General features: G+C 38.7%; 2 protein-coding genes and 1 long non-coding RNA gene across 11 annotated transcripts; 2 read left to right on the forward strand and 1 right to left on the reverse strand.

The window, feature by feature from the left end:
* Positions 1–10,431: 10,431 nt before the first annotated feature.
* LOC134529528 (uncharacterized) lies at positions 10,432–14,355 on the reverse strand. The gene is made up of 2 exons (XR_010074622.1): positions 14,208–14,355; positions 10,432–10,936 (listed from the first exon to the last, which is right to left on the reverse strand). It is a non-coding gene; the product is annotated as an uncharacterized LOC134529528 (long non-coding RNA).
* Positions 14,356–14,616: 261 nt separating this feature from the next.
* Positions 14,617–450,236, forward strand: LOC134529529 (E3 ubiquitin-protein ligase Rnf220-like). 5 transcript variants are annotated; one of them, XR_010074624.1, is made up of 11 exons: positions 14,617–14,637; positions 15,247–15,360; positions 21,826–22,351; positions 118,155–118,286; positions 374,328–374,536; positions 377,566–377,718; positions 378,396–378,522; positions 380,444–380,630; positions 386,810–387,062; positions 425,524–429,089; positions 443,977–444,051. XR_010074624.1 is itself a non-coding variant. In XM_063363716.1 (11 exons), the coding sequence occupies exons 2-11, from the start codon at positions 15,247–15,249 to the stop codon at positions 444,046–444,048; spliced, it is 1,848 nt and encodes a 615-aa protein (XP_063219786.1). In that variant the 5' UTR covers positions 14,649–14,795; the 3' UTR covers positions 444,049–450,236. The 5 variants fall into 5 exon arrangements, 2 of the variants coding, with proteins under 2 accessions (XP_063219786.1, XP_063219785.1); XR_010074623.1 differs by lacking the exon at positions 14,617–14,637 and adding an exon at positions 14,649–14,795; XM_063363716.1 differs by lacking the exon at positions 14,617–14,637 and adding an exon at positions 14,649–14,795 and having other exon boundaries at positions 425,524–425,598; positions 443,977–450,236.
* A 60,561-nt stretch (positions 450,237–510,797) lies between these two features.
* Positions 510,798–558,000, forward strand: LOC134529530 (uncharacterized). 5 transcript variants are annotated; one of them, XM_063363717.1, is made up of 10 exons: positions 510,804–511,123; positions 515,036–515,232; positions 519,733–519,867; positions 528,574–528,774; positions 529,339–530,336; positions 536,574–536,738; positions 543,227–543,395; positions 545,280–545,552; positions 548,487–548,750; positions 552,483–558,000. In XM_063363717.1, exons 1-10 carry the CDS (start codon positions 510,898–510,900, stop codon positions 552,654–552,656), a joined length of 2,802 nt encoding a protein of 933 aa, XP_063219787.1. In that variant the 5' UTR covers positions 510,804–510,897; the 3' UTR covers positions 552,657–558,000. The 5 variants fall into 5 exon arrangements, with proteins under 5 accessions (XP_063219790.1, XP_063219787.1, XP_063219789.1 ...); XM_063363720.1 differs by lacking the exon at positions 528,574–528,774 and having other exon boundaries at positions 510,798–511,123; XM_063363719.1 differs by lacking the exon at positions 519,733–519,867.
* Positions 558,001–576,043: the final 18,043 nt, after the last annotated feature.

Here is a 576,043-nt window from a genome sequence, read left to right on the forward strand (position 1 = left end):
CTTTTTACATGTTGCATTGAAAAATATTAAGCTTTGATGTTACTGCTTTGCCTGTCGTTTAACTAAGTAACATACTAATGGCCCTAGTGGAGCTTAAATCTGCATACGGTACCTTAACTAAAGTAACTTTTCACAGATCTGTACAAAGTAAGTGTACAATGATATCCTACCATCATGCTCTTCTGTCAATAAAAAACAATGCTGTTCTTTCAATGAAAAACATGCTCCATGTGCCTGTTACTGTTTTCTGAATATGTGGGCCTGGTGTGCTCATGATTCTTTTTGATATATCTATTCTTACTATTTTCTATAATAATACAAACCTAATTTTCAAATACACTGGAACTAACTCACAAGCAGTTTCCAAGAAAACAAATTTATTTAGCTAGGAGTGTTGGTTACCATCACTATCTAGCCAAAGACAAACTTTAATTAGAAGTATGTACTGTAACAATAAGTAGATAACAGTGTCTCTGCGCACTACGCTGGTTGTCTGAACAGAAATTATCAACACGAAAAATATAATAAACTATACACACTTGGGGGTCTTAAGAACATTGTTTTTATCCTGTGAACAAGATTCTTTTGAAGTGTTGTACATGAGTCCCACAGCAATTGCATGGTGTGGATCCTCACATTGATGTCTAGGACCTAAAAACATAAAGCATTCCTGACTTTTTTGATGGACATTTCACATTAAACACCATGTACTCATCCTGTGTTTTATTATTTACTACCATTGAGGCGTATACAATTCCCACAGAATAATATAAGTTTTAATCATATATAAACCAGGAATGATATAAAACTTATGAATTTTGATTATAAGCACTAGTAATTCGTACTTACTGCCAACCAAGAAAAACGAACTCAGCAACAACGCATCAGCCAATAGAATACTTTATGAATAGAGGCCACATGATTGAGTGGTCAGATCACCATCATCTCAGGGAACATGATTCAGGTTTTATTTCCAGCAGAACCAAACCCAAATTTTTCACAAGTGGCAAACGTAGCAGATGTTGCCAGCAGCCAGGAGATTTTCTCGGAGCACTCCAGTTTCCCCCACTCATTCATTCCATCAATGCTCCATTCTCATCAAGGCAACTAAATATTAGGCTCTAAATAAGTCATTGTTTAAAAACTGTTCCATTGGCCACTATTTCTGACAAAATTTAACAGAAACATGAACACAAGGAGGGGGAGGGGAGAGGGCAACTAATCAATCATTTCCAACTACAAAAGAAACAGCAGGAAAAGTGCTTCTATCCCCTATCCCCCCGAAATGAAATTCTGCATATGCTACTAAAATTTAGTCCAAGTAAGATGAAAATGCAATTGACTATTAAAGGCAGAATTTCTATGATATTTACTACCAAATAAACATTAGCTTTTGTACTAGAAATAATATTCATACTCCTATATCACATTATTCAGGCTGGAAACAAAACCAAAACTGTTGAAAATAGCACCTTAGCGTACCTCTCAATACACTACATTTCATTATAAAAATAAATATAAATTTCAACTAACTTTCTTATACTGTTTATGAGCGAGAAGCCTGTAACAGACATATCGACAGACAAATGGTGACAATAGAGTTCTGTATTGTTGCATGATTTTTTGAAGGTAGCTTAAGCTGCTGCAAAAAAGCAACAAATTAAGTACAGTAATCAGCAATGCTGTATATTTTAAAACATCAGAAATTAGCAAATGTTTGTAGTTAGTTTTGAATAATAAATACATGATTATTATTCATGCCACACTTGTAAGGAGTAAAGATTTTTGTGTAAACCCTTTAATTTATTATAATTATGTGCATCTGTGGCTAATACCAGTGCAAAATAAATTTATGATTCCTTTTTTGGTAGAAATAATATCCCATTTACTTACACTGCACAAAATTGTTAGATAATTCACAAACATTTTCATAAACTTATTTTTTTAAATGTATGCATGAATAGGTTAACTCCTGCGGAGCGATCTCGCAAACTGACACATTGCTGTGAGTGGTGGTCCTAACACTGTTGCTGATGTACGCAGTGCTTGGTTTGACGTCTCGTCGACAAGGTCAATAGAGATGGACATGCACCACAAGTCACAGAAATGGGAGAAGGAACGCGCACAGCCTACAGTGAGGAACCATCCCAGCGTTTGCCTGAAGTGGTATCCAGAGATCACGGGAACTGAAGTCAGGATGGTAAGACCGGAATCTGAACCTAAGTCCTTTGGAATACCACCCGTGCATCTGTGGCAGAACATCAAATGCAAGGAAGGTATCGTGTTAAAATTTTTGAAATAGCTCTTAAAGAAAAGTAATGATGTGAACACGAAAAAATTAACATGGCATGTGAGACAGAGCCTCTCATTACTAAGAAGGAGGGGAGAAGGAAGCGGTGGGATGGGTGCACCGTGAATAATGGAGATGAATTACAGTTGTCAACGCAATGTGCTGAAAGGTGGGAAACTTTACACACAGCACCAGTTAGCATCACGGGAAAAATGAAGGGTGGAGCACGGAGTTACTGGAGAGCTTGAAGTTGTCGGAAGTACAGGGTTTAGGCCATGTGGGATTTCCTTTGAGTTACCAGGAACGAGACTTATTGGTGTAATTCATACGGAGACCTCCCAGTTGGCCTCCAGGGATGCCTTGGTGCTGTGAACAAATATAGGATTACAAAATAAATGATGGAAATTCCTTGGTACCATATTTTATTACATTTAGCGTGGGATATACACATTCACGCCCTTTTGGGTCGCAAATGGAAAATAATTACATGTGCACCATGTTGTACACGTGCTTGACAGAAAACTGCAATGTTCATCCGTGTGTAGCCGTGTGTTAACCCTGGAGCACGGCGAGGTGCGGATAGCAGCGGACAACGTTTGGCTACGCGGTAAGCTGTAGAGCTTGAAACTTTATTTGATTAAAATTAGAGGCTACAAAAATCTGCAAGTACTAGAAGATTATAATTTAAGGAAAAAATCAGCCATAGGAACAAATTAAAACAAACAGGTTTGAGTAAACTTACGATAGACAAAATTGAGCACAGTTGGTGCGTTTCCCACTTGCCACACATACACAGTACAAGAACTACGGAAGTCAAATAGGTTTAAAGAGGTGGCGTACTGTAATGCTGAAGTCACAATTGTGCAAAAAACGTAAATTTTTCTTAACAAATTACATTCGAAAAATCAGTGATGTCAGCGTGAAATAAATGGCAGGCGCAACAGAATTTATAATTAGAAATATCTTTTATTTCCATCGTTTAGCAGGCACAACATTACTGAAATGAACGCCAGAATTTTGTTTTCAAAAATAGTTAAACTGTTGCATTGCAATACTATTATTTGTTTATTTTTGTTTTACTAAATTGATTTGTGAAATCTCTGAAATATGTTCATACTTGGTGATTATTCTAATCAAATATTAAAATTTAATTAAACACATTTCTCTCAAACATGTTGATTAAAGAAAAAAACCTGAAAGTGTTGATGGCTGTCTTATGTTTGTGTTAATATAATGACAAGGAAAAATTTATATTTAATCCTCTATTTTTGTCTGTCACGTGGGTGAGAACCACATGTTCACAACAACACAATATTTTGCTGTCACAACGCATGCTATGCATCACACAATATTGTGATTACTGCATAATGTCCTCAAACGTGACACAAAGATACAGAGGGTCGGCATCAGGATGTAGAATAAATTATAATTACTTTCAGAAGTAGGCAAACTCTAACCAGAAAATAGTGTACCACATTAATATGCACTTAATGATTTATTACATCCAATTTTTACTTTCCTTTTATTTGTAACGCTGACTAGATACAAAGCAATAGTTCAATGCTTCCTTCCCATATTGTCAGTCGTCACTTACTAGGTCACTCAAGACTGGCAGCTAAACAGCAAGTAGCTAATGTGTACAGTGGTAATACTCACCGAAGACAGGAGCTGAAACACTGCGCACTTCTGTGTTCTGGTGAAACAGTATTTACAGGAACGAAGTGACATGTAGGCCCAGGATTACCTGCGTTTGGTGCTCTCTGACCACTGCATGACCAACAATTTTATATTCCTACCAACAACCTATTACCTTTCATTACAGGAAAATTATATTTAGACAGTTTCTCAGTCAATAAACAAAATAACATACAGCAATAGCCTGAACATACACAATATTTGGGACTCAACGATAACTGTGTAGTCGAATTCACATAAGTCGGGATACAATTTTGCATATAAATACATACATACAAATTACGTTTAGTTAGGATAGGAAACTAGGTAATAAAGAAAACAATAATTTAGAAAAAATGTGTAGTAAAATATTAGATAGTATATAACAAATTATATTATGAATTGGTAACATGTAAAAAAGGCGTTATTTTGACGTAGAAGGCTTCATAAAATTTAACAAAGTTGTCTGATGGATTAAAGATTTTTTTCTTCTCATGCAAAATTTTCTCATAGCATGCTAAAAATAGTGTGCGCGGAGTGGAGAATCGAGAGTCAAGAGACGTTTAAACAAAAGACAAACAAATTGACGAGAAGATTTAACAATCACGTAACTCCTAACTTCGCATAGACTAAGTTGAGGTATTATTGTATTATGTAAAGTTTTTCATTCAAAGAAGTGGATTTAGAGGTAGAGCTAGGGTGGAAGGTACAAACTGCCATACACAGATATTACAGAAGCAAATCTTCATTTGTAAGAATTTAATAACCTAAAATTCCACTATTAAATGAGTAAATACCTACGTCATGCTATTATCATTGCTAGGAAAATTTTCTTTTTTATGTTAATATAAGACTGATAGTTTATTTTTTTAAATTATTAAACAAAGAACTATTAAGTAACTTACCATTGAAAATAATATTTATCAATTTAAAAATTTCCAAACTCCTCACAGGAAAAATTGCAGGAAAAACAAAGAAGTATAGCCAATATCACTAAAAAGTGATGGAATTACAAAAATAACAAAGTAGTTTTCATTTATTATGGATTCTGTTGTTTGCCTGGATTTACTGTTCTTGCTGCAACTGCCTCATCATTGTCAGCCCACTGTGTTAATTTGTGCTATCATTTATTGTTTTTTGTCTGACTAAATTCCTGTACAAGCATTTAAAATTTGACATCAGTTGATTTTAGCTAGTTTTTACTTGTGTTTATGTGTTAATTTTTGTTGTCCATCTTGAGGTTTTCCAGTGACATCAGAGTAAACCAGCAGTGGTGTATGTACACAAAAAAATTTTAAATTAAAAACAAAAATTTGTGTCAGGTGACATGTTTTTTATGAAATAATCCATATATTGTGTGAAATCCTACACTTGCAGGTTTTAAATATCTGTAAGATACTTTAAGTAACTGTATGTGATAGGAAAAAACAGACTGCAGATCTGGAATCAGTGCAAAAAAATACTTTAGGAACACCTAAGATCCGAGAATTATAGAAAATCATGTTGCATAGTGTTATTTGCAACATCCAGACTACTTTTGTCATTTGATGTCAACCATCTATGTGCCAACATAATAAGAATGATGCATTATTTACTTAATTTACTTATAGCAACCTATTGAATTGAGCTTTTATGAATAGGGCTTTCATTTAGTCCCGAAATTCTAATTACGCAATTCTAATACCACGTATCGGAGCAATCGGGCCAGAGACAAGACAACAACTGTTTCCCTGTTATTTGAAAATGGCATGTAAATATCTTTTTTGAAATCAAAACAACTTGGTTTGTTTGATAAAATTCACTGGCTATTGAGACACCTTTTTTTATTGTATAAAAGATTAATTAATCATAGTACATGACTTTAAATGCTGGTACTGCAAATTCACAATGAAATATTTAATATTAAGATTCTCTGCATGTCACTATGCCTCTTGAAATATGGTATACAAATTTAATATCTTAAAAGGTTCATGAAAACACCTTGTTTGCAAGGGGTCAATCTAACCTAAACAGCTTAAAGAACGAGCGGAGTGCGGTGTCAATTACAATTTTATTTGACCTATAAAATCTTTACACAAATAATCATTTCTGTTTCTTTGGGTTTGATAGCAACTACTTCCAATTGCAGGTATGTGGAACTGCAAACAGTATACATAAACAAATTTTAATGCTTTGAAACGCTAATTACAAATTTCAGAGCATTCGTTCCTTCGACAAGAGAGGAGGCAGGATTAAAGCCACACTGTGATTCTACTATGACTCCACAAATAGAACATGAAAATTTACAACATTCCCAAATTACCAAAGGAAATATTCTCACCTATTTACCCTAACCATGAGACTCAACGTTCCACAACTGGTTGTTGCCTCGTCAGCAAATATGCTACTATGAATAAAAACACAGTTAATTGAACCTTCTGTCATTCTATGAACACATATAAAGATTATGGTTCTGGCAACCCAGCGAGTTGTCCAGGGTAGGCAGGCGACTTCCTCTCCTTCACTGGAAAACTGTACCTAGGGACTTCCACAGCACACCCCTGGATGACATCACAACTGCGCGCCGCCCACGGCTCCAGTTGATGCAGAAACGTCCGTCGAGTTTCCACGCTCGCTCCAGGACGTACGAGCGTGTACCTCCCGATGCTGACGTAGCCACCAGCCAGCCCCGCAGCCAACTTGCGCTGATCCCAGGGCCGGACTTCTCGGTCGCCATTGGTAACCACCTCTCTCTCAAGAAACAGAGCAATAAATATTTTATCTGCTGGCGCAACTTCAATACATCCCGGTTAATTGGGACCACACAATCCAAAGCCAATAGTAGAGTGTATTACACAACTAACTTAACTCTCTACCTGGAATGTCATTCGTCGTCTGTCACAGTCCGGTACACAGTGGTATTCCCTTCAAAATAATCCTTAAACTACAATTCAACAGTCAGGTTACGAATGCAACACCACACCGGGCCCAGCACGCCACCTGGAAAAAACATTCACTTACAGTCAACCCACAACCGAGTTTGTCTGCGTAACTCATAGGTGGTGTCGTCTAGGGTTACTCGCCCCGCGAGTCCAATCTTCTGGTCTCTCAACACGCGACTTGTATAGTCTAAGTGTTCCACCTCGGGAGAGACGCTTCTTACCACTGCAGTACTTACCGCTGCAGGTATAGTGCAGAATTTTAACCCTTTTCACTCTACAAAAATTTATGTTTAAAATTTACTAAAAAAAATAAAAAACTATAAATTTTTATTGGCTTTTTGTAAATGGCTTTTAAATGCTTTTGGCAAATAAGACTCTTTTGACAAAATTTGAAGTGGTTTTTAGATGGCACCTTAATGCCTGATGTTCTGAAGAAGTAAGGCAGGCCAGCTTAAGAGCTAACACGCAACACTTTTGATGCCAGTATCACAATGTGGGTGCTGAGGTTTAATGTAGTGAGCAATAGGCTTCTGTGAATCCAATTTTTTATTCCTATCAAATTTTGAATCATTTATTAAATTATTCATTAATTTGAAATATTTTACAATTAAAATTAAAAATATTTAAAATGTATATACATATACATCACACTGTATTTCGCATTAATTTTTCAACTAAGATGTATGTATATATACATCTTACTATATTTTGCATAATTTTTTCTTTGATTACTGTATATACACATCTTATCTAAATAAATAAATAAAAATATATACATACATACACATATCTTACAGAATTTTGCATTAATTTTTCTTTGACTCCTGCATGTGTGAAAAAAGTTTCTCTGTATTTTTTAATTAAATTCATAAAATATTTAATATTAGTGGAAACTTTGATATTTAATTCAAAATTTGATACTAATTTACAAATAAAAAGGATTCTCAGAAGCCTACTACTCACTACAATAAAACTCAGCGCCCACATTGGGATACTGGGATCAAAAGCATTGCATGTTGATTATATAAACAAACAAACACAAACACAATATAGTTTCAAAACTACAGACAATTAACCGAGTATTGAGGATCAAAATCTCACTTTTGGGTTCATCAATTTTAACGTACAAGGCCTTAACAAATTTTTAAAGTATATATGATGATTTCCTTAATTTTTTCTGGTTCCATAGTTACCGTCTTTTTAGGCAATAATTTGAATGCATTCATGGAGTCGTCTTGAGTTAATTAAAGCATAATTTCAGCATCGTGAGGCAAAATAAACCACAGAAAATCAGGCTGATCAAAAATCAATGAATTAATAAAGACTGATGTCTCATACAAATATAACAAAAATGCAATTTATACATGGATAACATAAAGTTATGAGGAACGCAAGCACACACATCCGTCGTCTATGGACGCACTACCGCTGTCTTCTAAAATCTGATATTATTGAAATAGTTATATGGTGTAGTAAAAATTTGGTTAGTTTCAACAAAAAGAAAAGCTCAATTATAACTTTCATAAGAAAGCTGCTGCCTGTTGTGTTTCATTATAAATTAGCTAACATGCAAATGTCCACGATGTTTATTAAAGATCTTGGATTAATATTTGATGCCAAATTGTAGTGTCATCTTCATGTAACTATTTAATTTCCAATTTACTGAGAACCATATCACTTATTAAATATTTCACATTCTATGCCACCAAAGTTGATCCCAATATTGCTCTTTAAGTAGCTTTGGTTCAATCTAAATTAGAATATGGATCAGTGATTTGGAATATTATTAATAATTATGATATAAAAAAATTAAAAATATACAATAAAAAAAATTCTCAACCTTTTTTTAAGCCTAGTACACACTAGTAGACATGTTGCGCGATTTTTGTCTCTGAGACATGTCTAGAGTTGTCTATGTAGACATGTCTATAGACCAATCGCCGTCTACGAGTCTGTTGCGAGACAAAAAATCGCAGGTCTATGGTCTCCCGATTGGAATGGGAGACCATAGACTGAATATGACTGATTGAAAAGTTTTTGTATCAAGTATAACCAATTTTTTGGTTCAACTAGTGTACTAAGAGCATTCTGTAGTCTATAAATAGGTTCAAAAATGAGTATAAGTATCGTAAAACTGGATAACGGCCTCGCAGACCACTGGTACCATTTGCGATATTGCCTGCTTAGAGATTCTGAAGGTGTACATGAGGCTTGTGAAAGATGAAACGCAGGGTGACAGCCAGTCGAAGAGAAGCTGGAATAGTTTCTCTAAATTTTGTATCTTTCTTCATTATTAGTCCTCCAACCCTCTGAAGCAAATCTTCAAAATCAGCAGATGTCAGCCGGGTAAAATTTCGAAAACCCATAGCACCTTCCAGTCCTAATTTATTTAATAGCGTATTACCGAACCTAGGTCCTTCTGCGAACACTTCACGCGTCCACCAACGTTTACGTTTTCGCATTCTTTCGCTTGCAATAAGTACTAAGCACGTACTCTTTCCGGACAAAACAATGTCCTCCATGATGGACTGACGGAGACGAGACGAGAAATTCAAATCGTAGTGTGGACGCTAGACGAGACGAAGGACGATGCCCATAGACTGTCTATAGACCATATCGCTACGGTCTGCAGACAAATCGCGCAACATGGTCTATTAGTGTGTACTAGGCTTTAGATTACTTTCTGAACGTAGAGTCATTTTAGATTATCTTTTTGATTGTAATTGTTTTAGTTCTAAGCTTAACTGTAAATATTTTCTTGAAAATACAGGGCTTAAAGTTCCACAGTTTAATAGTCATCTTCACTCAATATATAATTTTAAAAAAAAATTATTTATAGAAAAATTACCATTTTAACAAATAAGATATGACTTTTCTTGACTCCTAACACTGTACTACAAAATGGTAATAAATTTAATCTTACTTCATAATAACCCATATTAGTTTTAGGTTCAGTTCTTTACTGGTCTGTGTTCATAACTGTCTCTTAACTTATTATTTTTATTTATGTCGCTTGTACTTGATGATACTAGTTAATCTGTTCATGTTTTTTTTTGCATCTTAGTTGTCACCTTGTCTTGTAGTATTGTATTGTCTCTTAGCAGGTGGTGCCTGGCAATGGGGTGGTGCCTACATTGTGTTTAGTGCTTACCTGTATGTGGTGCCTACCAGTATGCACTGCCTACTTTGTATGCAGTGTCCATCTCATGTATGTTGTCTTCTATATGCATTTTGTGTTTGCACCTACCCTTAAAGTATTTATACCATTATTGACATAAATAAATAATAAATAAGAAAATCGAGGCACAGAGGTGTGTGATGTGCGAGCCAGTGTTGACCCTAATATTCCTGCGCCTCATGTGCCCAGACAGTAGGCCCCCTGACAGTGCTGTCTACAATTTTTTGTGTAAATGTATGTACAGGAAGGTTGGCAGCCTGCCAGAGAGGGCAACAGAAGTACAGGATTTATTGCTGTAATTTTGTAGAACAAACATAAACAACATTTAAAACTAACATGTGTACTAATTAAAAAAAAAACAACACATGTTTGTCTTCAACCATGGTGACCTTATGTTTTTACTGTGTTATGAAGATTACATTCATACCAATACAATAACATAAAAATCAGGGTTGCAAATACTATTTTTTCAATGATAGGTGTTGAAGATAGTGATTGTTTAGTATCCAAAAGCCTCATCTATTAAAAATAAATACACTCAGAAGAAGTTTTATCAGACATATTTTTAGGTTTACTGCAAATACATTAAATTCTACCTTTGGAAGTGCAGGTGTCGAATATATATTTTTTTTAAATTTAGCTTATCTTTCTACGAATAATTTACGGCAACACTTCGGCCATGAACCTGCAAGTGTAAGTTCCACCTTATGCCATGGATGTGTAGTGCATCCAAGAGATTCTGGGTCATTTGGGATTGAGAGTTCTACTGAGCCATATGCAACTGAAATAAACCAATATATTCCTACTTTACTCTTCAAAGATACTTCATGGTCATACTTTTCTTCCAGAACTCTTCACGCTATACTGCAACACCTGAAATCACACAGGTGCTCTTTTGTTCTGTCAGTAAATGTTAAACAAAACATGAATATCAACCATTTAACCATTTTAATTAAAACAATCAATAATCTACATCAATTTTTTTTTCAAACAGTAATAATAGGTCATATAGTAAATGCTCAAAACTTAGATAACCCTCATGATAGAAAACCAAGATTTATTTAATTTGCAAATTTTCTTTCATGATTGAATCTTCACATTTAATTGTGATCGGTAAACTTATGTTTTTACTGAAATTTGTGTTAATTTGGGGTATTTAACCGAAACTTAGCAGAGACTTGTTTTTTTTTTATGCTTTTATGCTTATGTAGACCACAAAAAAAAAATATATATATATATATATATATATATAAATAAAAAATTCATATATATATATATATATATAAATAAAAAATTCAGGTACTTTAGAGGATTGTAATTTATATTCTAAAATAAAGAAAAGCAGTCCATGAAAACTGTACCAACTGGTCAGAAACATTTATTGATCAAATTGAAAGTAATTAATTAATATTTATTATTTTTTGTGCTTTTATTAAGCATGTTGTCGTTATTTGTATTTGTGTATTTATTAGATGTTTTGATGAGCAAAATTCTGGAAAATTCAGTAGCTGGAAAAGGATTTAAAGTTGAGTAAATATGTGGTTTACCCAATTTAAAAGGAGTGAATAGTGATGTAAAATTACTAAATTTTGCTTTAAATAATTTGAAAAAATGGTAATAATTTTTGCATTTATAAATAGTTGTTTTTAATGATTTTTAACTCTCAATTTCACTGGACTTCATAGCCATCCCCACTGTACCCATCAAGTTTTTACAAAATCCAGGTGGAATTCGAAAATGCCTTTTCAAAGGAAAATCAAGCAACATTAATAATACTCAAAAACACTAATTTGGAATATTTAATTTTTAATTAAGTCGCAACTGTAAAAAGTTTTAAACATCCCGGGTTCAATTCCAGGCTGGGTCGGGGATTTTCTACTAGTGGTTGAGGTGCGATCCGGCCTCTGGGCTGATCATACCATCATCAATAAATAAACATGTATTATAAAAGTAGTGTTCAGTAATGCCTTCCTTCCTCCCAAAATATAAAAAGTGGTATCGTAAAATATTCTTAACCGGGTGGGGTTTCAGTACAGAATACGATAATGTGCGTAATACATAATAGATGTTCAATATCATGTATTGGACCAGAATCTTTGTAGTATATAATACAATATCCAAAAGGTTGTTTCATGAACAAACATATTTTTCGCTAAACAAGCATGTGAATGTTCCACGCCTGCATATTCCCGCACTTGTCCTGTAAAGATGGGCACACACAGAATCAGACAAGGCACAACATTACACTACATGATGACGTGCAACAGGTTAAGACCTTCTTCTCGCGAAAGGTTAACACAGTCTACTCACGACAGCTTAACATCGTATTAACGTTACTTATTCCTTCTCATATTTTTGAAATCTAATTGTTGTAATGATACTACTTTAAAAATGGGTTACATAAAATAGGTATTTTTTGTACTAAACATAATAACAAATCTGGATACAGATCTATGAGAAAAAATCAAATACTTTATAACTGAATACTTACTCATAATAAAGTAATAATGAAAACCAATATTTAACTAGTCAGCTATAAACACACTACCATGCCTTGATTGGCAAATTTTTTATAACTGAACATGCAAAGAACACTGCAGCCATCAGATAGCCTGCTTGTGACGAAGTTGGAGCAGTCTTTCGATGTTGTCGCCCCCTGTCTGATTACGAGTTTTTTGGCGTTTTGTCACATCTGATTCTGTGTGCATTGCTTTAATGTGATTACATGGAAGTGAACTACTGTCAGATGAAATGTTAAGTTCTGCCTCATTGTGTGTACCCCAGCCTAAGAAATTAGGGGTGGTAATGTTGTAAGATCCACCATGTTTGTGACGTCATCAATAATGTAATGGTTTCAGGATCTATACTAGTTCCAACACTTTTTCCATATGGTGGCTGCTGATTAGCTACTAACATCCGTTTTGCGGTAAATATGTAGAGTCGCAGTATATGCGAAAAGAAATGCTAAAATTCCGAAAATACTTTTATTCTATGCTCTTTCACTTCCTCTTTTCAAATCAACCGGCGGAGATAAGAAATTCCAAATACTTTAGGAGATATCGAATTTTTTAATTTTCATCACAATACCTGGGTATTCATGCGGCGATCACCATTGTTTCTGGTTTACGAGTATCTATTATGTTTCTTATTGGACAATTTTGTCACGTGACAGTTCCGTGATTGGCCAGTATTCAAATGAACCAATACGTGATTATTTACTTATTTATTAATGTTCCGTCGGAGGTATCGCGACGTAGGTGAACGAATACATCATTTCCTTCTAATGTCAAAGGAAATGTACCCGCCTCCAACTTAAGTGGGTTTTTAACGTTTCTAATTTTAAAGTCTTATTTTTTATTTGGATATTGTTGCGCAAGTAATAAGTAACAAAAAAATTTTACGTGAGTTGTTAATGTTCATCATTTGTCCGGGTTTGTTAGGTCAGGTCAGTTACATTATAAATACTTTAAAACTAAAGAACCATTGAAATTAATTCACATTTTTTATGTCCACTTAGTCTGAAAGTATTAATAATGTAACTGACCTGACCTAATCGACCATTTTATTTATTACGCATTCACGAACACACGGCAAAATAACAAAAATGACGGCGGTCTAATGGTTGTACAGGTGTTGTATTGCAAAATTAAAAAATTTGATATCTCCTAAAGTATTTGGAATTTCTTATCTCCGCCGGTTGATTTGAAAAGAGGAAGTGAAAGAGCATAGAATAAAAGTGTTTTCGGATTTTTAAGCATTTTTTTTTCGCATATTAAACCGTTACTCTACATATTTACCCATTTTGCCAGTGGTGATGGTGGTTTCAAAAAATAAAATATAAGAATAAATATTTTGTTTGTAAATTTACTTTGTTGGTAATTTATACGTGTTGTTTTTTATTTGGTTGAGAAGTTTACAACTGAGCTTCAAAATCTTACTCCCACGTTCCCTTGTCACACTTCAAATACCTGAATTGTGTTTTGTATTGTATTTTTATAACATCTTTGTGCAAACTTGTACATACAAAAATTCTAATGAATAAAATAAACTCAATACAGCATAGGTTTAAAATGTACACCAAAAACATCTTATTGCGTGAGACATGTTTACCTAATCAGGAGTAGGTAGTTTTCAACGAACTCACCATATAGTTCAATAATTTGAAGGGTTTAAGGGGGTGCTTGTAATTATTTATTTTATTACATGCACCAGAACACAATTCGGAATTAGCAACACATTCCCGCTCATTAATTGCCAATCTCCGGCCATCGCCAATAGATGATTCAATACAGGTTGAAAACATTACAAAATTATTTTATTTCGATGTAATCATTTTTCTCATACAAATAGATGTTATATCAAGATTCAAACAACAAAAATGCAAAACTATTTTTTTTTAATAAAATAAGGTTTTGAAAGCAATATTTTTTCATTGGACAGAAATGTATAAAATTGAAACTTTACATTGGGGTGGTACATTTTGGTTCGTCATGTTTCTCCCTTTATACGTTTTGAAACTAGATCGTGTTTTGTTGCCTTCCCATCATGCACCTCGGAACAACATGAGTGCCTAGGTAAGTGTTTATGGAGCTCAGTCGGCAGTTAGTGGATTGTAGAGAAGCAATCGGCTTCATTCTGCGGTAACCGCGCTGGGCTTATAATACTACAGCGTTGTATTATGTTTTCTAACTAAAAGTGGCAGTGTGATCAGTTCATTTTCTTGTACTTCAAGGTAAATGTTTTTTCGACATAACCATTCCGTTTGTCTCAGACATTTTAAAACTACGTATGCAAGATAAATATTTCATTCTAGTTTGGCAACCGCGTACGTGTAATCATAGTTTATTTAAATGTTTTCTGTATTGGTATTTTTAAAATATAACTCTATAAAGGTACTACATACTCCTTTCTTTCCGGAAACCGGTTTGTTTACATTGTTTGACAACTTAAACCTACTGTTGATACTCGTGGTAGAGTACGAAAAGCTTGATGGGGTGCAATATTTCCGCAGGAATAATGAAAATTAAAAAAATATATATGCATTCGTCATGAGGATTGATAAGTTTTCTATTAAACTTCGTGTTGTGTAAGGTGCCTTGCGGTGAGCGAGACCACGCGCCTTTGTTTATACGTCGATGGCTGACGTCTGGTATCATGTGGCTGACATGTGCTTGTTTTTGCAGATGGAAAATTCTGCCTATGTCCCGAACTCTCTTCCACCACCGGCTTTGGTAGTGTTTTCCCAGGCAAGCGGACTGCCTGAGACACTTAGGATGCAGAGACCTTTTAATCCACAGGTAATTGACATATAGACGTAAGTTACCTTAAGTTAATTTAAATGTTTTATAGTCATGCGGTAAAGCTGTATCTACATAATTATGCCAACTAATACTAAAAAAAGTTTTTTGAATCCTTAGTTTTATAATGCAGCAGCACTTAAGTACACAGGTAACACACCTGGCTATTGAAATGTAAATTTACGTTTTTATCATTATTCACAAGGAAAGATGAAATGAAAATTTTATGTACAAAGGTTCTGCAAGGATCAGAGGAAATTTTTAAACTTGTAACATTGAAATATCTAAAAAAATTTACTAAATGTATTCACGGTTAGGTTCACATGAATTTGCAATGCAATTAGATTTGTATTTGATACAATTGTATGATTAGAACCATACAATATATATATAAGAAAACATTTTCATAAATGATTTAACTATATAAAATAAATATATCTCGCCTCCTGTGATTGGAGTAGGAGATTGTGGAAAATGGTTGTCATGAAAGTACAAAAAATAGTATTTTTTAACATTGCATAGTGATATTTTAAATTATAATTGTTATATATTATCTCCTATACTCAAAGAAATGTTACATTAATACTAACAATAACAGTCATGTGGGTAATAAAAACCAAAATAAACGGTATATATCAGAAAACTGTGTTAGCAAAGCACCATTTTAATTTTTTTAAATTTATAAGGATGGGCTAGAAATCTCTCTTGTCTAATAATTTATATAAACACCTAAGCATTATAATAAAATTGTCCTGACCCTTGCCAAGACAAAACCGTGATCAAGGTTGCTAGCTAGAACCACGGTAATTAATGTTACATATATGATTCATAATAAGTCAATATTCTATCAAATAATTCATGTTTGAATCGAAGGAGAGCTACTGACAGCTAGGACTCATTGGCGAAATGTTTGATCAGCGCACATTTGCACATCATAAAGTAAGTGATAACCACCATGAGACAAAATATAGCTTATAAAAAAATATATTTTACAGATTATAAACTTTATATAGGTGTACAGTGAATACTGTTTCACCAACACACACAACAAAATGTGGCATCTTACAGTGATAAGTTTCACTCAACAAATGTTAGGTAGTCAATATTTTGTATTAATTATTATAAGATAGGTATACTCTTGAAAATACAAACAAACCCTCAAAATTATATAAGGTATCTTTAAAATGAACTAAAATGGATTATAATATTAGAGAAACATATAGATGAATACTTAATCATGTGAATATGTTATGGTAATGCACAGTTAGGTAACTATCTAAAACCACCAAGATTATAAATAGTGAGAAACCCTAAATAGAATTATGTCTAAGCCTGGTATTGAATCTTAACCCTTGTTCATCAACTAAGTATTGAAAAATACAAATGTGAACAGTGTTTGCTTTAATTTTGTTTTTAGTTTTATGGTATTTATAAATACCACAAATAAACATATCTTCACATGGTCTTGGAACAAAATTTATTCAAATAGTTAAAGGCATCTAGGTAAAGAAACACATCATAAACACATCCAAAAAAATGTTTCCATTGAACTTCAGAAATTCACAGTACACCAAAACATTAATCAAACAAAATTAAAATACACCAATGTATTCCTCTGTTCATAATTATCATTTGACATGTAAACAGTACTGCTGTACACTGTTTACTAATGTATGTATGTATGTAGGTGAAAACAAAATACATACCTGTCATATTTTGACACTTCAAAAGTTAATTTTGTGGGCTGTATTCATCAACTTAAAATAAACAATCTTTTCTACTGCTCACATAGCAATAAAGGTTTTCAGAAACATATTTTATATTTAAAAAAATAGTAACAATTTTGGAATGCACCCCTGGAAGAAAATATGCGTAAGTACTGACTTTATTTTTCATACATTTTATGCTCTTCACAAAAATATGTACAATATAATGTTACATTAATTTAAATGAAACTATTATTTAAATAGTCTTCATCAAATGTCGGAAATTGTTATGCCTAATGAAGCTTGCCATGTGCCAGTTTCTTTTTGCTGTATTTATATAATACACATATTTAATTGTTTAATAATTTTTATAACATGGTAAAGCCACTTAGTCCTACAAATTCATAAATCTGTACAGATGGATTTAATTCTTTTTATCCTGCTGATTGGTAATACTACGAAGATAATTTATGCAATTGTCAGGAATAAACAGGTAAGTTGTTGAATAATACTTTTTTTTAGTGTAATTTAAACCAAAGTAGTGGCTGACTTGGAAATCATCGTAGAAGTGATATACATTTCTAATTCAGTACTGTCAAAATCAACTTAAATGACATGTGATAACAATTGTTTTAACCAAAAATTGTCCAAAAATTTTAATGTTGGTCAAAATTAAAAAAAAAAAGTCCTTAATGATGCTGAAAATATATGTGTTTTTAATTTTAATAACTTAACGTATGTTAAGTAAGTAGGTATGTATATTAATCAAAAATTTTAGTAAAAAATTATGTATAGCATGTAATATCCCTTAACTATGTTGTTATATATTTTATAATACACCTTAAAATTTGCACAATGTCAAAAATACAAGAGGTAATATTAAAGTTTTATATTATCAAATTTGCATAAAACAAGAAATCAACCTTAATTTAAAAAAAACGTGACATTATCAGGGGATAAGATTTACATGGCAAACTGTTAAAATTGTAGAGTTTTTAATTAACATAACTTACATAAAATTAAAAAAAATGTAAATGTATAAATTTTGCCTTATTAGTTTTCGGTCACATTTGGAACATTTTTGAGACATGTTAATAATAAAAACTAAGTGTATTACACTAATTAAAATTTTCTGGTTTAAATTCAATGCTGTTCGCTATTGTATTTCATGGTAGATTTAGAATTTTTTTCAGGCTATTTTTTGAATCCAGTTTTAAGTTTTACTAAAAAAATTGTAACCATATTATGATGGAGCCAATTGTTTATAATTTAAATGCGAAAATCTTAAAGTTTAAACTTTGACAGCTGATTATGCAAATCACACATATGAAATATATTTTTTCGTAATTAAGTTGATTATAAAGTCTACAAGTTTAATACTGCTTCATACAAATATTTAATAAAGAGCTAAAAAAGAGTGAACACTTACTCTTAAGTTGTTTGAAAATGTTGAATTTGTTGACATAATTTACTGATACCCTGAATTATTATTTTGGATCTGTCATAAAAAAATTTGCTTTGATTTACATACAAAACACTTAAACATTTTTTTTTAAATTGTGAATGTTTGTGGGGATCTTAACAAATTTGTACAAACAATATTTATATTTCTGTAGCTTCACACAACTTTTATACAAACCTAAAATAATATAATTTGCAGGAACTTAGTTTGTCTCAGTATTTATGTTAGACAATGTCTCAGGTGCAACTTCATTAATTTTAGTACCATTGGTAAAAATTTTGGTAATGAAATGCTAAATGCTCTGAGCACTAATACTTCACCAAATATTTATGTACATTGTCAAGTATTAAAGAGGGTTTTATTAGAAAGTAGGTTTTAATTCTATATGTGGCATCATAAAACTTATGCTGTTATTTTTCATTTTCTAGCTCTCCATATATTATCCCATAATGGACAGTGTGATTTGTTTTTTTTATCTATTCATGTACATAATAAGGCATGGCCTAAGCAGGGAGAGTTGAAAAAGTGAACAAAACAACATTGAAAACAAGTGGTTAGTGATGTAATCACTTTCTTCAAGGGGTCCAGCATCAGGGAAAACAGGGAAAAACCTCAAATAGTCAGGAAATTTAATAAAAACTGTTAGACAAAGGCTCATTTTGTATTATTAACCCAGTAACTGTGTCATACATATTGTTCCGGCTTCAATATTCGTTGCAATGCTGGAGTGCCAAATATTTTTAGCTGGGTTGTATTCTTTGCCACATAAGGCTGAATTCCATCTCTGATGGTGACTTAGTGCTATGAAAGAAACTGTTGCTAATATATATGTGTATGTATAAATGGGTATGATTGTGTGTGTGTGTAGAAGAATTGCAGGTTTTTGTTCAGTGAAATTTATAAAAGACCTGGAGAAGTTTGGGATTTTTTTTTTTTTTGTGAATTACCACAAATTTTAATAACTGCTGTGCAGAAAATTTTTATTCATATTCAGGATCCCTCCGTGAAAAGGAATGTAAAAGTATGCGAGTGTCTTAATATTGGTGCAACCTTTGGAGAAAAATACTCTAATTTTGGAAAAATGCCCTTTAATATAAGCGCTGATTTTTTTTATTTATTTATTTTTAGATAAATGCAGCATTAAAGCTAGAGTCGCAATGCCACGACGGGGACACGACTAATCCGATCAGGCGGCGTACATCGTTCCAGCACGACAGAGTTTATAGCGTAGGGTCACAATACCACGACAACATTACACGACCAACTGTAATATGGCTGTCGGCAAATATTCCCATGCAAAACGCGTCCATAAAATGCAGTATAGAATGCGCTAAAAACAGAGTAGGCACTAAAGAAAGTGTTTATTTCCTGTTAACAGATTAAGTGCATTACAACATAAAATTTAGTCGTCTTTGGCGCAACGTGAGATTAAGTTTATTTTAGATACTTCCTCTTCCGAAAAAAAAAAATGCTATCTCGGCCCATTCTTATTTTCGGTCGATTTCCGAAGTATTTCATACCCAATGCCTTACGACCTGAACTTTATTACCTAAAAGTTCGACGCTGGACTGTCCCATTCATAAATTAAATATTGACTAATTGTAGACTTTTTTTTTGGATGAGGGGGTTGGCATACGGCTCGAAGCCCATGGTCATAGGTCAATTTCTGTTGTATGCAATCTTTAATATTATTCCGTTAGCAATCAAATATCCGCATGCAAATTTTACACCAATGCCTTACCCGGGACTCTAACCCAGGACCCTTCGCACCGTAAGTCGGTGTGCATCCGACTACGCTACAAAATATGCTTTAGAATAATAAAGTTGACATACGATTATATTAACAGCTGAATGCACTTCAGATGTGAAAGTGTACCCACGCATAAAACTAAATTCCGTTAAATCATCATAAAGATTTACCAAGTTGGTAAGTATTTTTGAAGTTTAGTTTTGTAAGGTTTCCGTTTTGCTTTCCGTGGTGCGGCGCGACACGACGAAAATTGAAATAGAATCTACTTTTTGCAGGCCGTCGGGGCGCGTATTTCATAGTGTTGACGTCACGGTGACATTGTGTGTCATTGGCTACTGAGCGTGTAGGGCGTGTACGTCGTGGCTCATTACACTGCTGTGATTTCTGATATATATATATATATATATATATATATATATATATATATATATATATATATATATATAATATCACCTGCAATAGCTACAACATATTTAAGATTATCATACGTCATTGCTAAGGAGACAGACAAGTTGATGCACTGCATATGTACTGTAACTCACTGCTCATGGCTTTGCTAATTCCGTACTGTCGACTAAATTCCACGAGGAAATATTCTCTGGCGTAAATTTTGAAATTATTCAATGGTAGAGTTGAAATATAATTCTGTGTCACTATTTGTCAAGGTATCCTATTGAGGATACACACTGAGCACTGCATTGTAAATATCTACAACTATGACTATAGGATGTTGGTCACAACATTTTAGGGAGGTTTAACTGTTATAGTTCACATTGGCTATATTTCAATAAGATCTTGCACATTTGGATAAGCAATGGAATTTCTTCCATTGTGTTCTCAGATCTTTCTGATCAGATTTCCAAGTGTGTCTGTTTAGTTCACGGTCTCTCTAATTTCCTAGCCAAGTCAAATACCCATACATATTTTGTTTACTAGTTTTCTAAGTTATTTTGTATTTACTCTTCACAATATTTGCAGAATTTTATACTAAGCACTGCACATACATTATTAATTCAGTATCGCTCTTCAAATATTTGCCACTACATTAGAGCATCTGCAAAGACACAATTTTGTTAGTAAGTGTTACCCATGGAATAATGTCAAAGTAGGGCTATACTTCGCATGTTTAGGCACAGGCAGTCTTAAGTCAATAGGACCAGAAGATTGTAGTGAGCTTTGAACCACTTTGATACTGATCCAGTGATCATACCTGTGAATTGAAGGCATGCCAGTGGTTGGTATCAAACCCACAATCGTAGCCACGTAAACTTGACACCTCAGCGATCTTAGTTACTTAAAACCTCTAATATCAGTTTTTAAAGAATCAGCGAAATATTTAGGATTTTGTTTTATTTTTTGTATTATACATTTAGATCAAGTATATTAAAAAGATGCCTGTAAAAGTCTGAGAGAATAATTTGTTAAGGCTTTCCTGACCACTTTAAGTTTTGACCTAAGTTGACTAATAGCCTAGTTGGTTTTTGGTATAGTAGTGAATGTAACGTATATATGTTAGCAAAAACACTGCATTGTGTGGTTGATTTCAGGCAACAGAAGCCAAGGATCTTCACGTACCATTTACTGCCGCCAGTTTCGGTTTGCGTCACATGGATGGTTACTCCGGTTTGCCCGCCCATTTACTGCATCACCTGCAGCCTCAGTTTCTTCATCCGGCTCTGGACCCGCGCATTCCGTTCGGCTCTGGTGCGTTCAGACCTCTCAGCACGTCGGTGACCTCTGAAGCGAAGGGCTTCGCGTCAGCCTTTGCGCCCCCCGCCAAGTGTCTGAAGATGGAGACGGGCGGCGGCAACTCGTCGGCGGCAGCCAGCCACTTGTCGGCGCTGTTCTCGCCGGTGGTGGTCGGCGAAGAGCGCGGCTACTTGAACGGCCAGAACCAGCAGCGAGCAGACTCCAGTTCGCCGGCGAGCATCTCCGTCTCGCCGCCGCTGCTGCAGTCGGCCGTCAAGGAAGAGACGTCGGACGCCCCGATGTCCGAGGACCACGAAGGCACAGCCACGCCGGGCTCGGAGGTCACCGAGAGATCCACTCCCGAGGAGGGCAGGGGATACAGACGTGAGTTCATCTTTCGTACTATCGTAGTATCGTTGTACGTATTTGGCATCAGTTCGTACTCTTAAGAGGCCACTCCAGTGTTTCAGGGGCACTACGCAACCCGCGTTAACCTCATAAGATTCAATGCTATTTTCATTTTGCTTATAACTAATTAACTAATATAGATTTCTAAATGATGCTTGCTTGATATGTAAGACAACGATGCTCTTATCAAAGCCCCTTTCCTCAAAAACGTGCATAAATTATGGTTCAAACCTAGACAATACACTTATGCATATTAGTAAAGATTAGTATAAAACCATAATTTATGCACGTTTTTGAAGAAAGGGGCTTTGATAAGAGCATCTTTGTCTTACATATCAAGCAAGCATCATTTCGAAATCTATATTAGTTAATTAGTTATAAGCAAAATGAAAATAGCATTGAATCTTATGAGGTTAACGCGGGTTGCATAGTACCCCTGAAACACTGGAGTGGCCTCTTAAGCACTTCAGGTAAGAGGTTTATGTGACAGTAAAATAAAATTAATTTTTTTTATGTAAATGAGTCAACAGCTTACAGAATTAAGCGGTGATTGGTGAACAGAAATGATCCTATGTTATTTATCAGGTTCCATATTTATTCACAATTGTTCATAGCTCTTTTTACTATGCAGTATGCGTAAATATTATTGCAGATTTCAAGGATTTGGATTGGTCTTTCAAATAAATTTATAGAAATTTAAAGCATTTTAAAAAAAAATAGTGTACAGAAAACATTTTTTTTCCTTTCCCATTTCCTGCCTAAATCACTGAGAAACAATATGCAAATAATTGTAGGCCTAATGATTTTTCAATACTATATGAACAGAATATTTTTCATGTAATGATTTAATTTTCATAGTTAATAATAATAATGAACTCCCGTATTTTTTTTATAGCTAACACTATCAGAACTATACTGTTTTATGTCTTTTCAAAAACTTATTAAAAAAAGACCCAACCATACCTAACAGCAGTACTATTTTTTTCAAGTATATTTGTAGGACAAAGTGACGTAGACATAATATGTCAGATATTATCTGTAACCATTTACTTTCAGTATATGTTACAACTTAATAAAGAAGACAATCTTTTTTATTGATACATTCAAAGGTCACAAGACTTCCAAGATTATTGTTGACTCCAAACCACTTGGGTACGACTCTGTGCGCATAAACTGAGTCATGCTGTAGGGAGACTGCGGACTTCAGACTCACCACGTAACAGTTCGTTTTTTTTGTTCCCTATTGACAACACTTTCTGTACTGCCCGAATGCTGAACAGAGTGGAAATGTCCCCTGTAACCGTTGATACATTGTATAGTTAGTTATATCTAAAAGTAATGCCTGGTGTAGGTGTCTTAATCAATGTTGGGTAGTAACAATTTAAAAATATGTTTGTTTCACATGCAGTGTAGTTGTTAAATTAGAACGTGTGTCATAACCGCTGCATGCATGTGTGTATCACTATGTGCTCCACCGTGGAAGGTGCCGGGCAATAAAGGTAGGTGTGTGTCAGCAGGCGCACCGTCGTGCTGAAGAGAAAGTTGGCGCGACGCCATGTCGCTCGCGACGGAGAGGCAGTTTGTTCCGTTTCCACCGAAATCCGCGCGAATACTACTGAGGTTGGTTAGCAAAACGCCTGTGCAGTTTTGTGGCCATGCTGGTTGTGGTTTCAACTAATAAAACATTTGATAGCCGCGGGGCGTCGCGTTGCATTAAAAGGTTTCCTCAAGAGGAATAGGTGGCAGCACGGTATTTCCCCCCCGGCCGTCAGTGATACTTCATTGCGCTGTTGCGAAGCCATAGGAATCAACGATTGTATTCGGCTGCTGACGTCGGGCGCATCGCGACACGTGGTTGTGGGACGTTCTTTGGACAGCCCTCGCAAACTCGTTGCGAGAGATTTGTTGCAAATAAAGCCGTCTGGCGGGGCCCGCGAGCGCTAAGGGCGACACTGCCTCGTGCATCACACGCCTCTTCGCCTCTATGCGCCGGGCACCGAACTGGCGTGCACTCTTCTAGTGCCTCTGTGGGACTCTAAGCGGTGACCCTATAATTTAATGCTCGAATATTAAAGATAAAGGCTCCCTGAACTTCCCTATACCTTTTACAGCATTAGGTTTAGAAATTTTCATACCAAAAAACGTACGTGTTTTAGCTTTTTGACGTGACAACGTCTAATAAATCGATGAACGCCGGCTGCACGCACGAAAAAGTGTCCCGTTACGCTGTGTCCCATTACGTTCATTGTACGCTTGCGCCGCATCTATCTCTCTTCCACTCGATTGGAACAACCGTCGATTTGACTTTTTCGAGGCACATTAAACTTGAAACACTCCCATTCGTTTCCTACTTTTCCTATCATCGTCCTATCCTTAACAGAATAACACAGACTGGAAGAAGTTAAATAGCAAACATGTATAAAAGTTAAAGTTAAAATAATCTCTTCGTTAAAGTAATAAACATATTTGAATTAATGAGTGCAAATAAAAGTAAATTTAACGGGACAATTTTTCGTGCGTGCAGCCGGCGTTCGTCGATTTATTAGACGTTGTCACGTCAAAAATACTAAGGATGTTAGTGTGCAATATAAACTGCCTTGGATGTGCTAATTTTGAGAAATAAATTATTTGACCGCAAGAAAGAGTGATGAAGAAGAAAAAGGTATAATTTTTAATGTAGTCCAAGCATATTTATTTCCGGCGCAGAAAACTGATTAACTGCAACGATGATTTAGACAACAGAATGATAGAGAAACATAAGCTGCTTGTAACAGTGTATATTACACCATTTTATTCAAGAAAATTTCCATATAGATATATTTATCAAACAAATCATGTCGTCTCCAATATTTTTAAATTGTGTAAAATGTCTTTATATTACTGCAACCCAAAAAAATTACAAAAAATTGTTAAATTGCGTCCATATATATATATATGTGTGTGTGTATATATATGTGTGTGTGTATATATATGTGTATATATATATATATATATATATATATATATATATATATATATATATATATATATATACATTTGGTAAACAGTATAAAATACATGTTTCAGTACATGCAAGAATTCTTATTCTTTTTAAATATCTCGGGACGTGCAAGATTTAAAATTAAGAGAACACACAAACTCAAAAGTAATGTATACAACTATACACAGTATACGTTTTTTGAAAACTAGATGCCAAAAATATTTATTTGTAGTAGACAAGCATAATTATGATAATTTTAAACTTATTTATGAGATTTCCATATTTAGAAATCGCAACAAAAATTTTCTATATTCTACCAAAGTGTGTTCTATAATATTAAATGTTTAACGATCTTTAAGAACTAGATATCAAACACGTTGTTGTAAAAGAACGCGATTATTTTTACTGTGTATGCGCATTTACAGTACGAACACTTCGGAATACTTTCCAGCTTAAATTGTATATCCTCGTAAGCTAACAGTAACGTTTCCTTACCAATTTCTCATATATTTATAAGAAATTTTAATGATAAGTGCCTAAACAGTCAAGATTACAACATAAAATAAATGTCGTCTCAGTTTTGTTAAGACACAAAAATTGTTTTCTGCAAATTCAGCACAAATTTTTAATTAATTTAAATGTTAACTGCCTGCAAAACATAAATCCCAAAACGAGACATGTATCAATGTATCATCTAGTTATACTGTGACAGATCAAGCACACTTTATCAAATCTTTCCTGTAGTAATCATCTCATACATGTTATAACAGGAAGCCAATGTACAAGATAAATTAGTGAAAAATAAAACATTTTCGTTAGTAAAAACCCTTTCTGTAAACAACGTAATTCATTAAATAAAATGTAAATAAACAAAAATAGTATTAATTAAAATTTACTATTTGTCAAAATATATAACTGGAATGTTTATGGCGGCAAATGAAAATATACACACAATTTTTGCCATAGCTCTTAGCAGTTGTAACAAAACCGTTCTTTGCTCTAATAATTTATAAAAATCTCATGATAAACAGTTGCCTGTAATTATTATTTTTGTTTGTTTGTTAAGTCCTAGGCCTAATATAGCTTAAACGTTTGGTAGCAGTGCCTTACGCTCACTTATTTACATACAAATCCTTTTTAATGTTATTTTACTTGCAATTCTGTTCTTTTGCTTATAAGATATATGTTTGGTCTCTACCTTACTTTTTTTCATGCCGCTATCTATTATTTCAGGCATAACGCTTTTTAAGTAGAACGTGTCAGCTTTGGTAGCATCTTGTTCAACCAAAATTGTTCATCTATAAAAATTCTTTCAAAAAACTTAATTACTGCTGTAGGCCAAAATAATTGCAATATTGCTTGTTTGAAATGTTAAGTTGTCCCTAAATTTGGTAATAGAAACTGTGCTGTTTCATACCTCAATGTAAAATATATTTTAATATTCACGTCAATAATTACAGTCTTTAATAATAAATTAATTATAAAAAATTGTATCTTATAAAACACAATACGAACTGTCGTATTGTTAAAGGATGGCTTAGTGTTATTTTTTTTAGAACAAAGACTGTTTAATATGTGTTACTTTTCAGAACAGAATTTATTACGTTGTTAAAATGTGTGTTGCAGTTTTTTGGAGAAGCGTTTAAAAAAGTACATGGTAATATTGTTTGACTCGAAGAATGTATTCACAGCAGGAACATGATGCTATAGTTTTTTTATCCTTCTAAATACAGTCTCAGTTTTTAAATTAATAATTATATGCACGCTATGATTTAGTGTAAAAATTACTTTAGCATTTACTCATTTATATTTACTGCTCAAAGGCTAGACTATTAAACAAATGACTGATAAAAGCTTGTCTGCATCTCTCAACAAGAAAAATAATTTCGAGTTAATCGGTGCGTACAGCTTACCGAGTTCGAGGTGACATCGTCATCATAATAACAGCTACAATTTAAGATGGTGGTATAGCTCTAATATCATTTGTATCAACACGTTTTCAAAACACTCTAACGATCTGCTACTTTTTTCGATTGGATTTGACACTTAGATACTTATGACATAGATTAGATGGTTGAAGATAATCACTTACACCCACGGTAAGCATGGGCGTAGCTAACTTAGTGTTAGAAAAGCTGGCAAAACATGTTTAGGAACATGACACATAAAAAAAAACTGAAAAAGGAGGAAAGACCTATATATGTGGGGTCCGACACCCACCTGCCTAGCGAATTTCGTTGACATGCCTCAGCAAAATTTGTGATCTCGAGATTCAACACACACAGGTTTGCTAAATACATTTATGTTTTAAAATACTCGACTATAATTTTCCTTTTTGTCTACTACTCCGTTGATTTTAAATTTTTCTGAATTTTTTTTGTCAATACAAATGGGAAAAAGCGTCGTACACAGTAAACAGCAAATAATGAACGAATAAATTGGAAATTTGTTTATCCTGTGTTAGAATCCAAGAAAAAGTCAAGAACATTTCCCGCGATACGTAGCTACCACCATTTATAGCCATGTTGTTTAAGCAGGAGTTAAATCAAGTTTCAGCAGACCATTACGTTATCTAGCTCTATTGGGTTTGTAAGTTGCATTGCTTTTGAAAACGGCTTACACATTAACTAAAACCTATGAGCGAAAGGAAAAAAATGAAACTTGGCCGGTATTCGAACCCGCAGCCTCTTGCACCATAAGCTGACGTTTTACCGAGTACACAATAATAGCCAGCTCCAATATGCTTATAAAATTGCATTATTAGAAGTACATCTGATCATACATAATTACAACAAAAACAAAGTAAACTACAGACAGAAAATTAGAAAGTAATATTTTGTTAAATCCGTATGTGGAAATAAACTCTCACCTGTACGAGAAGCCCGAGGTTTGTGCGGAATTCGTTTACCCATTAATACTTTGATGTTAAAAAATAAACTCGAAGCGAACATTTAAACCATAAAATAAAAATTGCATTTATTTCCATAAACTTCACTTCACCTTGCTTCTTCCTACTAATGCTCCACTCTGTCCCTTGAACCTTGACAAGTGTTTATTTTGTGTGACTAATATTCAAGGTCAGACAGCAGCCTACTGCTGTCCGAGGGGGGAGGGGAGACAATTCCGCGTCCTAACGGCATGGGTAGAGAACTGAAAAATTCGCGGATTCATTTCGCGACAGGCTAGAATCAAAACTCTATTACCTTCGTGCTGCTTCATCGATTGGGCCCAGTTTATCTGAAGGACTCTGAGCCAATGAAAAACTCTAAGCAGAACAAGTATGCCATCACAAGCAAACCCAGTTGAAAGGTGTCACGAGTCAGTAGCCAATGAGCAGGCGTAATTTCGCGGAGTGCATAGAGGATCGTGGAGTCTATCCTAGAGGTCATTGAAACAGCGAATTTTTCCAGTCTTTAGGCATGGGGTGCCGGTGGGGTGCGTGCAACACAGGCACAACTACTGTACAGTGCAAGAGAAGAGTGTTGTAGGTAACTGACATATAACAAAAACAGTGTTGCGAAACTGGATATCTTTTGGGTGTTAAAAGTTACTTAAAACATCAAAATTGATTTTATTTTACAGATTAAGTTTCAAACTAGCAATTTACAAAATCTGAAATTTTTCCATTGAGAGATTAATGGTGGTTTTTATCAAAATAATAATGTCTAATTCAAGCTACACTAATGATTACAGAAAAATTTTGTTGGTCATTTTGTAAATATCACATCAAATACAAGTTTTTAGGGAAAAAAATGGATAGTTAATAAAAAACAAAGTACACAAAAGCACTGAATTATCAACTTTGATGTGAAATATTTTGAAAATTATGCTTCTTAAACAAAAAATAACTACAATTTTAAAATGTCCATGCACAACTCTTTTACGTGGAAAAATTAAAAAAAATTGTGAAATATGGCCTTAAAGCGTGGTGTTCCGCGCGCTCTTCGATGGCCTATGGCCTGGCCAAGCGGCGTGCAGGGCTTCGGAGGAAACATGCTGTTTCAAAACAGTTCCCGCTACCGGAGTTGTGTCTGTGTACGAAAATCATTAAAAAAAAGTGCATCGGTAGGGCGAATGGGTAGTACTGTTTCCGTATTTCGTTTTTAAACTGTGGAAAGGGCTCAGACACTTTTTTTTTTTAAATAATCTTTAGACACGAAACTCTCGGTAAAGATTCCTTAAATAACCCAAGGGTATTGCATTACACTTTTATCTTCATTTCTCCGCCATTTGATGTTCTGGATACCGCTCAAATCTCAACGGTTGCACCATGCACAGCGAGAAGACTGCGCGCCAGTCCACAGCCTTGCGCTTAGAGGCGATACCGCGCTTGAAGCACCAGAGAGCGTCGCACTTAATCAACCTGCATCACAGGTCTGGCAAGAAGTGGCCGCGTGCAGGGCCGGCGCGTCCATATAGGCGAACTAGGCAAGTAGCGGGGGGCGGCGATATAATATGTTTAACGATTATTGAAACTAGATGAAAATGGATTTTTGTAACAGTTTGGAATGTTTATATTGATATAAGTAATTATTTAAAGTCCACGGTGACCTGTTTATGATTTGTAGTAAGTAAAAAAAAAAAACACAAGCCTGCTTACATTTGATTAGTGACAAAATATTAGGCTTACGTGATGTATTTTGAGGCAAGGACAATTTTTTTTGGGTTGCCCGGCAAGGAGAAGGGGGGGCATTAAGGTTTTTCGCCTAGGGCGCCACTTTACCTTGCACCGGCCCTGGCCGCGTGCCGATTCTCTCCAGCCACAGCCTGTCGAAAGTAGCCTACTCCGGGAGTTGAACTCGCCGAGCCGAGCTTATTTCATCAACTATAACTCGGCGGCAACACTTGTCTCATCCCTAAACTACTTATTTTATTCATGTCTGTTAGCATATATTTCCCACTTTGGTAGAATTTCAGCCACTGAGATATAGTTTTTGTTGCAATTAAGTTTGGGTATAAATTAAAGAAAGAGCCTTAAAGTTAAATTTGTATACGGGGTGTTGTGTAGTGTATGTTTGTGACGAGGCTTGTACTGTTCAAAGAGGCGACTGTTAGTTTCACACCAGCAAACTCACTTCGCATAGATCACGTGGCTTGGATTTTATCTTGAACCAAAAAAAAATATAGTCTCTATAAGCATACCCAACGATTCATTGTGAGTGGTGAAAAGTTATATATCAGCCATCTAAGTGTATTCGTATATTTCTAAGAATTTGCGACATGATTTGATACTTTTTGGTAGATTATGTTTAATAAAAAAATTAAACTGTGAAATCTGTTTGGAGCATATTGTCCCATTAACGTAATCATGTATCAATTTCAACCAGAATAAAGTTTTGAAATAATTTATAAATAAAAAAATACACTGTATATTTGGTGATGGTGGCAGGTTGAGTGTGTGCATCACTGCGATGTATTTAGGGCCTGCTTTTCCTGGAAAGTCAGTTACGCTCAGCGGCATTCTCGCAAGAAACGAACATTCGACTCACGAAGCCAGACGGCAAGCGGCGGCGTCTAGCAAGTGAACACAGACGTAGAGCTGGTTTAGTCTCTGTGTTGGCGAATCATTTTTTTTTTGCATTTCTTAAAAAATCGCAATGGTTCCGTTTCGCGCGCCATGATGATTTTTTTTTAATTTTCTCTTTATTACTATTATTTAAGAGCTGTTTCTGAAGTTATATCAGGATACCTATCTTGCATTTGTTGTTCGGTCACCAATTTGTTCAACAGATATTCACTAAGTGTAACATAAAGTGTGTAATAATACGCGCAAGTGAAAATACGAACACTTGCCCGACATTTTACACTTTGCGAATATCTGTTGAAAAAACTGTGACAGAACTGAATGTGCAAGGGGGCTATCGTTTTAGAATTTCAGAAAGAGCCATTGAATAAAAGTTATAACGTTAAAATAAAATGTTAAATGGCTTGTGAGATCAAACCTTAAAAATCCAAGCCCCGGTATAAGAAATTAAAGTGTTGTTCCAGAGATTCGTTACTTTTTTTTATTTTTTTTTAAAGACATATTCTCCGGCGATGAGCGCGGGCCATGTCCGAACTCACCTCAAGTATATATTTATTCGTACTTGGCCCGGACTAAACTGTCCGAACTATAAGTCAATGTCTGTTTCCGAGTCTGTGTGCTTCTCGCGTACTTCGAGTTAAAGAAACTTCGCCATTTTGAAGAAAAAAAAGTTTTGTTGATTATATTTGATTCAACATTCAAGTAATTTAGAATCTAGTAAAATTATATTTGCTCTATGTTTTCCTGATAATATTAACCTGGAAAAAAAAAATATCGAAGAAAATTTTTAACAAATATATACAAATATATTCCGATCGAAATTAAATTTCTGTAAATTAGTGTGGCACTAATAAAGTGTTAAATTAACTAATTTAAGTATAACATTTTTTTTTCAATAAATTCATTTATATAAAAAATGTAAATAACATGTCCGGCTGTGTTCGGCATAAATTGGCATCAATATTTTCCACATTGATTCCTTTTGAAAGGAAATGACATATATATATATATATTTTTAAGAGGCCAAACATTAAATCCGCCCGGACTCGTGAAGTGCGCCACAAGGGCAAGAGGAGCACGCACGCAAGGTCGCAAGTACGCGAGTGCGTACTTGAATTCGGGCACGGCTCGCGATGTCGGCGAGGGCACGGCTCGCGATGTCGGCGAGGACACGCCCCATGTTCGGTAACCGCTGCATAGAGCAGGCCTACCCGTTCGTACCGCAGTTTAGCAGTTGGCCAACTTGCTTTGCTGCCCTATAGCTGCCTACATTGACGTGAAGATTTCTCTAAACGTTTAAAAAAAAATGCTAACATGTGTACGGGAGAATACTTTTTTTTTTTACTACTTGTATCACGTGAAAGGCTGGATCATTGAATCTCCGTCCCTCAGTATAACCACAGATGTTTTCTACATCATGGCACATTTCATAGCCGAAGCATGAACACTCTCTCCGTAAAGCGCCAATCACGTCGCGGTTAGGCACGCGTTGCTCCTTGAACCTCACTAGAGACGGGCGATTGATTAATTAAAGTGTTTTGGAGCACTACCTTTATCATCTTAGATTGTACCCATGATTTACATTTCGTACAATGGATCAACTTGAAAAGGTGCACCTACTGCTTTTTTTTCCCCTTTTTGTCACACAATTTTTTGTAATTTGCTTTGCAGAGTACAGAATCCACTTTCTTCTACGTTGTAAATTCGTGTAGCATCATAGTCATCAGCTTCGCCAATTTTTTCTTGCAAGTCAAAAAGTTCACCGACATTGTAACAGTGATCACCATGTTGATATGTTGAAACTGCCATGCTGAGTTCATCTGAGTTCCATTTCCCGTATTTTCCAAGCTAAGCCATTCTAAAAGAAAAGCACACCTTAAAATATTATTAAAAATTTTAAATTATGGTTAAAATACGTTAAAAAAACACAACATTAAAAAATCCAATAAATAAATCTATTCCAGTGTTATACTATTTTCGAGTCATTTTAACTAACTTTATGTATATTATGAAATGTAAGTTAATAAAAATTAGTAAGTACTGCTGATTTGTGATTCATTGTTAATTTTGCTAATGAAGTTGTGATTACATGCTTTCTGTAGCGAATACAAAAATTGGTTTATAACGAGGAAATTTTGGGGTTATAGGCATTTAAGTAATTTATACTAATTTTCAAGTTTAAATCCTTGAAAGGAACTCTTTTATACGTATGAGTATTTTTCTTCCAAAGAAATATGAAAAAAAGTATATATTTCAGCACGGTTGTTTCAAAATAAACGCAATATTTTAGAATAAAACGTTTCCTTAATTGTACCGGTCCATATTAGACAACTCGAAGCGGTACAAACCAGAAAGCTCATGTTTACAAGTTTTATCACTAAATTAAATGTGCCAATAATATTGTCATATATTAAACATCGAATTTAATTGAAAATGCGTGCTGATTACGAATATGGATACGAATCAAAACAATTTTCTCCTTGAAATAGTTGTTTTCTCTTAAAAACACTCATAAAATTTTACTTTCATTGAACCGAAAACACTTTTACCGTCACACAGTCCGCGTCCATTTCAGCGCTCACAAAAGAACTAAGGGCTCACTTGTGCAAGTAGTTCATGTTGATGCTGGCAGATGCCGTCTCACTCCACAAACTTGTCATTTAGACCGGTGCACAGTGGTCCCAAATCCTAAAAATCTAGACAAAAGTAGAAAAAAAAAGAGTTTTTTTCCCTAGGGACGTTTGACCGTTGGAATAGTAGTAGTGGTACATCTAGCACGTATTAACACCGTTACGGAAGGTTAAGGGTCCCTACCTGGCTCAGGAATTCAGTTTGTTCCTAAGCATTGAGCATGTCGCTTTGTTAGTTCGTGACTCATCCAAAAATTCCTCTCGTTCAAATACGCATAGAATAGTGAAAAGTGAACCGATTTGGATTCTACAAACTGAGTTATATTCCGGAAAGTAAGTAAACTTCAGATGTGATGCTCTATATTAATATTACTAGTTGTCAAATAGAAAATTAATAATACACATTGCCGTGTTTTCTTTCTCATTATTAAAGTCGGTTTAAAAAAATGTCAAAAGTTACACCAGGTCCCACTCTGAAACCAAATGGTATTTGTTGCTTATTTATACTTTCAAAACATGTAAATAAATTAGCTGCAGATAGCTGCAAATTCGGCTTCTGTTGAGATTTTTATTCGATTACATGGATGTGCTTCGAACCCCGCATTTTTCACTTCCAGTTTTGTGTAACTTTTTCATATGAAGTATGGTTTACAATAGATTGGTAATAAATATTCTTTATAATATTTTATTTTTACTTTCGAGAAACTGCAAACGATACCAAATAAATTTCTTCCACGAGAAAGTAAATTTTCCTATTTGTGAAAACTGTATTAAAAGAAAATATCAACGTGGCAAACGAAATTTTTGAAACGTGTAGAAAAAAAATTCAAGTATCAATACTTTTGCCACAAAATGTAAAATATGTCATTGCTAAATTGGTATCGAAGTAGAAACAAAGTGGAAACAAGTTAATGGAATTGAAAGAATATTCTTCGAAAAATTCTGTTTGGCTACTGTATCTTTCACAGTTGAAAATAAAGTTTCTGTGACTTCTACGAATAATAAAATGGGGCGTCCTTCGTCGAGTTGGGACGTTTTGAGTGAACTGTCAAAACGGAAGAAGACAGAAAAGATTCGTGAAGGACATAGCATCAAAGCACTGGCCTACGCTACACAAATGAATCTCCGGGCTTAATGAAAAGTACATGCTTCGAAGGTAATTAAGGATGTCACAAGGCAGAACTTCTAATCTAAAGCATTTAAGTATCAAAAATCTATGCAACGCGTTACAGAAAATATTGTGTGTGGCAAAATTGTAACATTTTTTTTACCAAGTGAGACAAAGAAACACACACTTTTAAGATCATAGTAGTTCCCGTAATAAACTGAAATCTAATGTGAAGGAAAACCATCTCGCATTTTCATTTAGGCTAACAGGTGTGGATTTTCTAAGAAGAGTTAGTTATTCTGTAATAATTTATGGACGTTCATTTCGTAATAAACGTAGGTGTATTAAGTAGAGAATTATTTGTTTTTGTTTAAATTTCGTTTAAACATATAATTTAATTTTAAATAAAAATAAAGGGTCTAGGCCTACTTAGTATGAAATGATAAAACCAATGGACTGAGCTATGCATTTCATGTTATTATAGTAATTAGATAAACAAAATGCATTAATACATGTAGCTTTAAAGCGCAGTATCCAGTAAGTTGTTATTAAAAGATAGTCAAAATTATTTCCAGTGATGAGGTTTAAACCAAATGAAAAACTCTCCCTTGAGCGTCACAGCCGCGCGCTTTGCCACCAGCTACCGAATCTATGAGAGCTATAAGAGAGAGTTGGAGACTAAGTATTATCAAGAGAGTAATGCTAGTTTTCTTACGTATTTATGACTTATTACGTCTTTCTATGGCCATTCAGGTTTACCAAATACATTCCAGGGTAGTTTCAACATCAGAAAAGTTTAATTTGGCACACTAATACGTTTGGTACGACCTCAAATATTTAGGAAATTTAATATGTGCGGGTTTTTGTCGCTACACTTGGGTCCGCTATCTTGACGACTGGGTATAGCAGAAAAAATAGAACACGTTCTATCACTGTTTAGGCTAAGTCTTCGGGTATGAAAACTTTTATACCCTTGGAAGGGTGCTGAAATGTTACCTACACGGGAGCAGGTGCGCCAACAGAAAATAGGTATGAAAACTGCTAAGGAAAAGGGTATCGTGTGGGGCTGTCTTTAGAGGTTGTATTTGTGTTAGTGAGGCGGGATGATAAGTGCGGCACTAGCTGGTGCTTCTAGCGCGGTATCGCCTCTAAGCGCAAGGCTGTGAACTGACGCGCAGTCTTCTCCTCATGCATAGAGCCACTATGAGATCTGATTGGTAACCATAACAATATTTTGCAAAGAAAGAAGGATAAATGTAATGCAAGTCCCTTTCAAGAATCTGTACCGGATGTTTCGTGCGTAAAAATTCATCTGAAAACACGCGTTTTGGCCATCTTCATTCTTCTACGATTACCGTTTCAAAACGAAATACGGAAACAACTACTCATCCGCCCTCATCGTATTCTTAAATGCTTTTCGTAAACATACCCCACTCGGATACCTTGAGCAGTTTTCAAATCGCAGTTATGTAAGAAAAATCGCAGTTACGGCCAAGACCACGGTGTATTCGCAGAGGTCGCTGTGTGCTCGTCAAATAATACATGTTAATTTCCTCCTAATTTCAACCTTGTTATAAATTAAATAAGGTCGAATCACTCTTTCTAACATATTAATGTTATTTTTTACAGCATGTCATGTTAGCGTATATTATTACTACAAAACCATTTCAAATATAATGAAAAAAAAATTTGGTTACAAAGTTACATAACTATTATAACTGCAAATCAAACGCATGCGATAAACGTGTAGTACCGAAAGTAATGGCAACACAAATAATCTAAGTTAAATGTAAAAGTTTTACAAATAGTTCGTGCATGGTATTTGACCTATTTACTATGGCTGAATTTTATTGTAATAGTCTTATACAATCTATGTGAACATAACTTTGGGATATAGAGCATCCCACTCTTAGATTGCAGTGTGGAAGTAAATGGGCGCATTCTCTCTCTCTCTAACACACGCCGATTCCCGTTAGCACTGTCCTTGTTTCTTCGTGCGTTGTTGCCAAATATCAAACGAAATTTAAAATTTTAATTTTTGGACCAAGCTTTTTTTCATATTGTATAGAATCAAAATACGCATCAGGCAATGCTTATTTTGAATACTTAACAATATTTTAAGTGTCCGAAAAAATTAAAAAAAACATAACTTATTCGCTGCGAACTGTTTTGAAGTATTCCGATATGTTTCACATCAAAAAAAGAAAACCTATTTGTGTATTTCATTCAGATTTTTTTTATTAGTAAATTAATGCCTTAGGACGCCACCGAACAAATGTTAAGACAAAAACTGTACAGGTTTCGCTTAAATAATTTTTTTAATATATTGAAATGCATTTTCTCACAACCTGACACATCAAAAAGTTGACCCGCGGAAAACCTTTTTTTCTGTTAAAGATAGATGGGGGACGAAAGCGAGAAAAATGTTCACAATGAATTGAATTAGTTTTTAAAAGCAGCCCCATCTCAATTGCTTCTACAGTTTCCGTGGAAATAGCTGTTAAAGATGTGTCTTATCAGTACAAGAGCGCGCGCTGCCGTCGTAAGAGGAAACAGGGTCGTGTGTTTAGATAAGTGGGGTTCTGTGCTACAAGCAATTTCAAATACATGGCTTCCTTAGTCAACAAAAAATATTATAATCGATTCTTAAACATAATATGTAAAATGTATGAACTAAATACGAAGGAATTCAATAGCGTTCATGGTACAAAATTTTGAATTATTTTTCTATCCTCAACACCAAGCATCTTATCAAACATTGTTTTAGACAAAGTTTTGGAAAATAATTATGATATTATTACAAACAATTTAAACAGATTTGATAAGGTGTTTACTAAGGCAGTTACGTTTTTTTGTCCGGTGAAATTTTTTTTCGAACCCATGCAGTTATGGCTGGTCGTATCAAAAATGTATTTAGAAAACATTTTTCGGCATTAGGTAATCCGTGTTATCATACGTTAAAACGGATTCGATATTATTCATATTATGGGAGTTGTTGCGATTTTTCTGTTTTTCAAAAAATCTTCCCCATTTCGAACCAATTGTTCGGATTTTTCCCATAACTTACTCGACCGAGAATTTCCATTACCGTATTTTATTTATAATTTTGGACATGACTTGTCCAAAAATACGGCATTTATCGGGCCCATGAAAATGTGATATATATATAATTATATATATATATATATATGTATAATTATATATATATATATATATATGGGATTTTTAGAACAGAAAAGAAAACTATAAGAAATTTTCGTCTACAATAGGTATAGTTTTTATTTGAAATTTACGTAAAAGTGGCATTATTACAAATTTATATGTGTAATAGTATAAAATATTATAAATTACGATATGATATCTTAAAATGCTTCTTGTTCGATCCAAATTACATAGACACGCATCTCGGCAACAGCGGTCGCCATAAGCCGTGTACTGCAATCTAAGAGTGAGACGGGCTATAGCAGTAAATCAGTTACGGATATTTATTCATAGGATCTTCTTATTAAGCTCAACTCTAAGTAATGCTGTTTAGCAGAGTTCAAATCAAACAATTTTTCAACAACGTTTGCAATTACAGTTTTTTTAGTACTTTCAACAAGTTCTCATTATTTGAGTTATAAAATTAGTATCAGTTTAAAAATGTACAAACACTTTTATCTTGCTGATTATATTTGTGCTCTTAATAATTATAATAGAATTGGACAATAATTGATTATGCAATTTGCAGTGGATTCGAGCCCGGAATGGAAGTCATAAAGCATATTTTCATATTTTTTTTACATTTAGTTTTGCGTTTTTAATAATTTTATTTTTAATGTGTTTGGGCTATTACTCAAGAGCGTTGTGTAATTTTCAGTGAAAAATTACCCTTAAGTTCATGGTTTATGATTTTGAAATTTTATTACATTTAAGTTAATTTTCATGTTTGTTTCAGGCCAGGGGAAAAACTAAAATAAAAAGGTCTGGGAATTTCTTTTTTACTTTTTTTTGTAACCACCCTGACACATGGTGATGGACTCTCTGGAATAGATCTAAAATACTGCGGGAAATAGAGTGGGAACTGACCTTACTTACAAACCTGTTATGTGACTGTTCTCTGGACTTAATAGTATGCTGATTGTTAGTGAGTGCAGGTTTTATGCACGTACATTTAAGAAAACATATTTTTTTTAAGTGGTTGCCGGCCCTGTTGCTGGTTCGTCATTGGCCGAAAGTTTGCCGGGGGCGCGTGATGCAGGCAAGTCGTACAAAATGCAGGTGTTTCGGGAGTAGATGCGTGTTGACTACAGACACTTTCGACACGTCTTGGGACGCGCAAGTGATCCGTTTCCCGCCCTGTCTGTCGGAAGTTTCTCAAGCCGTGACTTTCGACGGACGGATAAAATTATAACCTCAAAAATGTTTGCAAGGCCTTGCCTTCATCGTAGATTGTTTGAAAATTATATTAATCGGTTCCGCTACTTCCAAAGCAGGTTTTTAAATTTAATTTTACCTAACTCGTCTTAAATTTGACATTTGAAACCGAAATCAACTTGGGCAAAAAAAATAGTGTAACAAATAACTTGCGGTAACTCGAAAATATATTTAAACTAGCTAAACCCGGCCACGCTTTGCTGTGGCACAGTTTAATATTAATTCATTGTTTAATTTAATATTTTACTGTGCATGGCTGTGGAATGTAATAGAAGAAATAAAAATGTGTTTAGCTTAAATATTTTTATTGTAAAGCTAATGGAAGGACTACATTCCTTGTTTTCCAATTTTTTGCATAAACATATAGATCAGATGGTTTACCGACTCTGGAGCACCCGACATATAACTGTCCATGAGAGAAGCATTCATTTTCTAAATTCAAACCGCACACTTGCAAAGATTGTCCTTGTGCTTTATTGATGGTCATAGCGAACGCAAGGCGTATTGGAAATTGAAGTCGTTTGAACTCGAACGCCATATCTGTCGGAATAAGTGGCATTCGTGGAAGTAATACGTCTTCACCTTTATGAAGTCCAATCAAAATTGTTGCTTCAATAAGATTATCCATTAATTTTTTAACTACTAATCGTGTACCATTACATAATTTAGGCTGACAGATATTTCGAAGCAATATAATTGGCACACCAATTTTCAAATTCAAAATATGTGGTGGTAATCCTGGAACATCGAGTGAATTGAGAAATTCCGTTGGAAAGTTCACTGCTTCATTTTGGTGCACTACTGAATCAATAGATTTGTATGTCATTGTTTCACCTTCGATTCTGTTTTAATACTATTGTTCATATCGTGTACGTCAACATTTTTAGCCGCTAGAATGGCTCTTTCGCTCAACCATGCATGATTTTTGAATTTTGTTTCGATGTTTTGGAATACCTTGTCTACTAATTCCTCTTTTGAATCTACGATGTTGCATAAATCAGATGATAAGCTGATTTTTCCTGTTTCTGGATTTGTAGGTACAGTGCCGTTACCAACTTCAATTAATTGTCTTGAAAATATGACTGCTGTTGGATACAAAATACAAAATTCTGAAAATAGTGTTTCATTAAATCACAATTTTTTATAAAACATAAGTTTACTCACTTTACAGATGAAATCCAACCAATTCCATTCTTTAATTAAACATTTATAAATGATACCATACACATAAACTGGTCACAGTGACACATTTTGTGCTTAATCAATATTTGGCTTATTAGAAAACAAAACAAAAGTGTTAAAAGATTATTGTTGGAAAAATCAACAAACACATTTTGCTATGACAACAGGGTTGATATAACAACCGGTTTGATATATCAACAATTATCATAACAACGTACGTGATTATAACAAATTATAATAGCAATATATAAGATATAAGCTATAAGATAAGAATTATTTATTTTCAAATGTATTGTACGAAATGTATTTTTTAATTTAAACGTATTTTTATCAATAGAGTCGAAAGAATATACTTTCAAATTAAATAAAGTTTTTTATTCTTTCTTGAAATATATATATACATATTTGTGTAAATTATAGTCGTCAAGGCACAATGGTCGAGTAGCCTTATGTGCTTGAACTTCGACAGTATGGTACATCATCGTCGAGCGTGGTCACAACTAAGTTGGGTGACCATGATATTTAGTTATAGAAACTTTTTTTTCCGACTTTTCCGGTGGATTTTCCCAAACTTTTATTTCATATAAACACTCTTCTGTTAAGATGCAATGTTCTGTAAAAATTTCAATCCAAACCATCTTGTACTTTCCGAGTTTTGCGGCCAAATACATACGGAAGCTAAATTTTTATATATATAGATAAAAATATATCAGAGCGAAAAAAAATTTGATTTATAAGTTCTTAGTTAACACGATCATCAAACTAATTAATGTTTACAAGAAAATTGTTCTCCAAAACGTAAACCTTCTAATCAGATGGCAGCTCATGCGTGTCGGAATTTGGTTTGGTGCATTGGCATTATTATGGTTATTCACGTATCTTGAAAGATTTTGTGTGTCGAATTGATGTGTGAAATCTTTAAGTGTTCACGTATATAGATTTTTTCCTAATTAGAGTTACATTTGAGCTAAAAGTATTTTATCCAAACTTACGGACTAAAGAAAAACTCGTGGACATTGATGGCTGCCGTTGGTGTGTTGCGTGTTTAATGGCCAGAAACATTTTGAATGAAATCGCTTGGTTTGTTCGCGCGGGTGAGAACTGCATGTGCGTCGCGCTGCTGTAGTTCCGGCATTGTAACTGTGCACGGGACAGTTACGGAACGCGGGCAGTGGCGATCCGAACGTCCTTCAAATACGTTTCCCTTTTGCCGCTGCCAACTGACTACGTGGCTTAAATAGTTATGCAAATTTATATTTTTTAGGTAGGTATATTAAACTAACGTTCATGAGAGTCATTACTTAATAAGTCATTAAACTCGATTTTTTTCCGCTCGGATATTTATAATGGGTTTTTAATTTTTTTTAAATTGTGTTTTAACGTAAATTAAAAACATCTTGCTGACATTTTGGAGGTAATTTCATCCGATCGCCCGTCGAACGTTAAAGCTTGTTAAGGTTTCGACGGACGGATGGATGGGAAATTTTCCGCGCCATCTGACTGGCGCGGGCGGACGGACTGATGAGACGGATCATTTTCGAGTCCAGCTGAACGGACCGCCGTGTTTTACAAACCGCCGCGGGACGAACCACTTGGCGCGTAGGGCGAGGGTGTGCGCGCGTGCTCCAGCACGCCTTCCTCCGGCCCTGGGACTGCGCTGGCCCGAGGGCACGCGGCTAAATTGTCAATTACACTCGCAGCCGCCGCGCACTCGCTCGGTGTAACAGCGCCCACCCGATAACTGCCTGCGCGCTGGTCCGCTGACTGCTTCTTGGATTCGCGAGAGGCGATTGCAAAAGTATCGTTACCGTGCCATTTGATTTAAAAAAAAAAAAAAAAATTGGTTGTCTGTAAAGTCGGTTTACGGACGATAGTTTAACGTGACGTCATAACAAAACATTGATGAAATGATTGCATACTTTTATGAATAAAATTGTATCATTTTTATTGAATTATCACTATTTTGTATGGATACAAAGAAGGAGTGAAATGAAATCTACAATTTAATTGGTAAATTTACTTTTATTTGCACTCATTAATATTCAAATATGTTTATTACTTTAACGAAGAGGTTATTTTAACTATTACTTTTATACATGTTTGCTATTTAACTTCTTCCAATCTCTGTGTTATTCTGTTAAGGATAGGACGATGATAGGAAAAGTGGGAAACGAATGGGAGTGTTTCAAGTTTAATGTGCCTCGAAACAGTCAAATCGATGGTTGTTCCAATCGAGTGGAAGAGAGATAGATACGGCGCAAGCGTACAATGAGCGTAACGGGACACAGCGTAGTGGGACAATGTGCGTTACGGGATACTTTTTCGTGCGTGCAGCCGGCGTTCATCGATTTATTAGACGTCACGTCAAAAAATCATTCTCAAATTAACGATGATTGAAAATGAACTTCTTGATCTATAGGGGAAGGCGGGGTAACTGCACGCACTTAACTTTGACACATTATATTTCTGTTAATAAAGTTTAAAAAGCAATGTAATTCATTTTTAGCGATGCGACATTAAGTCAGTTTAAATATAACCAAGTATTAGTACATTGTTTAAAAGGGAAGTGTGGTTTTTTACTTAAACTATTAAAATATGTATTGCGTACGATTACCCGACTTGAGTGGGTAATCGTACGCACTAAATTTATGTTGCGTACTATTACCCCCTATGCCAATTCTGGTACATAAATATTTTCCAGAATATTCCTTAAATGGAAATATAATTTTTTAAGTATGACAATGTAAATAAATAACAAAATACACTTTTTGTACTATACTGGGGACATAAAAATTTATTTTCTTTTCAAATTAAATACCTAGATACATGATTTGATATTCATCCACACGTTTTTTTTTTTATAATTTTTCATAGCCTCTAATTCAAGTTAATTGTAGTTAAGTATTTTTTAAATATTTTTGTAGGTACTTGAATGAAATTATATATAGTTTAGAACGTAGCTTACTTATTATTTGAATTGTCAATGAACAAATAGGGAGAGCTAACACAAAACAACACACACACTGACCAACCATAGTTGCATATATAAAGGAAAATAAAATTTTCATGGAAATAATTAATCACAGTTTTTTATTTGAAAAAGAAGTAGACTATTTCAGCATCAAAGTTATTGAAATAATTATACTTTCGCTTGACAAAAATCACACACAAAATTAAAGTGATTTTCTGCATCACTACAGTCTGAATGGACCCAGCCCGAACACCTGCCACAGCGGTACCACAGTTCTCTGTCCTTAACAAACTCTCCACAAAACATACAGATCTCATTAGTATTATTTTTGTTGGAAAGATGAAGCCACCATATACAAATCTTCAATGTCATCATCTTGACAAAAATCTTTTTGTATTTCCTTTGTCTTCGCTAGAAGAAACGGACGAATAGCTGAAAAAAAAAAATTTTTTTTTTCACCACTAATTATTTATACACATCTAAAATTCTACAAAAGTACACAGTTTTTCCCTTACCTCGAATGCAATGAATGCAGGATTTTATTCGAAAAATCTCCCATTTAAACAAACTTGTATATCCGACACAACTACAGCCGCACGCCATCGCCATTCGACTAGAACGAAGTGACTCCTTTCGCAGCATGGTAGCACCAGTGCTCCCGCGTGCGTCTCCTCTTCTTTAGCCAGATACTGACCTGCGTACCATTACCCACTGCGTCCAGTTACTTCGCCTTCCCCTATATCTATTGGGCGAGTTTTGTAAGGGTTGTCAAATATTAGGTAAATTATCCTTTTTTATTTTAACGGAAAATCAGCTGTAACTGGAAAACAGTTTTACGTGACCTGTAATCAGAATTTAAAAATTATGTGTATCAAGATTACGCGATGATTGTAAGGAAAATTCATCCATCTGTAAATGGGCATTACCTACACCATAATGGTTAACATCCTGGACAAAAGTTGAAATTCAAACCGCCATGTTTTAATTGAAACTATATTCTCTTAATATTTCTGGATACATTTCATTTCAAAGTTCAGTATTTAAAATTCATCATCTACCCCACGCAGTACTTGATCTGTCGTACTTCTGATGTGTCCAAGTGGGCTCACTGTTATGTCAAGGGACCACTGAGAGAGAATTTACGCAACATTCTTGAACCGTCACAAAAAAAGGGAGACGCCAATGTTACACATTTGTAAAATAAATATTAATAAGGAAACTATATACACACACACACACACACATATATGTTACTATATTCACTTTCACAGCTTACACATAAAATTTTCGAACAAATTACACGATTGGTGATAATTTTTCTCTCGTTAATGACATTTTAAAACTCAAAGGCATTCAATTAATTCAGTGGCTAGCACACTCTTCCAGTGTAATTAAACCTCAAACTTGTCTGAGTGAGTAGGCGGTGCTGGCGGGACGCAAATGGTTAAATTAAGCCAATGGGAACAAAGCAAGCGTTGCATAGGTGGCAGGCGTGCTTGCGGATTCTTGCCGTAACATATTATTTTCCAATCTGGAATAAAACGCGCGTTAATTTCATCTCGTTTTGTGACTCCATAGCGGGGGACATAACGCACACTAGAGAAACACTTCGTAAATGTGTTTTTAAATTATAGCAGCTGGATTTTTTTGCAAGCTAGGCGCTACTTCATTCTTTGATTTAAGTTGAACGTGTTTCGTTTATTTAAGTGGTTTCGACATGAAAACTGTTGTTTAAGTGACGAAAGTGAAACACCTGTGGCTCTCGAAATTGCTGTCAACGAGGGAAGCGCAATAACACCATCGCTGCAACGTCGCTCGTAATTTTGACGTCAGCTCTACACGTGCCATAAGTTAAAGCATTATTTAATTTTAACTGAATTTCACCCAGGGTTTTAACTTCACGTAGTTAATGTTTTAGGGTGCACGCTGCTTCGTTATTAGAGCTGTGTTGCAGCGGGATTGTGTCGCCAGTGAGTTGGTATGACTGGAAAAGCCTCCACCTTCATGAATATTAAATACATCCTGATCGTGGGGTATTAGTTCGTTGATAACGTAATTTGCCTTGCGTTTCATACATCTAACAGATGAAAGTATTTTTTGTTTCCTTTCCATAGTTCCTGGTTTCATTTATCATTGTATTGAATAAGAAAACTCATTTAGTTTTAAAAGTTATACTTTTGAGTAAACCTTGTTTTATTTTTGAAAAGAAACTAGTATAGTTAAATAGTGACTATGTTGTGCCAAGTTTTTTACAATGAAAATGTGACTTTTTCATAGTTCAACATAGATAGGAGGTACTTCATGCTTTATTATATAATTCCAAATATTTCACTTAACTCGATCGAGAATGGCTCTTTCCTCTAAGTCTTGGCTTCACCTATGTAGGGTTTTGACTATTACTTAATAATTTTGGGCGATTCATTAAAATGGTTAATTTACTATAATTGCAATCGCAAATCATGTTCGATTACAATTTGTGAAAGTCAGGCTTCGTTGGATTAATAACTAAACATTTTTTATCTGAATAATTTCGTAATTGTGACAAGCTGGAAGTAATTTTTTAAAATTCAAAATTGCTTCTATAGTCTCACTAAAAAATATAATTGATTAAAAATTTTGAATTGCAAAAAAAAAATCCAATGGTGGTTCAGAGCCATAAATCCAGTACAGGCCAAAGTTTTACTTGGTGTTGCATTTATAAATCGCTCGTCATGCACCGTAGCTGTGTGGCTGTATTATTTAAATAAATATGTGAAGCGTATTTAATCTTGGAATTTGTTTGGGAATATGTGTTCCTTGTATATGTAAATTTGTTCTCTCTACTCCGATGTTGAAAATAAATTATACCAGTCCTTCCTTTTGGAGAGGCACTTAACTTCCGCGTTTACAGCATCTCTACGATATAGTTAGCGACTTGCTAGATATCGCAGTTAGATGCTTGCTTGATGTGATCAGTTTCACTATTTACTTCCTAGTCGCTTAATGGCTTGTAACATCGCCGTGTGTAATATATTGCGGGGCATACATTTAATGAGTGTCGGTCGGGGAATGTCGAAACAAGGAATTTTTTTAAGGGGCATGCCTATTCAGGGGTGTATTTGTGTTAGTGAAGCTGGATAAGTGCGACTCTCGCTGGTGCTTCTAGCGCGGTGTCGCCTCTAAGGGCAAGGCTGTGAACTGACGCGCAGTCTTCTCCTCATGCATAGAGCCACTATGAGATCTGAGTGGTAACCATAACAAAATTTTGCAAAGAAAGGAGGATAAATGTAATGCAAGTCCCGTGGGTTATTTCAAGAATCTGTACCGGATGTTTCGTGCGTAAAAATTATTCTGAAAACACACGTTTGGGCCATCTTTATTCTTCTATGATTACCGTTTAAAAACGAAATACGGAAACAACTACGCATCCGCCCTCAGCATATTCTTAATGCTTTTCGTAAACATACCCCACTCGGATATCTCGAGCAGTTTTAAAACAGCGTGGTTTTTTCTGAAGCTCTGCACACCGTATGTGTGCATAGGTAGGAGAGGCCTTAGTTCATTCTTGAGAGCTTTTCAGCATCTGTGATCTCAGCAAAACAAAAGGTCATGTTCCTTTATTTACTATACGTAGACTATATAGCGAGTCTAGCTCCAATTTTCAATCTAGAAAGCAAGGAGCCAGACGGTACACCTTTCATCCTACATTTTGATAGGCCGTAAACTTTAAAAATTTAACATTTAGATAAATATTTCTAAAAAAACTTGTACTTCCGCATTATACTCGGCCATCCACCTGCTTAGACTGCTGCGTCTTTTCACACGCATGTACGCCTTTGAAATCTTGTTTAATATTTGGCAAACATTTAAAAAGTAGCGAATGAACAAAAATATTACAAAACTCAGACATAAGTTACAAAATAACTTGGAATGATTATGACATTTGACTAACTGTTATCTCCGGAAATGCGGAAATTCACCCGTTAAACTTTCAAAAAAATTTTCTTTTGCAACCACACAGTGCATTGCCCCTGTATACACAAGAGCAAGAACTTCTCGATCATTTAACTTGTAAGGGCATTTGACAAGAATGAGGCATATTTATTTTCTTTCTAACCCAGTGAGTAGTACCTATATAAAAGTATTTCCTGGGACAGGGGTAGGAGTGAGTAGACGGGGCTGATGTCCGCCATTTTGGATAGTGACATCACGGCTGCTATCTTGAATGACGACCCAAGCCGCCATCTTGGATTCCGCTATATTTAAACCGAGCACCCCACTCACTAACATTGCACTTTTCGTTATGCCTGCCATCTTGGATGTGAATGATGTCATCGATGCACTTTTCGTTACGGTCGCCATCTTGGGTTCTAGAACCTTATAATTTTTGTTACAGCCGCCATCTTAGATCCTAATTTCACATCCTACATTTTGAATCTGACAACACATCCATTTTTATCGATTCTAATGCAATGGCCATGGCATATTCCTTTTTTTTTTCTGCTGGAGGCCGCCATCGTGGATTCCATCATCTTTGTTTTTGGTGTTTGTTCCTAAAGAGCTCTCTCTCATGAACATAAGTTTTATGTTCCATTATATGCCAATGTTATTATGGTTCTTATCGACATATTAAATTAATTTTTTTTTTTTCAAATTACATTGGAAGCACGGTGATTCGAACCATCACAGTTTTCATCTCTGGGTTGGAGAACATACGATTACCAGACTGAGAATTAAATAACTTATATAAAAAAACTACACAATTTTCTGTGCGTTTCATATATCTAATGGATTAAATTTTTTTTTCGTTTCCATGGTTCCTAGTTACTTTAAATATTTTATTGAATAAGAAAACGCATTTAGTTTAAAAATTATACTTTTGGGTAATTCGAAAGAATAATAGCATCACCTGTTCGAGACAAAACCGCCATCTTTTATTTTTCAATACTCGCTACCAGGCGTGCTAGAAAGTACTTTACCAGAATTTAAAACCAGAGTTAGGGCTATCTAATGCAATTGACATAAGCAGAAAATACGTTAAAGACAACTAGCATATTACGAACCCTGATTGTATGCTCAAAAAATCAAAGTAAAGTCGCTGGTAGTCTGGACGAGTACCCATTAGACCTCTGTATCATTGACAAACAAGCAAGTGATACAATAATCCTAATAGAAACAAAGTTTAACATTATGCCAAAAAGAAATTTTGATGGACGTTCCGAGACAGAATTTTGAATAAGGGGAGAAAATGAGAAAATGACATTGATAATGTGCAACACATGCACCCTAATGGTTCAAACCATTATTCTAAACTCTTGAAAGCATTCTCTCTCGTCGAGTGCTACCAGCAGAAGAACCTAACAACGTTGGTGGCCACAAAATGTACACTACAACATGATCTGAGCATGAAAGGAGGGTTAGGGATTTAAGGGAAAGGAAAGAAGGAGAATGGACATATTACCATGGAGAAGGGGAAATTAATTGTCTCGCAGCGGTAGTGAGTCGAGGACCGGTGGTAGATTTAAATGTCTGCTGAGCTCCCCTTACTGCCAGCTAAACTAATAATCGCTCTGACATGTGGATCCGTGTCGACGTCTTGACTGGTGATCGCTTAGACATGTGGATCCGTGTCGACGTCTTGACTGGTGATCGCTTAGACATGTGGATCCGTGTCGGCGTCGTGACTGGTGGGTCGCTCTGACATGGGGATCCGTGTCGGTGTCATGACTGGTGATCGCTCTGACATGTGGATCCGTGTCGGTGTCATGACGTGATCGCTCTGACATGTGGATCCATGTCGGTGTCATGACTGGTGATCGCTCTGACATGTGGATCCATGTCGGTGTCATGACTCGTGATCACTCTCTTGACAGGTGTATACGTGTCGGCGTCGTGACTGGTGATCGCTCGGACATGTGAATCTGTGTTGGATGTTGACTGGTGTTCTTGTGATCGAAGCGCGCTGGGACGGGCCGGCGCACACGCGGCCATGGAGGCGACGCCGGATTAGCTGCGGTCGGCGCCCGGCGCGCTCGTTACGCGCGCTTCGTCTGCTGTAATTGGGTATTAATTCTCACGGTCGAGCGGCGACGGCAGCGCGCACCTCAAGACGGCTAATAAGGGGCTCCGCCCCGGCGCTAATTAATCTGCCGCGCTGGCGGGCCGCGCTCGCCACGAAACGCTTTGTGTAATCACTCCTTCCGGGAGATCCGATTGCCGCGTTCTTGCGGTTACCTGCGCCCGGCGATCCCGAGACGAGTCAGGCATAATCCGTGGGCAGTGCCAGAAGAGCATCGCATGATGCGTAGACCAGTCATGGCCATCTGGCGGCCCGCTCCAAACAATATTTCAACAATATGTCATTAGTAGAGACCTGCAAAATTCGCGGATTCATTTACCTCTAGGATAGACTCCACAGTTCTATAAATACTCGCGGAAATGACACATGTTCATTGGATACTGACGCGTGAGACGTCTCAACTAGGCTGTCCGTAATTCGGCACTTTCTTGGTTTAGTGTCTCCCATTGGCTCACAGTTCCCCGGATAAAATGTGGACCAATCGCAGAAGCGGTACGAAGGTATAGTTGTTTTGATGCTAGCCTATCGTGAAATGAATCCGCGAATTTTGCATGTCTCTAGTCATTAGTTTTATTCTCGGGTATTAGCCAGCTTTGTTTTTTGCCTGCATGTCAGCAGACACTGATATGAATATATATTTTTGTAATATATATAATGTTCTCATGGTAATTATTTTTATATGTGAAGGTTTTTTTATTCTTTTTATAATCTGTGTTTAAAATAGTATTTTTTTTGTTTCTTCATTACATGCCACGTATTGTATTTACTCGTTAATTACATAGTTTACACGAGGGTTGTAAATACAGTAATGGTGACATACCAGGAAAAAGACTTTAATTCTTATACAAGCAAACGAATATTACATTCCTTCAATATAATCACCAGCCCAGTCTTGTTCCTTTTGCCAAATGTCAGGAAGCCTTAAGTTACCGTTGCCAAGGTGTTGTTTGATGATGTCAGCGACGGAGTGTTCTGCTGCTCGGACCACAGACGACACGTCAGGAAATCGTATGCATCGAAGGGGTTCTTTCAACTTGAGAAAGAGGTCGTAGTCACAAGGACTCGTGTCAGGTGGATACGACTCCCCAAGACCACCATCGCAAAAGATCATTTACCGCTTGTGCAAGATGACAACGATCATTGTCATGCAACACTACAGGGAGATTGTGCCGCAATAAACGTGGATGTTTGCGCCGTATAGCTGGGCGCAGATAGTGCCTCTTCTGTACGTGCGTGAGTTGATGTGCAACCCAGCGGTACGCAATTTTCCTTATGCTAAGTCTTTCCTTCAGTTTGTGCCACACCGTTATGACTTGAGCCCAACTTGAGCGGAATTAGTCTCTCACTCGGAATGGATTAGTTTATTAATCAATATTTCAGCGAGGAGTATGAAAATTAGCCACAAGCGAAACCAACACGACCTATACACAGTGGTTGTATTTTAAATTGTCATTCAGTATTTTTGCTTTATAAGAAAAAATCATGGAATTTCTCCGTACATTCATCGCGTACTTTTCGCTTAATAGTAGGTAATTCTCCGTATCTTAACTCATTTAGTCCATACGTACACTGAAGTGGACTATTTATATTTTAATCATACATTACGTCTATCAACCTTTGAACTTGTGTGTCAAGGTGTACATTCAAATAGACATCATACTTTTATGGCAATGAATTAAATATTTTCTTTTACAATTATATATTATATAACAATAATTATGCGTTAATATGATGATAGATTAAGATTATTACTTTTAAATAGAATAAAAACATGTTTTAGTTAAAATAATATAAAATTTATCTTAAAAACTGACAAAGTGTGACCGAAAAGGTTGAGTTGAATAGCAAATTTCCATTGCGTTTTTATGGTATAGTTGAATGGTAAATGGAATGTAAAAGGGGAAAATTCAGTCCATAAGTATCATTTATTTTACACCAGTTTGTGTGATTTTTTATTAATCCTAGTTTACACCCGTCCTCTGTTATTGATTCTGCAGTTGAAGTTCATTCTGGTAGTCTGCACTTTATCAGTGATGCAGAGGTTAGCCTACGATCAGCTGGGTTACGAATCTGTGTACTAAATCAACTATACAATTATACTGATTGACTGATACATTGAAAATATTTTATTTTATAGTTTTTAATAAACAGAAATGTTACGATTTTATCTAAGTTATTTGGTTAGTTGCTAACAATAATTACTTACGTTGCCTGTATTCTTACTCCATTCTAGAGCCATTATTCAGTGGAAAAGTTCCGAAAGGTTTTCATGTTATGTGATCGTGTTTGTGGTTACTACTAACCATAATTGTAAATTATTTGTGTAGGAATTTCACAGCCTTCCGTTGCTGTGCCAGCAATATAATTAAAAATAATGCAGAAAGAACATGTAATAACATATTTTCGGTGAGAGTTAAGCAATTAAGTTTTATTCTTTCAGAAACGTAGTTATTTCGAATAAATATAAGGCTCAATGACATTAGAAACATTTAAATAAAAATATGTTTTGTTTTTAAACTTGATGCTTCAAAGCTTAGCTTCAGTAATGCCTACCTTAAATATTACCTGATTTATCTGTGGAGTTTTTAACATTTGCTTCGAGAGACCCGCTATGATTCGCCGACAGAGGTCCTCGTGTTTGGAAACATTCCCTGGTACCTCTTTTCAGACGGCATCGACACACACGTGTAGTCGCGTTTCGTCACATAAAGTGTTTACCATCAACACTAACACGGCATAATTACACATCTATTTTCTACTATAAAATGCGTCAAAACTTCGGCGTCCGTGAAAATTTCAGGTTACATGAAAAAAAGGTTTTCCTGCTATGTTTAATTAATGTTGTCGAACGACACAAGAAAATGAACTAAGCTCTAATCTATTGGCTTTTGTCAAAATGCTTTCCAGTGTTTAATGACTCGTTAACAGGCAATGCATTAGCGCCAAAATAAAAGGGTGGCAAAAATCAACGTTACTTTATATCAAAACACGTAGGGGAGGACGGGGCAAGTTGACGAGCGGGGCAAGATGACGAATGACTTATTTCCACGTCATGGCACTAGATAGCACCACCTAACAGACACTACTAGCGCTCCACACTGGTGGGCACTAAAGAATCGCACAGTGAAGCCGCTGCCACCATTTAGTTGTTTGTTAGATGATGTTCGTACATTTGGTCTGACGTATTGTAATTTTCAAGAACTTCGAAGTAATATCTCATGGACAAACAGGTAAGATATTTGGATATTCAATGCCACACATTATTACCTTAGACTATATACTTTTCTTAACCACTATATATTGTTAACCTTTTATTTTTTTTCCTAGCGAAAAAATCCAATACTAATAACATTGCTGATCGGGGCAAGTTGACTGGGGCAAGATGACGACTCGTCATCTTGCCCCAAGTGCTTTATACGGTTTTTGTGGTATCCACATACAACTCTTTTATAACTTTTGTTTGATTTTCTGAGCTTTATAATCTCATAAGCAAAATGCAAGTGTCATCACAAGCTCACCCATGAAAGCGATTCTGGTTCAGAGGAGAGCTCAGAGGATAGAACAAGAACGTTTGAAGCAACAAAGACAAGAGTCTAGAGAAGCCAAAAAAGGAACTGTTACTAAGAAACTGAAGCTCGATTCTCGAGAAAAATCCAAGAAGCTCCAACTTTCGACAGGCATGACTTCAGCTCAAATATCCGAAGTGCAGTGTCCAGTGTGTGATGAGATTTATGTCAATCCTCCATCAGAAGACTGGATCGAGTGTTGCAAATGCCACACATGGTGGCACGAGGACTGCTCGAACTTTGTAGGAGGAAAATTTGTGTGCGATTATTGTTTATAAAACACCAACTCTGAATTAGTTATGTAAGTTAACTATTAATTGTAATTTTCAACAAACCAAGCCTTTAATAACATGCCTTATATGTAAAAACGCATGTAACAATGTTAAATTAGTTAGTTTACAGTAGTTTGCATTCTAAGAATAAATATGTTTAAACTTGTGTCAAAAATGTCATCTTACCCCGTAGTCAAAGTCATCTTGCCCCGGTAACGGGGCAAGATGGCACATTTGCATTATATTTTTAAAAGGGCAGAATTTTTGAGATAATATAGAAATATAGATTTTTTTCATGTAGTTACACCACGACAAAAGACTATTCTAATAGTGTCTGGAAAGAAGGAAATCGTATTTCCAAAATTAAAATTATAAAAAATGGTGAACTCTTAACATCGCCAACTTGCCCCGTCCTCCCCTACGTTGTTAAGCGATTTCTATCGATTCTCCCTAATAACTTTTGAAACCTCATTTAGTAATGCTTGAATACTTTAAGTAAAACCCCACGTAAAACGGCATCGCTTTCGTGATTTAAGAAAAATAAGCCGAAATAGTGATATTTCGCGTTTCATCCTTTTTTATGGTCCGCATTAATCCTCGGATGTGGAACATCCAAATTAGCTTTTGAAACCACAAAAAAAAAAAAAAACTCTGGGAAAAATGTTTGTCATAACCCGAATCTTGATTTAGTGTGGTATTCATAGTCGAGTCTCGTGACACAACAAAATACATGTTTCGTGAGAAACTCTTATATCAAGACAGCGTTTTTCAACCTTTCAAGTTTTTCAATTCTGGCATTAGCTTGACAAAGCAGTTGTTCGAGATTAGAATGACGCCAAACATAAACTCATGTTGCAAAACGTTCACGATCGCCAAATAACATGCTTGAGGCCCCCGCCTACTCGGGCACACACACGGTGTGCAGAGCCTCAGAAAAAAAAAACACACGATTTTAAAACTGCTCAAGATATCGGAATGCGGTCTGTTTGCTATAAGTACTTCAGAAAACTCTGGGGGCGGACGAGTACTCCTGTTGGCGGATTTAATTTTTAAACGGGAATTTTTTAGAAGAGTTAAAATGGATAAAACGCATGTTAATTTTTAGTCACGAAACATCCGGTACAGATTTCGGAAACACTCCAGAGACTTGCATTACATCTTTATCTTCATTTATCCTACATATAATGTTACGGCTACTGCTCAAATCTCATAGTTGGTATATATACGACGAGAAGATTACTCGTCGTGCTCTTGGAAGCGATACCGCACTAGAAGCACCTGAGAGCGTCTGAGATCATCCCAACTCACCAACACAGATACGCCCCTGACTTGGCGGGTATCAAAAAGCGTGACTTCACGATCCATTATCAAGCTTGGTTTTTAACGAACAGCGCGTATTACACGGAATTAATTGCACATTTACTACTTTTTTGAAAAGAAAAAAATAATTCAATTTCGTAAGTTTCTTCCATCACATTACCGAGATTTACCAAACCGCGATTTCAAAAATCAAGGGGGCAAACAATTTTTAGTTGGTAACGAGCCAGCTAGTCAGTCAGCGTTGTCTTTCAGCGAGTGAGCAGCTGGCAACATCGCCCTGGTGTAAGCTCGTTTGGGGTAAACGTGCTGCCAATCCGCTGAACGCTCGTCAGGAGATATTCGACGACGGAGATAGGGCGGCTTTTGGTTTTCATTCTTTTTGAACGTGCCGTCAAAACGCGAAACGCGCGCGGGAGCGGTGTTGACGTCGAGGCGGGGATGCGACCCCCCACGGCTAAGCTGCACAAAGCTCGTTGTCCGGCCGCCAGGGGCTCTGGCGGCGCTGGCGTCGCTCCCCTCCCTGGCCAAACCCAACCCTTCCGTCGCGGGGGGGGGGGGGGGGGCTTGTTTGTCAAACGTCAACCCGGCCACCTGGCGCACTGCAAGCCTCATTTTTCAGCGCCGCCTGCGGACGACCGCCCATTACGACTCTCGCGCCGCAAACAGCGAGCAGCGCGGGACAAACACACCAGCGTCGTCGCACATTGGCCACCTCGGCCAACTCGGCCACCCCCGCGACACACGCCAACACAACATCCCCACCTGTGGTAACAAACAAATGAGTAGAGACCCGGAAAATACGCGGGTTCATTTCGTGTTATGCTAAAATTCAAATAATTATACCTTAGTGCTGCTTCTGTCATTGGTTCACTGTTAATCTGGAGGACTGAGGGCCAATTAGAGACCCTCACTCCTAGAAGTGTCGAATCGCAGGCCACCCGGTCGAGACGACTCACAAGTCAGCAGCCAATGTATAGTTGGCATTTGCCCGAGTGTTAGAGGATATTGGAGTCTATCCTGGAGGTCATTGAACCCGCGAATTTTCCGGGTCTCTACAAATGAGTAACTAACTTTACACGTTTGATTAAATGAACGTTTTCCACCGTCAACCAACGAAAGGACAACGCAAACTAATGAGAACCGAAAGGACGAAAATGACAGAAGTAAGACTCGGAGACGTCGGGAAAACGGTGGCACGCAAGAAAAACACAGTAACTGGGTGTATCAACAGCAAGCACCGTCTGCCGCAAATTATCTTACTGTGCTCGGCGTCTCGTCTGAATAAGGCGGTGGACACTCCAAGGCGAGCACGAACGCGAGCGCGGGGCGCGAACGACTGGCGATCGAACCCAGTACACACCAAAGCGAACAGAGGCAGTCGCGGCAACAAGGTGAAAGACGTCTAGAACATATTTTAGTGCCTGTAATTGGCGAGTTTGGGACCTTTCAAAATCAGAACATATTTCCTAGAAGGCCTGCAAATTATGCATTTGAGGTTCGCGACAGATTTGTTTCCTTTTTAAATGCTAATAATGATAACTAACAAAGTTCCTATCACTTAGTACGTTCAATTGCAAAAACCTTTTAGTTGTGTACCAATTTTGTTGTTATTTCTATAACTACCTATAATAATTAAATAATTACCTGGCATTCCTAGTATGATTCCTATTTCATCCCATTTCTTGTTTGTTACTCTGTTGTTTTTGTATCCTTCCATAGACATATTGTACAGCACTTCATTGACTTTTACAAGTTCTCTATAAGTCGTTCGGTGATTCCATAATCCATGTTTTCGTCCAAACTGCTCACAAGTGCACACTGGCCGCGCGAACAACCCAGCATGTGCGGTCAGCTCGCAGCTCGCAGCTCGCGTGTCCTGACCGCGCAGACCACGCGCGCTCGCGTTCGTGCTCGCCTTGGTGTGTCCACCGCCTAAGGGCTAGATTCCAAAGCATCATAAAATCTTGTGTTGTCTTCTCTGTATTCTAACTTTTAGTTGTTTCCTGACGTGTTTAAAATGATTTTTTTTTTTATGTATGTCACCAGTACTGCAATTTTGTTTTGCCATTTTGGTCAGTTTTATTTTTAAAACAGTTCAAATCTGGGCGTTATTTGGGCTTTTGTAATACCAAATTTTTTGACAGTAATTTACTATAGGGGCGGGATAGAAATAAAAGAAGCCATTATCTTGGTTTGAAATATTTAAAGCCACAATTACTGTTTATCATTTAATTTTATACATTTGACTTCGTTAAAGCATGAAGTTAATAGTGATTGGATGCCACAAATAATTTCCCTTGTGAAATCATTGGCGTTTAGTATTGAATTAATTTTTAGGAATAACATTAACTAAAATAATACCGAATAGACGCTGTGTTTTCGTCTTCGAAAATCTCTTAATGCGTGATCTTTGCTTTAACCAAGGCTAAGTTTCAATATTAAACATACAAAAACTGTTATGGCATGAAAACAGCTGAAACTGCGTTTCATATCCATCACCCTTAAGCTAATATGTTCTTATTCTCAGTATAGTTCTTTTTTTTTTTGCCGCGTGTTTCATTTTTCCCATTATCTCTATGTCTACTAGGTTTTCTGTCGATTCATAGGTCTGTGACGTTCTTTGTTTTGCCTTTCGACTAGTATACTCAAAAGGATGGTGTACATTTAAATCCAAATCATGTGTACTTCCCCACTGTCATTAACTTCAAAGGTAACAGAAAGTATTGTACCGAGAAATTCAAATGATGATTCTGTCTAGGGGGAGAATTTAAATGTACTGCTGTAGAAACTGTAATTTTGGTTCGAATGCTGCAAATTTTATATTTGATGCGATGGTTTAGCGACATTAAAACTTGAAAATTAATTAACGTTTAAAATACAGACATGAGATTTTCTATGCTAATAAAAAATTCCATGCTTTCTGCATTCGAAAGTTAGACAATTTATCATATAATAAATACACAAAAGAGAAAATCATCCCTATATGCATACAATGAATGAATATTTAAACGTTTACGAATTTATTCATATCGAATAAAGACACACAAGCAATAAGGTAAGAATCTGAAAGTTGACCAAACCTTGCGTTGCGTTGTACTCTTCCGTACTTCACGAACCGGTTGCTGAATTGCATTATTAATTTTTTTTGCGCCTAGCGTTTTTGTGTAGGTTTCGTGGTTTTATCATTAAGGCTCAGAATTATGCGTAGAGTTGGTGAATTATCAAGAAAAAAATCAATGGCAAGACAGTTTAAATTTTTTTAAAACATTTTCTTAAGCTAATAGTCGATAAAATTATTTTCAACTTGACGTAGTTGTATGGGGGCGAATAACGAGCGTTCTATGAAACAGCTGTTGCTGTCTGATTGGCCCAGTCATATTCGGAACAAGCTATTGTTCACCTATCAGAGCACGTAAGAAAAAAAATGTTGAAGACATGTATAAAGTACATCGAAGTATAAGAAACAGTCGAGATTTTACGTTTCATATATATATAAAAAAAGTATGAATATTCAGAACACTGAATTCAACAGTAAGCGTAAAACGCATAATTCATCCAATATTTTAAAAATTAAAACGTTGACATCTTTGCAATCCTGAACATTTCCTTCACGAACTAAACATAATTTAAGATGCAGCTCGTGTTAAAACACGACAAGTATTATATTTAAAATTGCCACCCAAAAAGAAAGGCTAGACGAGCAAGAGAAAATATTAACATAATGATGTCTCGCACAACGTTTATTGCTTATGAGGAATAATAAACAAGGTTAGGAAACTGTGATTTAGAATCAAAAATGTCTCTATAGAAGTTTCAACATCGCTTGCTTTTCTAGATGAAAAGAGCAGTAAAAGATTTCAAGCGCATTATAGCTTACCTCCAGTATTTATTAAATATTCCTCGATAACATTGTATTAGTAGCTGGAAGATGGAAGTAATGGCTGGCACGCGATGACGTCACCGCACGTGTTCTGCCATAATATACGGTTTATGATTGAAATAACAGTGACTAGAACGCTCGGAACAGCGGATATTGCAAAGCTAATGGATAGTGCTTGTAAGAGACAATATGAAATAACGATTAAAACAGGTCAAAAGAAAAATCTAAATTTTAATGTATGCAAACCACAAAAAAAAACCAGAACTTACAACTTGATATTTGTTATCTTTTAGGCTTATAAGACTAACGGAAGTGTGTTCTTGTACCACACTTAGACTGAGCATGTAAGAAGCTTAGCTGTTCGATATCACTGCGTGGATTTTCACTAACAAGACTATTTTATTGCGTTTTTGTATGTACTCATTTTATAATTCTGGTGACGTGAAGAAATTATACCACGAAATATTTTCAAGTGATTTAATATCCAGATAAATGTTATTTAAAAGTTCTACTATATACACGCATTGTTTCAAACAAAATTTTTTACCGAAGTTTACTTCGGCATTTATTTAAGGGCTATAAGTAGTGTATAATGTACACCAACATGACATAAAATAATGAAATAGTACATTCTAAATTATATGTAAATATCAGACAAAATAATAACCAAATCGGGCGTGATGTGTTTGCAAAGTTTTTTTTGTACATTTTGCCGTGTTCTTGTTGATGATAAACACATTATGTGACGAAACGCGACCGCACGTGAGTGTGGATGCCGCCTGAAAAGAGGCACCGGGGAATGTTTCCAAACACGAGGGCCTCTGTCGGCGAATCATAGCGGGTCTCTCGAAGCAAATGTTAAAAACTCCACAGATAAATCAGGTAATATTTAAGGTAGGCATTACTGAAGCTAAGCTTTGAAGCATCAAGTTTAAAACAATACATATTTTTATTTAACTGTGTCTAATAATTTCATTGTGCCTTCTATGTATTCGAAATAACTACGTTTCTGAAAGAATTAAACTTAATTGCTTAACTCTCACCGAAAATATTTTATTACGTGTTCTTTCTGTATTATTTTTAATTATATACCTGTCACAGCAACGGAAATCTGTGAAATTCCTACACAAATAATTTACAATTATTGTTAGTAATAACCACAAACACGATCACATACCATGAAAACTTTTCGGAACTTTTCCACTGAATAATGGCTCTAGAATGGAGTACGATTATAGGCAACGTATGTAATTATTTTTAGGAATTAACCAAATAACTTAGATAAAATCGTAACTTTTCTGTTTAGATATAAACTACAAAATAAAATATTTTCAATGTATCAGTTAATCAGTATAATTGTATAGTTGATTTAGTCCACAGATTCGTAACCCAGTTGATCGTAGGCTAACCTCGGCATCACTGATAAAGTGCAGATTTCAACTGCAGAATCAATAACAGAGGATGGGTGTAAACTAGTATTAATAATCAAATCACACAAGCTGGTTTAAAATTAAATGTACTTATGGTCTGATTTTCCCCCTTTTACATTCAATTTACCATCTAACTATACCATAAAAACGCAATGGAAATTTGCTATTCAACTCAACCTTTTCGGTCACACTTTGTTAGTTTTTAAGATAAATTTTATATTATTTTAATTAAAACATGTTTTTATTTTATTTAAAAGTAATAATCTTAATCTATTATCATATTAACGCATAATTATTATGTTATATAATAGAAAATTATAAAAAAAAATATTTAATTCATTACCATACAAGTATGATGTCTATTTGAATGTACACCTTGACACACAAGTTCAAAGGTTGATAAACGTAATGCAAGATTAAAATATAAATAGTCCACTTCAGTGTACGTATTGACTAAATGAGTTAAGATACGGGAGAATTACCTACTATTAAGCGAAAAGTACGCGATGAGTGTACGGAGAAATTCCATGATCTTTTCTTATAAAGTAAAAATACTGAATTACAATTTAAAATATAACCACCGTGTATAGGTCGTGTTGGGTTCGCTTGTGGCTAATTTTCATACTCCTCGCTGAAATATTGATTAATAAACTAATCCATTCCGAGTGAGAGACTAATAGTTCATCCTATAGGATGTTATATATAGGGTAGTGTGCCAGCGCTTTGCGAGCCACTGCAAGAGATTGATAACAGTGGAGTGCAATATTATGAATTTAAGACATGTAAAATTTCCGGGATTTAAATTTACTTTTGTAAAATCCACATCATAAGAACATCCTCATCAATTATATACATTTTATTCTCCTTTATATGTTACTTATAAAAGATTTTTAAAAATGACTATGCAGTTGATGGTGACGTCTCCTTTGCAAATGTTATTTTAAACCTCAGGGTGTAAAGTAATTGGAATTTATAACAATCAAACGAATTCTGAATAATAATTATATCAAAATTTATGATTTTATTTCAACACTTATTTTTAACGTTTTTTTATAAATCCGCAGTTACGCCTTTGTGAAAGAAAAACTGATTTTATTGATCAATGCTTTAACAAAATTAATGTAGAAATTTTTGTGTTAATTTTGTTTTTATTGTATCGCAATTAAAATAAATGTCACCACTAATTTTTAAACCACCAACTCATTATCACTGTTCTGTTCTGACATATCCTGATAATGCCTTGTATAAAACCTTAACTGTGATGTTATATGTTATTTTAATTTCCGTGTAAAATTTAGATTTGTAGTCTCTGTTTAGATTTTTCTTATATGCATGTTTCATTTCTCGGTAACGTATGTGGGCTTTCGTACAGTGCCGTATTTTGTTTTCTTTCAACGAGTTTAAACTGAAGATTCGTGAACGTAAATATTTTCTTAGCGTTTTTTGAGAACTTTTAACAACTTATTTTTACGGTGTAACAATAATAATTGTGCCTAAGTTGTAGTGAGCAGTGATCTTGATTTTTTTGTGTGTGGTCTTTTTTCTTGGAAAAATCAGTGTTTGTATATTTAGAAATGGTATATTTCAGCAGAGATTCTTCATTAGAGCAAAATTGTACCTCGTAATTCTTTATTTTCGCTAAAAGCAAGTATAAACACCAGACGACAGTAGCCAAGCGAGATACGCAGGTGATGTTAACTTTCAGCGTATTCTTGTGAGAGCATATATTGAAGTATAGATTTATTAATTTATTTCTGAAGTCATACAGTTTACAAAAACAGAACCCTCAAACGGCATATACGACTTCATCTGGTGATAAAAAAGAAGCATTACCAGAAAGAGGCGCATTGAAAAATACGAGCTCTAAGCGACAAAAGAACAGTTATTTACAGTACCATTACATTTCCATGTGGTGAAGGAACAGTTTTATGGTGCCAACAACCTATCAGTAACTGTACCTATATTAATAGTCCATATTGGTTGTGGGTACCGAGGTTTCCTTTCTACAACCATACTTTTTGGTTATGCACGCTACCAATCTTGCCCGGAATGGCAAGGAAAATTGTCAATTTCAGATCTGCAACACCAGTAGAGTTAAACACATTTTAGATTTACAAGTTTGCAGTAACTCTGTAAATTGGCTTTCAACTCTCTTTATCTATAAAGTACACACGCGTGTGTGTGTGTGTATTTATGTATGTGTGTGTGTATATATATATATATATATATATATATATATATATATATATATATATATATATATATATATATAAATAGCTTGCATGATGTTCTAACTCAAAACTAATGTTTCCTACCTGGCATACGGGTTGAATCTACGTGTAAAGTGTTACTTACTCTAGCTGTATATCATCGGCAAATAGTAGAAACTGTAAGCCAATAGATGAATTAAGTATCAATCTATAGCTCCAAAACATTAGATAAACATTTATTGTATAGTACATAGGGAGATTTCCCAAGAAACCACTTATGAGTATAATCTTTTTGCAGTATTTCAGAGGAGATTTTATTAACTTTAGAATACGTCAAATGTATTTCAAAATATTTATGATATATTATTAATCGCTACAATTTTTGTGTTTATTATTTGCGGATAAAGTATTGGTTATAATAATCTATATTTTTAGTTAGGTTCGTGACTGATGTATGTACAATTAAAATTTTATGGACTCGCGTACGTCAGTTTCCAGAGAAACGCTAGCCATTATTCCACAGTAATAAATAATCCAATTGGGTGTAGGTTTTCGATATGTTCGTCATTGAAGGGAAACTGACGCTGTGTGGCACGACGTTTTGGAAGTCGGACAACATATTGTCTGTCGGCTGCTCGGTAAATGTACTGGGATGTTACTCGGAGACTTACGCGTTCCATTAACTTAATCGCTGTAGCGATGAGTTCCCCGTTGCAGGCGTTGAGTGCTTGTAAAAAAAAAAAAATACTGACGTTTCAACCACTGGCAGCTTTCCACCAAGGCTCAATGTAATGTTTCGCTCCGGAGTCGATAATTTGTCGCAGTGTGAACCCTACATGATTTTCGTTTTGCTGTTTTCTCACTTGGGTAATGTACGCAAAAATTTATGTTTTGTAGTAGTTCTTAAATGTATTTGTTGTAAGCAAGCATTTCGACAGTTCTTGACAAGCAGTAAGTTCACCACAGCTGTCATATCAAAGTTTGTGAACCACATCTGAGTGACTGCTAACTAGGGCAAGCGTTTGCAAGTATTTAAACACTTTGACCTTTTTTTTTGTAAAGAATATCTAATTGTATCGTAGCACCCGCGGAAATAAATTCTACACGGAAAAATGCATTAAAATAAATTAAATGCACTTGGTATTGTTACAACATCATTTCATAGTTTGTTGTAACTCTTCAACAGTTTTATTTAAACGACGAGGCATTAATTACACTTCCAAGATGATGCTTTGTTTAGCTGGATAAATTAAAAAAAAGACTGTAAGAAGTTGCACATATAAAGTCATCATGGCATAGAAACTGTCACGATTTAAAAATACTTAAGGAAGTTTAAGGCTAAATACACTTGAAGACACCTTCACTCCTTACGAGAAAAAAAGTGCCCATTAAATATTTTATATATAATACTAATACAAGTATTGGGAAATTTAAACAATTATACCTTACGTTATAATCGTAAAGATTGCTTGAAGGGAGTTCTAAACCTCTTGGAATGATATTACAAGACTTTTAGGATATATATATATATATATATATATATATATATATATATATATATATATATATATAATACACAGTCCTCTTATAGGACTTGCTCTTAGGAAAGGAGGGAATTTTTTCTTAACAAATAGGGATTTTTTAAATGGAAAAGTAAGTTTGACATGATACATACTTGTAATTGCTTGCACTCCTTATGAGAAGTAATGTGTATATCACAAGTCAATGAATATTTTAAGTTAAACCCACATATAAATACTTAACTTTTTATTCTTGGCAAAAAGGGGTACAATTATCAATACATGACTTTTTTATTTAACAAAAATGGCCTACCGTTATAAATTATAACTAAATAACTTATTTATGAAACACAAAATCTCTATGTACATAATGTAAAAGCCTTCCTTATGTTTACTGTTTGTGGAGCACACTTGTAGCTAGTTCTGAAGAGAGAAAAAAAGGCGACTGGCACGCACTATAAACAACCACTTGAATTAAAGTAGATAACATTAGCACTCCTGGCAAGTAACACTGAAACTAAATATGGTGGCTGTTCCATTCCTTGACAGACGAAAACCCTAAGTTACCAATATCAATTATGGTCTCCTAGTAAATAAGACGTATTATTTAAAATATATATATATTACGAACTTCGAAGCTTCCATCCTTTTTTTAATTCCTTATTTCTCGATTGACCATTTAGCCCAGTGAACTAGTTATTCGCTTTTGGACCGCCGCATGAGAATCTGCGTCCCTCAGTTCGCGTCGAGATTTTCTAAAGGTTTACAAATAAATAACAGCGATAGTGTCACCGGATAGCTGTGTGCTTCGTAACCAATATGGCTGCGGTGACATCATAAAACGTGGCCGACAGGAGATGACACCTGGAGAGATCAAATCCTAGACGACCTCTGGTTACTTTGATAACACAATTGATCCATTTCCCTTCCGAGTAGTTTTACATCCCACTTGACAGGTCCTACATCTTAAAATTCGAACAAACCAACATCTTGGACGTAGACTACCCAAGGGCGAAAAAGTCTTCAGTAAACCAATATGGCCACCCACAGCAGATGAGGAGACGCCACTTGTGACGGTCTTGCACTAAACGCTCGCCTTAATCGATCCTTCACCCCTGCAACTGCTAAACCTCTGATTATTACCCCATTACTCCCATGTCCGGTTTGGTCTAGAACAATAATATTCTTTTTACTAGGGAAATTTCACAACACTTCGTACTCATGCTTTCCTGTATTATCAGATACACTTATTTCAAGATTATACACACCACACACACACACACACACATATATATATATATATGTGTGTGTGTGTGTATGTGTATATATATGTATATATATGCATATATATGTATGTATATATATATCAGCCGTGAATATAAATTCCATGTATTAGTTTAATATGTCCAATACACAACTAAAAACATGCATTAAATGACATGTTTTGATATTGACCACAAATTTTCGTACTTGTCGCCAACTTAACAACACACCACAGTTTACTAACTGATATATTCTTTTTTAATTTGCAACATTACATGTGCACATGCTGTTTCCTTGGTCACAGTGCCTGTCAGAATTTTGTGCATTCACATGAAATTCATGCAGAAATGAACATTTATACATAAAAACAGAACAGCTCAATATATAGATTGATCTCATTGCGTATTCTTAACCTGCACGTAGAAAAGGAACATTGGTTTAATGGCGAGTAGCCACGCGTGGACCGCGACAAACTGCGATATTGTTGCATGAGTAATATGACTAGTTTAGAATTTCACTCAGAGCGCGGCTTTAATCAGGAAAAATAATATCACTCTACAACACTGTTAAAAAAAATTCAAATGTTAAAACAAAATCATCCAAGGCCTAATAATTCAATATTTGACTCATACAACAAAGATTTATATTGTTAATTATTTTTGTTTATATTTATAGGGAGTCACAAACATGTTTTTTTTTTTTACTGCAAAAGACTGCCACTTTACGATTTTAATTAGTCGGTTAAGTTTCCCCGTTTTCAATCTCAAGAACAAGGAAATTTAATGGCTTGTTTTTGGTAGGAACCTTTTATTCTTGAAAAGTATGAAGTAGGCAACATTTTTCCAGTTTGAGTGGCCACGTCTTGGAAGAAGGCGCCGGTACATGCAACCATTTGTGTTGTCTCGCTACTGACTTAACTGCTTGCACGGGAAGCTGTGCTTGTGTTCATTCTCTCGCAACGACGTGGGATGGCTTTGTATGTTCCTCCCACTCGTTGATGTCAAGTGTCGAGAATATACACTGAGAGAAAGGTTTGTTTGCCTCAATAAAATATTTGTTTATATATGGCGAAATAAATATATTTTGTTAATTCAAACAAATATTTTGTAGTAGGAAAGATTCTGTTGACCCAACAAAATGATTTTGTCAACTCAAATGTATATTTGGTTAGGTGTAACAAATTATTTTTGTTACTTACTGAGTTTGATTAAACTAACGAAATATTTTGTTCCACCAAGTAAATATTTGTTTTCCCATATATAAACAAATATTTGCTTGATTCAAACAAACCTTTTTCTCTGTGTAGGAGACGTTCTTTACTAACAGCTACAATTACATCGCAAGTTATTAATTAATAGTTACACTCAAATGTATTGATGTGGCAACAAAATAAATGTATAGCACCACGTAAAGAAACATTTGTTCCAATCGTAAGCCGGGCCACGTATCATGGTTGACTCAATTGTACTATACATACTGAAGCCAATTTAGTGCGTCATTGTCCCATTTATTTTTCAATCCCTTGCAGCAATTGTTCGTTTAATAAAAAAAAATATTACTCTACTATAAAACTTTTTTTTTGTGAGTGTAACCGAAATAATCGTGCAAAATTACAGATATGTGTAAATTTGAACATTTACATGAGATCAACTTTACCGTTAAAAAAAAATGTTCGCTGTAATGATGGTTTCGGATTCTTGCCCGGTAATTTATGCTTAGTCCCTCCAATAGTTAAAGTTCTTTGTGAATAGCTTTCCAGTAGTAACTAGGAACATTAATAAGAATAATAAAACAAAATAAAGACATTGTTAAATAATCGGTTACTTATATTTTCCATGGTTGAAAAAAATTATGCTTGTACAAAACATCAATTAAAATTTAAAATTTTCGGCCAATTTTCGTAAGCGCGACAAGAAGTATTACATATTGTTTCTAATAGCGTATTTAATTCGTGCAAAAATTAACCATAGAAATATGTTGTACACATCACGATATTTTTCTTGTATTAAAAATTATTTCCTGGCAAATGGCTTACAGAGTAATCTTTTGTAAACGTTTATATATATATATATATATATATATATATATATATATATATATATATGTGTGTGTGTGTACAGTGGCCTATATTTGTCCATGGCACGTGAAGAGAACTATGCGCCAGTAAAGAAAATGTACACGTCCTTCAAGTCTACTTCGCTACTGAATGAATCCGCTAAATATTTCTGCTCCAAATTATAAGTAGGTGCGTGTTTTCCCGCGAAATAATCTGACCGCTGATTGGACCGCAATAAGGCATATGTCCGCGCTAGCGATGGTTGCCCTGTGATTGGCGGCCGTCCGCAAGAGAAGCCGTGGCCCTGGTTGACCTGCCATGCGGGACGTTGATAGATTCCGCTCCGGGTGGCTGTGATTGGTTTGCTGACGATAGACACAGACAGTGCTACAAAGATTCAACACACGGTTCGACAGGAAATCTTTTCGCGAAAAAAAAAAAAAATAAATAATACATTTCCCTAACTACGAGTGTCGGAATAGGTTAAATGTTGATCACGGACTATCCTGATGCCAAACATCTCTGCGGCAAGGTCAGCTCTGTGACGACAGGGTGTGTCTCGCAATCGGGGCGCGACCAGTAAATGAAAAAAAAAAAAAAAAGAAGGAAAAAAAAAGCGCGGTAGCTGAGGACGGTTCACGTATGCAGAGCACGCTGGCTCTTCAAGGGGGCGAAGGGCCTTCCTCGCGGCTGCTTTGCATAAGGGATGGGAATCTGAGCAGATACCAACTGTCGGGGAGGCGCGCCTATCGGAATACGTTCCAAGCCGGCGCGAGGGTCGCCGGTAATTACCCGCGTGTTTCGCAGCTCGGCAGCCCGGCGTGGCGGCTCACGTGGCTGGTGGCGCGAATCCACGTCGTCGATGCAGTGGCGGATTCATAGGGGGGGGGGGGTTGCATGGGGCACGGCCCCCCCCCCCCCCCTTGACCAGGGCAGCCCAGCACCAAGCATGGTTCTTGGCCAGGGGAGGGCGCGCGCCCGGCCGCCGATGTTATTCAATACACATTCATACACTTACTTACCTTTAACGACTTCATGTCTTGGAAACAGTTTGAATGAAGTTTTTTATTAAGCTTTGCATGTGACTAGAATCTCTAGTTTTTCTGTAGTGATTTCGACATTTGTATACTGCACAATTGGCCATTTTAACTACTTACATATAGCACACAATTATGCACCAACAACAGCAAATGTTCGAGCGAGACGTAAATGAAACGGATAGAGCTTGGAAAAAAGATCTCTGGCTGCATCCAAGTAACCAAGGTGACGTAACAAGGGAGTGTGTGGAAGAGGTAGACCTGCGCCCCCCCCCCCCCCTTGAGATTTTTCTGTATCCGCCACTGCGTCGATGCCCGACTAGGGTTACCAGACGTCCGGCAAAAGGAGGACATGTCCTCCTTTTTATGTATTTTTTTGCGTCCGGCCGGATTTTCCTTAATGCTCCAAAATGTCCGGCTTTTTTATAAAGTGAGATAATTCCTGCAGTTACACTCGGAGTAAAGCGCGCGGTGCGCGCTAATGCGCTGTCCGCAGAGTCACCCCACTAGTAAGTAGTTCTATGACAGCTTGACAGGTAGCAGCACATGCAGAAGCAAGTGTTTTTAATATGCTGTATATGCGTAGTTTGTTTGATTCTTTATACTGAAACTGTATTAAATGCCAAAACATTGTAAAATATCGTACTCCATTGTAATTAATTCATGGCTATTTTTAAAAAAAATATATTGTCCTCCTTTTTAGTGAAATGTCCTCCTTTTGCGAGGTGATTGTCCTCCTTTTTTACTATCAGCGTCTGGTAACCTTATGCCCGACCCTGGCTCGTGGATGTCCTGTCTTCCACCGAACCACGGGTTCTCTGGGTGTTTTGAGGGGTCCCAGTGTGATGTGGGAGATTGGGGAAGGCGCCAGAAATGCTGATAGTCTTAGGGCATAGGACACAGCCAACTGTCTAGTTAGCTGAGTGTGGTGGAGGGGCTGAGGAGGCGACTATGCTGGCCTCTGGTCGGCTCCGAAGATCCAATACCCTCCCGATCATCAACAGGGAGCTTTGCCTAACAGTTCTGTCGGGAGACAAGGACGCTCAGGGAATTTTCAAAAAAAAAAAAAAAAACACCCTGAAAAACACAGGGAAGTTTGACACTATTGCTACTAACCGGATTAGTAATTACCTTGATGTTTTTAAAAAACAAGTCTTTATATCGGTCACATATCCGTGTGTAGTTTAAAACCCCTGAGTTATGTCTCGATCAGCTGCGTGTTGATTTAGTGATTTGAAGCTCGAATGAACGTCCGTAGTAGTGCACCATTCACCTGGTCACAATCAGTACTGTATTGTTTCACAGTTTGATGAAATTGTAGTGGGTTTATGTATATTTCAAGCGCGAAAAAAATATTTGTTTTTGTCAAAGGTATATGTTATGTGGGGTTGAAATGTGTTTCGATAAGTACGTATTTGTATTTGAATAGATTTTTGTTTGATTGCAAGCTTCATTGATGAAAAAAAAATGGGGGGGGGGATATGTTTGGGTGGACAGGGAAATTGTTAAGATGACGATTGTGGGGACACTGTAATCATGTCGATGCGTGGATGTTGAAAGTGGCCAGTGTGAAGTACTTCACCAGAACTTTTTTTACAAAACTGGAACAACGATTGTGATAAAACTCAGGCAGTTACTAAGAGCGGAAAAAGTCACAAATACAATCATAATTTACTTTATTTTGGTTTTATTTCCCTAAAATATGCTGTATATGTTTGTGGTTTATCTATCGTAAAAATAAATGGGTTAGGGATTTTTGCGATGTATAGTAAGACTTCAGGTTTTACTTCAAGCCATGTTTTAAGATATGCATGGACCATTATGCCAACAGGATAAATACATTAGAAGCAGGAATATGCTACACATAAATCCGCTTATTTTTTTAATAGAAAGAGACAGAATGTTGAGTGAAAAAATAAACGAATGGTTGTATTTGCAATTCAGCAAACACCCTACCCTGAAACGGGTTACTTTTCAGATATTTTTTTACATTGATGCATCAGTCCAATTAATAGTGCATACCTGCCAACTCTCACGATTTTGGTGTGAGGTTCACGATTTTAAGGTCCATCTCACGCCTTCACACCAAAATAGTGTTTCCTCACGATTTTTCGGGGCCCCGAGATTTTGTTTGTAAAAGTACATAACAAGTTTTACAAAAGCTTACAGTAACGAGTTTCCATCAATACTCGAGTCATGTAAATGAAGTAATTTTGCGTTTTGTAGCGTGTGCCGTGCTGATTTTTCTATCTCGCATAGTGGAAGTGGAGACATTGTGAAACATGTCGCTAAAAAAAAAATACAACTAACACATGAAGTGTAGTGCTTCCAATAAAAAATTTAATTTTGTTGTGAACAGTGATAATAGTGTTACACGAGCAGAATGTTATTTTACATCTTTTTTAGTTGCGGCCCTGCACGACAGCGCTAAATTATTTTCAACTAAATTAAATCTGCTACCTATAATTTGTTGAAATAAATTTTGAAGCAGAGACCATGTAAATTAATGTACAGGTATGTCACTTAAATTTAAAGATTCTCATTTGTTGTTTTTTATATCTAACATGTATTTATGGGCCAGAAAATTTTTATCGAGGACCTCATGATTTTTTAAATTTGAATGTTGGCAGGTCTGATAGTGAATCTCTTCATCGCCTTCTGTACCTCTCGAGCACAAAGTTCCTGCAGTGGCTTTGAAAAATAAACATTAAAACTCACGCATGCTATTAATTATGTTATGACTTTAAATTAATGCATCACAGTAAATAAATTTTCTCAATGAGTTAAAAAATAAACTGTTTTGCTTTAACCATACAGATAACGTACTAAACATAGCATAGTAACAGTGTGTAAATGTAGTGTGAATATTTAGGAAAGTCCAATGTGATATACAAATTGTATCCATATTTACCATTTTTTACACATCATCATTAAATAAATTTATTTTATCTTTAAGAACGCTATCAGTTAATTTTTATTACAAAAAAATATTTCTAAACACTAGCTGTGTAAAATTGTTATGATGGTCATGTGTTTGTAAACATTTTTATTAATCGAAGAATTTTTTTGTCATTTACTAGTGAAATTATATTAAAATTAAAATTAAATTGCGTTTTAAAAATTTGAAGCTATGGTTGTTCACGCTTTATGTTTAAATTTTGCTTAACCCACAATATTTGTTCAAACAATGATTTCAAACACTTGATTTTTAACGATTTCACGTAGTGGTCGGAAATTTACTGAAATGTGCGCAGATGTCGTATGCACTACTATGGTAGAAGATATTCACTTTTTTTTTGTGTTAAATGACTCCTAATAAAATTCAGTTAACGAAAAAATACCTAAACTTTTTTACTTTTTTGCACCTAAATAGAAGGCTTGCATTTAGTTAGATGTATTAATTTTTAATTCTAAACTTATTCTATGACCTGAGGTGCATTTATCTTATTTAAAAAAACACTTATAAAACCGTTTCCATGTTTGTCAATTTTACAATTTTGAATATAGACTGCGATGTAAAAAAAAATATCAATTTTAAATACACATCTAAACGTTCTTGTTTTTGATTTGTACTGCATATATCTGTATGGACAGCAATGCTCTTAGCCTGGATCGCTCCTTGTGTCGAAACTTCAGATGTTACTGTCATAAATAATTACATATTTATCCTTAAACTGCACCTTAACAAAAGCAGTATTTTTTTTTTGTACAAGAAGTAGCCGAATATGGTAGGTTTATTGCAAGCAATACGGAATGAAATTCTTTAAAGTTGGTGTATTAAAAAAATATATATATATTTAATTGAAAATTATTGTTGTTCAGTGTGTTATTTTGAGTGTTAAAGGAAATCTAGTAGTGATATATAAGGCAAAACCTAGTTTCCCCCGCACGCCGTGAGTCAGTATAGGACAGACACAGCAGCACTACGCCACTGCAGCGGCGAGCAGTGGACTCGCGCGCCGGGGGGCTGCGGCCAGTCCGCTGTCAGCCCCGCCCCGCCGCGCCGCGGCAATATCGCCGGGCGGCTTTGTCGCGCTTGTCAGCGTCAACACGTGCTATGCGCGCCGCAACCAGGATGGAAATTGAAATGTCACGGTGTCATTTTCAGGAATGCGGCCGGTCAGCGCACCCTCCCCGCCTGCAACCCTCTCCGCGGCCAGTTCGCGACGCGGTGCGGCCACTCAGTCACTAAATGTCGCCCCCCCCCCCCCCCCGGTCTCCACCCACCCCCGGCGACGTCACCCTGGTTCTGACTACGCCTTCTTTTTTTATTTCGTCTCTCGCTCGTGACGCGATACTGAGCGCGCCGGCGACGACTTAGGTCCACGGGAGATAAAACGGCTCAGGTCCACGGGAGATAAAACGGCTCAGGTCAACGGGAGATAAAACGGCCCAGGTCTACGGGAGATAAAACGGCTCAGGTCCACGGGAGATAAAACGGCTCAGGTCCACGGGAGATAAAACGGCTCAGGTCCACGGAAGATAAAACGGCTCAGGTCCACGGGAGATAAAACGGCTCAGGTCCACGGGAGATAAAACGGCTCAGGTCCACGGGAGATAAAACGGCTCAGGTCCACGGGAGATAAAACGGCTCAGGTCAACGGGAGATAAAACGGCCCAGGTCTACGGGAGATAAAACGGCTCAGGTCCACGGGAGATAAAACGGCTCAGGTCCACGGGAGATAAAACGGCTCAGGTCAACGGGAGATAAAACGGCTCAGGTCAACGGGAGATAAAACGGCCCAGGTCTACGGGAGATAAAACGGCCCAGGTCTACGGGAGATAAAACGGCTCAGGTCCACGGGAGATAAAACGGCTCAGGTCAACGGGAGATAAAACGGCCCAGGTCTACGGGAGATAAAACGGCTCAGGTCCACGGGAGATAAAACGGCTCAGGTCCACGGGAGATAAAACGGCTCAGGTCAACGGGAGATAAAACGGCTCAGGTCCACGGGAGGTGGACGACTCAGGTCCACGGGAGGTGGACAGCTCAGGTTCACGCGAAGGGCCTAAAGCAAAATGATAGCGAGGTTGAGGTGGGATATATCTGCTGCGCCATATTGTCAATAAAAATCATCGAGTGGATATTATGGCCGCTTATTGGAAAAAAAAAATTCCTGTCCTAGCCTAGCAATGAATTTTTTATTATTATCCTTTTTTACTTCACTGGCGCTAGCACACGCTCCATTTGAACTCTTCTAATATCTTTGGTATTTCGAACGCATTCAATATTGGCTGTGTTAGTTTGTGTGCGTGGATGAACTAGAGTTTAATTAAGGCTCGATTTTACTTGTCGAATTTGTATTTTCGTGCAAGTTTTTAAAATTATTAACACTCGCGTGACTTTTTACGGTTGTTAGGTCAAGTCTAGTAAATATCTGTGGAGGAAATTTGAGACGGAACGTAAAATTCACGAGAGCTGTCGTGATAAATGTGTAGTCTAGCCCTCGGGTAGTAGTAATGTGCAAGAAGCGTGTGATACCGAGCCGTAACGTGGGTTCACATCGATGTCGTCAGAGGCGAATGCGATGGCATGGAACCCGCCGTCTCAACGGCAATGTGCGTCACGTTTCCCAACCGGCAGGGGCAGGCATATTTCGCGAATAAATCTGAACGCGTACTAGACTGCTACAAGTTATATCCGCACCAGCGGTTTCTTCCTTTTGATTGGCGGCCGTCTGCGAGAGAAGTCTTTGCCTTATTTGACTGTGCCATTCAGGACGTGTTTACTGTCGCACTGAATTGCTGTGATTGGTGTTGTAGCAATTGACGTGGAACTGAAATAAACTCACCCAACCACGAAACACAGACGATGCTACAGTATTTTAACTTTCAGCTAGTCGCGGAATCTTTTCGCGAAATATGAATGCCCCTACAAACTGGTAATGGAACCCGGACTGCATTGGTGCGAGGCGAGTGATCTGACCACTCAGCCTCCGAGGTACCCAGAATGTAGGCCTGCTCAGTGTTGGCAAACTTGGGGTTGGAGGAAAATGTGCCAGGAGAACTGTAGAGGCATCGAAACGCCAAAATTTGGGCAGGTGACAAGATTGGTGCGGCATAGAAGATAATGGATATTTGCGTCCTACCAGTTAGCAGATCGATGTTGATTTACATTAAAGTAAACTTCTTATTTTTATGAGTTTACTTCAAAACTCTTTGCCCTTATTGGACCTTCAACCTTAATTTCATCATGAATTTTGAGAGATGATATTTGTATTTTTATTGGGGGGGGGGGGGAATTATGAAAATGAATTAGCTACCCTTAATTAAATCTAAGGTGGGAACTGGGAATTCTTTAGGAATATTCACTCTCACTCTTTCCATCTTCCAGTGTGGACCACGTTGATCCAACCCGCATTGTCTAGACTGCTAGGTGCGAATGCTGTTATGTGATGCATCACTATTGTTATTGTTCAATGTAGTAAACACACATTTTTTTTCTTATTCTGATGCACTTTTAGACATGGGAACAGTTCGTGCTTGAAGTCAAGAGTACAAGAACTGTAAAAGTAGAGACAGCTGTGACTTTCGCCTTAACCTTGGCAAATTCCCTTAATTCTTTAATGATGGTTTTAAATATACGTTATTATTCTTAGTCGATCTTTTTTATAAAAAAAAATGTCACCGTTCAGACATTTTGCTGCTGCCTATCAACATTATTTACTCCAACACTTTTGAAATTATCCATAATAGGTAATTAACAGGGTTTTTGGCCAATACTTTTCAGACGAGGAGCGTTATAGAATATGTTAAAGCAATATTTATTATTTGCTTTAAATAAACTAATACCATTTAGTGCTAGTGTGGGAAAGAAAAATATGGGCACGCCATCAGTATACAATTACCCTAAGCACATATTTACATAAGTTAATACCAGTTATATGAAAATACCCATAAGGACACCGATGATTCAACATTTAAGTAGATGTATCATCCCGACATCCATCGTATTAGAACACGTTTTAGAGCTTTCATATAACCACCACAGCAGGCTACCATCTGCGATGTGTAATGGCTGCAGAGACGATACTGGTGTAGAGAACGTCTCTGACAGCTAGACAGCCTTGTATCAGAAGCATCATTCGATAATTTTCTAACTAGAATCATTTGAGCAACGATACCTGTAATGATTTGGAATTATGCTCTATATTATTCAGAGCATTGCAAAAAAATTCAGTTTTTTTAATCTCATAAAATCAACCTTAAATCAGCAAGCACCCGGCAGAGTATGCCCCAACTCTTTGACCATAAAGAATAGAAGGAAGTTTTCTGCAGGTCACGGCTTGTAAATGTGGTAAGAGGTTCTAATAATTTTGGTTTTACGTTTCGTGGACGAGTGAAGTCGAGACGTAAATTGCAACACAAGTTAGGGACATTGAGGGGAAAATCCGCCGTGGCCTAGTGTAAGGACTCATCCCAGCTTTGGTCTGGAGCGATTTCGTGCAACCATGGCCAGACCTAAACTCATACAACATTTTCCCGGGAGTGCCGGGCTAACTTTGTGGTATTGTGGTTTTGTGATGTTGGGCTACCTTTCTGGGTCACGTGGTTGCGTGGGAATGATTTGACCGCTCCGTGAAGCTTTATTGACAAGTTCTACAGCTGGTCAAGTTTGCCTGAAATAACGCACACGTACATGCAGAGAATATAGCCTGTTTGTTAAAAATAAGTGTTTCTTATAATTCAGTCTCCCATCCTCAATTCGAAAAATCTGATTACAGTGTGTTCTCTGACAATTTTTTTTACTCTTTTTACAATACATTCTGGATTGAAAGCATGTAAAATATTGTATTTAAGTGAACATTCTCGCTACGGCTAAGTCATTACGCTGCTGGAAAATGTGTTCGTCAATCGTCGAGTATTGATGTTTGTCATTGACCCACAGTCCGGTTGGTTGGAATTATTCACGACCTTTCGTCCTACACTAATCTGTTCAACATCCCCCGATAAGTATGCTACTTTATTTATAATTTGCTTAGCCTATTCTATACTTTCAATATTTAAAGTTCTTGCTCACTTCTTTTGTCTCTATTTGTAAGTTCACCAACCCTGAATGCCTTATATCCCATAAATGATACCTTGTCCGTCGGAAACACGGCCAACTTCTGCCTTGGCAAATACGCTCTTTTGTTACCTTATCTGCTCACGGAATTTTCAGCACTCGTCTTTAAGACCACGAAGGGAATCTATGCACTTCAGTTACGGTGTTCATGGAAGCACAAGGGGAGGGGGGCCGTATTTTTCGTTACGAGGCGTTGGGACGAGGTTCCCAGGTGCCGCAGTGAAGGCGTATCCAAAGCGTGCCGAGGAAAACATCAAGCGCAGCAGTGTCATCATTTGGCTGCGCATGTTCCCTTGTTGTTCTGCCGAAGACTCTGCGGAACTGGCGACATCTGCTCCGTCCGAACACGAGAGATACGGAGATGGATAGAGTGAAAAAGAGTGAGTGTGTGTTGTGAGGCAGGGAGATGTGAAGCTCTCGGAAAGTGGCATTTTTATATCGACGCAATGTTTATGGGAATGCCAAACTTGGTGTGCACTTTTATGACCGTGTTCGAAAAAAGAAGTCCCTCGGTGATAAAAAAATTACCACGTTTGAAAGTGCTATAGAATTTTGGCTGCATATAACATGGCTGTCGTCATTTTAACTTGTTTCGTAACACTGTCTCACGAAGTGGATGAACGACGTCCCATCTGCAAGCTGTCCGCATTTTATGGCAAAAAGCGCTTTGTACGACCATGTCCTTACCAAAGTATTCGGCATACTTGTGGCGAAGTGGTTTAATCGTTCTAACCGCCCTTATATAATGCTGACATTGAGACTATTGTGAGTGTTACAGCTCACTGAATATTTTCCTTATGTTCTTGCAATGTGTAATTGCTTGTGTTTTTTTTTTGTGTCTATACTCCACCACTTCATGTCAAAGCTAACGTCACTACGAATCTAATTACGCCCATACATATGTTGATTACATGTACTTGTTTCTACCATATTACATTTTCATTTGTTACTTCTTAAGAGGTAGAACTCTGGTACTGTCTTTTAACAAGACAACGCTTGTCCATAGAAATAATATAGGTTTCATGGAATCACACCATGCCAAGGATGTCACAGTTGATTCCTTTACCAGTTCTTTTGAATTGTGTGAACATCTCCGTCTCTAATAATATCGCTGTCGACGACGCAAGCAATTGAAATATTATACTTGCTATTTTCGCAAAGGTGTGTTTTTATTTGTATTGGGTTCATTTCATAGTGGATGCGTTTCCGATAGAGACTCTTCGTTGCATGTCAGCAGAAACTCGGAATGGGTTTTTAAGAATTCTGCGGCTCGAGGAAGGGGAACTATTTATGTGAGGCACTTCAAGCGGCGGTTCCTGGTTTTTTTTGACAGAACTTCGAGAGGGGTAAAAAAAAAAAAAAAAGGAATTTCCCGCATGTGACATCACAAGAGCAGGATTGCAGGATTATACCGGCCGGAACAAAAAAAATGACGTATGACGTAGTGGGTGGGTGGGTGGGTGTGTGGTAGCGTTTCCCTCGCCCGCCGGCCGTCAGCCGCTGAAGAATGCGCGTTGCCGTCGATGTCGGATTGTTTCGTTAAAAATGGATCATCGCCGTGTCTAACGAAGGCTCTCCCGGCTCGTTTCCGACGGCTTATAGGCTCGCGCGGGCTTCGATGTGTCGCGCGGGCCCCTCCCGATGTGTCCGCGGAAGACCGTGCGCCGTATTCGAGAGCGGTGAGGGCTTGGGGGGGGGGGGGGAGGGGGCGGCCGGCCCCAGACGACCCGCGCCCATTAACAATGCAGATGGTGCGCCGATGACCACCGTCCGTCCGGCGGTGAAGTCGCGCCGCGCCGATTTTAAAATGCAATTAGCCGCGCCGGTGTCGGCCCAACTTCTCGGCGAGCGCCGGTCCTTTTCTTGATTTAATCATTCCGCGCGGCGGCCTGCTGTCGCACGTGCGACCCCACCCTCCTTCCTTCAGCCCGCGGGTCGCCGAGGATTGCCGTCGATGCCTCTGTCTCCCTCGTGTCGACACGCTCTCCGACGGTCCTTCAACTGTTTAAAAAAAACATAATCATTCTTTCACGTGCCGTTCTTTCTTTGCTGAATGTTTTTATGGTAAAGAATCTTCACATGTAGGAATTATTCGTAAGTTTCTAGACGAAAAAAATAATTAAAAATCCCTACATTATTATTTTGGGTTTTCGCGTAAACCATCCAAACGAACTCTTGCGTGTTTTAAATGACCTAAATACTGCTGAGATAAAACTGATGCATGTTATTTGAAAATATTAATTTATACTTAGGCCTGTGGCGTTTTGTATTTCTTGGAAGTGATTTTTTGCTGCATTGTCGGAACATAAAAGTCATTGTTGCTGACTTTTTCCATATTTGTACTAAATAAATAACTTAACCTATGTGTTTAACTTTATGATCAAAAATTTAGTTATTCGTTGAGCGCCATATCTGGGTAACCACAACAGAGACCATATTATAACATTATTCGAACAATATCTCCTATATTCAAAACTTATCAAATTAGAGTTGTTTGTAAACCTTTTCTAATCTACAATCAGGAAAACTAAGATAACACATGCATGCTTACTACATACGGGACTTATTCAATTCCTGACAGCATTGTAAACTACCGATAACGGAATATCACTTGTCGCAGTTTCATGGAATTGATACAATGTGTTTTCAAATTTGAAATTTGTTGCTACAAACAGCATAAATTATGTACGCGTTTACTATGTACATTTTGATATAATTTTTTTTTTTTGGGATTTTGCCAAATATTTGTTACATCTGTTTACTTGTTGGTTCGAGACCTTCTGTTTTATTTGGAACAATTTCGAATCAAAGCAGTAACAAGCGCTTCAGACTACAGGACTGAAACATAAGTGTTTCAAGCATGTTATTGGTTAATTTTGTCATCGCACCCCATAGTCATGCAAAGACATAACTTGTCGCCATATTCAAACCATAAATGCTACTGCCGAGATAGTTTATTAAACGTATTTCGTCCTCAGACCTGTTTTTACAACATCCCCGAAATCAAGGGTAATGGTTAGAGACCCGTGAATTTCGCGGATTCAGTGACCTCCAGGATAGACTCCAATATCCTCTACACACTCGGGCAAATGCCAACTGTTCATTGGCTGTTGACTTGTGAGTCGTCTCGACTGGGTAGCCTGTGATTCGACATTTCTGAGTGAGGGTTTCTAATTGGCCCTCAGTCCTCCAGATTAACAGAGAACCAATGACAGAAGCAGCACTAAGGTATAATTATTTGAATTTTAGCATAACACGAAATGAATCCGCGAAATTCACGGGTCTCTAGTAATGGTCAAGTCTATAAAATTAATTACCGTCGTAATCGTCAAGTAGATATCAGGGTGACACCTAAAACTGGGTCACATGGAGGCCTACAACGGAGTGTAGAAGAGGAAAAAATAACATCCTCGTATGCTGCGTGTTTAGGGGCATGCATATTTCGCGAAAAGATTCCGCGACTAGCTGAAAGTTAAAATACTGTAGCATCATATGTATTTCGTGGTTGGGTGGGTTTATTTCAGTCCCACGTCGATTGTTACAACACCAATCACTAGGGACCGGAAAAATTCGCGGGTTCAATGACCTGTAGGATGAACTCCACAGTTCTACGTACACTCGGTCAAATGCCACACACTCATTGGCTGCTGTCTTTTGAGACGTTCCAGCGAAGCAGCCTGTGATTCGATAAAGCTTTGGTTGGGTGTTTCTCATTGGTCCAGAATCATCCAGGTGAGTGGTGAGCCAATAGCAGAGACAGCACTAAGGTATAACGATTTGTATTTTAGCCTATTGCGAAATGAATTCACGAATTTTTCCGGTCTCTACCAATCACAGCAATTCAGTGCGACAGTAAACACGTCCTGAATGGCACAGTCAAATAAGGCAACGACTTCTCTCGCAGACGGCCGCCAATCAAAAGGAAGAAACCGCTGGTGCGGATATAACTTGTAGCAGTCTAGTACGCGTTCAGATTCATTCGCGAAAAATGCCTGCCCCTATGCGTGTTCCATTGTGCACTGTTAATGTTCCAAACACATTCATTATCGCGGTAGAATTCTACAAGTGTAATAGTTTCTGCACCTGACCCTCATATTTGTGAGTAAACTGTGACCACGCGTTACTGAACAAACTCGCCAGCTATCATCTACTAGACTGCTCCTGCTCACACTGGTAAAGTAAGCGGGCTTATGAGCAGTATAGTGGGAAAATCAGTGGTGGGGAAGGAGAATGGGCGAGCTACTATCCACAGGAGTTACCCCATTCGACTCTTCCAACTACTAGCTTCAGTACTCTCCCAACTGTCCACGCGAGGACCAGTGCGACTTTTCTTACTTGCGCTAGTTGCTATCCCCTTTTCTCTACCCGAGTAATCGCCCCTTTACCGTAGGCTATGGTCGATGGATCTCCCGTGGAGTGTTGGTGTCTCCAGCGGCCTCGGATCCCGCGCGGAGCCCAGCCATGTGCCGAGAGAGGATGTTACATGACACCTCTCAAGTGCCGCTCCTCGACAGCCGGAGTATGGTTGCAGAAGCGAAAGTACGGAAAAGCTATTGTAGTTTTGTGTTTCCGAGTGTTTAAAAGTTTACGACCTAGAAACGCAATCTTGCACCGTAAAAAAAAAAAAAAATTCCACATTTTACACAAACTATATTTGCAGCAGTCTATCCATCGAAGTTAGTGTAATTTTACACCTAGATGTGTTTATGCATTTTTACTCTTCGCTAAAGTAAAATATAATCAAAAGTGTAAAAGTACAATTGCTATGGGTTGGCAAATATTTCACAGCTGTTTATGTATTTTTACTTTGTGATATAAAAATTTACATATGGATATATGTGTATATTTAACACAACTGTCAGTTAATTTTACTGCATCGTTGAGTAAATTTACAATAAAAATGAACACATTATTTGTACTTCTTTCAAAATATTTTTTTACCTAATAGTTATTAATTGCAATGTGTACTTAAATGCCTAATGTACTTAAACTCCTAAATCTTTGTATATGTAATTATGCGTTATTTTTTTACGGATAAGATAATTTCTCGTCTGTAGTGGTGTTCTCTTCGCTATTCACAACATGGTTTTGGTTTGGGAGAGGTATAGTGTGAGGCGGCTGGTTCGCGTGTGAAAGTATTGTTAAGAGCATACTGGAGGTGGGGCCGCGGGCAGGCCAGTGGGCCGTTGGCCCCTGGTGAGAGGCGCAGTCCCGCGTGGAACATTCCTTTTCAGATTAGCGGTGGTCCTCGCTACCCCCTCTCCCCGCTCCAACCATTCTCGGCGTTTTGCCATTGAACCTTTAGTCTCTTTGGCGTATTCTGCGAACTCCCGGATGCCACCGCGTGGAGTGGCGTAACAAGGACGCCATCGTTCTGGGAGCTTCTGGTGTCAAGTCGACCCTGATGACACATCACTTCAAAGGGGTGCGAGAACATTCCAGAATGGGGTTTAGAGGTATAAAAATGGTGATGCCAGCCTCTGAGGCAGTGAAGTGAGGAGGACGAGTGACCCTTTGGTGAGCGAACGCGGACCACAAGCGACGGGCTTCGTGTGCGGAGGCTGGTGCATCGGGACTTTGTCGTTTGCGACGGACGTGTGAGTAGTACGAGGCAGTGTTGGGACAGAGGTGCGAGGTAAGAGACGAGCAGTAGGGAAAGCCACTGTAGAGTCGAGCTCCTGTGGGGAGCGTGAACTGTGGACTAAACGAAATAGTGATTAATTTTAACGAAATACATTTTAAACGATGTAATTTAATTAATTGGGCTATCCTTTTCGAACCTGTTTTCCCACTCGCAACATATTCGAAGGTTGTGCTCGTCGCTGCGTTGCCAGACGGGCAGCATCCGAGGACCGCTCCGGCCGGGGATAAGGAGACAGTCGCGACAGTCGCCCACAATCGCGCTGTCGCGCGCCTGCTGCATTATGCATGCCGGCCGCTGTCAGTAATGGTGCTCGTCGTGATAAGCGGCCGGGTTGTTACCCTGGCCGAGATTAAATTTTTTTTTTTTTTGCCACCCCCGCGTCTCGGCTGGTCGCGATCTGGGCCTCGACGGTAATGGCTAGTTTTAGGGCTCGTATATTTCCCAGATAGATGGCTGCTGGCGCTCCGGAGGGGGAAGGCGGCGTTGTGCCTTCGAGCGGAGGAAATGTGTGCGGCAATAAGGCACGGGCGGCGGTGGAACTTATGTTCGCGGCGATCGCGACGCTTCGTTGTCGGGTCGTCTGCGGCGACCGCTGGCGGCGCAGCGCGCTAATTGGCTGTTCAGCAGATCAGTCCAAATGCAATATGTCCATAAAATAACGTCCCAGTTATAATGTTTAATAGTATCAACTGTAAGCGTTGCAGAGCTTTGGTTAAAGGTCACAATTAAAGAGTAACTCTAAACAGTTTTAGTCAAGCGCATACGCGAGTACTGCTTTGTTGTTTTTACGCTCACAACGCTACCCACGCAATATGGCGACCCATGAGCGTGAAACGTTTTGTGTTTTGCAATTCGCTAAGAGTGGAACTGTAGTTTCAGTTCCACGTGCGTTTCGTTTAAAGTTTGATGGTGATCCCCGATGTGGCAAAAAAACATCCGCTAATGGTCACGTCGACAGAGCTCTTTTTCGTTGGCCTCCACGTTCACCGGACGTAACGCCATGCGATTTTTTTTCTTTGGGGCGTTATAAAAGATCGTGTCTACGTTCCGCCGCTACCTAATGGTTTCTGAGAGTTGAGACACAGAATTGAAGAGGCTATTGCTTCCATTTCTCCGGCCTTGTTAACCGAAGTGTTGGAAGAATTGGACATTAAGGCCGCATAACTAAAGGTGCACATACTGAACATTTGCAAGAGAAAAACTAGGTTAGTTTACCTTCAATTTGATGTATGATTGGTTGTAAATAGTCTAAATTAAACTGTTGTTATATACCATTGAAACTGAGACATTATTTTATGGACATCCTGTATATTGGCATGCGTGTTCTTTTCACCGCTTAGGTTTGAACCCTATTGGGTGTGCTAGGGGTTGTCTTAATTAACACTTTAATTCCTCGTGATTCCAGTTTTAAATTCTTAGCTTAACTAGTTTCTGTCATGACATTTATAACTCTGGCTTTATGCAGCAAAAGCTCCTTTTCCGGCTAATTTTATATGTTACTAGCTGCCCGACCCGGCTTCGCACGACTATTCTAATGGAAAAAAATTAAGCCACATCTCCCATTTACAGTAATGGTAACTAAAAAAAATTCAGTGAAAATTTATTACAATGCTGTATAATGTACCGGAGAGAAAATGAATAGCACCGATGGTTTCCCGACTCGTGCATGCAACGTACAACTGATGTACCCGTACTTCGATACGGCAGTCTACAGGCAGATCACTCTTGCGCCGCTCATTATACATGCCCCTCCTTGTGGGTACGCCACTTCCGCGCGATGCCCGTTGCCATGGAGACGCAGAAGGCATGAACAATGCAAAATCCTGTTGTCATGCAGACAATGTACCCACTGTTGCCTGGTTTTAACCACCCATGGGATCTAATTTTCGGAAAATGTCATCCTGCGTAACATAAGGAACATTACTGTGAAGTTTCAAGTCTGTAAAATATATATACTTGAAAAAAAGGGGCAATAATAAAACAAATTAAACACAGAGAGAGGGAAAAAAACAATACTCTAGGTTTGCGATTTAAAGTGATAAAAAGTATTTAAATACTAATTGTACTCTTATGAGGGTACTGATTGCTTCGTTGTTAATATCACACATGTGTTTTTTACTTGTATGGGAAAATTAAGAATGATAAGGCGTCTAGTGCGTGGCAACAATGTTAATAGGCAATAGGAAATAAACTTCTAGCGCCTGCGGCATTGTCAACACACACTTCGTATGTGTACTGCATGTTGTATCTAACCCCCTCCAACGCATTTGATTCTAAATTGGACTTTTAGTAAGGATCCCTAATGTTATTGATAATATAATATAGCATATAGCCTTCCTCGATACATGTACTATCCAACACTGAAAGCATTTTTCAAATCGGACCAGTGGTTCCTGAGATTAGCGCGTTCAAACAAACAAACAAACAAACAAACAAACTCTTCAGCTTTATAATAGATTAGTATAGATTAAATTAAAATTTTCTGTTTTTCTTTAGTCAGTAACTAATTTTGTGTTCCCTGACTATATATACTTCTCACTTCACTCGCGTCATTCTTGATTTCGTTTTTATTTTTTATCTTCTCAGTGTCATTTCTTTTCGGAATTGGTAGTTATTTAGCTTACTACCAGTTTGACTTCCCGAGTGCTTTCCTCCTTCCTTCTTGCTTTTTTTAAGCTTCACCATATTCTTCTTACATTTCCACTTCCGTTATCATACTTCGTCAGGACGATCTCCTTTTCTTCTTCAAGAAGTCTTTCTTTTTTTCTTCTATATCCATCTCCCTCAGTGATGATGAATGTTAAACAGTGAAACTTTTCTTTACTTTCACAAATAATTATTTTATTACTAATGGACAAATTATTGATATAACTACTTCTCAGTCCGAACAAGCAAGTATTGTACTTGGCTAGGCTTGTGTGTTGTATCCACGTCAGAGTTGACGAATTTCTCTCCGTAGTTTCGATTGGTATTGTAGTTGCCATGTTCAGAATAGCATTTCTAAAAAAACTTTTGTATATTCTGTCTTGCGGGTACAACATCAAAATGATATATAGTTACAGTGTGATTAAGAAATTTCCCGTAGCACAAAAATCCGTGACCCGTCCCTCCAAAATTTCTTGGGCCCAGGATTCGTCCACTGACCGCTTTGAAAAATGGTGGCTTGGCCCGTACTTTTAAGCAACAAGTTTCGATCAGAGTAAGTGCTAAGAGCGCAGCTGTAGTGTTATTTAGAAGGCTTTGTTTATCTTAGCAGTTGCATAACTACACTTTATACAATCTCGTTTATAAACGTACATTTAGTAATACTAGATTTTAATAAAAAAAATTATAATTATAGAAATGACTCGGTAAGGTGACGTTTTGTTAATAAATATTGATAATGTTAAAGGTGGAGCTAAAGAAACCAAAATATGTATGCCATGGTTTACCAACTACGTAGTTTTTAATTAACTAAAAAAATTTATCGTTTGGTATTGAAATTTTCGTTAAAACGGAGAGCACAAATTTTATAGATTTTCTTAGATGCGCCTGACGCCACACCGACTTGTTGGCATCTAGTAAGGGAGTATTTGGGCAGAGCTTATTGTTGTGCACCGTGCCACGGGCCATATTCGCAAGAAAATTGTGTTCTTTCAAGAACGTATTATATTAATTACTTGTGTAGATCAGTATTGTTAAACAGTGTTATATGAGTATTGTTATAGCTGTGCAACTAAATATTTTTGGCTGGTATGATTTTTACACTTTAATTTGACAGGGTAATTATTTGTCACGAATTATCATTTGATTAACTAAATCACACATTTTGTTATAATTCTGAGCCCACGAGCGGGTTAATATTTAAAGTCCAACTAAGAATATGCTAGTGAAAAAAAAGTTTAACAAATACCGTACCTGGAATATGGTTTTTATTTTAACTTTGTGGCAATATGATTAAAATGTAAAGAATTACCGTGAGGTAGGTCCGCGCCGTTTAGATTTCGCGCCACGGAGCGGCGGACATGTTGTCATTGTTCATTCATTCGACGGCAGAACATTATCAATGCCTCTGAATGTATTGCAGTGTCTATGTAGCTTATTAGCAAAATCTATTGCACTATAAATCAGTGAGTGATAAAGGTGATATTTGCAGAACTATAAAATCAGTATTAGAATACTCAATCACATCTAACCTATACATAATACAAAATTTAAGTCCTAACTTTGATATTTAAGTACTAAACAAATTTTTTTGAAGGTATAAGTATTTCAACAGTGAGTAATTGTTAATTATTGATATACTGAAGCAGTTATTTTCAAGTGAGTGCTAATTTTGTTGATTCATTTTTATTTAGTAAATTGTCTTCTTTCTCTCTCTCTCTCTCTCTCTCTCTCTCTCTCTCTCTCTCTCTCTCTCTCTCTCTGATGTTTTACCACTTACGATATATTTACGAGTCGATGTTTGTATTGCCAAATAAATTTGACTTCTATCACATGTACTGATCTACGAGCGCTCTTTTTTTTTGTAATCTTAAATTTTTACTTTCCACTCCTATTGCGTTATCCCAAATTTAAATTTTATGCGTCATTACCGAGCGGGCGTGGGTATATCAAACCGTTTTAAGTGTCTCTTAATTTACAGGAGCCACTGAACTGGCTTTCAACAACAAACGATCAAACTTTGTTTTATCTAAGACGTAATCTCTTTGCTCGCATAAAAAGCTTCCCGCTGATGCTGTCCAGTTTTCACACACTCTGCCAGCCAGGCGCTTGATCGCGCTAAGCTTGGACTTTGTGCGGGGACCCGGCCGCGAAGGTCGCCGCGCCTTGGAACTGGTTGACGACGGCCCGGCAGAGCGACGTCTGCTGGAGGCGCGCCTACCTGGAACTACCGCGACAGTCCCAGGGCACCGACGATGGAACAGCTACGAACCACCGTGCCAGAGTCCCCCTGCTGGCAAAACTAGAGATACGACAAGAATTTTGGATCGCACAAGTACAGGAAAAATTGGAACATCGCTCTTAAATCGAGTAGAAAGTTCGTAATCTTCTACAAAACGGATTTGAGGGGCCCGCCTGGTCAGGGCTGTGTTTGTGTTGGGCGGAATGATACGAGGGTTATTTTTTTTTCAACCTCCGATCGGCTGTAATAAAAAAAACGGGAATGAATTGGGAAATTATTTTAATGTAAAAAAAAAACGTACATCTTTACTCTATTTTTCCACATAATCACCGTGCAGATTGAGGCATTTGTCGTACCGATGCACCAGCTTTCCAATACCCTCTGCATAAAATGATGCCTCCTGCCTATTCAGCCACGTTTTAACAATGCTCATTCGGCGATGGATTTCTGCTGCAGTGTGCCCTTCTGCCTGTAAGAAACGGATGACTCCACGCAGCTCGCATTTCGCCGTACAGTTTATCGTTGCAGCCATGTTGACATTCCCATAACCAAGCTTCAACTGAGGTGTGAGTTGGCCGCTCCACATGGTTGGTGGAAGGGGGTAAACACTACGAGACGTGTCGATTCGTGTACGAGCGATTAGGGTATCGATTAATGGGCATGCCATGGAGAAATGAAACTGTAATCACACTGCAGGGCACTGTTAAAACGTGGCTGAATAGGCAGGAGGCATAATTTTATGCAGAGGGTATTGGAAAGCTGGTGCATCGGTACGACAAATGCCTCAATCTGCACGGTGATTATGTGGAAAAATAGAGTAAAGATGTACGTTTCTTTTGACATTAAAATAATTTCCCTATTCATTCCCGTTTTTTTATTACAGCCGATCGGAGGTTGAAAAAAAAATAACCCTCGTAATAACTAACTGGCCTACGACGCTCGCTGGTGCTTCTAGCGCGGTGTCGCCTCTAAGCGCGATCTTCTCGAGCGCGAACGTAACGTTACATGTCGGGGAAATGTAGTTTAAGGTGTGATGCAAGTCTCTAGGGGTTTTTTAAGCATACGCGCAGGACTTTTAATGCATAAAAATTATTCTGAAAACACGGATTTCAGCCATTTTCACTGTTCGAAAACCCAGTTTCAAAACTAAATAAGGAAACGGCGTATCCTTGAGTTTTTTTTTTTTAAACATACCCCACTTAGATGTCTTGTAATGATCAGTTTTCAAAACGTGTTTTTTTCCCCCTGAAGCTCTGCACACAGTATGTGCGCCCATAGGCGGGGCCCTGAACTAAAAGTTGCAAAACTCTGCTTTTGGTTTGTCACACAGTTTTCGTAGTCGCGCAGTTGAAAACGCGACCGGACGTGCTGAGTGGTAAGACACGGCACAAGCAGCGAAGCACGGGCAGTGCATGCGGTTCCGACGAGCAGTGAGCTCTGCGGGGTTGGAAAATGCCGAGTGCAGCGCTAACACTAGCCGAGTGCAGGGCGTCACGGAGTCGACCGCGGTGGTGCAGCGGGAACTGTTTAATCCGGCGCCTGCCGGATTATCGAACTTTAATGTATGTTCAATGGAAACACCAGATGCAAATTAATATGCAATGCAGTGACTTTAAAAACAAGTAGTAATCAGCTGAACAGAAATACACTGGGAAAAAAAAATGTGATTGCGAGCGTCTCTATCGATGCAGAATTAAAGAATTACCGGATTACATAATTTTCTGAGCCAAGAATGACAGATTAAAGAATGCCGGATTACAGAATGTTCTGATCCAAAGAACGCCGGTTTAAAGAATGCGCCAATCGAATAATTTGGGATTACAGAATGTGTCGAACTTGGGAATGCCGGACCGCAGATTGAGAGGAGTGAAGTAATACCGGATGAAGTATCTCGGACTGTACGTTGTATTGTCTGGCTGTCACTGTTGTCAGCCTCTAGCCCAGACACGGGCATCGAACTTGGATCCCCGTGTGACGAGGCGCGCCACGACCGTCGCGTCTTCTGCACGGCGCACAGTAGGAGATTTGCCCGAAAACGTGGTCAAAATGCAAATCGCGAACTTAAAATCCCAACCAAACTGGCGATGTGGTAGTAATGTTAGATCATCCCTGCATGGGAAACCGGATATGGCAATGAGAAATTCCCATATCCTGAGGTTTCACGGCAGTTGACAAGTGAGGGTCGAGTGCGTTGGGCGGACCTAACTATGTTGAAGATAATTCCATGCTGTACTGAAGTGAATGTCGCGGCCATAAAAATTGATATTTTTGAGTTCTGAAAAATGGATGCAATTCCTGGAGATATGGCGTCTATATCGCTGCCTTATGTTGTTATATATAAAGCTGTAATGTTTTTTTTTGTTTTTTTTTTCTAAAGCTTCTTTGTGAACATTAAAAATTTAGTTTTATCATATTACATCGAGGCTTTTAGTTGGGTATGCCACATTATGCACCTTTCTTTCGAAATAGAGCGTTTAGTTTATTGTTTTAGTAATACGAATTTACAATAACTAGCTGCTAATATGTGCTACCCTTTGTGTACGATATTTTTTCCTTCATTGCTGCACTGGTGGCGACTCCCTGAGGCTATGGCGGGTCTAAGCCGACTCATCATTGTCGACAATGTGCATAGCCCGTCTAATACCAGATGCCTTTTTTCTAATTCCTTCATAAGCTTCACTAATTGTCAGTTCATTCTCGACATCGTCATCGATGTCTGTTAAAGTCTGGAGAAGTTTACTAGTGGTGGTCTAGCCTTTCAGAAATCTTTGATGAAAACCACATGTAGTGTTGGTATGGTGCGATTTTTTATTGATACGGAATTTTTTACTACTGGTAAGAAATAAATTTAAAGTCCTTCAAAGTTGTTCACTAAGAAGGACAATTGTTTTAGATTTTCCAGCTGTAAAATAACCATATAATGATGGGTGGGTACACACAACCCCGTAAGGAGTTTATTAAGTTTATGTCTTGTGTTGTTTTACAATTCAATGATTGTTATCTAATGAGATGAAGAAACTTCCTAAATTAGTTCACGAGACTGTATGGAATGATGGGATGGAAGAAATGGCAACAATTGAGAAATTTGAGCGAAGTTTAACGGCCTAGGTCTTCAGTGCCAGTGACTGTGATTTGGGGTAGAATCGAAGCATGAATGGAATACAACAGTAAAATGGGAATCACTCCGAGAAAACTAGCTCTTCTAGGGCCAAGTAAGTTACATTTCCCCCTTTAAGAAATTCCGGATCGACCATAACCAAGAATGAATCCCGCGAATGAGACATTATTCCTAAGGGTCTACTGTTGCGAACGCAAATGAGCACTGAAGAAAGAACTTGTAAACGAATTCACCAAAAACAACACAATGTAATGAACAATTTTTGACATCTTAATTATGGTAGAATTTTGTTGACTATTTCTTTGGTATTTTCTTTTTTCACTATAACAGAATGGCATAAAAATATCAGTGCATTTTATTACACTATTGTAATTATATTCAACAAAATGGTATTAATAATTTGTGAATATTATGTTTTTAATATTCCAAATTGTTTTTAATCTATGTTACTCTATTCATACAGAAAATAATCCAAGAAAGGACTCCATTACTGCAAACCAATTTCCCTTTTTCCCCGATCTGAACTTTTTTACCCGCCCAATGATTTTAATAAGTGCCATTGCATTGCAGTCGTGCAAATTTTCATTTTAGGATCAGGAGAAGAAGAACTGGCATATACTAGCAGGGAGCTATTTTTGATGCTGAAGGGCTTCTTAACTTCAGATATAAGAACTAGTCTGGAACACCTACAGAAAGTGTTGTCCGAGAAACGTGGTTGCATTATAACAATACCTGCGAGTGCAAGGCCTGCTTTGTCCGCGTTTTTTTTCTAAGCTAAACACTAAATGGAAAGAATCTTCAAGAAACATTGATTATTTTCTGAATAAAAATCAAGCATGGCTCAGCAAGAACATTTGTATTCCGGTAAGTAATCCCAGTTCTGGAGAGTCGGCAAAGAAACGTGGATGCCCTTCCGTGGAATTTTGTTCAAGTAGTTAACGAACAAAACGAAGGAGAACAGAGCAACTACGTACAAATGTAGACATGTCGATGTTGTCTTATGCCACTCAGATGATCCTTAGTTCGTCTGGTATTATAGATGCTGCCAACATAGTAAAATACATTACCACAACTACCCCAACAAGAGCTTCGAAATATCGGAAGCGTTATATAGTATGCAAGTCGAGAAGACAATATCTGCAGATGAGGCTTTGTCTACAATGGTTGAAGCTAAATTGAGTAGGCATCAATACAGTGTAATTAGATCAACAGCGCGAAAACACAACTGCAAATTGTATCCCAGTTATGAAGCAGTAAGGGAAGCGAAATCGAGGTATTGTCCACCGCGTACGAGTATCACAGTTACTGAGAAAAGTGCAGAAGTGAAGTTTCAAAGTCTGTTAGATCACGCCTGTCAACGTATTTTACTAGTCCAAGAAGAAGTGATACAAAGTTTACATCCCGACGATGTGCGTGCATTAAGTTTAATTTGTAAATGGGAATGTGATGGGAGCTTGGGACACAGTGAGTACAAGCAAAGATTCAACAACGATTCTGATTCAGATGCAAATGTGTTCTTAACGTCTTTTGTACCATTGCAACTTGTTTCTTCTGACTGAAATCTCGGGACGAAATTGTTATATGGAAGAATCCGAGGCCTTCATCTCCCAGGTTTTGTAGGCCAATCAGACTGCAGTTTCTCCATGAAAACACTGAATGCATTGTAAGAGAAAAAAACTACATCGAGCAGCAAATTGAATCACTTGTTCCACTGACTGTAACAATAAACGGGAATGAGATATCTGTTACATACAAAATGTTATTTACCATGATGAGCAATTTTCAATAAAATTACAAACATTTAATATGCATATTATAGACTACAAATTATATGTATTTTTTGTTATTTTAGCCTCTATAAGATGAACGGCCATTAACTAATTGATTTTAACATTAAATTCGTAATCAGCGACCTCGAAAACCCCTATAATGAAGTTTGTATGACATAACATTGGTTTTTGTATTTTTGACCACGTTTTCGGGCAAATCTCCCACTGTGCGGCGGGAGGAATCACTCTTATTGGTTGTACACACGCCCGCTCTGCGCCGTCGAGCTGATCCGAGGGCGGCCTGCAAACTGAATGCTAATGGAATGCCAGACCCTTCGCGCCGTGGTTGGCGGGGCGTGCAGCCAGCCACACGACACAGTTCACGGTTCCACATCCTCCCTGGCTTCTCGCGCAAATAGCACGGCGGGAATACGTCGACACGGTCACATCTGTGCCGGCGTCACGAATGAAATGTTAACTTGTACGTCTGTCGTAACTCTCTACTTTAAGTATGCTCTAGTTTTGTAGTTGATCATCGCACAATTATTATGAAACTGTGTAAACTACTACAAATGACTTACATTTTATTTGAAATCTCATAGCACTGGACAGCTTCTCTGATGCAGCATTTTTAACTGTATCGCCATCGAATTTCGCTACTTTTCAGTAGTTTTTCACCGTTTTCTGAATGATAAGAATCGTCATTATTTTATTTATTTTTGTCCTGAATTGTGTGTTGTTTGCCTCAGAGCTCCTCTATTGGCAACTTGTTTGTACACTTTTCTTTCGTGTGAGACCGACCAAATTTTAATATGAAATTTCAGTTTCTGTTTAGTGATTTATTTTCAGTTGACGACATTACAACCCATACTGGTTTATATGCAGTCAACGAAAAGTTTGAAAAAAAAAAAGTTCTTCTGTAGGTGTCTTTGTATTTGTTTAAGTTGCACTTAGCACATGTGTCAATTCACTGCAAACTAATTAAAACAAGTGTCGAAATATCTATGCACATTATATTCCTACTAAAAAACATTTCATTTTGCCGCAAGTAGCCAGGCCTCGTGCTCGTAGTGCATAACCGAAGTGTGATTGGGGTGGTTAAAAATCGTGCTGTCCCGATCAAACACCCACATTTTGCGAGATAGTGTAATTCTTGACTTGTGTCTTTTTTTACCTTTATTTGGTACTGTTGCGTATCTGCACAGGTGTAATGTGGTTCCAGGTAAGGATCTGGGCGATGGAAAACAATGGCGCTGGCTTGTTGATGCGAATACCTCCTTATTTCAAGGCGGGATGCCGTTTCGTGAAGTAGAGGCAACACGCTGGACTCGCTTCGGAGGGCCCCGGGTTCGATCACGGCCCACCCAGCCTGACGTGGCTGCTCCGAGGTTTTCCCACAGGAACTTGAGGCAAATGTTACCACAGGCCATGGTCGACTCGTCCAGTTTCCGCACTGTGCGTAACGTGACCCCGTCGTGTAACAGGTTTTGGGAGCGCGCATCACACAAGTGATACGCGTAACAAAAAAAAAAAAAAAAGGTGAAGCGGTTTTTTTTGTCGAACCGCACTTCTCGCCTCTTTCCGCCAGCCAGGTGAAGTTGTGTAGACGGCAATATGTTGAGTACTCGTTTCAATTTTGGATTGTTCCCGTCTCGGGGCTACCAATAAATGTGTCATTTGTTTCTTAAATGCCTCGGAGTCAAATAATACTTGTGCGGCTATAGGGTCCCACGCGCTGTTTGCGACGCACTTTATAGAAATGTTGAAAATGTAGCGGAGGCCTTGCACTCCACAACTGGTTATTGTCTTCGTCCAGAGCAATCCTCAGTCCAGGCCGTGATGACTGCGCTGTACAAATGCAAGAAAGCAGCGAAATGCGATCAGCGACGTACGGCTCGAATGCGCGTCCAGACTTGTAACTCCGCTCTGTGACGTTCTCCGATGTGACGGTGGAATATCGACAGGTGGCTGAGATGCGTGTCACCCACGTCACAGTGACGTGTTCGCGACGGGTCCAGACGGACGTCGGCGCTACGTCACGCATGTGTGGACACGGCGAGATGTAAAACAAAAATTAACAATGATAATAAGTAAAGTGTCAACCAAAAATGGTCAAGATTTTAAAACGTCGTAAATTATGAACCGCACACTGCACAGTCGAGTCTGCGTATACGTATAGTAAGTAGGGCAAGTGTTAACGATTCCGCCAATAAAATTTTAATTTTTAAATACACGATTAATCGACGCACTCCAGCATACAATCATGGTCAGTCTGCAAACGCGTTTAGCAGTTTTCATGGAATGAAAGCCATCTCGTGCAGAAAGTCTTGAACTATTTAATAAAGTACGTCCAGAGTTTTAGCACGGTTACTTTGTGATAAATTTGTAACGAAATTGCAAAAAATATGTGCCAGAATGTGAATGTGAAGAATTTATTCCAGAAGAAGTTGAAACGGAACGGCTATCGGAAGGAAAGACAGCTCAGAAAAGTGCCACCTATGCTGGACGAAAAGAGCGAAGATCTCTCTTGGCTTAGTACCAGTGCAGACATGAGTGTTGGCGATACTGAAACTATACAGTCGACTGAAACTATGTTTCTTTTAACGCTCCATTCGCTGACGTATTCACGTTGAAAACTTGCGGCCGAGTCCTAACACAGCCTGCCGCACTTTTTTTTCCCCCGTGCTTTAAACTTGCCCTTCAGGAGTCGCCTGTCGAAGTATCTCTTTTCAATTTGCGCGTAATTCTTTTCCTTCCCGGGCGGCTGTGTAAAGTTTCTTGATTGGAGGCCAATGTCGCAAATCCTCCTTTGTTGCAGTAAATTAATTATATTGCTCTCTTATATAAGCTTCGCATTTCGCCCCGCGCCGGAGAGCGGCGGTTGGCTGGTGATCAAGGGGGGGCCACGGGTAGACTAGGGGGGGGGGGAGGGGAGGCTGGGGGCGCAGCCACCCGGGCGCGCGAAAGAAAGGGAAATTATCGCAAATTTATCGGCTCTCTCCGTTTTCCACACTCCTCTTCCCGTCTGAAGTTTTTAATCACGAAACAGTATAAATTGAATGGTAAACGAAGGGTAAGTCTCAGCCCCTGTTCTCCGCGCGTCGCTTCCCACCTTGGTCTTTTATCCGCCCCTGTCCCATTACTTCGCGACTCTTCTTGCCCCGGGGGCGAAAAAGATTTTCATTTTATCCATCACAGGTCACCTTCAAGCATTACGAAATGCGCTGGGATTTCCTCTTTTTTCCCTTCTTTTTATTGCTGCTATAGGTTCACACAAACTGCACAGCCTTCCCATAGTTTTTTATTTGCGGTTTGTTGAAGTTTGTTGAAGTACCAGGCTTAGTATGTTTTTTGTACCGGTTTCGCATCCTACAGGCACGCGACAATGTTGGGGCATTGTTTTCAGCACATTGGTTTCAGTGTATTAAAGCTTCGCGACAGTAAATATTGAAGCGGAAACTTGACAGACCTGGACTGACTCCCAATACGCCAATTCTTTCTGCTAGTGCCCGCATATTGGCGGGAATTTTTACTTTTGCAGATCTTGTTTACAGTTATACGCTGAAACTTGTTTTGTATTGTCAACAAATGTATTTGTTTGATATCCTCTGTTTTTCAAACTCGGAACTTTTCATATTCCTTGTACATCTTCAGGGGTCAAGAAAACCGATATTTGGTTTGAGTTAGTAATATTATGATTGAAAGATGCATAACTTACTTTCTTTTGAGAGAAACCACAACGTCAGTTTCCACTGTTTAGTTCTTTTATTCATAAAGTGCAATGTAAAAAAATAATTGTGTAACTTTACACAAAATGTATGTGGCAGCAGTGTCCCACTGGTGTTAGTTTAATTTTAAACCTACAGAGCCATTCCACCTCAATTCAGGCAGTTAGCAAGATAATGTGTCAGGTCACCATCTCAGATTTGCTTTAAAAAATTACAGCAGTTACAACCAGTGCAGACAAGAAGTATGCCAAAAGGATTTTGTCCCAAAAAATTTTTTCCCCATGTTATAGCCTTTTGAAGTTGGTTCGAAATCAAAAAAGGTGGAAAAAGGGGTGTTTTTTAAATGAGCGGCATTTCAAAACTATTTTACTGATTTTGTTGATTTTTTTTTATTTTGTACCTATTATAGTGAACTACAGAGTGGAATAGTTCCAATGAGCCCAACGACAATATCTTTAAGGGGGGGAAACTAAAAAATTTGGCAAAAAATTTAGATTTTTTTGGATTTTCAAAAAAAATTTTTATGTGGAATAATCAATTTTCATAAAAAGTAATTCTGGTAATATGTAGACCTATTACAGTAGTTTAACAGGAAAAATTGTTTTTAATTCTATGATGCATGGAATTATTAAAATTTAACTTTAAAATTTTCAAAATTTGACAAAAGTGCCATTTTTGATTGAAAATTACTGAAAAACCCCATATTTTAAAAATCTGAAAATTTGTAACTTTGTAGTCCTCACCTTTAGTAATAGCATGCACTTTGTTGGATAGTGTGTTTTTGCCTGTAAACATTTCTAGAATTTTTTGAAAATGTAATTTTCTTACATTTTCTAAGGTCTGCACACTCAATTAACAAATGTTTTGTTAGTTTCCAAAAAGTGAGATGTAATTTGTAAATTGGGGAAACCTTGGGAATTACAAAAGGAGAGTCTGTGTATACATTATCACATTAACATAATATGCACAATACATATACACACATATAATACATATGCATACTCTTTAACTTGCATGAAAACCAAAATTTCAAAGTAAAATTGAAACCAACAATATGTACCTATAATTAATTATATGTAGACTGCTTACCCTTCCTCAACTATATGTAACATATATTGACAAACTTCCTAAAATATTATTTGGCTGATTAAAGACAGTAGATCTGCTGGATCTTCATCAACTCAGCTTTGTCGAAAGTGTGGAGTCTTGCTGATTGTCCAAGTGGAGTAGGATTGCTTACTGCTAACAAAACATTTTGTAGTGGCACCGGACATTCATCCTTCTTCTTTCCAGATTCCTGTGTCAAATTTTGAAAATTTTAAAGTTAAATTTTAATAATTCCATGCATCATAGAATTAAAAACAATTTTTCCTGTTAAACTATTGTAATAGGTCTACATATTACCAGAATTACTTTTTATGAAAATTGATTATTCCACATAAAAATTTTTTTTGAAAATCCAAAAAAATCTAAATTTTTTGCCAAATTTTTTAGTTTCCCCCCCTTAAAGATATTGTCGTTGGGCTCATTGGAACTATTCCACTCTGTAGTTCACTATAATAGGTACAAAATAAAAAAAAATCAACAAAATCAGTAAAATAGTTTTGAAATGCCGCTCATTTAAAAAACACCCCTTTTTCCACCTTTTTTGATTTCGAACAAACTTCAAAAGGCTATAACATGGGGAAAAAATTTTTTGGGACAAAATCCTTTTGGCATACTTCTTGTCTGCACTGGTTGTAACTGCTGTAATTTTTTAAAGCAAATCTGAGATGGTGACCTGACACGCTCCTGCCTGAATTGAAATGGAATGGCTCTACACATGTTGGTGTAACATTACACTAACACCAGTGTAAACACTTCTGCCACATACATTTAATTTAAAATTACCATTAATATGGGGTGGTAAATATGCCGTAGCTTTAAGTGTATTTTTACATTGTGTTAAATTTACAAATTCTTGCATTTGTAAATGTACCACAACGATCAATTAGTTTTACTGCATTATTTACTAAATTTACACAAACAATTTGTACTACTTCCAAAAATATGTTACTGTTTGTAGCTTATAGCTGTTATTGAATAAGGTGTACTGTAGATTTATTTATAACTTTATCACATTTCAATGCTAGTAAATCTACCTATAATCTGAATGACCTAGTGGAGGATTGTACCAACAACCTTTTGATTAATAGTCACCATCTTAACCTCACGAGTATTGTGCACAGTAAAAATCACTAAGAAATGGGAATATGACTTTCGTTACTTAATGTAAATTACGTTGATTTTTGTCAGTGTAAATAGTAAAATAAATAGTATTTTTGCAGTTCTTTGGTAGTTGTAAGTTTACTACGACAATTATTTCGTATTCTTACAATGACGTATTTGTGTACCCACAAGTACAGTGGACTGATAAAAAAAGAATGCCACTGATTATTTTAACATTTGATGTAGGTATGTGTGATTTCATGTATACTTCCACATGTGTAATTTAACATGTTATTGTAATAAAATATGAACTATCCTATAATTTTTTTTACCGTAGCCTGTAACCCAATTTGGTTTTCTAGAAACATTCGTGTCAAATTACTTAAACTTTTTTATATGTAATTTTATGAAATATTTTTACGGCATGGGTGAAAAATTAAAAAAAATCTATAATTTACACGGCAACTGTGTATTTTCACATGAATGTTAAGTTTTTATAATAGCAATCTACATTTTGTGTAAAATTACAAGATTTGCTGTTAATTTTGCACAAAGAATGTTGCATGATAAGCACACATGAAAAAACGTGAGTAAATTTACACTTACCATTCGTGTTTCTAATGCATACTGTTTGTGTAAAACTACGCACATTCCATCTGTTTATTACTATCATAATATAACGTGTTGTTACAGAAACGAAATTGTTATTGGTGTAGACTGCAAAAACTACTAGGGGCATGCATTTTTCGCGAAAATTTTTCGAGATTAGCCTAAAGTTAATATACTGCAGCATCGTCTCTGTTTCGTAATTGAGTGTGTTTCTTTCATTTACATGTCCTCTGTCAATAAACCAATCACAATAGTTCAGCGCGGTAGCAAACGCGTCCTGAGTGGCTCGGTCAACTAAGGCAACGGCTTCTCTCGAAGACGGCCGCCAATTACAAGGAAGAAATTGCTGGCGCCTGCATACCATATTGCAGTCTTAGTGAGTGTTCAGAGATTTTCGCAAAATAATATCTGCCCCTGCGAATTAATTTTAACGAGTGATTGCAAAAATTATTTCATCACTAACCATGCAACATTGTTTTGTAATCAATACTTATGTCTTATTTACGACTGTTGCAGTAAGTTCTATATCGACCAGGTTACGTTGTAGCCATTGCGAGATATTTTTCAGTGCGTGTTGTAACTGGGTATAGTTTTTGCCTGTGGAGCGACGACAGAGTTTTTTAAAATACGAGCAATAACTCTGCCTCGAGACGCCGCCCTTTTTTTAATAGCCCGTCAACAAAACCTAGAATATTTCACGGTTTCTTTCAGCAGTATGCTAGACTCGAGCCAGTGGCCTATCATCCCATAAGTTGATCACACTGCTTCCGCCCGTTTGCTATTGGCCCAAATCATAACAAATGTGCGCCAGTCATCAAAATGAATCTCATGTGTACGAGTACTTTTCTACCGAATGAAAACGCGTAGTTCTCTGACCTCTACGGCCATCAGTTAACCCAACTATAGTGTTAACCAGCTAATCTGAACAGTAATATATAAAATGACATACTGGCGCAGGGTCTAGGGTCAGGAGTTGAAGCCGATGATTGCAATCTTATATTGTGACGTCTCGGCGGCCATCTTGAATATTTTGAACTTCACCCTAACCTTTACATTTGACCCTGACCATCAAAAATTGCCAAATTTTACTTAACATTGGCCGAAATTAACATTAATATTTCCACCAAAAATATATAAAAAAAACTGAAAATTTAAAAATTTTATTTTTAAGGAAATGTTTCCAAACAATAAAAAAAATAAAATTCTAGATGCCTCGAAATAGTTTTGCCTTTAAAAGAAAGAAAATTCCTAAAAGCGGATTAATCCCTTAAAAATAAGCCGCACTATGCCTCTGAAGGCATGACCTTGACCGTTAGGATATGGCAGTGGTAGCCATCTTGGGTTAGACTATTTTGGATTTAGCCATTTTGGATTATGACGTCACATCCACCATTTTGTTTTCCGTAATTTTCCGCAATCTTGGATTCTACAGATTTCAGCCATCTTGAATCCACCATTTTTAATTATCACTATCATTTTGTCAATATGTAAGTACTATACGAAAAAAAAAATTCTGAAAAAATTTAAAATTTGTAAAAAATGATTAAAATACAAAATTTAAAAAATTCAATTAAAATGCACTTATGTCGTGGAGTCCTCCGAACTTGGAAAACAAAAATTATCCTTCCTCCGTGGAGGCAGTTTTTTTATCACTATTTGGCGGCCCATACAGTCGGCCGCTTTTAGTATGAGATTTTTCTCGAAAGTTGCTATCAAAAATGTATGTTTAGCGATGATATCCTGTTCGTAAAATACCAGCGCTTCTAGAACCATCGATTTTCTTTCCGTATCCTATCTTAATCTTAGTGTATTGAATGGGAAAGATCCGGGTTGGGGAAGACTCTAATTGTATTTCAGCCTATAAGCCTTATGCAGAGTTTTAACTAGACTATTAACTAGTTTAGTGGAGTCCAGGTAAAACCTGCATGGATATAGGGAAAACCCTGGGCTCAGTCATGCAGGGTCCAATGTGGCTTGCATGAAGCAAGCAGGTTTAGTACAGGGCAATAGAGGATGTTCCAGGAGAAACATTGGGCTGGGCAGAGCAGTTTCCACCATGCAGTGTGTGGGAGTTTGGAAGATAGTGGCCTCATTGTAGGACCGCGGTGTAAATAGTTGCGGAAGCTAACTGCAGGCTCGCGCACGCCAGCAGCAGGTGACATCGGCGCAGTGTAACCGAGCCTGTTGCATCGTGGGCCGAGTCGACGAGCCCCCGCCCTTCCGCGACCCCTCCCGAGTCGAGGGCTCGATGGACGGAAATTGCGGTCCCGACCTTCGTTGCGTGCGTTGAAGGGTTTCCTTGCGGCGCCCTTAGCTCCCCCGCCCCTGCTTGAAAAAAAAAAAACTGAGAACACAAGGGAAACACTAGCCCGGTGGGAAAATAAGCATTCTGCCGCCAGCGAGAAACTGGATCGTCGCCAGACGCTTCGGAAGAAAACGTGACAATGTCGGCCGGAGGCGCAACAAGGATCTGCTACCCACCTATAGGCGTTTCGGGAACAATGCCCAAGTATTGAGGCACGGTTTATGGCTAGGGACAGGTATTTTTCGCGAAAAAAAATCTGATTGTTCATTAGACAACAAGTTATGCATGCGCTAGCTATTGTTCCCTTGTAATTAACGGCCATCTGCTATTTGGCCTGGCCATTAAAGACGCATTTGCTTCCGCACTGGGTGGCTGTGATTGGTGGTTGACAGTAGACAATATACATGAAAACCTAACACAGACAGTGCTACACAGTTTTATCACACAGTCGGTCTAGAAATCTTTCCGTGAAAATTATATGGACCTACTAATAGCCGTGGAGGTTGTGATGGTATTTAACACTTACTGCCTAGCTCAATTCGTAAGGGTGACATACACCCTAAAAATTAGTTTTTTAAGGGTAGTGTAGGCTTCTGAAACATGTTTTCTGGTATATTCTATGATTATGGCACAGGAATTGTGGTACGCCGTATGTGACGCAGCCAGAAATAATTAATTATGTCCTCCTAGCCACCCACACCCACACGTCCCCTCCTCCATTTTCGTCTTAAGCGATCATCAGCTCTCGGCGAACATGTCGTATGATGTCACGACCACCGTGTCTACTGCAGATATCCATCTTGGCTGACATCACAGCTAGTTCTAGGTTGAGCTGTGGGGCAATGCTAGTGTAGCTGTGTTGTATATTTTATTTGATTAAGTTGGATAGAAAACCAGAGTGCGGTGGCTCGGGATAGAACCATGAGCACTAGAGTTATCTTGAGGTCAGGAGGCAGGCATGCTGATCATAAGACCAACAACACAATTGTGAAATGAATGTTAAAAATAAGCTATTTAAAAAATGCAGAATATCGGGGGAATATATTGTATCTCCAGATGTAGAGCTGAGGGAGCGTTTTGTAGGTTGGCTAGCAGAACCAGTAGACTCCTTATCCAAGTCAATATGTGATGTTGAACTGCCACAACAGCTGGTTTTGTAGGTCCTCCTGCTGCAAAGGATTGTCCACCATCTCTTCATCTTCGACTGACATCTCGAGTGTAGAGCGGGGCCGGGAACATTCTGCGAGTGTTGGCTCTTGTGGATTTTTTCTACAACAGATTCTTCTATGAGCTTTGAGACGCTCCTTTGCAGTGTTTTTTACTATCACTTCACAGAAGCAGCATTTAGCACAATTTTTATTTTCAACTTTTATATGAACAAAACTAAGTTCTCCATATATGTTATGAAGTGGTCTGCCACCACGATTCATTATTAGAAGTTATAATAAATCTCAGATTCTCACCACAGAAGGACTTGTGTTGCTAACATAACATCTGCTACATCACTGAATCTGCAGGGTGCCCACAAGGAAAAAATATTTCGTACCAACTTAGGCGAGAAAAAAGTACTAGATTAGAAAAAAAGTACTAAATTATAATTTGTTATGGTTTTTAACAATTCAGGAAGTTATTATGACATTGCAATGCTCGAACTTAAATATCAAACCACACATACATTCCATAGTTTTTTAAAAATAATTACGCTTAATAATAAAACATATTGGAGTTACAATAATATTATTCTATTAAAGAAAAATGTACTAGATCTGTACTAAACCACCAAAAAGTTATAAAAGTACTAGATCTAGTATGAAAGTACTAACTGTGGAGACCCTGTGATCTGTTTCTTGGTAGCCAAATTTGGTCTAGAAGAGGAAGTGTGTCTCACTGTCACTGTAATATGATATGGTTGGGAACACTGGTGATATGTGAGTGTGACATCCATACTCGCCTCTTGCCTTTCCATGTAGTGATAAGATAATAATTTTCCTAGAATACACATGATACATTACTTGCCTTCCACAATCATATCAATTTCATGCTGACCACAATCATATCAATTGCATGCTGACGTCAAGCTTTGGCCACCACTTGTGCGGAAAGACTTATATTCTACATTAACAGGCTCCAGGCCACATTTAATAATATTGTTAAAAATATTAAATGGCAACAAAGGTTTTTACGTATTTTACTTTTTTTACATTAATTACGTGTTTTTTACGTGTATTTTACATGTGTAGAAAACCATTTTTTGCACGTCAAGTCCCAACCCTGGGTATGGCCAAGGTGAATACTATGTTATAAGCATGTCCTCGCCACACGAGTTTCCACGCTACACCAATTTGTAACTGTACACTAAGCTAATTCGTGACAATCACACGCATGCGCCTACACGTACCATGACATCACAGGCGGAACAATTACTGCGCGACAAACACGTACAGACGTGATCGATCCGTACGACAGTTGTTGACGCATTAGTAGTCTCGTATTTCATTAGCGATTCAAATCTTAAGGTTTTTTTGTCCCACAAGAAAGTTCGACTTTCACTGTAATGAGCAGATGGCCGTTTTCAAGTAAAAACATAACTCAAGTGATTATGATAGTTGTCATAATTATCTGCAGCAGCATCGGTTAAGTAATCCCACCAAAAGAAATAGGAATGGTAAGGTGCCACAGTGAAATCAGGAAACAGATATGCAAATATACTGTAACAGGGGACAGTTTTGATCCGCCTGAACGTTTGACAAGGGAACGTCTGTGTGTTAGCCGTGTGGCAGCAGCGTTGCCAGTAGTTATGCTAATAACTGTGGGGCCGATGTCGTCACAGAATTACCGTATAATTACCGCACACTTACCCTACCCCCCAAAAAATGTGCCATCAATCAGTGACCATCAAAGAAATATTTTTTCTTCAACACGAGAACAATAATTAAACTAAATATACCAATAAATAATTTTAATATACAATGCTAAAATATGCTAACGACTTTATATATACATTTACATTTTACTTAAGCTTGAAATTAGTGATGACACAAAAATCTCGAGAGAATGTTGATGAGTTGTCACTCATTACGGTGATGACAGCAACTCTACAATAGCACTCAAGCTCTAAAAAAAAATGGAAGTTTAGAACAAAAACGAATTACTTTTGAAAAAATAAATAAATATTAAAATTACGTTGTATACAAAAAATTGTGTATTTAATGTCAAAATTACCGATTCACCGTATTACCGTGCAAACTTTACACCGTACACACACCTATATTATCACATAATCGCCGTTCGGGTTGGCAACACTGTGGCAGCGACGCTGTTGCTAGGTACCAGGCTGGAGGAAGCAGCCGTCTCTCTCCTGCTGGGCTGCGCGCAGGCTTACCAACAGATAAAAGATGCTCTCTTCTGCCCGCCCCCCTCTCTCTCTCTCTCACCCCCCCCCCCCGCTTCTAACAACACTCGGTCCTCGGCTTGTCCACTTTTAGACAAGATGTTGTCTGCCTCGCGCTCGAATTTGGAGGATTTTATTGGCGTTGTTACTCGCTTCACGCGGCGGGAGTGGAAGGCGTTTAGTATATATAGCTCTCGTCTTGAATGGCTAATAAAAGCTTTTACCAGCCTGCAGGAGGGGAGGGGCGACGTCGCTGCTATGCCCGACTCTTGGCGTCTCTCCGCAACCCGCCAACCTGCGGCAACATGGCGGCCTGGCGGTGCCTAGTTCGACCCCAGCGGCGGGCACAAGAGCACACTTAAGGGCCATGTATTTTTCGCGAAAAGTTTTCGAGACTAGCTGAGAGTAAAAACACTTAAGCATCGTCTGTGTTTTTGGTGATTTGAGTGAATTTTCTTTCAGGTACATGTTTATTATTAAAACACCAATCGCAGAAATTCATTGCGGAGGAAAACGTGTCCTAAATGGCCCGGTCAAATAGGACAGTAACTCCTCTTGCAGACGGCCACCAGTTGCAAGGAAGAAACTGCTGGCGCAGGCATGCCATATTGCAGTCTAATGGGCGTTCAGATGTTTTTGTGGAAAATGCCTGCCCCTAAACATAGTCTGTCGAGAACTTTGCGTAGAACGAGGCTGCTGCATTGCCCGGAGATGGTCAGGATAGATGATATGAGTCTTGTGTTCTTCCTACGATTATCATTCCATAGTTAACTTCACGCGAATCACTTAGGTTCCGTAACACAGAAGTGTGGCTAGTAGTCGGACACAGTCTTTCTCCGATCAACAACTGTTGAGTACTCGTCGAACAAAAAAAATTGAGTTCTGTCGCGGCAAATCAATTATTTCATGATTATAGTGTTAAATCCCGTGCTGACACGCCTATTTTGGCTTCTAGGCAAGTCTCAAAAAGGGCGTCGTCCGTATTATAAAAAGCTTTAGAAGTGAATTAAAGAGTTTAAGCAGAATACACAAGTGGGAAATTTTGGGTTAGTTTGTTTGCGGCTTCAAGAAACGAATAAGGAATGTTGTCACTTGAGAGGCAAGTGGCAGCCATAAGATGTTAATTAAGTGTTCGTAGGCAGGCTTGTAGTGTTTGCTAACTAAAACATAAGCAGTGGTTGAGAACGTTTTCACTAGTGTCTAGTAGCTTAGTAAATAAAGGGCATCACGATCAGTATGTCAAAAAAGTATTTGGCAACTGCAATGTATGTCAATTTGTACCAGCACAATTAACAATCATTTACAATAAATGCCTGATTAAAATTTACGAGTTCTAGAAAACATTTCGGAAGTTTTCCGAAAACAGTCATTAATTACCGGTTTGGAAATTTAGTTGGTGGTGGCTCCGTTTCCGTTATTGGAATACATATGACGCTTTTCGCTCGTGTGTCAAACTTTCTATTAATGAGTTAACAATAAAACCGGCTGTAGTTTTCCTGCGTAACGTCTTTTTTTTCCACCCAAGGTCGAGTGACTTGACACTAATTATTAATTCTACTAGCTGTCCTGTATATGAAAACTGGCAGATTAAACCACGCGCCACCTCGGTCATGATATATATATATATATATATATATATATATATATATATATTGATCATTGCTCCGACTTCGTTATTACCAGTGTACGTATATTTACGTATATTTAAAAACATAATTCTTTTTACGTCTGTGAAAACAGTTTTCGACAATGGTAATTGTTTAATACCAGCGTCTGCTTAAAAATTTCAGATGATTTAAATTTTATGTCTGCAGTGGTTAGTTTTCTAGCAAGTCACGACACTAAAATATGGATTGGATCCCATTTGTTAGTTTATTTGAATCGTGTTCGCTGTTTCCAGAACCCAAAGTTTCAGATGCTCCCGGTGGTGAAAGAACATTGATGATATTGTCCTTAATTAAAAATAAAATTGTTTCTAAATGGTTTGTCATAGTTTAGAAAGGCATTATTTTATCATTAAACACTCACTCTTCATATTAATTATTTTTTCTTCATAGTCAGAAATAAATCCATGTCGCTTGACTGAAATCCTGCTAACGTATTTAGCCAACATGAATCAGTTTCACTGTATCGCATCCATGCTGCAAAACTTAGTGATTATATTTCACTTAACATTACAAAGGACTTTTTGTTAAAGATTGCTATACCTAAGATGGCAAGAATGTTCGTTGCATACGACAATCTAGCTCTGGATGCAATCCTGCTGGGAAAGTAAGTTGTACATATATGTGTAAATGTGTATATATTTACTTGTGTAAATGTGCACAGTAACATTTGTTATGAAATATAGTTTTTTTTCACCCTAATATGTTGTTTCGCTGTCAAGTAATTTGTGTATGTGTCCTAGATCGATAAACATATGTCTGTGGACACAATTCATTAACATATTTATTTATAAAAATGAGTATATTTCATATATCTAATAATCACATCCAATCTTGCTATTTTAAAAATGCCGTTGGACTATCACGTCATTTGCTTTGACGGAGATGGCTTGTCCTGTAAATCTCTTGTAGTTAAAGGATGGCATTCATATTTCTGTCTTAAGGCACGACTCAAAGCTTAGTTTGACGAAGACCAATTTATTTTTCAAAGACTGAGCTTTTCAGCACTTTTTTTTCAGCCAGAGATTATGACAAAAATTTCGTGAAGGTAGCGTGCGTCGAGCTCAGCTTGTTTCTCACAGACGTAACGAAGCAGTTATTGCTAAAGACCCGGAAAAGTGGCTGAACGTGAACGTATGTTGCTGAATGTTCACAATCGGCAAACTATATCGCTCTTGCCACTGAAGAGCCGCACACCGTATTTATTTTCTGTCATCGTAATTACATTAGTTTTAGGATCACTATATTAGACTCTTTTAGTTAAGTTCTTTGTATTAACTAAATAAAAATGCTTGTCTTTTTTTTCCAGTTTTGTACACCTATTTTTTTGTTCAGTTTTATACGCTCTTTCTAACACTGAATAAATACAGCAATAAATCACTGAAAGTATTAAATAAGTTCAACTACTACCCGCAGAAAGCGCTTCGATTGAGATATAAATTTATTACAGTTAAGGTTAATTTTGCTAAAAAATAAAACTGTACAAAAAATGAGAGGTTTTTAGGATTGAACCACCATTAAAACTTTCTCGTTCATCGTTTCATAATAAGTTTTAAACCTCTATATTCCCTACTGGCCTTTATTAATTATTATTTTTTGTATTCGTCTTAAAGTGGACAATGTATATTCGCACGTGTAGAAGACAACACTAGACATTAAAAAAATAGATTTATATCAGGTGCACGTGGGCTTATTCGCAAAGTATACATAAAAGTAAATATGTGATAAATAACCCAATAAATTACGAAGCTGTGAACTGCAAAAATAAATTATGTTAGACCTGAATGGTGTGATTTCAAAAATTAAACCAGTCATAGTTATAGTATTTAACATTAAACAGTTCGATTTTTATGTATTGACTACGAAACTAGAGTTAGCATTTATTATTTACAATGCCCACAAATTTCTGTCGTATTTTTGTTTTTAGTTTATATATTTTTAGAACTTTTTTTGCATAAATAAGAACTAACTTTGTGAGAAATTTATAACTATTTTACATAAAACTTCATCATCAATTTACATAAAATTTTCATCTTCAAATTCTATAATGGTTACTTGTTATTTTAATACCGTGATGATTTTTTGAAAGGAGGGGGGGGGGGGACCATTGGATTGAATTAAAATCACACGTTCGTATATATATTTGTCTATTGGCCTCGGTAGGCCAATGTCTTCTCGTGTGGAAATAGCTTTATTAAACCTCGTCGTCGTCAAACAGCAAACAATGTATATCCGCGCGTCAAAAAAAAAAACTTACCTCATTGTTAGATAAATGCGTGTCCTCTGCATGTAAGCTGATTGAAAAGTACAAACATGTAACGGGAATTATCAATCTGTAAAATTGTATGTTAAAAATACCCCATATGATTTTTTCCTAACAAATGTAGGAACGTTACCAAAAAAGTTTGATTGTACACTTTTAACATTTTAAATGCTTGAGAAATGACCAGGTGATTAAACATTGCAAAGAATTTGGTCTAAAGCAATGCTTCAAGTTAACTTGACGAAAACGATCTTATTCTTAGTCTTAAGCATGGCATCTGCGACAATGAAATATTCCCTAAAATAGGCTTTCTAATCGCGACCTTGCAGCACAAATATTTCAACTCGCTGCACTCGAGAAGAACACGGTCGTGGTATATAACTGGTTGAGACACTCTTGAGCTGAGTATGAGTTCCAGACACTAGCTTACGATGGCACAAGAGATCGTCTCGAAGAAGCCAGTGTGAGTCCTTCCTTCAGTGGAACCAGGCTTCGCTGTGACCTTCAGCAGCGGGAATGCGCAGTATGTTGGTAGGGGGAAGTGCTGACTAGGAAGGGGCATCTGTACCACCGTCGGCTACCTGTGCGCTGTCGACGCGACCTACCTCGAGGATCGCTGGACCTTTGTTCCGTGTCCCGGGGCTCTTTCGCGCATTGAAGGCGAGGGATTAGGTCCTCGGCGACCCCTCTACCTCCCCCCTGGCACCCCCGGGGGCCTTAATCTCTCCTTTATGGTCGCAGGTGTCTCAATTACCCCATGGCCGCCCGGCTTTCACGCCAGCCCGCGCCCCACGCCTACACTTCTGACTTCACGGGAAGTACCCGGGTTGACCTCTGCAGGTTGAGTGGCTCGCTACCTGCAACTGCTTGTCTGCTGAGGCGCGCCAGCTAGGGAGTGGTAAGGGCGATACCGACACCCGCATCGAGTGCCCCGTCGCCCTACCCGAAAACCAGTGTTTTTGTCTTGTTGCTTGTGACCGAGGGACTTAAAGTAGTGACTCTGTAATTTCATTCGTCACTACAAAGGACACATTTATGTTCCCGTGACATAATAATGTTATGTGAGCAGAATTTTCTTAGATAAAAGTCACTCAGAAAGTATACGTTCAATTTGACACTCCTGCAAATAAACGTTAGCAAGAAATAAATTTACTGACACATACTACGTACATGCTATTCGAAGCCATGCTAGTCATCAGCGACCCCGATTTGGACGAGACTTAAAGGTTCTAATTCATTCGTTGAAATCCAGAACCGTCACATGAATGTTCATAATGTTTTATAAAAACACAAGCATTTCTAAAACTTGGTTGTTCATGTATCGTATGACATATAAAGATACATGAAAATAATTATGTATGTGTATAGATGTACACACGACTTTCAACATACAAATTATACGAGTCACAAACACATTTAAAACGTGTAGTTTCTTGGATTTAGGGTTCTAACCGCGTCGAAGGCAAATAATTCACCGACGTTTCGGTCGACCTCGCAGTTCTCATCTTCAGAGTAGCAGTCTCAGTAGGTAATATGGGCTGAAACGTCGGTGAAATATTCGCGTTCGACGCTTCGACAACCAAGAAGCCAAGCAACTTCAGAAAAAGGGCCGAGAAAGCCTGCGATCCGTATAAACATTTAGAACATAGGTAGAAGCATCGAAAGTACGACACATAATGTCACCTATACGTCAATATCAAGACCATTTATCCGTTGAAGCGCACATCTGTTGGTAGAAGAAGTGTCCGCGGGTCGCTTGCATGTCCTCGGACTGCAGCGAGTCACTGCGTGCTCCGCAGTTCGTCGAGATGCATCGGAGTCGCACTGGAGGTGAGCTACTGTGTACTGTGCATGGAGAGGGCTCGAAGCCTGGTACTTGGTGGGCACCACCGGTGATTGTTGGTGGCAACACAGCGGCGCAACTGGTCTGCAAGCGCCACTGGAGGTTCCTGGAACAGGCCTGGGAGCTCAAGAGTGCACCGGAAGTGAAGGGTTGTTTGTTATTCTCTCTCGAGGGCATCCTGTCTTCGAAAAGGAGCTCGCGGTGTTGTGTTTCGATGCTCCCATTAACTAAACGCATTGTGTCATTCAGCTTCAGGCTCATTTTCCTGTGCTTCTAAATTACTTGCAGGGCTTTAGATATCAACGCTTCATGCAAAAAAACTTACTTAAGTTTTGTGTGAGGTGTTATTACGCATGACATTCAAGTGCCACGTCACCCGCTTCTGCTTGTGCAGTTATTATTTATTTTAATATGCATTTTCGTGATAGTTTGAAGTGAAAAATTGGGTTGTTTTTACGAACTATTTTGAATTCACTATTTTAAGAGGTACTATAGGTGATAGCGGGAAGCTTCATATGTGATATTAAAGCACCACTCAAAGGCATGTTACCGCTTAAAATACTTCATGTCTATCCAGTGTCTAATGCGTGGAGATTGTTGGCCACTTACTGCGTCAGCAAGTTTCGCCCTTATCCCTCCCTCCCCTTCGCGAGAGCCGGGGACAACTTAGTTAAAGTCAGCCGCTTAAATCTTTTGAATTTTCCGTAAGAAAACTGGCCAATCAAAGTTAACTTGCGTTCAGCATCGATCCTCTGCTCAACAAACTCTGCACGACAGTGTATTTAATAGAACATAGAAGTAGTCAATATTGTTTGTTAAGAGTTGCACCTATTATATGTACATATTGTATATAATACACGATAAATTATAGAATGTGGAATATTTCATGGCAGCCATACGGGATCCACCACATTTTCGTCTGCTATAGTTCTCTGCCGCCATATTTTTTTTTTACTTACTAGAGCTCACTAACATTAATCACCAGTCCACTATCCATTCATCCGCCATATTGTCGGCCATCTTGGTCATCATATTGAAGGTATATAATTATCTTAAAAATTAAAAATATTTAAAAAAATACCTATCACTGCATTGGATAATTAGATCGATTTCTACCCTTGAGTCGATCCTCTATCGAATTTAGGCTTAGTAAATTTATTTAATAAAATATCATTGCAATTTAACATTTTATTATAAAAGTCTAACTTCAAGAAATAAAACAACAATTTATCACAAACTTTATTTATCACATAAATTCAGTACTACTATAAGTACAAACAGTCATATTATAAATTTTATTCCTTCAGTGAGCAGAGTCTGTTTTGGCTGAGTTGTAGTCAATCCACGTGGTTTAAGTGTCCATTCACTACCTTTTCCCTGATATACTTCCTCTTCGCGCCTTCCTAGCTGATGACAATTTCCTTTAGCACTAATCTGTCTGGGGTCTCGAAACCTTGAAGGTATCTTGACGCTGGCAGTGCTCGTACGTAGAAAAATTAAACTCGCCAACACCAGTATTAATGAGAGAATTTTAAAAAAACTTGTTTCTGTTTCGAAAATTGTGCAATGCATGTCGATAGTGAATATCTGACATAAACCATAAGTGTTTGGTGAAATATTTATGCTTGTGTATATCTTGATTCTACAGTAGATGATGTCTGAATTAATTCGATCATCCTTTTTGGAAACGTCAAACACCATTAGAAGAGTCTTGTTCTTGAAACTGTCGGGACTCTGTATTGGCGACTGTCCGCGACCATGGTACGCTCGCTTGCTGGAACTTGGCTTAATTTTGATATGCGAGAAGAAATCATCCACTTTTAACGTCTATATTAATGCCTAGGTACGGGTAGGTTTCGCTGTTTAAAAATATTTTTACATTGCATATTTGGCAGTTAACGAACACGGAGCACCTCACTCCTGCATTCAGCTGTCTTCTAGCCTGAATCCCTACGATTATGTATTTTGATTTTCCATAGCAAAGCTGGACTGTACTATTCAGTTGAAATGTGGTCTTTGAGGCAAGCCAGGTTAGGTTTACAGGCTCCAGGATCGGAATGGTACATCAGTGTTTTTGCCATTTTCTACGTTCTTCAGAATCTTGATATCTTCGACCGAGCTAATTTGGATGTGAGGCAGCATCCACTCGATAGACTGTACTGTGTTAGCGAGACACTCTGTGTATTATCTACAAAAGTGACTATTGCATTAATGTGCATGTTGACTAGAAGTAGTACGAGCTCTTGTTTTGAATTAATGATTATATGTTTGTAGTCTTCTGCAAATCCGAACAGCATGGCCAGAGGAAAACATACTCGAACTTTCCTTCGGCATATATGGATAACATTTATTCATCCTGGAGGGCCCAGCCGGCCATCTTTGCAGCAGATGATTCATTCGACATGGTGTGAAAGGTAGTTTTTCATAATGGATGTTATGCCCACATCACTCATCTCCTCTATCTTGACACCATTGAGGACGTAAGCAATGCGCTCAATTAGGGGAAGAATATCATTGCAGGAAATTTTCTTCATAGTCGGTTGGCTTCAAACTCTCTTTGTCAGCATGCCTCCTTTAAGTAAAAATGACTGCGAAGGTAAAGTACAGATATATTGGTGCTCTACAGCAACGCGTACTGCAGATGGAGGCACGTACAGTCCGATCAGGAAAGGGCGGTACTCGTGCAGTTCCATTTTTGTAATGCTTTCATCAAAAATTACTGAAATGTCCTTGTTGATGATTTCGTTTTCCATTTTTATTTGGCACTTTTCCTATACTGAGAAGAAACTTTACTATCAGATATTAATGCACCGACATCTGGTGGTGAAGTGGTTTTCGGCACGCCAATGCGATTTCGTTTATAACTGTCGGGTTTCACAAACTTTATGCCCATCGCTTCAAGTGCAGTCTTAACATTAATGCTTTTGTTAAAAAAATTATCAAGCATCCTCGATGGTCAACGTTTTTGACGACGACTTTGTGTGCATTTTTCACGACTACTGTAATGTAAATTATTCTTCATGGCACTTCAGCCAGTTTACAGCCTGTGGGAACCATTGGTGAAAACTCATGTAGCATGTTGAGATACATTCCACTTGAGAAATTTCCGTTTACGTATGCTTATAACATCCAATGGCAATATGTTTACTGCTTGCGTATATTCGTATATTTTTCCTGCAGCGTATATCTCCAGTTACAATCCTAGTATTTTACCTGTGGTCCCTATTTTTGTGAAGTCGACATTCTCACTGCATGTTTGAATACTTTTTTTTTGTGGATGTTTTGATTTCCACGCAGTTGAAAGTTTAGATCCGCTGATAACTTTTCATTAATGTAATTTCCAATGTCGTCAATTTCGAGATAGCCAACAGGTAACATTATCTTTTGAGTGGTTCCATAATTTTCCAGGAAGCATGTCCTCAGTTATCTTCATCGATTTCGTTATGGCATTATATGTTTTAAAATCGAGTCCAATATATCATTCTCCTTCCAGTTCTAGAGGTGGGAAATGGACCGCCGCAGCTCCGAACTATGACCTTTCAAGGTAAGTGTTATAGACATGACACATTAATTCTCAGTATTGCATAAGTCTTTTATATTTTTAGTCAAATACCGAAGCCATAAGTGACTGTGCAGTTTGTTTAGGTTATTGTTTGGTTCGTAATTGTAGTACAGCATAGTCCCACCATGGTACCGACATAATTCTGGTGGAGGCCTTAAAATTCTCGAAACTATCATAGTACTCGACCTTTTTTTTCCATACTTGATGTGTGCCACCTTGTGCGTGCATTGGCCTGCCGACGTGTCTAAATTAATAATGGTATGTTCGCGAGTCTTTGGCTTTGCAGGTAAATTGTATTTTATTAACACGCCTTGGAAATGTATTTTCAGTTTGCGAGCTTATTTTAGTAAATCTATGGACGTTTCGGCAGAGAACTTAGATTTTTTCTCTCGTTTCTTTTTTCATGCCTGAACCTACTTTTTGTGAATGTAAGTGAAGCTTTGCGCCTTTTTTTTTTTTACGTATTCAAATGGCTTCCATGTTGGCATTGTATCTTCGTGCTTCCTCCAACTGCTTGCGCTCGTTTTTCGAAGTTTTGACTGCCCACACTATACCGCTTGTAGCACCGATGAGGCCGCTGTGAACACCCAATGCTGGCAAAAGCATAAGTAATCTTCTTATTGTTAGTGTGTGTTTTTTTTTTCTGGATCTTTCGCAGGTCTGCAAAAGTCTTGAGCGAGTGAGCGATAGTTTTGCGAGAGTCCCGGCTCGACTCTGGTGAGTACCCATTCTTAATTTAGTCTTGGTCTTCATCACATTGGATACGCCCTATCCGTGATTTTTTCTCCTAGTCCTGCGTCTGACGAGCAGCTTATATCTTTGGCTTCTCGTCAGTTCGGTGCCTAGATTCCAGACTCCTTGGGGAAGGGGGTGGGGGAAGGGGGGTGAGATAGGCAATATAGTGCTGCTTTTACACTTCATGAAGAAAATTAATGCCCATGTCACCACGAGCTAGTCGTATAGCTATTTTCATTCTTGGACCACAGAATCTGTAGCTGGAAATGTGTGTGTGAAAAGGTAGATTGTTTATCAGCGCGTTCATGAGTCTTGCACCATTGTAATTTTTGTTCTTACCTCTTTGAGACATTGTGCACAATTGATCTAAAAGGATAAATGTATTGGCTTTATAGAATTTCTTCAGTGCCACCAAGGTCGACATGGTTTTTTGTTGCCTTCGATTGGTGTTCCGAACTTATCCGTCTGATCCATGTTCGGTAATGGGAGCCTTAAACCCATTACCTCGAAAATTTGAACCAATACTTATTCACAGTGGCTTCTATACCGAAGAGATCAGCATACGATGTATCCCAACAGACATTTTGTGGAGAAACTTCTCAAACGAAGAAATGGGCGATCCTATGTGAAGTTGTGGGGCTTCCCACCTCGTTTTAATTCATTGGTAGCAGATGCGAAATCTATAAATGTTAAATACTTTATTAATATTCTTATTTGTAATTTTAGTTATAAATGTTATAATGTTTTTGGAAATGTGTAGTTTTATTTCTTGAACGGATCATTGACTATTATGGTAAAATATTAAAATTGAAGTGATGTTTAATTTATTAAATATGTTTGAGTCTAAATTTTTTTTGTAGCGACCAAAATATCAAACCAAGACGGAAAACGATCGAGTAAATTAATATATAAATAAGTAATTTTTGAATGATTTGTTTTTAATTTTTAGATAATTACAGATTATTAATATGGCAGCCAACATGGCTTACAAGATGGCGGAAGCTACGATAGTTGACTGTCTGATGATTGATGTTAGTGTTTTCTAGTGGGTAAAAAAATAAATCATTATGGCGGCAGCGAACTCTTATCAGATGAAAACAACTTGTCTGATCCTAAATGGCTGCCATGATGCCAAAATATGGAAGTAACATATGACTTGATTGTAGTGGTGGAGGGTCAGTCTGATTGAGGACATCAATGAGGAAGGACCCGTCACATTTTTACGCTCACAATGTTCGAACCGAGGACTCCAAGGTCCATGATATAAGTGTTTTTTATGAATATTTTATGAAATACATCTCGCAGGTTTGTAACTGGAGACCGCAATCTATTTAGTAATTAAATATTGAAAATAAATTTTTATTTCAGAAATTTTTGGTCAAAATTTACAGTTTTTCAAGTTGGTCAAGGTAAGGTCAAGGTTATGATCTAAAATGGGAAAAATGGCCTTATTTTAAGTAAAATTGTCTCTCTCTGTGGAAAATTGCCTCTACAATTTTTTGAATAGATGGAAATTTTTCTTTTGAAATGGGAATTCCTCCCTCGAAATAGAGAATTTCTGAAATTTTGATTTATTTGAGACTTTTTGGTGGAAAATGGTTCCTAAAAATCTGACATTTGTAATGATGGCGAATTTTGAGTTAATTGAAACGTATTTTGCCAAACATTTACGTCAAGGTCAATGTAATCCAAGATGGCCTTTGTGACGTCACAATACTAGATGGTGGTCGTCACCTCATCACCTCATCTTAATCATGTGCTTAGAGCGGCGTAATCATACTACTTACATACTTTTTTTTTTTTTAATCTTACTCTCTCGTAATGTTAGACAGGCCTATTTGAAACACACGATAAATGTTTTCTCGAAATGGTTTTTAAGGTTGGTAATCAATGTTTCGTAATTCCATTTTTAAAAATGCAGCATTGTGCATTGTAGACAAGTATAGAATATTTCATATTTATAAATTATATAATTTTAAGTAAAACTGTTGGTATGTAAAATTGATTTAAAATTATGTAAGAAAAAATTCTATTTGGCAAAACACATTTTGGAAAGAACACAGTTTCGTTGTTTTCATCTAGGAAAATTTTAATTTTTAAACTATCACTGGTTGTCAAAACACACTTTAAGGAAATATCACACGTGCACAGCCTTTTAAAATTGTAATTAAACTTTTATCTGCAATAATATTTGCGTGATCTGATTCCTAGAAGGCTAACACGGTGAAACAACTTTAACGCAAATTATTTTTAGGGCAAAACCCGGTAGGTATAGAGATGTTTCAGACAAACGCCTGTAGGTCATAGTTTATGGCAAGCGCCTTTAGATAAAACGAAGTTTATGACAAACGCATTAATTCTATGTCTGTTCAGCACAGAAAACCCTTAATAGAAAATGCGTTTTAAGAAAAACGCTGAGCTTCTAATGTACTGTTAAAAAAAAAATCTCGTGGTTTATTTTTGAAATCAGCCAAATGGCTGAAACGGGGGTTTTTTCGTGGTACTTTTTAACTTGGGCAAATAGTTGGTACAGATTATGCATCAACTTATTTATTTTCACAAATTCGTGATGAAATTCTTTTGGCCTGTGTATCGAATTTCTAAAGAAGTATTTTGGAGGGGTGGGAATTGTTTTGTATTATCCTCGTGCTCGAAAAATTGGTAAGATGTGGTGGTTGGACCGCTCTGCTGCCAAGCCGGGCTTATTTCTAAATAAACGACGGGGAGCTGTTGTCAAATATCACCTCATCTCAGCTCGCCGCCCTTCCAATCCCATCTCGGCCCTGTTCTGATACTCACCTCACTTCCTCTTCGCCTCTGCTATACCCAACACTCTTATCGCCAAACTAATGACGCTGAAATTTGTGGCAAACAATATCCTTTTCCAGATCTGCCGCGAACATAGTCGTTTCGGTGGGCTGCCGCCGCCAGCATCTTCAACTGGTGGTATGATTCCGTTTAGGAAGCGTTGCGTTTGAGACAACGATGTATCGTATGTGTGTGTAGATGTGTGTGTGGGCCGATTTTGGTAGTAATCTGACTGACACGTTTGCTTGTGTTCGAAAAGTACGCTGTTACAGGAAATCAGTGAAATAATCGCTATAGAATATAAGCTGACTATTCCGCATGATGACGTCAAGACATTTCAAGCTATTGAACATAGCAAAAACAGTGATTTACATTTTTATCTTTTTTAATGAATATTCACGAAACTATCGAAGGGCCATTTTTTTAAACATCGTAACACAGTTTCAGAGTCAACACTAATTCCCATGGTTGCACGCAGCACTACACGACTACACGCCAGCTCACCAACTTACACATATAGTTGACATCGCTATTGATGCTCTTGCCGGTGATGCCGTTCGTGTTTCCTTACTTATGTTAAAATAATTGCCCCAGAGTAGCGAGCTCGGCCCACCCCATGATATGCCTCAAATTGAGCACCACCTATTGGTAGCCCAAGTGGCCTTGGATGTCACGTCTTCTGTAGTCTCTGTGCATATCCGTGCAACATGAAACTCTACCTTAAACTGTATACCGTTTGTGAAATGCCTCTGGGCTATTTTGCAACAAGCTGAACTCAATGTCTTATTGGAACAGCGCCTTAAGCTGTGGAGTCTCCGGACCTAACGCCAGTAGGGCAGGTACGAGGTCATGTTGTAAATCAATTACTTCATCGCTAAGGAACTACAAACTCTAGGGAACTCTGTACGCAGTTAGAGAATGAGTATTGAATTATATATACTTCAGGAGACAATTCATGCCCTTTATGATTCTGCATGTTTTTATGTCAAGAGCAGGCCTGAATAAGAGTTTATACCCCATATTTAACTTTTTGGTGCAGCATTTATCATCGCGGTGTTGCCTTATTCAACTTGGTTTGAATTTCCTGTGTGTGTTATAATAACTTTCACATGTAAAATGTTTTTGTGTGGTTGATTCTGTGGAGTTCTATACATTCTTTCTATATTTTTTCATCCTTTTATTGTTTTTCATGTTTCAGTTCTGCAGGTTAGGATGTGTATTCTTAAGTTTCTTTATATTAGTTGTTATGTTGCAGAAACTACTAGTTATTATTCTGATTCAGATCGTCTCGGGTTTTGTGGAACTCAGCATTAATTTCTTGTCCAGAGGCATATTTGTCCGTGAATACTGATGCATGATGTGAACCTTCTTAGTAAATATTGTATAGTCAATAATGATCAAATCGTTTGTTTTTAACTTGCATTGAGGATTAAAATCCTACATCCCGTTGACTTTATTGGCAACAGGCGCGTTTAGTCAAGATGCAGTATCACGTGCTGAATGTCACTATTTTCTTGATGTCCCACCTTTTGTTTCCAGTGTAGGTTGGCGCTCGTTGTCCAGAGAATGATGTGCACGCTACCGACGAGTGTGTCCTGTTGTCGCAATCTGGTGTTGTGTGTTTAGCGGCGCGACCGCTCGGGCCTCGAGTCGAGTCTTCAGAGCGCCTGTACTCATGGCCGTAGCTACAACCTGGAGGTCCGTGTTCTCTTCCCTGCAGCCTCGCTCGGCTCTCTGGAAGTTCTTTCTTTTCTTTTAGTTGGCGGTGCCGGCGCGGGCCACTGTGGTGGTCCGGACGCGCTGGGAGTTGGTCTCGGCTTCGGCTTTGGCCCCGCCGCCTACGGCTTGGGCCCGGGTCTCCCAAAAAGCCGTTGCCTCCTTTTTGAGCAAGGTAGGCACTGTCTCCGCAAGCCCTGAGAGGGCTTCGTTCCCCCTGCCATGTTCCTCTTGAATGCACCTCGCTCGTTTCCTTCTTCTTTATTTTTATTCCTTGGAATGCCAGTTTTGTGACTAATGCTTCATCAAACCACTTGCCTCGTGGAAGCGCACCGCATTGTTTCGCTGTTGCTTATGATTGCATGTCGCTCTATTTTGCACTCGTGTAGCAGATTGTTTCGACCTACGACCGGCATTCTCACGTTCCCCTCCCACATATGCGCCCTATCAGGGTAGTGTGGGAGAAATTTCCAGTTCATTTTTTTTTACATTCCAGAGAATAATTTAAACAGAACTGTTAGTGATCACTCCCTATTGTTTGATCGGGAAGGTATTAGTGCTTCGGCAATGACCAGCGGCTAGGGCTACCAACCCAGCATAGTCACCGCCCCAGCACCGTACCTCACTCAGCTAACCAGACAGTTGGCTGTGTCCGGAGCCCTAAGACTTTATCAGCACTGCTGGCGCCTTCCCCGATCTCCCACATGCAGTGGGAAACTTTTTTTTATCTTCCCGCGTACCTGGGCTGTCGCTGCTCGTTCGTGTAGCTACAAGTTCCATGATCTGCAGAACCGTCGTATAAGTTGTGTGATTCATGTCAATTTTGTTATTGAACAGAATTTCCATATTGTTCGTAGTGGAGCAGAGATTGAACCTCCTAAGTTACCAGTTTCAGTATGATGTATCATTGATTTCATTGCATGTGGATCTCGGAGATCTGACGAAGCGTTTCGAGTCTTGTTATGTTTTTTGCCATCCAAAAGCAATATGCTAACACTACGATTAGCCTCGAGTTTTCCAATGATTGATTGACATCATGAGTTATTAAAACTCTCGTGAGCGAATATCTTTTTTACCATTCTTTAGTGTATTTTCAGTTGTTATGGTTCTGTATTAATGTGGGTTCAATAAAAATGGAACCTAAACGCTAATGTTTTAATATGAGCGTACATTTCCGTAAAAATTTGTCTACAAAACAGGAAGCTTTGATTTAGTAACGATAGCACCTGATATCTCTCACATAGTATTCGCACACAAAACCTCAGATTCGCTAAGTATCCGTGGACAGATAGATTTAACTCACATTCCCGTACACAAAGAGAACAACGTGTTTTCATAATGACGTGTTACTTGAAGGTAAGTGCCCGACATTAATGCTCTTTATCACTGTAACTGTATTAGTTTGATGTTCTGAAATCTTAATTTTATTGACCATAATTCTACTTCGAAATAAACTTATAATTTATTTAAACATTTGTTAGTAGGCTTATTTAAAAAAAAATGACTTGTGATGGCGTGTATGACGTCGCCCGCCATGATATATTAGTACTGCGTCACATTAATATTTTGGTTTTATGTCAATTCCAACGGATGTTCCACAATCCAACCATTTAATTTCCTTTTTGGTGTTCATTTCTGCGCCGGATATATTCTACATGTTAACTGATATTTTAAAAAATGGCAAGCGGAAATACGTTATTACAGTGTTTGGTAATTACCGTCGTGGACTGTAAACATGTTTGTACTTTTTACAAGAAAAAGCCTTGGAAACTCAGTTGCCAACGATATCACTTATAAAACTGCAAGGCAGAGCTTTGTAAAATTGGAAATTGTACGAAGCTCTGCTTTGCAATTCTACAAGTGATATCGTTGGCAACTGAGTTTCCAAAGATTTTCCTCCCAAAAGTACAAAACAATTTTTACAGTGCGTGACCACAGGTGGGTATCATTATACATACATTACACATACATACATATACATCATTATGTATTTCTATAGTAGCAATTTTCAAACTAATTTTTCATTAAGATATGGAACAGGCAACAAACAAAAACATCTAAAATGGCGGGGGAAGCCGAGCCTTAAATTCCATTCGCATCTATACTTTCTCAGCAAAAAAAAAAAAATGTTTGGCACGAAACTCCGGAAGTTCCGATTAAACTCATCTTGGAAATATTTATTTTTCTTTATTTCCTTAAGTTTATTGTATTAATGCACAGCTAAAAAAAATTTTTCCGCTATTTGGAGTTCTGTGCGAACATGTGATGAAAAGTTTACTACGAACAGTTATGAACATTAAAACAAACACTTTCCTTTACAAATATAACCAGAAGAAAGCCAGAAATGCGTAAACCTTACATAATATGCCTGCAAGGTAACTAAATGTCACAAAAACATTTTTGAATAATATAGAATATGTTAGGAATATCATGTATTGTACATGAGAGTTAGTAAAAGGTTTTGGTGCATAAAAAAATGTTGGCCTATATCCCGGAATCAGGCTGAATATCGCCTCTTTTAAGTTAGATAAAAATAAAAAAAATGGTTGTCTGCAAAGTCGGTTTACGGACGATATTTTAACGTGACAACATCATAACAAAACATTGATGAAATGATTGCATACTTTTATTAATAAATTTGAAACATTTTTATTGAATTATCACTATTTTGTATGCATACAAAGGAGTGAAATGAAATCTACAATTTAATTGATAAATTTACTTTTATTTGCACTCATTAATTCAAATATGTTTATTACTTTAACGAACAGATTATTTTAACTTTAACTTTTATACAAAGAAGGAGTGAAATGAAATCTACAATTTAATTGATAAATTTACTTTTATTTGCACTCATTAATTCAAATATGTTTATTACTTTAACGAACAGATTATTTTAACTATAACGTTTATACATGTTTGCTATTTAACTTCTTTCAATCTTTGTTATTCTGTTAAGGATAGGACGATGATAGGAAGTAGTTTCAAGTTTAATGTGCCTCGAAAAAGTCAAATCGATGGTTGTTCCAATCGAGTGGAAGAGAGATAGATGCGGCGCAAGCGTACAATGAGCGTAACGGGACAATGTGCGTAACGGGACAATGAGTCACCCTTTTTCTTGCGTGCAGCCGGCGTTCGTCGATTTACTAGACGTTGTCACGTCAATAAACGGACGCGTTTGTTGAGTTCCTCGCGCGCATTCGTACCTGCGGTGCCGGTGGGCGGGCCTCGGAAAGTATCTCTGTGCAGTTGCCAGTTTGTTCTTGAAGAGGAGCGAGGTCGTTAGAGACGACATGTCCCGGGACGCCGACCCAGTTGCCCTGGAGTGCAGTGCAGTGCAGTGCAGTGCAGTGTAGTGCAGTGTGTTACCACTGCGGCGGAGCTGAAGGGCGGTGGTCGTGGCAGTTGCCATGGTGAGAAGTAGGAAGGCTAGGGTGAGGGCGAGGGTGTCGGAGTAGGCTGAAGCTGCACGCTGCAAAGGGCGCGCTCCTCAAGGGCTATCAGGGTTGAGTCCTTATTGCCGGCAGATGATGCGCCTCCCCGACCCACCGTTCCCCCAGCCCACCGCCCAAACTACATAATTAAACTACATGCAAAGTAATTTCACTTAATTAAATTCTTTTCTCTCGTTCGCGATATGAACTTTTTTCCTGTCCAATGAACACTAAAACTCGGGACTTTCAGTTTTATCAGACTCCTGGAGAGAGATTTAACCTTTGCAAAAAGTAGCTGGAGAAAAATACTGCAAGCAGGGCAGTTGCCGGCGAAATTAATAGCGAAGTAACGCATTATTGCGGTGCTTAAAAGCTGGTATCAGGGCGCAGATTTGAGAAAAAAGTAGTAAAGGAAACGGTGATTGCGGTGATTTGAGATTTTTTCGGGACTCTGACGCAACTGTCAAGAACGATTTTATCGTAGGAGTTACGTTTAGCTCCGTATTGGACACTTGGGTAGCATCTTTTGTCGATATATCATGTATGATGGACCTGTGGGTATTTTTAAAGTTAGGATGTTTTAATGTAGTTAATAGAACGTTATCATCGCCATAAGTGTCAAACTATTTAATTATACATTTTTTCGTGACAAATACTTTCTCATCATAGTTTGACTGTATTGTCAGTAAGCTTTTTTAGTAGAATTTAAATGAGTTAAAAGAAATAAAAGTATTGTTATTGTTTATGTATATGAATTTTAAATTTTATTATAGTTTTTAGTATTATACTAAAGCAATCAGGTTAATTAAAAAAAAACACTTACTATATAATATTAAGAGTAAATAATTACTTCTATATAAGGCAAGACAAAACCCAACTTAGTTCTTGTCAGTTATTACAGCTCTTCTAAAAGGAAAACTTAAAAGTAAATGGCAGTTTTAAAGACTTTCTGTGTTCTAAGTTTCACTCGAGCTTTCCACGAAGATTTTTTTGCCTGAAAATTTATTGAGGTAAATTTGGCGAAAGTGATAGAAATTTCACACACATGCGTAGGTTTATTGTATTATTTGTGAATTTTCAAGTAAATTATTGTTGAATGATTAATATATATTGAAAAACGTGTGGAAATATTTATTTTAGTCAGGTGATTTTGATTCTCACGCTTTCCAAAATCATACTAAGAACGTCTCTAGCCGTAATATATTAGATTTAGGTTAAAATTTATATTTCGAGGCCATATTATCAAAGAACATGGTTTTGAATTCATGTCCCAATCAATAATTTCTTCATCTTTGATGAATTATTGCGTTAAAAATTTGTATTGACATAATTTCTTAAAAAATATCATTTCAGCGTATTTGTATGTCTGTATTATCACATTAAAATATATGTAACAGTGACTGTTAAGCGGAGAGGCAGATAGTTTGATTACTGTTCACAACTAAACACGATATTATTATATGCGTGGTGTCGTTAACGTTTATCAAATGTTATACATAAACGTCTATCGATTGTTATACATTCCATTTGTGTTAACTCATTCAAAATTCGAACCCGAAAGGTACTTGCTTGATAACAAACAGGACATTAATTTAAAAACTAGCGTCTAACGAGGACAAAGATTTTCGTAGTATTTAGTCATTGTGATTTTTGGTTTATAAAATTTAAATTCTGAATTATTCAAAAGTACCATAGCTTCGAACTTGGAAGAGATTCAGGCGAAATTTAATGTATAGTAGTTGCAAGGAATGGTGAAAATATTACTCTATTTTGTAATAATTAATACTTGTGTGTGTGTGTGTGTGAAAAGTAATTATGTTTGAATGGGGAAGCTCTGTGTTGCTTCTCTATGTAATATTCGCCGACAGAAGGCATTTGTTCTAAAACTTCCACGTATTTCGAAAAAGACAAATGTTACTAAGCTTAAGCTTTTAAAGACTGTTCTCATGACGTCATGGAAAGAAGCATTATTTTGAAAAAGGCTGTGTTACAGATTTCTCTTCGGTGTTGCAAACACATGAAAATTTACACCCCCAGCAAATTTTGGAGAATGTAGGGCGAATGGGCCAGCTGTTTGCTCCCGGACAATGGATGAACTGTATTCGTCAGTTCGATACGAGTTCCCTGACCTCGCATTAGGCGCGGACTTGGCCGGATACAACGTTCGCCGCCAACACGCAAAATTGCCTCTTTATGAGGGGATATGCCCCACAGCCATGGCTTGGTGCAGCCAGAAAATCATCCGTTCCCAACACTGAAGAGGAAGGTGCGAGGTCGTAGTTTCCAAAGTAATTCCGAGGACAACCTCAAACGGCCTTTTCAAAAACTCGCTGAAGGTTATTCATATGTTGAGTGTTATTCTGAGCTACTTCGCGATTTACATGTGCTCTGCGAAAAGCGTCCGTGGAGGTTCAACTGAAGGATGGCGAATCCTCTAATAGTTGATGAGGTACCTGTAGACAGGTGTGTATTTTATCCCGGTTTGAAATCGTATCTACCTTTCCAACGTAATTAAGTTTTGTTTGACTTTTTACGCATAGTTCAGTACATGATGAATGACGCGATTAAGTTTTGGAGGTCATTAAAGATGTAAAAATTAAACAGCATATTAAAAAAAATTAGGAACGAACTGCCCATAACTTTGGGTAAGGAACCATTTGTGAAAACATTAAGTCATGTTAAACTGAGATTCGAACCCAGGCCATAGTAAATTTCAGCCCAATGTTTCGCTCAGTAGATGCGAAGAAGATCAAGCGATGAGTGGCATGGATTTGAGTGTGTGTGACCTCGTATCGTGGTGATGTGAGTGGATTGTGTGGGAATTGGGTGGGAGTAAGGGAAAGGAGGATGTCATTTCGCGACGATGGTAGTAGTTTGTTCAGGATTGCTCCCCTCTCGCGCAAGCGCACCGCAATCTTGTCACTTTCGTTCCCTCTCCCCTCTTCTTTCTTCCTTAGCCCTTCGGCCACGGCGCGAGCAACTTTGCGTCTCTCCTAATTCCTCTGCCCTGCTTTTATAGCTTTGTTTTGCCGTTTATCTCCCCACCTCTTTACGCTGCTCCTCCCCTTTGTCTCCTCCCTCTTCGTCTCGCAGGCTTCTTTATCCGGTCTTGTTATTACCGTGTTTCACAGCAGCTGTCTCCCTTCTCACCCCAAACCCTCTTTTTTCCTTCAGCGCCTTGTGATTTATGTTCTCTTTTTTCCCTCGTATCCACTTTGCGGGTGTTTGCACCCAGAAACGCCAACATATGTGGTCATCCCAGCCACGGAATACATTACCGTTTCTATCGATAACTGTCAACGAGGGATTACGACCCCTCCTTTGAGAATACGGTTTGGTGCTGCGTGCCTGATTTTACACGGCATCACTGTACTCGCCAAGGCACCGCCACTTCATGTGTGGTGGACGCAGGTGGTTCTAGCACAAACTCCTGCGTGATTCATTTGACTTTATTAGAATGGGTTGTTCATTATTACGTGGAAAAACTTCGTGCGGTGATTATTGACACGATAAGGAACAATAAGAGAATGAAACCCCAATGAACACATGTCCGAAAACATTAAGTCCAAAATACTGACTTTTAGTATGGTTCATTTACCATAGCAGATGCTTCAAGTGACTGCCGTGTGTGACAAAGCAAGCATAGCATTTTGGAGTCACCGGCTGGCTAACACTTATAACAGTCTCACAGGCATCATGTAGATGTCGCTCTAGGATTAGCTTAGCAGGTCACTCTTACACGCACCCAGAGGCAGGACTGTAGTCGGAACTGGTGACTAAGCAGTATGCGACATCTTCCAGGCAACCAGCGGTCCTGATGTTGGTGTGCAAGGAAACTAGCTTGCACAACAGTCGCGCCCTGTTTGAACGTTGTCTTGCCCAAGAACAGTGTCGCTCGCAGACACCGTTGTCGTTATCATGAACAGGATTGCCATCTTCTAAAATAGTGATGCTAAGGAAATATGTCCATATGGCTTTTTTAGTTTCTTTATTTTGTCTGCTGTCACCCCCATTATTTTGTGTCAGTTGTGTCTGGATTTTAAGTTACCGAGCTCGGAACTAAATGTAGTCTTGGAGACACTAATATTAAAAAAAAAAAAAAAAAAAAACGCGCATATCTGTTTGACTTAAAACCCCAACATTCCATATATATTTGGCTATAAGGTTTTGTCACATAAAATGCATTCTTAAATGTGGCAATATTTGCTTCGTAAGTAAGAGTGGAATATTTGAGTTTTTCGTACAATTTTAAGAAAATGGTCAAGTTTAGTCATTTCCACGAGGTCCTTATTTAGTCTTTGTTTGCATGTCCACAGATTGTTATTCGCACGTTTTGCAAGCTGTGTTTTGACACGCCTGTAATTATTTATCCTTACAATTGACGTTCTTGTTTACATTTTAAATACAAATTATTCGGTGTTGATATACTTCTTGTGTTGTAGAACATGCATGCGATATATTTACATTGCTTTGATACGTTATTTCTGTAACTTGTTCAGTTTTTATTCCAAATTTATTGGCTTGGCAACTGCTTGTTTAATGTTGTCATGTCATTTTAGGGCAAGCTGACATTTCGAGGGTGATAATAGTTTGTGTGTATATTTTAGGCGATCTTCACGAGTTTTCACTTGGCATGGAAACTGAATGTTGTTCAGGTCCACGTTTGTTTTCATTTTTACCTTAGCCTAGGCTTATTCCTTTCAGAATGTTATTTGTTTTCCGTTTTGCAAAATATTTATTCAACAATACAGAAGGATTGCTTGCATTGCCATTCCGTTTAGGTTTGTAACCTTTTTAGTGCGATGTTGGATATACGAGGGTCACTCTGTTACAAATTTCCTTCAAAATTTAGCAGGAAATTTATCGGATATGTTAATACGTTAGCCAGGTTTTTGTATAACGATGGACAAGTTAAAATTGTACATCAGTAGTGTATAATAACATATTCCAATGTAGTGAGCGGGAGAGTGGTTCAAAAAGAGGATTCAGGTATCCACCATCTTGGATTCCGGTAACCTTACTTTCATCCCTGACCCTGAAATGCGATATTTGGACTTGAATACAACTCATCGACTAAAATTTTAACCTTTTTTTTTTTTTGGTTTTTACGTAAAATATATTTGTTTAATCAAAATTGTAGAAAAAATTATAAATTAATATAATAATTTAAAAATATGTATTTCTAACGTCAAGAACTCTGGAATCTCCAGTAAAAGTTTCGCCGAGTCAATTTAGTAAAATATTAATAAAAAATTATAAAAAATTACAAAAAATATAAAAAAAATATAATAACTTAGGCTACTCCACGGACTTCAAAGGTACTGGATTTGATTCCCGGCGGATGTACTTATAAAAGATTTGCGAAACACATTCATCCCAAATATTTATCACCAGATCACCCCCCTCATCAGCTACACAAAAATATTGTAACTTCCATCAGTGTGACATCGTGACAGCAATATTGTATGCCGCCATGTTGGATTCTGTTGTCAGCTAGAGCTCACTAATATCAATCACCTTATCGTGAGGCATCGTATAGTCCGCCATATTAACGGGCAAATGGGGCCGCCATTTGAAAATTTTAAATGATAAAAAAATCACCCTTGTTTATATTTATTGTTTAATATCTTACAGTCAATGGTTCGATCTTTGGTCAGTGTTAAAATTAATTTAGATTTTAAATTCAGCTATTCATATTTATTAAATGAAATACTATTTCACTTAATATTTAGCTTGTAGCATTAAAGTAAGGGTTTCCAAGCTTCACAGACTACTGATGGTATTTGGCAAGCTTGATGCCTTCACCAACAATAGTGTGTGTAGCTTAGATACATGTAGATCAATATGATTTTATTGTTCCTATATAAGTTCCTCGGTTTAGAGAGTCTCGCCTCGTTCGTGTAATGGACCTTATTACAGAATCAATAAGAATACAGGTATGGTTACTGAAGGCTGTAAGGCTCGAATACTGTTGGTTATATAGGCTTACAGCATATGTTGACCCTATGACATGCGTAAACCACACCGAGTATGGTTCTACGGTAGGTGCTAGTGTGCAACCAAGAGTAGGGTAATGCGGGGAAACTCGGGTCATGGGGTAATTCGTGTCTTCGGTTAATTTGGTACTTCCTGGCGGTATAAAAATGTACTAAATTGCCCCGCAACTTCTGAAGAGTGCTGCTACCTGTATTAGTACTTGTGTACCGCAGGTAGAATGCCGTATCTGCTGCCACTGTTGTAAAACTTGGCGTTGTGTCGAAGTGCGCACTCGAGTGGTGAAAAAATTTTGCGGTTGTTAGTTGGTTTTTTTGTTACTTAAGCTTTTTTGCTTGTATTTTGATATTAAATTAGGCATACATTTTTTTCACATGTATGAAATCATCTCACCCTGCAATTATCTTTTTCCTTATGCTCGGCAGAACCATAATTATTATTTTTTAAGTTTATGTGTTTTGGGGTAACTCGTGTGTTTTGGGTAACTCGGGTCATTACGGTTGAGGTAAAATGGGTCCAGCACAATGTGGGAAAGCTTGGATCACTAAAACAATCTTCGGAGTAGTATGTAATAGTTCCTCCGAGGACAGGCTTCCGCAGGAGGTGCCGGAAGTGCCGACCGCCATATTGGATTTTGACTTCACTGCGGCCATCTTGGATGACTTGAATTTGACCTGGACCTTCAAAATTTGCCCAAAAATGACCCGAAATCTGCCCAAAATTCGCCAAGATCCGCCTAAATGTCAAGTTTTCAGGGGGAAAAAATCCATCAACAAATCTAAAATTTTCTCTATTTTAAAGGAAAAAATTTACCGTTTTAGTTCTCAAAAATGTCAACAGCCTCAAAATCTCCCGAAGTGGCTTAAATACCCCCACGACAAGCCACTCTAAGCCGCCGAGGTCACGACCTATTCCATTAGGATGCCATGACTGCCATTTTGAATTATGACGTCACCATTTCCATTATCGTTACTGCAGCCATCTTGAATATCCGTATTTTTATGTTAGAAATTCGAGAAAACTTCCAAATGCATAAAAAATTAATTAATAAGGTTTTAATAAAAATATATTAAATAAACACCGTTGCACATATCGCTAAAATCGCCATCTTCGATTCTAGATATGATGCACATGGTTACACCCGCCATCTTGATCGCAGTTATAATTTATTACTTGGCGCACGCCATCTTGAAATTTGGATGCCATCTTGGAAATGCATAATTATTTAGCAATAAATTCGGGTAAAATTCCAAAATTCATTTTAAAAAATCTGCAATTAATATACTAATTTATTCGACTAGTGTATGTCCTCGGTTCGATACTTTACCAATGCAAAAAGGTAATTGTATGTTAAAATACTTTTAATTCAATAAAGTATAATGAAAAGTCCTAAAAGCAGCTTAGTTTCCTAGCCAACCAGCCAGTAGTAAGTCGATGAAAACATATTGACCGCCATCTTGAAAATTCGTAATAATTAACCCAGAAATTCCGGGAAAATTTTAAAATTTAAAAAAAATCTCAATAATTTACTGATATAATTGATGATTCATCTACTTGGTTCGATCCTTGGACAATGCAAAAAAAATTAATTAAATATCACATCAATTTAACATAAAAATGACAGGTTCGAAAGAAAACACATTTTTTACAAATACAATTTATTACATAATTTATATTCTACTAAAGGAACACTTGCTAAAGTTAGCAAATCTTATAAACATTTAGTTCTGCATTGGCTTGAACAGACTAATTATTAGCTCCAATCGGTTTACTGAAGACAGAGACCAGCCAGATCCTTTGCCTACATAGTATTTTTCTTGCCGACAGAGTTTCTCGATACTGTGTTTAACAGACTTCTTCACATCGTCGGAATTGCAAATGGGAGTGTTCACTGTCTTGAATGTACACTTCTTCACTTTGTCCTCGAACGGATATGGTTTGCCATATACACAGTCTAATCACAAGTTATATTTTAAAGGTACGTATTTAGCTACTTCATGAGTAAGCTGATTGATAATGTTCTACCTGATATCGTCAAGAAAAGTACAAATATCTTTCGACTACCTAAACGTATGTATATAATATTAGTCTTTCAACGTTTCACGAAAAACATATTTCGCCAAGTGGAATCCGTAATCATTTACTTGTAATGCACCGAGCACAGTCTGAGGCTTAGATTCATGTCCAGGCCTCATCACATTCGGTTGCTGAACATAATTTTTTGTGCTTGTACGCATACGAGTCTCCAATATAAAGCGAGGAGTCGAAATATCTGCAGGCACTTCATCAGTAGGCACACGGACTTCACCTTTACATTTTTCCGCATGCCATCGCAAACTGTCAATACGTGTAAACCAAACATGGGATCATTGCAGTGAAAATTCATACGAGATGGATTCTTCATGCATTTACTCAGCTTGTGTCTTCGTGTGTCATGGGAAAATGCAAACAACATATTGCAGTAGCCACAAGGATGTCTAGTCGTCTAATACGATCCTTTCAGGCCCGAATCGCAGGGGCATTTAAGCCACTTTGGGGAATTTTGAAGCTGTGGACATTTTTGAGAACTAAAATGGGAAACATTCACTCCAAACAGAATTTTTTTCCCTTGAAATAGACAAATTTTTGATTATTTTTTTCCCCCTAAAAGCTGGAAGTTTCGACGGATTTTAGCGAATTTTGGGCAGATTTTGGCAATTTTAGGGTCTTTTTGGCAAATTTTTAAGTTCAAGGTTATCCAAGATGGCCGCCATGACGTAAAAATCCAAGATGGCGGTCGACACCTGCGGCACCTCCTGAGGAAGCCTGTCCTTGGAGGAACTATTATATACTACTCTTCGGGTTTTGGTTAATATTTGGTTGTATGTTTAACAGCATTTCAGTGTTTGGTTCTATTGAATGATATAATAAATTTGAAATATTCATTTAAAAATATAAATATTACTGAAATGGTTCATTTAGTGTCAATATTTACCATAAAACGTCAATAGTACTCGCAAAGTTAAAATATATAGAAAAACGAAATCTCCTGGCGAAAATGTTGTTGTGTAAAAATTAAATTAAGGTGGTGTAAAGCTATTATTCAGTGAAACTAAAGTTTAAATAAAATTGTAAAATGTTTCATGTTAGTAATAACTCTGCCAGAAAAGGCTGAAAAAGGAATATGAAAGAGTCTTTATCATATTTTATGGCTGGGATTCAAACCAAGTTATCTCAACATTATTACTATATATTCAACAAACAATTGCAGTATATCAAACCCGAGTTTAATGTTATAGTATTTTAATAATAGTAAGTTAAAGGTTTTAAAATAAGGTTAAGGTTTAAAGTTATTTGATATTTTTATCCAAAGGGATATTTTTTGGTTATTTTAATAATCATTTTACTACTATAGTAAAAATTAGGTCAGTCTTATGAATTTTCCGAAACAAAATTATTTTTTTTACATTATTTTGAACAACAAGAAACATTTTTCATAAACTGTAAAATATGTTACATTGTAATAGCGGTTGTATCATTTTAATTAATTTTGCCTAACAAAGAGTGACAATAAAAATTAAATGTAAAAAAAGGATATTGATCCTTTATTCACTCCTATCATGCAGGCATACCATGCCGAAAATAACTTTAACACTGCAGATAGTCTTGTTCTTATAGATGCCAAGGAACTACGTAAGGAAAACATGTCACGGCTCCTGGTCAGCTGTTGTCATGAATGAAGCAATAAAGGCTGTCAAAAGAAGGAAAATACTGTGTCAGAAAAGCTGCAAATGTGTTTGATGTGCCTTTCTTTTCACTTCAAAAAATATGTGCTTCCGAAGATTCGCCTATTTCCAGTGTAGGTCGTAAATGTGTTCTGCCATTCGATGTTGAGAAAGCATTGGCAGCAAGGTTAATATACTTGTCATGTAGAGGTATTGGCTTTACTCCAAAATCAATATGCAAGTACACCTTTAACTATGTTACCATTCATGTAATCCAACACAACGTTAATGTGCAAAATGGGATGGCTGGTCCAGATTGGTTTCAGGGGTTTATGAATTGGCACCCAGATTTGTCAATAAGGAAAGCCAAAGGTCTGTCTCGTACGAGAATAAATGGCATGTTGCGTGAAAAGGTTGTCGAATTTTATGATCAGTTAAAACAGCTGAAAATAGAGTATCAATTGGAAGGCAGGCCCGAAAGTATTTATAATAAATATGAAACTTCCTTACCAATGAACAACAAACCACCCAATATAGTGATTCTTAAAGGATCGCGATGTGATTTCTGTGACAAACGTGGAGCGTGGAGAAAATTTCACTGTAATTGCACATGTTACCGGGACTAGGACAAGCATTCCCCCTTGGTTATATTTAAGGATAAGGGAATGAAGAACGAGTATTGTCATGACATGGCGCCAGAAACATAGTTCTGTATGACAGAATCAGGGTGGATGAATAAGGAAGCATTTGGTAAATGGTTGGAGTACTTCAATAAGCACAGAACACCAGGCAAAATAACTTTGATTATTGTTCGACATGCTTCACACTCGTCACAACATCAGATTTTTGCGAGAAGCTCAATATTAAAGTGCTAATCCTATCATCCCATACAACACATGCACTCCAGCCTCTTGATGTCGCCACTCAAGACATATTATCACCAACAGGTGACATCGTGGCAACACAGTAATCCGAACAGGGCAATTTCAAAAATATGTTTTGGAGTGATACTCAAGAAAGCCTGGAACTCAACTGCTACAATCGGGCATGGAGTGAGTTTGAAGTGACTGGTATTTACCCTCTCAACACATAAGCAATCACAACAATAGAACAAAATGCATCATGTAGCAAGGTGGTAGCTATTGATAATGTCACAGAATAAATAAGAGATCTTTTACCGACCCCAGAAAAAATCACCAAAACTCTGGAAAGGTCAGGGTGAACTGCTGCTTCTCTAAGATTGACATCAAGAAAAAACATAGCCTTCTTGAAAACTAAGAAAAGCAAACTGACACCAAAGAAAACAAACGAAAACAAAATAAAAGAGAACAATAACAATATTTTAAGAAGAAAAATAAAACGAAACCAAAGAAAAAAAAAATATTCATAATATTCTGAGGGAAGCTAGCATGACGAAGATGATGTTCTTTGCAACTTCTGTAAGATGCCCTACAGATTCATTAGAATTCACGAAGCTTGGGACTGGTTTCAGTGTCAGTGCTGTAAACGGTGGTGCAATGAACGGTATGTAAATGTCTTTGGATGTAAACATTTTTTGTGTAGAATATGCCTGTCCTAAAATTGAGAAGGACAAGTGACCCAGTTTACCCTAGAAGTGATTCGTTTTACCCTAGAAGTGATTCGTTTTACCCCTGTCCATACGCAAATCAGGTCATTAAACTTAATGTTTGTTTAAAATCCCCGAATTAAGTTAGTGCAGAAAAAATTCCCAAATTTTTATATCTACTTGTACCCAAAAGATTGCTTGAAAATACGATTACATATATAATTGCAATCCTCAAATTCTTTCAATAATTTTATTGTCTCATAAAAGTGACCATTTTACCTTAATCTAATTGCGGTTGTGTGTAGTCTCTGAGTTTTTTTGGCCAATATCTTACAATATTTCTTACAGTAATCGTAAGGCATAGTAGGGATCCTAGTTCGCAGACTCTTGGCCTATGTGCTTGTAGTTGAAACTAGTAATCATAAGATACAACGTATATATCCCAATGAAAGGCTTAATGACATTGGGTGGCATATTTTCTCAGTCAGACAGTTGCCTCGTAGTTTGGAAGTAATTAGTGATGGTAATTAGTTCGCTCGAAGAAAAGGTTGTGCTCTTACCACAAGCTGAACCCGGGACCTAGACCGTAATGGTATTAGCTGATTTTTTTTATTAAGGGATATGATATTTAATTAAATATATATGTGAATAAAGTATGCTAAAACCTAATTTTTTACACCAACCATAGAACGAACCATGGATTCCAATAGACGAAATCAATAAATATAAAAATTAGGTAAATTTTTAATGACGAATTTTTTCTTAACATTTTGAGCAATTTTTAAAGATTTTAAAATGGTGGCCAAGTTGGCCGACTATATGACGGAAGCTACGATGCGTGACTATCTGGTGATTGGTATTTGTGCTCTCTAGTGGATAACAAGGGAAGCACGATAACGATCAAAACACTAGCACACTCTAGCAGACGATAAGAGGATCTAACATGGCTGTCACATTGATGGAAGTTTTGTCATGCTGTAGGTGATGGTCGTCATCTGGTGGTAAATGTTCTGAAGTACTTCCGCCGGAAATCTAATCTATTATATCCGAAATCCTTGATGCAGGTTCTTTTTATTAATGTTGTTTTTTCTTACTATTAAAAAAAATAAATATTTGATTGAATTGACTCGGCGGGGCTTGAACTAGGGACTCAATAATCAATGACATAAGATTTACCCTTATTTTATATGTTTATAATTTATTTTAAAATGTATAAACTATTTTTTGTTGTTAGGTAAAAATGAATTCGAAGCATGACATTTCAGTTCGAGGTCACGGCTCAAGGTCAAGGTCGTAAGTTAGGTCCTTGGAATACAAGATGACAGACACATGGCTCCGGTCATTGAATCGTTCTACCTCTCCCCACCCTGGATTATGCGCCAGACTCGGCTGTTATATACTACTCTCATCCCGAACTACAGACGTGCATTTTAGACGTAGTAACGAATGTATTTTTACATTTATTTATTGACTTTTGGCTGCGTGAAAAAACTACATAAAGAAGCTAATATTTAAAGGGTTTATTACTTATGTAGTTATTGTTCAATTATATTCTAAAACTTAAAAGTATTTCATAATAAAAATTACGAGATTTTTTTAAGTGGAATTCTACTGCGCCGTTAACCAGTTTAACCAAATGTTAATAAAACAAGTAAAAATTAGGAGCGCAGCCACTGCAGAGCATTTGTATGTCGTATAAAAACAGTTGGAAAGTATAAATTTAGAAAATAAAATAAACAATCCAAAATTGCTGGCTTCAATATATAATTTTTTCAGAAACTCTTCCAAAACATTTCTGGAGATGATTGTTATAGTAATTTAAGTTAATTAAAGTAGGTTCATTTACAGCCTTTTTTAAATCGTGTCATATGCACCCTTAAAATCACATTTTTAAATGGTTTCTGTGCACAAAATGGAAAACAATTGTAATTTTAACTATTATTTCATAGATAGTGTTTTATGCTTAATGCTTTAATGCTTGTACACAAACGTTTAACAGAAACCCCTCTCTTTCATCATAATAATAGCATGTGGAACTGTATTATTGCATATAACATTTGTGCCTTCCGAAGTATTGCATAATGTATTTAAATGCTGACTGTTTCAAAAGTATAACCTAATAAACAAAAACGCCCCGTTTGTTGAAACTGATTCTTACACGCCTTTTTGGAGCAAAATACGTGCAAATGTGTAGTGGGATAAAATATAATGCCTGAACGTAGAGGCTAACACAATATTCACAGCAGGAAAACGCACACCGACTGATTGTCGCATAGTTTTCGATATTTCGCTCTTATACAATTTCTTATTCGGATTTTCAAGGGTTAATATTAACCTTAGAAATTGAGACAGGCTGTCAGTGGCTTTAAAACACACTGAGTCAATTTCGACACAGATTTACCCCCCGAGATATTTGGTGGTTTTTCAAACAACTTCTTTACATTCTACTTTAATTTCTCCAAGGAATTACCTTCCAAAATATTTCTGCGATCTAAATACAAGAAGACTAAAGACCACCAACTTAACTTTTTATGGACTGGACGAATGATGAGAACAAAATATAGCAAATGAAAAATAGCCGTTAACGTCACTACAGAGACAGCGCAGATGATTGCGGTAGCGAAAATCGTGTTATGCTCACAGATGGGAGAAGACTAGGAAGAAAGCATAGCTTTTACTGGCGATAAGACTGTGTCTTTGTGATTTGTTACTGTCATCAGTCACACACTTACAGAACGATACCGCACATAGATTTGTCAGTTTTTGTTTTGTGCGCCAAAGAAATGCTCTGCAGTGACATGTGTCACAGAACTTGCCAGCATTGCGAAATTCCGTCAGTGCCCTAAACCCGTGCAGCGACACTTGCGTCGAGTCGAGGCGTGTTTGATAACGTGAGTGACCCGCGTACATCCCAGCAACCCTGAAACAGTGCTCTCTCTCTCTCTCTGAATGTGACGTGACTCTTAGGTGGGTGTTTTGTGACCTGCCGGTGGTAAGTGAGCTTATTTCCGGATTTGCAGATGGGACGAGTGATTGGGCGCAGTTGGGTCAGCCTTCTCGCGGCCACATCTCATCCTTGAAGATGTGGCAGTGGCAGCTCCCCTCGCCAGGAATAAGCCTAGGCCGCTCTCCATGTTAGTCAACAGGACAGCTTCCTCAACTTGTCTGTCTGTCAGTCAGTCAGTCTGTCTGTCTGTCTGTCTGCGTACCTGTTTGGCTTCAAGCTCCCTCCTCGCCTCTTCGACTCCTCGCCTCCTCGACTCCTCGCCTCCTCGCCTCCTCGACTCCTCGACTCCTCGCCTCCTCGACTCCTCGCCTCCTCGCCTCCTTGCCTCCTCGACTCCTCGACTCCTCGACTCCTCGCCTCTTCGACTCCTCGCCTCCTCGACTCCTCGCCTCCTCGACTCCTCGACTCCTCGACTCCTCGACTCCTCGACTCCTCGACTCCTCGCCTCTTCGACTCCTCGCCTCCTCGCCTCCTCGACTCCTCGCCTCCTCGACTCCTCGACTCCTCAACTCCTCGACTCCTCGCCTCTTCGACTCCTCGCCTCCTCGCCGCCCCGTGCTTGGTTCCTTGTCGATCCGTCCAGACTCAACCAAGTGGCGCGCGGGGCCTGCTCTCGGCTGAGTGCAACCAGGGACAGCCGCCATGTTGTTGTCTTCCTCGTGGTGGTTAGCGCGACCGAGGTGTCCAGCCCGGCCCGTGCAGGCACAGGACTGCTTCCCCCGCCGCTACAGTTGCGGACACTTGGTGCTCAGGAGGCTTCGTTGTTTCCCGAAACGTCCACTTCCTCCGACCCTGTTCTTCTTGGCCGACGCCGCTGCCATCCCGTCACGGATGGATGAGCTGGGAACTCGACGCTTGACGTGGCCATTGATAAACGAAAATGATGCTGCCGTTTATAACCAGCACCTTTATTTTGAATGCTTATGTGATAGTTACGCGTAAAAACGACATATTTTTTTATATAAATTATACTTACCGAATTTTTCTTCCGTCGCATCCTAGGAGTGAAATTTCATTACAAAGTGCCTTGCTTGAGGTTTGTGTGTGTATGTGTGTGTGTATGTGTGTGTGGGTATGTGTGTGTGTATGTGTGTGTATGTGTTTGTATAGTGTTCCCTACAAGATATTTTACATTTAGTAACGGTTCATTATAAAGTACCCACATTCATTATTAAGAACCAAAAGTACCGGGTTTGTAATTTACTTTGTAATGAGATTACACGCTGTAGAGCTGAGTTTTTTAATCTATATACACGACGAATTAAATTTATACATTTAGCAAAATTAAAAGCTAAATGCTGTAGAAGCAATTTTTATTTCTGTGTCTTTCCTCCGATACAAGCTTATTGTTTTATATCAGTCAGGCCTTCATTTTGCGGATAATTGCCAGTGAAATAATGTCGATGGGGTGTTAAGGTGTTGTAAATCAGTATGTAGTAAGGATTAATTAAAAATTAATTTCGTTTTATGGGGTGGTTATAGAAAACTAATAATGTTAACAGTTAGTTTTCCACAATAAATATTATTACTCTATGATGTTTTTTGCATACCTGATCTCCCAACTATTTGAGAGGAAAAAAAAGAAACATTTCTGATGCGTATTTTCATTTATCGCTAGCCACGCGTAATTTTTTTGCACGACAAAAAAGTCCATCAGCTTAAAAACTGGGTTTCGTTGAAAGTTTTGTACTTTGAAGTTACGAAAATTATTGGGCTTTAAACTTGTACATTTAACGGTAATATATTTACGTCGGTGTCTGTAGTTTTTAATTACAACAGATCATTATTTAAGCCTCTACTTGTTTTACATTTTTTTTATACCTGATAAGGGATTTCTCCCACTTTTCTTTTTCACCGTGGTGCTCTTAGCCGTTAGCCCTACCTCGTTTTACAGCTAGACAATTTCAAAGTTGCCAGATGTTCAGCAATTGTTTTGTGGCTTTTTTTTATTTACGACGTTTTCTCTGGACGTCACACAGTAAGAAGAAAGTTGTTCAGAGCGCAAGAAGGAAACGAAATATGTGCATAAGCGTCGGAACAGAGACGAGTGTGCAATCGCCATGCTCTCGCCTACGTCTATTCCTGATTGTTTGCCAGGAAGACTCCAGAGCATACTACTTGACTTCACATCGGGCGAGTAAGTGGCTACACCGCCTCACATGTCGACAACGCAGGTTACCTCAACTTTATTTGAACGCTTAGAAACATTTTCGGGCATAAGACCATACACGTAGTCATTTGTTGCACGATGGCTTCGCGCAACGCACAGTAGAGCTCGGACATGCGTAGATCTCGTTTCGCAGGCTTTTGCGGCGGGTGTCCGAGGTCTCTTGGCTTGTGGTTGATAGCCGTGTCTAAAGTGAGTTCACCGACGTTTCGGTTTACATTGCAGTCGCCATCTTAAGGGCAGTATTACTGCTAGGAATCACAAGCCAAGCAAACTAATGCCTATAGTTAGTTCTTTTCTTGGTGTATCGGAATTTGCAATCTGTTCGTTTAGCGTCGCGTATTAGACAAGTACAGTCGCCGATTTGCAGCGGTCCTGTGTTCTCTATGAGAAGGAGTGTCAGTGTCGCAGAAAGCTGTCACGTACCTGTTCGTGTTTATATTGCCGTGCCTTGTACCTCACTTTCGTCCACTGCTTTTTCCTCACAGTAAAAATATACTTACATGTTTGCAAATAAATGGTTTGGAAACTGAATGCTTAAAAATTTCTATAACATTTCAGTTAAATAATATACCTTTTCGAACATCTTTCAGCAGGGAATGCACTGTTTGTCATAAAAGTCAAGACTACAATAGTTGCTTGTTAATACAAAGCACTTGTTTTCTACATTGCACAGTAATGTATTGTAAAATGTTTAATGCTCCTCTCATAGATTTACGAATAAATGTACTTTTGGGCAACTGTTTTCTTAGAATAATCGTATAATAACAACAAAACAATACACTATGTGCTATGTGTATTTGTATGTGTTTTGTTTTTTTGTGTTCTGGCGTGGTTCTTTCTGTGTATTTTTTTTTTTTTCGCTGGCTTCTATTTTATTTTGCAACAGCCAGGACTGGCTGATTATTTTCTTGTGTTCTCAACATACGTAAACAACTATATATTCTAGTTAAGGTGGCTATGTTTTGATGCTTCAATTCGAGAAAATTTAGACTTTCGCAGCTGAGTTTTATTAAATATTCAACGAAATAATTATTGATACATAATTAGCTAGTCTGGCGCTACATGAACCTTATTTTTTGTCTATTACGTTCGAATATCCTGCTTTCAAAGTGTGAATGTTCGCTGCGGCACCTGTAAGAAAACTCCATATCTGAAATAGACTGTATTTATTTATCAATTTGGTTTTCTATGGAATGCAAGTGCCTCGTGTGGCATTCTTTCCATAGTTACCTACCCTCATGGCAACACATCACAGCTGGGTTATAGAGATGCTGTTTCCAAGATGAAGCATTCTATCGTCGCAATGCCTCAGTTATTTTATTTGTAAATAAGCCTGAGTTATACTTATTTCGCGGGTAGGACAAGAATTGCTGCGGGTGGAAAATATGTGATTTATTTGGCTGACCGGAAACTTTTTGAATCATTTAAGTAAACACTAGTGTCTATACATAAGAACTCCTGTAATAACTAGATGCTCAGGTATTATGAATTAAGAAGGCCGACGGCTTAAAATCGGAATCACTTCAAGAACTTCTGTCTTTGACAGAATATATCTGACCTATGTTTTTTCTTATACCTTTTTTTTATTATTTTCGTCGCCTTTCAATTAATGTATTTTAGAAACGTTCTATTTTCCCTTCCTTTTTTTTGCGTCGCTTTTTCTCTCTTTCCTTTTCTCGTTGCAGGCGATTATTCAAATGTCTAAGTCTCTCCTTAAATTCTTGTCTGAAGTTCCCCATTCGCTTTGCAGATATGGTTTTAGCCGTCGTACTAAAATTAAAAGACAAGATTGCATGGTGTCATGTATGATTTTGAATTTAGGCATTCAACTTCTGTAAATGAGTTAACTATAAGTAGTATTATGCAGAAAATGACCAAATTTGACATTTTGCTGCTAAATTTAAGGTTTAGTCCCGGGGATGTTTCTTGCCACCCGTGACAAGCAGAGTCCCACCCGTGATAGTCACAAGATGCACATAATTAAACATTTAAGAACTCTTTATAAACCTTACAGAAAAAATAGAAAAATAAATCAAATGTGTCTGTAGAATGAAATTTTCATTGTATTCAATAAGTTCCTGTTATTACTTCAAAGTAAATAATTAAGAACGGCAACTTTTAACAATTTTTAGGATGGGTGGGACAAGGCAAGCCATGTTCAGTTCATTCTACAATCCAACCAAAATGCTTGTGAAAATTGTTAAAATCCAATTATGCTTGTTAAAAATTAGACAGATTGCTGAATTTATTTTTTCCATTAAATAACTGAAAATTCAATCATATACGATTATGCATTTCTGCCAAAATCGACTTTAGTCATGTCCATGTAAGTTTCTACCTTCAAAATTTGTAGCAGAGTAAATATCTTTATATATATATATTTCTTGTGTGCGTGTGTATGTCACTGAACTCCTCCTAGACGGCTGGACCGATTTTGATGAAATTTTTTGTGTGAGTTCACGGGGATTCGAGAATGGTTTAGATTCACAATTGGATATTTTATCTCGATTCTGAGTTAGGAAAAAACTAAAAAAAAAAACACGCTTTAAAAGCAAAAAAACTAAGCATTGTTGATAATTAGCCTCCATGGCAACGGGCTTTTGCATTGTTGTTACCTTCTGCGTAACCATGGGAAAGGTTTTTGGTAACGGCAGTGGCGTGCCCAAGAGGAGGGGTATGTCCAGCGTAGAAATACTTACCGCCATATCCATATCTCACAAAAAGTACATTTGGGCAGGACAATGTCTGTCGGGTCCGCTAGAAAGATATATAAAGATATATGTAGAAAGATATATAGAGAGATAGATATAAATAGAAAGATGTATGTATGTAGAAAGATATATAGAGAGATAGAGATATAAATATAAAGATAGAGAGAGTTATAGAGATATACATAGAGAGATAGAGAATTAGAGAGATAAAGAGAGATGCTTAGTATACGTTTAAAAAATTACATTAGTAATAAATTTAAAAATTGATTGAGGCATTGCAACGCATGCCGGGCATTATCTAGTATATATAAAAAAATTCACGTCTCTTCCTGAAGTTTGTTTTATTTTGCCAGCAAATATTAATTTAATATTACATGGACGTTCACTTTCTCATGGAATGCCTCAGAAATGGTATAGCTCAAAGTCTGATAGCTGCACGCACGACGAGAGGACAACACTCGCTCGCTGCCTTGCACACAGAGACTACTGGGCGCTCGAAGCGCGGCTAACGTCGCCCTTAACGCCTTCTTGCATCCGTATAAGCAGTGATACCAAATAGTAACTGCAGGCAGGCAGGTACAGGTCCGCCTAGTCAAGGGTGTGTCTCAGTAAGGCAGGTTGATAAGTGCGTCGCTCGCCGGTGCTTCTAGCACAGTATCGCATTTAAGCACAAGGCTCAGGACGTTAAAATACCAAGAATATTCTTTTCGATTCATGTCCAAAAAAGTGTCCGTAAATTTACGAAGACCTCTGAATAATTTGAAACCAGCGTTCTTCGTAAATTGAAAGTGAAAATTTCTAACAGTGTACTAGGTGTTTCCAAACAAGACATGAACCACGATTGCTAATTTTGGGTATCGCGGAAGGACTCGCCATGGCCTGTGGTAATGGAGGGTCGCAGTGTTTGTGTAGCGTGACCTCAGGCAGCCATCGGAGGACTGATATCAGGACGTGTGTTTGAACTATACATCTGCAGCGGCTCCATTCTCAAATGCGCACTGGGAGCAGGCGGTAGGCGTGAGTTTTGGGTTTCCCGCCAGCGGGGCGTGTCGTGGGCACGGGCGCTCTCTACAGCCAGAGCGTCACTTTACACGCTGCCCAGTTGCGAGGCTATGTCCATGAGTGATGGTGCCTGTGGTCTGACTAGTTCATGTATTCGACCAGTGATTGTAGCCTCGTGCACAGGAGCTTGGAAATTGATGAGGTGCGTTCGAACTCCCGCCTGTGGCTTGTCGTTAGTATTTTGAGAACACCACAAGGAGACCCACAGGCGCGAGAACCCGTCATCGCTTCCGCCGATCCAAGTTGTCAACATGGTGGACCCACGTGTTGCAGCATAAACACACGTATATGTGGATATTCCAATTCGTGAACATCGGGGGACGCACCAATCATGTTGTTGTGCCAAATGAAAGTTGTTAGTAAGAAAACAATTCTAGAATACATATATATATATATACTTAACTAGTCATAACAAGGAGTTATCACAATTTTAAAAATACGTTAGAAACCTGGCATTATTATATTGACCACCAACAGTCTCGTTGTAACTTAGCGCAGTGACAAAGCGTGCGCATCCAAATCGATAGTTGTTCTTTTTGATTGCGTTCAGTTCCCGTACCGGGAAAATTAATTTTTAAAATAAATTAATCGTGCATTATATTTATTGTAGTGTAAGCAAAATTATTTATTAATTTTTGTGTATCTAATTGATGTAATAACTTTTAATACATAGCTCAGTCTGTTGGTTCAGGTATTTACATAGTTCGTTGACTTTATTTGTTGCTTATGGTAAAAATAAATAATATAAGAACCAGAAACATAATTATTATCCACTGAATATTAAGCCACTGTCAGGTATTATCGTTGATTGTGTTAATGAATACGATAATGCGAAAAAAATGTAAAACAAATAATGTATTGTATTATTTTTAGTTTATAAAATATAAATACCACATCGTTTGTACGAGTTTTAATTCAAACGTCATTGAATGTTCCTGATAGTATAATAAGTTGTGCGCTGCTTCTAGTACAAAAACTCTTATTTTTTTAACTGAGTAGGTGGTCTGTTGCTATCCCAAATGGAAAAAATCGCAGGAGGTATGACGTGTTGTGAAAAACTTAAGTGTGATCTATATTCTTCAACTATATATATGTCCTGTAATAAAAACTCTTTTATCTAAGAATCACTTTGGAAATGTCTGTTTTAGTCATTTCACAAAAATAAACTTATTTCAAAGGAAAAAAAGAAATTGACGCACGTAGCCTATACGTAGACCTAATTGCGATGTTTTTGCATGCATTTCGAATCCAGAGGCCACGTAAGAAGGGTCGCTAGCTAGTTTTTAAGTTATGTATTGATTTTTAAATCTTTGGAGAGCATTTTCGTTTCATACAAAAAGTTACGTGAGAAAGTCACAAAACACGCCCTGTGAGTTATAAGTTTGAACAGAAATTGTACCTGCAACATTTGGCGACAAGTTAGATTGCAAACGCTTGTTCAGTTCCCCGACCCGATAGATTATAAGCCAATGAAAAACAGTCGTCGGTGACCAAGAGACAGATGAAATGTGGCGGCAGCACCGAATGAACTTCACCGGATGGTTTATGTGCGGATAATTGGGAGTGCAGCCTGGCTTCAGGAAGTAACGTGGGTGCTGCAGGCCTCTCCATTATGTCTTGGCAGTTTAGCATTGAATGAAAGAATGATAGAGATGATTTCTTGGCAGTTTAACATTGAATGAAAGAATGACCTAGAGATTATGTCGTGGCAGTTTAACGTTCAATGAAAGAATTATAGAGATTGTGTCTTGGCAGTTTAACATTGAATGAAAGAATGACATAGAAATTATGTCTTGGCAGTTTAACGTTGAATGAAAGAATGCTAGAGATTATGTCTTGGCAGTTCAATGTTGAATGAAATAATGACATAGAGATATGTATTGGCAGTTTAACGTTGAATGAAAGAATGAGAGAGATTGTGTCTTGGCAGTTTAACATGGAATGAAAGAATGACATAGAGATTATGTCTTGGCAGTTGAACGTTGAATGAAAAATGACATAGTGCTTATGTCGTGGCAGTTTAACGTTCAATGAAAGAATGTCATAGAAGGGAACAGAGATGACGAGCGGGGAAATGTGGATGGAGTGGGTGGGGTAACGACAGCGAAGCTCGCCGGGAATGAAACCCGGATCGCCGCGTGTTGGGAGGACCACTTCCAACCACCTTGGCTCCTGGGTCGAGTGTGCACTGCCGTGTGTCACCCTCGTGTTTGACTCGACGCGTTTGTTTGAAGAGTAGCTTCAGCCCTTGTGACTAATTGCTCAAATGCGCGAGCGTGAATTTGATTTGTGTACGGGATAAGCGGCGCACTCTACAGTTGTTGGCGATCTGTTTGTTCCCTATTGCGCAGTTTAAAGCAGCGAGGTTCCTACTCCCTCTTCAACACCGGGATGGGAACACACAACGCAAAACAGGGATGGTTGCTGAAGAAATCCTTGGCCAATAGTAAGGATCCATGCGATCAGTTGCCTGGAGGTTTTTTTTATCAGGAAACAGTATAAAACAGAAAACATCATGGTCTTAGCGGGATTCGAACCCGTGTTTGTGAAACAACACGCGCACTGTCAACAAGAATACCTCAGAGTAGCGAAGAGGTGTAAATTGTATTTGGCAACCTTCCTTAAGCTGTAGCTCAGTTGTCTGAAGCACCGGCCATTTTCAGCGTGAAGGTCTGAGTTCTGGGTATGTAACGGTTTTATTTGTTTGGTTATGTTTAGTCAAGCATAGCTTGTAAGCCACTTAGTCCTCCCGACATAGAAGCAGAAGCATTTTTTAAGCCCAATAAAAATTTGATTTTTTGCTGAGGATATTTTTATTCCTGAAAAATAAAACCTATTGATACGAGTGGGAACATAAGTCTGAAATAATAGCCCAATCAATTAGTTTAGGTTTATTTATAACTTATAAATACAATATTTCCTAAATTAGAACAACCCGAAAGACTGTCCACAATCTTATCCTACTCTGTATCGCCGCAGGTCGACTTCTCTTTATGTACCTTCCGGCGTTTCCCAAGGAAAAGTCTCGTAGCCTCCTAATTATCGCGTCTTCAGAGTCCCCAGAGGTATTACTCGAAGCTGCGAGAACAATCGCGTCCTAGATCTGCCACTTGACGTGACGGGGGCCCTGGGAACAGGCCGAACCCTCCAGAGAGTCGGAGAGGCGCCCGCACTCCCGGTATAGAAAGAGGCTCACTAATGGGATATCCGTGTTGCGGTACGAGAGGGACGGATACGCATTACCTGTGACGCGCCTACCGAACGGGGATTTGGGGTTGGGGTTCCCCTAGGAATCCGCCTGGCCTGCGCGCTGCTCTGTCCGGTCGGACCTCACCTCTGGCAGCCCCGTGACAAAACACCATAACGTTGCTGCGCTGTGCGAACCAAAATTTTGAGATTATAGTGGTGTTGATGGTGCTAAATTGTTATTCCAGGTACATGCGGGTATGTAAGACGTGTGAATTTCTTAACCTCCATGTAGAAACTAACACATTTAGTGTACTTTGACAATGAATGCAGCTTCGGTGATGTTTTCTCACGACTTCCGAAGCTGGGGAGGAATGCAGGAACGGTGGTAGCTAGTGGGCGGTTGCAGAGAGTTCTTCTAAGTCGAGGTTGCGTTCGACTGCACGCCACGTGTGAAACTGTTGCCTCGCCGCTCGCTCGCGATAGGTCATTACGGACCTAGGATCCGCTGGTTCTGCGTCCGTGATTGGTCCCTGTCGCACGCTGCAAGAGTTTACAGTCGCGAGCAAGCACGGCACGGTTTACAACACTACACCAGCCGCCACTGCGGGGAAATATCAAAAGAAAAAATGCTATCATAAAATTGGCATTAGATGTGAACATGCCTTTATTGTAAAGAAAGTTTCAGCCTGTGCTGATGCATCCTTTATTTTTATCTTCTTTGCTTTAGGCATTGCAGAATTTTATACTGTCTACTAATTAATAAAAAACTACTACTTCTCCTGGCTTGGTTTTACATTTGCGAACTTAAAGTTTTCTGTACGTTCAATTTTATTTCTGTTTTATTATTTTTATTTTTCTTGAACTGTTTCTCTTTCACTCAATTAATGTTTGCGTGTTCTTGGAATGATTCTTGCATTGGGGAATATTGATTTAAAAAGTTGTAATGGACGTGTGTTACTGCTGGTTTTCACAATATGTCATAGAGAAACCACAAGAATTGACAAGAAATATGAATACACAAGCACACAGAAAAAAAGGCAAAAAAAAATCAGCCCATGTCAAATGTTATATGGCTATACACCACAATAATTCCTTTGGAAGAAATAAAAGAAAAAAATATATATCGTGGCACAGACGAACACAGTCGGCTAACGACGAGACAGAACGAAAAAAGAAAAACAACGAACAACCTCGGACAACACAGCGAAAAGACTAAACAGATATTCTGGACAACACGAAACAACGACGGCACAAACGAACACATTAAATTTCTAAGACAAAATAGTTTCATGAGACTAACAGATAATACAAACAAGCCTGTTTGTGCCTAATGACAGGAACAGATGTGTTTCAGGAAGTGTTAGCCTGTGCCGTTGTCGTTGTGTTGTCTAGAATATCTGTTCAGTCTCATCGCTGGGTTCGCCTGTGCGTCTCTTTGTTGTCGTAGTATTTTCAAGATTTTTTTTTATCATCGTTGGGTTAGTCTATCTCTTTGTTTTACAAGGTGGTTGGTTGTCTGTTTTTTTTTTCTGTTCATGTTATAACTGTTTCGTCGATGTCAGCTCACTATGTTCGTCTGTGCAGTGATATTTTTTTCGTACTAAATCCTTCCACGTAATTCTGTTTGCTATCTTTTTATTTAACATTTGTCATCGTCTGATTTTGGCTTGTTTTGCTTTGTGCTTGTGTGTTATCTTTATTGTCCATGCTTGTGATTTCTCTATGATATACTGTTAAAACCAGCAATGACGTTCGTCTATAACAATTTTTTAATTATTTTTTTTGGGTTATCTCATTCTTTCAATCAATTTCCACCATTTAAAAATTCTCTTTAGTAATTAATATATCTCTTATTTTAATTCCTGTTTCAAAGATAGCGGGACGTTTTGACTAATTCTGTTAACTTTAAAAGTTTTTTTTTTGTTAAACAGGCCCAGAAAGGTCTTGGCCCACGGTTAATGCCCTGTTTAAAACATTTATTGACTGTCCTTAGTTGCATTTTTTATATTTGGTAATTTCGTATACTTTTTTAAACCTTCCATTCAATCAAGTAAATATGTTTATCAGCGGATCCGATTTTGCCCAGTGGGTTTTTGCTTCTGTTTTTCGTTCCGAAATTTCACACGATTTAAAAAAATACTGTCCTGTTTGCTAGTGTGTAATAGACACGCATTCTTAATTTTTCATTATTGTTTTCCTTTATTATAAGTACATTACCCCATGCAGTTGTGCAAACAAACGTTTTAATTTTAATAGCATTACTCAGAATCCCGCGATTTCCTAACATTATACTATTGTGAAATGTAAAACCGACTATTTGATCTGCCTTCATCCCATCAAAACCACAGAGTTATATTTCGCGATATCGTAGTGTATCAAATAATGACGTTTAGGTTCTACTCTCATACTATATTACAAAATAATTTCATTTGCGTGGTCACAGTTTCCTTGGAATGTTAATTATTTTGCCCTACTCGCACTTTAATATGTTATACCTATCCTACACATTAATATGAAATATAAGTAATCATCCATGAAGCTCTGACTAGGTGTTAGTGGTATAATGACGCGTAAATTATGTATGGATTTCACAGTAGATAGATCAGCTGTAGTAAGTTGTAGAAAATAGTGTTTGATGACGCCTTACTCTTAGTAAAATTAAATTTAGTTTTGAAACTGTTGACTGTCTGCCAGTGTGTATAAATAAGTATTAAACTTTTAAAACTATTGTTGTTTATGAAGTGGTTTATTTCAGTAGAATAGATCCCTTTTTCCACCTCCTGCTTATTACAGTACAGGCGCTGTCGTTCATGCCAACTACATGATCAGTTCTAAATAAGTTGTTGATGGGTTTTTCTGGACTGAAATAGTGCGGCATGTAGTCACATGTTTGTACGTAACCACCTCCTCACCTCAGAGTATCGAGAACTATCATGTTTATTGTTGAGGGTTGTGGCTCGCAGTTTTTTCTCAACCCCTGTAAATTAAATTGGGGTTACCAAAAGTATGGAAAATGAATTTATTTTGAGTTCAAGTTGATAATACAAATACTACCAACCTTCAAATTTGGTGTAGATGATATTAGCTGAAGAAAAGTAAGGTTTCTTTATTTGCTACGTATGATGGGCTTTAATTGCTACAATAAGAGTGAATTGAGTGTACCCACTTAATACAAACGTAGCTAACACCGGTACAGTATAAAATTATTTTGGTTACAGGTGAGCCTCCAAACAGGAATGAACCGCACCGCCTGTATTCCCCATTTCCTAAAAAATTCTTTTAAGTGTCGTTATTAAGGTGGCCGCCTGACGGCGTGCAGAACTCTAGGCGTTATCGCCCCCTCTACAAACCCTTTAGTAAGGGTGTCTGACTACGAATAGCATTTAAAAGCAATTACACTTTCCTGTGAAAGTTTTTTTTCATGACTTAGTTTCAACGTGTATTTTTTTGGACTGCGAAAACTCTTAAACTGTTGTTGATATGAATTTTATGGGTATGGAAAATTTTGGTACAAATTAAATATAGGTTCGCGGCTTAAAGTCCCTTTGAAGGGCTCTATAGACGTGAAGTCTGCACTCCATCTCAGTGCATTAGAGCTCGTGCGCATAACCGGGTGGTCACCTTAATATAAGAAGACGTACAGTTTATATTTATTCGAGGTGAAATGATGTACTGGATAGTGGTATTCCATTAGAGCGTATCTTCAGTCATCGCTGTTAACGAAGTATTGACTCTGTGAGAAATTTTCAACTCTCTCCAGCCGACGTGGTCACTGCAGCAAGTTTTAAACGTGGTATTCCATCTGTGTGAAGAGCGTTACCATGAAGAGTGGTTTTTCACCGTCTTGGGACAATCTGTTCCTTGCAAGGTCTTGACTGTGATCACTGTAGCTCATGGGCTGGAAGGCTGAGTCGCTATGTTTTAAGCCCAACCTCTGTGCTGTATACTAATTTTGATCACTGGTTTGGTATGCAAGTGCTGAAAGTCCTCATTATTTTAGCCATCAAGCACTAAAAAAAAAACCTTTGTTTATGGTTGTCGTTGTAAGCCTGCAAGTATTCTAGCGACAGATTTGATTGTTAGTGACTTGGTTTAGTCCGCAACTAAAAACAATGCCATATATGTAGGACAGCCTGCAGGACATAAGTCAGCAATTTTCCCCCCAATGTCGAGCACAGGGTTGCTTGACAATTCAATGTCTGTGGAAGAGATGATCTTTAATAAAGAGTCACTGCAGAAACGCAATTGGATAGTCGATATTTGTCGTGATGTGGAGTGTCTCAATATTCATGTTGTTATATTTTTATCTTCAATTTTTTTGATTAAACCATTTCTTGCATCACACGTGGCATCATAGTTATCATAACGGTCCTTTGTTTGATAGTCAAAAACCTGGGGTTGTTTATGCCCGTTCGTGAAGTGCTTAAATTTTCGCTCAGGGTTTTTCTGACTTGGCCACCATTTTTCAACATGTAGATTCGACATCATTCTTTCCTCGCACACGTAATCGAGATGTCGCTAAATACCACCAGCGGGAAACTATTTTGCTCCTAAAATGGGGGGAAAACCTCCTAGATCTCCTTGCAACACACATTATGTTTTTAAATTCCTAAAACCCTGTTCACGAGTACACAGTTTTCTCATCGGGTACACCCACTGCGAACATTTATAAGGGGCTAATAGAATGCTTACTATTTTATTCTTATGCGTAGGTTAATTGAAGGGACCCGACTATAGATATAGTGTGTTAAGGTTGGCACTCAAAACATGCGTTTGCTCTGCCCCGAGTGGGAACAAATATGTAATAATTGTGGAATTTAGCAATTTTCTGTAAAAAAGCGAAACTAACTTACGGTGTTGTTGCGGGGTGTTATTATATTATTAGTAATTTTTCTTTATTATTATTTTTATTCCATTGTTGTTTTTGGAATCTTCTCACTTTGATTACATCCATAGATAGTTATATAGTACGATCGTCATATATGCATGTGGTCACGTGGTGAAAAAGTAATTAACATTACAGTGTTATTGCCAGCACCGGTCTTAACACTGATTTAATATATTTTGCAATTCATAAAAAAAAGCGTGTTCGTTATTATTTAGCGAAATTTTTGGTAGGTTTTTCATTAGTATTACTCTGTGAATTTTTGTAATAATTCACAATTATTCGATTATTCCTCTGAACTCTTTGTCGCAGATTTCCAGGCTTACACTAACGTCTACGTGATTTCGTGATCGCTGGTAAGAATTTTTACCGTCTTAGAAATAGGTAAGTTTTTGTGCGTTTATTTTCCTGGTTTTTCAGTCTTTTAAAGTTTTCATTCTTTCGCTTTACAATGTTCTTGCTTGATGTGATTATTCCGCGAAGCGTACCTACCCAATTGTAGGAATCTGTTTGCGTTCTTTCCTTTTTGTCCTGACAGTATTAGGCAAGTCGGTTGAGCGTAATGTAAAATACGTCATAGTTGTTATTGAATGACGTAAAGTCCCGTAGATACACGTTTTTCATACCGACTGAGTTTTAAGTCTCGCTCATTGGGAAAGGCCAAGAAGAAGAAAACTGTGTGGTTGGATACATAGAATATATATAGGGCCGCAACTAGGTTGGGGGGGGGGGGGCAAGGGGGGCAAGCGGGGCATACGCCCCGGGCGCAAAGCTGTGGGGGCGCCGAAATCGCTTGCATTGTAATTCCTTCCTACTACAACTGGTAACTGATGAAAAGTTTTTTAACTTGCATGCCAGGAATGTCTAATCTGATTTACAATATAACGTCTCATTATAGCACCTTTTTTCCGTGGGAGGGCCCCCGGACACCCCCCTCCCCCCCCCCCCAACCCGCTTTATTGGTGTGGTATGTGCAAAAAAGAGGGGGGGGGGGGTCCATGAATTCATTCATGCCCCGGGTGCCAGAGACTCTAGTTGCGGCCCTGTATATATATATATATATATATATATATATAAATAAATATCTGTAATTCAGATTATGTACAAATTGATGTAACTTTAGACAGAAAAGGAATTTGAAAAAAAAATTGGTTGTCTGTAAAGTCGGTTTACGGACGACAGTTTAACGTGACGTCATAACAAAACATTGATGAAATGATTGCATACTTTTATGAATAAAATTGAATAATTTTTATCGAATTATCACAATTTTGTATGGATACAAAGAAAGAGTGAAATGAAATCTACAATTTAATTGATAAAATTACTTTTATTTGCACTCATTAATTCAAATATGTTTATTACTTTTACGAAGAGATTATTTTAACTATAACTTTTATACATGTTTGCTATTTAACTTCTTCCAATCTGTGTTATTCTGTTAAGGATAGGACGATGATAGGAAAAGTAGGAAACGAATGGGAGTGTTTCAAGTTTAATGTGCCTCGAAAAAGTCAAAATGACTGTTGTTCCAATCGAGTGGAAGAGAGAACGATGCGGCGCAAGCGTACAATGAGTGTAACGGGACACAGTGTAACGGGACAATGTGCGTTACGGGACACTTTTTCGTGCGTTCAGCCGGCGTTCATCGATTTATTAGACGTTGTCACGTCAATAAAGAAAAAAATAAATAATTTTGTAACGTCACCACTGATCTGCGCCACTGCGGAGTGAGCGCGAAGGACACACCCGCCGACCTGCTGCGTTATAAATAAATCTTCAGAAAACAAGCGACGAAAAGGCTTCAACCAGACCTTTTTGTATGCTCTCTGTTCTCTCTTGATTCGCGCTCCCAGAAGCAGACTGCTGCAGATTCGCGTTAACTCTTCGTTTAGTACAATTATTGTACGTTTTAATACTTTTTTTTAATATTAGTTTAGGTTCTTAAGTTTATTGTGTTATTTTCACATCAAAATGTATCATGTCATAAATGAAAAACCTGCCTTTGCGGAATAATCGAGCAACATTGTAGTACTTAGAATTTTTTTTTAATCCGTATTTCCAGAAGATAACTAAATTCCACAGTTACTGATACAAAATAATGTCGGGATAAAATGGTCACGTGGTGTATGAGACGTAGACAACAATTATGTTCCGCGCAGATACCACAGCGGAAGGTTGATTACTCACAGCATTACCTAGCTCGACGAAGAAACGCCATTAAAGATATTTTTCACAGAGAAGTGGTTAATCGCAGCATATAAAAAACTACCGCATACAAGTTTACACTGTTTGTAATCAGCTCCTGCGTCTCTTCTCTCTGACCTGCTGAAAAATGTACAAAATAAAGATAGCACGTATAATAATTTTGTTAAATTCTTATTGTTAGTTTCTGTTAAAATTGCATTTCACTTAAGCGAATAAAACTCTACAGGACAACATTTAAACCAAGATGTGTGTTTGCAATTAAGTGCTTGGTTACATCGCTAAAAGCATCGGGTCTCTTGCCAATAGGGTAGTGGGGGTGGAATTAGAACTGCGCCCCACTTGCGCCTGGCCTTTTTAATGCCTTCCCAGCTAAGAATTAATGGAAATATTGCATCCGCACTCTCTTCACTAGTATCATTCGGGACATGCAACATTCGACACGTTTCAAAGTACATGGCCAAGACACTAGCAAGAAGGATACATCACTTCAAATACATCCTGGTCGGTAGTAGTTTTTTGGTGTTTGTGATGCAGGATGAGACTTATTAAGGATTCTGTCGCTATCTTCAAGCATTGTACAAACACGGGAAGCCAGTGAAAGGCTTGAAAACAACTGGCGCAACTGTACGACCACATAACATAGTCAAATAGGCGGTCCTGTAGTATATGTGTGGCCCGCACACGAGAAACAAGAGAAAAGGTATATGCTCTATAACAAGTTGAGTATGTAAAATCTGTTCAATGAAGATTGTTTTTCACCCCCATTATCTTTTTATGTTGGTTACACTTTTATGTTAGTGAAGCTCACTTTTATGTCATTTACCAGTTTTTGGACAACCATGGGCTAGAACCATTATAATTCAGTTCCTATCTTGCAAGTTCTGTATGATTCTTCGATATAGGATTCTTTTGATTGACAAGTCATATTTATGGTATTTTTTACTGCAGATCATTTTAGTCCCATTGAGATGGCTTTGTAAAGTTTCTGGGGAATGACTCCTGTACAGGTGGTATTGTAGATATCAACCATTACACAGGCTATCATTATCTGGTAGATAGCTGGTTTTGCTTACACTCACACCTCATTCGTCATTCTATCATCCATATGCGGCTCCACAGCTTCCATAGATGAGAGAGGGCTGGCTTGGATTAATAGCCGTGAAGCTGTCATGCATGGAGTTTTCATTCTTGGCACAATTGTTTGTATTAGTTATCAGGATGGAAGACTTTTTGAAGGGCTTTTACAGATAATAATTCTTCCGTACGTTAAACTTTTGCCTTGCAGATTGGAAACCATTATCAGACTAGTAAAAATATTCAAGTGTGATAAATAATCCATTCATAAAAAACACATGCAGTACCAATGTGTGTTAAAAATTAAAAAAAAAATCAAATGCACTGTGAAATTTAAGTTGGTTGCAATTCCATGTAAACTCGTCAGTATAATATGAAAGCAAGTGCGTTTGGAGTTGTTGTGTTGTGTTGTGTTGTATTAAGAAAAATAAGTTTTATTGTGTTTTATTTAGTAGGGAAATAATAACAGTTAAAACAATTAATAGGTAACTTAAAATTGAAGCATTTTAAAACATATATATTTTTATATGAGATATAAGGTATCTTTTAAAGAGAGATTAAGAGAATACTATCAACCTTTCGAGATGTAGCTACTGGAGGCGTTACGTTATTTAAATGATTTCTTGCAAAGAAGAATTTCGATTTAATTCTATTCTTTGTACATACGCCATAGCAGTTTTGCACTCTTTATCGTGGAAAAACTACAAGAATGCATTCTTGAAGTTTTTTCATGACAAACAGTTCAGTACTGCAATGTATGGTGGAGTTTATTCATTTTTTGGTTGAAAGTTCACCATTAGAGTTTTTAAAGATTTTTGGTTAGCTTTAAAAAAAAATCCTCAACCATTTCTAGTGGTCAAAATTGTATTTACGTACTATGTATTTAGATATTTCTAAATGCCACCCAGTTTAGTGTATATTTTATGCTACCAACTATCAAATATTTGAGTAATACATTATGTGTGGGCCAGCCAATAATGGTAGGAAGTAACTGAAGACGTAATGTGTATTATTAAGCCAGATATCATGTTTGCTAATGCTAAGTTAAAGTTGTGTGCATTGTGGATATATATTTTATGCAGCCGAGTTTTTTGTATTTAATTTCGTAGATTTTAATTATATTCATTCAGTTTTCTTCCAAGTTGATGATTTTCAGTAAACCTATTTAATTGAAGTTCTTATTTCTAAAGACCACACCAAAATATATTGAAGTAAGACTCAGTTATTCTTGTTTGTCAGCCTATTTACAAGTCCATTATCTGCGTAATATTGAACATAATATATGGAATAAACATGTCGCCATCTTGCAGAACGCATGGGCCATACTCGGAAGACCAAATAATAGTATTTTGACGATGTAAGTATTGTTCGGAAACTAATTAGTTAAAACCATTTGTGTAGTTTTTAAGTTTTAGTTATCTAATACAGTTAGGAATATTGTATAAAACCTTGGTAAGATGGAATTTTATGGCATTTCCCGGGTTGTACATGTTATTTGCTCAATACTTTTACGCTGTAACATTTTCCGTCAAATTGCTTCAAACTCATCTTTCATCAAAGACACTATGTGATTTCATTTTCATAATTTTTTATTTTAAACGTGCTCTAAATATAATTCAATGTTGTATCAGACAGAATCATCCGAGTACAAATTCACCTGAAATGAAACAAAACTTTGATCGACAGTTAATCTTGTTTCGCAAAAAATAATTTTAAAATAATATCTAGGTACGGTATAAAATTTACATTTTACATGGGAAGCTTGCATTTCATGTTAATGTTGTACTGTAAAGTGTTGTGCGTACGTATTAATATTGTTGTACAATATGTATATGAACATGCATATAAATACCAACCCCACTTTTAATTTTGTAGATATATTGTAAAGTAAATTAATTCTTAGGAAAAATATATTTTCTACTGAGAATATTTTGTGTAGCGCATGTGATTTTTTTACTATCGTTAAAATAATCCCAATCAAACGGTGATTTTAATTTAATTTACGATCTTTCTGGGCTCTGGTTGTAAATATAATATTTTGACCGCCCAACTACGTCAAAAGGTCATTTATCAAACCACTTAAAGCCGGAATAGATTTAATTGAAATTCAGTTTGGCCATACTAATTCGACAGAAAAATTGATACATAGCAGGACTTAACAACTTTTTTTTTAAGTTTTACAAATTGTTTTGAAGTACTGTAGTGTAGAGTAGAGTAGAGTATTATATTTTCTACCATACACAACTATGTATACAGATGAGTATTTGCAGAGTTACAGCCAATTACCTATAATTTAGGATGCTGTTTAAGTAATACTGAATAATCTGAATAGAAACATTTAATCTGTTTAATTTTTACCTTAAAATCGGTTCGGAAACTTGCGTAGTTAAATGCCAGTTTTTATCTCAATCATTTCGACAAATCAATAAAATATATTTTTTTTAATTGTAGAAACGGTATAAATATTTAAAATTATTTAATTTTTTTTTAGGTATTCATTGCTCAAGTGAATTATCAATCAGCAAAATGTGAAGTGTCTAGCTTTAAGTTGCGCAGCCCTAGATGATAGCATCTCGAGCCATGCTAACATACTAGCTGCTAGTAAGTCAGTGATTCCGTAGGGTTTCAGATAGAACCCTTGACCTTTCACCCTTGACCCTCGCTATATGAGAATGGCGCATTGGCAACACAGCCGCCGGGATACTGTGCAAGTTTTTACAATTTGTTAAGTTTTTATTTTAGTTGTGCGCATTATGACGTAATATTGTATAAAACCTTGGTAAGATCACGACATTATATGGTCCATTTTATTCCCATTCTGACATTAAATTATCCTTTTCAGGCACATTCGGACGTGAAATAATATATTGAGCGTAGTAATGTTATAATCCATACACCTTATGATATTGGTTCATTTGCTGTGTGAAATCGAATAATATTTTCAGCGTTATAATATTTTTGTCGATTGGTTTATAAAAATTTAGATAAGCCATACTCACATAGAGAATGTGTTTGGTGTTTTTTTGAATGTGTACGATTCTTTAAAAAACGATCTAGGTACTTCGTTTTTTTTCTAGTAGTACCTGGTGACTTACATTACTGCAGGTATTAGTGTACCAGCTGTATATTATGGTTGTCTTTCACTTCTCAAGTAATTAGTATCATTACTATTCAAATCGGTCAAATCGGCCATCAATTTTGCCTTTTGATAAAAGCCCTTTTAAAATAGACCCATCCCAATGTCAAACTCAAACCATATCATAAAGCAGCCAGAAGCATTGTCATTAAACCTGAAAAGTTTAAATTCTGTAATCCATTTCATTCTCCCTATTTGTACTACACACAAACTTAAAAAATTGGCATTTAAATAGCGCAAAAACCATCCTATGTATATATAATATTTGTGAACTTAAGTCAATCAAACCGTGGGGCGTAACCATCTTAATATTTGTTTTGAGTCGTAGCTTTAATTTGAATTCAGAAATGTTTAAGACAATATAAAGACTCACAATATCACTTTTGAATCACAATTACTTCAAGAAACGTGGCATTGTAAATGTTACAAATTTGTGTGTTTTAAAACTGGCATTTCAAATTGAGTGGAATTTTTTTTTAAAAATCAGTATTAGATCAGTAAATGTATTGTTGGCCTTAGCTAATTCGTTTTTATAAAAATTCATTGAAGTCAAGTCATATACCTATCATATATTTCTGAAACTAAACTAACACCATGACAAAGTGCACATTCTAATAAACTGTGAATCTTAATATATATTAAGATCTGTGTGTGAGTTTAGCGAAAGTTAGTATGCAAGACTAACTCATTGCAAACTGGCTTGAGGTGTAAGCCACTTGTTGACTTAACAAGTAATTCAATATGCCAATGAGTTAAACGCTAGGAAAATGAACTATAATAAGCTATGTTTTATGCATCTGGTGTATTTTATAAACAAGGTTTTGACAGAAGATGAATGAAAACTGTTAAATACCCCTAAATGTTGTACAAAAAATAATTTTATGTATAGAACTGAAAAAGATAATCGACACCATCCTACATATTTCAAGGGAACACTCAACATTACAACTTCAGTCAGATATAATTTTCCAGATGACTACCATCAGGGCAAAGGTAAGTTGCACTCTAATTTTAATCTGTATATTTCTATAGCTATGCAGGTGTTAGTTGGTGAGATTTTATTTAAAAAATATTTTGATTTAAACGTTTTGAGCTGAAATTTGAGCGAAATAGTTGTTATCCCATAAATTTCGTTTAAATAATTATTAACTTAGGGTTTTAAGTTTTTTTTTGGGGACAAATATTCTGTTTTAAACAACCCCAATGAGCGATCACAATTTGAATGGTAAAATATAAGCATCACCTACGTTTTCACCAATTTAAAAAAAAAATACTGGTGACGCCATTAAAACCTTCCATTAAGCACTTTTTATTTTCTTAGTTACATTCGAAACATCCCAAGTAAGTCCAAACCATTTAAACTGAATACCATTCCTTAAACCTAATATTTATCATATCAGTGGCAGTCAGCCTACCAGCAGAAACTATAAGTTTACCTTAGCTCTTCTAATGGCCATTTAATTACCTGCAACTAAAAGTTTGGTAGCCCGCAGTTAAGGAAAGCATAATTCAGTTCTGCTCGGGGGTTAATTTCTTCAAAGAGGTTTACCTGAAGGTGGTACAATCGGCCTCCCAGAAAAAAACAGTCCCAACACTCTGGGACACTTACATGTCTTTTATTGGCTTTCCATTTGGCGAGACACGTTGATTTTGGAGCAGTTTTTTTTTTTGTGAATGGCTAGGCCTACAGATCTCCAATAGTGCTCGAATGAAAGACAATGATTGGTCTTTATTTTTAATTGTGTGGTTTTTTAGTTTCTCATCATCCGGCAGTGCACCAACTAAAACTGTTTGTGTACAAAGGACGTGCATAATCTCATGTTTGCTCAAGGGATCTGTGTGGTGTATCAGGGAAGATCTTTGGTGCGGCGTGTACGCTGAAGCTTCGCGAGCACTTTATGCCTGCTCGGTGGTCAAGCAAGCGGGAAACTTGACTTTGTTCCCGTTTGGGTCATAATTGGCTGTGATCGCTCATGTTTCGAGCTTGTTGCTACGACGGTGTAGGCTGAAGGTTCGGTCTCCACCCCAACATAACTGAATTCATGAGCGCCTAGTGGTAACCAAGGAGTTGGGAGCCCAGTATGATATAAGAAGTCCTGCCATTGCCATTCTGAGTCTCTGAGAATAAACCTCTACCTCTGTATTTACCTTTTCATTTCTTGTAGGTTCGGGTAGGCATTTTTTCGAGGACAAAAAAAACCGAACGCTCACTAGACTGCAATAACGTGCGTCAACTGTTTCTTCTTTGTGATTGGCGGGTGTCTGCCTTATTTGGCCGGGCCATTCGGGGCGCGTTTTCTTCCGCTGTGAATGACTGTGATTGGTGTTCTGACAGTAGACACGTACCTGAAATAAACTCACCTAATCACGAAATACGGACAATGCTACGGTGTTTTAAATCTCAGATAGTCTCGAAATATTTTCGCGAAGAATACATTCCCTTATTAGGGAATCCTTATCCAGCACTGATGTGCAAGAGATATGAATGTGCGTGAGAGATTTTTAAAGTTGTGCATTTTTTTCAAACAAATTCTTTTTCTTTCTAATAAAGTTTTTTTTTCTTTCAGCCCCAATCAATTATAAATTAAATCTTCCAATATTTAACATATTTGAAAATATAATGTTACAGACTTTTAAATTTCAAAAATTAAAAATATATATATTTTATTTAATAAAACAATAAGTTGGTATTTAAGAAAGTGAAGTATCAACAATATTTTAATTATTTTGTACAAAATAAACGTGTTTATTTGCAGTTTATGGGTCGTTATTTTTTCTTAAGATACATTTAAATTAAAATTCATAGATATTTTTTTACGTTCTGAAAATGTTATTGGTGGCTTGAAATTATTTTCTTCTTATGCCAATTGCAATTCCTAAATTCCTCCATTAAAATGTTTTATCCTGCATCAGAACATTCTAATACAAAGGCAGTTATGTCGCCAGAAATGTTGTTTTGGAAAGCGTCAGTGAATAATCGTTTACATTCACAAAACAATCTAAAGCCTCGTTTACGTCACAAAAGTTTAACTCGAGAGTTGCTATCGCAGTTCTGCTATCGTGTAAACGGTGTTACAGTTAGTTACTTTCTCGCTCTCGATACACCACCCGTGCTATATATCAATCCAGGATAGCAACCTGAGCAATGCTTTAGAAGCGAGTGCTTTGCGCCAGCTTATTTAAAAACTTCGTATTAATGTTTTAATCTTAGTTTATATTCTTGGCAGAAATGAAATAAATAAAAACATTAAGTGTCATTGTGTATTGGCTAGGTCCGTTCGCTATGTACTTGAAAAATAATTTTCGAAACTGTTATTTCTTCAAGATATGAATTATTTTATTTAATTAACTATGTTTTATAGCGCCAATACACATGCACTGTTAGAAATTCAAGTAAATGTATGGACTTTTAAACGAAGAATTAACTTTAAATAAACGGAGGGTTCTTCCTAATGTCAGATAGCTGTATCTTCGTAGCAACTACGCTGGAATAAACTTCTGAGTTCTGTGTTTCGTCGTAAACAAAGTTAAATACGCTCCCGGAATAACAAAGTAGGAAATTTGTTAATACAACAAGATTATTATGGTTGAGTCATGTTCAAAGTGAGTGGACTCAGCTCCCGTAAACTTAACGAAGATCCCTGGATTATTTGTAACCAGCCTTCTTCGTAAATTGTAGGTAGAAATTTCTACCAGTGTAATGAGAAGTTTTTACGGAGATGTTGTCGTTCAAACCAAGCTCTGCAGTGGACTAGGCGGGGCTCTGCGCACTGGCCTCCGTGTCTCTGCGGGCTCCGAACCACGAGGCGACGACTCGGTACGCCGGGTCGTGGGACTCGAACCCGTGACCCTCGCCACGTCTCTGCGAGCTGCGCCTCGCTCGCCGTCTCGGCTCTTTCAGGGAAGTGTCCGCGGGAAACGGGGACGCACCACAACGCCGAAATACCACAACGCCGAACGTACAATAACGCCGAAAACCATAACGCCGAATGCCAAATTGACTACAACGCCGACAGCTAGAAAACTGCTGTGTACCACAACGCCGAATTACCACAACGCCGAAATACATTAACGCCGAAAAATGTCATTGCAGGACTGCCACAAAGGTTAGGTTAGGTAAGGTTAGCACACTAATTCATTCAGTTGTTTTTCATTTTTCTCCTGTGCCCCCCCCCCTTCCCCGCAGCAACATATTTAGGCGTTACTGTACTTCGGCGTTGTGGTACACAGCAGTTTTCTAGCTGTCGGCGTTGCGGTCAATTTGGCATTTACGGTATTCGACGTTATTGTACGTTCGGCGTTGTGGTAACGACCCGTTAGCAGGGACCATCTGAGATAAGGGTCGACTGCGTTTCGTGATTGGTCGAGTTTCTTCCAGCTGCGTGTCTTACTGTCAGCGCACCAATCACAGCCATCCAGTGCGAAAGCAAACACGTCCTGAATGGCCCGAGCAAATGAGGCAGTGTCTTCTCTTGCAGACGGCCGCCAAGGAAGAGATCGCTGGCAAGGGCCCGCCCCTACGTATTGTTGTTACTTATTTCCAAGGATGTTAGCAGATGGCAGCATAATCAATTTTTAAAAAATTTATTTCGTATTGATTAGGTAGCACTCTCACGCATGCGTCATTCAGTTCCGAAATGGCGCTAGTGCTCGATGATTGTATGATGGAATATCAGCGTGTCCTAAGTGGCTGAGACAGCAACCCAAATAATTTAGCCATGGGAAGGGTGGAGATTATTTTGACAAATAAAAATTGTTTTGAAGTCATCAGTGTAATTTGTAGTTTAATTATCTTTCGTGACTTACCTAAACACTTTTCCTCGTATTATGTATTTTTTACAAATTTTGCCACCAGACATTCGCCACATACTATCTTTCATTTTGAAAGGTAATCAAAATATTGAGGCAGTTTTTTTTTTCATTTAGCTATTAGTCATTAGTTATTGCTACTCACTGTAAGCTATTGTCCATGTTTTCACAGCTGGGTAATGCATAAAACTCAGTGTCACATCTCCACAGTTATGCCTCCTCGTTGAGTTAGTGGCCAAATTTCTCCCTGAGGTCTCATATCGGTTTTCTCAGGCCGAAGCCTGTACGCCTAATCTTTTGGGTTTTCAGCCACGCAGGATGGGTAGCATGCATCTTATGCCATGGCAGCGAGTGGTGCCATGAATAACTCTCTCCTATCTCAAATCTAGACTTATGCTAGCTAAATTGGGCCCAGGTTAAACTTGCATAGACACAAGGAAAGCATAGTCACTTTCATTTTGGGAGCAAATATGTCACGGATTAAGATTCGGTCTCACACGCCATGTAGATTTTTTTTTTTTGTTTTCTTTTGTCACTACTTTTTCTTAAGGGTCATTTTTAAAATATCAACTCAATACCTCCATTGCCTTCGTTGTTCTGCCACAAACCTTTTCAACAGATATTCACGTTGTGTAATATTGTGGGTGTTAAAAGTCGCGCAAGTTATGATAATTACCAAGGACTTGCATTTCTTATTACACCCCAAGATATTACACGATTGAATGTGAATATTTGTTAAAAATATTTGTGGCAAACAACAAATTCAAGGGAGGTAGTATCGATTTAAAATTATAGAAATAGCCCTTCAATAAAAGTAAAAAGAAAGACAAAACTAAAAAAAAAAAAAAAAGAAAACAACATGGCTTGTAAGTTTTTTTTTCGAAACTTTGTCAGTGGTTGTTTTCAAAGTGTAGCCGAATACCGTTAAAACCACGCGCCAGTGTTCACGCGTACTTCTGCAGATCGCAAATAACTTTCGGTAAATGTCCGGTGAGGCAGTTTCGAAAGGAAAAAAAAATCAAATGTAATAGAGCTGCTGTAGTGAGTTCGCAGCAAAAGCCTGTAACTAACAGTAATGAGAATAGATTGAAGCAGCCAGGACGGCGCGTGGGACCGATAGGCTCAGGACGAGGAGAAGGCTCGGCCTTTGAATATATATACTGTATAGAAGTCGCCAGCCCAGGTTAAAATTTCTAATACGGTTTTGAGGTAGTTGGTTAATTCACCGCCGCAATCGCTACCATCTCTAGGGCATCGACTTGTGGTGGTCCCTAGCGGACAAGTGTCGAACTCTTCAAACACCCCTTCCCCCCCCGTTGAACGAACTTGAGCTGCAGTGAATGATAGGGGGGGGGGGGGTGCGGGAAATGACAGCGGGCGACAGAGCTGCGCTCTAACGTGTAAATAACAACTAAGACGATACAGGGCGTTACGGCAGCGCACTGCAGCGTTGAAGTTCCCAAGCTGCTCATCATACGCTTCTGAAAAACGTAGAGTAAATCCTATCTACTCGTGACTTCTATACAGTATATATATTCAAAGGCTCGGCTGAACAGTCTTGGAGGGGGGAGGGGGCAGGGGGCAGGGAAGTGTCTCCAGGCGCTTGTTAGCTTTGGCCTGGGCGGCAGGAACACCCGGCGATCCACCGCAAGGAGCATACAAGTGAACAGAGATTCAACTCCCAGGTCAAACAATATTCCTTACTTTTTTCCTCTGGAATCGGCCACAAACGATTCCTACTCTACCAACCACACAGCATAAAACCAATGGAATTAAGTTTTTTTTTTCGAAAGATGTTAGCAACTAGTATTTTAACTCAATTCCTTGGACTCAAGCTGTATGTCCTCATAATAAATGCATACGTTTAAATATGTTCTTTATACTTCCATGTCTTGATATTTAAAAAATTACGATCATCCTAAGGTTTAATTAGTTAATAAAGTTTGTGTTCGTTGATGTTCAACTAAGAATGTCAGGTTAAACTATTTGTTCCTTGATAACCATATTTTGATCCTAAAGTCCCTACAATGCTTTAGCATAAATTTACATCTAATACAGTAGATACACAGATTTTCTGGTTTTAAGTGGTGGCTATGAATACCACAAAGTCGCAGTACAGTTTTTGATTAAAAAATGTCTTTAAATAATCAACTGCTACATTCAAACACTTGGGCACACAAAAATCAGCAATAGTGCTTGTATTTGAACATAAATGTTTGCCGAAGTATCCTGATCGACTCACATTTAAGGCGATACCAATTATTTAATTGTTATGTAACCTATTTATAATTTCAAATACATTGGATAGACACGTGCAAAACCCAACGATTCTTGATGAACGCGATTTAAATAAGCAATGACACCTAACTGACGGTGTAACATTTGCTCATTCGCACATTTATTAAAAAAAAAAAAAAAAAATTCAATATAGTTTTCACGGCACGAAAATGTTGTTGGAGTCAAATTAATCAGATTTGGGAAGTAATGTTGCAGTTATCTTGCAGGTCAGTTTAATTTTTTTAAATCTGTAAATCAGCTTTGAATGTGAATGGCGTTCTGATGTTGGCATGTACCTACGGAATCGTTTGTGCAGTCAGCGCTGCGTAGGCCCTATCCAGTGACAGCTCAGGCCCTATCCAGTGACAGCTCAGGCCCTATCCAGTGACAGCTCCCTGGCTTGACCAGCGGGCTGATTACGAACTCAGGGAGCGAAATGAGACACGCTGAAAAACCAAGGCCGTGGAGATTCCCGCAGAAAGAAGCTGCGCGACTGTGTATCGCACTGTTGCTACGTCATACACCACGTGTGTGTATCCACATGGTGTTTTAAAGCAAATAAGGGGGGATCTATTTAATTCAAATACAAAAAAAAAATATTAAACTGAGTGAATTTTTAGTGGCACGATTTTCTTTCAGCATGTGTGATCGTGTTTAGGAGACAACCCTATTTACAGTGAGTTTAAACGTAAACAGTTACCTTAGTAGTATTCTATGGGTTCATGTTTGCTATGGCAATACACTCGAGTTGCAAAATTCGTGACAAAAAATATTTTTACTGAATTTTTATATTAAATAATATTATGAAACTAATCGGCTGTAGTTTAAAAAGTTTGAAAACAAGAAAATAAAATAATAAAGTATATGTTTGAATCATCAGTGAAATGAAATGTTCACACAGTACCGACGGTTTTTGTTGCAAGAAATACACTAACTGATCAGTGGGGACGTCCTTTGACGTCACTGGTTCGTGGCGTGGCGCACAAGTCTCGTGGATTGTAACGAAGCGTGTTCCGCGTGTTGGTTCGTGGTCATGGAATGCGGTACGCAGGCTGTCCACAAGGAAAAAATATTTCGTACCAACTTAGGCGAGAAAAAGTACTAGATTTGGAAAGAAAAAAAAAAGTACTAAATTATAATTTGTTATGTTTTTTAACAATTTAGGAAGTTATTATGACATTGCAATGCTCTAACTTAAATATATCAAACCAAACACACACATACATTCCATAGTTTTTAAAAATAATTACGCTTAACAATAAAACATATTGGAGTTACTGTAATAGTATTATATTAAAGAAAAAAGTACTAGATCTGTACTTGACCACTAAAATACTTATAAAAGTACTAGATCTAGTACGAAAGTACTAACTGTGGACACCCTGGCGGTACGTCGTGTACCCATGTGTCAGCGGCCCGTGGTGGGAGGGGGAGGGGGGGGGGGCATGCTTCGTGCAAGTCGAGACGAGCGTGTGACCAGCTCTCGACGCCCACGAGAGATATGCGTGTTGCTGCTGGTCGGATAGCAAGCAGCACCGCGCCGGCGCGCCTGCTAGGAAGCCAGTCAGCGCACGTACCCACTAGTCGCCGTCTCCGGCGGGGCCGCGGTGCCACTAAGGGCCGCGCGCAGTTGAGTTATCACGGCAATCCGGCCCCTAAGTGCCGCAGATCTCAGCGAGTTCCCCCCTCCCCCTCCAACCCGACCCCACTGGAATCCCTTCCCGCCCCACCCCCACCCTCCTGTGATAAATACCGCCCGCGGCAATAACCTTTCTTTCGGCTACACGAAATAAAAGACCTTTACAGATGTTATCGCGGCAATATATTTATGAGTTTCTCGCCATCTTTTCCTCGGCTCCGCACTCTCATTCTTGTAATATTCCGCAAATTTATGTGCGGCAAATATTAGGTCGGTGGGGTTTCCTGGGGCCGTCGGGAGGGTGGTGTCGTGTCGACGGATATTGTCGGCCGGGCAAGGACTCTGCCTCCAGCCTCGTGTCGGCGCGTTATTAAAATAGTCGCATGATGGATGGAGGCCCGCCGCGCATTGTCGCCGCTATTGATACACTGATATTGCCCGGAGTGATGGAGTAGCGGTCACCGCGCGTCACTCCCCACGTCTTCGTGAATTATGTGGCCCCGGCGGGAGCGCGGGGGAGGAAAAACCTCCGGGGGCTGCAACTTTGTTTACAAGCCCTTGCGAGGGTTCAACCCTTCACATTCCGCGGGCGAGACGTCCAGTCCTTGGCCCCGGCTGGCAGGTCACCTGTCGTAGCCGGCTCCTTGTTGCAACACAAGGAAGGAACGCTTTTCTTAATTCTTTTTTGTACTTCGTTTCATTTAAATCTTTAGCCGTCAACCTTTACGATAGTTTTGTAAACATCCACATAAAAACATTAAAAAAATTATTCAGTACGAGAAACCTTTTCCGATTTTTTGTTTTGTTTTTGCATGCGATATTTAAGAACACCAAGGAAGTTCTTGAAGTATGTTTTCGTAAATGCGATGATGATAACACTGGTGAGAGCGTAGTATTTCCGTGTGGGGTGTATGCAGGCCTGTGCGACTGCCTGAGTGGGCAGCCCAAACCAAAGTTGACGACAGTCATCTTGCCAGTTTTTAAACCCTGTACTCGCTCGAATATACCGATTGACGTTTGTTGCCTCGCACTGGTCTTGCAGTTTCAAAGAGGTTTCCGAACAACTGGGCGCGCCCTTTTTGACGTCAACGTTCAGCACTTTCGTTGGTTGTCTGCGAGTTTCCTTGAAGCGACATCACGCGGGCTGTCCGGATCGCAAGTGAAGCATGCAAGTACGCTAGGACTAAAACTGTGCACTTATCTTTAGTGTCTTTTGTACAGGCAAGCAAGTAGGCTGTGCGTGTCCGTATCCATCTTGTACGCATCCACAGAGGTGAGTGAAGCATGCGGGGGCTCAAGGAAGGACACGAGTAACATGTATATGCTATACTCCGTGAGCAAATGGCTTCGAGTGCAGCGTCAATTTAGGAGTTCAGCAATTTTGCATTCTGCAATTTGTTTAGAGTGAATCTGAAATTTCAGCCCTCTCCATTGGAATCTCTTTGTGCGAGAGTGGTTGAACTCGAAGTTCCTGACCGTTGGATTGGTCGTAATGGTCGAGACTACACAGGTCCTGTTCGCTGGCTTCCACGTTCACCTGACGTACATAACACCATACGACTTTTTTTTTTTTACTTTGGGACTTTATAAAAATAAAAGATCGTGTCTACGTTACGCCGCTACCTAATGATTTGCCCGAGTTCAGACACAGAATTGAAGATGCTATTGCTTCCATTACTCAGGACGTGTTTAACCAAAGGGAATAATTGGACTTTAGGTTGGATGTGTGCCGTATAACTAATAGGGCACATGTTGCACATTTTTAAGAAAAACTAGGTTAGTTTATCTTCAATTTGGTATATGATATTTTGTAAATAGTTTAAATTAAACTCTTATAATATGCTATTGAAAATGGAACATTCTTTTATGTACATCCTATATAAAAGAAAACCGAGTTCTTCTGGAAAGTATATCTACATTAGTATATTGAAGTAATGTAATCAGATGTTGACTACAGAACACTCTAAGGCCAGGTCAGGCACGCCATGCTACTACTATTATTTGAGGGCTTTCCTCTAAATTTATCACGATAGTGCTCTTGCATTGTATGTGTAGTCCCAAATTTTCTCAACACATATTCACTGAATATTATCAAATAGCTGTAAAACGTCACCCACGTTAATAATGTCACCCACGTGTTGATAATTGTGATCACTAGCGTGACCTTGTGCGCTCGGAAATAACGTCTAGCTAATATATTGTGAGGACATTTGCGGCCCAATAACAATCTCAAAAGAGCTATCGGATCAACTGTACAGGAAAAAGACCTTAATGAATAGTAATGAGGGGAAATGAAATACCCAACACAGCGTAGTGCGTGTTAAGAGACGAATGAGCGTGAGAGAGCTCTCTCGATGTTAAACTTGTTCAAACTACTGCACAGTTTCATTGTAGAATGATCTAGTGGTGACATTGGCTCCTATAGCCCCTGTGCCTCGGGGCTAGAGACCGTGTACTGGCTCCCATCTCCCATGGGACTTCCGCAAAGAGCTCAAGATACACTGTAAAAAAATCGTTAAATTACGTATACAAAGGTTTACTCATTTTAATTTTTCTCGTGTGATAAAAAACTAAAATAGTTTATGTAATTTTACACAACTATTTCTAGAAACCCAAATAGTACTACAGGCTTTGATAAAAACTCACCAGTATTCTCACACCATTCTACGTAATTTTTTTAGTAATTAACGTCTTAAATGACAATGTTATGGATATGTGAAATTAATCATAGAACAAGTGTTAAATCAACCAATGTCACTATAGTTGTATGTAAACACTACGTCATTGTAAAAACGGATATTGGTCATAGTAGATTTACTGCAGAAATACAATTTATTTTACAATTAATATGCCTAAAAACACATTCATTTGACATAAGGTTACGAAAGTGGTATTCCCATTATTTAGTGTATTTTATGGTCGCGATGGTTAGGTGCTGGACTGATCAGCTAGTTTCAGGTTATTTGAAGCGTTTATTAGATTGTTAAACGGCGATAAAATTTAAAAATTGCTGTTAATTGTACACATTGTTCATTAAGAGCTTTATTCTACAAAAAAAATAAGAATTTTTGGAAGTCTTACAAAATAACGTGTTCATTATTTGTATAAATTTCTTAAACGATGAAGTAAAATTAATTGATGGTTGTAAATTTACATTCTGATGTAAAGTTATATAACACGATTTAAAAAAAAACACCAAAATGTGTAGTTGTAATATTACACTACTGCTGCCACGCAAATTTAGTGTAAAATTTCACATTTATTTTGCAGTGAATTCGTGGGCAGTATAGGATGTTCCCTGTAGGCCATAAAGGTTGTCTCCCGGAACCACTATAATTTAAATTAATGCTGTAAATACGTGTTTTTTTAAAGCCATTTTCACTCTCTCGAAAATTTGCGAAACCAGGAACTGTTAAGACGTAGAAAGTTTGTTATATGTTATTATTGTTGATACACCTTTAATAATTCATAAATAGTTTTTTTTACTTGATGTAATTGTATGGTTCGGCCGTTGTAGGTGTGTTTTTGAAGTTTTGTTTGTGCAGAGGTGCGATGTAAGTTGTGAGACTGGGATGTCGGCGGTGAGCCACGCCGAGCGTGAAAGCTGAGTTGTGGCCTCGGAAGAAATGGCGGTGCTTGTGTGGCGCCCACGGACCCGCATCGACGTGATGGATGCCGGCAATAGGCGTCTCTCGGGAGCGCGTCCCGGGGATTAGGGCCGGGGGCTGACAGAGTGCGCGGGATCACTGCGGCAGTTACTGTCAACAACCTTGGCGTCCCCGGGCCAGCCGTGCGCGCGATGGGCACATTCCCGTGTCATCAGTAGCCTACCTCAGCCTACTTCTTTTCACACCAGGTGTTAACTAAGTGTTATCTAACAGCAGTGTTAATAGTTATCATCACCTGCGTGACATTTTACCGCTAGGAATTTACATTTGGTAACAAGGGCGCCCATACCTATGGGCAGGGTGGGTCCGTGGCTCCCCCTAGTTGTCAGGCAAAGAACAAAAATTAGGTGTTCTTGAGCATTTTGGGAAAATTTTGAGTCCTTTATGGCCGTTTTTGGCCATTTTTTGTCATTTGTGATGGTTTGCCCCCCCCCCCCCCCTTGCAAACTTTCATATGGGCGCCCTTGTTTGGTAAGTATCCGGTGAGAACTTTCGTGACCAGCAATAGATGCAAGAACTGTCGTGATAAATCAACAGGAAATTTCCCTTAAATAATAGCAGTGACGATGAAATTAACAACACGGGCGTGTGAGAATGAGCTCTAAGGGGCCCGCGCGGCCAGCGATGTGTTTGCGTTAGTGAGTCACGGTGATAATTGCGACGCTCGCTGGTGCTTCCAGCGCGGTATCGTCTCTGAGGGCAAGGCTGTGTGTGGACTGGCGCGCAGTCTTTTCGTCGTGCATCGGGATAAACTATGAGATTTGAGGTTGACTGTAACATTATGTGGCGGAGAAATGAAGATAAAGGTTTCATGCAAGTTCCTTTAGTGCTTTCAAGGATCTGTACCGGGAGTTTCTGCCAAACGTTATTCTGAAAACCCGCGTTGTAGCCATTTTAGCTCCAATATAATATAGTTTAAAAACTAAATACGGAAACAGGTATACTCATCTACTCTTAGCGCATTCTTAAATGATTTTCGTAAACAGACACCATTGAGAAGTTTATAAATCTCGTAGCTTATTTTGAAGCTCAGTACAGACAGAGAAAAAGGTTTGTTTGAATCAAACAAATATTTATTTATGTATGGCGAAACAAATATTTACTTGGTGGAACAAAATATTTTGTTAGTTTAACCAAAATCGGTAAGTAACAAAAATAATCTGTTACACCTAACCAAATGTACATTTGAGTTGACAAAATCATTTTTTTGGGTCAAAAGAATCGTTCCTACTACAAAATATTTGTTTGAATTAACAAAATATATTTATTTCGCCATATATAAACAAATATTTTGTTGAGGCAAACAAACCTCTTTCTCTCAGTGCACCGTATGTGTGCCTGGGTAGGCGGGGCCCTTAATAAAGAAAAATTTCCATCAGTTGCAGTCCAAAGTTTTATAAAGTACTATTTCTAAATATGATGTTTCATCGCAAGTAGTTCCGCAAGTTAGTGTCTTTAAGTTAACTATTTGGAATATCGATTTCAAAGGAATTATTCCTCATTTAATTTTCACGGTAGGTTATTTTGTTCGAGGAATAACCACTTTGCGTTTTTATCTGCAGTTTAGAATCTCTCTGTATGATATCGAGTCTCCTTTCTCCTATTACCCTCACTTAATATGCTGATGCTCAACAGTTTTTCCGCTCAACTCAACCCTTCCAACCCTTTTACGTCACACCATGTTCGTTCCACCCACCTGTTTACTACAAGTTGCCTTCCGTAATTTCATATCGTGACGTCACTCACTGCCATATACTGGCTATTAAACGATGTAATACCCCCAACCCCCTCGCATTAAAGTATTCATTCACGCCTCTTGTTTCGTTCATTCTTCGGCACTCATCGGCATAGCGGCTATTCGTCGTCGGGGGGGGGGGGGTACCATCGTAGTGCCTAGAATTAACCTAATTTTCGGAAGCTGATGCACTTTTTAAAGTAGTTATGTGATTATAAAATTTAGTATACAGATTTTCACAGATAAGTGTTGCCCGACTTGGGTGATGAATCACATATAATTACTATTACTGGTGTGTTTAAATTTGTTGGGACGTTAGGAAAGTTTTTGTTTTTATTTTAGCTGTGAATACATCTGGCGTATGGAATGTGAAGGACTTTAGGGGAGAGTGACCTCCACGACGGCTCCTACATTGAGAGAGTTGAGGCATTGGCGAGCCTAGGCAGTTCTAGGCCTAGTACCTATTACCCTGCACGTGTGTTATATTACCCCATTACCTCACCCACTTGGGTTCGTGACACAGTGAGACTTAATGTATTAGTTGAAGGAACATGTTCCCCCATAGAGTCTTAAGGCGCTAGTATCCTACATTATTTTGCTTCTATTATTTCGTGTTTTTGCACATGATTTTAAATAAATTACCTACGTTTTTCAGGATTTTAGGGGAACAATTTAAATTGATTTATGAATTATTTGCTTAAAATAAAGTTTTTGAAGACGAAAACAATATACAAACGGTTAATCCAGAACTTATGCTACACGATTTCATGCTATCAGTACATACTTTGACTGATATAAAAATATGGCATTAAGCTCATAAAAACATTAAATAAAATTTTTTTTATTTAAAAAGTATGGTTGTATTGAGTTTTTTTTAAATAATGTGCAAAAACAAGAAAAAAAATAGAAATAAAATATTTAAGGACACTACCGTCTTACAGAGTCGTCTGGTACTGTTACCAGCGTACCTTGAAACGGATGAAATGTTTCACTTTTGGTTGCGTTGGTGAGTAAACGAAATTACTTATTTGTTTTTTATATTTGTGATCTGCTGCTATAGACAGTCTCACTCTTAGATTGCAGTACGCGGCTTGTGTCGCACGCTGTTGCAAAATCTCTATAACACACTACAAATTTCAGTAGATGTGTTTCTTTGGAATTCTAATTGCACAAGAAGCATTTTAGAACTCATAGCATGATTTATGATATAGACTATAACGCTTACAAATTTATAATAAATAACCCCCTTTTTTAGGTATATTTCGAAGAAAGACTACTTATTGTAGCCGTTACCGTGGTGCGACTTCCTATAACTTGCTATATAGTTTGTTTCATGGTCCATAGACCCTAAAACCACTGTCAACTCAAACGTTTATATAATCACATTTTTATGGACACGATAATTTTATTGCTTAAATTTTGCTCTTTCAAACTGATTCATAACATATAGTAATAGAAAATCTCGGTCGAGTTCCTTAATGTTCAAAATATGACCAAAGGGGTAGAATTGTGGAATGTTTTTTTAAAAACGGAAAAATCTCTATAACTCCCATAATATGACGAATATCGCATCCGTTTGAACGTAATATAACTGATCGGAGAAATGCTAAAAAGATTTGTTTCAATAAGTATCTGATTTGGGGAAAAAATGCATCTGTCTCATTAGTAGCCACACCATCGAATCCGTTAATATTGTCCGTAAATCTTATCAATCTTATCTATAACTTTGTCTGAAACAAACATGCGTGTCGAAGGTCATAGCCGAACTAAGGAAGCCTTCATCTTTGAACTTGCTTGCAGGACAGAACCCTGTTCTGTCCAAACACTCTAATACAGCCTGCTCTTGCGCTGATAAGATACGTCTTCACAGCGAATTACATGAAAACTGTAGGAGAAATGAAGATAGTGTTTCTTTTAAAAACAATTTCTACTCATTGCAAACATATTTCACGCTTTAGACTCCCATCTGTCTTTAATAGCAAAAATAATTGCCGCTTATCGATTTTTTGATTTTTCAGTTTCTGAGGAAATGTATTTTAGGATAAAAAATTAAATTATATAATTGAAACATGGGGCGTTTTTGTGTTGAGATTTATTCTGTGGCGTTCTAAAACACGAATTTACTAACAAAAAATCGGGATTGAATACACCCTTAGTTAATGTTTTTTGATGTGATACATTTTTGAATACAGTACTCAGTGAAAAAGTTAAGTTTTAAATTTTTTTCGACCCATTAAAATACAATTAAGTATGCAAAATAAACATTGCCTGATTCGTGTTTTGATTCTTTACAGTATGCATAAACGCTTTGTTCAAAAATACAATTTTAATTTCGTATGATAGCCTATATGGCAACAGCGCACTAAGAAACAAGGACAGTGCTAACGGCAGTCGGCGTTTTACAGCGCCCATTTACTTCCACACTGCCCTCTGAAGGCCCTGTCACACGGTGGAAGTTTCCTTGGAAGGTCCTCCATGGTAGCAGGTATGGATGGTTCTGTGGAAGAGTAAGCAGAATGCTGGCTGTTTTCATGGAAGGTTTTGTAATCGGCCGTGTTCGAATTCATCTTGAGGTTTCGTACAAGATGGAAATTTTATCCAAAGTGTTAGTGTGTCCCTAGTGTTAAAAACATTATTTATTTTGGAGGTATGAATATGTTTTTCTTATTGTTTTAAAAATTGGTGAACCTGTGTCTATATTCGGGAAGCATTCATTTCACAGACGAGAGAGCCACACCCGAAGTTCCCCGAAGTTTACATGATTTCACAGTACCTATCTTTAATGTAGCTATCCTTACCAAATCAACCGTCCACAATGTTTTAAAGTATTTATAATGTAGCTATCCTAACCTAATTGACCATTAGTATCCTTTTATCAACACCGCCATATTTATTTACAATGAACAAAAAAAACCGAAGATGCACGATCGGGCGTTTGGCTCTCTCGTCTGTGAAAAGAAGGCTTCCCGTCTATATTAATACTGAAGCAGTTGCAGCAAGCATCATGCGAAAACGTTTACCAATCAGATGCGACCAGATGATGGGTCTCGTCACGTTGTTGAAACTTGCGATGTAAATGCTCGCCCATCTTCGATCTTTTTTTTTGTGGAAGTAAATAAAGGTATTTGAAGTGAATTTAAAATAATCAACTGGCTGGACCATTTGTATATGCATATAGAGAAATAATGTGACGTAGGCCTATATTTAGATTAAAATTACGCGATGTGTTGTAGGTAGGCTTATAGTAAGCAGAAGATAAAACTTAGTTTACATAGTTTTACATGTGATGGCTTATGCATGTAGTTTACTGCATTCAAATTAAATCGTACCATGAGTGTAATTCCAACCTCTAATATTCGTATGTTCATGAGAATTGATAATTTTTCGTTTGTCTCGTAACATTTCATTCAACATGAAAAGTGCGAAAATTTTCCATGTTTAGAATTTTGACACATATTTTTAAATTATGTTTTATACAGGTATTATGTCATTTCTGCATGATCCAAATCGTGTTTCTTACAAAGTATTGCAAACATATTTTAGGGTTTTCATCGCACCAGAAATAGTGGCAGGTTATTTATATGCAAATTATTTCTTAATAAAGTATTCCTATTCCAAAATTGAAACGCACTTCAAATGACTCCAGATATACATTTTTTTTGGCCCATTTACAATTTTTGAATGTGAAAATAAAGCTCATCTTTTCCCCGTAAGTTCGTTCCTGTATTCCGGCCATGGAATTAGAAATTCTTTATCCTTTAAAATAACACACACCAATAAAATCCACACCAGTATTATTAAATAAAAAATAAAACAGAAAATTAAAGCCGCTACTCTACAAATTTCTTCATTTATTTTCTTCCCCAATATTGGCCAAGGATTTGTTCCATTAAAAGGTATCATTTTATTATGTACTATAGTGATTATATAAATCAATGTACAAATTTATAACGTACTTTTTGAATGAACAAACAAAACACTACAAAAAATTATTTTTTCTTACATGACACAAAAATGTAAATAGAGATTTAGCTTAACAAGCAGAAACTGTAGGATAAAAAAAGTCCTTAAAATGGCCCGAGTGTTCAAAAATATCTAAGTAAGCGAATCTGTACTTTTTTCGTAAATATTTGTTTTCGTATGAACAAAAGTACTTTTTTCTCAGTAAATGAAGTTCACTTGTTTATTGTGGATGCCAAGGGTTTGTGTGTGATAGGTTATTCCACAGAAATCTCCATGCCTGCTGCCACGGTGGGTTGGCTAACCGCTTTGTTGGAAGCCTTTAGTGGAGCCTGTACGGAACCTTCCGTCGTCGTGTGATACAGGCTTTAGAGTGGGATGCTCTATAGAACATCGAAGAAGCATTGAAATACACTAGCTTCATAGCGTGCATGTGTGTATTCCAGCTAATACGACCAATTTTAAATTCTTGCCGAGTGTTTCCTTTTTGTTAAGAGGAAGCTACAATATGTAAAGCACTTGTTCTAATATGTAGTCAGTTGTAACAGACATGAGGTAGGCTGCGTCCAGTTGCAATTATTGACCGCAGTGAGCGCTAGGGGCTTGTTTTACTAAGGTGCAAGTATTGTAAGTAGTAATTGTTAGAAATAAGCACTTGTGCTTATAATATTCACAATTTGTACGAACAAGTGTTTCACATATTTTTGAGAAAAAAAAGTTACTATCCCCCGAATATACCAAAATATGTTTGTGTCAAAGAGTCAATAAATAACAAGTGTCACCTATAAATGTAAGTTACTTTTAGAATACATAACCTATCGATATAAGTTACATGCACTTGCATTTATTGCGTAAAGTGAAAGATATCAAAAACTCTAGCAGCTTGTAATAAATATATAAATGGTTCTCACTGAAGAGATCATAGGGCCAAACGTTTTGGATCAATTGAAAAGTTCTTTTACAAAAATAATGTTGGAAATAAAGTCAAGAAAAACGTGCCACTCTAGGTTAGTTGACACCAGACGAAGATTAGGCTTACACCGTAACATTTTGTAGCAAAATTTTGAAGCAAAATTTGTTAGTTTTATATGAATATATTTACAAGTTATATAGCTTAATCGTCAACAAGAACATTTAAATTTTTTTTCTTTTTTAAAATGTAATACAATTAGTAGTAGTCTACTTTATTTACAAATAATGTGCTAGATAACCTAACCTCACTTACCTTACGTTATCGTATCTGTCAACCATAACTAGACCTCACTTTGGAAATAAAAGTTTCTTTTTCACTTGTAAGCTGTTTATCTACATTTCAAGACTTAGAGAGTAATTTAGTGAATTACAATTGTAAACTGCTAGCTTCGCACCTAAACTTGTTACTAACAATCTGTGCAATTGTCAACAACAACCAATTTATTTGTAAATTTTTTAAGTATTCACTTGTAATTACAAGTAATCACGTGTTATTTTGTGAAACACGATATTTCGTAATTTTTACAAACTTGTTTGAATTTTTCTTGTTGTGAACAAACTCGTACCTTTGTGGAACAGGGCCCAGGAGGTGAGACTGGCTCACACGCACTGTGACACTGTTGCGGGGCGAGTAATCACTCACGCTAAACAAACGAAACCCAGTCCGCCATCTTGGTGTCGTGTTCCCGTGCCTAGTCGCGCCCGCAACGCTACGACACCTGGTAGCTGATTGAGGCCGTGTACGTGCTCACCTGAAGTGTACACTTGTACGTACTTAATAAAGATCGCAGGCTTTCGCGGCCATTGCCTGAAGTAGCTTGGCTTCAGGGTTGCTCTACCCTGATGATGGCGGCTGCGATGTCGGCCGAAACGTCTGTGACGTATTCGCCGTGAACGCGGCTACAGCCCAAAAGCCAAGCTGTTTTGTATGTACTTTTCCACGGAAGTGAACGTCACGAAGGCTGTCCCATCTGCAAGTGAAGTAAGTAGGTTTGCAAGTAAACTAATCTGTGTATTTCCCACGTACTTGCAAGTAAAGAAACAACTCTATTTTGTAAGTCTTTTTGTAGGTATGTGTTACAGAACATTATAGCAAAAAAGCCTCGTAAAATCAATTCCACTTTATTATTTATTAGAACTAATATATCAAAATAAAAATAATCAACACTTTTAAAAATAATTTTTAACTAATACATGCACATTAGGCTATTAATGTTATAATGATCGTAATTAGAAAGATTACAAGCGCAAAATTAAAAATGCTTACACAAATTTTGGTTTTTGTAATTTAATTAAAATGGTACTAAAGTCAGATCATTGTTTTACATTAGGATAAAATATTATTTTTTTTTAATTTTAATGTCATCGAAGGTTTTACCTGGCATATACAATTTTATAGAGGTCAAATAGTATTAATGTCCTGACTCTTGTAATAAACCGCAAGGACAAGTAAATTATATAATCTCACAAGTAAATATGTATACGTATTTGAATTTGGTCACCGCCTAAACGTAGTGTTATAACCTACGTGGACAAAATTATTTTTGGCATTTTTTTCTTTTATAACCTTCGGTTTGGTAATTTTATAAGAATATAAATCATTTTATTATTAATAAACATTATTAGTATTGCTGTAAGAAATGAAAAGTTAAAAAAAAAACATATTTTATACAAGAAACCATTTATGTGGCATGAAATATACAAATAAATACTCAAATAACCGAAAAAAACAATAATACAAAGACATCAAAACAAAAATTCATAATTTAGGCCACTTAAAATACACATTAAATACAAAATAATAATAAAATAATTCTGTAACTAATCTTCATCACCTGTATCGTCCGAGTTATCAGTTATTTGATAGGCTTTCTCATTTTGGGGTGCTAGGTTTGAACATGGCAGAGGCCAAGGTTCTGTTATAGGAGCTTCTGAACACAATTTACCCGTTTCCTTTTTGGAATCCTCTTGAAGGCTATTGATCAGACGATCAGATTTTATAATCAATATGGAAAGTAAGTCTATTCGTGGCAATACGTGTACGTTTTCTGGTGTTACACTCCCGGAAGCTACGACAGTCTTTTTTTTTTTTCTATCTTCCTGTGCTTCTTCCCAATGCTGAGCAATTGGAACAGTATCAGTCACCTCTGTACTATTTACCAGTATTTTTTGTGCAGTAACAGGCAGATAATACCATGAATAAAGACAGACGATATTTTCTTGTGTCCTGACAAAATTTGTTGAATTCCACTAAATTTATCTCGAAACCAAAAGACAATGTTCTCAGTAATATATCAGATTGCTTGATAGTAGTATATAATAGGGGCTACTAGATCTGGCTTCTGGCTGAGGATTGAGGAGTGTGTCGACCGCCATATTGGATTGTGACGTCACGGCGGCAAAAATTCCTCAAAATTCCTCAAAAATGACTCAAAATGACTCAAAAATTCCCGTTTTAAGAAAAAATTTCCCTTTTTCGAGGGAAAAATTCCCGTTTCGAGGGAAAATTTCCCGATTTATTCCGTAAAAATCCCAGAGGCTGAAAATTCCTAATACTGGCTTAAGCATCCTTAACTCAAGCCTCAGTTAAGCCATTTCTAGGAATAAGGATATCATGGCAGCCATCTTGGATTGTGACGTCACGGCGGCCATCTTGGACGAGCGTAACGTGACAATGTGCGTAACGTGACACTTTTTCGTGCGTGCAGCCGGCGTAACGGGACACAGCGTAACGGGACACAGCGTAACGGGACACAGCGTAACGGTACATAACGTAGCGGGACAAGTAGATCACGGCGGCCATTTTGGATCCACCATTTTTATGACGTCATTGTGTTCTCGAACATTCCGGCATTGTGTTATCCGCCATTTTGAATTATGACGTCACCGTTTCAATTTCCGTTACGGCCGCCATCTTTAAATTTATTATCCGATTTTAATGAAAAAAAAATTTAAAAATTATAAAAAAATTCAATAATAAAAATTTTAATAAAGTATTTAAAAAACAAACATTTACGACACAGAGCTTGGAGTCCTCGGTTCAAACCCGACGAGTGCAAAAAAATAAAAATGACGACCGATCCTTCCCTCGTGGTGGCTGCAGGCATACTGACTCCCACCACTTTTTCTTTCAAAGCATATATATCGTCAGGTAGTATGACGTCATGTCCGCCATCTTGAAATTTGGACGCCATCTTGAAAATCTTTATTTACTATCCGATTTTAATGAAAAAAATTCCAAAATTTATCAAAAAATTAACGTATTTGAATTTGTTTGATTATATCGTTGTACGTCCTTGGTTCGATTCCCGGCGAGAGTAAATGATCGATCCTTCCTCCATGATAGCTACCTAGACTGATCTACCACCACCAGTACCAAGGTATATATCATCAACTGGTATGACATCATGTCCGCCATCTTGTCTTTATTCGCAGGAGACCACCATCTTGTTTTCGTCTGCTAGAGTGTGCCGATACCATGTAGTATAATTATCTGGTCACCAAACCCTTGACCTTGAAATTTGACCTTGACCTTGAACCTTGACCTTGAACTTTGACCTTGACCTTGAAATTTGACCTTGACCTTGAAATTTGACCTTGACCTTGAAATTTGACTTTGTCCTTGAAATTTGACTTTGTCCTTGTCGTCCATCATGGATCCGACATTTTATGTTCAGTACATGCTACCAGGAGCTACCACCTGCTGGAGTACGCCATATTGTGTGTGTACTTGTATTATAGAGTACATTTCCATCTGGATAATTTTATTCTAACCCGCTACAGTGCAGTAATCATTTATTATGGAGGTGCCCCCCGCCATCTTGAAATTCGGCCGCCATCTTGAAATCATGTAATAATGTAGCTAGAAAAGCGGGAAAAAATCCAAAATTCATTAAATAAATTAGTAATCCATATAATGATTGATTGGATCGACTAAGGTCCTTGGTAAGATCCCTGGCCGATACAAAACAACTTCAATTTAAAAAAATACTAAAAAAAGTGTTAGGTTTGAGAAAATAAAAACACCGCAAGTTCTATTTAAAAAATTTTATTACATAAATTCAATACACTACTACAAGTACAAAAAAAACACTGACAAATTACCAAAGCCTTTTGGATTCCTCGATTCAAACAGTCTTCTTATTGTACGGACTAAGCCTTTTACATGACTTTAAATGTCTATCCGATCCGTTCATCACCACAGCCAGAGACGGACTGAAGTTCATAGTACTTATATAGTCTCATTAGCCGGTACAACACATGAGTCAAATCAATAACCATGTTCATTATACTTCTCGGAGCATTTTTTTTATAATGACGATGTAAGCTATCGAGACGTGAAATTAGTTTATTGCACTTATTGCACTGAAATTGTATTCTTTGAACATTATTAGAACAACCGCTTCTTTCATGTCTGCGAGCATTTGAGGTGATAGTAAATGATGCACCACAGTATTTGCACTGATGCGAAGTACGCTCTTCATTAATTGAAGTATTCAATGCTGATGAAACTTCAGCTGATGGTGGAACAGCACATATCGAAGTCTCCTCCAGTGTTGTCAGAGACGTTGCCAACGGGATCTGCTCCAACATCGGCGCTGACGTCATGGTTCCCGTAGTCGATGGTACATCCTCCATCGAGTACGACGTTAAAGTCGGTAAAGATGCCATCGAAGTCTCAAGAACAGGCAATTACACGACTTATGCACCAGAAGAAACAAACTAGGTGATCCCTACACCACCGTCGCCAGTAACAAACTGAGCGTCCTGCTGTCTAGGACTCGCTTATATACATGCACCGTATGGAATAATACGCTAGTCAAATCAAGAACCATCTACAATAATACTAGAGTCAAAACATCGTTAAAAATAGAAGCACCGACTACGAAAAGGCAGCACATTTGGAAGCACCGACTACGAAAAGGCAGCACATTTGGAAGCACCGACTACGAAAAGGCAGCACATTTGGAAGCACCGACAACGAAAAGGCAGCACATTTGGAAGCACCGACAACGAAAAGGCAGCACATTTGGAAGCACCGACAACGAAAAGGCAGCACATTTGGAAGCACCGACAACGAAAAGGCAGCACATTTGGAAGCACCGACAACGAAAAGGCAGCACATTTGGAAGCACCGACAACGAAAATGGCAGCACATTCTGGAAGCACCGACAACGAAAAGGCAGCACATTCGGAAGCACCGACAACGAAAAGGCAGCACATTTGGAAGCACCGACAACGAAAATGGCAGCACATTCTGGAAGCACCGACAACGAAAAGGCAGCACATTCGGAAGCACCGACAACGAAAAGGCAGCACATTCGGAAGCACCGACAACGAAAAGGCAGCACATTTGGAAGCACCGACAACGAAAAGGCAGCACATTTGGCAGCACCGACAACGAAAAGGCAGCACATTTGGAAGCACCGACAACGAAAAGGCAGCACATTTGGAAGCACCGACAACGAAAAGGCAGCACATTTGGCAGCACCGACAACGAAAAGGCAGCACATTTGGAAGCACCGACAACGAAAAGGCAGCACATTTGGAAGCACCGACAACGAAAAGGCAGCACATTTGGCAGCACCGACAACGAAAAGGCAGCACATTTGGAAGCACCGACAACGAAAAGGCAGCACATTTGGAAGCACCGACAACGAAAAGGCAGCACATTTGGAAGCACCATCGAATAAGGAAGCACATTTTGGAAGCACCATCGAATAAGGAATCACACTTGGAAGCTCCATCGAATAAGGAAGCACACTTGGAAGCTCCATCAACAAAAAAAAGGCAAAAAGGAAGCACAAGTTACGAGATCTAAGTCTTAGTTAGAAATCAGAATACAAGAAATAAAAACCTTAAATTTTTATAATTTAAATTATTTATTTTATTTCTTTACATTATACAAATGCAAGTAAAACAAGCCATTATTGTATGTAGCCAGCTTTCCTCAGTTCCTTGAGTATGAAGGATATTTCTTTGATGCACAAATAGTTTCCTGCACAAAGCGAACCATGTAGAAGTCTTAGCCGGTCAACCAATATGTTTGGATCTTTCCATGATGTGTAATCATTCTCCTCTACCACCATCTTCCTTGCACCTTTATAATAAATATTATGATCTCTGGTGTCTTCCGTTTTACCACCAACCTCAGGGTAACTTTCATGTTTGAGACGGTGATCATCACAAGCTTGATCAGATTTATTTAATATATCACGACGTTTCCACCGTTTCGGTCTCAGGACACCTCCACATTCTTCGATCTTGGCAGCTCTAGGCGTTTCATCATAGCCTATGTCTTTGTCAACAGCCTCAGAGTCACTGTAACAATCACTGTAGAAGGAATCGTCTTCACCCAATTTACCGTAATAATTCGATGTTGATGACGTTGAAGTGTCTTCATCGTCTTCATGCTTCCTTTTTAGGAGTCCATCATTTTTACAAAGTAGGAAAGATCTACTTGAATTCGGCTGGAATATATTCTCACTTTTCACGTTAAGGATTCTTCCATTGTCTTCATTCTTCCGTAAATCATCAACCTCCTTCAATTTAAGTTCTTTGTCGAGATCGGAAGAGCCAAGAAAATTATTGTGATAATGCAGATCACTCTTCCTCAGGCTAGTAGATTCATCGTTGTCCTCTTGCTTGTACGCAGGCTTGGCGCTACAAGTTCTGCCATGTCTTTTTAGGCTCTCTCTCCGCGTAAACGACTTGCTACATCGAACACAACTTATCATATTGCGCAGAGGATTTTTAACACAGTCATTCTTCTCGTGTTGTCTTTTATTCTTTCTCAAGATAAACTCTTTACTGCAAAACTTACACCTATGTTCTTTCGATACAGCGTCAGATCCCAAATCGGAATTCATATTAGTTACTGAGACTAATGCCAGATACCAATTGAGTGTTTTAAATTAAATCCAATACTTAAATAGAAATTTTTTCATATTTCATCAGCGAGAATTAATATATCTCATGCAAAAGTACTTTATGCATGTAGTTCTGCTTTTCAACAACAGATGTCGCCACATGTTGCTTGCAGGTAAATAATATTTAGTTCTTTTATGCGGGATGCGGGATGCTCACTAACGATCGCAAAAGAAGGATGGCTTCGCTAGACTCAAAGGAAAAGGAAGTTCGTCTTGCATGTTGCTGCTCCACAGATGTCTCATGGCGTAATATTAATTTGACTGAGTAATGATATTTTTTAATTCCACCTGATAAAATATTGCAAGTTTTGATTTAGTAGCAGAAATTATCGAATTAAATGTAACTCCAAATAAAATGACATGCCTCATTAGACAAAAAAAATCCATGCAGAGATAGATCTCTCACAAATAATCAGGAGCACTCGGTGAAAACCATCAGATGTATAGTCAGGAATAATCAGAAACACTTGGAGAAAGCCATCAATATAATAACAAGAATAATCAGGAGCACACGGATAAAACTACCATAATATTGTCAAGAATAATCAGGAGCACACGGATAAATCCACCATAATACTGTCAAGAATAAACGGGAGCACACGGAGAAAACCACCATAATATTGACAAGAATAATCAGGAGCACACGGAGGAAACCGCCACAAGTTTTCTTTGATATAATAAAATTTCAGAAAAAAAAATAAATAATAAAAATAAATAAATAAAAAATTTAAAAAAAATGAAATAAAAAAATACATAAATAGATTCTGCTAGCTTGTGAACTTCTCATTGTTGAGCAAAGATATAGTTCTAGTACAAGCCAGAATTTTATGTATTTTTTTATTTCATTTTTTTTAAATTTTTTATTTATTTATTTTTAATATTTATTTTTTTTTTCTGAAATTTTATGATATCAAAGAAAACTTGTGGCGGTTTCCTCCGTGTGCTCCTGATTATTCTTGTCAATATTATGGTGGTTTTCTCCGTGTGCTCCCGTTTATTCTTGACAGTATTATGGTGGATTTATCCGTGTGCTCCTGATTATTCTTGACAATATTATGGTAGTTTTATCCGTGTGCTCCTGATTATTCTTGTTATTATATTGATGGCTTTCTCCAAGTGTTTCTGATTATTCCTGACTATACATCTGATGGTTTTCACCGAGTGCTCCTGATTATTTGTGAGAGATCTTTCTCTGCATGGATTTTTTTTGTCTAATGAGGCATGTCATTTTATTTGGAGTTACATTTAATTCGATAATTTCTGCTACTAAATCAAAACTTGCAATATTTTATCAGGTGGAATTAAAAAATATCATTACTCAGTCAAATTAATATTACGCCATGAGACATCTGTGGAGCAGCAACATGCAAGACGAACTTCCTTTTCCTTTGAGTCTAGCGAAGCCATCCTTCTTTTGCGAACGTTAGTGAGCATCCCGCATCCCGCATAAAAGAACTAAATATTATTTACCTGCAAGCAACATGTGGCGACATCTGTTGTTGAAAAGCAGAACTACATGCATAAAGTACTTTTGCATGAGATATATTAATTCTCGCTGATGAAATATGAAAAAATTTCTATTTAAGTATTGGATTTAATTTAAAACACTCAATTGGTATCTGGCATTAGTCTCAGTAACTAATATGAATTCCGATTTGGGATCTGACGCTGTATCGAAAGAACATAGGTGTAAGTTTTGCAGTAAAGAGTTTATCTTGAGAAAGAATAAAAGACAACACGAGAAGAATGACTGTGTTAAAAATCCTCTGCGCAATATGATAAGTTGTGTTCGATGTAGCAAGTCGTTTACGCGGAGAGAGAGCCTAAAAAGACATGGCAGAACTTGTAGCGCCAAGCCTGCGTACAAGCAAGAGGACAACGATGAATCTACTAGCCTAAGGAAGAGTGATCTGCATTATCACAATAATTTTCTTGGCTCTTCCGATCTCGACAAAGAACTTAAATTGAAGGAGGTTGATGATTTACGGAAGAATGAAGACAATGGAAGAATCCTTAACGTGAAAAGTGAGAATATATTCCAGCCGAATTCAAGTAGATCTTTCCTACTTTGTAAAAATGATGGACTCCTAAAAAGGAAGCATGAAGACGATGAAGACACTTCAACATCATCAACATCGAATTATTACGGTAAATTGGGTGAAGACGATTCCTTCTACAGTGATTGTTACAGTGACTCTGAGGCTGTTGACAAAGACATAGGCTATGATGAAACGCCTAGAGCTGCCAAGATCGAAGAATGTGGAGGTGTCCTGAGACCGAAACGGTGGAAACGTCGTGATATATTAAATAAATCTGATCAAGCTTGTGATGATCACCGTCTCAAACATGAAAGTTACCCTGAGGTTGGTGGTAAAACGGAAGACACCAGAGATCATAATATTTATTATAAAGGTGCAAGGAAGATGGTGGTAGAGGAGAATGATTACACATCATGGAAAGATCCAAACATATTGGTTGACCGGCTAAGACTTCTACATGGTTCGCTTTGTGCAGGAAACTATTTGTGCATCAAAGAAATATCCTTCATACTCAAGGAACTGAGGAAAGCTGGCTACATACAATAATGGCTTGTTTTACTTGCATTTGTATAATGTAAAGAAATAAAATAAATAATTTAAATTATAAAAATTTAAGGTTTTTATTTCTTGTATTCTGATTTCTAACTAAGACTTAGATCTCGTAACTTGTGCTTCCTTTTTGCCTTTTTTTTGTTGATGGAGCTTCCAAGTGTGCTTCCTTATTCGATGGAGCTTCCAAGTGTGATTCCTTATTCGATGGTGCTTCCAAAATGTGCTTCCTTATTCGATGGTGCTTCCAAATGTGCTGCCTTTTCGTTGTCGGTGCTTCCAAATGTGCTGCCTTTTCGTTGTCGGTGCTTCCAAATGTGCTGCCTTTTCGTTGTCGGTGCTGCCAAATGTGCTGCCTTTTCGTTGTCGGTGCTTCCAAATGTGCTGCCTTTTCGTTGTCGGTGCTTCCAAATGTGCTGCCTTTTCGTTGTCGGTGCTGCCAAATGTGCTGCCTTTTCGTTGTCGGTGCTTCCAAATGTGCTGCCTTTTCGTTGTCGGTGCTTCCAAATGTGCTGCCTTTTCGTTGTCGGTGCTGCCAAATGTGCTGCCTTTTCGTTGTCGGTGCTGCCAAATGTGCTGCCTTTTCGTTGTCGGTGCTTCCAAATGTGCTGCCTTTTCGTTGTCGGTGCTTCCGAATGTGCTGCCTTTTCGTTGTCGGTGCTTCCGAATGTGCTGCCTTTTCGTTGTCGGTGCTTCCGAATGTGCTGCCTTTTCGTTGTCGGTGCTTCCAGAATGTGCTGCCATTTTCGTTGTCGGTGCTTCCAAATGTGCTGCCTTTTCGTTGTCGGTGCTTCCAGAATGTGCTGCCATTTTCGTTGTTGGTGCTTCCAAATGTGCTGCCTTTTCGTTGTCGGTGCTTCCAAATGTGCTGCCTTTTCGTTGTCGGTGCTTCCAAATGTGCTGCCTTTTCGTTGTCGGTGCTTCCAAATGTGCTGCCTTTTCGTTGTCGGTGCTTCCAAATGTGCTGCCTTTTCGTTGTCGGTGCTGCCAAATGTGCTGCCTTTTCGTTGTCGGTGCTTCCAAATGTGCTGCCTTTTCGTAGTCGGTGCTTCCAAATGTGCTGCCTTTTCGTAGTCGGTGCTTCCAAATGTGCTGCCTTTTCGTAGTCGGTGCTTCTATTTTTAACGATGTTTTGACTCTAGTATTATTGTAGATGGTTCTTGATTTGACTAGCGTATTATTCCATACGGTGCATGTATATAAGCGAGTCCTAGACAGCAGGACGCTCAGTTTGTTATTGGCGACGGTGGTGTAGGGATCACCTAGTTTGTTTCTTCTGGTGCATAAGTCGTGTAATTGCCTGTTCTTGAGACTTCGATGGCATCTTTACCGACTTTAACGTCGTACTCGATGGAGGATGTACCATCGACTACGGGAATCATGACGTCAGCGCCGATGTTGGAGCAGATCCCGTTGGCAACGTCTCTGACAACACTGGAGGAGACTTCGATATGTGCTGTTCCACCATCAGCTGAAGTTTCATCAGCATTGAATACTTCAATTAATGAAGAGCGTACTTCGCATCAGTGCAAATACTGTGGTGCATCATTTACTATCACCTCAAATGCTCGCAGACATGAAAGAAGCGGTTGTTCTAATAATGTTCAAAGAATACAATTTCAGTGCAATAAGTGCAATAAACTAATTTCACGTCTCGATAGCTTACATCGTCATTATAAAAAAAATGCTCCGAGAAGTATAATGAACATGGTTATTGATTTGACTCATGTGTTGTACCGGCTAATGAGACTATATAAGTACTATGAACTTCAGTCCGTCTCTGGCTGTGGTGATGAACGGATCGGATAGACATTTAAAGTCATGTAAAAGGCTTAGTCCGTACAATAAGAAGACTGTTTGAATCGAGGAATCCAAAAGGCTTTGGTAATTTGTCAGTGTTTTTTTTGTACTTGTAGTAGTGTATTGAATTTATGTAATAAAATTTTTTAAATAGAACTTGCGGTGTTTTTATTTTCTCAAACCTAACACTTTTTTTAGTATTTTTTTAAATTGAAGTTGTTTTGTATCGGCCAGGGATCTTACCAAGGACCTTAGTCGATCCAATCAATCATTATATGGATTACTAATTTATTTAATGAATTTTGGATTTTTTCCCGCTTTTCTAGCTACATTACATGATTTTAAGATGGCGGCCGAATTTCAAGATGGCGGGGGGCACCTCCATAATAAATGATTACTGCACTGTAGCGGGTTAGAATAAAATTATCCAGATGGAAATGTACTCTATAATACAAGTACACACACAATATGGCGTACTCCAGCAGGTGGTAGCTCCTGGTAGCATGTACTGAACATAAAATGTCGGATCCATGATGGACGACAAGGACAAAGTCAAATTTCAAGGACAAAGTCAAATTTCAAGGTCAAGGTCAAATTTCAAGGTCAAGGTCAAATTTCTAGGTCAAGGTCAAATTTCAAGGTCAAGGTCAAATTTCAAGGTCAAGGTCAAATTTCAAGGTCAAGGTCAAAGTTCAAGGTCAAGGTCAAAGTTCAAGGTCAAGGTCAAATTTCAAGGTCAAGGTCAAAGGTTTGGTGACCAGATAATTATACTACATGGTATCGGCACACTCTAGCAGACGAAAACAAGATGGTGGTCTCCTGCGGATAAAGACAAGATGGCGGACATGATGTCATACCAGTTGATGATATATACCTTGGTACTGGTGGTGGTAGATCAGTCTAGGTAGCTATCATGGAGGAAGGATCGATCATTTACTCTCGCCGGGAATCGAACCAAGGACGTACAACGATATAATCAAACAAATTCAAATACGTTAATTTTTTGATAAATTTTGGAATTTTTTTCATTAAAATCGGATAGTAAATAAAGATTTTCAAGATGGCGTCCAAATTTCAAGATGGCGGACATGACGTCATACTACCTGACGATATATATGCTTTGAAAGAAAAAGTGGTGGGAGTCAGTATGCCTGCAGCCACCACGAGGGAAGGATCGGTCGTCATTTTTATTTTTTTGCACTCGTCGGGTTTGAACCGAGGACTCCAAGCTCTGTGTCGTAAATGTTTGTTTTTTAAATACTTTATTAAAATTTTTATTATTGAATTTTTTTATAATTTTTAATTTTTTTTTCATTAAAATCGGATAATAAATTTAAAGATGGCGGCCGTAACGGAAATTGAAACGGTGACGTCATAATTCAAAATGGCGGATAACACAATGCCGGAATGTTCGAGAACACAATGACGTCATAAAAATGGTGGATCCAAAATGGCCGCCGTGATCTACTTGTCCCGCTACGTTATGTACCGTTACGCTGTGTCCCGTTACGCTGTGTCCCGTTACGCTGTGTCCCGTTACGCCGGCTGCACGCACGAAAAAGTGTCACGTTACGCACATTGTCACGTTACGCTCGTCCAAGATGGCCGCCGTGACGTCACAATCCAAGATGGCTGCCATGATATCCTTATTCCTAGAAATGGCTTAACTGAGGCTTGAGTTAAGGATGCTTAAGCCAGTATTAGGAATTTTCAGCCTCTGGGATTTTTACGGAATAAATCGGGAAATTTTCCCTCGAAACGGGAATTTTTCCCTCGAAAAAGGGAAATTTTTTCTTAAAACGGGAATTTTTGAGTCATTTTGAGTCATTTTTGAGGAATTTTGAGGAATTTTTGCCGCCGTGACGTCACAATCCAATATGGCGGTCGACACACTCCTCAATCCTAAGCCAGAAGCCAGATCTAGTAGCCCCTATTATATACTACTCTTGATGAATATGCGTCCAATCCTTTGATATGAGCACTCAATTCAGGGTTGCTAAAGAAACAGCGAGCAGTGTTTACATCATTTGTTCAACTAAATTCTGTCTGGTTTGTCCACAACCAGTCCCATTTCATGCTTGAATCGTTGTTTAGTTTCCTCGGATCGTTGTTTTATACTAGCCTTATCTTAAGCACTTCTTCCCAGCCATCTTTTTATATCTAGCTTATATATTATGTGTAAAGGGCATTCGAAACAATGAATCCACGCATGAAGCGTTGACAAACCAAAGTCAAAATGATCTTTTTTGTGGTCAAAATTCTCTGATTCATCGTTCATAATTTTGGGGGTAGAACCACGAATGAAACACTTCTGTGAGGAAATATTTTATGTCAAAGCGTTACATTTCCGTCAGTCATTGTCAGCAGAAGTTCGTGCGAATTCTTCATATTTTCGAAGTCTTCCTGCAGGAGTAGCGTATTGAAATGATTTAGAAGATCGCGGAACGGTAGTACGCACTTGGAATTGGATGTCTCCATCTTCCAACCAGTTTTTATTCTTAGTCAAGAAACGTTCCTTTGACTTTTCCTGCAGCAACCCATTCGGCAACAAATTTTTATGACTAGCTGGCCAACTTCATTCTGATTTCTCTTTGAGGGACCTCAGTAACATCACTAAAATGAAATTTAGACGACATAAACTCGAAAACACAAACGTTTCTCTCATCTTTTCCGTGTTTGAACTGTTCTTCGAAAAACTCGATTTTTGAAATAGTGTTGTGCGCTGAAAAAAAAAAAAGGTTCTCGTTTGTGCTGGCTAAAATACATATTATTACAAATATAAATGGTGCAGCTATGATATATATATAAAATTAGCCAGAATACATTTGTATACGTGTTATTTACAGGCATTGAAACTTGTAAAACAAAACAAAAATATCATGTATTTTTCATGAATTTTAATAAGATTCTTTCAAAACATAGTGTTTAACTAACATACCGAGTTATCACTCAATTATGAACTGCCACAGTTAGATGTTGTCGAAAGTGTGAAAAAAGTGACTGGCCTATTATTCCGATTGCACATAAACCATTTGCTAACTTTTAATTCTCATGGGTCTTCACTGTGGAATGTTAAGACATAAATAATTCTTGTAATCGGATTTTCAGAGGGGTTGTTTAGATTAGTTGATCACCCATTACTGGGCATCGGGAAATGACTTGAGTCCGGCTAGATTGTTCGGATGAAACATTGTGCGCCGTGGCCACACTAAACGTGTATAAGGCAGGGAGCAGTTGTTCACGTGACAGACGCAAAACGCAAAGAGTGCAGTGCCGAGCAGATACCACGACGACCCAGCGATAGAACGCAATGAATGAGCAGGCAGACAGGCAGCTCGTATTTCGTCGTGGCTGCTGATTCGGGAGAACAAAAGCAGATTAAATGTTATTTGACGCGTGTACTAAATCTGTCGATAAACTGACAATTTTCTATTGAGTTTGACAGATCTTTAGAAATATATACATATGTATAATTTACACTTGGATTACTGCAGATAGCTTATCGTAACGAATGCCTTTCTAATTCGTGTCGAAGAAACTTAAATGTGCTCACGACAACAGTGATGTAGTTTCCACAGACATCCTAGGTCATAGCTCGTGCTGGATGGACGCGAAATGCGTATGCCCCTCACTGAAGTTGCAGTTTTTTTTAATTGAATAAGAAATCCAGTGGCGGATACTGGATATATATTTTTAGGGGGGGGGGGGGGTGTTTGGAAAAATAAAATAAAATTTAAAAATTGTGTATCAAAGAAACTTACGCTAACAAGGGGTTCGGGCACTGACGTTATCGTTCTCAACATGCACCTCTTCCTGTGGGGTTTGTCATTCCAGGTGTGGTAACAGCCACCTTGCATCGTTGCATCACCAAAAATAACTGAGTTATATCCCTCTTTCCATCTTCCTTTAAGCCACTGTAGAAATCACATTACTTACAAACTTAGCCTGTTACGTGGAATATTATTCTGAATGGTTTACTTAAATAATACGTTTATGTAGTGTTGCCAGATTGTAAACTTTAAAAAAAATTGTATGTATTTTAAAAAAAAAATTATGTATCAGATCGGTAAATGACTATTATTTTTATTCAAAATCAAATAACACTGAAAACAAATGTTAAAATTTAACACATATACAAAAAGCGTGACAAAACCGAATAATTCAGGAACTCAAACAGTGTTCCCATGAAAAAAGCTTAAAAATGTATTTTTTTATTTTCGAAAACTGACAGTAGAATTATATGCATCACAAAGTACGTTGTTCTCTTAAACCTAAAAAAATATTTCTTTAAATCTGGAATAAACTTACATATTTGACATATTTTTCTGATTAGTATGCCAAACACTTCTACAAAAAGACGAAATGCAAATACTGTCGTTTGCGATGTCGAAATGAACTATTGTTTTTTGACAAATTACTTGTTACGCTACGTATATACACAGCTGAGAGTAGCCGAGTAATTTCCGAATTTACGTTAGTGTTTTGTTTTCAGTCTTCTTGGTAACAATTTAAAGATATATTAATATACAGTGTCAGTCGTAAGTCTTTATACAAATGGTTAAACCGCTGATTTAATTTTTATTTTATTCGTAGAAATGATATCTTATGGAATATCGAAAATAATGCTAATCTGTTCTTTCGTTTGATGCATCTATTTTCATTCGGTTAACTTTTCTGAAAACGAAAAAGAAAACAGTCATTGCTTTTACCATTTGTATGGACACTTGTGACTCCTGCTGTATTAAACTGCTACAACGCCTGAAAGCCTGAAAAAAAGTTACGTCAGATAACTGAACTGTTGCCAACTCCGTGGACTAATGTTTACATTGTAGTGAAACTGTATGGAACTGTGTAAAAACGGTCCAAAATAGTACACAAATAAAAATAAAAAGTACAAAGTATAGATTTGGAAAGAAAGACTTAAGAGTAAAAGTTTATTTCTAGTAACCCTACGTTAATTCAATACATTTATTACATAACTTACGAACCTTCTGCGCCAAAAAATTACCCACGTCCATCTAGTTACCAAGATGTTCCTGTGCAATCCAAATGATTTGGTTGGTTCCTGCTGATAGAGGAGGGGGGGATGGAAGTCGCGCCCACGTTATCCTAACGTAAATAATTCCAGTCGGTATGAAGGATGCAAGTGCAGCGCCGTGTAGATGTCAAGTATCCAGATTTTGGTCGGCCCCTCGGTCGCGGTCTGCGGGCGCGGGCGGAATAATTAATAATTGCAGGCCGCTCAATTACCCGGCGCGTGCCCGCAAGATATCGAATCGGCGTGATTGGCAGCGTCGCTAATTGTCGCCGGGTTGTTCCGCGGCCAAATTCACCGCGCGCCGTCCCGGCGAGATGATGGATGGCCCGGCCGCGCGGCCGCCGAATTGATTACCGCCGGCGCGGGGAAGGCGCGCTGCTTGATTGGTTTGCACGGCCCTCGTGCGGCCTCGTTACCTGGGCCACGCGACTGCCCGTTGGCAGGCGTCGTCCTCTGAACGGTTCGCGCGCTGCGTGCCGTGGACCAACCACGAACACGGACAACAAAGGTGAAAATTGAAGTAGCTGGGCCTCTGGGTTGTAGCCGTGACCTTGGGAAATAATTCGACGTTCGGTCGACGTTGCAGTCGCCATCATCAGGGAGCAGTTACCTACTGAGGTTCTTACCGCCCACCGATCCATCATACTGCCACCCGGGGCATTTAGTGTGTGCGATACCAGAAACCGAAGTTTCTATAACTCGCTTGGTGCATTGTAATTCAGGTGCACCCCACACTTTTGTTAGAATCACTTGGATCAACGGGCGGGGCGCGTGTCTTGTGGGATAGGTCTGGCACACGGGCCTGTGTGTGCGCTGGCTTGTAGTGTACTGCTAGAAAAGTTACGTGTACCTGTCATCGGCGGGGGAGAGAAGCTCCCCACCAGTTAGATCGGCTAACTGGCGTGATTTAGTGTCGTGTTGGTGTGCCTTGAGGTTCTTACCAGTTGTCCTGCCTTTATATACTCTCGCCTGAGGGGAAAGTGCTTCCTGATTGGCTGCTGCTGTGGGCCAATCAGAGCCTTCCTTTCTTCTGGTTGGCGGGGCTGTTTTGCCAATCAGGGGCAAATTTTCTGATGTTGGCTGTGGAGCTATGTTTTGAGGATTTCTAAAGAGCGGGTTACATATTTTGCTTAATTTGTAGCCATCTTCTCTATTAATGTTTGCTGTATGTTTTAATATTTCTATTTATTCTCGAATGTATCTTTTCTTGTATTGTCGACCGAAAACGTCGGAGAATTATTTCCCAAGGACACTGCTACAACCCAGAAGCCAAGCTACTTCAGACAATGGCCTGCGAACATTATTAAAAGAGTGATAATTCACGGACACACAAAAAAAAATCAGCCGATCCCAAATGTTAAATGAATGGATGGCACAGAGAAATCCGTGGAAGCCGATAGAGACGAACATAGTGGTCTGACGACGAGGAGACAGTTGCAACAAGAACAGTAAATATAGACAAACAATGGTCTTGGACAACACTGAGACAAATAAACGAACCCAGCGATGCACGGGCGAACCTACCGATGAGACTAAACTGTTTTTCTGGACAAAACGACGACGGGGGCACAGACGAACTTGGAGTTTGTGTTGTATTTTAGTGTTCGGGCGATGCGTCACTGACACATCATCACACAACGAACACAGTGCAGGTAGACTGGGGATTCGATGAGCGATTGAGATTTGCGGCAGAGGTGGCAGGAAAGAGGTTTTTCGGTCCAAGTAATGGGAGTCATTCCAGAGATAAGAGTGGCATGAAGCAGGAGTGTAAAGCGGCAGTAAACCGGGATTTCAAAGTTCTGTCTCGCCAGCAATGCTATAGTGTTGCTTCTTGCCAATTACAGAATTTTTACGAGATACTACTTAAAATAATTGGAGGTTATTTATGTGCATTATAAGTTGTCAATATATACTTCAAGAAATATTTATTTTAATGAAATTATGATGCAAATAAGTAATACAGAACAGCAGTACTTGATGGAGTAATGCTTGTTTCTCAAAAAAATTCACTTACTATTAAAACGAACACAGAATCCATAAAGAGTTACAGTCAGCCAGTCAGTGATGAGCGTGTGTATGTGTATATATATGTATGTGTGTATATTTATATATATATATATATATATATATATATATATAATGACCAGACTCTGGCAAATGGTTCTCTGCACACCTCGGTCTCACGCAAACTATATGCGCTCATAATCTCTATTTTAAATATAACCGGAACCGGGGTACTCTTCCGAATCACACACCACAACTTTCAATACTTACCAATGGCGAATTCAGCAAGAAAGTGCTGTACTATTTTAAAAACAAACAGGAAATACTCGAAAACCCACACGTACACTCCCACAGACTAATGGAAACTGGTGCGCGCGATGACTGGGCGCCGGCTGTTTCCCTTCTAAGGAATGCTGGGAACGCGTCATATCTCCCGGATTACCTTACACACACTTATGATTTTTTTCATATTAAAAAATTTGGGGTGGGGGTGGAATTTTAAAGTTATATGTTCTGATATGGGAAAAATATTTTAAAAAATAAAAAAAATACTAAAAAATTTTTAAAAAGTTTTCTATAACCCGATCGTAGCGCCACCTACCGGGTCCAATTGTGGATATAAACCATCCAGGCACCCACTCTGTCACACACAAAAAATTTCATCTGTTTCGATCCTGCGTTTAGGAGTTCAGTGACATACGCACGTAGAGAAGAATTATATGTATAAAGATAATAAAAAGAAAATCGTCAGCGTCCATGCACATAACGTCTGCGTATTTTACGAATATTTCTGAACACGTCTCTTCAAATATGGCCGACGCGAAACGCAAGCCAAAACGCAAGGAAGTTGTAAGTTGAAAAATACTTGCGTTGCGTCTTGCGTTTTCTATTAGTTTATAAACCAGGCCTTAAGATCGAGGTTCGCGTTCAGGCATCGAACCATCGACCCTCGCTAACGAGGACCTGTGCATCACGTCACTGCTAACGCCCACCACCCGCCCGATGCCATGGGCGTCCCTGTTTTACTTTGTGGCAACTCGTGCATTACAATCACCGACTATTCAATCTTACACGAGAATTTACCTACAGCTATACCTAAACTGCTTCCCTTATCGAATTTCTCAGGTCTCAGGGTTAGTGTAGGGGAGGAAAGAGGAATGATTCAAGGCTTTTGCGCCCAAAAAAAAAAAAAGGAGATACAAAAGAGGATTGTGGTTCGGGAAAGGGATTTTGTCCATGTCCAGCGGCTTCTGCGGTGTGACTTCCGAAACAAATTACCAGACAGCTAGGGGACTGCCTTCCTGGGGTTAAGGTCGCACGAAATTTCATTCGACTACTATTTCTTAACTTATCTGTGTGAGCTGGTGCAACGATATGACAGTACATGTGCGGATAGTGCGTCCATTGTCCTTGCCAATATTATTAGATGGGTATTTCAAACTTTCTAGCATTTTTGTGTAAATAAGATTGAAAATTGTACACTGCCCCGTATTTAATCTTAGTACTTGAACGAAAAGAAATTATTTTCGAGGGGGGGGGGGGGGGGGAGAATTTCAAATCGGTAGTACACATTTGCTCACTTCGCCTTATTTTGGACCTCGGTAAAAGAGCGGGGTGTCGAACCCTCATTTTTCGCAAGTAGGAAACGTGACGGACGTTTCATCGTGCCGGTTCATTCCAGCGGTTCTTCGTCTCACGGTTCCACGCTTGTCTCGTGTCTACATCGGCCTCGATGTCGACCAGACAGCGAGCATTATTCGTGTTCTTACTGTGAACATAAGGCCGTAAAAACGACTGCAGTTTTTTGTTTGTTTGTTGTAACTGCCGTCTAGCAAACGCCGTAATTCACCTTGCACCTGACACGAGACAGTTGTAAGCCGCAACTTGGCAGCTCCGCTGCAGTGCCAATCAGGTGTCTTCTTTGAACACTCCCTCCCCGTTCACCTGGGCGAATACTTGCCTTCGAGTAACTTCGGCATTTTTTGAAGCTCACGTGTGATTGACCTTATCCAGCTCGCCTGTGCAGTAATGCGCAGTAATGCGCCACCATGCGCGAGTCCCTGCTGTGCTTGCAAACAGCTTGTCTCAATAACAGGGATATTGAAATCAGAACCTGTCGCGTGGCGACAAGTATCAAGTGTCGCAACTAAGATACTTTCTGCAATTTTCAAATCAATATATATATATATATATATATATATATATATATATATTTTTTTCGTTTTTAATGGCTCGAGTATCTTTGTTACGTTTATAAATAAACTCTACGTCGCGCTTTTAACTCGCGCATTTTCGAACTAAAAAAAAAATGTAAACTTGTCTTTCAGTACTTTCCAGTGATATGAACACATCAAACCTCGGTAACGAACATGTTCATTTGTTCTCGGGTTGCAAATAAACCTCTAATACGAAACTCTGACACGATATTTAAGGTAGAATTATTTTAAATAATTCCAAGCGTCATAAATTAACGAAAAATTGAAAAGGGTAAAAAAATTTCCCCCTTTTAAAACCTAACTATAATTCTGTTTAACAAGATGGTACTATTGATTCTTCGGGGCTATAGCCAACAAACAGGATTACCGAACGCGTCGCATGCAAATGCGCGAACCTTTCCCCCCTAGACCGGAACTATCATCGCCTGCGTTTTTTAGGTTATGCACGTTCTAGGTGAAATTTTGGAGTGTACCAAAAATACATTTAAATAAGCGCGTATTATACAACGTAAATTTAACGAGTTGAAAGTCGAATGCGCACGCATGCCGAAACTGCTGTTTTGTTCGGCATTGCGACTCCCCAGCGCCGATTCTTCCCAGGAGCTGGCGGTTGCGCCAAGATCGCGGCGGGCGAGGGGCGGAAGAAGGGTCGCTGCCAGTGCTGGTGTTAGTGTCGGCGTTGTAAACACGCGAGCGCGCGGCGGTGTGGGCGCGGCCTGCTGTCGCCCGGCCACACACATCTCGCATCCGTCAATCCTGCTAATGATGGGGGCCGCTGCTGCACCTCGCCAGCGCCAAATTACCCCCGCCCTCCGGCCTTCAGCAGCATGGAGCCAGCTGGCGCGGATGGGAGTTAGTTTTCCCCCCTCTCGTAATATTCCTAATGATAGCCACACACCGCGCACCCCACTGGCTGCTAGCTGCACGAGGCCCTGCGGGGAGACGGATCGACGGAGCAGTCCTTAATCCTTGCTGCCCCTTCTCCCCGCGAGCCGCGCCGATCATCCCTGGACACACTCCGGTCGTCTTTATGCTCCACCTAGGTCACAATAACAAATCCGTCATTGTACATTTTTGCACTGAGAATTGAATTGTGAAAATGGCCGTCAGCGTGTGCTTCGCAGTTTTTACGAATGCGATGACGCCTTCATGTATTGTTATAATTGAGGAAAAATATGTGACTTCTTAAGTAGGGGTGGAGTGTGGTAGCGCAGACGTGTGCACTGAATGGAATGGGAGTTAAAAAAAAATTTACGAAGCGTTATAGAGTGACAAAATGGAAAGGTAAGAAATATGAAAACATGGTTTGTTCAGTAGGTATTATTTATGTTTTGGTTACTACGTGTTACGAAAACTTTAGTAGGACGTTTTTAGGCTAACCTGATTCGTGCGGCCGTAGACTGTAACGCAGGAATGGTTTGGATGCAGCTCGCCCCAGGTACTCGGCTGAGATGGCGCGGTTTGGCCTCGCGGTGTTTGCGTCAGCAATTAGTTTGGCATAGCGCGACGCCCCGTCGTGTCCAGGGAATGAAGATGGATTGATGAATGATTTCCCATATGTGGCGGGCAATTATTACCGTATTTACGGTTTAGCTGTTGACTTTTTTTTTTTTTTTTTTTTTGCGAAATCGTTATAGAATATTGGTTTACGCTAAAGTAGATGAATGCAGTGACACAAACGCAAGCTTTTTGTGATCAGGACATTGATGACTCAGTTATTGTAAATTTTCAACGGCTTGCAGACTAAATGAGGTAAAACAACGTGGTTCGGAGGAACGGCGCGAATATTTCAAGTTTACCTAGTCATCAAATGGCATTATTTAGCGCATTATTATTTGATTTTAAATGCGAAACTGTAATTATAATAGTTATTTTATTTTAAATTACAGAGCTATACTTGACTCAAAACATTCACCGAGAGAAATTTGTTGTTACTATGTTTTAGAGATTTTAAAATCATATAAAGATGTTTTCCATAGTATTAATTATTTTCCCCTAGGAACATTGCAGTTATACTTTTATTTGTGTTTTTAAAGTGAGCAATTGATACTGAATGATTACCTCATTATATTTCCGGCTAAATTAATAGTGTTTATAGAAAGAACTTTGACTTGGATTCAAAAATTTTAACACATTTAGTATAATCTTGACTACTTAAATTTTTTACCACGATGTTAATTATACATCAGTGAACTTAAGTTGAAACGCTTGGTTGAAGAGGGCTTGCAACCTAACTTACTTGATAAACGCCCCTACCCGAGTTTATTTAGGCCCCGGAGCTAGAAGTCAGGTTCGCTGACCGACCCACGGAGGTGGGCATTGTTTCACGTTGTGTGTTTCAAATAAATTAGTTGAGTTTAAGTACTTAAAATACGGCTTATGTGTAACTTAACTATGTAGTTTCATTTTGGAGGCAAAATTTTCGATTTGACACAAAAAGTTAAATAAAGTTACCCCGAATAAATTTCACTCATGTCATAAGTAGCCAATTGATTAAGTAACCCGCTAAGATTATTTAGTTTTTTAATTTTTCAATTACTTATTTATATGTAGAAATATATTTCAAATAATATTATAGAAGCAATTTCGTGTGAGTTACTGAGCTGAGGAACCCAGAAAATTACTTATAGTGGTGACCACGACGGGATTATTCAGGCAAAAGTTTTGATTACGAATATTTACCTTATATTTTACCAAAAGCTACAAAGTACAAGTTGCATTTCTTATATAGTAGAGCATGCGAACATATCGACAGTGATAAAACGTAGTGGTATGAAAATGTAATAGCTCAACGTGGCGTGTGAAGCTATCCCTATAGCTTCTTCACCCGCCACGTTGAGCTTTTGTTATCTATATATCACTATCACGAACACTGTAAGTTAATAATAAACACACATACATACACCCAAAATTTTGCACTAAAATTAGGGTAACATCCACTACCTTGTATCTACTAAAAAATTAGCCATGTAGGATATATCAAGCTGGTAAATCGTTGCGAGTTTGTTTAAATTCGTTTCTAATTAATTAATAATAAAACGAGAAATAACACTCGGGAAGCGTGAGTGGGACATGTATTATAACATTTGACATTCACTGATCTGATAACGGCCTCTTCCCCCCCCCCCCCAACTCACAACCCCCCCCCCCCCAACTCACAACCCCCCCCCAACTCACAACCCCCCCCTCCCCCAACTCACAAACACCCCCCCCCCTTCCCTAACGGGGTTAGTCCTCCACTGACGGGTGTGTTTCTTGTCATGTCGCTATTGATCTCGCCCAGTGTAACACAGCCTTTGGTAATGACACATTAAACCTCCACGCCAACTTAACTTTGCAAGAGGAACACATGTTTATTTTATAACTGAACTACTGATACTTTTTTTCGAATAAAGTGCCGGTAGTGTTTTTCCTTTTTTTTCCTTTAGTTTATTTTTCTCTTTTTTTTACAACATTGATAGTTACATTCTTAAGGTAGGTTTCATCCCAATGTTGCATATTATTATAATTTTTATATTTTTGAATTTTTATGAAGAAATATATCAAAAATGAGACATAAAAATATTTTGTATGCTTTACCCAGCTTTAGAAACCCAGATAAACTAGTGAGAGCGGCGCAGTTAATCAGGCAAAAACTTTTAGTATCATTATTTTTTCCCTGTCTTTTTTCCCTGAATTTCTACAAGTCTGGTGACGAAATTTGCTACGAAACACAGACTAACATGATTTGTATAGTTAAACATATATATAATGTTCCTAGATTAATAAAATAATAAAAAAATTGCAATAACCTAACATGACGGGCCTTCAGGCTAGGTACCACGCGCCATATTGCTTTTTTTTTTCATTTTATCTTCATTACTATTATTTAAGGGCTATTTCTGTACATTTAACACAACTTAACAAATTGTTGTTGGGTCTCAACTATTGTCACTTGATATTCACTAAGTGTAATATAGTGGATGTAAAAATTCACGCAAGTGTGCATAATTATTATCAATTGCGCAACTTTTTACAAGCGTTTTTTTTTTTTCATTTAGCGAATCAATCGTGAAAATATTAGTGACAGAAAAACAAATCCCTTAGCCCAAATAAATACCAGAAAAATTAAATTATCAACTTTCCGTGCGAGATCGACCCATGAATAGCGCCATATTGGTTTCAATATTTTTTTTCTTTCGCTTGGTATTACAATTTGCCTTTGTTAAGCAGAGATCATGTAAAATATTTTCACAGACCATTAACAGTGGGCATTTCCAAAATGAATTCAAACCAATGACTGACTTCACATGGTAAACAGTTAATAACTTCAGGAATTCCATTTTACTAATTTAAGTGATTTAAAGAAGCCAAATTTTAAACCAATAAACGGTAAAAATGTACGAAGATGCGACTTTAGATTCCTATATCTTCTTCTTAAGGAGGTAGTATAATAAATTTTTGCATATAATTTAATTTGTTTTTTACACATGATTTTAAATTAATTTAGTGATTTTTTATAAACTTAATGGCAAATTGTTATGTCAGTACTAGCATGTACTAAAAGCATGAAATCATGTGCCATACCGTTGTGGTTTATCCGTGCCTATGTAGCCTTCGTGTTAAAATTGTTTATATTTTGTGTATCATTCTTAAATATATATAAAGTACGTTTTCCCAAAACCATAGAAAACGTTTTTTTTTTTTGTTTTGTTTTGGGGAAGTATAATTTTGTGATAAATGAATGATAAACTAAAAATAATGTTAAGATCAAGGCTACACACGAACTATTTGATTTCGTGCTAACTAAGACCGACATAAAAATTGGCCATTTTTTTTAATCTACATAAAATTAGTTGTTCAGTAAAGAGAAAAAAACCTTTCATAAACGATGATAGGTTATAATATGTATTTATTTAAAACCGTATGCAAAATCAGGATAGATTAGAAGCAAGATAATTTTGGGATGTAACCCCCTTGACCAGAATTGATGGGCAGGAGGCCCAACTTGAGGGACAGTTGCGGTGCATAGTGGCTGCGGACGGCGTCAGAAAAAAAAAAGGACCCTTCTGTGGCGTCTCCCGTTAATTACGCGGCTTCTTGCCCCGGGCCGGGTGTCGGAGGGGCTTTGTCTGCCCGGACCCGCTGTCCGCAGTGATGGGCGCGTGCCGGGACTGCGAGAACAAGCTTCGCCGATGCCCGACGAGACCCCTGCGCACTGGCCAGTGTGCCGCATCTCGCGCGTCCCCAGATTGTTGCTGTGCCCTTTCACCACCCATAAAGTGCAACATAAAATTCCATTTTCATACCGGGATTTCAACCATAGAAGTCTGGTAATGCTTAAAGACCCAACATAAAACATTTTGCCCGTGTAATTTTGGTTTTCCCGACTATGGAATGGAACCCGTGTTTCAAATGCACACAGCACCTTTCCGTTTAGGTAATGTACTTTTATAGAAACATTTCTTTCAAATTAGACAGGTAATTACATCGTATACATGAGGCGTATACAAGTTTCCAAAGCTTGAGAGTTTAAAACTTATAGTGTACGTTGTTGTTGTATAGGAGAGATTCTTGTACTAATTGCCTCGTATGATTTTGATATTATTGCCCTTTACCTTTCCAATTTTTTTTATCTTTAATCAGAATTCTAGTGATTTAATTTTTTATCCTTTATATTAAATAGTGAAATATTGGTATTTCAGTTAAGTTTATTGATCAATCCTTTAATCTCTACAATTTTGCCAGAGATAATGGATAAGTCTTGTTATAAAAAATTAATGCAGTGGAAATAATATAAAATTAAATACAACCAACATTTTTGAGCTTACATTTTGGTCAAACTGCTGCTGACCTTGTAGTTCGTGCCTGGGCACATGTAACAAACCTAAATATGAGGGGAAAAACAACTAAACTTTAAATTAAAAAAAAGTATATTTAGTGATTACAACAGAAATATTCATTGACAAAATAGAAATAATGGGCAGTCAAAAAATCCTTTTATTTGTTTATTAAAGGAGTAGGTATTTGTAAAAAGAAATATTCTTGTGGGTGTAGAAGGCACATTTTGTTTTGTGTTAAGTTTACAAGTGACTTATTTCAGTGATTTAATTTATTGTATTGTGCATATGAACTAGCAAGTAGTATCTTCGGGTGAGACGTAAGTAATGAGTGTATGTACTCACTGTCTGGAAATGCTAGTGTCGTATACTGGTTGAGCCATCAGCCCTGCAGGAAGGCCATGTCCCCGACAGACAGGAGGAGGACGCCTTGGGGCTGAAGCACGAGGTAGGACGAGGTGACGCCACTGTTGCCGTGCAGAGGAGTGGCATGATGAAGCATCGCCACCTCCTCGCACACTTTGCGATCGCAGTTAATTGAGGCGGCCGTGTGCTCGCGGGTGCGACACTCTATCACCCTCGGGTCGCGCACAATAGCGCCCGGCGAAGGAACACTTAGCTTCATCCTCTATCGCCGCGCGATGAATGGCCTCTCAGTTACAAGTACCTGGTGGCTGCGTCTGAACCGATCAGGAGCTCCGTGACCTGATTAGCTCTCACATATTCTTGGCCTTTGGTCGGACTGGGTCACACTTTCATCCTCGCCATACCTGCTGGCCCAGTCTGAATGAACCCTCAAGGAACTCTACAACCTGATTATCTCCCACGTTATGGCCAGTTCCACTTGAACCAAAATTCACCTCAAGAAAAACTCTTAATTACCAAAAAGGCAACACTTGCTTGCACAGGTGAGGCCTACATATTTAACTAAAAACATAATGGAAAATAACCTGTACAAAAATCTTGAGGGGTGGCAAATCAGCCAGAAAATGTTTGTTTGGAATTTTTTATCTTTCCTTTCTTTTGGCAAAAATATACATGGTTAAGAAAAAATATTAATTGAAATATATTATTTTGGAGATAATGTTAAGCTATTTAGGGAGCTAAAGTATTTGATCCTGAAACAAATATGACCATCAAAACAACTTGCCATTGTTTTTGCGAAAGGTGCAGAAAAGTGCAAAAAAATGCACTTAATGTTTTGAGCACTCGCGTAAAAAGAAACAACTCTATCTTATTTTTAACAGGTACATTACACAAAAACAAGTCCATAGAAAACTCCGCCATTACCACAAGCAAAACATTTTACCTCTATAAAACTACTGGCCATTATATACAAATAACTAAACAATACAATATTTAACTTTCAAAACCTCCATTATGTCGGTAACTCTCTCTTAACGATGTTTATCGTGTGTTTGCATAATTATTCTCTAATCTGCTCAAAACCCGAGTTTATATACTCTACAATCATTTTCCCTTCTCTCATATTCCCCCTCAAAACCCTGGGAATGAAACCTTTTTGAACATTCGTCACTATTCTATATTATACTCGGCACCACTGATATGTAAACGAGGCTTCTGCTTATATTCTTCTTCTTCATAGGCTATAGACCTATCGGGTCGGTACTACTGAGTTTTTGTTTATGTTGAAAACGAAATAGTTCACTCAACCCATCTACCCATTCTATGGTTGCTCTGTATGTTTGGCAATTTTGCAGTACCCTATCCCTATCTATGACTTGTTTATAATGTTCATCATGACGACACAGGTTTTTGTTTTTCCCCACACTAATTCTTGGACAAGGTTAACATACTTATTTATCTTGTTCTCAGCTGCTTTGTTACTGTACGAAACATAAAAACAGAATATTCAAGTAGTTCGTGACCTTACTCATGATCACATCGTCCTCGTAGCTTTGATCGGGTAAGGTCACACTTTCATCCTCGCCATACCTGCTGGTTGAGTCTGGACCCATTAGGAGCTCCACAACCGGATTATCTCCCACATCCTCCTGGCCTTTGCTCGGGATGTCACACTTTCGTCTTCGCCATACCTCTTTTGGGCTCAACGATGGAATTATAGATTTCTATTGTTATGGGGTGTACATTTTGTACTTACTTTTGTGGATTCTCAGGGAAATGTTTCTTCTCTAAACTAGGATGATAAAGTCCAGGTTGTTGATCATCGGAATGTTTTTTTTTCAATCTGGATGTATTTCCTTAATCTCTTTGTTATACCCTTAACACCAAACAGTTAAATATGTTTATGTTCATGTTTTTTTTGCATGTTTACCTGCCATCCAGGGTTTTCTGAAAGCTGTTGATAAATTTCTCCACCTTGCCATAGCCAACCCAGTCTTGCAGTAGCAGGAAGCTACATGCCAGGTCAAGTTTTTTTTCTACTGTTGCCAGTTGTGCCCACTGATGACAAATGATGGTCTTCGTCGAGTCCAATCGTACTTACAGGTTCTTAGATACTGCATGCATCACTACTGCGCAGAGAACATTTGTCAATCAAGAATGATATTAATTTCCATGTCTCTTCTATGTAGACTGTTTATTTTGCACATGCTTTCGGACTTAAACAGTTACCCTTGCTCCTTTACTAAATACTCATCTGGGAGTCCACTTAAGCTTACCTATCCATCATCACGTTTCACAAATCTCTTGGTATTTTTTTTTTCTGAAGGTCCCTGTCTGCTCCATATAGCGCAACTCTCCATACACAATTTTCCACATTGTAAGTGCATACATAATAACTTACAAATAAGCTTAGCACCTGGCCGAGTGTCAAAGTGCTTATGGGAAGTAACATCACAAAAAATGACAGTATCAAAATTGCCACCCGAGAAGGATTTATCTTCTCTATCTTGGATGTTTGAAGTATTAGATGGCAACTTGCTGTGCTGATTTTAAAATAATTTTATCTTTCGGCGGGTATAGTATTTAGTTTTAAACATTTTATGAAGTCATAACACATTGTCTAGTCCAACTATAACATTTAGCCAGTCACATGATATAAGTATCTACTTTAGGTGGTTACAAGTTTAAGCATGTTCGTTTCATACCAAACATTTTTTATACATTAAGAAAACTTGTAGTGATATCATTAAAACGCCATGCTTAAAACTTGCATGAATAAGAGAAAAATGAAATGATACAGAAAAATAAACAAGTAAGAAAAATGGTTTCAGTGTCAATTGTTGTCAAATTGACCAATAAGAGTAATTGATACACACTGCAAGTTCCTAGGAAATCACGTTCAGCCAAGATACGATAGTTTTTTTTTTTAATTCACATATCGCCACTGTAGAATAATGTTGACTGTCTTTTTTTAAAAAGTTTTTCAGAGTAATGAGCATAAATGTCGGTTCCTATAGTGCTTTATACACTTTCGTTAATACGCATGTCCAGGACAGAAGGGTATTGCAGTCAAATATAGTGACTAGAATTTAAAGTGCCTGCATCAAATTTCGGTTGTCAATCCATTTCTTTAACATGTGTGGTTGGAAGTTCTTTGTGCATAGTCGTGGGCATTTTTTGAATCAGCGTTGCATCTATATAGTCTCATACAGGTCATGTTGAGTCAGTCTTACCGATCAGCGCAGGGCAGCAGAAGTTGTTTATTAATAAAGAACATCAGCAACTTTAGGAAGTTAAGGATGAAATCAAGGTTTTTTTAGAACATTTCGATAAAAAACTATATAAATGAAAATAATTAATTATAAAGGAATAAACTGTCTATCGTTCTACTTTACTGTCAACGATATGCAGTGCTTTAGTAGAAAATATATTTATTTCAAAAACTTATCAATATTTCTTAATGGTAATTTATGGCTAACTGCATTTAAGAAACCATTTAAGTCCTATTTTCCTTTATATTTTATTCATAATTTTTGATGCATTTTCAGTTAGTGAAATGGCCAAAACAGTTATTTTCACTATACGTTTTAGGGGCAGAAATTAAATATCTTTGGAGTCATGCAGCATGCACTTACCTTCACTGATATGCAGTATGTCCATAAAAGAATATCCTCTTTATAAATTTTAATAGTATCAACTGTAAGTGTTGTAGAATTTTGGTTCAAAGTCACAGTTAAAGAGTAACTCAAACAGTTTTAGATAAGCACATGCGCGAGTACTGCTTTGTTGTTTAATCGCTTGCAGCGCCACCTACGCAATATGGCGACTCCTGAGTGTAGCGTTTTGTGTTTTGCAATTTTCTAAGAGTAAATTTGTAATATCAGTTCTACATGCATTTATGTTAAAAATTAATTGTGATCCACCATGTGGCAAAAATACCCGCCAATGTTCTCGACGACAGAGTTCTTTTTCGCTGGCATCCACGTTCACCTGGCATAAAGCCAAGCGAATTTTTTGGGGGCTTTATAAAAGATCGTGTCTTATTTTCCGTTGCTACCTAATGATTTGCCTGAGTTTAAACGCAGACACAGAGAATAGGCTATTGCTTCCATTACTCCGGCCTTGTTAACAAAGTATGGGAAGAATTGGACTGAAGGTGCCGTATAACCAAATATGCACATATTGAACATTTGTAAGAGAAAAACTAGGTTATTTTACCTTCAATTTGATGTATGATATGTTGCAATTAGTCTAAATTAAACTGTTATAATATGCCCTTGAAACTGGGGCATTCTTTTCTGGACACTCTTTACGACTAAGGCCCACTTGCGCATTCGCCTATGGAAAATTCCAGGCGAGAACTCAACAGGCTTGTTCAAATTGAGTAACACGACTATGACGCGATGGTCGTGGGTTGGACGGCCCACATTATTTGTCACTGTAGCTGTAGCCAATGGTTTGGAGCCCACTTAAAGGTTCTTTTGCCTTAAGCGTTTGCGTGCTGTTAAACTCTAGGTTACCCTCTAGTTCAGTGGCTAGCCGCAGGGGCGATAAGCTGTCACCTTGATCGCTCTTGCTCGGGTTCGAAACCGCAACCCTCGCTACATGAGCGTGACACGCTGGCCACCACGGCCACTGACCGTCCCGCCTGCTCTAGGGGAGGTTCTCTCCCCACAACCCCACTCTAGGGGAATCATCTTTCCCTCGTTCTTGCCATCAAGGTTCTGGCCAGTGATTGGCTTCAAGCAGTTGCAATCATATGTCGTCAGTGGGCGAAATCGGTGACGAGAGAAAACCATTTAACCAGGCATGTCGCTTCCTGCTAGGTGGAGAGAAATATCAACTCCTGCCACTTGTGTCGGTCTTGAATGCGGTGGCTCTGCGTATTCGGAGCGAGGGCTAACTGTGTCTCGCCGCAACTCGATAATGAGCATTCAAACGATTGCCAAGTGGCCGGGCCGAGTTGCACAGCTTCTCTAGACCCGGGCTGGTGTAGCTTCGAAGGACGCTCGTCTCCCGATGAAGGTGGAGGTGGCGATACCCTATAGTGGCAGGAGTGAGGATAGCACTCCGATCAGACAAGTGGTGGGCGAGTGTTGGGTCTCGGTCCTTGCCTGACGGGAGGTCTCCAGGTAATGTCGGATAACATGCACTCGAGCAGCAGGGTTACTGAGTAGTGCCTGCTGTAGTCCGCTGCTCTTTGGCGTGACGTTTCAAGGCATCACGTTCCTTCGCTGACGCTGCCTCTCTACCAATCTGAAATATCCGCACTTATCACAACCTAAGCAGTTCCCAGTCATCTACAATTTGACATTGATACGTTGGAATGTTTTCATGCGCCGGATATGCTTTATAACCATGTCATTGGCTAGGCACTGATGACCCAGTTATTGGGCTAATGCATCCAGTATATCCTCCTTGGCCGTGTAAAGAAAGAACTCTGAAAAAAAACTGAGGGTCCTTTTTTCTGCTCACCGACGACGTTGGGCGCGCCAAATCAAATCTACATTCCTACAAACCATGGATTCAATAGATTCAATGGATTCAATGCGTACCAGACTCAAAAAAAATTTTTTTAAATTTTAAAAGTTTTTTTTCTTATGTTATACCTTTTTTCTAGCAAATTTACATTTTGAATATTTTGTCTCAAGGGCACTTGCATCAAAACTCACTTATTTGTGTATGTTAATATGAAATTTGTCCTACGCTGTTATTAACATCGTCCGAATTGCATTATTAAACAAAACAAAATGCCTTTAGAGTTTCGTAGGCTTCCAAGTTAGTTTTTTGTTAACATGACATATTGCGAATACTGGTGTCGAACAGGTGACCATAGTCAGCAATGGATGACTTACGTGCACATTCGACACTTCTGTGGAGGTCCAGGACGGTATTTGGCAAGTAAATTGGTACCGTACCATGTTGGGTACAGTTACTTCATTCAGTTAGTCCTAAAATTCTTGAAAAAATACCTGAAGTAAAATAAAATATTTTCTACCAAATGATACCAACGTAAATTCTTGCTTTCGAAATTTCGCTGTAGTACCTACCAAACATATATTTATTCACCAAGTGGTTTTTAATACACTAAATGCGCATTAATTTCGTCCTTTTAAATAGAGAAAGAAAAAAATACTCTATGAATGAGGTTTTACCATTAATCATTCAAGGTTCTCCTGAAGCATTCGTGCATTAAGAAAAATGAGTTTTTAAAGATTTTGTAATGACTACTTTCGTCCTCAATCTGAGTGACGTTTTTTTCCCCCTAATGTTTTGTGATCATTAATACTCGTAAAACTATGTCCCCACGAATTGATTTCCGAAAGAAACGGCAGTTGGTGATCATTTGCACGAACATCTGAGCAGTAAGTTCATATAGCCTGTGTTACTTTGGTCGACGTTACTAGCGTCACTCTCGTGCACTGACTCACTGCTACCAATCCCGCTGGCTGACTAAACTCGCCACTTGCTTTGCTCCATCGAGGGAAGTTCTCACCAAATCGTTTGTTAGTTTACGCTATGGTTAGTAGAGTCTTTGTTAATTCGACGCCGTATAGGTAATGCACATGCCAATGCAGTATATACCAGTAATAAGAGGTGTGATAAAAAAAAACTGTGAACAAATTTAAATGGCAGCAACTGCTGACACTACATCTATTTACAGCAATAATCCCGATAGCCTGATCCGTTGAGAGTTAGCGTCAAGTTTGAACAAGTTGTGACTTGTCAGTCGGCTTCCAAAGCCCGAAGGGAGAGGTCGTGTTTACCGTGTCTGTCGCGCATCATGGGTAGACGCACGGAAATTTCGCGGATTAGCCTGGCATCAGGGTAAAATTCAAAGCATGTGTGTGCTTAACCCATTTTTAATTTCACATTGGTTGATTTCGTAGCGAGAACATTTTTATCATTGTTAATTGCCACTACCTGATTCACTTTACTTCTCTCATAGCTGGGCATCGTTGACACACGGTCGTAGAGGGACGTGTCCAAATAACTGCGGTCCAATCATGAACACAGTGCGAGAGTGTGAGGTTTGCATTCTAACTTGCGACTTAATGAATGCGAGAAATTTCTTTATCTCTAATCATGGATCTAGAACAACGTGTTTATATTAGGTTTTTTTTTTTTTTCGAAATGAAGACCAGAAAAAATGGGTCAATGGTTTCCTCCTTCATCACCGTGCCACACCTCGCTTCTGATTCGCGAGTTTGTGTGGCTGAACCAAAGGTTCCTGTCAGTCCACACCCCCAAAAATGCTTCAACTCATGGAATCAACATTGAGATGAGTGCGCTTCGCTAGCCAAGGAGAGTATATTGAAGAAGATAAGTTAAAAATTTATGTTAGCTTATTACTTTGTTCGTAATAAAATTATTCATTAATATTATTAATGCACGGATGCTTCAGGAGAACCTTGCAATGATTGGTGGTGAAACCCAATTCATACAAGTTTTTTTTTTTCTCTTTGCTTGTGTAAATATCATAAACTCTATTTAAATGGAAGAAAGTAATGCGCATTAAAAACAACTTGGTGAATAAATATTTTTTTGGTTGGTACTATAGCGAAATTCCGAAAGCAAAAAAATTCACGTCGGTATCGTTTGGTAGAACCGATTTTATTTTACTTAAGGTACTTTTTTAAAGAATTTTTAGGACTAACAGAATTAAGTAGCTAACAGTGCCTAACATGACCCGGTTACAAACATCACTTGCCAGATACCGTCCTGGACCTCCACAGAAGTGTCGTCTGTGCACGTAATTGGTAACAGCTCGTATTTCTACAAATGTTATCGCCATTATTTTGGAAACGGCAGATGATAGACGTGTGCTGGGAAACCACGGGGTCCACTGCGTGTCGAGTGAAGTGCCGACTGTGAGTTAATCGTGAACACTCCGGGACCACCGCAGTCCCAGAGATGCCGCGGCGAAGTGCCCTGCGGGCGGTGACGCTCCACGGCTCGCGGATAAACGGCTCGTCTGGAGGTCAAAGAGCCCGCCGCCCGCTAGGAGGGGGTTGTATTGTCTTACCACCTCCCGCTCTCTTGACTGCTCGGGTCGGCCCCCTCGGGCTGTCTCTGCGAGGGGGGGGGGGGGGCAGTTGCCTGTTTACGTAATTGGGCGCAAACCTGCGATCAGGAAACAATCCCAGCTTCCTCGCGAGTCCGTCGACGCGGAATTCAATAGCTGTTAATTAAGTGGATTGACTTGGGGAGCTGTTCCTGCACTGGCGGGGTGAGGCTCTACCGTCTTCGGAGTGCCCCTTTTCCCCCGGTGGCTTCCCGGGGACCGCAGCAGGGACGAGACCTTGCCCCTGCCCGCGGCTCTGCCGGAGGTCGCGGTCTGTCGTCTCAACGGAAAAACTAAGTTGCCATTTTCCTTTGCTTAACAATGCAATGTGGATGAAGTGAAGTGGAGTTTCATTAACATTTTCTATAATTTCAACTAATAGCATGGAGGTCGAAAGGATCAAATATTTCCGGGTATAAATATTGTTACTTTTAATAAACTCCTTGAGTTTTCGTTGGATTGTAAGTTGATCATCCCGTGCGAATTACAGTAAATATGCTAAATTTAAATCTTGAGTAGACGAGCGATAGTTTTGCGCTCCCCTGCACGACGCCTTGCGTCAGTTAAGCGTCTGGTGGGAGGGTTATGTTCGTGTACGTCCTAGAGAGGGAGCAGGCTCGAGGGTGCTTGTAGCTTCCGTACATGCCCGCTCGCTCCCTTCCCTGCTCATATCCACCCCTCGCGCACCCTCGCGTGATGCTCTCAGTTACCGGGGTGCCTCCGTCGGCTGGAAAGGTTTTCCAAGCCTTACATTGTTCAACGTAGCCTTTCTTTAAATCTTAGCTGGTCGTGGCGCACAGAATCCGCCAAAAGATTTTTTTTTTTTTTTTGATACCGGTAGAAGTTAAGTAAGTAGCATGCATTATTTCTCGGGCTATATGGGTCAAACAAGTTGTTCGAAAACCAACCCGAAATATCTTGGGAAGTAATTTAGTGTGGACAATCGTTGGACTCGCAATCTGGAGGGCCCGGGTTCAAATTCGTGAGTATCCATCCTGATTTCTGTGTTCCGTTTTTTTTATCACAATCATTCCACGGCTCCATGGCTAGTTATTTTCTAGATGTATCTGCATTGTGTTGCATTTGCATTTCTCTGATGGCATTGTTGAAATTTTGAGATTAAAAAAAAACTTCTTGGAGATTGAGGTTAGCATGTTTATCCCATTTAATTAAGCCTAAATTTTTTAACTGTGATATCTGCCCTGTAAAATTGTGAATAAAAATAGGTTTTATGTGCAAAATATTAAAAACTATTTTTATTAAACATAAATTGTAATAGTATTAATTGTTACAGAATATTTCACCCTATATTAATAAATAGGTGCGGCATCCTAATAAATCTGTAACATAAGATCAAAATATTCTTGTTGCAAAAGTCTGGGATGTTTCGTTTTTGCTTTATACCCATTTCAGAGTTTCAGTGGCTATAAAACAATGCTTGGAACATAATGCTATACTTCCTACATTGTAAGGAGTATACCCACACAGTATTAGTATGTTTAGGAATAAACCACACAAAAATATGTAATTATGTTAGACATTCGAAGCTCCGAAGCTAAGTTCGTAACCGAGCTCCGCAGCGTAGTTCGCAGCCCCGAGCTCCGTAGCGCAGTTCGCAATCCTGAATTCCGTAGCGCAGTTCGCAGTCCTGAGCTCCGTAGTGCAGTTCGCAGCCCCGAGCTCCGTAGCGCAGTTCGCAGTCCTGAGCTCCGTAGCGCAGTTCGCAGTCCTGAGCTCCGTAGTGCAGTTCGCAGTCCTGAATTCCGTAGCGCTTTTCGCAGCCCCGAGCTCCGTAGCGCTGCGCTGTTCGCAGTCCTGAATTCCGTAGCGCAGTTCGCAGTTCTGAGCTCCGTAGTGCAGTTCGCAGCCCCGAGCTCCGTAGCGCAGTTCGCAGTCCTGAGCTCCGTAGCGCAGTTCGCAGTCCTGAGCTCCGTAGTGCAGTTCGCATCCCCGAGCTCCGTAGTGCAGTTCGCAGTCCTGAGCTCCGTAGTGCAGTTCGCAGTCCTGAATTCCGTAGCGCTTTTCGCAGTCCTGAGCTCCGTAGCGCTTTTCGCAGCCCCGAGCTCCGTAGCGCTGCGCTGTTCGCAGCCCCGAGTTCCGTAGCGAAGTTCGCTGCTCTGAATTTCGTAGTGCATTTGGCAGCGAGGGGTTCTGAGGTGTTATCCCGGGCTAGTCTTGGTTGTGAGTTCATTTCTTGAGCCACCCGGTAGTATTAACTGTCGCGGTTCGTTGGAATTTCTACTTCTTGGTTATTGCTGCTAATAGCACCATACTGCCCTTAGACCTAAAATAGCTTTTTATTTTTAAGTTAGTAAAAAATGTTGGCAGATCGAACGTTACTGAACTTTTTTAAGTTTATTTGGAATCAAAACGTTATCAAATGGTCTCTGCCAACAAGCCTTACCATTGAAACAAAATGGTTGTGCTGCCGTATCTGTACCGGGTGTTTCTGTTAATTGTTCACCTATGATAACCATGACTTAGCTCCATAGCGCAACCTTCAGACATGACACCGCACCTGTTTCTTTTCGAAGTACAAACTGCTAGCAAAGCCAGCTTTGCTTGGTGACCTAGCGACGCCAATCCCCGCACGCCTTTCCCTCCTCCTCGGTGAACGTTGAGTTTACCTTCTCGTGAGCAACCAAAGTTCTGACATTGAATTTTGCAGGTCGTTGGCTATGTCTTGATCTGAAATGCCTGCCTGTTTGTATCGGCGTGTTTCCCCTGATCCCGCACGTGAATGTTCCTCGACCGAAGCAGCTGGCGTGTCTTGCAGCTAGCAGAGACGCCGAGTGCCAAGTCTGCCCTCGTACTGCTTGCATGTTTTGCCACGGTGTCTGCGGCTAGCAGCAAGGTACGCTTACAAACAGCCGTATTTCACTGATATCAAGTTTCAAAACAACCACTTGGAATGTTAATATGTAGGGCTCCTACTTTTTTTATATAGACAATATTTATTTAAATGGCCATACAAAAAAAAATCCACCATGAATCTCTATGAAAACACTGTAGCGGCACAGGTTTTTGTTTTTTTAAATGAAATCCTTGAGTAAAACCGGCATGTTTTTTAAATCGTGACTGAAAATATCACTTAAAATCTAATAGGCTCTTGAAGATAGAATTAAATTAAACGTAATTTATTGGAAACGTTGTTGACTTTCTTGCGAATTCACCTGACGATTAATTAGCTACACTCTTGTCACTCTGCACATTTCCCTTCTATGTGTTTGGGCTGCCTGGTTTTGTACTCAAACGCTGATTCAGTTTGTTCATTGCGATCCCCGTCATGTTTAGCTAGGAGAAGTGAAAGACCTCTTTTTATTTAGTGTTGCTGATTAGTTTTTACTGTATATTGACTTAATGGACAATTGACATTCATCGCGAATATTCCGGGGAAATGCAGTGGCCGACGGCAACGTCCGTCACGTTCCCCACGTGCGAAGACCGCTGACGTGACAGCCGGGAGTCGCGCGGATCGCCTGCTGTCCATCGCAGCCCGTGATTGGCCGGGACACTGGGATGAAGTGCCTGTTCTCCAGGGTGGGATATTAAGATCCAGGAGGTCAAAAAATTACTTTTTTCCAATAAGTTTAATCAAAATAGAATTGGAATGTAGGTACACAGTTTGGATATTTGCTTCAAATATTTTTAAAACTAACATTTTTTTTTAATTTTAATTCACTATTCAAATATAAAATGTTCTAAAGCCTTGCTACTGCAGCATGGTTTAGCCTGGTAGGCGATGTATAAATTTGCAAATGTCATTTCCTGAAAATAATGTTCATCCAGAAATAGGTAGTTAATAATTTATTACTAAAAATTTTACTGAAGAGATTTTTCTTTTAACTTCAGAAGCCAATTTTAAGTAAATCCATCCGAGCCATCTATTCATATATGGCATTTTTGCACTTTCCACTAAAATATGATCTAGAATGCCAAAAATTCACCACGTTGTCTTGCTTAAGTGCACGATTGAAGGCCATCAAACTTGACGGAATTCGCGAGAGTCACTTCTGTGATGCCATGTCCAGTCATCCAGACACTTGGCTGTGGGGCCGTAGCCATTCGAGTTTGACAGTTAAAATTTCGCACAGCTTCCTTTAAGACGTTTGGCAGCATTCTGTCGAAGTTCAATAACACAAATTGAAATGGTGGGTCGAGCTGGAGACATTTTCATGATTTGGCAAGTTGACATGGGGTGAGCCTGCGGGCAGAAGGCCGGCGGAATGCGCGAGAACTGAGCATTCGTCTGGGAAATTCAGCGAACAGAAAGACACGGGGGAAAATGTACCAGCTCGTTCTGCATTCATCCTCCGAATGAATAAATATTCTATTATCGCGGAGAGAAGCAAGAAGGTAAGGAATGCAAAGTGTTTCTCATTGTAACTGCTCTCCCGTCTTGCCGCCTTAATTCCTCCGCGGCGGGCCACCGGCAAAAAAAAAAAAAAAAGGAAAGGTGGGCGCGCTAAACGTATTCATAAGGAGCTGAATAGATTGACGTTTGATCCTCGGGCTCGGCGTGTAAACGGCCTCGGATATTTGACTTGGCGCTCGAGTGGCATATGCAAAACTGCGGATTACCGGGGGGGAAGAGGCGACCTTGCTCCTGCGCTTCTTATCCCGCCTTCTTCTTCTTCTTTTTTTATCCTCCCCGCCTCCTTGTCAAAGGGAAACTCTCAAAGGGCTCTCGTGTTGATCTTCCCTTTTAGGGCGGAGCGCCTGGCGGCTCGTATCACCCGGATACATGAATTAATCAAGACGCGGCTTGTCTAGCGTGAAAAAAGGATGAATTTTCATAAGCGGGGACAACGCCTCCCTTTCCTTCGCAACCACAAAAATAACAAAAAAAAAATCTACACATGTTCATGGATATCGTCAAGATTCACCTTCGTTGTTAAAATATAAATTCCGGCGGTTTTTTTTTTTGTTCCCCGCCCGCCTTTTGCCGGCGTTCGGAGTTTTGCATATTTCCGCAAGACTTCGAACGTTAAGTGAATTATGAAAATGCGCTTGGCTGATCCTTGAATTACGCTCTATTTTATTATTTCAATATCCGCAAACATTGCGAAAAAAAGACTTGGAAAGACTGCGTATGTCGTATTATCTTGCACCGCGTGACAAATATTCCGTTTCAGTGATTAAAAGATATAAAAAAAATTTAATCTTGTTTTAAATTAGTTCACTTGGCTGGGATTTTACTTCATTGCATCTGTTTCACTTCTCTGTTAATAAAATTGTGCTCAACGAATATTTAATGACGGTTTTGTTGAGGCTCCGACTTCAATCATGCACATTTACGTTTCCTCTTATACATTCCAGTGAAGTATATGTATTCAGTTTTCCTCATTTGCGTGGTGTTTAGTTAGTTATTGCAAATTATTTATTGCACGATCACCAATAATTTTACTGTTTGCGGTTGCAACCACAATTTTTTGTGCAACACCTTCACTTACACTTGAATGTGTTCTCTGGTACTTAGGCAACACCTGACATATTTCTTTAAGTTTTCGTGTGCATCACAGTAATTCTTCGATCATGGCTGCAAGTGAAATTTTTTATAAGAGCCTTCCCTACCTAGAAAGTTTTTACTATATAACTTTTGTGCATAGCTTTATACTTTATAAGCCTACGTTGTTAGAAAAAGTGTTTTTGTAACTGCAAGTATGCATAGGTACTGATATTATGTAGTATTTTTTTGTGGTTGTGTTTTTTTGCATTTCATTCAGTTTTAGCGACAAATGTTTAAAATGCCATTCTAAAGTGGTCTTTCGGTACAAGGGTTGCTCTCTCGGCAATGTTCGGGTTCTAAAGATTCCCCACCTTTTCTCTTCTATATCCTCGTCCTGGGCGTGCCAGACAAACAACATGGCGACACTAAACAGCCGTTAAATCTTTATAATTTATCACTAAATCGTAGCTATCTATATGAACTCTGCGCTTGCAAAACGTTAAGATACTGTAAAAACTTTGAACAACATACATTATTTATGATGCCGTATCGCAAATGAAAGAAACGTCTTTGTTCAACACGAAACAAGTGAAATTTAGAATAAAGTTCCCCGCTGTATGCCGATAAATTATTCTATGTATCCACACGTGTTCATTTGTGTTAGAGGAAAATGGTATTCTTCGTACAAAAAATATTATACCTACAGTTTACACAATGAATATCCTAATTTAAACGTACCACAATCACTTTTTTTTAATGTTTGAATAGTATTGAAGTTCAACAGTGTTTATACAGCTACTAGGCGAATTCGTACATTAAACATTGAGAAACTTAAAGTCTTAACTTTTTTAAGTCTAAAAAAGGATATTGATTAACCAAAAGTAAGTACACGCTTATTCTCAAGCCTACACTGCATTTTATATCATTATATATTATAGTAGTTACGAAATTAATATTGTTTGATTTAGCGCAGTGGTTAGGGTGATAGCATCACATGTTAACTGCTGCGTGAGATAGTTAGATAGTTTTGCGTTCGGTTCTCCAACTTGTTGAAATTTTTTTATTCTTTAAAGTTAATAAGTAGGGGAAGTCCGTGTAATTTGGACCACTTAACTTCATTTGCCAATAAAATCATGTGGAAAACCATTGGGCGTTCAACGATACTGGGAAATTGAAAGACTGATTGGGATGACAGCCATTGAAAACCGGAATGTTTTTAACGGCAGTAGTTTCTTAGAAAAAAATTGTAATATCAAATTTTCAGAGGCGTGTATTTTGGACCGATGGCGTGTAATTTGGCCCAGCATGGTGTGTAATTTGGACTGCACCATAGATTTTACAAACTTTTACACTAAATTTCAGATTTATTTCTTTAATATGAAAACAACATCTTTGACTGTAATGATAAATATGATTTCAAATGATAAATGATAAAAATACATTTTACAATCCAAATTAACGTAAAAAGTATGATTCAATTGTAGGATATTAATGTTTGCTAATTTTTGCATGAAGATTTACATTTTCCCTTCTTTTTAGCACACATCACAAAAGTAATAAAGCTGGTCACTTATGTCCGCACAGTCTTCATGAGCCCATCCTTTGCATTGGTGACATTGGATCCAGTCATCATCATTTGAATCCTCACAAACGATACACGATACAGTATTTGTTGATTGGTGAGACACTGTTTCTTCTTTTTGAAACACTTTTCGTTTCTTCGGTTTGGTTATGGTGGGGGTGGTTGCAACAGGGTGTTCTTGTGGGGTGTACCTGTCAGAATCACACCGGAAGCAGAACGTCGCTTTGTTGTTCTCCTCTTCGAGAATTCTCCAGATGTCGATGGAATAGGACTTATCTGTTGAATTTGGCGAAAGAACATTGTCCACATTAGCAGTAGGTCTAACAGATTCAGCTGGTGTAGGATCTTTGTTCACCTGAGCAATGGGCCCAACTTGGTGATCAATGACTGACATTTTTTTCTTATGGAAGCATTAATGGTGGCTGACCTGTGACTTCGGATGGAGCAAAGTCAGCATCTGAGAAGAAATGTCGATCAACTGGCCATAATCCTGTGGTCCTGAATGCATTTACTGCAGTTGACATTGTTGCAGCCCTTGGAAATGCCACTCCAACCAGTGATGCGATGTGTTCTGTTGTCAAAGTTTTCCCTGGGTTCTCTCTCAGTTTTGTAGAAATTGCACTACTCACGACGGTATTAAGTGGTTTGAAAAAGCCCACATCTAATGGTTGCATGCGATGCGTGCAATGGGATGGCAGTGATAATATTATGACACCATGTTTCCATGCTATTTCAAACGCAATTAAGCTTTGGGTGTAACTGATGTGGCCATCTAGAATCAGTAACATCTTTTCTTCGAGTGATGGTTTCACAAAGGAAATAAAATGTCTCAACCATTCACAAAATAAATCAGTATTCATCCAGCCCTTCTCTTGACAACAGAAAATTGTACAATTCGGTGCTCCAATTGTAAGACTTTCCTTCATACGTTTCCTGCCATAGATAAGCATAGGTGGAAAATAAACCCCTGCTGCACTGAATGCATAAACACCAGTCACGTTCTGTCCACGATCACAGCTTGTGACTGCCTCAACTTTTTGTTTGCCCCTCATTGCAACAATTTTGTTTGGACGCTGTACAACAGTGTGTGATGTTTCATCCATATTGAACACTTTGAATGCTGTGATGTTGTGTTCATCAACCAGATTTTCCAAAGTATGAAAAAACTTTTGAATAACAACTTTGTTAAATCCAGAAGCTCTTGCAAGAAAGGTCGCTTCAGGGCTTCTCAGACTGATTTCAGGGTGACTTTTCATGAAACCAGAGAACCATTCCTTTCCAGCTGTCTCTGTCGCATCGCAAAAGCGAGTTGTGATTCCATTTGCCTTCGCTATTTCAAATGTCAGTTTCATTACTGAATTCCGTGTTAAACTTAAACAAATAAAACATGTTTTATAGCATAATAGAACTACATTAGAGTTTACAATTAGCCCTATTGTGAATAGCATTAAAAATTTCATAGCCTATCCTAGGCTAATTTACTCACCCATAGAACAATCTCTCAAAGTGCAAAATATGCTGCACTAGATCTTCCTCTAATTCAGGAGGTAAATCTGTTGGTCGTCCAATGGGTACAAAAGACTTTTTTTGATCAGCCGCATACCTCTTAAGTGTATTTGGAGGTAAATCAAATCTCTTTGCTGCCTCATTCAACCCGACACCATTCTTTACAGCATTTAAGCTTCACTCAAGTTTTCTAATGTCCATTTACCGTAAATTCCCTTCGACTTTTGGTCTTCTCTCGTTGTCATCTTAAAATTAAAATAGACATAATTAATACACTCTAGGTGTAGCTGTAGTTCGTGAACTGCAAATATTTTATTTGACTTTAAGAACTGTATAACATTATATAGAAATATGAATTTTCCGAATTTTGTGTTGTCATTTCTACTGTCTGTGTAATTTGGACTGGTCCAAATTACACGGATTTCGTTGGTCCAAATTACACACCAGATAACAGGCACCGAAAACATTGCACAATTTGTAACAAACATTTTACAGACATTTGATGCATTAGGTTACTTACCACAGAAGATTGAATATTTTTCAGGTTTATTGACGTTTCCAAATAGGCAACATGAATACAAACGAACACAATTTCCAAATTGGCACGAAATAAGATCAAAATCACCGTTCGCAAACAAAGCAGCGTCACATGTGTGTCGTTAGCGCTCGACAACTGAAAGTTCCTAGGTACGCCGCTTCTGAGCGGCACTGGTTGTGAGGCGCTGCATTGTTCTGCTATCTGCAAACAAGCTCTTGAACTAGAGCCGGACCAAATTACACGCCGGTCCAAATTACACGGACTTCCCCTATTCATTTTCATTAAAAAAAACTTTTATTACATTCTACTGTAGCATTTTATCAGTGCAATCTCTGGTGATCTCGCATTTAAAAACATCTTTTAACTTAATTGTTTGAATAAATATGAAATCTTTTTGAGCAAAGGTTAAAAAATTTAAAACTGTAAGTATTGAAGATACTAATTAAAATATTTAATACGAAAATAATAGCACTAAACAATATCTGCGTATGCTGATAAAGCCAGGTAAGACAAGGTTTAAACTTAAAAAATTATTTTAAGATACCAAGACAATTATGTCTTTAATTGTGTGAACAAATATGAAATCTATTTAATTTCGAAAAAAAATTGTTTAGTTTCGAAACAAAAAAAAATTGTTTAAGGAGAGCTTTGAACTCTCAAAAACTTTTGTTATGGTTGCAACTCCATGACCTAACCCTATCTGCCATTAGTTACTTCCTTGTACGAGTACAGTGAGGAAACTGTACCTGATATAATTAGTCATATATACTGGAATAATGGGTAGACAAACAGAAATTCAAAATGTGTTTAAATTTACTTTAAGAGTAATGTAAGTAATGAACATCCAGCCTATACGTGACTGCTGCCACCATGCCTCCGAGCCGCCATGTTTGAAAGCGAGTTGGCGATCGTTGTTTTCGGGTTTCGACAGCCGGGTAAGCAGTCGTGCTCTCTCGATCGGCGGCCACCGAGAATCGAGACGCCGCACGTAACTTGCAATGCCAAATACGTAAAATCTTCCGATAGTCGTCAGTTTACGATCGGGAATAAAACCCTCGGGTCTCGTCGGACATGGGCCGGCGGGCCGACACCCGGCAGGCGCGCGCGGTGGGCGTGGCTACCTGCCGCAGCAGAAAGTCCAGCCACACTATTTGCTGTTTGCATTTGCTTTACTATTATATTTGGTGCAAATTGGCGTTTAAATAAGGGATAGTAAATTATTTATAATAGGCTCACAAAGCAATCAATTAATTGTACATATACACATTCATATTGGTGAGGTTTGTATAATAAACTACTGAATAAAAAAATACTTCTGCAGTAAATGCAAACAAAAAAATTATAGCTTCCATCTAAAGATTTAATTTGAAAAAAAAATGCTATTTTTAAATGGTATTTTTTAATGTAGTACCTAATTCATTTTTTTAATTTTTACTTAACATATTGTTTCGAAAGCAGGCAGGACCGCGATGCGCGCCAGGTTCGGAGCTGGCTGGTGGCCTCGCGCGGCCACTGACATCAAACGCTGTCCATTGACGTAAGGCATGCCATGCTTGCGTGGCCTTTTTACAAGGGTCCTTGCTACCAAACGCCCTCAGCTATTGTCACTTTTAGCTGTCTGGTAATTCCGGGCTTACAGAGGCCGCCGCGAGGAGTGACGTGAATAAGCGTCTCTGTTCTGGGTGTTTCGACCGTCGGGTCGGCCCAGGATGACGCAACACGTCACAGCCGCTCTCGTCCATTCGAGAAGGACGCCACGGATATATAAGCGACGACGCCGGTCTCCGTGTGAGTTCGGAGAGTCCCACGAGTGAAGTGTGATATCGACGAAGAGGGCGAGAAACCCCTCGAGAGCGGCGCAACGAGGAGCGACGGGACCATGAGAGTGCGACTGAGTAGCGCGAGGCTGTGTGTGTGGACAGGTGCGAGGTAAGGTGCGAATCACTGTCGAGCCTAGCTCCAGTGATGAGTACGAATGGTCGAACTTGACAGACATTGAGTGACTTGCGAATAAACATTTTTAAGTGCATGTGATTGGTGATCAGACATTTTTAAGTACAATCATTTATTAGTAATGTAAATATTAGTATTTAATCAAACTGTAATAAAACTTAATTGGGCTATCCCTTAAGAACACAGCTCCCCCCCACATTATACTGGTAACAATATATAAACTTTAAAATTTATTGATTTCCATTTAATCATACTTCTTGCACGAAAAAATTTAAATCTGACATAGCTTTCAAATTTTTTCAGTTTTTACTAACAAAATACTAGCTGGGCTGTAATAACTTTCCTTCAATTCTCGAACATTGAGAGACGACTGAAGACACCAAACCGTAGTTGGTAGTGTGATAATTGATGTACCTCTGGACGTGATTGAGAACGAGAAACGAAACAATCACATGTTCGTACTGATCGTGATCCTGTAAAAGCAAGCAGCGGCTGCATGCTCGTGTACAAGCTCTGCACGACACCCTGTGCCACATGCCACAGGCGACTGCTGTAGAGACTAGCAAGCTACGACCTACCTCCGAGTCCTGGAGCCTGTTTCAACAAGGCTTGTTAATAATTGTAATATATATATATATACACACACACATATATACACACACGAGTAAAGGTGTACGTTTCTTTTGACATTAAAATAATTTCCCAATTCATTCCCGTTTTTTTATTACAGCCGATCGGAGGTTGAAAAAAAATAACCCCCTCGTGTGTGTGTGTGTGTGTGTCTCTCTCTCTCTCTCTCTCTCTCTATATATATATATATATATATATATAGCACTTGGAACCAACCGTCTCCTTGCAAAAAATTTTAAAATTGGTAACTGACAAATAAACGTTTCAGTTGTGTTTGTTAAGTGTGGTAGGTACACGTAAAACTAACAAGATATGGAAACATAATTTCATTTAATAAATGTACCGGTAAACTTTTAAGTTTGTTTAGTAGCAGCATACATTTGGGCATGAATCAAGCTATTTTTGTACGTATTGTAACTCCTTAGAGGAAGAACTAGACTTCTTATTTTAGGATAATTAATGCTTCAATTAATGTTTGTTTATAACATGCTCTATAGTGAATGTCCAATAACTCAACTTCAAGCCGAGGACAGTTGATAGGTCAATAAATTATGGTTCTTAAATTTAAAAAATTCAAAATGGTCTATTATTCGAGCTATATGCATTTCTTTTCAAATGTTTTTAAATCCCCATCTTCCACCAAATTATTAGATACTGTGAGAAAAAAAATATTTTTGCTACGCAAAAATAAATAACAATGCTAGTTTTAATCGGGTAAATTGGACTAATCATACTGTAAAAATATATTACTTTGCTAACTTAGCAAGTGATTTGAAAATATGGCTAATTAAAGCAAATAATGTGCTACGCTAGCAGAGTATTTTTTTTTTTTTTTACATTCTTGCCCCACAAATTGTGTAAAGATATTTTTTTCCCTCGAAATTATAGCATGTTTTATTTCAATTTTAGTTATCAACAGTAGGAATATTATGATTGCGTTGCAAAAAAAATTTCACACAGTATTTAATAATAATTTGGTGCAAGGTTGAGTTTTAAAACGTTTAAAAAAAAAACAAGGCATATAGCTTGAAAGCTACGACACTTTTTGATTGCGGGTTTGTGTTAATCGGCTCGACGTCTAGTTCTGGGACACCCTGTGAGTGGCCGGGCCAACACGCCGCCTCGCCCCTGGGTCTCTGGCCGGCTCGCTAGGACAATCCCTGCTGGCCGCGCCCTGCGAGCCGGCCAAACGCCGGCTCGCCCCTGGGTCTCTGGCCGGCTCGCCAGGACAATCCCTGCTGGCCGCGCCCTGCGAGCCGGCCAAGACGCCGGCTCGCCCCAGGGTCTCTGGCCGGCTCGCCAGGACAATCCCTGCTGGCCGAGCCCTGCGAGCCGGCCAAGACGCCGGCTCGCCCCTGGGTCTCTGGCCGGCTCGCCAGGACAATCCCTGCTGGCCGCGCCCTGCGAGCCGGCCAAGACGCCGGCTCGCCCCTGGGTCTCTGGCCGGCTCGCCAGGACAATCCCTGCTGGCCGAGCCCTGCGAGCCGGCCAAGACGCCGGCTCGCCCCAGGGTCTCTGGCCGGCTCGCCCCTGGGTCTCTGGCCGGCTCGCCAGGACAATCCCTGCTGGCCGCGCCCTGCGAGCCGGCCAAGACGCCGGCTCGCCCCTGGGTCTCTGGCCGGCTCGCCAGGACAATCCCTGCTGGCCGCGCCCTGCGAGCCGGCCAAGACGCCGGCTCGCCCCTGGGTCTCTGGCCGGCTCGCCCCTGGGTCTCTGGCCGGCTCGCCAGGACAATCCCTGCTGGCCGCGCCCTGCGAGCCGGCCAAGACGCCGGCTCGCCCCTGGGTCTCTGGCCGGCTCGCCAGGACAATCCCTGCTGGCCGAGCCCTGCGAGCCGGCCAAGACGCCGGCTCGCCCCAGGGTCTCTGGCCGGCTCGCCCCTGGGTCTCTGGCCGGCTCGCCAGGACAATCCCTGCTGGCCGCGCCCTGCGAGCCGGCCAAGACGCCGGCTCGCCCCTGGGTCTCTGGCCGGCTCGCCAGGACAATCCCTGCTGGCCGCGCCCTGCGAGCCGGCCAAACGCCGGCTCGCCCCAGGGTCTCTGGCCGGCTCGCCAGGACAATCCCTGCTGGCCGAGCCCTGCGAGCCGGCCAAGACGCCGGCTCGCCCCTGGGTCTCTGGCCGGCTCGCCCCTGGGTCTCTGGCCGGCTCGCCAGGACAATCCCTGCTGGCCGAGCCCTGCGAGCCGGCCAAGACGCCGGCTCGCCCCTGGGTCTCTGGCCGGCTCGCCCCTGGGTCTCTGGCCGGATCGCCCCTGGGTCTCTGGCCGGCTCGCCCCTGGGTCTCTGGCCGGCTCGCCCCTGGGTCTCTGGCCGGCTCGCCCCTGGGTCTCTGGCCGGCTCGCCCCTGGGTCTCTGGCCGGATCGCCAGGACAATCCCTGCTGGCCGCGCCCTGCGAGCGGCTAATTAGCGCGCCCGCCGCCCCGATTATCTATTCAGGCTCGCTTCGATCCCCGCCGTGGGCACTGCACGCCGCTGGTGCAGCTTCTCGCTCCGACTCTGCTGCGCTTGTCTGCACGCCACGTTGGATGATTCTTGCACGGGAAAAATATTGAATTAACAGAGTAAACATGTTGAACGTTCGCCATTACTGGTTTATGGTGGCTGTCGAAGAATAATCCTCAATAATGGACAACTGGAACATGAACGCGTGGAAAACTAGAAAATTCCATGCAATTAATCGTCAGGAAGAAAATATATGCCAGGACAGACGTAAATATGAGGATTTTTTTAACGACTAAACGGTGGCAAAGTTTCGTTAACTGACATCTGCTCCCGACATCAGGCACAGACAGACTAAATTTGATGTTAGCAGGCGAATATGAAGAAACTACAGTTCACGAAATAGCTTTCATGATCTAATTAAAATGTTTCGCAGTGTCTGCCAAATGAAGGTGTTGTAATACATATATTTATTTGCCTTCTACATATTTTTGCCTTCTAGGCTGTGTGTACGATTGGTCGCGTTGCTTCTTGCGTACAGTTTAAAACAATTCGTAAAATTACACGTACAAATGATTAGTAATTTAACAGTTTCGTCACCTTTTTTATTTTTTCAAACAAGTACAGTTTGTGTGATTTTACTTCTAGGAAACCAAATTGTACTTTGTGTTTCGATGAAACTGCACGAATGTAGGACATGTCATTACAATAACTCACCATGCTGCATATTTGAAAATACACATACGTTAAGGGTTTAATTAATTTATTTTTCAGTTTTTAGTCACTGCATTGTATTTTATATATATATATATATATATATATATATATTCACATCGTTGTAGAAGTGTTTTATATTCGTCAGAGTAAATTTACAGTGAACCAGTATTTGTAAAAATACAAGTGTATTTTGATAAAATGTCATTATTGTACACATTCTCGCTGCTTGTATGACGCTAGTTGAACACGTCGTTCTGCTAGTGCTACTCACTTTAGTCTTTTAATTACTGTGCTCGACGGAGTCAACCTCCGTAGCGTAGCCGGATGCACACTGGCGTACGGTGCTGAGAGGCCCGAGTAAGGCGTGGGTGTACTTTTGTATTGCATAAATATACCGCAACTAGTGTCACATCCAATAAAATTGTCAAAATTAAATTACTTTGTGAAGAAATAGTCATTAAAGGGGGGAAATGTTGGTTCGCTGATAATGAAATTTTCCTTTACCAGCCAGCCAATCATTGAAAGAAAAAAAAAATATCGTCGAGTCGAGGTGAAGACTAAACTGGCAATGCGCAGAGCGGGTGGGTTTTGATGCTTCGCAAGTTCACTTGGTTTAATATTTCCAAGTTTGATGTTAAGTAGCGATAAATTTAAGAACAGCTCTCAAGCTCACAATGTGGACAAGCAGGCTTTAAGTACAAAACAAAAAACATATTCTACGCATATTTGCTAAGTATTGTAGTAAAATTAACTCGAATTTCTGGTTAATTTACACGTGAATTGCGTATGTTACTTTACATACCTTGAAATAAAAACACGCAGATAGCTATGGCAAATTTACCAAACCATAGCTGTTTGTACTTTTATACTTTGAATGTATTTTAACTTGAACCAAAAGTGAGAATACAACACATCTAGGTGTAAAATTTTACTCTAACCTCGGTGGACACTCAGCTGCAACGTACATTTTGTAAAAAAAATTACACAATTTTTTTTTTTCCAGCGTATTTCTCTCAACCGCTGTGACTCGTGAACGACAGCTACAGACTTGCAATCATTGTGGGACTTCGCATCGCTTATTAAAGTATTCTTTTTTTTTCAAACTGGTCAGTTTCAGCCTAGAGGGTGTGTGTCTAATATTTAACTTGCTTCACTTCTAAAAGGCACACCGCTGCGGTTTCTTATGTCATCGCGTATCCAGATGTTACTGTTAAAAAAGTGAACACTTTCAGGTGATTTCAGCAGCTCGGTACACCCCAGCGTGGTTGATCTCCACGCGCTTCATTTGTTTTGATTCCGTAGCAATCGTTCTCTCGATTCCGTCACGGAAATTTGAACGACTTTCGGGCGAATTCATCTGTGCGCCGTGCACACGACCGAGAAGTTTATTTATTTATTTTTTTGTGCACCTGACAGCTTGGAGTGTTTAAACTGTCGTGCTGCAAAAGTGTGCGAGGAATTCCAGATATTAGCCTCGCATCATTCCCGTAGAATGCGTGCCTGGAATTACGAGTCGGTTGAAATAAAAAAAAAAAATGTTGGGTCTCGTTGTTCGCGGAGATCATGTTATCCCTCCCCTCCTCTCAACCTGGCTTCCAGCCCGAGCGCTCCAATTTTTTTTTTTTTTTTCCACCCCAGTGTCCCCACCCTTTGAGAGAAAAAAAAAGGCCCGCTTCCCGAAGCAACATCTTTTTCCCCAGGGAAGAGCGCGTGTGTGGCGGAGCAGGCGGCTGGGTTATTGTAGCATTCCGAGAGGCTATTGGCCGGGAAGAAGCTCGCTGCCTCGCCGGGGATTGCAATCCTTGTCAAGTCACGTGGACCGTGGGCGACCCCTCGGCTTTGCATTTACATTTATTACTCCACGGTCAAACTTTTAAACCTTTTGCAGGTTTTGCGCTAATTATCGCGGGAAACCCCTCGAGAAAGGACAGCTCTCGCAGAAAGAGCCAATATAAGCTGAAGTCGAATGTTAACGTTCTTTGACACTGACGTGGAAGGAATTCATTTAGGGAAGTAGAAAAAATGACAGAACATACGAGACAGTTGCTACAAAGACAGTAAATACAGACAAACACAGAGACGTTGCGATAATGCTTTGTTCAGATCATCTGGTTAGTTTAATCGTTTGTTATATATATATATATATATATATATACTTAATAAAACTCTTTAACACTGACTGACGGAGACAACGCACAGATTAAACAGGTGGGTCTTGATGCATTAAATTTCGCAAATGAGTTCCTTACATGACGTAAGTAAGCACCAAAAAAGAATTTTTTTTCTTTGAACTCGTCCGCTAAGAGGGGTTAAATAGGGCATGAAAATTTGTATGGAAGTTTGTCATTTTTGAAGTTAGAAATATAAAAATTGGTTTTTAGGCATTTGTTTGTAAATAAGTCAATTGTAATAAAGTTTTTGGTAATTCATCTTTAAAAAAATGTGGATAAGGTACTTTCCCATCCGGCACGCTAATATGTATATAAACGATGACATTATGTATTTAGTTATATTTATAAAAATGTTACCACATGTTTTTGATTTAATTTATTGTGCAATTTTTCTGTTATAACTTTTATAAAGTAACGTTATGGGACAAATGTTTGTGTGATGCCCTTTCGTTCGTCTGGAGCAGGCATGAGAAACCACTTGGAGAGAAAATCACCGACCGCGCTGTGTGTAGGCGCCCGAGTTTGACGCATCTGATTGTGTTTGAAACGCTTTTTAAATATTTAAATCTGAAGCAAAAAAAAAAGAATCCCGCGTCTAAATAATTTAAATGTTTAGGCATATAGGTACGTTTAATTTCTTTCGTTATTTACTGCCAAATTGATTGGCTGTATACAGTGCAATTCGCGGGTGCGCGGGAAAAAGGGGGTATGTCAAAATTACTTAAATTAAGATGTTACACATTTAAAGTTCTTCCAAGTATGCAAGATCAGTAATTAATCATTCCAAAAGTTCAGTGCCATAGAATAACACACAAGGCTGCTAGACCTAACCCATTTGGACACATTTGTACAGCTTGTTCTCCTTTATTTCATACCATAAAAACAAAACATTTGTTTGCCAATATTTGACTTATCCCCTTATTCCCGCGCACCCGCGAATTGATATGGTTTACAACGGATATCACAGAAAAACTTCAAGAATCGACCAAAAAAATTAATACTTAAACACACTTAAAATAGTGACTTTTCTTATTCATTGTACATTTAGCTGCAATTAGTTTTGTGGCATATGTAATTAAAATCAAATTAAAAATATTTTCATCCATTTTTTTTTATCTCACAATAGGAATATGGCATGTCACAAAACGGGCCGGAGACCAGTGCTGTCAGCTGTGTGCGTCCAGTACAGGCGAGCGGCGACAAATAAATAACCCACTGGCATGGAGTGACCCTACAGTAATTGTTTTTATCAGTTAATAGCTGGCGACAAAATGTTTTCTCTTCTGTTAGGAAATTTTAAGCACTGGAGTTTTATTTTGAAAATTTTTAGTAACGATAAAAAAAAAGAGGTTTTATTTAGAGATATAATTTTGGTATCGTAAATTTTGCTCTAATGTTATGTTAATACTGTACATATGTTTTCCATTAATTGTAATGGAGTGAAAATAACTGTAAGTTCGTCGCACAAAAATCATGAAGCTGACCTGTAGTGGTTGTTTCCTGTGTATTTAATGTCACTGGATTTGTAGAACAGAAAATCGGTTTGAGGATTAATCATGCCACGATGAACTTTAACTTTTAACTACTCAAGCTGTAAAATAATTTATTAAAGATACAGAAATAAGCAATATGCAAGTTACCGCTTACTATGCTGTAGGAAGTTGTTAGATTCCCGAGTTAGGGCAGTCAAGTTTTTGTTCACGTAAAATGTTTCAATTCATTGTAAATAATTAATACCGAATACACTTACACTTCAAGAAAGTTTTGGTATCGTTCCTAAAATGTATGCGGTTGTATAGGAAGTATACATTGAATCAGGGTATCTCCACTAAAAACTCTACTAATTACTTCCGGTACATGTTTAGGATCACTCCCAAAAAAATTATAACAGTATAGGTTTTTTTTTATTACAGCCTTTCTGATTAATGACGCTGAAGAGTGGTATTGCGTATTACACGGTGTCGTGAGTTCAGGTAACGCCATGGTGAGACAGCCATGACGTTCCTATGCCTACCAAGGCAGGATGATTCTGCGGTGGTTTTTCATTGCCTTCCGCGGGGCGAAGGTGGAAGAGACATCGCAAACACCCAGTCCTAGGCCCAGGGAGAAGGTTTGGAAATCCCTACCCCGGTCGGGAATCGAACCCGGGCTCTTTGGCACACCGGCGACACACTGGTCACTGCACCAAGAGGGCAGACTTCTGATCAATAAAATTCTCCAATTCCAGTTCTTGCAGTCACAATATTTACCCTCGGGATTTTGGGAATCTGAAACTAACACCCGCATCGTGATTTTTTTTTTTTTTTCATTGAGTCGCAAAATCTACTCCCCAACCTTCAGCAGGCTTAGTTGTCAGTATTAGGGCTTTACTTGCCACCCTCGCGAATCCTTCCTTGACTGTATGGATCATGTGACCAGTTTACTGATTATCTCTGTTAACGGCAGTTTTTAGCACTTATGTAATTGCTCCTCTTGCGAAGGGAAATCTTGTAAGTTTGCAGATGTTGCAATAGCTGTTCTGGATGTAGTTGGTGCGCGTGTGTGGAAGGCTGTGCTCGACAGTGTGCTGGAACACCGGCGCTTTCGCGGGGCCTGCGACGGAGCGAGGAAGGCGGTTTCCGAAGCACCGGGTCGCTGCTGGAGGCGAATTTTTTTTCCAATCAGGCGGTGAGCTCGGGCGCGAAATTCGGTATACACGGCCGCACGTTTCATATCACTTTCGTCGCCGCCTCGCACGCTCATCTAATTTGCGCCCCTCCAGCGACTTCGTCGGCGGAGCCACTGCCAAAAGATGCAATAACACGCAAATTTAATTTGGGAAATAAAACCCAGCAAGGCGTTGCCCATGTGGGGAAAGGTGGGAAATGGTCGTGGGAGGGCGCCTCTTCCGCTGCATTTGTCGCTGGATTCCTTTGCCCTCGGTGGCTCGTCTTTCATCCTCTGCTTTCGCCGGTTCTCCCCTTTCTCCCACTCTCCCACTCTCCGCTGCAAACAATATTGCCGCGCCGAAATCCTCTCCGTTTCGGTTTTCGCGCTTCTGCCGAGACGGCCGCGAAATTTTCATCGCTTGTCATGTCTGCGGGAGTAGCTATGATAACCGGATTTGGGCTTTCATTTTTCTGCTCGGCTGGTGGCCCCAACTCACCCCCGCCGCCGTCCTGCGGGTATCTCCGGCTCTCTCCAAAGCTGTTGGTTACTTGAAAAGTAATATCGAGGCACGGCGGGGAAATTTGAATGTCATTTCGGATCCATCTTCATCCCGCGACGTGGCTCATCGCCGCTCCCCTCCCCCACCCCGCACGCATCGGCTGAGGTGGCCGTCGAGCAGCTGATGGCGACGGCTCTCCCGAAGATTGCTTCAGCGTCCGTCCCAGCGACGCCGGCAGGATCACTTACACTGTCCGTCGTCACACGCTGTTGACATCCAGCACTCGGGGTCCAGTGAGGTCGGAACTGCATTTCGCCCCCGCCGTCTTTTCCTCCGAAACTCTTTCCACAACAATTAGGCTGGTAACAAGTTATCGATTTAACACTAGAGCACGGAAAATTCACATGAAATATATTTTTAAATTTTAGGGGCAGTATACTTTTTTGCATACAAATTTTGGAAAGCATGACTTTGACTTGAATAAAAAATGTTAAATAAGCAGTTATAAATGTTCGAATAGTATTTTTTGGATTAGCGTATTGTAGTTGCAGAGTGTATTACCACAGTAATAAAAACAAATATAATATATTTACAAAAGGTATGACGCCTCGTAGCTGTTATCTCAGAAATAGGGAATTTGCCCCCCCCCCCCCTCCCCCTCCTTGAACAAACTGGCTCGTTCGTAAATGCTCCGTCGTACCTGCTCTTGAGTTCCTAAATTCTGTTTGGCCCAGTAAAACACGAGTCTGAGTTGCGAAATTCAGCTAAGAAACAATGTGACCCCTGTGTTAACATTAGAGAACTGTGGATTCTAGCATGTCGCCGAGGTAAAGCGCCAAATAATAAGGTAAAAAATACTGTAAAATTGCATCGTTTTGAGACAGGCAAAAACTACAAAATCTTACACGTTAGTTTTTCTTTCGCAATTAGAACCAAGGGTAATTTGACGGGGCCATTCAGGACGCGTTTGCTTCCATGCTTAATTATTGTGATTTGTATGCTGACAGTGGACGTGTACCTGAAATGAACTCGACCCATCACGAAACACAGACGATGGTACAGTGTTTTAACTTTCAGCTAATCTCGAAATATTTTCACGTAAAATAAATGCCCGTAAGTTTAAGCCTCTCAGTATTTGCAGTCACAAAGCAGCCACACCATAAAAGTGAGATTTTAATTGTAATACACATCGCAACTATATTTTGCAAGGCGTATGTTAATGTGTAATGTCATTTAGAAACATCTGGAAAGATTCTAGAATAGCCCAGCATTTCCATTCTTAAAACACAAATACTTCTAAAGGGAATTTTCCACAACTTTCCAATGGTTAATGGTTAGAAAGATAACACTTCATCTGGGGCATTCTTTCTACTTGATTTTAGTAAAGCGTGGGAGTGTAGTGCACTTAAATATAAATCTGATTTAACTTCTGCGCATCAGTGAAATTTTACTTATTAAAACGATTAAAACTGTTCCATTTTTTAGTTTTTTTGAAGCATTTTTTAACAGTTGCATAGTGATATTCCACTCTTGCAGTAGTTTTATCAGTCACACATACATACATGCATATATATACATATATATATAATATAGTGTTGTAAGGTAATCAGAAATCAGCACTAGCGTCGTTTCAGTTCCCAAAGACATGCAGCGATTTTGTGAGTTAAACGAGTTTTCGCAGCTGCAGCAATATTCTAGGCATACTTTCTCGCCATTAATACTACGTGTGCAGGGTGGTTGTATAGTACCATCCCGTGGGTCCCACTGCTACTATTTACGGACATTCGGCTCACTAAGTAGTTCAACTTTATAACTACCGTCGTTTTGAGGTTACCGTACTGCGCGAGCTCTAACTCTAGCAGCTGGAACCAGGCACTGGAACTGTAGATGCATCCAATTAGCGCGAAACCCTACCGGTGGTTAACAAGGTGACTATGCCCCAATCTGATGCTGTTTTGCTCGTCATGTGGTCAGCCGACCCGGCCGTCATAACTGCAGATGTTTGAAGTGATGTTTTGGAGAGAAATAAGAGCAGGACTACAGTTGAGTGACCAATAACTAGAGTACTTTAAAGATAACAATAAATAGAGACCGGAAAAATTCGCGGTATCATTTCGCGATAAGCTTAAATTAAAATATGTGTACCTTTTCTCTGATTCTGCTATTGGCTCACAGTTGTATCTGTAGGACTCTGGGCCAGTGAGAGGCCATCAACCAAAGAATTATCGAATCACGTGCTACCCAGTCACATCTCTTCAATTAGTGGCCAATCGACAAGTGACATTTTCCCGGGCAAGCAGAAGGTTGTGGAAGCTAGCCTAGAGGTCATTGAACCCGCGAATAATTACAGTCTTCATCAATGGCAAGAACCAGTGTGCCAGTTATCAAAGAAACAAAAATTGTGCTAATCTTTCAGTACTCGCCAGTGAGCGTAAACATCTAACCTCGATAAAGAGTAAATTCAAGTGTTCTCATGTTAAATATAAACTTATAATACGAAACTCTAGACACTTAATTTAACGTAGAATTTTTTTAATATAATTCATAGTGTAATAAACATACAAAAAGTATTCATTTTAGAATAAAATGGTAATTTCCCCCCCCCCCCCATTTTTAAATCTATACTGTAATTCTGTATAACAATATGGTACTGTTGATTTCTCAGGGCTAGCTGTACAACAGGAGTAACGAACGCGTCGCATGTAAATGCCTCAACGATGAACCTGTGACATTTCCCCCTAGACCGGAACTAACATTACCTGCGTTTTTTAGGTTATACTTCTTTATGCCCGTTGAGGGTGAAATTTTAATATGCGCCAGAAATGCAGTGAAATAAGCGGGCATTATACATTGAAATTTTAACATATTGAAAGTCTAATGCACATGCTTGCAGAAACTGCTATAGTCATGAACTGAAATCGTCATGATAGCGGACCCACGTCTGGCAACATGTACCCATATATATTAACTTCTGTTTCGAACATCGGGGGATGTTGGCGGGAAGTTCCCCAGATGCCGGACACCTAAGGTTTTCAGAAAATTAAATAAAAACTACTTTGGAAAATGTAACTTTATTTATGAATTAAATAAGTCAACAAAATATGAAATTAAAATACATGAACAAAAAATGCAACTTCTGCATAAACATGTAAATGAAATCAAATTAAACTTTGATAAAAATATGCAATCACTGCAAGAGGCACCTAGTACCGGACGGACTGAATTTCGAACCCCAAGCGCCGGAAATTCTCAAAACATCCTGCATCGATCGCATATGTTGGCATCTGCACATTCAGCAATGGTTGCACAAGCTTCATGGCAGCTGGAGCACTGTGTCCTGTCTTCGTCGTTGTCCTCTAAGCACACAAGTAATTCTTCCTATCTCAGATATTTGAGTTAGTGCTTCCTTTTCTTAGCTTTATCTCCACTTTTTCCTTTGGCCTTCACGCCTTTGGTTTGTTTCCCCTTCTCTTCTATTGCTGTCTTGAACGTAGTTCTCATTCTCTTCTTTTTCTCCTTAATATTCTTTTCATTCTCGTTTTCCTCAACATCAGTTTTGTATGGTGATGATGTTAGATTTTCACTTCTTTCACATTTTCTCTTCCGAGCCGCTGATCTTTTTTTGGCAGCATCTGGCAATGGCGACAATTTATGGACAATCTGAACAACATCTGGATCAAAGCTCGTCGATGGCTTGTGACTGCTGATTGTTGGTTCGTTGGTAGATTCTTTAGGAGGGTCCGTGGATTATTCTGATACCATATTGTTGGATAGTTCTGCATAGTAGAAAGTAGATCAACTACCAGCAAAGGCTAAATCAGTGGAAGACACGGAAACTTCCCCGCTGCTTTACGGTGCGTTCGAAGAGGTTCGTGGATCTTCTAGTGGAATATCGGTCATCTCTGCAGCCAAAATATCCGGATCAGAAAATAAATGCCTATCAAATGGGTAAATTCCTGTGAATTTGAACCCAGTCACCACAATATCCAGCCAAGCTAATTTTGTGAACGCTTTATGGACTAGACCAAAAATATCGTAGTCGGTAATCAGAGATCCAGCATTTGCTCTCATCCACATGTCGCATCGTTGGATGAAAGCATCTTGAAATGGTTTTATGAATGATCTGTCCAGTGGGTGGAGCTTGAGAGTGGTGTGTGGTGGTGAGCTCATCAAATGAATGTTGTTTTCCCGGCAAAAATTGATGACCGCCAGTGTCTTTTGGCTACAATTGCTATCCAGTAGAAGCAGCACAGGGCTCTCTTTTGTCGGGTGTGAGTGTTTCACGAATATCTTCAACCATTGTAGAAAATAATCACTGTTCATCCAGCCTTTTGGCTGGGTGACGCCTACGCTTTTAGCTGGAACATTAATCGTGAGCCGATTATTCATCCTTTGCCTAGGAAATACAAAAAAAATGACATATTAAGTGGCCGACAGCACTCATACAAAACAAAACTGTTATATTTTTGCTCCTATCAGTAGCAGTGAGCTTTCTTTCTTGATGGACAGCCTTCGGAGCAAGAACCTTTTTTGATGTTTGTACACGGAGCTGACTCCAGTTTCATCTCAGTTATAAATGTTTGGAGGGTGAACCATTTATTGTACTTTGTCATTAGTCTTTCGATATTGTCATAAAACAGATTGGCTTGTGGTTTGGTAAACCCTACGGCTCGCACCATGTTTGTCGACTCTAGTACTCGGTGAAATGTCAGAATGTCTCTGCATGAAATCGTAGTAAATATGCTTCCCAGCAGCATCTATCTCTTTATTAAAACGATGAGAGATCTTCATAGTTTCATCCAAGTCGAAAGCTTACTTCAAAAACTCCCTTTTCATCAGCGGCAAACATCTTTTGGATAAATATTTTACGTGGTTCACTAAAACTTGTTCGTACTTGGTTGAGAAGGTGTTAGTGAATCTACCGATCTCTGGTTCGAACGTCACCTCGTCTCCACGGTTTATTGTCAATATCTTATCATGCAGAGTGCTTTTTGGGATGTTATAGCGTGACGACACTTCTCTCAAACTATTTTTTTTTTACAAAACCGTATCTATCGCAGTTTTTAAACTTTGTTGGTCCAATTTTCCTTTCTTTTTCGTCTCTTTCATTTCGATCCATCTCCGTTATTCTATTTTCTAAAACAACGTACAGCAATTATTATAATAAGTATAAATACTTTACAATATGAAACAACTTTTTCACTGTCCAGTGTTAAGGGTACTGCAGGAACAGGTATTCACCACAATTGCGTGTTCCATACCAAAACTGTTTTGAAAATAAACAATTACCATAAACATTATATAAATGCTTCCCATTAACAAACTTTAACCCTATTGAGCTGATTTAACATTTAAGATTTAACGGTAAAAAATTTATTACGAAAATTTTTATTCAACATGGTGTCGAATGCATGAAGACTAACAATTTCTCGTGTCTACAGTACGACGAACGCTTGCGCTGTGTCTACATTTCGATGTTATCTAAGGATTTTCAAAATTCTAATGTGTATTTTTTAAAAGTATTTATTTATTATAATTACTATAAATTATAACAAAGTAATAAAGGATGGTTTTATTATTATAAAGTTTAGTTTGGCACACCAACGCGCCTATTACATTCCCCGATCTTCGCGAAAGTTATTATATACGGATGAAACACACGGATCCGCCATCTTTTCGAGATTTCTGAGACTTCCACAGATGTCAGCATCGTGTTTACGCATTTCTGTTCCAATCTACTTCCGTCCTATTCAAGAAATGACTCCTACCAAATGCCGTACACAGAGATCTAAGATATTATTTACACATCAGAAATCTCATACGCTGTTCTGTCAAAAGTGTATTGAATGAGACATTTTTGAAGGATCCATAATTTGGCTTTGTTTTTAAATTATCTAATATCAAATTAATTAAATAAATTAAATTTACGTGTAATTCCATTATTAATTCATTAGATGATTGTGTCACTCGAGGCGACTTGTATTGTGTCAGATAATAATAATGTTTTTATTACCGGCTAGGGCGATGAAACTAACTCATAATTTAATTATTTATTTACTAAATTGTTATGTATATTAAAAACTATTTTAGTACCGTGTATCATTCAATTGATATTTAGGAAAATATAAAATACGTAAAATGTTTTTTCTCGGGACATATAGGTTTCAAGTAGTGATAGGTCAATCCCGATTTTATCCCAGTTCTCGGTTCGGTACCGGTTCTTAAAAATCTGTTATCGGTTCTCACTTTAAAAAAATAAGCATTATTTACACATTTTTATGAGTTGTTTCAAGTAATAAACTATTTATTGTTTCAGTTACCAAAAAAAGCACAAAAAAGTCCGTGTCCAGACTTACATCTTCAACAATTTACTGTTTATAACGCTGAAAATAAAAATTTGTTTGTTATTCTGTCCTCTATGTTTTCATTGCATGCTTACAAAGAAATGCATTGGCATAATGTTTCATTCTTTAAAAAGGCTATCAAAGCAAATTAAAAAGTTTGGTACAGTTTTCAAGCTACAGCAAACAAACCCACCTACTACAAATGTAATATTGGTGAAAAATAATTATAAATAATATAGAGAACACTTAATAAAACTAAAATTTACTGTATTAATCTAGCAATTACCTCAAGAAATGTACATACCTACGCCCTCCTTTTAACTAAACAGTAAGTAATTCACCACTTTGCTAAAGAAAAGAAAAACTTTAAATACATAATTTTTATCACGTGTCCGCGGGATCTTCGTCAACGCTTTTAACACTAAAAACAAATATGTGCCATTTTCAAAGCAATCCCGTTTTCCTGAAAGAGAAAGATACTAGCCATTCCGCTATATGGCTACAGCTGCAGTGAACTTACACTCCACAGCACTGCATAAAATTTCAGAATGCCGAAAATTATTACGTAAATGTTTAGAAATCAATCATCAATTCTATTAAACAAATATACTATAGAATTTGTACTTTTAATTATTCTTTATATGTACACCAGTCACGCATACTTATCTTATGTGTCAACGACTCAATTAGCTGCCGATTTTAAAAACAAGTGAAACAAATATGGCGTCTTTCCGTTCACATCTCTCTGCTGAGGCACGTTATACAGTTGCACACATCGATGAACTACGTCTATGACACCTTCATCTGTTGTGTTTTGATTGAAAAACGTACTTTTGTTTACATATGTGACAAGAATATTAAATATTTTCACATGGAGTTCATTTTATAGTTCTGATGAATTTTATTTCACAGAAGACCAAAAAAAAATATATATGTAAATTTGACGTGAGTTGAGCCCTTTTAAGCGTCAGTTAAGTTGTAGTGAAGGACTACTTTCGTAAAGGGATTTGCTATTCTGCTAGTACCGGTACCGGGACCGACATTTTAGTTGCGGTTCTCGGTGCCGATTAAAATGCTTAGAACCGTAGGAACCGAGAACCGAGAACCGAGAACCGAGAACCGAGAACGGGTACCGACCCATCCCTTGTTTCAAGATTTTGACATCAAGTTAAATTAAATGTTGATTATTTGCTTCGTAATATTGTTGAGTCATGGATTTCGTAGCTCGTTCTAATTTTCACACATTCTGGAATCACATACATTTTATAGTCGTTACTAAAATTGTGTATTTACTTTAGTTACGGGATTGTGTGTGCATACATTGTTATTCTTATAATTATTGCAAAACTTTGATGCGGCTCCATACCATCCACTTTAGCTTTTAATTTTCATTATATTTGGTTTAATTTATTTTTTAACCGATTAATTGTTGAGTTGTTTACATTTTTGATCATCATGTTGAAGAAAACCAAATCTCCGTAACCACACCGCTTCTAAGACGTCATTGGTCTGGGTTAAAGTAAATTATGATTAATTTTGTTTCTGTTACTGAGAATTGGTTTGTGTCATTAGTACGAATAAAAATATTTTTTTTTAGAAACATGTGTTAAATAACTTTGGCTTGGTTTTCTTACCATTACCATGGAACTAAACTGTTTATGTGTTTAAGTGTATTTTTACGAACTACAATTAGTGTCATTGTTTTATCCCGCAAGTTTTGAAGTCCTTCCACATTGTCCCCGCGGAGAGTGGTAACACGTGTTATTTATTACGAAGTCACTAGAATCCCTTGAGCACGTGTTCATTTTATGTTCGCGATTAATATGTTTTGTTCACTTTTTCTTTTAAAGGCACAGTGACCATCTACACGTGTTCTTTGATTTAAAATTCTCAATAATTCGTACACAAGATCATTGATTGAGTGATACGTTTTTTAAATATTTATAATGTTTACTTTACTGTTCAAGAATTAATTTTTTAACTAATTTCCTGATTAAAAATACTGTCAATACTCCTGTAGTAATTTTAAAGAGAAATTATGAAAAGTAATGGACGCAATTTTAAGTAGGATTAGAATAAATTTGTGTTTTATTTCCCTGTTTGTAAAGTTGCAGTTAATTGTGTTACTGGCGTGTTACTTTTTTTGGAAAATATATTTATATGTATTGCAAAATGTGTTTGTAAAAAATATTTTAATTGTATATATTACTTATAAAGCATGTTACTAGATTTTTGCACAGAACTTAAAACATTGTTATTTTCTTTTTGTTTCAGGTAAGTAGCCTACCTGACCAGTACGCTGAGCTAAACTGTAGTGTGCGTTTTGTTCCGGTAAGTCGGAGAATTTTTATAAAACCTTATATTTTGCACTTCGTATTCTTTGCTACCGGAAGAATATTTTTTGATTGTGTGTTGTTTATTAAAAATATTCATCACGTTATCCGCGTAGCGGAAAAAAATCCGACCATCTTTTCATTTAAAAAATCGTTCGTTTTCTTCATTGTTTCGCCCTTTTATTTCGACTGTGAATGTGTCTCGTGTTTTGGAATCAGTAGGTATATAAAGTATGTATGAGGGCACCGGAGGAGGGACGGGGATCCGGGGATCCGATCCAGCTACCTTAAGGCTTCGCTTCATCAGCCATGTTGGATTACGTCACTTCCGACAGCCATGCACTCACGAAAAAGTGTCCCGTTACGTTCATTAACCATGTACGCACGAAAAAGTGTCCCGTTACGTTCATCAGCCATGTACGCACGAAAAAATGTCCCGTTACGAGTAGTTGGAAATAGGGGGTTCAAGCACAGGCGGAGGATCAAAGAACCGACCTTGACCTTGGACCTTGACCTTGAAATTTGACCTTGACCTTTAACCTTGACCTTGAGATTTGACCTTTAACATTGACCTTGACCTTTAACATTGACCTTGACCTTGAAATTTGGCCCTGACATTGAAATTCGACCCTGACCTTAAGCCTTGCGACTCTCGATGTTGCCAGCCTCTTGGATGACGTCATCTAATCCGTATGCTAATCCATGCTAATCTATGCCAATCTATGCTAATCCATGCCAATCTATGCTAATCCGTATGCCAATCTATGCTAATACATCCGCCATTTGGTTTTCTAGAAAAAAAACCTACGCATCGAACACCCCACTCCTCTACATTACGAATAAACCATCTAGCATCCCGCTCCTCTGTTACAATGACATCGTCATCAAACACCCCACTCATCACTGTTACAATTTTTCGTTACACTGCATTCTTTAAAATAATTTATTATCAAAAAAAATATATATATATATACCATCGTCTGCCAGAGGCAGCCATCTTATTTAGTGGAGACCACCATCTTGATTTCAGCTGATGGTATCATCAAGTGTAGGTTTTTAAAGTACGCTAGTGTATGTAAGGTCGAGTTCCTATCCCGTACCAGCATTATTATGACCCTTATAGTCAAAAATCCACAAAATCCACAGTCATTTTGCTGTTGTAACCACCATGTTTTCTTATAGGTTTTAACTAAAATATATGTTATCAATACCATCGTTGTGGATGCGATAGTTAAAGTAATGATAATTTAAAAAAAAAACCTTTATTACTACATCTTAGCGGACCAGAAATTTTTTCAGAGACATAACTCACAAGTAATATTCTCTTCTCATGTTTGCATACTCGTATTTAAAAAGCTGCATGGAAGCAGATATTTTTATTGTCTGCGTATAATTACATTTTACCATTCTCTAAGACATTTATAAGTATCAGTACCTTAGGGTATATAGGTTATAACAATTAAAAAATAATAAGTAATATGTAGGTAAAATCTTATTTATTAAATTAAGAACATAAACTGAAACAGAAAATATACAACAAAAACAGAAACTAGGTATACAACAAAAACTAAAACTATACAACAAAATGAAAACTATAAAAAAGGAAACTATACAACGAATGGAAACAACAACCAAACTGCCAAACTATTTACAACAAAAACTATTTACAAAAAAAATATTATTCATCGCCTCCTATATAGCCGTGGGGGACCGTGCGGATACCGTCTTCACAGATTAAACGTTTGTCGTCCTCCCACGTTATAGCTAGCTTATTGCTGTATTCGCTGTACAGCACATGCTCTCTCGACCGTATGGCTCTAACACCTACCCTCCTTGTGTGGTGGTCTTGCAGGGCATCCAGGTAATCACCGAATGTGATGTGGTTTTTGACCACACAACGCTGGATGCCCTTAGCCTTCTTCTCGACCTTGCCACCGCACCTGTATGCATAGAGTTTGGCCCGCAGACTGACAAACTCGCTCATTACTTCTCCCCCACATTCATCTTTGGATTTGCCAACAACTTTCTTGTTGATGGGGGAGAAGCATGGGTGGTCAGGAGGGTAGCAGCTGGTGTCGAATTCAGACATGAACTTAGGGTCGGCTCTTAGATCATGGTAGAAGTCCTGTGTCTGAATCTCATACACAAAGCTGTCTGTATCCATATATGCCAGATGAATATTTTCCTGGTATTTCGGTTTCATATTATTATAGTGGAAGTCGTACATGAGTGTTTTTGATAGATCAAGTACTGCGAGTCCGGCATAGATCGGCTTGTCGAAAACGATGGTCTCATGGTTCAGGTGGACAAGACTCAAGTTTGGCTCATACATCGTGCGGTCCTTGAAGGACGGACGGCACACCAACTTCTTAAATCTCTTCTCAGAACACACCAACTCCATTTTGAGCCTCCGCCTCTTGTTTTCCATCAGTTTGCCAAATGTCGAGTTCACAGCGAGCTTGAAGAACTCCTTCTCGAACTCGTTGGCTGCTGCTTTGCGCTTGTTGGTGTTCAGCCGAATATAGGGCTCCAACCATGACGACTGCTCAAACTGAAGAACTTTATGTATACTTATGATTTTTAGACCATGCGATACTGCTTGCTGTAGGTTTTTGTAGTGAACGATGTAGTGCTCTTTATTTTCCAGCGTTGTCATCAGCTTTGATTGCTTTGAGCCGGGCGGACACTGATTTACGGGAAGAAATGGCAGGTCTTTGTGACTTTCGTGGAGTTCGAGAGGGTACTCCACATCACACTCGATAATGTAGCCTGTGGGTGAATTTTCCGGAATAGACATGACATCAATTGATGTGTCTGTCCATTGGAAATGACGAATGGGGAGCGGCAGAGACATCGCCCACCCGTACAAGTTGTTTGCATCAATGTACTCCAGGAATGTGGATGGCTTGGAAGCATCATGTGTTTCTGGTACGTATGCGTTATTGGCTACGCAATGACGTTTAATGCTTTGCGCTACACCACCACGAATACCAGCCTCCACAAACATATACATGTCATAATCTGTGAGTAGCTATAGCTGTACACCTGTGGTTCGAAGCATCGCGTCGAAAGCGAACCCAGGACAAGAAATGTAGTGAGACGGATCTAAACTATATGTTTCCAAGCAAAGACTGCGGAAATTCTCGAATACGTCCGCCAAAATCAAAACATCCGTCTTCAGGTATAAGTCAGCGTACTCCCCTAAGGTAGCACACTGAAACTTGTCCCAGACATTTTGTGCGTGAGCGTAATCCGCCTCGGAAATACCAGAATCAGTCAGAATATTAAAGAACTCATCGATGGATGGAAGACTAGTATCGTCTAGTCGAGCAAAAGTATCAACGAAGTCGTAGGGGAAGACTCCCTTGCGGGTAACCAACTCCAACTCATCAGGAGCGAAAAACTCAGCAGTACTTATAAACTTGTCTGCAGGCAAGAACTCGGCGAGCGAAGCAAGACCCCGACTCATAAAACGGAACGTATCGACAAACTGAATGCTGAACTTATCATGTAACTTTTTGGAAAAAGTTATCAGCTTCTCCTCTGAATTCGGAATGATGAAGATGTCTTTACTATCATACCCCAACTTCCTGATAATGAAGTTCTGGTCGTATGCCAGGTTGTGGAAGAACACAATCAACTTTTTTGGTCTGCGCCTGAGAAGGTTGCAGTCATTACATGCAGACCCAATAAATTCGCCGGTGAAGTGATTGTGGTCACGAACTTTCTTTACAGCCCCTCCAAACTTTCCCCCACAGTAGCAACAACACCTTGCTTGCAGAAAAGCAGTGTTTTGTGCATGTGTGAGCGGAGTCATAGGAACATATGTAGAAAATATTTTCTGTACATCATGTCCAATCTCCACAATGCGGGATATGAATTTATCTTCTGCGTCACACCCCCTGTATATTTCAGGCTGTGAAGGAAGTGCAGAAGTGAGGTGTGCTGGAATGACTGTATCATCTGCTTTCACATAAATGCAGTAGCTGTATGCTTTATGCTTTTGGTACTGCAGTGTGTATGGCTCATCAGGATTCAGGTGACAGGTATGGATTTTCTCCAGAATAGCTTCAAAGTCACAATATACCACGATGGGCATCTTGTCACTGTGATGGAAGTTTTTGAACTTCAGAACAGGTGGCTGGCCGTTTTCATCAAGCTGTGGCATCTGCATCCTAACAGCAGCATGTTGTTTGCAGAGCTCACTGTGTTTTACCAAACACTGAAGACCAGTGAGCCCGCTAACCCTATCCTGATCATCATAATGCTTGAAGCATCTTTTACAAACATGAATAGCCTCAGTGTGTGTAGTGAGTTGGGACCGAACCAGAGCAGAAAATTTTTTAATGAATGTGAAATGGGACGAATTGTCATTGACCAAGAGCAGCAGATCGAAATGATGTTCTTTCTCTTCAGGAGCGACTCGTGCAGGAACAACATTCAGATTTTCGTTGATACTGTAAATGTTGATGGAGACTCCGGGGTTCTGTTTTTCAAACAGAGGTATTTGCTTGATTGGAGTAGGGAAGTCAATGTTGTTGAAGTTGAATTTATCTTCCAAGTCGTGGTAGCGCTGGTTGACACGTTCAGGATTCCATCCTTCCACGTACTTGACAAGAATTGACCACTTAAAGCACATGTGATCATCCAGGTTTTGCGGATTGATCACTGCGAATTTGTCTTTGATGGAAGTAGGTAGCTCGATGTAGGAGCTGGCACAGAGCGGATCGAGCTTGTTTATTCGTAGTTGAAGTCGCTTAACGGCCGACAAAGTCCATCCGGACCCCTTCCCCATGTAGTCTTCCTCCTCCTTGCAGATCTTAGAGATGGACTCGGTAACTACCTCCTCCACCTCATGAACTGCGTAGAGGGGAACATTCATGGTTTTGAAGGCCCTCATGTCTTCACTGGCATCCGTAGGTTTTTCGTAGTCGCACTCGAGCACGATATTGAATTTGAGAGGTCCGTTCTCTTCAATCTCCTCCACAAGTTGGTTTATTATTTTGTTCTTGATGGAGTCCATGTACGTACAAATGTCCTTGGCAGAACTTGACGTATTAACAGCAATGTAAGTCTTCAAATTACCCTTGAATCCTACTTCAGCGGTGATGAAGCCATGGGTATTGACCAAACCCGCGCCGGTCACCACCTTTGTTCGGCTGGTCGATGGTTTAGGCAGTACTGCAGGCTTAACTGCTGCCATCCTCTGCTTCTTTGTCGGAGGCGGAGCAGACCCCTTGCACACCTTGATGTGGGCTTTCAATTTGTCAGCCCTGACGAACTCCTTGGCACAGTTGTCGCAGGTATGTGCTATGCGGTTAGGGTTGAGACCACAAGCAGACTTCTCATGATGTCTAGCAAAATCAGCACGAGCGAAGACCTTATAGCAGAAACTGCACCGCATGCCTGATGTCGTGGCGACAGCTCCAGCACATGTTGACAGGTGCTGCTGCATCTTGTCGCTGCGTGCGACCATCTTGCCACACAGATGACACTGCTGGAAGTCACGCTGCATGTTGTCAGCACACTGACGTTCGTGACGGTAGCGGTTGTTGCCTGCCGTGAAGGTAGCAGGGCAGAAACGACATTTCTGCACGGTAGATGCCATCACAGCAATCGGTAGTCCGGTCTCAACGTACAGAACACGCGAAGGAAGCTCGACGTACGGAGAACTATAACAGAAGAATTAAGAATACAATGTAGCTAGCCATTACACGAAAACAAACATAACCTCAAAACTCTAGCCCTCAGGCTAACTAACCCAAACTGTTAGCAATGTTACTAAATAAAAAAGTTGCAAACATAACCTCAAAACTCTAGCCCTCAAGCTTACTAACCTAAACTGCTAGCAATGTAACTAAATAAAAGAATTGCAAACATAACATCAAAACTCTAGACCTCACAGCTTACTAACCGAAACTGTTAGCAATGTTACAAAATAAAAATAGTTACACACATACCCTCAAAGCTGTTCCTTCATGTACAGTCCTAAAAATGGTAGAATATTTAAAGTACTGATACAAGTTAAAGCTGAAAAAATATTCAATGTTAACTAAAAATTATTGATTACATAACCTCAAAACTACTCTAATGCACAACCTAAAAATGCTATAATATTTAAAGTACTGTTAAATGTTTAAGCTGAACAATTCCTGGTTATCCACACATATGTGTACAGAGAAAAAAACTAGCTATCTGATAACCTACGAAAAAGCTGAGAAACATAAAAATATTAACGAAACATATAGCATACCTCAGAAAACGTTGAAGTGGAGCTGCAGAAGATGATGTAGCGTTGGCGGTAGGAATCGTGGTAGCAGCGAAACTCACTCACGAACTAACTCACTCAAACTCTAAGAACACACTGAAGCTCCGACAGCTAATCCCGGCCTTTTGTAGCCTCGGAACTCCTTTTTTAGTGTAGCCAATAGGAACAGAGTATTTCTGTTGTATCCACCAATAGGAACGTAGTACATGGAAGGGTAGGAATGTGGGGGAGTACCATTGTCTTCGGAAAAACCCAGCATGACTCGAGCACAGGTCGTAGCAGGCCTGTGAGGGGTGGGGGGATAGAAATTTAACCCTGTAGCCTATGTATTCCGATCTTCACCCCACTTCATTTTAGAGTATGATGGGTGTATTCATACTGTTTATAAAGCTATGTTATTATGTAGCATGCAGGATGTATACTTGGTGTTCGCAAGAGAAGTAAGGATTCGATATGTCTCAAGGGCAAGAAAATCAAATTTGTGTTGTCCTCGTAACATGCTATCATTTCCTACATGTAACAAATTAGCGAATTTTAATCGAGTATCATCATTATTTTCATTTGTTTGACCTAACAGAAATTCTCAGCACTTAACCAGTCACATGTAGAAATAATCTGGCTATGATGGATTATTACCCCAGAATTCACTGAAAAATGCTATGTGAGAATCAATTTTATTTCTAAGATAAGGTCCCATTCGCCAGTTCTAAGAGTGAACATTATGAAGGATGTATACTTGGTGTTCACAAGAGAAGTAAGGATTCGATAGGACTCAAGAGAAAATCATCAAATAATTGTCAGGTAAAAAGCAGAAGCACACGAAAAAAAAAAATTCTGACACAGTAAAGTTGAAGCAAATGAAGAAATCCATCGAAATTTCACATGAAAAAATAGAAGCACTCAGAGAAAACCATCAGGGAGGATGTCGTTTATAAACATCATAAATTTCAAATTTTTTTACAAAAGTCCAAATTTAATCCTGCTTAAGCAAAGAGTTCACAAGCCCGCTTGTGCTAGAACTCTCATGTTGCTTAAGCAAAGAGTTCACAAGCCCGCTTGTGCTAGAACTCTCATGTTGCTTAAGCAGGATTAAATTTGGACTCCTGATGAGTTGGAGTTGGTTACCCGCAAGGGAGTCTTCCCCTACGACTTCGTTGATTCTTTTGCTCGACTAGACGATACTAGTCTTCCATCCATCGATGAGTTCTTTAATATTCTGACTGATTCTGGTATTTCCGAGGCGGATTACGCTCACGCACAAAATGTCTGGGACAAGTTTCAGTGTGCTACCTTAGGGGAGTACGCTGACTTATACCTGAAGACGGATGTTCTGATTTTGGCGGACGTATTCGAGAATTTCCGCAGTCTTTGCTTGGAAACATATAGTTTAGATCCGTCTCACTACATTTCTTGTCCTGGGTTCGCTTTCGACGCGATGCTTCGAACCACAGGTGTACAGCTAGAGCTACTCACAGATTATGACATGTATATGTTTGTGGAGGCTGGTATTCGTGGTGGTGTAGCGCAAAGCATTAAACGTCATTGCGTAGCCAATAACGCATACGTACCAGAAACACATGATGCTTCCAAGCCATCCACATTCCTGGAGTACATTGATGCAAACAACTTGTACGGGTGGGCGATGTCTCTGCCGCTCCCCATTCGTCATTTCCAATGGACAGACACATCAATTGATGTCATGTCTATTCCGGAAAATTCACCCACAGGCTACATTATCGAGTGTGATGTGGAGTACCCTCTCGAACTCCACGAAAGTCACAAAGACCTGCCATTTCTTCCCGTAAATCAGTGTCCGCCCGGCTCAAAGCAATCAAAGCTGATGACAACGCTGGAAAATAAAGAGCACTACATCGTTCACTACAAAAACCTACAGCAAGCAGTATCGCATGGTCTAAAAATCATAAGTATACATAAAGTTCTTCAGTTTGAGCAGTCGGCATGGTTGGAGCCCTATATTCGGCTGAACACCAACAAGCGCAAAGCAGCAGCCAACGAGTTCGAGAAGGAGTTCTTCAAGCTCGCTGTGAACTCGACATTTGGCAAACTGATGGAAAACAAGAGGCGGAGGCTCAAAATGGAGTTGGTGTGTTCTGAGAAGAGATTTAAGAAGTTGGTGTGCCGTCCGTCCTTCAAGGACCGCACGATGTATGAGCCAAACTTGAGTCTTGTCCACCTGAACCATGAGACCATCGTTTTCGACAAGCCGATCTATGCCGGACTCGCAGTACTTGATCTATCAAAAACACTCATGTACGACTTCCACTATAATAATATGAAACCGAAATACCAGGAAAATATTCATCTGGCATATATGGATACAGACAGCTTTGTGTATGAGATTCAGACACAGGACTTCTACCATGATCTAAGAGCCGACCCTAAGTTCATGTCTGAATTCGACACCAGCTGCTACCCTCCTGACCACCCATGCTTCTCCCCCATCAACAAGAAAGTTGTTGGCAAATCCAAAGATGAATGTGGGGGAGAAGTAATGAGCGAGTTTGTCAGTCTGCGGGCCAAACTCTATGCATACAGGTGCGGTGGCAAGGTCGAGAAGAAGGCTAAGGGCATCCAGCGTTGTGTGGTCAAAAACCACATCACATTCGGTGATTACCTGGATGCCCTGCAAGACCACCACACAAGGAGGGTAGGTGTTAGAGCCATACGGTCGAGAGAGCATGTGCTGTACAGCGAATACAGCAATAAGCTAGCCATAACGTGGGAGGACGACAAACGTTTAATCTGTGAAGACGGTATCCGCACGGTCCCCCACGGCTATATAGGAGGCGATGAATAATATTTTTTTTGTAAATAGTTTTTGTTGTAAATAGTTTGGCAGTTTGGTTGTTGTTTCCATTCGTTGTATAGTTTCCTTTTTTATAGTTTTCATTTTGTTGTATAGTTTTAGTTTTTGTTGTATACCTAGTTTCTGTTTTTGTTGTATATTTTCTGTTTCAGTTTATGTTCTTAATTTAATAAATAAGATTTTACCTACATATTACTTATTATTTTTTAATTGTTATAACCTATATACCCTAAGGTACTGATACTTATAAATGTCTTAGAGAATGGTAAAATGTAATTATACGCAGACAATAAAAATATCTGCTTCCATGCAGCTTTTTAAATACGAGTATGCAAACATGAGAAGAGAATATTACTTGTGAGTTATGTCTCTGAAAAAATTTCTGGTCCGCTAAGATGTAGTAATAAAGGTTTTTTTTTTAAATTATCATTACTTTAACTATCGCATCCACAACGATGGTATTGATAACATATATTTTAGTTAAAACCTATAAGAAAACATGGTGGTTACAACAGCAAAATGACTGTGGATTTTGTGGATTTTTGACTATAAGGGTCATAATAATGCTGGTACGGGATAGGAACTCGACCTTACATACACTAGCGTACTTTAAAAACCTACACTTGATGATACCATCAGCTGAAATCAAGATGGTGGTCTCCACTAAATAAGATGGCTGCCTCTGGCAGACGATGGTATATATATATATTTTTTTTTATAATAAATTATTTTAAATATTGCAGTGTAACGAAAAATTGTAACAGTGATGAGTGGGGTGTTTGATGACGATGTCATTGTAACAGAGGAGCGGGATGCTAGATGGTTTATTCGTAATGTAGAGGAGTGGGGTGTTCGATGCGTAGGTTTTTTTCTAGAAAACCAAATGGCGGATGTATTAGCATAGATTGGCATATGGATTAGCATAGATTGGCATGGATTAGCATAGATTGGCATAGATTAGCATGGATTAGCATGGATTAGCATACGGATTAGATGACGTCATCCAAGAGGCTGGCAACATCGAGAGTCGCTAGGCTTAAGGTCAGGGTCGAATTTCAATGTCAGGGCCAAATTTCAAGGTCAAGGTCAATGTTAAAGGTCAAGGTCAAATTTCAAGGTCAAAGGTCAAGGTCAATGTTAAAGGTCAAGGTCAAATGTCAAGGTCAAGGTTCAAGGTCAAGGTCGGATCCTTGATCCTCCGCCTGTGCTTGAACCCCCTATTTCCAACTACTGTAACGGGACATTTTTTCGTGCGTACATGGCTGATGAACGTAACGGGACACTTTTTCGTGAGTGCATGGCCGGCGGAAGTGACGTAATCCAACATGGCTGATGAAGCGAAGCCTTAAGGTAGCTGGATCGGATCCGCGGATCCCCCTCCCTCCTCCGGTGCCCTCATACATACTTTATATACCTACTGGAATCTTCTCAACGGATTTTTTTTTTCTATTTCAATGCGTTCAGTAAAATGTTATAAGTTAATGACCAGAAGTTTTTTTTTTTTTTTTTTTTTTTTTTTGCTGAAATGAACTTAATGATAGTGTCCGCGCAGGAAACTCAGCTCAGCTACAACGCAAGAATAAAAGAACAACAAATCCGCGCCAACTTGGCTTTCCACTGCGTGGCGCGGCTGGTTTCAAGTTCTTTTGTCGATGTCATTTCTGCGATTGGATTGCATTGCGTTGAAATACTTATAGTATCCAAAATTATTCTGCTTCTAATATTTCGTATTCTTGCACGTGATTGTAAGTAAATTCGTAATATAGCCACTCTTCATTTTCCATGAAACGCTTTTTGATAAACAAGTAATTATTTAATGGTTATTATGAACTTACGGGCAAATTTTTTTTGTCAGTCCTAGCATGTACTGGAATCATGGAATAGTGTGGTATTCATTTTTGAACGAACCATCCGTATGTAGCCTTCATGTTACATATCTTTATTATAGTATATAATATATAAATAAAAAAAATGTTTTTCCCAAAACCCTGTAAAACTCATTTTTCTATGGTTTTGGTAAAGCCTATTTTTTTTATTGAATTTTTGAGATGGAAGGCTACATGCGAACGGTTAATCCAAAACTGCATATCACACATGATTTCATGCATTCAGTACATTGTAGGGCTGACAAAAAATTTCGCCATTAGTTCATTAAAAAAAAATCATTAAATAAGGAGTTGTTTTTCGTAACAATGAAATATATGGCTTTGTGAAGAATTTGTTTAAAATAGTGTCCACAAAAACACGAAATGCTGTAAGCAAAATTTGCGGGTTGACTGCGCCCGAGACGGCTGAAAGCGGCGAGGAAGCGGAGACGCGCGTAAACGGCCGTGTCGGGGGACGGCTCCAGACGGCTTCAGACGGCTTCAGACGGCTTCAGACGGCTTCAGACGGCGACGGCGCGAGGCGAGGCCGTGCGAAACACCGCAAACAATCAGCGTTCGTTCCGCCGGGAATCGATGCGGCGAGAATTGGGGGAGGCTACGCGATGGACACTGTATCGCCGTAATGCCGTCATAAAAATACCACCGGAAAACAAATTGCTTTGATTTATTCCCCTTGTGCAGACTTTTTTTTTTAACTATATGTGTTTCTGTACTTTGTCGGCATATGTAGACGTACAATTGGCTTTTTTAAAAAAAGTTTTTGCTGATTTTGGTTTTACGTTTGCTCCCAGAACTCAACTTCAAGCAGAATACTGTAATGGCGGTTCTCAAACAAAATAAATAAAAAGTGTCGTAGTTTTCGAGCTATAAGCATTTTTCCAAAAGTTTTAAAATTTCCATATTAACACTTTTAAAATTATTGCTACGCAATCCTTAGTAACCCTACTGTTTATAACAGTTAAAAATAAAATGAAACATGCTATAATTTTGGCGGAAAAATTTTTTTTTGCATGACTATGTGGCAAGAAGTTTTAATACAGTTACTCAAATTGAGTTAGTATTGAAGCTGATGGCAAACAGTTTGAACATGTACTAAATTTATTAAATTAGTTTTATTGTAGGCTTGCCTAGTTTCATTTCGAATTTCACTATCTCTCTAACACTCACACCCAATGGACTCATTGCCTGTCTCACAGACTATTTTTTTTATTATTTTCCTCTTTTTGATATATATTTTACATTAATTCATTCAATTTAACAGCAAGTTTAGCACTTACAAAAGCCAGATTGTGTGTCAGTGCTTCTAGTAGGAATGTAATCTACGTTTTGACTAATGTAAACATTCTAAAAATTTTAAAAATATATATATATTAAAAATAAGTAAAAATAACTTTAGAAAACTTTTTGTAGTTATTATAATGTTTAAAGTTTAAAAGAACAATTGATTTAAATATAAGAGAAAGTATAACATTTATCGAGAAAAAACTGTACTTAAAGTCGAAAATCAAAATTTAAAGGAAAAAGTGCATATACATAAACTACAACAGACTCATTAAAACTGATTTGATTATTATAGAAATCTCTTCATCAGTTAAAATATCCATCCAATGATTTATATATATATTTTTTTGTTTTAAAAACTATATTTTGGTTTTTAATTTTTCAGAAAGAATAAGTACAATAATTTTTGGAAGCAAAAATATTAAAGATCTGTGAAATTGTTTTGTGAAATAAAGGAATAAGTAAATGTATGTTCTTTGTGTGACCTGTAAGATAATTATGATCTACATAATTTAACTGATTTTCACTTCGATACATAATCGTTATTGCAGCTCTAATGTGAATTCTATTAATATCAAAAACTCTTAAAAATTTAAAAAGGTTCCTTAGATGTGTACTTGTAGTAGTTTTTTTTTTTTTTAAGATGACTCGTAAAATACGTTTTTGAACTTTGATAAGTGGTTTTTATGACTTTTGTCATTCCTCTCTAGGCCAAAATGCCGTATTGCAGAACAGACTGTAAAATACCGAAGGATACCATTCTAATTCCTTCAACAGAGGATAGCTATATCATATTTCAGCGAATTTATACATAATTTAACGAATTTTTTTTTGTTAAATATGAATCATGTTTATCGCATTTTAGATCAGAATCTATAAACGTAAGTATTTTATATCCTGTACTTTCCATGACACTACATTTTTCGCAGTTAACGCTTATTTCATTATATACATAAAATTTAAGTTCATGTTCGCTAGGCTGATCAGAAATGTTTACGGAGAAAGGAATAATTTTTTTATATATATATTCAGTTAAAGAAAACTATCATCTAAAATAGATTTAAATGTTTTAGTGTTTTACTAACCGTTTCAAATACAGAGAGCCAATTTTCAGAAGAAAAAATGCGAGCGAGTCTTTCCGTGCTTGCCAGTGATTTGTAAACCTCGGTAACGATACAATTAATGTGTTCTCATGTTGCAAATAAACGTATAAAACGAAACTGGGACGCGAAACGTAACGTAGAATTCTGTAAAATAATGTCGAGAGTGATATGAAAAGTATTAATTTTAGATTAAAATGTTTTTTTTTCTTTTTAAAACCTAACTGTTATTCTGTTTAACAAGATGGTACAATTGATTTCTCAGGGATAGCCGTACAACTGTATCAAAAGCATTAGCAGGAATACTATTTATTTATTTATTATCTCTTGCAGTAGAGAAATAATTTTTTTAATTTGGTGATTTGGCAAAAAAATGTAATTAACTTTTTTTTTTAAAGAATTTTCAATTTTCACCAATTTAAAATCAGTCTTAAATAAACCATCATTTAAAATGACTAGCCAATAAACACAGTTAATTTTTTTGCTACAGTATAAATAGTCAAAGTTACAGGATTAAAATGGTTTCCACAATTCGTGCAAAAAATGTTTTTCTCGAAAATTATATCATTTTTGGTTTTATTTTCATTATTATAAAACGTAGTATCATTCAGGATCGTGGAGAAAAAAACCTATATAATATGGAAATTGGTTGTCTTGATATCTAATAATTGTGTGGTGTGGAGAAAAAAATTTTTTTTTAATTCATGTAACTCAAAAAGTATGACTTTTATATTTTTAGAACAGTCAGTTGGTCTATTCACTGTTCTCGGCTTGATGCTGAGTTTTGGGACATCATGTATATCGACGTATGTTTGAGGTTTCTGTCCGTGATAAGAGATATTTGATATTGAAATAAAGTTGATATTACTGTGTTGGCGACGGCCTAGTAGGAGCCAAGTTGGTGGTGGTGTTCTTGTACTGCGAGTTTGTTTTTTTTTTTTTTTTATCGCTGTTTAGAGGTGAGGGTGATGGTAGTCCACCCCTCCTCTAATAAAGGCGAGAAATATGAGTGGGGTGCCGTTAGGGGTCGGGAACTTCCCGGCTGACTCCGGCCTTCCAGCCGATCAGCTCGCTGTCGGTCCGGGGGCATGATACAGGGTGATCCGTGTTGTGGGGTGTCTTGCCTTTCAGCCGCACAACGTTCCGAACTACCGCAGTCGAAAAAAACCACGCGGTATGAGTTGCGGGTTTGCGAATAATTTAGGGAATTTTCATTTTAAATTAAATTTTATACAGCCTCGCCCGATGGTGGAGCGCGAGGAGGAGCATTATAGCTTATTTGCATACTTGCACTCGTGCATACTTCCGCTCGTGCATACTTGCGCTCGTGCACACTTGCGCTCGTGCTCAAATGGCGCTCGTGCTCAAATGGCGCTCGTGCTCAAATGCGCTCGAGGATACAAGCGCTCGTGCATGCTTGCGCTCGTGCATGCTTGCGCTCGTGCATACTTGCACTCGTGCATACTTGCGCTCGTGCATACTTGCGCTCGTGCATACTTGCGCTCGTGCATACTTGCGCTCGTGCATACTTGCGCTCGTGCTCAAATGGCGCTCGTGCTCAAATGGCGCTCGTGCTCAAATGCGCTCGAGGATACAAGCGCTCGTGCATGCTTGCGCTCGTGCATGCTTGCGCTCGTGCATACTTGCACTCGTGCATACTTGCGCTCGTGCATACTTGCGCTCGTGCACACTTGCGCTCGTGCTCAAATGGCGCTCGTGCTCAAATGGCGCTCGTGCTCAAATGCGCTCGAGTATACAAGCGCTCGTGCATGCTTGCGCTCGTGCATACTTGCGTTCGTGCATACTTGCGTTCGTGCATACTTGCGCTTGTGCATTATTTCTCTCGTGCATACTTGCTCGTGTATACTTGCGCTCGTGCATACTTGCGCTCATGCATACTTGCGCTCATGCATACTTGCGCTCGTGCATACTTGCGCTTTTGAATACTTGTAGCTTGCGCACTCGCACTTTTTTTTAAATTGTGAATCCGTATACTTGATCATTTTTTATTACATTCTTATATCCTATCTGAGAATATTGACATCTAACGCGCGTAGCGGCCATGCAGCCGTTGTGTTTTCCGTACAGGTATGTTGTTACTTCTCGACGACGAGGTTATCAGGCACGGGTATCGCGGTGTCCCAGTGCAAATAAGCTAGACGAGCAGTCCGCGCTCCCTGTTGGGAAACCTCCCCGTCACCTGTCTGATCCCGGGTGTTGTGTTGTTCGAACCCAGTCTCCAGAGTCCGAGACATTGCGCCACCTGGTGCTGCGTGAAGTCTTTTTGCGGTTGTGCTTTTTGGAAGTGGAGCTTCTAACGTGGCTGCGCGGACGTACTGCTGTAGTTCGCTTCGACACTTCCACGTGCGAGACGTTCACTCGCCCGGTCAGCTCCAGTGGCGTAAAAATTGCTTTTGAACCAATAGCAGGACCTTTTTAGGATATTTCAACACAATTTTTCTAAAAGAGTTTTTTTTTTTCATTGAAAAGTGATTTTTAAATAAACGTATAACCAAAATTAAACATCAAGCAAGTGTTAAAGCATTATTTTTTTTTAATTCGCACAAATGTAACAATATTAAAAATTTAAAAAAATATATAAATTTTTACAGATAATTGCCACATGGCTAAAGTAATCAGTGAAATTTGAAATTCTGAAAGACCATAAAATCTGGTAATTTTTATGGCATGATCTGATGAGTTAGAAAAAGTATATTTATATTTTACAACGTTAAACTATTACGTTCTCATTAGATACAGCATTGTATTATAACACTAGGTTCTTAGTTAAACTTCGAAAATTTATCGTACAGGATCGTACAGATCAATGTTACACTTTCGTTAAAATTTCTGCATACTATTGCGTGAATGTCATAAATTATTATTAAAAAATCTTGCACTATTAAAACTTCTTTGTAACGCATTATCTCATACTTCTCATCATTGGGTGTCTACAAAAACTCAGTATTTAAAAAAAATGGCTTGGGGCCGCAAAGAGCGTTAGAAGTGATACTTCACACTTTTGAGTGATCCACCTGAACGAAAAAAACCAAACATTTGCAACAAACAATTGTCTAACTCTCAACTTTATTCGTTATTCCGCCACCTCCTTCCCTTCTCCACCGTTGATGGCACCACTTCTGAGCGTTGCACTTTTATTTACGTTCTGATGAGTAAGGAAGTTTCACTTCAAAAAACAAGTGTATGCAACCAGAGCAGTTGCTTACCTTCTCATACGTGGGCTCAGATGAAATGTTTGTTTTGTAAGCATATTTTTTAATTGGTAATTTTTTCATAGTACATGTTATTTTGTACACTTACTTTACTAATACAACACGTAACCCCAGATTTTAGTGTATTTCAATGTTGTTGGTGTTATATATTTTCTATTAATTTTTTCAATCACTTGAGATTTATATATCATGGTTCGGATATTTTTTGGGGGAAATATTTAAAAAACCTATTTTTGGTTTAATTTCTTTTGGTCTGTGGTTTTCCGTCTTGAATTAGTTATTACGTCCCTATTGATGTATTTACGATGTTGATTACATTACTGGATTACATGCTTTTATATGACACTATTGCATTACTGGGTATGTAGGTTTACATTACATGAGTATCCTAATCTACATTACAATAGATCACATTATTTTACACTACCGACTTGTCTCGACTTTCCACGGATGCGATCTACTTATTTGGCGTCAATTAGATTTAATAATTAATACTTATAAGTATCAAGTTCTGGTAAGTGTCCGATGTTTTCAAAAATTGTATACATGCTAACAGATACCGCCCATAACTAAGTAATTTCTTCGTAAAAAATGTTGTAAAATAAACTAGAACCTCGATAATCCGAGCTGGATGTGACCGGGGCCAACTCGGATTATCAGAACCTCGGATTATTGGAAATACGAATAAAAACACGCAAAATCGATTTCTAATACATATGTCGATGTTTTAATAAAAAGAAAATACAAACATATTTAAAGTCAGAATAGAAATATATACATAATTATTATTTTTGAAAATAATATATTATTGTTTTTTTTAATGCTCCTCGCTTCTCAGCTGCTCTTGTGCTCCACTTCTTTAAAAAAACATAACGTCATTTGGCGTGACGTCATCTTGCTGCTCCACGTATTCTAGTGCCTTTTCTAAGCATGGCTAATTTTTTTGTTGGTTTCTTCTTCCTCTTGTTCGTCTTTTTCGGTGTCCTCATCCAGGTTGTTGACCATTTCAATAATTTTCTCATCTGTCAATTCTTCAATTTCATCACTGTCTAACCACTTCTTAACCTCTTCAGCACTGTATTCCATTTCGCAGCCAGGGATTGCCACCATTAAATTCAATAGAGTCATATTATCACAGTCATCTTCAACTGTTTCTTCTTCTTCACTTTGTGAAACTCTCGGTTTTATAAGTTTTGACCACGACTTCTGTATAGTTTCCTGTTTAATTTCTGACCACGCATCAACTAACCAATAGATAACGTATTTTATATTAACTGTTTTTAGCATATCTACTAATGAAATTTCTTCTTCTTGCAAAATAAATGTCAGAAGCATGCGTCTGTACTTTTTCTTTATTGTCGCAATGACGCCTTGATCCATAGGTTGAATGAGGCTAGTCACATTTAGTGGCAGGAAAACAGTTTTAATTTCATCACTTGACAGCTCTTCTACGTTTGGATGGGATGGAGCGTTGTCAATAACCAACAGTGCTTTTCTCGGTAATTGTCGTTCTTTTAAAAATGTTTCTACTGAAGGAACAAATTCCTCGAAGAACCAATTTTTAAAAATGGTCGTATTCATCCACGAGTTCTTTTGATTTTTGTATGCGACGGGTAGTGCGTTCATATTTACATTTTTAAAAGCTCTATGTTTTTTTGACTTTCCTATCACCAAGGGACGAAGCTTATGTGTCCCAGAGGCATTGGAACGTGGCAGAACAGTAATTCGTTCCATGCTCTTTTTATGTCCAGGAGCGGTAATTTCGTCTTTGGATGCTAGACTCTTGTCAGGTAGCATTTTAAAATTCAATCCAGTCTCGTCACAGTTATATAATTGATCATGTGTGTAGCCCCCTTCTTCGATCATGCTTTGAAATTTTTGAACGTAGTTTTCAGCACCAGCAGCATCAGCTGAAAGCTTTTCTCCCGTGATATGCAATTGCCGCACACCGTATCTTTTTTTCCATTTATCCAGCCATCATTTACTGCCATTAAAATTGCTTTCACCTTCTTGTAATTTATTACGAAAATACTGCGCTTTTTCTTGTAATATAGGCCCAGAAAGTGGGGACACCTTTTTGCCGCTGTGCTAAAAACCATGAAAACAAAGCTTCACTTGCTTTTTCGTACTCACTTTTTTTCATACGAGATCTGGATGTTGTAGCCTGAGAAAGATTTTTTTGAGTATGCCATAACTCCAATTTCTGTCTGTTGCGCCTCCAGTCACCCACAGTAACAGCACTCACTCGTAACTCACGCGCAATTGTTTTTAGCGGCTCACCTTTATCAACCCGCGTCAGCGCTTCTAATTTATCACTTAATGATATTTCAGTATGTTTTCTTTTATTCATACTGGTTCTTAATAGAACTGGGACGTAACTTCAGAGATTTGCTCACGGCGAAGAACTTATTAGGAACTAAAAATTGCCCTCTGATGGGAACGCGGGGAAATGACGAGGGGGCGGAGGGTCTAGGCCGACGGAGGAAAGGGTTTCCCCCCCCCCCCCCAATGTTCTAAAAATAGGTTCTTGCGACTACTCACCCCATCGGGCCTTCCTCCTCAACGTAGCCCTGGCCGTCCCTACGTGTATGTGTGTTTGCAAAATTCGTATTTTTTTCTTTCTCATAACCCCCGAAACTGACTCGGATTATCGGAGCTCGGATTATCGAGACCCTACTTTAGTATATTTTTATACATAGTGTAATTTATATAAATATAATAAATATTTAGAAATAGTTTCGCAGTCGCTACTAAACTAAATCACAATTATTTTATTGCGAGTAATTTTTAAGTCGGTGGTAACTTGTAAATATGTATTTAAATGATTTGGTGTAGCTATAGGTCATTTTTGATGTGAATTAATTGCCGTAGGTAACTAACATATATTATTTGATAAGAATTAATACTGTTTACGTAAAAATTAGCTTCGCATATAACTCATTTTTTTATCCAATTTTGAAAGATAAAAATTATTACTGTGGGTCATACTTAAAACATACTTATGCTAAAACGGACTTTTATGTAGTTATTTTAAAGACCTACAATTTTGTAGTACATTAATTTATATGTATGTCATGTACATCGAAATTCTCTAAATGATAATGTTAATCGCATCAAAAAAAAATTGTGTAGTTTGAAAGTAGTAAGTAGACAGACGGACTGTGATTTGCATAGCGACTTTGTTGTATACTATATAGAGATTACAATGTTGCATGCACTGTTAGAAATTACAGTAAATTTACTCATTTTCCAACGAAGAACTAAACTCAAACTAAGGGTTTTTCGTAATTTAAAATAACCGAACCTTCGTAGAAACCACCGAGTTGTATATTTCATTCTAGACAAAGGTAAACCCAATCGTGGGAAGAAGTGTGTTCTTACTGTAGACTTTCAAGCTATCGAATATTTTATCAATATGCCAAGAATATTGTTTTGTATTCATGTTCAAAATAAGTGAACTTAGTGTCCGTGAATTTACTAAAATAGCCGTAAATTTACGAAGATCCCTGGATAAATTTTAACCAGCGTTCTTCTTAAATTGAAGGTGAAAATTTTTATCAGTGTGGTTTGGCCCGAGGAATTGTTTCGTTCATGATTTATTTTTTATCGCATTTGTTTTTCATTATACCCTTGATATATATTGCAGTACATTTCTTGCTGTGACGTGGTGCAATTATTGTCTTATTTTTTTTATTCGGTTTCGTGGAATTTCGATTTATCACTTGACCGGTTTGTGGACTTCAGATATCGTTTGGGTTTGTAACCCTGATTCGTCTTCGTGGATATGGTAGCGCCGGGTCGTACCGTGCTACGGAATCTGCTGTTGTGTTTTTGGATTCTCGGGCGGATGCTTGAAACCTGTCTTCTTGAGAAATGAAGAAGACGTCTGTTGTTGGTTTGAGATAACAAAGGTGCCTGCCCAGCAGCAGTGCTAGTAGGGCGAAAAGCGGTAGGTGATAACAACCAGATACAACCAGAGACCAACACCGGACAGTTGTGCTAACATCATAGGCGATAGTGGGGAAAAAATAACTTAGCGGCAAGAGGTGTAACTAGATTACTCGTTAAATTATACATTGATATGTTTAGGTGTCAAACGATTAACTTATTTAAAAAAAAATTGAAGCACTGGAGGTCCCATCGCCTTAATAAATCTGTATAATTTTGAAATAAGTTTTTCTAAGAGAGAGTTTTTTTTTCGTTGTCATAATGTTGGTACCGTATGTGTTAAAATAGATAAAATGGTTCGAACGGGACGCCTGTCCAGGGTGTCCACAGTTAGTACTTTCGTACTAGATCTAGTACTTTTATAACTTTTTTTAGTGGTATAGTACAGATCTAGTGCATTTTTTCTTTAAAATAATAATATTATAGTAACTCCAATATGTTTTATTATTAAGCGTAATTATTTTTAAAAACTATGGAATGTATGTGTGTGTGGTGTGATATTTAAATTCGAGCAGTGCAATGTCATAATAACTTCCTAATTTGTTAAAAAAAAAACCATAAGAATTATAATTTAGTACTTTTTTTTTTTCAAATCTAGTACTTTTTCTCGCCTTAGTTGGTACGAAATATTTTTTTTTCCCTTGTGGACACCCTGCGGCCTGTCGGACTGGCGTGGAAAAAAAAACGCGAGGTTTTCGCGCGCAGCTGTTGGAGCGGCGCGGTGCTGGTCTGCAGTGTGCTTGAGGCGACACTTGCAGGCTCGGCCAGGCGCGGGGCGGCTCGCGCCTGGCGGCCGTCGAGGGCTCGCCCGCCGCCAGCAAGCCTCGCGGCCGCCCCGCTGACCTCGCTCCAGTGGCGTGGCCAGGATTTGTGTATGAGGGGTGTTAAGCATGGCCCCCCCGTATTAAAGCGTGGGGTCCGGGGGTCCTCCCCCGGGAAAATTTGGATTTTAAGGTGTAAAATAGTGCTATTTTAGCAGTTTTCGGTTCTTAATTTTAAATATTGTAATGTTAAAAATATTATTAATTTTAATATGAAATTTGTTTGAGTGATGAATAAGAAATTAATTAAAGATTTGGTGCTAAGGGGGGGGGGGTTTGAACCCCTAACCCCCCTCCCCCCCCCGGCTACGCCCCTGCCTCGCTCCCCGTCATTCCGTACCATTGTCTAGCGTGTGGCACGCGGGGGGAAAGACGAAAAAATAATTGTAACGGAGTCTCCAAAAACCTGGAAAATACAGATGAATTAAGAATATATTGGTGATCAGTTTTCACACGATTGTTAATGTCCAAAAACCAGTATGAATTTGAAGCATGAATTCCTGTGTCGTTAATAATTCGTATTTGATTTGCACTAGCATTCTTTAAAATCAGTGGATACAAACATCTTGAAGCACATTCAAATTTCTGCAATATTTCCCTTGACCATAATAAAAAATGTGTTTTTTTGGTTTTTTGTTTTTTATGACTACAATGTTGGTTACGTAGTGTTTATGAAAATTTATAAAAACAAAATGTTGTCGATTCTGCGTGTTTGTATGTTTGTTGGAATGCATTTTAATTATTATAATAATAATAATAATGTCTGTCTGTGTATCCATAGGCCGATGAGACAGCGATAAGAATGTGCCGTTGGACAGACAAAACGGAGTTTTCAATGCTAGATTGTAGGCCACACATTGTTGTGGCGTTATCCATAAACATTTATTCGCTCTCGCCTGCCTGCAAAGTACCTACATAAGACAAAAAATGGAAGAAAAAAAAAATATGGGGAGCGCTCGGTCATCAGTAATTACCCTGGTCGGTTAAATTGGTCCGTAATTATGCTATTTACTGAGTGTACCCAAACATTTATCCTCAGATAGTGAAAGAAAACTGTGTTTTTGAGCGTCAATTTCGTTCAAATACTTATTTTTTTTTGTAATAATTTATGTTACCAAGGAAAAATGTATGTATAAATTTTGATACTATCTACGCGGTCTTGTACCACACACATAGAGTGACTTAAAAATAAATCTTCTGGCGGTAACAACAAATACGTGTGGCAACATAGACACTGAAAATTGGTACGAACTAGTTCGTATTGTTGGCGAGTTACAAGTACGAAACAAAAGAAAAGGTAGTGTTTTGATTTGTTACACCATAATTACAGAATAGAACCCCACCGTTTTGACATGCATATCAGTTGCAAATGTTTCAGTTTTAATATCCTAAAATTGTTTGTATTTGAATGCCTACATATATAATTTAAGAACCTCTTCACCCTCCTGTGCTTCATTTTCTTCTTGTTTCAGATGTGTGGTTTTTTGACTGTCAATACGACTTAAATGTGTTTAAATGAAGTGCTTTAGGTTTAAAGAATTTGTGCGTGAAACTCTGAATGATGTGATTAGAGGAAATCTTCGTTGTGTTACAGAATTTTGGTTCTTACAACAATTTATGACTAGTGTTTTTTATGTTTAGCTGGAGTGCATCTAGATAGAGTCATCGGTTATATTTCCCCAATAAAAAATATGGCCATGGTAATAGTTCGCCATGGTAATAGTTCGCGAAATTTTGGGAACATATTAGGACATGTTAGGGCCACAAAATGTAAAAAAAGAAAGCCAATAAACCGTTACTGTGACTTAAAACTTAATTTTGAAAGAGTCGAAGGTGAATTTTCATCTGAATTAAATTTGTTATATTTTTAAAATTTCCGTCTAAAGCACAAATATTAACTTAAGCTGAGTCAGACTTGCACGTTTTCCATTTGCCAACACATGTAACATACCGCAAGTACATTCATATTTGATTTTAAATTCAACAGTCTTGCAAAAATAAAGTCTAGGGAGGATTTTTTAGCTATATAAATATGTTCTTGTCTATCTCGCTAAATATCTTTCGAGTCGTGGTTTGTTCCATGTAAGTGCAAGATTAACAATTTGCTTGTGGACTGTATTCGTTGGCTTTAATAAAAGCACAGTTCACTTCAGTTTGATTTATTGACAGCTTTTAAGTTATTTATCGGCAACTACCATTATGGCAGAAATTTTATTTTTCACAAGTGACTTATGAATATGTATTTTAGCATTTACAGTTGGAACATTTATTCGCTATGGCTGCCGCTCTTTCATGTGATTTCTTATAAATAATTCGAGCCTTGTTGGGGTATGCTGAATACTCTGTGAACATTATGCGTTTAAAACAAACATTATCCCAGATGAGGTGGATGTGCCTGTTATAACTTGTTCTCTCTGTGCGAGCATACGGAGTAACTTAATTAATATTTAAGCGACTAAACAAAGTTTGGTTCTAGGATATATATATACATATATATATATATATCAAACTACGTCTTGTAATTTAGTATAAAGTAATTAATCAGACAGTGATGTGGTGAATAACAAAAGGCAACTCATAAGCTGGAAAGACTTGAAAATATTGTAACTTAGCTTTTTTTTTTGTTGTTTTTTATGGCCAACATCAACTCGAGATAGGCGATTTGTTACACGGGATGTTTTCTCGACGTGGTTTATTCCCGAGGCGGGATCTGTTTCCTCGGTGTGAGCGGTGTGACGTGAGCGGAGGGGGAGTCGAGGCTTGCGACGCGGCAAGGCGCGCAGAATGTCGATCAGGTCGCAAATCCCTGGCCGTCGACCCCCCCGCTCGGCCCGCGGTCAAGACGTCTGTCCCCCCCCCCCCCCCCAGGCCTTGTGTATTCCCGGCGGGTCGGCGCGCCGCGTCGCCCGTGTCAATATGACAAAGTGCCTGCCTTAATCCGCGCCGATGGGGCGGTTCTGCGGGGGCCCCGCGCGCCGTAATTGGTTCAGCTGGTGTCGACACGTTCCGCTCGTCAATAGCTCATCAGGCGGCGCGCCCGGCCTGCCCCCTGCCTCGCCCCGCCTCGCCTCGCCTCGCCTCGCCCCGCCTCGCCTCGCCTCGCCCCGCCTCGCCTCGCCTCGCCTCGCCTCGCCTCGCCCCGCCTCGCCTTGGCCGCGGCCCATCTCTCGTCACGGCAGCCGCGCACGGCTTAGCGCAAATACACGACCTATAATTAGGGGCACGCACGTTTCGCGAAAAGATTCCGAGACTAGTTGAAAGTTAAAACACTGTATCATTTTCAGGGTTTCGCGATTGGGTGAGTTTCTTTCAGGTACATGTCTAATGTCAGTACAACCAATCACCAGAGACCTGCAAAATTCGCGGATTCATTGACCTCTAGGATAGACTCCACCAGTCCTTTAAATACTCGCGGAAATAACACACGTGTTCATTGGCTACTGACGCGTGAGACGTCTCAACTAGGCTGTCCGTAATTCGGCACTTTCTTGGTTTAGTGTTTCTCATTGGCTCACAGTTCCCCGGATAAAATATGGGCCAATCGCAGAAGCGGTACGAAGTTATAGTTGTTTTGGATGCTAGCCTATCGCGAAATGAATCCGCGAATTTTGCATGTCTCTACCAATCACAATAATTCAATATGGAAGCAAACGAGTCCTGAGTGATTCGGTCAAATAAGGCAACGACGTCTCTCGCAGACGGCCGCCAACCACAAAGAAGAAACCACTGGTGTAGATATACCTTGTTGGAATCTAATAGGCATTCCGATTATTTTTTCGCGAATAATGTCTGCCTCTACCTAGAATGTAGAAACACGCAACTTACGAGAACACAATTACGAGGTGGAACCCCGCGTAACGTAGAACACGGTGTCTTGTGTTTCCAAGCTGTGACGGCAGCCCTCTGGCCACTGGGTCGCGCGCGATCTGCAGCAGTGGAAGAGACGACACTCCAACAGGCGCACTCGCCTGTTCACGTTGATTCGCTTTCAAATAAGTGTCGACGTTAACTGATCTCTCTTTGGAACCAAGATTCCAAATTTAAGAAATGGCCGTCGGTTCGTTATTTCTTCATTTCATCCGAATGTGGCTTAAAAAAAAAAAAAAAAAAAAAAAAAAAAAAGAATGAACGACTCCGAATTTATTGTGTACAGGTTTGAAGAGTGTGGCCTTGTCATCGTGAGCTACCGTGAATTTCGCACATCTGATAGTTATAGGACACACCTGCAACATCATATTACTTTGAAATTACAGGGACGAACTATTTTACTCAACCTAACACATCTTGTAGTCGAAAAATAAAAGCCGATGATAAGATATCTAATAAGGAAAGTCTTAATAATAATAATGATAATGATAATAATGGAATAAAAGTTTTTAGAGAACAAACTTGGGTGTTTTGAGATAAAATATGTATGTAACTGATTTTAAAATGGCCATGTGAGGTTCAAAATAAGAATCATCTTGTTTAACACTGCTTGCAAGTATTCTGCACTGACTTTAGAAAACCAATTTTTTTTCTCATAAAATATTTCATTTTTGTAGTAGGCGATTTTTGTTCGCTCGTTTCTTTACCTCTGTACACCTTTTAATTCACACTTGGCATATAGCACGACCTAGCGTGCAACAAATAAAACAAGCGCTTGTATGTTTACTAATTATGCTTGGTTGAAAAATTAATTATTTTTACTATTTAGTTTTTGTACATGCAATCAATCTTATGATTTTTAATAAGCGGCGTACAGAATCTGATGGAGATGTAAATGTGCAAAATAAAATAAGTTTAATTACTGAAAATACTTAAAATACTTGTTTAAAATTGTAAAATAATCAGTTTGGAATTTAATTATTTGGTTGGGCATCTTGGATATTTTTTTTTATCAAATTGTAATATTTATTAATATTATCAATCATAACCAAATAAATAATAAATTGTTGTCAATGATTGATATTCCATAATCTAGTTGATGCAGAATATATTTGCATTAAATTTTGTTATTCAAATCACAAACGAATGTTCATATGATTATTACAAATCCAAACATATCCCATTTATTATTTGCCAAATTACAGTAGAGAACAGCGCATAACTGCAACACTTAGAACAGACATAAAAACTTACGTAGTCCAGTTCAAAATATGACGTGCACTTTATCAAATACACAATTGTTAAGATTTAACTTATAAAACTCAGTTTTTATTTAAATAATAAAATTCTCTTAGAATATCTGCTGGTGGTTGTATATATGAGTGGCTTTTTTTTTTTTTTTTTATCTGGGCAACTGAGTGGTGGCTGAAGGCAAATATAAGTGATTTCGTTAACACGTTATTTAAACAGGGCGAACTGTTACAAAACTGTTAAATACTAATTTCATAGACACTTGGCTGAATTATAACAAATCGTCTTAAAGTTCCTAAATATTTGATTTGGCTTGACTTGCCCAAGACAAGATGGCTTGATTAGCATTACGTTAAATTCAAACTCTGATTGTACACTTATTCATTAATATTCTAATGCCAGTGGCCATAGGTCCTGATGTCACAAGAGACTGATAAAATTTCCTGTGGCCGATAAAGCTAGCTTCCAATCGTCAATGTTCAAGCCTTGAAATATTTGATTTATTTCAGCCTAGCCGAAAACACGTGTGTATTACGTAATGCCCACAGGAATAAGACCTAGTAAACCAAATTCAAAAGTTTAAACAGTGGACGACTAGAATGTATGGCGTGGTCGTTAACTATGACGTCCAGGGTGTCTACAGGTCCCGAAAGTCACGAAAGTCACGAAAAAGTCCGGAAATTAATGTAAAAAGTGTAAAAAGTCACGAAACTTTAATAAAACGGACTTTTTTTTAAATTGTTTTTGTTTATGTTTCGTACGGACAGACAAATTTAATGTACAGGTCTACCAACTATACATGTATTTGTAGTAGCATTTATGTGGGGTAATACCGTTGGGTAATACTCAGAAAGTGACTTTTTGCTGTTGGTTAACATGAACAATTTCAATTGGCTCTTCGACTTTCTTGGCTGTTACACTTTGTGCACTGGCCTTTGCTGTTACAAGATGGCGTAGTACATGGCTGTTCATCCGTGTGGGAAATTAACCGCATGATTGAACGTCTCCGTGTACTAGGAAGCTGTATTTTTAACTGTGATACTAAAATACTTTTAACGAGCGAAGTTAGGTTTTTCGTTTGTAAAGTAAGCTAGAACTAAGCGTGTACAACTATTCGAAACAGCATACAGTGATGTGCCAGTGCGGTATTTGGCTTTATGACTAAACTTGAGACACATCACAAAAGCAATCTGTGTATTTTAGTGCTGTAGGTGTTACAAATCAAATCACGACGAATAATTTAACATGAAATTATGTACATACGACGTTATGATTAACACATTTGGCCTCTGCTTTATTATTATTATTGTTGGCGGCAGAAATTACAATCTGGCTAGGTAAGTTACGTTTGTTGACAGTGTTAATGTTTATTTACTCTTTATTATGGTAATTATTTATGCGAAAGTGGAAGCAAGCGTTTAAACTCGCGTGAGTTTTAAACTTGTAAACAAACATTTTTTTTATTAAACGAAACGTGACTTGACCATACATCAACCAATGCCATAATTTTCCGAGTTATACCCCTTTTATTTCAGTTTTATACATTAAATTTTCCTTGTATTTCACAAACAAATATGTAGTGATATTTCAGTTATATATAGGCCTATATGCATGTGTGTGCTACGAAAATATATTTTCTCTCTTTCATCATACATGTTTAGGATAGTTCTATTTTATTAAGACATTTTCTATAATATAAACACAAGTACATTCCCGCCAAATTAGCATTAAACAAGCATTTGTGTTGAAAATATCTTCCAGATTGTGTGTATTATGAAATGTCTCGTGGGTGTTTCTGTGTGTAGTGGATAAATTGTGATTATAAAAATGCCTGGTAAATGTAGTTTTCGAAACAGCTGGTATGAACTGCCATATGCAGGCACCTGTAAGTTGTGGCTGAGAAGCGATGAAACTGATACGAATAGAGCATTTTGCTGCATCTGCAGAACAAACTTTGATATTGGTCATGGAGGTGTCAACTCGGTTAAGACACATGAAAAGGGTAAATGTCATCTTCAGTTAGTGAATGACTTGAGTTCAGGCAAACAATCCCTAATAACTAGTAGGCTTAAGCTTAAGTCAAATGTTTGTAGTAATGTGACAGATACTATGCCTAAACTATCATGTTGTGGGCTTGATGCATCTGATTCAAGTTTAGTTGAATCAGATTGAAACAAAAATTGCTGCGTACAGTTTTACGCAAAAAATTATGTTTAGTGGTCACTAAGGTCCTGAAAAAGTCCTGAAATTGGTTTGCCAGATATCTGTAGATACCCTGATAAATCGTAAGTAAAATGTATTGTTGATGAATTTTAAACCCAAAAAGTTATACAAAATATTTTGCTAAAGGGTCCCTAAAAGGTCCCCAAAAGGTCACTAAAATAATTTCCTCAGAGTCTGTAGACACCCTGACGTCTCATAATCAAAAGTCCGCAAACTATCTTCATAACACTGATTCAACGTCTCAAACAACTCGAAACAAATACGTGTGCTCATAAAACACTTAAACATGTCTAAATAAAAATTAAAAAATGCTTAACCTTAAAATATGTTCTTAAATTTTTACCTGAAATAACAACAAATCATTAGGTGAACAAACATTTCACACCAGTTCATGCAGTCATTTACGAGAGTAACGAACACAAAACGATTAAATATTTCATTAAAAGAGAGATTCAACTGTGTACGCATGAAGAGTACCGCTCTCTGCCGGACATCGATACTGCTACCGAAGTTTGACACAGCCAGTGTACATTTTACACTCGAAGCTCACAAAAATCACAAAATATTTCTCTAAAAATTACTATATCCTAGAAAGGTGAGAAAAGCTTATTTTCCAGGGACACAACCCCCCCCCCCCAAAAAAAAAAGGAAGAATCCGTTTAGTACCAGGGAGCGACGCTTCTAAAATCATGCATGGGGCTTTAGTTATGAAGTGAACTAAACACAGGTACAAACTAACAACCAGTCGTGTTCTGCTCGGTGGCTTCTTGGTTTTTATTTAAGCAAAGTCTAACAGTGTTTAATTATCGTGACGTACCTGAAAACTGGTATTGATCAATAATATTGATGAAGAATAATATTCATACAATGCCATACCTAGTTTTTTTTTATGTTTTTTTTATTAATTTGTTTACAAACACTTAAAATAATCTATTATGTGGAGAAATGTTCCAACGAAAATAACAGCAGTAAATCTACAGTCGAATTATCGAACTATAAATTAAAAGCTTTACAATGCTTGGGCCTTTGTAGCACCATGACTTCTAATGTTTGAATAATTCTCTGATAGCATGATAACGTCACCGCTCAAGTGGACACTACAAGAAAAATTTTACTTATCAGTAAATATTAGCATATAAGCGAGGCAAAACAAAGTTTTCTTGATGTTTTAAAACAGTGTGTGTGGTGCAGATATTGTCACGTCATTCATAGTCAGTTTTACGGAAACAATTGATACGTTACTTTTGTATTTTACTTTGGCGGTTCGTATTCGAGCATTTATAATCCAAAGCATAATCCCAGCCTCGAACGAGTGAGTCGTGGGTGTAATCTGCCGGCAAGCTGCTTCCCAATTACCCACACAAGGAAAATATTTACGCGTGCTTTTTATTTTTATTTTTTTTCCGGCCGGTTCGCAGTGACCACTGCACAAACAGTGTGTGTGTGTGGGGGGGGGGGGGGAACTCGGGGGTAAAAAGTGTCGGGGAAGACAAAAGCGGAGGTTGATGAATGTTGGCGCGACCCGTGAAGGCTGCGAGTTGTGAAATTGTCTAAACCTCTAAACCGTGGGTGTTTTGTCTCCCTCGGGCGGGCCCCGAGAGAGATTTTGTGGTTCGGGTTTAGGGATGGGGGAAGGGGGGTTGGGGGCAATAAATGAAACTGCGCTCGTCGCAGCTAAATGCGATGCACAACAATGGCGGCGGGCGGCTGTGGAATGCGCTTTTTGTCCGCGCGCATACCGATGTGCGCTACCGCCTGCGCCACCGTTCGCGCCGCTCTGCCCCGGCTCCCTGTTCAAGGTCACTTCCCGAGCGGCGGCTTCAGTGGAAGACATCGCATTCAAAAACTGCCTGCTCTCGTTACTCAATGGGGTTACAAAATCCATGTAACACTTAACCAGTTTTTTTTTTCTTCTGAATTTAGTTTCCTAACACCTGGCCAATTATAAATGTTGCAACGAAAAAAAAACAGCAGGAAATTTACAGTCGAAAGATCGAATTGTAAAAAAAAAAACTTTGCAAGGCTTGGGCTTTTGTGCCACAACAACATTTAATATTTGAATCAATATTTTGATAGCATGATAACGTTACCCCTCAAATGGACCTACGGGATTTTTATTTATCAGCATACGAGCGAGGCAAAACAATGTTTTCACAGATAGCGAAATCTGTAAAACGATTTACTTTGCTAACTCAACAAAGTTATTTGAAAAGATAGCTAATCAAATCAAATAACTTGCTAAATTAGCAAAGTGAATGGTCAAACTTACCAAATTAAAAATTATTATTGCATAAGGCGTGTATATATTTTTTTTTCTAAAAAAGTATAGCATGTTTAATTTAATTTTTAGTTGTTACCAATGGTAGGGTTATTAATGATTTCTTGGCAAAAAAATGTGTCGTATTATTTTGGCAAATTTCCCATTACATACTTACTAACATTATCAACATATTCTTGCAGTGCCACTGCTAAAAAAACTCGCGGAGTGTGTGAGGCCGGGTTTATAAACTGTGCAAGAAACGAAAGAACGCTAGACGAAAAAAGTTCATGAAGACATTTTCAAATGCCTGATTATAAACTATATGCCATATACAAAAACGCAACGCTGGCGTCAGCCAACTTATATCTTCTTGCGTTTTTGCTTGCTTTTCGGACGGCCGTATCGGAGAGAATTGTTCCAAAAACTTTTACAAACGCAGGCGTTATGTGTATAGAAGACCGCGTTATATATATTTTTTTGTTATATACATCACGATTACACTTATTAAACTTTAACACGAAACAAACATTAAATTAAATTATCGGCAGTTTATTCTGTTTTCTTGATGATTAGGTACTTATCAAATGAAGCCCACGATACAAATGTGTGTTCTATAGTTTTACAATTTTACAATTTTAAGTTATAGGGTCGATGACGTTTTGAGGCCTGCGTGCTCTATAAACTGCAGTGATTTTCTGTCGTTGGTTGCGGGTTGCGTTGTAGCGTTTCTTGCGTGGTTTATAAACCCCGCCGAAGAACGATGACTTGTCAACTCGCCGCTCCCGTCGCTCCAGCGAGTGAAGTGTAGGGCTGAGCTACTTTGCTTGGACTCGCTTGGTAGTCCACCCTCTCGCTAGTGAAATATCGCTGAGAAATATATTCGCCCATTAAAATAGCTTAATGTTGAAGACTTGAGAAAGTGTGCGAACGCCGAAATTCTTTACATGCCACTAATAATATGAGAAGAGCTGACCGCGGTACGTCTATAGGAAGTAGCCGATTGGCCCTAGATATGTACGTCCGCCCCAGCCACGATCTTAGGAAATATAGTTTCTTGAACGCGTAGTTTATCTTTTAGTCACGCGTAAACATTGCTGTCATCAAAATATATTACCCTCCTGGTGAAATGACCGAACAGGCTCGGTTTGTGAGCAAAGGTCGTCTTGTTTGAAGCCATCGAAACTGTATGGACACTGTTGAATACATTCACCTTAAATTTACGAATATCACTAGTTAGAAATTTTCTAGGGAACTTCGTAGGGATCTTCGTACATTTACGGGCACAAATAAACATTCAAAAACTGGTTAAGACTCGTGCAAAAACAGACATTTCTTCCACGTTTGCATTTACCCTGTTTATACTGAAAAACAGAATTCGGAAGTTGAAATGCGGCGAAGTTTCTACGAAGATCAAGTTATTTTGAAATACGAAGACCTCTTTTATTTCAAGTGATTCATCGTTGAAAATTCCGTACATGAACTGTAACTTTTATCAGTGTAGTGAGTGAAACATCGATATAGATTCTTAATAGCAATGAAAGTACTTGCATGAGACCTTTGCGTTTATTTATCCGCCATATAATGTTACTGTTAGAATCCAGATCTCACATTTGCATGTGGACGACGCCAGTTCAGAGCCTTGCGCTTAGAGGCGATGCCGCGCTAGAATCACCAGCGAGCGTCGCACTTATCATCCCGCCTCACTGACACACACACCCCGGACTAGGCTTGGCAGGAGCTATTTCGCTTGTTCTCCGTTTGTATGCGCTAAGGGCGACTCTGGATTGCACATAGCACGCCGCACCGCCTCTCTTAATCAGTCACCACCCGGAAATACGGAGGAGTTTAGAAGACTGCTCATCGCCTAATGAGTTCAGCTCGTTGCTTGTCGCTCCGGCAGGGGACATTCTCCTCCAGAGGCCTATGTGAGATTATAACAAGATATTTATATCCATTCAACTTAACGTAATTTTAACAAAATAGTATTTTTTTATTGCTTTAGTTGAGGAAGTTGATTAGATTGAATTAGGACAAAAACGTTACTAGTAGCTACGTCACTCTAGCCATTACACCTATGACTCGCGTATATGCAATAATATATGAAAATATAATAATAATATTGTAAATCCAAACACTAGTAGTTATCCTTGATGTTGTGAAATTTTCAATGTTTGTGCACTCCAAAATGAAGTTGCAAGTGGGTGAATGGTTGGCTTCGGCAGTGTTATTCCACGACTCCCGAAGCGGCAGGAGAATGCAGGGCGTGGAGACGGGCACAGCCTGCCTGCAGGCGGGACTCGAACCCGCGACGACGCGGCAGCGCCATCTGCCGCCAGTGAGCCGCGACGACGCCTCGCACAACAGATGGCGCCCCTCGCCGCGATAACGTATCTCGGCCGTCGGCGTTGTCAGGTCCTCCTCACGACCACGAAACGCTGCGGGAAGGTCCCTTTGTTTCCATACGTCCGTAAGACATATCCAATTGACTTGAACAAACAGTTGTTTGGAAGAAGACTTCTGGTTCAACATAATCAAAATCGTTTCACGTATGATTTAATTTAAACAACTTATATTTTTGTAACAGCAAATAGAGATTGGTTTCGCTGGACAGAAACGAACAATTTTTTCGACGCAAACAACCTTTCCTCAGTGTCACAGCGGCTTCCGTGGTGCAGGCCTACTCCTGGTTTATCGGCTGAGCGAGAATGCAGGGGTTACGATCTTGTGCGTGATTCGTTACGCCATCTGGCAGGTTTTTATCTGGAATTTGGTAACTGTTACTTCGTGAACCTGGAATTGTTCTGTTCTCATTTCATTGCTCATTCTTACCAGAGTGTAACCTGGAGTGAAAATGATGCGCGTAACTCTGGTGTCGTGAGTGTAACTTGGATCTACTTTGTGGTTGGATATACGCGGAAGGGAACACCATTCAAGAATACCAAAACCAATACTACCTTAAAGAGTGAAAAGATACAACAGATGGACCAGTGACACCAGTTTGCAATAATAATAATTTCTCTAAATGGCACCAATGTTACTACATCGTCTTCCGCAATGTCCTTTTGAGCATGTTGTAATATGTCTTACAGGACTACTCTTCGTTGCTGTAGATTTCACAGGGCTGTTTTCTTAGTATTTGTGTTGAGGATCCCGAACAAAGAAAAATTCATGACTGATATCGTATTTCGATTGCGAATCTACATCTGCTATAATCTGCTTCTTTGTCTACCTCTATAGTTCTTTGTCTACCTGTATAGTTCTTTGCCTTCTTTCCAATACGTTAACTAATCATGGAAGCCTTAAACAATGTCTCACCAACCAATTTCTTATTTTCGCCAAACAACGCCACAATTTATATACGATCTAGTTCTTGTACATCTTCGTTTATTACCCTATGTACTCAACCGTTTTCAGCATTCACCTAAAAAAACATTTAGAATGCATCAGTTCGCTTTTCAAGAGTGCTGACGATCCATTTTTCTCTTTCATAAGAATTACACTCAATACAAATACATTTAAGGTTTGTCTTACTTGTAGATTTATGATGGATGTGAACTAAAATTGATTTTTGTAGAAATGCTCTTTATATCTATCCCATTTGCTTCGGCCACCATAGGTTTACTGTCCAAATAAAACCCATCTGGCATCTCTTACTTTTTGTTTGTAAATGTAATGTTGGTTGCATTCTTTGTTTTCCTTATAAACCTTTTGTTACCCCTTTATGATTTTATTCTCATTTGTATACTTTGCTTAGTCCAGCTGTTTTTATGGTCGTACTTTTAATAACAATTTTATTATGTTTATTTTGACATGCAGTTTTCATGGCATCGTCAAGAAGTCATGGTATGGTTTTACTTCACACAGCAGCCTCCAAACAACTTGGCTTAGAACCAGCGGTCATTATTTATCGTCATACCGCGAACGGAGATCGAACTTACGATCTACACCGCGTGAGCGATTTTGACCACCGAGGCTAGAAGTTATGCAGTACGGGATGTTTCTCTGCGTTAGTGTCATGCGCGTTGGCGACCTTAGACCTGGCTTCTTTTCCATGCTTCTTGGCTTCTCCGTGTTTATCAGCCTCTTGTCTGAGCTTCTTGACCTCTTCTTCGTGCCTCATGGCCTCTTCTCCATGCTTCTTGGCCTTTTCTCTGTGCTTCTTGGCTTTTTCTCCATGCTTATTGGCCTCTTTTTGTGCTTCTTGGCCTCTTCTCGGTGCTTGTTGTCCTCTTGCCCGTGCTCTTGACCTCTTCTCCATGCTTGTCGACCTCTTGTCTGTACTTCTTGACTTCTTATCCGTGCTTTTTGGCCTCTTCTCCGTGCTTCTTGGCCTCTTATTCGTGCTTCTTGACCTCTCCTCCGTGCTTCTTGGCCTTTTGTCTGTGCTTCTTGGCCTTTTGTCTGTACTTCTTGGCTTCATCTCCGTAATTAATCGCTTCTTTTCTACTCTTCTTTGTCTCTTCTCCACGCTTATTGGCTTCTTTTACGAGTTTCTTGGCCTCTTTTCCATGCTTATTTGTGCTGCGCGTGTCACGAGACTCGACTAAAGGGTGTAGCAGTGACGTAGTATGCTGTGCGAGTCCATCCAATTGTCATGGGAAACGTCAACGGCGTTTTAACTCTCCCATAATGATGATCCAATGTATTTTGCTCATAGTTTCTTCGGGAGCATGTACTTAATTTAATGAGTGGGTATTTGAAGCGAGTTAGTACTTGGTGTTGCTTCAGGAAACCGGATTCTTCAGCGCTTACATATACGTATTATAACAGAAAATATTGGAAGAAAACTACTTCGTTAAGCCATGCAATGAACCACATTGGATTTGATGCTAAGAATGTTTATTTACGAAGGAAACGTTAAATGGCGCTTTTCATTTGCCAAACATGAGTCGACAAAAAAAATTAAAAACAGACTATGATAATTGAATGACAGACACCTAAGAAGCAGTGGTTACATAAATGAAAAAATAAGACACAACTGAACATAAAAACTAATCAGGTTACATCCACAAATGAATAAAATAGGTATAACTATTATTTTAATAAAATATAAATAAAAATAATGTTACAAATAATGACACTTGAAAAACAATATTGTAGTCAATAAAAATGAGAATTGACAAAACAGAGAAACGAACCCTCAAAACCTCCAAACATGTAAGACATGACGGAATCTTAACGAAGACAAAATGAAACAGAAGATATTACAAAAAGTGTACCACGTTTTGGGCTTAGAATCTGCCTATTTCCGTATTTGAACTCCAGAAGTACCACAAATTATTGTAGTTGAAACTCTTTCTTGAGCGAAAATAATTTAGTGTTATAAGTATGAAGTAAAAAGCTATTCTGGCAGAAAACATTAACTAATGAAGGTCGTTTTAAAAACAATTAAAATATCATCTTCTGAAAATACAGTTTTGGATATACGGTAACTTACAACATTAAGGGCTAAGTCTTTATTATTCCATTTTGTTTGCTTCGTGGAAATAGCAGTGAACAAAAATAATTCAAAGGACAGACAAAACACTAATGAAAAAATTATTAGTCACAATCGTTTCGGTATTGCCCTGCCGTCCTCGAAGTCTAATCGGCTGTTAATAACCGCATTGTTTCATTAGCAACACTTTTTTTTTTTTAAATTGGCGCTTTGAGTTTTAAAAATCAATTTTAATGGGGGAGGGAGGGGGTGATGTTGTTCCATTCCGCTTGAGTTGCGGATGGCAGGCGGTGTTGTTTGATGTTTGTAAATAAGCTGTGCAAATCGCCGAACGTGCGCGATGTGACGTAACGACTCTGGCGCCCACTTGCTCCCGAGCGAGGAGTGGTTGTGCCCTGATGGCAGTTTAAGGTTCCATGATTCTTCAGTCAACTCGGCAGTTCTGCAGCGATGAGCGACTGCGAGGAGCAAGAGAAAATAAATTAGGTCCATAAAAGAATGCCCTAAAAGAATGTCCCACTTTCAGTGGTATAATACAACAGTTTAATTTTGACTTTTTACAACAAATCATACATTAAACTGAAGGTAAAACTAACCTTGTTTTATCTTACAAATGTTTAAAACTTGCACCTTTAGTTATACGTCACACACCCAACCTTAAGTCCAGTTCTTCACACACTTTGGTCAACAAGTCAGGAGTAATGGAAGCAATAGCCTCTTCAATTCTGTGTATCAACTCTGGCAAATTATTTGGTAGCGGTTGAACGTAGACACGATCTTTTATAAAGCCCTAAACGAAAAAAATCGCATGGCGTTATGTCAGTCCCTTGCTTTTCCATTTACAAACATATCCGGTCGTTTCGAATTGCCTACACCATCAGCGGATTTTTTTCCTACATGGAGGATCACAAGTAAACTTTAAACGAAACGCACCTGAACTTAAATTACAGATTCACTCATAGCAAATTGCAAAACACAAAACTCTTTACGCTCAGCAGTCACCATTTTTCGTAGGTGGAGTGCAAACGAGAAAACAAGGCATGCGCTTATCTAAAATTGTTTGAGTTACTCTTTAATTGTGTTATTGAACCAACACTCGACAACACTTACAGTTGATATAAAAATTTATAACTGGGACATTATTTTATGGACATACTGTACTTTCTTTCCGGGGACGAGTCTGACGCAGGGGGTGGTTGTGTTGCGTGCTCAACAACCTTAAGTTGTGCCTCACACCGTTTCAAGTATCGTTACGGCCGCCATCTTGAAAAACCGTAATTATCTGATTTTAATGGGAAAAGTTTTAAAATTAATAAAAAATATAATTAATGAAGTTTATAGTAAAAAAACTTCCACTATTTTGAAAATTTTCCGCCATCTTGAAAATCCATAATTATAATAAAAAATTAGAAAAATATTTGAAATTATTAAAAAATACTAATTAAATTTTAATACAATTTTAATTAATTAACGCACGTACATCATGGAGCTTGAAGTCGTCGGTTCGAACCTAGTGAGAGCAAAACACATGGTGATGGATCCTTCTTTCACGGAGACTGACAGACTGACCTCCCACTACTAATGCCAATGTATATATTGCATCGGCCAGAAAGATGCCGCATCCACCATCTTGTTTTCGTCTTTTGGAGGCCCACCGTCTTGAATCAGACATATTTTTTCGTCTCTTAAGAGTGCAGTAATTATTTATTTCCATGGTGTCCGCCATCTTGTTGGCCATCTTAGCTGCCATCTTCCAAAATTCATCAGAAAAAGCACTTATTAAAATAATGATTGATTCTATATTTTACAGTGTTTGGTTCGATCTTTGCTCGATCCAAAAAATGTTTATTCTAGATTTAAAAAAATATTTATTTAATCGAAAATGGTGAAAAATCCTAAAAGAGGCTTAAATTACTTATATACCAGCCTCCAGTCAACCGATGATGTCATTGGCCGCCATCTTGAAAATTTGTAATAATTAACCTATAAAATCGGGAAATATTCCAAAAATCATCCAAACAAATTACTCATTAAAATAATGATTGACTCGATCGATTCCCGTCCACGGTTCGATTCTCGGTCAGTGATAAGAGTAACTAAATCTTCAAATAATTTTTAAATTCTTTTCCTATTACTTTTCGTGGAGTTTATTAAAAATTCTCCCTACGAAAAATGACCCTATAAAAGATATATGTCCGATGAAATAAATACATTGTCGCTGTGCCTACCATGGAAGTCTAATTTTTTTGATACTTGGAATACATTCCAACCAGGTCTTGTACAATGTAATGCAATAGGCCAAGTTTCCTCGGACCACGAAGCCAGGACATGTACAATATCAGGCGTACAGACCTCTTGTCTCCAAACCATGAAGCCAGCCATGTCCTGAGTACAGACTTGTCGATGCTCATTCTAAAAAGAAAGTGCTTTCGTCAAAAAAGGAAGCACATTTAACGAAAAGGACACACATTTGTACGAAAATTCGCAGGGATACGATCTCATAACAGGGATACAATCTCATTACAGGGATACGCTCTTATCAGAGGAATACGATCTCATCGCTGGGATACGATCTCATTACAGGGATACGATCTGTCGCAGAATACATTAGGATACGATCGGTGGGATACTGTAGAATACAATCCGTGGATACGACTGATAGGATACGATAGGATACTACGAGAACTCATCTTAGTTGAAAATCAGATTGCAAGAAATAAAACAAAAAATTTTAAATCTTAATAATTGATTTATTTTTTAATATTATACACATGCAAGTAAAACAAGTGATTATAATATGTAGCCAGCTTCCCTCAGTTCTTTAAGTATGGAGGCTACTTCATCGATGTGAGAGTAGTTTCCTCCACAAACCGATGCCACCAACAGTCTCAGACGATCGATCAATATGTTAGGATCTTCCCATGACTTGTAATCAATCTCTTCTGCTACTGCTTTCATCTTACATGCATGTGTATAATTTTCAAGATCTCTGAAGTTTTCCTTTTTAACACCAGTATTGTCATCATCCCAGTGACCATTATAAGCTTGATCAGAATAATTTACTTTACGCATTGTTTCCATCGTTTCGGCCTCAGTGCATCATCGCAATCTTCTGCCTTGGGCGCTTCGAATTATTCTATGTCGTTCTCATTTTCTGAAGAAAAAAAACACACATGGAAAACCAACATAATATTGACAGGAATCATCAGGAGCACACGGAGAAAACCATCAGAAGTGTCTCAATGAATAATTATAAGCACATGGAGAAAACCAACCAAATATTGAAATGAATAATCAGGAGCACACGGAGAAAACTAACGCACATCTTCCTAAATCAAGATCAGTGAACCACAAAAAATAATAAAAATAAATTAAAAATAATAATAATAATAACAACAAAAATTACAAAACAACTTCCGTCAGCTTGTGAGCTTCTCCTTTGTTCAGCAAGGATAGAGGTCTAGCACAAGCCAACTCTATTTTATAAATTCTCTTTTCATGTGAGAATGGAGAATAATACGAATATCTGAAAATTCTTGATTGATTTTTCACCTCTTTGTGTTTTTATCACATTAGTCATTCTTTGTTTCTTTTTTTTAGGTTTGTCTTTTTATTATTATATTTGTTTTATATCCAAGTTGTTTGTGTTGATTTCTGTCGTCATGTATTTAATTTTAAATTATGTGTTAGCATGTGTTTTTTTACACTGTTTTATCATTCTCTTTTTTTCACCATGGCTGTTTGTTCTGCTGGTTAGGTGTTTTTGTCTCTTATTATCTACGTTTCATGGCTACTTTTAATATTATTTTAATTTTATTTAGATATCATTTTTTATAATTTTTTCTGTCCGTAAATTTTTTTTCTGTCTGTAAATATATGTAATTTTTTCTTTCTGTAAATAGATTTATGATTTGTGAGTTTTTAATTTTTTTTATTTTGGTCTCTTCGTTATCATTGCATTCAGCGTAAGCAATGAATAGTTTGGTTGAATTCTAAACGCTGTTTCATTTTATCTGTACCATATTCTCGACAAAAAAAATAAACAGCTGCCATTGCAGCTTATATTGCATAAACCTTTGACGTGTTTTGTAGAAGTAACGGCAGGTTATTTCAAAAGGTCATCACGATCCTGATATTTCCGACTCTTCTTAGTCATAAGATAACCTACCTACTCTTTTACGTACCGTGTGCGAGCTAATATATATTTTTTTTTTACGGAGCCCTATTTACCACGTGTTTTCTCACTGGTAGGACAGTCGTTAGCGAGCCGCGAGTTTGTCCGTCGTGCCGGTCGCAATCGCTCACGAAAGCAGTAACTCGAAAAAAAGAAAAAGAAATAGGGTCTGGTTTCGGAAAGGAAAAAAAAAAGGTGTGAAGGGGGAGAGACGAAAGAACGCGTGGTTTCCCGAGAAGCATCACCGTGAACAACACCCTCGCGTTTTACAAGCGGACACTTCCCCCCCCTTTTTTTTACTGTTATTATTACTATTGTTATTCCGCCGCCCGAGAGAGGAACCGCTTTACATTTTGATGTTTTCGCCGGGCGGTTGGCGCGAAATGCTCCGCTGGAAGCGATATCGGGCCTCGTCCCGTCTCCCCCCCCCCCTCCCCCAACGCACGGGACTTGCCCCGGCACGTCGCCGGGCGAACACTGTTGCGGTGGACGCGGCCACAAATCTCGCCCTCCCCTCCCACCCGCGCCCCGCGGCATTGTTGTTCCTGCCCGGCCTAGCGCCAGTTTGTTTTGAGGAAACGCGCGAGCGTTTATCGCTGGCAAATGACGCGCACGCCATTTGGTCGCGCGGCGGAGCCGGCAGAGGGTAGGGCTCGTGTTTGTTTACCCCCACCCCCCGTCCCCCCTCTCCTCCACCCCCTCCCCCTCCCCCTCCACGGCCCGCGCACAGACGGGGCCCTGGGAAGTCCTCCAGCTGACGCCGGCGGCTAGCGGGCGTCTTCCTTCTGTCGCCTGCTGTCCTGCCCGGGGCTGGCGTCCTTCGTCCTTCGTCCTTCGTCCTTCGTCCTTCGTCTCCCGTCCGGCGCCCCCTGGCGCTCGCTTGTCGTGCCGATCGTTCGGATTGGAAGTTTGAAGAGAGAAATTACGTGCAGCGAAAATATATACACGTACATAATATGGATTCAGTTTAGTGGCGATCAAATCCATTTTATAGCCTGTTCTGAACCTCTATAGTTTGTATTCTAATTTTTTTTTATTACAAGTTATCGTGCCATATTCCAGCCGACAAAATTAATGAATTAAATAAAAAATTATACGTTTTCGTTTTTTTTTAAATTGAATAAGATAAATTTCTTGTTTTTAATTTCTCTTACAGAATAGATTAGGAAATACACCTAATTTTGGTACACACTTATAAATATTGCAGTGGCATCTTTTATCAGAAATTTTAATGTCTTGGCGCTCTGTGCCACATGCCGAGACGGTTGTTTTATTTTCTTGTCATTACTTTTAATTTGGCTATTTTCCTGATAATTTATTCCGATAGCTCTGTTGTTTGTTCACAAATTTTTATTTCTAGGTGATTACTTAAAAATTATTTTTAAACCGTAAAAGATCGTAATTATGAAACCTTGCGTAATTTTTCACCGCTATTATTTATGATCTTTAGTAAATGTCTGTTGACATAATTTGAGACAACATCGCATGCAAGAGCGCTATCGTGATAAATTTACAGAATGAGCTCCAATACAATTGCACTTGGTGAAAATAAAATAAAATATCCAACATGGGCTCTGAAACCGGTCCTCAACAGTAAAAATAAAAATACAAACACATGTCACCTTAAATATCTCAAAACTTTTTTTTTTTTTTTTTTTTTGGTTATTGCAGATTTTTTTGAAGTGTGCCATATATAGTAAAGATACGCCAAGCATTCCGTTTACTTTTGTAAACAAAATACATGCATGCAGGTATGGACACAGAATGTTGTGTAAGCGTTGTGCATTAGAGCTGACCGTTGAACGCCTGTCGCTCCCCGTGGCTGGCGGTAACGGGAGTCAACGTCCGCGCAATGGACTGTACACCGGCGGATCCGTCAGCGCCGGCCGCTTTGAGCGCATCAGCCGGAGCCGGCTGGTGCTGGCACGTGCACGTGCACGTGCACGTGCAGACTCGCTGCGCTGCCGGCGAGCGTGCGCTTGTGCCGTGAACTGCAGGGCGTCAATCGCCAGGGTTGCTGCAGCAACTGTTATCGGCTGGCCTAGAGACCTGCAAAATTCGCGGATTCATTGACCTTTAGGATAGACTCCACAGTCCTTTAAATACTCGCGGAAATGACACCTGTTCATTGGCTACTGACGCGTGAGACGTCTCAACTAGGCTGTCCGTAATTCGGCACTTTCTTGGTTTAGTTTTTCCCATTGGCTCACAGTTCCCCGGATAAAATTTGGGCCAATCGCAGAAGCGGTACGAAGGTATAGTTGTTTTGATGCTAGCCTATCGCGAAATGAATCCGCGAATTTTGCATGTCTCTACGGGATGGGGAATCCATTGGAATTAACTCTTCCGATCGTTTTCTTGTCTCTCGTGAAATCATTTCACGTCGGTAACATTTGTCTTGTTTTGTCATTTGGATAAAGGAAAAATGGAAAAGTAACGCATGCTAAGACCCGAGGGCAACCCTCGCGTGTGCCCAGTGGTAGCACAGCTAGAACATTACCTACATTCTCATTTAAGGCTTTGTTGTACTGGATGAGCCTGCTAGCTGCTCGCGCGCGAATTCGCTCGCCGCTAACACTTTTCCCCGGCGAGTCAAGTGTAATAACCTAGAGACCGGAAAAATTCGCGGATTCATTTCGTGATAGGCTTAAATTCAAACATGAGTACAATTCTGCTGGTTCTGCTATTGGCTCGCAGTTTAACTGGAGCTCTCTGTGCCAATGAGAGATTATCGACCAAAGAAGCGTCGAATCACAAGCTACCCAGTGGAGACGCCTCACAATTTAGTACCCAATGAACACGCGTGTTTACTTGAGAGATGCAGAGGATAATGGAGGCTATCCTAGAGGTCACTGAATCCGCGAAATTTTCCGGTCCCTAGTAATAACCAGGCTACTCTTTACGTTGATCACTTTACGTTTTACCTCTTTTTGCTGGTAAAATCTCCGCGTGTAATATGTACCTTGCTAGCAGCAGAGCTGTGTGTTTGTTGGTCGTTGAATGTCTCGAAAACAGAGTTGATGTATGGGAAATATTTAAAACCTAACGGTACTGTTTCTGTTCCACTTCAATTTTTTTTTAAATTTATATGAAAACAAAAATAATGGGAAAAAAACTGAAGATGTGTGTATTTGCTGAAGCTGTGATTCATCGACTAGTGTGGCTTTCAAGAATGAGTAAAGCCTTCTTCAGCGACGATGGGCCAGTATTTTAAACACACAGCGCTCGTCACAGTGAGAAAGGCAGTTGTGTAAAGAGCGGACAATGCTAAGCTGTGGCAAGTGCTGCAGACACTTTGGTTAATGTCTTTTCTTGCTATACAAGTTCTTATTTAAATAGTTTTTATTAACTTACATGCAAAATAGTATTTATGCACATTTATACGATAACGATGCACAAAATGGCATTTATGAAGACGAAGATCATGAAAAAAAAAAGTGTGCTTCGAGTCCGCGTGCGGCAGAAGTGAAACTTCTTGATTATTAGGTGTAGATAAAAATAAACTATTAGTATTTTTTATTCAACAAGAGATAATAATTGAGAATAGTTAGGATGCGAAAAAAAAATGCCTTTTCCCGGGCCCTGTACACTCGCATCTGTTCACTGGCACCTTTTGGTGTCTCTTTTGGCGATTGATTCCCACGTTGCCTTTGATAAGACCTCTTATCTGCTTCTGCCGTTTTATTATTTTTAGGCAAGATGTTAAATCATTATCTCCAGCTGAATAAAATGAAAGAACAAAAAAACAGTCCAATCAAACATAAATATACTTATAAAGTCTATCTCACAAGTATTTTACATTTTCAATCACACTATCACATAAAAATGAATGAACTTATAAAGCCAATTGCGAAGATTAATAACTCTTTTCCACGCGAATAAATTAATTGTAAATACTTTAAATTAAATAAAAGAAATATGGTAGCGTGTACCGTTAGCAGTTAACTAAAACTGAGGAGTAGACAAACACAAGCAGCATTACGAGAAACCCGTAGCATCACTCCTGCGTCATTTATAACTCTCCCTTTCCGACCGTTACAACTAGCATATTAGGCCAGTCAACAAGCGGCAAAGTAAGCACTTTTTACCAGCAGACATGAAAACTTGATATAAGGGTAATTCGAGGACGCTGACTCGAATGGTGCTAATTTTTTTTGAAATCGGACTTGACGTTTTTTGAGAAAAGGGCTAAAAATGGGTTTGCCCTAGTTTTTCTCAGAATCTAGGCGTTTAAGCGAAAAAAGGTTCAAACAAACGTTGTGGAGAATTAAAAAATACATAAAAAAGGTTCTCAGGTCTATCTTCGTATTTACAAACATGAGCGAGAAATATTGGAGAGAAAGTAGTAAAGCGTAATTGTAAAAGTGGGGCTAGTGTGCGTGCGATCGTATGTGTGAACTAAACTCAAACGAAGGGTCTTCGGCTATTCGCGGGCCTCTTCGTCATGACTAGGGAGTGCGAGTTAGACGGAACCAATTGACCTCTATTTTTATTATCTCACGCGTTAGCGAGTATTTTTCGTCTTTGGCCGTCGAGTGTCGAGCGTTCTATAAAGCTATATTTATATCGGCGTATAAGTACGCCGTTTTTAAATCGAATCGTGATGCTTATGGCACATCGCTTTCTTATTTATTGTCAAAAGAAGTGATAAAAAATAAAAATATTTCATTTTAACAGAAACTAATAGTTTCCGAAACCATTTTTCTTCAGTCAAGAGTACAAATAATGAATTAATTTTGTGTCTGGACATAAAATTAATTGATATAATTAATTTATATAAATTTTTTGTCTCACAAAAATTTATTTGTACATAAAATTGAATACGTATTATTTTTAAGATGAAATTTATAATTTAAATATTATTCCTAATAAATTATGCATTTTACAAAATTTTAAATTACAGATTTTTGTCCTCAGAAAATATTTATTTGTATATCAAATTGGATACATATTTGCAAAAGAAGAATTTTATGTCTATACATAAAATTAATTCAAAATATACAGGAAAGGATACTAAAAACCTGTAATTGATTTTTTGTTTCGACATAATTTTAGTTCATTTTTACTATGGTATAAGAAAACATTAATTCATTTTTTTTTCAGCTTCAAAGTCGTTAAAATTGCAGGAAAAAAATTTAATGGGCCACAAAATAATTTGAATTTAAATGTGTAGAATTAAAATTATACGACAACTGCGTGCTATTCCATATTTAAATTTAAATACCACAATTATAATAATTCAATTAATTGAAATACATTTTATATCGCACGGAATTTATATTGTGCTCACACACAACATTCATTGCCAAATTTCACTATGTGCATAATTCAAATATTAAAAATTTTAATTAAGTGCATTATTTTAATTCCACGAAATATTGTTCAGAAATTAAAATTATGTACAGAATTATAATTCTAATAAAATTGTATACATAATTTTAATTCTAACATTAATATTCGGGGCATTCAATTGTGTATATAATATTAATTTGAGAATTAAAATTATTGAAAATATTATATAAATAAGAAAACGTGATAGTCCTATGGACAAGGTGACCGATCAAAAACGGGGCGCTACGGATTCGTGTATCGTATTCTGTTCGTTTCGTGTATATATTGTTATTACTGTCGTAATTATTACAATTATTATTTTATTATTTTTTGAAGAATTGTGTATTGAGCGGTAGGACGCTTCGGAGCAGAAAATTCGTTTCAACGTTATATATCTCGGTTTGCGTAAGTCTTGTTCTGTGTGAGTTTTGTATGCTGCATCCACACACTTCGAAAGTTTTTTTTAAACATATATCTAGTTAAGTTTAATATTCAAATTTATTAATTTCATATACAATTATCATTGTAATCGAAAGGTCTGGGACATATTAGACTCGCTTAAAATTTCTATAAATTTTCGGTTATTGATTAATTAATTATTGTTTAATGATTTATTATTATTCTTTATTTATAATTTTATTTCATTTAGTATTTATATATTATTTGTTTTAAAAAATTTAAGAAATTAATCTTTAATCATTTAATAATTGCTAATAAATTTTTAATTGTTTAATTATTGTTTAGTAATCTGTTGTCAGTTTATTAAATTTAAGTATTAAACATTATTTAATAATTGTTAATCAATTTACTATTGGTTAATTGTTTAATATTTTATTATTAATAATTAAAAATAACATATCTTTTATTATTTACAAATTTGTAGTCAGTCATCAACTGTTACTTAAATTTTGTTAATTATAACTCTTTAGAGTTCGTTTATAGTCATCTTAGCGTTCAAATAATTAACGTTATTCCTTTATTTTTGTTGAAAGCGTTTACTAATATTTGGGCAAGTCTTTCCTTAATATATTTTTAATTATTTTTTTAATGTGTTTTCTATTACTATTTCCATAGAATAGAATTAAGACGTAATATTTTAATACTTTCAAACTATACTTGCTTGGATGAGCGCAACTTTATCTAAATGTCCGCTTTATAAGTTTGCTTGTACATTTTAAAAAAATTTCCCAAACATTTCAAGATATCGTTGAAAGGTTTTTTTTTTTTTTTGGAAACTTTAAGATTTCTAAAATAAAAGAAAAAGGAATAATAAAATGTCTAGGCTAGAATATAGTAAGTAGACACAACAGAATTTTCAAAGGTCCCGCCTATAATATAAAAACATGTGCGTACAGCAATTGTTTTGAGAACCACGTGTTAACCACGTGTAAAATAGAAGCGCAGCAAAATGTATCCTTGTTCCCAAAATATTAACAAAAAAATAGCTCATAGAACGTTCAACTTGGCGCAAATTTTGTAATAAAAAATTCATTCCTTACAACCGAAAATTTTAATATAATTTATTGTAATTATAATTATTTTAATATAACAAATTATTAAACAATAATATATTAATCAATAGTAAATTGACTAACAATTATTAAATAACAAGCTTTTACCCGCGGCTTTGCTCGCTGTGATGTCCTTAAATAAGTATCAAAGATCATTGCAAAGAAAAAAATAATATGGAAATTGTTTCTTTTTGCGTGACTGGGATCATCAGTATTTAAAAATTCCAACATACAATTTAGCTTAAAAAACTGAAAACATGCTTTATTGAAATATGTACTATTACAAAAAAATTATTTAAATACTAACATTTTAAAAGTTCAAAGTATTAACGTGTATTAATTTAATTTTTCTTTAAAAGAGTTTAAATCAGAGTATATTCTAGGATGCTCCTGTATACTATGTTATATGTTTTTCTGTCCGGTGCAAATATGTGTAGATTTCGGGCATTGGATACCCGCGAACATGCTACATATAGTTGGCCATGGGAAAAGCATGGCTTTTCCAAATGTACCTCTGCTACCTGCAATGTTTGCCCTTGCGCTTTTTTGATGGTAACAGCAAAACTAAGCCTGACGGGAAACTGAACTCTTTCTAATTGGAACGGTAGATTAGTGGGGATAACTGGGATTCGAGGTATGATAACACTTTCCTCTTTACCGACACCTGTTAAAATAGTGGCACCCAGTATATTCTGCCCCAAGTGTTTGATCCGAAGCCTCGTTCCATTACATAGTCGAGGAGCATCTAGATTTCGCATAAGCATAACTTGTACATTTAGTTTCATTTGAAGTTTATGTGAGGGTACACTCGAAAGTTCAAGTGAATTTAAAAATTCCACAGGATATGAAGTCCTTTGTTCTGTATATATGATTGTATCTATTGACAAATACTCCTTCATTTCCCCTTGCACCTCTTTTAAAATATAAGTGTTTTGTTTATATTAACGATATAATTTTTTGGCGCCAATATTGCTCTTGCGAACAACCACTGATCACTATTCAAATTTTGTTGGATGTCCGGGAAAACTTGAGTAATACGATCCACATTTTCTACTAAAATACAAAATTCTCTTGAAAGTAAAATATAACCTTCAGCATAAACGTCCAAACAACCATCACCGAAGAAAATAAAAGATGCCTAACCTCAAAAATTAAAAAAGTTTAAGTATTGTTTTGCGGTGACAGAAAAATAAAAATAAATGTGGAAGCAGAAGTTATACTAAATTTAATAGTGAATTGACCGCCAGTATTACAGTATTAGATTGGCGAATTATTTAATCTACTTATGGAAACGCCAGATGCCGTTAAATTTCATTCAATTACTCAAACTCTCAGTAGGAAGATCATACATACCAATATCAGTTTTATTGCTCTTCGGAAAAAAATATTGTTATTTTTTTATAAAAAGTGTCCTATGTCCTTCACTATACCCTTGAATATATGCGCACAAAATTTCATGATAATCGGTTGAATAGTTTCCGCGTGAAAGCAACAAACAAACAAACTCACATTCGCATTTATAATATTAGTAAGGATATTGTTTGGTAATAAATTTCATAAACTGACAACACATTATTAAACAATAATTATTAATCAATAGTAAATTAATTAACAAGTATTAAAAAATTAAAGATTAATTACTTAATTTATTAACCAATAATTAATAAATACTAATTAAAACAAAATTATTATTAATAAAGAATAATAATAAATTATTAAACATTAATTAATCAATAACAGAAAATTTATAGAAATTCTAAGGGAGACAAAATCTCCGAGTTCTTTCGATTACAATTATAATTGTATATAAAAATAATATATGTGAATATTGAACTTACCTAGACATAAGTTTTTGAAAGAAAAAAGTTTTAAGTGTGTAGATTCAGCATACAAAACTCACACAGCACAATAATTTTGCAAACCGAGATATATAAAGTTGAAAAGAATTTTCTGCTCCGAAGCGTCCTACCGTTCAATACACAATTCTACAAAAAATAAAAAATAATAATTGTAACAATTACGACAGTAATAACAATTTATACACGAAACGAACAGAATACGATACACGAATCCAGAGCGCCCCGTTTTTGATCGGTCACCTTTTCATAGGACTATCACATTTCTTTTATTTATAATATTTCAATCATTTTAATTCTCAAATTAATATTATGTACACAATTGAACGCCCAGAATTTTATGTTAGAGTTAAAATTATGTATATAATTTTATTAGAATTATAATTCTGTACATAATTTTAATTTCTTAACAATATTTTGTGGAAATAAAATAATGCACTTAATTTAAATTTTTAATATTTGAATTATGCACATAGTGAAAATTGGCAATGAATATTTTGTGTGGGCACAATATAAATTCCGTGCTATATAAAATGTATTTCAATTATTTGAATTATTATAATTGTGGTATTTAAATTTAAATATGGAATAGCACGCAGTTGTCGTAAAATTTAAATTCTACACATTTTAATTCCAATTATTTTATGGCCCATGTATTTATTTCCTGCAATTTTAACGACTTTGATGTTGAAAAAATGCATTAATGTTTTTTATACAATAATAAAAATGAACTAAAATTATGTCGAAACAAAGAATCAAATCCAGGTTTTTAGTATCCTTTCCTGTATATTTTGAATTAATTTTATGTATAGACATAAAATTCTTCTTCTGAAAATATGTATTAAATTTAATATACAAATAAATATTTTATGAGGAAAAATCTGTAATTTAAAAATTTATAAAATGCATAATTTAATAGGAATAGTATTTAAATTTTAAATTTCATCTTAAAAAGAATACAAATTTATTTTGATGTACAAAGAAATTTTAATGAGACAAAACAATTATATAAATTAATAATATCAATTAATTTTATGTCCAGACACAAAATTGATTCATTATTTTTACTCTTGACTGGAGAAGAATGGTTTCGGAAACTATTAGTTTCTGTTAGAATAAAATGTTTTTATTTATTTATTTATTTATTTATGGTTCACTATTTTTGACAATAAATAAGACAATGACGTGCCATAAGAATCACGATTCGATTTAAAAACGGCGCGCTTATATGCCGATATATATATATATATATATATATATATATATTATATATATATATTATATATATATATATACAGTCCTGCCAACTCTCACGATTTTGGAGTGAGGCTCACGATTTTAAGGTCCATCTCACGCCCTCACGCCAAAATAGTGTTTCCTCACGATTTTTTGGGGCCCCAAGATTTTGTTTGTAAAAGTTACAAAACAAGTTTTACGAAAGCTTACAGTAACGAGTTGCCATCAATACTAGTCACGTAAAGGAAGCAATTTTGGGTTTTGTAGCATGTGCAGTGCTGATTTTTCTATCCCGCATAGTGGAAGAGGAGACATTGTGAAACATGTCACTACAAAAAAACACAACTAACACGTGAAGTGTATTGCTTCCAATAAAAAAAATTTTTTTTGCTGTGAACAGTGATGATAATGTTACACGAGCAGAATGTTATTTTACATCTTTTTTAGTTGCGGCCCTGCATGATCACTACACGACAGTGCTAAATTATGTTCAACTAAATTAAATCTGCAACCTATAATTTGTTGAAATAAATTTTGAAGCAGAGATCATGTAACATATGTACAGGTATGTCACTTAAATTTAAAGATTCTCATTTGTTGTTTTTTATATCTAACCTGTATTTATGGGCCTGAAAATTCTTATCGAGGACCTCATGATTTTTTAAATTTGAAAGTTGGCAGGTCTGTATATATATAGAACGCTCGACACTCGACGGCAAAAGACAAAAAATACTCGCTAACGCGTGAGATAATAAAAATAGAGGTCAAATGGTTCCGTCTAACTCGCACTGTCTATTCATGACGGAGAGGCCCGAGAATAGCCGAAGACCCTTCGTTTGTGTTTAGTTCACACGTAGGCTCGCACGCACACTAGCCACTTTTACAATTACGCTTTACTACTTTCTCTCCAATATTTCTCGCTTATGTTTGCAAATACGAAGATAGACCTGAGAATCTTTTTTTTTTTTTTTTTTTTATTCTCCACAACTTTTGTTTGAACCTTTTTTTTCGCTTAAACGCCTAGATTCTGAGAAAAACTGAGTCAAACAAATTTTTAGCCCTTTTCTCCAAAAACGTCACGTCCGATTTCAAAAAAATTAGCACCATTCGATTCAGCGTCCTCGAATTACCCTTATATCAAGTTTTCAGGTCTGCAGGTAAAAAGTGCTTACTTTTCCTCTTGTTGACTGGCCTGTATAGCATGTTACGTACATACTTATCCCCCCTTTTCAAACACTAGCAGTCTTCCTATTTGACCGCTAGTACATGAGTTGGAGTGGTGTCGCTGCTGATGCACTCTCCTCCTCTCCCAGTTCCCCCAACACTTGCCTAACTATTCCCCTCCTGCGATCGGAATTTTCGTAACGCTCGAAAATTGTAACCCCCCTCAGCAAAGAAGTTTCACTTCAAAATGACATTCTCTCTCATCTATTCACTGGACTAGTTGTGTATGGTGAAGGTTTAATTTAGCTATAAAGTGGTTAGAACTTTGATTATGTTTATTGGGATGACCCGAATGAACTATAATAATACTGTTGCTGGCTTCGCTTAATGAAGGAAACTATTCCCACGCCAAAGATATAGTCTGGAGGAAGCTGTCTACATATTATGAGTCTAATCGGAATCACAGGCGAAATTTACGCTTTTGCAAGATAAAAATACCTTCTATTCAAAGTCGTAGTATGTTTAATTGATGATTTATTCTAGGCAGACCTTGTTGATATGCCAGAATGAATAAAAGCTTCAGGTACATGTTGATGGTCATCGACGTGAATAGCAAGTTTCCTTGGACCAGACCTGAGAAATCGATGAATGCGATCAACGTATCAAGGACATCACATACATTTTTCTTGATGAACGCATTCCGTCGCACCTGCAAAACCGATCTCGGGAAATATTTCTACAATGCAACCTTCAAGGCTTTGATGAAGAATTATGGTATCAAAAACTACTCTAAATTTAGTCATTTCAAAGCTTCTGTGCTCGAGAGGTTTAATAGAACTTTGTGCACAAAGATGTGGCGTCAGTCCACGGCTAACGGATCCTTCAAGTGGCTCGATGTATTGCCAAAACTAATAAGTGAATACAATTGATGATGCATTCTCCCACGAATATGAAGCCTGAAGACGTGAAGAATGCTCGCCTTCTTCGGCCCTGTTTCCCAACACGAAGAAAAAAATTACATTAAAGTGTAAAGCTAACGAAGGCGACATTGTGTTGATCTCCAAGCAGAAATGTGTCTTCGAGAAAGGTTTCACTGCGAATTGGAGTCCTGAACTTTTCTGTTTGAACAACGTTCGCGAATTGGAGTCTAGAGCCTACTAAGTCGAAGATTTGTACCAAGCGCCTATTCGCGGTGGCTTCTATGCTGAAGAGATTGAGCCTACACTGTATCCCGATACATATTTGGTGGAGAAGATTCTCTAACGAAGAAAAATACCATCCTACGTCAAATGGTTGGGCTTCCCATTTCGATTGAATTCTTGGATAGCAGATGCCGAAATCGAGAAATGCGTAAATGCCAGTTGTACTTGTGGTGTATTATAATTCACATGTAAATATAATTGGTTAGAATGTGTTGTTTTATTTATGGTTATGTCACATACGTTTGTAATGAGTCAATTAAACTAACTCTATACTACCTGGGGGAAAACCAAGGACTAGAATCGTTTGAATCAATAAGGATATTAATTGGCATTTTTAAAAGTGATTTTTGGAATTTTTGAGTCTAAATTATGAATTTTCAAAATGGGGCATAAATGTTCCACAATATGGTGGACTATACAACCTGGCGATTGACACTACTGCTTCCTTGTAGGTAATAATAAACCAGTATCGTGGTAGCACACTCTAGCTTACGACAAAAATCCAAATAGCATATTCAAGATGGCTACCATGGTGTTATACTGTGTGGACTTATAAATATTTCTTAGCAAGAGTGGTGAGGGTCAGTATGCTGTTACTCTTTATGCATGAACGATTTTTAAAAATTATTAAATTAACATTGTTGGGTTATATTCAAGGACTCCAAGGTCCATGATGTTAAGTGCGTTTTATTATAATTTTATTCAATTTAAATTTTAAAAAAAATTATAACTTTCAATTTTTTCGATTTATGGATAATAATTATTGGTTTTCAATATGGTTGAAGGTTCTAGGAAACAAAATGGCGGTTGTGACGACATTATTCAAAATAGCAGAAAAATCTAGTAAAAAGTTGGCTAAATCCAAGGTGGCAGTTGGGAGTCAAGGTTCAAGGTCAAGGTTATCCAAGATAGCCGCCGTGACGTCACATTCCAAGATTTCGTTCGGTCACTGACCCGCACTGCACCCCACCTTTAATCCTGCATCAAACTTCTCCATTTCGCACTGCTTATGTGTATTGTAAAAAATAAGTTATTTTGCTAGCTAGACCGATTACAAAGGGGTAAAATGTTAGGTGAGACAGAGAAAATAAGGGAAATTCGGGGAAATTAAGTAAGAGCGTGGTACCTATCCCTGGGAAATAAAATATCTAAATATTTACCTAGACATAACGTAACATGGTAATAATATGAAAACACTCGATGCTAACAAGATCGAAGACTGTGGTGAGACTTCGACCTAAATTAAAAAAATTAAAAACTGTAAACATTCTGTCGAAAAAGATGGTTAGGGCAGTTCCAGTGTTAATAGTGACAACGGTGATTGCTGTGATGATGCCGATTATTGCTCTACAGAGCTGGCTGATAAATAAAAAGGGCTGCCTGCTTGTCTACCTACCTGTTTATACTGCGAACTATTTTAGTTTATGCATTGTCAAATACAGAGTCATATAATAGTATGCATACTTACCTGCAAGAATTAAAAATGCTCTGTAAAGAGGATTATGGCTGCATCCGACTCACCTCCTTTTTTCCCTATCTTCACTTTCTTTTGGGTGGGTTTGTGGAAAGTAAGTACAAACTTGGTGTTAGCTTTTGATTGTTTATTTTTCCTACCTATATTTTACCTCCAAGTTAATTATCTTCGGGTACATTATATTTTGTAGTAGAAACCAAACTTCTCTTTTTATTCCTTTTGCGATCTACTTTAAAAAAATAAAAAAGAAGGGAATATTTTATCTTTATTTATGTGCTATTCTTGCCTCCTGCTTGAGTTGCTTCGGTAGTATGATTTGTTTTATTTGTTTTATTATAAAACCAATTTTACAATATTTTCACCACCTTAGCGATCGAACATAAAAAATGGAGGGAAAAATAATCACATGTAAAACGATGTTGCCATTTTTGGTGTATTTACTATTCCTACCCAACAGCTTAACCTTTCATCCTTTTTTTTATTGAGGCGGCAAGGGAAATGGTTAAAAGAATTGTAGTTTTTATATGTTCATTATTCATATACTTAATGCGTTACTTCTCGCTTCATTTGCTTTGGAGATGTGTCAGTTATTATTAAAGTATTACTTTACTACATTTAACCTACTTATGGGTGGAATATCGTAATGATATATAGCCTATAAGTAAATGTATATGTTCAAATTTTCGTTGATCTGTTTAGTAGTAAAGACGTTATTGAGTTAAAAAAAAGACCAAACGCAAAAAACGTTCACATTTATATATTAGTAGGAAGTACCTACCTTCCATTTGATTAGTTCCTGAGGTATTATTTCTCATTACCCGTTAGGTGTGTAAATTTCGTAATTATGTATAGCCATGTTTTAAGTTGGCGAAAGATTGAGTAGCAATAAAGTTTCATCGATATCCGTTGGGTATGTATTTTTCGCATGATGCGTGTGGATCGACGGGGGTGTTTGTGAGTTTTGTGTTCCGCGCACCGCAGTTGCGAGCACGCTTGCTGTGAGGACTCTTAGTCCTGGCGGCGAGGAAGGACCTCCTCGCTGACAGAAGGCGCGGTAATTACGTAACCAGCAGTAAGCGATGGACGGCCGCACGTGTGGCCCATCAAGACCGTCTCCGCCGTCACCAATCCCGTGGAGTCGGGCGAGTTGGGGCAAGTCGTAATGCACGGCTCGGAAGTTGGCGGCGCGCGTGTCCAAGTCATCACGGACATCTGCCTCGCCGCCGTCGTCTTCGTAACTTGGGAGTCGACGTCCCCCCCTCCCCATCTCCCCACCTCCCCTCCTCTGCGGCGACACCCGCAGGACCCTGCAGCTGGGGACCAGCCGAGACCCTGGCAACAGTGGTGGGTACCAACATCACCAACATTGCTTTTAAAACATTATTTCGGACATGCGCCATTGCTAGAGACCTGAAAAATTCGCGGGTTCATTTCGTGTTAAGCTAAAATTAAAACAATTATACCTTAGTGCTGCTTCTGTCATTGGTTCACTGTTAATATTGGAGGACTGAGGGCCAATTAGAGACCCTCACTCATAGAAGTGTCGAATCACAGGCCACCCAGTCGAGACGACTCACAAGTCAACAGCCAATGAACAGTTGGCTTTTGCCCGAGTGTGTAGAGGATATTGGAGTCTATCCTGGAGGTCATTGAACCCTGCGAATTTTTCAGGTCTCTAGCCATTGCAGCTCTACACCGTGTGTCATAAGAGAAAACCTCAAGAACGGACAAAGAAAGTGGAATACACAGCGCACACAGAAACAAGCCAAAATCAGCCGCTGTCAAATGTTAAACGTGTAGGCAGCACAGATTATTCCGCGGGAGGAATAAGTCGTAACAATATCACAGCTTAGACGAACACAGTGGATTGACAACGACGAGACAGTTGCAACATGAACAGTAAATACAGACAAATAAAACAACCTTGGACAACGCAGCGACAAACAAAGGAACCCAACGATGAAACTAAACACATTCTGGACAATACAGCGACGCATAGGGAAACCAACCAGCGATGAGATTAAACATATACTTAATCTGGTAACATAACAACGAAAGCACAGAATAACACAGTAAGCTTCCTAAGACAAAACAGTTGCGACGTTTAGACTTTGATTTAGATGATTTAGACTTTTAACAATGTTGCAAGATTGTTTGGCAATTTTTGTATACCCTATATCCTGTATTACAGTATTTCTTTCTGTGGTGGTCGTAATTACTAACTTGGCATGCTATGTTAAAGAAATGAGGGTCGTGGGTTCAAATATACCTTGCTACATTTTATTTTAAACTAAGATATTTCAAATAACTTTGCTTAGCGTGCAACAAAAAGATGATTTTTGCAATACTAGTAGCCAATACTGAAAAGAAATGTGACATGTGGATGCTGACGGCAGTAGTGTGACAGGGTGTTCACATCTAGGAAACGTCGGGCAAGATATCGCTCAGAGTCGAAGATATCCGAGAGGACTATCGAAGTCACTGTGGCGTACATGCCCGAAGGCTTTGTAAGCTTGCCTTAAGGTATGCATAGGCTCTTGTTGCCATGGTTGCGCTACTACCCTCATCGACGAGACATAAAGCCCCTAGAAGATGAATTAAAATGAAGTATCGTCGACATACGCACATATGATGTTAAGTTGCGATTGGTTTTTATAATATTTGAAACGTAACGTGACAGAATTTTCGAGGAAGTCCACCTCATTGTCGAAATTTCCTCGCGATAAAAACTTGACAGGTTTGCGATATTTCATATGTGACATTTGTGCGTGAAATTAAGTTACATTTATCTTAGGTTTAAATCGTTTTCTGTGCATATGTCATTGCTTGTTTCTGCTGTGTGTCATGTCCATAAAAATGTTTTAAATCATTCTTCCTCATTGCTGGAATAATTCAAAGAACTTATTTATCGTAGGTGTGTAGATATGAGGGTGATATATAGGAACCGAGCGACGCCATCGTTGTTTAAAAATTTTTGATTATATAATAACAGTTTTCTATCATTTGATTTTAAAATTTGGCTGCATTAAAGCATGTTATATAATTTATTGGAATGCTGCTACAAATAGTCTCACCTGTTAAGTCATTGGCGTTTAGTATTTAATTCAGTTTTGTAAACGACTGCTGCTGTAATGATACTTTCAATAGGCACCGTTTTATGGTCTTTTGAAAATCTTTGAAATTTAAATCTCTGCATTAACGAAGTAGAAATTAAATATTAAACTTTGAAAACATTGTTATAGATAAAGCCGTCGTAACCAATTTGGCGTATTTCCGTTACTGACCCTCCATAGGCTTCGCAAAACATGAATGTACGTAAACACTATAGCCCTGTTCATCGTACCAACTTTTTAGATTTAACTAAATTTCAAAGTTATTTTTGGCCAAATGAAATTTAATTATGTCTGTTCAGAAACTCAAGAGAATGATGCCTCAATCAAGTCCATACTTACAAAACTGGAAAAACTTCAGGGAATATATTTTCATCTACGATTCGCTGTGTAGCCGCAGGGTAGGGACGACCTCAGTTGTTAGCGTGGTTCTGTGTCCGTCGACGCTAGCGTGCACTCGGCCTTCATATCTGGCCACCGTATCAACAAAAATAAAATATTAAAAAAAACACTGAGGCGAAATGCCGAGTTGGGTCCTTTGATGTGGTGGGTATTCGGTTAGTTGATTGGCTGCGCGGGACCGCGGAAACGGCCCTGCGTCTGATTGGCCACTCCAGATCGTTGGAACTGCCACTAGGGATACGGCGCCGGCACGCGGATGGGCACATTGTGTTCCGCCAGTTTGCAGCACTGACGAAAAAAAAAACTTAGGGACGTAAACATTTGTGCGCTGAACTTTTCCAGGTTGTCTGTAAAGGTTGTCTCAGTTCTTAAAATGTTTAACAATTTCAAATTTTTTACTTCAAATCATCAAATGTTTCAACTTCTGTTTGCAAAATTTTTCAACTGAATCTGAAGACTGTAAACAAGATTGTTTGACAGGGTATCTAATGCTCTTTATACTGGTGCAGTTGGCTTTGCTGTAGCCTCAAGTATATTTGTATTAATTGTTTTTTATACAGAAGTAATGAAAAATAGTATAAAGAGAAAATGTGACAGATCTCCTGAATTAAGAATGGAAGGCATGTGTTAATACTTTTAAACTGTACAGTTGATGCTCAGAGATTGCCCACTAATAAATGAGATGTAATGTGAATGGACAAAAGTAATCCAGGTTGTTTGGTAGAATTGAAATGTTTCTGTAAGTTCCGTGGCAGCTGCCTTGTGGACGTAGTTGCCCACGTGCCGTGTGCCGCGTGCCGCGTGCCGCGTGCCGCGTGCCGGCACGCGCGAGTGAGGGCGCTCTCCCCGTGGCGGCTGTCAGCACGGGGCTTCCGCGCGTCTCGCAGCAGCTAAGCTTCTTAAAGCTCCCCCTCCCTCTCCCTCTCCAGCGCTGAACACTCCTCTCGGCCTGATTTACAGTCTGGCCTGCAGGCAATTAACAAGTTTTGGCCCGGTTTATGCTCCTAATCCCTTGAATGATGTCGCCAGATGAGTTTATGCGCGCAGTGTGGCGAGGGAGTGGGGTCGCCAGTAATATGATTTCCAGGGGTCTCCTGACGGCGAGCATCTGCCCTCTCCTGCCCCGCCTCCGCCCTCGGCGTCGCTAGGTGCTATTTATGCGCCCTTGCATATTTCCACCGGCCCGTGATCCATTTGAGCCTGTAATGTATCGCCATTCCTCATTTTAACGCCCTTCCCTCGCGCAATTCTCTCCTAAGCGCAGTCTTGGGCTCGCAGGTGAAGTCGCCCGGGAGGGGGGTGGGGGGGGCTGACTCGCTCCAACTTGTTCCGCAAGAAACGGATGGCCTGCTTCCTTCATTCCACCGGCAGCTCTGGGGGAGGGGGAGGGGGAGGGGGTGAAGATCCGAGAGGGAAACGGAAGGATTTACTTTTCCACGGCTGAGAAAGAGGAATAAGATAAAAATAAGTAAAAAAGTAAATCCCTCTGTTTAGCTCGTCGAGGATTTCTCTCGCGGAATCCATCTGGTGGGCTGGTGAGCTACCGGGCTGCAAAGGCCGCAGTGGCTGTGAGTGGTCGGGCAGGTTTTTTTCCCCAAGCGAGGTCGAAACCCTGGGTCTCTCGGTATATTCCATTTTCTGTCGCCCTGACTCACCTAGCTGTTCCCGTCGTCGTGCACACTCGTTTCGCCAACTACACGCTACTTTGCCATGTGTCTCCATCGTGTATTTAGGTATACTACCCTCCTTTGTCACCCTGACTCACCTAGTAGTTCACATCGTCGTGCACACTCGTCACGCCTACTCCACGCTACTTTGGCATGCATCTCCTTCGTGTCTCTAGTTATACTACCCTCCTTTGTCACCCTGACTCACCTAGTAGTTCACATCGTCGTGCCCACTCGCCACGCCTACTCCACGCTACTTTGGCATGCATCTCCTTCGTGTCTCTAGTTATACTACCCTCCTTTGTCACCCTGACTCACCTAGTAGTTCACATCGTCGTGCACACTCGTTTCGCCAACTCCACGCTACTTTGCCACGTGTCTACATTGTGTATCTAGGTATACTACATCCTTTGTCACCCTGACTCACTTAGTAGTTCACATCTTTGTGCACCCTCGTCTCGCCAACTCCACGCTTCTTTGTCATGCGTCTCCTTCGTGTCGCTAGTTATACTACCCTGCTTGTCAGCCTGACTCACCTAGTAGTTCACATCGTTGTGCACACTTGCCCATCCTAATTTTATGCTTCTTTGCCACCCGCCTTCTTTGGTCTCTGTGTATACTCCCGTCCTCTCTCACCCGGACGTATGTCGTAGTGATTACAATGTTTTTATCAATTATGGTGAAATAAGTGGCTGGTTAAATCTCTTAACCAGCAAGTTTTGAATTCAATGAGCAAACAGTCTTTATAATATTGGATGTCTCAAACCTTTCAACCAAAAATATCAATCCTAAGATCTTTAGTTGAGAATAATTTGATTTATATCTGTTTTTGCTGAATATTTGTATTCTAACCCATCTATCAGCATGTATTAAGACAAGAATGTAGTCTCCTGCGGGGTAAGTGTGTACGCATGTCAAATTAAATAGAAAGCTATATAAAGCCCATCGGATAATTCTGAATACCAGCATTTAGTTAAATACTGCAGTCTTATATATAGCAAATATCAATGTCATCAGAACATTGACAATGAAAAATTCTCAGTCTTTAAGCTTCTTTTTGAAGTATCTATCGCAAGTTTCCATTAATTTTACTGCGAGGGAAGATGACTTGGTGACGATTCTTTTTCAACAAAACTGTACATACTTCACAGCCAAACAGCCCTCATAACCAAACAGCCCTCATTTTAGTTGATTCTTTTACACCTAGAAGCTAAATAAAATACAAAATGTAAATAGAAGCACGAATCCATGGTGTGAATTGTTCCAGGAACTTGTTGTAAGTTATGTTTTCATGCATGCGTTTTCGTCTATCGCTTGAAATATCGATATGGGGCTCATGCGATAAGTAGTTTTCTTTCTCAAAAGATAGTTTACTGTTAGTTAATGGCAAGTTCTTATTTTCCAACGGCATGTTCACAAAATTAATAGCGAAAAGTTAAATTAAATAAAAGACATAATATAATTAAATCTTTATTTTAAGTACCTCTAGTTTTAAACACATTATTTATTTTAGCATCATACATTTAGCAAGTATAGATAGCGTTTATAAGTGCGTTCCGTGCTTAAGTAATAGATCTGCAATAGTGCTGGGAATATCGCCATTCTTTAGAATGTAGGAACTCGCGGTTTTGCACGGATTGATTAAAGGGGTAGTTTGTTAGATTATTTTTCTTCTCTAATTTGGTATTTTTTAATGATCTAAACTAAATTTATAATTTAACTTTAATTGATATTGTAGGTTTCCCGAATTTTAGTAAAACTAAATTTTTAGAGTTTAAATTATTGGAATCCAGGAACTAAACAGTCTTAGGCAAATGCTATGTAGAAATGTTTGATTTATACTGTGCTAGATATGAACGCATTTTTCAAGTTCATATCTGATTTGTAATTTACTTGGCCTTTACAGTTTTCGAAACTAAAATATAAACACATATTAAATTGATAAACCGCTTCGGTACCAGAGGAATGGAGAAGTAGTGGGGAGGGGGGGTCGCCACAAACATAAAAGCAATATAACTGAGGAAATTGCCCTAGAGACCCAACTCTCCCTGTAACTCCACTTGAAGAGCTAGCAGGCGGGGAACCTGCTCTTCGCGGTAATTGTGAGCTATGCGGCTTGGATCGGAGCTGATCTGCTGGGGCGGAGGCAGGTTTCATTAGTTAGTGTTGCTGCCGACCGGACAGGACATTTGGCGGTAATCAGGTGATGAACGACGTGGAACCCCTCGCCGAACCGTGGAATGTGACTGCGCTCTCCTGGTCGCGCGGTCCTCAGCCCGCGATGGCTCCGTGGCGATGGACGAGGATGAGTTGGAAGAGTTTTAGTCCCGGCCCGCCGTGCTGACTCTCCGAACTGACTCCAGAATCGTTCCCCGACTCCCCTGGTGTGTGCGGTGTTGGCCGTCTCCAACAGGGCGGGTGAACGTCGCCGACTCGTTCGTGCATGTGTATCGTTTTAAAGTGTTTATTTAAAATTTAATCAGACAGTAACTTTTTTTTTATCAATTTCGCACTGCAACTGTTCCTCTAGACTTGGACGACCAAGGAGCCACAGTTGTCCGACGGAATTCATTGGCGAGTTTGGTGGCCGGGCTAAAGTTATTCCTGCTGCAGGCTGGAAAGATCGATGTTATATGTTTGGAACTTTATAAAACTGTTTCGCCGCCAGATAGCAGTGATGTTTCTGTGTGACGTTAGCCATTTGTTTGCTGTTGTTGCTGTGTGCTCAAGGACGTGTGAATCGTAGGCTTCCCTTGCGTGATTACCGTTGCCGATGTCATGTTAGCATCCTAGCGGGGGTTGTGACGATGTAGTGGAGACCGTGGCTAGTTTTCACAAAATGCATTTTTTATTTTTTATGGATGGTTAAATATAAACAGATTTGGTTATTACAAATGACTTATTATACCTTTTTCTACTACGGAAATTTATTACGTATTAATAGCACACATTTAAGGTATTTATTTTCACTCCCAAAATCCAGTCAGCAAGTGTGACAACTTACCCCAATGTTGGGGCAAGTTGTCACTTAGTTGGGGGCTTGTTGTCATAAATTATATTAATCATTTACCGTCAAATATATTGCATAATAATTTTTTATATCAAAAAATTTAACACCAAACTATTTCTGTAATTAATAGCAACAGTATTTAGTTCAATATTGGTCTCTATTTAAATTGAAAATAGGTTTTTTTACAAAACTAAACAAATATTTTTAATAGATACATAACTCAAACTAAACACTATTCTGAAGAATCAGATTCACAATCGTGGCACACAAAATAGAAAAGTACATTTTTCGTGAGACCACATTTGTCAGCAAATAAACCTAACACATTCTTCTCCTGAAACAGTTTGTCTGAAAGGTTCTTCACACACTAAACAGATCTTCAGACGATTCAGCTGCATTGGTGGAGCTTTCATGATTTCCTTCGATTTCGAAGATGTCGATTTACCATGTAGATTTAATAAATGTAGTTTTCTTTCACTGATCCCCTTTTTGTTTTGTTTTTCTGCAGCCAATGCATCTTTTACAGGAGTGCCATTCAGGGTAGCTGATTTTCTTGTTTTTCTTTAGGGGACAGTTTGTTTTCTTTCTCCAGCCTTGGGAAATGGTCTGACATGTTCCGATGAGAATGTAGTTGAAGAATTTGTAGATAAATCAGGAGACACAGAATTATCCAGCCCTGAATCTGTAATGGCACTATAAATAGGGACCTACAATTCCCTGTATTTGGTTCTGTAGTAGATCCATTTGTATGCGGTCTTTCCGTGACATAACTAGGCAGGAAGTCGACATCAGAAATGGGTCAAATGGAAAGATCCCCATCGTTTGAAACCTTATGTTATATTACTTTGAGCCTGCAGAAGTTCTGTGGAAATTATAGATGGAATATCATATGTTTATATACTTATAGTTGATACAGGATGGTTTATTAACCACGAATCACAAGCAGAGTTAACCAACTTTATCAGAGGCCCTAACACACTTTGATCAAGAGGCTGGAGTTTGTGAGAACATTGGGGTGGAAAAGATAGCATAACGACGCCTGCTGAGATAGAAAGATGAGAACCATGATTATCGAGGAAGAGGAGGAGATTGGGATTTTGTTTTGTATTCTTAACATTTGCAGCAAAATAATGAATGAAATCCAGGAAGTTTTCTTCTTTCATCCAACCAGATTGATTAGCTGTTCCTTGACATCCTGATGGACCATCCCTTATGAAATGCTGTTTCAAATTAATACGTGGGGAAACAAAGAAAGTGGTACGAAATTTCCCGTAGCTGCCTTTGCTTTTGCCAGTGTGACCAATGACCCTCTTTCTGCTGATGTCAGAGGCGCTGAACTGTTGTTATACAAGTTTTGTCCATATTGTAAATCTGACAGGGGCGAAAATTAAATCGGCTTAAAAATAATGAAAGGTTGCTGGGAGAACATGTCTACGTTATGTTTGTTGAAACTTGTAGCCCTTGACAGACGGTGGCTTGTGGACTTCGAATTGATATCTTTTTGTGCTTTGTTAGAAATGCAGTGAACCAATCTGGCTTTTCCATTTCATTTCCACACCAAGTCTGAGGCATTGTTTTGTTTAGTGCCTTACCGTAACTATTCGCTAGTTTCCGGACTTTCGTAGGTGAGAGACCAATATTATTATTATTTTTTTTTCAGATAGCCTAATCCTCGAACAAATTTTCTTCGTCGCTAAAGAACACCTCATGTGGTCTCTTATAACCAAAAGTAGGTAAATATGGTGACTGTTCTGTTTTAATTTTAGCACTGGCTTTCTGATAGTATCAAGATAGAGTTCTGTAATTTATGACAAACAACTGGGCAGCTTTTTAAATGGAAATAGGGCGATTTTTTTTATCTTTAACAGCTTTATCAGCTGTTATTAATACATCAAGTGGAGTACTGCCTATCTTTCTTCTGCTTATGCGTTCGCACCATCTATGAGAATAAATGAAAATAAAATAGTAACTTATGTATGACTTGTATCAAATAAAACCTAAAAATAAGTATTAATTGCCTAAAACTTAACAACTGCAACTTATATTTTTGTGAGTTGATAAAAGTACATATAATCTTACTGTTTAATTAAGTGGTTTATTGTTATATTATGATTTCAAAAGAGCCCCTGACGTAAGTCAAGTCGTTGAGCATTATCATAAGCGACTTTATTAAAGACAGTTTGATGCTTATCCCTAGCACATTATACTAACAATGCAAATATTTTTGATTTGTTAAATTTCGCTACACGAGGCAAATTGTCACAATGACAACTAGCTCCTAGTTCCTTGTGACAACTTGCCTACAGTAATCTTATTTTTAAATAATGCGAGGTAGCTGATTTTAGAGCCTTTACTGTACGTCACCAACTTAAATGGCGAATTTACACCCTGCTGGATTTTATTCACATAAGTTTGTAATAGTACGTCAACGTTTTAAGGATCTCAGCTGTTCGTTTCAAAGTCTCAATTCGTGTTCACAATTCAGGACTGAATTCGAAATCCGTAAATTCATACCCCCAAGTCTGGAAACTATTCAGTTACCTAATGGGGTCACACAGTCGATTTAAAGCCCTAAAATGGCGATTCCGAGCATGTTTGTTAGTTGGTTAGTTAGTTATTCTAGGATGGAAACCGCAAAACTCGTTGCTTTACTTATTTCTAAATCTACACATTTGTGAACATAGATATTTGCAGCGCACTTCCAGATACATAATGGAAAGCGAGCTATTTTTTTTTCCCCCTCTTGGAGCGTAAATTTATCGTGATTCGTGATCCTACCATTTACGTAGGCAGACGTGTGACGAAGAGGGAACACGGGCGCACCTGAGAGATAAACGTTAGCCGGATCGCCGCACGCGACAGTGATGCGCGGAGCGTGTGTGGCAGGGCAGTGATGGATGACCCCCGACCCCTGGATGGTGTCGTGTCCCCTCTACCCCCCCCCCCCCCCCCACTTGTGGTCAACACTTCGCGGCTTAGCGGCCTGATGCGCGGTGCGCCTGGCGTGCTAATCCACGGTGTCGTCCGAGCGCCGACAGCAAAAAAAAAAAAAAAAAAAAACATGTCCGCAGATCGCGCTAATCTCTACACTTCTGGAATCAGAATTGGTTGAGCTTGTCGCTTGTATCGTTTTTTTTTATGGGGTTTATTAGCGCTCCCGCTATCGTGCCGGTGGACAAGTTTGGGTAGCGCGACAGCTTACAAGCTTAACTCACATCCATGCCGTATGCTTAAGGCCAAGATTTGATCGTTTCATAAAAACGAAAATTTTGTCACTAAAAATAGCGTATTTTGCCTTTATCGTCATTAAAAAATTAAAAAAAAATGCAATAATCAGGTACAAATACAGTGATCAACTGGTTCAACAATTCGTGGTAAGACACTGCAAATGTGTGCATTAAAATTAAACATTTCTACAAATATTGGTTTATGTTAGAGTAATTTTAAAAAATGTTACTTAAACATTTAATAATAAAAAAATCAGTTTGCAATGTTGGAAAGCCCAAAATCCTTATACATATACATAGTTTGTGCTATTTCTCTGTAGGCCTTTACCCATGTCTGTATCGTTTCAGAGACTGATTTTATTTACTTTAGAAATACTTTAGATAGAAACTAAATGATACGTTTTAATTATTACATAACACTTTAAGGTTTTAAATAAAATCCTAAACTAAAGATTTATGAAATGACTTGTATATTTTAATAGCTATAATGAGTTAGTTGAGGTGAATTTAGCTGCATTTTGGTGTTATGCTGTGTTATTGGCTTACGTTATGGTGTTTGGTGGTGTGTTGACTTCAATTTCTGTTTTTGGCGGTGTTATTTCGGTTTTATCGCTATTCACATTATGGTCTACTTATGCTGGAATCACAATGGCGCGACGCCCATTAAATGTCTTGATTACCAATCATGTTCGACACATCTGTGACGTTGGCACGAAGAAATTCGCGAACGCGACTGATTTCGTCGAATTTTCGAAATATTTTCGTCTCTTCGCGGGCGTGGAGTTACTGGAATGAGCGGCGGAACTTCATTTTCCAATTATGTTTGAGTTGGTGCAGTGGATATACAATAATTGTTCGTGTTTTTTTTTTTTCATAACTCAATTGTGGAATATTTTGATACGTTCACGTAGAATCATTTTTCCGAATTAAAATTTATTTTTGATTCAACTATTTTTTTTTAACATATTCTTTAAAACAAACTTGTGAACATTGATGGCTGTCGTATATGCAATGCGAATGTAATGGTGAGAAACATTCAAATGTTGTATAGTTTGTTTCTGTTTGTCGCACCATTGAAAACTCATGTTCAAAAAACAATGCGGTATTTTGCTTTTGCAGCCCATTTGTCGCACTATATTCGAGCGCAGATCATCATCGCATTGAATTTAACCAGCTGCGCTACGGCGGTTGGATCGTGGTTTGTAGCGATGTTTCGGTCGACATTGCATAGCCATCTTCAGGGCAGCAGCGTCTAAACCTACAAACTTTGCCTGCAGAAATTGTTTACTTTTGAAATAAACTTACAAAAAAAATAATTTCCTGCGGGTTCTCAATGGGATCGCAGCAATCATTTTTTGCATTACACCTCCCGTTTTATTAGAAGATTCGGGCTCGAAGTCTTGTCCGGCCATCTTGGTTTATATTTCCCACGGTTTCGCAGAGCTGGGCTAGTTCCGAAGGCCTCGGCTACCCGGGTACACATGCTGCGTAGTGCAGAGCTTCACACGAATTAACAACCACTGATGATATCTGCGTGGCGTCAGTTTTATGAGCAAATTTTTGTAATGTTTTGAGATCGCAATGGTGGGAGTGATTTTGGATTTCATTTTTTAACTTTTTTTTTCTTTTGAAAATGTAAATGTCCATAAACGGGTGATTTCAGGATAAATCTCCGCGGGATTACGTTTATCATTCTCGTTTCGCAGTTACGATTTTGCAAACGCAAGCGGTCCCCCGCAGTTGAGGGTCTTTTAAATTCCAAGGAAAGTCCTCTGGCCCCCTTGCCACCTCCCGGTCACTTACGCCCATGATTTTATGTTTGAAACTCTCTGTAAAGAGTCTTGAAAGCAGCATAGGTTTTAATTTCACAAGTTTATCTTCATTTCTACTTTGTAATATTATATGGTCACCATTCAAATTTCATAGTTGCCATATGGACGACTAGGACTAAACCACACACTAACAATGTTTATTTTTCTATATGTAATCTCGCACTGCATCTGAGACTAGATGACCGAGCAGCCGCAGTAGCTAGTGGTCTGGCGACATGCGTGGCGAGTTTGGTCGCCGGCTCGTCACAATAAATAAGTTGAAAAAAAAAAAATATTACGACTTTTGATCTGAAGTGCTTGCCAAGACTGGTACACGCCTCTGGAGTTGGAGCTGGGCGAAACTGGTTTAACACGTACACTAGAGGCTATAAAGTGTAGTTCGTCGTGGTTTATTGTGGAAGTAAAGTCCCGGGGCGATAACGTGCAGTGTTGACGACCAAATGCAACAGTGTAATAAACAAGAGTGCGCGCGGATTGCTTGTTCAAGGACGCCTCCACTCTTGCATTCCTCGGCGGCGGGCTGCGTTTATTGCAGCCGGAGCCCGCACACGGTCGCTCGTGCGTGCGACCCTGGCTCGAGTCCGCGAGACGACGTCTCGCCCGGTGTGGTCGTCGACTGCCTCGGCGCATGCGGACACGTCTGTGTTTCCCTCGAGTCCGCTCGTAACAATGAAACACTAATTGTTGCTGTTACTTTGATGGTGTTCTTTGGATGTGCCACGTAGAAGATCTACGCTGAGTGGTCCGTAAATGATTTAAATTTGATGACCGCGGACATAGAATTATGAGCTTTTGCCTTGATGATATCAGCCGTGGGCGTAGATCCAGGGCGGTCAGGGGGCGCCCCCCCCCCCCTGAATCTAAAAGCCCCTTACTGAAAAGGCCTGATTGCGCTTGAAAAGGGTGACTTTGGAATGGGTTTGATGAATTTAAACGTCAAAAATATGTTTTAAGGAAAACTTTTTTTATAATTAAAAGATTTCTATTTATTGTATCCATATAGGGGAAGTATACAACATATAAGCACCGCATCCAGATATTACCTGTGTCGGTTGAAACCCACGTGGTCGAAATAAGACCACGGCTTCAAGAAGACCATGGCTTCAAGAAGAAATATGCTATTCTACTTCAGTCCACCATCATGATGAAATTTAAGGTTCACCAGCGACACCTGGTTGAGCTGCACGTCAAAAATTCAACACATTTGTCATAGCAACCAAGAAAATATGCACAATTTTGGTTGCCGATCATTCTCAAATAGAGTTAGCATTTGCAGCTCAACCAGCTTCACAAACCAAGGACACACAAACTTTACGACCGTTGTAAAGCGAGCTACAGTATCAAGTCCTCTCCCTGCGTGAAATCTTGATAGTAAAATTATAAGAAGATAGTATATAGCCGTACACTCCAGAAGAAGCGTTGGCTTCAATAATAAACTCAATGTTAACTGCTTCGCAATATAAAAAGCTTATAATAGAAGCAAAGGAAAGAAAATGTGATATGTATCAAACTTACGACAGAGTCTTAAATGCTATAAAAAAGAGTGCTATCCCGGAGACATAACAATTACCGGGACTATGGCCAGCGTAAGCTTCAAAGTCTTTTCGATCGCACACTGTCCAACGATTAGCGAAGGTGCAGTGAGGATTTGATGGAATCTATAGTCACTCCACTTATAAACAAAAATTGGTTGAGAGTACAGATTCAACGGATTCTGACATTCTGTTGACGTTCATTATACCAATGCAAATGATCGCAAAGACAGACAACTCAGAGGACACTGCAAAATCCTCGTCCACTTCTTTGCGCTTTTGCATTCCCATTCGGTTTACAGTTGTAAATGAGAGCCTAATTGTAATAAAGCTAGAAAGTGATTACATCGAAAATCAAATTTCCACTTTGCCACCGACAATTGTGAACGTTGATGGAAAGGTATTTAATGTTTATCATGTTCTCATTGAAAAGGATGCTGGGTTGGAAAGTGGCCAGTGCTCCCCATGAGACATCTGAGCGAATAGGCTTCGGAAGCAAGACACAAAACTATATGTAGGAACTATCGTGAGCATAACACCAGATAAATGGGTGGTAAACAAAATATTGAATACCTACTGCATGCGCTTCTAATATCGTCGGATATCCTCAAATCTTCTATAAGGCCTCTACCAACGAGCTGGTGCGGCTTTGAATATGCTGGAGATTCCAGCAGCAAGTTCCGAACAGAGCACAATCCATATCCGGCTGTCAGGCGATTCATCAATGAGCGATATCAGTGACTAGACAATGAAAATATTATAATAATGTGTTGCACTTAATGAACGACTTTAAAAAGGGAGAAGTACTAGTTAATGCCGTGGCCAGCAGAGGTGGTAGCAGTAAATGTGGGTAACAGTAGGTAACTTAGACAGCTATAGTTTTTTCACTAAATTGTTTGGTATTGAAGGTTTTTTTTTTTGCTTTATAAAAATTACAAAACCCAAAAAAATTAATAATATACATTACTAAACTACTTACAGAAGAATTTGAAGTTTTTGTCTCGTGAAATAAAAAATAAAATACGATTCTGTCTTCGAAACCAACAAACGTTTGGCTTGTATGTATCGAAGATCAAATAAGTGTGCTATATTTATTTTTTGTTAGTACTTGCAATATATGTGAGCCATTTATTAGTGTGTTATGTATTACCATGAATTTCAATATGTGTTTACATTTAATGTTATAATACGCTGACAACAATTTCAACAAACATTGCATTTATTAAATTTATAATTTCATTACAATTTGTTTCGATGTTGATAGCCAAGCAATGTGTGTTTACATTTGAACAGAGACCTTATTTTAAAGCAATATTATCATATGCATTATGGCTAAAAAGGTTTTATTGATGGCTGTACGTAATATAGTTTGAATGAGATCTGCCGGAAACAATGAGAATCGTGTTATTATGGTTAACGCACTTACTTGTTAATCAAATGCATTAAATGAATTCCATTGTTGTGGCAGTAGGAGGGCACCTATAGACGTTTTCGTATTTATACTTAGTTAAAACACTAAATAGTATGTCTAATATTTCATTAATACATATTGTTTGTTAAATATTGCAATGTGTTAATTTTAACGATCAGAGATATTAAAATATATAAACCGATTAAATTTTATTTATACATTTTACATTTAAAATTCATATATTTTATGCTTTAATTTAAGTTAAATAAAAACAAAAAACTCATTTGAATTTTAAAATATTGATGAGCTCGTAAAAATAGATATCCTAGCACTCTGAAGCTTAGAGAACCCGTGTTTACCGGTAAACACTGTTCGCAGGGCGAGATATTGGGTGTACTTACCCGTTTCTCCGCTAGGTATCATGAAAACCACTGTCTTAGTATTTCCCGATCTGTGGCTCTGTCTTCGTTTACGCAAGTATTACCCACCGTGTTCCTTGGATTCCTCCGGTATTTTACATGCGTGATATAAGCTTCCAAATCCTGCAAGGAATTAAGTAACAAAACAGAAACAACACAAGGTATTAACCACGTACGACTTAAAACAGTAGATTGGGAATAACCTTTTTAACAAACTTTGCTGGAGCCGAATCATAAAATACAATTATGTGAATATATGAACATATGGTAATAATGCGAATATATGGATTCTTATGCGTTCGTGTACCGTGCCAAATAATATTTGGCACTCTTCTTCAGTAATGATTTTAAACTAGATTTGAAGCCCATATTACATTCGAGATAACTCGGAGTATGTGGGAAACATTATAAAGCATATTTCGATTCAAGAGGCTTATAAAGCTTACTTAGCAAGAAATAAATACTTTCTCTGCACACAGAAAGAAATTCGTGTTTGACCATACAGTTTTTTTTAAAGCGTCGACCAGATAAAACATCGTATTCAACCAAATACTTTTCAAACAACGGTTTTCTGTTGTTCCTACTTGTTAATAGAATCACCTCCATATTCCAAAATATCTTTTTTTAATTTAAATAATTTTTTTAAGTATGAAAAGTTACGTTGCAAGCCAATAAATACGGCCGGTTTTAAATCAGTTAAATCGTACTATTTGTTTGAGTGACTAAAAGTTGTTGACTGAACTGTCATCTTTAGTGATGCGTAGAATTGTACGTAGTTCCGAGCATCCGTTAAATCACAAGAAGTAACTTACAGTGAGTAGCGTTTACTCGCTTAAATGTGTCTTATTCGCCTTTAAAGACTGCACGTTTTAACAGAATTTCGTATGTTTCATTAAATTATTCGCTAATAAATAATGCATCGAATTAATTTTAGCCGTGTCTCTTTGAAATGCACGTATGTGCAGCTCAAGTTTAATCCATGTCACTGATGATACCGGTGAACTGTTTGCTGATAGAATCTGCACAGAAATCTGCGCACAGAGCAGAGAAAAGTTATAAGTTTGTCAACTCTGTCTTTACGCGTGCTTTTCTTATGTGCGTGTGTTATTGTAACAACGCCCATATGTTAGTGTGCATTCAACTTCCTTGCACGTGTGCTCTTGCGAGTGTAAAGCCGAGTCGTTTTACGACTTTATTTTTCTTCGAGGACAACTTCTACGTATTTTTCTTTACACTACAAGCATTGCTATTTGTGTCCTCTAGCAAGTATTGTAACCAGATATTTGCATATTAATAACCGCACAGCTCATTGGTAGAAGCCTTGTGTTATGCTCGCTATAGTTCCTACATTTTTTGTCTTGCTTCCAGAGCCTATTCGCTCAGCTGTCCTATGGGAAGCACTGGCCACTATCCTATCCAGCAACCTTTTCATGAGAACATGATACACATTAAACACCTTTCCATCAACGTTCACAATGGTTGGTGTCAAAGTGGAAATTTGATTTTCGATTTAGTCACTTCCTAGCTTTATTACAATTTGTCTCTCATTTACAACTGTAAACCGAATGGGAATGCAAAGCGCGTAGAAGATTGACGAGGATTTTGCCATATAGTGTGATCCGAGTTGTATGGCATTGAGATCATTTGCAATGGCATAGGTATTGAAGGTGTAGGCATTTGACGGAATCTCTCGTCACTCCGCTTAAAAACAAAAATTGGTTGAGAGTACACATTCAAAGAATCAGATATGCTGTTAACGTTCATTACTACAAATGTGGTCATTTGCTAACTAATTTTTGTGTTCGGGGTCGAGGCCATTTTCGTGGAAATTATGGATTTCCTTAAGTTTCGGCATGCCTTCTTGCAGCTATCTTCAAGGACGATTAACAACTTAAGGCCTGTGCGAAAGAGAGAGAGAGAGAGAGAGAGAAATGTGAGCGAGACTTTCATTACTCACCAGAGATATGTAACATTTAAATTTGGTAACGAGCGGTCATGTGTTTTCATGTAGCAAATACACTTATAATACGAAACATGGACAATAAATTTGACGTAGAATTCTTTAAAATATTCTGAGCATGATAAATGAACGCAAATTGTGTTTTCAACTACATTTCTCAACGCGAATCACGAGTAGTTCCCGCACCCGCCGCTAGAATTCGCTGCCGGAGCAGCCATTCGACTATAGAATAATTCGATTTGCAGAGCGAAATTTTAAACTGTTTAATCTAACGGTTCCAATAAAAACGAAAGATATTTTTAAAAATATTAAACTCCGGGTTTGGACTTGATTTTTGACACGGAATTTTTTTAAAACACTGCCCATATTGTTAAATTACACTAAACATTTAATACTTCAAAGTTACAATTTGGCGTCGTGAACTTCGGTTCACGCCACTCGCCGCAGATCGCAGCACCGTGGTTACACATTTCCGTTCCGTTCGCGAAATTACTCCTACCAAATGCCACTATACATAGAGCTAAGATGTTGCACATCCCGAAAGGATTGAAATACGCCTTAACTGTTAAATCTTTTCAATTTGTCTTGCGTGGATTGGCTGGGATCCTCCAATGATACTGATTCGTTGGAAGTGAACTGAAAGAGGTTGAGCAGACGCACCCTTGGCCGCTGACCAGGAAGAAAGACCTCTCCACGTTTGGGACGCTTATCAGAGGCTCGCCGCGGCCCTTGGTGTGGCATGGGGAGGGGGGGGCTGCTAATTGTCGCATTGTGCGCTGCCGTGTCGGAGCGCGCGGTTAGCGATCGTGTTTACCGCGGGGAGGATTGCGGGGTGAAAATAAATCAATGAGGAGCGGCGGTAATCCGGAAGTTGTTCATGGGAAAGTGCGGACGAGCGCTCGGCCCTGCCCGCCTGGAACCTCGGCTAACGAATGCACTCGCCATTAAAGTGCTATTCGTTTGGCTTAGGGCGGGCTTAGCGCGGCGTTAGTTCGCCGCCGGCTCGCTAGAGCGCTGCTGTGTCGCTTCTAACCGGCGCGTCCCGCGTCATTTGCGTCGCTTAGTCGCTGTGCAAGCATAATAAAACTCGGCAAATTAAAATCCGCGAGCCAGGCATTAGCTTTAAATCGTACAAAAAAATAATAAATAGGTAGTAAACTCTTAAGAAAATTCCTTTTTTTTTTTTCTGTGTTGGGTCTTCGTTGATCGAGCATGCTCATTTGTTGAACAGACTTCACAAATGTCATTACTTATAAGTATACAACTCATTCGTTTAGAACGGTTTTCGGAGCCCGCTGTAATCTTGTCGTTGACATTTACATAGTGGTTTGCCAGTACCCAACTCAAGTCAACAAACGTATAAAACAAACCACTGGATAAAACAAAACGACTGTCACCTGCACTGTGGGTTTATTCCCGTGTTGTGTGGTCCTGTCTTCAGTTTTTTTCATATTCGCGTTTGGCATAGTTTAAAGTCCACATGAGGTCCTATAATAATTTCGCATTTCCATTTTCATTGAACTTTAACTTTAATTTTGCCCTCTTGGTTATCTCATTCCGTTCTATGCATAACTATGCGACGCAAAATGTAACTTTAATAGTGATTCTACGGTGTTCATTTAAACTCTAATTCGAGTCTCGATGTATTTTTATTAGGCTTATATTATTTTTTTGGAAGCCGCCTTTTCGACAGCTTTCTACAAGTGATGAATGGCATTAGCTCAAAAACTTTATTTGTATTAATATAAATGTTAGGTTGTAACGAATAGGTACATGGTTTCTCGCTTTTATGTATATAAAAAGTCGCTTCTTATATAGACCTATACTTAAGTTTCCAACCAAAAATTATAATTTTTTTTTAAATCATGTTGTTCTTACCTTCCTTGTGTCCCAGAATAAACTTTATATTATATTTGACTTGGGTGTAAAAAATTATGTTTTATAATACCTATATAATACGCTATTGATGTTTCGGTGAAACTAACATTGCCGGGTAAGTTTCTGTCTTTTAAAAATAATAGAACAAATTTTTATAATCCTATAAATGGGGAAGTTTTTAAATTCTAATAAAATATTTAAGTTGGGAATAATTCTTTAACAATGTTTACTATGGGTTTACCGTTTGGTTATTTAAAATGTATGGAATTCGATTGTCACGAGAAAAATAAAGGTTCGTGTGATTGATTTCTGTCACTCGATCCATCTTACTGGCACAGATGGTACGGTATTTTCAGCACTTCACATGGACGAATGGCTTGTTTGTTTCGATAATATAATTGTTTGTATTATGGCAAACATACATCAAGTTAATTCATATTAATATTCTATTGTAGAAAAGATTTTGTTGTTACGAAATTGTTTTGTCAACTCCATGGTATATTTTCGTAGCTGCGCGAAATAATTGTTGTTTTTTATAAAATTTGTTTAGGCCAACAAAATAATTTGTTAAAGCAAGTAAAAACGTGTTTCGCCGTATGCAGTCAGATAGGCCTAGTTGCTTGTACCCGACGGAGTACAACCAACCAACCAACCAACCAACCAACCAACCAACCAACCAACCAACCAACCAACCAACCAACCAACCAACCAACCAACCAACCAACCAACCAACCAACGCTTCGGACATCCAGAAAATCATCATAGCACCGTCGGTGTACGGATACTTTTGTTGCTGTTGCTGAATCTCACTTACTGTAACCTATCCCAGAATTATTCTCTTGTCCTTTCTCTGTTCGTTTTCTCAGTGTGTGCGCGCATGTGTGTGTTTCGTACATTTTCTCGCGGTGACTGAAATCAATAACATTTTATGTTTGGTTTTTCAACTTATATTTTACTTGTATAATTGGTCGAAACGTTTTGAAAACACAAGCACCTATTGGGACACTAAATGACATATTCTACAATAATTTCTAAAATAAGTATCGCATCAAAATATTAGAGCACAAATTGTTTATTTTTAGATTCAGCATAAGATTAACTTAAATCATATATCAAAGATTTAAAATATTTCGTTATGTTAATTAAAATATTTGTAAGACAGTTTGTAGGTAACATTTTAATAAAAATTTAATTCGTAATTTTATTCTAATATTCCTAAAAATAAATATTTTGGTTAAAGTAGGTTGACGTAAAATTCAATTTTGTTAGTCTCAAAATTGGTTATCCTCCAATATCTTCACGACATTTTATTCGTTCATAATATTCATCCCGCAGAAAATTTAATTTTCAATTTTTAATGTAAATTGTACTTAGTTTTACTGTTGCATATTTTAAACATTTTTCAGTTTTGATAATATCTTGTATTAACCTCTTCTACTTTACTATTTGTCATTGAAATTAGGTATTTAGGCCGTGTCCGAATTCGCCTAAAGTATATACTTAACTTACTTGACTCTCAACACACAGTAAGTGAAGTATACGGGTATGCGAGTAAACGAATCTGTGTACTTCTCGCATACTTACAAATAAAGAATAGTCCCCATTTTAAAGTTGTTCGTAGGTTTTATTCAGTTCAACACTTTAATAATTTTAATTCACGAAAGAAGTTTTCACTTTATATTTTACCAGGAATAATATATTTAACGAAAACTTAATACTATCACAGTTTTACAACAACGTTTCAACAAATATACTTAAGAAAAGGTATAAATTTAAGATTATTGTCCTAAAGGTAATGTTTTTGTAATAGTGTGTAAAATATTTCTATGATAAAATAAAATATTTTCTGCGATTAAACTTAACTATTGAAAAATAAAATTTTAACAAGCTGGTTAGGTTTGGGTAACACCATTTATAGAGGCCTAACAATCATATCCGACCGAATTTCTTTAGTACACCATGTATACGGGGGTCGCAAATTACATATATGTGCACATGAATTCCGACACGGCCTTAAAGACATTTTTCAATGAGTTCTCGTTGAAAAACTGGTTTCGGTAAAATATGTTGACAAACACTAGCAGTTTACTTACTCAGAAATATTTCCTGGCAATAACAAAGGGGTTGTAGCGTGGGTTCTCTCGTTGGCTTCATGCTCATACATCGAGGATCGCGGCTTCGAACCCAGCCCTTATATCACAAGTTTCCCAACACCGAGTGTGCGTCCACGTGGTTCGGAACCGACTATACCCCTGCTGGTCCCGCCACCTCAAGCACCTGTGCATATTCGTGCGTTTAATCGTTTATTAGTATAACCTAGAACATGTATCGATAGTTTAAGCCATTAGCTCTAATTAGGGTGGTATTTAAAGCTGCTACATTATTTATTTGCTCAAAAGTTGGGTTGTATTTTATTTATTTATTTTTATTTTTGGTCTATCTATGCTCTACAGTGCTGAAGATTTTTGAAATACTCCCGTCAAGTATTTAAGTTCAAATGTTAGGTTTATTTCGAATTTTTTTATTCCAACCGATAATTTAATTTTGGATATCATATGTTGCAACGCTTGTAGCTAGTTTTTTTTTAAAGAACTTGCCCACCTTAATCCAGTGCAAAGGTTGAGCTTTTATGAGTGGTTAAGGTGTTTTGATCTATGCAGTCAGTTTGAAAACAGGCTGAAGTTAACTTTCTAAGGCGCTGATATAAAATTAGAAGCAGACATTTACTGCTGTTGCCTCAATCTATTCTTTTATTGTGAAATACAAATGCTTAACGATGATAAATAAAAATTACTGGTTTTAATTAATGTGTAGTTTAGCGACGCGTAGTTGATCAAACCTAGCCTTTATGCCGGGCTTATAAAATACACAGTAAACGCAAGAACGCAACAATGCCAAGACGCAAATAGTTCAGCAACGAATCGTCGTTGCCGTTTATAACCTACGCACGACGCAACAACACAACGCCGGCATCTACCAACTTTCAATTTGTTGCGTTTTTGCCTTCCATATGTGAGTTGAAGTGTTTCGAAAATTAAAAAGACGCAGAAGTTACGTGCATAGATGGCTACTATGCTTTTTTTATTATACACATCACGTTCTACTTGTTAAACATTCGCATAGTAAATAAAAAAAAAATATATATATATATATATATATATATATATATATTCAAGTTAACAGTTCTGTATATTTTCATGATAAATATTAGTTATCAAAAGAAATCCAGAGGAAGAAATTTTTTTTCAACTTGTAGAGTGGGAGACATTTTGCTACTTCGTGCTTTACAAACGACCGCGATTTCCTTGCGTTGGTTGCGTTGTTGCGTTGTTGCGACGTTGCATCTCTTGTGTGGTTTATAAACCCGAACCTAGATCCAGAGGCAGTCCCGTGCGACCGTGTATCAACGAGGATGGCCACAAGGTCCACCTTCACGCCTTCACAAAGCGCCTCCTCGCCTTTATAGCTGGCGCTCTTGCGAGATAACGTCTACATAACTATGTTTGTAGATGCGGTTAAAAACGCGCCTTTTCATCGCAACAGAGCACAGAAGGCGCGTTTCGTTTCCGAATTCATAGTTAATGCTTAATTTTCCCCACACAATTCACTTTTTATCATTATTTTAAAAATAGTTTGAGACTAACCATCCAACTGTAGTAGCGTGATTTCTTTTTGCCTGAGAAGGCGTGAAAGGAATATCAATAAAGATACGGAAATTCCGCGGATATATATTTGGTCGCAAGCTAGACTGTGTTCATGATTGTACCGCAGTTATTTTGACACGCCCCTCTACGACCGTATGTCAACTTTGACAAGCTAGGAGCGCACCAAGCTAATCAGATAGTGCCAATTCACAAGAACAGAAAGGTTCCCAATAAGTAGAGACCTGTAAAATTCGCGGATTCATTTCGCGATAGGATAGAGTCCAAATACTTTTGACATTATTTTGCTTCAGTGATTGGGCCACAGTTTATCTGAAGGACTCTGGGCCAATGATAAATCTTTAACAGAAGAATTAGCGAATCACGATAATTCCAGTCAACAGGTGTCACGAGTCTGTAACCGATCAGCAGATGTAATTTGCACGAGTGCAAAGAGGATCATGGAAACCATCCTTTAGGGATTTGAAATCGCGAATTTTACAGGTCTCTACCAATAAGAAATCAGCCAATGGAAAAGCAAAAATTGGCAGAGCACACACGGGGCTTTGAATGCTATCCTATTTGCTGCGAAATTTCCCGGCCTCATATTATCGGCAAGAGCTGTAAAATGCGAGAGGCGTGCAGCCAGTAAAATTGGCGCGCACCCGCTGACTGCGAGATTACGACTGTCTGCGGCGCGCGGACGTTGTAAGACAGCAGATGTGGCTGGTTGGAGGGCCGCGCACACCCACGCTCCAAATTGCCCCCTTCAACCCTTCCCACACTCCCCTCTCCCTACCAGCCTCCCCCGACATCGTTACCGACTAATTCCTATTACACAATCTGGCGACGCCGCGCACCAACGTGCCCGGCCTATATATGCGGCCATTAAGCGCTTAATGAATTGTTTCGCCGCCCCGCCGAGGAAAAGTTACAGTTTTATTTTTTTATTTTTTTTTTTGCGCGCACGCACGCCGGCGAGCGTCCCTGGCCGCGGAATTATTTAAACTAGATTATTTTTAGCCATTTTTTTTCTCCCCTATGGGCGCTTTTAATGCCCAATCAAGGACGTTATTTATCAGCAGGTTGGTACCTGCAGAGCGACGCCGCCCAGTCTCGGCTTGCAAGGGTCTTCAGACCACAGTGCGCTCTCACAACTACTTCACAATTAGGGCTCAGTGCGTGGCCTTAAGTTATTTAATTATATTGTTACGAGCGGGAAAACATGCCGGAAAGAATAGCCTTAATCAATTAAAGTTTATGTATTTACTTATATGTATATTTTATTTACTAAATTACAACTACTTTAGTGATTGTCCTCAAATTAACAACACTTTTATAAGTCATCTATTTACTCTCTCCGCTAGAGCTCGGTTCGATAGTGGCTCTCTCTGATTTTTGTCTCTTACCTCGCACCTCGGTCCCATTACACTGCCCCTGATGCACCATTCTTCTCACACGAAGCCCGTCGCTCGTTGCCCGCTATCGCTCGCCAAGGGGTCACTCGTCCTCTCTGCTTCACTCTTCGAGGATACGCCAGTATCGCCATCAGTCTCGCACACCGCTTCACTTCACTGCAGCTTGTAGGTCGGTCTCTCTTTTATGCTTGTTGGTTCGTCCCGTGGAAAGGTCTTGTAGCCCTGTGTCGCGTTGTCAAAGCCGCCACCCACTACCCTGACTTAACACTCGAAGCTGCGGGAACAGAGTCATATTTAGGCTACTTCACTCGGAAGGGCTCGGGAACGTACCGAACCCTCGAGAGGGGCAGAAAGTCGCCGCTACTAATCGTGCTTACGTGTAGCGGTAGGCGACGGAAGGGTGCTTACCAGTGTCCGGGAGAAGGTGGAGCCTCTTCTTCCCCTGCTTGCTGGTGCGCAGTGCTGACTGGCCTGCCCCATCTTCAGCATCCTCGCAACACTAGCGTGCCTCGTCTCTAGCATCCTCTTAACAGTACAGTAAACCTGGCTAGGATCTAGCAGCTGGTGAACTTAGAAGACCAATTTTTAAACAACGCTAACACAGGGTCATTGTAAGTCGCCCAGTTCCAAAACTTATGTCCAAAATCGAAAATTTGCCAGGAAACAAAAAAAGAAACCTCTTACAACCCTAAAAATATTAGTATTGTTTAAATTTTTATATATCATTGTAGATTTTTAATTTGTACATCTACTACCAAAAATAAAATTTTAGTTTATTTACAAATTAAAAAAATATTTTGAACATAATGAGTTTTGGAAGTAAAGAATGGACTTAACGAGTTTTGGAACATTTTCCTACTCGCATGAAGTAATTTGGGTACTAAAGTTACGAAATGCATTTGATTATAAAACACTTTTGCTATCTAAAAAATTACAAAAATCGAAGCCTAGAAATCAAGACTGCAAAAAAAATGATTTTCCTGTATTAGAAGTCCAGCATTACACTCCTAAAATATTTTCCTCGTCTACAGGTATTTCACCAGCGACATCGTCAGCCATATTTCCTGGCCGTTATCTTCTCTTTGTAAAAAGACATCTTGATCTATAAAAAAATGTATTTATATAACTGGAGGTTTGGCTGCGTATCCCACTCGGTCCAATAGTGGTTTTTGAAGCATTCAATTTGACAGCCTCTTAATTAATTATTTTTGGCGTAGTCGAAATACGTTAAAGTCGATACCCAGTTGTTAAAACACACTAAAGGAGCTTCCAGTGAGCGAGTATGACGGTAGTGTACGGGAGTATGTCAGACGCTGTGCAAGCAGCAGACTGCATAAGGGCTTCGCCTACCCGGGAACACACACGGTGTGCAGAGCTTCAGGAAAATCCACGCGATCTGAAAACTGCTCAAGACATCCGAGTGGGGTCTGTTTACGGACAGAATTTAAGAAAGCATTGAGGGTGGTTGAGTAGTTCTGTTTCCATAATTAGTTTTTGAACTGTAATTTTAGGAGAGTGAAAACGGCTAAAACGCATGTTTTCAGAACAATATTTTTTTTTACGATGAAACCCCTGGTACAGATTCTTGAAAGCACGCAAAGACCTTTGCATGACACGTTTATTTTCATTTCTACGCCATGTAATGTTATGGTTAGAGACCCGAAAAATTCGCGGGTTCATTTCGTGTTATGCTAAAATTCAAATAATTATACCTTAGTGCTGCTTCTGTCATTGGTTCACTGTTAATCTGGAGGACTGAGGGCCAATTAGAGACCCTCACTCATAGAAGTGTCAAATCACAGGCCAACCAGTCGAGACGACTCACAAGTCAGCAGCCAATGTACAGGTGGCATTTGCCCGAGTGTGTAGAGGACATTGGAGTCTATCCTGGAGGTCATTGAACCCGCGAATTTGTCGGGTCTCTAGTTATGATTACCACTCAACTCATAGTTTCCCAATGCACGACGAGAAGACTGCGCGCCAGTTCTGAGGAGACACCGCGCTAGAAGAACCAGCGAGCGTCGCACTTATCATCCAGCCTCACCAACACGAAGACACACAATGGCTAGACGAGTCCCTTGATTTATCGCGTCCTAGGTTGGCAGAAAGCTGCGCAGACTTGCTTCAAATGTTTGCTTTTGAAAACTGCTCTGTGCTCATGCTTTCTTCTGGTCTGGTATCCCAGGAAGCTACGTCGAACGAACCGTATTTCTGAGTACAACTGCACGTCATCAAATGACCACAATCATTTTCAGTATATTTACGTCCTATTGTATTTTACTCTACTTACTAATTCTGGGGAATCTTATAGACCGAAATATGTTTTTTTTAACACTGCAAGAATAACTAAGTGTAGCTTAGTCTCTCAGTAATATGATGAAAATTAATATGATAAGCATTTAATATGTCCTACGTCGGTTTTTTTTTAAATTTTTTAATGCAGTTTCACCAAAACATATTAATAAATACTTTGTTGTTTAAATTATAAATAATGATTTTGTATAACATTACGGAACAAATGTTTCTGTGTAGTTAGGTACCTACACGTGTACAGGTTAAGTGATAATTCGATTGATAAACTTTGGCTGCAGGTTCCCCACGGAAAAAAAAAAGTTGAAAACCTATGATACAACTTTTGGTCTAAAGCGCTTCCCTAGGCTGGTATATGCCTTGGAACCTAGAGCTGAAAAACTGCTGTCTTGCAAATAATAAATAAAGTGTTTGTTTTTTTTGGCATTGTTTCGTTAAATAAAAGTTGGACAGCTACCTAAAAATGCAAAACATTTCGCTATCGTAAAATCATTTTATTTAAATAATTGGGTTACATATTCCTATGACTTTCTGGTGAGGTAATATGTATAATATACTAGCTGCCCGACCCGGCTTCGCACGGCTATACTAATGGAAAAAAAATTAAGCCACATCTCCCATTTACAGTAATGGTAAATAAAAAAAATTCAGTGAAAATTTATTACAATGCTGTATAATGTACCGGAGAGAAAATGAATAGCACCGATGGTTTCCCGACTCGTGCACGCAACGTACAAACTAATGTACCCGTACTTCGCTACGGCAGTCTACAGGCAGATCACTCTTGCACCTCTCATTATACATGCCCCTCCTTGTGGGTACGCCCCTGCCGCGCGTTGCCCGTTGCCATGGAGACGCAGAAGGCATGAACAATGCAAAATCCTGTTCTCATGCAGACAAAGTACCCACTGTTGCCTGGTTTTAACCACCCATGGGATCTAATTTTCGGAAAAGTCATCCTGCGTAACATAAGGAACATTACTGTGAAGTTTCAAGTCTGTAAAATATATATAGTACTTGAAAAAAAGGGGAATAAAAAACAAATTAAACACAGACAGAGGAAAAAAACAATAGTTTAGGTTTGCGATTTAAAGTGATAAAAAGTATTTAAATACTAATTTAACTCTTATGAGGGTACTGATTGCTTCGTTGTTAGTATACACGGGTGTTTTTTACTTGTATGGGAAAATTAAGAATGATAAGGCATCTAGTGCGTGGCAAAAATGTTAATAGGCAATAGGAAATAAACTTCTAGCGCCTGCGGCATTGTCAACACACACTTCGTACGTGTATTGCATGTTGTATCTAACCCCCTCCAACGCATTTTATTCTAAATTGGACTTTTAGTAAGGATCCCTAATGTTATTGATAATATAATATAGCCTATAGCCTTCCTCGATAAATGTACTATCCAACACTGAAATAATTTTTCAAATCGGACCAGTGGTTCCTGAGATTAGCGCGTTCAAACAAACAAACAAGCAAACTCTTGAGCTTTATAATATTAGTATAGATTGCGCGCAGAGTAAATGAAAGTTTGACGACAGTTGCGACGGTTCTTTGGACAAGGTTCGTGGAGTGGATTCGGGAGAGTCCACAGTCGACTGTGGCGACGGGTCCGGCGCGTTCGAGCGAAGTCGCCTCGGCCGGCAGGCTCGCGTGTGTCGTATTGACTCGCGGGTCGCCGTTCGCGTGGGGAGGTGAGGCGCGAAGACGTGGAAGTGCGCGCGATTGAAGTCGGCAGTCGGTCGGCTGGCCGCGGGGCCGTGTCAATAGGACGGCGAGGGTCGCTAACCAGATTGGAGCGCCGGCCAGCGCCGCGAGTAGCCCCCGACGCGGGTCTCGGAGGGGTTGCGCTCTTGACAGCTGTCGGTGTCGCTTACTCGCAGCCCTGGGTGTCGCCTGTCTGCCCCCCTGGAGGGGCCAGCGGCTATTCAATTTGCGCTAATGCAGTGGGTCGTTGGCCATTGGGAGTCAGCTGAGCGGCAGGACATTGTCGCTGCACCGGGCCTCGTCGCCTTCAACCATCCGCCAGCTGACGTCACGTCCGCACCATATCTGGCCGGCAGCTCTGCTTCCTTCTTTCAACCGTTGTTGTGTGTGCGCGTTAGAAGTTATACTCTCTTTGGTTCGACTGCAACCTTTAGTTTGAAAAAAAAAAACTTAAAAGATAGTGCACACTGAAAGAAATTTTTGTATATTTTACAAGGAAGATCCTTGGAAACCCTGTTGTCAAGGATATTAATTGTAAAACTACAAGGCAGAGCTTTGTACCATGTGCGATTTTGCAAGACTCTTCCTTGTAGTTTTGCAAGAAATATCCTTGGCAACAGGGTTTCCAAGAATTTACCTTTTAAAAGTACAAATATTTTTTTTTTAGAGTGGCAGCGGTCATAATACTCCAACAAAACGTTAAATATCTTTAACGCCATGTTCGTTCCAACACAAATTTCTTGACTAATCATCAATTATAGGTAGGTTTTATTTTTTTAACTTGCGAGTGTCTTGTTATGACTTTTCAAGTTTACAAAGTGTACTCCGTGATAGTTTTACTATCATAAGGTTTCGTTTGACACAACAATACGCTTAGTACGTCCCCCGATGTTCACGAAAGTGAAAAAAAATACGGGTGAATGCTGTCACTCGCGGATCCGCCATCTTGACGAATTCGGCTCGTTGCTGTAGCAGATATTCTCATCTGTATTGAACTTTCGGTCTGTTAAATTTCCGTTTTGTGATGTGCGCGCATTTCTTTGCATTTCCGTTGTATTTAAAAATCTCACCCCCAACGTACCAAAAGAATTATATCTTCAAATAACAACAACCGCGTAGTTACAAAAATTACTGGCAACAATTACTCAGAATTATTTTTAAAATAACGTACTCTTCAACTGACACATCCGTTTTCTCGTTTATTGAACTTTCCGTAAAATTTATCCGAACGAAACAAATTTCCCGTGAATTATATTTTTTATAATTTCATATTTTTCATTGTTTCAGATGTAGTGCACTAAGAAGAAAAAAATACTCAAATTGAATTTGTTTTTAACCACCAAATTATTAATTTTTGTAGAGGCAGTTTTATATAGGGGTCTATATATTTATATATGCTAGAACTAAAAGTATATAGTCTACAAGCTTTGAAACAATAGAGTTTAAAACGGAAATAAGTTTATATGTTGGATTTGTTAAAAGACACATTCAGTTTAAACGATTTTCGGCAATTATACACCCACACACGTGTGTGTTTTTGTGTATTTCCGTGTACATCATAAATGAAAATTATTTATTGCATATATTATTACGTATATTACATATATATTATGTGTAGATTTATTATATTTTGTCAATATTGCAATCGACTGTCTTTAATGCGGCATTCTTCGGTTATGCACATTCTGTAAACTGTTACCATCAAACCGCCATGGTGGTCCTACTTTGCGACGTGATATCAGAGACATTTTTAAACGTTCATGTTCGTGTATATTTTTTATTTTCACAAAGCAGCCTATTATATCTTATTTTATAAATATATTTCACTGCCATACTAATCTTTGTTTGTATGTTTGTTGCCCAACGATAACTACTTAAAAGGAAACGGGGAGTTTAGCGCCAGAGAGACCAAAACAAATATTTTAATTTGGTTATTTACAACAAAAATACATGATATCTTAACTCAGCGTCTGTTTTCATTCGTTTTGACGAGTGTTACTATGCATTTCGTGGATGACGTCATGATAAAAAAATTCCAAATTATTCATACATGTTATCTAAACAACAAACTTATAAATTATCTGAAAATAATATTATTTTTATGCTCTTTACACAGTCCTTTATTACAAAATATTTCTGGGCTTCTGGAGCTATCAAAAATTACGTAATTGAATTTTCATATCGAATAGGCTTCTTATGCATCTAGCCAAAGTATTAATCCTTATGTCTCTACTACTTCCAACACGTGACAGTATAATATTGTTTTTTTTTTTTTCAATACACTACTCGCCCTCGAATCTCTCTCGTTCGCGTGATTACACCTGTAACATTTATTTAAAAATATTCTACTAAAAGTAAAAACCACATTGTGCATTGTGAACTGCATTTCTCGCTGCCTAATAACTTTACAATCAAAGTTACGTAACCATTATTGTATGTTTGTTTTTCTGGCAGTTCGTCGTTTATATAATACAAACTCAAACATAAGATAACTTTTTTGAAATGTTTCTTATTTATTTGGAATACAAAATATAATATTTGTTGTAAAGCAATGTTGTTGAAGGTTTACAGATCGTGTTTAAAGCATTTAATTAACAAAACCTTTTCTTAGCTAAACCCCATGTAGCCTGGTCCATAAAAATCATGCTAGATTGGTGCTTCTTTACACTATTCACGAGCAGTGTGAATTTTGTAAAACTTTGCTATGAGATATATAATAAACTAATGGGAATCTGATCAAGAAATTATTAAAGTTTCCTTATGAGAATCGACGGGTCTTTTGTCATAGACTAGGCTGTTTATGACCACAAAGGAAAATGTCTAGACATGAGAGATCGGTTTATCTTCACCGGTTTTATGGTGACTATAATTTGTCTATTTGTGTTATATCACACACTAACATATGTACCACGAATTTGGAAACATTCTGTATTAATTACTTAATGAGTGTGGTCGAAATATATTATCAACACAAAATTTTTTTTTTGTAAATATTTAGTGTCTTTATTACCTGTATCTATTTCTGCAGTTTACTTGAAGCACATGGACTTTTTTACTTCCTGCAATAATATTTTCAGTGTTTGTACCTTGGGCTACCTCTGCTTTCTGAAGTTTGTGATCTGAATTTTTTTCAAACCCACTAAATTAAAGTTCTGGCTTTTATAGAAAGTGCAGTGCTAAATTTTCTTTTCACATGAATATGCAAAAAAAAATATAAATGAATTTTACAGCTACAAACATGTTTACCTTGTAACAAAAAAAATCGTAAACCTTTCAAATATTTTATCGAGCAAATAGTTGCATGGTTTGTGCGGGAATAAATGAATTGCATAGTTCAAGATTGTTAAAATAACTCGCAAAAATCAAACTCACAGCTGAGCTAACATTATAGATGTGCTTGTAAGTTGTAACTCATGGAACATGAGAATTTTAAATGTGGAAATGTACTGTTTGTATTGGTGGCAGTTTTCACTCTCTTGCAAAAGGAATCTCGTTGTGTTCGACGGGTCTAGTGCGGGTCAGAGGTCGGGACGCGGCCGCTGAAGGAAGTCAGGGGACATGGAGGAGGGGGAGCAGGCTGTATCATTCATCGGCGGCCAGCGTGGTGGAAGTAAAGTGTGCGCAGGGGCGGAACTGGTCTAGGGAGGAGGCAGTGGTAGCAGAGCGTGGCTAACACGCGTTGCTGTTTCACAGGAATGCCGCGGCTGCAGGGATCCCTGCCGAGGGTAAGGGGGGGGGGGGTGTCTGTGCGAGTCGCTGTGAACTTGACCGTGAAGGAGCTCCGCCGCTCCGGCTAATTGCGTTAATTAATGTCGGCGGGGCGCTCTGCATGTGTTTTCGGCGCATGCGTGGTGCCGGCTTTGATGTGGGCGCCGTTTGTGACCGGAGCGCCTCCCGACGCCCTTATTTTCACGGTCGCGCGAGCACGTTGGCTATTGGCGGCGCAGATTTATCCGCGCTGTTTTGTTGGTCGCGGCCCGCCGCATTTCGTCTTGTTCAACTGAGGAATTATTTCAATTATAACAGCGCAATGTGTGGAGCTTGGTTCACATTGTTTGAATGTACCTTTATCGTAGCCACATTTTGACAAAATGATCTAAATTGTTGGTTCTTTGTGGCCATTGCACGATTGTGGGGTGAGGGTCAATGGTTCTCACCCAGTTCTCAGTATGACTGACTTAAGGAGAATTGACTTGGTACCCAAGAGCCAAATAGTTTGCTTGCCCTGCACATAATTAAACGTTTGTGCATAACAGCATTATTTCAAACTCCAGGCTAACTGTGTTTTATAACCTCGACTAGCATAAATTTACTACTGCAGCATAGCCAGGTTTTTTTACGTCAAAATATACTAAATTAATCTTTACATTCGCTCATTTTACTTAGAAACGTAGGTACAAGAAGTTAAAATAAACATAGAGTAGGGAACATGATTTTTTTTTGTAGAACACTTATAAATGCACGTATTAACTTTGCTTCGCTAGTAAAAAAAATATGCCATATATGGTATGCAGAAATTACAGCAGAGAAATTAATAAATGTATCTTTATTTAGAGTAAAAATTCTCTCTTTTTTATTTAGATTGTCACCTCATTCTAGTAATTTTATCTTAGAGCAGTAATAATTCTCATGTACAAGTCAGTAGCTCAAATTTAAAATTTAAAAAAGGACATCGTCAGCAAAGCATCAGAAAACATTCCAATGTAGAATATTATTTTTGTTTTTTAATGGTAAAGTTGTTAAAAAAAGGTCTCCGATAGAACATGATTCACTTAAATATACAATTACAAGGTGAGTTGTGCAGAAGTTGTAACTTATCGGCTTGGCGATTGCGCGCTGTGAATGGACGCTTAGGAAAGTTAGTCGCGGGCTGCTGGGGCGAGGTGAGAGCGGAACTACGCCTTCCCGCGCCTTTGTCGCCGCCTTTGGGAGCAAGGGTCTGGACGAGCATTGTGTCCGCAGCCTCTCAGATTTATCGGCGGAGCCGCCCCCGCGTCGAACAACCAGCACCGGGAGTGCTGCGAGCCGCTGCCAACCTCCACGCTCCATCCTCGCCCCCCAGGGCCGGCAACTTACCGTGCGGAGCTAAATAGTCGAGCACCTTCAGCCCTTGGCCATAGCGAGCCGCTGCCAACCTCCACGCTCCATCCTCGCCCCCCAGGGCCGGCAACTTACCGTGCGGAGATAAATAGTCGAGCACCTTCAGCCCTTGGCCATAGCGAGCCGCTTCCAACCTCCACGCTCCATCCTCACCTCCCAGGGCCGGCAACTTACCGTGCGGAGCTAAATAGTCGAGCTACCTTCAGCCCTTGGGCATAGCGAGCCGCTGCCAACCTCCACGCTCCATCCTCACCTCCCAGGGCCGGCAACTTACCGTGCGGAGCTAAATAGTCGAGCTACCTTCAGCCCTTGGGCATAGCGAGCCGCTGCCAACCTCCACCCTCCATCCTCACCTCCCAGGGCCGGCAACTTACCGCGAGAAGCTAAATAGTCGAGCTACCTTCAGCCCTTGGGCATAGCGAGCCGCTTCCAACCTCCACGCTCCATCCTCACCTCCCAGGGCCGGCAACTTACCGCGAGAAGCTAAATAGTCGAGCTACCTTCAGCCCTTGGGCATAGCGAGCCGCTTCCAACCTCCACGCTCCATCCTCACCTCCCAGGGCCGGCAACTTACCGTGCGGAGCTAAATAGTCGAGCTACCTTCAGCCCTTGGGCATAGCGAGCCGCTGCCAACCTCCACGCTCCATCCTCACCTCCCAGGGCCGGCAACTTACCGTGCGGAGCTAAATAGTCGAGCTACCTTCAGCCCTTGGGCATAGCGAGCCGCTTCCAACCTCCACGCTCCATCCTCACCTCCCAGGGCAACTTACCGCGAGAAGCTAAATAGTCGAGCTACCTTCAGCCCTTGGGCATAGCGAGCCGCTGCCAACCTCCACGCTCCATCCTCACCTCCCAGGGCCGGCAACTTACCGTGCGGAGCTAAATAGTCGAGCTACCTTCAGCCCTTGGGCATAGCGAGCCGCTGCCAACCTCCACGCTCCATCCTCACCTCCCAGGGCCGGCAACTTACCGTGCGGAGCTAAATAGTCGAGCACCTTCAGCCCTTGGCCATAGCGAGCCGCTTCCAACCTCCACGCTCCATCCTCACCTCCCAGGGCCGGCAACTTACCGCGAGAAGCTAAATAGTCGAGCTACCTTCAGCCCTTGGGCATAGCGAGCCGCTGCCAACCTCCACGCTCCATCCTCACCTCCCAGGGCCGGCAACTTACCGTGCGGAGCTAAATAGTCGAGCTACCTTCAGCCCTTGGGCATAGCGAGCCGCTGCCAACCTCCACGCTCCATCCTCACCTCCCAGGGCCGGCAACTTACCGCGAGGAGCTAAATAGTCGAGCTACCTTCAGCCCTTGGCCATAGCGAGCTGCTGCCAACCTTTGTTAAGCTTCGCTGTACTCTTTTTTTTTTATATGGACAGTATATTTACGCCAACGACCAGAGGCTTATATCCTTATTCGAAAGTCTTTATCATTTATTTATAGTTTTTTTTATTTAACACCCATGCCTTACCCGGGACTCGAACGAAGAACCCCTCGAACCATGTGCATCCGACTACACTACGGAGGTGAGCAGCTTTACTCCTCTCTTCCGGTAATTTGCCACTGCCAACCTCCACAATTTGGCCAAATATTCTTTACCAATCTCCCCCCCTCGCCCCACCACAGTTTAGCTAACGTGTCCCTGTCAAACTCCCCACCTCACACCCTACTGTGTTAAAAAAAATATCCCCTGCCAAACTCTCCGCTTCGACCTCCACAGTATTATTGCCAGTTTTCTCTTCGCTCTCAGTGCCAACAACTTGCCGCTGCCTTGCTGCTTCTCCCTCCCCTCTCCCCCTCCCCCTCCCCTCCCCTCCCCTTCCCAATCCCCTCCCCCTCCCCTTCCCAATCCCCTCCCCTTACCCTTTCCCTTGTTGGCAACTTTTCGCTGCCAACCTTCTAGCGTAACTCTCCTCCCAGTGTCGGCAACTTGCCGCTGCCAACCTCCTAGCGTAACTCTCCCCCCAGTGACGGCAACTTGCTGCTGCCAACCTCCTAGCGTAACTCTCCCCCCAGTGTCGGCAACTTGCTGCTGCCAACCTCCTAGCGTAACTCTCCCCCCAGTGTCGGCAACTTGCTGCTGCCAACCTCCTAGCGAAACTCTCTCCCCCGTCCCGCTGCTAACCCCCTAGCGTAATTTTCCCCCCAGTGCCGGTAACTTTTAATTTCCAACCTCCTAGCGTAACTTTACGACCAGTGCCGGCAACTTGCCGCTGCCAACCTCCTAGCATTATTCACCCCCACTTACCAGTGCCGACATCTTGCCACTGCCAACCTTCCCTCCTCGCCCTCGCTTTCAGTGCCGGCAACTGACCGGGCCGAGCTACTGTGTGCCTGCCGGCATGAAGCGATAAATGTGGTAGTTACCGTTTGTATCAGGTAAAAGGTGTAAGTACTATAAGTTTCATTCCAGATTGCTGTATATCTGAGTTTTTATGCGTGTTTTTGCCTTATTTGTTGCATGTGCACTTGAGTTATACCATGAGGGAAGATAATTTTTTGAGGATTTATTTTAAATTAAACAGAATTTAAATATATATAAATGAGTGTTGGTATGTATGAGATTGATAAACTCAGACACGGTTTAATCGATCGCTATGATAGTTGGCACATCGAAGTGTTGTTCTCATGGAGAAGGTTTTTATGCTATCCAGTTTTTTGTAACTCGCCACTAGATGGCGCTGCAGCGCATCATTTTCTAAACCGTTCAACCTTTCGCCATTGGTAAATTCATTTTTATTACAGAAAATCAGAGGCCATAGACATACAAACCGTAATTGTGTGTTATCCCTCTATGTCCACTGTCATATAACGCTATCCATTTTGCTTTAAATCGTGGACAATATATTACCCTGTGTTCAGCCCGGGCAACGCCGGGTACTGCAGCTAGTACTATATAAATATAATGTATTTTTTTTACATGGAAGCCAAATTAACCAATTTTCAACTAGTAGTAGAAATCTATGCTCAGAGTTTTTCCAGGAACTTGATTTTAGGTTTTTTTTTTTATGCGCGTGGTATTCACTCTTGCTTTAACAGTTGATACTTGGGTTTAGCTATAAGTAGTTCGCATTCTCAAATAATAGCGAGCTGAACATTAGGCCTAATGACGGTTTGAATTTGGTGATTCAAGGTTGCAAAAATTATTCGTAAACTTTGTCAATCAAATAAAAGTATAAGTTCAAGAAATACTATCGGGATTATAAAGTGAATTTTTTTTTTTTTTTCAATACCTCTAGTTATTATTTCAGAACACCGCCCACCTATTTGTTGCAGTTAGCGTTGAGATGTTCGTTTCTCTGTGGTTGCACTGATGTTCGCAGAGAGCAGCAACGAGCTGACGGCCAGCACACTGCAAGTGCTCGAACTCGGCCCGTCGATTGGCTGGAGCGCAGCGCGTGTTGCTTGGCTCGGTTGTGCAGGCAACATGAAGCTTTTCTCCTTCCTTTTGTCTGGTATCCGTTATTTTGTCCCAAACTTACACAGTAATGTGTTGATACTTCGAATAGAATTTTTTTTTTTTTATGGTTCAGTGGCTGAGAATGTGAATGACTTGAATTTGTATCTTAATATTTCATAAAAGTAATAAAACACAAAAGTAACCACAAAAATATTTTAAAAAGTTAATAACTTAATCTATTAATATGGGATTTTGAAGGCATTAATTAAGGATATTAGTAAACACCATATGATAATTGGAAGAAAATGGGATGGATCAAATAAACACAGAAAGTTGCATGCAAAATTAATTTAATTACCTTCCATAATTTTAACAAAACAAATTGTGTAGGGGAGATTAAATAAAGTTTACTTATGTCTTTAATTTTGGTCCATAGGTGTTAGGTAACATGTCACACAAATAGGTTTGTAACATCTTTCATGCATGGAAATCAAAGAAACTACGTATGGAACAATCTCACGTAATTTTCAGTTTGAATGACTTGCTAGCAAGTCAAGCTACCATCTCGCCGCCGAATGAAAACTGTTATAACGCACACCGCCCTTGTCATAGTGGTACGGAACACTGGCTTCAACCACCACTGTACACCAAAATTTGAGAAAAATGCACTTGTTTCAGAAAGGTCTAGAGCTAGAATTATGTGACCACCCCTGTTAGTGTTTCGGCACTAGCTGTTAGTGTTTCGGCACTAGCTGTTAGTGTTTTGGCACTAGCAGACGTGACGCGAATCGTCACCGCTCCCTGGTTGGAGTTCCACTCAGTCGGAAGCAGATCTTTTTAACTAGTTGCGAAAGCATTTAAATTTATAAAAAAAAAGGTAACTCCCGAGAGCAAAAGTACATAAAAAATCATGACAAACTATAAAACAGCAGAGTAAATACTGAATCAACGAGAAAACACGGAATCGGGTATAATACATACTGCTACCAATAAATACTACTAACTTTAAGGTACTAAAGCGAAAAAGCGTGTTTATTAATACCAAAAGGCATAAGTATAAATGGCTTTATCAATAATCATTTCCACATGGCTGTGGTATCAGCGATAAAAAAACTCTCTAAATGATTATAATATTGCGTAGAAATCGAACGAGATATTACTATGAAAAATATTTATAAACAAAAAATTTATAATCTTAAAATATCACAACATTAAATAAAAGGAAGATAAAATGCAGTCTCAATTTTTTTTTTTTTACAAAAGCTAACCATTAATATTATCCTTAGGGGAAAAAATATCTAACCCCAATATCTTAAATATAAATATCAAACGTATACTCCAAAAAAGAAATGCTATTCACAATACCAATAAGTTCGCTAACCAAATGTCCAAGTTCATTGCTAGCAAAAGTGAGGCATATAGTTTTAACCAACTCGCAGTTGACGACAAATATCATTAAAACTTTTCCCAAGTAAGTAGTATCCCTCGCGGTTTTTAGCGATAGTTACGTGAAGTTTCATACCGCACGAAAGGTACCTAAAGTATACAAACTAATGAACAGCAAATATTGTAGAAATTTGCGCTGCTCCTCAACACAGCTTAATGGGCACTTCATTATAAAATTCCGTAAAATTGCGTGCGCTGGGTACAAGCTGACGACGTTCATAAAATTGCCAACACGTTGATCCACGGCAATTTTATATTGCACGCAACAGTTACTTATCGTTCATGTTCGATGTCCGCTCCCAATCCCGGTGGATGTCTGTCTATACCATACCCATAAATGAAACAGTTTGTCTTGGACTACAGTTTGTAGCCTAAGCATGCACAAGCCAGTGTGCATATAATGACTTGTCGATAAAACACTCGCGAATCATTCGGAGCAGTTTCTTCCACAGATGCACCTTGAATTATCAGCCGCATCTTGTGACCACTTCTCCGCACTTTATGCATCACGCTGGTGCCTCCCACGAGCTCTCGCCTCCATTGGACGCAGTTCGCTCTCGAACACTTAGCAGTCAGTTGTTTTACGATCTATCGTTTAGTGCGTCCGTCACGTCTTGCCTGGGAGGTACCTGCCTTCCCGCGAGCCCTCGCCTCTACTGGACGCAGTTCGCACTCGAACACTTAGCAGTCAGTTGTTTTACGATCTATCGTTTAGTGCGTCCGTCACGTCTTGCCTGGGAGGTACCTGCCTTCCCGCGAGCCCTCGCCTCTACTGGACGCAGTTCGCACTCGAACACTTAGCAGTCAGTTGTTTTACGATCTATCGTTTAGTGCGTCCGTCACGTATTGCCTGGGAGGTACCTGCCTTCCCGCGAGCCCTCGCCTCTACTGGACGCAGTTCGCACTCGAACACTTAGCAGTCAGTTGTTTTACGATCTATCGTTTAGTGCGTCCGTCACGTATTGCCTGGGAGGTACCTGCCTTCCCGCGAGCCCTCGCCTCTACTGGACGCAGTTCGCACTCGAACACTTAGCAGTCAGTTGTTTTACGAGCTATCGTTTAGTGCGTCCGTCACGTATTGCCTGGGAGGTACCTGCCTTCCCGCGAGCCCTCGCCTCTACTGGACGCAGTTCGCACTCGAACACTTAGCAGTCAGTTGTTTTACGAGCTATCGTTTAGTGCGTCCGTCACGTCTTGCCTGGGAGGTACCTGCCTTCCCGCGAGCCCTCGCCTCTACTGGACGCAGTTCGCTCTCGAACACTTAGCAGTCAGTTGTTTTACGAGCTATCGTTTAGTGCGTCCGTCACGTATTGCCTGGAAGTTAACTGCCTTCCCACAAAATGAAGCTTAAGATTGACGCCCCGGTTTTGCTGATGTGTAGCCTTGATGCACCGAGATAGTGTAATCAATGGAGCTTTAAAATCAAATTATCCCGTTTTTTCAAGTGTATATCCTACCAATTTGACACTCGGTAGTGATGTTCCTTATATTATGATGTGTTTAGCCTGGACAATGCCGGATATGTCAGATAGTAAATCTATAAACACGATCTAAGTATTTGTTAAAATACAGTATAGATGTTAACTAAAACAAACCTTTTTACGACCTTACCCACTGTGTCGCCATCTGCCGGTTAAGCAACTAACCAAAGTCCGCAAAGTTAGCCGCGATTCCCGCCTCGGTGTCTCAGTCCTTGCAATGTCTGACTTAATATCATGTTTTCAATTACAGTTAGTAAAATCCTCAGTCTTACATTAAGCAATGATCAAGAACCTATAATAATTAGAGACTGCCACGTACAAAAATCATGACTTTTACTTGCCTAAAGTTTGGACCGCCAGAATAAATTAAAACTTACAATAAAAATCATATATATGTATTACATATCAGAGAAATATTTTACATAAAAATTAAGGACAAAAAATTGTGACCTGACTACTGGCCACACTGGTTAATATACGAGTAGGTTTACTGAATAGTGAACTCCCACCTTGCACGTAGAGGTGACTGGGCGCTTGATGCGTTAACGGATTTCACCCTTAGCGCTTCCTGGTTTCCGGCCGAATAATAGTTGCCTTTAAATGAGTTTAATTAAATAACTCCTTATCATCCTACTTGGCTCTACCATTAACAAACTCCTTTACTTTATGAGGCAATGTCCTTAGATATCTTAAAAGTTTTGCTTCTAAAAATCGCAGCTTTAAATCATAAAGGAATAGAAAGTAAAACAAAAAAGAAGTTAAGTGGAAAATATGTCAACTAATTGCTGCATAATTTAAATGATATTTTTGTAATAATCAAGCATGATTTCTAATATTTACTTGGAAGTTTTATTTTTTTTCCTTTTAATTTAAAACTTATTTTGTTTCTAATCAGTTGAATTTTTTTTTTATGTTACACTTGTTCATTTTTCCAGTTATGAAACATATTAAAAATAATTCCTTAGGTGTAATTTTTTCCCCGCCTGAGCATGAGCAGTACCGATCGCCGCTTGCAAGACGGTCCGCTCGGCGGCGCGCGGCCAGATAATGCCTTATCTGCGCTCATTTGCCGGCCCTTGATCCTCGCAGGAATTAGCAGCGCTCTGAGCCGACCACCGCCGCCGGGGCTGATGCGGGCTCGGCCGACCGAGATTAACCCCGCCCCCTCTCCCCCCTCCCCCGCTGCAACCACCCCCTTCTCTCGGCTGCGCAGTCTTGGGAGTGCTAGCCGCCACCCCTCCGCATCGAGGTCACCGCATAGGTGGGGGGGATGGAAGCACCCGGATGAAACCCAACGTCTCATCTTAACTTCCGCCACGTTTCTCACTTGTGAAAAATCTGGTTTGGGTGAAGTGCCGTTTGCTTTGCCTTTTTTTTATGTATTTCTTCGTAACTTGCACATGTTTGATTGGACAATCCTAATCTTCGGATTGTAATTTTAAAATGACAGTACTTACAGGCTATTCTGGTGGATGTCCTTTTGACTAAGCACACCGGCTCCAACGAGAGAACACTTTCTTTTTTTTATCTACTCACCAGGGTGCAACTGTCTACACAACGGATGTATCGGAGGTGACCTCATCCCGAACGTGTCGAGTACAAAACAAGCCTGAGAGCAACACCCATCCCTGCTAAGGGCCTTCTGGTCAAGGGTGTGTTTGTGTCAGTGAGGCGGGTTTGTTAAGTTCCATGCTCGCTGGTGTTTCTAGCGCGGCATCGCCTCTTAAGCGCAATCTTATCGTCGTGCACCGGGCAACTATGAGATTTGAGCTGTAACCGTAACATTACACGGTGTAGGAATGAAGATAAGATGTGTAATGCAAATCGCTTGAGTGCTTTCTAAATTCTGTACTGCGTGATTCATGCCTAAAAAATATTTTGAAAACTCTCTTTTTAGCCATTTTCAATCTTCGAAATACGGTAACAGAACTACTCATACGCTTTCAGCGTATTCTTAAATGTTTTTTTCGAAAACTGACACCACTCTGGTAGCGGGAGCAGTTTCCGAATCGCGTGGTTTTTACTGAAGCTGTGCCCACCACGTGTGTGCCCGGTGGGCGGGGCATTACGGCTACGTCTCGCGCCGTGTAGATTTTCTAAGTTTTGAATTGATACCTCCTTTGCATTTGTTGTTTGGCTAGAAATATTTTCAACAGACATTCAATCACTTTGTGTAATCTCATGGGTTAAAAAAAAGTCGAGCAAGTCTTCGTAATTATCATCACATGCGTGAATTATCACAACCACGATATAACACAAAATGAATATATGTTGAAAATATTTGTGGCAGAACAACAAATGCAAATAAAGTTGAAAGTAAAAATTAAAAAAAAAATAGATCTTAGAAAAAATATTGACAGTAAAAAAAATTAACATGGTGTGTGAGACCTAGACTTAATAACTGGCTCTATTAGGACACAGCTAATATTGTTTCTGTTTTTTTTTTAAATCATAATATTTAGTTTCAGTTAATTTTTTTTTACTTCTATTAATGATAAAAATAAATATATATATTTTTTAATTTTTATGTAATACTTTTTTAATAGGATGTCCATAACTCAACATGAAGCCGATAGCAGTTGAACAATTAATCACGGTTCTGAATCAAAAAACCTAATTTCAAAATATTTTGTTTTCTAGTTATAGGCATTGCTTGCGAAAGTTTTTAAATCCCCATTCTGCACCATATTACATATTAGATACTTCGACTAAAAGAGATTACTAATCAATCATAAACAACCCTACTATTAAAAACAATTCAAAATAAAATCAAACATGCTATTATTTTGAGGAGGGGGGGGGGATTCTTTTCACGACTTATGCGGCATTAATTTTTTATCTGTTAAGTTTAACTAGTCATACTGTAAAAAAAATTACTTTGTTAACCTAGTAAGTTATTTCCTTTAATTAGCCATATTTTCAAATAATTAAGTTAAAGTATTTTCTTACATTGTGACTAGTCATATTTATCTGGTTAGTTAATTTTTGCCGCGTAAGTCTTCCAAATATTTTTTTCCTCTAAAAGTATAGCATGTTTGATTTTATTTTGAATTGTTATCAATAGAAGTATTATTTATGATTGCGTAGCATACAATTTTACTCGCTGTATCTGATAATGTTTTGCAGGGTAGGGATTCAAAAAATTTTGAAAACATGCCTATAACCCGACAGCTTTAACACTTTTTGAATCTTGTTTTTTTTTTTTTTTTTTTTTTAAATTCAGAACTGTAATTTACTGGCCTATCAATTGTACTCGGTTTGACGTTGAGTTGTGGGATATTCTGTATAAACTAAATGGCAGTTTCTTGTCTAGTATCGTACTCGTATTTGCTGTAGTAATTTACAGAACTAGGGGGCAGACATTTAAGGATGCCCCTGTCTCCAGCCTTGTGGAAGGCTAAAAGGAAAGAACGTCACGCTCAGTGAATCAGGAAGTTGAAAACCCCGGGCCGTATTCACTGTCGCAAGTTGCTTGCTTGTTCACGGTAGTGCCCTCGGCCGACCGCGACGCCTGCCGGCTCCGTGTTAGGCAAACCCGCAGCAGTGGCGTTCCCAGCACGTTGCATACACATCAGGTGTGGAAGTAGGTGGGTGCGGCAGCTGTGACTTACAACTCGTCCAGCATTGCCAGTGAGCTAAAATAGTAGTTTCCGTTGTATTTTTTTGTCGCTTTAACCGATGAAAATTTCCAGTTCAGTTAACTAATTTGGTAGTTTTTTGTTCTAGTGGCACTCGTGACCTGGCGTGTCATGGTCATTCGGCTTTTGGCCAGTTGCAACATTCTGCTCTTCGATCCGCGATCCAATTATCTTAGCGCAAGAATGATTTAGCATGATCTTTGGTTCATTCCCTCAGCCATCGCGTCAACACTTTCTGGGACTACACATTCTTGGCTCGCGTAAACCGAAGTTCATACTTTTTCAACCTGCTGCAAAAAGTGGTAGCAGTGTCGAAATAAATGTTAGGGGCATTTCTATTGGTGGGCCGGAACAATATGAAGTCGCCAAGTCCCTGACAGTTGGATTGGTCGTAATGGTCGAGACGACAGAGACCTTTTTCGCTGGCCTCCGCGTTCACCTGATATCATGTGATTTTTTTTCCTTTGGAGTTTTATAAAAGATCATATCTACGTTCCGCCACTACCTAATGATGTGCCAGAGTTGAGACACATAATTTAATAGGCTATTGCCTTCATTACTCCGGACGTGTTAACCAAAGTGTGGGAAGAATTGGACTTTAGGTTGGATGTGTGTCGTATAACTAAAGGTACACATTTTGAACATTTGTAAGTAAAACTAGGTTAGTTTACCTTCAATTTGATGTATGATTTTCGTAAGTCGTTTAAATTTAACTGTTATTATATACCATTTAAACTGGGAAATTCTTTGATGGATATCCTGTATAAATTTTGTCAAATTTATTTTCGAAATGTGTTTCCTCAAACCAGTTAACCCTTGTATTCGCTGTAGAATGTGAGGTGCAGGAGGAAAGGCGCGTAGTCCTCGTAAAGCACTGTTGGTAGGCCTGATCCTGGAACGCGCCGTGTACAGGTATAAGTAGTCAGCTGGTCGTCTGGTCGTCTGGTGAAGTCCGGGGAGAAGTCAATTCCGTTTGCGAACTACAGGAAATAGCTTGTGTAGCGTGTTCATAATAGTTGAGTTTTACTTTAGCGCGAACTGTTAATATGTCCTAATTATTTCAATGAATTTAAAAAAATTTAAGGCTTAAAAAAATATCAAAACACATTTGTTTAGTGCTATAATTACATTGCACTTCATAAAGTGAACCATGTTTTCCAACAACAAAAAAATATTTTTAAACTGAAATTTAGTGAGTTTATATAAAACTGTCAAATGAAAACGCTCCTACGAAAAACGTTTAAATGAATGTAGTTCTTTAATAACGCATTTATTTTATTGAATTATTAACAATATCAGAAGCCTATATAATGATTTAAAGTGACCGTTTCAATACACAATATTGTCGGATGTGTTCATCTAGGAAGCTAACACTCATCAACACTCAACATCTCAACTTGGGTTTGATGGACTACTATAAGCCAAATAATGTTTCGACTATCTGGCAACAGCGCGTACCAATAGTAAAGTACTTACGGTGAAACTTTTTTTAAATTTTGCATGTTACGGGAAAGTAAGTTTGGCGCTACCTTAAAATAATTAAGTTATTGTCATATTATTGTGACGATTAAACAATAAATGCCTATATTTTAAATCGCATTATTAAAATTAATGTGTGGCGTACACGCTAAGTTTTAAAACTAATATGTTGTAGATACAGTTTTTCAACTTAATTTTTGGGCTGTTTTCAAATTGGTCTCGTGACAAGATTTTTCATACATAAATTTTGACTTGTTGCATTAATTTTATTTTTTCGTGCTTTGCGAAACCAACAAAATTACAAATGAAAATTACGAATTTGTAATTTTGCTGTTAATCTTTAAAGTAAAAACATGTGTTGGTATTTTAACCAATTTTGAATTTCTGAATTAGTTGTGTTGTTAAAAATCAAAAAAATAATATTGTCAGTTAGCCACAACTTTTTCATAAATGTTTTATTACGATTGCAATGAAAAATAATTTGTGGTTAAAAAATATATATTTTGGTTATGTGTAAAATGTATATATATTTATTTAGTGAAGTAGTGTTACGAGCATTTGAGTTAATGATTAAATCAAATATCATGAAATTCAAACGCTGAATCTCTTCAAATTTGTTTTTAACATGTTTGTTTTATCCGCCTCGAGTCTATGCGGTGAGTGCGAACAATTTAATGACTGCAACTGTATTGAATCCTACCATCTGCAAGTTACAGAGTTACGATCTGATCATTTCAAACATAAATTTAGTAATATTTTTATATTGTGCAGGGATACCAAACTTTTTTGTTTTTAAAAATTTAACTCCTCAACCATAATTGAATCATAAAAAAAATGTTTCATTCCTCTTTAAATAACTGTATTTGCGGTCTGGCTGTTAAATTTCTCTCAAAACAATATGACTAAAAAATAACTGTTCACTTGTGGTTCATCCTACTATCATACTACATTATTCGACTGTATCGTTATGAAATTCGCGGTTGAGCTTTACACATCGTTACATCTACTGTCCTTTTGAGAGTAACAATAAAATCAATATTGACTGCTGTTACACTGTAATTTTTTTTAATTTTACAAGGAAAGTCCTTCGAAACTTGTGTGTAATTTTACAAACTCTGCCTAGCAGTTTTACAAGTCATGTGAGTTTCCAAGGATTTTCCTTGTAAAAGTACAAACTATGTTTTACATTGTATGGTAATTTAGGGAAAGAGAATATCGAATACAAATAAAAGTTATTTTGTTCAATGGTTTTTTATGGCTGCGACGCTCAGATCAGTAGACTTCTTACTTAAGATTTTTATTGTAACATGTTCCCAAAATTCATTATTGCAAACTTATAATATTGGTTTGTTGTGTATATTTAATTTTAAGAATTCTTTTACTTTTTTTAAAGAATATGTAACAAGTTTAGAGATGTTTTGTGTACATTTTCATAATATTCGGCTTGAAAATGGTGTCGGCGTTTTATATTCAAGGTCGAGAACAGACAATTATAATATGGCGGATAAAACCGGGCAGTCTTTGCCCAAGCGTTAACTTGGCGCTGGTGGCCCATGATTGGCTGTAAATCGATCATGTGACCAGGCTCGGTGCCAGACATTTTATAAGTGTTAGAAAACTATTTTTGGCGCTCCGGTTAAAATAGTCATAAATCTTATGCAATAGTTGGTAGAGATACTTCTCGGGATTTTGATGTGGACCAGTAAGTGATTGGATTCGGTTTTAAGTTTTTTAGCTCTACATTTTTATTACAACATAAACACGCTATACCATTTCGTAATGTACTTAAACTTATGGAGACATAGCGTACGAGTTAAACTGTCTTTGCTCAAAACTAATCTAAAAAAAATAAAGTGAAATCAATGGTATTTACTTTAAAGTCATGAAAAAGATTCTGCTAGTTGTGTCGATTAATTAAATTTTGATAATTCATTTTTCGATGTTGTAAGTCAACTCAATCGTTCTATCCTTTAGGCCAATTATGAAAAAAATATGAGTGATTTTTCACTATGCGCGCGCACAATGCAACGAAATTTTTACAGGATGAAAAAAAAAAGCTACATGCAAATAAATATTATATGTGTGATTTTAAACCATATACTTTAGTGATTGATATTGAATACTGGTCCATTCTTTAGAAATTTTTATTTATTGTGAATATTAGCAATACAAATTGTGTTTATAAACTTTTTCATGTGTATTTATATAAGTGAGGTTATGTTCTCGTGTGTATAATGTATTTGCATTAAAATTTAAAAAAAATATATTAATTTTTATTTTGAATACTGAGTATTTATCCAACATATTTTAATTGGATTGACTTTATACTTCCCAACCGTGTTTATAATAACAATCCAGTCCTTTTTTTTCTATTAATTATTTGTATTCAAAATTAAAGTTACTTTTTTACTACGCCAAGTAAGTACAACTTCTAACGCACCCATTTTTTTCAGCTTTGTTTGTTTACAAGGTACTAGGGGCATTTATTTCTCAATAATAAAAAAAATGATAGCTCATTAGACTGCAATAAGATGTGCCCGCGCTAGCGATTGTTTCTTTTATTATCTTTGAAACATTTGTGCAATGGGAGTGCATGACTTGATGTAAGCTTTTGGACATACGCCATTGCTAAGCACATGTATGTCTGTAGAAGAAAACTACATCTAAATCTAAACAACTAAATCTTTTGAGTTTTTTTGTAGTTTTCTTCTACAGACATGCATGTGCTTAGCAATGGCGTATGTCCAAAAGCTTACATCAAGTCATTGTTTCTTGTGATTGGTGGCCGCCTGCGAGGGAAGGTATTGCCATTCAGGATGCGTTTGCTTCCGCGCTGGATGACTGTGCTTGGTGTACGAACCCAGCCAACCACGAAACAAGAGTTTTAACATGCAATATTTTCTCTTAAATAGAATGGCCCTACTAATTAGTAGGGGCGTGTATTTTTCGCGAAAAAAAATCTGTATGCCCATTAGACTCCAACAAGGTATACCAAAACCAGTGGTTTCTTCTCGTAATTGGCGGTCGTCTGCATGAGAAGTCATTGCCTTATTCGACAGAGCCATTCAGGACACGTTTGCTTCTGCGCTGAATTTCTGTGATTGGTGTGCTGACAGTAGACATTTACCCGAGAGAAACTCGGCCAATCACGAAACACAGACGATGCTAAAGTGTTTTAACTCCCAGCTAGTCTCGAAATATTTTCGCGAAAAAATGCATGACTAGAAAATTCGCAGATTCATTCGGCGATAGGCTAGAATTCAAACACACATACCTTTTAGATGATTTTGCTATTGGCTTACTGTTCATCTTGACGAATCTCAACCAATTATAAACCCTCAAGCAAAGAAGGATCGAATCACAGACAAACCAGCTGAGACGACTAACAAGTCGGCAGCCAATGAACTTGCGTTATTTGCCCAAGTGTACAGGGGAATGTGCAGTCTATCCTGAAGGCCATCGAAACCGCGAATTTTTCCGGTCCCTATGCATGACCCTACAAATTAGTGACTTTGTCATTATATTGTTCGAGTAAGTCTGTCTTTTACTAACTTTTTTATTCTGTTGAGTGTTATTTTTGGTGATCGACGTGCGGGGCTTACGGGAGCGAGACCGCGCCAGGTCTGCGTTTCGGCGGCAGGGCGGGCGACAACACCCTCCAGTCGTTAATAACGGTCGTCGCGCCGCGAAAAACACGCAGATTTATACTTGTCAGCGGCCGGGCACCGCCGACCCACCCTTCTCTCTCCCCTGCTGGCCGCCGAGTCGGCCAATTGACTTGTGGGGTGCCGTGGAGACAGCTCCACCATGGAGTGGCCGGTGGAGAGATGCATCACGCTGTCTGCTTTTTTAAAAACCCTCCCAGCCTTTCGTAAACACGTCCGGTGTGCCCGCCGCTGCTTGCTTTCAATTAGTGGGATACCTACGAGATCAGTGCCTCGCAACAACTTTTCGCGCGTGGACCGAAGCTGAGACTGTGACACAATTAAAGGAAGGTCATGGGAATTTACTTAAAATTCTAAAAAAATAATAATAATAATAATGGAAATTCCCTATTGATGTGTTCATGAAAGGAAAAAAATATTATGCTCCAAACTGCATTTACTCAGACTCTGAAAAAAAAAATTTTTTTTCAGATGGTGTTTTAGTGCAAAATTATAAAAACTAAAAAATAGCGTATGTAAGGTAGGTTTGAACTAGGCCGACCATCGAAGTGGGGGAAGCTGATTTTCTATATTTCTTTCAGAAAATTGCAGATTAGGTCAATTATTAAAAATATATATTCCGGGAAGTTTCCAATTTTGATCACGCAAAGTCGGAGAAGTGTCAGGGGAATTTTATTACCGATTGTGGGACTACCCTGTTATAGTATTAATTATTGCTTATAAACAGCATCACTTAATGTGATAAGGTTTATATGGGAGCGTCTTACATACTTAAACAATGTAATGTAGAGGATGATAACATGACATTGTACTTATGAACCTGCAGCAATACTGAAACACAAGTGTGCTAAATCGTGACATCTGGTGATTGTAACCAATTTTCTTAGTTCTTTGTTATGAGTACAAGAGTCTTGTGTAGTCTTATTTGTGCCCACGTGCCTTCACTGAAGTCCTGTATAACCAATTATCCCAGTCAGGTCATACCGTAACTATCATCTTCAAACCACTGTCCCTACTTTTGTTTTTCCTGCAAATAAGTCGTAGTTGTGCGTCCCTGCCAAAGCTACTGCTGTTGGCGAGTCCTTTCTCTGACACGCCAATAGTGACCACTTCTAGTGTAGCTGCTCCCGCCTTTAACACAGGCTCCACTACATGCACATTCACAATTGAGGATGTCCGACCGTGGTCACTGTTTTTTATAGCGTACTCATTGTCTGTGTTTGGTGCCTAATAGTAGTGTAAAATAGAGAATTCTGGTACAGGGTTCAGGGTGATGTGCGGGTCAACGAACTGCCGCCATCTTGGATTCCAGTAATTTTCACCTTGAAATTGAAATTTGACACATCTACTGAAATTTTTACACTGCAGATGCATGTTTACCTAGCAACTCAAAAACAGTTTTGGCCGCCATCTTGGATTCTAGAACATTTGGTCCTCTTGGGATTCTAAAACATTCCATCAGGATTTTATTTTCTCATGCTCTCTTATTTATGCATTCCCCATGTTGTCCACAAGCTTAACTTGGCTACCAGTTTTTTTCAGTCTTCGCTCTGAACACACCAGCTCAATACACATACGTTTTCGTTTGTCTTCCATTCATATATCAGAAGTCGCGGTGTTACTTGAACTTTAAGTAAAATTCCTTCTAGTTGTTGTTTTCAGCTGCCTGGTGTTTAAATTACAATATTTTTATAACTTTTTTTATTAAATTGTCCTTGTCGTTTTTCAACCAAAGACTCTAACGCCCATTGTGTAAACACTTTTATTTTTATTTGAATATGCTGCTTGCATAAGGGAAATGAGAGAGCATGAGAAAATAAAATCCACAATGGCGGAATGTTCTCGAATTAAATAAAGTTAAATGTTCTAGAATCCAAGATGTTGGCAGGTATGTCATCCAATATGGCGGCTATTTTTTTTTCTTTCTAGGAATAAATGTTTGGGGTTTTAAACTTCAGTCAAGGTGTCGAGTTTCTGACGAGGTGTCACATTTTAAGGTTATCAGAGGTCAATTTTAAAGTCACCGAAACCAAGATGGTTGCCGGTCATTATTAACTGCACCTTGCACCTCACCCTGAACCCTGTGCCAGACCTTTCTATTTTACTCTACTCGTATAGTTTTCTGGCGGCAGTGACAGTACTCTAAGATTTTTGTGCTTGAATTTCTGCCAAGAATTCAGTTTCCATAATAATCTGAGGCTCGAACTGATGTCACTTGGAACCCGTCGCCAGTCCAAACTTCCCAGTTACGTCATTGGGTTCGAGCAGCCTATGAGAAGTTTGAGTGAACAAATAACTATAACCACTTTGGTATATAATTTCACTCATCATAGCCGCAGGGACACAAAACTCGCACTAACGGGACGAATACTGAAATAATACAAGCGTTTTAACTTTACCTTTAATGAACTGAACCATTGAGTTTATAATTTAAACTACACGGCCCACGTGTCACTTATAACTTTATGTTCACATGAATACGACACAATGTTTCGACACTCAAGACAGTAAGTCTTCATCTCTTATGCGCTGACAGGTTTGGACCTTCGACAGATGTCGTGAATATTTTGTTCATATTGACACCTTAGGTTAAGTTAGATAAATTTATCCGGAAGATAATTTCGTTTGGGATGTAGAACTAAGCAGAACTAAATGAATTACAAAATTGAAACTGGGTTACTTTGCGAAATAATTATAATTTTTCTTACAGATTTTTTTAACACTTCTTGGGGGGAGGGAGTTGACATTTCCGAAATACTTGTGGATTTCGGCACTACGTATTGGTAAGAATATTTCTCACAATATTTATTTTTAACAATGTCGTGAAGTAACTAGTAATGTTGGATCTACGCCTGAAAAAAAAGGGAATGTCTGTAATCCATTTGCTTTGCCTTATTTGTTATCCATTTTCTCGTCGTTGCTATTACTGTTACTGTTACTGTTTCAAACCGTCGAGGGCCGAGGAAGTGGTCACTAGCGCAGACATTTGCCGCTGTTACATAACACCGAGTAAATGTTCGTTGGGAAAACCGTACAAAAAAAAAAAGCAGGAGCAGAGCCGTGAAATGACGTCAATGGGGATGAAACGAAATGGCCAAGCGACGGCGCGCGAGACCGCCGGGCAATCACGCACAACAAAGTGCGACACAGCTGCGAGGCGCGCGTGCGGAAGAAGAGGGCGTCGAGGCGTGTCCCGGGGCGAGGGGGAGGGGTGGAGGGGTGGGGGTCGCGCCTGCGAGGTATGCAGCCGGGCGCATTCCTTGTCGTGATTTAGGGCGGTCTCCCCGGCCGGCACAAAGGAACCGACCCGCGTCCTGATGTCGAACACGTGGTGGCTCGCCTCTGGCCAGCGCACCCCTGACTTCACCTGGCGGGTAACCCTCAGCGACGGCACCCGGTAACAAGTGTTCCTGTAGGATACGCAACGCCAACACTACCGATCGCATGAAAATTGCTTTTGTTTGAATTCGGTTGGAAACACGTCAAAAACCCTCGCAACCTGTAATGAAACCATGACTCTCGCAGGAATATGGGGCCAAACTTTTGGGGTGGTTTTTAAGTTTTTTAACGAAAATAAAAATTAAACGTTGGAAAGGAATTCAGGACAAACGTGCCACTGTAAGTTATGTGGTACCACACACCCGTAATGTTTTGTGGCAAAATATTAAAACATTTATATACATTTATATATATATATATATATATTTAAATATTTATATACATATCTCGCTTAGTCGTCACAGGGACATAGTTTTTTTTTATTTTCCTTCTTATTTAATATATTGTACAATTTATAGTTTTCTACTTTACTTACAAAATATGTGCTACAAAACCTAACTTACCTTACATAACCTAACTTACCATTATGTTATTCTAACTGGTCAACCTTTACTAGACCACGTCACTTTGCAAATCGAAGTTTCCTTTTCACTTGTAAAGCTGTCTACCTACCTTTCAAAACTTGTAGAATAATTTGGTAAACAGCAATTGTAAACTATTCAGCACCTAAAATTGTTACTTATAAGCTGTGCACTTGTCAGAAACAATCAATTTTCTTTGAAACTTGGAAATATTCACTTGTATTTACAAGTAATTTCTTGTCCCTTTGTGAAACATAATATTTCGTTATTATTACAAATTTGTTAAAATTTACTTGCGATGAACTTGGAAAATACCATTGTCACAGCTGCCAATAGCGTTTGCGTAAGCGAGCACGTGGACTGCATCGGTGAATTGTAAGCCTTGGCACAGCAACACCCAATTACATTCCGATGCCAACTATTGGGTCGACGTGTAGTTCACGGTTCTATAAAGGACATTTTTTTAGCAAGGAATTACGGTGTTTGTGTGTGTGTAGGAGTGTTATATATATATATATATATATATATATATATATAACACAGTGTCACTGCGTTTTGTAGGTAGTATTCATACGCCAGCACTGTGGATAAGTATTCAGTTTAATTTTTTTATGTGTAACATTTTAGCTCTAGGTATACGGCATTTTGTAGGAGTAATTTCGTGAATGGAAAGGAAGTCGCATTGAACGTAAATTTGTTACCACGGTGCTGTCATCTGTGGCGGATGGCGCGAACCAAAGTTCACAAAGCCAAAGGGAAACTTTTAGATTTAACGGTTTACTGAATTTAAACAAGATGGGCAGTATTTTAAATAAATTCTTTGTCGAAAATCATGTCCAAAGCCGGGTTTTAGTATTATTTCGAAGTCTTTTTCGCTTTTATTTTAGCCGTTTCATTCCATGGTTTTGAATTTCTGTCTGATAATCGAATGATTCGATAGTTGACGTGGCTGCTCTGGCAGCTAATTGTAGTGGCGGATGCGAAAACTATGTGTGTTTTGCGCCAAGAAATGTAGTTGAAAACACAATTTGCGTACATTTATCACGCTCAGAATATTTAAAATAATTCTACGTTATATTTCGTGTCCACGTTTCGTATTATAAGTGTGTTTGCAACATGAGAACACATGAGCACCGAGGTGTAGCACATCTCTGGTGAGTACTGAAAGACTTCCTCGCTTTCTTTTTTTTTAGAAACAATGTTACTGAATTGTAAACAGATGCACGAATACAAAAAAAAATTGTTTGTCTGTAAAGTCGGTTTACGGACGATAGTTTAACGTGACGTCATAACAAAACATTGATGAAATGATTGCATACTTTTACGAATAAAATTGAATCATTTTTATTGAATTATCACTATTTTGTATGGATACGAAGAAGGAGTGAAATGAAATCTACAATTTAATTGATAAATTTACTTTTATTTGCACTCATTAATTCAAATATGTTTATTACTTTAACGAAGAGATTATTTTAACTATAACTTTTATACATGTTTGCTATTTAACTTCTTCCAATCTGTGTTATTCTGTTAGGGATAGGACGATGATAGGAAAAGTAGGAAACGAATGGGAGTGTTTCAAGTTTAATGTGCCTCGAAAAAGTCAAATCGATGGTTGTTCCAATCGATTAGAAGAGAGATAGATGCGGCGCAAGCGTACAATGAGCGTAATGGGACACAGCGTAACGGGACAATGTGCGTAACGGGACAATTTTTCGTGCATGCAGCCGGAGTTCATCGTTTTATTAGACGTTGTCACGTCAAAAAAAAATATTTGTGTGATAATGTCGATTCAAAACAGCCAAACTGCGATTTTTGATTCAGGTCTTGCGTGGAAATATTGGTAGAGTTCTCGCCATGCCCCGTACGGTTTGATGCGGGCTCATGTGTAAACCAGCAATATCCATTCACCCAGTTTCTTGCGAGGCTGTTACGTCGAGCCATATACTTTGGTGGTTTCCCCAGCTCCTCTTCACGAGGATCTTCGCGGAAGATTGGCGGCAAATGTGGGGGAAGGGAGGACATTGAAGATTGAAGCACGCGTGAGTGCTAATGCACAGCTCGATGGCATGTTCGCAGCTCAGCTGTCACGCATGTCATCTTGTGGCGTGTTGTTGGGAGAAGGAAGGTTAAGTGATTTTGGGAACGTGGCGCTTCGAGTATTTACGGATTTTTTTTTTTTTTTTTTTTACGTAAATAACATGTTAGCCATATTTTTGTTCATTTGACTATATAAATGTTTTCACTCAATGGTATAGGATACGTGAAAATGTAAGTTAAATTTTAAATATACAAAAATGTAGACAGAAAAGTAAAAAACAGTGATACAGGCACAAGTGCAGCCTATAAATATAAAAATTAACATAGTATACACAGAAGGTTATTAAACAGTATATAAAGACAATTGCCTAGATTGAGCCTGTGTATCCCTTGTGCATATAATACTGGGATAAGTTTACGGTGTGTTTTGCCTACCAACTGTGCAGTTTCTGCGCTGGTTAAACATGCACTTAAAGGAGTTTAATTCAATGGTAAAGTCAACTACACTAATTACGACTACGAAACGCCAAATGCTTTCTGTTTGGATTACCATATACGCTATATATCGGCATCCATTGTTAACTGTCACCTCTTTTCTTATTTATTAATGTGTTTTATTTTTGCTTAGTAGCATTTTCAGCGTGCATTTTGTTATTAGCTCAAGGTAATTGTGTTTTGTTTCAGTTATAGTACCTACTTCGTAAAGAGATTATTTTCAAACTTATTTTTTAACATTCTGTAGGTAAAATAAAATATTGACATCCAAATTATAAAATAATCGTTTAAAAAAATAAGAAAACATATAGACAAATGTAAATGTTTACTTTCAAGATGTGCGGGTCATCTGATAAGGAGATCCAGAGCCAGCGTAGTATTAGTTATTTATTCTCTAAGTACATGTCAATGTTATAGGTGCAATTATTCAAGTTATCTTATAGGCTATAGTTTAATGACGATATTGATGTATAATAATCAAAGGAATTTTAAGGGATTTTTCCTTTTTCTAGTGTAACTTAACAAGCATAACAAAAATATGTACAGCGTAAAATAATAAAACATACTGGACAAAACAAAACTACATCAGAGATCATTGCTGGCAGATATGCGTAATAAAAACGGCAGAGCAACATAAAAACACAAAAATTAAACAGATGTCAGGGCCTAAAGTGTTGCGAAGTCTTCTGTTTGCATTTGTTTTTTTTTAGTGTCAGTCTTTACCGTTTTTTTATATCTTCGTAAGCATTGCCTACAGATCTTACAAACTAATGTTCCACTGTTTCAATTCCTAAGTGATAACAGTTACGAAAACCATACAAACACATTTATAGAAATGCAGCAGTTTCTTTGTACTTCCCCCATAAATATGCTCTAAAGTTTACAGCATTGTTGTGTGCGTATCTGATGTGTGGGCAGGATGTGTGTATGTATATCTGTGTGTATACACGTCTCTAGTGGCTTCGATGCCATCATACGATACGTGAAGCAGGAAAACAATTCCATTGACTTTGGAAATGTAGGTCAAAGCCTATTTCTCGCCAAAAGTAAAGTTTTGAATTTGACCAATGCAGAATCATTTTTTCTTTACTTCATTCTATATTTTAAGAAATTAAATGTGTGTGTCGGTAAAGGTTCTATCACTTCCTTGCGGCCATCCATGGACACTAGTCACTGAGTCCATTATGGTAATACAGTAATTTACACACGCTACAGCAGATTGTGCAGATAACTAAACATGAAGTAATAGAGTAATGCTCTTTCGAATGCTTGAACAGTTTTAAAACTACCGCTAACTTTGTTCTAATAATCAAATCAAATTCCTAAATTTTCCACGTGACCAAGTTAGTGCCCGAAATACTTTCGGGACTTTGTAATCTTAATCAACGGAGCGGAAAGAGCGTTTAAACTCCCCAAATCGGTCCGTAAAGATTTCTGCTGTTGTTTCTTTTTGTTTTGAACCCTACCTGGATTCGGATGAAATGTTAATAGAGAATACATTAAATAATAATAAATAATTTACGTGGCTTTATGTTGTAGGTTTATTGACATAGTGGGTATCCCATAACTCAACGACAAAGCGAGAACAGTTGATAGGCCAATTATTCACGGTCCTGAATCTAAAAACTACAATTAAAAAAGTGTCTTAGTTTTAGTCATAGGCATGTTTTAAAACGTTTTTAAATCCCCACACTGCACCAAACTACTATATATTCTGTGATTAAAAACTGTTGCTAGGCATAAATAACCATATTATTGATAGCGATTCAAAATAATGTCAAACATGCTATACTTTTGTGGAGAGGGGTATATTTTTGCTCGACTTATGCGGCAACAATTTTTAATAGGGTGACTTTGACTATTCACGCTGTAAAAAAAAAATACGTTACTAACTTAGCGAGTTTTTTTTTTTTAATTAGCCATCTGTGTACACGAAAATGTAAAGGTGGGTGGGTATTTTTCAACGTCTTCGCATGTTGCGGTAATGTACGGATCCACTCGCATTGAGCGCAAAATTGGTGAATTCGTAGCAAGGCTTCGGAATTTTTTTTTTTTTCAAGGGGAGGATTTTCGTGTTATGGGCGTTCTCTTTGTGTTTCGTTTATTTTTTTTTTATTTTTTTGTTTGGTGATGGCGTGATTTATCGCGTGTTTGCGCGAAGCGGGTCGGTGGGCGGGACTCCTGGCCGGGAGGCGGCGGGTCGAGAGGCGGCGTCTGAGCGCGTCGCGACGCCCACTCGCCGCAGCGCCGCTCAGACGCCGCCCACGGGCGCCCGCGCGCCTGCGCGCCTGCCCCCCCTCCCCCCGGGGCCACCTCCCCCCCAACCCCCACCAGCGAGGCTTATCACGTTTTAAATTGTTGTCGGAGGACCACTTGCGCCGCGTAATTTAGGGCAGCTTATGCTGCGGGAATCCGCGCCGGAGGGAAGGGAAAAAAAAATAAAAGAGCGAGGGCGCTGGAGGGCGCCTGATTTTCGCCTGGTTTACACGATATTACCGGGTGTTAAACTGCCGCAGATGTTTTATTCAGCGCCTGCTGCCTCCCCTCCCTCCCAGGGGGCCGCGACCCAGCTCTTCGGGCGAGATCCTTTTACGAACCGGTTTTTTTTTTCCTTCCTTCGGCGACGTTAATGCGCTCAGCTGTTTGTTGCTGTGCGGATCATACATGTTTACATCTCCAGCTGTGGGCAAGGACTTTGCCTGCCGGGTGTGGGGGGGGATTGGGGAGGGGGGTCACACAGCACACAGTCTCGAACCCAGGAATGAGGTTGCGCCTAACCCGATTACTGCCGGCCCACCTTCTCCACTTCCCGTCAAGCTGGGCGAGTGCAGTAAAGTTCACTGCTGAGTTGTACAGTGAACTTGCGAAAGGTACCAGTTCACAATGACCCGGATACGTTAACATCCAGGTGTTCAGTTTACTTATGCCACTTTGTGCGTGTATGAGCTATTCACCAGAATCTTCTTGTGAAAAGCTTGTTCGGATCACCGCAAACACGGTCTTCTTATTTTACGTGCCTGTTTACCCTGTTTACAACAGGATCACAGAACTTGGAAGTAGAAATACAGAGCAGTTTCTCCGAAGCTCCGGTTTTCTGGATCTACGAAAACCCTTTGGTTTATCTTGGGCGCGTTCTTCGTGGGGAAGTTTCTATATTTAGGTCTACTAAAATTTCTAACTTCCAGGAACACAGCGCCACTTTATGTAGACTTTGAAGTGCCGTTGATAAACACTGGCCTTTGCAACGACAAGCCTCAGCTCGTGCTAGCTACGGCTCGCGGTGGTCGCTTTAATGAGTCTGTGAGAGTTTTCTCGCGATGCCCCATCAGTGCATTCCGCCACTGTTCCGTCTCATCGATTCCCCTCCCGTTTGTCCGCAGTGGCCAAGTAAAAATCAATAACCCACTTTGACTTTATGTAGGCCCTGCTGCTCAGGAATCTGCGTGCAAGTGGGCAGTGTGCGTCGAGGGAGACAGTTTTTCGGGCGACAGACCCCGTCGTAGACCAGGTCTGGGGCCTCTTGTCGGGAGGTCTCGTTTAGCGCGGATTTACGGAACGGTGGGTCTTTTCCCGAGGAATAAATAATGGGTATTAATAGTCATGTACAAACAAATATTTTTTTTTTCAATCCGGTTTGGATCCAAGATTTTAAAAACGATCAGATCTTCAAATATTTGTAGACAGTGTGTAAATGCGAAGAAGGGGACAGGGTCCAGGTTGGGGAGTAGGGGGCGGTTCAATGACCGGTCGCCAGCTTGGATTGCGACGTCACGGCGGCCATATTGGATGACAACCTTGAAATGTGAATGAAATTTGATATATAGGCTTTAATTCGACACCCCGATTATATGTGTACCTAAAAACTCAAAATATATATAACTTAAAAATCTTAGAAATTTAAAAAAAATTATAATATATATTTTGTAAATTGTGGACTTACAGATAGGTACTGGGTTCGATCCCGGTAAGGGCAATTTAATAAAATATTACTTATAATTTTCCATAAACTACAAAACATTCAGAAAAAAATATTAAAATAGTTAAATGAAAACTGCACTTGCTTCATGGACCTTGGAGTCCTTGGTTCGATTCTCGGAGAATGTAGGCTACTTGTGAAAATAAAAAGAAACTTTCCAAAACATTTCGACTAAATATACTATTACTAAAGCATATATTATCCCCAACCAATGAAACGTCACGGTAGCCATCTTGGATTCTTCTATCTTGGATCTGCCATCTTGTTTACATCTCATAGAGTGTGCACCTGCCCTCTTCGTTTATTTTTTATTCGCTAGAGTGCAGTACTGTCAATTGCCAGACCGTCAACTATTGTCACGTCCGCTATCTTGTCGGCCATCTTGGCCGCCCTCTTAAAAATCTGTATTCATCAACAAAAAATCTAAAAATATTCTAAAAATTAATTTATAAAATACTTAATTATATGTTGATTGACTCGTTCTATTCCCGTCATTTTTCCTATCACAGACAGTGCAAAGTTAGTTGAATTGTCTCATTATATAACATTCTAGGTTCCAAGTACAGTAAATAAAAACCAACACGTAACAACTTTGGTGAAATCATAACCCGTTACATGTTTAGTACTTATTGGAATAACTTCAGAGTACGGGAAACTGATCGATAATTTTAAACTAGCCTACAAATATACAACTTGCGACCGAAAAACGTCGTAGTGCATATTTCAGAGTCTGACTCAGACCATATGCCACAAAATGACGTCACTACGAAAATTAGAAACAACATATCTACAGCAAGCCTCCTTCTGGTATGACACATTCGATGCTTGAGTTCATTATGTTGAATTCCCGGGCGTTAAAATCCAATTGAGAATACAAATGAAATTTTTAGCAAGATTTTTTTCATATTCATTTTGACAGATATACTAATCATCCTCGCTACAAACATGGACTCTACAAAACACCTTGCCGGCTGAATAAATATGTTGCTGTCACTATGCCTACCTAGAAAACATATTCAGTGCTCCTTATGACTACTAGAGTGTCAAATACATACAAGCATATAGGCCAAGCGTGTTTGATCTACGAGGCCTTTTTGTCGATACTTGACATGTCTTACAAATCATAACAAATGCCAGGCATATAGACCCAACATCTTTTAACCATGGAACCTTCTTTTTCGATATGTATCATACCTTTAAAACAAGCTATGGCCTATTTCAAGCAGACAAAGTGCCTCCGAAATGCCAGAATTAAAGTATGGATGTAATCTATTACAAGCATATTGACCAACTAAGCATGTTTTACACTTTATATAGGATCAAGTATTACTGAAATATGTTTTACGCTTACTTCAGGACCTTGAGTGTTTGAACCAGGAAATATTCAGTCCTAACTTCAAACTTAACTGCACGCTATAAAAAAAGTCAACCATTTGGACTCATATACGAAAAAAAGGAACGCACAGTCAACGAAAAGGACGCATATTCAACATTGGAAAATATCACACATTCTACAATAAGGATGCACATTTGAACGATTATTCGACAAAATTACACATATTTGGACGCACATGCGAAAAAAGACGCACATTTGGACGCACTCTCGGAAAAAAAGGGCGCACAGAAAAAAAAATTACGCACATTCGAAAAAATAAAAGGACACACATTCATTCATTAAAAAAAGACGCACATTTTAAAAAACTTACCAATGGGACGCACATTCGAAAAAAAGGACGCACATTTGTACGTACATTTGTACGTACATTCAACGAAAAGGACGCACAGACAACGAAAAGGACACACATTCAACAAAAAGGACGCATATTCACCAGAAAGGACACATATTCTTAATATGTGACGTTGATGTGGATGCATATTCGTAATCATGAATTAAAGTAATGTTTTATTATATCACGAAATAAAAATTAAAATATGAATTTTAATTTTTTTTGTTCTATGAATCCAGCTTCTCTCGATACTTCGAGTATCGAGGATATCTCTTCTGTACAATAATCGAGTCCTGCATATAGAAAGCAATCAAATGTCTTAGCTTGTCAACCAATTAATTTGGATAGTCCCTCGATGTAATATATCTATTCTGTTGCTGCTTCCATCTTCTTTACACCTTTACTGTCAATATTCTGGAAATCTCTATATTCGTCTGTTTTATCACAAGCCTCAAAGTCACTATCTTCATCATCGTAGCCATAAGTATCATCATCTAGATTATTGTAATATTTCCAAATCTTTGATGACTTAGTTTCTTCATCGTCTTCAAGCATCCTTTCTAAGTGTCCTTCATTTTTCAAAATTCGGAGGATCTATTTGAAATCGGCTTGAATGTATTCTCACTTTTCACGGTAATGATACTTCCATTGTCTTCAGTCATCCCTAAACATTCAACGTCTCTCAATTAAAGCTCTTTTTCGAGATAAGAAGTGCTATGAACATAATCACGTTCAAGACAAGGAAAATCTTTTTCGTCGTGCAGCGCACTCTATTTTAGCATAGTAGCTCCATCTTTGTGCTCTATCTTGTCTATCTTGTAATTGATCATAGCTTTACAAGTCCTGTCATATCTTTTTAAGCTTTATCTTTGCGTAAACGCTCTGCCGTACCGATCACAACGTAACATTTTGCGTAGTGGGCTTTACACACAATCATTCTTTTCATGACGTCTAACATTCTTTCTTAAGCTGAACTCCTTGCTGCAGTAACTACACATATACTTTCTATAGTGCTGCAGGCATCGATCCAGAAACAATATTAACTTCGATAAATGTGGTCAGATACGTACCAAAATTTTTTAAAGTGAAATCAATTACCTAAATAGGAATTTAAATACTCCATTAGCGAGAGTTAAAGGTTTTTATTTGGAAAAATTCATGCCCTATTAGTTTTGCTTTTCTCCAACAGATGTCGCTTCATGTTATGACTGAGAGTGTGTTCATGCTTTAAAAATAAATATGTATCAAAATCCATCTCGAACTTGCATTATAATACAAGTAGCATTCATAAGTCACTGTGTTGTAAAAGAAGTCACTGTTTTATGTGCTCAAGGGAAAGGGGAATAATCTTGCATGATATTGTTTCTCAGCATTACTTAGCACAGTTATCGACTGAACAATGGATCTTTTGTTCGAATGTCACCTGATAAAAATATTAAGAAGACCTTATTTGGTAACAGGAATTCACAAACCAAAGACTATCCGTCCATATAAATCAAGTTTGATACAGATAAAAAATAGCGCGTGTAACTCAGTACACGTGATAGAAGTGAAAATTATTTGGCAATTCAAATCTCGACACGTAAGTATATCGTAAGGGGTAAAATGGCCGACAGAGAGATAGAGAGAGAGAGAAGACAATTGTCTAAATAAATATTACTCAATGTTTAAATACTCACACCATAAAGAAAATTTGTGTGTGTTACTTACTGTTTCTTCAAATAGTTCTGTCATTTGGAACACGCCAAATCTCTGAACGAAATATGAATTACATAATAGGTAGCGCTATCTATGCAGGACTGTCTCGACAGCGCTCTACACGCTGTTGGTTGAACAAGGAGTAAACTGATTGCACTGGTAGCAAATATAAATTTCAAGGCATTCACAGCTGACTGAATAGGATACCTATATCTATTTTCTAAAGCAAGCGCATGCGTACACTGTCTTATTCTTTCGTTCATGTAATCTATCTCGGTTCTATTTTTTTGTGGGGACGAATCAGCGCACAATAAAGAGAACGAAAACGAATCCAGCAACGTATATAGCATAGTGCTCTCTTTATATATGATTGGCCAAGTACCAATTCTCTGTCCATTTTGTGTCAGAAATGTTTCACAACAATGTTTCACAGACGCGTTGCATTAAAAGTCGGCCTGGAAATGTTTCTCCCATCGCGCCCACGAAGTTGCACTTGAAAAATATCATTGGAGAATTGATGACTCAAGAATAATTGGAAGAAAAACCACCAGAAGTGTTGCAAACGTTCGCTCGTTGAATGCTCGAGGAAGGCCCAGCGAGCTCCAGGGTGTGCGAGCTCTGTCGAGACGGCAGTGGGCGAGGCGCTCCTATTTGGCGGGGTGGGCCGCCTGACGGCTGCTGTGCACACTTGCGACACCCTCGCCCAATGCATGTTACGGGCTCCAGCCGTCAAACATCTGCCGCTGGCTGTAGCTCTCTGTGAGCGACGACGTACACGAACATCCTGGCCGCATCTTGGTGGACAGCCCCTCAGGAGCCTTGGAAAGGATGCTAAAAGCGAATGTTTCTCTCGTCGGGCCGAGAAAGGGAACATCTTTGAATGTTTATGTATATAAATTTTGTTTGCTCCAAACAATCGATCACCTTTTAATAATTCATTATTTAAATTTGAATAATGTTTAATGAGAAATAAGTTTTTAGTACACTCGGCATGTGAAAATAAGTTTCGAGGGAGGGATTTGTTAAAAAGTTTTTTTTTTTTTTCCCAAGAGTGTTCGGTGTTTCAGTCGCCGTGAGTGCTAACGCCTCGCGCTCATGTGGCGAGGGTCGTGGTTTCGAAGCCTCTCTCCACATGACCGCGCAGATCAAAGCCAAGGGGTGAATGCCAAATCAGGGGCCTCGGGTTGTTTTCTTAGTGACGAGAAAGTCACCGGTGTTTATATTCTTGCAGTCTGGACGGGGTTGGTTCGGTCGTGTCGCCTGACGTCCCGGGCAGATGGGGCAGATCTCTCTCTCTCTCTCTCGCTCTCTCTCTCTCTCGCTCTCTCTCTCTCTCTCGCAGCGCGGGACGATCGACCCGCCAGCTTTGTTCCGGAATTGGTTCGCGGATAGAAAACGTGGAAGGAGAAAGAGATTGGAGGCTGATGAGCAAAGTGCGGCAGGGGAGAGCTCCCACTGTGCGAGAGAGGGGCGGAGCGGGGAATAAAAGATACGAGTTTCAATATTTATGGGCAGTTGTTGGAGAAGGCGCAGGACGTGTCGTTCGCGCCGAGTTGTTTGTCAGCGGGGCTGATACGGGCCGTCCAATTGGTCCGATCCCTGCCGGCTCTAGCCAGCCACCCCATGCCCGGGGAAGGGGTGTTGAAGGGATCAGCCGCACTCAGCTTATCGCGCCTTGTCTTCCCGGTTAGCGCCGCAATGCCGCAATAAATAACGGCGGAGGGTGTCCGCGCGTGTCGCAACTCCCCGGCCACCAGACTGTCCCAGGTGCTCCCCCGCACTTCGCCTCCCCGTGGACATTTTGAAAAACAAACATTTCATCTGCATCTTATCGTCAGAAAATGTATTACGTGCGAGTTTCTTCTTTCAAACTTAGTTTTGAAGAAATATTTGGAAAATAAATTATCTAGGCCTTAACGTTTTATTGGATCTTAACTTTATTTAGCAGTTGAAACACTGGACAATAATGATCGTCATGTTTTAACACAGCGTGACTCAAGTTCACTGTAAAATTACCAGGATTTAAATGTCGTCTTTATGAACATTGAAGTTATTTACAAAGCTGGTCTTTTCGCCTAATCTTTGCTAAGCTTTTTAAAGCATCCAACATACTGCGATAAACAAATTACATTATTTTGAGAAAAAAATTGGGGACTGCCATCCTGATGTTGAATCTAATTTCTTTCTAAGTAAAATTGATTGATTTTTCTGTGATGCGCTGTCAATCTTTGCTTACCGAGCGTCGTACGTCATGGAAACGGAGCCTTGTTTGGCCATGAGTACCGAGCTTGTTTGGCCATGAGTACCTACCGTGTTTGGCCATGATTATCTAGCTGTTTGGCCATGTGTGCCGAGCGTGTTTGGCCATGTATGCCGAGTGTGTTTGGCCATGTGTGCCGAGTGTGTTTGGCCATGTGTGCCGAGTGTGTTTGGCCATGCTTACCAAGCATGTTTGGCTATCATTTCTGAAAGTTTTAGTAATGCGTACCGAGCGTTTTTGTCATGCGTACCGAGAATGTTTGGGCATGTGTACGAAGTGTGTTTGGCCATGAGTACCTAGCATGTTTGCCCATGAGTACCTACCGTGTTTGGCCATGAGTACCTACCGTGTTTGGCCATGAGTACCTACCGTGTTTGGCCATGAGTACCTAGCGTGTTTGGCCTTGCGTACAGATCGTGTTTAGCTATGAGTATCTAGCGTGGTTGGCCATGAGTATCTAGCGTGTTTGGCCATGAGTACCTAGCGTGTTTGGCCATGAGTACCTAGCGTGTTTGGCCATGAGTACCTTACGTGTTTGGCCATGAGTACCTTACGTGTTTGGCCATGAGTACCTAGCGTGTTTGGCTTGGCGTACAGAGCGTGTTTAGCTATGAGTACCTAGCATGTTTGGCCATGTGTGCCGAATGTGTTCAGCCATATATGCCGAGCGTTTTTGGCCACGTGTGTCGATGTGTTTAGCCATGCGTACCGAGCATGTTAGGCCACGCGTACCGAGTATGTTAGGTCACGAGTACCGAGTGTGTGGTCATAATTTCCGAGTTTTTTTTTGTAATGGGTACCGAGCGTGTTTGGCATGCGTACCGGGCATTTTGACCATGATTACCAAGCATGTTTGGCCTTCCTTACCGAGCGTTTTATAATGTGTACATAGCGTGTTTTGCCATGCTGTGGCGTGTGTTATCGCGTGCGGGATGTCACATTTTATATCCTGGCCGCCTGCACTGCAAAAAGTTTTATATTCCTACTCCTTAAAAGTATTTTAGTGTATGTAGTTGATAAATTTATTTTCATAATTAGTTGACGATAAAAATATTTTTCAAGATATTTTAACATAATTAGCAAGATTTAAACTGATAGTCATATTTCATACCATTTTCAAAAGAATATTTTTAATGGCGAGTTTTGTTTCCATGTAATATGTATCTTAACATCATAGGAAATTTAATTAAAAATGTTACTTTTTCAAGTAAATGTTACTTTGAAATGCGTCACCCACATTGCTTAAGAATATTTTAAATTTTTAAATTAATTTATTCAATTTTTTTATATTAAATCAAAAGTGATAACAACGCGGTGCATTTAATTATAGACAGCACAGAATATTCCGTTTGTCTGTCGCTATGTTTTTCAAGGTCTCGTTGCTACTTTCTCGTCGTTTTTAAATCACTGTTTGTCTGTGCTGTAATTTTTTTTGACTAATTCCTTCCACGGAATTTTTTGTACTGTCTTTGTTTTTAACTTTTGGACATCGGCTGATTTTTTCTTGTTTTCTGTGTGTTTGCATACTCATCCGTTTGGTATATTCTCATATATTGTCCGTTTTTTGAGGTTTCTTATGACATGCAGTGTAACCAGCAATGGCGTTTATTAGCTAACTCACCGTCTGTGACAAATGTTGAAACTTAATTGAGTAGGTATAGATAAAGTGAAATTCCATTAAGTTTAATATATAATTTTTAAAAAATTTGGACTTAAGTCGTGTTTTTTTTTTCTAAATTCGGTGTCTGTAAAATACAAACTAGGTCGTTTATGAGGAAAAAAATTGTGTGACACTCGGAACAGTTTTAGTGTGTACCTTCCCTATTCCCTGATAACAGGTCGACAATCGGCGCCAAGCCGCCAGGCAGCGCCAGCAGAAGAGAGAAGAGAGAAGAGAGACGTAAGAGAGGAATAAGAACTTTTGTTTTGTGCTGGGAGCTCGCGGCGGGCGTTTTAATTGGCATTGTAGAACAACCTCGCCTCTCCTGACGAGGCATTTAGCGCCTGGACGAGGGGGAAGTCTTGCTTTCCTGCCTTGCCAATAAACATCGCCATCATCATCATCATCATCGCCATCATCGCCAGAGAGCCGGCTGCAAAATGAGAGAATGGTCCGCGGCAGATTAACGCTTCTTTCTTAATTAAAGCCATATTTCAGAGGCGTTATCAAGGCGTTTGCTCTTTTGCATCTTCCTTCGAGGCGAGCGGCGCCCAAGGATGCTGGATTTCGCGGGTGGTCTGGACCGGCGGGATGATAAGTGCGACACTGGCTGGTGCTTCTGGCGCGGTATCGCCTCTAAGCGGAGCGCTGTGGACTGGTTGCGCAGTCGTCTCGTCGTGCATGGGACTTGAGCGGTAACCATAACATTTTAAGGCGGAGAAATGACGATAAAGATGCAATGCACGTCCCTCGAGTGTTTTCAAGTATCTGTACAAGGAGTTCAGTACCCCAAAAAAAATTCAATAAACACGCGTTTAAGCCATTTTCACGCTTCAAAAGATACAGTTTATAAACGAATTGTGGAAACAGATCTACTCAGCCACCTTCAGCGTATTCTTAAATGCTTTTCGTGAACAGACACCACTCTGATATCTCGAGAATTTTTTCAATCGCGTGGTTTCTTCGGAAGCTCTTCACGCCGTATGTTTGTCCAGGGATGAGAGCAGGCGGTAGGCGTGAGTATTGTCGAGTTTCCCGCCAGCGGGGCGTGTCGTGGCCACGGGCGCTCTCTACAGCCAGAGCGTCATTTTACAAGCTCCCCAGTTGCGAGGCTATGTCCATGAGTGATGGTGCCTGTGGTATTACTAGTTCATGTATTCGACCAGTGATTGTAGCCTCGTGCACAGGAGCTTGGAAATTGATGAGGTGCGGTCGAACTCCCGTCTGTGGCTTGTGGCTGGTATTTGAGAATACCACAAGGAGACCCGCAGGCGCGAGAACCCGTCATTGCTACCGCCGAACCGAAGTCGTCAAGATGGCGGACCCCACGTGTGGCAGCATACACCTGTATGTAATCCCTTTCGTGAACATCGGGTGATTCACCAAGCGTATGTGTGTGTCAACTAAAACTTTGTGATAGCAAAACTATCCTATAGGCCTACTTGGCCCATAATTCATAATCTTTAATAGTTACGAAAATAATAAATCCCAACATAAAAACTACTCAGTAGTCCTGGGATTACTATATTAATAACTAACAAATCTTATATATTTGGTATACGGTCAGTTTTCCTGAATGGTGATGTGCATACAGTAGTGATTCATAATTCGTGGGTTCAAATCTTGGTACTGCTCAAAATTTTTTAAACTTAATATGTGACGTATTATTTTATTTTAAACACTAAATTTAATAAAATTGTATCATGTGTTATTTATTTAACCAAGTGTTATAATATTTTTTAATACATAGCTCAGTCCGTTGGTTTTATTATTTTACACTTGTTAGGCATAGAACCTTACTTTCATTACTTATAAAAAATAAATTATATTAATACAATTGAACTTACTGGTTTGACATATAAATTAGTGTTATAAATTAGTTTTTATGCTTGTTTGTTTTTTTATACTAATCTATGGTTTTATTCCGAGCTGGATGAAATTTTGCAACTTGACCTACAAAACATGTGGGATGTCACTGTGTACAATAGATTTCGAAAAACCACCCCATCCATGTTCCTAGCCCTTAAAGTGTAATTCTGGTACTTCTTGACGAAGTTTTGCACAGTTGGCCAAATTTATTGTCTGCGGATAGTTTCGAAAAACCAGATATGCCACTGTCTACATGAGATTTAGAAGAAAAAAAACATCATATCCCTTTATTCCCACCACTTAAAGGAAAAATTTTGTACATGTTGATGAACTTTTCACACTTGACAAAATTTACTGTCTACATTTGATTTTGAAAAAAAAGAAGAAAATCATTATAAATACCACCCGACCCACATTTAAACTTAATAAATGTTCCTAAAACCTTGAAGACATCGTTTCTGAAGTGTCTACTGCAACATTTCATTAATTGATGTTCTACCACTATAGAGCTTCAATAGGATAAAGCTTGGTAGCACAGTGTTTTACACAAAACTTCAGTTTTGACACAGCATTAATTATTTTACTTACACAAGCAAGTTGTTATGCAACCAAAGTCAATGCAAGAAAACATAATGTTAAGTGTTTATAGAAATATAATTTTTTCCTTGGTGATTTTGAAGTTGTATAACAGCTGTATATCTGGGTGGAAATAAACATGTTGCTGTCAATTTAACCAAATACTGAAAAGATACAAAAATGTAAGCCATTGATTCTTAAAGAATGTAACCCTCAGAATTTATTTTTTATATTTTACTTCTTTACTCCACTCGCAAAAAAATGCAACATAAGTGTCGTAAAATGAAAACAATTTGCTTCAATTTTTGACTAAAAGAAACGGAGTTGTCCTTAATGGACTAGTTTAGAAATAATATCATATATTATTATAAGAAGCATACAAAAAATTTCAGTTTGATTTAACGTAGGGTACGTGTGATATAAATACTATGGTAATATATAACATGTATTTAATTCATCTAGATAGGTTACGTCCACAGTAATAAATGTTTTCAACTTAGTAGTTGAAATTGCCAACGATTCATACTTTTATTACTGTGTTTTATAACTTATTAGCTCTTAGAAAAATTTTAATAAACCATTATTTTTTTAAGTCACAAGAAATAAAAAAGCAGAGTTTAAAATGAGTGAAAAGCCCATAATAAACTTCAATTGTTCGTTTATGCATCAATACTATATGGACATTCCCTTCCTTGTAAATATGTTCCAGTTACAAAATTAATTTACTTTTTTATACGGTTGTTAAAAATTACTTGTTTTTTATTGTTTATTTTAAAATAAAGTTAAAATTAATTTATCTAGGCCTACTTAATAGTTCTAATTCTGGTTTATAGTACCGAATAAATAACTATCGGGTAAAAAGTTTATACACGAACAAAAAATGGTGAGTTAAAGTTATAGGATTTTGAGATGATTAGATAAAGAATAAATAGTTAACATCAAAAAGAATAATTAGTGCAGTGTTTGTCATAGAGACGCAAGAAAATGTAGTTATCATTGACTCCTATTATGTTCTAACACAATGTTCTAAATTGATAAAGTAAAAGTTGACCTGAAGAAAACCAAATTGCAGGAACTGTTCTCACTGATTCCAGCGTTGAAGTAGTAGTTGTAGCCATTCGTGCACTATCTGATATATACAGATAGGGGCAGGCATTTTTTGCGAATAAATCTGAACGCGTACTAGACTGCAACACGGTATATCCGCATCAGCGGTTTCTTCCTTTTGATTGGCGGCCGTTTGCGAGAGAAGTCGTTGCCTGATTTGACTGGGCCATTCAGGACGTGTTTGCTTTCGCACTGAATTGCTGTGATTGGTGTTGTAACAATCGACGTGGAACTGAAATAAACTCACCCAACCGCGAAACACATTGTTTTAACTTTCAGCTAGTCGCGGAATCTTTTCGCGAAATATGCATGCCCCTATATATATATATATATATATATATATATATATATAATATTATAAATTGCTATATTGCTACGTAACGTTGTGTATCTTGGTTTTGAACACGCGCGAGCGCACTAGACTCTGTTACTTGGTCACCCTCCAGCGTTGAACTAGTAGTTGTAGCTATTCGTGCACTATCAGATGTATATAGTATATGATGAACTTGCTCTATTGCTACGTCGTGTATCTTGGTTCTGAACACGCGCGAGCGCACTGGCCTCTGTTGCTTGGCCACCCTCCGACGTTGAACTAGTAGTTGTAGCTATTCGTGCACTATCAGATGTATATAGTTAGATACCTGTAAAATTCGCGAGTTCAAATTCCTAAAGGATATACTCCATGATCCTCTATGCACCCGTGCAAATTACATCTGCTGATTGGTAGACACACGTGAATTTCGCGGATTCATTTAGTGTTATGCTAAAATTCAAATAATTATACCTTAGTGCTGCTTCTGTCATTGGTTCTCTGTTAATCTGGAGGACTGAGAGCCAATTAGAGACCCGCACTCATAGAAATGTCGAATCGCAGGCCACCCAGTCGAGACGACTCACAAGTCGGCAGCCAATGAACAGTTGGCATTCGCCCGAGTGTGTAGAGGATATTGGAGTCTATCCTGGAGGTCATTGAATCCGCGAAATTCACGGGTCTCTACTGATTGGTTACCGACTCGTAACACCTGTTGACTGGAATGATCGTGATTCGCCAATTATTGTGTTAAAGATTTTTCATTGGCCCAGAGTCCTTCGGATAAACTGTGGCCCAATCACTGAAGCAAAATAATGTCAAAAGTATTTGGACTCTATCCTATCGCGAAATGAATCCGCGAATTTTGCAGGTCTCTATACATAGTATATGATGAACTTGCTATATTGCTACGTAACGTTGTGTATCTTGGTTTAGAACACGCGCGAGCGCACTGGCCTCTGTTGCTTGGCCACCCTCCAGCGTTGAACTAGTAGTTGTAGCTATTCGTGCACTATCAGATGTATATAGTATATGATGAACTTGCTCTATTGCTACGTTGTGTATCTTGGTTCTGAACACGCGCGAGCGCACTGGCCTCTGTTGCTTGGCCACCCTCCGACGTTGAACTAGTAGTTGTAGCTATTCGTGCACTATCAGATGTATATAGTATATGATGAACTTGCTCTATTGCTACGTTGTGTATCTTGGTTCTGAACACGCGCGAGCGCACTGGCCTCTGTTGCTTGGCCACCCTCCGACGTTGAACTAGTAGTTGTAGCTATTCGTGCACTATCAGATGTATATAGTATATGATGAACTTGCTCTATTGCTACGTTGTGTATCTTGGTTCTGAACACGCGCGAGCGCACTGGCCTCTGTTGCTTGGCCACCCTCCAGCGTTGAACTAGTAGTTTGTAGCTATTCGTGCACTATCAGATGTATATAGTATATGATGAACTTGCTCTATTGCTACGTTGTGTATCTTGGTTCTGAACACGCGCGAGCGCACTGGCCTCTGTTGCTTGGCCACCCTCCGACGTTGAACTAGTAGTTGTAGCTATTCGTGCACTATCAGATGTATATAGTATATGATGAACTTGCTCTATTGCTACGTCGTGTATCTTGGTTTTGAACACGCGCGAGCGCACTGGACTCTGTTGCTTGGCCACCCTCCAGCGTTGAACTAGTAGTTGTAGCTATTCGTGCACTATCAGATGTATATAGTGTATGATGAACTTGCTATATTGCTACGTCATGCGTGTATCTTGGTTTTGAAGACGCGCGAGCGCACCGGGGCAGTGTGCTGGCGTGAGTGGTGCGCGGCGAGTGTAGTCGCCGGGAATAAACGCGGCGCGCGTGTTGATGCTCGATGAGGGCTCGACAGCTCGGCGCGGCTGTTAAAGAAGCGGCCGACGGCGGCCGGCTGCCGGTACGTCGGCTGGGACTGCTCTCGAAGGGGTCTGCGGCGCTGGGCCAAAATATTTCCACAGCCCCCGCAGCCAGCCCGCCACCGATTTCCGGAAATAATTGCTTTGTGTGCGCGCCCCGGGGAAACAAACTCCTCGAGAACACACGCTGTGCTGTCGGCGCCGTCGCGGCCCCGTTTATTTTGTCACCGCCGACCCCGGCATTAATTGAACTGTTCCGTTTTGTGCGCGGCCGAGGCGCCCGACACCATTCTTGCGCGCTCTCTTTCTCCGGCGACTGCAGCCGTAAGCAAATACCGGGCGACTTTTTTTTTTTTTTTTTGTCTTCGTGTATCGAGTGTGGCACTAGCCGAGGTTCGTTCCACAAATAGCTCTTTGTTGCTCTTTCCTTCCCTTCGTCGGTGTATACACCACCGATCGTTTATCGTTGAGTAGCCGCTGTTGGTCGACTTGTTAGCTCGCTCTCGCGATGCGACGCAAGTCACATTGTTTTCACCGCAAGTAAACACTGTTCTCCGTAAATATTTCGAGCATCCATTGATTTTACGTAATGGTTTCTTAGCAAAACTATATTTTATATATTGTATATCGTAACTAAAGCTTTTTTTTTTTAATGGATCATCTTATGAAGTAATTTAGGGGCTAAAATAAAACTGTTGTTTTGGGTAGCACATACAAATAAAACTGTTGTTTCGGGTAGCGCATACAAGTAAAACTGTTGTTTTGGGTAGCGCATACAAATAAAACTGTTGTTTTGGGTAGCGCATACAAATAAAACTGTTTTGGGTAGCGCATACCCACATTACAACCTGTAATGTAACAAAAAATAATAATGAGTACGTTGCCGCCAAGCGGAATAAGAAATGTTTAGTGTGCACACATATTTGAAACTATGCAGGTGTATAATAATGTGTGCAAGTATCCGAATGAGCGAGTATGCGAGTGAGCAAGTACCTATACAAGTGTGCTATAGTGCTAACATGCCATCCAACGTTGAAACCTTCAGTTAAGTACACAATAGAGGGTCACACTGTGTGTGTGCTATTGTAACAAACATGGCGACCTTAAACACGCAAAGTCTTAGCAGTTGTCTTACCCGCACCATCAAACCTCCCCCATCGAGCGTGCGCTTTTATTTTTCCGTTACGCTCTGACCTCAACTTACCCTACCGGCCGAACAAGTTTTACTTCGAGAATACCTTCCTTCCATTATGCAAGATAGCAGCTGAATCAGCCAACCCCATGTATGTTTGTATCTGAAGAGCGTGGGATGCAATAGTGGCACAACTAAAAAAAAATCAGGTGTTGAGATAAATGAGTTTGAAGTTTCACCTTGTATTGAAATGCATCATTCATAGGATTCATTGATGGAATAAGTGGTTAGCAGTACTAAATGGCTCCTGAAGGGTTCAAATACAAATAACATAATAAAAAATTGTACCCACCCCACACTTCTTGTTGTTCCCATGACTGATGTTTTGAGTTGTGCCACTATTGCTGAATGTTTGTAATACATTATGTTGCACTGTCCTGGAAGTTTGTGGCTTATGAAACGAACGTATAGGCCAAAAAAAAAAGAACAGCTTTATAAATGATGTCAACGAATTATAAAAGTTTGAAGATCGTCTAAATCGTTCAATGATATTGGAAGAGCTATATTTATTTTTCATTGTATTCTGAATGTTCCAATACTACATTATTAAACACATTACATAACAATACCATGGAAATCCATAACTAGCATAACATAAGTTTCATAGTGAAAGATATTGTTTCAATTGTTATCAGTAACCAAGGTACAACACAAAAATAATAATAAGAAATAAAACAATAAATAATATATCCATATCCCTAAAATTTTATAATTTAAAAGGTTTAGTAACAATTTGGTCAACTATGGGTGATCAAACACTGCTACATTATTAATCATCACAACATAAAAAAAGAAACAGTACCACGTAAATCCATAACTTTATGTAAGTTTCAAAGTGAAGCCTATTCTTAGGATTCAAATCTTAAATTGTTGTAAAATGTTGAATAACATCTTGGGAATGCATTGCTGGCGATCAAACTTTGTAGATCGTCGAATTTCTTCTTAGATGTTGGGAGAAGTTTAAGTTTTTTTTTCAATGTTGCTTCCTGAAAAAACTATCCTTCTGGATCTTGAGGCTTTGATGTTCACAGTTTTAAATTATGTTTCTTTGAAAGAAGTTTTGTAGAAAAAGCAATCCAATGATTGGTTTTCTACCTTCAGTACAGAAATGTTGTTGAAGAGGACTTTATCATTGTCAGTGTTTACAACAAAATTATGAGATGTCCTATCTGAGATGTCCTTTACATCAACAAAGTCATCGTATCCCATTTAGAACAGTTGGAAAGGTTTGCCTTTTTTTCTTGTCATCCTAATTAAAGTTGCGTACAAGTAACAGGCAACAATGTATTTATTGTTTTGCTGTCCGCAGCAATTGTCTGAATACAGTGTTATTTCTTATAAATATAAATACACGAACACACAAAAAAACAGGGAAAAAAACCGCCGATGTCACAGGTTAGATGTATGGACAGCCCAAATAATTCAGTGGAATAAATTAGAACAATATCACAGCTAAGACTAACACAGTGGGTTGACAGCGACGAAACAGTTGCAACAAAAACAGTTAATACAGACAAAGAACAACCTTGGACAACACAGCGACATACAGAGAAACCCAACGAAACTGTTTCGTCTTTGCCAGCCCACTGTGTGCGTCTGTGCTGTGATATGGTCCTAATTACTTACATGGACTTATCTGTGCTGTCCATACATTTGATTTTTCTGTGCATTTGGGTGTTTGTCTTTCGTCGTCCGTTCTTCGTGTTTTCTCTGTGGCATGCAGTGCAAACTCGCAATGTCGTTATTTCAAAAATAATGATTTCATTCACGCAACTCGTCATTCGAAGGCTACCGCCAGGGTTGTGTTGGCGTGTGGCCGTACACTGTAGCGGACAGGTGGAGCTGTATGCTTCGAGTCATTCAATATTCAGGAATAGCTACCGGAGCGCCCTCTCAGTTGCGGGCACAGGTGCGAATGAAGCGTGCACAGCAGCCGTGAACGTTGCAAAAGGTAGTTGGTAGTGTTGATGGCCAGTGACTTGCATAATGCAACCCAGTTTAACACGCCAGTGCCGCTCGCCTGTATCACAGTCGGTGCTCTTATTGCTGCACGTTTTGGTTTTGATAATGAACCTTTTTTTCTCGTCGTTCCTATTGCAGTCTCATCTTTATAGTGCTGATGTTGACGTTTAACAGGAATTCTAACCATTTTATTTTTTGTTATTCAGTATTACATTTTAATTTCTTAAACGAAGAAATATTTTAATCCTCTAAACGAAGAAATTTAGTTAATTTCTACTGTTCGATTTCTTTCCATTAGTTAAAATTTTCGTGACTGTTGGTTGACAAACATTACCAATTTTACTGGCACGAAACTACACCAAAAATTTATTCTACAAATAGGATTATATTTTTTATTGTCTCTAAGACATACCTTAAACATTTAAGAATTTTAATAATATACCCTGCATTTTTAACACTGCTCTAAATTCTTCTACTTAAAAGATTAAAACATTAAATATTTCTTATTTTCAATACTTTCTCAAAAACTAATTCCGTAGCTAAGTATTTGTATAATATATTTGCCATTTACGTCAGGAATAAATTGGATAATCTGCGATAACTCCATAAATACTTGTCGCTTAAAAATTTATAAAACAAACTATAGGTTTCATTCAGATGCTATAAATAATGGGCTAACTTTTATTTGTATAATATTAAAAGCAAAAGCAAATTTTATTGTTCATTGCTTGACAAACATTAGCACTTTCGTCACATGATAAAATAACTCAAAATTACTGTGAAAATGGCATGTTTTAATCTAAATGTACCGCGTCACCTGAAAATGTGTCGTGCCAAGTGATGGTATGTGCGAGCAGACTTTGAGCCCCAAACAGCGCACAATGTTTAAGATGCATTCCAGAAATGTAGCGTTAACCTGCTGAAGCTTTGTAACGTTCCTGTCACATTGCTGAAACTTGTGAATCTCGGTGCTACTTGGTATTGTATGTAGCGACCGATGGGAAGGCAGCCCCATTGTCGGATTGTTGATACACACAGTCTCTTATATCCTGCATACAAATATGTTTTACGAATTTAATATATTATTATATTTACTTACATTGAGAGAGCGTATTTGAGCGTTACTTCAAGGAGTGGGTGTATCTCTTGGACTGCAACTTTTTGTTCTAAAAATACTAAAAAGATTGCTGCGTGTTCATAATGCTTTAGAGAACTAACAAAGTGTTAAAATTTTTGTCTCCATGTTTGTTCCAACATAATTTTCGTGGCTGATAAATTATAGGTATTTATAAATTTGTGATTATGTCTGTTAATAATTATTCCAATTTTTAAATGTATTCCAGGATAGTTTCACTACCATAAAGTTTTTTTTGGCACACCAATACACGTAGTACATACCCCGATGTTTGCGAAACATGCATGGGTACATGATGCATTCCAGTATTAGCTTCTTCTTCCCTATCTGAATAACAGCTTATCCTCGATGGCGCGCTCACCGCCTGAAACTCGCGGCTGCTGAGATACCGACGGTCGCACTGGTGGCGCTTGCTGCCATCGTGGTCTGGCCTCGCCAGCCCCTGGCCCTGCGGCGGCCCGCTCGAGGACTCGCCCGAGGACTCGCTCGAGGACTCGCCCGGGGACTCGCTCGAGGACTCGCCCGGGGACTCGCCCGGGGACTCGCTCGAGGACTCGCTCGAGGACTTGCCCGAGGACTCGCTCTAGGACTCGCTCTAGGACTCGCCCGGGGACTCGCTCGAGGACACGCCCGGGGACTCGCTCGAGGACTCGCCCGGGGACTCGCTCGAGGACTCGCCCGGGGACTCGCCCGGGGACTCGCTCGAGGACTCGCTCGAGGACTTGCCCGAGGACTCGCTCTAGGACTCGCTCTAGGACTCGCCCGGGGACTCGCTCGAGGACACGCCCGGGGACTCGCTCGAAGACTCGCCCGGGGACTCGCCCGGGGACTCGCTCGAGGACTCGCTCGAGGACTTGCCCGAGGACTCGCTCTAGGACTCGCTCTAGGACTCGCCCGGGGACTCGCTCGAGGACACGCCCGGGGACTCGCTCGAAGACTCGCCCGGGGACTCGCTCGAGGACTCGCCCGGGGACTCGCTCGAAGACACGCCCGGGGACTCGCTCGAGGACACGCCCGGGGACTCGCTCGAGGACACGCCCGGGGACTCGCTCGAGGACTCGCCCGGGGACTCGCTCGAGGACTCGCCCGGGGACTCGCTCGAAGACTATCCCGGGGACTCGCCCGGGGACACGCCCGAATACTTGCCCGGGGACTTGCCCGAGGACTCGCTCTAGGACTCGCTCTAGGACTCCCCCGGGGACTCGTTCGAGGACTCGCTCTAGGACTCGCTCGAGGACTCGCTCTAGGACTCGCTCGAGGACTCGCTCTAGGACTCGCTCGAGGACTCGCTCGAGGACTCGCTCGAGGACTCGCTCTAGGACTCGTTCGAGGACTCGCTCTAGGACTCGCTCGAGGACTCGCTCTAGGACTCGCTCGAGGACTCGCTCGAGGACTCGCTCGAGGACTCGCTCGAGGACTCGCTCGAGGACTTGCCCGAGGACTCGCCCGGGGACTCGCTCGAGGACTCGCCCGGGGACTCGCACGAAACTCGCCCGGGGACTCGCTCGAGGACTCGCTCGAGGACTTGCCCGAGGACTCGCTCTAGGACTCGCCCGGGGACTCGCTCGAGGACTTGCCCGAGGACTCGCTCTAGGACTCGCTTGATTACTCGCTTTAGGACTCGCTCGAATACTCGCCCGAGAATTTACCCGAGGACTCGCTGACCACGCATCGCCTTCCGCGGCCCGCATGTGCGAAGTTGAAGGCTCGCTCTTACACGTCATGACATTTTTTTTTCTTTTTCGTCATTACTTTCATTTCGTGTACATTATTTTATCATGGGTATAAAAAGACGTGCAAGTCTTTCGTAATTATCATCACTTATGTGACTCTTTACACCCATTAATTTAAACAGTGGCTATATGTTGGAAATTATTTGTTTCATAACAGCAAATGCAAGATAGGTATGGGGTAAATAATTTATAAATGGCCCTTTAAAACATAATGACGAAAAACTAAAAAATCAACATGGTGTGTGAGGCCGAGCTTTAAGAGGATAGGAAAGGTGGCATCGTGCATGAATGACGAGAATATAAAAAAACATTAATGGAATCTGAACTCCTTAAAAGAATTCGGTGGGGTGGTTTTTATCAGCTAGACATTTTCACTACGAAACCCTGAATGTACAGAAATAGTCAATTCAGTGTATAGTCTACTGTCTACGTCGCTTCACAACCATACGTTTTTCAAATAGAACCGACAAAATCAGTGGATGTATACACTTGTATGTGTGTTATTAACAGCCGTTGAGAATGTTGGGTATAATGTTGGGTAATGTGGGTTTAGTGTGCATGCCCTGCCCGCAGGGAAGAAGAATCAGGCGGTCGACCCGTCATACAGCTGTGTGTGCGGTGCGTCACTAACATCCATTGGGAATGTTGGGTATAATGTTGGGTAATGTGGGTTTAGAGTGCACGCCCTGCCCGCAGGGAAGAAGAATCAGGGGGTCGACTCGTCATACAGCTGTGTGTGCGGTGCGTCACCAACAGCCATTGGGAATGTTGGGTAATGTGGGGTGGGGTTATAGCGCACGCCCTGCCCGCAGGGAAGAAGAAACAAGTAGCCGACCCGCCGTCCTGTCCCGTGTGCAGAGTGATGTCACCAACAGCTATCGGGAATGTTGGGTATAGTGTTGGGTAGTGTGGGGTTATAGCGCACGCCCTGCCCGCAGGGAAGAAGAAGCAGGTTGCAGACCCGCCGTCCTGCCCCGTGTGCAGAGTGATGTCACCAACAGCCATTGGGAGTGTTGGGTATAGTTAAGTAATATGGAGTTAAAGCACACGCCCTGCCCGCAGGGAAGAAGAAGCAGGTTGCAGACCCGCCGTCCTGCCCCGTGTGCAGAGTGATGTCCCCAACAGCCATCGGGAATGTTGGGTATAGTTTTGGGTAGTGTGGGGTTATAGCGCACGCCCTGCCCGCAGGGAAGAAGAAACAAGTAGCCGACCCGCCGTCCTGTCCCGTGTGCAGAGTGATGTCCCCAAAAGCCATCGGGAATGTTGGGTATAGTTTTGGGTAGTGTGGGGTTATAGCGCACGCCCTGCCCGCAGGGAAGAAGAATCAGGCGGTCGACCCGTCATACAGCTGTGTGTGCGGTGCGTCGCCAACAGCCATTGGGAATTTAGGGTATAATGTTGGGTAATGTGGGTTTAGAGTGCACGCCCTGCCCGCAGGGAAGAAGAATCAGGCGGTCGACCCGTCATACAGCTGTGTGTGCGGTGCGTCACCAACAGCCATTGGGAATGTTGGGTAATGTGGGGTGGGGTTATAGCGCACGCCCTGCCCGCAGGGAAGAAGAAACAAGTAGCCGACCCGCCGTCCTGTCCCGTGTGCAGAGTGATGTCCCCAACAGCCATCGGGAATGTTGGGTATAGTGTTGGGTAGTGTGGGGTTATAGCGCACGCCCTGCCCGCAGGGAAGAAGAAGCAGGTTGCAGACCCGCCGTCCTGCCCCGTGTGCAGAGTGATGTCCCCAAAAGCCATCGGGAATGTTGGGTATAGTTTTGGGTAGTGTGGGGTTATAGCGCAAGCCCTGCCCGCAGGGAAGAAGAAGCAGGTTGCAGACCCGCCGTCCTGCCCCGTGTGCGGGGTGACTGTGCGCTCCGGAGACCTGGAGGCGCACTGGGTGCACGAGCTGGAGCGACTCTGCAAGCTGGGGCAGGGGCAGCGCGCGCGGCGTCCCGGGGGCGAGGCCTCGCGCGGGCCCGCGCTGCAGTCGCCCGCCGACGCCACCACCGAGGGCCGCTGGGACGTGAGTATCTCCATTGCCATGTCGAACACTGTCACTGTACCTGTTGGGTGTCGTGCGAACATGGAGAGCAGACCATCAGCTGACCATCAGCAAGATGCTCCACGCAGTAGCTGTGTAGTATTGCATCCATGGCTGCCCCCTGGTTTTATGGATGGACAAATTTATGTTTCGATTAGATTGAGTTGAATATTTATTTTTATTGGAACAATCCGGTTACAACCATATCTATAATTTTACATTACATTAAATTATCCTATTCAATACATCAATTTTATAAAACATTCCACAGTTACGGAATTAGGAAGGCTTAAAACATACTGTTTCATATAGTTATATGAAATAGTTCCATCTGTGTTTATTAGCGCTTATAAAAATCGACATAATCCTCTGCCACACATGCTATTTTAATTAAATTTTAGAAAACCTAATTTTATTTAGGCAGCTCAGAACTTACGTAGGTAAAAGTAATTTTATTTTTATACTTGGAGGTCTCAGTAGTGTTTGTGAGTATATATGTGTGGGATTTAAATATGATTTTATATACATTTCGAATTTACATATTTCATGTTTAAGCAAAGAGTTTAGGTGAGAGAAAACGAACATTCAGTGAGCCACTGAGGCGCCGATAGTGGCGCGTTAGTGTTGGAAGTATTGGGCAGTTGGTGAACCAATTTCTTGACAGGTGGAAAGACTGGCGTGACGTAGAAACAGTTGACAGAAAGGAGTGCGTGGATGCAAGGTGTCCACAAGGAAAAAATATTTCGTACCAACTTAGGCGATAAAAATATACTAGATTTAAAAAAAAAGTACTAAATTATAATTTTTTATGGTTTTTAACAATTTAGGAAGTTATTATGACATTGCAATGCTCGAACTTAAATATCACACCACACACACACATTCCATAGTTTTTAAAAATAATTACGCTTAATAATAAAACATATTGGAGTTACTATAATATTATTATATTAAAGAAAAATGTACTAGATATGTACTAGATCACTAAAAAAGTTATAAAAGTACTAGATCTAGTACGAAAGTACTAACTGTGGACACCCTGCGTGTATGTGCTCGCCGAGCTGACCGCCGGGACTCGCACTTGGTGCTGCGAAGCGACGAAGGTACTCGCCGGGGGTGTTCGCGGCCATGCCTTGATGAACCATGGTCGATTTTGGACCATCCGTTTTATCCGTTACAATCCAGAGATGGTTATGGGTTGTAATCTTTGTGCAGTGCTGCGCGAAGACAAACTGTAAGTTACCCTTAAAGTATTTTTGGCTCCAGCAAGTCGTCATCGTAGGAACCCATGTACAGCTTCGACCACAGTGGAGTATCTACCCGAAGCAACGTAAAAATACCGTCAGGAATTTCGACTGTAAAAATGCAGCACTATCACTGAATGACATTGCATTTTAAAGAATTTTGAAAGAGAAGTCAGACGATGGAGGACGAGTAGGACGTTAATTTTTCCAGTAAACTGAAAATGCAATTAGGAAAGTTAAAGATAGTTGTGAGATTAAACTTTATATTCATCCTGGTAATTAAATTTGAAGTAATTGTAATTTTATCATTACAGGTAACTGAATTGTTTGTATAATAGTCCTGGGCTGCGGTCGTCCAATGGGTGGGCAAAGGGTCTCCTCGTTCAAAAAAAAAAAAGGCACAAGTCTGTCAAAGATCAAGGTTATGTTGGTTTTTTTTTATTGCAAAGGCATTGTCCATCAGAAATTTGTACCATGTGGTCAGATGGTAAACAAGGAAGTCTACCAAGGATTTGTAGCGCATTTGAGGGATGCTGTGCGCAGGAAGAAGCTTAAATTGTGGGGAAACCAGACTTGGATGTTTCATTATGACAGTGCACGGGCTCACGCTCATATGGAAAAACATCACACTACCATTGTGCACCATCCACCCTATTCTCCGGACGTAGTCCCAGCAGTCGTTTTCCTGTTTCTCAAACTTAAATCCACATTGAAAGGATATCGTTTTTAAATCATAGAGGAGATTCAGGAAAATGCGACAAGAGACCTGCGTGCCATCCCAGAAAGTGTGTTCCAGGAGGCTTACCAAAAATGTAAGTAATGTTGGGAATGGTGAATTGCATTTGGAGGGGAATACTTTGTTGGGGACAGTGCTTAACATGTTGTACAATGAGCAATAAATATTCCATAGCAAATGTTTGGTTTCTTTTTGAACACACGTCATATGCGATAGAAAACTTAAGTCCCTTGTTATTGGTGATTTTTTTGAGTGTGTATCTGTTCAAGTTCAAATATCCAGTAAATTTCATGAATCATTTAAATACAAGGCCATTTTTGAACCATGTGTTGTGGTATTCATGGCCTGTCTCCTACCCTCGATATTTTACAGAAGGTGGGAAATGAAACACTATCAGCACCACACTTAATAGTAACAAATGTTCCTTTTAATTGTAATATCTACCCTAAATTTGTGTGACAACAAGTTGTGTATAATGTATAATATGTACAGTAGAACTTTGACTAACCGGGGAAATGGGGTGAAGGTCAACATGGATAAGCGAAAATCCGGGATAATCGAATTCAAATGTATTTAGGTTATAAAATACAGCAAAACTTCGTAAGTAATTTATACAAAACAAATTTACAAGTATTACTGACACTAAGGGCAGAAAGAGATTCTAGGAAGATAGGGCAGTAATCCAGCTTAATCTGGACTAATATTTCTTCTCACGGGTAATTCTAGTCCGTTTCTTTGTCTATTAGTTTCTCTACTTTTAATACGTAGTTTTTAGTTTTACTACTTTCTTGTCACTTCCCTAATGGATTACACTTCGAATACTTAATTTCCCCCCCCCCAAAAAAAAACTGTGTTTAATTTTTAGTTGAGAATCCAGTTAACCGAATGCCTGGTTAATCATGTCTCAGTTAATCGAGGTTCTACTGTAATGAAATTGTGTAATTGAACTGACTACTCTACCAACATTTCTTCGAATTATGCAGTCGTGTGTCTGATGAGATGTATGTATTTATGTATATTTTTTGTCGCAGACCTATCAGAGGATCAAGGCCAACAGGCAGAGTCGATTACGAATCAAAAATCGTAAGCGGAAAGCAGAAGAGGCGATATGCCCAGTGTGCACCAACAGGATCCAGGGCAGCATGGAAGAGTTGAACCATCACGTGGAGGTGTGTTTGCGGAAGGTAAGCCTTAGCAGCATCGCAGTGTTCTTACTTCTCGATAGTTTGCAGCAAGCCAGCGCACCTGTGAGCAAGCCAACTTCTCAGATTTTGAGGAACAAATTATAGGGATAACTGAGGGCAATTTTGGCATGGGATTCAAGTTCCACATCGCTTACAAGCACCAGGCACTGAAACTGGCATTCAGTTTTTACAATTTGCGAATGTTACCGAAGACCCAGCTTTTTAGTTATTTGCGTGTAATTGTTATCTGTCCTAATTTATTCGTTTGCAAAATCCTGAAGAATTGTGGAATACCTATTAAAACAACTAAAACAATTTTCATTTCAATTAATTTACTAAGAAATCGCTTCTGTCCTGGCGGTCCAAAATTGCAATATGAATACTCACCTCACATCAAGGCGATCTGGATGGTTCACATTCTGGTGAGATTTAACCCAGATTTTTATTTAGGTGGGTACATGGCATATGTTGTTCTTGAGCGGGTGGGTTTTCTTAAGGCTATCCTGTTTTTTTCCTCTGCATTCCATTGCACCTCCATGTCACTTTTTCACCCACATTCGTCCACACTGACCTCTTATGTATACGAAACATTAAACACATTCATCCTTAAGAGCTAGTAGTCGGACATTGGTATATTTCGGCATGGGTGCTGAGCATGTTGATATGTCGTGTTGTAGCAAGGTGGCGCGCCTGAAGAGGAGGAGAACGTCGACGTGGAAGGCGACAACGAAATGTTCGAGGAGTACGAGTGGGCCGGCCAGCGGCGAATTCGCGCCACCACGCTGCTCATGGGAGGCTTTTCGGGTGGGTGTGTGTGCCCTTGATGTGTCCGCGACTGGTGGTCATCGCCTTTACACAGCTTCTTTCCGTTCATGGGCTTTCCGAAGCTGCAATCCTAAACAGGTTTAGAAATGTGGAGAATAATATAGCGGCACTCAGTAATGTGGACATGTTACATTTCAGTTAATCAAGCTCCTTTATCGGTCTTAAATAATTATATATGTCTGAAAACATAAAACATGCCGTACTTAGCAAAATTAACAACTTGTGCCTGCTTACTCGAACTTGTATCTTAAACATAAACTATAAAACTTTGGACTATCATTTGAGAGTTTTCGGATTCGAATGTCAATCCAGCTATCCTGATTTCGTTTTCTATGATGTAGGGAGATCATTCGAGGCAAATGCTGGGATGGTCCGTGTCAATGGGCCATTTCCAATTAGCTCTCCAATTTTCCTGACTATTGTATATTTGTTTTTCTAATTACCTCGTCGATAATGCGTAAAACAAAACAAAAAAAAATTGTACCTGTAAGACATTTATTATCAAAATTTGTTGTGCCTAAAATAATTTTGATTTCTTTGTGTATCGTTTTAAGCCCTTTTTTTTTTTGGTAGCTTTTCATACATATATATTTCTATCCCACAGGTTCTGTATTAGCCAATGATTCCAGCCTATAATAACTAATATGATTTAAAATAGCGATTATGTTAGTAACAGTTTGAATGATCGCTTCTCTCTCGCTCAGCAGATAAGTAGGGAGAGGTAGTCATAGCCAAATAGCACATACCAATAATACTGGCTGCGGCTATATGTTTCGGCTTTGTCAATGTAATCAACAACTTATTTTCTGTAATAGTGAGCCTGGAATGTTTTTGTAGTACGGATATAAAGCTGGCCTCACTTGGGATGTGACTTTGTTCCTGTTTTGTCTTAGTGAACACTTCACTTGCAACTGGACAGTGATTCTTGGTGAAAGACGGCGAATGGTGGCCATTTTAAAGTAGTACTAAGTTAGATTACTTGTTCATTTCCCCTCGGATTAACTTTCTTTTTCCGCATGTAGCTGCCTAAGCTGTAGCATGTATATATTTTTAAAATCCTTCGAGCAAAGAATTTACATGCAAGTAACTTTTCATTGAAACTAAACTGTAATATCTTCAAAAAAAATTTTAACGTTCCCTACTTTACACATAATATTTGACAACAAGCGTGGACTTAAAAAAACACTGTGTTTCTTTCTTGAATGGTTTAATACCACATATAAATTTCCATTCACACATTATTGAACCAGAAAAAAATATTTGTAGTTTAAGGTGTACTGAATTTCACATGGTCGACTTGAACTATAAAGTTCTATCTTACAGATGATGTAATATAATAATCATCAGTGTTTTGGATGGATGTTTCGTTATGCCTGGTGTGAGTGTTGAAAGGAATGTTTTACGCTTGGTGGCTGTAGTGATGTATGCTCATCACAGGAATCAGAATGGATGTGTGAGTCGTGTTGGGCCATACACAGACAGGGGCGTAGCCAGGGGGGGGGGATTAGGGGTTCAAACCCTCCCCCCCCCCCCCCTTAGCACCAAATATTTAATTAATTTTTTATTCATCACTCAAACAAATTTCATATTAAAATTAATAAAAAAAATTACCATTACAATATTTAAACTTAAGTACCGAAAACAGCTAAAAAATAGCACTATTTTACACCTTAAAATCCAAATTTTCCCGGGGGAGGACCCCCGAACCACCCCCGCTTTAATACGGGGGGGGGGGGGGGCGGCATGCTTCCTAACACCCCCCCATACACAAATCCTGGCCACGCCACTGGGTGTGAGTGTTGAAAGGAATGTTTGAAGCTTGGTGGCTGTGGTGATGCATGCTCATCATGGATGCGCGAGTGGTGTCGGGCCATGCACGGAAGTGTGGTGTCTCGGGCAGGCGCGGGGCTGCAGACGTGCAGCAGCCGGCCCGGCCCGCAAGACGACGACGTGGACCTGGTGGTGGACGGCGACGACACGCTGGCGTACGGGCCGCCGCAGTACTCCGAGTCGGACGTGGTGGTCACCAGCGCCGAGGGCCCGCGCGAGGAGCGCGAGCGTGAGGCGCTGCGCGACGCCGTCATCAGGTCAGTTGCAACACGCGACTCGCCTGGCTCGCCAGTCGTGTGGACGCGAGACAAGCCGAGGTCAGTTGCAACACGTGTGCTCGTGCGACTCGCCTGGCTCGCCAGTCGTGTGGACGCGAGACAAGCCGAGGTCAGTTGCAACACGTGTGCTCGTGCGACTCGCCTGGCTCGCCAGTCGTGTGGACGCGAGACAAGCCGAGGTCAGTTGCAACACGTGTGCTCGTGCGACTCGCCTGGCTCGCCAGTCGTGTGGACGCGAGACAAGCCGAGGTCAGTTGCAACACGTGTGCTCGTGCGACTCGCCTGGCTCGCCAGTCGTGTGGACGCGAGACAAGCCGAGGTCAGTTGCAACACGTGTGCTCGTGCGACTCGCCTGGCTCGCCAGTCGTGTGGACGCGAGACAAGCCGAGGTCAGTTGCAACACGTGTGCTCGTGCGACTCGCCTGGCTCGCCAGTCGTGTGGACGCGAGACAAGCCGAGGTCAGTTGCAACACGTGTGCTCGTGCGACTCGCCTGGCTCGCCAGTCGTGTGGACGCGAGACAAGCCGAGGTCAGTTGCAACACGTGTGCTCGTGCGACTCGCCTGGCTCGCCAGTCGTGTGGACGCGAGACAAGCCGAGGTCAGTTGCAACACGTGTGCTCGTGCGACTCGCCTGGCTCGCCAGTCGTGTGGACGCGAGACAAGCCGAGGTCAGTTGCAACACGTGTGCTCGTGCGACTCGCCCGGCTCGCCAGTCGTGTGGACGCGAGACAAGCCGAGGTCAGTTGCAACACGTGTGCTCGTGCGACTCGCCTGGCTCGCCAGTCGTGTGGACGCGAGACAAGCCGAGGTCAGTTGCAACACGTGTGCTCGTGCGACTCGCCCGGCTCGCCAGTCGTGTGGACGCGAGACAAGCCGAGGTCAGTTGCAACACGTGTGCTCGTGCGACTCGCCTGGCTCGCCAGTCGTGTGGACGCGAGACAAGCCGAGGTCAGTTGCAACACGTGTGCTCGTGCGACTCGCCCGGCTCGCCAGTCGTGTGGACGCGAGACAAGCCGAGGTCAGTTGCAACACGTGTGCTCGTGCGACTCGCCTGGCTCGCCAGTCGTGTGGACGCGAGACAAGCCGAGGTCAGTTGCAACACGTGTGCTCGTGCGACTCGCCCGGCTCGCCAGTCGTGTGGACGCGAGACAAGCCGAGGTCAGTTGCAACACGTGTGCTCGTGCGACTCGCCTGGCTCGCCAGTCGTGTGGACGCGAGACAAGCCGAGGTCAGTTGCAACACGTGTGCTCGTGCGACTCGCCTGGCTCGCCAGTCGTGTGGACGCGAGACAAGCCGAGGTCAGTTGCAACACGTGTGCTCGTGCGACTCGCCTGGCTCGCCAGTCGTGTGGACGCGAGACAAGCCGAGGTCAGTTGCAACACGTGTGCTCGTGCGACTCGCCTGGCTCGCCAGTCGTGTGGACGCGAGACAAGCCGAGGTCAGTTGCAACACGTGTGCTCGTGCGACTCGCCTGGCTCGCCAGTCGTGTGGACGCGAGACAAGCCGAGGTCAGTTGCAACACGTGTGCTCGTGCGACTCGCCTGGCTCGCCAGTCGTGTGGACGCGAGACAAGCCGAGGTCAGTTGCAACACGTGTGCTCGTGCGACTCGCCTGGCTCGCCAGTCGTGTGGACGCGAGACAAGCCGAGGTCAGTTGCAACACGTGTGCTCGTGCGACTCGCCTGGCTCGCCAGTCGTGTGGACGCGAGACAAGCCGAGGTCAGTTGCAACACGTGTGCTCGTGCGACTCGCCCGGCTCGCCAGTCGTGTGGACGCGAGACAAGCCGAGGTCAGTTGCAACACGTGTGCTCGTGCGACTCGCCTGGCTCGCCAGTCGTGTGGACGCGAGACAAGCCGAGGTCAGTTGCAACACGTGTGCTCGTGCGACTCGCCCGGCTCGCCAGTCGTGTGGACGCGAGACAAGCCGAGGTCAGTTGCAACACGTGTGCTCGTGCGACTCGCCTGGCTCGCCAGTCGTGTGGACGCGAGACAAGCCGAGGTCAGTTGCAACACGTGTGCTCGTGCGACTCGCCCGGCTCGCCAGTCGTGTGGACGCGAGACAAGCCGAGGTCAGTTGCAACACGTGTGCTCGTGCGACTCGCCCGGCTCGCCAGTCGTGTGGACGCGAGACAAGCCGAGGTCAGTTGCAACACGTGTGCTCGTGCGACTCGCCTGGCTCGCCAGTCGTGTGGACGCGAGACAAGCCGAGGTCAGTTGCAACACGTGTGCTCGTGCGACTCGCCTGGCTCGCCAGTCGTGTGGACGCGAGACAAGCCGAGGTCAGTTGCAACACGTGTGCTCGTGCGACTCGCCTGGCTCGCCAGTCGTGTGGACGCGAGACAAGCCGAGGTCAGTTGCAACACGTGTGCTCGTGCGACTCGCCCGGCTCGCCAGTCGTGTGGACGCGAGACAAGCCGAGGTCAGTTGCAACACGTGTGCTCGTGCGACTCGCCTGGCTCGCCAGTCGTGTGGACGCGAGACAAGCCGAGGTCAGTTGCAACACGTGTGCTCGTGCGACTCGCCTGGCTCGCCAGTCGTGTGGACGCGAGACAAGCCGAGGTCAGTTGCAACACGTGTGCTCGTGCGACTCGCCTGGCTCGCCAGTCGTGTGGACGCGAGACAAGCCGAGGTCAGTTGCAACACGTGTGCTCGTGCGACTCGCCCGGCTCGCCAGTCGTGTGGACGCGAGACAAGCCGAGGTCAGTTGCAACACGTGTGCTCGTGCGACTCGCCTGGCTCGCCAGTCGTGTGGACGCGAGACAAGCCGAGGTCAGTTGCAACACGTGTGCTCGTGCGACTCGCCCGGCTCGCCAGTCGTGTGGACGCGAGACAAGCCGAGGTCAGTTGCAACACGTGTGCTCGTGCGACTCGCCTGGCTCGCCAGTCGTGTGGACGCGAGACAAGCAGGAAAAGTAGCGTTATCCACAGGCACTGGTGGCGAGTCGCCCGAGTAGTGGACGCAGTACGTACTCACACCTTTGAATATATATACTGTATAGAAGTCGCGAGTGGATAGGATTTACTCTACGTTTTTCAGGAGCGTATGATGAGCAGCTTGGGAACTTCACCGCTGCAGGGCGCTGCCGTAACGCCCTGTATCGTCTTAGGTTGTTATTTACACGTTAGAGCGCAGCTCTGTCGCCCGCTGTCATTCCCCGCACCCCCCACCAATCATTCACTGCAGCTCAAGGTCGTTCAACGGGAGGGGGAAGGGGTGTTTGAAGAGTTCGACACTTGTCCGCTAGGGACCACCACAAGTCGATGCCCTAGAGATGGTGGCGATTGCGGCGGTGAATTAACCAACTACCTCAAACCGTATTAGAAATTTTAACCTGGGCTGGCGACTTCTATACAGTAGATATATTCAAAGCTCACACGCAGAAGCATGGCGAGCAACTGGAAAAGTGTTGATGAAGTGTAATCGAGTTCAAGTAAAAGCCTGGCTAGTTTACCAACGGTCCAATGAGCACAAGAACGAACGCAATGAGTGTGGACAGGCCTTAAAACATTCTCCACACGAAGTTTCAGAAACATTTCAGAAATGCAACATTGCAATGGTTCTGAAATATTACGGACATATATCTGTAAACTTTTTTTTTAAGTGAAACCTCTTTACACCCAGTAAGGTAGGTGAAGGAAATAACGTAATCAGAGTGCAGCGTAAAAGCGAGGCAAAGAATAAGGTATCGTTCAAAACGAATTAAGTAGAGTCAGACAACTGTAATATTGCCGGTTTTTTCGTTGCCATGTTTTTACAATTGTGAACCTCCATTGTGGTTTTTATTAGTTCTCAGTCTTACTTCCCGAAAACACAAATGGCAGCATCAGCGCTCGATGGCATTTTGCACTTTATAATGCTTGCTCAAATTCTTATACGCTCACGTACCTGTACACTCGCCTATACGTTTGTATACTTGCACACTTATACAACTGTTATAATCATGGGCATATACCCCGTGGGGGCCAAGGGGGCAGGCCCCCGTGGAATCAAAAAGCCCCTCTCCGAGGGGGCCCGGCTTGTGCTTGCAACATCGTGACTGTAAAATGAACATAATGAACGTTATACCGTGTTATATCTCTGAGAATCCTACAGATTTTAGCCTCTGGTTATAAATATTAGTGTAACCTACACCTACAAGTTTTGTGTTCCTCTATCTATGTAGTTTCACTTCTAACTCGCGTGGCGCCACTCATTTTTTTTCTGGATTTTAAGTTTTGAAATTTATTAATAATGTGTTTTTACGATGCCTCAGCTTAGTCGCCATAGTTTTTGTTTCGTTTTTCGCCAATTGCAGCTTTTTTTATAAAGAAATAAATTTTCGAAAATTTAATTATAGAAGCAATTTCGTGTGTGATATCAGCTGCGGAAATTTTTAAGATTAACTTCTAGGTAGTGATCACAACGCACAACGCAGCAAGTTAGAAAGCAATTTTTTAAATGAATTTTTTCTTACTAATAGCGTAATAGCAGATACCAGTAGAACATGTCTGACCAAAATATTTGTTACAGGCCACTCAATTGAATGCTTTTACAAAGTGAGACAGAATTCTACTGACAAACTTTGACTACATGTTCATCACGGAAAAAAAAAAAAAAAAAAAAGTTAAAAACCTATTTCTAATGAGTGTCTTAAGTGCTTCCAAAGACTGTTATAGATACGCCTTTGAAGATTAAAATATAACAGCTTTTTTATTAAAAATAGTATAAAATGTTTTTAATTAAGCAAAGAAATCTTTTTACGACAGCGTTTAGTTGTGCGGTGGTTGTAGGCCTCTGTTAAATCAAACAGTATCTAGACGCTCAGTTTTACATCTTAGATAATTTCCCCATTATTTTCAGTTAAAAAAGTTGTTTACTCCAACAGAAACCAGCTTTCGATTTTAGGTTATGTATATTTTGTGAACTCATTATTTCGTGGTGAATGTGCAGCCGATGTTTGTTGGTCGAATTCGGTCTCAACCAGTGTAGTGGAACTACGAAGAAATTTCTTGAGATAAAATGTGTTGGCTCGTAGATAATGTTATGGTAAATATCACTTAGGACAAGTTCGTTTTCTGTCTTTTATGAACCATAAACGGAACCTATACAGGTTGATTCTGAATTCAACCGACGAAGTTCGGTTGCAGGTTCATCACGACAAAGAACAACATTTTTATTGTAAATAATAGAGAAGATGTTTAATTGAATGGTGTTCTACAACCACCACGAAAATCTTCACTGCAGCAAAATTATTTCATTGAAATAATTGGGAGTGTTCCATCTTAAATACTTTATTGTATACAATAAAAAAGAATGTTGCGCAGCACCAACTTCCAAGACATGTGCCAGCCTCGGGAAGCACTTCAGACCATCCGTTGCTTAGATGTTTGTCGTGACGAGCCTTCAGCCGAAGGTTGCAGGTCGGTCTCGGACTCGCCCAGTGAAGCAGACACGCAACCTTCAGCCGAAGGTTGCTGGTCGGTCTCGGACTCGCCCAGTGAAGCAGACACGCAACCTTCAGCCCAAGGTTGCTGGTCGGTCTCGGACTCGCCCAGTGAAGCAGACACGCAACCTTCAGCCGAAGGTTGCTGGTCGGTCTCGGACTCGCCCAGTGAAGCAGACACGCAACCTTCAGCCGAAGGTTGCTGGTCGGTCTCGGACTCGCCCAGTGAAGCAGACACGCAACCTTCAGCCGAAGGTTGCTGGTCGGTCTCGGACTCGCCCAGTGAAGCAGACACGCAACCTTCAGCCCAAGGTTGCTGGTCGGTCTCGGACTCGCCCAGTGAAGCAGACACGCAACCTTCAGCCGAAGGTTGCTGGTCGGTCTCGGACTCGCCCAGTGAAGCAGACACGCAACCTTCAGCCCAAGGTTGCTGGTCGGTCTCAGACTCGCCCAGTAACGCAGACACGCAACCTTCAGCCGAAGGTTGCTGGTCAGTCTCGGACTCGCCCAGTGAAGCAGACACGCAACCTTCAGCCCAAGGTTGCTGGTCGGTCTCGGACTCGCCCAGTGAAGCAGACACGCAACCTTCAGCGGAAGGTTGCTGGTCGGTCTCGGACTCGCCCAGTGAAGCAGACACGCAACCTTCAGCCCAAGGTTGCTGGTCGGTCTCGTACTCGCCCAGTGAAGCAGACACGCCTGTGTGATGTTGACGAGGTGTGTGTTGTTATGCCGCAGCCCGGACGGCAACAGGCCGTCGCCCGGCGGCCGCGACCTTGACCTGGACTCCGACGCCAAGGAGCAGGAGGAGCCCTCGTCGACGGGTGGCGCGGGGGCGGGGGCGGGGGCGGCGGCGGCGGGCGACCGCAGCGCCCCCGCCGACTCTGCGGCCGACAGCCGCGTCCTGGAGGCGCTCAAACTGCGCATCCGCGAGCTGGAGCTGGAGTCGCGCGCGTCCAGCGACCACAAGTTCAAGTGCCTCATTTGTATGGTGAGTGCCTCGCCTGGGTGCCACAGCTGAAGGAGTGGTTTTGGAATACCGGTGTTTTGCCAACTAACATTTCAGCTTCGTTTAAGATGGCTTCCTGGACGTCATAAGAGACCCAAATAACTTACAAAAAAATATTAATATTTAAACACAGGAAACAAGCCAAAATCAGCCGATGTCAAATGATTAAAAACATAGAAAGCACAGAAAAATTCCTTCCGTGGAATTAGTAGTAGAATTATAGATTGTTTAGTCCAGTATGGTTACCATTATGGTAATTGAAAATCGTTCTTGGGGCTTAGATAAAAGGTCAAGGGATTTCAAAATGGCGGCTGCACTGACAAAACAGTTGGAAGCCTGTGCTATAATTTACTAAATTAATTTAAGGCTAGCCTACAAATGATTTAGCACAGTAAATAGCACACGCACTCGCACACGGCACACGCACAGCACAGAACTTCAACCTACAATTAAATAACACACGCACAGAGAAATCGGAAGTTTATACAAAATATTTCCGAAAGTTAAAGGAAGTGCAGCGAAGGAAAAATTGTGTACATCTATTGGTAGCCTTGTCAGAGGAAAACAGCTGATATTATTTATGTTGCGCGCGCTATGTGAGGATGGATGAAAAGGAAAAGAATTTGATACTCGATTCACTACTACATTATTTACATTTGTTATCAATAATTTCGTGTTATATTGATCAAAATGTTCGCAATGAACGACGGCGTCGGTGGTGGGTGCGTCCTCTAAACAAATGTCGTCGGGAAAAAGGTTGTTTTCAACAGTTTACATACCTTCGTAATGAAGATCACGAACAGTTTTTTTTTTTTAATTTACGCGAATGAAGTGTTGCCAGTTTGAAAAGCTGCTAAAATTATTAATCCCCGTCCTTGACAAAAAAGAACACCAGGCGCACGCCCTTGTCTCCTCCACTGAAGCTGGCACTGACACTAAAATAACTGGCCCATGTAGTCACTTGCCAGTCTATTGCATGGGACTTTCGTGTTGGTAGTTCTAAAATGCTATAAAAATCGTAACTATATAACTAAAAAATGTAAACAACACTAAATGAAAATATGTCGTTTTGGCGCCATTAAGGTAAACTAGCATAAAAATAATGTGAAACACTGAATTAAAATATATGACGCTTGCAAGGTAATTCTATTCATTTACAGAATATTTACAGTTGATATGAAATCCTTGTTCACACAAGGCATCAACGATCGCTTGCCACGCATTTTTCTTGGCTTCTTCATTTGTGAACCCTACCAGGGTTTTATCAAATAAAATTGGTTTGCTTTCAACCAGGCAAACTAAACTTATGTCGAAATTAGTCTCTTCATTCATGTTGAAATTGAAGGAGACTATTAGTAGTATATATTGGCCGGTCCTGAAACTGGGTCCTGGGAGAGGAGCGACGAGCCGGTCCGCCATCTTGGATTGTGACGTCACGGCGGCCATATTGGATGGTTGTGCCCTTGACCTTTGACCGTGACCCCGGCGGCCATTTTGGATCCGCCATTTTGGATGACGTAATTGTGTGTTCTCAAAAATTCCGGCGATGTGTTTTCCGCCATATTGGATGATGACGTCACCGTTGCAATTTCCGTTACGGTCGCCATCTTTAACTTTTTTATTTATTATCCGATTTTAATGAAAAAAAATTAAAAAATTAAAAAAAATATTAAATAATAAAATTTTAATAAATTACTTAAAAAAAACATAAATTAACGACACGGAGCTCGGAGTCCTCGGTTCGAACCTGGTGAGGGCAAAAAAATAAAAATGGCGACCGATCCTTCCCCCGTGGTGGGTGCTAGCAGAATGACCCCCACCTATTATGTCAAAGTATATATATCTTCACCTAGTATGACGTCATGACCGCCATCTTGAAAATCCGTAATTTTTATGCTAGAAATTCGGAAATTTTTTTAAAAATTATAAAAAAATTCAAATAATAAAAATTTAATAAAAAATTTAAAAAAACTAGAAATGTTCCCCATAGTGGCTTAAATTCCCCATGGTCAAGCCGCTCTAAGCCGCATGCTGTGGGGAGCTTCGATCGTGACCTTGGCGGCCATATTGGATTCTAGATCATTGCTCATTTTGTTATGGTCGCCATCTTTAACTTTTTTATTTATTATCCGATTTTAATGAAATTTATTTTTTTTAATTTATAAAAAATTAACTTATTAGAAAACGGATTGATTATATCGATTCCTGTCCTTGGTTCGAAACCGGTGAGGGCAAAAAGAAAAAGAAACATCAGATCCTTCCTCCACGAAAGCTACCTAAAGACTAACTTACCATCAGTAACAAGGTATATATCGTAAACCGATATGACGTCATGTCCACCATCTTGGCTTCATCCACTGGAGACTATCATCTTGTTTTCGTCTGATAGAGTGTGCAGGCGACATGTTAGAATAATTTTCTGTTCACCATACCTTTAATCTCGACTGTTGGCATTGAACTTTGACTGTGACCTTGAACTTTGACCTTGAAATTTGACCTTGACCTTGAAATTTGACCTTGTCCTTGTCGACCATCATGGATCCGACATTTTATGTTCAGTACATGCTACCAGGAGCTACCACCTGCTAGTGCTCATTGCCACCATCTTGTTTTCGTCTGCTGGTGGCCACCATCTTGTGTGTACTAGTCTTACCATCATTACCAACATTACCTTCATGCTAGTTTTATTCTAACCCGCTAGAGTACGTAATCATTTATTATTACTGAGGTGCCCGACATCTTAAAATTTGGATGTCATCTTGAAAATACAAAATAACTAACGCACAAAATAAGGTATAATACCAAAATTCATTAAATAAATTTACCATCAATAAACTGATAAATTAGGTCGACTTAGGTCCTTGGTACGATCCTAGTTGATAAAAAATTAAATATAAGAACAATTTAACATAATAGTGACAGGTTCGAGAAATAAATCAACACAAGTTCTTTCACAAAATAAACTTTATTACATGATTTCTACTTTACTACAGGATCACTTGCGAAAGCCGGCAATCTTATAAACATTTAGGTCCGCATAGGCGTGAAATGACTAATTCTTAGCTCCAATCTGCTTACACTAGAAAGTGTCCAGCCAGAACCTTTACAGACATAGTCCTCCTCTTCTTGACAGAGTTTCTGGATACCGTTTTTAACAGTTTGCTTCACATCGTTAGAACTGTAAATTACTGCAGCCGATGTCTTGAATGCACACTTCTTCACTTCGTCATCGAATGGATACGGCTTTCCATATATACAGTCCAACCACAAGTTATATTTTCATGGACCGTTTGTTGCTACGTCATCAGTAAGCTGATTGATTATGTTCTGTCTGATATCGTCAAGAAAATTACAAATGTCTTTCGACTCACCTAACGTATTTAGATAATAGTAGTATTTCAATGTTCCACGAAATGCAGACTGCACCAAGTATAACCCATTATCATTCACTTGTAATGCGCCGAACACAGTCTTATGTTTATTTTCATGTTCAGACGCCATACCAATCGGTTGCTGCACATCGGTTTTCTTGCTTGTACGCTTACGAGTGTCCAATATAAAGCGAGGAGTGGAAATTTCTACAGGTAGTTCTTCAGTATACACACGGACTTCACCTTTACATTTTTTCACATGTCGTCGCAAACTGTCAATACGTGTAAACCAACCATGACACACATCGCAGCGAAACTTTATACGAGAAGGATTCTTTTTGCATTTACTCCGCTCATATCTCCGTGCATCATGAGAAAATGCGAACGACATATCACAGTAGCTGCAAGGATACAGTGGTGATGAAGACGATCCTTTCAGACCCGAACCAGATGATGTTGTTGCAGCAGTTGCGCCATCTCCAGGCATACTCTTATGCACATCGATGCATCATTGTTGTATAGAAACCTTTACTTTCTGCCGCACAGCAGGACCTCTACATGTCTTCAGGTGTCTTTTCAACTTATCTTGCCTTGCAATTTGCTTACGACATTTGTTACAGCTAAACATTTTGCGAGGAGGATTCTTGACACATTCTCGCTTTTCGTGTCGTCGAGTATTGCTGTTGTTTGAGAAAATCTTGTCGCAGTAACAGCATCGATGTTCGTTAGTCGTTCTTGAATCACCAGCCATTGAAGTTTCCATCGAGGACGAAACGAAGTTCGTAGAGTTTTCCTGTGCAGCCAGCACCACCGGCATTAATGTCTCTCCTGCTGACGGTATCGCGACTGTTGAAGTCTCCTCTTGTGATGACGTCGTCGTTGCCGACGGGATCTGCACCTTCTCCGACATTGCTGACGTCAGGGTTCCCGTAGTCGATGGTACAACATCCATCAAGTTCGTCGTTTTAGATGGTAAAGATGCCATCGAGTTCACAAGAACAGGTAATTACGCGTCTTATGCACTAGAAGAATCAAACTAGGTGATCCTTACACTGGAGACGTCAGTAACAAACTGAGCAACCTGCTGTCTAGGACTCGCTTATATACATGTACCGGTTGGAATAATACGCTAGTCAAATCAAGAACCAATTACTATAATACTCGAGTCAAAACATCATTGAAAGAAGAAGCACACCAAAATAAGGTAACACTTTTGGAAGAAAATTCGACAAATTAAATGGACACGCAATGCACGCACTTGCAGCTTTCATCTCAAGGTATCATTTAAATTTCATTCAAGCGAAGTATCAAGCCAATGACACATCATATTTACATCCTATTGCTCATACGATCTTCAAAATTTCCCAGCATTATAAATCACATCAGTTATAGAAGGACTTATAGTTTATAACAAGCATCATTTCAGTCATTTTTCTTTAACAAAATCAAATTTAAAAAATTCAAAATATACACGTTAATCAAAAAACCAGGTACGTAAATATTTTATATACTTTATGTACACAGTATGCGTCAAGAGCTTGAAAGTACATATGTAAGAATGGTATTTAATAAAACTCATAGTAAATTGTATAATTATGTATTCCCAACAATATTCATCAGATCAATAAAAAGTAGGTTTTATTCTATAAACCCCACATTTCTTAGTTCATGTTTCTTTGAGGACGTATAAATTATCATCATTTCGCGAACCAAGTAGAAGATTTAGCCTATTATACCATCATTTGGATTGACTCTCGATGAACAATTGGTCTGTCATGCTACGGCTCCCATCTTCTGTACATATATGTTATTAATAGTCTTAAAATCTCCGCGTTCGTTTCACTATCACAGACGCAAAGTCATCATCACCGTAGTGACCAGTTATAATACCAGGAGCTGCATCAATATCACACATTTTATGATATAGTTTCCTCATTTAGTTGTCAGAGATTTACCACAATCTATGATCTTGTGAGCTTCACAATATTCTCTAATGTTTTCGAGACATGGTTAGCTCCATTCTCATTTTCTGTAAAAGCTAGTGTGAGCAGTTTTATTATTTATCACATCATCCAAACATTCCAAACTCAATTAAATTATTTAATTATATAGAACAAAAATCATCAAAGTTCCTTTCATTTAATCATAGGAACCACTTCATCCTTTCCACCTATAGTATAGCTTCTTGAACCCAAAAGTCTTTCATTATATAACATGCAGTGTTCTTCAAGAGATGTGGTATACTACCAGTTCTACATACAAATCCATCTTATCAATAATTTGTTTACACAATAGAAAAAAAAATCATCACGTTAATTTTACGTGTTTTACTAAATTATCACTTCGACTAAAATAATTACCACACCTAGTTATTTCTACAAAGGACTCTTTACCCAAGATATTTTAACCATCATCTCTGAAAACAACCATGTCCCATCTATATTACATAGTAAAAGAGGGTTAGTGGAGATAGTACACGCCACAAGTACCAGTCACCCATAGGGTAAGAACCATGTGGTCGATACCTATCTCAGACATTGAAGCAACTCTGTATTATTACCTGCATCATGTAGAAAAATATCTTCCTATACATACGTTTTTAAAATTATTCACGTACGACTAAGCCAAAGTACCTAAATTCAAGCTTGTTAAACTCAAATATTTTTAAAAATTCTCGAGGCTAGAGACAGAAGTTGTCGAATGAGACATGGAGACAGGCACCTGCAAATGATCAATGAAAACTCGCGTGGGAGTGGCAAGCTTGTTGATTGCGTCGACAGTCAGATGTTTGCTCGAAACATGCATACATCACCTCGCTAGCGTTCCAACACATTACACGTAAAACTCCAGTGAAATCGTAATAAAGCTCATGTAAAGTACTCGCTGGAATCAGTTAAAAGTGCTAAACACGGATCCAGAGCAGAAAATCAGCCCTCGAATGTATAACTCGCTACTATAAAAAAAAAATTTGTAGTGTATATAACAGATTCAAATCCAATAGCATACTCCTTACTCTGAAAATTATAAGCGGCAAAATATTTTAAATCATGACCCCGGCTAGTATACATTTTTTTCGTGAACCCTAAATTCATGTTAGTAATCAGTACGAATGTGAGAGTAATTCGGACGAATAATCGCTTACCAAGTATCCAGAATCTTACTGTTACAGCCCAGCCAGTGCACCAACTTACTCCGAAGTGTACGCAATTCATTAACATTATTCAATTTTTTAATATCACCTCCGTAGTGTACAACAATATATGACAGGTTACGATTTAAGACCATAAATTTTCCACAAGGCTGTTAGTTTTATTTTGGGGAGTAATAAATTATTTCTCAGAAATAATAAATGAAGTTCCTATCGAAATTGCTCTAATGTTACGGCATTACCTGTACCTGCACTTTACCAAAACATCTCCCATAAAAATCTTAAGAATGCAGATGGCATACTCAGACTGAAATAATTTTCGCAAAAAACAAAACTGTTGTTAGCATTATTGGTAAACAAAATAATGCACACAAACAAGACAAAACGGACATTACAAATCCGACCTAAATTACGTGTCACATGTAGTTTATTACATTAAGATAAACGATGTAGGTTAGGAAAAAAAAATTAAAAAAAATCTTTAATTCAATAATTTATTTTTAAATTGTACATTTATACACAATAAAATCTGACATGGTATATATATCATATACATTTTACAGTCCTTGCAACATTCATTTTTATTACAATAAATTATTATATTTCGTTTTAAGATTGACAAAATACAACTAATTCATACCGATCACGATACATCAGATCAGGAGTGTAACACCTTAGAGGCCCAGAGATGATGCTAGAAACCCACCTTTACAAAATTTATAATGTTTTTTCAAGTAAAATTTTCGTGTAACCTGTACACCGCACTTCTCACACAGAAATTTTACACGGTCAAGATTTCTTCTGCATCCATTATTTTCATGGATGTGTGTACTTCGTAGTCGTTCAAAACGTTTACCACAGTAGCGGCACTGATACAGATATTCATCGCAATTATCATCGCTTCCCCGATGTTCAACTTGCAAATGAACTTTGCTTTTACAATGCCTAATCAAATTACTTCTGTTTGTGAAATGTACACCACATGGGTCACACGGAAATGTCACACGATTAGCGTTTCTTCTACATACATGATTTTCATGTCTTCTTGCATGTTGACGGTATTTAAAACTCTTGGCACAGTAACAGCACCGATGTTCGTTAGTCGTTCTTGAATCACCAGTCATTGAAGTTTCCATCGAGGACGAAACGAAGTTCGTAGATTTTTCCTGTGTAGCCAGCACCACCGCCATTAATGTCTCTCCTGCTGACGGTATCGCGACTGTTGAAGTCTCCTCTTGTGATGACGTCGTCGTTGCCGACGGGATCTGCACCTTCTCCGCCGTAGCTGACGTCAGGGTTCCCGTAGTCGATGGTACAACATCCATCAAGTTCATCGTTTTAGATGGTAAAGATGCCATCGAGTTCACAAGAACAGGTAATTACGCGTCTTATGCACCATAAGAATCAAACTAGGTGATCCTTACACCGTCGTCGTCGCCAGTAACAAACAGAGCGACCTGCTGTCTAGGACTCGTTTATATACATGCACCGGTTGGAATAATACGCTAGTCAAATCAAGAACCAATTACTATAATACTCGAGTCAATACATCATTCATTGTTATTACTAAAAAAAATTAGGAATTTCAAGGAATAAGCTTCACAAGCTAGCAGAATATATTTATATATTTTTGTTTTTATTTTAAATTTTTTATTAATTTTTTTTTATTTTTAAATTTTTTTTTCCTCTAATTTTATGATATCAAAGAAAACGGGTGGTGGTTTTCTCCGTGTGCTTCTGATTATTCTTGTCAATATTATGGTGGTTTTCTCCATGTGCTTCTGATTATCCTTGTCAATATTATGGAGGTTTTCCCCGTGTGCTTCCTGATTATTCTTGTCAATATTATGATGGTCTTTTCCGTGTGCTTCTGATAATTCTTGTCAATATTATGGTGGTTTTCTCTAAATGCTTTTGATTATTCCTGACTAGACATCTGATGGTTTTCTCCGAGAGCACCTGATTATTTGTGAGTAATCGATCTCTGCATGAATGATTTTTTACTAAATGCGCCATGTCATTTTATTCAAAGTTACATTTAATTAGTGAAATCCTGCTAATAAATTAGCACTTACAATATTTTTTTTATTAGGTGGATTAAAAAAAAACGTTGCTCAGACAAATAATATGCTATGAGACAGCTGAGAAGCATTAACATGTAAGACAAACTGCATTGTCCTTGGTGACTATGACAGGTAATTTTATTCAGAGTTTCGTATAAATTTCCGAATTCTTATTAACATATCAGTACTTAAATTTTTTTTTATCAGGTGGAAGTCAGACAAAAACAAAAGATCATTAATCAGAAGATTACTACGTCATGAAACATCTGAGAAACTCTATCACACACGAAGATTTCCCTTCCCCTTGAGTTCTAGCGAAGCCCTCCTTCTGTTGCGATCCTGCATCCCACACAAAACATTGACTGCTTATACAGACAACTGATACATGCTGGATGCTAATATGTGAATAGATTATCTTGAGATTCTCGCTAGTTCTTGATATTATTCACTAATTTTTAAATAAGGACAATGTTCTTCCTTTTGAGATCCAGGGAAGCACACCTTTTAAACTGTTCGTAAGTGAGCATTCCACAACCTACGCCCAACATCGGTTGCTTTTACAACACATCGCATGAGGATATATGAAGGTGGGCAGTAAAACTACTTGGGCATGATTTTTTTCAAGATGAAAAAAAAAATGTATGGACGCTAATAATTGACGAATGCTCATACATAAAAATACGAAGTATCTAAAAAATACTTTTCGTCGCTATTCAACAATTATGTAGTACGTACAGTCTATTGAAGGTACGATACTCAAATATCAATCTCGATCTGAAGGACATTGTACATACTGTAGCAAATACTTCGATAAAAGCTATAATTCTCGTAGACATGGAAAGAACAATTGAGTTAAAAGCCCATTCGAACAAATACTAAGTTGCGGCAAGTGTGGTAGGCTGTTGACACGAAGAGAGAATTTAAAAAGACACGATAAAACTTGTCAAGCCAAGCTCGCGCAGGAGATAAAGTACATAGATGGAGACGGTATGCTCGGAGACATTACGTCTTACAATGAAATTGATCTACCTAGACTTAAAAGCGAATGTGTTAAAATCTCTCTAGGTCTTGAGAAAGGAAATAGCTTAAACAGTGTTGAAGATATAAGTACGGTAGAAGATAATGAAAGTATCATCTCCAGAAAAAGTGACAAGTCGTCTTATATTAGTCTTCTACGGACTTTAGAATTTTTTTTTTTTTTGACAATTAGCAAGTAAGCTTGCTGTCAATGGTGGTACTCTGTCAAAATATTCGAAATCCTGGGAAAATAAAGATGTAGATGTCAGTGTGTTTGACAAAGATGTGGACAGCACCGATGATGGTGATGTGAATTAACGTATTAATTATTACAACGACATTCAGAATATGTACAGCAAACACTCGAAGAAGATGGTGGCAACATGTGAAATTGATTATATTTCGTGGAAAGACTCGAACGTGATGGTGAACAAGTTGCGACTTTTACTTGTTTCGCAAGATGACGAAATTTTATCAGTTATCAAAGAAACGTGAACTAATCTTGATGAACTTAGAATTTCTGGGTATATAGAATATGTTATTAATGTGTATTGACTGACGAATTTTTATACTTATGTATTTTTGATTTAAATATAATTTTAAAAATTGATATTAAAAATGTATCGTTATTCATACCCTAGTAAAGTTCATGTGTTTTCTACATTAAAGAATTGAGTTGAGGATGACTATTTTAATATATATCTATGTGTGTGTGTGTGTGGTTGTTGGAAAGTTTACATTTTATTTTATGTAGATGAAGGAAAATGAGTGTCTAAGTTGGAAAGAGTATGTAGAATTGAGTGTCGATGACGGAAAATGAGTGTTGAATTGAGTGTCGATGACGGAAAATGAGTGACGAATTGAGTTTCGATGATGGGAAATGAGTGTTGAATTGTGTGTCGGTGATGGAAAATGAGTGTTGAATTGCGTGTCGATGATGGAAAATGTGTTTCGATTATGGAAAATGAGTGTCGAATAGAGAGTCGATTATGGAAAATGAGTGTCAAATTGAGTGTCGATTATGGAAAATGAGTGTAGCATTGAGTGTTGGTGATGGAAAATGAGTGTCGAATTGAGTGACGATGATCGTTAATTTCCATTTGATTGCATGTTAATGATGTAAAATGAGTGTCCAATTGAGTGACGATGATCATTAATTTGCATTTGATTGCATGTTATTGATGGAAAATGAGTGTTGACTCAAGTGTCTATGATGTAATATGAGTGATGGCAAATGAGTGTAGAATTAACTTGCATCCATCACTGAGTATGTGTAGCTTGGTTCTGAAGGTTCAATGGGTCCCTGGTCCTATATTAATTTAAACTTTGCTAACATGATCACTGTCAATCCTTTTTAACTAGCCATCGGTATGCTGTTAAATGACTGGATGTATATAAATACTAGGTTGTTAATTGACTTCATTTAGTTTTTGTGTGCTGAGTGTAGCCGAGTAGACTGATGAAAATAAGTGAGGAACTTAATGTAGAATGGACTTGCGTGGATGGATATGTTGGTGTCCTACTGTATGTGCATAAATCGAATTTGTGGTCTGATAATATTTTGGGTTATTTACGAAGATATTTATCGATGTGTGCTATGACAAGCATATAAATGTCTAATAAACTTATAGAGTAGGACTCTTGTTTCGGAGACTTTTGTCATAAGGCTTAACAAGGATCGACTCTGAAGGCTTTGAAGATGTATGGTACTGGGCATGTCTTGTCTGTAGCTATATCAACACTGAATGACCCCTGAACTGCAGATGAGAGGTACAAAAATAATTGACTTTGGACCTAGCCCGGTATCGGATAATATATTTTAGAAATGTGTTGTAGACATTTGGAGTCAGTTGGAGGTTATGTGTAGCTGTACATAATAAAATTTAAATTTGAGTAGTTAAAACTATGTTTGGTTTCTGAAAGTTCCATTGTTCAGAGACTCTTAATCCTTCTAGTAAGTCTAAATGAACCGTGTATGTAGGATGAGAGATTGGTGGTTAAAATCTATAATTTAAACTTTTATTCCTTGAAATTCCTAATTTTTTTTTAGTAATAACAATGGATGATGTATTGACTCGAGTATTATAGTAATTGGTTCTTGATTTGACTAGCGTATTATTCCAACCGGTGCATGTATATAAGTGAGTCCTAGACAGCAGGTCGCTCAGTTTGTTACTGGCGACGACGACGATGTAAGGATCACCTAGTTTGATTCTTCTGGTGCATAAGACGCGTAATTACCTGTTATTGTGAACTCGATGGCATCTTTACCATCTAAAACGACGAACTTGATGGATGTTGTACCATCGACTGCGGGAACCCTGACGTCAGCTACGGCGGAGAAGGTGCAGATCCCGTCGGCAACGACGACGTCATCACAAGAGGAGACTTCAACAGTCGCGATACCGTCAGCAGGAGAGACTTTAATGGCGGTGGTGCTGGCTACACAGGAAAAATCTACGAACTTCGTTTCGTCCTCGATGGAAACTTCAATGACTGGTGATTCAAGAACGACTAACGAACATCGGTGCTGTTACTGTGCCAAAAGTTTTAAATACCGTCAACATGCAAGAAGACATGAAAATCATGTATGTAGAAGAAACGCTAATCGTGTGACATTTCCGTGTGACCCATGTGGTGTACATTTCACAAACAGAAGTAATTTGATTAGGCATTGTAAAAGCAAAGTTCATTTGCAAGTTGAACATCGGGGAAGCGATGATAATTGCGATGAATATCTGTATCAGTGCCGCTACTGTGGTAAACGTTTTGAACGACTACGAAGTACACACATCCATGAAAATAATGGATGCAGAAGAAATCTTGACCGTGTAAAATTTCTGTGTGAGAAGTGCGGTGTACAGGTTACACGAAAATTTTACATGAAAAAACATTATAAATTTTGTAAAGGTGGGTTTCTAGCATCATCTCTGGTCCTCTAAGGTGTTACACTCCTGATCTGATGTATCGTGATCTGTATGAATTAGTTGTATTGTGTCACTCTTAAAACGAAATATAATAATTTATTGTAATAAAAATGAATGTTGCAAGGACTGTAAAATGTATATGATATATATACCATGTCAGATTTTATTGTGTATAAATGTACAATTTTAAAATAAATTATTGAATTAAAGAATTTTTTTTATTTATTTTTCCTAACCTACATCGTTCATCTTAATGTAATAAACTACATGTGACACGTAATTTAGGTCGGATTTGTAATGTCTGTTTTGTCTTGTTTGTGTGTATTATTTTGTTTACCAATAATGCTGAAGACAGTTTTGTTTTTTGCGAAAATCATTTCAGTCTGAGTATGCCATCTGCATTCTTAAGATTTTTATGGGAGATATTTTGGTAAAGTGCAGGTACAGGTAATGCCGTAACATTAGAGCAATTTCGATAGGAACTTCATTTATTATTTCTGAGAAATAATTTATTACTCCCCGAAATAAAACTAGCAACCTTGTGGAAAATTTATGGTCTTAAATCGTAACCTGTCATATATTGTTGTACACTACGGAGGTGATACTAAAAAATTGAATAATGTTAATGAATTGCGTACACTTCGGAGTAAGTTGGTGCACTGGCTGGGCTGTAACAGTAAGATTCTGGATACTTGGTAAGCGATTATTCGTCCGAATTACTCTCACATTCGTACTGATTACTAACATGAATTTAGGGTTCACGAAAAAAATGTATACTAGCCGGGGTCATGATTTAAAATATTTTGCCGCTTATAATTTTCAGAGTAAAGAGTATGCTATTGGGTTTGAATCTGTTATATACACTACAATTTTTTTTTTATAGTAGCGAGTTATACATTCGAGGGCTGATTTTCTGCTCTGGATCCGTGTTTAGCACTTTTAACTGATTCCAGCGAGTACTTTACATGAGCTTTATTACGATTTCACTGGAGTTTTACGTGTAATGTGTTGGAACGCTAGCGAGGTGATGTATGCATGTCTCGAGCAAACATCTGACTGTCGACGCAATCAACAAGCTTGCCACTCCCACGCGAGTTTTCATTGATCATTTGCAGGTGCCTGTCTCCATGTCTCATTCGACAACTTCTGTCTCTAGCCTCGGGAATTTTTAAAAATATTTGAGGTTAACGAGCTTGAATTTAGGTACTTTGGCTTAGTCGTACGTGAATAATTTTAAAAACGTATGTATAGGAAGATATTTTTCTACATGATGCAGGTAATAATACAGAGTTGCTTCAATGTCTGAGATAGGTGTAACCCTTCTTCCCCCTTAATTGGAAGAGGGGTTGCGTCCCCGACTCACTCTGGGCGCGAAGGGAAAAAATAAATATTAAAAAGCTAAACAATATAAATTCCCCACACCACTGCCCAGGGGTCAGGCCAAAAACTTCAAAGGATATAAAAGCAGAGTAACCATTAAACAAACAAGTGGCAAGAATTTGGACGTATGTTATTAAAAAATAGAAACTTGCAAAAATAGAATTTACTATACATAACCATACAAGCTTAGTTACAAAAGCTGACGTTAATAATGGCAGCATCTTATCCCCATTTGCGATACTAACAATAACCTTTAAAAAATCGTAAAAATATAAATACTGATAACAACAAGTATAAAAATATATAAGGGCGTGAGGCGTGGCCACTATAAAATATCAAAATTTACTGACTGCCCTAATACCAAAAATCAAACAAGACAAACAATACAAATATATAAAAAATTCTACAATAATAATACTGAAGTACAAAAAATTTATTTAAATAAAGTTCTTAAACTCTCAATCAACGGTTTAGTCTTTCTTCAGATGTTCGTAGGTAAAGACTTGCCAAAAAAACCAAAGTTAATATCCTAGGCGTGCGCTGGCTTCCTGACCTTCCTCACCAACTCCAGAGTCTAATGCCACGCCGGGCCATAGGTACGAATTCACAAAGGCGTGAACGATGATCAAAAAAAAAATTATCTTATTTTTAAGGGAAATGTAGCAAAAACTCTTCACGTAACATAACTATGTTACCACAGAAGTATTTATCATCTACTTCAAACAAAGTCTTACTTCTTTATTAACTTGCCAATGATTTCATAAAAACGTAGAATGGCCGCACCAACCAACATCAGGCTGCGCATGTAGTCCAATACCGATCGCATACATTTTATAATACTGCACAAGCTGATTATATTAGCTAAATGCAACTTTAAGTATGCAAATTCCGAAGACAAAGTCTCAAAAAACAAATTGCAAAATGTTCATTTCTTCCAAACTTATACTTTCATTACAACTACAGGCAAACGGGCGACCTTTTTAAAAAATCCCACACTGGAACAACGTGTGAAACAAATGGGCCTCTTCACCAAACAGGCTAATAAAAGTTCCGTCCAAATAAAATTTAGTATGGGAAAATACACAGTTCACTAGGTTTGCCAAAAACCAGTGCAGCACCACGAGGGTAAAAATCAAAATCGCGGCCTCTCTTTACCTTGATTTCTTCTGTATCACAGGGCAATCCATTGCCCTGTCACCCAGCGTGGAGCCTCCAGCCCAATACTCTTCGTCGCCCGTTGCCGTCCGGCACACCAGTCCGCACCGTCACATAGCTCTGTCCTCGACGGTCGCTGGCCACACACACACGCGCGGCCCAGCTGATTTTCACTCCCGGCAAGCCGAATGTCTGACGTCATCAGCCAACCGCCGGGCGCTCGCCAAGTGGTATTTACGTGAAACACAATCGATGTTCTTAAACTCATAATCGATAGCTACCAAACGGCGTATAACTAATTAACAGAAACAAATATAATTAAATAAATTTACAGATAAATTAACATTAATTAAAAAAGGCGTAAAAATATGTGAAATAAAAAAAACCATATAAAACTAGAGACCAGCAACAAAAATAAATTACAAGTAAAAATGTGGCCCTGCCGGCCACATAGGTATCGACCACATGGTTCTTACCCTATGGGTGACTGGTACTTGTGGCGTGTACTATCTCCACTAACCCTCTTTTACTATGTAATATAGATGGGACATGGTTTTTTTCAGAGATGATGGTTAAAATATCTTGGGTAAAGAGTCCTTTGTAGAAATTACTAGGTGTGGCAATTATTTTAGTCGAAGTGATAATTTAGTAAAACACGTAAAATTAACGTGATGATTTTTTTTTCTATTGTGTAAACAAATTATTGATAAGATGGATTTGTATGTAGAACTGGTAGTATACCACATCTCTTGAGGAACACTGCATGTTATATAATGAAAGACTTTTGGGTTCAAGAAGCTATACTATAGGTGGAAAGGATGAAGTGGTTCCTATGATTAAATGAAAGGAACTTTGATGATTTTTGTTCTATATAATTAAATAATTTAATTGAGTTTGGAATGTTTGGATGATGTGATAAATAATAAAACTGCTCACACTAGCTTTTACAGAAAATGAGAATGGAGCTAACCATGTCTCGAAAACATTAGAGAATATTGTGAAGCTCACAAGATCATAGATTGTGGTAAATCTCTGACAACTGAAATGAGGAAACTATATCATAAAATGTGTGATATTGATGCAGCTCCTGGTATTATAACTGGTCACTACGGTGATGATGACTTTGCGTCTGTGATAGTGAAACGAACGCGGAGATTTTAAGACTATTAATAACATATATGTACAGAAGATGGGAGCCGTAGCATGACAGACCAATTGTTCATCGAGAGTCAATCCAAATGATGGTATAATAGGCTAAATCTTCTACTTGGTTCGCGAAATGATGATAATTTATACGTCCTCAAAGAAACATGAACTAAGAAATGTGGGGTTTATAGAATAAAACCTACTTTTTATTGATCTGATGAATATTGTTGGGAATACATATACAATTTACTATGAGTTTTATTAAATACCATTCTTACATATGTACTTTCAAGCTCTTGACGCCTACTGTGTACATAAAGTATATAAAATATTTACGTACCTGGTTTTTTGATTAACGTGTATATTTTGAATTTTTAAATTTGATTTTGTTAAAGAACAATGACTGAAATGATGCTTGTTATAAACTATAAGTCCTTCTATAACTGATGTGATTTATAATGCTGGGAAATTTTGAAGATCGTATGAGCAATAGGATGTAAATATGATGTGTCATTGGCTTGATACTTCGCTTGAATGAAATTTAAATGATACCTTGAGATGAAAGCTGCAAGTGCGTGCATTGCGTGTCCATTTAATTTGTCGAATTTTCTTCCAAAAGTGTTACCTTATTTTGGTGTGCTTCTTCTTTCAATGATGTTTTGACTCGAGTATTATAGTAATTGGTTCTTGATTTGACTAGCGTATTATTTCAACCGGTACATGTATATAAGCGAGTCCTAGACAGCAGGTTGCTCAGTTTGTTACTGACGTCTCCAGTGTAAGGATCACCTAGTTTGATTCTTCTAGTGCATAAGACGCGTAATTACCTGTTCTTGTGAACTCGATGGCATCTTTACCATCTAAAACGACGAACTTGATGGATGTTGTACCATCGACTACGGGAACCCTGACGTCAGCTACGACGGAGAAGGTGCAGATCCCGTCTGCAACGACGACGTCATCACAAGAGGAGACTTCAACAGTCGCGATACCGTCAGCAGGAGAGACATTAATGCCGGTGGTGCTGGCTACACAGGAAAACTCTACGAACTTCGTTTCGTCCTCGATGGAAACTTCAATGGCTGGTGATTCAAGAACGACTAACGAACATCGATGCTGTTACTGCGACAAGATTTTCTCAAACAACAGCAATGCTCGACGACACGAGAAGCGAGAATGTGTCAAGAATCCTCCTCGCAAAATGTTTAGCTGTAACAAATGTCGTAAGCAAATTGCAAGGCAAGATAAGTTGAAAAGACACCTGAAGACATGTAGAGGTCCTGCTGTGCGGCAGAAAGTAAAGGTTTCTATACAACAACGATGCATCGATGTGCATAAGAGTATGCCTGGAGATGGCGCAACTGCTGCAACAACATCATCTGGTTCGGGTCTGAAAGGATCGACTTCATCACCCCGGTATCCTTGCAGCTACTGTGATATGTCGTTCGCATTTTCTCATGATGCACGGAGACATGAGCGGAGTAAATGCAAAAAGAATCCTTCTCGTATAAAGTTTCGCTGCGATGTGTGTCATGGTTGGTTTACACGTATTGACAGTTTGCGACGACATGTGAAAAAATGTAAAGGTGAAGTCCGTGTGTCTACTGAAGAACTACCTGTAGAAATTTCCACTCCTCGCTTTATATTGGAGACTCGTAAGCGTACAAGCAAGAAAACCGATGTGCAGCAACCGATTGGTATGGCGTCTGAACATGAAAATAAACATAAGACTGTGTTCGGCGCATTACAAGTGAATGATAATGGGTTCTACTTGGTGCAGTCTGCATTTCGGGGAACGTTGAAAGACTACTTTTATCTAAATATGTTAGGTGAGTCGAAAGACATTTGTAATTTTCTTGACGATATCAGACAGAACATAATCAATCAGCTTACTGATGACGTAGCAACAAACAGTCCATTAAAATATAACTTGTGGTTGGACTGTATATATGGAAAGCCGTATCCATTCGATGACGAAGTGAAGAAGTGTGCATTCAAGACATCGGCTGCAGTAATTTACAGTTCTAACGATGTGAAGCAAACTGTTAAAAACGGTATCCAGAAACTCTGTCAAGAAGAGGAGGACTATGTCTGTAAAGGTTCTGGCTGTACTCTTTCTAGTGTAAGCAGATTGGAGCTAAGAATTAGTCATTTCACGCCTATGTGGACCTAAATGTTTATAAGATTGCCGGCTTTCGCAATTGATCCTGTAGTAAAGTAGAAATTATGTAATAAAGTTTATTTTGTGAAAGAACTTGTGTTGATTTATTTCTCGAACCTGTCACTATTATGTTAAATTGTTCTTATATTTAATTTTTTATCAACTAGGATCGTACCAAGGACCTAAGTCGACCTAATTTATCAGTTTATTGATGGTAAATTTATTTAATGAATTTTGGTATTATACCCTATTTTGTGCGTTAGTTATTTTGAATTTTCAAGATGACATCCAAATTTTAAGATGTCGGGCACCTCAGTAATAATAAATGATTACGTACTCTAGCGGGTTAGAATAAAACTAGCATGAAGGTAATGTTGGTAATGATGGTAAGACTAGTACACACAAGATGGTGGCCACCAGCAGACGAAAACAAGATGGTGGCAATGAGCACTAGCAGGTGGTAGCTCCTGGTAGCATGTACTGAACATAAAATGTCGGATCCATGATGGTCGACAAGGACAAGGTCAAGGTCAAATTTCAAGGTCAAAGTTCAAGGTCACAGTCAAAGTTCAATGCCAACAGTCGAGATTAAAGGTATGGTGAACAGAAAATTATTCTAACATGTCGCCTGCACACTCTAGCAGACGAAAACAAGATGATAGTCTCCAGTGGATGAAGCCAAGATGGTGGACATGACGTCATATCGGTTTACGATATATACCTTGTTACTGATGGTAAGTTAGTCTTTAGGTAGCTTCCGTGGAGGAAGGATCTGATGTTTCTTTTTCTTTTTGCCCTCACCGGTTTCGAACCAAGGACAGGAATCGATATAATCAATCCGTTTTCTAATAAGTTAATTTTTTATAAATTAAAAAAAATAAATTTCATTAAAATCGGATAATAAATAAAAAAGTTAAAGATGGCGACCATAACAAAATGAGCAATGATCTAGAATCCAATATGGCCGCCAAGGTCACGATCGAAGCTCCCCACAGCATGCGGCTTAGAGCGGCTTGACCATGGGGAATTTAAGCCACTATGGGGAACATTTCTAGTTTTTTTAAATTTTTTATTAAATTTTTATTATTTGAATTTTTTTATAATTTTTAAAAAAATTTCCGAATTTCTAGCATAAAAATTACGGATTTTCAAGATGGCGGTCATGACGTCATACTAGGTGAAGATATATATACTTTGACATAATAGGTGGGGGTCATTCTGCTAGCACCCACCACGGGGGAAGGATCGGTCGCCATTTTTATTTTTTTCCCCTCACCAGGTTCGAACCGAGGACTCCGAGCTCCGTGTCGTTAATTTATGTTTTTTTTAAGTAATTTATTAAAATTTTATTATTTAATATTTTTTTTAATTTTTTAATTTTTTTTCATTAAAATCGGATAATAAATAAAAAAGTTAAAGATGGCGACCGTAACGGAAATTGCAACGGTGACGTCATCATCCAATATGGCGGAAAACACATCGCCGGAATTTTCGAGAACACACAATTACGTCATCCAAAATGGCGGATCCAAGATGGCGTACCAAAAATGGCCGCCGGGGTCACGGTCAAGGTCAAAGGTCAAGGTCACAACCATCCAATATGGCTGCCGTGACGTCACAATCCAAGATGGCGGACCGGCTCCTCGCTCCTCTCCCAGGACCCAGTTTCAGGACGGGCCAATATATACTACTACTACTACTATTTAACTTCCCGCGCCTAATATCAAAGCAATAATGTACAAGTCTAGTCAAATTATGTACGCATTTAACATTTACAATTGCGCATGACCTCGGTGGTAAGCCAGTTTTCATTGGTCAGCGAGCAGCGCACAGCGCACACGCACAGAGAATATTAAAAGTTAGTCAACTTTCTGTGCGTCGATCCTGTGATATTTTCCCGTGCGTATGCTGTGCTCGAGTGTAGGTGGCGCAATTCAAAAACTTCGTTTCTATTTTCTGTGCGTGTGCTATTTTCTGTGCTAAATCATTTGTAGGCTAGCCTTTACTTTTGAAATCCTTTACTAGACTGCACCAGTTCACACTGGTAAAGTAAACGGGCTTATGGGCCATGAAGTAAAAAATGAAGGGGTGGGGGAATGAGAGAGGGCAAGCTACTATTCACATGTGCTACCCCACTCGACTCTTCCAACTACTATAGCCCGTCCCACTCTTAGATTGCAGTACACGGCTTATGGCGCGCACTGTTGCCAAATCTCTAACACATTACGAATTTCAGGAGATGTGTGTTTTTGTAATTCGGATCGAACAAGAAGCATTTTAAGAAACATATCGTAATTTATAATATTTTATACTATTACACATATAAATTTGTAATAATGCCACTTTTATGTACATTTCAAATAAAAACTACCTATTGTAGACGAAAATTTCTTATAGTTTTCTTTTATGTTCTAAAAATCCCATATATATATATATATATATATATATATATATAATCACATTTTCATGGGCCCTATAAATGCCGTATTTTTGGACAAGTCATGTCCAAAATGATAAATAAAATACGGTAATGGAAATTCTCGGTCGAGTAATTATGGAAAAAATCCGAACAATTGGGTCGAAATGGGGAAGATTTTTTGAAAAACAGAAAAATCGCAACAACTCCCATAGTATGAATAACATCGCATCTGTTTTAACGTATGATAACTCGGAGTACCTAATGCCAAAAAAATTTTTTCTAAATTAATTTTTGATACGACCAGCCATAACTGCATGGGTTCGAAAAATATTTTCACCGGACAAAAAAAACGTAACTGCCTTAGTAGACACCTTATCAAATCTGTTTAAATTGTTTGTAAATATCATAATTATTTTCCAAAACTTTGTCAAAAACAATGTTTGATAAGATGCTTGGTGTTGAGAAGGATAGAAAAATAATTCAAAATTTTGTACCATCATCGCTATTAAATTCCTTCGTATTTATTTGATACATTTTACATTTTATGTTCAAGATTCGATTAAAATATATTTTGTAACAACTATTACTGCAAGGGGAAGAGAAAAAAAATGGGTTTAAGGATATAAAAATCCCTTTTTGTTCCAATGTAAAGAAATATAATCATAAAAATCTTCGTGCGCCTTTATGCTGTGCCGATAAGGAATTTTTTTAACTTTAACTTACAACAAGAATCTGTTCACTCACATTTCATTCATAGGAATTTATACGATAAATGTAACGTTAACTTGATTAAGAAATTAGTAACATCACATACCTTTTAATCACTATCGCTACCGCTGACCAATGTTGATACCCCTTCCATAAGAGTAGCACAGAGCTGACCAGAAGAATGGTAAGCTTCCTTAATTGCATTTCACACACTCATATTTTTTGAAAAATACTCAAATACATTCAACACAATCTTGCGCTCCCTCCCGCGTAGCCTACTGATATAATTTCTTTTCGGTGTTCTAACTTCCATATTTTATATGTACGTAATAAAAATAAATGTAGAAAATAAAATCACGTATGTTAATATATAATTTGTTTGTCAAAATTATAACTGTAACGAGTCACCGGACACAACGCGTTGCTTCGTCGCGAGACTCGATACTAACTGGCAGGCTGGTTTTCAGAAATGCGTGTCTAAGAAAATACATGGTTGACAAAGGAAGCCATGTATTTGAAATTGCTTGCAGGACAGAACCTTACTTATCTAAACACACGACCCTGTTTCCTCTTACGCAGCTTGTGAGAGAAACCTCTATTGCAGCGCGCTCTTGTACTGATAAGACACATCTTTAACAGCTATTTCCACGGAAACTGTAGAAGCAATTGAGATGGAGCTGCTTTGAAAAACTAATTCAATTCATTGTGAACATTTTTCACGCTTTAGTCCCCCATCTATCTTTAATAGACAAAAGGTTTTCCGCTGATCAACTTTTTGATGTGTCAGTTTGTGAGAAAATGCATTTCAATATATTAAAAAAATTATTTAAGTGAAACCTGTTTAGTTTTTGTCTTAACATTTGTTCGGTGGCGTCCTAAGGCATTAATTTATTAATAAAAAAATCTGAATGAAATACACATGTAGGTTATTTTTTTATGATGTGAAACATCTCGGAATACTTCAAAACAGTTCGCAGTGAATAAGTTATGTTTTTTAATTTTTTCGGACACTTAAAATATTGTTAAGTATTCAAAATAAGCACTGACTGATGCGTATTTCGATGCTATACAATATGAAAAAAAACCTTGGTCCAAAAATTAAAATTTTAATTTCGTTTGATATTTGACAACAACGCACGAAGAAACAAGGACAGCGCTAACGGCAATCGGCGTGTGTTAGAGAGAGAGAGAGAGAATGCGCCCATTTACTTCCACACTGCAATCTAAGAGTGGGATGCTCTATAGCTTTACTACTCTCCCAAGTATTTTCTCAACTGCCCACACGAGGATTGTAGCGAGACTTTTCGTACTTGCACTAGTTGCTATCCCGTTTGTTCTACCCGTGTGCTTCTTAAGCACTGCCTGCCAACCTAGTTCACGACAAACATTATTGAGGTATCCAAGGCCGGCCCGAGCAGCCAGGAATAAAAACTCTAAGCAAAAACTTTGTGTGATGCTGTCTGTGTAGCTTTTCTTAAATGGAAATGCAAAGTTTGCAAAATCGTTTTAAGAATTTTTACATCTTTTGTAGGGATTTTTTGCATGATTTTGTGCAGTGTCAGAAGTTCCCATGAAATAAGAAATAGTTGAGATGCGTTTACTTAACTGACGATTTGCTTATATAGTTCTTAGCACCAAAATAGTTTTTTTGACGTGATAACGTCTTATAAATCGATGAACGCCGGCTGCACGCACGAAAAAGCATGACTCATTTCGCCTGAGCCGAGCGTGCAAGCGAGAGCGTGGAACAAGCGATAGAGAGGCACGATCGGCCTAAGCGTTCGGCTTGTGACGCATCTATCTCTCTTCCACTCCATCGGCCGATGCGTCCGAGTAGAAGAGAGACAGCGGCAGCACACAACCTACACGTGAACTATTTTGTCAACTGTTTATAAAGTGAAGTGAAAAGTTAATATTACAACAACAATTGTGGCAAAAAAGGTAATTAATTCTTGCATTTTAAGATTTTGATTAGCGATATAACATATGTTTGTTCTTTGATTATTAAAAAAAAGTAGCATTGGTCGGCGAGTGCAGTAATAATAGGTTATGTTACAATTTTGACTAAAATATTATTATCTCATATAAACGATCGTATAAAAAGTCAACCTCTTTTATTTAGTATTCAATGAAAAAAATTGTAATTTTCAATTAACTCCTTCTTTGTACTAAACAAAATAATGATAATTCAGTGATAATAATTAAATTCAATTCATAAAAGTATGCAATTTTTCATCAATGTTTTTTATGACGTTATCACGTAAAATTATCGTCCGTAAACCGACTTAACAGACAACCCCCTTTTTTTCTTAAGAGTATTTCCGAACACAGACAGCGCCCTGCAGTGATTCCTTGCGAGGAAATAACACGACTTATCTGCCTCCGTTTTCCCTAAAATTAGTTCATTCGCGCCCTTCAAAATAAAATTTTGCAACATATTTTTAAGGAGATATCAGAAACGTTTTGAAGTTGAGGAACAAATGGGCGAATAATATTTCTTATAACAGATGTCTTACACCTGTGAAGTCATGATTGGCCACATCATCCTTTTTCTTTAATCGCGGGTGTGGCCACCATTTCCTCGCAAGAAATGTATAACACTGAGCTGTTATCGATTTTTAATGGAGTACTGTTGGCCAGCACGACAACATTTGAAATGGGTACGTTTTTGTGGTAACTCTCACAGGTTAACTGTTTCCGCAGAATGCGAACGAAGTGACAGAGCTAAATTTTAATTGCTTGGCGCAGTATACGGGATACATAATGGGGGTCGTGCACAAAGAAGGAAGAAAAGTAAGCCTATGGGTAGGGGCGTGTAATTTCCGCGAAATAATCTGACCGCTCATTGGACCGCAATAAGGCATATGTCCGCGCTAACGATGGTTGCCCTGTGATTGGCGGCCGTCCGCAAGAGAAGCCGTGGCCCTGTTTGACCTGCCTTTCGGGACGTTGATAGATTCCGCTCCGGGTGGCTGTGATTGGTTTGCTGACGATAGACACAGATAGTGCTACAAATATTTAACATACAGCTCCACCTATGTTGAATGGAATAATTGGGAAATTTCAAACCACTGAAAAATGGCCTACACTGCTGTCGTAACTGACAAGAGCTGTTGTGATGTTTCGACCACGAGCGTGAATGCTGACATAGCATGGTCGCGATACTGGCGCTTGTTGTGTACACGACAGGCATCGCTCGTGAGTTGTGCGCGCGTGATTATCCTGTGAGTCAACCAGCAACGCATACACTGCGGGATTCATGTAACTCAAACATGGTATGATTCATATCTGACACAACGGCTGATCCAGGGAGCACCAGGTGTGTGTGTGTAGCACTCGCCCACGTCTGTAAGCAGATTGCTCGGACGCGCCGGCGTATTGGACTTCTTCTAAGGCCGGGGTCACACGGGCACGTGGCATTAGTCACACGGGCACGTGGCAGTAGTCACACAGCACATGGCAGTAGTCACACGGACACGTGGCAGTAGTCACATGGCACATGTTAGTAGTCACATGGCAGTAGTCACACGGACACGTGGCAGTAATCACACGGACACGTGGCAGTAGTCACACGGACACGTGGCAGTAGTCACACAGCACATGGCAGTAGTCACATGGCACATGGCAGTAGTCACACGGACACGTGGCAGTAATCACACGGACACGTGGCAGTAATCACACAGACACGTGGCAGTAGTCACACAGCACATGGCAGTAGTCACATGGCACATGGCAGTAGTCACATGGCAGTAGTCACACGGACACGTGGCAGTAATCACACGGACACGTGGCAGTAATCACACGGACACGTGGCAGTAGTCACACAGCACATGGCAGTAGTCACATGGCACATGTTAGTAGTCACATGGCAGTAGTCACACGGACACGTGGCAGTAGTCACACGGACACGTGGCAGTAGTCACACAGCACATGGCAGTAGTCACATGGCAGTAGTCACATGGCAGTAGTCACATGGCAGTAGTCACACGGACACGTGGCAGTAGTCACAAGGACACGTGGCAGTAATCACACGGACACGTGCCAGTAGTCACACGGACACGTGGCAGTAGTCACACGGACACGTGGCAGTAGTCACACGGACACGTGGCAGTAGTCACACGGACACGTGGCAGTAGTCACACGGACACGTGGCAGTAGTCACACGGACACGTGGCAGTAGTCACACGGACACGTGGCAGTAGTCACACGGACACGTGGCAGTAGTCACACGGACACGTGGCAGTAGTCACACGGACACGTGGCAGTAGTCACACGGACACGTGGCAGTAGTCACACGGACACGTGGCAGTAGTCACACGGACACGTGGCAGTAGTCACAAGGACACGTGGCAGTAGTCACACGGACACGTGGCAGTAGTCACAAGGACACGTGGCAGTAGTCAGACGGACACGTGGCAGTAGTCACACGGACACGTGGCAGTAGTCACAAGGACACGTGGCAGTAATCACACGGACACGTGGCAGTAGTCACACGGACACGTGGCAGTAGTCACACGGACACGTGGCAGTAGTCACACGGACACGTGGCAGTAGTCACACGGACACGTGGCAGTAGTCACACGGACACGTGGCAGTAGTCACACGGACACGTGGCAGTAGTCACACGGACACGTGGCAGTAGTCACACGGACACGTGGCAGTAGTCACAAGGACACGTGGCAGTAATCACACGGACACGTGGCAGTAGTCACAAGGACACGTGGCAGTAGTCACACGGACACGTGGCAGTAGTCACACGGACACGTGGCAGTAGTCACACGGACACGTGGCAGTAGTCAGACGGACACGTGGCAGTAGTCACACGGACACGTGGCAGTAGTCACAAGGACACGTGGCAGTAATCACACGGACACGTGGCAGTAGTCACACGGACACGTGGCAGTAGTCACACGGACACGTGGCAGTAGTCACACGGACACGTGGCAGTAGTCACACGGACACGTGGCAGTAGTCACAAGGACACGTGGCAGTAATCACACGGACACGTGGCAGTAGTCACACGGACACGTGGCAGTAGTCACACGGACACGTGGCAGTAGTCACACGGACACGTGGCAGTAGTCACACGGACACGTGGCAGTAGTCACACGGACACGTGGCAGTAGTCACACGGACACGTGGCAGTAGTCAGACGGACACGTGGCAGTAGTCACACGGACACGTGGCAGTAGTCACACGGACACGTGGCAGTAGTCACACGGACACGTGGCAGTAGTCACACGGACACGTGGCAGTAATCACACGGACACGTGGCAGTAGTCACAAGGACACGTGGCAGTAGTCACACGGACACGTGGCAGTAGTCACACGGACACGTGGCAGTAGTCACACGGACACGTGGCAGTAGTCACACGGACACGTGGCAGTAGTCAGACGGACACGTGGCAGTAGTCACACGGACACGTGGCAGTAGTCACAAGGACACGTGGCAGTAGTCACAAGGACACGTGGCAGTAGTCACACGGACACGTGGCAGTAGTCACACGGACACGTGGCAGTAGTCACACGGACACGTGGCAGTAGTCACAGGGACACGTGGCAGTAGTCACACGGACACGTGGCAGTAGTCACACGGACACGTGGCAGTAGTCACACGGACACGTGGCAGTAGTCACACGGACACGTGGCAGTAGTCACACGGACACGTGGCAGTAGTCACACGGACACGTGGCAGTAGTCACACGGACACGTGGCAGTAGTCACACGGACACGTGGCAGTAGTCACACGGACACGTGGCAGTAGTCACACGGACACGTGGCAGTAGTCACACGGACACGTGGCAGTAGTCAGACGGACACGTGACAGTAGTCACAAGGACACGTGGCAGTAGTCACAAGGACACGTGGCAGTAGTCACACGGACACGTGGCAGTAGTCAGACGGACACGTGGTAGTAGTCACACGGACACGTGGCAGTAGTCACACGGACACGTGGCAGTAGTCACACGGACACGTGGCAGTAGTCACACGGACACGTGGCAGTAGTCACACGGACACGTGGCAGTAGTCACACGGACACGTGGCAGTAGTCACACGGACACGTGGCAGTAGTCACACGGACACGTGGCAGTAGTCACACGGACACGTGGCAGTAGTCACACGGACACGTGGCAGTAGTCACACGGACACGTGGCAGTAGTCAGACGGACACGTGGCAGTAGTCACACGGTACGTGGCAGTAGTCAGACGGGCGTGTAGAAGGGTGCGCGTGCCACCACCAGGCACAACGGATCGTCAAGTAGAGGGTTGGGTTATAGGCCCTGAGCTGTAGGATTCATCTTCACAACATGTAAAGATAAACACAAAAGCTATGCACAAGTATGCCGGAGCCTTTTCAATTGTTTCGACTTAAAAGGAAAAGATGAACATATTGTAAAGTGTTATTGATTCATTAAATACACTCTAAGGACATAAACTGATTTAAAACATTTATTATAATCTTTATAAATTAACTTTGTGTTTGTATAGCACTTGTGGCTTGGACGTAAACATTAATAAATGCGCCTGTTGACAACAAAACAGGTGCACAAGGCTTGAAACTTCCTCCACGCTCCTTGGTTTTCGCGCTCGAGATACGCTAGCCCAATAATGCGGGCAGTCTCGGGGAGAAGTGTCTCCCAGTCTTTGTGGTATTAAGTGCGGTGGAAGCGAAAATCACCAACACCGCATTCATGTTTAATTTTACCAGCTCACTTGGAAAATTGGGTATTGTGGATTTTCATCAGCGCAGGGGTGCTTGTTGTGAACATTCCAAACACCTTCATACATGGAAGTGGTTTCTTTGATGTTCTTACTTACTTTGCTAGCACGTCGTGTAGCGAACATTTTAGGCAAATAAACTTTAATTCCGACACTATGCTTGCATTTTGCGAAGACAACCTCTAAGAGTCCCGACAATATGTCGGTTGGTTTTTGTATGTCTGTGTACTGGTCAATAGCTTTTCGCTAAAAATCGATAAAAATTGTACTGTTAACCGCCGCCAAGGTATCGCTGAGGGGATGACGTGGTCAGCCATGTTTTCACGTGTGTACTATCTCGGTTTTAAGAAACATTACTCGCTGAATTGTTTGCTAAGCTCCAAGTAGTTTATGATATTCCTTTAAAAGTTTTGTGTAACTCAAATGAAAAAGTGCAGGTATGTTTTTCGTCCCATTTTCTCGTAAGGAATCATAATAAATCGCTTGTCGGCAGTTGTTGGTGGTGCTTGGAAGAAATCCTGGATTGGCTATTGTGTTACGTAAGCCTTAAATTTAGTGTAAAAATCTTAATGAAACATAATAAGGAATTGTTAAATGTGGGGAAAGTTCTAAGTCAAATCACACAAGTTTATCACATTGAAGTTAAGGCTTAAAAAAAAATTCCTTATGCGCACATAAAACGATGAAAAACCAAGGTTTAATATTTCGACCTACATAAGAATGATCTTCGCAGTTACGAATAACAAAGTTCGGTTAATGTCTTCAGTTGTGCGCGATGCTTTAAACAACGTCGTACGTTTATAGCTATAATTGGATTTGTTTAGAAAATGTTTCAGCCGTTGTTTTGCCAGATGTATGTGTGCAGTTTGGTACAAAACCTCTTCATGGAATTTCTTGGTTTTGGCACGCGTATCTTTGAGACTGCTTTATTTAATAGACACGATCACAGCCAACGCGAACTAAGGCGATGGGCGAATTCACGTATGAGTTATGACGTCACTTGTGGATCTGGTGCGAGAGCGCGTTTTGGCGACACAATTGTAGCCTATACCTTCGTGGGTATGTAGTGGCTACAACAGTTGTCTGAAAACAGCCATGAGGGAAACTGTGCATGTTGCCCATTCGCAACTAATTTTTATGATTGTATTTTAGAGACATTTAGTAGTAATATGCATTTCAACAGTTGTCATGGTTAATACAATTTATCGAAGTTGTGTACTGCGGAACTCCGTCGCCTAACTCTCTAGGAGGCTGGCGTCGCTGCTTAAATACCTCAGGGGTGCCCTTCTCAAACCGACAAGAGCGGGTGTGACGAGTCGCGTCATCCCGGGTGACCCGACGCCCGAATCATCGTGAGAGGCGGTGTTTATTCTCGCTACTCCGCGCGGCGGCCCGCGGAATTTCCAAGGCTGCTCAGCGATATATAACAGAGCCGAAGCAGGACAATGCGCGGGAGCGTTGGGGAGAGTGGGGGGAGGGGGTAGTGATGACCCTTGTAATACGGCCAGGCATGCGTGGCATGCCATACGTCAGTGTACGGTGCGTTGGGTGACTCCAGTGGCCGTGCAGGGTGCCAGCCAGCTGTGAACCTGGCATCGTGGTCTGGTCTCTCGCGTTCGTAACAATATTATATGCGCTTACACCTTCTTTTAGGTTCTAAATGCTGCCATATTACAAAATGAATTGTATCCAACATGTTATACCTATGAGGTCTACAGAAACTGGGCATCATGTTTTTCTATCTTCCCTTGTTTTCATTACAACATTGTACCTCACAGCAAGTTAATAAGCATTGTTGGCTGATATTCCTAACCAGAAATCCTGCAGATCACACGTAACTATCATTTAAGCTTACTTTAGGTGCATGCACACACATACGCTTGTAACTTGTCCTCATTGTGTATACAGAAGGGGCTATACATGGCATTCTTCAGTTACATCATACATTTGGCTACAATTGGTCTACTATACCATTAGACTATATATACATATATGCTGTTTGCACACGCCTAACAATTCTCTGTGCCCGACGTTTGTTTCACTACTCTAAACTATGCTACGCTTCACTAAACTACACTACACTGCACTTATCCTCCTCCTATTCTTCCTCGTTTGTCTCTTCTTTTTCCTCTTCCTTTTTCTCATTCTTTTCCATTCCTCCCTTTCTTTTCCTCTTTCTTCTCTTCCTTTTATTTCTATTTCTCTTCCTTTTTCTTTTTTCTTTCCTTTTTTCATTTTTCTTTCCTTTTTTCCCCTTCCTTTTTCTCTTCCCTTTCCTTCTAGAGCACATGAGCATGAGCCAATAACTGAAATGCTTATAAAAAGCTAGTTCGGTCGCCAAGCCATGTTTTGTAGCCTAGCCAGGGAGCGCGTGTCAGTCCATGTCACTCTCTAGTCGGAGCTGTTTGGCTCCAGACTAGCGCGAGATGTACTGCAGATGGCTCATCCAACCGAAATAACATTAAACCGCGCACCCGACGCGGATCGAACCTGTCCACCAAACAAACAAGCAGTCTGTTTTCGAGGAGGCACCAACTGTTCCCAGAACATAGAACATGACGTGCTTGTGTTTACGTTGCGACCAACTGGCGACGTAGTGTTGCCAACTAGGCGGACAAATGTTCTGTGGTTTAGCCAACTACTGAGCAGCAAAATAAGCAAGCATCTTAGACCGGACAATTTAGCAGTTTGCGCTCCTAGTTTTTTTTTTTTAATTGAGGGAAAAAAAGGGGGGGGGGGAATTTACAACTGCTTAAGGGAGTGGTACCCTAAATTATTTTGCTTCCAATATTTTGTGTGTTTTTTTTTTTGCAAATGATATTAATAAATTTATTTTATGAGCATATTTAATTGTTTATAAAAGTTTTTTTTCTCTTAAGCAAGCCTTGATTAATGGTTTTTATGAACATAAAGGCAAATTTTTATGTTATTCTTAGCAAGTACTGAATTCATGTGGTATACAGTTTTGTATTAACCGTTTGTATTTAGCCTTCGTAAAAACCTTTTTATATTTAGTGTAGCATTCATTAAATAACGACTTCCGGCCTAGTAGCTGATCGGTCTAGTTCCTTTCAGTCTAGTGCCTTTCGTTCTGGTGTATTTCGTTCGGTCTAGTGCCTGTTTGTGGTCTAGTGCCTGTTTGTGGTCTAGTGCTTGTTTGTGGTCTATTGTCTGTTTGTGATCTAGTGTCTGTTTGTGGTCTAGTGCTTGTTTGTGATCTAGTGTCTGTTTGTGATCTAGTCCCGGTTTGTGATCTAGTCCCGGTTTGTGATCTAGTGCCGGTTTGTGGTCTAGTACCTGTTTGTGGTCTAGTGCTATCGATCTAGTGCATTTCGGTCTACTACCTGTTTTTAGTCTAGTGTCTATTTGTGGTATAGTACCTATTTGTGTTCTAGTACCTATTTCTGGTCTAGTGCCTTTCGGTCTAGTGAATCTCGGTCTAATACCTGTTTGTATCCTAGTGCCTGTTTTTGGTCTAGTGCCTGTTTGTGATCTAGTGCTTTCAGTCTTAGTGCATTTCGGTCTAGTGATTTTCGGCTTACCGCGGCGTCCCCGACTCGGTCATAGCCTATAGTAAAAATCATCCTAGCATTTGCCTGCGAGTGATTTAGGGAAACTTTGGAAGAGATATGTCTTCAACCTAATTTTAGGTATTAAATCTTCAATTTTCCTCTCCTAGACACAATCCCAATTTACGGAATACAGGGGGTTAGAGTTGACATTATTAATTGTATCTTCTTTAATTATCTTTTAGTCCCTTGTATGTTAATATTATGTTTTTGCATAACTTTAATTATATCTCTCCGTTTTGTTTCTTCTCAGCTCTTGCTAAAGTGCAATACCCGATATATATGTATATATATAATATATATAGTTAAATTAAAAATTATTTTTCCTATAAATATAAGAATCGTAAACTAGAATATGTCTTCATCTATAATGATATTTATTTTATTTCCTAGCACATTGGAAATAACGTTAGCTTTTTACGTCTTTGGCCGTAATTTCTTCTAAGAATTTATTCAGTTACTTTTGTTAAATCTACTTACTGTCTTTTTCTCCTCAATATGTTATGTATGTTTAAATCTATCTTGTCTTCTAGCGCTGTCTGTATTCCGTATCTTCTTCTTTGATTGGATTCTCCTGGAGCAATCTTATATTTTTTTCTTTCATAATATTCTGCTGTCTTCCAGAACATTTGAACCATGATGTAAGGGCAAAACTTCTCCATGCTAGTTAAAGCAGAACTGTTGTTGAGCCTGTTTTAAAGGTTGCAGGTATGTCGAAATAAGTGATAACTAAGCTCAGTGAGGCTTATTCCAGTCAGACGAGGTGTATCTGCACTAATCTTCATAGTGCGAGTGTTTGTTACAACTGAGGCCACAAGACCCGTCCTGCATCCTTTGTCGCGGTAGCATTGCTGAATATCACGGTGTCGCGAGGCCAACTTGTTTTTGCACTTGGAAATTGTCGGTTTTTACACAGAATCGGCCAATCAGAGACGTCGTCCCAGACTCGCGATGACGGCCGATCGCCCGCACACCCATAATGAACCTGTCGGCAAGGAGGTGGGAGGATAGGTGGCCAGGTGGCCAGGTGGCCAGGTGGCCGTCTGCGGCAAGCTTGCCACTCCGTCGCGCGAATTCTCGATGACCAAACACTCGTCGCGAAACGCACTTCGCATCTAGGTTTAGGCATTGCAGAAGGCACTCGCACATGCAACACTTTTGAAAAGTATATGCCGTGAGTTATGTCCTAATTTAAGTTACTGTATTTTATAAAACTAATGCTTGTGATGTTAAAATCCAGTTCCGTCCGACTAACTAAAAGTTATTTTGAAAGAAATCAAGGATATCGAGTCGCAATCTATAAGTTGTGGACTCGCTGATAGTGTTTACATAAAATGTGCATGAGTCATGAACTTGTATTTCTTGGTCATTTACTCGCCTACTAATAACGTATATGCAAAGTATTTGCCACGTTTTGTTCATTCCTTATCGCTCCAAGAATATTAGTTGTTTTGAATTTTATTTTTACAGTGCAGCAGATTATGCCAATATGGTACATAGACATACTGCAATGCGTTCATAGGCACTGGTAATGTTCTGCCGTCGAATGAACGAACAATGACAATATGTCCGCCGCTCCGCGACGTGATAACTATACGACACGGGCCTACCTCACGGTAATTCTTTACATTATAACCATTTTGCCACAAAGTTAAGATAAAAACAATTAAAATTCCACGCACGGTATTAGTTTGAAATTTTTGTAACTAGCATATTCTTAGTTGGACTACATATTTACACGCCCATGGGCTCATAATTATAACACGGTGTGTGATTTAGTTAATCAAATAATAATTCGTGACAAATAATTACCCTGAACTAAAACATGAAAAGCTTTGTACCAGCAAAAAATATTTAGTTACACAGCTAAACCAATACTCATATAACACTGTTTAACAATACTGACTTACACAAGTAATTAAAATAATATGTACTTGAAAGAACACAAGCTTCTTGTAAATATTTCCCGTGGCACGGTGCATAACAATAAGCTCAAACCCCGTTGTGTTGCCAGTCGGGGTGGCGTCAGGCGCTGGTGGGTCCCTAACCGCCGCGACCCGCCTATCCCTGCAGCATGGCGGGGTTACACCTGAGCCGCACGCCGCCACGTGGAGCCCGCTCGAGGGAACGAGTTCTCTGCACCGTCCGGATCCTATTCTCCGTCCTTTTGAGCGTCATAAATCCTTTCATTTTTTTGACACAAAAACGTTAGATTAAAATTCAACCTTAAAATTTTACTCCCATCGCGCCCGAAGAAGATTCACTTCAAAACCCGTTAAGGCATTTCTTATTTTATGTTGGTTTTAAAATTGTGGACAGCTGCCTGGTTTGGTATTTCCGATTGTTCTGTATATTGCGAATTCTCGGACATACCAAACCGATGTCAAGCATGATGTAAAATTCTCTTTAGTTCTGTTATGGGTTTTCTCCCCAAACGTTTGTTCCTGAAAGTGTTGAAACCACCTTGCCGAGTCAAATTTGCTGAGAGAAAGCTCTCTCGCTAACTCGTCGCCTTAGAGAGCGTTCTCTCGCTCACTGGTCGCCTTAGAGAGCGTTCTCTCGCTCACTCGTCGCCTTAGAGAGCGTTCTCTCGCTCACTCGTCGCCTTAGAGAGCGTTCTCTCGCTCACTCGTCGCCTTAGAGAGGTTCTCTCGCTCACTCGTCGCCTTAGAGAGCGTTCTCTCGCTCACTCGTCGCCTTGGAGAGCGCCCTCTCGCTCACTCGTCGCCTTAGAGAGCGTTCTCTCGCTCACTCGTCGCCTTAGAGAGCGTTCTCTCGCTCACTCGTCGCCTTGGAGAGCGTTCTCTCGCTCACTCGTCGCCTTGGAGAGCGCCCTCTCGCTCACTCGTCGCCTTGGAGAGCGCCCTCTCGCTCACTCGTCGCCTTAGAGAGCGTTCTCTCGCTCACTCGTCGCCTTAGAGAGCGTTCTCTCGCTCACTCGTCGCCTTAGAGAGCGTTCTCTCGCTCACTCGTCGCCTTGGAGAGCGCCCTCTCGCTCACTCGTCGCCTTGGAGAGCGCCCTTTCGCTCACTCGTCGCCTTAGAGAGCGTTCTCTCGCTCACTCGTCGCCTTAGAGAGCGTTCTCTCGCTCACTCGTCGCCTTAGAGAGCGTTCTCTCGCTCACTCGTCGCCTTAGAGAGCGTTCTCTCGCTCACTCGTCGCCTTGGAGAGCGCCCTCTCGCTCACTCGTCGCCTTAGAGAGCGTTCTCTCGCTCACTCGTCGCCTTGGAGAGCGCCCTCTCGCTCACTCGTCGCCTTGGAGAGCGCCCTCTCGCTCACTCGTCGCCTTAGAGAGCGTTCTCTCGCTCACTCGTCGCCTTAGAGAGCGTTCTCTCGCTCACTCGTCGCCTTGGAGAGCGCCCTCTCGCTCACTCGTCGCCTTGGAGAGCGCCCTCTCGCTCACTCGTCGCCTTAGAGAGCGTTCTCTCGCTCACTCGTCGCCTTAGAGAGCGTTCTCTCGCTCACTCGTCGCCTTAGAGAGCGCCCTCTCGCTCACTCGTCGCCTTGGAGAGCGCCCTCTCGCTCACTCGTCGCCTTGGAGAGCGCCCTCTCGCTCACTCGTCGCCTTAGAGAGCGTTCTCTCGCTCACTCGTCGCCTTAGAGAGCGTTCTCTCGCTCACTCGTCGCCTTAGAGAGCGTTCTCTCGCTCACTCGTCGCCTTGGAGAGCGTTCTCTCGCTCACTAGAGGCCTTGGAGAGCGCCCTCTCGCTCACTCGTCGCCTTAGAGAGGTTCTCTCGCTCACTCGTCGCCTTAGAGAGCGTTCTCTCGCTCACTCGTCGCCTTAGAGAGGTTCTCTCGCTCACTCGTCGCCTTAGAGAGCGTTCTCTCGCTCACTCGTCGCCTTAGAGAGCGTTCTCTCGCTCACTCGTCGCCTTAGAGAGCGTTCTCTCGCTCACTCGTCGCCTTAGAGAGCGTTCTCTCGCTCACTCGTCGCCTTAGAGAGCGCCCTCTCGCTCACTCGTCGCCTTGGAGAGCGCCCTCTCGCTCACTCGTCGCCTTGGAGAGCGCCCTCTCGCTCACTCGTCGCCTTAGAGAGCGTTCTCTCGCTCACTCGTCGTCTTGGAGAGCGCCCTCTCGCTCACTCGTCGCCTTGGAGAGCGTTCTCTCGCTCACTCGTCGCCTTAGAGAGCGTTCTCTCGCTCACTCGTCGCCTTAGAGAGCGTTCTCTCGCTCACTCGTCGCCTTAGAGAGGTTCTCTCGCTCACTCGTCGCCTTAGAGAGCGTTCTCTCGCTCACTCGTCACCTTACAGAGCGTTCTCTTGCTCACTCGTCGCCTTAGAGAGCGTTCTCTCGCTCACTCGTCGCCTTAGAGAGCGTTCTCTCGCTCACTCGTCGCCTTAGAGAGCGCCCTCTCGCTCACTCGTCGCCTTGGAGAGCGCCCTCTCGCTCACTCGTCGCCTTGGAGAGCGCCCTCTCGCTCACTCGTCGCCTTAGAGAGCGTTCTCTCGCTCACTCGTCGTCTTGGAGAGCACCCTCTCGCTCACTCGTCGCCTTAGAGAGCGTTCTCTCGCTCACTCGTCGCCTTAGAGAGCGTTCTCTCGCTCACTCGTCGCCTTAGAGAGCGTTCTCTCGCTCACTCGTCGCCTTAGAGAGCGTTCTCTCGCTCACTCGTCGCCTTAGAGAGGTTCTCTCGCTCACTCGTCGCCTTAGAGAGCGTTCTCTCGCTCACTCGTCGCCTTAGAGAGGTTCTCTCGCTCACTCGTCGCCTTAGAGAGGTTCTCTCGCTCACTCGTCGCCTTAGAGAGCGTTCTCTCGCTCACTCGTCGCCTTAGAGAGGTTCTCTCGCTCACTCGTCGCCTTAGAGAGCGTTCTCTCGCTCACTCGTCGCCTTAGAGAGGTTCTCTCGCTCACTCGTCGCCTTAGAGAGCGTTCTCTCGCTCACTCGTCGCCTTGGAGAGCGCCCTCTCGCTCACTCTTCGTCTTAGAGAGCGCCCTCTCGCTCACTCGTCGTCTTAGAGAGCGCCCTCTCGCTCACTCGTCGTCTTAGAGAGCGCCCTCTCGCTCACTCTTCGTCTTAGAGAGCGCCCTCTCGCTCACTCTTCGTCTTAGAGAGCGCCCTCTCGCTCACTCGTCGTCTTAGAGAGCGCCCTCTCGCTCACTCGTCGCCTTGGAGAGCGCCCTCTCGCTCACTCGTCGCCTTGGAGAGCGCCCTCTCGCTCACTCGTCGCCTTGGAGAGCGCCCTCTCGCTCACTCGTCGCCTTGGAGAGCGCCCTCTCGCTCACTCGTCGCCTTGGAGAGCGCCCTCTCGCTCACTCTTCGTCTTAGAGAGCGCCCTCTCGCTCACTCGTCGTCTTAGAGTGCGCCCTCTCGCTCACTCGTCGTCTTAGAGAGCGCCTTCTCGCTCACTCGTCGCCTTGGAGAGTGCCCTCTCGCTCATTCTTCGTCTTAGAGAGCGCCCTCTCGCTCACTCTTCGTCTTAGAGAGCGCCCTCTCGCTCACTCTTCGTCTTAGAGAGCGCCCTCTCGCTCACTCGTCGTCTTAGAGAGCGCCCTCTCGCTCACTCGTCGCCTTGGAGAGTGCCCTCTCGCTCACTCGTCGCCTTGGAGAGTGCCCTCTCGCTCATTCTTCGTCTTAGAGAGCGTTCTCTCGCTCACTCTTCGTCTTAGAGAGCGTTCTCTCGCTCACTCTTCGTCTTAGAGAGCGCCCTCTCGCTCACTCTTCGTCTTAGAGAGCGCCCTCTCGCTCACTCGTCGTCTTAGAGAGCGCCTTCTCGCTCACTCGTCGCCTTGGAGAGCGCCCTCTCGCTCATTCTTCGTCTTAGAGAGCGCCCTCTCGCTCACTCGTCGTCTTAGAGAGCGCCCTCTCGCTCACTCGTCGTCTTAGAGAGCGCCCTCTCGCTCACTCTTCGCCTTGGAGAGCGCCCTCTCGCTCATTCTTCGTCTTAGAGAGCGCCCTCTCGCTCACTCTTCGTCTTAGAGAGCGCCCTCTCGCTCACTCGTCGTCTTAGAGAGCGCCTTCTCGCTCACTCGTCGCCTTGGAGAGCGCCCTCTCGCTCATTCTTCGTCTTAGAGAGCGCCCTCTCGCTCACTCTTCGTCTTAGAGAGCGCCCTCTCGCTCACTCTTCGTCTTAGAGAGCGTTCTCTCGCTCACTCGTCGTCTTAGAGCGCTCACTCGCTCACTCGTCGTTTAAGAGAGCGCTCTCTCGCTCACTCGTCGCCTTAGAGAGCGCTCTCTCCCTCACTCTTCGCCTTAGAACGCTCTCTCGCTCACTCGTCGCCTTAGAACGCTCTCTCCCTCACTCGTCGCCTTAGAGCGCTCTCTCGCTCACTCTTCGCCTTAGAAAGTGCCCTCTCGCTCACTCATCGCCTTAGAAAGTGCCCTCTCGCTCACTCATCGCCTTAGAGAGAGCGCTTCCTCGCTGTCCGAACTCGCACAGCGAGCGACGATGCGCACTCGCTGCAACCTCTCGCCCACTTTCTTGGTGGCCATCTTGGTTTCGAATGCAGTCAGTTATGTTGGTTATGTACATGTATAGTTTATGTTAGTATATAAATACACTACTCTTGAGGCCAGATTTGTTTTATGTTGGGTACATAAATTACGTAAATACTTTTTTTCATGTTGGGTTCTCCATTTGAACGTCTGCATGCATGACCAGCGACTGGCGAAGCGGAGAGCCTTGTGGTGGTGACGTGGCTGTGTGGTGTTCTGTTACAGGAACTGTATAAGAAACCTGTGATCTCCATCTGCTGCTGGCATGTGCACTGCGAGGAGTGCTGGCTCCACACGCTGGTAATGTCCCTGTGTATGCTTGATGCGCGCGCAGGCAGTTTGTCCTCCCTGTCGGTTGCCGCGCTCTTGTGCCTCTGTGCCGGCTGTCCGCCTGCCGAGTAGCACTACTGCCGAAGTGAATGCCTCAAAGTCGTTTCCCATTAGCGTGCAACGAGCGTTTCCGACACAGTCGTGCGGAATCCGAAATGAAAATACGATAACACTTTGTTTCAAGATGCATTTTTTTTTTTGCAGTTTAAAAAAAATGTCGGTATGGTGACATTGATGTACTGGTGCCAATATAACGAAAAGCTTAAACACACAATTTCTGAATTCACGCCACAATACTTCAACTTCTGAATGAAAAAAAAAAAAGAATCGCTTATGTCACCGATTTTGCAATCACATAATTATAACATTTTAGTGATAAAACTTTTTTCTAGTCGTTTATTGGTGAAGTCCAAAAATGGATTTACCCTGTGAACTCCTTGAAGTATATAAGTAGGTATTAGGTGCAACGTGTTATAAAAACCATACACATCTAACTGCAGAAATAAATAACTGTGGCATTACCTTACTTCAGAGAAGTTACTTCAATTTTATCTGGGAAGCTGTTTTGCAACATTCAAGCCCAACAATTAATTTCATTTTTCTACGTTTTGAAGAAAATTAAGACTAACAAAAAGCTGGCGAATTGATTTGGGAAAGTTAAACAATTGCCATTTTGAAATAAATATTAGCACAGTCTCAGTTAATGTTACTTCTGACTTATTCTAGGTGTTGCTCATTCCTGTATTGTGGTTTTACACATCAGCGCTGAAACAGACGAGCGACATTATACTTAAAATAAAGTTTTGAACGACAGTCTTCGAGCTTAAATTTCTGGCAAGAATTTTTCATTTATATTTTAATGCATTGGCGAGACAATATAGTGCATTTTAGTTATTGTAAATGAAATTTTCTTCTCGTGCCCACAATTGATTGAATGGCTCAGGTTTTTTTATGTTCATGCCTAAGTGTGTATTCTAACCACAGTTTAAATAAATATGGATTTTGAAAGAAAATTCAGCTCCTACATGAAGATTGTGACATGTTTATGTATATTTTGGAAACGTTTTATTTCTTCCAACTCCAAATAAGAATAAAGTAATTTGACTAAAGAGTAAGCTCAAATATTGTTCTCCATTTACGTGGCGTCACATAAAATACGATAAAACATTTAAAAGGGGTGAAGGAAACAACTGATTTTATGTTATAAAACGTATCGCCAATAAATATATTTACAATAATTTCTTTGTTCCGTAATAATTTTTGAAATGAGTTTTTTGAAGAATAATTTTTGTTGTTACTGTAATGCGGCTTGCAGTCAAGCTTTCTGTTGACAGAATATCTTTGTTACTGAGCTGCACGACTCAAGATTGGATAAATTTCCCTCTATGAATTTAAGTTAAATACAGGAAGACTCAGTGGCATTTTCTTGGGAGATATTGGCGCGTCAAGTTGCATCATACAAGCTTCAGTGCCCCGTCATAAAGTTAACTGTCGGTTGTTTGTTAACACGAGCAAAATAATAATACGAAAGCTGCTACTGAAGTTAAGAAGAATCTTCATATAGTTGACGGCGAGTCTGACACTTCAGGAGGCAAGGCCTGTCACAGCATTTTGGATTACAGAAAGAGAATCTTCCGTTTCTGAAGTGTAGCAGGCGGAAAACCATTTTGAAGATGGATTGGACTGCAAGATTGCTTCGTACATTGTGCAAGCTGAACATTTTGAATGCAAAATCAACGAGTCCATAGAAATATTTTTGCTGCAGTTGTAAAAATATTAGGTTTACTTTTTAAATTTTATTTTTACGAGGCTGAACACTTCTATGGAAAAACAAAGCGATCTCATTTTTAAGGTGCAATTGATTTCATTTGGTATTTATTGTCAGCACTGTATCGAATAAACAGAAAAATGTTTCAAGGTTCACTCGATACGCATAAGACGTAACACTCCTAGTTTCACTTCTAGTTGTGCATAAGCAAATGCTCCAATCGACCAAACAACGTCTGTAGTTAAATAATGCTGTTGTGAAAGTGACGGTGTGGGAAAACATTGGGTTTTCAAATTCACAAACAAAATGATTGAGGGTCATTACTCATAGTCAAGATGGTAATTTTTAAACGATCATTTCGCAAGCAAGATAAATTTTCCTGTTTTTACTTTGTAACTGCACAGTGGTTTAAAAATACCTGTTTTAACTCATGAAAGAAGTAAACCGTTACTTATTAAATTTGAAGACATCATTATGCTGGCACAAGAAAACATATTTCAAATTACTTGGAATTTTTTGTGAGTAGTTTTAGCATTCCAATTTTCATTTTTCAATGATAACATAGTTAATTGTGCAAACAAAATTAAAAGATATTTTGAAGCATTCAAGAAATAAAATAGCGAATTCATTAAGTAAAAACTTAATAACAAGCATCTTATAAATTTTATCCTACTAAGCATAAGCATTAAAGAATATTATTTTGAAAAATGCTATTGCCAATTTCTTTTACTCAAAATCGAGAGTTTCGTTTGGATACCAACAACATCAAGAATTGGATATATTGTATATACTAAACCATGTATTCCAGTTAGGGTAAAATGGTAACAGAAATGTGCAATAAACTTTTATCTAAAACTTGAAATTATAATAAATTCGTAAGTAACAAAATCCTACGCCGAAAGAAATGTGCCACGCTAATGTTATGCACGTCAGTAAGTATTGTAGTAAAACTTATTGAAAGAAACTCAAGAAAAATTACAGAGGTTCTGCTTTAAAAGGATTAAACCAATGATTGCGATTTACATTTGGATGAAGTGCAAAAATTTGAAAAAAAAAATTAATTATCAGTACAGACTTTTAAAAATGCTCATAAATAATATTTATTCCTTGTGAGACGTTTGTATGTTGTCTCTTTTTAAAATCACACGAGATATTTTCTATATTGAATATTATTTGTGCTGCCGGTCAAAAGGAGTAAAATTATTTCATTTTGGCTTCAAGACAAATGCAACTAAAGCCAATCATAATTCAATAAGTAGGCCTAATATTCGTGTGCAAACTGTTTAAATTTATGCATTAACAATTTATATGTAGTGATAGTGCAATAACTACTCCACATGATATTTTTGCATAATCATTTTCTCAGCAATGTTACCAACGTTTATAAAAAAAAGTTGATGTTAGATATATTAAATGGAGTAAGCATATGATACTGCATGACATTTTTGACACAAAGAAAAATTTGTAAGCCAATTAAAGTGAAGATTTTATAAAAGCACAAAGCTTTGGAAGATTTTGTAAGAAAAAGGATTGAGGTTTCGTCAAGGAAATCTTTAACAGTGGATAATTTTCTGGAAAATTATGCCAAGCGAAATATGGTGTTGGAGAACGAAAGTTACAGAGAAGATCTGCTTAAAGCTGTCTAGTAGATGAGACTGTGCAGAAACATTGAAAAGAGGCAAAGATTGTTTTGGTGAGTACTCTTTAATTGGTTAGTTGGGTACGTTATGCTTGGGGACTATCATTCTTGAATCATATCTGTGTATTTGGCGTGTGCTTGAGCGAGTGCATTTTGCAGGCAGCTTGAGGCTTGACGCTCGCTGGCAAAATGTGTCGCTCGTAGCCATCCAGGAGGGTCAGCAGAGTTGGCATGTCGTGAGCTTTGCACATCTCGGGAAACAGCACTCGGCTGACACAAGCCACGTCGCCAGAGCAGGCAGAAAACGCACAGACGAACACAACGCACACCGCTCACTTGTCTCCTGTTCTCTTTTTTTCTCAACGACAAACTTTAGCTTTGAGGCATTCACTTCCTTTCTAGTCGCGCGATAAGCATGTTCGGAATAATGCACAACGAGTACAGGCGTGTGTCTGGTCCGTTCAGGTAGCTACCTGTCGTTTCACCATCGGCATTTGCCACGTGGTTCGCCTTGTCAGTACTTTTTTTTTTATTATTATTTTGCACATCGGGAAACAAACGTGAAAACATGTTTTCAAATCTTCCCATGTCTGAGATGTGCAAAGCTCCTAAATCATACCCATTCAAAGTTTCAAGAGTGATGGTGATCGTGTAGTGCATGCAAATTATGTTTGTAGTTAGTTGGTTTGGTATTTTTTTAGTTTATAGATGCATGATAACTTTGTGTATTTTATAACTTAGAAATTGTCTTGTGTCGTAGGTCAGGTAAAGCCTGACTGCAGCGAGATTTTTCGTTAAGTCTTTGAAAAGTGCATCGTATCCTTTTAAGTGTTTCTGTTAATTAGTTATGTCAATGACGAGGGTAAAATTAACTCATTCATTAAGATTTAAATTGGATTCGTTTCCCCAAGCACTGACTGTCATTACATTGCACTGGTTCATCTTTTCAGGTAACTTTATCAACGGAATTATCATTGTGGTGTATTTCACTGACCCTTCTTTATGTATTAAGGTTTGAAATTTTGGAACTGAATGAACTTAAAATTACTAAATACCCATAGGCGTGCCTACAGGGGGGGCCAGGTGGGCCATGGCTCCCCCTAATGTAATCACTCAGATCGGCATTTTCTCTAATGCGTTCGTTAATATTCGTATAACTTATTCCTGGCACTATGACACTCAAACTGTTTTTCAGTGTTGCAGCGTGCTAATTAACAATATTTTTAAACATTTTATCGTTCTGGAAATACAGCCGCCTTAGTTTATTTAAAACACGAGGTCCCTTAAAATGGCCAAGCAAAAAAAAATATTTAAGAGGTTTGTTAAAGTTCTGTTGTTTGAATTGCTGTGTTTGCATTCACTAAAAAGAAGTTCATTTCAAGGTATATCTGGACCAAGCTATTGGAAAATTCGAGGGGGAAAAATGTGTAAGTACCCTTTAAACATTATATATAAAAAAACATATTTTCAAGATTTTTAAAATTATACGGATATAAATTTTAACTAGTAAACATATCTCGTTGATACTGCACAAATATATAAACACGGCAATGAGTGAATGTATTTAGGCAATTTAACATTCTAAATTCAGCTTCTGATTAAAACATTTAGAAGGGCCCCGCACAGTGATGCTACGGAATTCTCGTAATGCTGCTTGTGGCTATCATATTTATTTTCTTTTTTTTTTAAATATCTACAATTTATTTATTTGTGTTGTCAAGACTTATTGATTTGTGCAATTAACTTTATAGTAACATTCATATTCATGTGTATAGTGTGATTGAAAATGTAAGTAATTTATCTCTATCCATAACTAGGGGCATGCCGATTTCGGGACTAGATGAAAGTTAAAACACTGTAGCATCGTCTGTGTTTCGTGATTGGGTGAGATTCTTCCAGGTACATATCGATTGTAACAACACCAATCACAATGATTCAGTGCGGAAGCAAACGCGTCCTGAGTGGCTTGGTCAAATAAGGCAACGACTTCTCTCACAGACGGCCGCCAATCACAAGGAAGAAACCACAGGCGCGGGTATACCTTGTTGCAGTCTAACAAGTGTTCAGATCTTTTCGCGAAATCTGCATGCCCCTATCCATAACTAATAAGCACGTCGTTTCACTTCTGTCTCGCGTGGACTCCACCCACAGTAAAGCCTTTTTTTTTAAGATGTCAGTTGTGTTACTTTCGCATGTAGTAAAGGACGACCAGGGTGTGTGATCGGCGGTTACTTCCGCGGCACAGTCGCCGGCTCACGGTGCGAGGGGTCTGGGTTCGAGTCCCGGGTGTGGTGGCGTGGCTGTGAGTGAGTTATCATCCAAACAAGCCACAAGGATTGTCGCCGTCGGTGAAGATTGTCAAAGTTAAAACTAACTTGCCTCCAACCACAGGGTTGTATTCCCGTCGGGGTCAAGCCAGGGCCGAGACTCTGCGGAAGTTGCCATGGGCCAGTGGGTTTCCTCAGGGTTCTCCTGACTTCCTTTCCAATGCATTCCGCCGCTGACGTGTGTCATCCGTCGTCCGTCTCCAACGGCCTCGCTCGGCGAGACGCGAAGCCCATTGGTAGGGGCCGGCATTTTTCGCGAATAAATCTGAACGCGTACTAGACTGCTACAAGTTATATCCGCACCAGCGGTTTCTTCCTTTTGATTGGCGGCCGTCTGCGAGAGAAGTCGTTGCCTTATTTATGACTGTGCCATTCAGGACGTGTTTACTGTCGCACTGAATTGCTGTGATTGGTAGAGACCTGCAAAATTCGCGGATTCATTGACCTCTAGGATAGACTCCACAGTCCTTTAAATACTCGCGGAAATGACACCTGTTCATTGGCTACTGACGCGTGAGACGTCTCAACTAGGCTGTCCGTAATTCGGCACTTTCTTGGTTTAGTGTTTCCTATTGGCTCACAGTTCCCCGGATAAAATGTGGGCCAATCGCAGAAGCGGTACGAAGGTATAGTTGTTTTGATGCTAGCCTATCGCGAAATTAATCCGCGAATTTTGCATGTCTCTAGTGATTGGTGTTGTAGCAATTGACGTGGAACTGAAATAAACTCACCCAACCACGAAACACAGACGATGATACAGTATTTTAACTTTCAGCTAGTCGCGGAATCTTTTCGCGAAATATGCATGCCCCTACCCATTGGTATGAATGAAACTCGTGTGTGGTTACACTGCTCAAGGGGATGGTATCCTAAATTATTTTGCTTATAATATTTAGTGTTTTTGCACATGAGTAGTATGTAAATGGGGCTACTAGATCAGGATGCAGGATGTGGTGTGTGGCCGGTGTCCGCCATATTGGATTGTGACGTCACGACGGCCATCTTGGATGGATGTGACCTTGACCTTTGACCTTGACCTTGAATTTTATCCTCAAAAATCGTCAAAATCCTCCAAAATTGGGCAAAATTTGCCCAAAATTCCTCAAAAATCGCCAAAATTTCCATTTCTGTGGAAAAAAGTTCCGCCAAAAATTCGCAAAAAATTCCTCAATTCGAAAATCAGGATTTCGAAAATCCTCAAAAGTCGTTTTGCCCTAGAAAGAACCCTAATTCCTAAAACTGGCTTAAAACTCCTAAGAGATAGCCGCTTATAAGCCATTTCTAGGAATAAGGATACCATGACCGCCATCTTGGATTATGTCGTCACCGATGCATTTTTCGTTACGGCCGCCATCTTTAACTTTTTTATTTATTATCCGATTTTAATAAAATATTTTTTAAAAATTATAAAAAAATTAAATAATAAAATTTTAATAAAACATTTATAAAAAACAAACATTAACGGCACGGAGTTCGGAGTCCTCGGTTCGAACCCGGTGAGGGCAAAAAAAATTAAAAATGGCGACAGGCTCCTTCCTTAATGGTGGCTGCAGGCAGACTGACTCCCACCACTTTTCTTAAAGCAGATATATCGTCACCTAGTATGACGTCATGTCCGCCATCTTGTCTTCGTTGCTGGAGACCACCATCTTGTTTTCGTCGGCGAGAGTGCGCAGACGCCATGTTAGTTTAGTTCTTATCCGCTAGAGTGCAGTAATCATTTATTACTAAGGTGCCCGCCATCTTGAAATTTGGACGCCATATTGAAAATCCGTAATTATTTAGCTAGAAATTCGGGAAAAATTTCTAAATTCGTTAAATAAATCACTCATTAATTTACATATTGATTCGATCCACTCCTGTCCTTGGTTCGATACTTGATCGATGCAATAATGTTTAATTTTATGTAAAAAATAATAATTTCAATAAACCATGTTCAACATACGCAAAGAGACTCTAAATCCTCTACAACCATCATCCTATCAGACATCAAGACCAACATATTGGTAATTCATAATTTTAATGCTAGAAATTCGGGAAAAAATCCCAAATTCATTAAATAAATTTGTAATCCATATAATGATTGATTGGATCGACTAAGGTCCTTGGTTCGATCCCTAGCCGATACAAAACAACTTTAATTAAAAAAATACTAAAAAAGTGTTAGGTTTGAGAAAATAAAAACACCACAAGTTCTTTTAAAAAAAATTTTATTACATAAATTCAGTACACTACTACAAGTACAAAAAAACACTGACAAATTAGCAAAGCCTTTTGGATTCCTCGATTCAAACAGTCTTCTTATTGTACGGACTAAGCCTTTTACATGACTTTAAATGTCTATCCGATCCGGTCATCACCACAGCCACAGACGGACTGAAGTCCATATCACCAGGATCTCACTTATATAGACTCATCAGCCGGTACAACACAAGAGTCAAAACAATAACCATGTTCATTATACGCGCACTTAACTTTCTCGGAGCATTTTTTATAATGAAGATGTAAGCTATCAAGACGTGAAATTAGTTTTTTGCACTTATTGCACTGAAATTGTATTCTTTTAACATTACTAGAACAACTGCTTCTTTCATGTCTGCGAGCATTTGAGGTGATAGTAAATGATGCGTCACAGTATTTGCACTGACGCAATGTACGCTCTTCATTAGTTGAAGAATCCATTGCTGATGAAACTTCGGATGATGGTGGAACAGCACATATCGAAGTCTCCTCCAGTGTTGTCAGAGGCGTTGCCAACGGGATCTGCTCCAACATCGTCGGCGCTGACGTCATGGTTCCCGTAGTCGATGGTACATCCTCCATCGAGTTCGACGTTAAAGTCGGTAAAGATGCCATCGAAGTCTCAAGAACAGGCAATTACACGACTTATGCACCAGAAGAAACAAACTAGGTGATCCGTACACCGTCGACGGCAGTAACAAACTGAACGTCCTGCTGTCTAGGACTCGCTTATATACATGCACCGGATGGAATAATACGCTAGTCAAATCAAGAACAATTTATTATAATACTAGAGTCAAAACAACATTAAAAAAATAGAAGCACCATCAACAAAAAAAGGCAGCACATTTGGAAGCACCGACAACGAAAAAGGCAGCACCATCATCGAAAAGGCCGCACATTTGTCATTGGCTCCAATATTCATTGGCTCCAATATTCATTGGGTCCATCAGTCTAGTGACTCCAACAGTCATTGACACCAACAGCCTTTTTCTTCATCAGCTCCAATGATATTTGGCTAGAATGCTACGAGTCTAAGAGACTATGAGGCTACAATTCTACGAGTGTACAAGACTCCTCCAACTACCTTCAAGTGTATAAAGCTCCAAATGCTCCAACAGCTCCAACACGCAATGTACGCAATGTACGCGCAATACACACAGTACACACACAGGAAACGGAACGTACACACAGTACACACAGGAAACGGAACGTACACACAGTACACACAGGAAACGGAACGTACACACAGTACACACAGGAAACAGAACGTACACACAGTACACACAGGAAACGGAACGTACACACAGTACACACAGGAAACGGAACGTACACACAGTACACACAGGAAACGGAACGTACACACAGTACACGCAGGAAACGGAACGTACACACAGTACACACAGGAAACGAAACGTACACACAGTACACACAGGAAACAGAACGTACACACAGGAAACGGAACGTACACACAATGACTACACTTCGTTCGCGCAGTATAAGCATTTAATGAAAACGAAGCACGTTTGGACGGAAATTCTATAAAACGAAAGCTCATTTAACGAAAAGGAGGCACATTCTCTCGTTCATTCAACTTGGTAGGATACGATCGTCAATGATAAGTTAGGATATAATCTCTCCAACAGTCTATGAATCCAACAGTTTATATTTCCATTAGCCATCGACTCCAACAGTCATTGGCTCCAACAGTCATTGGCTCCAACAGTCATTGTCTCCAACAGTCATTGGCTCCAACGGCCTTTTGGTTCATCAGCTCCAATGATATTTGGTTAGAATGCTACGACTCTAAGAGACTATGAGACTACAATTCTACGAGTGTACAAGACTCCTCCAACTACCTTCAAGTGTACAAAGCTCCAACTACTTCAGCATTATGTTATAAGATTACATGACTGCTTGTTTACATAGCTACAAGTCAACGAGGCTACAGAGCTACGAAGCTTCTAGAACATAAGTTTACGAGACTGCGAGAATACAGGACTACAAGTGTACACGAGTACTTGACTACTTCTTAGCTTCATCAGCTCCAAATGGCTCCAAATGCTCCAAACGGCCTCCAAATGCTTGACAGCTCCAAATATCTCCAGCAGCTCCAACAGCTCCAAAGACTCCAAATGCTCCAAACGGCCTCCAAATGGCTCCAACAGCTCCAACAGCCTCCAAATGCTTAACACAGCTCCAAATGGCTCCAAATGCTCCAAACGACCTCCAAATGCTTGACAGCTCCAAATGTCTCCAAATGCTTAACACAGCTCCAAATGGCTCCAAATGCTCCAAATGGCTCCAACAGCTCCAACAGCCTCCAAATGCTTAACACAGCTCCAAATGGCTCCAAATGCTCCAAACGGCCTCCAAATGCTTGACAGCTCCAACAGCCTCCAAATGCTTAACACAGCTCCAAATTGCTCCAAATGCTCCAAACGGCCTCCAAATGCTTGACAGCTCCAACGGCCTCCAAATGCTTAACACAGCTCCAAATGGCTCCAAATGCTCCAAACAGCCTCCAAATGCTTGACAGCTCCAAAAGGCTCCAAATGCTTAACACAGCTCCAAATGCTTCAAAAGGCTCCAATTATCGCATCTGTCTTCGTCGGCATTTTCTCTTTTGCTCCCACTGCTCCAACAGCATTATGTTATATGATTCCATGGATACTTTGTTACGTAGCTACAGGTCTACGATGTTCCAATGCATCATGTTTACGAAGCTTCCAGAACACAAGGTTACGAGACTGCGAGGCTACAGGACTACGAAGCTTCCAGGACACGAGGCTACATGGCTACGAGACTACATGACTCTAACTGATTACAATAGCACCACTCAGTGGCGAGAGTTAGGTTATCTAATGCAAAGCAAATTGATGCAAGTAGTTCTGGCTGTCATCAACAGATGTAGCCACGTGTTGCTTGCAGGTGAATATTAATTAGTTATTTTATGTGGGATGCGGGATGCTCACTAACGATCGCAAAAGAAGGAGGGCTTCGCTAGACACCAAGGAGAAGGAAGTTCGTCCATCCTGTTAGTGCTTCTTAGATTTCTCAGAGATTATTTGACTGAATAATGATATTTTTTTTTTTTTAAATTTCCACCTGATAAAAATTTACAAGTGCTGATTTATTGGCAGAATTTCAATAATTAAATGCAACCTTGAATAAAAAATGACATGACTCATTAAGTAAAAAATTCTTCATGCAGAGATCAATTCCTCATCAGTAACCAGAAGCACTCGGAGAAAACCATCAGATGTCTAGTCAGGAATAATCAGGAGGACACGGAGAAAACCATCATAAAATTAGCAAGAATAATCAGCAGCACACGGAGAAAACCAACAAAATATTGACAAGAATAATCAGGAGCACACGGAGAAAACCACCAAAATATTGACAAGAATAATCAGGAGCACACGGAGAAAACCGCCGCAAGTTTTCTTTGATATCATAAAATTTCAGGAAAAAATAGTAATAAAAAATTAAAAAAAAATAAAATGAAAAAATACATAAACAGATTCTGCTAGCTTGTGAACTTCTCATTGTTGAACAAAGATAGAGTTCTAGTACAAGCCAGAATTTTATGTATTTTTTCCTTTTTTTTTTTTTTAATTTTTTATTACTATTTTTTCCTGAAATTTTATGATATCAAAGAAAACTTGCGGCGGTTTTCTCCGTGTGCTCCTGATTATTCTTGTCAATATTTTGGTGGTTTTCTCCGTGTGCTCCTGATTATTCTTGTCAATATTTTGTTGGTTTTCTCCGTGTGCTGCTGATTATTCTTGCTAATTTTATGATGGTTTTCTCCGTGTCCTCCTGATTATTCCTGACTAGACATCTGATGGTTTTCTCCGAGTGCTTCTGGTTACTGATGAGGAATTGATCTCTGCATGAAGAATTTTTTACTTAATGAGTCATGTCATTTTTTATTCAAGGTTGCATTTAATTATTGAAATTCTGCCAATAAATCAGCACTTGTAAATTTTTATCAGGTGGAAATTTAAAAAAAAAAAATATCATTATTCAGTCAAATAATCTCTGAGAAATCTAAGAAGCACTAACAGGATGGACGAACTTCCTTCTCCTTGGTGTCTAGCGAAGCCCTCCTTCTTTTGCGATCGTTAGTGAGCATCCCGCATCCCACATAAAATAACTAATTAATATTCACCTGCAAGCAACACGTGGCTACATCTGTTGATGACAGCCAGAACTACTTGCATCAATTTGCTTTGCATTAGATAACCTAACTCTCGCCACTGAGTGGTGCTATTGTAATCAGTTAGAGTCATGTAGTCTCGTAGCCATGTAGCCTCGTGTCCTGGAAGCTTCGTAGTCCTGTAGCCTCGCAGTCTCGTAACCTTGTGTTCTGGAAGCTTCGTAAACATGATGCATTGGAACATCGTAGACCTGTAGCTACGTAACAAAGTATCCATGGAATCATATAACATAATGCTGTTGGAGCAGTGGGAGCAAAAGAGAAAATGCCGACGAAGACAGATGCGATAATTGGAGCCTTTTGAAGCATTTGGAGCTGTGTTAAGCATTTGGAGCCTTTTGGAGCTGTCAAGCATTTGGAGGCTGTTTGGAGCATTTGGAGCCATTTGGAGCTGTGTTAAGCATTTGGAGGCCGTTGGAGCTGTCAAGCATTTGGAGGCCGTTTGGAGCATTTGGAGCCATTTGGAGCTGTGTTAAGCATTTGGAGGCTGTTGGAGCTGTCAAGCATTTGGAGGCCGTTTGGAGCATTTGGAGCCATTTGGAGCTGTGTTAAGCATTTGGAGGCTGTTGGAGCTGTTGGAGCCATTTGGAGGCCGTTTGGAGCATTTGGAGCCATTTGGAGCTGTGTTAAGCATTTGGAGACATTTGGAGCTGTCAAGCATTTGGAGGTCGTTTGGAGCATTTGGAGCCATTTGGAGCTGTGTTAAGCATTTGGAGGCTGTTGGAGCTGTTGGAGCCATTTGGAGGCCGTTTGGAGCATTTGGAGTCTTTGGAGCTGTTGGAGCTGCTGGAGATATTTGGAGCTGTCAAGCATTTGGAGGCCGTTTGGAGCATTTGGAGCCATTTGGAGCTGATGAAGCTAAGAAGTAGTCAAGTACTCGTGTACACTTGTAGTCCTGTATTCTCGCAGTCTCGTAAACTTATGTTCTAGAAGCTTCGTAGCTCTGTAGCCTCGTTGACTTGTAGCTATGTAAACAAGCAGTCATGTAATCTTATAACATAATGCTGAAGTAGTTGGAGCTTTGTACACTTGAAGGTAGTTGGAGGAGTCTTGTACACTCGTAGAATTGTAGTCTCATAGTCTCTTAGAGTCGTAGCATTCTAACCAAATATCATTGGAGCTGATGAACCAAAAGGCCGTTGGAGCCAATGACTGTTGGAGACAATGACTGTTGGAGCCAATGACTGTTGGAGCCAATGACTGTTGGAGTCGATGGCTAATGGAAATATAAACTGTTGGATTCATAGACTGTTGGAGAGATTATATCCTAACTTATCATTGACGATCGTATCCTACCAAGTTGAATGAACGAGAGAATGTGCCTCCTTTTCGTTAAATGAGCTTTCGTTTTATAGAATTTCCGTCCAAACGTGCTTCGTTTTCATTAAATGCTTATACTGCGCGAACGAAGTGTAGTCATTGTGTGTACGTTCCGTTTCCTGTGTGTACGTTCTGTTTCCTGTGTGTACTGTGTGTACGTTCCGTTTCCTGTGTGTACTGTGTGTACGTTCCGTTTCCTGTGTGTACTGTGTGTACGTTCCGTTTCCTGTGTGTACTGTGTGTACGTTCTGTTTCCTGTGTGTACTGTGTGTACGTTCCGTTTCCTGTGTGTACTGTGTGTACGTTCCGTTTCCTGTGTGTACTGTGTGTACGTTCCGTTTCCTGTGTGTGTACTGTGTGTATTGCGCGTACATTGCGTACATTGCGTGTTGGAGCTGTTGGAGCATTTGGAGCTTTATACACTTGAAGGTAGTTGGAGGAGTCTTGTACACTCGTAGAATTGTAGCCTCATAGTCTCTTAGACTCGTAGCATTCTAGCCAAATATCATTGGAGCTGATGAAGAAAAAGGCTGTTGGTGTCAATGACTGTTGGAGTCACTAGACTGATGGACCCAATGAATATTGGAGCCAATGAATATTGGAGCCAATGACAAATGTGCGGCCTTTTCGATGATGGTGCTGCCTTTTTCGTTGTCGGTGCTTCCAAATGTGCTGCCTTTTTTTGTTGATGGTGCTTCTATTTTTTTAATGTTGTTTTGACTCTAGTATTATAATAAATTGTTCTTGATTTGACTAGCGTATTATTCCATCCGGTGCATGTATATAAGCGAGTCCTAGACAGCAGGACGTTCAGTTTGTTACTGCCGTCGACGGTGTACGGATCACCTAGTTTGTTTCTTCTGGTGCATAAGTCGTGTAATTGCCTGTTCTTGAGACTTCGATGGCATCTTTACCGACTTTAACGTCGAACTCGATGGAGGATGTACCATCGACTACGGGAACCATGACGTCAGCGCCGACGATGTTGGAGCAGATCCCGTTGGCAACGCCTCTGACAACACTGGAGGAGACTTCGATATGTGCTGTTCCACCATCATCCGAAGTTTCATCAGCAATGGATTCTTCAACTAATGAAGAGCGTACATTGCGTCAGTGCAAATACTGTGACGCATCATTTACTATCACCTCAAATGCTCGCAGACATGAAAGAAGCAGTTGTTCTAGTAATGTTAAAAGAATACAATTTCAGTGCAATAAGTGCAAAAAACTAATTTCACGTCTTGATAGCTTACATCTTCATTATAAAAAATGCTCCGAGAAAGTTAAGTGCGTGTATAATGAACATGGTTATTGTTTTGACTCTTGTGTTGTACCGGCTGATGAGTCTATATAAGTGAGATCCTGGTGATATGGACTTCAGTCCGTCTGTGGCTGTGGTGATGACCGGATCGGATAGACATTTAAAGTCATGTAAAAGGCTTAGTCCGTACAATAAGAAGACTGTTTGAATCGAGGAATCCAAAAGGCTTTGCTAATTTGTCAGTGTTTTTTTGTACTTGTAGTAGTGTATTGAATTTATGTAATAAAATTTTTTTAAAAGAACTTGTGGTGTTTTTATTTTCTCAAACCTAACACTTTTTTAGTATTTTTTTAATTAAAGTTGTTTTGTATCGGCTAGGGATCGAACCAAGGACCTTAGTCGATCCAATCAATCATTATATGGATTACAAATTTATTTAATGAATTTGGGATTTTTTCCCGAATTTCTAGCATTAAAATTATGAATTACCAATATGTTGGTCTTGATGTCTGATAGGATGATGGTTGTAGAGGATTTAGAGTCTCTTTACATATGTTGAACATGGTTTATTGAAATTATTATTTTTTACATAAAATTAAACATTATTGCATCGATCAAGTATCGAACCAAGGACAGGAGTGGATCGAATCAATATGTAAATTAATGAGTGATTTATTTAACGAATTTAGAAATTTTTCCCGAATTTCTAGCTAAATAATTACGGATTTTCAATATGGCGTCCAAATTTCAAGATGGCGGGCACCTTAGTAATAAATGATTACTGCACTCTAGCGGATAAGAACTAAACTAACATGGCGTCTGCGCACTCTCGCCGACGAAAACAAGATGGTGGTCTCCAGCAACGAAGACAAGATGGCGGACATGACGTCATACTAGGTGACGATATATCTGCTTTAAGAAAAGTGGTGGGAGTCAGTCTGCCTGCAGCCACCATTAAGGAAGGAGCCTGTCGCCATTTTTAATTTTTTTTGCCCTCACCGGGTTCGAACCGAGGACTCCGAACTCCGTGCCGTTAATGTTTGTTTTTTATAAATGTTTTATTAAAATTTTATTATTTAATTTTTTTATAATTTTTAAAAAATATTTTATTAAAATCGGATAATAAATAAAAAAGTTAAAGATGGCGGCCGTAACGAAAAATGCATCGGTGACGACATAATCCAAGATGGCGGTCATGGTATCCTTATTCCTAGAAATGGCTTATAAGCGGCTATCTCTTAGGAGTTTTAAGCCAGTTTTAGGAATTAGGGTTCTTTCTAGGGCAAAACGACTTTTGAGGATTTTCGAAATCCTGATTTTCGAATTGAGGAATTTTTTGCGAATTTTTGGCGGAACTTTTTTCCACAGAAATGGAAATTTTGGCGATTTTTGAGGAATTTTGGGCAAATTTTGCCCAATTTTGGAGGATTTTGACGATTTTTGAGGATAAAATTCAAGGTCAAGGTCAAAGGTCAAGGTCACATCCATCCAAGATGGCCGTCGTGACGTCACAATCCAATATGGCGGACACCGGCCACACACCACATCCTGCATCCTGATCTAGTAGCCCCATTTACATACTACTCACATGATTTTAAATTCATAATACAACCGCATTTAATTTTTTATAAAAAAAATTATACTAATTAAGTCCGTATATAGTGTTTTATGAACTTAAAGGCAAGTTTTTATGTCAGTCCTAGCATGTGCTGAAAGCATGCAGTAGTTAGGACTGCAGTTTTTGAATCAACCATTCGTATATAGCCATTGTCTTACAACTTTTTATTTTAGTATATAATTTATAAATAAAAATTAGGTTTTTTTCAGTCCCTATAAAACTCTATGGTTTTAGTAAAACCTTAATTTTTATCTATTTATGAAATATGGTTATATTATGAGTTTATTTTAAATAATATGCAATAACACGAAATATTGGAAGCAAATTAATGTATATGATGCTTAGAGCCACGGAAATTTCGCGGATTCATTTAGTAGCAAGCTAGAATGCAAACCTCCACACTGTCGCACTGTGTTCATGATTGGGCCGCAGTTATCTGGACACGCCCCTCTACGACCGTGAGCCAACGATGCCCAGCTAGGAGAGAAGTAAGCGAATCAGGTAGTGCCAAATAACAAGGATAAAAATGTTCTCGCTAAGAAATCAACCAATGGGAAAGTAAACATGGGTCGAGCACACCTATAACTTTGAATTATATCCTGAGGCCAGAGGAATCCGCGAAATTTCCGGGACTCTAATGATGCTATCCCTTGAAGCGCAGCTCATGTATAGTGTGTACGTGGTTGCCGACCGGATGTGTCGCGGCCAGAGTCAATAAGGCGCACGTCCCGTTCAGCTAATTATTTTATGGTTACGTTAATCACTGTTAAACTTGTAGACTTTCTTTACTGGCTTAGCTTTCACAAAACGAAAATTAAAAAAAATACAGACATTCCATACGTCTTGCCTAATTAGCTCCCAGAGCTACTTTTAGAACTTTTTGTGGCATTCTAATAAAGAAAATTATATGTATTACAGAAATCAAATTTTTAAGGTGTAAAGGAAATACTGCGGGGCTACTTCACTTTATAGTTGTAGTTTCTTTCGGAGAAAATGTGTAAGTTTACGTAATATTGCAAAATACTAAAAAAATTGTAAGGAATTTGACAACTATGTCATATCAACAATAGTTTCGTGTAAAAAATCCAAATTATTTAAGTAAGCAGCCAGTGGCATTGCATTTAAGTTCTTTGCTCCGTTTGATTCTCCTCATTAGAACGTCATAAAAATGTTTAAAATGTACTTTAGCAGCTTATTACGGATAAATTGTACATTGTATATTATTTCATTTTGTGGAAGTTTTCCCACTCTATAAAATTAATGTGAGCGAGACTTTCAGTACTTGCCTGAGATGTGTAGCATCCAACCTCTGTAACGAGCAAATTCATGTGTTCTCGTGTTGCAAATACACTTATAATACGAAACTTGGACGCGAAATTTAACGTAAAATTCTTTAAAAATAATGCCAAGAGTGATAAATATGCGCGAATTGTGTTTTCAGCGACATTTCTGGACGCGAATCACACACAGTTTCCGCACGCTCCGCTAGAATTCGCTGTCGCAGTAGCTACGTCGACTACGCAATCGTTTACGTAGCAGACCGAAATGTTAAACTTATAATGAAACGGCTCCGATAAAAACGAAAAAGACTTGGGAAAAAATACTAAATCCCGGTCTTAGACCTGATTTTCGACAAGAAAATTGTATTAAAGTACTGTCCATTTTGTTAAAATTCACTGAACATTTAATACTGTAAAGTTTTATTTTGGCTTTTTGAACTTTGGTTCGCGCCATCCGCCACAGATGGCAGCGCCGTAGTTGCACATTTCCGTTCCGTTCACGAAATTCTCCTACCAAATGCCGTGTGCCGAGAGCTAAGATGTTGCACAAGTTTGCCGATGTTTTGCGTAAACAAGTGAGTGCAGGCTTCTGTGCAGAGGCCACGTCGGGAACACGTTGTTGCTCGGTGTTCGGTTTCCTGGACGACGGGCATTGTGCGGTGGCTGTTGCAGGGCGCCAAGAAGCTGTGTCCGCAGTGCAACATGATCACCTCGCCGGCCGACCTGCGCCGCATCTACATGTGACGCTTGGACGACGTGGGCTGAGAGCGCCTGTGCACCCCCCTCCCCCCGCGAGTGTTCTCGGCCGAGCGCGCCTGCGGAGTGTGCGCGACGGACCACGTTGTCTCGCCTGTGCTGCTGATGTCCTACGACGAACGCAACGCTCCGTGACACCATTACTTGTACTGTGGGTGTCGTCACAGTGTGTGTGTGTGTGTGACCCCCGCCCTATCACATGCACGTCTAGCCAGCCGTCTTTTTCGACGGCGACTAGACCAACGACCCCCCCCCCCCCCTTGCACTCGAGTTTCAGGATGGTCACAGAAGAGCTCTGCGTGGTTTCGTGTCTTGGTTCCGGCAACCGTCAGGCACCACTTCCTTCCCTCGAGCAAGCGCTTTAAATGTCGACATGAACTTTGTTTCCTTCGTAAAAAAAAAAATTCCCTTGGAAAACGTCCCAAGGAAATGTATGCATTCCAGCCTAAGGTTTTAATTTTCAAGATTATAAATCTACGTTGTGTGAAGACGTGAAAATTGTCTGTCTTGCTGTGACTTATCTGTTGCTAAGCCTCTTTGTTGTGTTATTTTCAAAATGCACAAGCATGTTCAAGAAGAAACTGAATCTGTCATTTAGCGAAATATCTCTGTGTAACCATCTCTTATGAAATCATCTGACTCTGGTGGCTCTACTGTTTTAAAACATTCATGTGTTTTCCTGTAAATTCTTTAGTAAAATAAGGAATTTAGTACTTCCTGTTTTGTTACCGGCATACGTATTTGTGTCGTTGTTCATTGCGTTTTCAAGCATCTAACTTGTAGAAACTAAAAATTTCTACGTCATTTTTTATCTGTTCAGGACAGAGCGTTTTTTTAATTTTTTATATTCATTTATTTAAATTATGATTTAACTTAATTAATATAAGTTTCTTGATAATCATACTTATGTACATTTCCTAAGAATTATTTTTACATGAAAAATGTACGTCAGTAATGATTCTAAACTTCTATTGGCTTGAACATTTCTAACCAGACTATTTATAAAAAGTGTTTAAATTTTCAGGCAATGAGGCCTTGCGTGGGTGTCGCACATAGTTAAAATCCTGCAAAAAAACTGATCCTTGTCTATTTTAGGTTTAGTGTTTATGTTCGATGTTAATTTTTTATATGTTAGCTCACCACCTGGGGTTTAAATATTGTTACGAGTATAATGTGGGGGAACTGGGTTCTTAAGGGATAGCCCAATTAAGTTTTATTACAGTTTTATTAAATACTAAAATTTATTTACATTACTAATAAATAATTGTACTTATAAATGTCTTATCACCAATTACTTACACTTAGAAAGGTTTATTCGCAATTCACTCAATGTCTGTCAAGTTCCACAGTTCATACTCCTCACTGGAGCTAGGCTCGACAGTGATTCGCCCCTTACCTCGCGCCTGCCCACACACACGTCGCGCCGCTCTTGAGGGGTCTCTCACCCTCTTCGCCGATGTCACACTTCCCTTCACTCGCAGAACTCTCCGAACTCTCGTAACCCCCGCGGAGGTCGGCGTCGTCGCTTATATATCCGTGGCGTCCTTCTCGAAGGGACGAGAGCGGCTGTGACGTGTCGCGTCATCCCGGGCCGACCCGACGCCCGGAACACCCAGAACAGCGACGCTTATTCATGCCAATCCTCGCGGCGGCCTCTGTAAGCCCGGAATTACTAGGCCGCTAAAGGTGACAATAGCGGAGGGCCGGGGGGCCAGGCACGCGTGGCATGCCTTACGTCAGTGGACGGCACGTGACGTCAGTGGCCGTGCGGGGCCGCTTGCCAGCTCCGAACCAGGCTCGCGCCGCGGTCCTGTCTGCTTTCGAAACAATATCAATAATAGTTATAGTAGGCTACTTATGTAATTTATTTTGCAAAGAATGTAACTTTTACTTAACGAGTTTGTTTTGCTTAAATGTAACACAGTGTAAAGCTTAAGACGACGCTCAGAATGCATCGCATTTATATTTCATTGAGAAGTGACCCAGTTGTCAGCCCATAAGCAGTAATTTTCTCATAATTTGGCAAACTCAAATCAAACTCTGCCGTTCGATGGCAAATTAAATTCCTACTTTTGAAAATGTTTATATTAATTGTTTCATTTCGATAAATCAGTGCGCTGTGACAACAACAATGGATGCTAGGAAAAGTTACAAATTTTTATTTTTAAATTTTAAATAATTCAATTTTCAGGTCAAAATTATCACCTTTAAAAATGGTTGAGTAGCAAATTTTGTGAATATGTGATTACATGTAAATGTCTCGTACATCATTTTCTTTTATAGTACATAATTTTTTGTAGTTGGAAAACTTTATTTATATGGCAACACATTAAATGAAGGTTTAGAAATATTAACTATGTCCGATTACTCTGAAGCTCAGTTCATCGTCGGAAATTTTAGAATAACGTTTCCAGATCGAAACTTCTATGGCTCCATACCTCAATAACTCTACAGAATGTTATGCATGGCCACGAGAGGGTGCAAGAAGGTATCAGCGAAAAGATTCAATGTTGCACCCTAGATAGTCGTGAACTGTAGAACGCAGGAGAAATAAACTGGCCTTTTTTATGTATTCAGCTAGCTTACAGTTTTCAGAAGAATACCAAACGTGCGAGTTTTTCCATAGTCTAGTGCATCTGCACACAGCGCTGATTAAAATGATCGTCCTCTGACAGGCAGAGGTTACAGTAGTAGATAAGCGGCAAATGTAAATAGTTTCTGTGTGTGCTAAGTTGTGTTAAGTTTGTCAGAGTGCAGCACTATAAAGTAGCTAATAAACTGACGATAGTTATGGACGAGCTAAATGATAGCCATCGTTGAGCTGTACAAATTTATCTAGGATTTATTACTGTATCGTCAAAGAGAGATATATTTGTAATTTTTTGCCATGCTAGAAATTTTTTTATAAAAATTGCAATCCTATATTTCGTTATCTTTAATGTTTATAACTGCTGATTACATTTAAAAAACTAGACATCTAAAAAAAATTCTAGCTCGCAGCCGAATGGCTATTGTAGATGCTCTGCCGTTTTACCGGAGCAAAATCAAATTTTATCTGAAAATCAGCAGACTTCACTTGATTTAAACGTGTTTGAACCCTGCCCTTCCTGATTCCTCGAATTTCACTTCAACTACTGGAGCTAATTATTTAAAACTAGACTCCATAACGTGCCCAGAGACATGTGCGACACCCTCTCAAGAAGCCATGAGACGTAATACGGGGTCTGTACTGCAGACTGCCGCCGTGCAGGTCTGCTGGGGGTCGCCCGGTATGTCGAGGATACGATAACTATCGCCGAACCAACAGCAACTGTCGGATTTCTTGATACTTGGCAGGTAAGTGATGGCACTCATTTTAGATTCTTTACATTTTAACGGCACACGTACTGTGAGGAAGCCCAGAATTGAAAGTTTACAAAGGGGATTATAAGTTTTCAAAAGTAATCTGATAAAAATCATAATCGCATTTTTCAGATCCTATTAAAATTTATTTATGAGTTAGCTAAAAATTTTAAAATTCAAAGAAAGATGAGTATAAAAAAAAACTCTTAATGAAGAACATGATCATAGCTGTTCTCTTGTTCAAACCCTAGAGAAAGTCTGGAGATGTAAAGTGAAAACGCGTGATTGCAGTGTTTTATTTTTTACCTCATGCCTCACTCATCACTCATCACGTGCTTCACTACGCAAGTCGCTACAATGCCGACCCCGTCCTTCAGTGAAGAATGCATATCATCATTGAATGTTCATTGCGTGCCGAAGAATGCTATGTATGCTCCTGGGTCGACAGCCATGTCCATGTGCGGTAGTGTGTGAGGAGGTTGTCCCGCGTGACCTTGTAGCGGTGAGGAAGGCTGTAAGGTCGACCCACGTGCCTTCGCAGAGCACACCTTCGCCCTTGTGACTGGCGAACAGACCTACAACTTTTACGATATAGCTTGTTACGACGCATATTTTCTTTGCAACAGAACCAGTAAAAAGGTGTCACTTCATGTATCACCGTTAACAGATCCTGCACACTACGCGGCTAGAATCACGCAAATGACATTATCGGTGGCTCATAGAACAAGGAAGGAGACATAGAAGTGCGACTCTTACAGTGGAAACAAATCATGTTTCGCGCGACATGAAATGCTATCTGCTGGGCGGGCCCATAGCAACTAGCAAAAAAAAAAAAACTCGGATAAGAGGTTCAAATCCAAAGTTTTAAGTTAATAATGCTAATTTATCTACTTGACGACTTATTGCTTAGTAAAAGTGATTTCAGCTTTGCGAAAAACACTTAATGCTGTTATTTTAATAGAAAGTCATGTTCAATATAAATGAGTAGGAAATGCAAAAATTTCTGGTATGCCACACCACAAGATATGTGGCTACCAAAATAAAGTGGATTAATTTCAACTGGTTTGTTTTCCTGATTATAGCTTACTCGTTACATCTCATAATCAATGTAGCTATGTTAGCAATATATTATTGAAGCTACAATCTAGCGGGTGGGCCCAGAACTACTTATAAAAACAACTAGGTTTCAGTCTCGACAATTAGTGTTTCTCCCCCCATTGAGCAGCAGAGATCCCATCCAAGCCGCGGCGACACGTCTGGCCGCCTAGTGTACGCGAGTCGTAGTGTTTACTTTTCCCTAAGATTAGACACATACAATCGTTGTGGCGGGCTTTTTCTCTTCCCAAGGAAACAATCGGTATCTCGCAATAAATTGCAAGTTGTGGAAATTCAAAATTCTAGTATAAGCTATAGAATTCGTGGGCTCGCACTAACTTTTAGGACCTTCTGGCCGCGGCCGGACGAGCTCTTAAAGAACGCGGGCGCTAAGGTCGACAATACTTCGCACATCACACGCCTCTTAACCTCTACTAGCCAGTCACTGAGCTGGCGTGCATTTTTCGCGTCGGTAACGCACCTCTATTGGACCTTCAGCAGTGACCCTGCCGTTTCACACTGCTTGCAACAATGCGTAACGAATCCTTCCTGCCAGCGAGGCGGCAGCTTAACCTAGCCCTTGCACACTTGCCATCGTGCCTGCATTAGAAATAACACCTCTCTTTGTGATCACAGCGTGTACCTTACTTCTGTATAATAGCCTGAACTCACGTTCAGATGTTGCTTAGGCTTAAAACACTCGCTAAGTTTTACTGGCATCTGCTATGACTTTCCCACGTTTCTTAATTATTTTTTCTCGATGCATTTTTGGCACGGAATTACCGATCCTACTTTTTTAACTGACATTTTTATTTTTTTTACTGTCTCGTTATTCTATATTCGCATTTCTATATTCTGCTTCGGTCTATTATCATGACTTTCTCCTGGTGGAATACGATCATTGGAGCAGAATGTTGCAAGTCAAAATAATCATTGGGGCTAACTGAAGTTTGCAAATGGATTATTTTTTATGTAGCATCTCTTTCTTTTGTACAACAGAGATTCGAAGTATTTTTATCGATGGTTTCAAAACTTAAGATCTGATCTAAAAATACAGGTACAGCCTTGCTGGTTGGACATGTGTTAATTCTTATGTACCAAGCTTTCAAAAGTTTATTATTTGTGGTTCATAACCATGTTGGCTACAGTTGTAATCTTTCATTATAAGCTCACTTGAGTTGTCTATGAAAAATTGGACTGTACTTTCTAGCCCTGGTTGGATATGTTATGGATTATTTATTTTATTTTTCAAATGATTTATAATCAAACCCTTTATCGTGATTAAGAAATTCAAGTTGTTGGTTTTGAGTGTATAGTTAAAATATGAAATCGAAGTGGTGGAATTAACTATACCATATAATATGTTGTGATAAATTTTAGTTAACGGCTAGTTGTCCTTTGTTTAAAATTAGTTTTACATTATGAACTATCACAGTAAAGAATATGTTATTTTGTGTTGTAGAGGAATATGTTTCAAATGAACTGTATAAATATATGTTATTTTTATTTAAGTATGTTTAATTTAACAAGCTATCATATTAAAATGTAAATAATTTTGTACTGCACCAATAGTTTTTTTTAATCGCAGTATCATATGTGAATGTGTAATGTTATAATACTGAAATGTTTATGATGTTCATCATATTGGTAAATCTAACCAAAACATTTGTGCTATATGTGAATGTTAAGTTGCTGAACATTTCAACTGATTTTAAATACATTTTGTTCCAAATCTGTGACTACTGTCAATTTATTTGTACTGCTGCTTCAAACATTTGTTTTGTTATCATTCTGTTCACAGAAAGTGATATTCTGGTAATGGTTAAAGCAATTAATGTAGGCATGAGACGAAAAAAAAAAAAAAAAAAACATTTTTAGGATAAAATTTTCAAAATGATCTCATAATGTTTCACTGACTCCAGCATCAGGAATCTGAATAGGTGTTATCTAAAATTTAAATAAACATACATTCTCTAGTTTTTGACGATGAAGGTCAGATACTAGCTCATGAACCATCTGCTGTGAGTTCTGCCTAGCAGCCTGCATGCTGGAACCTTGCACTAGATGCTTCACTCCAGCTTCTGAAATATTCGGTGATGCTGATGCACTGATCCCAAGTGTTTTGTTGTGGCAAGTCGCACTTTTAGATAGTGAAAACACCCATTTTTACAATATTTTTCTATAAAGAAAACGGGTTAGATTTTTAGTTAATTTATCAAAACTTTTTTCATTCAAAAGATGAAAGAGGTGATGGTTGCCTCTTTGACAATGAGTCGCGGCATGCATTTGTCGCATAATAATTTGAGACTAGCTGTGTGGAAAAACATTGTTGCGTGGTTAAAATCAAATGCGTTCGAAATGGCCCTGCCAAAAATAGCTTCTTTTGCAGATGGCCGCCAATCACAAGGAAGAAACCGCTGTAGCGGCCATACTGTTTTTTTTTTTCTTTTTACAGTCTAATTAGCGTTTAGATCTTTTCGCGAAAAATACATGATCGCAGCTACAAGCAAAACATTTAAATTTAATATTCTATAGTTTGGAATAAATGTGTGAACACATAAAAATGTGGCGCAGTGAATGGGTTCTGTACTTGCATTCCAGAGATCCTGGGTTTGATTCTCTGTCCGGCCATTCTGCTGTCGTTGCCTCGAGGTTTCCCCGAAGCGAGTCGAGGCAAATACTGGGCCACGGTCGCCTCTTCCTCCCCAGCATCCCTGATTTGAATTTCATGTCAAAAACTCTCTGTTGACGACACACAAAGCTCGATACAATTACCAGCGGGAGCACACGCAAATTTTCATTTCTTTGAGGGGAGGTGGAGTGGAACCTCCTTGCCTTTTGTTTGCTTTCAAATTCTTTCCTTTAAGCGTTGGGACTGATAGGTTTATTTTAGGATTTCTTAGAATTTTTTTTGGAGTAAGGGGGGATATCCGTTATCTTCCTTCTCCTCCCTCTCACTCTATTTGCATACAACCCTGATGAGTAAATGAGAACACGTCAATTCCGTGAGTGGTGCAGGTTGACTTACTTGTCAAAGCCATCCAAACGCCCGAAATCCTTTTAAAAAAAAAAACATGCGTCATTCCCACCAACGAATGGGCAGAATGTGAAAGCAAACAGCAGGTAAAGTGGTTACATCCTCCTCCCCTCCCCCCTCCCCCGACTCTCTACAAATGGAATTCTGAGCAAGCTCGTGCATTTGGCACACGGTTGGGAACAAAGTGATGGCCGCGGAGGGGAACCACACATAACTTAGAAAGTCACAACTTAGAACTGTCATAACTTAGAAAACTTGGAAAAATCCACGTAACTTAGAAACACACAACTTAGAACGATCATAACTTAGAAACACGCAACGCAGAACCACACAACTTAGAAACGTCATAACGTAGAAAGTCACAACTTAGAACGATCACAACTTAGAAACACACAACTTAGAACTGTCATAACTTAGAAAACTTGGAAAAATCCACGTAACTTAGAAACACACAACTTAGAACGATCATAACTTAGAAACACGCAACGCAGAACCACACAACTTAGAAACGTCATAACGTAGAAAGTCACAACTTAGAACGATCACAACTTAGAAACACACAACTTAGAACTGTCATAACTTAGAAACACGTAACTTAGAAACACGCAACGCAGAACCACACAACTTAGAAACGTCATAACGTAGAAAGTCACAACTTAGAACTATCACAACTTAGAAACACACAACTTAGAACTGTCATAACTTAGAAACACGTAACTTAGAAACACGCAACGCAGAACCACACAACTTAGAAATGTCGTAACGTAGAAAGTCACAACTTAGAACGATCACAACTTAGAAATACACAACTTAGAACTGTCATAACTTAGAAACACGTAACTTAGAAACACGCAACGCAGAACCACACAACTTAGAAACGTCATAACGTAGAAAGTCACAACTTAGAACTATCACAAGTTAGAAACACACAACTTAGAACGATCATAACTTAGAAACACGTAACTTAGAAACACAATGCCGAATCACGTTACTTAGAATTTGAATGAGAAGGCGTAAATATTTTGAAAGGACCGTAGTGAGAAATATTTTTGTTTGCACTCCCTGCATTCAGAGCTGCACTCTTGTGGCTAAATAGTTACTTTCGTGTTCAGTTTGGTTCTCTCTGTATAGATGGCTCTGTTAATTCCACACCCAGCTAAATTGACTTCAGCTAATGGTTTGCTCGCCACATCTGAACGACACGTTTATTTTATTCCTGTTTTCAATGATTATGATTTAATTTATGTTAGTAAAACAGTTTTTTTTGTATAGCTATAATAAATTAAGTTGATTACATAATGGGCTAAATTCACGTTTTAAAATAACTACAAGTAAAACCAAGAAGAAAAAAAAATTGAATTAATTTTCCCGGTTTCTATGACGTCACTGTTGACGGAAATTTAAAACTATATATATATATATATATATATATATATATAAATTGAACTTGTATTATCTGTACTACTTTCGTTGTAGCGTCATTGGGTATTCTGCTCTCGAAGGTTACATTAGTGGCATTTATTTAATATAAAATTTTTACATTTTTTAAATGTAGCGTTAAACATAATCTTGAGAATATAAATACAGAATGTATGTAAAATAATCGCTAAAATTTTAATAAGTGAGAAATCACGTAATGTTGAGAAAGCAGAAACATTAATGTTCAGACGCAGGGTAGTTCTTAAATATTTTTAAAACATTTTTAGATTAAAAGCGTTGCAAATTTTATATGAGGAACATAAAAAATTAATTTTTCCATTTCATAAAATTTATATCAAGGTACTATTTTCCTGTTGATTTCCGGGGCAATACTGCACAAGCAATGTTTACTGGGGATGCAGAAAACGTTTGGCCAGACAGCTGGTTCCAACATGACGGCTAGGTCATTGGAGAGGTGGTAAAATATCAAGATCCATGAAATGATTTCGAACCTGAGCTTTCGCGTTTGCGCTACGTCGTTGTATTAGACGTAGTGCATTTCCGAGTAACTCTCATTACTTGATGTGAGATAATGAAGTTTTTTTACGGGAATTAGGTTTTAAATTTAAAAGTATGTATTTTATTACAAATTTTTTTCTTTGTTACTGTGATTAATTTATTGTTTGCGTAACCTATTTTCATAGTTTTAAAATAAAATTCGATAACTATTTTCGTTTAATATACCTATTCATGTCTTTAAATGAGTTACCCGTAGTTATTTATAACGATTTTTGACTAGTATTATAAAAATTTTGCAGGGGTATTTTCCGTTTATATATTAATCATTACTTTGAATTAGTAACAGTTTAGGAAAAATTGCTGTTTCTTTTCTTCGGCTCGTAGAAGTTTCAATCGAGTTCATATTTCAGCGTGACTCATGTGGCTGAAAATGCGGGTCGATCTGCTCGGTGTGACCTGCGTTATGCCCTACGTCTAAATCAGAAATTTTACTATCTCTCGCGGACTTTCTCTTCCATCACGTAAGATTGCAGCGTATTATGTCTACAGACTTTTAAGTTTCCAATGTCTTAGTAAATAAGTTGAAATTTACGTACTACTGCATTTCCCCCCCCCCTCCTTTTTTTTATAGTAAAGTGTTAACAATATACGGTTTTTCATCAATTAATGATTACATTATATTTTATTCCGTATTTCGCACAATAAACGTAAAAATTTAATATTATGTATTTTAATGGTTCTATGAAAAAAAATTCCCTTTTCTTAATCACTTTACTCTAAAAGTAAGAACTGTGTAAGGTGATTTGGACGAAAATTTTAAGCTACATTGCTTGCAACCAGATAATTATTTACTCGACTTTGAATTAACACTTTCACTAATTCATTGCCAAGTGCAAGTAGGTGATTCACAAATGAGTTACTAATTGTTTTCTTGAGAAAAATGCTGTGACACATTTACTTAATTGAATGTCTGTGGTTGGTTATGTTATGTGTAGACCTACATTATAAAGGTCTGTGGCTTTTTGCCTTATAGTGCTACACTCCATTAACTAGTAATTTGAACATTATTCACTTGTGTTGTTTTGTCATATTTTGACTCTTTTTTTTTGCAGCTGAAATTAACAGTAGATAGGTCCTTTCCCTTGAAACACACAAAACTCCTTTTGATATATTTTTAAAGAATTCTTAACAAAAAAAAAGTATTTATAATGAATAAGAAGTTCACGCCAGTATGCATTCAAAATAAACTTTTTTTATAACATTCCATATGAGAAGTGTATAAATGTATGTCCGGAAACTGAAGTCGGTGCGTAGTGTGTTTGGAGTCCGCCATCTTGGATTGTGACATCACGGCGGCCATCTTGAATGACCTTGACTATGATCTCGCCGTCATATTGGAATCTACCATTTTGCTTCTGAAACTTTCCACCATCTTAAAATCGAATGCCCCAATTCGTTACGGCCGCAATCTGGTTTTTCCATTATCTTGTTTTTATCTGCCGGAAGTTGTCATCTTTCTTTTCTTTCTTCCACTGGAGGTCGCCATCTTGGATTATGTAATGTCTACCATTTTTGTTTCTGCTATTTTTTCCTAGTGTGTGTCAGCTACTCTCTGTCTCATGTACATAAGTTCGATGTTCCATTACCTACTAATGAGGTTATGACCCTTATCGACATATAAAATTTAATTTTTTATACTGTATACATTGGCAGTTAGGTGATTCGAACCATGGCAGTTGGGAACTCTGGATTAGAAACATACGCCTTTTACCACGTGACCATCGAGACATTTAACAGACTGAGAATTATATAAGGTATATATAAAAAATCTCGCATATTCGGACTTGTAATTTTTTTTAAATATGATGAAATAAAAATAGCAGAATTTGTTAGAGGGAACTGCCGCCATACTTGTTTTCAATTCACAATAATAGGAGCGCGAGTGTCACGTAGTACACCAACCATATGCTAGAGGGCGCTGCCACCATCTTTGTTTTCAGTTCTTGCTACCAGGCACGTTAGTGTCCAGCCGTTTACTATAGAGCGCTACCGCTATGTTGGCAAGAGTGCAGGAGCATTTATTGCAACAATGTTTTCACTTCCGCTATCTTTTCGGACATCATAGCCGTCATATTGTAATTCTGTAATTATTAACCTATATATCCGGAAATTATTCCAAAAATTATAAAAAAATCTCCCATTAATGTTATGATTGACCCGATTGATTTAAGTCTTTGGTTCAATCCTTGACCAATACAAATAAAGTTTTATGTTAAAAAATTAATTTAATTAAATTAATTTAAAAATACAAAAAATATATATTTACTGTCCTGATCTATCAGCTTCCAGTGAGCCGCAGATGTAGGTTTGGTCGCCATATTGAAATTCTGTACTTATTAAATAAATAATCGAGAAAAAATCGACAAAATATTAGAAAATTAGCCAAATAATATATCGATTGAATCAGTCGATTTCAGTCCTCGGTTCGAACCTTGGTCGATGAAAAAAAAATGGATTTTAGACTAAAAAAATATATTTTTTATTTCTCTCTTTACCTTCTGACAATTGGATAGTTGGCCTTACAACGAAAAGTCTCTCTAGACAGGCCGTATGACAAGCGTCTCCACACCAAAAGGTTTGGAAACCCTTTCAGCTTACTCATGTACCATTTCGGGTATAGACAAAGTATCCCGAACCAAAAGATCTAATTCATCGGTTCTCAGCATACTGTTCGAACAGATCATTTACAATGTCAGCCTTGTAGGCCAAGCGTATCCGAACCACGATATATTCGTTTTCGATACTTGTTATGTTTTACTGCTGATAATGACACTGCACCCGTTTAAGTCTCCTCTAGTATGTAAACGACGATGATAGACCTCCACAATTATCTATACTGTGATAGTCAGCATTACTGTTGTTGTAGGTGATAGGTCAGACTGAACTGAAGAACCTCCAATTGGTGATGGTACATACGTCATCAAGGTCTTCGTCGTTGTTGCGACTGCTACTGTCCAGTCCGAGTAAAGATTTTAATCAACATTTATAAATTGCTCTGGCTTCCACAGCTCGAAATGGCTACGACGGCTACAATGGCTACAGCAGCTCCAACTGGCTACAACGGCTACAATGGCTCCAACTCTCTACAGCAGCTACAACTGAATTTGGCTCCAATTGGTTTCAATAATATTTAGCCCGAAACTGTCTCGATTGCTGAGAAGGCTTTTTTGTTACTTATTATTTTGTTTGGTGACGATTATTGCATATTTTAGTTAGAAATTGTAGTGTGAGAAAACAATCTTAGGCGATAAATTAAAATACAAGAAATAAAAAATATTTTTTTTTTTCAAAATACCAATTATAATTTATTTTTCAATAAAACACACTTGCAGGTAAAACAAGGCATTATTGTACTATCCCGTACATCTTAGTTCATGAAGTATAGTACATTTTTCTTTAGTGATGGATATATTTTTAACATTTTGGGAAGCAAGTAGAAGTCTTAACCTATCGACAATATTTTAGGATCTTCTCATGTTGTGTAATCAATCTCTTCTGCTGCTGCTGCCGCCATCTTCTTTGTGCTTTTACTGCCAATTTCCTGAGAAACTCGATAGTCTTCTGTTTTAAAACCAGCCTCATAGTTATTATAATCATAATCGTCCCATTGATCATCACGGAAATGATCAGAATTGATAATTTTAACATGTTGCTTCCATCGTTTAGGTCTCAGTGTTTCATCACAATTGTCCATCTTGTAAGATTCAGGTGCTTCAGCTTGGTATTTGATCTTGAAAGGTTCAAGTGCGTCATCACGTTATTCGAACTTGTCAGCTTCAGATGCTTTTATATTGTTTTCAGTTCTGCAAAGATGACTTGAATTTACTATTGATATTTTTTTTTAATTTCCATTAAATATGCTACTTTCTTCGTTAGCATTTAATTTCAAATCATTAACGAAATCTAGGATAGTGTTGTCTTTATTTCACTTTCTGGATGATGAAGCACCGTTCTTGTTATCATCAGTTAGCTTGGTTGTACAGATCTTGTGATGTTTATTCAAGATAAATTCGTCAAATAAATTATGCTGAGTGCAACTAAATAATTTTTAGTAATGTCCCAAAATACACTCGCTTCTCTCATGACGGTTAACATTTATTGCAAGGTAAATTTCTTGCTGCAATAACTACACTTGTGTCCGTTCGATAACGGCTACAGACATCGCTACGGAATCCATACTAGTTTCTGTGAATGTGGTCAGAAGCATACTGAGTGTTCCAAACTAAAACAGAAATTCAAGTAGGAATTTCAGTAAACCATCAGCTAGAGTTAATTTTACACTTGTTGAAAAATTCATCTCCAAGTAGATCTGTTTTTCACCAACAGATGTCTCCTCATGTAATTGCTCACAGTGTTCGTAATTTAAACAATATATCTGAATCCATCTAGTACAATTTACCTTGTATAATAATGCAAGTATAAAACATTCGTTATTTGTTATGTTTTAAGCAAGATGCGGGATGCTCACTCACGATCGGAATAGGAGAGCTTTGTTAAACCTCAAGCAGAAGGAGAATAGTCTTGCATGCTGTGGTTCTCAGCTGTTTTAATACATAGAAATCGACTCAGTGATAAATCTAATTTATGTGTGAGTTTCACCTGATTTAATTTGTAGTTGTAATTTGGTAATAGGAATTCACTAACTAAACGTAAAACTGAATACAATTGCATGTCTCATATCGAAAAAATGCTTGAAATGATTACCTACTTTTTAATGATTAACCAGAAGCACGCTAAGAAATTCAACAAAAGTTTTGACAGGAATAACCAGGAGTATAGGGAGAACACCAACAAAATGTTGTTAGGAATAAAAAGTGGCCGAGGTCAAAGTCAAAGTCATGCAAGATGGCCGCTGTGAAGTCACAATCCAAGATGATGGACCTCAACCACACACAATGTACTGGCACCAGATGCCGGACATACATTTATATATTACTTGTATGCCACATCAGAATGTTTTAGGGGAAAATTACAGTGTAGCGGTTCCTGGAAAACAATTTGAATAGTAACTAAAGTTAAAGGTTAGTTAGGTTGCCTTTATTAATTACATATAAAGTTTTACTTACGTACCAAATAAATATTACTACTTCTGAATTTACGCAACGAATCTTCCACTTGACGGTTTTGTATTAGCCTTTTTTACAAGAAGCTGTTATTTTATAAAATTACCATATTAGGAACCTATCCTAATTTTTTTTGTTACAATATAGATTTTATACTCCTTATATACGAATTCTAACCAAATGAATAGTGCCCAAAGCGTCATCTAAGAATAATTAGTTCTTGATTTTGGCTAGGTTAATTTTAGTTCTCAGTATATGTTCTTTAATACTAAGTGGGTTGAGTGTTGGAAAAACAAGTATGTTTTAACTGTGCGTAGCCTTGCTTTTGTGAATAACAGATTGTTTTGCAAACCGCCTTTCTGTTTTATTTGTACAAAACATTTCTTTTAAGATATTTTCGTATGGTAAGCGTTCACTTGATTCGTTGTGAGGATGATTTTGACTTTCCACCAAAATCTATAGAATTGGTTGTAGGGAAAGTGGAAAATAAGTACATTTCATCTTAAACTATTTTAGTAATTTGATTGCTCTTGTATTATGTACTAGCTAGGCCCTGATTTCAGGAGCCAGCGCTCTGGGAAAATAATTTTTAGCCGCCCCCCTTTCTTTCCAGTTCCCCGCAAAAAAATTAAAACTTTTCAAAGTCAAGCTTATTTATAATAAGTTTTAAAACAGCTTATTATGCAACTTAATACTAAGGTTTTTCAAAGACAAAGGCTGTGTGTATTTTTTTAATTTAAGAAATGCTTGTAGTATTTTTATACGGCTGTTATAGTTAACTTAATAAAATATGAGTTACAGTATACTATTAAACGAATTTTAAATCTTTTTCTAAATTATTTTATTTAGTAATTTATATTTTTAGGCATTATTTCTCGTCCCTCAAACCTTTTTGTCCAATTTTTTTCGTACCACGAATTCTTTCGCCGCTCAAAAACTGGAAATCTGGGCGAATGCCTGGTTGACTCATATATAAATTGGAGCCTAGTACTAGTACATTTTGTGGATCTACAGTGATGAAATTACTAGAATATGAAGCGTAATACGAAGTTAGGTCATGATATGTAAACATATCAATGCCTGATTATTAACTATTCATGTATACTTGGTTTATAAACACTTATCATTTTTTCCTATTATCATCGAGTTCTAAGGTAAAGCTGCCATGAAGTGAACGATTTGTTTATAAGAAAATGGAATTTTTTTATTTTATTTTGAGTATCACTGATAGAATAATATCTTTGAAAATATGATTTTTTTACATCCGGTCATTCATATATGCTAATCCTGTATGTAACCTGTGGGTTGTTGTTTTTACACTGATTTTTTTTGCAAGTTCTCGTAAAGCAAACGCAGTTGTGAATCATGGTAGTTGAAAGTGTAGACCTCCAATAGCGCTGGATTTCAGTAATTAATAAACAGAGTATGCGGTTGTTTTCAACGAGTTTATTTGAGAACTTTTAATATGTAGTTCGCTATTATAAGACATTATTTTCAATTTGCCTCCAGAATCATTACTTTGTTTTTAATTAAATTTAATTATATAATTATGTTTATATACATGTGTGTGTGCGTGTAGGCGTGTGTGTGTAAATCATGACCGTGGTTATTTTATCGTAACTCAACAAATTTTCAGTTAATTAATTTTTTTCGTAACCGGAAAAATTCAATCACTTCATTACCATTTGTTAAGTTTTCATGCACTGTGGAAGCAGCGAACGCATATTGAAACCTACATTTCTTGAAGTCCCATTACACATTGTGGAGCGGGCTTGAGCGGTAGATAAGTGGCACTTTTCACGTGGAAGAAGTGTGAAATACATGACAATTTAACAATTGGATGTAACTGTAGTAAATTATGTTTAAGAAGTGACCACGTGCGTCTGAAATTAAATAAAATCAACAAGTATAATTTGGCTACACCTTAAGGTGTTCACTAGTTGGCTACAAGGCTAATGATATAAACTTCGCAAGGAAAGCAAACGCACAGGACGCTACATGCAACAAGTGCAATAAAACTGCGGCAATTTATAGGTAAAATACGCCAGACGCTAGACATCGCCGACCCTGCAACTTGAAACAATACAAATGTCGAAACAATTTACATTTGGCTTATTTCTATAAGTAATGTTAATTTTTATTTCAAAGTAAGCAATTCTTTATAATTTCATTAAAAAATTTCATGTGCTTTCACTGTTTGGTAGTTTCATAAGTGAAAACGTGAAACGTGTAATAAAAATAAAGTCGTTAGCTTCCATACATATAACTTCAGTGTTTTCGGAACACGTTACATTAAATATGGAGGACAGAATTGCAAGATGTCTTGTGTGATTTTTAAAGGTTATTTGAAAACATTGTTATTTACCTTTTCTTGAGTTTCTTGTCTGAAACTGATAAGACTCGGTCTCATTGGGGGCCATCCCTAAATAACGCCAGGCGTTAAGGGGAGGGGAGGTGGTCGACGAAGTGTGACATTGTGTGACAAGGGGTAGGAGGCTACATAAGCTTCGTGATGTCACTTGTCCAAATATAAAATATTTAAATGCGAAACTTTAAATGTAAGCGAAAAACTTAGAAATATTACCAACATATCAATACGCCTATACGATTTAAGGTAATCAACTCAAGAATGCGAAATTCAAAGAAGTTTTCGAGATTTGAAATTAGAGCGATTTATAGTATCAGCTGTGCAATATTTTAAAGATTTTGACTTGGATGCTATTTACATTGCCACAAATGCTCCGGGAAGAAGTGCATTCAACAGAGTTGAACGATAAATGGCCTATGTGTTCCTGACATTAACAACCAAAATGAGAACGAAATGCCTGCTATGCCAGTGATAAGCAATATAGAGGAGTGGGTTCAGAGTCCATGGACACAAGATGATTGAGTTTTGTATCTTTCATTGATATAATTATTAGTTTATCATTCTTTAAGTAGTTTCTTGTTTTGTCAATTTTAAGAAATATTGATTTAATGCTATTTTGTTTAAAACATAGTTTTAATGAAAGTAAAAATAATTTTAAAACTGCTGTTTTAATTAAATTAGTTCAGTATATAAAGTTGGAAAATTTGTGACGTCACACCATCTGTGACAAGTCCCGGGTGGGAGTGGGGGGCAAAAAATCATGATTCGTGTGACATAATTTATGGATGGCCCCTTGTAAGTGTACACGTGTATCTCTCAAAGCTCGTTGTTGTATTATCTGAAAGGGTGAAAAAATTCTATGTGTTAGAATACGATTGTAAAAAGTGAAAAATGCAGATTTTTTTAATAACATTATTTAATGTGAAGGTTTAATTTTGGAAGTAACTTGAAACACTTCAACTAAAAAAAAATTAATTTCCCCATAGAACTCAAGGAGACTGTATTGCGTTTTTTAAATATTTTGTGTTTGTGAATACTCGAATTATATTTCATACAAACCAGCACGAAAATCTGCGTAAGTTTCATTCTGTCCTTTGTCTTGAGAATCCGTTTGCCCGCACAATGCAAGCCATACAGTACAATCTGCAAACATTTCCGTCGACAACAAGCAGTCGCTGTGCTCGTATACACAAGCATAAATATTCGTTCAACCTATTCATAAACAAAACTAAATTATTTTTTTTTAATTTCAGTATCTGATTTCGGGAGGCATATATCTAATTTCATTGAAAGAAATGTCAATGACTTAAACAAATATAGGTAAACGACTATGAAAAATAAACACAGGCCTGTTCCGTTCAATTAGCACTTTTATTCATTCATCCTACTAATATTAAAAATGCAAATTTGATTTTGATTGTTTGTTTGTTACGCTTTCACGCCTTAACTACTCAACCGATCATCATTAAATTTTGCATACACATTGTCAGGGGTACAGAAAAGGACATAGGATACCTATATTTCATCAAAGAATAAATTATAGTTTAATAAACTAAAATAAAACTTTAACAGCAAATATAACTAACATATCGCTGGGTGTAGTTATTTTTCGTTGCTATGAGTAATCCGTTAGCACGGAGAAAAGTTTCCATAACATAAATTGTATGTATATTTTTTTTACTGGCGAAAAATCTTATCAAATTTAAAAATCTAAACAAAAATTGGTGAAAGGGTCAACGGAATTCAAAAAATGAATAACCTAGAACCACCTACATGCGATCCCACTTCGAATGGTGATGGTCCCATACCGGTACGTTTAGTCGTGTTTACGTGATTGCACCTCAAAGCAGAAGAAATTTCATCATTTATATATATACTAGCTGCCCGACCCGGCTTCGCACGGCTATACTACAGGGAAAATAAGACCAAATCTCCCATTTACAGTAATAATAAATGAAATACCATGGCAATTGATTTATTACAATGTTTTTTTTTTTTTTTATGTATCGGAGAGAAAACGAATAGCACCGATGGTTTCCCGACTCTCGAGCACGCAACGTACAACTGGTGTACCCGTACTTCGCTTCGGCAGTCTGCAGGCAGTACACTCTTGCGCCGCTCATTTTACATGCCCCTCCTTGTGGGTACGCCACTGCAGTGCCTCGAATGGAAAAAGAAAACAAAGCGATGCCCGTTGCCATGGAGACGAAGTAACCACTGTTGCACGGGCTTAACCACCCTTGGGAGCTGATTTTCGGAAAACGTCATCCTGAGTAACATAAGGAACATTACTGTCAAGTTTCAAGTCTGTAGGATACCTATATACTTGGAAAAAAGAGCAATGTTTTATATTTAAATTTCCCGCAAAATATCAACGGTGATGAGGACTGCACTAACAATGACATAGTCGTTGCCATAGATACGAATAGCCGTTGCCATGGTGATTTTCTACCAATTCATCACAACATACACCTCTAAACCTCTAAAATTATCAGTGTTTCTCTACTATATTATGCATGTTTTATACATATAAACCTTATTCTTGAACCAATCTCTCTATTAAAAAAAATCGCATCAAAATCCGTTGCGTAGTTTTAAAGATCTAAGCATTCATAATGATAGACAGCGGGAAGCGACTTTGTTTTATACTATGTAAGATATAGATTACAAGCGGAGTTAATAAGGGATGTTAATTAACTGTAGGTAAAATTTAATATGGAGTGAAATCTTAAATTCGCGACAAGGCAGAACCTACTACTCTACTAACACAAACTCCGCTATTTATTTTCTTCTCCAACACTTAACCCTGATTTATATTGTGTAGTTTTTTCTTTTGTAAATATTTAACCTCTACCCGTATTGAACAACAACCCGAATTAAATGAGTTTATTATATTATTAATTAATTGAATTTAATAGTTTTGCTTCCTGTGTCGACCGACAACCTGAATTGAATGACAAAATCTACTTAAACGCGAGCTAACCGTGGGATAAAGCTAGGAAGTAATAAATGTGATGGATATTATTTTTATTATATTTAAATAAATGAATGTATTATGTATCATTTATTCATTTCTTATTCTACAAACTGCTGAAAATGTTTTATATATGCACATATATATTTACTTTATATATTTATATATATTTATTTACATATATATTTATATACATATATATTTACTTTATCTTAAGTGAAGTATAAACATACTTGTAAAACATTTATTTAATAAATTAGTTGTATAATTCTTTATTTTTTTTAATTTTTAGACCAGATTTTTCTAATGAAAAAGGTGTGGGACTAAGTAAGTTGTATGGTTGGATCAGAATTAGCATGTTTTCTTTAAAGAAGCAGTACAAATAACTGATATCAAAATGAATGTAAAATTCGAATAATTTCCTATATTTAGTTTTTTAATTCAACTTTATTTAATTATTGCTGCAGAAATGTGATAATAATAACAGATGGACTGGGTTAACATTCAAAAGTGATGTTAACTTGTGAGAATTATAATATATCATATTTCAAAAGCACGTGTGCGCCACGTTCCGGTGCAACCATGCAGTAATAAAATAGTAAGTGAATCAATGAATTATTTTTTAACACATTAAATAGTCATAATTGATTCTACACAAAAATATCACCAAGAAAGTATTGAAATACAAATTATTTTATTCCGTACTTAAATCGAAACTGAAATGTTAACACCACACACAATTTTACAACAACAAACATATAAAAAATGTAAATCTACTTAAATATTTGTTGTAAAGCCAATTTAATTAAAACGCCAAGGTTTGAACCGAGTAGGAATTTGAATAATTAAAACTTATTGGCAGTTTTTAAAGAGAAATGTGTGTAATACACCAAGGGCCTTTCACGACTGCAGTGAAGAAAGCATCGACAATTCAATAGCTGCGGTCAGTAGGAATAACACGGAATAGGGACTATACTAAAAATCAGTCAAATTAAAAGTCATGCTACAAAATAATTATGCTGTTGATAAAAACAAAACATTTAAAGTGTTTTTTTAAGGAATTTCCGAATAGAAAAAAAGTTCATATGAAGAAAAAAATACTAATATAATATAAAGTAAACTTAATATATGCAGAAGAGGCATGTGAGGGGAGTATGTTTAAAATAATAGTTTTACAATTTATGAAACACGGGATTTGTCGCGTTGTCGAAGTGTATCTAATGGCGTAAAGATCGTTTAACATGAAATAAAGTAAACTTTATTAAATTACCCCCTTCCCTTTCCTCTCTTCCAGAAGAATCTATGTAACAAATTAACGTCTCCGAGCAACGCGAAAGACATATAGAAAAACTAATTTATTATTGTAATTGACAGAATTGATAAAAATGCATAGCAAAACAGGGTTTAAAATATATACATTGATCTTAAAAGTAGAGAAACTTTAAAATATATTTATTGTAAAGAAAGATGGTTTGATTAGTTAGCAAAACGTAGTTAGGTACACACTGATGGCTAGCGTCTCCCTTCTGAGCTCCGTGTGCGTGGCTGACAGCAAATAAAGACGAGACTACAATCGCATTACTTAATAAGGTGCATGTCAATGAAATACGGTAACGCTTTAGGCGTATAAGCTTGACAGGAGCAAGGCACTGAGACTAGGGATTGCAATACAGATAAGAGTAATCCCGCAATCCCGCGGGATCCAGCATCATCTGAAGGCCTGGGGGATCCCGCACTGCTTGTGGATCCACATCGTGAATTTGTTGACAAATCGCGCAAAATTCAGTCAAATTTGCCATAAAATGCATGCACTTTTGTATGTTGTAAGTGAATCCAATTATATGTACAAATAAGGCGTTTATAAATTATTGATTTGTATAAACAAAAAATATGCGTCTTCTTGGTTAGAACTTTTGCAATTTTTTTTAATGATGTTACATTACATGACACTTGCGTTGCTTCTTGCAACAACTAAATCAGATTTTTTTTTGTTAAATGGGTATTCCTGTATTCACTTAAATATAGAACAAGAAAACAATGACGTTAAACTTTTTTCCCTACCTTAAAATATTTAAAATGACTCTATGTATATACCATACGTTGCCAAACATTTCTAAAAATAATTATTTGCATTAAAAGTTATGAAAGAATTTCATCATATGAGAATAATTGTCATTAATTTTTTTTTAATTGTATGAATATTTACCAGCATTCTTTATATTTTTATGACATGTTCAGTGAGATTGAAAAGTTAAAGAATAAAAAGAGTATTTGAACATAAAAGACTTCCTGCTTGCTGCGGAGGAGATCAGTCGCCTAATGGGCTTGGAAGTGTAAAGACAGCGGTGGATTTTTCGTTGTCTTCCCGAGGTTCAAATACCGTAATTGAATTAATTGACACTAATAATTTTTTTTTCATGTGACTGGTTTCAAATACGTCTTAATTTAAGTTATATTTATAAATAGTTGTATGAAGAAAAGAGAATGAAAAAAGAATTCATAATTTTTGTAATTTATTTAATTTTTTATTTGAATCTTTCAGTTTCAGGGTAAAATTGCAATCTAGGATTCAAATTTCCCTCGAAATATCAAATTCTACCTGAGTTATGGAACTTTATTAGATCTGTTATTTTTCTGTCAAAGTAATACGTCAAAGTCGGGTATAACCCACTTTAACAACAATAACAACTCTAAATTATGTTTTCGACTCGCCAGACCTTACTACTTGCAAGAATTCAGAAATTTGTTAGTCCATGAAAATGTTATGTAATTTTGTTCTCTTTTAATGTTAAAATATTCAAGCTAACCAACATGAAAATATCTGTTTAAATTCTACTTTCCTTATTCATATAATTTAAAGGAATTTTGTAACTGGTAAAAATTACGACAAAATTTTAATGACTGCAGAAGTTACACTAATTATTTTGGCAACCAAAGCCAAGTACAAATTATAAATACAGCAGTATTAATCAGTCCACCGGGAAATATCTTCAGGCAATATTTTGTATGGTTACGAAAAAATAAATACTTAAATTTGTTTTCAGGCTAATTTTTCATATAAAAATTTTAAACAAAGTTTTTAATTATGATGAGTCTAGAGAAATCGTTTTAAAATAGAATTCTGAAGTAGGGGCCTATTAAGCGTTAACACAAATAAATTATGGATAGTAAAAGTAAGCTCAGGAACAGTATAATTAATGTAAGGTTATAAAATTAGTTCTTAAAATAAAGACTCTCTTAAACAATTAACGTTATTGAGTTAAAATAAGATAGGATGGCTGGTCGCTACAGCAGTATCAAATATAATTTCGGAACACAACTCATAAACTTTGTACGTGTTTTTGGCATTGTTTTCTTGATTACTCAATACACGATCAAACTCTATTCGACAATCCGTTTGAAGTGTACAAAACTATGTCGCTAAGATTTTTTTCTCATTTCCATTAGCCTACAACACAAACTCTAGATGATTTACTTACAAATAAAAAAATGGTTGAAGTAATATCTTGTAACGTGTAATGAAACCATTGAACTATCAAGTATATATTTTAAATTTGCATGATTATAAAGCCCTGCAGTAAATAATAAAATTTACATATACAAAAAAAAGCATATGAAATATGTTGATTTCAAACTTTTGTCAAAATATAGACCCGTAAGTCTGCTAAGTGTGTATTTATTAGACCAAATTTTAAACTAAAATAATACTATTTAACTGTGAATTGCACATAATGAAAACTTAAAAAAATGTTTCACTGTAAATATATTGGCTAACTTTCTGTGTTGTATGGGATGATTATGAATTTTCTATAAGACGTCGACTAGCCGTAATCATTAATGCATTTTATTACAAGTAATACTTCAGCGAACAAACATTATTATTGAACATTGGACTGTGAATTAATTTTTCCGTTTCACAAATGACAAATAAAGCGGAGCTTTATCAATAAAACGAAATAACATATAAATTTAAAATATTTGGTTTTAATTACGCAGTTTAAAAACACGAAGAGTTATTTGGTGTTCAGTATTACAAAGAATAAACCAATCGTATTGTTCCCAGTTTTAAAACCATGCAATTAAAACTATACCCATCAAGTTTTAGGCATTGCTAGCTAATTTAAATGGCCGTTATTTCCATCATATTGGTAATTGGATGTTACCTTTATTTTTTAGTTCAGTTGAAGTAATTTTTTGTTGGATTGCGCTTCAAATAATTTAGGCTATTTTTTTATACCATGGTTCAACTTTGTGTTTCAATTGGAGATAAGCTCATATTTAACTATTCTACAATTAATAATATATAAAATTTATTTCTCACAGATGTTCTTTGTTAAATGTACGTACTGTGTGGAAATGCCATAGTTAATAATAAAAATTAAAAAATGTAGTATTCAAAGTAACCAATAGAAAGCACTCCTGGTAAAGATGGTTAGGTATTCATCTCCATCTAGCGGGCAAAGTGAGAACTATGTAGGGACTGCATGAAAGACCGTATGAAAACCTTCGCCACAAACTAGCAACCGAATGTTAACAATTCAAGATCCACACAACTTAGAAACGTCATAACGTAGAAAATCATAACTTAGAACTATCATAACTTAGAAACACACAACTTAGAACTGTCATAACTTAGAAACACATAACTTAGAAACACACAACGCAGAACCACACAACTTAGAAACGTCGTAACGTAGAAAGTCACAACTTAGAACTATCATAACTTAGAAACACACAACTTAGAACTGTCATAACTTAGAAACACGTAACTTAGAAACACACAACGCAGAACCACACAACTTAGAAACGTCGTAACGTAGAAAGTCACAACTTAGAACGATCACAACTTAGAACGATCACAACTTAGAAACACACAACTTAGAACGATCATAACTTAGAAACACGTAACTTAGAAACACGCAACGCAGAACCACACAACTTAGAAACGTCATAACGTAGAAAGTCACAACTTAGAACGATCACAACTTAGAAACACACAACTTAGAACTGTCATAACTTAGAAACACGTAACTTAGAAACACGCAACGCAGAACCACACAACTTAGAAACGTCGTAACGTAGAAAGTCACAACTTAGAACTATCACAACTTAGAAACACACAACTTAGAACTGTCATAACTTAGAAACACGTAACTTAGAAACACGCAACGCAGAACCACACAACTTAGAAACGTCGTAACGTAGAAAGTCACAACTTAGAACTATCACAACTTAGAAACACACAACTTAGAACTGTCATAACTTAGAAACACGTAACTTAGAAACACGCAACGCAGAACCACACAACTTAGAAACGTCGTAACGTAGAAAGTCACAACTTAGAACTATCACAACTTAGAAACACACAACTTAGAACGATCATAACTTAGAAACACGTAACTTAGAAACACGCAACGCAGAACCACACAACTTAGAAACGTCATAACGTAGAAAGTCATAACTTAGAACCGTCATAACTTAGAAAATTCTAAGTTATGTGTTTCTAAGTTGTGTGTTTCTAAGTTGTGTGTTTCTAAGTTGTGTGTTTCTAAGTTATGACAGCACCCCGCCGCGGAGGCCCGTGCGTACGTGCCAGCTCGTCAAGCGAGCGCTTGCACGGAGGTCAGCCCTGACGCTCGGTTCAGGGCCTGGCGAGCTGGGGCGACGCCGCGATGGTTTGGACCTGCCTTCCGCGCTGTCCCAATCGGCTGAGGGCATCCAAGGAAGTGACTGGACGAGAGATCGTACCCTCCATTACCACATCGGCACAAGTTTACGTATTCACCTCCAACAACGTTTCCTGATTTTTCTTTGTACGTAACGTTTGTCATATAACTCATCAAATATTTTTTTACAGTAATTTTTATAGTTTCTTAAGGTAGGTCTCTTTTTTTTAATAGGTTTTTTTTGGTAACTTGTATTGAGAAGAATGTCATGGTTGTTTATGGTAGTACAATCACATTAGAACGGCCACTTTTTACTTCTCTCGTCACGCGCTTCGTAAACAGTAAACACACAGCAAGGGTTGTTGGTTTTATCTCTGGCTCACTAAGCTGTGGGAGTTGAGACGATCATTAGGCGTCTGGACATGCTTGAACCATTGTGCTCACGTTCGTCTTCGCATTTCCGTTTGCGAGATAAAAAAAATACGTACAAGAAAAAATCTTAATTCTACTCCCTAATTAGCCTAGCAGCTTCGATTGAATACACTAGTGAAACATTAATCAACAGAAAGAAAGAAAAAAATACGTAATCGTAGGTTGATTATTGCAAGTTATTGAACAGCTGCTAGCCAATAGCTACTGTACGAGTGATCCTTAATGAAATGCGTCCATTAAAACGCACGCGCACAGATATCCGGACTTTTTGGGATGAATGCGTTCCGGTGCAAAACTTTGGTTTACGAAAACCTAATATTCTATACCAACGCTATAAAAGTGTTTAAAAGAACACGTAAGCTGAGTAAACAATATCAGTAGTTTCTTTTAGAGAGAAATGTAATTTTGTTTCTGTATAAACTGTTAACGGTTTGCAGAAATTTGGTTTAATTTTTTTTAAAAGTCATTTCATCTATTTAAAATATGACTGCATGTATGATGAGTTTTAAAACGTCAGAAATATGCACGTAAAATAAAGGTATCTTACACAATTATTTCAAAGGAATCATTTTACTACAGCTACAGTTTTTTTACGGTGGTTTTATAAATTTGTTCAATTAAAAATTGTCCAGATACTTAGTGTTCCATTTAAAAAGCTGTCGCTACTATCAACCATCAAAGTGGTGCAGCTCCAGCGTCAAAGGCGTATGCCATTCTTGGGAAGTGTTTAAGAACATAAGTCGTATGCACATGTCCATATTATTATCACGTGTTTATCCGGCAAGTTGCAGCCGCAGTTTGTCGATGGCATCCTGATTCTTCCTATGTAGTTAAATAAACGCATTTTATTTATTATCAGAAACCATACTATGACGAATCTGGCTATAATTCGCATGTATAAATAAAAATTTGGGCATAAATAGTAATTGAAAGTATGGCAAAATTAATAAAACCAAATGGTTTGAATAATAAGCGGTAAATCATAGATTGTACTGTAATTTTTACTCATTTTTCTTAAATTTTAGGATTTACTTTTTGCAGAAAGAAAATAACTAAACCAGTACAACATTGTTTCTTGTAAAATCAAATCAAATTCCTTTTCGGTATCTTTCTCGCTTTCGCCCCCATCTTATTGAAATAAAAATAGATTGCCGCTGGTTGAGTTTTCGATTTGTGATTTTCAAACGCACACACTTTATGTGCGAAAAAAGTTCTTACTTTGTGAACCGCAAGAAATTAACATTTATTTTATCTTATGTGACAATAAAAAAAAAAAATATTCTCTATACGAATTGGCTTTACCAGCTGTGATGTAATAAATATTAAGCTATGCCAAAAAAAATTCATTGCAGTTTTTTTTTTCACGCTCTTACAGTTGGCTTTGGATGTAAAAATTGTACGTCGTCAGTAACTACAACAATAAAAGGTTAAATGTCCAAAATTTGCAATACCAAGTGTGTAGACAATATGTTGCAACAGCGCGTGCCGAAAGAAGGGTAGGTCTAGCGCTATCACAAAGCGTTTATACACTGCACACTGCAGTTCAAGGATACGGCGTGCTTTATCTGAGAGCACTTCTTTTACCGCTCTAGGGGCATACGACGCCAGCTGAACCAGGCGGTTCTTTTCTGTGAGGTGTGCAACAATTCTGGTGAGCAAGCGAGTACACTTCTGCGTCAAGGACGTAGGCAAGAGCCTGGAAAAGAACCCAGCGGCAAGATAAGTCACTACAATTATAAATTTTAAAAAAATAATCATGTATTTATATTATCTGATGGCATCCATTTCGCTCGACCAGTCACCTCCCATTAGGGGGATGCAGGCTCGACTTAGAGAAAGTAATTTATTTAATGCAGTACGTTGACTTCAAATATTTCGCTTCGTGAAGGTCTTGATTCTTAACACTTATATGTTGATCCTGTTTATTTCAATAAGGTATTTAGTTAAATTGTACTCTCAAATTAATATTTTTCTTACTCTTCAGCTAGTAAAATTTATTTTAATAAACTTGTAAACCAGATACTGATTGATTTAAAGGGAATGTTTGTGTTCTCTGTGGTGTCAGTATAAACACGTAGTTACACTTTTCGTATAGGCATTAACACTTACCATGACGGAAGCGACGAAACGACCACTGCACTAATAATTAATTTTCAAAGAGATATATAAATAAAGAAATGACAAGCTGAAAGTATTTTGCATTGAACGGCAACACCACGAAACACGCGCAGCAGGTTTGTTGCTCCCCCGATGCCTCCAGGCCCGAGCAACGTCACGAAGCAGGAGGAGGGGTGGACCAGCGACCCTGATGCCTGCAGCGGCAATGCTACAAGGGCATCCGTCTCGGACAGAACAGCGTGAAACACTGGCTTCATCTCCAAGTGTGTTGTGCACGTTGCCGAGATATTGATCATCAAAGTGTAAAGAGCGCATTACTGCACCTTTCAGCCCCAGCGCTTATAAACAAAAAGACTGTAACCTAGCAACAAATAAACATTTCAACTTATTTTTTTTCAGGCTAATATGAACTTTTTTATGTAATAAAAATGACAATGATTAAAATGTATTTGTCTGTCCAAAAAAATATGACCTTATTTTCCATATGAAATAAAATTTATTTGGTAAATTTTAATTTTGATAACACACACACACACACACACACACACATTTGGTTAAAATATTTTTCATTAAGGAATTGTTCCTCGTGACTTAAATTGCTTTCAAATATTGGGACTTGTTCTGAAAACCGTAAGAACTTGGGCCGATTCTTGGCCGGAGGGGGGTGGTCAATAGCATCCATCCCCCCCCCCCCGGGTCTTTTTCCCAACCTGGGGCCGCGCCCGCACGCAAGAAAATATTTTGAAGTGCATGTGTCTTCCAATTTTATTCGCAATTCATCACAATACCCAGTCCGTTACTCCGTGCGAAAATACTGTAGAAGGTAATGAAAAACTGTCAAATAATAGTGAAAAACTCTGCAGAAGGAATAACGTTAGTAATTAAACTACTTCAAAAATAAGAAAAAAGTAAGGAGGTGAAAAAAAATTTCACTATGAGAATTTAAATTGGCATGATCCATTGCCAATCATGATTTACGAATTGTGGTGGATTGATTAAAGTTATAGGGCGTGTCAAAATAGCTTTCAGTAAATCTCGTGGTGTCTTAATGAGCCAGTCCTCTATTATTACAAGCGATAGAACAAAACTAACAAATAAAAACTACAAGCCCACGTACAAGACAAAGGAAGCAACATTAAGGATCGTACCAGTAATTCAGACATTGGAAAAAAAGCAAAACACATTGTTAAAACAAAACTACATTCAACTAAAACGAGGAAGGGTAAGAAGAATAATCCTTGTCATTAAAATAAAAAATAATAAAATTAACTATGATGCGGGAGTACGAACGTGTTTTGGAAACGACAACAAATCACATCCATAAAAATACACCAGTGGTAGCTAAGAAAACCCAGATACAGTGCACAATGTGTTGTAACAACAAACTAAAAGAAGGGCACAATTTGTAGGGCATGCAATTTGCCCTCGTTGCAATCTTTTCACTGTTATGATTCCCTTTTTGTCGTAGGTCAGTGCCAATGTTCTTTTTCATTTTCACTGCTTTGACTAGTGTGTAGTAACTGCATTTATCCATTTGAACTCTCATAGTATTTAAACCACAATACTACCATTTAATTTAGCAGCACAATTGCAGGGATGTGCAGGGGGGGGGGGGGGTGTTTACAAGCCTGTGGTACGAAACCATTCCAGCATTTGCGTGCAGTGATCTAGAGGAAGTCCAGTCGACTGGGACGGAACTGGAATTCGAGTCCTCCATCATGCACCGCTGCGACATCCTTCTCGCAGCAAGCAAACTACCTTGCACGACTCAGCTAAGACAACACAGACGAATGATGCTTTGGTGAAAAAAGAGAAATGTGCATGGAATCTCGACCACACAACAGCCAGTAGCCAGCAGCCAGTCAGGAGCAAACTCGATTGTTGTTGGCGTGCTGATCTCAAAAACCTTTGTGTTCTCCACAATCTGCAAAGTGTGCCTTTGTTCCTGAATGTCGCAAAGGTTTTGCAGTGAAAATCTTCTGTATTTGTCTGTGTTGTCTTGGTTATACCGTCAAACATTTATGAAACTGTGTCATTTTATAGTGTTGGTTTGAACTGTCGTCATTGTGTCACACAGGGTTGTTTGAATGATTTCACGTACTGTACATTCATATCTCGGAATGCAACAAGAAACCATGAATTTTCTAAGCTATTACTGTAGATATTACTAACTTAGCAGTCACGATATAGTGACTGTCATTATCAAATGTGCAACTATTTCAACTGATAAGTGATACAGGATGTATCAGTGAAGATGGTGTGGCGCAAAAAATAAAATTGACTAAAAGCACGAACTATATTTGAATAACAAAGGGGCGGCTTGCCTTCATGCAATACTTTCCCCCGCAATATCGTGTGCGACCTCCACCTGAATGCTGTTTGCCTGCTGTTCTGCCGCACAGCCAATCACACACTTGCAGTTAATTTTTCCCATCCGTTCAGTTGCTGAACGTTGAAGTCTGAGGAACACTGAAAAATCTTGTTTCCTTCACGGATATGTGGTTCGAAATGAGCTCATTTTGCTTCCCTAGTTTCTTTCTGTGCAAAAATGGAACCATATGTGCAATATCCTCGAGTGGGTGTACAACTTCAGTTTTCATGGTTCACTGTCAAAATACGGACATTGTGGTCACAGACAGGATAGTGGCTGAGCCTGTAGACCTTTGCATGCCACTGCACAGCAATATAGAAGGGCTGAGAAAACAATGGTCGAGTGGCCAGCTCACACTCCTCCCACCGAAGCGATTCGAGTTTGATTCCCATCAGTGGGGAAACGAGTGGACGTGGCTTCATCCACACCACTTCACCCTTAAATACCTCTAATGACCCCAATGTCGACTAGATGTTAAGCCCTAGTTCATTCCATTCACAGAAGAACTACAGTCTGGACTTTTCTTCCGTGTTACTCAAAACATAATTTTATTCTTTATTCTGTGATTCGTGATGGAAAAACGACCTGTGGTACGATGGCTTGAATGTGAAATACTTTTTCTGTTTATTTTTCACAAAATGTATGTTGCAGCAGAGTCTCCGCCGTTGTTAGTGTACTTTTACACCTACGTGTGTATCTCTACTCTTTTAATCATGTAGAAATACAATCGAAAGTGCAAAAGTACATTTCATATTGGTTAGTAAATATGCACTATCTGTTGATGTATTTTTACTCTGTGGAATAAAAATGTACATATGCAGGCCAGGTAATATTATTACATCATTAAGTAAATTTGCACTAACAATGAACATATTAATTTCTACTTCGAAGCATTGAATTCTTGGATGTGTAGTAGCCCCTTCTCCCTCCACGGTAGTTGAAGCGTTGACTTCTTGGAAACTAAGTACTTCACTCCGTTAGTCTGAGCGTTGTCTTCTTTAAAGCAAAGTAGCTCCCTCTAGCAGTATAAGCTTTGACATCTTGGAAGCGAAATAGTTCCCTCGGTTAGTCGTAGCGTTGACTTTTTAGAAGTGAAGTAGTTTCATCAATTAGTCGTAGCACTGACTTCTGGGAAGCGTAGTAGCTCCCTCCGGTAGTCGACGCGTCGACTTATTGGAAGCGAATATGCTCCCTCCATTAGTCTAAGCTTTGAATTATTGGAAGGGAAATAGCTCTCTCCAGTAGTCGAAGTTTTAACTTCTTGTAAGCGAAGTATCTCCCCGATAGTCGCAGTATGGTCTTCTTGGCATTTTACACCAGGCCTTCATACATGGTGTGTCAGGCCTTGTCTAACAGCCGCTGAAACAACTGTATCACGGGAAGATATTCAATATATCGGAATCGTTTTGTAATCGTAACGGCAGATTCTTGAAGACCGAATGTTTCAAAATAATTAATTATTTATAAATACACGACTACACGCCCTTTGGTGTTCCAACATGGCCAGAAGCTAGTAAACACTTGTGTCACCATGATCCAAGCTCTCATTACTGGAATACAGGGCAACCCAAGGAGTACAAAGCTAAACTATAGACAACATGTGTAATTTTAATGCGTATCATTTGTTTATGATAGTCTCTCCTCTTATCCACACGTGAATCCTAGAGCATGCGGTGATTCGCCCAAAAACCATGGTTTCTGAAAAGAACACAGGAATACTAGATTTATTCTAGTGAGTGCGGGTCATCACGTTCATTAGCAGTCAGCCCGTTAAGAACACCTGTTTTCGAAATAGTTTTCATTGTTTTGAACACACTACACAGAAGTCTCGAACAAGTCTAGCGCGCGAGGGCCGTAAGTCGAACCAAGAACTCCGGCAGTTCCTTGGTGAATCGTAAGCAAAGATGGCCTTATGTACAGAAGCATGAATATATCTATATCATATAATTTGTTTATTGGTGCCACACTAAAAAGTTATTTGAAATCAGTTTTATCGGACTTTTTTTCCCGAAATTCGTGGATTTAAATTTATTTTTTTAAATTTTAGCCGCCACTTGCAGTACATATTTTATGCTGAATTCCTTATTTCAGCGCATGGCATAATATTTCGCTAAGAACGATTTTCGAATAACGTGTTCATAAGCGTTATGTTAGAATAACTGTTATGGCATCTGTTGAGGCTTTCGTGAAGTAAACAGTTTTATCTTTTCTGTGGTTGAGAGGTGGAATTTTTTGCTAAACATCTTTTTGTAACAATGTAGGCAAGGCAGGAATGCTACCGTTCAGTCCATATTGGGACAACGTTAGTAAATATTGTGAATTATTGGTAAAACAAATTATGAAAACTGAAGCTGTCAGTGGATTAACTTTAATTTTCGGTGATTTTATGAAATTTAATGAATAATTGATTTCTAGTTCACAGCAAAAATCTAGATTACTAAGTTGAAACAATTGTATTTTCTGAGAACCATGTAAGAAAATAATTTTAGTTTGTACTCTCAAACATAATGTCGCAAACGGGTTGGGGGGGGGGGGGGGATGAACGTTCCACGTCCTGCCAAAACGTTTAACATACGAAGATCCCGCTAAGTTTATTTTACTTTCCACGAACATCTGGGTTCCAACATTAACCAAAAAATAAACGAAAATTAGCTGCGTTAAAAACTAACCCTATAAAAATGTTATGCCTTAAACTGTTATCTGCGATGCACCCCGAGCGCGCTGTTACTTATTCGCAGTCTCGGAAATTAATAGCGGCACATTTCCCGCGCTTCTGGGGTTGGGGGATGTAGGTACTTTCGGATAAAAGAGGGCTCTCGCGGCTCGGCTGTTGGGCGGAAAGGAACATTTCTCAGGTTTCTCCGCGCGACGGGAACAATCGGCGGGGGCGGGGCGACGCGCAGCGAGGTGTCGCCTCTCAGCGGGCTGGGGGCAGACGGCTGCTCGTGCTGCCAGCGGGTCAAGGGGAGGAGCTGCCCTCAAGAGGTCGCTCCTGGCCGGGCAGGCGCTGTGGTTGGTGCAGCCCTCCCGCGCATCGATCTGCAGCCCCCCTCCCCTTCTCCCTTCCTGGACCACCTTCCCCCCTCCCAACCCTCCCGCGGACCGCCGCAGCGCCGTTTTAATTACAACGTCTTAAAAGTGCGCCGAGAGCCCCGTGCCGCAGCAAGACTCCCTGTCTCTTCAGAACTCTTCCTCGAGAGGCAGTAACGTACGACGCTCGGTAATCGCAGCCGCAAGTTAAAATGAAAAGCTGATGACTGCTACTTCGTTCCGCGCCTCGCCCCTTGTCCCGTGGCCCTTCAACCCGAGTTTTAATACTCGGCCCGGCAAAAAGGTCCTCGCGTCGCGCATAGCGAGGGGGGAAAAAATAAAGAAGACGTTACTCGTCCCATTATTTCTAATTTATGATAATAGGATCCTCGGTAAGATAAGAAGTGGAGCGAAAAACACTTTTTTTTTTTTTTTTACCTAGGCTACCTTCGGCAATTTACGAAGTTTCACCCAATTAAAATTTTGATTACTTTCGCAGTGCAGAGCTGGGCGGCCGTGGTTGTGGCTGTTAGCCGTCAAGGCAGCGACGACGTGATTGGCCGTATCGTGACGCCCTTAAGGCAAGATAACAAACCCACCCCCTCCTTTCGTCACTTGCCTGGGGCTGTTCAGCTCCTGCCCCTAGCTCCAGAGGACACGATCCTGACTTTGCCTCTTGACAGCGTTCACAACAAATGAGAAACAAAATCGCAAATTTTAAATAATATTAAGTATCTCTATTTATTTTAAATCAATTTTTGTATCGAAATATAATCAATGTTATGAAAAAATTGATTGTAAAAACCATCTAATTCAATTGCGTGGAGTGTGACCTTGAACGTGCGACGAATCTACAAAATCGACTGTCGCCAGTTGCGTGTTACGCCTTGGGTGACCCGTGATGACTTCAGCTACTTGCTCGTGGGGCAACGGTCGCGGGTTCAAGTCCTACCGCAGGCACGACTCCAGTCTGTAGTCAGGTGGTTCGGAAATCACGCTTTCATCTCAAAGCCACGCCGCCTCCAGCCTCTGTGCTTAGCAGTGCGACCTAACCATCTGACTGTGCATTTACCCTTCCCCAACAGCATACACGACTCAAGTCAGTAGCTAAGTGGTTAAAAGAGCACACTGTCATCTTGTGAACCTCGTCGCCTTTAGACTTTGTGCTTAGCGGTGTGACGTAACCATCTGATTGTGCCTTTACCTTCCCCCAACAGTGTGCAGGATTTGAGTTGGTAGCCAGTTGGTTAAGAGACCACACATTCATCGTATAAGCCACGTCGCTTCCAGACTCTGTGCTTAGCAGTGCGAAGTAACCACCTGACTGTGCATTTACCATCCCCCAAGAGTATGCATGAACCGAGTCGGTATCCAAGTGGTTAAAATACCACGATTTCATCGTGTAAGCCACGTCGCCTCCAGCTTCTGTGCTAAGCGGAGCGACATAACCATTTGATTATGCCAAAGCTACATTCCTCTAAGGCTCGTGCCCACTTGTGCGAAGCGAAGCGAGTGGAGGAGAAGAGGCGCGACTTTTCCGCAGGGGATTAGTTCCATGTTGTCCAATGCGATGACGTCCACTGCAGGCGAAGCGAAGCGAGGAGAAGAGAGGAAAAGAGGCCCGCGCCTCGCGAACATTCTGGAAGGCAAGCGAGCGGCGAGTCGTGCGACGCGGCCTTCTCGGCACCCTTCGGCCATTTCCGGGTCTGTTCGGCCCTTGGCCGCGACACGTGCTACTACTCACACGGCGTCCGCATCATAAAATGCACCCGACATTGTTCTGTGATCACATAATTACAACCTTTTTGTATTTACTTGTATACGAGCTATTTGTTAAGTAGGTAATTAAGTGCATTTTTTTTTTCACTGCAGTGGAAATTTTTTAATTTTAGCAGGGAACCATTTTGACGACTAAAGATATTTTTTTCAGGCGTTTTTATCTAGTACACCTTTTTGTCGAAGACAGTCGTAGTTCAGTAGCGCCAATGCTTCCGAATCTCTCTAGAAGAATGCAAGGTCACACCGTTTTTTGCCAACCCAATCTTCACCAAATTTTCAGAAAAATTAATCATATATTTCACCAGCACTAAAATAAGCAATTTGTACTACAAACGATTCTAAACGAAGAAAATATAAACCCTAGATTCTAATAACAACACTACAACAAAGCAAGGAAAGACAAAAAAATAGGACAGCAAAGGGCTCAGTCGTAAAACAAATAACGTTAGTAGTATAGGCTAGCCGGTCCGAGCCCTGGGTTCTGGGTGAGGAGCGAGTTTCCCTCCGCCATCTTGGATTTTAATGTCACAGCGATGACCTTGACTTTAATTTTTGACCTTGACCTTCAAAATTTGCCAAAATGTTTTTCAAAATTTGCCAAATTCTGCCAAAATTTCCAGTTTTTTGGAAAACAAATTCCAACAAAAATCTCAAAAAATTTGAAAATGAACAATTTCCCTATTTCGAGCGAAAAAATTCCCGTTTTGAAGGAAAATATCTCGTTTTATTCCTCAAAAATTCAAAAATTCGAACTTGATATTTAGTTTTATTTTTGAATAATTTTTTTTTGGTAATTTGTCATTTTGATGTATATTTGCTACGTTTGAGCAAGAGTTATTTATGACCCTTCATTTTAAATCACAATCGGCCTGTAGTATAATTTTTCAAAACAATGAAACAAATTATATTTAATTGAAGGGATGATAACTTTCCTACTACATTTATGTAATTTTTATATTATTAAATAATCATAACTTTACTAATTATTTAGATTTTTACTCTCATAAATTATTACTTTTGTCCATCACATATTATTTAATTATGTTAAAAATGTTTCCTTAATTTAATTTAAAGGCTTTCTCACAATTTTTTGTAGTGCATCGTATTGCCCTAAATTCGTCATTTAACCAGAAGTTGCGGGTAAAAAGACGCATTGTGGTAAGTCTAGTATCTATACATCACTGCAGTACTACCAGTTAAATTCGTAAACGTTTTATATACAAGAATAATAGTAATAAAATGGAGTGTGTACAACCGTAATTACAGCTCAATGTGTTTTTATTTAACGAAATTGTAGACTTTTACTTAAAAATGAGCCCTAGTCCCTCATTTCCCCTAAGCAGTAGCGCGGAACGAGATCACTGCTGTATTGCTGGCATCCTCGCACCTCTTCGCTTCGCGGCAGTGAGTGGGCAACCCTGTCACGGAGCTTCGCTTCTCCTCTCCTCGCTTCGTTTCACGGCAGTGGGTGCAAACCTGGTCGCGGCGCTTCTCTTCTCCTCTCCTCGCTTCGTTTCGTGGCAGTGGGTGCCAAACTGGTCGCGGCGCTTCGTTTCTCCTCTCCTCACTTCGCTTCGCGGCAGTGAGTGGACAACCCTGTCGCGGCGCTTCGCTTCTCCTCTCCTTGCTTCTCTTCGCGGCAGTGGGCGCCAACCTAGACGCGGCGCTTCGCTTCTCCTCTCCTCGCTTAGCTTCGCGGCAGTGGGCGCCAACCTGCTCGCGGCGCTTAGCTTCTCCTCTCCTCGCTTCGCTTCGCGGCACTGGGTGCCAATCTGGTCACGGCGCTTCGCTTCTACTCTCCTCGCTTCGCTTCGCGGCAGTGGGCGCCAACCTGCTCGCGGCGCTTCGCTTCTCCTCTACTCTCCTCGCTTAGCTTCGCTTTGCTCAATTAGGCTCGCACCTTAACAATACCTTTGAATATATATACTGTATAGAAGTCGCGAGTGGATAGGATTTACTCTACGTTTTTCAGAAGCGTATGATGAGCAGCTTGGGAACTTCACCGCTGCAGTGCGCTGCCGTAACGCCCTGTATCGTCTTAGTTGTTATTTAAACGTTAGAGCGCAGCACTGTCGCCTGCTGTCATTCCCCGCACCCCTCACCTATCATTCACTGCAGCTCGAGGACGTTCAACGGGAGGGGGAAGGGGTGTTTGAACAGTTCGACACTTGTCCGCTAGGGACCACCACAAGTCGATGCCCTAGAGATGGTGGCGATTGCGGCGGTGAATTAACCAACTACCTCAAAACCGTATTAGAAATTTTAACCTGGGCTGGCGACTTCTATACAGTATATATATTCAAAGACAATACGCACGACTCGACTCAGTAGTTAAGTTGTTAAGAGACCACATACTAATCTTGTAAGCCATGTTGCCTCTAGCCTCTGTGCTTGGCGGTGCGACGTACCGTAGATTGGTGTGAATAAATGGTAACGAGGTAATTTCTTGGTTATGAGTTGAACATACTCTAAATTTGAAGTGTAATATTAGTTTGGATTGTTGGCAGCACTGGGAGTTGGAGGTTTTGCTACGAGAAGATGGTTAGGTTTTAGCTTGATTTTTGTGACCTTCTAATCTTTCCATATAAGTACTATACCCACATATTTAATTACACTAGTTTTATACTGTATACATCTATAAAATATATTGCATACTTAAATAATTTGCAAATAATACGGTTTTTCTGTTAAATTTCTTTTTTGAGATTTGGACATATATTTAGGAACACAATATTTTGCTGTTTATACGCACCCCACAAATCATAACCCTATATTTTTTTAACAGTCATGGAAAAAAGGTATTGTACAACGATTGAGGTATTATATTTGACAAAATCTATAATGTGGTAATTTGTTTTAGTTTGCCAAGGAATCACAAACCACTAAAACCGTAGATAAACAATAACCAGAGGTTCTAAAGAAAGCATTTGCAGACTTAGCCAATGACCTTAGCCTTCAAATTGCAGCGAGTAATTATGGCATATATTACAGTTTTCTTTATAGACATTTCAATATGGGTGATCAGATTAAAAGAAGAGATGGCGAACCGCTTTAACTGAACAAGAGGAAAATCTCAGGTGAGTCGCCTAATAATTTATGCTGACTGGAGATGCCCGATTGATTAGTGGAATTTAAGACTTTTGATTAAAGAATTTATTGACCACCAAGGCAGGACCGTAAAAAAATTGAAAGACAATTTGCTGGGTCGGGATTTTGTCTACTCTTTCTTGAATAGACACCAGGCGACCTGTCACCAAAGATATGCCAGAATATTAAACGGGCCAGAGCATCCATCACCCCAGAAATGACAATGAATATTTTGACAGACTTGAAGCAAAACTTGTAGATATTCCTTCATAAAATATTATGAATTACGATGAAACCAATCTTTCCAACGATCCAGGCAGAAGTAAAATAATAACTGTAAAGAGTCATTAACTCTACCAAAAGCGCCAACACTGTTAAGTTTTCTGCTACTGGCAATGGTCAAATGTTACCCCCTTACGTAGTATGTTAATCCCTAAACTTGTATGAAAGTTGGAGAGAAGAAGGCCCTGATGAATCCAGACATAATAGGATCTAAAGTGGTTGGTTTGACAACTACTGCTTTTCTGATTATATTGAAACCATAGCCCTTCCATTTCTTAGATATTTTGATGGTAAAATTACATGATTGGAGACAACTTACCTAGCCACCTGTCATTTGACATCATCCAAAAATGTGCAGAGAGCAATTTCCATTTATATTTTGCCAGAAAACTCTACACACCTCACACAACCATTATATGTCGCATTCTTTCGGCCGATGAAAATAGCATGGCATGCAAATCTTCATGATTGGAAGCAAGGACTTAGCCGAAGTGAAGCTACCATCCAAAAGAACAAGTTTCCTTCTTTGTTTAAAAAAACTGCGTGAAACATGCAAATCACAAAACATAATTTCTGTGTTCATAAAATGTGGTATTGTGCCCCTAGATCGCAGTCAGGTCCATCAACAGTTGTATCAAGCAAATCCAACCAATCCTCAGGACCCACAACTCCAGCACCATTTCCTATTGCTGCTATTAATGACTCCTTCAAGGAACTATTGAAAGCTCATCCAGAAGCAATTGAACCTCTGAAAAAGCGAGTGAAAGTAGCTGTTGAGCCCGGGAAAAGTTTTTCCATGACAGATTTTGCAATTCCTTCAGATCTAGATAAGGTGGAACCTAACATATCTGGTACCGGTACAAGCACTGACAATGCCAACACCAGTACCAAAAACTAAAGTAGAGCGCCTCTCTAAAGAAGAAAAAATCCTACTGTTAATCACCATCAGAAGATTCGGAACATTCTGTTCAAGATAGTGATCCAGATCTCATTTTATCCGACTCTTCTGGAGACCCTGAATTTCCAAGCTATTTTTCAAGAACTCGACAGTTGCCTCCAACCTGATGATTTTGCAATTGTAAAAGTATATTAAAAATCTAAACATATATGTAGAATATACATTTTGCAAAGTCACTGAGCTTCCAGGTAATGAGTGTGTTGGACTTTTTTTTACAAGAAATCACTTGACAGCAATACATATTCAGCATTTGAAGAAGAGTTTTTTTCTCCAAAGATGATATTATGAAGAAACTGAAACCACGTGTTAACGCCTCTTAGTATTCCTTTTGTTTGAAAAATAAAATTAGTTTCCTTGATGATCTTAGTGATTTCACAATTTATTAATTTACAATTTGGCTAGCTATAGTTCAATCTGAAATTTTATAATTTTGTATTCACTAATATATTGTTTTGTGCATTTTGGGGTCGGTTACATTCATAATTTTTCTTCTGTTCAATCATAATTTTGTTTTTAACTACCCCTCAACATCACTGACTGTTTCTTTTGGACCAACAGATTCTGTAGTAGAAACAGACAAAAAAAACTATGTCCGTTTCTTATGACCCCACTCGATGGGGTGTATAGAAACAGCATGTTTATAATTTTAGTTTATTTTACCTTGTGCTTAAAAGGAAAACCAATGATGTAAGCATAAAGAGGACTGCAAGATCCATAAACCAAATGTAGGTTTCGAATCCACATACATATTTCATAACACTTGTCAATATGTATGCTCAAAGTTCTAAACTATTGCTATTCACCTCAACCTACGTTACAACGTTACACCTGCTGACTGTGCCTTTACCTTCCCTCAAAAGTAATTACGATTCGAGTGGGTGGCCAAGTGGTTAAGAGACCTCACTGTTATCTTGTGAACCTCGTCGCCTCCAGCCTCTGTGCTTAGCGGTGTGACGTATCCATCTGACTGTGCCTTTACCTTCCCCCGACAGTACGCAGGTCTCGAGTTAGTAACAAGTGGTTAAGAGACCTCACTGTCAACTTGTGAACCTCGTCGCCTCCAGCCTCTGTGCTTAGCGGTGTGACGTATCCATATGACTGTGCCTTTACCTTCCCCCAACAGTACGCAGGTCTCGCGTTAGTAACAAGTGGTTAAGAGACCTCACTGCCATCTTTTAAGCCTCGTAGCCTCCAGCCTCTGTGCTTTGCGGTGCGATGTAACCCTTTGACTGTGCCTTTACCTTCATCTAACTGCATTTCGTCTTTGTTTTTAGCTAGCGCACAACTTTTGTTGACGCTAAGTGAGATGTGACATTAAAGTTTTAAATTCGTATTTTTAGTTCATTGGCACACACTAAAGTTCAGTTTTTCATTTCTTAAAAAGTATGCCTAATTTATTTTTACCAGTTTGCTGAAATTGATATAAATTTGTTTTCATTAAAAAGACATTTAGTCACCATGTTACAAACGAATAGTCAATAGTAATTGCAAACTTTTTATATTCTCCCGAACGACCAAGAACGGGATGAATAAACTAACTATGTTTTACTTTCGAAAATTTTAAATGCTTGTTGAAAGTTAATTTATTTACTCTACACATCTCTTAAATGCATTGTTTTGAGATAAATGGTAATTTTAAATATGCATTATGAAATTATTATTAATGATGTCTGGAAGTTTCTTAATCTTTCACAATACCCAACCCCTTCCTCGATTAAGATATGCCACTGATCCTAAGAACTCTACAATTAGCGCTAAGGTGGTGATTTCTGTAGTTGCTCCTGTATGGACTACGTAAATTTTTAGTATCAACATTTGGAACAATCTCCAGCCCTTGAATAGAACTGACCTGTGATTTTCCTAAACGATAAAATGATTTGGTTTTTTTTATTTACAATAGTTCTTTGCAATATGTCAAGAGCGATTCCTTCCGCTATTTATTTTAATTGTGTTGGTGTGTTACATCTCTGAGAAGATTTAAACGCTAGAATAAATAAAATAAATATTGTTACGAGGCTGCCAGAGTCGGGGCCGACCAGTCAAACCAGCATACCATCCTGGTGGATTCCTATATAACCCCCCCCCCCCCTCTCTCTCTCTCTCTCTGACACCTTGTCTCTTCTGCTAACCACAACACGGACCTTCCAAAAACGGGCCTCTCCCCTCGTCTTCCTTTGGAGTCCGGGTGCCTGGCTGTCTGGATGCCGGTCACCAGACAGACTGTCGTGTAATTAGGACGACATTAATCTCCTAGCTTCGAATATCGGCTCGGAGACTCTGAAGAAACCGCACTTTGAAGAGCTACTAGATGATTCCATGGGGGGCCCCAAGATATAATAGGCGGGGCCTACCTGAAGCGCGACAGTGAAGTGAAGAGAGTGAGCCCCTTGGCGAGAGATAACGGGCGACGAGCGACAGGCTTCGGGGGCGAAGTGTCATGGCATGGTGGGCGAGCGAGTGGTGCGAAGACGTGTGTTAGGACCGAGGTGTGTGGTAAGAGACGAACAGTAAAGCGAGCCACTGTCGAGCCAAGCTCCAATGGGAGTGTAAATAGTGGACTAATAAGCTGCTATAAGTTTTGTGGATAGTTATTCACATTGTTGTGATTTTGGAAATTGTATATTTATTGGTCGATAAATAAGCTCAAGTTAATTGATTAGGCTATCCTTTTGGAATCCAAATTCCAAAGGGCGCTTCCTCTCACTCTTCGCTCTCCCTCTGGCACACTCTCGTCTTACTTTCGAACGAACTTGGACCCCAGGCTGAACCCTCTGCAAAACTAAATATGTAAAAACTTTTTTTGCAATAATTTCATATCAGCTGACAGTATTAAAATTAATTCAGGTGTCTAAAATTTATTTACACTAGCTATTTTCTTTACCAATATCTCTTATATTGTATTGCAGTGTTCTAAACCACTTACAGTTCATAATCCAAAACAATTTCAAGCTTTTCATATAAGTATTTCGCGTTAAAATAATGACCTGTAAATATTTTGTCACAATGTGTATTTCATGCATAAATATTTTCCCAAAAACATTTTTTTAAACTAAAAGTATGTTTACGCATCGAAAGCCAAGATGGCAGCAGCAGTGAACACTTTCGTGCACTCTGCCTTTCACCTTATCTCCTTTGAGTTGGGACAGCATCACATGAAGAGGGAGTGAGAGTATGTCCGCGTACACGGAGTGTGACTGCGTCTGCGCTCGTGAAGACGGCTGCCGCAACGCAGCGCGCGCTCCGCATGCATGTGGCGCGCAGATCGGAGCCGCTCGGGGAGCTTCGGTTAGACTCGTTTCCGTGGGCTTGGCGCCGGAAATGGTCGGTAACGAGCATATTCATGTGTTCTCGTGTTCTCATTTTGCAAATACTCTTATAATACGAAACTCGGACACAAACTTTAACGTAGAATGAAAAATCTATAAAATAATTCCGAGCGTCATAAATATACGCAAATTGTGCTTTCAACTATATTTCTAGACGCGAATCACACGTAGTTTCCGCACCCGCGCTAGAATTCGCTGCCGGAGCAGCTACATCGACTATAGAATCATTCGGTTTGTATAGTGAAATATTAAACTATTTAATGAAACTGTTCCAATATAAGGGGAAAAGTAATTTTATAAAATACTAAACTTTGGCTTTGGACCTGATTATCGACAAGGAATTTCATTAAAATATTGATTTCCTTAAACAGTTAATACTATAAAGTTTCCTTTTGTATTTGTGAACTTTGGTTCGCGCCATCCGCCACAGATGACAACACCATGGTCGTTACACATTTCCGTTCCTTGACCACTTTCTCTTCAACCAACAGATCTCCTGGTCAGCTTTGATGTTGTTTCACTCTTCCCTAAAGTGCATGTCTCAGAAGCCCTTCAAATTCTCCTCACAAATCTGAGAGAAGACAACCTGAGTAGAAACATAGTGAAGCTCACAGAACACCGTATTTATTCCACCTTCTTCTCATTCAATGGGCAGCTCTACAAGCAACACGGAGACACCGCCGTGGTCTCACCTCTCTCTTCTCTCTTAACTAACTTGAGGAGAAAGCAATAAATACCTGCTAAGTTAAACCCAAGTGCTGGTACAGGTATGCAGATGACACTTTTGTGATTTGGAGCCGTGGTAAAGATAAGCTGCAACACTTCCTGAAACATCTGATCAGCATCCACCCGAACATACATTTCACCATGGAGGTGGAAGTATAAGGAAAATTGCCTTTTCTGGATGTCTTGGTCACAAGAGGAGATGATAACCACATCGGCCACAGTGATTACAGAAACCAAACCCACACAGACAGATATCTACGGGCGAGATCACACCAACCTCCATCTCAGAAGAGAACTGTAGTCTCAACTTTGGTCAGCAGAGTTAGAGCAATTAGCGAAGTAGACAATATTTGGGAAGAAATGAAACATATTACAAGTGCTCTTCAAGCAAATGGTTATTCAAAATCAGAAATAAGGAAAGCCATGAAGCCATCTCATCAGCAAAAGAAAGAGCATCTTCCTAATAAAGCTTTCATTCCTTATATCAAAGGAATTTCAGACCAAGTGGCAAGAATTATTAGGAAGTATGAAATTCATACCATTCTCAAACCTATAAACAAGATTGAGGGGTCTCTGACATCTGTGAAAGAAAAGCTCCAGCCGAAAACCTAGCTGGTGTACAAGATTCCATGTTTTTGTGGCAAGGTATATATAGGACAAACTGGCAGACGAATAATCACAAGGGTTAAAAACAATCAGCGACTATAAACATGAAAACCCACGATCAACTAAAGTATAGCACTCCTTGGAAACCAGACACAGCATTGATTTCAACCAATTCCACACCATAGCCAACATCTGACCATAAAAGAAAAGATACGTTCGATAATCAGTAGAAATATTAAAACACTCAGCAAACATAAATCGAGAAGATGGCTACAAATTAAGCAGAATATAGGATCCACTCTTCAGAAAACCTCAAAATCTAGCGCTGCATCTAACAAAAGACAGATCGCCTCTGGTTGGCCAAATAACCCAGCCAATCAGAAGAGAAGAGGCCAATGATTTGCCAGTACCCCCAGCCAATCACAGAAGCCCAGCTCCGATTGGCTAAACCAACATGCCAACTAGACGAAAGGAAGGCTGTGATTGGCCTACAGCTGCAGCCAATTGAGAAACACTCCTCTCAAGCGAGATCATTAAAGGCAGAATAACTTGTAATAACCTCAGCCAAGCAACATGCGACAGCTTTTTTACTTCCTACTGGACCGTGAGCCACCTTAATCTTAAATTCGCACACTTCGCGCCCCACCGTCTTTTCCAGGGATTCGAACAAAGTGACGGGGTCGCATTCTTGATTGATGTCCCACATAGCGAGTTATGGGAACATAATAGTTCCTGGTATCGCTGTCACACGCTCCCGGCCGAGCATATGAGGAAACGGTGGCAGATAACCTCAGTAGGGAACTCTACCCTGATGATGGCGACTGCAATCGAACGAAACGTCGGTGATATATTCGCCTTGGACGCGGCTAAATCCCAGAAGCCAAGCTACTTCAGACAATGGCCACGAAAGCCTGCGATATTTATTATAAAATCATTTTCACTTTATGAATAACTGGAATTATTAAAGTGAATAGAAAATAAATGTTTAAAATTCTTTAAAGAAAGTTTCAATACTTATACACACACACACACACACACACACACATATATATATATAGGTATAGAGAGACAGAGAGAGATATAGATATAGAGATAGATAGATATCGTAGCTTCGAGACAACGGTACAATCGTAAAGTAAATTGCTGTAAATTCGTGTGAAAGAAATTATGTGTTAACAGTTAAACATTGTTTTTACAGTAAAAAATTATTTGTTTGTTTGGCTAGCTAATACCGTTTGTGAAGGCCAAACATTGAACCCGTCTAAATTTGCCGAGTACTCCACAAGAGCAAGTGAGGTACGGGAGACCGGACCTAGTTTACCAGACTTTTCCATTAAAAATACACAATTTTTTCACAGATAGTAGCACTCGACGGGTTCTCTCGTCCACGAGTAGACAGTATGATGTGTTGTACGGATCTTGCATGCAAAAGAGTGCTTTCTGCAGCAGTTGCGGCAGGCCCGGACCTACCCAACATTTTCAAAATTGAAATTTGGAAGTAAGAATTTTATAAAAATACATTATTAATATTAAACGTTAGGTTTATTTTGAAAACTCTAAAAAAAAAAAATTAATATTATTTTCTTTACAAATTGTAATCGTATGCACTTCAGAGGATGGCAGTTTTCAATGAAATGAAATTAAACATTCGCCTGCAGATTTGTTACATTTTACATTAACATACGAGTTGTGTTGTAATGTTCACCTTATATTAACACAAGTTTAATCCTAAAAATTAATTGTGTGACCTTTATAGGTATTAAAGTTGGCATAAAATTATACGTTTATAATAATTCTTATGATTAATATATTATACATATTGGACCTTAGAGAGAAATAAATTACCCTCAGAAAGCCACAAAACGTGCCATTTTGCATCTGAATTTTAAAAATTCCCCGGACCACCCTCTGATATGGGGGCAAGAACTAACACCCCCCCCCCCCTTCCCGACTCGCACCACCGTAGAGCCCGGACTCAAAACGGCGGTACAGTCCGGGCCTACCCAAAAATAAATCCTGGAGCCCGCCCCTGTTCTGCAGTCCGGAGTAAATTTTAAGTTCTTGAAGTTTTATTTTCCTGGTAATGTGTAGCCCGTGATAGCTAAATGTTCGACATTTGCAACAGAACATTCGAAATATAGGTATTTCGATGTTATTGCATAAAGTAATATTTCTTATGTTTTGTCCCTCGAATTTTATTTTAAACGTAATGGTGCGCGAAGGGGTATGTTGTAACAACCAGCTGAGGGATTCAGTTACAATACAGTGTTAGTGTGTTGCTGTAGGGCAAATCAGATTGTTACTTATGCTTACGATTGTTACTTTTGAATGTCGATTAGACTTGCAGTAAAAACAGAATACTAATTTTACTAATAGTATTTTAAAAAATCTTACGTTTTTAAGAAACCTTTTGTGCTTTAATAATGTGTATTTTTATATGCGAATATTAGAAAGAAAATGTTGTCAGGAAAATATACGTATCAGTGAAAGTATACATTAAAAAAATACATCAATTGTAATAATGTGCGTGTGTAACAACAAACCCCATAGTGGGATATATTCTTACATTTTTTAAGTGTTAAATTAATTTTAGTTTACACGGATAATTTTAAAAACAATAAAAAAAGTAATACTAACTATAAGTAACCTACAACCGATTTCCATGTACACACAGTTAATAAATAATGGTTTCGAACTTTAAAAACGTTTGAAAAGTATTGTAACAATTAGCCCCGGTCTCCCCTACGCAAGGTCAACTGCGTAGGCCTACTTGAATTCGGATACGGCCAAAAAAATTGATCAATGACTCATTTAAAAATAATAGCGGTGCTTTCTTTCAAATTTTTACTACATTTCGAAAGTCGGCTACAGAATTATAAAAATTTGTCATTTGATTTTGGAATTTATGTAAATTATGTAATAGTATAAACAACCATTATTATAAATTAGTGGTCAAATAAAAAAAATTATATAAGTAAAAAGATTTAATAATTCAATAAAAAGTGCGCATTATATTTTTAATATTCATGAAGATAATGTATTTAGTAAAACAAATCAAACTACATAGATTTTCATAGCCCTAAATGCGAAATTATTGGGCTCGTTTGCATATAATGATAATACTAACATTCGAGAATGGAATATTGAACGATTTTAAAACGTGTAATTAAATAAAAATGGGTGCGTGTACTAATGTACGCGCATTAAAAGTTATACTTACTTGGCGTGAAAATTATTAATAAAAATAAAATAATAAACGACTGGAGTGATAATATAAATACGGTTGGCAAAGTATAAATTCAATCAAATTAAAAAACTTACATTATTACTAAGTTTTCAGTATTAATACAAATATGTGTATAAAATTAATCATCTAATCTATAAAAAATTCGAGATGAATTTGAATTAATAATTAAAATCAATAAATATGTTCAACATTTATTGTAATATATTAATTTTAATTATTTATTAAATATTATAATTTATAGTTTATAACGCAAATAAATTATACACATGGGAGGGAACATAACCTCACTTATAAAAAACACTTGAAAATACACTTGAATAAGTTTATAAACATGATTTCTATCACTAATATTCACAATAAATAAATATTTTATTGATATGGACCAGTATTCAATATAATTAAATAAAGTATAAGATTAAAAAGCAAATATATAATTTTTATTTGTATGTATCCTTTTTTTGATCATGTGAAAATTTCGTTGCATGGTGCGCGCGCATCTTAAAAATTTACTGACAATATTTTTCATAACGCGCCTAAAGAACTGTAACATAAAAAAATCATCATACAAGACGTACCTACTAAAAGATTTTATTTAATATACATATTCGTACGTTTACAATCTCAGCAATATTTTAAAATTATTTAATTTAGATTGTCACCACGGTAAACGGTTTTTAAAACACAATTTTCTGAATACAATGAAAACTCATTAATACAAAATTTTAAAACAACTTGTCAAAGGAATGTATAGGTACTAACTTTTATAGTAATTTTAGTCAAAAATTATTGTCCAGCCACTTTACGTAACACGCAGGAATATACGCAGAATTTAATTGTTTGGGTTGTTCCCTGGGGGAGGGTGTGGGTAATAGATCCTCTTTGCCTGCTGTTTGCTTTCTAATTCTTTCCTTTTGTTGGTGTGATAGTTTTTTTTAAGGATTTCTTGGATTTTTTGGTTTGTTGAGGGGGGGGGGGGGAAGGATGGAGGAAATATTTTCCCTCCCCGCTTTTTCAATTTTTCACCCTGCGCTCGCCTATGGTAACACGCGTGTGTTCTCATAATTAGCAACAAGCTCATTTGTATCGGTTAGATAGCAATAATGATATTCATGCATCGGATTATAGAAGTGGTTCCACGAAAATTTAATTTGTATTTAGTTTCCTGCGGATGTATAAAAAAAACTTTGGTAAATATGTATTGTACGGATTAGCGCCAAAAAAAATCGTACAAATATGAAATAACTTTCATTATATGCTATCTTACGTCCTCTTTTCAGAACCGCCTGCGGAGATAAAAAAAATTCCAAATACTTTTGGAGATATGGCCGTTCTTATTTTGCTATACCAGACGTGTGTAATAATTTGACCGTCGCCATTTTATATTTTGCCGTGTGCGCGTGAATGTCTAAATAACAGAAATTTTCCATTAGGTAAGGTTAGTTACATTATAAATACTTCAAAATAAACCGAAATTAAAAATAATATCAATTTATTTTACATGTTGTATAGTTTTAAGTATTTATAATGTAACTGACCTGACCTAACAAAATGGGACAAAGGTAGATTAGGTCAGGTCAGCTACATTATAAATACTTTGAAACTGAACAGACATTAAAAATAATAAAATTAATTTTAATGGTTGTTTAGTTTTAAAGTATTTATAATGTAGCTGACCTGACCTAACAAACCGGGAAAAAGGATGAACAGAATAAACTCACGTAAGTTTCTTTTTACATTATGTATTCGTTCACGTGAGAGTCCTAAGATCCACATAAAGTTCTGCCATTCCCGATTACACCCGAATATTCACCTTCGGCCAACTTCGGGATTTATTTATTTTTGCGCAGGAAAAATGAATTGAAATATTAAAAGTGGTCGGATAGGTTAGCTACATTAAAACACTTTAAAACCATTTGGATGGTTAGTTAGGTTAGTATAGCTACATTAAAATAAACAGAGAAATATTAATAAATAAACCCGAGGTTGGCCGAAGGTGAATTGTTCGGGTGTAATCGGGAATGGCAGAACTTTATGTGCATCTTAGAGTTCGCTTCGAGCCTTGGCCGAGGACGGACGCGTCAAGCGGAGCTGCGAGATTCCAGGAACAGCCTGTTTACTCGCGCACAGGCCAGGTGGTATTCCCAGGTTTTTTCTAAGAAGTGTAAGCGTGCAAAACAACCCGGGTTGTAGCTAACCCTACAGCCTAGCCACAACCCGGCTTAATACCGGGTGCGTGGTCAGTGGGTGTTAGTGCGTTGTAGGGTGTAACTAGTGACATGACTGACCAGTTAAGTGACGAGCAGGCGATGCAGGAGTGCATCGATGTGCCCCTGCCGAGCGACGACGAACAAGAAATGTCTAGCGACGACGGCTTTACAACAGTCGTCTCAAAAAAAACAAAAAACGGGAGGAAAGGACGAAAGACTGCGCCCCCCACTGACGAACCCCGCGATCGCCAGGCAGCAGGCCGAGCGACTTCGCAAGCAGCCCGTCAGAAGGGCAAACAACTCGGCCAGTCAAACGGCCGCCAACACGTCCGCAGGTTCGAGCCCTGCCCCGCCAAACCCTGCCCCTCAGGCAAAGAAAATGCAGGTGAAACCCCTGTATGTATTTGTTGATTCTGGCCACAGCTACCCGGCCATTAAAACAGTGCTGGATGCAGCACTGCAGGAGCGCTGGTCGTGCGTCAGTCGCGGCCATGACCAGCTCATGATTCACACTGCCACCGTGGAGGAGTACCACAGGGCAGTGCGTGCACTGGAGCAGGCCGGAGTGCAACACCCTGTGCTGCTGCAACGGGACGAGATCCCGAACAAGTTTGTGTTTTGTCGAGTGCATAGCAGCACCGACAAACAATTCATTCAGGCCGAGTTCGCCGCAATGGGTCTTCCAGTGCAGAACTTCTGGTTTCTGTACAACAGGCAGACAAGGCAGCCTATAAATAAGTTAGTCGTAGAGCTCCCGAAGGCCGTAAATCCAGAAAGGATTTACGGCCTGAAGTCATTCGGAGGCCTCAGCATTCGTGTTGAGGACTATCGACACCCCAAAGGCCCCATCCAATGTGGCAACTGTCAGAGGTTTGGCCACCCCGCAAAAGGCTGCAGAGCCTCCCCTGTGTGCCGATGGTGCAGCCAAGGGCACAAAACCGAGGTTTGCCCCCAGGGAGGTGACAGGACGAAGGCAAAGTGCGCGCGATGTGAAGGCCCGCATTGCGCCAATTACAGAGGCTGCATGGCCTACAAGAGGGAGAACTGGCGTCACCTCCCGCAACAGGAGCGGAAAGACAGAGAGCTGCAATCCAAACGCGCATTGCGCGAAAACAAGCGAGCAACAGCCGCGGCTCAAGTCCGCCCGCCCCCACAACAAGCCGGCCCCTCAGGCTACTGCCCCCAGCCCCCAAGGCAGCCGTGGCGAGCCCCGAGCTACCCCGCCCCCCCGCAATGGCAGAGCCCTAACCAATATTCAGTGCTGAGCGATAGGCATGAACTGGAGTATCCTGTCTTGGCAAACCCACCCAGACCTAGAGGCCAGCCCCTGCCCCAGAGGCCCCCGAAGAAACACCATTCGGGGCACAAAAACGGTAAAGGCCGGGCGCAAGGTCAAGTGATGGATCAGCCAGGTACTAAGGCGCCACCCAACTCCACCACTCCCCCCAGTGATTCCAAGAAAGTCGCGCCTGGGCAACAACAAGCCAGCCCATTGCAGACTGACTCACCAACAGTAATGCCAACTGCTTCACCGCAGCTAAATCCCGCGGAGAAGCCAGCGATGGACGCGAGCGACTTTCTGAAGCTCGTAGGCCAATCGGATGCCATTACACAGGACCCTAACCTGGCACACGTCCTGGAACCAATGTGCATTTTAATGGCTATTTGGTGTAATCCGTCCAAGTCAATAGAGGACAAAATAAAAGCCACCACGGGCTTCGTGACAGCATTAGCGGCCAGCTTTAATGCTGCACACCCTTAATTTAGGTTCTGCCATTAATACTACCCCCGTAGACAGTAGATTAAGTACCATCCTTTACTGGAATGCGCGAGGAATTAGAAATAAAATAATCGAATTTACCGATCATTTAATTAAACATAATATTAGAATCGCGGCGATAAACGAAACACACTTAATTCCAACAGATCGTCTAACTATCTTAAATTACACTATTTATAGGCGCGACCGCGATACCAGAAGTGGAGGGGTTGCCCTACTAATCCACAGAAGTATACAACATAGTGAATTTCATTTACCTGAATTTAATAAATTAGAAGCTGTGGCAATTACTTTTAAAGTCAATAAACAACAAATTGTGCTTATTTCGATGTATGCACCACCGGGCAGGTCACTAACTGAAAACGAGCTGGACATCTTATATGGCTCAGCTCCCACATTCCTAGCAGTCGGCGATATTAATGCCAAACATAAAGACTGGAACTGTCGGAGCAATACAGCCAATGGCCTACTGCTGCAAAGACACGAGTCTAACAAAAATTATCAAGTACATGCTCCCTCAGAGCCCACTCACGATAGCGGAGTACTAAGGCACAACCCCGATATTTTAGATATTGCATTAAATAAGAGAGTTCAAACGGGATTCGAACTCAGAGTCTTTCACGAAATGTCGTCTGACCACTTTCCAGTACATCTACTATTCGATGACGTGGACACTGACATCAGTCCTCCGAGAAAAATTAAAGACTACAAGAAAGCCGACTGGAGAGGCTTTCAGACGTATTTAGTCGATAATTTGCCTGCAGCCGATGCTGCCAACTTCAAAACAAAAGATAACATCGAATCAGCAGTCACTGAACTTACAGTTAAAATTCAAACTGCAATTAACTCGTGCATCCCAGAAAAGGTGGTTAGATTTAAGCAAGATGAACTGCCGGTGTATATTAGGGATTTAATTTCTCAGAAAAATAGATTAAGGCGCGAATATACTCGACGTAGGCAGCGCGACATTAAAGCGAGAATTAATGAATTACAGAAAATAATTTCCGATGAAATAACTCTATGGAGGAGCAGCCAATGGGAGACGAAAGTCTCTCAGCTACAGGTGCAAGATGGTAGCACCTGGAGTATGACAAAGCGATTCCTTCATAAGATAGATAAAATACCTCCGCTAAAAACACGCACTGGGTTCGCTTTTACACCGACAGACAAAGCACAAGCCTTCGCGAATACCCTTGAATTAGCCTTTCAACCTAATATCGAACCCTGTGACCCGCAATTTAATGCCAGAATATACAGAGACCTTACAATTAAACTTAATCAGCCTTTAACCTCAAAACCTTACTTAACTCAATCTCAGGAAGTTAAACAGGCTATCAGGCGTATGAAACCACGTAAGGCACCGGGAAACGATGGCATTCAGGCAGTAGTCCTTAAGAAACTGCCCGATGAAATTTTGGAATACCTAGCTCAATTAATAAATGGAATACTTAAACTACAGTATTTTCCATCGCAGTGGAAAGAAGCGAATGTGATAGTTTTTCATAAATCCGGAAAAGATAAGACACTGCCCCAAAATTATAGGCCCATTAGTCTGCTGAGTACATTGTCAAAAGTAGCTGAATGCATAATTCTACAGCGACTAAATACTCACATTAAAGAAAATGACGTACTGCCGGACGAACAATTTGGTTTTCGCAGCGCGCATTCAACAACGCATCAACTGGTCCGTATGACAGAACAAATAATAACTGCGTTCAATCAGAATAGCTATAATCTCGCAGCGTTTTTGGACATAGAAAAAGCCTTTGATAGAGTACTTCATGAAGGCTTAATTTATAAATTATATAAAACTGGCTTCCCCGATTGTTATATTAAATTACTGGCCTCGTATTTAGAAAATAGATCGTTTAGAGTCACGACAGAAGGAGCACAGTCCGATTTAAAAATAATTAAAGCAGGAGTCCCACAAGGCAGCATCTTGGGGCCGGTTTTATTCAATATTTATATCCACGATATGCCTAAGCCCGCACACCGATCAGTTCAGTTTGGCTGCTACGCGGACGATACGGTATTGTTTAGCAGATCTAGTATTCTAGAACTCGCAGCAGACAGATTACAAACCGCGTTAAATTCAATAGAACAGTGGTGCACAAAATGGCGAATTAAGGTAAACCCTACTAAATCAGAAGCTATAGTTTTTACGCGTAAACATCTCCCGCCACTTGAAGATAGACCACGACTAACACTTTTCAATGAGCAAATTCCTCACAAAAATGTGGTTAAATATTTAGGCGTACACATGGATAGGAAACTACTATGGCGCGATCACATAGAGGCGAAAAGAAAAACAGCTTTCACTAGGCTCATGACCCTCTACCCCGTCATGAGCAGACGTTTAGGTAGCTCTGTTAAAAACGGAATAATAATTTATAACGCACTAATAAAACCAATAATCACGTATGCAGCGCCGGTGTGGGCAACAGCAGCGGAATCTCACTTAATCAAGCTACAGAGAATTCAGAATAAGAGTATTCGTATTGCGACAGATGCGCCTGTGTATTGCCCCGTAAGGGCTATGCACAGAGAGCTCAAACTCGAACTTTTAAAACATTATTATTTCCGAACTGCGCAAAAATTCTATGATAAATGTGCCATAAGCAGAAACCCATATATTTCATCACTGGGCGAACAAGATCCAGAGTTGCATGGAAAATATAAAATGCCAAATTCAATCTTGGCTCACAGACCTCCGTAGTGTGCTGTGGCTGGCTGAGCGATCGGCCAATCAGTCTCCCGCGAGTTGAAACTTAAATTATAGACATTAACGAATAATTTGCTTATTCAAAATGGTCCGAAGCACGCAGGTGTAGGTTCGGCTCCCGGGAGTTCACTGCCTGTTGTGTTAGGGCTGACTCCCTATGTACGATGGGCATGGCCCGCCTGGCAGGCTTCACCTCCAGTGCCGGTTGTGTTTCTGAAAGACATGGGATTTTGAATTACAAGCTTGCAACCATGCCAGAATGCGAATAGGTCTTGACTTAATTCACCTGTAACTTTATACACCGACAGTTCCTCTATATATAACTAGTAGTATAGTAGTAGATATTAGAGATTTGTAAATTAGTAATAAGCCCTAGATACTAAGTAATAGTCATCAAAAATATATATTTCTAAAATAATAATAAAAAATCTAAAAAAAAATAAAAAATTAAAAAAAATATATATATTTTTAGTTCTTATTTTAGTTTTATCTTAAGCACTGCACGTCCATCCCTGAGTTGGGTGTTTGCATATTTCGTAACGAAATGCCTAGTTTGTAAGTCATTTATCTTTTTTCTGTTTTAGTTTCTTAGTTTTTTAGGTGCTGACTGGCGGCGGAGTGAGTGGTCAGTGCAACCACTCACCACCAGGGGCGCTTGCGTCCCTGGTCACTAAATCCAGTCCTGGATAAAAAGCAAAGCGGACTACGAGTCCAAGTTCCCAACCCCCGCATGGTAGACTCTTTTCTACTCTGTCCAACACTTCATCCAGACCATCCTCTGTCTCCTGTAAACTCCTACACGTAATGCATGCCAATTTGCATCCCGCATGAATGTGCCCAGGGTTTTCCCTGTGTCTATGCAGGTTTTACCTGGGCCCAACCTATCTCTAGTTATAGTCTAGATTTAAGAGTGAGGGGAGTTAGTCATGGCGCCAATCGCTGCCATGGCTGGCCAATCCCCTCCTAGCACATGATGCATGCGACCCTCTCCTTGCATGGCTAATCCCAGCATGACTAGGCGTATAGGCTTCGGCCTGAGACGCACCTAGGTCCCTCCCTAACCCGGACCCCTCCAAAATACACTTAGTTTTAGTTAGGTTAGGAAAATAAAAAAAATTTGTGCATCTTAGGTTTCTCCGTTCGGGAACATCGCAAAAAAAAAAATGATACTTGTAAACAAGCAACCGTTATCGCCGCACGAGTGCACAGGATGAAAATTAAAATTCGATATCTCCAAAAGTATTTGGAATTTCTTATCTCAGCCGGGTTTAATGAAAAGAGGAAGTTTAAGAGCACAGAATAAAGGTATTTTCGGATTTTTAAATTTTTTTTTTAAAAAAATCGCCAAAAAATGAAGATTAAAAAATTCGATATCTCCTAAAGTAATTGGAATTTTTTATCTCCGCAGGCGGTTCTGAAGAGAGGACGTAAGATAGCATATAATGAAAGTTATTTCATATTTGTACTTTTTTTTTTGGCGCTAATCCGTACAATACATATTTACCAAAACTTTATAGGTAGTATTCATAATAAAATTTGGTGTTATAAATAATTTTAAAACACTGCAATTGTGATGTATGTAGAACAATGTTATAAAATTTTACACTATCACATCGGAAACTTTTGTAATGTATGTTTTTATGTGTTCAAAAGTCTTGTTTTTCAAATAAGTTGCAATCGCCTAAAAACTTACAAAAAAAATTCATATTCCCGCGCGTATTTATTCTATTTGTAAAGTATAAGTTAGTGCTACAATATTACCAATAATAGCTCCGACATCTTTCACGCTATCTAGCAAATATTGTGGGATACAATTTGACAACTAATCGTGACATCTACATAGTTTCGATGAAACTAATCTCGCTTTCGAGTTAAAATCGATTTTGTAATGAACGGACCATGGAGTAAGGAATAAGGAAGAAACGGAATGTAGTTAAGAGGTATTTATTTTTCTAATATTTGTTAATTTAATAAATACTTTCGAGTTTGGACTAATCATGAAATGTAAGGTTTAAGTTGGCAATTACCTTTAATGGAATATACTTGAGTGGAATAAATTTTTAAGAAGTTACTTTAGTTTGGTAATAAACATGTTTGAGAAAAGATTTAAGTGGTATCGTGAATCGTAAAATAGGAACTACACTGTGATATTTAAAAAATATGCTTGTGTGTGGACGATTAGTAACATCGACTGTGAGATGGTAGGAAGGAATAGGGCAAGTATTTATGATGTTGTAGACAAAGTGGAGGAATTGTGTGCCGGATTCGGCGATGGGACTGAGCAGTGAGCGCTCGCGCGGCGAAAATATTTTTTTTTTTTTCGGGTGGAAAGTGAAAAAGTGTTAAATACAGGAGAGACTGGTTGACGAAGTGACTGAGGCGGGGTGGAAAAGTAGGCACGACCTGTGCTGTGCATGACATGACACGCAATTTTTGGTGAGCCGAACGACCTACAAGAATTTCTCAGTGTATTAAAATAATGAGTTTTGGCAAATGGATGGAGTTTTGCCTATTTTATATGAGAGTCTACATTTCAAGCAAGTCTCGAACACACATAAACATTTCCCTGGAGAATGTTGAAGCGAAGCAATGGTATTCGTCCCATTTAACTAACATTTCGGCCCCGACCTACATTTTTTAGTAAACATCGTCTGTAAATGGCACTTATGCATTTTGGACTTGATAAGTTTTCAAAGCAGAAACTATTACTCGCACGAGTTTACAAACGAACTACCTTAAAAACCTCTTATGTTCTCATAATATGGACCTTTTTGCGAAACTGTGTAAATGGTTTAGGAATGATCCAGGTGTAGTTAATTCTAGTGTATGGCTAGTTTAAAGGTTTTAATTGTTTGTAAAAACAGCTTTATATATTTTTTAAGATCTTTTGAATCGTGGTAATCTAATTTTAATGTAATATTTATCTGGGTAATTGGAGGTTGATGTGGTAATGATAGATTTTATGATCTCTTTTAATGTCCATATTTTAAAAATTCTAAAAAAGGGGCAATATCATGATATGCACTTTTTTTTACCTAGTTGTTACGTACACTTTATTTGCATGTTGTCCCGATATGCTTAAGGCTGAAGTATATGTCTATCAAAGAAAAAGTTAAAGGGAATAACAATAATTTTGAGAAAATCAATAAGATTATTCCAACTCATCTCCTACATAATTTCTCTTTGATAAATTTAGGTTTGGGATCGTACAGTGAGGTTGCTATCAGCAGGTTAAGAATCGCATATAATTTTCAAAAATTAAGTGACTTTGTTTGGAGACTTAGTAGCACTGCTTCTGTCTGGGTGTTCACATTGTTGTCAAGACCCATAAGGTCCAGTTTTGGCTACACAGTTCATTATAATTATTCTGTTTGTAAACACCCGGTACATGGTACCATCCAGCTGATCTGCTCATTAGAATTTAATCATAATTATTTTTTATTTCATTTTTGTTAATTCAGTAATTGAGTACTGTATACCATGAAAAATTGTTTCGCATAGTATATTATGACTGGAGTTTTCAGGAATTTAATGTACAATTAAATTGTAACTAAAATATGTTCCATTATTTACATGCTATTATTTACAATAGCAGGTAATGAGTTCCTGTGTCTGGCTACATTCTACTGAAGCTGTTGGAGAATGCAGGCGATCTCAGCAAAACCAGGTATAATGATATTTAAGAAGCATTTTTAAAATATTACAAATAAATATAACTAATGACTAGGAGCTTAAAGGTTGCTAGAGCTGCATTTTACCATAGTGCAACCATGGATTATCTATGGCTGCTTACCAGCCATGTGGCTTCATTATCCCCTGAGTTGAGTCTCGCTCTACCTGTAGATTTGCATGAAGATACCTCAAGAATATGCTAGTTGGCACCCAGACAGACCATACATGCACTATCAACACTTAGTAGTTGGCAGTATGATGTCAACCTGCCACCCAACATTTCAAGGAGAGGGAACTGCAGTCTGTTTCAACAAGCGAGCTGCCCCATGACCTTTCGGCCTTCATGGATTACCGATACCACAGATGTGGGGTTCCCCAGCTGTTCACCAATGAATCAATTCGACCAGTGCCTGACATAAACATGTGGGGACATGTTTGAACCCTTGCAAGTTCACTTAAACGAGCTGGAATTTCCATTCTAGAAAATCCAGCTAGACCACGCAGCCAGCCGCAACTCCAGCTTCAAAGGTAGTTAAAAATATTCTGACACATCATAAAAAGGCAAAGGACAAACACTAAACAGCTTGCTGCCTAGCTACCTTTCCGAGGTGATGAGGTGATAGATTGGGCCCTGGCTAAAAAGTCGTATGGATGTGCCCTCAGGGGTGACATCGCCATGTGCCTCCAAGGCAGTAGAGGAGGCACAGACAAAAATATCCCAGGGTGTAAGCCCTAGGTTGCTATTCTACTGAAGGCACAATTAAAGAGGATCGGGGTGAAATGTAGATTTATTGTGCAGCACACTCATTCAGATGCTGCTCAAGGTAGTGGTCTATTCTGGTCCTCAAGCACAGGCACATTACTAGGGGTACTGTGTGATAGCTTAGCTGGATGTTAAGGAATTGATGCAGTGATGTGACGACCCACACCCTCGCTACAGGTTCACAGTAATGAGTATGTCTGAGTCATGTATATTCGGGTCTACTGAAGGGGGTGGATGCTGCCGTTCACATAGTCAACACTCGACCCGGCATGCAGATGTTATGTTACTAAACAAATTACACTCGCTCGAGGGTTACACGCCTTATGATTGGGGCTGATGTAATATGAAGTTACACATCGACATGAAACACTTCTCTAACACAACAGTCATACATCATGTAGTTGAGGGTTTACATGGTACGATGTTATTCAGCGTTATGAAACAAATTACCCTAACACAAAAGCCATATATCATGTATTTGTGAATTTATGTGATATGATGGTATGCATAGTCATGAAACAAATTAACCTAACACAAACATTAAGTGTTATGGCCCATGTCTGTGGAATGTGACCACACACTATAAACCCTAACAAATAACTGGCATGGAATAAATAGACGCTGGAAGCTATTGGGCCCAAAACCGACTATATAGGTCGCACAAAGACTAGAGGCCCCGAATTTCCCACAAGTTTAACAAACATAATCGTGCATGGGCTTCGCGGGCCGACATGCATCTAGTCCCACAGACAATATATGATGAACTTACTGGTCACTCTGAATGGCCATGGCTACTAGGAGTCCCTTCCCGCGAAAAAGACCTGTGCAACTGCGGAGTGGGTGAGGCCAGGACTTTTGTGCGGATTTGCATCAGGTCAGCAATTCTTAGAGATTTTGCCGTGTCAATGAAAACATTGTCAATTAATTCGGTGTGTACTTAATGAGACATATCTGTGGTCATAAAGACTTCCGATCGATTGTCGCGTGGGCGGCAGACAATATATCGATGTCGGCATTCATTCGGCATGCAGCACCACATTGCCCTCGCCCTGAACTGAGCATGTTCGCCACACACACATGGCCGCGTACACGCCCCTGCGAGTTGACAAACGGACATAATGGCCTTTACGAGCAGAGGGAGCACTACTAAAAGGTGTTGTCAAGCTGGTGCATGACAATCTGTTCGATAGGGCCTCTGTCCTTTCTTATCCAGGACAGGAAACTCTATGAATCAGTGAAAACAATAACAGTAGACCCAGTTCCAGTTCTGCCAACCACTTCGCCTCATCCTGAGCACAAAGATAACCACAATAGAAGATCGATGACTTCCTGAAAGTCTTGGAAAAATCAAAAGGCCTTAAATACAATGCAATTTTTCTGAGACAATAATCCCCATGTAAGCTCATGGTAATATGATGTAATAGTTTGTCTACTTGTTGAAAAAACACTATCAAAATGTGCTTCTCCCAATCCATCACTGCCAGCCTTTTTGTGATGTCCTGCTGCCTGATGTGAAATTATGACTGTACAGGGTTGCTGAGGGCAACAACAAACTTAAAGTGAACCCTGTGAGCTAGTTCACAAGTAGAGTGGAAACTCGCATCTGGGCATGACATCACCATGTGGCTGGCAGGAAGCAGATGTTGTCTGGGAAGAGGCCACCCTAGCTGTTGCAGCCACTTGGGATACTGTATTAATTAATTACTATTTATATACTTATACACTGTTAATTCTGCTATGATTGTCTTTATTGCCAATCATCTCTTGTACACAGCACTACTGTAGACAAGGCTTGTCTTACGCCTAGAAATGTGGTTCGATGCTGCATGTGGTCTTGACTACATGGTCGTAGACGATAATGACGAGTGGGAACGAATGTTAATTACATGAGGGCTCTCCGACCTTAGTTCAGAATGTTAATTGCATGAGCACCAGTGGCGCATAGCCTTGACTTGGTAAGACACAGGTTACACATTGTTACACAAGAGCGACATGACAAGAAAATGAACTGCAAAACATTTATGCATATTAACCCACTTCCACAGTAGCCTACCATGTGTACAAACAAAACCTGAAATACATTATTACTGTAACACAAAGTAAACCATGCCAGCATGTACAATGATTCATAAAATACTTAGCTATATCTATAGTGTTTGGCCCTAAATTGAAAACTACATCACATGGGCTGTGATGAGAGAAATCCTCAAAAGTCCTCGGACTGTCTTAATTAGAATTGATGCTCATGACACTGTTAAGCTTATGCAGTGGCCTTGTGCGGGCAAAGTGATAAATTGTCTTGATGACTGAGGCCTTTACACCATACTTAAAAGATGCAACTTGTGCCAAGGCTAAAATAAAGAAATTACATATAATGATAAAATGCCCCTTGCTGTAGCACACACGATTAGGTTAAGATGCTGGCGAGTTCAAGCCAGCCTTGGAGGGCTAGCATTGTCTTACTACTTTCAAATTATATAAAATTATTTTTGTAAACTCCCAGGAAATATATGCTATTTATAATCTATAAATAATATATCAAGAACATTTCAGAGGTGGAAGTAAGTAATGAAACAAAGTAAAATTTCAGTTACCAACTCTTAATTAGTTCAGAAACATTTGGATCATTAAACAGGAAGGAGAAATGAACTAATCGTAAATAACAAACAGGTATCTTAAGGTTTGCCTGTTACCTTTTAATAAGTTAAGTTTTGAAACATTTTCGGGATAACAATAATATAATTATGTAATTTTTTTAAAGTATATTTTATTAAAAAATAAAATGTATTCTAGGACTTATTAACTAATAAATCTTTCCAGTTACAATAAAGTTTATATTTTGAAAGATACAATAATTTATTTCTTTAATGTTCTGACGTCGTCCGACCGAAGGCCACCCTAAAGCCCGACCTGCAACCGCCAGTATTCAACCCCGCTAACGGAACGCGCCCCTAGCCATGGCCCACCCGAGACAGGCGAGCCACCGGCAGACAAGAAAGAATCCGGCCCCATAATAACCAGAACGACACTACAGTCAATCCCTCTGATAAATCACATGCAGAATAAAAACAACATTGTGTATAGGTTAAACGTTCTCTCAATGAAAATGCGACGTAGGAGTGCCCGGGCACTCACATGTGAAAATGTGTCAGTATGTGTGCGAGTGTCCCCCTGGCGGCCTTCTACCTGTATTAATTAAGTGTTTCAGGTGACATAATTGTTACCTCCCTATGTTGGGTTTTTACTCCCCACCAGAGCGGTCCGGCAAAAGCCGAACAGTCTCTGGTGTGACTTACAGTTCAAAAACATAATCCGTATACATGCTAAATCTAAATCGTAGAAGGGATGTGTAATTTAAATTTAGTTTGAATAATTAATGTAAGAATTTAGCGCTCTTAAAATCTCTTGTTAACTTGTTAACTTGGAAAATAACGTAATGAGGTCAACCCCGGCGCGAGAGGACACCGAGCCTCGGCCGGACGCCATGACACCACGGCAGTACAGCGCGACTCGTGGACCGGGGCGGACGCGCGTCCCACGGAGAGGCAGCATCCTTTGTCTACACTGAAGTAACTCCTGGTAAATATAGTCACGCCACCGAAACAGTTTTTTATTAAGCTCTCCGTGCGTACCCGGTCCAACCTTTCGGTCTAGGACTTGATCTGGCCGCGTAAATTCAAAACTCCCTGCACCACACTTGGTCCGCGGGGCAGTTTGCCAGCATACAGCACGGGCGGCCTCCCGAAACCCCGAACTTTTGTTAAAGTCACGCGCCCCGGCGCTGACCTCACCAACGTAGGACATGGACTAAGTTAGCTGCGGCCCGCGCTCCACCACAGTGGGCGCGAAGACCGCCTTGAAGCAAAGACATACGGGATTGGCCGCCTCCAATCACACTCAATGCCTGATTCACGTAACATTTATAGTAAATTTGTGCAACGTCTTATTCACGTAACATTTTAGAGTGACTCTGTGTAATGTGTAACTTGTGTATTGCGTGACGTCAGCTTCTGTATGACGTGGTGTGTAACCCACTGTATTATGCCAAACCCACAGTCGCACGAATAAACGGCGCACGTCATTTACCGCATTAATTCAGTGCCTAATTAATCAGTCATACAAACCCCCAACCACCACCAAGTAGGGAATTTTTCATATCCCACGCAACACCGCCGACGGTCCTAGTGGGCCACGCAGGGGCAACCGCCCCCACGACCCACCTTTCGACTAGGAACAGAGCTAGTCTGGCGCCCACCCGGAAACATTCCATTGATAACAGCCTTTCCCGCTAGGAACTACACCGGGTCTCGAACCCGAGTCCCCGGACGACGGCAGTTCTTAGACTATAATTTTTGTAAGAACGTCGGATATTGAATTTAAAATGTTCTGAAAGATTATATAGAATCACATTCCTTTGAGACTTAGCATCTGCACGCCAGCCGGTGCGAGGGAGTCCTCAGCTGAGCTTTAAAGCCTGCCGTCCGCCGCGGTCTCGTGTTCGAGGTCGGGCGCAGGTCCTAGCGGGGTGGCTGGCTTTCTTAGAGATTTCTGTTCCGGGAGGGCGCCAGGCTAGCTCGGTGTCTAACCGTGTGATGGTCGTGGGTTCGTTGCCCCAGCGTGGTCCGCTAGAACCGTCGGCGGTGATGGAATTTGTTTCCTGATTAGGTTGGGTTGTTTAGGTTAATTTACATACACTGTTCTGGTTGTTCTACGGGTCGCACGTCGCGCACGGGAGGTGCGGGGTGGACTTTTTATTGTTCACGATTTACACTGGTTCATTACATTGGGCGCGAGGTTTACTCGGCGGTACATGACTGCCAATGAGGCGTCGGAACACGTAGAAGTTTTGATTACACTATTATTACAATTACACTTGATAAAACGGCACTCTGTGGTGCTTTTACGTACACGATTACACTGCACACGTTATCTGAGAGGGACACCTGCGTGCCTCTACGTGTGTTTACTTATTAAGTCCTCACGCCAGTCGCAGTCGAGGGAGAGCGTTCGATTAGCATCGGTTAACCTCGTAATCTGTAACTTGCGACGCGCGGGCCCACCTGTGCGGACCGCGGCTCGCTACTAAATTAAAAACACGTTTAAGCTTGAATGTAGCCTGTGCCTGGGCACTGGGCGCTTAACTAAAGTTCTGGGGTGGCGGGAGACGGCCCGTACCGTATACTGCACGGCCCCACGTAATGCTTTGTGTGGGACGTGTTATATTGACGCGGCTGGGTTAGGCCCTACACCGGAAAAGGACCGGGCGCACACGGGGAGTATTTAAAAAAAGGTTTTGGTTGTGACTATAATTACCAGATGGACGTGCGGTGAAACAAAGAGATGCTGGCTCCCCGTGGGACGTGCGTCCGTCCCGGTCCGCGAGTCGCCCTGTACTGGCGTCTGGCCCTGGCGCGAGGGGAGGGGTGAGCTCCCTGTCGCGCCAGAGTTTCTAAAGTTCCGTTATTCGTAAAAATCTATATAATTAACTAATTTTAAGTGGCTCTAAATTCACATAATAAAACTTAATGATTAACTTAATATCTATATATGTTTTAGAATTGACATTTAATAAGTTTGTCCAAAATAAGTTTGAATATTAGAGTCAAGCTGGAGACTGTCTGTTTCTTGATAACTACTCCAGTGGCGAATGATAATGCTAATTTGGGGCGGTTTGCGTTACGTCACACGTTTCACTACTGAATTTAGGCTGAAGGCCGCAAGGGTTGCACTCACAGCTGTTTTAGTAGAAAACTACACGTGAGTGACCCGGGCACTCCTACGTCGCACTCTATTAATTAGGGGCTTTTGTTTGTTTTTGATTACTTTATTATTGTGTGGGGAATTTTGTAGGCACGGGGAGTGCGTTGCATGCGTAATTAAAATGGGTCGCTATTCTCTACCTTGGGCTGCGGTCCGCTCACTTGACTCAGGTGGGCCATGGCTAGGGGTGCTTTCCGTTAGCGGAGCCGAGTACTGGCGGGTGCAGGTCGGGCTTTGGGGTGGCCTTCGGCCATACGATGTCAAGCCTTGTACAGGCAACTATGGCATGTAGAGTAGGCGAGCATCTAAGGAGTCCGCGAAGGAGATACGGGAAATACAGACCAGAAGAGAATAAAGTAGAGGCGAAAAGAATCTGCCAGCTCCCATACTGGAAAATCTAATGGCCAAAAACCAAACCAAGCAGAAGTAGAAAAAAACTGAAATTAATAAATAAATAGGAGAGGAAAAAAAAACATTAAAACAAGCTATAAATTTAGGGAGTTGAGTTCCACTTACCGCTGTGGAGAAATTTTAGAAGTTACATCTCAGATGGGCCTCAGAAATCACTGAATCGTCGGAATCAAGATGAAAACACAAACACAGAAAAATTACTCTAGAACACTATGGGTGGTATTCCAAGATATTCGGGTAAGGTAGTGAATAAGCACGACCTTGTTGGGATACAACTATAACCTAACTCACAGAATGTATTTCGGAATGTGTACAAACCCAATCCTTGTTAGGTAAAGATTAAGAAATCTTTTAATAAACAGTGCCCTGCATGAGGCTACGCATTTTAGCGAATGTTTGGTAACCATAGATACATTTGCAATGCCAAATATCTTACATACAGCAGCACTATTGTGCGAATTAAACTGTGTAATTTTAAATTTCTTAAGTAGGTACCACCTTTAAGGTTGCGTTTATTTTTTTATGAATTTTAAAGTGTACAAAATGTATTCCATAATAGTTTTTTTTCTATTATAAAGTATCATTTGTCACACCAAAATGCTTGGTACATGCCCCAATTATCATAAAAATGACAATATACAAGTTAATAGTGCCAGATGCGATTCAACCATCTGTACGAAATTAACGAAAGAGTGAACTCTGCGCATGACATAATTTTTGCAACAGAACTGAAACAGATAGGACACCAATACCGATTACCTTAAAATAAGGGACTGGCTGTGTCCTATCATACACTAGGAATACCTATGGTTAGGGTACAGGTGTAGCACATTCAACACCAAAACACTTATTTTTGTGTCTTGGAATACAGGTCTTGGCTTCCAGCAGCATGCAAGTTCGTCTCGAATCGTAAATTCGTACACAAGACCTTTCTCGGCATTGTTGCTATGCTGAAACTAATATTTTCTGTAAATTGTTTTACTACTGGTTTTCGAGACAAAGGTGTTGCAAGCAGCTCGTGGCCACCACATAATTTTTATTTCTATTTCCGGCAAATATGTTTTTTCGTGTGGTTATAAATGAGAATCCTCCTGCGAGCATATTTTATTTCCTGTTTTTTTTTTTTACATATGGAGTAGTCTTGATACTACTGTCCCTTATACTTATTATTTGGGCAAAATTATCCTGGGTGACTGGTTATTATAGCTCTTTTGGTATTCTGTTCCACTGCTGCTTTTTCATGGTTGATCAGTCTTAGCCCAGAAGATAGAGTAGTTAGAGCATAGCATCCCTAGGTTCTACCTTGCTATTCCTACTTATTCTTTTCTTATGTGTACTTCGCTCTGCGCTATTCGGACACGGTCCTATATGCATAGATTCAACTTTTCAAAGCCTCCGATGAGTCGTAATGCACAGGATAATCACTGCAATATTCATTGTGGACCGACCATCTTAAGTTCTGCCATTGACCATAAGCATGAAAAGAATTACCCATGGTTTTGCCGAGTACAATATGTTACATATATAATACTACCAAATTCGTCTTATGCAAGCACTGTGAATGTAATATTACAAACATTCTTATTGCATCTAATATAAAATAATTAAATCTTAGAAGATTTCGAGACTAGATTCGTTCAAAATCTTAAGTGAGGGTAATGTGCTTGTGTATCGAAGATGAACATTTATGTTGTATGAATTATATAACAGTTTCAAGAATAAGCATTCGAACTATCTAGTGGAATGAAACTATCGGATCATTTCTCTAGAGGAATTTTTCTGACAGCTATACATAATTATAAATAACAATTGAATTGGGCGATCGATGTTATATGAAGTACGATTTTAGTAAGTGGAGAAAAGCGCTTGAGAGAGCTAGTGTGCTTGTCTATATTTTATTTTTACAGATAAAGTGTTACTTCTATGCTTTCTATGTTGTATGTGAGTAATCAATGAAAATAACAATGTAAGGGATTGTTATGAGATATTGGATTTACATCGGATCAACAATTTGAATATGATATCTTTCTATGTTGATCCACAGTGGTGTGGTGTGTTATTTTCTGTTTACTGGAAAAATGATAAAGGATATTTATTTACCGGAGGAACGACGCCGCAATTGGATCCTTTAGCAACTACTGCATTTGCTGAACCTCTCGATGTAGACTGGATAACATTTGCTGGAAATGTTGGTTTTGAGATTTATCATCTCTCTTCATCGTGGGCAGTTGTTTTGGACGCAGGTATGACGATGATAAAGCTTTGTAAGTGCGATAGTCCTTGGTCCCCGTCTCTTTCCTCTCCCAATGGACATGTTACGGGAATGGTTAAATGCCGCGGCCCCAAGTGCTGAAGGAGTATCCCTTGATCCTGAGGGCATTATCCTGTATACATAGTTCCTGTGGTACATGATGCTTTCTGTTTTAATTTAGTACGTCGGAAGGTCTTTGACACAACAAAAACTTGTGATATAATAATGAATTATGATTGTAAGTTGAATATGAAAGGAAAAAATTTCCACGAGTCCTTACATAATTTGTTTGAATGATATTCAAGTTTTTGTTCGGCCAGGCTCTTTCGATGTAATAAATTAAAGCAGCAAACATCATGCACCACAGGATCATGCCATCAGGTTGAAGGGATAAACTTTGATAGGTACGTGATATGAACAACAGCATCAATGTATACAGGATTATGCCATTAAGATTAAGTGCACAGAATTTTTGATGTACAAAGCTAAACAGCAAGCATCATGTACAACATGATCAATGTATACAGGATCATCAGGTTCAAATGTACAGGATCTGGGTGTTACATAAACTTTGAACACACACCTACGTCGGATACACGTACAAATTTTTTCGCTGTGAGCAGAAAATGGAGAGGTTAGCAATTGTCTAGAACCTTCGATGACTCATGAATTCTGCGAGGTAACCAACATGATTAGAATTCGCCAATCATTTCAATGTATATTCTGCCTTACATCATGTAACACTCGCAAAAACACCAAATGTTCTTACATTAGAAAAATCAATTATATAAAATCAACAAATTCTCTACGACCAGTGCTTTCTCTTGGTAAACAACATGCCAAATGACGCACTAACAATGACTTCAATTAGACATTTCTTGCCTCCATCCCACTATATAGTCAATACACTTCTTTAAATTACAAACAACACAAATCTGAAATAATACTAAATATAGTACAGATTTTAATTAATTAATTTAAATTCAAGCAACCTAAAATAACCTTTCATTATAGTTGCAATCATGCGCACACCTGATAAAACTATCTATAAAACTGTTTCCATAATTAATATATCAAACTTGACTGATAGTACAAAAATGAAAATAAACATGATGCTAATGATGTAAGGACATGAATACAGCATTTTAACTGTAAAACTTTTGCTGTAAACTGTAAAATTTTTATTATAATCTTATAATCTTGCACTCCTGTCTCATCACAACCACCAGAATGGTTAGTAGAACTGAAATGTAAAATATTTTGAATTTTTTTTAATGCAGAAGCCTCTAATCTAGATGATCATCCATCATTTTAAATTAGTGCTAGGTAGCTAAATGGTGTAATTTCACAGCATTAATGACATTTTCATCACAGCGGCATGAATTACCAATGCGACAATTAAGTAGGTACAAGAAAAATAAGGAAAAAAGTCCACAACAAAAATTCTCAGACTGTTTTGCTACAATTATTATCACGTGTCACACAGAAACATCAAAGTGGGTATTGTCGATTGTTTATGCAGAAAACATTTAAAATTGGGAAATATAAGTCAAAATGGAAGAAAGATAAAAGATGGACAATTTTGTGTTGTATGATAGCATCCTGCATAGTTTATAGGGTAAAATGGGGTAAATTGGTAAAAAGTTTAATTTTTTGTTAATCATGCTCATACTTTTGAAATTTTTCCTAGTATGAAATTCTTTACACCTAGTTGTCAATTCCACTGATGTGCTAAACTAACATTGTATTGAAATTTCAAAATAATGTTTTAGCTACAAAAAAAAAATATTAAGTTTATTCCAAATCGGGTGTTTTGGAGATATGGCTCTAAACCTTATTTTGATTATGTAAACAATCTGGGAAAACTTGGTTTGTTTTGTTTTACTGATACAATTCTTTCTTTGTAATTATAAGTGTGTACTTATAAGTAACTTTATATTAGGTATAAGTTGCTAATCGTGGCTTGTTTTCTGTGTTTTATAATTATTTGATTATTTTCTTTGTCAGTCTTGATTTTGTGCAGTATTCAAATAATTTGCAATTGCGAATGTCTGTAATTTCTCTCAGAACGTTTATTCCAACATTTTTGAACAAATGCATAAATTGAACATTTTACAATTTAAAATATGTATGGATGAAGATTTATTATTTGCATTACATTATTAATTATACCTGCCCTCCTTTAGCTATGTGAAAACACTAGTAGTGGTGATATTGTAAACCAAAAATTGCTTAATTTAAAACATAAAATGTTACAAGAAAATATATTTAAAAGGTTCAGAAAAAACTCCTGAATTATGTTCACCACATTTTTGTAGAGTCAGTGTATAACCGCAGCCATTATTGAGTTTTTGTTTGCCTTGGAAATTTTCTGTTGTATTTTTGGGCCATTGGGAGAGTGGGAACAGTGTCTGAATCACAACAAAAGGACACTTATGTACAACAGTCATTCGGATACACTGCTTAAGTTATGTCTCCATAAGACATAATATTGTGACGAGTGGGAAAACAGGTTCGAAAAGGATAGTTTGATTAATTAAATACAGTTTTACTTATTAACTACTATTTATACTATTAATTAACCCTTTAACTGCTATATACTTGGATGGTTTTGCAAACCCCTCAGTGCTGGAGTATTTAAAGCAAAAATGTGAAAATAACAAAAATTTAAAAAAATTTAAATTACACTAGTTTTTTGCTATATTTCTGTTCTGTTTTTTAATATTCTTTTCTTAAAACAAGATTGCACTTTATTTACACTATCCTAAAATTTATTATTTGTTTTTACAAATTTTTATTTGTTTTACTAGCTGCGTACATACGGTTGGCAAGAAATGTGGATTTTAAATTATATTTAAAAAAATTGCTAACCAAATAATTGTGGAATCGAGAAGTATATGTTTAGCTTTTAGCTTTACGTTAACCGCTCCTAAGATAAATCATGTTACATGATAATCTACAACTGATGCAGCATCACAATGATCGCGTCCGAGTTATCTCGATCGTCGCATTGGTGTGCATGTTAGAGCACATCGAGTTAACTCGATCATAGCAGTTAAAGGGTTAAATTACACTTAAAATATCTGTCCATAAATTAAACACTCTTTTGTTTAGTCCATAGTCCATTCTCCCCACTGAAGCTCGACTCAACAGTGGCTCTCACTACTGCTCGTCTCTTACCGCTCGCTTCTGTCCTCACACGACTCAATAGTCCATCGCACACAACATGATCCCGATGCACCAGTCTCCACACACAAAGCCAGTCGCTCTTCGTCCGCGTTCACTCACTTAGGGGTCGATTGCACTCTTCACTTCACTGCCTTGGAGGCTGGCACCGCCTTTTTATACCTCTCAGCCCCCTTCTGGAATGGTCTCGCATCCCTCTGAAGTTCTGCGTCATCAGGGTCGACTTGACACCTGAAGCTCCCAGAACAACAGCATCCTAGTTTTGCCACTTCACGCAGGCAGGACTCTGGGAACGTGCTGAACCCTCCAGAGCACTGAGGGGGAATCGGGGGATAATCTGATTTGGTGTGCAGCAGTAATGGATGGCGCTCCACCCGTGGGCTAACAGAACAGCTGGCTGACTAGCTGAGCCACTGGCATGCCTTGCGGCCTCACCTCTAATGTGCTCGTAACAATATAAATTAAATTTCTGGTGATCCCATGGATCAAACATATTCGTACAAGCAACCAGTGCATGGGTGCTGGTTCTACAGAATTGAATCATGTGAAAGGTTCATACATCAAGCTGCCCCAATGTATTTACCAACAGTCAGTGCCGCTGCAACCTGACATAAAAGCCAATCACACAACTGCTTAAATAAATCTGTGGTTAGTTCTGGGAGGTGAGAAAATGTAAACAGGAGTTAGGCTTTGATGTGATGTAATATATTTTTTTCAGCAAAAGTAACAGGAGTTCTGTTGCTGCTGGGGTTTGGAAGTCTGGTTGGATACAGAATCCTGAAATATTTGTGGCTATCTCGTTTTTCTGATGACTCAGAGCCACCCTCCCCATCAATGCAGCACAATGTTACAGTGTCTTTGAACAGAAGTCAGCTGCTGGAAGATGTTGAATATGCAGATTTGAATGATGTTGAGGTAAGTTTTCTGAATGTAAGTATACTTCACATCACTCATATGATAATTGTTGGTAGTTAAAGATTTATATCTAGTACACTCCATGAGAACAAATTCCTTACTCCATAATAATGCAAAATGGGTGAGACTTTGAAACCAGTATGTTAGTCCACTGTCATTGCACATTAATAGGATTAATAATGTCAAAGCTAAAATCAGTTGTGAATTATTGCTACCATTTTTGTATGTTATTTATAATCATAGATTTTGCTGCATATGTTTTGTTCTTGTTGAATTAGGAGTGAGGTTTTTTCTTTAACGACACATGTTTACAACATAAAATAATGGTTTCTTACTATGGAAACATGAGGCAACTTGTTTTACCAACGTACAATTTGCTACTCTAGAAAGGTTAGACAGTTGAACCATGAAACTTATCTACACTTGGGTTCAAGTTCATCACCACAATTCTGCCCAACTTAAAACCTTTAATTTTGATACTAGTGGCACAATTTTTCACATGTAGTCTACATCTGAATCCAATTAGTAGACATTTGGTAACCAGTACAGATCCAGATTGCCATCCAAATGGATAGGTGACCTATAAAAGTAATATTCTGCAGTCTAAATTAACGTCTCTACTAAATTGTAAGGGCAAATTTAATGGCATGTTATGTATGTAACTTTAAATTGCTTAATTTAAAGTTTGTATAGTTTTCTAACCATTGAAACCCTTCAATGCTAAAAATTTTATAACATTTCTTATTTTGTAGTTATTGGAGGGCTTGACATTCATGCTGGTACAAAAAAATGTGATTTTATATTGATGAAATAAAATATGTTTAATACCTAGGTTGGTATGGTCTGAGTAAAATTACACATAGCTATGTAGATACATCTATTGAGTACTTACCAGTTAGATAAAACCGCACTGCAAATCTGCTTAACTTGATCATGTTTTACCATGTAACATAGTAAAGAAACATTATTAGTTAAACAGGTTAAAATGTTGCATAAGTTTAAATTTAACTACTGAATAATTTAAAAATTAGTAAGAAACATTATAGCAAATAGGCCTAACATATAGTGTTAGACAAAATAATGTTTTTGTTTACCAAAAAAAAAAAAATTGTTTAGTAACTAACTGTATTTTTTTTTCTAGTTAGTCACTTTTCAGTTAAAATTACATCCAAAATGTGCAGGTACAAAATGATTAACATCAAAATTAGCAATAAAACTTTTTGCACTCCAGACCTCCTGGTCCAGCTGAAGTGGACTTTCATTAACACTGGAATAAATATTTGGGTGCTGAAAAATCATGTTAGTTCCAAATAAATGTTACTGGCATCAATTTGTTTACTGGAATAATGTCTCTCGGCCACAGACTGATATGAAGTGTTTTTTATTAGCACGTTACGAATATTCACAATTCATCATGGCGGCCATCTTCCGACCACAAGAACAAGTTCATGTAGAATTTAAAAACACGTTGCGCATAACCTCTTCACTCATTTCTGAACCAACACGTTTACTGTTCGCAGGTACCAAAGGATGAATATTTAAATATTTTCATAGTTTAGTCTTGTGGTTACACAATAACTCATGGTACGAAGCTGAAGGACTATGTCCTCGGAATAATGGCGCGATCAGTCGAACATTGCTGTGAGCTAACACCTGAAAACTGTGGTCAAAAATTCTAAATAAAAGTTCCAAAACCAAAAAAAAGGTTGATTATATATGGTAGCACCTGGACTACAGCCGTGAAAGTCTCTTTGCAACTATATAATTTTCTGCTTTTGTGAGCCATCGCCCGAACGCGACCTACCGGTACCTCGTCCAGACAAAGACTGCCTAAGGCTACATGCACCTACTTACCGCCCGGGGGAAATTGCAGGTGCACTGCCTCTCAGCCAATCACATCACATCCCTCACAAAACCATAGCAGGATACAATTTCTGAGCCCTTGCAGCGAGACATTTTTTGACAACGATTACACTAAGAAAAAATCACGTGGTCTGGTGACCTCACTTTTAACCAATCACAAAAAATACCTCAAAAAATTACCAGCGAATACAGGCACATAGCAACAGCTGCCCTACATACACTAAAAATTTTCTCATGGCTATGAACTGTCTGTCTCTCTCTCTCTCATCTTCTCACGCAACAGGCCAAACTATTGCTTCAGGTTTCAGACAACCAAGTACAAAGGAAAATTATGTTAATATTCTCATTTATGAACAATGAAAACAATCATACTTAAAAAATTATGATAAAGCATATAAAAATGTAAATTTACAAACAGGTAAAAATAAGTACAACAGACTTATTCACTACAAAGTAAGCAGATTGCTAGAATAGCTTGAAAAGCATGAAAATAGGTAAATTATGACCATAAAATACATGGCAAACATAGGGATACTGCTTAGAAGGAATAAAAAGCTGTTTTATGAATGACATCAGCACACCTAACCAATGTACTGAACATGAAACATAATAAATTGTTACTTAAACAATTTGATAAGTGGGGAGGGCAGGGTCTTGCAACGTTACAACCTTACTGCTGCATCATCTTTAAACCTAATAAACTTAATTTTATGGCATACAGTTAAACCGTTGACTATATATGAGAAAGTGAAACAACATTTAAATGAAACAATAATATTTTATTTAGTGTTGAGGTGTATAATAATTAAAATGATATTTGAGAAGTGCAGGTAAATATAATTAATGTATGCAGGTGTACAGCAATGTTAGCAGATTAAATTTGAGAGTACATACCTAACATGATGGTGTCAGGGACCTTCGGACTCAGAGTTTAATTGAATTGAGCCTTTGAGCCAGTTTATTCTAGCAAAAGATAGGACTTAAAACTTGGTTTTGTCTAAATACAACTTTTACCAAATTTCCTAGACTCATAACAATAATTAAATATGAATTGCATTTATAGATTTTTTAAAATTACTAATACCCATTCTTTCAGTTAATAAAACTAAGATTAATTTTAATGTTGTATTTGTGAACATCCATACAAACTGAAAATGAATTAATTAAAAAAAAATATTTAGAAAATGAAAATTTGTATTTCAAACACCATGTCAGAAACAAACATTCTGAGAATAAATGTTTTGCAATAAAAATATGTATTGTAGGTTTGCCTATCATTACAACTTAAAATATTGATAGGATGTACTTTGGTTCTTTTTTATGTATTCGTCCTTTAGCACAGTTTATTTTCAGTTTAGGTGTAAAGTACATGTAATTTTACATAATTTAAAAACTTTGATGTATTCAAAGAATCCTCTGATGAAGATTTTTTTTACAGCATCACACTCATTTGTAGAAGGTTGGTAGTTAAATTCAAACCTTTACATTTGATAAGCACCAAGTAATTACCCAAGTAAAGTGGTTAGAGTCCACTCTGATTGTGGAGGTTGCGAGGCATTGAGCCTGCCTTTTTCTGTCTGTAAGTGCGACAAAATCCTGCTTAAAGGTGAAGTTATCTAATGAGCTAACCATGATAAAGGATTATTCTCTGTATCAAGACAGTAACGAGTGTACTTGGACCAAACTTATGTGTAATTTTTATTTTATAATCTTTCATTCAAACTGAGGAAGAAAATGCATCAATATTGTGTTACAGCGTTATTTATGGCAGCTGATGGAAGTGCAGACAAAAATGTGGCTAAATGTTACTTAATAGTGGTATCTCTTGTAAAAAACTTTGGCAGGTATGTAATGGTTTGTTCATACAAAGGATTTTTTTAAATTTTTATTTTCTAAGGTGAAACACAACATTCATGGTTCTGCATTGCCGTTCATGTAAGCTTATCGATTTGGCTGCACAAAGTGCTTTCTGTCAGCTTAGTGTTAATGGTAAATCATGTATGATTAAAATGTTGTACTTCTCAGGAGAGAAGATGCAAACAAACTATCACGAAGCTACACCAATCTAAGGAGCGAGGTGGCACATTAGTAAGTCGTTGGATTCCCATTCCAAAGGTCCCATTCCGAAGGTCCTGGGTTTGAATCCTGGTTTGGCCATTGTTTGTTTGGTCCTGTTTCTTAAAAGTATTTTTATAATTTAAGGTAATTAATTTAATTCCACCCCGACTCCAGTAATTGTTGACATGAAAATTGCTAAGTTGTTTTATACACCGCTGCTTTATGTTAGATTCCATTTTACTTCTTACGTGTGCTTCTAAAAGAGAATATACATATTGGAAAGATGACTATTTGATTTTTGTTTGCAAGTGTAGAGCACTGTGTTGCAATGTACAGAATTGATATACAGGTTAAATTCTCATTAAATAAATAATTTTTTCATCTTGAAATTGTATATGTTGACATGTGAGCATTATAGTGTTGCACAACCCCTTATAGGGGTTTTTATGGACTATGTTTCACATTGTGTCGTTTGGAAACCAATGTATGTATTTAATCAGTAATCATTTTAGTGTAAAAGGTAAAGTAGATGAAGCTATTTCCTGGTCTTTTATTACTGTTTTCTGTGTTATTTCTTAGGGGAAGTACTTTGGCCCAGACCCAGCTCCGGCAAATCATGGTTTGGTAGGCATGCTTTGTATGCACATGCATAAACTTACCAAGTCATTGTCAGGTGTCAAAAAGAGCAACATAAATAACTGTCTTGAGTCTTTTGTAAGTATATTCTTTATAAGACTATGAAGAGCCTAGTTACTGTTCTGATGAAGTGATAAAACAGCTTGAAATTAATAGTAAATAACTTTAAATACTTTAATAGTTAAAAAAAAAAAAAACCTTTTAAAATTTATGCTAAATATTATTTGTTTTTTAGTTTATTATTTATGTGTCATGACAAATATTTCTATGACTTTTGGATTAGGGCTGTGCATCATAGCAGTTCTGTCATAGTTTGTTTACAGAAGACAAATCAGTGTTCATATGCTTATAAAAAACGTTGACTAGTACGTAAAAACTCATTCATTGAAAGTGCTTGGATTTTATTATAGTCAGTGAAATTGAGCCTTTAATTTGTATTGTAATCCTGTAATTAAGTAAAGCAAGAGAGAAAGAGGGCATGCATTTATTACTCCTACATTATTGTACAGGATGAGCACAAATTATCAGTACACTTACAAAAAATCATAAAAACTAAACAGTGCGGCGGATTTAACTGCAACTTTTTTCAGTTAGTAGAGAATCTCTCAATGTTTTTCTTGCAAGTTACAATGGCTCAATATGCGCTCCTCGAGTTACGCAGCAAACATCGAGGCAGTATTAAAACTTGTCCCACACTTTGTGCAATGTGTCTGCGGTGATGGACTGAATTGCCACTGTGATTCACTGTCTCAGACCCAGCAAAGATAGCGGCAGAGGTGGCACAAACACTTTGTCTTTGACGTAACCCCACAGAAAGAAATTGTATGGGGTTAAGTTGTGCCGTTTATCATAATTTTCGGCACAAGTATTGAATTTTAAGTTTAATTTTTTCATTTTTTAAAGATAAAAACCCAAAAAAATAAAGTTGCCTTTTTAATTTAATTTAATTTTGTTTCCATTACTGTACACTCCGACATAATCTTGTGCAACCCAGTGCACCAGCACTTGTTCGCAGGCCCAATTAGATACCTTTTACTGAAATTTGGTGATCGCAGCATCTCAGCAGCGGTTTGCATCACATTTTCTCCCTGTAACAGTATGACTTTTCGTGCTAGCGAACGCTACTCCAAGCCCACCGCTAGCAACTTTCATTTCTCGGAGGCAAGCATAGGTAAGCTGTTTGCCAGCACGTCCAGGACCACGTTACAGTCCTCGACGACGCCTCGGGACGGTCCACACGACGCCTTTCCCAGGCGACTTAGCAAGTTCTGACCCCCTTTCCCATCATCACCCACCTGTGGCTTCCTGGAAATTTCAACCCGGAGCATCAACCTCCAGTGAACTCGCGCATGGTACATGGTCTCTTCAAGGACATTCGCCCTTGTCAAACAGAGCCCTCAGCGAAGCCTAGCGGTGGGAAAAATCCCTAACCTTGCTCTGTCCGCTGGTTGCGAGTGTGACCAGTGCACTCTAGCGGATGTTTCTGTGACCCTCCAGCCAGTTTCTCATCTTGGCCGCCAGAGCGCACTACTCATCCCTCCCATAAGAGACAGCTTGTCACAATCGACTTTGGCAGCAGTCGCGCTGCGATTGCGACCTTAGTCCACCTGCGACTCGGGTGAGAGCGCTGCGAGCGTTTTGCCGTCTGCTTCGCCCCTTCGGGCATCTCCGGATACCTTCGGGCCATCACCACCCCCCCCCCCTTTTTGAATGGGCGCAGTAACCTGCTTTAATTAGGCGCCCCAACGCCATTTTCGAAGATTCGGCGGGCAGCATCTGGTCAGTACGGACCACGCGTCGCGATTCGCGAGAGTCCATCTCACTTGTACTACCAAAACTCGACACTACGTCATGTAGTCTCCAACGTCGAGGCATAGATGCCTTATTTTTCTAATTTGTATTTTTTTGGCTGCCCGTAATAGTTTTTTTTAACCTAAATTATTTCTTCGTTTCTCATTATGGCTTCCACGAACTTTCACGCTGGGAGTTGCCTACTCTGCTCCTGGAGCCAGCTAACGTGACTACACCCCGCTACTTTGGGTAAGTGGTCGTCATACCTCCCCCCCCCCTTCCTCTTTTTGGCCTTTCCCTGGGCGTAGATTTGCCCAGCCTTAGCCGCCTGTTAACCAGTCTAAGCAATTTGGGACTTTGGTTACAGGTGGGGTGCAAGAATAATGTGCATAGCCTACAAGAATTAGAATGGAACTTCTCTGCCAAAATTAGCAGTCCGTGATTGGCTACCATGCAGTCACAAGTTTTCTCCCCTCTCCGGTAGACATACAAGTTTCTACAAAAACAAATTCTTCTGGACTTTAATCTACAGAAACCTCCAGTGCCAGGACCGCCAGTTTTCAGGACACAGGATTTAGTTAAATTCATTTCAAAAGAAAATTAAAATCAAAATGTAATTGTCTTTCTTTTGAGCCTGCGAGCTCACTTAAAACCAGGGTCAAGTTTAAGAGACATGGTTGTTTTACTTTTATATGTATTTTGTTGCCCCAGGGCTCCCTTCTGTTTATAATTAATATATTTTAATACATGTGTACTTAAAGATAAAAGAAAAGAAAAGGCTAAGTAAATTATTTTAGTAAAAGGGCAGTTATATAAATCAAACCAGCAGTCTTGTTATTTCATTATTATTCATCCTCGATCCACATAGCCTCCTAGAGTTCCTAGTAGGTTATAAGTAAATTCCTTTGTACGACGTCTGGGCACCTCTGCGATTATTGTTGTTTTTGTTTTCTGGGCTGATGCTTCCAAGGCCTTAATTTTTACTTATTAATTTATTGAGTGTTTACCTGCAGCCCAGCGTACATTACAAAGTCTGGTGATTGCGGAGGCTATCTGCCTCACATAGCATCGTCGACACTTGCACAACTAAGCCATCTCCCAGGAATATGTGTGTTTAGGTGTTCCCTAGCCAAGTCGAAGTGAGGCGGGGCACCATCTTGTTGGAAGATGAAGTCGTTTGAATTTTCTCCCAATTGAGGCAGAAGCCACAAGGTAATCATGTCGAGGTAGTAATGACCGGTGACAGTTTTTTCGATGAAAAAGAATGGCCCGTAAATCTTCTCCCTCGACTTGGCACAGAACACGTTCACTTTCGGGAATCTCTCTCATGCTCAATAATGATATGAGGATTTTCCGTTCCCCAAAACCATACATTGTGGCTATTCACTTTGCTATTTGTGTGGAATCTTGCCTCATCACTGAAACTTAATCTCCTGGGTAAGTTGTTGTTGTCGATCCTCGGTAGCACCTCGGAGTAGAATTCGTAACTTGCACTGTAATCATTTTGTTTGAGTGCTGTGACCAACTGGAGTCTACATTTTCATGCGCAAAAATTTGCACAAGATTTTTGATACCGTTGTTTGGGGCATCTGCAGTTCATGACTTGCTCTCCTAATTGATTTCCATGGGCTACGCAAAAATGATGCTCGAATGCAGTTCACATCTTCCTTAGGCACAGAGGGCCGATTTGTCTCTTGCTTTTTCAATGCACTCTTTCTCTTCAAACATCTTGAAGTGAATGACCAGCTTGGTAGTTTCACGTTAAAATGTCTGCAAAATTCATGTTGCACAACAGTTACTGTCTTCCTTTTTCCTAACTGAAGCACCAACATTATAAACACTAGCTGCTTATTTTGTGGAAGCAACCTGCAACAAATGAATCCTAAACATTTGCAAAAAAAAAAAAAAAAATTAGGTGTTCTCTATTGGCTGAAAAAAGTTTCAGGTAAATTGTCTACATAATTTAGTTTTTTATGAAATTTTGAAACTGTACTGCTGTGTTTTCACATTTTGTTTTAAAATTTTATCTTGTAATATATGTGTCAGTGAAGACAAACCATTCATAGCAGATTGATAGTTATGGGTGATTTTTTAGATTAGTGATATTGATATGTGACAAAATGACTGTTGTTTTCTGGATGGTCATGGGCTAGTTTGCTATTTTACAGTTGTTAGTTTTTAGAGGTAGTATGTTGCTGTGAAATTTAAAGTTATGTTTCATGTAACAGGGTTCATATACTTTTAATAATCCTCTAACAACCTTGAAATTGCATGAATTTTATTTTAGCTCTTGAGTTTTGGTCACGTGTTTAAAGTGCAGAAAATTACTGAAATTGTGAAATTAAGTTGGAACATGTTAAGAATGAAAAGGAACCATGGATACATTACTCTTGAATTAGTGTATTAAAATTTGTTTATGTTTATCTTTACAAAATACATTCTCACAATAAATGTTGTTTGTTATGGGCAGATGGGCAGATCGTTCAGTGAGTGATAGTGTTATGTGACAAAATGGCGGGTGTCTTGAGGATGCTCTTAGGATAGTTGATTAGTTTTCCATTGTTTATTTTTTAGCAGCAATAATCTCTCATCAGAATGTAAGGTTAATGTACACGTTTAAGTTGTTATCATGTAATACCATTTTTTTTGTTTGGCATTGGTGATTAGAGTGCAAGTAGACAACTGAATTTGAATCTTTGAATCTTATAATGAGTTGTACAGTTGTTAATTCTATGTGTAAAATTCTTGAAAGTGTTTTTTTTATAACTCTTGGCAACATAAAGAGTTCTCTGAAGACTAGTTACGGGACTGTTAAGATAGTTGTGCAGCCAAATATTTTTGTGTTAGAGAGTTAAGCTTTTGTGTGTGCAAGTGTACCGAAAAGCCACATGAAAAGTAAGAAGCACTAAGAATGAACTAAATTGCCATCAGTAGCCAGTATTGTGCTACTCAATGACAGCTCAGCATGAAGCAAGATCATGCACAAAAAATTTTGAAGGGCATAGGTGCTTTTTTTCCAGGTGTGAGTGTTTGGGAGCTGCTCGTTAGAATAAGTAAAACTGTACTCCGTTGAAAGATTGGTCACGAGGTAGATAATGTTTTTATAATACCTAATTTTGTGGCTTAACTGTACAGTATATAAAAACTATTCCTTTTCCTATAACTTCTTGGTTTTAAGATTGATGTTGGTTACATTTTATCTATGTGTGAATTAAAACATTTGCCATGCTTCGTGATAAATTTGGGAAGTCTTTGAAAACTGCTTCAATTTTCTTGGAGTACAAACCCTTTATAGACTTGTTTAACAGTGCTACAGTTATTTCAGTTGATGTTGGAGTGACTTTCAGTTGATGAGCTAAGCGTGTGTGGATAACTAGAGTTTTGACTTATGTGTTAATCTTGCAATATTTGTGATGTGAGTCTCAAATCTGTTAACTTTTTGGTCAAGATTATCTGAAAAGTATGATTTAAACAACTTGTGTTTATTTGAAGAGTGATAAAGATGGGTTATGGTGTGTGAAAAACTTGTGTAGCCAAATGTTGGTCTAGTGGTTAAAGAGTGTTTCTTAATTGAGTGCAAGTGCTCTGAAGAATCATATGAAAAGCATGAGTAATCCCTCTTAGGTGAAGGTAATAATTCCTCAATTATATTACCGTTTCAAACTGGCATGACTTTGCCATCAGCATAAAGAAATGTGATTCACTGTTGACACTAGTTGTCAACATGATAGTGAAAGTGAGTCTGGAATTTTTCACCCAAAAAAAGTTTTGCAGTGTCAAGTGCTGTATTTATTCCACAGTTTAAAGCAAAGGAAAAATAGAAGAGCTATCTTACATTTATTCTGTTAGAAAACCATACAGAATTGATAAAAATATAATAACCTCATTAAATTTATTATAAATTGTAATCAAAGATTGTGAGTGCTATATTTACTGTCTCTCCAGTCAGCTGTTATGATTATAGTTGAGTGAGAGGAGCAAGTGTTTGGAGTAATCTAGTGGATTAAGAAAATACCTTCACATCAGCTGGATCCTGCCTGTTTCATTAACTTTCTTTGTAGAACCATGTTCGAATGGTGTTGTAATGGGCTTTAGCAATCACTGATCAGTTAGTTTAGTCATGCATTGCCTGCATTTAACGAATTTGTTGTTTTCACTTGTACAGAAATAGTTGATGTACCTCTCATACAATTGTTTTCTAAATTATATTGTTTGTAACTAAACAGGCTCACTGTGTGCTACACTATAATGCTTACATTGTGTCACTAACAATTTGAAAACTTGTTTGCGAGATGTAAACATTGTTTGGCCATTTTTCATAACGCACATTCAGAAAAGAAAGTTAAGGGAATTTTTAACAAGAAATCCTTCATGAGTACAAAATGTACATGTTTTGTTGATTCTCAGAACACTGCCTTGTAAAATAACCTAGCTGTTCTGGGAGTAATGGACTCGCATAGTTTGATTCTGCACATAGTGCAAGGATCTTGTGGAACACATTCTGAGATGATTGTTTTTTTAATCAAGGCAGTGTGGGAAAATCCTTGGGAAGTTTTGAAATTACAGTTGCAACTCTTGTGTATTCTTGGCTTTGTAAGTTTGTGTTTTTTTTTTATTCTTGGCCAAATTTTTGTCACATGAAACATGGAGATTTTGTGGTGACATGCTGGTTTAAAATTTTATTTCTGCAATTATTCCGTACGCACGCCATATTCAATTGCTGAGTGACAGAGAAAAATATTTTAACCTGGTTGTTAGCCACGAACCTTGATAATTAAGGTGGTCGCCTTGCTGGGTTGCCAAATGACGTGCAGAGCTCTAGGTGTCAGCTGGCCATTTATAAACCGCTCAAGATTTATTAAAACTGTCTGATTACGAATAGTATTTAAGAACTATTGCGCTTTTCTATATAAGTTTTGTTTCATGGTTTCGTCTATAGAGTGTACTTTTTGGACACTTAATAAGGCTACAACGGGTGTTTTCACGTATGTTTTATAATATGAAAAATTTTACACACAGCATTATAAATGGTGTAGGGAAGTTTAAGGAACCTTTGTAATATTCCACCATAAAATTATAGGTTCACTGCCTAAAGTCCCATAAAGGTGTATTATCAACTCAAAGACTACACACTAGTTCTGTGCTTGGCGCGAAGAGGCATGTGATGCGCGAAGAGGCATGTGATGCGCGAGCCTGTGCTGTCCGTCCTTAGTGCCCCCGCGCTTTCAGAGCTCTTGTGCCCGGCCAGGTGACCCCCTTAACAATTGGTTTGAATGTGTGTCAGAAATCATAACATGTAACGCATACATAGGTACAAGCAAATAATTATTTACCCTTAATATTTTTTTTTCTATAATTAATGGGGAACATGCACAATTTTTTTTTATATAATCTCATTCCATTATACTAGCATTGTTTGTTATTGATTACAACTTATTTTCAAATTTTTACACTGCCAGTAAGGATTTTCACAAACTATAACTTAAAATTGAAATTTCTGCTGAAATGCATCACTTCACCTGGGCAGCGCTGGGACGTCATCCAGTGAAAGAGTGCTCCATCCTCTGCCAGCCACGGCAAGAGTGACAAAAATAACAGTTACTGTATCAAAACTGAACCCTTGGTATTGAGTAGAGAGCATGTATGCACAACTGTCTTGCAAAACTCTTTCAAGGTATTTTTTCCTTACATCAGTGCTTGAAAATTATAAATCTTTGTGGGTAGGAATGAATTTTTTTTTCTACAATGATCAGGACATTACTGTAAAAATATAGTTTTGATATGAGAAATTTCATACAATTGGGCTATTATTTGCAAATATAAACACTTGAAAATGTGAAAATAACCAAATAATTATAAAGTCATTTAAATTAGATTCGGGGCTGTGAATATATCGAGGTACTGAACATAAGCCTAACCAGTTGAATTTTTGGTAGTACGTATTGTACATTTAGGGCTAAATAATACAGATTAGTAATTATGACTGTCACATATAATTTTAATTTCTTTGTCTATGCTAGCAAGTGTCTGTACTTTGTGCTAACCAGCGAGACCTCATCACAATGACACCTGGTAGTAAGGGCTGTTTCTGCCAGTCTCTGGCCCTACAACTGCTGGCGAATTCTTAATGCCAGGTGACGGCAAGGCTGACCGGTTTGCCACGAGTTCAGGCATGCGCTATTATAAAGTTACAAGTCTGGTTATAGTGCTGCTTGACGGAAATATTTAATGTAGTAATTACAATAAATAACATGCTCTTCAGCGAGCTAATAACTAATATATTAATTTGAAAATTCCCAAATAATGAGACACATACATGAGACTTTAAAAAAATTACTTCTTGCATAACATGCATGTTTAGGTAATGACGGTAGTATTTTCAGCTATGAAATATTTTGGTGCCTTAAGTTTACGTATAGTCGAATGGTTGTATCCAGGATGAAAATGTATGCACTTTTAACCACAAAATGTAATAATTGACAACAATGCTGTAAATTACAATGGAACACCCAAAAACAGAAACCTTTGTGGATGGTTCCATGCTTTTTACATAATAATAAATCTCTGTTGACATTCTGTACATGTGGCTGTGGCACAGCAAGAGAAATGACTTTTGCATTGTGACATTAAGCCAATCACAAAACATTCTCGGACTAACCACAAAATTTCTAAAATTTATGAAGCCCTTTTTTGTCCATAGGCCATGTTTGAGATCTCAAGAAGCACACACATAGTAGAATAAATCCTGGTCATAAATGCTATTAGAGTTTTTAATGAAATTTCTGACTTGTGCATGTTCCCCATTGTGACCATTTTATTCAGCAGGCAAAACGATAAAAGCTTGGTGTTCTCAAATAAGCTGTAGTTTTATTTGAAGTTGATGTGTTCTGGAATATTCTTCCTGTTTGGCATTGTTTAACATGTATAATTTTACAACCCAGTCAATGTGATGGTTTAATTTCTTGAATGTACATTTTCTTCTTGCATGTATAGTGTACTGCAGCAACCTACAAGTCACATTTATGCTCAAGAGGCATACAGCGGGAAATAATTTCACAGCACGACAGATTAGTGTCAGAAAATTTAATGCCTTTTTTGCTGTATTTGCAAGAAAGTAGCCCCTGGCCATACGACATTACACCATCAGATGTCACCTGTGAATTAGGATGGCTTGTAAAGAAACTAATGCATCTGGTAATTGTAATCAATTGTAATAATTGCAAGCATTTAACTGGAAGTTACTGTATTTATAACTGTGCATCTTTTTGCTTTTACATATATACTATGTATGGGTGTTATATTAAAAAAAATTTAGAAATATTTTAATTTGTGTATTAGCGTGTGTTGCTAATTTCTATTGTCATGTATTTTTGTCTCTGTGCTTGCCTACTATTTGTTGTATACTAAATATGCTTTTTTCCTCTCAGTTTTTTCCTGTTTAAGATATATTCAAAGTCCAATATTTTCATTTTCATATTAAATTCTTTACCCACGAATATGTTTATTTTATTTTTTTACGATACTGTACAGCTTGGTGGGATTTTGAAATTTATTATTTCTGTTTTGTTCTGGCTACCATGATCTTTTTCTTTCTCTATCAAGTCCTATTGTGATGCACTTTCCTGGGAGCTTTGTCTTGCCTATCTGTTTTCTTGTATGAGTAACTTGTGTATGGTTGGTGTGGTTTACTTTGTTTTCACTTAAAGCATAGTTTTGTCATTGTTAAGGAATTTTACATTTTTAAAACTATGTTTGCAGGTAGACTTTCAGGAATCATACAGGCATAGAAAAAATTTGAATGAATTTTCACAAAATGTAGCCAATACTAGAAACAGTGGAAACATAAATGAGAAAATGTGCTATGCTTCACCTCGAAATACCACCAGAGGTAGTCCATTCCTGCCTCGCTATTGTCGCGAAGACTCTTGTGAATTTTCTGCACACACACATCGGGAAGGTTCTTTTGACAGTACGTGTTCAGAATTTAGTTTGGATTTCACTCTGCCAGAGAGTTGTGAGAACACAAATATCATAAATTTAGACAAACTTCAGTTGGAAATTGATAAACTCAAGTCAAATTGTCAGATGATGGATGAAGAACTAGAAACAATTAAATGTAATCGAAACCTTCCTGGATTATCAAGCCTAATGGAAACTAATGTTTCAGAGACTAATTTTACTAGGAACGAAGATGGATTACAGAGTCCCTCTGCATCTAGTGAAGCTCTAAAGCAAAAAAATGCTCGTGCATGCTTTGCTGGTTTATATAGCCTCACAACAATAATAAATAGTTCATCAGATTTATCTGACTTATCAGAATGTGGCAATAAAATGGTAGAGTCCACTGAATCCCTTGAATGGGATTCCCCACAGTCTGTAGTAACGTCTGCTGCTAATACTTGGGATCAAGTGCCTGATAAACATTTCCCTCAACCCAATAGAAGTGTTAATGTAGATAATTCCAGAATAGCTGTTACAGCATGTGAAAAAATGCAAGATGATTACATTAGTCAAGAGATTTCATCACAGTCAAAATCTGTTAGGGACTTAAAGGTTCCTTCAAATGAACATGAAATGACTTTAGATTTAGAATGGGATGAAGATGATCTTGTTTCTGACATGAACAATGGTGATGAAAATTTTAACAGCATGGATTTGGGTAGTGTGCAGTTGTGCTCACCATCCGCATCCGATGGCACCTCTGAGATAAACAACATTATGTACCAACACACAAGGTGTAAGGATAATCAGTACAAGTAAGTGATGCTACAAGTTTTTGTTAGCTTGCATTAAGGCTGTTTGGAAAATGTGCCTTAATGCTGTATGGATGCTAGCAAGTAAATGCTTACACCACTGTGAAATTAAAACATTTACTAGCTTGCTTCTTGAGGCAGCTTTTTTTTTGTAAGGAAAGTATTAACTAATTGCTTTGAAACCTCACATCCAAGTGCAGCTGTTATTATTTACTCTCCTCTCTGTAACATAAATGCATGTATGTAAAATTCAAATGGGTTAGAAGCATATCAGTATTAATAGATTTATGGTTGTGCATGCATTTTTTGTTTCTTTTTATTGTTTAGCTTGATTTATAAGCTGCAATGTTAGTTTTTGCATTGGAAAATTGACACAGAAATTATTTGTTTGCATGTTTCCATGCATTTGCAAAATTTTGAATGTAATAATGCCACTTTAATAATGCTGGACTTAAAATTAAAAGCAATGGACATCACTTGTTATATGTCATGTAGGTTTGCAGAGTCTGATAAACTTTTTAAGCCTATTCTGACTGGATATGGTCACTGGCGGATACAGAGGGGATGGTGGCATAACAGCAAGGAGCCCCCCCCCCCCCTCCAACCCGAATCCTGAATAATTTTTAAATTTTCTCCTAATTCCTTATCATAGTTTACCAAACTTACTTAAGTATTATTTTACTGCAATGCTATAGATAACAGGACATTTTTGAACCACAAATAACATTTACTAAATATTTAAATCCTAAGTGTACTAAAATTGTAGTAGAAACTTTTATTTGGCCTTTCCCGACCATTTTTCTGGATCCGCCCATGAATATGGAGCAGTGTTGTGTACCTAACTGTAATATCGCATAATGCAGATTCAGTCATGTCAGAGACAGAATTCCAACTTCATTTAAGATAATTTACAATGATTAGTCCCGTTATATTTTGGCCATGTTTTTATATCTCTTATGTGCAACATTGCAGGCTGCCCTTTCAGAGACCAATCTTCATGATGAGTATGGAGTGTATTTGCATGGTTCTGTTAGTAGTCAATTTAAGCTAATATTTTGTTTTAATTTGGTCCAGACATCATCTTGGTTGTAAGCATAGTCTGATTTATTTAATGCTTTAATTATAGTGTTTAATATCTACTTTTACAATTTTGGCATTCTTTATGCTGTTTTTAGACTGAAGTTATCCCCTGAGACAATGACAAAACAAAAAAAATCTGCAGCTCTATACAAATCTATTTTTTCAGCAACAATGTTGCATGGTACTGTCAAGTTGATTGTTTAAAGTTAAAGGAGTTAAACAATTCAGAGTTATAAACTAAGCGTAATTATTTTTTATACTTAACACTATAGGCATTTTATTTGAAATCTCCCAAGAAAATTTTGAAAGTAACATTCCAAATCTCAAGACTAAATTTATGGAGTCACGACGGGAATCAAACCTAAAACATTTAGAACTGTAAGCAAGAGTACTTGGAGTTTGGAGGGTCCCCAGTGGCCGTGATTGTTAGCACTTCAGGCTTGTGTACTTGATCCCAACACTCTGGCATGACTCAAATTATTGAGCACTTGAGTTGGTACCCAAGAGGCTTGTGCAAACTATAATCTTAGAGGTCCCTTTGCCTTAAGTCTTTGTGCATAACTGTGCAATGTAAACTTATTGTTTGGTTGGCAGGAGTTTTAAAAGTTTTTAAATACTCAAAATATTTATTGCAGTTCAGTCAGTGGAACAGAACTACTTTTCAGGATTTTTTTTACAACTTTTGTAAAATATGAGAACTTAAAACTTAAAAAATTCTAAATATTTGTGCTCTCAGTAAACTTTCTGTCACATACCCGTCATCCAGCAAACTGAGGTGGTATAAGAGCAGCCTACCCTTCACGTTACATGCAAATTAGAAAATTGATTCTCTCCTTATTTTCCGGATGTGGTCTGTTGCTGGGGTGATTGTTGATGCTGGTATCTCGAGCTGGTCTGATGACTCACCTTCACTGGAGCCCTTTGGGACAGAGGTTAAAGAATTACGACTGTAGTGTGCACGTTACTGCTTCTGGTAAAAATTTAGTTTGTTTTAAAGCAGCAAAAGTGCATTGTTGACTTATTCTGTCAGTGAATGCAAGTGTTGTGAAGATGAGTGAAGAGGGACATACGGGACAGCGAAGCGTAGACAATGGCAACAATTGACTGCTGTAGAACCATACAAATATGCTTGCGTGCCAACATATTGTTTAATTACTTGCATTCCTTATGAAACCTTTTATAATTTCTAGTCAAGCCATAAATAACTGAGGTACAAAAACAGGCAAGTCAGAAATTTCTCAGAGGAAGTAGACTGCCATGGTTGAAAGACATACTACAAAGATGCTCATATTATGTTGTGGGCTAATTTTCATGATTTTTGTACAGAACTTCATTGGATTGCACTTCAAATTCTTATATCTTTGTATAGTATTTTTATACTGGGTAGTTACAGAAGTATAACTTTATCTTGCACAGTAATTTGTGGTAATTATTAGTATTCTTTTTAAATTATAAAACAATGTAAAATTAGAGCTATTATGTTTTTTAATACTTCATAGGGTAAGATGGAGTAAATCTGTGAACAGTTTAATTTTTTTTATTTATTTCCTTAATGTTGAACTTTGCCCTAATATAAACCTTTTTGTATAAGAGAGTACACTAATGTCCCAAAGTAACATTGTTTTGAAAAAAAAAGTTTTAACAACAAATAAATTACCTCCAATTTACCCCAAGTAGATTCATTTGGATACATGGCTCAATGATTTTGATTCATGTTAAAAAAGCTGGGGTGAATTAGTTTTCAAACGACAACCAAAAACTTCATTAGAATGCACTTTCACTAATGTATTTTGATATCTTGATACAAATTTTATTTCAATAAAAAAAATATGCAATGATATATTTATATTTGGAATCATAAAACAATTAGATAAAAACTTTTCTTTTTGTTAAATTTGTGGTAGATATTTGAACAAATTTTTTTTTATTTTTGTATAAGCAACATTTTAGCAATTTTAAAGTTAATGTAAGTAATATAAAAGTTGAAAAAAGTTTTGAAAATATCATTTTTAGTTGACCCCACCATCAATTTACTTCATCTTACCCCAGAATTATCTCTTAGAAATCATACCACATAATTTCATTGCATCCATGTGTAAGGTTAGCTGTTTTTATATAGGGAGCTGTACGAGGTAGGTGCACAGCCTTGAAGCAAAGTTTGTTTTACTTGTACGTGTTTTCAGTGTTGTGTGTGTGTGTGTGTGTGATTGTGGGGAGGGGGGAATAGGTCATAGAAGTTAGTGTGTAACTGTTTATTTAATTTCTTATATGACTCATACTAAAACAATTCCAGTGTGTTGCCATAAACTGTGTTACTGGCTCTGAGTTAAAGAAGCCTCAAAACTGAACAACTTTTATCGAGTAATACATATACACCAATCTCTCACTTAGCACCACTAATGCATTCCTATAAATGTTTGTTTTATTTGAAAATGTGTATTCTAATTTACTTCATGTGTTCCAAAATGTGTAGGGAAATATTTTTTACATAATATAAATGTGTAGAATAACACTCAACGATAAATATGTCAACCATTTATCTTTATAAGCCTACCATCGAACACTTTTATGACAAATACAACATTGCTTAATGGGAGATACGTGGTTATGTACTTAATTGTCAATTGGCTGGCTTACTTTCCCGCCCGGGTGTGGCCTTCAACTCATGTCACGTACCTTTCCACGAACTTTCCAAAACATCATTTACTGACAGTAAAGCTGATATTACTATCCAGGTATTTTTATTTAAATTTTTCAAAATTTGAACTGCTTATTCGTGTATTACCGCTTGGTTCACATCAATCCTGACAGGCCCGTGATTTTTTTTTCCATTGCATCATTCATTTAACAACCTTTTTCACGTGAATCTTTTGTTCATTTCTGTTCCGGCATCTAGTGTCAAATATATTCCCGCTAGTACTACCAACAGCATCAGAGTTTTATAAACTTTTGATAGAGTCTTTATTTTGTACAATTGTCTGCACAGTTGACTTGCTTAAAACTAAAGTGTGACCAATGTAAGTGTGGCCTTCATGACGTTCTGCATGCCGTAATACTTCTAGTTATGTCTCAAATACTTGAACACGATGCATTACGCTCTCACTTGGAAGCCTTGATTCCAATATGATTCCAACAGCAGGTGCTTGCGCATGTCCAGTTACCGGGTGAATAGTTACAGTTACGAATGGGCAGACGTTGCTTGTGTTTGTGCATGCGAGTTTCCTGCCACTGGCTAAACTGAAGTTCATCACTGCCTGGTCTGTGGCCGGGTGAAAATGGTACAGCACTGCGGCATACGTACGAATGTAAAAATATTTGGTCTTTTACACTCAATAGCGGCAACTTAACTTGCCATAGCTGATGTTTGTACAACAGCCGATAGCGTAGTCAGACCTACGCGTGCATCTCTTCCCCCCTCGTATGGCTAACTGTATGCCACAGCACATCTGTTGTTTACCGAGTTGAAGCAGACTTCGTGGCGTCATGCTCAACCTTTTTTTTTTTGCCTGGGGCAATTTCGTGTTAACTGAAATTTGCAGACGTGTTATTCAAAACGGGGGCTGTAAAATTATCATTGCGCTAAATTAATTCACGCAATTTGAAGATGTAAGGTATTGAACTCCGTTAAGGGTTAAAAAATTTTTGTAGTACTTATGGTGAATTCAATACGAACTTAACTGGCAAATGAACTTTGACTGATCCGTATGTTTAATTATAATTTTTCAAGGAGGATTGAAGAGTAAACAACAGTGCAGTTATAGTGAATCTGCCTGAAATGAGATCAAGTTTATGTTTTATTTCAGTTAATCTCTAATCTATTATGTTTGAGTGAAGAAATGTTAAATTTTATTATTAATTTTTGCCACATTTTAAATGACTATCCAAATTGTTTCCTAGCATTCCTTTGCTCTCACTTTGACATTTTAAACCATTTTTAAAGACAATTTCTTACCGCTTGTTTACATAATACATTTTCAAATTGATGCCTTTTGGTTTTGTTTCACTCCCAGTATGATCCTTAGTGCTTAGAGTAAACTTTAAATCTAGATTATTCACTCCAGCCCATGTTGGAGACTGGGCTTTATTTACACACACCAGTCCTATTTCAGTCTGGTCGAGTGTGTTGAGGTACATTTTCAATGGGAATTTTTCAGTCCATGATGTAAGTTTAGACTGGAATGTTACGATATATGGGGTAGTGAACTTGATGCCCCATTTCAGTGCTAAGGTGTGCTCAAGACATTCATATAGCACCTAAATGTTGGTAGTACATCCTACAAGGCAGTGTTGAATCTTTCTACTGTAGCACAAGCAACTACATGGCAGAAACTTGGTGTGCATTGTGCAGACACTAAACAGTCTCGTTCAAAGTTTGCACATACATATAGTGAGGCGATTGGGCCTGCATGTCGTTTGATACTGCTGTAAACATCATTTTACATCCAATCATATGTTGCGTAGCGCTACTGGTAGCATTGGACGACAAGTTCCACGTCTTTTGGCGGGTGCCATCTTGAACGCTTGGGTGTGTCGACAAGACTGAGGGAAACTGTGTCCTTCATTGTAAGTCAAGGTGACTTCAGCAACTGTCGCATGGGAGGTTGACTTTTTGAAGAGAATCACAAACCCATGTGATGTTTGGTGCTCCATGCCTGGCAATCAACGTACCATGCACTCATACCAAAATACACCACAGATCACAATTGTTTGATATGCCTTTCAATGTGCTCTAATCTGGTGTTTTATTTTTAGCGATACCTGACCAGCTAACCCAAGAACGGAAATGAGACACTACACCATGCAGTGCCAAATTAAATTTGCTTAATCTTGCAACTTCTTTAACCTCTGTTTGTTGGTGAGGATCTCCGTCACCCAGTATTTTCAGTATAAACATTTCCTTATTTTAGTAAACTGTCACTTGGAGTTTTGGGCTTTTTTTTTTTACTCTACTTGTGAAGTTTCCATGTCATGGTGGATCATGAATTAGTAAGAAATGCACAGCATGTTATTCCTCATATTATTATAAGGACATTATTTAGTGTATTTTATTATAAAAGTGAAACATTTTGATTTGTGTTCATAATATATTGTTCTTTAGTGATGCATTTCAGAGTCTGTTCTAACAGCTGAGGCAGGTGCAATAAATGAGTTTTTTTTTAGACTTCATCCGTTAAATACCACAAATGGTAATAACCTTGAACCTACTTCACCCCAGTTGCAAGACTGTGACAATGATTGTGTCATGAACGCATCTAAATATTCAAAGGAGTCTGGCTATTTGGAGTGGGATGAAGAAACTGAGTTTTCGCTGCAGGAACTTCATGGGTGAGTTGATTACTAATTTGGTGGACTGGTTTGAACATTATTTTTTTGCAATGTAGATTTTTCCTTTTAATATTTGGGTGGCATGATTTTCTTTTATAAGTTAACCACTTATGTAATGTATTTTTACAAATAACTACTGAGTTTTTTTCAAGCAATGAACAGGGACTATGCAGACTGCTGATGTGAAGCTGTATTAGATTTGATTTAGAAGTCTATAAAACTATAATAAAACATCACACACTGTCTTTAAGTCTTGTATGTAAATTTTAAAAAGTTTTTTGGAGTAATAAATGGCTAGTTTCTGTACCTTAATCTTTATTTTTAAGTTTAAGTTTATCTGTATAATTACTGTCTCCAGTTCTAATCTTATTTTGGCTCTTAACTAATTGTCTGTGCTTGCTTTTACCTGTTTTAGTTCTTTATTACTTTATTATGTTTCATATATAGCATTGTGTTACTAGTTTTTAAATTATTTTCCAAAGTCCCATGGTTAACATCTGAAAGAGTCATGAGGTTCATAGAGTTTGTACACCTCTTTATTCGACAGTTTTATGCATTTTGCGATACTTCTTGGTTCTTTGAAAAAACATAAAAAGAGGTTTGAATTAAGACAGTGTGGTTCTGGTTTTTATTAGTCCGTTCTGTTCTGGTTCGGTTTTACATCAAGAACTTTTGTTCTCGTTTCTACATTCAGTTCTTATGAAAGAAAAATTATTCCTTTGTGGTAAGCTAAAGATATGTTTGAGGTTTGCTGGGTCATTACTTGATTATTGAAAATTCAATAACACAAAAAGAGGAGTACACTTTGCACTAGCCTAAAATGTTATTTTTTTCAATTATTTTTAAGCTAACCCCAACTCTTTCACATAGGTAGGCCACTCATTGCTGATGACCAGATCCCGACAGCGAAGTTCACACTCTTTTTTCATTCTTATTTTTCATTTTCTGGTTGAGCATTCTTGGCACTCATTTATACATATTATTCTACAATTTGAATAATTTGTTCTCAATAGTCTATGGTTTTAACGTGTTTTGTTTTATAACGCTGTATGATTCACTTGTGCTTCGTTTATATTTTAGTTGCCTTTAAACGTACAAATGGTCAGAAATCTTAACATTCCTACATATAAGAAAAAGTACTACCTATTAATGAGCAGAAATTAAGCCATATTGGTTTCAACTGTGTTTATGCCATAATAATTTTATTTTCATTATATTTTGAAATTTTGTCTTTGTTCAAGCAGAGATTACACATGCAAATTTTTTTCTAGCAGCCAGCTCTATGACTTCTGGAATTCTATTAAATTATATACTACGCTGTAACGAAGACAAAAGATAACCAAAAAACTACGGCTTAAAAATTTTTCAAACCAAGATGGCATCTCTCTGTTCCATCTCTCCCCCAATTCATTGTGACAGATGTACTATACTCTAGGACATATTTTTTGTGAGTTATTACATGGGAGGCATTGGTGACTGAATAAACATTTTGTGAACATTACAGGTCTGGAAATAACAGAAACATACAAAAATACCCGGAACCAAAAATTTGAGGAACTGCACAGACCTAGTTCTAATTTATCTAGTTGTTTGTTCTCCAAGAGTGAATTTGAAATATTTAATATTTGTGAACTCTTAATTTTTTGTAGTGAATAGCTTTTTTGACAAACTGCCAACAAACATATATCTTCAGCACATAGACAGCATAATATTGGTTTCAATGCATAGTCTCTCTCTCTCTCTCTCTCTCTCTCTCTCTCTCTCTCTCTCTCTCTATATATATATATATAAATTTATTTAATTTATAAGTATAAATATCACTTAGAAGCCAAAATATTTTTCGTACCAGGTTTTTAATGTTCTACGGGAACTCTTCGGCAAAAATATCCTCACAAAAACAGTCAATGATTTATGTAATATTTTAAAAGTGTAATTATTTTGCTGAAAATTCTGAAGTTACATTGTTTAAGCAAAACAATAATTTTTATAGTTCTTCCAAAGGTTTAAGATATTAACCAGCAAACACTGCCAATATGCAGCTTCTAATTTGAAGATGTTTCTACAGTGTTGGTTGAAACTCAAAACCAAGTACAGTCAGACATTCATGCTCACTTTATAAATGAATCCCAGTGAAAATAATATTGCCAACTTAAACGAAGTTTTACTATCTGGGGAAAAAGAAGAGAAACTATTTATTCAGTATTTTGTAGATAACGGTTACAATGAAGAAACTGAATGCATTGTAAGTCAGAATGTAACTTGACTTTGATGTGGCTAAAACCATAGATCTCAAAACCTGAGTGCACCCAGAAAATGTCTGTGTGACACTTAGTTGATTTTTTAGTAGTAAATGTGCATTTCTGTGTATCTGTATAGAACTGTAAATTACAAGCCTGTAGGTGCATTTCTGTAACATTAATTTTTGTGTTTATGGAAACTAGGAACATACACAGAATTTAAATTGGGGGGGAGGGATGATAGGACCTCTTTTCCCAATGTTTGCTTTCAAATAATTTAATTTTTTTGGTGGGAATGGTAGACTTTTTAGAATTTATTAGGATTTCAGGCGGAAGGGGGATATATCCCCTCCCCTTGCTTACACTCCTGATGGAAACCATGTAAATGGCTTCCAGTGCTGCAAGATATTTTTTTTAATTGTGATTTGTTAAACATTTGTACATATTTCTGGAAGATCTTTAAAGGAAAATTATTGAATATGTGTAGGTTGACATTTTTGTTGTAGTATTCTGAATGTTATAGGTTGCTGGACACTGCTCGTGGTCGGGAGAGGATCAAAGTGAATTGAAACTTTGTTTCTTGGGGAAATTTACTTTTTAAACTGCCCACCCTGACTAGCTACAAAAACAGCAGATACTGCTCAGGAAGACTCTACTCTGCTGAAAGTCACTCGGTGGAAATAATTTACGTACACCCTTTAACACACATGTTATTTTACATTGAAATTACCCTCATACAGCACGTGATACATAACTGAAGTGCTTGGGTTATTAAGGCAAACCAATTATTGAATAATTATGTATCAGTGCTCTAACATATTAAACACCGCAGATATTAAAAGACCATAACCATGCCCTAAACTTAAACATAACAATCAAAGAATAAGTATTTCAAATCTTTATTAGTTTTCAACTAAGAAAACGTAAATACCAGCGATGGATTTGTTAAGGGAAATGGTCATTGATTTCGAACACGCAAGTTATGTTACACATTCTCCGTTATGACACATAGCTGTGACTCGAGTTGTGAGATGGTCAAGTGAGACCTGCCTAATTCTTTGTTGTACGTCTCAGTGTCATAAAATCATGCACAGTTCTGTCCTTACAGTGAATTCTTAACATGACACATCAATTAAAGTTTTTCTCAGTGCACAAACTTTTTACCTCCATTTGATCCCCTTAAGTACACTGCTAAATGACTTATTGTCAACCAACACCAGATGAACTACCGTTGAATTGTTTACAGTGTTTAGACTGTTTGGTGCAGTCAACTTACAAACTGAATTCACTCTCAAAACACTCCTGAGAGAGAGTAGAGCTGACAAATTAATTGCTGACAATTCGTCACTTACTTGCTGCAGATGATTCCGAAGTACAATGTTCTGAAGTACATTACACACATTATGGTTCCTGTAGAGAAACAGCATTCCTACTAGGCCTCTTGCCTCTCTTGCCAATGCACACCACAACCTGGTGTGCCTACTGCTAATACGTCTCTAACATGCTTCGTTCACTGAACATAATTTATCCAAACTGCGTCCTGCATAATATTGCGGGCCGGTTCACTCGCTGAGCGAGCGCGTGACTCTCCAGACTCTCTGCCGGTAGTGACTGACTGTCCCGCACACCTTCGCCTCAACATCCATCTTCACCACCGCGCAGTGCTGCCGTCGTCTTCCTAACTTCAGATTCCCTGTACACACATCACTGTCCAAGTTTGCCGTAGCACTTCAAGTTCACGAATTAAAGGAACGAAAAGCTAAGTAAAGTAAACTTTAAATTTTAAAGAACAATATCCACATATATGATAATAATTATACTGGCAAAAAAAAAAAAAACAACTGATGAATTCCTCATGGAAATTCTTGGTGATGACCCAATCCACCTTGTTCCCCTTGTGGCCACCCTGCTATTTTTTGCAATACAATTTTTTAATGCTTTGAATTAAAATTTAAAATTTTTAAATTACATAGTTAAAAGTCTTAGGGCCACATTTACAGTTTCTCGTTAAAATCTTAGGTTAACCTTATATGTAGAATTAAGGAGCCAACCAGATATTAGTGGATTTTAAAGGTTCTTGTTAATACTAATGTTCACTTTAAATTTCTGGACAACTAACTGGCATTTGAATTTTTTCATGCTAGGTTTTGTAGTACATAGTTTCAAAGAGCTGATTCAAAACATTAGTGATTCTGATTTCAAAGTAGTGTGGAAAAGCAGATGGAAGAGAAAAACATGTTTAATCAAAATAAATGGAAACATAATTTCTTTTGAAGCTATATTTTGCTCAGGAATTCAGATATGCTTTTAATTTTTTGCACCTACTTTAAATCAAAAATTAATCTTACATTTCTGGTATACTTTATTTTTAAATAAAAATGAAAAAAAAAAGTTAAGTGTTTTTTTTTTTAAATTTTTTCTTCTCAAAATAATTTTGGTCATTGGTCCTTTTTTAAAGGTTAAATGACTGAACTTTTAAATATAATAATTTTAATCTTTGGAAAATTGGAATTTAGACAGGCCTGCCTGTCTAATTTATTTGTGATCTACCCACCATATGTTAGTTTTAGTGTATCGGATTGGCTATGCTAAAAAAAGCTGGGAACTTACGACGGCATTTTTTGCGACTTGTTTCATGGCGAACTCAAATTCTAATTAAAGTTTTTTGTTCTGTTATTAGGTGCTGTCCAATCAGGATGTTGTTTACTGTCATATTAATATGCAATAAAAATATATAAAAATTAATGAGGAAAAAATAGTGCTATTAGCAGCCATTCTTTTGTTGTCCCCTAGCAATCCTTTTTGAAATTTGTGCTCCATTATGTGGAAGCTAAACAGCAAAGTTGGTTGAAAACACCACCATTTTCCCTTGTAAAACATTAGAATGTTGTGCAAATTGGTACAACTCTGCTTCTTGGAGCGTGAATGAAGCGAGGTCAGAGCACACCCGTTTACCTACTTTAACATTATTTCCTTCCAAGCTTATCTAGTCGACAATGATAATGTACTGAAAAGGGCTCCAAACCACACAAGTACCAATTCATTGCTGATACATTTTAATCATGCGGAGGGAGGATCAGACACAGCCAGTAGTAATCAGAAAGGTGTAGATTTGCGTCAAAGTTTCAATAATACTTCATTTGAAAACACAAGACCTTGTTTTCAAATTTTTATGCTTGCCATTAATTATTTTTCACAAAAGAAAACTTAGATTGGGAATTCCCGCTGAAACGTCTCACTTCACCATGGCAGCACTGCGAAGTCACCCAGTGAAAGAGTGCTGCACTCTCTGCCAGTTTAGTCAGGTAGCCATGGCAAGAGTGACATGAAACACAGACCCAGTAGCAAAACAAAACCCTCAGTATCATGTATAAAGAGAAGAGAAAAAGCGAGAGTATATACACGTGCGCGTGTGGCCTAGTGGTAAGACATGGTTTTCTGAAACCAGTCCAGGCAAATGCTACGATGGTTCCCTGTTACAGGCCATGGTGATTCCTCCCCCAGCAGCCTTGTTCTGCGCAGTGTGTTATGTCTCTTATGACCTCGCTGTCGAAAAAATGTTAAACTCCGAAAAACCTGGATACTAGCCAAGTAATCCTAATGACAAGTGGTGGTGTTTTCGAACTGGCTCATTGCATGGCGTACAGTGTAGATGTTGACAAGGTGACGAAGTAGCATCTTGCTGGGGGTGCAGTCAGATGCTGGTGCAGCCCTACTTACTATAATAAAGACTTAATAAATCAGCACTGCGGTTGCCTTTAATGTTCTTGTGTTCTTTCCTCAAGCCTTGCAGATGGCACCCTTAAATTTACCTTTGATGTTAAGTGGTTTACTTAATTATATGCTACTTATGTTTTTTATTAATAAGAGTTTTGATAAGTCTGTAGTATTTATGGAGCACACGTGTTTCATTTTTTTATGGTTTTTTGGTTGTTTTATATATTGTGTTTATGTTGTCCCTTTATCAGAAGCGATAGAACTAGTGCACTATCTCGGTGCGTGAGCACACGTGTGTCCTCCCTGTTTTCATGTACAATTTTATTTAGTGTGTGTGTGAATAGAGTAAATTAACTAAATAGTACCAGCGAACTTGAAACATCTCTGAGAAGATTATCCTCACTGCCACAAGAGCATGAGCATATCTTAAATTAGAAGACATTTTGTCAATATTTTTACTTTCACTTCTTAGAGTTGCAATGCACTTCTGAATAATATTAGCAAATAACTAGTCAATTGATTTGATTGTTACAGGGCTTCTAGTACACAGGCTACACCAGAAAGTGACTTCCCTCCACTGTCTAACTCTACAGATGCCATCTACATGCAGAATGAACAGTACGTGGGCTCCAGAACAAACATTTATCAGTATGCTCTTCAGCTTTGTCAAGGGAACAGCCAAAAAGGAGAAACATTGTTAAAGGTGAAGGATTCTATTTCTCCCTAGTATAATTTCTCCTCATGGGTTTATAAAATCTCTTTGAAGTATACTTACATGGCCTATGTTGGGCACACGAAAAAAAAAAAAAATTGTAAGTATAGAAATGCTTATTTTGGATTATACTGCCAAGGAAAACTAATTGAATAATCAAGGCAAGCTTTCAAGAGAAACAATTAAAATTTCATTACAATGCCATGTTTTATCGCATAATCGTTGCACATTTTATACTAAAATCAAGTTTGAAAAGTAAGGGTGCGATTTTTATACAAAAAATTTGTTGTTAGGTAAAGTTATTCATTAAAACAAAACCCATTCATGGAAAGTATATTTATTTAAATTTTAGAGTATACAAAAGCACGCCAAACAATTTAAATTAATGTCATGCAACAAAAACCTTTCTTTAACTTTAAATAGAAATACATAATCTGTGACCTGAATGCGAGCCTATATTGTCGGAAAGAGTGAAAAAGTGCGGGCCATCAAATGTAGTTAACTCGGCACTTGACAGAGAGCGCGCGTTGCATGCAATAGGCGAGATAACGATATTGATATTCGACTACGTGTGTGCGCTCTATACGGGAAGCAACATAACCAAACATGAATGATGCCAACTAGCGCTGGCTACATTTTTATAAGCAGTACACTGTGGCAACGTAGAAGAAACAGATAAATATTATAACTTTTAAAAACGTCTTTAAATTTACACATCAGACAACTTCGTATTTCCGTTAATGAAATAAGCAAGTGGTAATATCCGAATAAATATTAGATTTATACTTTAAAATACATTGTTTTATATGGAAAAAATACCTAGACAAAGCGCTCTGAATCTAATAGCGGGACCAAAAACATCATGCGACGTTTAGGCGAGAGGTTTTTTTATCCAAATTTTGATGCCCTAAAATATTGGTGCGACGATTATGCACGTGCAACGATTATGCGATAAAACAGGGTAACTACCTACACAGATGCATATCCAGCTTGTACGCTGAGTGCCCACAGCTTCTGGCGGGAGAGCCAAATGTCCTGGTGAGACATCACTGCAAGCTTCAACCCTGTTCACCACATATTTGTGTAAAACTTGATTGCAAGAGGGTGTCTGACCTGCATGTCATCTTTTGAAAATACACATCAACAAGAGAAAATTATGAAAATAACTTTTGTCACTACGTAAAAGTCTGCAGAATATTAGCATTAGCAATACGTGGTATCTTCTGTTTAGTTTTATTGATTTTTTTTATTTCTATATATATAGAAAATATAGTTTTCAGTACATGAATTAACGGTAGTTAAATCATCAAAAATAAATATATTTATATATGTTTTACTCTTCACAAAATATCCCTAATAAATGTTTTTTTTTTCTATCTGGTACAATTACAAAATATTAACTTTTCAAAAACCAATCCATGTAAAGTCAGCTTTGGTTTGACAGAAAAAGTATCTTATATATAACTAGATGGGCAAGACATGACAGCATTAGATAGTGAAGTTTTTTCACATTTTATAAAATAAATATGGTCATAAAGAAATTAACAAAAACTCTACTGCAGTTGGTGCACAACATGGCTCGTAGTGCAAAATGCATATCTTAAAACAACATTATTGGGATTATTTATGAACCAAACTACTGCACAAACTGCGTGAACATCAAAAAAAGGAAAATTCTCAACATGCTTATTTACTGCACCATAGAATAATTATAGCAAACACATTTACTGGCCATTTACAAATACAAAATAAATACTTGGCTTTCACATACTGCATGTAGTGTCTCTCTGTTACAACATGATTTTTTATTTGTTTAACTAGTCTAACTGTAGTTTGTTATTTTTCTGTCTGTCTAAAAATTTTGTTTGTTTCCAGGGCTTTGCAGAAATCCCTTCGCTCACTGGTCTGCAGAATTTGCGACAGATTCATAGAGATAGTTATTGCATAATTCGTGCTGCCATTTTCCAAGGATTATCTAGCCATTGCCAAATTCCGTGTGGAAGGACTGCATTTCAGTCCCTGTCAGAAGCATTCAATAGCTATAATTTCACATGGTTACAAAATTGGAATTTTTCCATGTACCTACCGTATCAGGGAAAGGAAGTGTTGCATGGCATGAGAATGTGTCTGCATACCTTGGATAATGTAGTAAGTTGGAAAAAGATATGATAAACTTCAATATATTATTAAGATTTGTTTCATTCAAGGTAGTTTGTATAAGTTACATCTATAGAAATTATGTATTCGCAGTACATATGGCAAATTGTGCCTTTCATATTGGTTTCCAGAACATTCATTTTTGTTCCATTTTTGAACTAAAAAACAATCTGTTATCCTCACAGTTTAAAAACCTGAAATAATTTTACCCATAATAGTACAAATTAACAAAATGCTCATTTCCATTAAATGCTACAAATTAACATATTCCTCTTCTATTCAACTTGAAATTCTATTCGTAGGTATTGTAACTTTTAAAAGTGAATGTTTTCATTTGCAAATCACTTTTTTGGTTAATTATGACTTTTTTATTAACATGCTTTTCTTACAACATAAGCCATTCTGAAGTATTTACAGACAATATTCTGTACACCTACTAAAAAGGTTGTATCATTCAGTCAATTCTTTTGTCATACAGAAATTAAATTTATGGATAATTGAAAAAAAAAAAATGCCAGAATCTTAGGAATCTGCAAAAATAAAAACTGAAGGGAATTGGTTGCATCATTCATAGGCTTGGCATTAATAATAAGAAAGCAATGACTACTTACATAAGTTTCACCAACGCTGTCTCCAGGCTGATGCCTTGACCATGTTTAGTGCAGAGTAGTGAATTAGTATTTGTATATTCCTCACTTAGCTTCACTCACAGTGGAACTAATTTTACTCAGATTGAGTAAGATTGTGCTTGCTACACAATGTTTAATGTTGTGAGTAATTTTAAATTTATCCTAGATATTATCATTAAAATAATTTAATTTTCCAAAGACAGCTGTAACGTCTCTCCCTGCTGAAGAGACGAGGCGAACCCACTATCATTGTGTTGGGAGCAGGGAAATTACTAAAGGATGAACTCCAAGAAAAGGGAAATTGCCCAAATCACCTTTCCGTTTTATTCCAGCCTATGGCTGTCAGTGAGTCGGCAGTTAGTTTCCTAGTAAACTTTAAACTAAAATATTTCAGAGTGTATAGGATAAAATCTAGCCGAGTACCATAAACAAATCCAATGAACCTGCAAATTAATAAATATTTTTTTGAACCTTTGCGCCAACTTTACTTTAGCTGTAGGCAGGCGCTCACCTTTTACTACGTGTACTTTTAAAATGAAACTTCAATAGTTAATCAGTCCAAAATTGTGACAGCCTTAATACTACCTTGTATATATACCCCATTGCCCTACATCTAATACTGTCAAAACGGCTACAACTGTAGCTAAGCAAAACATAACCCCGCAGCTAAAGATTTCTAAAAAATATATACAGACTCAAAAACTATAAATACAGATGAATTTAACAGAAAATAGTGTAGCTAAACATAACGAAACAAAATAAATATTCCAGTCTTGCTTGGTTATTGGCTATATTACCAAAATTTATCTAATGTCCTAATGTCCATTTCTGTAAGAAACTGCAAACTTCATCAAGACTTGAACCAGTTCCCTTCCTTGGAAAAGTCAGACTTGCAGGTAGGTTTCGTTAGTTTTTTTTTGTTTACACCCATGATGCAATTCTGGCACCATTTACGTTTCACTAGGTTTATTTTCTACTCAAAACAAGCTGGTATTCAAGGCATCTATGGTTACTTTTCTTAAAACCAATTTATTCAAAAACTTGGGTCTTAGTCCACTATTTCCCATTTGACTCCGTTCTCCACTTGTGGCCATGCCAGTTTGCGCACTACTTACACTGAGTTTGCATCCTTACAGTTCCATAACCAGGGCGTGCTTGCAACTCATGATGTTTAAAACTTACACTGTTTTTGTGGGAGAATATACCAAAACTGAAGCCTACATATACACAAACCAAAACCAAAAATAAATTTCCCACCAATGAAACTATTGTTTCACATATACTGAGTGTTCATTTACGCCATTGCTTCAAAATGACGTATAACACCATCATATGCGAAAATGTTTCAAAATGTCAATGGAAAATAAATTCCAACAGTTATTTTTACAGCAAGGACATGGAAAAAATTGAGTGGCTCGCTGTGTGACCAGTCTACAAGAAAGCCCGTGCAAGGTAACCTCTCTTGTTTAGTCTTGTGTCACTGGGATTGATGCAGAACAACCGTGGTGGTCACAGTTCTCTGAAACAGTGAGGCACAAACTGCTCTTCTTCCCCACACCAGAAGTTTACTTAAGTTTATTTTAAAGGGAGCCAAAACAAGAATGGAACGAGCTCACTTAGAAGTGAAGTGGTGGGCAGGCTGTGGACTCGTTGATCATTGCTCCTCTGGTACTTGCCACCGCCTTGCGGCCTCGTGCGCGACACGTTAGTGGTTACTCCATGCCTGTCCGGCCGCCAACTCACTAGCGCGGTGGACGCTCGCATGACGCCGCACACTCCAACTTGACTGCAGCGCACCATGCAACCATCGTCCGAAACACACCGTCCCAATCACAGAGCGTAGTTTCTGTAGACATGATGCAACTGTTACACATCTTTTACTTTTAAGTCTTAGACCACATACTTTAAAGAAAATTACTTCTGCCAGCTTAAAGTTAACAAATCTAAAACAAAACTAAGATGAAAAGTAGTCCAACAAAACCAAATTTATTGTATAATTTTTAAAATAAACAAACTGTTTTAGACCGAATGCGGTGGACAACACATTAGAGCTTTAATTACGTATTTTGGTGAATTGAATAAACATTAAAAAAACAGTTCATCTTGTTAAGCAAGGCAAGTAAACTAGTAATGTTAAAATTTTGAATTTGCACCATATAATTTTATCCATAAGGTAGTGTTATATTGTAAACTATAATGAATGTGTAGATAAATTAATTACTACTCCAAAAATACCAAATTATCTGTACTTTTGGCATGATGAACTTTTAATTTCAAACTATCTTTTTTCTTTTAGATGTCTGTTCTTTCATCGCGAGAAGATTCTGGAGATACATTAGCACTGCTACTTAACTCCGACCGCTCACTTGACATTCATGTAATGGAAGCTGTCAAATTGCATTTGCTTTTACAATCCATAAAGCTTTATCAGTCATACACCAGTGGGGGCAATGTTCCCGGGTTTGTTGATCTTATGTTTGCCCACGAGTCATGTAGGACTCCCAAGGAGTTCATGGACAATCATTTGCAGAATTTGGGTGAGTCAGCAAATCTTCATGAGGTATGTGAAAACTAATATATTTAATTTTATAATTATTAAGTATCTGTATTCTATAATTTCTAGGTTAAAATAAATTTGCTTTGGTCAAAATGCATAGACCATTATTTATTGTGATCTTTTTGCAGTAGTGTTAATCTGAGGTACTGGCAAGGTCTCAAACTTTTAAAGCAATGTTCAAGGAAGTCTTAAACGATTCATCCATTTAGTCACAGTATGATCATTCATTAGCTGAAAAAGCTATACCCATGTCTGGCTCATGATTCAAACTAAATAATCCTCACACCTTAAGTCAGTATGTAACCAATTGGCTATTGAACACTTCTCTGGTTAAAAGCTTCTGTACTGACTTACTTCTTAATTTCCTTGCATGTTATAAGTAGGAACATAATGCAATTATTACATTTGCAGGGCTGCCAGCGGTCCCTAGAATTCCCTAAAAGTCCCTTTTTTTCTGCTTGTCCCTAAAAGTCCTCTAATTTTATTCAAGTCCCTAAAAGTCCCTTTTTAATTGAAGTTTTTGAAACAAAAATGTATAATAAAACACGTGGCGAGGTAAGGATGGCTGAAGGGGAGGCCATTAATGAAATATGTACTGCAATAAATGTTGACTATCTACTATCTAAACTGCCACACATACTTTACTAAATTCCCTTACACACGGGACTCTTTAATGAGCAGATAGGTGGGTACTTTTCTGCCCACCTTGCAAAGGTGGAGAAGGAAGCATCTGCACTCAAAAGAAAAGCTGATTATTTACAAAATAGTTTGCAGAAGAAAATTAAAAGTGTTTTAATGACAATTTTTTTTTCAGAAGAAGTAGAACGAGGAAAAATGACAATTGTAATCAAGAACTATTAATTTTTCAATCACATTGTTTGTAAAAAAAATTGTTTGTTCTAACTTAAAAGATTAAAAGTTGGCAGAGAACTGAATTTGGGTTAATTTAAATAAAGATTGGAAAATGTGCAGCATTAGATTCACATTCAAATGTTTTTGGTTTTTTCAATCAAAATATTGTATTGTTAAAATGTATTTAATCTTTGTTTCACAATTATTTATTTGTGAGAATTTAATATTAGACAAAGCTTCAAATGTTTTTCTTTTTAATGTCAATATTGTCTGTCGTTAGTAAGAAGGGGCTAACATTACAAATCATAAACTTTTCAGGAGAGCAGAAAAACAAAATGAGCACACTGTAATGTATCACTGTATTTTAGTTATTTATGGTAATAATATGAAAATTGGCAAATAGATGTAACAGAGACATCTTTCTAATGAAAAATATATAAATTGAGTTACACCAAAAGTTTCATAAAAATATGTCACATGGGTCCTTATTACAAATCACACGAGTAGGTTTGTTGGGGCCATCTTAATATGTCCATTGGTTTTTATAATCAACTAATCCAAGAGATTATATTATTGTGTTCTGTGGAGGTTAATTTATCACTATTTTTAATCATCAAATTAACAAAAATTAACACCAAAGAGTACAATAAAAAACTGGCAATATTAGTCAACTTCATCTTGTGTCAGTCTCAGGAAGACAGTCTTGTGCATTTGAATCATGCTGCATTTGTAGGTATTCTTGGTGGAATTCTGGTGGAATTATCATTTTCCTGCATAAAGTTTGCAAGTCTTTGTACTTGGCATCTGATAAGGGTAAGCCCGTCCAACTTCAGGCATGATTTTCCTTCGTTTCAGAATTGTTATACTTTATGTCGTCAGTTCTTTATGCACACTAGATGACCAAATCTCAATTTCCTGTGTTCCTTTGGTGACCTTAAGACCACACAGCTGTGACCATTTCACCTTGTCACCATCGTCTGTGGTAACGTTAATGGGGAACAACTGATCTTGAATTCCACTCCAGTTTATGAAATTGGGAAACTCCAGTTTCCTTGTTTTTAAAGGACCTTAATTAAATGTTATTCATCTTCATTTCACATTTATTTGTGAGCTATTTCTATAAGATAAAAAATATTAAAATAAATGTAAAAAACTATCATTGAAAATACATTGGTGTAAAAGGGAATGGTGTAAGCAAAAATATTGTGTAAACCAATAATTTAATTTGTTAATGTCCTTAGTTTTTAGTGACATGCATTGTTTATTTTCAATATCAGAAAGTTAAATCAACCACCATATTAAATCGTGGAAACTAATTTTTATTAATTTACACAGTATTCTTGTTTACTTGGGAGAAGGGTGACAATTTTACAAAGTAATTAGCAATATAATTACATCTAGAAAATTTTCTCTGTGAACCATTTGTTTTAGAAAGTCTCTAATTTCAATTCAGTAGTCCCTAAAAGTTCCCTAATTTTATGTCTGAGGGCCTTAAAACACCCTAATTTTTACCTACCTGGTGGCTGGCAGCCCTGCATTTGTCATAACACAAATGTTTGGGGAATTTCATGGTTTTTTGATTGAAAACGCGAACTTTTCACTTTTAAAAAAATTCTGAGAATCGACATCAACAAGCTTGGAATACTGCACAATTGAAGTTTAATAGTGAACTACATCGATTTGTATGATAATTTTGGTTTGAAAATTGCAAGAACACAATGACCAATGTCTGCATGCATGATTTTTCCAACTATTGTTTGGTTTTTATCCATCCGTATTATGTGTTGTTTAAAAACACTGCACAATCTTGAGAGATAGGAAGATAGTATTGTCGCAGTATTGTTTGCTGGTGAGGTTGAACAGTTGAGGAGGACGCCAATCTGCATTGTAGGGTGGCTGTGTGCAGATCCACAGTCAGTAGAGCAAGGGTCCCAGCGGAAGGTCAGCAGGTCTTAGAGCGGCTGGACACTGCCATTTTTTTTTGTTACGGGTGTGTTTAATGGTTCAGTTTGCACACAGAGCGGGCAAGAAAACGCGGTGTCGAGAAGCGAGGAAGAACGTGACTGGTCTGGGCAAGCTCTAGAGTCGGACTGGCTCCTTCCGCTGGAGGTGTTAACAGAGAAACAGTGAAGCCACCCTTGCCGTGCGAAACACTTGACAACTCGAAAGCATATGACATTAAAAGTTTTTTCTATTTAAACAGAGAAAACATGCTTATAAAAACCCAGGAGGAGAAAGATGTAAACATTTAATGTTATCGGAATTACACATGCTTTGATGCACTGGTTCACGTGAATCATCACATGCTGAATGATAGGCTCACAATCGCCTTAGCATCAGCATCAGTATACTTCAACAATAAAATACGTGACTGCGAAGAGCCCGATGCTGAAGACTATACAATTGATAGTTCGGTTAATATTTTGAATTCTCTGTGCTGAGTTCTGTTATGAAGTAAAAATGTAAATATTTGGGTAAAAATTGATGTAAATGCACAAAATAACTGAAACAAAATAATACCACATTTAGATACAATTTTTTACAGCTAAAATTATAACCACTTTCAGCTAAAAATAACACCACTTTAAGATAAAAATAAGATGACTTTAATCTCAAAATAAGACCACTTTTTGCCATTACAGTAAAAACACAATTGGTGTATCCAATTGTAAATAAAATATTGCATATATTATAAGGCACTTAAGAATCTCTCTTCTTCAAAGAGTTTTTCTTTGAAAGAGTTTCTGGAGTATATTTAATAATTTTTTTTGGATTTTAGGTTTTAAATTAAAATTGTAAATTACCTAATACTTTTATTTTTTAGTACAAACATTCCTCCTAGCAGTTTTGTATATTACAATAAAAAAATGTTTTTCTTTGTAGATGGTAATATCTCTACTGGGCTACACGCTAAACATGAAGATATGTGTTATTTATCCTGCCTTGATTGGAACTGACAAGTTTGTTAGTTATTTTCCTCAATGCAATATCAGCTCTTTTCAACATGAAGTGGTGTTTGTTGAAGATGAGGATTGTTGCTGTGTTCTAGTCAAATGAAAAAATATATATTATTCTACAGAAGATAGTCTTTAAAGATTTTTTACTTTATTTTGATATTAACCTTGTAATAATTTACATGGTGCATTTGAAGTATGTGATATTCTGTTTTTGTTTTATGTGTATTTTTAAGACTAGGAAATTGTGTTCTTTAAAACAAGCAATGCACAGATTTTCCAGCTAGTACTTGAGCTGTTCCCAGTATTATTTATTTCTCAGTCAAAACAATTTTGTGTTTTGTTTGAAATGATTTTTGTTAATGCTAATGTTAACAGGGAGAATACAATTTTTCTCTTTAGTATAATTACAGTATTAAATTTGTTCCAGCCTTTTTACTAATCATCCTTTAATATATTATCAAAACTGTAATTTAATCATCTGACTGATAAAGTTATGTAATTGAGCCTGTTCAGTCATTTATAAGTTTATTGAAACTAACGTACAAATATATATATAGTTATAATAGTTACCTTTAGTTTTGTATTCCTTTTGTGAAAAGATTTGCCCTAAGACTAAATAAGTTTACATAATTTGCAATGTTTCAGAAAAACAAATGTTCTTTGTGTTGTATCAATGTTAAAACTATATTCTTTCATAGAGTGGAATGTACTAAATGCTTTTTATTTTCATTAAAATGCTGTAGTTTTGTAAGAAAAAAAAACAAAATGATCAAAAAAATATTGACATATTTGGAACAACAAACCACTGCTTGATGACCCAAAGGGTATTTGCTATGTATTGTCTTATCTATAAGGGGATTAAGCCTTGCCATCTTGAATTGTTTGCTATAGTTATACATGTTTAGTTATTTATCCAATTTTTGGCTCGATAGGGCATAAATAATATGTTCCTAAGGTTTTATATCTTATCACAATCTGATGTCAACTAACAGTTTACATTATATAATTACTGGGAGATAACTTATTTTTTCGTGTGGGTGATTATAACTGCCATAATTATAACAGTAAATGAACAAGTGCCTCATGCTAGGTCTTATGCCTTGTTCAAGCCAAGAAATACAATATGCAAGATGTACTGCAAGCTGCAGGTTAATATTTTAATAACCAAGATGGCGGGGCCTAATTTTGCTTAATTATTGATATTTGCAACCCTAAATGTTTCTAATTGATTTATTTAACTATTTATAAAAAAAAGCACATTAGATTAGTCAACATTTTGTTGCTAGGATCGTAGTATAATTTGGAAAGTGCAAGCTCACAATTTTGCAGGAAGTGCCGGAGTTGTTGTCTGTAAAGTGCGTAACATACATACCCTTTTAACTTTTAATATTTTGGCTGTTACAGTTATATTTGATTTTTTTTAGACATGACTTAGGCAGTTTAGAATTCTAAATTTAAGTCTGATAACATCAACAGTTTTTAAAAATTTATTATCTGAAGGAAAAAAGTTTTCTCATGCTTAACTATGGTTGCTGTGACTTCTGTTTAATATATACTACCAAACAGTTTAAAAAAATTATAAAATTGTATTATTTTGGTCCACCACTAAATTTGACCATCTACAATCTTGGTTGTGTTTTATTCTGACTGAATCTTAAGTTAAAAATAGTAAAAACATTAATATGCAGTAGAATCTTGATATAACATGGTTTGGTACACCCTGGATTTAAATGTACTGCCGGTGAGATTGAGTCTACAAACAAAAAAAATTAACAGAAGTGAAAAGTGAGCATTTTGACCACTGGTAGATTGATTCCCCTTTCTTATAGCGCTTGATCTCCTTCAGAGGTGGTATGTCGTTGGGAGAGAGAAGCAGGTGTAAGGTATCTCTTGTGGGTGGGAGATGGAGGGATGTGGTGTGGTGTTTGTAGACAGGAGTCAAGATAAAAAGTTGACTGTAAATCAATTTAATCTTATTCTGTTGATGACAAAATGTAGAAAGAGGAGAGACTAATGTTAGTACAGTAAGCTCTAAATTATCTGTTATTTGGGATCCACCCATGTTACGATAATTGAAATCCTGTAAAAAAAACCAGATAATCAGTTTCACAGTAAGGCCCCCCCCCCTCCCCTCCTCGGATCTGGGTCGCACCATATATTTGTCTTCAGTAGAATTCTGAGCACAAGTGAAGTCTGTGTACTGTCTCTCAGCTTATTGGAACGCAAACAGCATGGCACTGTGTCACCACGTGGTCTTTCTTTATCTGCTGGAGCGGTAGCCGTCACCTCCCCTCCCACGTTGTATTTATTTCTTGTACCCCTCGGCGGCAAGTTATTCTTTCTTCTCAGTTGCTTATCCTTTCAGAAAACTAGTATGCAGAGAAACTTTTACTAGGCTGGAGGAATACATAAGTATAACTTCAATACACCAATTCTCTTAGGTGTGCTTTCCACAGGCCTAACTCAGGAAAGATTCATAAGATTCATTAATCAAACATGGATGCAGCAGTATTTGCACATTTTGTTGAGCCCTGGCTGTAGTGTTCGTCATGAAATGTTGAAGTAACAAGTGCGGAAAATAAATAGCATGAGAAAATGTTGTTGGCGTCATGAAACCTGTCATTATAGACTCTTGAAGATTGCCTTCATGTACGTTGCTAGTTCGTGGTCATTTACAACGGCCGAAGAAGGAAAGTTAACTCAACACTGCTCAAGATAAGATCACGCAGACTGTGTACACACAAATTCTTCTCCCCCCTCCCCCGTGTTCTTCCTCCAGCTGAATGCTAGCCCAGCCAACTGTGTCACACGCCGGGCGCCTGCAAGCCAATGGGTGGGTGGAAAGTGGCATAACTTCACTTGAAATAAACAAGACAAAGCAGCAATCAGGGCATCCCCTTCAGGTTTAAAGGTCACAAATGTGACAGGCTTGGGGGTGGGTGACATGAAGGGTCGTACCAGACAGCTTTCTGATACGGTAACAAGGTGGTTAGAAATGTAGAATGGCCAAGCCAAGAAGTGCACTGGAGCGATGCCAAGGTTTTTTTTACGGCTTTAGAGTGTAACAAACTAATAAGTAAACTAAACTTAAGCACGGATAACCCGAAAACAGTGTAATCCGGGCCCGAATAATTGAGAGTTTACTGTATTTTATTAAAGTACAATATTCCTGAAAAAAAAAATAGGTAGTGTGTTGGTTTATAAGTAATGTGCTTAGAGAAGTTTTTTTAGATGATGTTTAAAATTATGTATTTTTATACATAATTTATTACAGTAGTGCACTAGATGAGACTGGACCCTTATCGGATCACTGAAAGTCCGGATTAGACGGAATTTGTCTTAAAATGCACAATACAAGTTTTTAATGGGTAAAACTATAAAAATAAATGCTTTATTTTTTCCATAGATATAAATTTTTGTACAGCTTAATTTTGTTCGAATACTACTGTGTACTTAAACCATAGTTTTTAAACTATGAACTGATGTAGGATTAACAAAACAAAACATATTTTTCATCTAGATTAACCAGATGTCCGGATGAGCGTGGTCCAGATTAGCGGGACTCTACTGCACTTTTATTTTTTAAATTTGTTTCAACTTAAGTGTTTGAAAACAAAAGATGGTAGAAACTATTGAAGCTTAGCATGTCTCTTCCTGTTTATATTCAATGCATGCATGTGTGTTTGTGTAAAAGGTTCGGTTGGCTACTTTGTTGTGCCTTCCTAAGCACTGGGAGAAGTCAGGTGTTTGAGCTGTCAAAATAAATCATCTCATAACTCTGCTGCAGGAGGGTATTCAGGTATTACCTCCCAAAAAAAAAAGTGTGGTATAGAATCATAAAACCAATTATTTCACAAAAATGTGAATTGAGGAATCCTAAAATTCACTAGACTTTGTTCAGATAGAAGCTTGCATGTGTATGTTGAAATAGTATTGCGTTCCCCAGACCTGAAAATTTATATGCAAACAATCCAGGTATTCCCCAAACTGGAGCATACTTTATACTGCTCTTTACCTATTTTGCTTGATGTATTTATACACCACCCAGCAGAGTGTGTGTGCTGAGCTTGGGCCAAGTTCAACATACTCTATGATGATCTGACCAGCATATTCATCCATCACTACCCCCAGTTTGTCCTAATTAACCAAAGGCAATAATTGGACATTACCTGACAAATAATTACAGGTATAAAAACGGGAAGCCAAAACAACAATGCCAGTATACAGGGGCTTTGTCGAAGCTGATGGAATTTTTCTGCAAGAGTAAGCCAAAACAACAGTGCCAATGTATAGGGACTTGTCAAAGCTGATAGAACTTTTCTGCAAGTGTAAGCCAAAACAACAGTGCCAATGTACAGGGGCTTGTCAAAGCTGATGGAACTTTTCTGCAAGAGTAAGCCAAAACAACAATGCCAATATACAGGGGCTTTGTTGAAGCTGATGGAACTTTTCCGCAAGTGTATTAGAACCAAATTAATTTTCTTTGATGATTTTCCTAGCCCTGAACATCGGACAGTCATTCAGTTCTGCCACACCATAGATGAAATTGTATCAATAAAGACAAAAGTGTCGCATTCTTTACTAGAGTTCTGCGAAGACTGTGAATATGCAAATAGACATCAGTTTGAAGAACAAGTTTTTGAATTAATTTGCAGTTTGAGCATGCCTTTCAGTATTGTACGTGATGTACAGCTGCATCAACGATTTCTGGTCAAAGTTTAAAACACAATGAACATTGTCAAGGATGGCACCATATTGCAAATAGTGCTTCAGTGTCTCAGTATGTACTACGAATGAGTCTGCAGCATGCATGTCAAAGTTTTTTCATTTCTGCCATTTGGCTGCTTGCCATTCTTAAGTACTACAGTCAGATTACATAGGCAGTCATGACAGTCTGTAAGAAAGCACAAATCAACCTTTGCAAAATAGGAACAGTCACCAAATGTATCCGTGGTATCAAAATCCCATTTTGTGTATTTTTGTCCCTGTACCCGTACGAATTTACTAACCAGAAGCTTGCCCAACATTTTATGACTCTATGCAGAATTGACATTTAAATAGTGGATATAAGACTATGAGATTCTGGGGTTGTAGTCGGGCATGTAAGTGTTGTTAGTCTTTGCATGGGGGCAACTGATACTCCAGTCTGATAGGCATAGTTACTCAGCATGGAGCAGCAAAAAAAAACATCCCATTGGTTCGGGAGTGTGCAATGTCTGATTTGCTCATGTGCCTGCCATTCTTCACATTGTGGAATGCTCCCCGAAGAGGTAATGAGGTAATCTGCAGGTAGTCCATAGACTTTACAGTCTTAAGGGAACACACTCTTTCACTGAGCCACTGCAAACCGTACGTTATCTGTAAACTGAATAGGTAGTGTTCATTTGTGCCAGTGCAAGATTGCCAAGGAGTAATTCCAATGATGAATTGAAAAAAAAAAGAAAGTTAATGAATGAATCTAAGATGCACAGTGCATGTAATCTGCAACTGGTATATACTTTGTGATGCACTTGACACTCTCCATAATGGCACCAAGAACTTTAACCTCGCTGGAATTTTCCACAACAAAGGAACCAGCTGGCTGTGGAATACAATATTCGACCAAAATATCTCATAAAAAATGGGTGTTATGGTTTAGCATCTTATAAAAAATAGCCACGAGCTGATTTTTCTGTAGTTTGCATGCCAAATTAAAATTTGAATGTGTGTAACCACGAATTACACCAGTCAGATGATTGTATTCAGCATTGATTGGTGAACCAACTGTGTCTTGTACCTGTGACAGTGTCTGACTAGGCAGCCGTGCAGCGACAGTAGTAGTCTGTGCTTGTAGGGAACTGTTTTGGCATATAGCTTGCTAACCCACTTCATAATATATATCAACGCAAAGGCCATATTGACTACACATTTCTCATTCTTTGATTGTTTCTTGCAATGGGGAAGATTGATTTAAGACGCAGAATGGCGTATGTCCACAAAAAGTCTTAAAAAACAATTCTCACTTTGAAATTGCATGTAACTAGTAAGAAAATAGTTGTATCTACAAACCACGTTCACGGAGATGAAGTACCATAATCAGGGATAATAGGTGGACATCAATTTGTGATAGGTTTCCATGTTGCAGTACACCACGACTCCTATCTTTTGTTGTTCAAAAATATTTGTAAACTCAAAGCATTTGCTTTCTTGATTCAGGAAAACAAAGCGAATGATCAAATATTGGATCAAATACTGTTAATGCAAACTTGCTGTCAATTTTGTATGCACTGCACTCACTGTGAATGGTTGATATGTGGGTATATATAATTCCTTAAGAGTCATGTCAACATCCACCTTGAGCTGCAAGCAGAATAATCATCAACAGTCCCATCAATTACAGGAATGAATACTGAGTCAAAGACTTGATGCACAACGTATAAAATATAACTCTCTAGTTGGAAAGTGGGCATATTGAAATATGCTTCAAAATGAAATCTTCAAATGTTACATGACTAAAAATTTTTTTTGAGTGGTATTAGATACTTCTGTAGAGTATAGTTGTAGTGTCTATTTGCTTTTTACAAAGATAGTATGTATTAACATAGGCGATAGCCAGTCATTTGCAGAGTGTTGCAGCAATTCACTAAAACTGTACCATACACTTGCTTCTGCTTATCCATCAACAGTGTATTTAACTGCAGTTTTATGTAAGTGATGTCTTGTAGGTACTTTTTATTAATTTGGCAGAGCATGGCTGAGGCATGAAATCACGTGGCTATCAGGCCAATTTATTTGTTGTTGCCATTTGAAATATTAATGTCAATACCATTATTTTTCACGTAACTATATATTTGGTTTAAAAAGTGTGCAATTAAGGTGACATTTTTCTAATGTGTGAGTATTTTTTGCTACATCAGGTGTGAGATTTGTTTTTGGCAAGAATAACAATTTATGGAGGCTGCACTTGAGCTAGAACTTGGTAGCTTGGGAAATAAATAAAAAATTTGGAGAGTTTTTAGAACTTTTTGAATACATTATATACACACACATATACCTCCCCCCCCCCACATACACACACATAAACTCTTCCCCCCCCCCATCCCCGTCCCCAAAGATATTGACTAGTAAGTTAGAACAATAAAGGAAGGGAAACTAATGTCCAAGAGAGTGGACAGTACTGACCAGTAAAGCACTAAAATGCTTTTTTCCCTATTTAAAGTTCTTTTGGTGGATTTTGAATGGAATTCTAACGAGCCAACATCAAGCCAGAATGTTAAAGCATGAGAAAACTCTAATGAATACTTTACAGATTCCTTAAATAACAAATATACCTGAGGTGGAAAGCAAAAAGCGACCTCTTGTCGGCAATGTAAATTTTTCAGTACAGTCAAAATTAATGGTTTGGGTCAAAATTAATGGTTTGGGTCAAAATTAATGGTTTGGGTCAAAATTATTGATTTTCAGATTTTTGCGATTTATTATAGTTCAGTTTGTTCTTTACATGGTGTAATCAGTTACAAAACTGATTTAATTGGATGAAACACTTAAAATAATTGATAAAGCAGTCAAATGTTCAGCCGTGGAAAAGATATCTTTTGTCACTTCTGGAGAAATAACATGGGACCGACAAGAGATCCCTTTTCATAAACGCAGTAGTCCACTACGCATCACTTTAAAAACAAGCTTTTCTTTAATATTATTGGCAACTGAGGGAACTACGAGCTTCTCTCAGCAGAAGAATGTTTTCTGGTTATAAAAATCCCTGCCCCGACTTCAGGTACCTTTTTCTTCATAGATGTATTTATTAGCCACATAAATTTGCTAATATTATTATTATGCAAATATTATGCCTTTAACTTTATAATAATATTTAATATTATTATATTCTATCAGCTAAAATAATCATTATTAACTGTCATAATGAATTTTTGAGTAATATTTTCCCCCTTGAACATTTACATTGTTCGCAAGAGTAGGTTGGCAACCGTGCAAACAGCTGTAAACCAAGCAGCTGAGCTATACGCCTGGAATTGTAGTTATTTTCTTTTGGAATATTATCATGGTGAGTGTTGTGTTTTGACTTGATGTAAAAAATGACTGAAGAAAAAGTGTTAAAAATTTTAAATAATATTGAATTAGGTGGTGAAAATATTAGTTATGAAGACCATACATAATGTGTATGCGGATTACTTTACTGAAAGGTGTCTAAGCAATGATGAAAGCACTAAAAATGAATAGCTATCTGGATGATAGATTTAGTAAGCATTTCAGACTCTTCATTCTTAAAAAACAATAAAAAATTGGTTGAACTTTCTGTAAGTAACTTTGAAAATCATATTGATGTAGATGTTATTATTCAAATTGATGTAAGAGGTGATAACCAAGAAGTGGTTGATGAAAGTGATGGTGGGCACGACTTGGTTACAGTAGACAATTGTATTGATTTTGTCAACACACTCAGTGTTGAAAATGACCATAATTTGGTGACTAATTTTCTAGAGAGCGGTTGTGGCTGCAAAGAGAATTGTTGCAAATTTTTTTCTGTTAATTAATTTTTGCAAATGCGCTATGAATGTTCTGATATCGATCGCTACAATGACCATGTTAATATATTAGACCAAGTCATCTTAGGTCTATTTCACTGTCTCACATCAGATTCCACATTAACCTTTTGTGTAAAAAAAAAAATACAGAGAGAAAAACCTCACGAACCAGTTACATGTTGAAAGGAAGGTCAGTTTTCAAAAACTCCTTTATGTTTGGTCAACAAATCAAAATTAAAAGACTGAAACATCTTACTAAAAACCAGTAACATGTTGAAAGGAAGGTCAGTTTTCAAAAACTCCTTTATGTTTGGTCAACAAATCAAAATTAAAAGACTGAAAAATCTTACTAAAATGTATTACACTACAGGATTGGTTGCAAAAAACCATGGTAACAGGAAAAATAAAAAAGAATGTGACATATTTTTTGGATACGGAGTTTGTTGTTAAATTTCCTAACAATTATGCAGAACAGCATGCCATAATATTGCCAGGTAGAAGCAATAGAGTGTACCAAACACGTCTAAGACTTCTGCTTTCCAGTGACTTGAAAGTTAAACTTGTGAAACTTACGAGGCTTCTTTTAGAGATGACATGACTAAAAAAACTGTACACGTTAGGGTTTTTGCTAACATCTGGCGAAGTATTTGTCTTGATATAGTAGTAATGAAACTCAGAACCAATCTTATGTGCTTTTTATCAGAAACATTTTACTTCTGGAGCAGCCATGGCTTTAGTTTCAAAAGAGCAAACAATGTAAATGATTGAGAAAATTATATCCCATCTGCATATTATTTTTATGGCAAGAAAGTACTACAATGATACTATGAAAAAAAACTAGAGACAACTTAGAAAATGATTACAAATCTTCTGTACATTACAGTTTTGATATGGCACAACAAGTGCACTTACCAAGCAACCCTTTGCAGTCTGGCCCTATCTATTTCTTAGTGCCTGATACCTGAGAGTGCCAGTGCAACAAAAGGTTACAATCTTATTGTGAGCCTGTTTCATCATCACCTGGAAAATAAAACTTTGGGGAACAAACTATGTTTATCCATGCTGACAATTGCGTAGGACAAAATAAGAATAACATCTTACTAGGGTACTTGGCATGGAGGATATTCAGCAGAAAAACTAAAAAATAGTTTTGCTTTCATGGCAGTAGGCCACACAAAATTTTCCTACAATTGGGCCTTTGGACTTTTGAAAAAAATTCAGAATTACCCATGTATCTTCTCTGTCTGAATTAGTAGATTGCATTGATCAGTCACCCACAACACAAGTGAATTCCGCTGCAATGGTTGCAAATAAGAAAGGCGAAGTTGCCATAAAAATTTATGACTGGCTACAATTTCTTCAAACCAATGGTGCTAAGAAAGTGCCTCTTATTATCCAGTATAACCACTTCAAGTTTGATAGTGATTACAAAGGCTAAGTTCACTGCAAAACAGAGATTGCTGGAAACTAGTATGTCGACCATGTCTTTAAAACTGGAAATTGACATTACTGATTTCCAGAAGTTATTCCGGATGGAATGCTAAAAAAATATAAAGAGTTCCTGTTCAAAAACATTAGAGAACGTTGCAAGGATCAGGTCAATGATCTGTTATGCCTCAACCTGAACCTTCAGTAGAACTTAAACCAGATCACCGAGCTGGCAGTACTGACCCAGATGACCCTCGGCCCATCCCAGAACATTCAAAGAAGTGTCGCAAACTCTCAGTTTAAATTTTGAAGATTTCAGTATATGAGAGATATTTTTGTTTTGTTGAACAGAGGACATTTTCAGCATTTGTTTCATACCTCAATTATTTCTTAAATGTAAAAAATTAAGATTCTGTGTTGTTTTGAATTTTTAAGCGTGTTTTTCTCAAAATGCTGATTTTAATTTTATAACATTCAAATGCCTGTAACTTAACAAAAAAAAAATCATACACACATGATTTTTGAACCATAGTTTTGAGGGCGTACGGTGTTGTAGTGAAAATTATCGGTGAAAATTAGTGGGCGCCACCACGTGAGTGGGCACGTGGACCCGGCTGGAGACCCTAACCCAGGGCGTTACGTGGCCCGTGTGTGGCGAGATATTTGCCCTCTAGATGTTACACGCAGCTCTCGACCCTACCTAAGCCCGCTCTCAGCGTCGGGCACGCTTCTAATCCGCAGTGGGTTCTCAGGGCGTCCCACACGCCGCCGGCCAGGTTGGGATCCCACGTGGCCCCCCGAACACAAAAACACGTAACACAGTTAATTGGTTTATTCTACTCACAATTTATATCCGTACACGCTCTTTCACTGATACAACTGAGAAAAACGCCCGAGGCACGAATCAGCTTAGGTGAGGAGGCGAACCACGCACGTGGCCGCCCCAAGTCGTTACTTATTACACTGATGTTACAAAAACTCCGAGGAGTGAATATTGAATATTTATACAGTCTCTCCGACCGAGAGAGGCCCCGAGGATGAAAAGAAAGTGATTTGAATAAATTAAGCTATGGAATTACTTCTCAGTGAATCAACGGTGATGTTCTCGGGGTGTCGGCAGAGACGTCCGCTCTCGGCCGGTTGTAGAAGGAGACTGGGCTGAGCTCATCGCTTGCAGGTGGCAACATGGCGCCCTTCGCACCGAACACAATTACCGTTACAACATTCTGCGATTCCGTGCCCCGGCGAAAGTTAAGTAAATCATAGATTAACATTAAAAATTATATAAAAACTACTGGCAATTTAAAGTACATTAATATTTACGTAGTTATTGAGAATTTATATAAAACATTCCTACCCTCGTCCAAGTCCGTGCCTATTCGGGTCCGCCCGGGCAACGTCTATAGTTTTTTTAAGTAACGTAATATTTAAATTAAAGAAATACATGAGTAAACTGCAAGAAAACACTGGGGCAAAAGAATGAAAGAAAAAGGGTAACAATATTAATTAACACATTTAGGGGTGCGGCGCACTGCAGCTAAGCGCCCTCTTGCCGGGCTAGAAACACACGCACACACGCACGCACGAGCGGGAGGTTTGAACTGAGACGGTGGTTGGGCGGTGTCATATCGGGCTCAAAGGGGCCCCAGGCCCGGACGACGTCAGTTTTTAGAATTTAGAGCTTAATTCAACATTATCAATAATTGCAGACGAGGTCCCTTTTTGCTTTCCGCCTGACATATGTATTTAGCAAAAATGCAATTAACACACACAGTATATTTGTGGCAAAGGTCACATGATAAAAGAAGACTGCTAATTGTACTTCTTAGTATAAATTATTCTGGATGCCATTTATTCATGAGTTTGAGGTTATGTCTGGAAATTTTTGCAATACGTACTTATAATGTACGTGCATATTCACATTTGTAATATACCTTTGTAAATTTTGTTAAACTGTAACTTTTGTTGTGGTTTTTAAAGCTTATGATACAAATAACTTTATTTAGCTAAATTGTGCTTGAATATTTTTCTTTTAAATGATAATATCCATAAATTGTATAAGTTTTTGGGTTTAAGCCTATAAATGCACATTGTAAACATGATGTTAATGGTTTAGATCTGTTAATTGCCACCATACTGACTGAATGTTAAATTTTGTAATATCATTTTTTAGTTTTGTCCTTTTGTTTCAGATATGTTTAAAATGTTACTGAAACATTGTAATGTGTTTGCAAGGTTACAGAAATGTGTTTGAAACTTTGTTGCTGTGTCAGTTGGAACTAATATAACAAAGCAATAACCTGTAAGATTTAAAATAGTATTTCAGACAGGTTTTAAAGTAAGAAGGTCAAACTGTTATAGAAATAAAGTACTGTATAGTCAATAGCCTCAAATATAATTAGTGACTTACCCTCATATTTATAGTCCCTATTAAGTTTTTGTTGATTAAGCAATTTACTCAAATGTTAGTTTTGAAGACTTAGGTGTGGATGGTCAGGTTAGACAAGGCTGGGTGATATACCGTGATGTTTCACTATCACCTTACATGATAAGAGGTATAACAAGACGACATAATGTACGATTCTGAGCCCCAGGAACAAATTTCGCAACATGAAAGCTCTCCAACCTGGTTGAGTCAGGCATTTCAACCTTGGGGCCAAACAGTTGGCTGTATCAATCATGATGAAAGCTGTTGTTTTACACAGTCTTTGTGGTTGAGTTTTATTAATTTTTTCATATGATTCTTTATATGTATTATGATGTAATAATTGTTTACTGTGTAAACTAGTTTGTTTTTTTAAACTATATAATAACATACTTTAGGAGTACAGTAGCAGCACAAAATAACATGGCCTATTTTAACTTATCTAAAAAGTAGCAAATTAAAAATTTATTTTACAAAGAAAAGAGGGAAGAAGAAACTTATATTTTATCAAAACTGAAGGAACAATAAAAAGTAAAAAAAAAATTGTCAGTGCAGTTGAATTGATGTAGGAATGCATAATTGGTAGCATAAAGCAATGTTTATACATAATTCTAACCTACAGTTATGTTTTAATATTAAGTGAAGTTAATTAGATTCGTATTACATTTTTCATAATTTTCTAAATTCTCAACCGATACTGTTTTATGTAGTGGGAAGTGTTAAATAAGCACAAAAATATGGCTGGAGATTTTTTTGTTGCTATCTCTCCTAACCTTTACTATCTCCAGGATTTGTATTTCTCCTTAATATCCTCTTAATAAGTCCTTTTTTGTCTTAAATGGATTAAGGGCCTTTAAAAGTCCTTAAATTTCACTAAGAATTGTTGAAAACTCCTTAATAAAGATTGATAGCTTGTAAGTAATGGATAAATGTGGGTATTTAATGTTCTTTTGTTTCCACCATAAAAGCAAACAATGCTTTGTTCATGCCCAGTTTGGTGAATTTTAGGCCACATGATTAGATTTTATGTATTAAAAATATTTTTGAATTTTTTTTTATAGATTGTATCTCATCTTTAACTAAAAAGATGTATTTTATTGTCTTACATTGAACTTATAAAGATTGAACTTATAAAGTAAACTAGCTGCCCGACCCGGCTTCGCACGGTTGTATTTATGGGGGGGAAAATGAGACCAAATCTCCTATTTACAGTTATAATAAATGAAATAAAATGAAAATTAATTAATTTTGACAAAAACTTAATACAATGCTTTGTAATGTACCGAAGAAAAAACGAATAGCACCGATGGTTTCCCGACTCTCAAGCACGCAACGTTGTCATGGAAACGAAGTACCCACTGTTTCCCAGGCTTAAACACCAATCAACATTGATAATCAGTTTATTATTAATTATAAATTATTAAGACTATTAATCGAAATAAAAACTACCCTATCTCTCAAGTTGGAAACAATTACACATAAATGCCAATTTTCATCGAAATCGGTTGACTTGTTAAAGAGTTCACTGGACCTTTTTAGAAATCACTTTCAAATCCCGACCGACTTTGTTCTACCAGTGTATAGTTATTTACCTGTGTATATCTAAAAATTGGTGGTCTGTATTTAATGAGTGATGAGGACTACACTAACAATGAAATAGTCGTTGCCATGGAGACGAATTAAGCATCAACAATGCTACAGCCGTTGCCGTGGTGATTTTCTGCCAACTCATACATACATCACATTAGAAAACTCTAAAATTATCAGATTAAGACCATTAATCGAAATAAAAACTATCCTATCTCTCAAGTTGGATCGAACTGCACATGGTGTGCGAATTTTATTATAATCGGTTAAGTGGTTTAGGAGTCCATTGAGGACAAACATTGTGACACGAGATTTATATATATTAAGATATAATTAGTGATTATAGTAAATGGTATAAAATTCAGATAGACACTGCTTGGGTTGTTAAATGTGTTTCAGAAATAATTCTGGACAAGAGGGGCTTATCTGTAAGAATTGAACCAACAAACTTATTTTTTTTATGCATTAACTATTTAACATTGTTATTTTCTCAAGGTACTTTTGTGACATTACAAATGGTTTTCCTTCCCTTGATAGTGATGAAGCCAATGAAGTAAAGGGGGCAAAAATTTGTCAAAAGTTTTTTCTGTTTTACTAAATGTTTACTCCACGCCAAGCAGTGTAAAGATTCGAGGGGTGGGGGGGATATACATCCCCTGAATTTGGGAAAAAATTTCAAAATATCAGTAAAGACAGTTATTTTGGGCAATGCAAGGTGAGCTGATGCAACACCTGCAATTTAAACTGTGTGAGAAGCCACATCACCTATGACTACTACTTTTTCTTTAATCCCCAGAAAAAGAATTCCTGTATTCGCCATTGACTGATGTCTTCTTTCAAAAGTGTTGATAGTATCTGTTCACTAGATGTTTTAAAAAAAAAGTTGGCATGACATGTTCATGTATTGCCATGCTTCTGTGACACATATCGGATGTATGTTAATCAGAATAAATAAATCTTAAATTATAGTAGGAAATAGTTGCTATAAAATTCATGAAACAGATAACCCTTCAATGTAACCATATCATGGTTATTCTATAATAATTAACATTAGTTCATGTCTCTCTTCAGCTGTGTTATATTGGGCTTGTACTGTACCTGTATTTATATTATCTGTAAGAAAAGTATGTTTTGTGTTTTAATTAATAATTTATATTACAGAATTGCTTCAAATATACCTTTTCATGATATTTATTTTATTAAATTCTGTTTTGATAGTATTGAGTGAATTGATTCTTCAAAAAAAGGAAAAATTTGTTGCTCTTGGAAATACAGCTCTGTTACTTTAAAATACCTTTTTATTTTGGATATTAATTGTCTTTGTTATTGTTTATGCCTGTTATTTGCACTGGGAGCTATGTAAAACCTTTGATAATAAACAAAATTGTTTTCTCTCTGCGGTTTTTATAACTTGCCTGTGGTTTTCAGCCGAGTGGTAAGAGATGCTTTACCTGAGACAGCATTTAGCTGATTTGATGGTGCAATGGATAAAGCACTTTCAATATCTGTTGGACAAATACAGTATGACTAAAAGATTTGTTACTATACTAGCAGAATTATGCTTAGAGCTTGAAGATCAATCCAGTTGGACTATGTCAAGTACAAAATTGGGAGCAGAGCCAATCCAGGATAACCAAAATCTGGGTACTTGGAAAATTATGGAAAATCAGTATAAACCAAATTAAATAAAATGTACTTCATACACACATAACTTAACACCTAAAACTGTATGTCCTGCCACTCAAGCACACCAATACCAAAATCCTTACCACCTTTTCCAGTATTAGCACAACAATCATCTCAGTTCTGTTAGGGCAAGTGATATATTACATACAGAAAACTCTTGATTATCCGTGTTAATTGGGACCTACCAATGACCGGATAATCCAAATCCTGTAAAAAACCAGGATAATCCATTTCACAAGGGCCTCCCTCGAATTTGGGTCGCACCATATATTTGTCTTCAGTATAATTCTGAGTACAAGTGAAGTCTTTGTGTACTGTGTTTGCTTAATGGAACGTAAAGAATAGTGTGTCGCCATGCGGTCCTTCTCCATCTGTTGGAGAGGCTGCAGTTACCCACTCTTTCCTCCTCTCCCCCCTCGTAATTAATTTTGCTATCCCTCAGTGGCAAGTTATTCTTTCTTCTCATTTTCTTTGTCGTTTCATGCAGAGAAAATTGTGCCAGGCCATCCGAGCCATGCTTTTCACAGACTTAACATAGGAAAATTTCCTTGAATCAAGGATAGATGCAGTAAAATGTGTGCGTTTTGTGGAGCCATGGCTGCAGTGTTCGTCATAATAGAAATATTAGCATTTGGAAATAATATTGTTGGCTTTATGAAATGAAAACCTGTCGTGATAGACACGTGGTGATTACCTTCATGTAAGTTGCTAGTTCACGGTCATTTACAGCGGCCGAACAACACTGCCCAAGATAAGATTGCACAAATTGTGCACACACAAATTCTGGCTATTTTTTTCTTTTAGATTATTTTCAGTGTTCCTTCCTCCAGCTGAATGCCAGCTAGTCTCCTCACCCGCTGGGCCGATGGGCGGGCGGAAAGTTACCTAACAGAACATAAAACAAACAAGATGGAGACTGGAGACACATAGCAGCAGTCAGGACATCACCCTCGGGTTTAAAGTCTAACAAATGTGACAGCTGATGAGGTGGGCGACACGGACCAAGCAGCTTTCTGACACAGTAACAGGGTGGTTGAAAATACAGAATGGCCAAGCGAAGAAGTGTGCCAGAGTGATGCCATCATTTTTTTACAGCTTCAGAATTTAACAAACTAGTAAACAAACTAAATTTAAGCACTATAACCTGAAAACCGCAATATCTGTGCCTGGATAATTGAGAATTTACTGTGTGTGTCTGTAATGTATGTATGGTCATTTAAGGAACACATGAATACACAATTTATATTCATTTGATTCCATAAAAGGAATGCATACATATCCAATAGAAAATGCTCATTATGATGAGACTGACTTTGAAACCACACGGACATAAATATTATTTGAGTTTAAAATAAAAGGAACACCTTAAGCAGACAGCAGTTAAAAAATTAAAAACAAGTCAACGTATGTGCAAGACGACAGTGCCAAGGTCACACTATATTTTAGTTCACTAAAAAGAAACTAAAATTTTAACAACTCAAGACCAGAAGGATGTAATTTTCAGATACAAGGAGCGTTCATCATTAATCTAAAAATCAAGGCCAATTTCGAAAAGCTCAAATATTTTAATAGAAGCTTAGCCAAAATAATAATTTCAGTGTGGTCTCACAACAAAGTGACATGATAAATATAATTGTGTGTGTGGAGTCCACACACGACAAAAGTTAAACTTCTTGCTTATAGATAGAGATAAATTATTAGTATTTTTTTTATTGAACCAAAGATAATAATTTAGAATAGTAAGGATCTAGGTATGATCTCAGATAATAAAAGAAATATACATAACACTACTAAACAATAATTTTTTACACATGTAATTAAATTAATACATTCATGAAAGAACATTTTCTTGTGAAGAGGGCCCGTGGTGCAGTGCACAACAATAAGCTCAAACCCCGTTGTGTTGCCCTGTGCCCAAATACTCCCTTAAGTTGGGGTGGCGTCAGGTGCAGGCGGGTCCCTACCGCCGCAACCAGCCTATGCTTACAGCATTGCATGGTTAAACCTGAACTGTATGCCACCACTTGTAGCCTGCTCCACTTATCGTGTGCAAGTGTGTGCCGTGCCATCTCCTCTGCCAGTTCCTCCACCACGTACCTAACTATTCCCGTCCTTTCCGATTTCAGTTCAAAAACTTATTGACACGGGGAACAGCAGACTTAAAAATGTGTGTATAAACATCATGTGCAAATAGAATTTTTTTTGTGGGAAATGGCTAATACACTATTTTCAATAGGTGCATGCTAATAAAGGAAAACTACGCAAATCAGCAATGCCCCACCCTGAATACCTGTTGCAAATCATGTATTTGTGTCATAAAATAGATTACTTGTCTAATAAGCTATCTTGCTTTTGGAGGTCGAACTGTGTTGGAGTAGTAGATTGAAATGATGTTTCACTCTGCATTGCAACAGGCATCTTCAGGGTTGAAAAATCAACTGAGAGCAATAAAGTGGTAACGAGGTTCTTATTCTGGCAGCCAGTTACCAGAGGTCTCTTCCTGTTGGCTCAGGTGTTAGCCAAACATGATGGGGCAGGGTTTGTTTACAGTGTTAATAATAATAAAAAATTAAAAACAAAACCAACTAATAAATATTTTTAAGAAATTCTGGCTTGTACTAGAACACTATCCTTGCTCAACAAAGGAGAAGTTCACAAGCTGGCAGAAGCTGTTTTTGTAATTTTTATTCATTTTTTGTTTTTAATTTTTTTATTATTTAGTTTTTGTGATTTTACAATATTAAGGAAAATGTGTGTTAGTTTTCTCCATGTGCTGCTGTTTATTCTTGCCAAATTTTGAAGGTATTCTTCGTGTGCTCATTTTATTCCTGACGAGACTTCTGCTGATGTTCTCCGAGTGCTTCCGGTTATTTCTGAGAAATTGAGATCTGTACGAAAAATCTTTTTTACTAATGAGTCACGCAATTTTATTTTGAGTTACATTTAAATTTTGAATTTCTGCTACCAAATTATCACTAAAAATATTTTTATCAGGTGGAATTTGTGCCGCCAATTAGTATTGGCACAATTTCAAATTTGAATTTTTGAAAAATTCTGTTGCAAGTTTTTTTTTTCCTGCAAGAATTAAATTTTTTCCGCCTCCTGTACACTCCCGTTTAATCTTTGTCAGGCCTGTCTCTCCAATCCTTCCCAGCATTAAAACTAATTTTGCCAACCATAATGACCCAGCAAGTGCTATCGTCTTATCCCCGTCTTGGTGCACGTCCGTCGCAATCTTTTCGTTAAATGTGCTTCCTTTTTTTTTTTAATTTTTCGTTCAAAATGTGCTTCCTCTGTTGAATGCGCTTTCAAATGTGCTTCCTTTTCGTTGATTGTGCTTTCTTTTAGTCAAATGCGTGCCATGTATGTGTGTGTGTTGTGCATGTTCATTGTATACCTATACTGTGTGGCCATTGCATGCCCATTGTGTGTAATGTGTCCATTGCATGTACTGGGTGTCCTATGAATGTACTGTGTGTCCATTACATATACTGTTTGTACTGTGTGTCCGATGTGTGTATACTGTGTACAGTGTGTACTGTGTGTTCTCTGTGTTCAGTGTGTGTACCTACTGTGTGCCCAGTGTGTGTAGGGGAGACTGGGTACGATTGTGCCAATTTTAATTTGATCGCCCATAATTGCGTAAGTATTCCAGTTAGCTGGAAGCAAGGTGTGTTTTATAGTGAAATGGACATTGTCTACGTATAAATACTACAATTTTGTCTATATATTGGAAAGGTTAACTTATTGAAAAAAGAGTCACAATCGTCCCTACCCCAAGGACAGTTGTAACAGCGCCTGGGGTCAAAAGTGACAGATTCGAAAATACACATAAATGGCCTTTAATCAACTTTATTGCACATAATAAATATCATAAACTCATTTTGTGATGAAATACGTCAGTAACAAAGAAACATTTGCGTCACTTATAACAAATAAGGCTCTATAGCATCTTTAATTATTAACAGTCTTCATATTAATCAGCCAATAGTTAACTAAAATTCTAATCAGCTGTATAACAGCTTAAATAAACATTTGTGTAAGTGAACATGCAACAACAAAAACAAAATCAATAAAATCTAAGGAAGTTCTTACTTCTAAAAAAAGTAACCTACTGAGACTAGTCAGACTCTTCACAGTTATGACAAATGTAATGGCGACTACCATCTGTGCACTCAAAGTCGGACCAGAGCTTACATTTTCCTTGGCATTTGATCCATCTAAAAAAAAAAGTTGTTTACTTATGTTACAACTGTACCCAGAAAATATGGCACAACCGTACCCATTGCATTCATTCACAAAAAAAAATCGCCATGACTATACTGGATAACCTACATTATTTAACCACTAATGTGAGAAAAAAAACACTTATCACTCTATCTGTATGCATAAAACAACAATCACACAAAGCAACTGAATAAAAAAACTTACTTTTCATCGAAAAATAGTAATGTGGTACTCTGCAAGCCGCTACGTCGCGCGCCGGCTGACGCAATGCTGTGAAACGTGCAGACAGGCACGCTGCTCCTCTCTTCCCTTGCACCCGCCCCCGTATTCCTTATAGTTTCGCCAATACGACGACTGTCACGACCGTGCCCTGGCACAATCGTACCCAGTCTACCCTACTGTGTTCAAGGTGTGTACTGTGTTTACTGTGTATCCAGCATGTATGTTTTGTGTGCGTTCATTGCGTATCCTGTGTGTCTATTGAATGTCCATTGCATGTACTGTGTATGCTGTGTGTCCATTGCGTGTCCAGTGTGTACTGTGTGTTTAGTGTGTGTACTGTGCATCTAATATGTGTCCAGTGTGTGTGTGTGTAGTGTGTGTTATTTTCTTTTGTTGAATGTGTATTTTCGTTAAATGTGCGAAGTCAAATCTGTAGTAGCTCTGAATATTTACTAGTTCAAATCCTCTTGGTCTTGATAACACATTTTTTCATGGTTTATTGGTCCTTAGTAAGTGTAAATCATGTTCTGTTGGTCTAAACGATTGTAGGTAATTGATTTTATCGATACTTTAGGTCTGACACTTCGAAGACTTTGTCTTCACTGTTTGAAATATGTTATATTAGCTATCGACGAAGAAGGTTTTGTGGTTCGGAGACATCTGGTCTATACGACTGACATTGTACATGAACTGGTCGGAATGTATTTCATGCATTGAAAAAAAGTAGACTTCCATGTTAGTGTCACACATTCTCCTCTTAACTGGTGTAATGTAAATGTCCCCTTAAAATAAATTTGGGAGACTGGCGGATCTTTTAGTTTCAAATGCAAAAGATTAACAAATGCGAATTCGTCTATATATCTGTGCCTCTATATTTATTTTACTTTTAATCAAGTTAACACAAACCAACAAAACATGATCTCAGGCAAAAGGTTAAAAAGTAACTTCATTTAAATATATGCTTTACCAAATATATTTAAATTATAACATTGGTGGTACAGATTGGCAAATATATTAAAACTAGAACATTTGAAGTATGGGCCGGCCCTAATAAGAATATTACTGTTAGTTTCCTTTGGCATAGTTAAACAGAATCAGAAACTATAAAAAGTTAAAATAAACAATCAGAGAGTTTTAAATTTTAGTGCTTAGACGAGTTATTTAAGTCCCGTAAGTAATAGTTTTGATTGTTCCAGTCTCTTCAACGTAATAATCTAATTGTTAAGCTGTAAACATCTCCGAGAATTTGGAGGTATGGAGATTTGAAGTTACCTGGCCGAAGGTGATGTGTTATGAGCTACCAGGGCGCCTTAGCTGTCCTGGGTCCCCAAGGAAGGGAGCGAGGATGCGACCATCATGCCCACTCCAGGCTCTTGAACCCTGTCAAACAGGGAGTGGCTCCTAGCACTCAGGAAGGTAGCCCGCCAGGATGTGAGGCGAAGACAGGCACGGAACACACGCGCTTGCCGCGGACGTTTCCATAAATTAAGATAATTAGGAATTTAGCAAAGTATAAAAAATTTCTACTAGGCACACAGACTGACTAATTACTGGTTTAAATATGAAAATTAGGGAAAACATCCCTTGACTAGCCAACTACATTTTCGTACGACGCCCGACTGAAGTCTTGCTGTTTGTTGGCCGATGATCCGAGGTGGTCAGTCTGCTAGCGCGGCGCGCGTGGCGGCAGTGACTCTTAATTAAAAAGGCGCTTTCTTTTGAAAGAAAAGGGGGGAGGGGGAAGCTTCGGATTCCGGACCGAAAGGTTCCGAAGATTTCCGAGGGGGTGGTCGAGAAATACTGACTTCGATATCTCGACGTTGGTATTAGTGGCCGATCGCAGCATGACCTACTGAGTGGCCGAACCAAGAAGAAAATCGACTTGTGCATCTCTCGCACGAGGCGACTTCGAAAGCATGGAACTTATGGAGGAGACTAGTGCAGCACTTTGGTGGCTTGCAGAAGAATTACAGGGCACTACTTTAGTTAACTATTGGCTGATTAATATGAAGACTGCTAATAATTAAAGATGCTATAGAGCCTTATTAGTTATAAGTGATGCAAATGTTTCTTTATTACCGATGTATTTCATCACAGAATGATTGTATGACATTTATTACGTGCAATAAAGTTGATTAAAGACCATTTATGGGTATTTTTGAGGTCACTACTGCCAGCTCGGTGATCTGGTTCAAATCCGCCACGAGAGGGCAGAGGCGGTACTTTCGAAGACCAATGGCTGTCCTTGGCTTCGGCCGGTCTATAAGTGCAAAGGTTAACTTATAGGAGCCATTAGAAAAAAAAATGTCACAATCATCCCAACCCCAAGGACAGTTGTGACAGTGCCTGGGGTCGAAAGTGACAGGTATTTTTAAGGAACAAAACGAGAAATATTTCTTAAAAACGGGAATTTTAAATAATTTTTTAGTCTAAGGTGGCTGTCATGACATCACAATTAAAGATGGTGGTCGGCTCCTTCGGCTCATAGCTGTAAAGCCAGGGCCAGTAGCCCCTTTTCTATACTACTTTTCTGCTCCTTTAACCTGCAAGTTGTCACCCTCCTTAATCCCATTGTCGCATCGATGTCCATTCAGGCAGTCATGTTGGACATGCTCTCTTTCTCGACATGCGAAACACCAGGGGCGACCTCTTCTTCGTCGGACCAGTGGATTCGCATCTTGTTCAATCGCTGCATCACAGCATTGTCCTTCTCTCTTGGATTTACTACCACGATTCGGACACTCACACTGGATGTTTTCTAGTTCTTTGCAGACAAATCACCGCTCTAGTCCCCTTGTTCTACGAGACTGTGATCCATTCAACAGCTTCCTTAGTGTTCCGAGTAAAATCTCTCTCACTTGGTGGTAAGGTTGTATCACAGCCTGTCTCGCTCTGATACTCATGTTTCTTGAGGCAATGCAGGCACCTTCAATTTTCAGGGTGTGAACAAGAGAATCGCGGATATTTTTGTGGCAAGCCAAACAAGAATTTGCTGAACCTCCGTATCTCTTGAGTCCGTCTATAAATGCACTGGTGGCTAGCTGCTGTCGGAACTCTGTTGGTGCTTCTGGGTACGCGAGGTGCACGAGTCGCTCAACATTGGCTTCGAATTCTTGGAGTGTTTCTGAAGATCGCTGTTTTATACATCTCGCCCATTTGTCGGTCGCTATACATAAGCTCAAGAGCCTCCACTTATACTCCAGTGTCTTTCTGGTCTGGAACTGGTATGGGCTGCAGTTGCTCTAGTGGAGATCCTAGCAGGGCCAAGACGAGTGTCGTAGCCTTTTCTTCCCAACCATTCACTTCAGCAGCTGCCTCGAACTGTTGCCTGTTGACAATCTACGACGATTGGTCATCAAATGTGGGTGGCTTGAATTTTGTGTAACCAAT

The sequence above is a fragment of the Bacillus rossius genome, chromosome 2 (genome assembly GCF_032445375.1).
Source record: "Bacillus rossius redtenbacheri isolate Brsri chromosome 2, Brsri_v3, whole genome shotgun sequence".
Classification (NCBI taxonomy): Eukaryota; Metazoa; Arthropoda; class Insecta; order Phasmatodea; family Bacillidae; genus Bacillus; species Bacillus rossius.

Coding starts and splice junctions, on each gene's coding strand:
- LOC134529529 (XM_063363715.1), top strand. CDS start 15,247: ATGGAAAATTCTGCCTATGTCCCGAACTCTCTTCCACCACCGGCTTTG. Junction 22,352..118,154: donor GGAGGGCAGGGGATACAGAC/GTGAGTTCATCT, acceptor CTTTTCTTTTAG/TTGGCGGTGCCGGCGCGGGC. Junction 118,287..374,327: donor TTGCCTCCTTTTTGAGCAAG/GTAGGCACTGTC, acceptor CCCTGCCCGCAG/GGAAGAAGAAGCAGGTTGCA.
- LOC134529530 (XM_063363717.1), top strand. CDS start 510,898: ATGATATCTTTCTATGTTGATCCACAGTGGTGTGGTGTGTTATTTTCT. Junction 543,396..545,279: donor AAGGAGAAACATTGTTAAAG/GTGAAGGATTCT, acceptor GTTTGTTTCCAG/GGCTTTGCAGAAATCCCTTC. Junction 545,553..548,486: donor TGCATACCTTGGATAATGTA/GTAAGTTGGAAA, acceptor TTTTTCTTTTAG/ATGTCTGTTCTTTCATCGCG.